The 576,716-nt window shown below is 42.2% G+C and overlaps 1 protein-coding gene across 4 annotated transcripts; it reads right to left on the bottom strand.

The window, feature by feature from the left end:
- Nucleotides 1-152,941: 152,941 nt before the first annotated feature.
- On the bottom strand, nucleotides 152,942-490,532 carry sntg1 (syntrophin, gamma 1). 4 transcript variants are annotated; one of them, XM_078398536.1, is made up of 19 exons: nucleotides 490,198-490,532; nucleotides 411,152-411,285; nucleotides 244,104-244,158; nucleotides 228,249-228,383; nucleotides 222,302-222,358; nucleotides 212,883-212,940; nucleotides 212,741-212,784; nucleotides 212,571-212,612; nucleotides 191,416-191,518; nucleotides 190,060-190,142; nucleotides 186,105-186,235; nucleotides 182,934-183,063; nucleotides 179,254-179,292; nucleotides 170,241-170,357; nucleotides 168,081-168,152; nucleotides 164,077-164,229; nucleotides 161,627-161,719; nucleotides 156,542-156,652; nucleotides 152,945-153,999 (listed from the first exon to the last, which is right to left on the bottom strand). In XM_078398536.1, exons 2-19 carry the CDS (start codon nucleotides 411,211-411,213, stop codon nucleotides 153,865-153,867), a joined length of 1,620 nt encoding a protein of 539 aa, XP_078254662.1. In that variant the 5' UTR covers nucleotides 411,214-411,285; nucleotides 490,198-490,532; the 3' UTR covers nucleotides 152,945-153,864. The 4 variants fall into 4 exon arrangements, with proteins under 4 accessions (XP_078254666.1, XP_078254662.1, XP_078254665.1 ...); XM_078398537.1 differs by having other exon boundaries at nucleotides 152,946-153,996; XM_078398540.1 differs by lacking the exon at nucleotides 411,152-411,285 and having other exon boundaries at nucleotides 152,942-153,999; nucleotides 490,198-490,365.
- Nucleotides 490,533-576,716: the final 86,184 nt, after the last annotated feature.

The following is a 576,716-nucleotide window of genomic DNA, read 5'->3' as shown; positions in this document are numbered from 1 at the left end:
GGAATTCAACCCTGCGAAAAAAGCCCTGTGGGAAAAAGGCTATCGATTTTACCTGCGATACCCTGCAACACTGAAAAAAAATTTAGAAAGAGAAGGAAACAATTTTTTTACTGATTACCAGGAAGCTGAGGAATTTGCTTTAAAACTTCCAAAGGCTCACCAGATACAAGATGAATGAGAATGAGACATGGATTGAAACGGATATGAACGGAGAGAAGATAAAGGATATGAAATGTAAAGATTTAATGAATAATGATTGGGAGAAAAAGTTATGTTAGTTCGGGGGGGGGGGGGCTGGAGAACCACCAATTGATGACTGCGGGATTCATGTGTGTATTCATGGCGTGTGCCATGACCCGTAAAATGGAGGGAGGTAATGCTGTTTTCTTTTTTATAAACAGCATTAGTAGGGGGTTATTTTGGGTTTCTTTAACTATTTATTTTTCTTTTTCTTTTTCTTCTTTTAGCCTGGATGTTGGGGGGGGGGGGGGTGTACAGCAACATGGTGAATTTTAAGGAAACTCCCCAAACCATGAGAAACGAGGTGTTAAGTAATGTTATAGATTGGAGTAATTTTGTTAAGAATAATGGTTAAATTACTGAACTTTTTGAGTTTTAATGTTAATGGGTTAAATGGGCTGGTAAAAAGAAAAAGAATTTTAACATATATTAAAAAAATGAAGATAGATATAGCTTTCTTGCAGGAAACACATTTAACAGAGATAGAACATCAGAAATTAAAAAGAGACTGGGTGGGAACGATTATTGCAGCTTCATTTAATTCAAAAGTGAGGGGAGTTGCAATTTTGATCAATAAAACATTACCAATCAAAATACAAAATACAATTATTGATCCTGCGGGAAGATATGTGATTATACATTGCCAACTCTTTTCGGAATTATGGACCTCGATGAATATTTATGCACCAAATGAAAATGATATAAAATTTATACAAGAAACTTTTTTGAATCTGGCCGATGCCCACGATAAAATACTAATAGGTGGAGACTTTAATTTTTGTTTAGACCCAGTTTTAGATAGATCAGTTAGGACAGTTACAAAAACGAAAATAGCAAAATTAACTTTGTCATTGATGAAAGATTTAAATCTAACCGATATATGGAGAAGACTTAACCCAAGAGAAAGAGATTATTCTTTTTATTCATATAGACATAAAACTTATTCGAGGATTGATCTCTTTTTATTATCAACAAACATACAGGACAGAGTGAAAAATGTTGAATATAAAGCAAGAATATTATCAGATCACTCCCCTTTAACAATGTCAATGGTAATGATGGATAAAGAGGAAATGACTTATAGATGGAGATTTAATTCAACATTATTAAATCGAGAAGATTTTTGTGAGTTTATGAGAAGAAATATTCAAATTTTTTTAGATACAAATTCCAACTCAGTTGATGATAAATTTGTTATATGGGATGCAATGAAAGCATATTTGAGAGAACAGATAATAAGTTATACTTCCAAAATTAAGAAAGAATATATGGCCGAAGTAGAGCAATTGGAGAAAGAAATTACAAAATAGAAAAAGAATCTCAAAGGTATGTAACGGAAGAGAAACGAAGACAACTTATCAATAAGAAGTTACAATATAATACATTACAGACATACCGAACAGAAAAAGCAATTATGAGAACTAGGCAGAGGTACTATGAGTTAGGAGAGAGATCACATAAGGTCCTTGCCTGGCAGTTGAAAGCCGAACAGTCTTCGAGAACGATTAACGCCATTAGAATAAATACAAATAAAATTACTTATAAACCTTTAGAAATTAATGAAACCTTAAAAAAATTATTCTGAACTATACCAGTCAGAATCACAAAAAGATACTAATGAGATAGAATTTTTTTTTAGCACAAATAAACCTTCCTAAATTAAATTTAGAAGAACAGATGGGATTAGATATACCTTTTTCATTAAAAGAGGTCAAAGAAGTTTTAATATCACTACAGAGTAATAAATCCCCAGGAGAAGATGGGTTCCCACCAGAATTTTATAAAAAATTTAAAGAATTATTAATTCCTCCTTTTATGGAGGTAATACAGCAGGCGGAAAGAACACATAACCTCCCAGAGTCTTTTACGACAGCGATTTTAACAGTAATACCCAAAAAAGATAGGGACCCTTTAAAACCAACATCATATAGACCTATATCTTTGCTGAATACAGATTATAAAATAGTAGCAAAAATTTTATCTAATAGATTGTCTAAGTATTTACCAAAATTAGTACATATGGATCAAACTGGATTTATTAAAAATAGACATTCTGCAGATAACGTAACTAGGTTACTTAGTATAATGCATTTGGCACAAAAGAGGAATGAAATAAGTGTAGCAGTAGCTCTGGATGCAGAAAAAGCATTTGATAGGTTAGAGTGGGATTTTTTATATAAAGTATTGGAAAAGTATGGGTTAGGAACAACTTTTATAAACTGGATTAAAACTCTAAATGTGAATCCCAAAGCTAAAGTAGTGACAAATGGCCAAATTTCAACACCGTTTCAATTAAAAAGGTCAACTAGACAAGGATGCCCATTATCACCTGCTTTATTTGTCCTGGCGATAGAACCGTTAGCTGAACTAATTAGAACTGACCCAGATATTAAGGTTTTAAAGTCAATCAGGAAAAATTTAAGATTAACTTATTTGCAGATGATGTTTTGATATACTTAACAAAACCATTAGATTCGTTGCGCAAACTATCTTTTAGATTAGAAGAATATGGAAAAATATCAGGTTATAAAATAAATTGGGATAAAAGTGAAATTCTACCCCTTACTAAAGGAGATTACACTCAATGTCGATTACTAACCCAATTTAGATGGCCATTAATTGGTATAAAGTATTTAGGTATAAGAATTGATAATGATATGAAGAACTTATATAAATTAAATTATTTATTATTACTAAGAAAAATAAAAGAAGACCTTGATAAATGGATGACATTACCAATAACATTAATAGGAAGAGTTAATGCCGTTAAAATGAATATATTTCCGAAGTTACAATATTTATTCCAAACATTACCAATACAAGTACCACAGAAGTTTTTTCAAGAGTTAAATAAATATGTGCAGAAATTTCTCTGGAAAGGTAAGATGTCAAGAATATCGTTGGAAAAATTGACATGGAAGTTTGATTCAGGAGAATTACAACTTCCGAACTTTAAGAATTATTATAAAGCAAACCAACTGAGATTTATTGCATCTCTTTTTGAAGAAAAAAAAACCCGGCATGGACAAGAATAGAACTAGACAAAATAGGAGAAAATATACCAGAAGACTTTATATATCAATGGGAACCTAAATTGATACGGGGACTGAAAGAATCTCCATTATTAAAATACCTGATCGGATTATGGAATAAGGTAAATTTTGAGGATGAAACAAAAAAATCTTTATTAGGAAAGACAACTTTGATTCAAAATAGATTGATACCTTTTACAATGGATAATCAGCTTCTATATAGGTGGCATCAAAAAGGGATTAGATATATAGGTGATTGCTTTGAAAAAGGTATATTGATGTCATTTGAACAATTGAAAAATAAATATCATATATCAAATAATTCTCTTTTCTGTTACTTTCAATTAAGAGCTTATTTAAAAGATAAATTGGGTCAAACAATGTTATTGCCGAAATCTAAGGAAATTGAAAACCTAATTCAAAAAGGACAAATTAAAAAAATTACTTCTATTATATATAATCTAATTCAAAAAAAGGCCCCTAAACAAGGAATTCATATATCAAGGCGAAAATGGGAAACGGATTTGAATATTAATATTGATGGAACAAATTGGTCAAAACTATGCCTTGACAGTATGAAAAATACAATAAATGTTCGGTTTAGACTAGTACAATATAACTTTCTGCATCAATTATATATCACACCACAAAAATTAAAGAGAATAAATTCAAGTTTATCTGACCAATGTTTTCGGTGCAATCAAGAAATTGGTACTTTTTTTCATTCTACTTGGTTCTGTTCAAAAATACAACCTTTTTGGACAAACTTAAGAAGTTTTCTAGAACAGATTATCGGAATACAACTTCCATACAACCCAAGATTTTTGTTATTGGGTGATGTTGAAGGAATAAGACCACAACTTAAAATGAATAAATATCAGAAAGAATTTATAAAAATTGCATTAGCAGTAGCCAAAAAAACTATCGCAGTTACTTGGAAATCAGATTCCTATTTAAGTGTGGACCTTTGGAATAATGAAATTTCTAACTGTATCCCACTTGAAAAAATTACTTATAACTTAAGGAACAAATATGATACTTTTTTAAATATCTGGCGTCCTTATCTACAAAAGAGGGGCCTATATATATAGAAGAATTGTTCATATTCTCAATGCTTCTTTTGGGAGAGATGTACATATATATACACTTTATTCTGTTTGGAATTCCATGGGGCGTGTGCAGGACCCCCAACACCCAGGCAATCTTTAATCTTTTTTTCTTTTCTTCTTTTTTCTTATTTGGGGTTACTATAAGGGGAGGTGGGGGGGAAGGGTGGGAGGGCTTGTTTTCTAAAAAGTTCTGTAAAAAAAAAAAAAAAAAGAATGGAATCAATCGGTCCGTGAATATTTGTAAAGCCCAATATCTTCTAATATATATCTGCCAGTTTAATCTAATTGCTTCATTTTCCTAAGTTTCTTTTCCTTAAGTCAGGATCTTTAGTGAATCATCTGATGGAGCAAAGAAAGCTGGAAAGAATGACACAGATCAGCTATTCCGCAAAGATCTAAAGTCTTGGCAATTCAGCATGATTGTGCCCTCTTACATCAGAGATGGACACAAAGTGCTGGACGGGCCAGGCAGCATCTCTGAAAAAGAGAGGGATAGGTGACCCTTCTTCAGTTTCAAGAAAGATCCCCACCCAAAATGTCACCTATCCATGTTCCCTAGAGATGCTGCATGACCCGCTGAATTATTGCAGCATTTTGTGTCCTTTTATGTAAAGCAGCATCAGCATCCTCCTTGTATTTACTCACAGGGATTGCTATCAATCTACTCGCAAAAGGTCACAGGTCTCTGTCCCCACCAACATAGAAAAAGTTAACTTTCAGATATATTTCTCAAAGTTCGAAGTAAGAGCAGAGCTGTCTCCATTTAAGGGAAGTTGAACACCCCTTTCCCATGTCCTTCATGTCTACACTGCTCCCAGTGCCTCTTCTGCAGATCCAGTTAGTCCAATGTATCTTACTATGTATGACAATGCCCTAGCTCAAAGTCTCGGACACATTTTGCAAGCATCTTCCTGTCCCAGGTAGCTTCCTAACTCCAGTGCAGCACACTGCAGAAATAAACGTAAAATGGATGTTGTCTTTAAAATAACACAGTTGTGAATAGTGTTCCTGTGAATGTCCATTATGTTTCCAATGTTGCGGAACATGTCCCAGTTTGATCTCCAAATAACCAAGCTAGGGTGAATGGCATTCTTTTGTGCATATCTTACACAGCTAATGTGTTGCATGCAGATCCTATAACACTTAAAGAAACTGTATTCTCTCTGATTAACACATAAAGACACTAACATTTATTTGCATTCAGCTCAAAAACGCAGCACTGTACACGTTAATTTTTAGTCCATCAGCGATACCAATAGATAAATGGTCCAATACACGTGCTGGAGTAACTCAGCGGCTCAGGCAGCATTCCCGGAGAAAAATGATGGGTGACACATCAGGTCGGGATCGGTGCTCCATCTAAAACGTCGCCCATCCTTTTTCTCCAGGGATGCTGCCGGACCCGCTGAGTTACTCCTGCACTTTGTGTCTGTCTTCGGTATGTGCCAGCATCTGCAGTTCCCTCCTACATAATAAATGGTCAGGTTTGGAAAGAGCCGATCTTTGATTTAACTGCGACTTTTATGTAGGTCAATCTCCATTTTCTGATCATACCTATGTGCTTGGTTACATTTTTGGTTTAAGTTCCAGTTCTTGCTCATTTTTAGCCAGTGCTCTAATGCCATTTGGCAGGGAAAACCTATTTATTATGTCCTTACATTAGGTTGCAGCTTTAATTTGATGCTCTTTGGCAAGAGGTTTAGACGTTTAAGCTAAATATTTAAAAGGTACTAGTTGCAGCTCTGCAATTTACATGAGGAAGGGGATTTAACTGGGTTTTAATATTTAAAAGCCTTCTTATTTGCAATGGACAATATTTATTATGATTGATTTGGTATTTAATATTTAACAAACTGACATGAAAGCTCAGCAAAATGTACTATCATCAAGATAAAATGGTAAAAAGATGCACATATTAAAATAAAGTAGATTCTGCCATTTATGCTCTGTCTCCCAGATAAATAATTTGTTGAAACAACAATAATAATAAAGGCATTTTCATTAAACTTCCTTATATTTATAACTAGGGCACTATCGTTGAAAGTTTAAGTAAGCCATAACCATTTTATGATGGTCACTAGATTTTATTTCTAGTCAGAAATGTATATTCTTTCTCCAGATTTTTAACATGTGGGAGAAATCTACTTGAATAATGTTAAAGATATTCTTATTGAAAAACATTACCATTTAACAGTGTTTCTCCTACACGATTAAAGGCAAGGCAAGGCAAGGCAAGTTTATTTATATAGCACACTTCATACAGCAATGGCAATTCAAAGTGCTTTACACAGAGCATAAAAAAATACAGAACAAGGAGAAAAGGTAGGAAAATACAAATAATGAGAGTAATAAGATAAATAATTAATAGTTATAAGTAAGATTAATAGAGTAATGGGGAAGTAATGAGTAAAGCACCCTCAGTAGATGTACTTTTAGTTTTGAGTTGTACTCTGTCCAAAGATGGATGGCATTTATTGGTTTCAAGTTAAAATATGCCAGTTAAGCACTTGAAAGTAGTTTGTGTTTAAATGTGTATGTTGATATTGATGAGAAGAAAAAAGACTTTTTTCGGTAGTCAAAAACATGAATAAACAAGGCAGTAGTTTCTGAAACCAAAATGTTTTGCATTTGTATTACTGATGGTAATTTTACATGCTGGACATGTCAATTTTGTGCAAGATTCCAAGGAAATAAATCTATTCTACACAATGCTCAGGAATAATTTAATTTATGATAAATAATGTCAACCTTGATTACTAATGCTGACCCTTGAAGATTGATTCTAAGCCCCACCGATCTCTGTAAGATGACTCTTGCCTTGCCTGCAGTGCACAAAGTCTTGTGCTGTTGAAGTTTGAAGTAGAAAAACAAAACGTTCATAGGTCAAACCTGAACCAATTGCTTAATACATCTTTACAAACACATCTGTCTTTCAGTATAAGAAAATAACTGCAGATGCTGGTACAAATCGATTTATTCACAAAATGCTGGAGTAACTCAGCAGGTCAGGCAGCATCTCGGGAGAGAAGGAATGGGTGACGTTTCGGGTCGAGACCCTTCTTCAGACTGATGTCAGGGGGGCGGGACAAAGGAAGGATATAGGTGGAGACAGGAAGACAGAGGGAGATCTGGGAAGGAGGAGGGGAAGGGAGGGACAGAGGAGCTATCTGAAGTTGGAGAAGTCGACGTTCATACCACCGGGCTGCAAACTGCCCAGGCGAAATATGAGGTGCTGCTCCTCCAATTTCCGGCGGGCCTCACTATGGCACTGGAGGAGGCCCATGACAGAGAGGTCAGACTGGGAATGGGAGGGGGAGTTAAAGTGCTGGGCCACCGGGAGATCAGTTTTGTTAATGCGGACCGAGCGCAGGTGTTCAGCGAAGCTTGGTTTCGCCGATATAAATAAGTTGACATCTAGAGCAGCGGATGCAATAGATGAGGTTGGAGGAGGTGCAGGTGAACCTCTGTCTCACCTGGAAAGACTGTTTGGGTCCTTTGATGGAGTTGAGGGGGGAGGTAAAGGGACAGGTGTTGCATCTCGTGCGGTTGCAGGGGAAAGTGCCCGGGGTTGGGATGGTTTGGGTAGGAAGGGACGAGTGGACCAGGGAGTTACGGAGGGAATGGTCTCTGCGGAACGCAGAGAGGGGAGGGGATGGGAAGATATGGCCAGTGGTGGGGTCCCGTTGTAGGTGACGGAAATGTTGGTGGATGATATGTTGGATCCGCTCTCAGGCTCTCTTTGTCTTAGTTTGTCGACCAATGTAAATATTTACTGATTAATTATGTTCTATCATTCTTTAATAGATGTGGTTCTCTGGATTACAGCAAAGAACAAATATCCCCTCATTCCAGTTAATTGTAAATGTAAAACCAATTGTAGTGATTGTACCGAATATCAGAACGTTGAGTGTTGGGATTGCTTTTTCTCTTTGCTGATATGCTGAAGCAATTCCTAGTTCATACTTTGAGAACAGAAGATAGACACAAAAAGCTGGAGTAACTCAGCGGGACCGGCAGCATCTCTGGGGAGAAGGAATGTGTGAAGTTCCGGGTCGAGACCCTTCCTCAGACTGACCCTTCTTGAGTCTGAAGAAGGGTCTCGACCTGAAATGTCACCCATTCCTTCTTTCCAGAGATGCGGCCTGTCCCGCTGAGTTACTCCAGCTTTTATTGTCTATCTTCGGTTTAAACCAGCATCTGCAGTTCCTTCTTACACACTATAGAATATGGGATAGATATTCAGAAATACCTGGAGTATGGGTCAGAAGGAAATTTGCACTGTAAATCTTTGTACCATTTGGTTTATCTAAATGAAATTGCACCTTGTGATTACTGATACGTTGGTTTACCTTAAATCGCCTTTCTTGATTATGTTTTGGTGAAGATTATCGTTTCACACATTGCCCTGTGTGATTCCCTGTGAAATGATGATCTTCACCAAAACATAAAATTCATCTAACCATGTCATAAAATCATATAATTGATCCATTGAGAGTTAAACCCAAAATACCACATGGGACATTAAATTTGCTTGTGGCCCACCAAAAAAGATGGAGCTTTTAGAAATAATTCAGTCATTTAGAAATGTTATTCAGTGATTTCCCAACTGATGAACATAAAGCAAAATGCTGGAGAACTCAGTAGGTCAAGTGGGTTTTCAAAATGGGCCCTTCTTCAGGCTGGAGTCTGAAGAAGAGTCCCGACCCAAAACATTGTCCATTCCCTTCATGGATGCTGCCTGTCCCATTGAATTTCTCATACACTTTGTATTTTGCTCACGATTCCAGCGTATACAGTTTCCTGTGACCTCCACTTTCCAGTTGTCAGTTGGCTTTGCAACAAACGGTGATCGGCATTGTAGGTGGTTACTGTGAAGGTCTGGCACAGAAAGGCACAAGGTGTTCTGTTTGGTGTCACCAGGAATTCCTGGGAGCCCTATCTTCTTCTGGTCATCTTGCACGATCACTTCCTACAAACTACACATTGATTGCACCAGCTCATTGGATTTCTGATTTGTGGTAAATAAATGACTTCTTGAACTCAATTACCTGTTCAGTAAGCTAATACACATCTATCTACACAGCACATAATCGATTCAAAGGCCTTACGACAAGTTATGATTCTTTAGGAATCAAACATTGCATCTCTGTATTTGCTAGGCTTAAATTTCTTGTCATAAATAACAAAGCTTATCACTGTGCTCAAATGCACTGTGTACCCTGCTTTAAAATGGTCTGATTTGTCTCCTAGGCAACAAGCCAGCTGTTTCCTTTGAACAACAGTTATTCCAAACAGCTTTGGATATTTTGACATATCAACTTTCGCCAAGATCAAGAGTAACTGGTGTTATTTTGGAGCAAGCATATCTGAACAGTGCGGCAGAGATTGTGAAACCATTGCGGATCTTAGCTACGTCATCTCCAGGCAAGTCAAGCAAGGTCCTCCATTGAGGAATGGAATGGAATACGTTATTGTCACATATGACAAGGCACAGTGAAATTCTTTGCTTGCACACTCAATGTATACAAATAGTGGCCACCTACGGCGCTGACTAAGTTACAAAGCGTGCCGGCTCCTCTTTTGTTCTCTGTATCATTGAGCATGTTGTTGGTGGTATATTTGATCAGAAAATTACTCTTATTATGATGATCTCAACCTTTAATATATTCCTTTATTTGTCCCACACTGGGGAAATTTGCAGTGTTACAGCAGCAAAGTGGATAGCAAGAGATCATTCGTTATAAATAAAAATAAAGACAAGGATAAATTGTCATCAATTTACTGTGTATTCCTTAACTGTTACTGTTGACTCGTCTGCTGGGAGCAGTGCTGGTTGTGCAGTCTCACAGCAGCGGGAAGGAAGGACCTCCGATATCTCTCCTTCACGCACTTGGAGTGAAGGAGTCTGTCACTGAAGGAGCTACTCAGTGCAGTGACAGTGTCCTGCATGGGGTGGGAGTCATTGTCCAGCAGCGATGTTAACTTTGCCATCCTCCTCCTCTCTCCCACCGCCTGTACTGAGTCGAGGGGGCAACCCAGGACAGAGCTGGCCTTCCTGACCAGCTTGTCGAGTCTCTTCCCCTCTGCTGCTGAGATGCTGCTGCTCCAGCAGACCACTCCATAGATAATGGCTGATGCAACCACAGTATTGTAGAAGGTCCTTAGGAGTGCCCCCTGTACTCCAAAGGACCTGAGTATCCTCAGCAGATAAAGTCTGCTCTGGCCCTGTTTGTACAGCGCTAGTAATAACAACATAGGCCAACACTTCTCAACAAGTGTGATGAGTGATGATGATTCTTCTGCATCCAAATCTTTTTCAATGTCTTCCACCATTTATTTAATATCACCCTCCCACCTCATTATTTTTCATTATCAAGCCTTGCACCTACTTGTGTTAAATAATATATTTTACTTTCCCCAGATGTAAATATCAAATGGTCGTGAAGTAGAATATTTTTATTAATGGAGAGATGAGTATGTTTGAATGGTTATCTAGGATTTCGGAGATTTATTTTAGAACTGCTTTGTGAAAATAAATGCGGCAGCCATTTCAGTAATGAGACAACTTTTTCCATGTACTGATGCCATTGAAAATGAGTGGGAAAGGAAGCTACCCAGTGTGATGGGCAGTGGAGCCCAATTCATTGGCTATTTTTAAAGCGGAGATTTTAGGTTCTTGATTAGTAAGGCTGTCAAAGGTTACGGAGAGAAGGCAGGAGAATGAGGTTGAAAGGGAAAGATAAATCAGCCATGATTGAATGGTGAAATAGACTCGATGGGCCAATGGTCTAATTCTGCTCCTATGACTTATGAAAAGCCTTCTTCACTACCCTATTTATTGCAACGCCGCTTTCAGGGAACAATGGCACATGTACTTGTATCCCTAGATCCTTTTGCTCTATAACCCTCCCCTGACCTTACCATTCACTGTGAAGATCCTGCCCTGGATGGACTTCCCCAAATACAACATCTCACACTTAACTGAATTAAACTCCATTAGCCATTCCTCAGTTCATTTGCCCAGCTACTAGCTGAATTGTTATATTTCCTTCTGATGTAACATTTCCCACTCACTCTAGTACTTTCTTACTAAACATATCTCGCAGTGGGGTAGAAGATGAAAATGACAGTGTTGAAGTCATGAAGACACAGATGATTTCACATTGAAGCCATCAGCTCAATGTTCGTGCTGAATCGATATGGGAAGTGAATGAGTCATTGGACACAAATGCAGCCAGGCCAAGAGTTAAAGATAATTAGAGTCATAGCACATGGAAACAGGCCCTTTGGACCAAATCGTTCACACTGACCAAAACGTCCATCTAAGCTATTTCCATTTGCCAGCATGTGGCCCATAACACTCTAAAGCTTTCCTATCCATAATTCTTGATCAATGCCATGGAGGAATATAAGGAGCTTTGCATGTCATTTGCAGCCAATCGTTTTCCGTGTGTACGGGTTAGAAAGCATCTTTCGCATACTTTCAGACCTACCTACGATGCAATGTCTGATGGCACATACTGAGTAGTGGTTGCAGTCATATCGCATATCAGGTCCGTTGTGCTTCCATGAATTATCAGCTTGTTCAAGTGGTATTTTTGATCGTAATATATTAGGAAGTTTGCAGAAGACTGCATCAGTCCAGCAATCTGTCCGCCAACAGATTACAATAGGTCTAAGATTCTGGGCTGGGAAATGGCCATGGGCCTTTGGAGCATTAATCTGCCAATATCTTCCAGCATTCATCCTCCTCCCCACAGCTGTCTCATTCTTTCTGTCCGCTCTCATTTGTACTCTTATTCCGCCAAACCATATTGTTGTACCCATGCAGAAACAATGTCAATTTGCTTATATGTAGACATAAGGGAATACAGATGCTAGTTTGCAAGATAAAACACAAAGTGTTGGAGTAACTGAACAGGTCAGACAACATCTCTGGAGTACATGAATAGGCTCCGACAATCTCGTTCCCCTTTCACCTCTACCCGCCCTTCCCTCCCCCCCCCCCCCACCCCCAACCCTCTATGTTACCTTCAACCTATATTCATATTCCTTCCTCTGGCTTTACAATTCATGCCACTTCTCTCCTTATGTCTCATGGCCTCGATTTGTCCAACCTTTGACAGTTAAAACCCCTCACCTGTATCCACCTATCACTGATAGATAGACTGATACAAAATGCTGAAGTAACTCAGCGGGTCAGGCAGCATCTCTGGAGAAAAGGAATAGGCGATGTTCCAAATGGAAACGTCATCTTTTCATTTCTCCAGAGTTGCTGCCTGACCTGCTGAGTTACTCCAGGTCTTTGTATCTATCTTTGGTATTAACAAGCATCTGCAGTTCCTTCCTCCATTTATCACATGTCTGGCTTTGTCCTGCTCCCACCTCTCTTCCAGCTTCCCCACCCCCCCTGGTACAATCAGTCCGAAGAAGGGTCCTGACCTGAAATGTTGCATAAGTATGTCCTGCAGAGATGCTGCTTGACCCATTGAGTTACTCAAGCACTTTGTCTTTTTTGTTCAAGTTGCTTAAACTTATTTTTCAAAAATCCCCAGAAGTCTCCTACACTGGTATTTATCTGATTTATAATCAATGTGGACAATTCAAAATTCACACAGCATATTTACTTGGTAACCATCTTCCAAAGGACTGATTTTTCCTGTAGAGCTCAACCCTGGAGGGTACAGTATAGATGAGGCAAGGGATTACTTTCAATGGAAGGAGCTTTAGTTAACCTGTATGAATATTATAACATGTTTAGAAGACTAAATGATCTATTTCTTTATTGTGGAAAAGCATCTGCTGCATTAACCTACATTCCACTGTTAGAAGAAATTATAGAATGGCAAAGTAGATTCATAAAATTACCACTGAGATATTAACTCGCTGCTGGTGGTAATTTAAGGTCTGTATTGTGTCAACTGGAATTATTTAAATTTATTCTATGCAAATTTGGAATCAAAACGTGGAGTTAACACAAACACTGAGCGACACCTGTAGTCCATGAGATAACAGAAACATTTCAAAATTACAGAGCTCTGCTGGGGTTTATGAAATTATAAATTGTGCCCTCGTGACTATTTGTACAACAGTGATATGGTGTCAATTAATTGCAAATGCCTTTTCTCACTCGGGGAATTGTATTCCTTTGAATACACCAGTTTAACAAGATCAATAATCCACTTAAAATGAATACCAGATTCCAACACCAATTTGTGGATTTGTAAGAACCTGCATATAAATTGGAGCTTATCTTATTTGTCCCTGGCTCAAAAACAGAGAATACGTTTTAAAGGGCTCCTATTTTAATTGGACGATGTATTAGATATAGTGTCTATCCTTTTCATTGTGATTATCATTCCTGGTCCCAGATCTACCAATTACACTGCCATCTTCTCAGATGGAATCTACTTTCTCTCCAGTTTCAAAACTGGATGAATAGATAAGGATCCGCATGGGAGTATACCAAGGCAAGGAAACATCTGTATGCAAGTAGCTCCACTACCAGTTACCACAAGAACCTAAAACACAGCCACAGGAAAAAAGGAGCAGGAGTCGGCCACTTGACACTTGAAACCATCATCCATTATAATCATGGCTGATCTGCCACGTCTATTCTCCTCTGTGCTAGATTCCTAACACTCAATCCCATCCCCCCCCCCCCCCACTCCCAACTTTCAAGAATGATTCTACTCCCACTTTCAATAGTTCTTCAGGGTTAGCCACCAAACGATCTGCGGCAGAGAATCCAAAGATTCACTGCCCTCTGTAAGAAGAAATTTCTACATACCCCATTTCAGATGACCAGCTCCTTGTCTTAATATTCTGGACCCTCAGTCAGGAGTCCACCACTGGATTCCACAGGCAAGGTGGGGGTTGGTGGAGGGTAGGGAGGCTGGTTAGTGTGATGGTTTGGGCAGTGTTCACAACTCTCTTCAATGTCTTAAGCAGAACAGTTTCCTTTGCATGTGGTTCCAATGGGATGCTTTCTGTGGTGCATCTGTGGAAACTGGTAAGAGTAATTGGAAGCCTGCAGAATTTCCTAAGCCTTCTGAGGCAGTGCTGGTGTGCTTTCTTGGCCATAGCAGCAACGTGGTGTGTGTCTCAGTTGTGTGTCCTGTTGATGCCACAGCTGTAGCACCAACAGGCCAGTACCACCCCTTCCTTCGGAATTGGGATGTCGGGGATGGTGGAGATCTCTCTACAAATGCACCCTCTGCTTACATTTCACCTTGCACTTCTCAAGAACGTCTCACCAGCTGTGCTCTAATGAAGGGTCTCGACCCGAAACGTCGTCCATTCCTTTTCTCCAGAGATGCTGCCTGATCCGCTGAGTTACTGCAGCATTTTGTGTCTATCTTCAGTGTAAACCAGCATCTGCAGTTTGTTCTTACACACTGGGATTAAAGTTCTTGCTTTGATTGATAAGCTGGCAGTATTTACCAGTCTTAAACTGGAGACTTGGCCTGAAGCAACGCCATGTCTCAGGGTACAGAGGTGAGTATGATTGGCGGGTACGAGTTCTAACTTTGGACAGTTCTTTGCAGTCAGTTGATGGAGATGGTGGTGAATTACCTCATGCCTGAGGCCACTGTTATGGTCAAGATTCACCGACAGATCTTGACTGACCAAATGAGTTCACTGAGATCTGGCACTAAATCGAGGTGTTCAGAGCTTGAATCTGGCATTGATTTCCAGGTGATCTGCTCCCACTACCTTCTAGATATTCAGCCAGAGGATATCTTTGTCGCATGCAGACTGAAGATATCTCTCGCATTTTATCTATCTGCTACCGAAGCCTTCAATACAGTGTAGAAACAACCTTGGAACCCACTCTCTCCGAAGTTGTATTGTTCTTCAATAGGTCTCAGGTCCACGTTACATCCCGCATAATTGTCTGCACGGTGGCGCAGTGGTAGAATTGCTGCCTCATAGCACCAGAGATCTGGGTTCGATCCTGACCACGTATGCTGTCTGTATGGAGATTTACGTTCTCCCCATGACCACATGGGTTTCTCCAGGAGTTCCGGTTCCCTTCCACATTCCAAAGGCGCACATGTTTGTAGGTTAATTGGCATCGGTAAAAATTGTAAACTGTCCCTCATGTTTAGGATTGTACGAGTGTGTGGGGTGATCATTGGTCGGCGTGGACTCAGTGGGTTGAAGGGCCTGTTTTCACGTGGTATCTCTAAACTAAACTCCAACTTCAAGATGCACCAACATTAATGGGCTCAAGCCAGCTTCATGCAAATCTAGCTAACTGTAGGTGGGACATACATGCAGCAATGGAGTTATTGATGGCTGAACTCTGATAATCTTTGAAATGGTTGACAACGTAAATTGTTTTGTGCTTGCTTTACGATCAGTGGGTATGGATTAATTTTGAATTGCATTTCCCATTCTCTTTTAGGGGGCAATTGAAGACAACCTCAGTAGTTTCCAGTTCTTGGCCTGAACAACTCCCATAAATGTATTTACAAATCCAGAATCAGGTCACAGAAACGTATTAATCATCTATTTTTATACTAAGAAGGTAGAGCTTTATCCTTGGTTTAGAACATAGAACAAAGAAAAGTACTACACAGGAACAAGGCCTACAGCCCACCACGTCTGTGCCAAACATGACGCCAACTTAAATTTGTTTCATCTGCCTGCATGTGATCTATATCATCCAGTCATACAGCATAGAAACAGGCTCTTCGGCACAACATGCCCATACCGACCAACATGTCCTATCGACACTAGTTTAACCCATATGCCTTTAAACCTATAAACGTATCCATGTACCTATCTCATTGGCAGCTCGCAGTCTTGAAGAACCATGCTTCTGCGCCACAATGAGGTCTCCAGGGTCTTTGCACGTGTTGGCACGTCTGCAGTGGGTGACCAGCCCAATTCTCCAGTGACAGTCTTTGCCGCAATGGGAACAGAAAAAAGGAGGCCTTTGGGGTTTTATAATCTTGTTTCTTGCTGTCGGCCGTCCTCTCTGCAGCACGCAAGTTCCTGCGCACATCCGCCCTCCTAGCGGCTTCCTGGACAATCTCTCGCCATGTGGAGCGATCCTCTGCAGCAACCTCCCTCGTTGTCAGTGTTGATGCCACAAGCCTTCATATTCCGCTTGCTGGCATCTATGAAGCGGAGAGCAGGCTATGCAATGCGCCGAGAGCCAGTTGCAAGCTGGCCGTACAAGATGTCCTCTGGCATCGAATGTGTCCAAGCCATCAGAGGCGTCGCTGGCTCAGCAGAGAGTGCATGCTGGGGATTCACTGCTGTAGGGGATGTGGTCCAGCCCGGAGATACTGAAAATCCGATGAAAGGCATGGCATTTGAAAGGTGTTTAGACGGCCCTCCTGGCCCATGTATGTAGTCCATGTCTCGCAGCCATACAGGAGGGTGCTGAGGACTCATGCCTGGTACGCACGTATTTTGGTGTTTTCAGTGACGATCTTGTTCTTCCTCACCCTCTCAGCCAGCCTGGCCATGGTGGCTGCCACTCTCCCTACTCGCCTGGTGATTTCAGTGTCCAGAGATAGATTGGTGGAGACTGTAGGTTAAATCCTCAACCACTTCCAGCGTGTGGTGACAGATTTTAATGCAAGGTACGTGGCCAGCTTTCTTCGCACTGATGTTGCTTTCTTTCAGGCTGATTGTGAGTCCAAACTCTCTGCAGGCGTTGGCAAAGTTGTCAATGAGCCTCTGCAGAGCCTCCTCTGTGTTGGATGCAAGTGCTGCATCACTGATGAGGACCTCCTTCACCTTTGTTTTAGCAGGCAAGCGAGCCCGGTTGACGAGCTTTCCCCCGAGTCTGGTGTATAGATCGACACCATCCAGGGTGAGTTATCCCTCAGATCCCTATTGAATATTTCCCCCCTCACCTTTAACCTACATTGTTCCTACGATGGTTTCATGGAGTAACTGCAGCTATATGCTGCATGATACATTGCCACCTTTGTTGACATTCTGGAACCATATTCTGGAAACTGAATACAATGTGCAACTCCTTAGCTGAAATGATCAAAACAAGTCTCTATCCCTCATTATTTAGTTGTGTCACTTCAATTGTGGACTATAATTATTGTGGGTTTACTTTCAGACATGTCGGACATTTAGATGGGTGCCTGGTTCATGATGTAATGACTGAATAACTCAGCAAATGTAATTGTTGCTTGGAACTCGACTTATAATTGAATTGCTGCACCAGTGTATCACTTATTGAATCCAGCTTTATGGCAAGGAGTAAAAGCAGAAAATGCTGAAATACTTAACGGGTCAGGTGCAGGTATGTTAAAGCTAACTCCAATCATTTCAAATAAAAACTGAAATGCTGGAAACACTCAACAGCTTCAGTGGAAAGAGAAACTGTTAATGTTTTGGGTCACAGAGTCTAAATCAGAACAGGGAGAGAGAGAAAACAAGTTAGCTTAGCGACAGGGACTGCAGGGAAGAGAGATGTATGGAACACAGAGAATACCTCTGATAGGATATATGGTCCTAGAGATGTATAGAAGTAGAGATGGTGGGAAAACTTCAGATTCCTAGGAGTCAATATCACCAACAACATCTCCTGGACCACCCATATTGAAGCAACGACCAAGAAGGCACGCCAACGCCTCTACTTCATTAGAAAGCTTAGGAAGTTTGGCATAGGTCACGTGTTGGCTGCGCCTAACGGCTGCGGCTCGCTGGCAGTCTGTTTGTCTTTTTTTTCTTTTTTGTTTGTGTGTTGGTGTTGGGATGGTTTTTGGTTTTGTTTTTGGCTGTGTATGTGTGGGGGGGTGCGGGGGGGTGGGGTGGGGTGGGGGGTGGTGGGGTGGGGTGGGGGAAACCTTACTTTTTCTAGGTCTCTCCCTCGGGGCGCGGCTCGGCCGCAGGGCCTTCCATCGGCCGCGGGGCCTTCCATCGCCCGGCACGGCTCGGCCGCTGGACTTAACATCGCCGGCGCGGCTCGGCCGCAAGACTTAGCAGTGCCCGGCGCGGCTCGGCCGCTGGACTTAACATCGCCGGCGCGGCTCGGCCGCGGGACTTAGCAGCGCCCGGTATGGCTCGGCCCCGGGGCCTTCCATCGCCCGGTGCGGCCTGGCCGCGGGACCTAACGTCGCCCGGCGCGGCTCGGCCGTGGGGCCTACCAAATTGTGGACGCAGGCCAGACCATCACACAAACCAATCTCCCTTCTATTGACTCTATTTATACCTTATGCTGCCTCGGCAAGGCCAACAGCATAATCAAGGACAAGTTGCGCCATGGCCGCTCCCTCTTCTCCCCTCTCCCATCAGGCAAAAGGTACAGAAGTGTGAAAAAGCACACCATCAGATTCAGTGACAGTTTCTTCCTGTGATTTTTCCTGAGGGCAGATTATGAAAAGGAAATATTAGTCTCTTGCCAAATATAGCTGGTAAGTATAACATAAATTTGCATATCTAAAGCCATTTTGAGTGACCATGTTCATGTACAGGTGTTCCTCAACCTATGATAGGGTTACGTTCCGAGAAACCCATCATATACCGAAAATATCGTACGGTGAAATGCATTTAATACACCTGATCACGTGGCCGGAAGCGAGCTGCGGCTCGCTATGGGTCGCTGCCGCTTACGCCATCGCAAAGTCGAAATATCGCAAGTCGGAGCATCGTTAATTGGGGAGCATCTGTAATATGTCTGAATTGGCATTTTATTCAACACTTTCAGTCTTTGATGAACTAAAAGTGAATCCGATTGCACCAAAGCAGGCACACATCTGTACCTGGGGGGGAATGGTAATGGGGAGGGGGGAGGATTGTTTATTTGTCAGTATTTGACCTCACTGTGATGAATGAAGCTGGCTTCAGTGGGAGTTTCTTGCACTTCCATCAGCTATGGCGAAGATCCAAGACTCACCTAATCTGTCAATAGCCCTTGTCTATATGAACAGACCACCTTTACCCACATTAGTGGCAGCTCATTGGAATGCACAAGGAAAAAATTCCTGTGCCCATTCCCACCAAGTTGTTGCTAGTGGCTGATGTCTTCTTGCAGGATAACGGTTGAATCCAGACCTCAGGAGGATGGACATCACAGAGCAACTGCAGATGAGTGCAGACATGGGAAGAGCGTGGTGTATAGGAGTGGGTAGTGGATCAAACTATGCTTAATCTGACCCATGCTGATATTCTTGGAAGTGGGACCCTCAGTATAGTTTACTTTAGAAATACAGCATGAAAACAGGCCCTTCGGCCCACCGAGTCCACGCTGACCAGCGATCCCTGTACACTAACAATATCCTGCACACATTAGGGACAATTTTACAATTTTACCAAGTAATTAACCTACGAACCTGTATGACTTTGGAGCATGGAAGGAAACTGGAGATCCCGTGGAAAACACAATCTCCGTACAGACACGCACCCGGAGTCAGGATCGAACACGGGACTCTGGCATTGAAAGGCAGCAACTCTACCACTGCGCCACCGTGCTGCCATAAGTGAGAGGGAAGGCAGGGTTCACTGTGGGGTGCTGATATCTTGGTTCCTGTCATGATGTCCTCCATGGTTATGTTTGTGCTAGACATTCGTGAGACTACACCTGGAATATAGTGTGCAATTCTGGTTGGTGACCTGGTAGGGGTTTATAAAATTATGAAGGGCATAGAAAAGATGGCTGGTAATATTCTATTTTAATTGGTAGTTTTCTGTTTTTCATCTTAAAGAAGGATAATTGGTGGTTGAAGTCCTTATACAAGTTTTGGGTCGGGCCCCTTCTCTGTCTGAAGAAGGGTTCTGACCCTGAACGTCACCTATCCATGTTCTCTGGAGATGCTTCCTCACCCGTTGAGTTACTCCAGCACTTTGTGGAAAATTTTGGACTGAGACGAGGAAAAACTTTTTCACCCAGAGAGTTGTGAATCTGTGGAATTCTCTGGCACAGTTGAGGCCAATTCACTGGATGCATTCAAGAGAGTGTTGGCTTTAGCTCTTAGGGCTAACAGAATCAAGGGATATGGGGAGAAAGCAGGAACGGGGTACTGATTCTGGATGATCAACCATGATCATTTTGAATGGCAGTGCTGGTTCAAAGGGACAAACAGGCTGTACCTATTTTCTATGTTTCTATGTGTCCTTTTGTGTAAACCAACACCTACAGTTCCTTGTTTCTATATTCTTCCTTATACAAGGTTAAGGTGGAATTATAAATTGGTGACTTAATTGGTGATACATTAATGACTTGGATGAAGGGATTAAAAGTACCATTAGCAAATTTGCAGATGATACAAAGCTGGGTGGTAGTGTGAACTGTGAGGAAGATGCTATGAGGTTGCAGGGTGACTTGGACAGGTTGGGTGAGTGGGCGGATGCATGGCAGATGCAGTTTAAAGTGGATAAGTGTGAGGTTATCCACTTTGGTGGTAAGAATAGGAAGGCAGAGTATTATCTGAATGGTGTCAAGTTAGGAACAGGGGACGTACAATGAGATCTGGGTGTCCTAGTGCATCAGTCACTGAAAGGAAGCATGCAGGTACAGCAGGCAGTGAAGAAAGCCAATGGAATGTTGGCCTTCATAACAAGAGGAGTTGAGTATAGGAGCAAAGAGGTCATTCTGCAGTTGTACAGGGCCCTAGAGAGACCGCACCTGGAGTACTGTGTGCAGTTTTGGTCTCCAAATTTGAGGAAGGATATTCTTGCTATTGAGGGCGTGCAGCGTAGGTTTACTTGGTTAATTCCCGGAATGGTGGGACTGTCATATGTTGAAAGACTGGAGCGTCTAGGCTTGTATATACTGGAATTTAGAAGGATGAGAGGAGATCTTATCGAAACATATAAGATTATTAAAGGGTTGGACACGTTCGAGGCAGGAAACATGTTCCCAATGTTGGGGTAGCCCAGAACAAGGGGCCACAGTTTAAGAATAAGGGGTAGAACTGAGATGAGGAAAAACTTTTTCAGTCAGAGAGTTGTGAATCTGTGGAATTCTCAGCCTCAGAAGGCAGGGAGGCCAATTCTCTGAATGCATTCAAGAGAGAGCTAGATAGAGCTCTTAAGGATAGCAGAGTCAGGGGGTATGGGGAGAAGGCATGAACGGGGTACTGATTGAGAATGATCAGCCATGATCACATTGAATGGCGGTGCTGGCTCAATGGGCCGAATGGCCTCCTCCTGCACCTATTGTCTATTGTCTATTGACTTGCATGCCCGTGTCTTTCTGGAGTAACTCTGTTGGTCATTTCTAGATCCAAACGTGCCTTTGGAAGACATTGGTGAGACTACACCTGGAATAATGTGTGCCATTCTTCCCTGTGACCTTCTAGGGGTTTATAAAATTATGAAGGGCATAGATAAGGTGGCTGGTAAATTTATTTTTCCCAGGATAAAGAAGAGAGCATAGGTTTAAATTGAGAGGTTGAAGATTTAAAGGGGACCTGAGAGGCAGGTTTTCGCACAGTGGGTAATGGGCATGTGTAAAAAGCTGCCTGAGGAAGTGGTAAAAGCAGATAGAATTCAACATTAAACATTAATGTTGGAATTCAATATTATTTGGATATGGGCCAAATGCAGACAAATGGGACATTTGCTCATGAAGGCACCTTGGTCAGCATGCATGAGTTGAGCCAAAGGACCAGTTTCCTAGCTGTATAGAGCTTGGGCCACACCTCCACTACCACATACTAGCCTTGGGCCCCTTAAATAGTGACCCCTGTGCTTTGTGAATATTAATTTTCATGGCATCATATCGTGCAGTCGTGCCTGTTCTAGATCCACCAGACTCTAGTCTACATTCTGATTGTACAATGTTGCACTGCACTCCAATCCAAACCTTTAGATTTTATTTTTTTTAGATTTAGAGATATAGCGCGGAAACAGGCCCTTCGGCCCACCGAGTCCGCGCCGCCCAGCGATTCCCGCACACTAACACAATCCCACACACACTAGGGACAATTTTTACATTTACCCAGTCAATTAACCTACAAACCTGTACGTCTTTGGAGTGTGGGAGGAAACCGAAGATCTCGGAGAAAACCCACGCAGGTCACGAGGAGAACGTACAAACTCCGTACAGATGGCGCCTGTAGTCAGGATCGAACCTGAGTCTCCGGCGCTGCATTCGCTGTAAGGCCGCAACTCTACCGCTGCGCCACCGTGCTGTTAGCTCATAATATTAGCTGTCTTGTGTCTTATTGAAAAAAATTGGCTTGATATTCATCACAAGTCCCAGCTTAGTTAATTTTGAGTCATGCATAGGGTAGTGTAACCCCTTTCAATACCTCTATGCTAGATGCTGACAATTTTTCAAAAGGAATGGGTTATGCTATTATTTGCTGATCCAGAGTGGTAGATACAGAGGCACGGCTGGTAGTGCTGGCACTTCACAATGCCAGGGACCTCAGTTCGGTCTTGACCGTGGGTGCTTCCTGTGCGGAGTTTGCACGTTTTCCATGTGACCACGTGGGTTTCCTCCAGGTGCTCCAGTTTCCTCCCACATCGCAAACACTTGTGGGTTTCTACGTTAATTGGCCTCTGTAAAGTACCCCCAATATGCTGGGAGTGGAGTCGATGAGAAAGTGGGACAACATTAAACTAGGGTGAATGAGTAATCGATGATTGGGTTAGATTTGGTGGGCCGAACAGTCTGTTTCCACTCTGTATCTATGAACTAAACATTTTTAAAAAGTTTTCCTATAGCTACTTTCTTTTCCTGTTATTTTTCATTAGAATAGAGGTCTCTCCCTCGGATCGACCTCTGCATGTTGGAATCTCACTCTACATGAAGGATTATTTTATATATTGAGCAAAAAAAACATGAATTTATGTATTACCTTAACATGAATTATATGCAGAGTATGGTAAAACAAAGTGGGTTCCAACCCTTGAAATATCATTGACATTTCTCAGGCGATTTCTTCTCAGATTTACTCAAAACTTTGAAACCAGCAAAATACTTTGGAAATCTCGTCTTTATTCCAATGCAGATTGTTCAAATAGTGAAAACTTCTTTGCTTCAAGTGTTCCGTCAAACAATGATCCCAGAGACAAATAATGCAGGATGAAAAAAAAAGTATCCTTGACAGAATTCAAGGATTGGACTCATTAGAAAAGGTGAAGATTACATTGACATTTGATGTCTGCTGAATAATTCATGTGTCAGCTCATTTATATTCTGCCATTAACATGAACTGCATGAAGGAATAGGCATGAAGGCATGCGTGAAGGAATAGGCAAGAGAAAATAAAGTGCATTTTAACCTTGGATTGAAATCATTCCGAATTCTCATGGATTTCTTCTCAGGTTTCCTCAAGCCCCCTTGGGAATTTTTGTGCGATTTCAACACTCCTTCCAATGATTCACTGTTACTTTGGCAGAGTAACTATGGTTACACAGGAGAAAAATTGATGTATCATTGCACCAAATATGCAGAGAGTGAATTGCTGGAAGTTATACTTAGTGCCCTCCAGCACTAATGCTATGAGATCATGCAGGATCAGGGGGAGATTATCAGCGTAATTTATATTCTCCATCTTCGTATGAAGGGGAAATCCTGCTTGACTAATCTTCTGGAATTTTTTGAGGATGTGACAAGTAAAATGGATGAAGGAGAGCCAGTGGATGTAGTGGATCTAGACTTTCAGAAAGCCTTTGATAAGGTCCTACACGGGAGATCGGTGAGCAAAATTAGAGCACATGGTATTGGGGGTAGGGTATTGTCATGGATAGAGAATTGGTTGGCAGACAGGAAGCAAAGAGTAGGAATAAATGGGTCCTTTTCAGAATTGTAGGCAGTGGCGAGTGGAGTGCCACAAGGCTCGGTGCTGGGGCCGCAACTATTTACAATATATTTTAATGACTTGGATGATGGAATTAGAAGTAACATTAGCAAGTTTGCAGATGACACAAAGCTGGGTGGCAGTGTGAACTGTGAAGAGGATGTTAGGAGGTTGCAGGGTGTCTTGGACAGTTTGAGTGGGTGGGCAGATGCATGGAAGATGCAGTATAATGTAGATAAATGTGAGATTATCCATTTTGGTGGCAAAAACAAGGAGGCAGATTATTATCTCAATGGTGTCAGATTAGGTAAAGGGGAGGTGCAACGAGTCCTTGGTGTCCTTATACACCAGTCACTGAAAGTAAGCGTGCAGGTACAGCAGGCAGTGACGAAAGCTAATGGCATGTTGGTCTTCATAACGAGAGGATTTGAGAATAGGATCAATGAGGTCCTTCTGCAGTTGTATAGGGCCCTGGTGAGACCACATCTGGAGTATTGTGTGCGTTTTTGGTCTCCTAATTTGAGGAAGGGCGTCCTTGCTATTGAGGCATGCAGCGTAGGTTCACGAGGTTAATCCCTGGGATGGCGGGACTGTCATATGAGGAAAAATTGGAAAGACTGGGCTTGTATTCACTGGAGTTTAGAAGGATGAGAGGGGATCTTATAGAGATGCATAAAATTATAATAGGACTGGACAAGTTCGTTGCAGGAAAAATGTTCCCAATGTTGGGGGAGTCCAGAACCAGGGGCCACAGTCTAAGAATAAAGGGGAGGCCATTTAATACTGAGGTGAGAAGAAACTTTTTCACCCATTGTTGTGAATTTGTGGAATTCTCTGCCACAGAAGGCAGTGGAGGCCAATTCACTGGATGAATTTAAAAGAGAGTTAGATAGAGCTCTAGGGGCTAGTGGAATCAAAGGATATCCGGTTACTGATTGTGGATGATCAGCCATGATCACAATGAATGGCGGTTCTGGCTCGAAGGGCCAAATGGCCTCTTCCTGCACTTATTTTCTATGTTTCTATGTTTTCTTAGGTACATTTGTCTCTTGTCCCCCATTGTATGGAAGCTGGACATCTGTGCCTGGTGGAAATGATGGTGGGGAGGGGGGAGGGTTGTTAATTTGTCAGTAGTTGACCCCACTGTGATCAAAGAAGTTGGTTTCAGTGGCGTCTTTAACCCTTTGCTGCCCTGCTCATTTGTATTGTGACCTCGATGGATCGACTGGGCTTATAAATGGATTGATTGGGCTCATAAATGGATTGACTGGGCTTTTATTAACTTGAATTTAGAAAGATGAGAGGGGGTCTTATAGAAACATATAAAATTCTTAAGGGATTGGACAGGCTAGATGCAGGAAAAATGTTCCCGATGTTGGGGGTCCAGAATGAGGGGGTCACAGTTTAAGAATAAGGGGTTAGCTATTTAGGACTGAGATGAGGAAAAACCTTTTCACCCAGACATTTGTGAATCTCTGGAATTCTCTGCCACAGAAGGCAGTGGAAGCTAATTCACTGGATGTATTCAAGAGAGAGTTAGATATAGCTCCGAGGGCTCAAGGAATCACGGGATATGGAAGTAAGCAGGAATGGGGTACTGATTTTGGATGATTAGCCATGATCATATTGAATGGCGGTGCTGGCTCGAAGGGCTGAATGGCCTACCCTGCACCTATTTTCTATGTTCTATGTTTCTGTGTAACCTGCCTCGCCTCCACAACCTCCCCAGTGGGGTCTTCATTACACATGGAGTGGTGTAGTTTCTTGCCAGCACACCAGAGGTGAGACCTTTACTTAGCTGTTAAAAGTCAATAGGCATGAAGGCATGCATGAAGGAATAGGCTCCCTCTTTGCTCTCTCTTTAAATGTTAGACATTACACATTTATAGATGGGGGTATTACACACAATGTGAAATACAATTATATTATTATTATATTAAGAAGTATTTTCTTCCAAAGACCTGAATTTAAATGGAAAGTCATCCAGGAGATAATAGAGTCCAAGATTCATAGAATTATATAGCATGGAAACAGGCCCTTCAGCCCATAATAGAATGATAACAGATTCAATTATCATTCTATTGTTAATAGAATGATAATGGAATGCTGTCCATTCTATCATTGGCTAGAATAATCCATTTATGATTGAATCAAAGCTGTTCAGTTCTCTAATTGATGTTGGCCTCTGCACAAGAACACAAGAAAATAGGAGTAGTAATAGACCATTTGGACCCTCAAGTCTGCTCCACGATTCAAAAAGATCATAGTTGATTGACCACTGGTCTGCCTCTGTGCCCAATCCTCACAGCCTTCAATCTCCCAATCTTTCAAAGAGATCAGTTACCCTAAATGAATAACTTTTAAAATTGATAAATCTGGAGCAGATTATACAATTTGTCACGGCACAAAATAAGCAAAACAAAGATTCGCATCTAGAGTTTATTGGAGGCTAAGGCAAGGATGGCACAGTGGCACGACGGTAAAATTGCTTCCTCACAGCACCAGAGATCCGGGTTTGATCCTGACCTCGTGGTCTTTCTTTACGGAGTTTAGACGTTCTACCTGTGACCACATATGTTTTCTCTGGTTGCTCCAGTTTCCTTCCACATCCCAAAGACGAACAGGTTTGTAGCTTAATTGGCTTCTGTAAATGGTGACAATCACTGACAATTGCTTTGCTTGCACTGGTTTGTTAACCATCTCTGCCTGCTGGTGTTGGTCATGTTTCAAGTTTGTAGGAAGGAACTGCTATGCCTCTTCAGACTCTGAAGTAGTTTCGACCCGAAACGACCCATTCCTTCTATCCAGAGATGCTGCCCTCCCCGTTGAGTTACTCCAGCATTTTGTGTCCATGTTTCAAGTTTGTTCTTTCATACTGCCCACCTTCTTCTTCATGGTGAAATCACCTGAACTCTATCCCTGACCTCCTGACCAAAAGTCACCAAACTAACACCAGAAATGTGACGGGCCTTCCTTCAATCTGTGTTAAACGAGATAAATTTATTTATTTGAAGGGTTGCTTGTTGCCCTTAAACAACAACAGGATGATTTCATTCTTTCTCCTTTTCCCCTTCAGAGAAACTTCAAATGAGCAGCCAGAGCAGTGCTGGTCGTTCGCCCAATTGAGTTAATTCCTCTCCTTCTCAATCACCACATGACCAAACCTGACATGCCTCTTAATCACATATTAACATTGGGAATCAAAAACTGCAGATGTCAGTTTACAACAAAAAAGACATGAAGTGCTGGAGTAACTCAGCGGGTCACCTAGCATCGCTAGAGAACATGAAAAAGTGATGCTTTTGGAGGGACTGTCATATGAGGAAAGATTGGAAAGACTAGGCTTGTATTCACTGGAGTTTAGAAGGATGAGAGGGGATCTTACAGAGATGTATAAAATCATAAAAGGACTAGACAAGCTAGATGCAGGATAAATGTTCCCAATGTTGGGGGAGCCCAGAACCAGGGGACACAGTCTAAAAATAAAGGTGAGGCCATTTAAAACTGAGGTGAGAAGAAACTTTTTCACCCAGAGAGTTGTGAATTTGTGGAATTCTCTGCCACAGAAGGCAGTGGAGGCAAATTCACTGGATGAATTTAAAAGAGAGTTAGATAGAGCTCTTGGGGCTTGTGGAATCAAGGGATATGGGGAGAAGGCAGGCACAAGTTACTGATTGTAGATGATCAGCCATGATCACAATGAATGGCGGTGTTGGCTCGAAGGGCCAAATGGCCTCCTCCTGCACCTATTTTCTACGTGTCTATGCTTTGAGTCGGGAAGCTTCTTCAGACACTAATATTTCCTGAATTCTTACCCTAAAGCTTTTCCTGATGAACCACAATATTTTATCTAATTTCCCACCCCTCTACTCCACCCCCCAACGCCCAACCACCATTAATTCAATCTTAAGAGTTGCTCAGACCTTTAAATGAGTTAACACCTTAGTTATGTTTCTTTGCTCATGAATGTGAGGATCACCAAAAAGAATAACATTCAGTACCTATCTCTAAATGCCTTAATCATGGTAAGCTGTCATTTAAACTGGTGCTGTGCAAGTAGTATTTATTGTTTGAAAGGAAAATGATGTAATTGACATTGCTGTCGGGTTGGAATCACATTTGGATCCGTCTAGATAAGAACAACAAATGACATTAGTAAGCGTTACAGGTCCTTACAACAAACCAACAAATTTCAAGGCTAGCACTATTGACGTGACCTATTTATTTCAGATTTACTTTATCTGAATGCTGGAAAAAGAATGAGGGCTGAGTGTTATTTCAAGAACACTTTTATAACAAAGATTTGGGAAAATTAATCATGCTGTTATAGCTCGAACAAGGCACAAAATGTGGCTACAGAGAGATAACGTTGCCTGCTGCAGAATGTAAATGTTCCTGGCGGGTACAGTTATTTTAGATTTTTAGGCCTGTTAAGGAATAGTTTATAACATTATAATTTCCACGAATGTGTCCATTTCATTACCATTCCATAGGGTTCTTTTCAAGGTTATCAAACTACAGATTCTTACCTACTTCATCTTTTCGGGAAATTGTATTCCCACAATGTCATATTTTAACATTTCAATGAATTCTGGATAAAAACATCAATGTTGCTGATTTGTAATGGGCAAATACCATGTTAGCATTCATTTCGAGATGACTAGTATATAAAGACAAGTATGAAATGCTGAGGCTTTATAAGGTGCTAGTCAGACCACATTTGGAATATTATGAGCAATTATGGGCCCCACATCTAAGGAAGGATGTGTCGGCAATGGAGAGGGGCCAGAGGAAGTTTATGAGAATGATCCAGGTGATGATTGGGGTAACGTATGTGGAGCGTTTGATGGCTCTGAGCCTGTACCCGCTGGAGTTTAGAAGGATGAGGGGGGGATCTCATTGAAACCTACCGAATAATGAAAGACCTAGATGGTGTGGATGTAGAGAGGATGTTTCCAGTAGTGGGTGAGTCTAGGAACAGAGGGCAAAGCCTCAGAATAAAAGGACATACCTTTACAATGGAGATGCGGTTGGATTTCTGTAGTTAGAATGTGGTGAATCTGTAGAATTCATTACCAAAGATGGCTGTAGTGGCCAAGTCATTGGGTTTCTATTTGTCATGCTGTTTTTCATTTGCTTTAGACTCTTAGCCCTCGATACCCTTCCATTTCAAGTACTTGTATAAAAGCTTTTAAACCTTGTAATCTCACCTGTAATATAGCACCTCATTCCCATTATTGGTGCTATATTTTCTGTTAGCAAGTACACAATACACTTAGTATAGTCTAATTAATATTTTGGAGAACTGCAACATGACGTTGTAACAGGGCCTCAGTCTATGAAAGCTAGTTTAGTTTAGTTTAGTTTAAAGATACAGCTCGGAAACAGTTCAATCGGCCCACTGAGTCCGCACCGACCAGCAATCCCCGTACACTAGCACTACCCTACACACTATGGACAATTTATAATATTTACTAATGTCAACTAACCTACACACCTGTACATCTTAGGGATGTGGGAGGAAACCAGATCACCTAGGGAAAACCCACACAGTACAAACATCGTACAAACAGCACCCATAGTCATGATCGAACCTGAGTCTCTGGCGCTATAAGGCAACGAGTCTACTGCTGTGCCACTGTGCCACCCCAATTCTTGCACTGATGCCTGGGACAGTGACACACAGCCCTGGGAGAGATGATGGAATAAGTGGTAAGAGTTTGAAGTAGGGTCTTGAATTAGTCACCTTGATCCTCTTGGTACTTAACTGGATGCAATTCTATATTAAGCCGCTTCTCAGTAACCCAAAGAGATCACACATTATTGTTTCTCCTGCTCAATTTTAACGTCTGTTCAATTTAACCATCCATATAGATTTGCCTCCAGTAATTTACAATAAAATTGTTCTCGTTAAGGTGTGTCATCAAGGGACACCATGAAGATGAAGAAGATGAGGACCCCAGGATTAATCTTTTTTTTAACTAAGTTCATTGGAACTCCTCTGCCTGGGAGCTAATTCCATAAATAATTATTTTGTCTTTTCTGGACTCTGCTTAATATCCATTGTGTTTAAACTAAATTTCCCCAGCCTTTGTAGCATAGGATCCAGAGATCATAAAGCAAAGGGTTTCTTAGAAAGTAAGAAACTGATGGTTGCAGAATATACTTGTGCCATAGCTGAACTATCAGAATACCTGCGTCTTCTCTAATTAACCCTTGCAGCCTTAGCAAAATGCAGTCAAGTATCGCGTTTAGGAGAATCTACAGCAAACCTCACATAAAAACCTCTCTGCATAATAATGCTATTGCCAAAGATTATAAATAAAAGTGTTGTGGTTATGTTTTTTTGTTCATGCTATGAGTCAAATCAAAGGAACCTATTCATATTTCTTTACAACATAGAACGGGACCATACGGCATATCAATCAATGCCAATTCACGCAGCAATCCCATTCCCAACTAATTTTCTCTGCAACCTACTCTCCCCACATTTCTATTAATTTATTTTCTCTTCCACTAGTTTCAAATTGCAATTTACAGTCACCTATTAATTTTCCAACTCAGGGACATGAACAGATACTGGTGAACTGGTGCAAAAAAATTGTGGTCACAGAGAGAACATGCAAAGTTCTCTCTGTGCCAAGAACCACCTCTCACACTAACATGGACTTCTTTTTCTAATTGTGTATCTTTGCACTAACATCTTGGCTTTTGTGCAGTCTTATTTTTACTTTCTTGTAGTACTTATGTGCAATTTTTCTATCATTTATGTATAATTTTTGCTTTTATGTGTTCTCTGAGTCTATGTGTTGACTGAGTCTAGGTACCTGTGAAGTGCCTGCTGCAAGCAACATTTTCATTGTACCTCTATTTCTAACTCTGAGGATGGGCTAAACTGGAATGGCAGTTGTGCATATGACAATAAACTCGACTTGAATTGACTTGAAGCCATCACAGTCAGCACCAGAGATCAAAGTTGAACCTGGGTAGCTGGAGCTGAGAGGCAGCAACTCTATGAGCTGCACCATTCTGCCCCACTTTGGGACTATGTGAAATACTACTTTTTTCCTGCATTCGGTGACTTTTGGCAAAATGCTAAAGTGTATCCTGCCTGGTGAAACATGATACATGTAATATCAAACACAACAGACATAATACTTGGAATATCTGCATGATAGGAAGCATCTGTGGAAAGAGGCATAATACAACTAAGTGAATGTAATGTGAGGGATTGGGGTCCCAATCAGTCTGAAGAAGGCTCGACCCGAAACGTCACCCATTCCTTCTCTCCCGAGATGCTGCCTGACCTGCTGAGTTACTCCAGCATTTTGTGAATAAATCGATTGGGGAACTCAGTGGGTTTAGTGTTTGTTAAAACCTTCAATGTAAAAACATCACTCATAATCTGGAGACCTGCAGGTCATGAAGACAATTGGAAAAACAGAATGATATAAATATTTATTTTCAAAGCAAAACTTTAACATTGAGGAGTAAAGGGATTTTTAAATGTTTATTACTTTGCTATCTTGAAATTGGTATTGGTATTGGTTGATTATCATTACATGTGAAGAACATTGATGAGCATCCCATCCGTCAAATCACTGTGCCTCTGCATGTAAGAATTTCATTGTTCCATTTCAAGAAATAAGACAATGAAACATTCTTGTCTTCACTCATGACATGATTATAAACAAACTGGGTAGTATTGCGGCAGAGCTGGTAGAGCTTTTTCTTCATAGCACCATAGTCCTGGGTATGATCCTGATCGCAGGTTCTTCTGCGTGGAATACTGTGACCAAGTTAATTTGCTTTGGAATCTTCAATTTCCTCCCACATCTCAAAGATGTGCAGGCTTGTTGGGTAATTGTGATTTGCCCCTGCTGCATAGGGAATGGATGCAAAAGTGGGATAATGGAACAAGTGTGAACAGGTGATCGATGGTCGGCGTGGACTCGGTAGGCCGAATGGTCTGTTTCCACGCTCTTTCAATCAGTCAAAACAATCAGTCAATTAATCATGATAATGGATTAAACTGGAAGTGTCTGTCCAGCCTTATCCCCATCAGATGCAACTGATTAAACCTTGTATTTCCAGCTTTTGAGTTCTAACTGGTCCTTGAGTTCTCTGAAGTGCTAGATTTCACTTTCAATGCTGAATAGTTTTCTTTAATTTTCTTTTCAATTTAATAAAAACCTAGCCAGGTGATTCTTAGTCTTTTTAGGTGTAAATCCCACCTTCTATATGATCATATTGGCTTTTCTACGTAAAGGATTAAGAAAACTTCCAATCATCCAGTCTATTGCATGTTATATGCTGTCTGTAATAAAGTAATTTCTTTCTGCCCACTGTGATTCCAAGAAAAAAACAGATTCCTATCACAGAAGTAAGTTTGGCAATTCTTACAAAGTGGGTGGGTTAATGAGAAACAGCCTTGAAAACAGAGTTTTCTGGAGAAGATTTTTTTTGCACTCATTATTTCTTCCAAGTCCATTGCCATTAAATCACTAATGGGCCTGTGCTATCCCTCCGTGCTTGTGCTGGGCCCAATAGAGGCCAGGTACACCTTTAGTTTAGTTTAGATTAGAGAATCATCGTGGAAACAGGACCTTCCTCCCACTGAGTGATCACCCGTTCACATTAGTTCTATCCAACACACGTTAGTTCGATGTTATCCCAGTTTTGCGTTCTACACACTAGGACCAATTTACCAAAGCCATTTAACTACAAACCCGCACGTCTTTGGAATGTGGGAGGAAACCGGAGTACCTGGAGAAAACCCATGTTGTCACAGGGAGAACATATAAACTCCATACAGACAGCACCCGTAGTCAGGATCGAACCTGGGTCTCTGGCGCTGTAAGGCAGTAACTCTACCGCTGCGCTGCTGTGCCTCCCACATGATAAGTGATGGCACCTCAGACATCAGTGTAGTAGTGGTGTGAAAACCCTTCCACAGACACAGGAGAGCAGCCCACACCCAATGAGAGACCCAACTCACCATTTTGATGGAGGGAACTAGGTAAGATAGTAACTTACGGAACCCCTTCTGTCTCTTGCTATCAACTCATTATGTGGAGTCCAATTCACCCTCCACCTTGACCCTGATTCAAGGCAGGGAGAGACAGAAAAATAGACCACTCGATATATTGCTTGACCAGGCTTTACAGTCACTCTTTGCAAGGAACATTAAAGGAAACTTAGAAACAAAGAACTTCAGATGATGGTTTATCCCAATGTTAGAAACAATGGAGTAACTCAGCGGGCCAGGCAGCATCTCTGGACAAAAAGCATGGGTCACGTTTCAGGTCTGGACTTGAAATGAAATAATATACAACACCTCAAATGATTTCTACTAAACATTCTCCTATGAAAAAATTCAGATTTTAATGTAAGACATGAGGCTCACGTTAATTCTTGCTATAGCCTTTTAAGGATTTTAAGTTCAGATAGTGAGGAGTTACCGTAAACTGTAAAAGCTCCCTTTTGATCCCATTTTATGACACCATTAACCTTTATTTAGAGATATTAATGTTTCATTAAATGATGCCCTTAGTTTCATTAATATAGCAATTTAACATGAATTTTATTCTTTAATGGAAATGGATGTATCGTTAACTTTTAGTCGTATTTTACTGGCATCAAGCTATTCTTCTTAAATTTAAATATTTTACCAGGAATTTTCAGTAAGGGAAGTTTTTAATTCCACTGCCCCATGAAGTGAACAGCAATGCTAAATATTTATTTTCCATTCCCATTCTGCGGTAGTTTTGAGGTTGAGGGTTAGAGGTTAGAGGTTAGAGGGTTGAAGTGTACAGCAGCGACAGCCATAATAATCAAAATCTGGGTCCTGTGAGTAGCCCCTCATGGCATTTTATTGCCTGTGTGAAATGAGGAGTATTCTTCTCCTCCAGGCTGCTCACTATTGCTCCATAATCAGTGCTCTTTGTTATTGTGAAAATTAAAATACTTTTGATGCTGGAAATCTGAAACAAAAGCAGAAAATGCAGTGTTAGTTGGACAGTATGTTGGTTGGACAGAGCAACACTTAATGTTTTCAGGTTCAGGATCCTTTCTCAAATCTCAGACCTGATGGAGGGACTCAGACATGAAACATTAACTCTGTTCCCATTGCTAGACAATCATGATGAAGTATGATAATCACAATGTAATTACACTATATAATAACATCACTTTGGAGGGTGCATGTTACATGCTGACTACTAAGTGGAAAGTCTGACAGAACATCTTCAATTAATTGACATGAAGGAGCATTGATGAAGGAAATCATGTGGAACACTCTTTGGATACCCCTTGACTCACAATGCCCTGTCCCATTTGTGCTTTGCATTTCTATTACTTAAGGCATTGATGATTCCACCAGGTGGCGCCATCATCAATGGCAGCGTCGCCAAGGTCTGTCTGTCTTTTTGTTAAAACAAAGCAGGGGGTGGGGGGGTCCGGGGAAACATTTTTTCAATCTCTTACCTTGCCGGAGATGCGATTGTTTTCCGGATCGTCTCTCTGGTCGCTCTGCAGCCTAACATCATGGAACTGGCGGTCTTGCTCGAGACTGACTTTGAGCCCCACCTTGGGGCCGTGGACTTACCATTGGGGCCTGCGATCCCTTGTCTAAGATCGACGCTCCAACTGCGCCCTGTGGACTTCAACATTGAGGAGCTCGCAATCTCGGGTGGAGACCGATGTTGGGAAGCTCCAAAAACACAGAAGGTTCGACTAGCCCCAACCCGGGGTCAGATCGCCCGGCGCGGGGGAGCTGAGATTTCCCCCCCCGATGCGGGAGCATTATCACCCCGACACGGAGGGCCCCACCACTGGCTAAACAGGAGCCAAGATTGTCCCATCAACGGAAGGCTCGAGACCCCCGACCGTGGGAGAACAAAGAAGGGAAGAAGATTAAACTTTTTTTCGCCTTCCATCACAGTGAGGAATGTGGAGGAGTCACTGTGGTGGATGTTCATGTTAAAATATATTTTGTGTGTTCTGTTGCTTTTTATTGGTATGACTGTATGGCAAAACAAATTCCTCTTATTTTGTAAAACATACTTGGCTAATCAAGAATGATTATGATTATGATTATAATTATGATTATTATTATGATTATTATGATTATGATTTATCTTTGGTTTGAAGACATTTCTGGTTTGGATAGGCAAATACAATGGGTCAATATTTAAATTTTCTTGTGTAATCTTTATAATATTTCAACATTTCAAATAGAATTAGCAACAAAATGCTACATTTCCGCAGTATAACTTTGATTAAAAGAGGGGGAGATGTCTCCTGGGGAGACGATTAAAAGAGGGACGACGACAATGTCTGAAGAAGGATCTTGACCCAAAACTTCACCTATCCATGGTCTCCAGAGATGCTGCCTGACCTGCTGAGTTAATCCAGCACTTTATGTCCTTTTCTGTTTTAACCAGCATCTGTAGTTCCTTTGTCGAAACAAAGAACTGCAGATGATTCCTGACCCTCTGAGTTACTCCAGCAAGATGTGTCTATCTATCTGCAGTTTCTAGTTTGTATGAAACAACAATATATTTGGCTCAGGAACGTTTTTGAGAACTACAGTGCATTCAGAAAGTATTCAGACCCCTTCACTTTTTCCACATTTTGCTACGTTACAGCCTTATTTTAAAATGGATTAAATTATTTTGTTTTTATCATCAATCTACACACAATACCCCATAATAAAAAAGTGAAAACCGGTGTTTAGAAATGTTTGCAAAAAATGTCTAAACACCTGTGCCTACCCATGCCTACATGGCTCACTTACACTATCCTACTCACACTTGAGATAATTTACAATTTTACTAAGCCAATCACCTGACTAACCTATACATCCTTGGAGTGTGGGAGAAAACCAGAGCTCCTGGCGAAAACCCACGCAGGTCGTGGGGAGAGCGTACAAACTCCATACAGATAGGATTGAAGCTGGGTCTCTGGCGCTATAAGGCAGTAATTTGACCGCTGTGCCACTGTGCTGCCCCAAATTTTATTCTTGATGTTATTCGAAAGATATTTCTTTCAAATATACTATAATAATCCTTTTTTGGGCTTGTTTTTTATTATTCACTTTGTCAAATTTTAAGAACCACACGTGGAAGACGTGGACAAAAATTTTGAGCTAAATCAATGAAAACCAAGTGTCACTAATATAACCTGGCAACTTATAAGTGATATGTATGAAAGGTGGAAAAATAGAATATTCATCTTGTATATTTTGTTCCAACTGGTGGGGAAAAACATTGATGCAGAAAAAATATCATGGACATTTTTGAGAAAAAGGTAGAAACCATTTCATAACGTCATAAGTGATAGGAACAGAATTATGCCTTTCGGCCCATCAGTCTAACCCGCCATTCAATCATTGTTGTTAGTTACATCCTCAAAAAATTCCAGAAGATTAGTCAAGCATGATTTCCCCTTCGTAAATCCACGATGACTCGGAACGATCCTGTTACTGCTATCCAAATGCTCTGCAATTTCATCTTTTATAATTGACTCCAGTATCTTCCCCACCTCTGATGTCAGACTAACTGGTCTATAATTTCCCGTTTTCTCTCTCCCTCCTTTCTTAAAAACTGGAATAACATTAGCTACCCTCCAATCCACAGGAACTGATCCTGAATCTATAGAACGTTGGAAAATGATCACCAATGCGTCCACAATTTCTAGAGCCACTTCCTTAAGTACCCTGGGATGCAGACCATCAGGCCCTGGGGATTTATCAGCCTTCAGTCCCATCAGTCTACCCAACACCATTTCCTGCCTAATGTGAATCTCCTTCAGTTCCTCCGTCACCATAGGATCTCTGGCCACTAGAATATCTGGGAGATTGTTTGTATTTTCCTTAGTGAAGACAGATCCAAAGTACCGGTTCAACTCATTTGCCATTTCCTTGTTCCCCATAATAAATTCCCCTGCTTCTGTCTTCAAAGGACCCACATTTGCCTTGACAATTTTTTTAATCTTCACATACCTAAAAAACCTTTTACTATCCTCCTTTATATTATTGGCTAGTTTACCCTCGTACCTCATCTTTTCTCCCCTTATTGCCTTTTTAGTTATCTTTTGTTGCTCTTTAAAAGAGTCCCAATCCTCTGGCTTCCCACTCTTCTTTGCTATGTTATACTTCTTCTCTTTTATTTTTATGCTGTCCTTGACTTCCCTTGTCAGCCACGGGTGCCTCTTACTCCCCTTAGAATCTTTCCTCCTCTTTGGGATAAATTGATCCTGCAACTTCTGCATTATTCCCAGGAATACCTGCCATTGCTGTTCTACCGTCTTCCCTGCTCGGGCCTCCTTCCAGTCAAAGCTGGCCAGCTCCTGCCTCATGCCTTTGTATTCCCCTTTGCTATACTGTAATACTGACACTTCCGATTTTCCCTTCTCCCTCTCAATTTGTAGAGTAAAACTTATCATATTATGATCACTGCCTCCTAATGGCTCTTTTACCTTGAGTCCCCTTATCAGATCAGGTTAATTACACAATACTAAATCCAGAATTGCCTTCTCCCTGGTAGGCTCCAGCACAAGCTGTTCTAAGAATCCATCTCGGAGGCACTCCACAAACTCTCTTTCCTGGGGTCCATTACTAACCTGATTTTCCCAGTCTACTTGCATGTTGACATTTCCCATAACCACCGTAGCATTACATTTGTGACATGCCAATTTTAGCTCTTGATTCAACTTGCACCTTATGTCGAGGCTACTGTTTGGGGGCCTGTAGATAACTCCCATTAGGGTCTTTTTACCCTTACAATTCCTCATTTCTATCCATACTGGAGGGGAATGGACAGATAATGTTTTGGGTCATTTGAAACGATATAAGAAATGATGGATCTGAAAGGTGCAATAATGTGACATCACTACAGTTAATGACTAATGTCATAATAATTTACGCAAATGCTCGAATACATTTTTGTAAAATAATATACATTTGGAGCATAACTTACAAACTCAAATGAAAAGTGAACATGTTTCTTTGTGTCGTAACATCCTAAAAGAGTATTAAAAAAAATAAAAAAATAAAGTTGTTTAAAATATAATAGAGACAATTAATTTGCTGTTTATAAGAAATGATAAAATACAGCACTGACATTTTAGCTTTTAATACCTGGTTGGTGGGAACAGATAGGTTTTTCATTGGACTTAATACACCGATCAATCATTGTTGTTTCGAACTTGGCCTCCATCGTTTGCAGAAGACCTTCATCAAATCAGCCTCAGTGCCAACAAAGTTAAACAGGATTCAATTATACAAAAACTATTTTCTTGGTGACATTACAATTATGAAGTACATATCAATAGATCTTGTACTGCATTCAATCCATCCATGTTTATATTCTGCTATGCAGAAATTTTTTAATGGGCCTCTTGAGACAATTTCCTGAACATGCCAAGAAACTTTCCATTGTACTTTCAATGGACAAGGAGGAGCAGAAATGGCCATGAGGCAGGAGTGACTATATCAAATTTGGATCTTACTGAACACCCCTTTCTCACTTTGGCCTCAGAAAAGATTTGTTAAGTGGGTGACATAGGAATCTGGGGTATATATATAATAATATATACAATAATAATATATATATATATATAAAAGCAATTTTTGTTTTTTTATTATAGTGTTTACAGAGTATTGTGTTTACATATCTGTTGTGCTGCTGCAAGTAAGGATTTCATATAAGGATTTCATTGTTCTGTTTTGGATCATATGACAATATAACACTCTTGAATCTCGACTCTAATCATCTGTGGTTCTTTGTACATCATTATGTCCTTTGCGTTCTTTTTATAATAATAATAATAATAATAATAACTTTATTTGTGTAGTACTTTTCATATAATTGAATGCAACCCAAAGTGCTTTCCACAAAAACACAGGTCTAAACAAAAATACAATTTAAAGCAATAAGGACATAGACAGTTAATAGCATAAAAAACACAGATTTATATAAAAATATAAAATAAAATTAAAAAAATTGAGAGTGTAAAAGGACAAAAAACAAAAACAATAAGGTCAAATACAGAGTCCCATCTACTATATGAGCACACAAGCTGCTGAAGGGTATGCTGAGATAAATACAAGAGAATAAAAGTGATTTTTACAATGTCATCAGAAGAAGTAAAGTCAGTTAAAAGCTTGATTGAAAAGATAAGTTTTTATCTGAACTATCTCTATTGCTGTAAAACACTAGTGCTGTAGCACTAGATTCTACACTGTGATCAATCTTCTCTTTACAATACCTGTTGTACTTTGTGTATGGCTTGTTTATAATCATGTCACGGGTCAAGACAAGAATGTCTTTACAGCGAATGCAGCGCCGGAGACTCAGGTTCGATCCTGACTACGGGTGCTGTACTGTAAGGAGTTTGTACGTTCTCCCCGTGACCTGCGTGGGTTTTCTCCGAGATCTTCGGTTTCCTCCCACACTCCAAAGGCGTACAGGTATGTAGGTTAATTGACTGGGTATATGTAAAAAATGTCCCTAGTGTGTGTAGGATAGTGTTAGTGTGCGGGGATCACTGGGCGGTGCGGACTTGGTGGGCCGAAAAGGCCTGTTTCCGCGCTGTATCTGAAATATGAAATAAAAAAATGTTTCATTGTCATATGTCTCGAAACGGAACAATTAAATCCTTACATGCAGCAGAACAATTATTTAATGGGTAGTATGATAGAGTCATAATCATATAACCCTTCAGCTCAACTTGCCCACACTGACCAACAGGTGCCATCTACACTATTCCCACCGACCTGTGTTTGGTCCATATCCCTCCAAATCTGTCCTATCCATGCTGATCAATATTTTTCACTGTATATTGGTACACATAATCATAATAAACCAATGCCAATACCAATACCAATATTAAGATAGCAAAGTAATAAACATTTAAAACTCCCTTTACCCCTCCCCCCCACCCCACCCCAGTGTTAAAGTTTTGCTTTGAAAATAAATGGCCACATCATCCTGTCCACATGACCTGTAGGTCTCGAGATTATTAGTGGTATATTTACATCACAAAACCCATTGAGTTCTCGAATAACTCACATGACATCATTCACTGAGTGCAGATGCACAAGTCGAAGGTATTTCTTTCACAAAATGCTGGAGTAACTCAGCAGGTCAGGCAGCATCTCAGGAGAGAAGGAATGGGTGACGTTTCGGGTCGAGACCCTTCTTCAGATTTGCATTCAGTTAAATATGGTTGGACAATCAAGAGTTCACTCCAGAAACTGGACATTCAGAAGTTAAATTTGTTTCTTTAAGAGAAACCAGTCGTGTGTGACAAAAAAGTGACCTCTTTGATGTATCGTTTGATTGATGCATTCTATGGGGCTGAAGGCACTCATAATTTAACACAATTACACTTTTTCACACCTAAAACCTTGGATCATCAATCACATAACCTTGTTGGCAGACCAGGACTGTAAGCGAGATTCTGTTTTGTATTTCACTTTTGAACTCAGTGAGTGAGTGGGGCAAATGTCCTTCTGGGAATGTGCTGTCTGTGAAGCCAATGCCAGAGCCTTGTCGATTCACTTTCCACTGCAGATCCAGCAACATTTCTACTGGAATATTAATGTCCTTAATACGCAGATGCTGGTTTAAACAGAAGATAGACACAAAAAGCAGGAGTAACTTAGCGTGGGAGGATTCATCTCTGGAGAGAAGAAATGGGTAACGTTTTGGGTTGAAGGGTCTCGACCTGAAACATCACGCATTCCTTCTCTCCAGAGATGCTGCCTGTCCCGTTGAGTTACTCCAGCTTTTTGTGTCTACCCACGAATTTTAATTGTTTTTTTGAACATATCATCTCATTAACCTTGACAAAATGACTTGATCCCGAAACATTTTTAAATAGTGTATTGCACTTATGATTATTTTATCAATAGCAGCACAATACCATGTTGACTGAGGGAAAAAATGAGAGCAGGAATTATATACTTACTAGACCAAGTGGACCCGTCTCCCCCTCTCCCCCGTCTCCCCCCCTCCCCCTCCCCCCTCCCCCCTCCCCCCTCCCCCTCCCCCTCCCCTCTCCCCTCTCCTCCCTCCCCACTCCATCCCCCTCAACCCCCCTTATCCTCCCTCCTCCCCCTCCCTCCCTCCCCCTCTCCCTCGCTCCCTCCCCCCTCCCTCCATAGGAGATAGATTTAAACTTTAAAATGGGAATAACTTTAAAAATATAACACCGATTTCAATGAAACTTCTTTCATTAGCACCAAAGGGTCGATGGTGAGTAAGGTGGGCCAAAATTGTTGCGCTATCGTGTACCATTTTGGCTGTAGTTCAGGAACAAACAAACAAACAAACAAACAAGAGTTTTAGTATATAGATAAATGGAGTTCATTTTGATCTATTCGCGGTATGCTAAATGCAGGCTACATTTGATACCTATCATCAGGGAGACCTGCGAAGAAACTCCACCAATGTGGTAAAAATGTGCTTGTGAAACAAAATCATTAGGGTGGTTTGAATCTTTATTCCTTCATTAACCTGCTGCCTGCACCTTTGCAGATGGTATCTTTCTGTGCAGCTTGCAACTGCTACATCACTCCATCTATGAATGTTCGGAAATAAGTCAGAGATTTAAAAGTATAAATCATAAGACCATAAGACACAGGAGAAGAATTAAGCCATTCAGCCCATTGAGATTGTTCCGCCATTCGATCATGGTTGATCTATTTTTCCCTCTCAACCCCATTCTCCTGCCTTCTTCCCGTAACTTTTGGCAGCATTGCTAATCAAGAACCTACTAATCTCAGCTTTAAAAATACCCAATATCTTGACCCCCACAGCCGACTGTGGCAATGAATTCCACAATTCACCACCCTCTGGCTAAAGAACCCTTTGGAAAAATTCTTGATTAGAATGGGTGTCAAGGTTTATGGAGCGAAGGCAGGAAAATGGGATTAGGAGGCCGAGATCAGCCAAGACTGAATAGTGGAGTAGACTTGATGGGCCAAACCTGCTAGAACCAACCTGAAGAGAGGCATCAAGGATGCCAAAGCATCCTACAAGAGGAAGATTGAGGACCACTTTACCAACAATGACCCACGGCGGGTATGGCAAGGCATCCAGCACATCACCAACTACAAGACCAGCAACCGCACGACTGCCGACGGCGACGCCTCGCTGGCAGAGGAACTTAACTGTTTTTTTGCTCGTTTCGAGGTGAAAGCTGCAGTGGCAGACATAACACCCTCTCCAGCACCTGACAGCAACACCTTCACTGTGCAGGAGTATGATGTTAAGCGCGTGCTCAGTGCAGTGAATCCCAGGAAAGCTGCAGGCCCCGATGGTGTGACGGGAAGAGTGCTGAGGGAATGTGCAGACCAATTATCTGAGGTCTTCACAAAAATCTTCAACCTGTCCCTTTTAAAATCCACCATCCCTCCCTGCCTGAAGTCCGCCACAATCATCCCACTGCCGAAAAAGTCTGTCATCAGCGGCCTTAACGACTACCGTCCGGTAGCACTCACACCGGTCATCACAAAGTGCTTCGAGAGGCTGGTCCTGCAGCACATCAAAGCCAGCCTCCCACCCACCTTCGACCCATACCAGTTTGCCTACAGAGCAAAGAGGTCTACAGGGGATGCCATCGCCACTGCTCTTCACACTGCACTGACCCACCTTGAACACCAGGGGAGCTATGGAAGGATGCTTTTCCTAGACTTCAGCTCTGCCTTTAACACAGTCATCGACAATAAATGAATATTATTATTATTATTATTATTATTATTATAATGGCCTAATTTTACTCCTATAACATGTGAACTTGTGAAATTCCTCCTCATCTCCATTCTAAAGGTACCTCTTTTTATTCTGCAATGGTGCTCTCTGGTCCCAGACTCTCCTACAACTGAAAATAACCTCTTCACATTCACTCTATCAAGGCATTTCACTATAATATAGCAGAATAATGGATGCCATAAAGATGAGGGGAAACTGGCAGGGGAAAGGGAATGGTGCTTTGTAATTGGATTAGAGTCCAGCAGCCTTCGTGCACCGATCATACCAGGCACAGTGTTCACAGCAATTTCAAATGAGGTGAGTAATACACGGATTGTAACTGGGAACTAAAGTGGTTCCCTGTTACCAAGAAGAAGAAGATGATGATGAATAAAACATGGAGTGGGATGCGACCTGACATTATATTTCAACAACATAAAGAGCGCAAGAGCAACATTAACTTGCAACCTCCCAAAATACAAGGCTTAGACTCAATACCACGAAGAAGCAAATGACATTTTGGAAAAAGTCTATTGATAAGATCAGAGATAGGAATATCAGGGGGATGGTCATGGTTCAATGGTGATTTATTTGTCACATATGCAACAGCAGGATTAAATTCTTTTTGCATGTATTACACATCCAGGCACTGCCATGTTTTGGCATCATTCCAAAGTCCGGTCAGCTTGCACGCTCGATGTACAGGAGCAGTTCTTGCGAACCAACATCCCTCTCCTCGTTCGGACATCTTTGTGTCGCTGGGGCACTTTCTGAAGCCGACCTTGAAGGCGCTGGAGGCATTAGTCTGGTTCACCCACCTATCGGCCCTTGCTTCTTGCATCTGACGTCTCCAGCTCATTCCCTGTCCTGCCGTCCGCCAAGCCTTCGGGTGGATTGCAGATCTGCCGGTCTGTTGGGTGGGCCCCGTGGTCCGATAAGCTTTTTGGCAGGTCCCGCGGTCCGACAAGCCTTCAGGTGTGTCCCGCCAACTGCCGAGACTAGATTATAGATTCTCTGGGTACACCCACAATGACCTCGGTCATTGAACCATTTTAAGCTCCACTCCTATTTTCCTTCTCAGGTATGCAAGAGCAGGATTATACAAGAGTACCAATACCAAGCTATGGTATTGCATGGTGTTCATCTTGGGGCAGGAGAGTGGCATATGATGGTGAAGGCAGGTTTGAGGGATTGTCTTCCAAGAATTACCAGCCTGTATGATTGTGAATGTACATTAAACTGTTTACTTTAGATTAGTTTGTTATTGTCACGTACAGTGAAAAGCTTTTTTGTTGCATGCTATCCAGTCAAAGGAAGGCTATACATGAATACAATCAAGCCGTCCATAGTGTACAGATAAAGGATAAAGGTTACAATTAGTGGAAGATAATGTCCGATAAAGTCCGATTAAAGATAATTCGAAGATCTCCAATGAAGTAGAAGGGAGGTCAGGACTGCACTCTGGCTGGTGAGAAGATGGTTCAGTTGCTTGATATTCACTGGGAAGAAACTGTGCCTGAACCTGGTTGTCTACATTTTCAAACTTCTGTACCTCTATGTTTGAATGTTCATCGTGTTATTAATGATTCCGTGACCTTTTCTCCGTGTAGCTTCAGTTTTTTGGCCTTTTGACAGTGATGAGGTGCATCCCAAAGTATTCATCAGCTACCAGTGGGATGTGCAGTCAAAGGTGAGTAATACACAATTACAGTATGTGTACATCGTCTCTTAGTTTTATTAAAATTTTACATATTCCACAAGGGATAGGATGAACAATATAAAGCAAGACCATGAATCTTACTCTGAAATCATATTATCTGTTAAATTAGCATTGAAAAATGATTGTTTTAAATGTCAGATAACAAATCTCTGAAATAGCCTAACTTTGAGCCATTTCATTATAAAATGATATAATCTAATGTAAAATCTGAAGTTATTATTAAAAATCTCTAGGTGGACTTGCTCTGATTAATTATCCTGCTGCATACTAACTCCACTGTAGCTAAATACTGCATTTTAAATCAAAACTGAGTCCTGTTGTAGGATTTTGACATAAGACATTGGCAATTCATTTCCCTCCACAGATGCTGCTTGACCTGCTGAGTTCTTCCAGCAGTTTGTTTGTTGCTTCAGATTCTAGCATCTGCAGTCATTTGTGTGTCCGAGAAACAGCATTCATTTAATTTTTTACATCCATTCACACCCCACTCCCTTCTCCATCCATGCTATCTGGGGTAGATCTTTCTTCAGCCAGCCATCCAGCGAAGAACAATGGTGAGTTGGAGAGTGACCCAGTACCACTAGCTCCTCACAAAATATTGGAGGATCATAACGTCATAAGTTCATAACTAATAGGAGCAGAATATGGCCTTTTGCCCATCAAGTCTACTCTGCCATTCGATCATGACTGATCCATCCCTCCGAGCCCCATTCTCCTGCCTTCTTCCCATAACACCTGACACCCGGACTAATCAAGAATCTATGTATCTCTGCCTTAAAAATATCCATTGACTTGACCCCCACAGCCTTCTGTGGCAAAGAATTCCACCGATTCATCACCCTCTGACTAAAGAAATTCCTCCTCATCTCCTTCCTAAAGGAACATCTTTTAATTCTGAGGCTATGACCTCTAGTCGTAGACTCTCCCACTAGTTGAAACATCCTCTCCACATCCATTCTATCCAAGCCTATAGTTGACACAGGTCATTAGAGGGGTGTGAAATGATCTTTCATGCACTCATCTCATGTAAGAACACGTTATCTGAACGGTATCAGTTGTGATCTTTGTTGCATTGGTGGATAATATCAGTGAGCAATTTTCTGAGTCCGGGATACCTGCTGAGAATATCCTGCATTAATAAACATCAGCCCAGAAATACAGTGCATATGAATAACACATTCATAGTCTATAATAACGCAGTCAGCTTTGCTCACTCCTCTGAAAATCGTTCCATTAAACTCAGATTGACGTCCCTCCATTGAAACTGGATGGTCATTAAAACTTAAATGGCTGACTAATGTTCTTCAAGGAAAGACATCTAATGCCTTCACATAGTCGGGCCATTGTGCAAACTCAGCCGCTGCAGAAAGCAATCTGCTCTTAACCTTCAACATATTCAGTTCCAAGGCCTTTAGGCATGCCAGCAAATGCCCCTGTTGACAGTGAGGTACACATTCTGTGACTGAGTGAACAGGAAGGGTTCCGTTTCCAAGTTGTTCCTGATCCTGGCAGATAGTTATCAATGCTTAGTAATACCAAATTAAATATTAGAAACGGGATTTCTTTCCCTCCCTGATGGGGAATCCACAAATGTCCAAACAATTAAAGTGAATCCAACCCTAGCAAGAATATCCATTTTCAACTGTAGCTACCTGCCACCAACAACTTGTGGACAAAATAGGGTCTCTTAGTATTACTGAGTAAGAATGGTATCGTAATGTTAATCAAGATACACAAAGTGATGGAGTAACTTAGCAGGGTCAGACAGCGTTTCTGGAAAACATAGATAGACAACATTTTGAGTTGGGACACTTTTTCAGACCCTTGGCATTCATAACAATAATGTTTAATCTTGTTGCTTCTTTCACCATCTGTCCTGGTGTGTCTCCTGACTCCCAGAGTATATCACTTCTTTGTTCACTATGGATTTGACTGATTCAGATTAGTTAGATGAGAGACACCTTCTCCTTCATTTTACCCAACTGATGCGTCTACTATATAGACTTTTCACTGGTTCACAAGACTCAGGAGCAGCTTCTTCCCCATCTGAATTCAGGCTTCTGAACAGTCCTTCCACAAGCTTGGTTACTGTTAGATTTACCTCTACCCTATTGTGGATATTAGACTTTGTCTAAGGAACTGATGCTCTACAATGCTGAGAACTACATTCTGCACTCAGTATCTTCCCCATTACTCTATCTATTGTAGTTGAGTTTGAATTGATTATATCTGTCGATGGTACATCTGATCTGTTTGGATAGCATGCAAAACAAAGCTTTTTACTGTCCCTTCGTACATGTAACAATAATAAACCTAACCTAAACCTAAAAGTAAGCAGGAGGACTTCAAGGATATGAGTGGGCCTATTTTGTGCGGCTTAGTGCGGTTCATGATGTGCTTGTGTGACCAAGAATAGTAGTGCTCAATGCCCTGTTCCTTTGTTTCTTAATTTATCTAAATACAAATCTCAGAATGCTATTGGAATTAGTTTGAATAATACCGAGAATTGTATTACACAATGACGATAACTTGTTTAGCAAGAAGATTGAGGTAGATCATCTGAAAGCCAATAAGGACTCCAATTTCAAGTGAAAGTTCTGGCCTCTTTAAAAATGTGCCTTTTCAAAATAATTGCATCTGGAGTAACATGAAACATTGCCAACCTGCTAGGTATATAATAGATAAGTATTCTAGTCCTACAACAGGTGAAGCATCAAAACTGTGTAGGAAGGATGCATCAAAGATAGACACAAAAAGCTGGAGTAACTCAGTGGGACAGGCAGCATCTCCGGAATAGGTGACGTTTCAGGTCTGAGAGTCAGCTGACTCTCAGGCTGAAGAAAGGTCTCGACTTAACACATTCCTTTTCTCCAGAAATGCTGCCTGACCCACTGAATTAACCATGCAATTGGGGCTATCTTCAAAACATCAAACTGTTGTGCATGGAAATGCAATGATCTTTCTTCAGACTGAGAGTCAGCTGACTCTCAGGCTGAAGAAAGGTCTCGACTTAACATTCCTTTTCTCCAGAGATGCTGCCTGACCCACTAAATTAACCATGCAATTGGGGCTATCTTCAAAACATCAAACTGTTGTGCATGGAAATGCAATGTCCCAGTTCAAATTAAAAGGAAAAACAATCTTTTCTTATTGGGTGACTGAAGGCTTGATCTATGTTTTTGATGCCAGGAGACCTAAGTGAACTGACCTTGATTTTACCGTGGGTATTTGTAAGCCATCTGGAAACAGAAAAATGATTGAGGAAAGTGTCCTGAGAATGAGTTAAGTACATTATTTAAGTGTCCCATGTAGAGTGTTAATTGTACGGATTCAGACCTCACTGTCATGCCACGTTAGTTTTTCAACTGATTATGAAGATTCAATTTTTAAATATGATCAATTAGTTTGGCTCTGATGTCAATGCGAACATACAAATATACTTCAGTTTCATTGACAGTTCCTGAGATGATTCCATCAATGACTATAGATATTCTTCAGAATGGTGATTGCAAAGGAGGTCAAAATAGGGGAAGTGCTTGTTTTCATGCTAATGAAAGATTGTTCTTACTCTATTTGTGTTATAGGTACATTTGTGGCCTGCTTTTGTTTTGTGCTTCAAAGGATGCTTTGAACTTAGACATTTTGAGGACTGATTTCTATTTTAAAAAGTAGATGTTGTCTCTCGGCCCCAATAAGATTTGCAAAGATCTGATTTGTTTAAAGCATTATGAACTGAAAGCCACACAGAATAAGTTTCTAATTAATCAGCACTTTTTATTATAGGAACGGCAATGGGCAAAAAGCTCACTTTAGCGGCTATAAGGTTTTGATCTAGTAAGGTATTTTTGTCCTGGAATAAGTACCTGTTTAATCATATCTTTTCTTGAATTAAGCAAATTATTATGTGGCTTTAAGCGCTTTAGGAATTAGGAGACATGCAAATAATAATTTCTCATGTTAAAAGGGGCCGAGTGGCCTACTCCTGCACCTATTGTATAAAATTGTATAAAAAAAATAAAAAAAGATCTACAACTTTCAAAGTTAAAAAAGTGATGCCAATGTCTAATCATGAAATGGTTGGGTACTGACCACACACTAATGACGGAGCTCAAGGCTGGGGGCTGGGTCAACACTACGGAGGCGTCAGGAAGGGGCCCCAACAGGGGAGAGGTTGGTGTGGCGGTCGATGAGGGTGCCAACCGACAGATGGGGACGGACCACGTGGGAGTGAAGATGCCACCTTCAGGGGGAGGAACAAAGGAGGACCCGGCATAGGGGAACAGCCGTGAGAGAGGGTGGGAGAATAACGGAGAACCTGGCACGCCGTGAGGGAGGGGGGAGAACAATGGAAAACCCGGAATGGGGTGACCACCGTGAGGGAGGGGGAAGAACAATCGAGAACCCGGCATGGGGGGACCGCCGTAAGGAGCGGGTGGGGAGGGGGGGGGGGGGGTGGAGACACAGGATACTTTGTAACTTTGTCCGCGCCCTTTATGGGGCAACTATTTGCATACCTTGGGTATGCAAGCGAAGAATTTCACTGTGACTTGTCACATGTGACAATAAAGTATTCATGCATTCATTCAATCAAATTCATGCATGCCTTAGGTCTTGGTCAATGTCATATGGTACTTTTTCGTGTTTTTATTTCTAGCACCTTTTACTTGCAATTGAATGCATGTACTGCAGCCTAATCCATATGAATTACACCCGTGAATTTCTAAAGCTTATATTCTGCTCGTGCTTTGATTTTATGCAGTCATAAATATTGAATAGCAATTAATCTTCTTGTGTAGTCAAACATGATGTGAGACGGTATTTGTGCCTGAGTTGGTGAAGTGCAGAACCAAAGGAAAAATATTTACTTGGTGCATCAGTATTTGTGACTGGGAGGAATAGGTAGGAAAATAAATGCAGATGCTGGTACAAATCGAAGGTATCATAAAATGAAAATAACTGCAGATGCTGGGAGGATTAGGTATATGGAGGAATTGTGATGCCTCGGTATGGCATTTAAAAAATAATATTTGGAACAGACCATTGATAAAGTGGCAGAATGAGTATTGATGCTGCTGCTGTTATGTTAGGTGTAAGAGTTTGATTGCATCCTTCAAAAAGAACTAGAAAAAAATCACTCCAGTAATTCAAACATGGGAAGATGACATTGTTTGCACTTTGATTAAAGGCACTTGAATTCCTCAGTGATTCAATACTGCTGTAAGAAGCTGGGCTTTGACATTGTGGTTGATGTGCGCCTGTAATGAATGTTGCTGCCACGAGCATCCTAACTCTAAGTCTACACTAGGGGTAACTGAAATTAGAAATATTGGCAGTCAGAAATTTCCTAAGAAGCTATAACAACCACATGGCCTTCGGCAATATTTGCAATCACACCAATAAGTAAGGCATACCACCGAGAACTACTTATGCCCTTTAATGAGGTAATACTTCACATGGGTGAATGAAAGATTAGAGGAGCTGAAGTTGGCTTCAGATGCACGATCCTGACGAGAAAAAAACTACAGTGCTTTTCAGCGTTGTCATGTGTCACCTTGACAGGTTATCATTAACGAAAATCTAAATAAAGAATTTATCTTCAAGAGTTGCAAATATAATTTGTGTAATCATCACCTCGCCTACTTAGCAGCAAAAGCAGGGATTTATCAATTCTTGTCATGAAATTATGGACAGCAAGTCAGAACTTTAGTGGCACTCTGAGCAACTCCTCTGTAAGTGTTGAGTCAATAATTGGCTTTTAATGGCTTCTTCTGTAGCTTCTTCCTTCACTATTGTTCGGTTCTTTTAAAAAATATATCAAACCTCCTCGATTTTAATAGCAACATCCATGAGGGACTGCCCAGGAGCCTTAGCAGCATCGCCCTTTATGGTAATAACACCAAGCTCCAGCTGCCCCTGAAGTCCCTGGAGGAGGGGTTTAAGGTGAGTCGGGCCAGAGAGGTGATGCTGTACAGGGACTCCAGTGACCCCAAGGTGGCTCAGGCAGGGGTGGAGGTGAAAACTGGGAGGAAGTGGAGAGCCGGTGAAGCTGTGCTGCAAGTGGAGTCTCGGAAACGCCACAGAGTCATGGTGGGAGCAGTGACTCGGGATAGAGCTGGTCTGGGAACCTTCCCAACTTCCCAGTTTGACAAGGCCAAGGGGAAGGAGAGGCACAGACTGGTCCAGGAGGAAGTGAGGGCAGCGGTGGAGGAGGAGAGGTCTAGCAGAGTGGTTGGCTTGAGGCAGCAGGGGGCCTGGACAAGGTGAGAGCAGGCCACAGACCGAAAGGTCACATGGACTCTGGCAGGCTGAACCACAGCATATCAAGTTCCTAGTCCAGGCAGTGTACGATGTACTATCCAGCCCATCGAACCTCTTCATCTGGGGCCAAGCGGAATTTCTGGATTGCACGCAATGCTCAGGCAATGGGACATTGGAACACATCCTGAGCTGCTGCCCAAAGGCTCTTGGGCAGGGCCGGTACACCTGGCATCACGACCAGGTTCTGAAACCCATTGCAGAAGCCATCAGCATGGGAATCAGCAGCTGCAGACGAGCACGCCTCACCACCCAGACGATCACCTCTGTGAAGGCTGGAGTGCAGCTGCCAAGAACCACAGCAGCCAAGAATCCGTCAGGAATCCTGGCGACTGCGCAGGACTGGCAGCTTCCTGTAGACCTGGTGAAACAGCTGAAGTTCCCACGGCACATCGCCATGACCACCCTGAGGTTAGACATCCTCCTGGTCTCAGAGGCGACCAAAAACATCGTCTTGTTGGAACTGATAGTGCCGTGGGAGGGTCGTCTGGAGGAGGCCCATGAGAGAAAGAAGACCAAGCACAAAGAGCTGGTCATAGACTGCCGTAAGCAGGGCTGGAAGGCAAGGTGTATGCCCATCGAGGTTGGTTGAGAGGTTTTGCAGGGCAATCGTTCTACAAAGCCTTGAGTGCACTGGGCATCACCGGGATCGAGAGAAGAAGAGCCATCAGGAACACCACAGAGGCAGCGGAAAAATCCTCGAGATGGCTCTGGATCAGGAGAGGAGGTCCATGGGGAGGAGCGTCTCAATCATTAATATATATTGTAAATAACTGCGGTCCCAGCACCGAGCCTTGCGACACCCCACTAATCACTGCCTGCCATTCTGAAAAGGACCCCTTAATTCCTACTCTTTGCTTCCTGTCTGTCAACCAGTTCTCTATCCATACCCTACCCCAATAACATGTGCTCTAATTTTGCACACTAATCTCTTGTGTGGGACCTTGTCAAAGGGTTTTTGAAAGTCCAGATACACCACATCCACTGGCTCTCCCTTATCCATTCTATTTGTTACACCCTCAAAAAGTTCCAGAAGATTAGTCAAGCATGTTTTCTCCTTCATAAATCCTTATTGACTTTGACCGATCCTGTCACTGCTTTCCAAATGCGCAGTTATAACATCTTTAATAATCGACTCAAGCATCTTCCTCACGACCGATGTAAGGCTAACTAGTCTATAATTCCCCGTTTTCTCTCTCCCTCCTTTCTTAAAAAGTGGGATTACATTGGTACCCTCCAGTCCACAGGAACTGATCCAGAGTCGAGAGAACATTGGAAAATAATCACCAACACATCCACGATTTCTAGGGCCACCTCCTCGAGTACTCTGGGATGCAGACCATCAGGCCCTGAAGATTTATCTGCCTTCAGTCCCAACAGTTTACCTAACACCATTTCCTGACTAATGTGGATTCCCTTCAGTTCCTCCCTCCCACTAGATCCTCGGTCCCCTGGTATTTCTGGGAGTTTGGTTCTGTCTTCACTAAGGAAGACAAAAACAAGGTATTTGTTTAACTTGCATTTCCTAGTTTCCCATTATAAATTCCCCTGTCTCTGTCTGTAAGGGAACTACATTTGTCTTCACTAATCTTTTCCTTTTAACATATCTAAAGAGGCTTTTACAGTCAGTTTTTATATTCCCCGCAAGCTTTCTTTCAAGCTCTTCCCCCCCCTTAATTAACCCCTTTATCCTCCTCTGTTGAGTTCTAAATTTCTCCCAGTCCTCCGGTTTGTTGCATCCTTTGACCAATTTATATGCTTCTCCATGGATTTAACATTATCTTTGATTTCCCTCATTAGCCAAGGTTGAGCCGCCTTCCCCGTTTTATTTTTTCGCCCGACAGGGATGAACTTGTTCACCTGTGAAGAACATTTCAAGTGTTTTAAATATTTCATTTCCAATATAGCATTTGTATATGACAGAGTGCATTATGTTGAGCGACCAGAAATGTTCAATTGCAGGTGTACCTTAATAAGATCCAAACCTTTGAATTCCAGCCATTCATTTTTTCACCCTCTCTACATAAAGCAGTAAATTGTCAAGAGTGAGGTCGAGACCGTTTAATTGTCATGGCCCAATGACATTCTTACCTGCTGCCACTTAACACTCCTGTAAATGCAATAAAAAAGAGATAATTTAATCATAAATACAATAAATTAATAACTATAATACTAGGTAACCATAATAGTGCAAAAAGCAAAGTCTGTAGTGCAAATAAAGAAACAGTCCATCGATCAGTTGCTGGTGTTAGTGCTGTCTAGTGTTCAGGAGTCTGATGTTGTTTGAGAAGAAGCTGTTCTTGAACCTGGTGGTCACCGATCAACCTTCTTGATCCAGAACCCATTGGATGGTATTTATTTCATTCAATTATCATAATTCCACCAAAATCTAATATCCTACAACATTGCCTGTGGCTGTGCTCAATTGAAACAAATGTTCATCTGCAGCAAAACCCCAGTAACCTGCCATGTTTGGGATGTGGCATTGCTCAACCAGTGGTTTTTATGGATTATTAAAAGTTATTCCGTGTAATATATATATTTTTTTTTAATCAAATATTACACAGTAGAGTAATATATTTTCCGGGAAACCTGGCAAGTTTAAACGGAGTATGTAAGAATAGACAATAGGCAATAGACAATAGACAATAGATGCAGGAGTAGGCCATTCGCCCCTTCGAGCCAGCACTGCCATTCAATGTGTTCATGGCTGATCATTCACAATCGGAACCCCGTTCCTGCCTTCTTCCCATACCCCCTGAAGAAGGACCTGCAGATGCTGATTTAAACCAAAAATAGACACAAAAAAAATGGAGTAACTCAGCGGGTCAGGCAGCATCTCTGGAGAGAAGGAATGGGTGATGTTTCGGGTCGAGACCCTTCTTCAGACTGAGTTACTCCATTTTTTGGTGTCTATCTTAAGTTTAAAGGGAGGATGGAAAAAAAGAACAAGATGATTTTCAGGGGAGCTAGTGAACAGAGACTAGCTGAGTTTAAAAGTTGTGTGGGAAGTGTGTTATTTTGTCCGAGGAAGTGGGGGCTTGTAGTGTTTCAGAGGGAGCATGGGAAGTGGGTTTTTCAGTGTGTGCCAGTGTGGGGAAGTGGAGCCCAAGTGCGTGTCAGTATGGGAAGTGGGGCCCCAGTGTGTCTCAGAGGGAGCATGGGAAGTGGGACCATGGCATGCGTTAGAATGATCATGGGAAGTGGGACCATAGCATGCGTTAGAATGATCATGGGAAGCAGGGCATCAGTGTACATTAAAAGGAGCATGGAAATTTAGGCCCCAGTGTGTTGGAATCAGAATATGGTGAGGCAGATGCCAAATATCAGGGTTATTAAATGGATAGGGGATTGCGGGCAATTTATTAAATATGCGCAATAGGGCCATACATTGAAATTCACTCTCGTTGCAATTTTGAATTAGCATTCCCCCTTTGATGATTTAAAAAAAAATGTGTAACTCAAATGTTAGCAGGGAATAGATCTTTGTTCATTATGGACACACAATTGTCTCAATGTTAATAGTTATTGCTATGCAATTTTGAGTCTGGATTTTAATAGATTTAATACTGCTGAAAATATATTTAAATCGATGTTTACTTTTTTATTTAATTTATGCACCAAGTAATGTTGAAACTTCTCTAGTACAATGAATCGCCTTAATGTAGCCTTTATTCTGCAGAGGTAGTTTTACAGTTCAGTCTTCAATACCTTAGTTCAATGGCAAACAATAGAATTATAAATGAAGCCACAAGAGACTGCAGATGATCAAATCTTGAGTAAGAAACAAACTTCTTGAGGAACTCAGTGGGTTAGGCAGCATCTTTGAAGGGAAATGAACAGAAGACATTGCAGGTCAGGAGTCTGACGAAGGATCCTGACCCAAAACATCGTCTGTCCATTTCCTTTCATGATTGCTGCCTGACCCACTGAGTTTCTCCAGCCATTGTTTTTTTTTAAACCATAGAATTATAGAACTCATAATAGTTATTCCACTTGCTGAATACACACAATAACCTAACTTCAAGGACAATTATATCATATAACAGCAACAGTATCAGATTATGTTTCAATTTGTGTAAATAAATTATAGTAAGCCATCCAGAGACATGTACATGAAAAAGGTCTTGCTAAAAATTTTAACAACAATCATTTTTTAAATTTTTACAAGACTGAATTGCTTTTGTAAATTTTAATGCTTTCTTGATGCTTATTTGTGCTCTGAGATTAGAAGTGAGAGTGCAAATTAATAACACTTAAATTGTGATTTTAACAGGTGAAGAAAATAAGGAACTATTTGGAGGCTAATGGTTTACCATGCTGGGCAGACCTGACTGTTCAAGGACAAAGATTCCCACGCACTCATTCATCGATTGTTTTCGATAGAGCTGCAGAAACATTGCAGAGCCAAATATGGAGAAATATGAAGGTAAGACAACGAAAGATTGTGCAGCAAATAGCAAATCACAACAATGTGTTTATTGGCATAATTTTCTTTGAAATCAAATACACCATATATATATATATATATATATATATATATGTTTGTATTTTCTACAGTTATTTTAACGGTTAGAATATTTATCAACGCAAAAATAAAAGAACAATGAGCGAAGAAGTAGACACAAAGTGCTGGAATATTTCAGCAGGTCAGGCCGCATCCCTGGAGAACATGGATAGGTGACGTTTCGTGTCGGTACTCTTCTTCAGATTGTGATGATGAGTGAGGGTAGGAATAGGAAAATAGAACAGATGAATGCATGGTTGAGGAATTGGCATGGGAGCAGCGATTAATATTTTTGGACCATTGGGATCTCCTCTAGGGCAGAGGTAACCTATATGTGACCTATACATGACCTATACGTCGTGGCTATCCCTCGAGGTCGAGGATGATGGTCTACGTTCCGATGTCAGAACGAAGATGCCTGTGCGTGTGTTTGTTTAACGTGTACTTGATGTTACACTCCAAGAAGCACACGGACCTTCACAAACCAATCATCTAATTCCAATGGCAAGGGAACAAAGACGATTTGACCTATACAAGACCTGTATAAACTGGAAGCAGACTAATATCCTGGCGTACAGGTTTGCAAGTGCTACTAAGAAGGGTTTAAGGTAGATTGGCAGGGGGATGTGATCTACAGCAACAGTTAGGCAGGTAGGAGGCTGGAAGTTGATACAGAAGTTTGTGATAGCAAGTTCAGGTGGCAAGATTGGCTGCAGTGTGGCAGGAAGTGAGGAAAGACTGTTGGATTAAACTACATTTATTTCACTGCAAGAAGCCTGACAGGTAAAACAGATTAACTCAGGGTGTGGATAGATACTTGGGACTGGAACATTATAACCATAACAACAATCGGGCTAAGCTTTATGTTCCAGCGTAGAGGTGCACCAGGCAAGATAGAGGTGGGGGTAAGAGAGGAGGGGATTGCTTTATTGATCACTCCCCTGATGAGTGATTAATAAAGCACAGCCATAGTCCAAGATGACCTTACTGAGGGATCATCCCGTAAGGCTCTATGGATGGAGCTGTGAAAGGAAAAAGGGGATGATCAACATGTCTAGGCCCCCAAAGAGTCAATGGGAATTATGGGGGACACATGTACCAAGGGTTTGTGGACCCCATTGCAAGGCTAATAGGGTTGTCATAGTAGGGGATTTTTAACGTTCCCAATGTAGGATGGGAATGGTTGGTACAAAGGGCTTATATGGAGTGCATTATCAGGTTTGTTCAGGAAAGTTTCCTCAGGTAATACATGGAGGGCCCAACAAGGGAGAGGGCAAAGCTTGGTCTCCTCATAGGAAATAGAGCAGGACAAATGACCAAGGTGTCAGTGGGCAAGCATTTTTGAGACCAGCAACCACAATTCTATTAATATAAAAGTATTATGGTATAGGACATGGTTAGTCTGTAAGTTAAAGTTTTAAGTTCAGTCAAGGCCATCCTTGATGGCAATAGGCAGGAACTTGCAAAAGCTAATTGGTGCAGTGTTTGCAGGTAAATGGACATCCAGAAAGTGGGATGCATTTAAAAGCATGGTTGTTCCTGTAAATTTAAGGGGTAAGGCAGGCAGGAGTGAAGAACGTGGATGATAAGAGTATTTGAGATTCTTGTGAGAGAAAAGGAGGCATGCGTCAGGTATAGGGAGCTGGCAGGACTCGAGGCCCTGTGATATAGGCAGAGTTTGGGGAGGTGAGGACTTTATTGCTTGGACTGCAGGAGGCTGAAGGGTGACCTTATGAATTGATTTATTCACAAAATGCTGGAGTAACTCAGCAGGTCAGGCAGCATCTCGGGAGAGAAGGAATGGGTGACGTTTCGGGTCGAGACCCTTCTTCAGACTGATGTCGGGGGTGGGACAAAGGAAGGATATTCCTTATAAAGATGTATAAAATCATAAGAGAATAGTTAGGGTAAATGCACAGAGCGTTTCAGGGTAGGGGAATCAAACTAGAGAGAATAGATTTAAGATGAGAGGGGAAAGATTTAATAGGAACCTGAGAGGCAACTTTTTAATAGAGTCGGTGGTGGGTACATGGAACGAGCTGCCAGAGGAAATCGTTGAGTAGCCACTAAAACAACATTTAGAAGTCATTTGGATAGGTATAGGTAAGGTTTAGGAGGATAGCTGAGATGTAGCATTTTGATTGTTGTGGACATGTTGGGCTGATGGGCCTGTTTCTATGCTGTAAGTTCTATGATATCAAGAATCTAAATCATACTACTTTTTTTAGTAAATTAATGTCAATGTTATTTAAAGAATACCACAAGTGCACAGAAAAAGGTCTTTCAATTAGAATATGGATCGAATTATCTTACGGCGTTAAATTAATTTTGCAAGGAAACAACGACTTATGGGATTTCATAGCAGCTTACATTAAAAGGTAATTTCTAATGTTGATTGTATCCCCAAAAGCTTTGTCAGAGTAAATCAGACAGGTGATTTATACTGACAAAGCACAGGTGACTACATTGTTGGGTCGATGGAGTATTTTTTGTAAGCAGGGTTAAATGTACAATATTTAAAAATAATGATTTTATTCACTTTGGTAGTAAAAGGTAAGTCGAGTTTCACTGTACCTCAATTGGTACACGTGACAATAAAATACCCTTTGAACCTTTGAAAGGTAGTTAAGAAATTGTTGAGGTGTCCTCAAGGACAAGCCCAGGATTACCAGATGTAGTTCAACAATGGTTTGGACATTGTGTACAATAGAATATAACCTTCTGATTAACGTGAACCAATGGCTTATCTTCAGTGTGCCACTTCTACCTGATTCCAACAGGTGAAGAATGATCAGTCTGTTAAGACTTTGTAGAGCTGAGCGTGCTTACTCTTCCCCTTCATAAAGTCAGAGAGTTGGGCAGCATAGAAACAGGTCCTTTGACCCATCATGTCCATACCATCCTTTTTCCTCGTAAATAAACCACATGAAAGGGGAACTGTGGGCACATGGGCTGTCCCAATACCAATTTAACAGAAAGAAAGAGTGATCAACATGCCACCAAATAGAAATAGAAAAAGAGCAAATCATCTTGAGGATATCTGTGCCTAGAAATGGAGTTCACCCTTATTTTGACCACTTGTTAGGCATAATACTGAGTGAAAGGAGCCCATGCCGAATAAGTCACAAAATTTGGGAAATTTACCCTTGGAAAATACTTAGGGTGATTTCCACCCTCAATGCTGCATTGAAACATGATCAGTGAAGTTCCCAATAATTTTAATCCCGAGGAATCATGGAACGCAAGTAACAGCCTTAAAGAACTCTTTCCATGATTGTCACGGTGCAGCAACATAAAAGATTAGCCTGAAAATGAGGAAATTTCACGCAAGGGGCTTGCCGTGTTATAGTTATGTGCGGCCACATCTCCCCTCGTACCAATCATCATCAGGCATCAAGTCCGTGCCATTAGTGGCCCCCAAGGTGAGATACGGGCTCATCACGCTGCAGAAATAACAGCGTGGAACCCCGGAGTGCACAGCTGCAATAAGTACAGAGAGGCCCAGCAACCATGTGTGAAATATGCAGAGCATTAAACCTCAAGCAGGCAGTTGCAGAGAACAACAAATTGATGTCCCCATGGGGGCTGTTTAATCCACATGTCCTATCTGACTTGCTGCAGAGTTTGCTTCATGTTTCATGTGGAATCAAAAATAAAAGTTGCAGGTTGCGCTTTATCGCTCCTGTTTCCAAGGGTGATGCACGTTGGTGATGCCACTACATGTCTGTGTAATGACAGTCAAATGTCAGCCATGTTTGGAAGTGCCGAGGCCAATTTCACAATCATAAGATCATAAGATCTTAAGTGATCAGAGCAGAATTAAGCCATTCGGCCCATCAAGTCTACTCCGCCATTCAATCATGGCTGATCTATCACTCCGTTCTAACCCCATTCTCCTGCCTTCTCCCCCATAACCTCTGACACACGTACTAATCAAGAATCTACGTATCTATCTCTGCCTTAAATATATCCGCAGATGTGGCCCCCACAGAAGGCTGTGGAGAAAGAATTCCACAGATTCACCACCCTCTGACTAAAGAAATTCCTCCTCATCTCCTTCCTAAAAGAACGTCCTTTAATTCTGAGGCTATGACCTCTAGTCCTAGACTCTCCCAATAGTGCAAACACCCTCTCCACATCGGTTCTATCCAAGCCTTTCACATTTCTGTATGTTTCTATGAGGTCCCAAATGAAGTACCCACAATGGGTACCAATTCAACAGAGAAATAATCAAAATCACTATAAAACACGAGTACAAATTCTTGCTTGACACACACACACAAAATCAGAAACAAACAGCTCCAATTTCAAGACCATGATTAAGATTTCCTCCAAAAGTTACAATAACTATTGGTTTAAGCAGTCATCCATTAACAGTACGCCTCAGGCTTGCTTTTCACGAGGAGAGCAAAGGAAGAAGCAGTATGAATCTTCCAACCCCATGATGTTTGAAAATCTTTACTATTATTAATAAATTAGTGGATTCCTTTAAAGTTTAATCAGAAAGATGCTTTTAGAGCAATTTACCATTGTCCTTCCAGAACATTGCAAGAAATACAAATCCTGAACGAGGCAAAATAGAGAGCTTGCAATTTATTTTAACAATGACAAGTTTTATTTGGGCCGATGCTTTCCTAGATTATGAGAAGATAATTTACATAGAGGTCTCAGAATATGTATTTATTGATGGTATCGGAAAAATCTCTCTTTCATCCCAATTCCTCATTGAGAGTCGTAGAGAATGTTGATGGATATCAAACAGAATCTTATCTCATAACCAACAAATCTCAATCTTGCAATATTGTTCTAGTGTAGGATTTGCTGGAGATCCTCTCTCTGTAAAGGAGCTATGGGATGATGAATATTGGCCTGACACCATGTTTTTGTATTATCTGATATAATGCCCTTGTTCTTTGTCAAATCACTAACAGTTTTTTTCAGTAAAGATACACACAATGTGCTGGAGTAACTCAGTGGGTCAGGCAGCATCTCTGGAGAAAATATATAGGTGACATTTCAGGTCTGGACCCATCTTCCATCCAGACCCAAAATGTCACCTATTCTTTTTCACCGGAGATGCTGCCTGACCACTGAGTTACTCCAGCACATTGTGTGTACCTTTGGTTTAAACCAGCATCTGCAGTTCTTTGTTTCAGAAGTTTTCCAGTGTCTGAGATAGAGATACTGAGACAGGAATCGTGTGAAATTGCTTATTCTGCATGGTGAAACTCCAATAATCCACTATCCAATTGTTGAGAAAGTCCACAAGTGAGTCAGACCTGGCAGAGCCGTTGTTCTGGCACCAGGGTCAGCTGGGCGTACGTTTGTGCAACCCTTTGAAACTCACTGACACCCCATTTTCATACTCCCTAGAATCTCACTGGGTTCTGTTTCTTGTGTTCCTTTTAAATTAATTGGGTTTACTGAAAAAACAACTGTGTAATATCTGAAACAAACCAGATTAAAAATACATTGATACATTGATCAAATGCTTACCTTTGCCTTAGCAATCTGATGTGGATCCACCCATCCAAATTTTTATCAACATTTACACAGTGTCAGAGAAGTCAATCTTTTACTTAATTTTACTTAAATTAAATTGGTGTCTATTCCTAAGTCCCCGTTTCCCTTACCCTTCCTCTCATGGGATATTTATCTTCCCGTCCCCTCTTATGCCTTCTGCCTCAGGTCTGGGTCACGACCTGGCACTTTCCCATCAAGCAGGGTTTTCCCCTGTCCGGATCCAGTTTGTTAGGGACCCTGCCGACTACGCCAGATTGTCAGATAAATCAATCAAGGACTCGGACTTACGGCGAGCGAGTCTTTATTATGTGATATCACGTTGGATCGGCCCCGGGACACAGTTCCCCCGTGATATCACATAGTAAAGTCTCGCTCTCCACAAGTCCGATTCCTCGATTGATTTCTCTGACACACTGCCTGCCCCATCAATACTTGCTTAAGCAACTCATGAAGTAAGGGTACCAAGGTTGTAACTTAACAATCCTTCATTAACTTCAGAGCCATATGATGTAAAGAATTAGATTTTTTTAAATTGCCAATGAGGTTAACGTATAAACGTATAAGATTATTAAGATCTTATCGAAACGTATAAGATTATTAAGGGGTTGGACACGTTAGAGGCAGGAAACATGTTCCCAATGTTGGGGGAGTCCAGAACAAGGGGCCACAGTTTAAGAATAAGGGGTAGGCCATTTAGAACTGAGATGAGGAAAAACTTTTTCATTCAGAGAGTTGTGAATCTGTGGAATTCTCTGCCTCAGAAGGCAGTGGAGGCCAATTCTCTGAATGCATTCACGAGAGAGCTGGATAGAGCTCTTAAGGATAGCGGAGTCAGGAGGTATGGGGGGAAGGCAGGAACGGGGTACTGATTGAGAATGATCAGCCATGATCACATAGAATGGTGGTGCTGGCTCGAAGGGCCGAATGGCCTCCTCCTGCACCTATTGTCTATTGTCTATTGTTAAGTGAAAAAAAAAGCACCAGGGTTTATCAGGTCTCATCTCTTCTCTTTAAGGATTTTACAGGGATAAGAACACAGAACAGTACAGAACAGCACAGAAATTAACCCTTTGGCCCACAATGTTTGTGCCGAAAATGATAAACCCGTCTCATTTGCCTGTACATAATCCATTGCTCTCTTTTCCCTGCACTTCTATGCACCTATCCAAAAGCCTCTTAAACACTGACTCCTGACTCCCACCACTCTGTGCAAAAAACTTGTCCTCCCACATCTCCATTAAACTTTCCCCCTCTCACCTTCTGGCTATGCCCTCTAATGCAGGACATTTCCCACCCTGGAATAAAGGTTCTGACTGTCTACCCTATCGATGCCTCTCCTAACTTTATATACTTCTATCAAGACTTCCCTCAACCTCTGACCTTTTAGAAAAAACAATCCTAGTCTATCCACCTCTCCCTGTATCTGAAACCCTTTAATCCAGGCAGCATTCTGGTAAACCTCCTCTGCACCCTCTCCAAAGCCTGCACATCTTTCCTGTAATGGGGTGACCAGAATTACATATAATATACAAAATGCAGCCTAACCAAAATCCTATAGAGCTGCATCATGATTTCCTGACTCTTATACTTAATGCCCTTAGCAATGAAGGCAAGCATACCATGCACCTTCCTTACCACCCTATCTACGTGCTGCCATCTTCAGTGAGCTTTGAACTTGGAATCCAAGATCCCTCTGCACATCAATACTGTAAAGGGTCTTGTCATTAACTGTATATGGATTGTTCCTTTGTGACTCCCAAACACCCAAAATATCACCTATCAAAATTTCTTTTAGTACTTTCCCTTGCAATTGTAGATGATGCCATACCTGACCTTTTACCTCCCATCCAGGGACCCAAACAATACTTCCAGCTGAAGCAGCGATTCACTTAAACTAGGATATTTAGGGTATTGCACTTGCAGTAAGGGTCTCGACCCGAAACGTCACCCATTCCTTCTCTCCTGAGATACTGCCTGACCCGTTGAGTTACTCCAGCATTTTGTGTCTACCTTCGATTTAAACCAGCATCAGCAGTTTATTTTCCTGCAGTATTTACAATGTACACTGCAGAAACTAAATGCAGATTGGTATTGCTTTTGCTTTAGTATTGTCACATGTACCAAGACAAAGTGAAGGACATTGTTTTGCATGCTATCTTTAGTCAGAGGATGGTGAATCTGTGGAATTCTTTGCCACAGAAGGCTGTGGAGGCCAAGTCAATGAATATTTTTAAGACAGAGATAGATTCTTGATTACTACAGGTGTCAGTGGTTATGGGGAGAAGGCAGCAGAATGGGGTTAGAAGGGAGAGATAGATCAGCCATGACTGAATGGCAAGGTAGACTTGATGGGCTGAATGGCCTAATTCTGCTCCTATCATTTATGATCTTATAAATCATACCATATACAAGTACATTCATACCATACATAGGTACAACAGGTAGTACAAAAAAAGAAAGAAAACAGTGCAATTGCATAGTGTAACAGCTATAGAGCACGTATAAATAAAATAGGTGCAAAAGCAGCAATGTGTTATATTGGAACATCAATAATACATTCATAGCCTGTGAGAATTCCATTCAAGGTTCTGATAAAAGGTAAAAAGCTGTCCTTGAATCTGGTCATACCTGCTTTGAAGCTTTTGTATCTTTTGCCCGACAGGAGAAGAGAGAATGACTGGGGTTTAAGTGGTCTTTGATAATATTGGCTGCTTTCCTGGGGCAGCATAAAGTATGGATGGAGACTGGGGACAGTGGTTCTGTGTGATGGTCTTGGCTGCATCCACAACTTTCTGCAATTTCTTATGCCTTGGGCAGAACAGTTGCCACACCAAGCTATGATGCATCCCAATAGGATGGTTTCTGTAGTGCATCTGTAGAAGTCGGTGGGATTCACTGGATACATGCCAAATTTCCTTAGTCTTCTGAGGAAGCAGAGTTGTTTTTTATGCTTTCTTGGTGGTAGCAACAATGTGATTGACCAGGTTCAAATTGTTCACAAAATGCTGGAGTAACTCAGCAGGTCAGGCAGCATCTCAGGAGAGAAGGAATGGGTGACGTTTCGGGTCGAGACCCTTCTTCAGTCTGAGTTACTCCAGCATTTTGTGAATAAATACCTTCGATTTGTACCAGCATCTGCAGTTATTTTCTTACAGGTTCAAATTGTTGGTGATATTCCGCTAACAGAACTGTCACTTTAATTCTCCATCCCATTCCCTACTCCGATCTGTCAATCTGTAGTCTCCTGCACTGTTGCAATGATGCCCAATGCAAGGTGGAAGAACAGCACCTCATCTCCCAGTTGACCATGGTGCAGCCTTCTGGACAATATTAAATTCTACAACTTCAGGCAATTTGATTTCTATGTCTATCAGTTATCCATTTGAGATATTGGTTCAGATTGTTTGTTTCCCTTCCCCCTTTTTTTAAAGCAAAGCTTGATAGTTTCTTGATTGGTGAGGACGTCAAAGGTTACGGGGAGAAGGCAGGAGAATGGGTTTGGGAGGGAAAAATAGATCAGCCATGATTGAATGGCAGAATAGACTCAATGGGCTGAATGGCCTAATTCTGTTCTGTCTTATGGTCTTATTTTATGAATAATAAAATATGTGCCTTTAATAATAATATTAAATTAATATTTAATTAATTAATAATAAATGATATGTGCCTTTGAATGGCCACATATCATTGACATTCAAAGATGTATCCTATCAGTTCCTGGGTGAATTCATCTTCACAAATTGCCTTTATCTAAATCTGCTGGCTCAAGTCAGATCTCCACTGATGGTGCATTTTACTGAGGTATGCACATTGCAAGTCTGAATACATTAGAAAGTCTGCATCATCTTATTGAGTTTAGTCATTGGAAGAGCCTCCAGATTAATTCTTTAATGTTCCATCTAGATATGAAATTAAAGATAATTGTGTGAATAGGTACAATGAGTAATTTTCTCAATATCAATTTGAAAGTGACGCATGAAGGATGACGATTCCAATTATGATATAATTAAGATAATATGCTGATTCAGCTGTCTAATTTCCTGAACACAAGAGGCAAGTTCAACCTTATGGAATTGAGGAAACATAAGAAAATCTTTGAATTGTACAACCCCCTTCACAACCTCAATGTCCATCAACGTTTTACTGCCAATGAAACAATTTTGATGAGCACTCACTGTGCCAATATTACACTCACCGTTTGCATTAATTCGGGAGCAAAACAGAAGAGCAAAGCCATAACAAGTGAACCAAAGGAATGTTATGAGGAAATTGACCCCTGGGCTTGTCAAGTACATGGTAGGTTTGAGAATTTTGCTGAGGTTTAATGATACCGTAATTCTCAGTATTCCTGGTGAGGTACAGTATAAAATGATCTGATCGCTTTCATCATCCCAGCTGCAATATACATGAGTCCAAGATCAAAGCTATTCAGTCAAGCGTGAATTTTAAGAACCTGTCCCACTTAGGCGATTTTTTAGGCGACTGCTGGCGACTGTCATAGTCGTAACAGGTCGCTGAAAAACTGGCGACTGAACCCCCCTAAGACAATGTCTACGACTAGCTACAACAACCTACCACCTAGTCGACGTCAAGCTACGGCAAGCTACTGACAATCGGTGACCCAATCGTTGCGATTAGGATGTCCACCTCCAATCGCACCTACGACAACCTACGACCACACAGGCGACAACCTATGACAAGTGAAGTCAACCTACGTCCACCCGCGACAAAGTACGACAACCTACGACCCTGTCGGCGACAACTGAAGACAATTCACATCATTTTGGCCTCCAAAACAATGGGATCACCCAGTTTCCCTATAAAAGGGGGTGTATGGTAGGGTTTCCAATCATTCTGCATCATGACTATTTGAAAGTGATGCCATGAGACACTACTCTGAAATACAATAACTTCATACATCAACTTGCCATCAAAATGGCAAGCATTTCCTTTATTGATATTGAAACAAAACAAAAGTTTTAAAAAGGTTGATAAGAACATACAACAGTGCATACAAAAATATTGTAATCACATAACATTTGTATATATGTATTATTTTTCAATTATTTATATACTCCCAAACCCCAAGGAGGGTCGTTGAGTTTCAATAAACTTCAAACTTTAAAATTCAAACTTCAAACATAATACAAGTGCAAAAACATACAAAACTTAACATCATTTATGGACACGTCACACTGATGGATGATCAGATAAACATCTCAAACTCAAGTCCCCACTTGCATCCTGGGTCTCTGTTGTGGGGGCACCCTCTGGTGTCACTGGTGCAGGTGTGGGTGTGTCAAGGCTGGGGTAGTCTGTGATTGCAGCTGAGCGTGCACAGAAGCTACTGGATCTTGCAGGCTGCAAGGCAGTGGATGCCTGCTGTGATGGTGTTAATGTAGCCTGCTGCTGCTGTATCTGTGAGTAATATGGCATCACTGGTGGTGGCATCAGTGGTGGTCTCATCACTGACTGCGACTGCAACACAGATACGTATCAATATTAAGTGAAAGGCAAATAAATCAAAACTTTTAACAAGCTGTGCGTGACAAAAAAAATTCAAGCCCAATTCACAAAAAGTATTATAAAATGAGATACCTGGTGAGCCTGCTGATGTGGTGGGCCCATCAGTGGCATCTGTTGTGGTGGTCCCATCAGTCCCATCTGTGGTTGTCCCATCTGTTGCTGTCCCATGTGGCCCATCTGCTGCCGAGTCTGCAACACACATGAATTCATTGCGAATATTTTATACAAAAATATACATTTTAAGGTCAATTATTAAAATTAAATGTCTCCAAAATTCCATAAAAATCACTTAAAATATTTACTGCCTGGGAGAAGTTCATGGCAGCGATGGTGTCATTGAACTACACGTTCTCTGGAATCTTGAGCAGCTCACTCTTTAAGAATCCCAGGAAGGAGTCAACAGCCCTCTCATGTGGTGTCTACATAAATGAGTATGATACAGGTAAGTAGATTTGGGAAAAAAAGGAAGGGAGGGAGGGAGGGAGGGAGGGAGGGAGGGACAAAAATTTCCCCAAAAGTACTTACTGCCCTGATCAGCTCCTGCTGACTTGCCTCTCTCCTCTACCTGATTTGGTCGTGGTGGAGCCTGAAGTGGAGCTGGCAGTGGTCCTGCTCCTCTTGCTGTGCTGCTGACTGGTGGTGGGGGTGGATCCAAAGGTTCCCTCAAGTGGATCAAACTCCTCTGCATTCGACATACTGGGGCAGTGGCTTCCTGTCAAACTGGAAGAAAATAAATGTGTTTTTACAAACTTTCAAGACCATCAGGACATGGCAAGCAAGATGACAATCAAATTATCAATTTCACAATAACTATTTTGTGATAATTACCTTCTTGGTGCTCCGTCTAGTGTCAACTCGTACTATATGTGAAGTGATAAAGCCCCATTTGTCGATGATCCACTGCTGCCTCTGGGCCAATGTTTTGCCACCAGACCCTGACTTGTTTACAATCTGACACAGCTTGCCATATCTTTTCCTCTGGCTTTTAAACCAGATACATAGTTGGTCATCTGTAAAAAAAAAAGATAAATACAGACCAGTGTGAATTGCCTGCCGGCAAGAGAATGGGGACAGCAGCTGCCACACAACATGAAGTTGGTACCTACAGGCGCAGTCATGGAACTCCTGGGCCTTGGTCTCAAGTAGTTTATTCTTCCCGGCCTTGTTCCTGATGGTGGTTCTTATCATACAACTGTGGATATGATTGATACTACTCAACCAGCTCACCTTCCTGCTCCCCGCTGAACTTGTAAGGAGCCACCTTGGGTCTCCTTACAATTGAGGCATCACCAGTGGGGACAAGGGCCACTCTGGTCTCCTCCTGGGCCTCCTCCTCCTGGGTCCCCTCAGTCTCCACCTGCCTGGTGGGTGGGCATGGGGGATGGCCCCTGCCCTTGGGCTGCACCTTCCTTCTCCGTGGAGCCATGTTGCACTATCCAGTCCACAAGAAAAAATGCCCAATGTCCACGCACAATAGTCGCATGACCATGGGCGTTCCCCACAGAGGCACTACTGACATAGCCTGGCGTAGCTAGTCGCATCAACTGTCGCCGATGGTAGCCAGCTGTCATGGGTTGTCGTAGGTTGTTGTAGGTTGTCGCCAGTATGGTCGTAGCTTGTCGCTGGTAGGGTCACAGCTCGTCGTCGGTATGGTCGTACATTGTCGTAGATTGTCGCCGATATTGCCGTACATGGACTTCATTCATCAGCGTCGCGACTGGCTGTTGTAGCATGAATTCTGTGGATTTCTGTGGACGGGTTTTTTCTAAAGCCTGTCTCAACTTGACTTCTCTTAATGCCGGTACCTGTTGCCGGTTGACGTAGGTTGACGTAGGTAGTCTCCAATGGAATTCACCAAAGTCAGCAACGGCGACAAACTATGTCACCTGGCGACAACCTATGACAGCTCGTACGTCTGGAGACATCAAGCTACGCTCATCGGCGTCAAACCCACTGTTGCCGAAAATGTTTCAACATTCTAGAAATCCAGTGGTGACCAGAAAGACGCTACAACTCTTTGGAGACTACTCACGACCATACAGGTGACACCCCGGCGACCGTGTGGCGACAGCCTAGTCACCTGTGCTCACCTAAAAAATCACCTGTGGGACAGCGATATAAATAAACTCATTCAAGCTGGCAGTTACGATTGTGGCTGTAGGAAATAGAAAATGTTTTGGGAAGGTAATGAAACTTGCAAAGCAGCCATGAATTTATGCTTCTTCATATGGTAATGAATTTTAAAAAAAAACCTGATGTTTACCATACCATCTGCATTTCAAGAATTAAAAATTATGGTGCAAAATTAATTTATGTCTAACAAGCTTATTGCATTATTAATGATTCTAAAAACTAAATCCATCACTGTTGCATTATTAGAGAAAAATAAATCGATACTGACCATCTTGTTGACACAAGAGACTGCAGATGCTGGAATCTTGAACAAAATACAAAGTTTTGGGTGAACTCAGTGGCTCTGGGCCTGATGTTTCAGAGCAGGACTTTCCTGCACACTGAAAAAGATTCCCGCTCCAAAACATAACATGTCCTTTGCCTCCCCAAATGCTGACTGGTCCATTGAGTCCCTTCAGCACTTTGTGTTTTGCTGGCATTCTTATTACCTGAGTTGACAACAATGGGTTGGCACATTCAGTTGCATATTGGTGCAGTTGACAGAGCTGCTGGCTCACTTCATGGATCTGAGTTCAGCCCAAGCATCTGGTGCTGTCTGTGTAGAATTTGCACGTGCAGGTTGTTGAGTTTATTGGCCACTGCAAATTGCCTTTAATGGTGGAATCTGGCATGGAAGATCGGAATGTGGTGGAGATAATATGGGATTGCTTAGAAACCGAGTTATATGGTTCTGACAGTTGACATGGTCTCTGTCAGAGTTGAGCTGAAGGTCCTGTTTCTGGGCTGTGGAGCCAATGGAAAATGGCGTCCATGTCCCTGCATACATTCAACTGGATGGTGTGCGAAGGGTTGATTGTGCTGCCCATCCACACCCTTGAGCTGGGCAGCAAAGAAATGGGTTACAGACAATTTGGTTTAGCGATGCCTCCTCCACTCCAAAGCACTACTGAGAGGATCTGATGGAAGTTAGCGGTGGAGCTTACATGGATTTTGAGTTTTTAAATCTCTTGCATTCATTGACAATTCAGCACCAAATTATTGAAACCTAAAGCCTTTGACAAGGTCCCACACATGAGATTGGTGTTTAATATTAGAAACATAGAAACATAGAAAATAGGTGCAGGAATAGGCCATTTGGCCCTTTGAGCCTGCACCGCCATTCAATATGATCATGGCTGATCATCCAACTCAGTATCCCGTACCTGCCTTCTCTCCATACCCCCAGATCCCTTTAGCCACAAGGGCCGCATCTTACTCCCTCTTAAATATAGCCAATGAACTGGCCTCAAATACCTTCTGTGGCAGAGAATTCCACAGATTCACCACTCTCTGTGTGAAGTGGTATTGGGGGTAGGTTTTTGACATGGATAGAGAACTGGTTGGCAGACAGGAAGCAAAGAGTAGATATTAACGGGTCCTTTTCAGAATGGCAGGCAGTGACTAGTGGGGTGCCGCAAGGCTCAGTGCTGGGACCTCAGTTATTTACAATATATTAACAATTTAGATGAGGGAAATAAATGTAATATCTCCAAGTTTGCGGATGACACAAAGCTGGGTGACAGTGTAAGCTGTGAGGAGGATGCTCTGAGGCTGTAGGGTGACTTGGATAGGTTGAGTGAGTGGGCAGACGCATGGCAGATGCAGTATATTGTGAATAAATGTGAGGTTATCCACTTTGGTTGCAAGAACAGGAAGGCAGATTATTAACTGAATGGTGTCTGATTAGGAAAAGGGGAGGTGCAATGAGACCTGGGCGTGCTTATACATCAGTCACTAGAAGTAAGCATGCAGGTACAGCAGGCAGTGAAGAAAGCTAATAGCATGTTGGCCATTGCGAGAGAATTTGACTTTAGGTGCAAGGAGGACCAACTGTAGTTGTACAGGGCCCTGGTGAGACCGCACCTGAAGTATTGTGTGCAATTTTGGTCTCCTAATTTGAGGAAGGACATTATTGCTATTGAGGGAGTGCAGCGTAGGTTCGCCAGATTAATTCCCAGGATGGCGGTACTGACATATGATGAAAGAATGGGTCGCCTATTCCAATTTATCACTGGAATTGTGAAAGATGAGAGGGAATCTTATAGAAACATATAAAATTCTTAAAGGATTGGACAGGCTAGATGCAGGAAAAATGTTCCTGATGTTGGTGGAATCAAGAACCAGGGTTCACAGTTTAAGAGAAAGGAGTAGGCCATTTAGGACTGAGATGATGAAAAACTTTTTCATCCAGAGAGTTCTGAATCTGTGGAATTTTCTGCCACAGAATGCAGTGGAGGCCAATTCATTGAATGTTTTCAAGGGAGAGTTAGATTTAGCTCTCCGGGCTAAAGGAATCAAGGGATATTGCGAAAAAGCTGGAACGGGGTACTGATTTTAGATGATCAGCCATGATCATATTGAAAGGCGGTGTTGGCTCGAAGGGCCGAATGGCCTAGTCCTGCACCTATTTTTCTGTTTTCTAAATAAATAATTAAAATTAAAAATGATAATTAAAACATATAAAAGCATTGAAGAATAATACATAAACTAAGAAAATAATGTAAGTTAAAAAAGATGGGTTCTTAGATGTTACCTAAAATTGGTTACCTCAATGTTCATACCATTGGGTTGCAAGCTACCCAAGCAGAAGATGAGGTGCTTGCTGTGCCTCCAGTTTACATGTGACCTTTCTCTGCTAATTGAAGATGACAGAAAATTCAATGGGAAGGGGAGTTAAAATGGTTAGCAATCGAGATATCCAGTAGACTTTAGTGGACTGATGCAATGGTTTGGCATAACGGTCATCAAGTGTACACTTTACAAGGTGTCCAGCATCAACGTGCAATATACATGTTTAATATCTCAGCAGTATGTAGCCCGTCCTGGACTCCAAGTGGCCTCTACAAGTCTATCAATGGAGTTTGGTGATAATTTCAATAAGCTTCTGCTTCTCATCTAATTGTCATAGAGTGGTACAGCAGAGGTCAGTGGTGGTGTAGTGGTAGAGCTACTGCCTTACCGTGCCAGAGACCCAGGTTCGATCCTGATTATGGGTGCTGCCTGTACGGAGTTTGTACGTTTTCCCCGTGACCTGCATGGGTTTTCCCTGAGATTTTCGGTATAGCAGAGGACAGCACAGCAGCAGAGCGGCACAGCGGTAGAGTTGCTGCCTTACAGCACCAGAGAGCCAGGTTCGATCCTGACGGGTCTCGACCCGAAACATCGCCCATTCCTTCTCTCCCGAGATGCTGCCTGACCTGCTGAGTTATTCCAGCATTTTTTGAATAAATACTGACTACAGGTGTTGTCTGTATGGAGTTGGTATGTTCTCCTTGTGACTACATGGGTTTTCTCCAGGTGTTCTGGTTTCCTCCCAAGGACATGCAGGTTTGTAGGTTAATTGGCTTTGGTAAATGGTCCCTAGTGTGTAGGATAGTAGTAGTGAGGGAGGGAGTGGGACAAAGATAGGATGTAGTCGGAGACAGGAAGACTAGTAGGAGAACTGGGAAGGGGGAGGGGATAGAGAGGGGAAGCAGGGACTACCTGAAGTGGGAGAAGTCAATGTTCAAACCGTTGGGATGTAAACTGCCCAAGCGAAATATGAGGTGCTGTTCCTCCAATTTGCGCTGCGCCTCACTCTGGCAATGGAGAAGGCCCAGGACAGAAAGTTTTTTCCAATTTGCGCTGGGCCTCACTCTGCTTTTTTCTAATTTGCCTCTGACCCCTCCCCTGACATCAGTCTGAAGAAGGGTCTCGACCCGAAACGTCACCCATTCCTTCTCTCCTGAGATGCTGCCTGACCCGCTGAGTTACTCCAGCATTTTGTGTCTATCTTCGATTTAAACCAGCATCTGCTGTTTTTATTCCTACTCATTGTTTTAGTCTGGGTTCAGTCAGCGATCAGATGCAAATAGGGTTCATTTTGCGATGTCATTGATTCTTTCTTTCAAGTTTCTTTTCCAATTAATTTTCCCATCGCCGATGTTCTCATATCTGCCACAAACCAAAATGTTGATACATCATCAAAAAAAACCTTTGATGTACTTTGAAAGAAGTAACCAAGTGGGGCAGCTGGATTAATAGAGCTGAAAGTGGTTATGACAAAGCAGCAAAAGCACTTTTCTTAAAATGGCTTTAACATGGAACTGGCACTGAAACAATGAACAAAAGGCCACCTACTGTGTCTACTGACTGTAGCAGCTGCACTTAGCTATAAGGAATTCAGTACAAGAGTTATGTAAAGAAGTGCCAGTTGTAGCCCCTATCATAATATTTATTCCATTATGGCGAGTCCGAAACTTGTTGGTTGTAGAAGAAGTTTATTGCAGCCGCAATATTCGAATACAGAGTTAAACAACAAGGTAAAGGACAACCATTACAAACTTACTGTCTTCCTTGAAGACTTCGCCGAACTGACTAAATCGGGCGCCAAACGCGCACATGACATCGCTGGCCAATCAGCGATGTCGCTCCCTGGACCAATCCCCATGGTCGCGTTCCCACGTGACCTCGCTGGCCAATCCGAGGGTTCGACGACTTGGACCATTCTCTATGGTCGCTACATGACCCCCCCCAGAACCCGAGGTGCGGAACCTAGCAGGGAGCCGGATTTCACGACCATAACGAGTACGGAGAGGGACAGCCTGAACCACAGGAGCCGGGGGTTCCGGACTACCTGTTTCCGTAGGCCATGCCAGACAAACCTCGCTGCTACCAAGGCAGAGGTGGAGCGGATGGACGGGTGCGCCAGCCCATGAATGGCATCGAAAACCCGGCGCTGAAGGGAGGGCGGTACTACCGGCCTGGGACGGGGAAGAGAAACATCGCACCAGACTTTTGTGCCCGCCGACCCACAAGCTACCTGGGCCAACTTCAATCCCGAAGTGGTGGACCGGTAAGCCGAAACGGTATCCGCCAGAAGCTGTGCCTCCGCAAGCTCCTGGGGATCCACTTCGCAGTCCACCGCCGAAATAGGGGGAAAAGCAGGTCTAGACAGGGCGTCAGCAACGGCATTAAGCTTACCCGCGACATGACGGACATCGGTGGTAAATTCGGAGATAGCAGTCAGGTGCCGCTGCTGGCGGGCCGACCATGGGTCAGACAATTTCAAAAAAGCAAATGTTAATGGTTTGTGGTCCGTAAAGGCCACAAATGGGCGGCCCTCGAGGAAGTACCTGAAATGACGAACAGCTAAATAGAGAGCCAGAAGCTCTCGGTCAAATGCGCTATACTTCAGCTCGGCCGAATTTAGTTGCCGGCTGAAAAACGCTAAAGGCTGCCAACGGCCACCGACCTGCTGCTCCAGAACCCCGCCCACCGCCACGTCAGAGGCGTCAACCGTCAGGGCCGTGGGTGCGGAGGGGCTCGGATGGACCAACATGGTGGCGTCTGCCAAGGCTGCCTTAGCTGCTGTAAAAGCCGACTCAGCGGTCGGGGACCACAACAACTCTACCGGATTCCCTGCAAGGCATTGGAAGAGTGGGCGCATGACTCGCGCAGCTGCCGGAACGAACCTATGGTAGAAATTAACCATGCCTACGAACTCCTGTAGCCCTTTTACTGTGGTGGACCTAGGAAAAGCCCGGATAGCCTCCACCTTTTCGGGCAAAGGGGAGGCGCCGGCAGGGGTAATTCTGTGCCCTAGAAAATCAAGAGCAGGAAGGCCGAATTGACATTTGGAGGGTTGGATTATGAGCCCGTGGTCTTGGCGCCGCTAGAACACGGTCCGCAAATGGGCCTGGTGTTCCTGCACGGAGGGGCTGGCTACCAGGATGTCGTCTAAATAAATAAACAAAAACGGTAAACCCCGTCCCACGCGGTCCATCAGTCGCTGGAAAGCCTGTGCCGCGTTCTTTAAACCGAAAGGCATACGCAACCATTCAAACAACCCGAACGGAGTAATTGTTGCAGTTTTCTGTATGTCCTCCGGTCGCACCGGAATCTGATGGTATCCTCGCACCAAATCGATTTTGGAAAACACCACCGCTCCTTCCAGCCCAGATGAAAAATCTTGTAGGTGCGGTATGGGATAGCGATCAGCCGTGGTGACAGCATTGAGACGCCGATAATCGCCACATGGTCTCCACCCCCCAGATGCTTTGGAGACCATGTGTAACGGCGAGGCCCACGGGCTGTCAGACTGACGGACAATTCCCATTTCCTCCATTTTCCTGAACTCCGCCCTTGCCACCACCAGTTTGTCTGGCGGTAGTCTCCTGGCCCGAGCGAAAACGGGAGGGCCTTCGGTGCGGATGTGATGGACCACACCGTGCTTAGCCGAAGGCGTGTCAAAACGTTGGACGAGCAGCTCCGGAAACTCTGCCAGAATCGCAGCATACGAGTCGGGGGCCGCGACGACGGCCTGGACAGTAGGGCTGGGCGAGGAGGCGATTGTCGGAGCGACGTGCTCATCTTCGGCGGAGGGTCGGAGGTCGTTACCGCGGACATCAGGAACCAGTGAAAAAGCCCAGAGAAAATCTGCGCCCAGGATCGCTTGTTTGACGTCGGCTATGATGAATGGCCATTCGTACGTGCGGAGGCCTAACAGAAGGGACATCTTCCGTGTACCGAAAGTGCGAATTGGGCTACCATTAACCGCGATGAGGGTGGGACCTGTCTTACCCGATCTGGTTTCGAGGTCGGTCGGCGGCACTATGCTGACGATGGCTCCCGTGTCTACCAAAAATTCTGTGTCCGTGAATCGATCATGGACATAGAGGCGCCGGTTCTGGCCAATCGTAACTGCCCCTATGTACGATCGGCCGAGGCATTTCCCTCGAAGGTACAAGGCAAACGGCAGTTGCGGGATTCGTTACCCCATCGTAGGTGATAATAGCACCAGCCGCGCTTGTGCGGATCTTTTTGGCGGGCTTTCGGAGAATTGGCGGGAGACGTGGCGCCATCTTGCCGTCGCTGTGGCGTGGTCACTGATGTCGAGACTTTGTTGATCGAACCACTTGCCTTGTTTTTTGCCGCTATGAGCGCGTCCGCTTTCGCTGCATATGCTTCGGGGTCCTTAAAAGAACAATCCGTGAGCAGCAGTCAGACATCCTCGGGAAGTTTCTCGCGGAATGCCTGTTCGAACATAGGGCAATCCGTATGCTCACCGGCTAGCATCATCATTTCGGCCATGAGGACGGAAGGCAGTTGGTCTCCAAGATCTGGTAGGTGCAGAAGTTTTGCCGCACCACCATGCTTATTAAACCCGAAGGTTCGCAGTAATACTTTCTTCATGGCCTCGTACTTGTTTTCCGCAGGTGGATCCACGATGAACCGCATCACGCGCTTGGTTGTGTCCGGCGATAGAGCGCTGACGAGGTGGTAGTACTTCGTGGATTCGTCCGACACCTTCTTTATATGAAATTGAGCCTCGGTGTGGATAAACCAAGCTTGCGGTGCGTGCGTCCAAAACAACGGAAGATGAACGCTTCCGGCGCTTGACTCCGGTGTGCCCGGCTCGGTCATCGTCAACGAGGCGTCGGGTTCCTGCTCAGTCGGTGATCGTCCAGATCACGTCGGGGTCACCAATATGGCGAGTCCGAAACTTGTTGGTTGTAGAAGAAGTTTATTGCAGCCGCAATATTCGAATACAGAGTTAAACAACAAGGTAAAGGACAACCATTACAAACTTACTGTCTTCCTTGAAGACTTCGCCGAACTGACTAAATCGGGCGCCAAACGCGCACATGACATCGCTGGCCAATCAGCGATGTCGCTCCCTGGACCAATCCCCATGGTCGCGTTCCCACGTGACCTCGCTGGCCAATCCGAGGGTTCGACGACTTGGACCATTCTCTATGGTCGCTACACCATCTTATTTTTTAGGCATCTTTTATTCTTTAGAATGAATTTTCCATATCCAATTTAAAAGCATGATAAAGAAAAATAAATCAAATCTGAATTGCTGGCATTGCAATTAAATAGAAATAATCTGTAAAATATTCTGTAAAATTTTGCCTCAGTTCATAAGGATCCATTCCATTTAGTTTTCAATAGTTCCATTATCTGTTAAGGTACAGCAGATCTTTCATTTAAAGGACATCAAGCTAATTAGATGTTGCAGCTTGTATTTAATGTGAAATTGAGCTTAAATTTTTCAATTACATGGTGGGTAAAGGCTTTTATTGCATTCTAACTAAGAGTGTCACCACAAAATATATTGTGGCATAATCATTTATTATACTCTTCTTCGTAAAATGGAAAGATTCCAATCAAATTGAAGTTATAACTTGCAAAGATTTAAAGGACTTTTTTGGATTTGTATCTTTCTATAGCAAGTTTCGATACTTATTAGAGCCCCCAATTATTTCCTCTTGGAACAAATCGCAATGGTGGTACAGAAATCATCATCCTCTTATTAAACATCCTTTGAAATAGCTTCCATTCTAGTTTTGTGAATTTGAGGTGACAATGACACCAATGCCTCGGGCTAGCTTTAATCAGACTTAACTGGATTTTATCTTGCACTAAACATTATTCCCTTTATCGTGTATCTGTACACTGTGGATGGCTCGAATGTAATCATGTATCGTCTTTTCGCTGACTGGTTAGCAAGCAACAAAAGCTTTTCACTGTATCTTGGTACATGTGACAATAAACTAAACTAAACTAAACTAAACTAAACATTGAAGACAGCAGTGACTTTCATTGTTGATGTCTTTGTACAAGGAGAGAAGATTCCTTATATAAACATCGGAGGTTGAGGGGATACGATAGAATTATATAAAATTATGAGAGTCATAAATAGAGAAGACAGTTAGAAACTTTTTCCAGGGTGAAAATGTCCTAGTGGGCATAGTTAGAAACTGAGAGGAGGGATGTTTAATGGAGGTGTATGAGCAAGTTTTTTTGTTTAAACCTACAGTGGTGGGGCCTGGAACGCATAGCCATAGGTGGAGGTGGAGGCAGATATGATAGTGGTGTTTAAGAGGCTTTTAGTTAGACACATGGCAGTGCAAAGAATAGAGGGATATGGATCATGTACAGGCCGATGAGGTGAGTTTAACGGCATCATGTTCGGCAAAAACATTGTGGGCCCATTCAATTGCTTTACTGTTCAATGTTCTATGTTCTAAAAGGAGTGTCCCCATGCTCTTCAGGGTTCACCATGAACATTTCATGCCGGTGAGCAGTGTTAAGCAGCTAAGTTGGCAGAGGAGTTTTGGCTTGCTGATTTTCAGTATAAGCCTTTTCTGAGCATCTGTAACTAATTCAGCATTGCCACCTGGAGCTTCTGATTGCCAGCCACTTCAATTCCCTTCCCCATTCTCACAGCGATCTATCTGTCCTCCACGTCCTCCACTGCCAGGGATACGAAAGGAACAATGCGTCATATTCCACCTTTGTATTTTACAACCTAATGGCATGAGCATTGAATTTCCTAATTTTAGGTAACATGCTCCCCCTCAGTCCTGTACCTCCTCCTTCAGATCTACCCAGATACTCCCCCACACATACTCATCTTTCCCACAAATATCCCACCCACTCTCACCCCCTCTTGCCTCCTCTGGAACATCAGGCTACTGGACTTCTTCACTGATGGATGTATTAAGAAGAGGGCATGGTGGGGATCCTTGAAGATGGATGCCATCTTCTTGAGGCAGTGCATCACAAAGATGCCTTTCCATGGTAGGGAGGGCTCTGCCCCTGATGGATCAGCCTGAGTCCACCATAAAAAAGAGCAAGGTGAGGTGGAAATTGGTAACACACTATTGGAACTTTCAAGGTCAGAGTAAGAATGGGAGATATTTAATCAGGGCTGAATTTGGTTTTAGAAGCAATTTTTGGTAGATATACGATACAATAGAACTTTATCCCAGAAGGGAAATTGTTCTGCCAACAGTCATAAAACACAAAGTACATCAAACATGTAATTAAAGTGACAAGTGGAAAGGATTGGGAATGTGCAAAGATTGGGGGGTGGGGGAGGGGAGACAGCCTACCCCACTACAGAAGGGGGGAAGAGTTGCACAGTTTGATTGCCACAGGGAAGAAGGGTCTCCTGTGGCGTTCTGTCCTGCATCTTGGTGGAACCAGTCTGTTGCTGAAGGTTCTCCTCAGGTTGACCGGTGTGACATGGAGGGATGAGCTGTATTGTCCAAGGTGCTCTGCTGTTTGAGGAGCATCCTCCCCTCCAAGACCACCTCCCATGAATCCAACTTCGCCCCCAGGATGGAGACCGCCTTCCTGATCTTCAACATCTTATCAAAAGATCCTGGACAGGTTGCCGTGTAAGTTTATTCGAAAACACCAGGATACTAAGGAATAAATTATAAGGAAAAATCACACAAAATATATTTTTATCCTTTGAAATTTAGTTAATAATGATTTGATTGAATCCTCCACAATAGGCTGAAGAACTGATGGCATTAATATTAGGAACTTAGTTCTGCTGATTGGTAGTCTAAGATGGAGGAGGCATTGACTAAGATTTATATTCCAAGCCTTTTGGAAATAAAGTGAAAGTGAAAGCCTTTTATATGAAGGAAGGAACTGCAGATGCTGGTTTACACTGAAGATAGACACAAAATGCTGGAGTAACTCAGTGGGACAGGCAACATCTCTGGATAGAAGGAATGAGTAGGTTCACTAGGTTAATGCGTAGGTTCACTAGGTTAATTCCCGGAATGGCGGGAATGTCGTATGTTGAAAGACTGGAGCGACTAGGCTTGTATACACTGGAATTTAGAAGGATGAGAGGGGATCTTATTGAAACATATAAGATTATTAAGGGATTGGACACATTAGAGGCAGGAAACATGTTCCCAATGTTGGGGGAGTCCAGAACCAGGGGCCACAGTTTAAGAATAAAGGGTAGGCCATTTAGAATGAAGATGAGAAAAAACTTTTTCAGTCAGAGATTTGTAAATCTGTGGAATTCTCTGCCTCAGAAGGCAGTGGAGGCCAATTCTCTGGATGATTTCAAGAGAGAGCTAGATAGAGCTCTTAAAGATAGCAGAGTCAGAGGGTATGGGGAGAAGGCAGGAATGGGGTACTGATTGTGAATGATCAGCCATGATCACATTGAATGGCGGTTCTGGCTCAAAGGGCCAAATGGCCTGCCCCTGCACCTACTGTCAATAGACAATAGACAATAGGTGCAGGAGTAGGCCATTCGGCCCTTCGAGCCAGCACCACCATTCAATGTGATCATGGCTGATCATTCTCAATCAGTACCCCGTTCCTGCCTTCTCCCCATACCCCCTGACTCCGCTATCCTTAAGAGCTCTATCTAGCTCTCTCTTGAATGCATTCAGAGAATTGATCTCCACTGCCTTCTATTGTCTATTGTCTATTGAATGGGCGACATTTCGGGTCGAGACCCTTCTTCAAACTGAGAATCAGGGGAAAGTGAGAACAAGAGATAAGGATGGGTAAAGTGTGTGAAAACAAGACATCACAAGAGATGTAGTTCAAGGAAAATGTAGAATAGATCATTGTTAGCTAGGAAAAGGTGACACCAAACCAAACAGATAAAATGTAACGGGAGCAGTCAAGTTTGGTAAAGCATTTGTTACTCCCTACTTGCACAGCAAATTGCTGCAGGGTTAATTGGTAATTTTAAATCTGAGATTGTTTGTCATTATCAAAGGGGAACTGGTTTGCATACATGCTATGATCTGGAAGAATGGCTGAATAGACATGAGAGGGAAGTGAACACCTCCTGGTTCTAACAATGAAGCGATAATTGGAACAAGGATTCTTTCATATAGGTGGCCTTTGATTTCACAACTGTGTTTTGAAGTAGCTTCAATTGTATTAAATATTTGAGATGTTAACCATAAAATATCGAAAGGAAAGTGACTTAACAAGTGAAACCTTCCTGAAAAATTGTGGGGGTTTCTAAAATAGGTCTGTGATCTTCCCTGCCAGCTTACTAATGTAGTTCAGAAATGTTTAACTTCAAAACGGAGTAGAGGAGGCACCTGTTACTATTGATTGCATTTAGTGCTGCCTACGCCATACAGTTCTACCTTCCTTCTCATCAACCTGACCCTGAAAACACAGTGGCAAACAAAACAAATCCACAGGAAAATCAATCAAGGATCTTTGTTGTCCTTCTCAGACACACCTAACAGACAACCTGATGACACCCAAATCAGCAGAGCTACATTGTCAAGACACACAGGGTGGTGGGTATATGGAACCACCTGGCAGAGAAGGTAGTTGAGCCAGGTACTGTACCATAAAAGAACTGGATCTCGCCTGTCCTTGGAACCTAAGCTGGTTCAGGACTGGTTAGTACTTTGATGAGAGACTGCCTAGGAATACCAGGAGCAGTAGACATAAAAGTGCGGCACAGTGGTGCAGCAGCAGAGTTGCTGCCTTACAGCGCCAGAGACCCAGGTTCGATCCTGACTAAGGGAGTTGCCTGTACAGAATTTGTATGTTCTCCTTGTGACTGCGTGGGTTTTTTCTGGGTGTTCCAGTTTCCTCCCACATTCCTTAGACGTACAGGCCTGTAGGTTAATTGGCTTCTATAAAATGTCCCTAGCATGTAGAACGTGAAACTGAAAAAACAACGGAACTAGGGTAGGGGTGATCGTTGGTCGGCGCAGACTTGGTGGGCTGAAGGGCCTGTTTCCACACTGTATCTCTAAAGAAAAACATTTCAAAGGTATTTAGACAGATACATGGACAGGGTAGGCTAAGAAGGATGTGGGCTAAACGTGAGGAGATGGGACTAGTGTAGACACTAGGTTGACATGGTTGAGTTGGGCGAGTTGGGCCGAAGGGCGTTTTCCAAGCTGTATGTCTCTATGACTCTTGGCTTCCCTGCCAGAAAAAAACTAACAGCATTACTTTGATCATAATGATCATGAGATCCAAGAGCTAATTAACTACAAACTCATTGGAAATCCATCATGCCTGAATGGAGGGAAAATAGGCTCTCTTCTATAAACAACCTTTCTCAATGATCTTTTCCAGTCTACACACTATTTTCATACAGAAATAGAATATACAATATAGCATAAATATTTAAAATGTAAAAAATATTATTTATTTATTTGAATTTTCTTGCAGGCAGCTCATGCGGTTGTTAGTTGTTTAACTCCAAGATATATCCAGTCTGACAATTACTGCAAAGACGTGCAACTTGCTATAACTCTGAAGAAACCTTTGGTTCCAGTGCTACTGCACTTCCTACGCTGGCCTCCTAACGGGATGCCAATTAACATCCGGAAGTTTCTATTTCATTTTCCTGTCTTAAATCTGAGCAATGATAAACTCTTCAATCGAAACCTTCACCTCATCCTGAAGAGGCTTGAGCAATATGTTGAACGTTAATGATCGCACTTGCCTCCCAATGCTCTTTATGATTTGTCTGTATCTACATCTCAGCGACTGTGAAATACTCCTGTGGGAGCTACATAAATATTTATGTTCACGCACTGCAGTAGGGTTATCAGTGAGCTATAACCCAAACAATCCAGTGGTCCTGGCATTATCTCTCGAGGTATTAATTTTTAAGGTGTGTGTATATATTGTGTGTACACACTTATAGTTGGTTCAATAAGTTGAAGTGTCTTGCACAGAGGTTGCTTAATATAGTCTTCAGGGACACTGTTTTATAGTTTTAAATGATGGCATCAAGATTTCTGATGATGAATATTCCCCACAATGCCCTGCTTTTGTTACAACTTTCTGACTACTAATGTGATCAATATGAAAAAATTGCCATTAAGCTGAAAAATCTCTTTCAGCTTAATGGCAATAAAGCTAATGCTCTCCTCTTCAGCTTCCTCCCCACTTCCAACTTCAATTCTGCACAGTTTTCCCGGTTGCTTGCTTAGCAGAAATCCAAATCTATGAGGCATTAAATTCCTGCTGATACTCCATCTGCATGTTTGATCTTTTGCTTGAAACATGTGTGTGAAACTGAGCTTCAACGAGGATAACCAAAATAAGCACTCAAAACTACATTAAAAAGACATGAGGAGAACAGAAAAGAAACAAAATCCAGCTGCAGGAATTCACACAAAAACTGCAAGTGATGTGGGAACTCAGCGGGGCAGGTGGCATCCATGGGGAGAATGGAGGAGCCAAACTTTCATGAGTAAAGCTGTGTCAAAATTGGAACATATTGTAGATAAGAGTGTTTCAAAAGGATCAGAGCAAGGGCAATGATCAAGAGTTAAGTATTTAAGTGAATGTCCGCAGATGAGAGATGACCTGATAATAACTCGGCCTCGCAGTGGCGCTGCGGTAGAGTTGCTGCCCTTTTTGCACCAGAGACCAGGTTTTGACCCTGACTGTGGGTGCTGTCTGTATGGAGTTTGTACGTTCTCCCTATGACCTGAGTGGGTTTTCTTCAGGCGCTCTGGTTTCCTCCCACACTCCAAAGACGTACAGGTTTGTGGGCTAATTGGCTTTGTAAAATTGTAAATTGCCCCTAGTGTGTGAAGGATAGTGTTAGTGTGTGGGTTGATTTCTGGTAGGCGCGGACTCATTGGGCCAAAGGGCCTGTTTCTGCACTATACTTATAAACAAAACTATACACAAGACTCAGCCCCATGCATCACCAGCACTGTCCTTTCCACCAGTGAAAGCATGAACATGAGGAGCTGCCTCAAGAAGGCGACATGTATCCAGGATTCCTCTTCTTGCTGCAGCCACGGGGCAGGAGGTGCAGCAAGCTAAGGTCCCACACCACCAGGTCCAGGAACAGCTACTTTCAATAGACAATAGACAATAGACAACAGGTGCAGGAGGAGGCCATTCAGCCCTTCGAGCCAGCACCGCCATTCAATGCGATCATGGCTGATCACTCTCAATCAATACCCCATTCCTGCCTTCTCCCCATACCCCCTCACTCCGCTATCCTTAAGAGCTCTATCCAGCTCTCTCTTGAAAGCATCCAACGAACTGGCCTCCACTGCCTTCTGAGGCAGAGAATTCCACACCTTCACCACTCTCTGACTGAAAAAGTTCTTCCTCATCTCCGTTCTAAATGGCCTACCCCTTATTCTTAAACTGTGGCCCCTTGTTCTGGACTCCCCCAACATTGGGAACATGTTTCCTGCCTCTAATGTGTCCAATCCCCTAATTATCTTATATGTTTCAATAAGATCCCCCCTCATCCTTCTAAATTCCAGTGTATACAAGCCTAATTGCTCCAGCCTTTCATACAACCATCAGGTTCTTGAACCAAACTGCACAATCCTAATACTGTACCGACAACAGAACATTACAGCCCACTTCCTGCACTACCATGGACATGCTTTGCTAATTGTGTTTTGTACTAATGTCATAGTTTTTTTTAATGGATTATAGCACAGAAACAGCACATTTGGCCTACGGAGTCCGCTCCGACCAGCGATCCCCTGACATTAGCACTATCCTAAACATTAGGGACAATTTCCAATTTTACCAAAGCCAATTAACCGACAAACCTGCACATCTTTGGAGTGTGAAAGTTTAGTTTATTGTCACGTGTACTGAGGTACAGTGAAAAGCTTTTGTTGCATGGTATCCAGTCAGCTGAAAGATAATATATTATTATAATTGAGCCATTTACAGTGTATAGAAACATGATAAGGGAATAGCTGAAAGATAATATATTATTATAATTGAGCCATTTACAGTGTATAGATACAAGATAAGGGAATAACGTTTGGTGAGACTGGGGCATCTGGAGAAAACCCACGCGAACACGGGGAGAATGTATAAACTCCATACAGACAGCACCCATAATCAGGATCAAACCTGGGTCTCTGGCGCTGTAAGGGGAGGGAGGGGCGGGAAGGCCTCAGGGGATGGGTAGGGTAGATGAGAGGGAAACTCCTCAGGTGAATCAGTGTCAAGCCAGAGCCTGCGGCCCACAGCGCCGTTGCCATGGCTACTGCTGCTGCCGCCGGGCTGCTGCCTCCCTTTCCCTCCCCTCCCTCCTTTAAAAACACGCGCATTATCTTTAATGGCTGATAAAGAAGGGGCGGTGTAATAAAAGAACGTGAGGGAGCGTGGAAGTATTATTCTGGGCATTGAATGACCGGTGCGGCTCCTCCCTCTTTGCACTCATCATGGGCGGTGGAGAGACGCCTACCTGCGGGCGAGATGCGCTGGCGGGCGGGCCGGCGCCCCGGACACGGCTTTTAATGCATAAAGGCAAAAACACCTGTCTGTCTCAATACGGAGCTAGGGCGGAAGTGGTCAGGAGCGTGAGGCCTCCCCGCCCCCTCGTTTTCAGGGAGGCCACGGACTGGGGAAGCAGCGGCAGCAGCGGCAGCAGTCTTTTATTGACTGTCTGTTATAGAGTGAGTGCACAATCAATTGCAAAACTCAAGAAACTGGTGTCAGTGATTCTCTGGGCTTTTCACTGATATAGGATATTGTGACTTTGAATGAGCCACCGGGAGACTAGAGCTGTAGATGCCTTCATTCAGCACAGGCAGATATTCAGGAGGAGACCTGGTGAAAGGATCTCCTGAGAGAATCTCTTGATAGAAACTCATTTAACTCAAAAGTATATCAAAGTTCTATACTCTCAGGGGGAAAGTAACAAGTTTCAATAAATACAGTTTCAATGTTTAGGGCGACACAGTGGCGCAGCGGCAGAGTTGCTGCCTTACAGCCCCAGAGTCCCAGGTTCGATACTGATTATGGGTGCTGTTTGTACGGAGTTTGTATGTTCTTCCCATGACCTACATGGGTTTTCCCCGAGAGCTCCGGTTTCCTCCTACATTCCAAAGACATACAGGTTTGTAGGTTACTTGGCTTTGTAAAATTGTAAATTGTCCCTGGTGTGTAGAATAGTGTTAATGTGCGGGGATCGCCGGTCGGCACGGACTCGGTGAACGAAACTAAACTAAATTGTTGCAAATGCATGGTTCATTTCAATATTTTTGGGTGTCGTAGGCAAATCATTCTTTAGAATTACATATTTACAAAAGGAGCACACTTTAACTGACGAGACTCCTCTGACATCTTCAAATATTTTTGTTGAGACAAATTCACTGGATGGTCCGAACGTTTAAAACTCCAGACAATCAAAATAAACTTATTTTATCACAGTATTGCTGGACAACTCTGGCTACACAAATAACCCAGTTTTTGGCTGACAGAACAAATATGCTGAAGACCATGTCTGATGTGCTGAATGGCAAAATAGCCAGGCTGAAACAATATTTGATCACTATCATAGTGGTGCAAAATAACTTTTGAAGACGTCTGATGCCTGGTTTGATGTGGGTTGATTAACACTGCACCATTGCCTTTTACATTTGGCCAATGCATGCAAGAATTTTTCATGGTCTGGTAAGTTTCCAAAGCATATCTGTTCAGTGGCCTCATGCTGTGAGCCAGTAGCCAGCTCGTTCCAGTCATTGGTGTTTATTCATGCAGCCCATCTTTTAATTTAAAAACTGATGACTGTGTGGTTACTTATGACAGGTTTTCATCTGTATTCATGACCACTGTATCTTGCACTTTATATTTTCTGATTACGGCTGCTTCTCCCTAATACAGAAGAACTGCAACTATTTCAGTTTTTTTGTTTTGGAGCAAGGAGTTCCTACTGCAGTTGTACAGGGCCCTGGTGAGACCGCACCTGGAGTATTGTGCGCAGTTTTGGTCTCCTAATTTGAGGAAGCACATTCTTGCTTTTGAGGGAGTAGCAGTGTAGGTTCACCAGATTAATTCCCGGGATGGCGGGACTGACATATGATGAAAGAATAGGTCAACTGGGCTTGTATTCACTAGGATTTAGAAGGATGAGAGGGGATCTTATAGAAACTTATAAAGTTCTTATGGGATTGGACAGGGTAGATGCAGGAAAAATGTTCCCCAAGTTAGGGGAGTCCAGAACCAGGGGTCACAGTTTAAGAATAAGTGGACTGGGATGAGGAAAACCTTTTCACCCAGAGAGTTGTGAATCTGTGGAATTCTCTGCCACAGAAATCAGTGGAGGCCAATTCACTGGATGTTTTCAAGAAAGAGTTAGATTTAGCTCTTAGGGCTAACGGAATCAAGGGATAGGGGGAAAAAGCAGGAACGGGGTACTGATTTTGGATGATCAGCCATGATCATATTGAATGGTGGTGCTGGCTCAAAGGGCCAAATGGCCTACTCTTGCACCTATTTTCTATGTTTCTATGTTTCAGCAGCAATTGAAACTATCAAGATTTGCAGGGGCTGGAAATCTGAAATATAAACAGAAACATTAACCCTGTTTCTCTTTCCACCGGTCTTGCCTGATTGCTAAGTGTTTCTAGCATCTTTTTTCCAAACTATTTCAGAACAAGGCCTGAGCAAAAGAATCTCTGAAAATGTCAGGTCCTGTGGACTGAGATAGAAAAGTATTTTACTGTACCTTGCTAAACATTGAACCATTGGACTTGGTTTTCAACTGCTTGAAAGGCCCTCAAACCCTTCAAACTATGTTTTATCTGCAGGCTGCAAGTTCCTCAGATACCTTTCAAAGTTTCATGGATTAAAAAAAAATCTCTAATTTGTATTTTAAAGTTTGGCAGTATGACATCTTGGTTTACCTTGATCTCATATGCATGTCCTAATCTTTATTTCATGCGTCGATAGATTTTTTAAAAATCACAGTAGTGCTTTTTATTTCCTAATTTGATCATCTTGCTCATTAATTTGTGTTATGCTCTTCTCAGTAGCTTTTTAAAAAATAAAATGCCATGTGTTCATGATGAGTCACATCATAAAATTATTTGTGAACTAAGCAAACGCCCTGCCTTCTCAAGGGACGGACAGGCAGTGAGAGATTAATGAACGTGGTGAAACCAATGGCCTGAAGTATGTAAACACTGCAATGCAGGGAGCACTGTCGGTAAAGTGGATGAACTCAGAGCCTGGATCAGTGTTTGGAACTATGATGTTGTGACCATTATGGAAACTTGATCGTAAGAGGAACACGACTGATAGTGTTTCAATATTTCAGAATTGATAAAGAGGGAGTTAAGAGGTAGTGGAATTACTTTATTAATCAGGGGGGAAGTCACAGCAGCACTCAGGAAGGATCATCTGCTGAAGCAGTATGATAGAGATCAAAAATAAGAAGGTCATAAGTCATAAGGAATAGTAACATTAGGCTGTTCGGCCCATCAAGTCTAGTCCGCCCTTCACTCATGGCTGATCCATCTCTCCCTCCTAGCCCCATTCTCCTCAGAACGTTCTGACACCTGTACTAATCAAGAATCTATCTATCTCTGCCTTCAAAATATCCACTGACTTGGCCTCCACAGCCTTCTGTGACAAATAATTCCACAGAATCACCACCCTCTGACTAAAGAAATTCATATTTATATTTCAGATACAGCGCGGAAACAGGCCTTTTCGGCCCACCAAGTCCGCACCGCCCAGTGATCCCCGCACACTAACACTATCCTACACACACTAGGGACAATTTTTACATATACCCAGTCAATTAACCTACATACCTGTACGTCTTTGGAGTGTGGGAGGAAACCGAAGATCTCGGAGAAAACCCACGCAGGTCACGGGGAGAACGTACAAACTCCTTACAGTACAGCACCCTTAGTCAGGATCGAACCTGAGTCTCCGGCGTTGCATTCGCTGTAAAGCAGCAACTCTACCGCTGCGCTACCGTTCCTCCTCATCTCCTTCCTAAAGGAACGTCCTTTAATTCTGAGGCTATGACCTCTAGTCCTAGACTCTCCCATTAGTGGAAACATCCTCTCCACATCCACTATCCAAGCCTTTCACTATTCTGTATGTTTCAATGAGGTCCCCCTCATTCTTCTAAACTCCAGCGAGTACAGGCCCACTGCCGACAAACCCTCATCATATGTTAACCTACTCATTCCTGGGATCATTCTTGTAAAATTCCTGTGATCATTCTTGTAAATTTAATGTAAAGAAAGATGCAATCACTCTAGTGCAATTAGACTATAGGCTTCCTGTAGCCAGCAGGAGATAGATCAGATATGTAGGCAAATTATGAGAAGGTGCAAAAGGAACAGGGTTTTCAAAATGGGTAACTTTAACTTGCCCAATATTGACTGGGACTTACTTAGTGCAAAAGGCTTGGATGGGGCAGAATGTTTTAGATGTATCCAAGAGTGTTTTCCAAAACAGTATGTGGATAGTCCAACTCGGGGAGGAGCCATACTGGATCTGGTACTGGGAAGTGAGTCTGGGCAAGTAACTGATGTTTCAGTGGAAGATCATTTTGGAGATATTAATAACAGCTCCATTAATCTTAAGCTTGCTTAGAAAAAGGATAACTCTGGACCTTGAGGGATAGTACTTAAATGGAGTAAGGCAGATCACAACACTATTCGGCAGGAGCTAGCAAGAATAAATTGGGACCAGTTGGTGTTAGGTAACCCATATCTGACATGTGCGAGTCATTTAAAGGCCAGTTGAATAAAGTTCAAGACTGGCATGTTCCGGTAAGGAGGAAGGATAAAGATGATAAAGCAAGGGTATCTTGGATGACCAAAGAGGTAAATTTGGTCAAAAATAAGAAGGAACCGTATGTAAGGTTTAAGAAGATGAAATCAGACAGGGATTTTGAGCAAGTAGGGTGATTAGATGGGCAAAAAGGGATCATGAAATGTCTTTGGCAAGTCAGATTAAATAAAATCAGAGCCTTTCTGTACATACATTAAAGCAAGAGGGTAACCTGGGAGAATATAGGTCCGCTATAGGATAATGAAGGAAATTTGTGCTTAAAGGATGTCATCGAGATACTAAATGAGTACTTTGCATCTGTATTCACAAAGGAGAAAGACATGGAGGCAGTGAAATAAGTGTGGAGAATACTACTATGCAAGGGCAGTTTGAGAAACCTTGATGACGAGAAAATTGAGGCTCTCGTCCAGAAAGAGGAGGCATGGGCTAGGCATAGGAAGCTGGGATCAAGTGTGTCCAAGGAGGAGTTTAGGGGACAGAGGAGCATCCTTAAGAAGGAAATCAGCCAAGCAAAAGGGGGGCAGGAGATATCCCTGCCAGATAATATCAGGGAGAATTTGAAGAGATTTTATAAATACATTAAGGGAATGAGTGTACCTAGAGAGAGAAACCAGAAACCAGAGCAGTTTTCCGTGAGTGGAGCTGCAGGAGATGGGTACAGACCTCAATGAGTGCTTTTCCTCTGTTTTTTAACATGGAGAAAAACATGAAGACTGGAAATTGGTACAGTTAATGGAGAATTCTTGAGAACAGCCTGTCTTACAGTCTAGGAGGTACTAGACATTCCAGGGCATATGTAAATAAATCTCAGAAGGTCTAATCAGAAATATCTGAGGACGCTGTGGGATACTAGAGAAGAAATTGCGAGCCCTGGCTAAGATATATGAATCATTGTTAGACATGGGTGAGGTGCTGGATGACTGGGGGGTGGTTAATACTGTGCCTATATTTAAGAAGGCAGCAAGGAAACGTCTCAGAACTATAGACTAGTAAGTCTAACATCTGTTGCAGGCAAGTTGCTGGAGATAATTCTGAAGGATAAGACATTTGGATAGAAAGGGGCTGATTAGAGATAGTTAGCGTAGTTTTGTATGTGGGTGATGGTGTCTTATAAATTTGATTGAGTTTTATGAGTAGGTCATCAAAAAGGTAGATGAGGGCAAGGTTATAGAGATTGTCTATAGGGATTTCAGCAAGGCCTTTGATAGGTTTCAACATGTTAGGCTGCTCTGGAAAGATAGATTGCATGGGATCCAGGGAGAGCTAGCAACCTAGATTCAGATTTATAGTCATAGAGACTTACAGCATGGAAATAGGCCCTTTGGTCCAACTTGCCCACACCGGCCAACATGTCCCATCTACACTAGTCCCACCTGCCTACATTTGGCCCATATCCCTCTAAACCTGTCCTATCCATGTACCTGTCTAAATGTTTCTTGAACATTATGATAGTCCCTGCCTCAACTACCTCCTCTGACAGCTTATTCATACAACCATTTGTCTTCATGGAAGGAAGCAGGGTGGTGGATTGTACATTCTCATCCAAATCATTGATATAAACCACAAACAACAATGGGTCCTGCACTGATCCCTGAGGCATACCACTAGTAACAGCCCTCCAGTCCGAGAAACACTGGTGGGTGGTTTTGTAGATAGTGAAGTTGATTATCAAAAATTACCATAGGCTCTTGATCAGTAGCCAAGTGGGCTGAGGAATGGCTAATGGTGCTTAATGCAGTTATGTATGAGGTATAAGAAAATAACTGCAGATGCTGGTACAAATCGAAGGTATTTATTCACAAAATGCTGGAGTAACTCAGCAGGTCAGGCAGCATCTCGGGAGAGAAGGAATGGGTGACGTTTCGGGTCGAGACCCTTCTTCAGACTGATGTCAGGGGGGCAGGACAAAGGAAGGATATAGGTGGAGACAGGAAGATAGTAGGAGGGCAGGAGAAATCACAGAGGGGGAGCAACGAGAGAGCATGTTGCTAAACTCTCGTCGAAGATGTATGAGGTGTTGCATTTTGGGAAGTCAAACCAGGCCAGGACTTTACTGTGAATGGAAGGCCCTTGGGAGTGTTGCAGAGTAGAAGGATCTAGGAGTACAGGTACATAGTTCCCTGAAAGTGGTGTCACAGGTATGGTGGTCAAAAAGGCCTTTTGTACATTGGCCTTCATCAGTCAGGATATTGAGTATAGAAATTTGGACATTATGTTACAATTGTACAAGAAGTTGGTCATGCCATATTTTGAGTACTGTGTTCAAAATATGTGTGCATAGTTATGGTAAGACAAAGTGAACCAATGGGATCTCTAAAATCAAAACAGATAAAAAACAAAACATCTAGGTAGGAAAATCGAGATAATGCTTTGGTTGTGTAATCATAGAGTCATAAAGGCATAGAGTGAAACAGCATTGAAACAGGCCCTTCGGGCCAACGTGCCCACACCGGCCAGCATGTACCTCTCTAACTGTTTCTTAAATATTGGGATAGTCCATGCCTCAACTACCTCCTCTGGCAGCTTGTTCCATACATTCGCCACCCTTTGTGTGAAAACGTTACCTCTTAGATTCCTATTAAATCTTTTCCCCTTCATCTTAAATCTATGTCCTCTGGTCCTCGATTTACTTACTCTGAGGAAGAGACTCCGTGCATCTACCCAATCAATTCCTCTCATAATGTTATACATCTCTAAAAGATCACCCCTCATCCTCCTGCATTCCAAGGAATAGAGTCCCAGCTTACTCAACCTCTCCCGAAAGTCCTGGCATCATCCTCGTAAATCATCTCTGCACCTTTCCAGCTTGACAACATCTTTCCTATTACATGATGCCCAGAACCGAACACAAAACTCTAAAAGCGGCCTCACCAACATCTTATACAACTTTTCTAAACAACTTTTCTTTCCTGAACGTGAAATTGGCAAGTCCAATTGTAAGACAGAAACTTTTGGTTAAAAGTCCCACATTTGAGAAAGAGAATGAGCAAATTGATTAATATTCCACTTGTCAAAGTACTTTGGTTGAATGATCAGCAAACAGCAATACAAGTGATGCAGTAGAGGGACATCAAAATAATAAATCTATACATAATGCCTAATGAGCCATCAACTGTGAAATCAAAGAAAGAAACATGTATTGAGTAGTTTTATCTTCATTCCTTGAGCAGTCAATTGATGGAGAGCATTCCAATGAAATAAAAAGCATATAGATTATCTTGCCAGTCCACTGCTCAAGTGGGAAGGTGAGCAATATCTCTCTGAGATTACAAACCCTTAAAAAAGGCTAAAAGTAATGACAGTGCAAAAATGATTGATGATATGTTGATGAACAGAAAATAAGACCTTTCCTACAAATCATCCTGATAAGCATGATGTTTTGAGCTTGAAAAGCTTCTGCACAGAAGATATTTTGTTCGATGTGTGTATAGGAAGGAACTGCAGATGCTGGTTTAAACCGAAGATAGACACAAAAAGCTGGAGTAACTCAGTGGGCCAGACAGCATCTCTGAAGAAAGGGAATAGATGATGGTTTGGGTCGACTCCCTTCTTCAGCCTGACACTATTCCTTTTTTCCAGAGATGCTGAGTTACTCCAGCTGTTTGTGTCTATATTTTGTTCGATATTCATTTAATAGTGATGTCATGGAGATCTGATGACAGTTCTATTCTGCAATCATAGAGTTGTGCAGCACAGAAACAGGCCCTTCTGCTCGACTTGTCCATGCCACCAATGTGCCTTCCTGAGCTAGTGCCATTTGCCTGGATTTGGCCCATAACCCTCTAAATCTTTTCTACCCATGTGCTTGTTCAAATGTCTTTTAAACATTGGAATTGTACCCGGCTCTACCACTTCCTCTTGCAGCTCGTTCCACTTAGACATCAACCTCCATCTGAAAGAGTTACCCCTCAGGTCCCCTTTTATATCACTATCATCCTAAACCTATCGCCCTCCAATTTCGGACTTCTTGATCAGGCAAAATGATGCTGACCATCCACGTTATTTATGCCTCTCATCATTTTATGAGCCTTTATATGATCACCCAGCTGAAGGGGCAGTCCCGTCTCCTTATAAATCAAGTCATTCAGTCCTGGCAACATCATCGTGAATCTGTCCTGTGCTCTCTGCAGCTTAATCACATCTTATCGTAAAGCAAGAAAAACTGTACATAATCTTCCAGATGAGGTTTCACTAATGTTTGGTTCAGCAGCAGCATGACGCCCCAACTCTTGTACTTAATGTCTTGTCCAAAGAAGACAAACATGTCACATGCCTCCTTCACCACCTTGTCTACTTGTTCTGCCACTTTTGGGAAACTACGTACTTGTACCCTCTGGGATTTTCTACTCTACAACACTCCCCATTGTGAAGGGGAGTTATAATCTGCACTATATTTATGAAGTGAAGCTATTTCTCATCTCTCTGCACATGTGCTCACCAACGGGAAGGCACAGATCATCACTCGGCAGCTTGAGCTGTCAAGTATTTTATCTCACATCTTCCTCTTCTGAAAACACCCTCTGCAGGGATACCTGGTGGCAAATTCTGTTCTGTCAGGAAAGAAGACTGAAATTTAAAAAACTTTGAAAAGTTCTGCAAAGATTTCAGAAAGATGCCAGTAATAAGAAAAAAAAAATCCAATCCACAGAGTACTGTGAAATTTCTGAAAAGAAACCACTTGCGACATTTTAAATGTCATCCGACCTGTGAAGTCCACACATCAGAACTGTTATACCACACTTCCTGGTGTCGCCTCTTAAGAACTCACTGCTCATTAACTTCATCCTTGGGAACACAAAGCAACAATATCTCTAGCGTTGATACTAGCCCGGCTTGTTCTGTATTTCCACATTCTGGGTTAGACTTATCTTGACATGTTTTAAATTATTTTTATCTCTATCAAAATGCTGAAAATTCAATAACATTGCTGCAGTGATGGAAACTTAGTGAACAGTGCTAATCAATGTGTGTGCCATTTTCAAACTGGTAACGTGCGTTTTGTTGACACAAATAGCTTCCTCTCATCTCTGTTAAAGAACGTGCTATCAATTCTTGGTGAGCCATGTTATAACGTATCGTTCAGCCACTTACAAGTATGCAGAGTGCTCACCCTCCATCTTATGGACATTTTAGAACCTAGAAATGCATGTTACACCACTGCATTATCCTGATACGGGATGAGATTGAGTTTAGTTTATTGTCACGAGTTACTGTGCAAAAATGTTGTTGTGTGCTAATGTGTCAGCAGAAAGACAGCACATGATTATAATTGAGCTATCCACAATGTACAGATACATGGTAAAGGAAATAACTGAATAAGGTTTAGTTCAATATAAAGTCCAGTAAAGTCTGATCAAAGATAGTCCGAGGGTCTCCAATGAGGTAGAAAGTAGCTGAGGACTGCTCTCTAGTAGTTGGTAGGATGGTTCAGCTCAGAGATGGAAATACACCTCTTACATGCATTCTTTTAGACTTATTTTCTGATTTTAACATCCAGTTCAGTGGAGAATCCATTCTCCTAATATTCACCTAAACCATAACAAAGTCATATGCGTTATTATCTTTGCGGTTTAAGCACTTTTTAAACAAATCTAATCAACACAATTTATCAGTCGGATGACAGATGTATAATTCTACCCTGTTACAAATGCTTGAGAAGTTTTGGTTAACAAAAGTTTCTCCTGGATTTGGTCATCGCTGTTTGCTGTCTATTTTGGGCTAGTTCAGCTGTGCTATTGTTGTTCTGAAGAAGGAATTATGGGGCACCTTCCGATAGCCCCCAGAACTATTTCCTCAGCCTTGCTCAACATGTTCCTGCAGAATGTAACGTCGTTACTTCATAGGATCTAGGTCATGACAATCGTCTCGTGTCTCCATATTTCTGACACATATCTTGCTGGTGTCATGGTCAGGTTCTAACCGTTTCACATCTCCTTAACTGCTCTATATGTCGAAAGTTGAAGGAAATTTAATTTCCCTTCTTGTTCTGTCTGTTTTTTTTGACATATGGAATGTTACCCGTCTATATCCTTGTAGCTGTTGGTTCTGCAGCCATTCATCATTTTCCGAGCTCAACTAGATTTCAATCCTCTTGGCGTATTTCAATGCACCAAGAGCCTGAAGTATGAACCTGTGTGTTCTTTTCTTGCCTTTCTCAGAAGTGCCTTGGCTGATTTTGGAACTGCAGTCAGCTTGTGCTCCTATACGAACAGCTTTCTCCCATTACTAGTTCTCTGCTGCTGGCTGTTATTCCTCCTCTGTCAAGAGTCAAGAGTGTTTTGTTGTGACGTGTCCCAAATGAAATTCTTACTTGCTGCAACACAACAGAATATGTAAACATAGTACACTGTAGACAATATGATAAACAAGATAGAAAAGAGAAGTTTGGTGTGTGTATATACACATGTCCACAAGTACACACACATATATATCCATATACATATATATATATATACATATATATATATATATATATACATATATATATATACATATACATATTTATATATATACACATACTCAAAAAACAAACAATAGTAGTGTAATAATAATAATAATAATAATAATAATAATAATAATAATAATAATAATAATAATAATAATAATCTATTGAAGTTCAGAGCTTATTTGAGGTTGTCGTGTTTAATAGCCTGATGGCTGTAGGGAAGAAGCTGTTCCTGAACCAGGACATTACAGTTTTCAGCCTCCTGTACCTTCTTTCCGATGGCAGGGGTGAAATGAGTGTGTGGCCAGGATGGTGTGGGTCTCCGATGATGCTGGCTGCCTTTTTGAGGCAGCAACTCCAATAAATCCCTTTGAAGGTGAGGGGGTCAGAGCTGATGATGGTCCGGGCAGTGTTCACAACTTTTTGCAGTCTTCTTCACTTCTGGGCACTCAAGTTGCCGAACCAGGCAATGATGCAACCAGTCAATATGCTCTCTACTGTACACCTGTAGAAGTTCAAGAGAATCCTCTCTGACAGACCAAATCTCTGTAATATTCTCAGGAAGTAGAGGCATGATGTGCTTTATTTATGATTGCATCAGTGTGCTGGGTCCAGGAAAGATCGTCGGAAATATGCACGCCCAGAAATTTGAAGATTTTGTCTCTCTCCACCATCATATAAACAGGATTGTGGGTCCTCATCTTTCCTCTTCCAAATATTTAGGGTATGGACCGAATGCAGGTCGGTGGGACTAGTGTAACTGGGACATGTTGGTCAGTGTGAGCAAGTTGGGCTGAAGGGCCTGTTTCCATGCTGTATGACTCTATGACTCTATATCCTGCAGATTTCTTCCTCTGCTATTCGTTCTCTTTACTACAATATCTGCTTTCCTTACTGGTTGCCGATCCTCTCATCTACGCTTCTGGTTGACCACTGTGCACCATCCAGCTAATCAGCTCTAGCTGCCAACAGCTCTGAAACCCTTTGACACTTTACCAGGTGTAAGTGTGCTTCTCTGAATAGAGGCACCATTAATCCAGCACCTTAATTTCTGCTTACAATTCTGCCATGGATCACCAAGTCCCTCCAACCTTCGCTTATAATCTGCAGCTATACATTTCTACAGGTAGAGGTATGTCTCTATTCTCAAGCCTCTCCATTAGCCAATAAGGTCAAGTCTACTCTGCCATTCAATCATGGCTGATCTAATTCTCCCTCCTAACCCCATTCTCCTGCCTTCTACCCGTAACCTCTGACACCTGTACTAATCAAGAATCTATCTATCTCTGCCTTAAAAAAATCCACTGACTTGACCTCCGCAGCCTTCTGTGGCAAAGAATTCCACAGATTCCCCACCCTCTGGCTGAAGACATTTCTCCTCATCTCCTTCCTAAAAGAGCAGCCTTTAGTTCTGAGGCTATGACCTCTTGTCCTACACTCTCCCACTAGTGGAAGCATCCTCTACATATCCACTCTATCCAAGCCTTTTACTATTCTGTATGTTTCAATGAGGTCCCTCCTCATTCTTCTTAACTCCAGAGAGTACAGGCCCAGTGCTGACAAACACTCATCAGAGGTTAACCTACTCATTCCTGGGATCATTCTTATAAACATATCACCTCCTAAAAGACTTAAATCTGCCCACCCTCTTATCATGTCACGAGCTCCGTGCCCAAGGTCTGCTCTCAGTAGGGTTAGATCCACTGTATCTAGTATCCCATCACACAACCTTACACACCCCTTTTTAGCAAGGCAATCCAAAGTAAGTCTCACTCAAGCCTCACCAGGCACCTTTTTATTATAACAGTCCATCAACAGCAAGTCAGTGCTCTCAGCTCAACCATGTTTCATGTGATTATAAAGTATCTCAAATAGCTTTTTGACAACATTTTATGTTATTCTTTGACAAGTAACTAATTCTCAGTTTTAATAATATAGTTCTTTGAACTGCTTACAGGTCCTTTAAGGGGTCTTCCTCTCCCTGGGTGACACATTCTGACATCTAACCTCAGAATGCTTGATGGTTTTAATATTGTGTTATCATGAGAAGGTGCTAAATCTCTTAAAGGGTCCGCAGATGTCAGTCAGTGCTGGAAACTTGGCCATTACAATCTACAGTAATGACTTTAATGAAGGGTCTGAGAGTATAATGATTTTGTTTGCTGGTGAAATTAAGATGGGAAACTAATTTAGAAGAATATATCAAAATGCTTGCAGGAGGTATAGACAGTCTAAATGAGTGCACAAAAGGATGACAGGTGGTGTACAATGAAAGAGAAAGAATTGCGTAAATATTGTGAGATTGGTAAATTTTGGAGCTCAGAAATTCCTGGCTGTACTTGACTGAGGATGAATAAGGATGAATTTATTTTCTTGGAGAGTTGTGAATTGTGAGTAATGGTTGCTAATTCATTAATTATACCTGAGGCTGAGATAGGTTTATGGACTGCAGGTCATGGTATTGTGCAAGAAATCAAGGTTAAGGTCACAATATTACCAAATGATGGAGGAGGATCATAAGGTCACAAGGTCATGTGATAGGAGCAGAGTTAGGCCATTCGACCCATCAAGTCTACTCCGCCATTCAATCATGGCTGATCTATCTCTCCCTCCTTACCCCACTCTCCTGCCTTCTCCCCATAACACCTGACACCCATACTAATCAAGAATCTATCTATTTCTGCCTTAAAAATATCCATTAACTTGGCCTCCACAACTTTCTGTGGCAAAGAATTCCACAGATTAAGGTGCTGTGTTGTGTATTCCTGCTGCTCTTCTTCATTCTCTTTTTTAAAAACATTCGTTAACCAATAACATTGAAAGATTTCAAAAATAAGTAGGAGGGAAATATTGAAAGCGAGTATAAATTAATATGGACGGATTCAACATAAAGTCAGAAATTGAGAAATACCGAAAGAAGAAGAAACTTGAAAAAAAGAATGAATGGAAATCAACCCCCCCAAAAAAATGCCAGTTTCAAAGTTATGACAGCAATTAGTACTTGAAAGAACGAGATATACACCTGATACAGCTACTTGCCAGAAGCAGATATGTTGTTTGCCAGTAGTGGTGGTTATTAGGTCTTTGAAAGTGTCTTTTCACTTGGAATAACAAGAACTAACCTTCTCTGGTATATTTTGTATTGACTGTATAAAGGTCGAAAACTATTGCTGTATAATTATTGCCGATTCTCTGTGAAATGCCAGGTAGTGAGAATCTGTGTCTCCAAAACTGAAAAGCAAGCGGTCTTTTCACAAGCGTCTGCATCTCAAGTCTAGCTGCTGTATCAGGTATGGGTAAGTAATGATGGATTGCATTAGTCTCCGCATTCCCTTGACATCAAAAACAAGATCTATTATTTTATAGCAGTTTCTTCTGACATTGTTAATGTACCCAAACAGCAGAAACATATCATTATGTATTGTACAAAACAGAACATAGATTCCCTATGCTTCACATTTCAATATTATAATGAAACTCTTGCCTGCTTCACCTTTCAATATCATAATGAAACTCTTCTTTCTATGAAAGACACCTCACCAAGTAACAAACGGCCTTTTTAGTGGCAATTCACCATGCAAGAAATTGCAAGAATGATGCTGCAACATTTCACTTCATAGAGATTAATTTCACCGCATCAGAACATCACACCAGATAAACCAACATTATGCAACTTCATCTATTTAACCCATGGGCATAAATGATCCTTCAAATATTTGCAGTCTCACAAGAGCTCTTTCTTTAGATAACTCTTTAAATGGCCTCGTGCCAGAGTCATCATCCATGTAGAACTGAATGAACAGAAATAAGGCTTATTTCCTGTAACTGATGTACTTAGCAAATTGAATGTGTTGATTGCATGCATTATTAAGACATATTTATTTACTTTCCATTCTGTAACACTACAGCATATTCAGTTCTGATGCTCAGATAACTTGATATATAGGAGTAAAGAGGTCCTTCCGCAGTTGTATAGGGCCTTGGTGAGATCACATCTGGAGTATTGTGTGCAGTTTTGGTCTCCTAATTTGAGGAAGGACATCCTTGCTATTGAAGCAGTGCAGCGTAGGTTCACAAGGTTAATCCCCGGGATGGCGGGACTGTCATGTGAGGAAAGATTGGAAAGACTGGGCTTGTATTCACTGGAATTTAGAAGGATGAGAGAGGATCTTATAGAAACGTAGAAAATTAGAAAAGGACTGGACAAGCGAGATGCAGGCAAAATGTTACCAATGTTGGAGGAGTCCAGAACCAGGGGCCACAGTCTAAGAATAAAGGGGAGGCCATTTAAAACTGAGGTGAGAAAAAAACTTTTTCACCCAGAGAGTTGCGAATTTGTGGAATCCTCTGCCACAGAAGGCAGTGGAGGCCAATTCACTGGATGAAAAGAGAGTTAGATAGAGCTCTAGGGGCTAGCAGAATCAAGGGATATGGGAAGAAGGCACAGGTTACTGATTGTGCATGATCAGCCATGATCACAATGAATGGCGATGCTGGCTCGAAGGGCCAAATGGCCTCCTACTGCACCTATTTTCTATGTTTCTATGTTTCTATAACCTTTAAACGTTCCAAATGATTTTGCCAGGGGTAAGAAACTCCGTTGATTGTTTTTAATAGGATAGACAATAGACAATAGACAATAAGTGCAGGAGGAGGCCATTCGGCTCTTGGAGGCAGCACCGCCATTCACCGTGATCATGGCCGATCATGCACAATCAGTACCCTGTTCCTGCCTTTTCCCCATATCCCCTGACTCTGCTATCATGGATAGCTGTAATATTAAATTAAGCATTGCATACATGTCTGCCCTGCCATAACTTTACACAATTGAATGCTCATCTTTAATTGCCCTTGAGAAAGTGACAATGTACCACAACAGTCCATGTGGTGAAGATACTCCTAACATCAACAGCAAGGGAACAGCATAATGTGAACTCAACAGCAATGTGAGTACAACAATATATTTCCAAGTCAGAATAGTGTGAGTCTTGTGGATGAACCTGCATATAATGATGGTTCAGTGCAGGAACCAATTGCAGATATTGGTTAAAACAGAAGATAGACACAAAGTGCTGGAGTAACTCTGCGGGGTCAGGCTACATCGTTGGAGCATCATTCGGTAATGATAGCTCAACTGTCCTTGTCCAGAGTGTTAGGGGCCTCGGGCTCTACACATACTGCCGAAGATGCGTGGATGAGTTATTACAATAATTTTGTCAATGGTATACACTGAGACTTTGGAGAGAGGGAATAAATATTTAGGGTGTTGGATAAATGCCATTCAAGCAAATAATTTTGACTTGGGTGGTGTAAAGTATCCTGAGAGTCTGAACTAGACTCATCAGCCAGATTTTCCATTAAGCCCTGGCGTGTGGCCAGTAATTGCCAGGACACATTTATGGGACAGTAATTCAGTAACTTACCAGACAGCGCTGAGCCTTTGCTCTAATCTTACAGTAACAATAATATGTTGCTAGCCCGGGTACACCAACCCATCTTTAAAATGTTAATCTTGAGAAATTCAGTGAATGTAATGACTTTACATGTCAGAAAGAGGTGATTAGACATTCTGTTGTTGGAGAAAGAAGTCTTCCGATAATTATAGGACGTGAATGTCACTTGCTTTTAATGAGCCAAAGTCTGGATCTCTTTGAAGTATAATTGCATATGCACACATACTAACAAACTTGTTTCCTCTCTTTCTCCTCCAGTTCTGCCACTTTCTGCACCCAAGTCACTGCATTGAATGAACCCTCGCTAGCTGAGCGAGTTGTATGAGGGGCGGCACGATGGCACAGCGGTAGAGTTGCTGCTTTACAGTGCCAGAGACCCGGTTTGGATCCTGACTACAGTTGCTATCTTTACAGTTTGTACGTTCTCACCGTGACTGTGTGGGTCTTCTCAAGGATCTCTGATTTCCTCCCACACTCCAAAGTCAGACAGGTTTGTAGGTTAATTAGCAGTGGTAAAAATTGTAAATTGTCCCTAGTGTGTAGGATAGTGTTAGTGTATGGGGATTGTGCCAGTGACTCAACAGTGCCAGTACTCAACAACCAAATTTTGCTCAACAGCTTGGGCTAATAGCTACCACACCAAACGAGTTGACACTGTCCTTAACTCTGCAATGCGGGTCATCACAAGGACGCTTCAGTCAACACTTTTGCAGTGGCTCCCTGTCCTCTCTCACATCGCCCCTCCCAGCATACGCAGAAGGGATAGGATGTTGAAAGATTGGTGCACCATCGAGGCTAACCCTGACCTTGCCATCCATGCTGACTTGAACAATCTGCCCAACATGCACCTGAAGTCCCGCAAACCCTTCTGGTCTTCAGCCAAATCCCTGGAAGACTTTGACCCCAAGACTGAGTGGCACATACCCTGGAAAGATGCCAACACCGACAACGGAGAGGTCATCACAGACCCCACAGTGAAACCACTGGGATTTGACGTCCATCGCAAGCAATGGCTAACCCTGAACAGGATCCGCACCCTCCATGCAAGAACAGCCCATCACCTGCACAAGTGGGGGATGACAGACAGCCCTGCTTGTGACTGTGGATATCCAGACCAGACCATCCCACACGTCGTGAATGACTGCTCACTGAGGCTTTTACCTGGTGGTATCAAGGCCATCCACCCAGCAACTGATGCTGCCCTGGCCTGGATGTCTACCCTTGACCTACAACTTTAGGCTGCGCACGCCATACGCAAGAAGAAGTGTATGGGGATCGCTGGTCGGGATGGACTCGGTGGGCCGAAGGACCTGTTGCTGTGCTGTACCTCTAAACTAAACTCACAGCTTGATAAAACTTAACAGCCAACAACGAATGATGACATCTTCTCTGCATTGGGCTACAAGCCACTATCAAGAATTTCCAGGTTGTGGAAGCAATACTAGATGATTCCAATGCTCTATAATATTTTTGGTGATGACGATGCCTGAGCATTGTCTTTTGCACGGGCTTCAACGTTGTATGGAGAGCTAATCATCAGATCTCCCCTGTCTTCTGGTAACCACATCATAAACAAGTCCTGGCGACACCCCACCTTTGGTGATTCACCATTGTTTTTTGTTGAGATCAGTGAAAACCAGTTGGGCAAGCAACCTGTGACCATGACTGGAGTTCCTGTATACTTCAGGTGTTTTGCTGTAACATCCTTGTGGGGATGTCATTGCACTTGATTGATCCTTTCTGAACTGGGAAGCTCACAATTTTAAAAATTGCACTGACACAGATTGTTTGCCACTGTCTCTCTCCAAGAAAAGGAGATTAGTTGACTCTCCTGAAGCTGATATCCCTTGTTATCTCCATAATGCAGCAGCGTGCTACATATTCGTGAGATGTTAAAAATGTCTCCAGCATCGACCTAAACTGAGGAACGAGAATAGAAATTCATAAACAATGATCTCCACTGCCACTAGGCAGCTAATTCCACCACAGCTTTGTGGCTGCAGCATGAAGCAGATCATATTGAGGACCTCCCCATGAAAGGGAAATGTGTCCGGAGATCCTCATCTGAAGTGCGTAGCATGTGCTGCACATAGTCAATGCCTAATCCGTTCTCCAGGAAAAAATGGTGGAATTGAAAAAAATACAGAGGAAACAACAAATCATGTGGTAAAAGAGGACCTGATTGATTCCGTCCGGAACTGCTGGAACAGTTTGAGCCGGTGCCATGCTGATCACTGGGAATATGATCAGTATCATCAAGGTATCCCCCCATGACAGGTACAGAATAGCTGCATAACAGTGTTGCGGTGATGGGGAGGAAGGTGGCAAGCTGGCGCTGGGAGTGGCAGGACATGGCAATGCCCAGTGTGTGCAGGCAGCCTCACGCGGGGGTCTGGCACCATCACGTCCTATGCCATGAGTGACCTCACACAGATGGGAAGATCCACGTGATGGAGGTCACAGCATGTAGCTCGGGTGCGAATTGTATTAAAAGACTCTAAACAATTAAAGGAGAAACAGTGGTGCATTATTCTCCTTCTCCCCCTCCGGCAGCATGGTGGCACAGCGGTAGAGTTGCTGCCTTACAGCGCCAGAGAACCAGGTTCGATTCTGACTACGGGTGTTGTCTGTACAGAGTTTGTACGTTCTCCCCGTGACCATGTGACCATGTGGGTTTTCTCCAGGTGCTCCGGTTTTCTCCCCACACTCCAAAGACGTACAGGTTTGCAGGGTAATTGGCTTTGGTAAAATTATAAATTTTCCTCAGTGTGTATGATTGTGCAAATTGCTGGTCAGCGCAGATTCGATGGGCCAAAGGGCCTGTTTCCCCTCTGTATCTCTAAAGTCTAAATTAAAATCTAACAGGATCACTTACATTTAGAACATAGAACATAGAACTGGATAGCACAGGAACAGGCCCTTCAACCCACAATGTTTGCGCCAGACATGATGCTTAGTTAATCTTAGTTAGGCTCATCTACCTGTACATGATCCATATCTCTCTCTTCCCTGCACTTCCATGTGCCTCTCTAAAAGCTATTTCAAGACCACTACCACTGTGGGAAAAAGGTTCTGACTGTCAACCCTATCCATACTTCTCATATCATCCCTTTCTCAATTTCCCTGAATGACCTTCAGAGAAGGACATCAGAGCATCTATATTCAGCTGCAACAGGCCCTTCGGTCCACCGTGTCCATGCCGACCATCGTCCACCTGTTCACACCAGTTCTATGTTATCCAATTTTCGCATTCACTCCTTACACACAAAATAAAATTTACAGATGCCATTTAACCTACAATCCTGCTCGTCTTTGGAATGTGGGAAGAAAGCTGGAACACCCATAGAAAATCCACGGGGGTCGCGGTACAGCTAACTACAGATGGACAGCACTTGAGGTCGGGATCGATTCCGGGTCTCGGATGTTGTGAGGCAGCAGCTCTACCAGCTACGCCATTGTATCTGGTCTTTTGATGTTGCTGAAGAGAGGATCTTACAGCATGTATGTATTGAATGAACATTAACTGGATCATTGCAATCAGCCTTTCATGCTCTTCCTATGTGGCACAGTTCTGAAGGCCACAAGTGGCGGCATGGTGGCGCAGCGGTAGAATTGCTGCCTTACAGCACTTGTAGGGCCAGAGATTCGGGATTGATCCCAACTATGGGTGCTGTCTGTACGGGGTTTGTACGCTCTCCCCGTGACCGCATGGTTTTTTCTCTGAGATCTTTGGTTTCCTCCCATACTCCAAAGACGTACAGGTTTGTAGGTTAATTGGCTTGGTATAGTGTAAATTGTCCCTAGTGTGTGTAGGATAGCGTTAATATGCGGGGATCGCTGGTCGGTGCAGACTCGGTGGGCTGAAGGGCCTATTTCCGTGCTGAATTTCAATAGACAATAGACAATAGGTGCAGGAGGAGGCCATTCGGCCCTTCGAGCCAGCACCGTCATTCAATGTGATCATGGCTGATCATTCTCAATCAGTACCCCGTTCCTGCCTTCTCCCCATACCCCATTTCTAAACTAAACTAACTGCTGCACACACTGAAACCCCCCTGAAAGCAGGCAGACTGATGATCTACAATCTAGTGCCAGGGTCTGCTCCTGTGTGGAGCCTTGTTGGTGACTGGTGAAGGTTGAGAAAAATGTAACTTAAGTGAAGTTGCTCAGCTCTGCTGTTTTATTTGGGTGGATCTGTGCAGGAAATTATCTTTTGGACAGCTGCATATACATATTTTTTATTAGATGAAAAGACCACGTAAAAGAATATTAGACTTCTAACATCTTAGAAATTGGATCCATTAGTGGTTGTTCCCATGTGCATGTCCCACATACAAGTGATTTAAACCAAGATACATTATGACAGCAAACATTTCTGTGTGAAATTGTGCCCATCAGAAATTCACCAAACCACCTCACCATGCAGTTTATCTCAGAATGTCTGCAGTAACATTAATGCAACTAATGACATAACAGACCAAGTTTCCTCTCAAAGCCGCTTAAATCAGAGCTCTTGGATACAACCTTTGACCTTTGTCAAGTTCTCAGTGAAACCAAGAGCTCATTGTATTTATGTTTATTTAAAGGAATATTCATGCTATGGAGCCAGAGGAAATGAGTGCGGTACCAACCGAGAACTTCACATTGGTATTCAACAAGGAAAAGGACTTGGGGGATAGTGGGGGATATGCTGATAATCCAGGGCAGGTTGATATCGAGAAAGAGGTGATGCCGTATCTTTTGAAGAACATTAAGGTGATGTGGCCCCAAGGCCTGATGGGATATATCCTGGGTTATTGAGAGCTGCGATTGCAGGGGCCTTGTCAGAAATCTTTGTATCCTCTCTAGTCACATGCAAGGTCTAAGGGGACTGAAGAACAGCCAATGTTGTTTCCTTATTTAAGAAGGGCAATAGGAATAGTCCAGATAAATATTGGCCTGTGAGCCTTAAATCCATGGCAGAGATATCATTGAAGGAGATTCTTAGGGATAAGTTCTACTCAATTCTAGAAAGACATGACTTGAGGATGGGCATGTTAGTGATCCTGCAGAATAAAGCCATACCTCAGTTCCTGTAGGAGAGTGATCAACAGGGCTGGCACCGTGGCACAACTGGTAGAGCCACTGCCTCACAGCTGTCTGTGTGGGTGCTGTCTGTGTGGAGTTTGCACGTTCTCCCTGTCACATGCGTGTTTCCTCCGGGCGCCCCGGTTTTCTTCCACATCCCAAAGATGTGCGGGTTGTAGGTTAATGGGCCTCTGTAAAGTTGCCCGTAATGCGCAGGGAGTGGATAAGAAAGTGAGATATCGTAGAACAATGTGAGCAGGCGAACGATGATCGATGTGGACTCAGTGAACCGAAGGGCCTGTTTCCATGCTTTATCTCTAAACTTATTTGTTGCATTTCTCTGCTCAGGCTGGAAAGCAATCTCTTGATGCACAGCACCTAGCTGTTCATGGAACATGCACTACTTCACTTTATCCCACTGGAGCAGTGAGCCCTTCTTAAATCTACATCCCTGTGTTCATTTGGAGCATCTAATTGCCCGCAAAACTCCCTGCTTGCATATTACTGCTCCTTCAAAGCATCAATTAGCTCCTTCATGGACCAAAGCTCCAGGTAGACCAGGGAGAGGCTGCATGGAAGTGCTATTGTTACAAAAGAGACAATATGAGAATTAATCCAAATATGTTGTTAATTGTAAGAAGCACAATTGACTACTCCATATAGGACTAAAGCTGTGATAAAGCAGGCAAAGTTTATTCTACATCCCTAAAAAAAATTGTTTGCGTAATGATTTTCAAAAAAAAATCTTTTATTCATGTAACAGTTCATCATATCTCATAGGGATTCATTTATAACTAACTAGTCTGTGGTTAACTTGACAGCCATTTTGCACACAGCAAATTTCTTTCAAACAATAAATGAGACGAACAATTAGTAAATCTGTTTCTTGGGTGATGAATGAACGAAGAATTTTAATCAGGCGACTGAGAAAGCTCACTGCTCTTGTAATGTTATTTTGGAATTTCACAATTCCCCAATTGTAGATATGGTTAGATAGCAGTTTAATCAAATATTTCATCTAAAATATTAAATATATATTTTTTAAAGATATAAAAGATAGGACTGTGGATCTCACCCTTTTGCTCAGAAGCAATTTTTTTAACTCATTTTCAAGCATGTAATCAACTGGATAGACATTGAAGCAATTCAAGGATGCTCTTGAAGCTTTCTTGAAAAGAGTACCACGTTCCCACTGACTCTGGAAATGACTGGCCCATGACCACCCAAAGTGAAGCAGGAGCATTTGGAGTGGCACTACCTCAATTCAAACTTCAATTTCATTGGCTTGGAGCACTCAGAAACCAAACACGGACAGTGGAAGGAGCACACCATCTCATTAACCACTCACTCACTCACTCACTCACTCACTCACTCACTCACTCACTCACTCACTCACTCACTCACTCACTCACTCACTCACTCACTCACTCACTCACTCACTCCTCTCATCGAGCATCTTCTACCCCACCTGTGGAGATTTCTGCGATTCATCACTGACCTCATCGGTCACTTCAAATCCCACCGAACCAAAGTAGTAACAGAGTATCCTCGATCACAAGACTTGAATTGAGCCAAACTGAAATAGAGTCGATTCTGTTTCCTCTCGGTGAGGGACATCAATGGGTGGAATATGTACACCCATTTAGCTTCAATTTTTCTTAGTCAATTGTGTAGGCTAGGTTTTCTCTACTCTGGTACAATAATATAAAGTCATAATATGGAATAGAAGTAGAATTAGGCCATTCGGCCCATCAAGTCTACTCCACCATTCAATCATAGCTGATGCATCTCTCTCTTCTAACCCCATTCTCCTGCCTTCTCCCCATAACCTCTGACACCTGTACTAATCAATGTAAACTAAGCCTTGGAAAAAACACCCATGACTGCATCACCTGTATCCTTTAGCTTGTAGAGTGAGTGCAGTTTACTGCCAATTAGGTTTTGCAACATATATTTGCATTCAAAACAACTGGCAAAGTCCTTTTAATTTAGAAATGTTTTACGGGATTTTATTGCATTGGGGTGACAGGTCAATTTTCCAGCCTATCCCTTCCCCTCCAGCAAAACAAATTGGTATCAGAATGACTTGATTTGCTTAAGTGCGAGAATGATTGAACATCAAGAAAAACTGCCCACTTTCTGCATGATTTGTTCATGCTTGAAAATACTGAAACATTCAGTGACAGCGTCTCCGCAAAAATCTAAGTACAAACACTTAGAACAAGACCGTAATGCAATGCTGAGGAAATATTGCAAGAATGAAGTTGCTCTCTTTGTTTAGAGATACAGCGTGGAAACAGGCCCTTTCGGTCCACCAGGTCCGCGCCGACCAGGGATCCCCGCACATTAACACTAGCCTATACCCAATAGGGACAATTTTTACATTTACCAATTAACCTACAAACCTGCACGTCTTTGGAGTGTGGGAGGAAACCAAAGATCTCAGAGAAAACCCACGCAGGTCACGGGGAGAGCGTATAAACTCCATACAGACAGCATCCGTGGTCAGGATCGAAGCCGGATCTCCGGCGCTGCATTCGCTGTAAGGCAGCAACTCTACCGCTGCGCCAAAGTGCCACTCTTGTGGCAGAGAAATTAATTTGAAACTCTCATGGGTGAATGCAAGAATTCTCATTGCATTATTTCAAAATCGTTAACTTTTGCATCCTGAATCAAACTGAATTTGGCTCAGAGCTCTGATAGCTGTCCATCCACACTCACCTGATCACTTGAATAAGGCTGAGTACGATGACCACCCATTTCCCAACTATTCCACTCTGTCTAGTTTGGTCTCAGCAACCTGTAAGTCTCACTCACAAAACCAGGAGGAGAAAATTGGGGTGGAATTTGACAAGGATTGGTGACGTATCGGGTTGGAACCCTTCTTCAGACGTTCTGACCCAAAATGTCACCCATCCTTTTTCTCCAGTGATGCTGCCTGACCCGCTGAGTTACACCAGCACTTTGTGTCTATTTTCAGTATAAACTAGCATCTGCAGTTCCTTCCTACACAAGAGTTTAAGAAACTCTTTACATATCTATGATACAATTACTAAGATTGCTAAAATAATTTTAAAAATAGAACAAAAATAAATAATTGAAATGACTAAAATAAAGCAAAATAAGTTGAAAATAACTAATTACGTTTGCCAAAGAGGGAGTGGGACAGAAGACTAAGAATAAAGGGGGGAGGTAGAAAGGAGAGAGCCGGAGGAGTAGGGAGAGAGAGAAGACTGCAGGCGTGAAGAAGGAGAGGAGGCCCTAGCAAGGAGAGGGAGGGGCAGAGGGGTAGGGAAAGAACATGTGGGAGGTATGTGGAAGAGTGAGCAGCGAAAGATTCAGGGGAGCAAGTGCCGAAGGAGTGGAAGAGATGTGGGGGAGGGGGGGGGGGGGTGATGAGGTGGTGAAAGTGGTTCTGGGACTTGAGGGAAAAGAGCCGATGAGCGAGGAGTGAGAGGGCCGGGATGTGTGGGGAGACAAGGCCAATATTCGAGCAGAGAGGTCCGGAGGAGTGAGGTGTGTGAGTGAGGCCAGAAATGTGTGGAGCAAAGATACTAGAGGAGCAAGATGAACCACTCCGTCAAAATCGCCTATACTGGTGTAGTATGCAAAGGAGCGTAACGTCCGCCATTTTAGTAAGCAAAACCCGCCGTTCGCTATGCCTCTCGCAGTGTAATCAGTGTTTTGGGGGAACAGTATGTGCGATGATATCATAAAAATGCAGAATATATCTCATCTATTAATTCACAGATTTTTGTTATTTTTCTTTTAAAATGTTTCTGCAAGTTTCTGCCTACTAAAATGGTGCCATGACATACTACGGTTTTTAGGGTCGAGTGGTCTATCTTGCTCTGCTCTATTATCTTTGGTGTGGAGTAAGAGGGACGGAGACTGGGCGGTTGGGCGGTGACGCGCCGGCTGCCCATTGGTCCGCACAGCTCCGCCGCCAATACATTCTGACCGTGACGTTGGCAACACATTCTAACCGCGGAGGTTGTGGAGCGGCATGCCCAATACAGCGTCCCTCAGTGGGATGCCGATTTCAAGCATTTAGCGCAGGGCCCTCGAAAGCGTGGGGCCCGTAGCAGAAGCTACCTTTGCTACTATGTTAATCCGGCCCTGGATATGGATCAGATGCAAAAAGATGTGACTAGTTTAACTTGGCATTGTGTTGGACATGGACATTGTAGGACTAAGGGCTGTTCCTGTGCTGTACTGTTCTATGTTCTGAAGTGACTCGTGTTTTTCTCTGCACAGATGCTGCTAAATATTTCCAACATAGTTTATTTCCAACAGAAGGCTGTGGAGGTCAAGTCAATGGATATTTTTAAGGCAGAGATAGATAGATTCTTGATTAGTATGGGTGCCAGGGGTTATGGGGAGAAGACAAGAGAATGGGGTTAGGAGGGAAAGATAGATCAACCATGATTGAATGCTGGAGTAGACTTGATTGGCCGAATGGTCTAATTCTGCTCCTATCACTTATGATTTCAGAGTTACTGCGTTCCAGCTATTGGTTTTTGCTTTTGGGCTACCAATTTATGTCCTGTTCAATTGGTTTGTTCATTTGCACAATTGAATATAATCAAAAATACCCATTCTGTGTTTAAATGATGGAATTTTTGCCTTCTACAAAAAGGAGACAAGATTAACAATGGAAAATAATTAATATAAATGTCTTGGTCTTATCAAGTTTGCCATTTAATTTTCGGAATAGCAATATGAAGTAATATGCATGCTTAAATCAATTCTAATAATTAGTCAGATAATAAACATACTTGCAACCTTGACCCAAAAAGATTATTGATGACTGGCATCTCATCTAAATACAACCTCACCTCACAAGGGGAACTGGTCATTATTATGAGCCTGGCTGGCTTGATCAATTTTCTCCCAGCATCCAAGCTCACCAGTGTTTCTAAGGTCGTAGGAAATATTTTAAAAAGGACAATATTGTTGCCATCCTCTACTGTGGCAGAGAAATGTGTCACTTGAAAAGGATTTATTAGTAAAGTGACTCTACATGTACTACAAAGAGAGCAGAATATGGTCCAACTGACAGGGGAGCAATGTGAACAGAAAGATAATTGTGCACTTCTCAGCATTATGTATTCCAATAACTGTATTTATTCCAGAGTGCTATCAATTATTTTTTCACTCTTGTTGGCAGCTCAAAAATTTGTATCCCAGAGATATATTGACAGGTTTATTATCTGTACTTTCTGGTAATGGCACCAAGGGGCAAGAAATTCTTCACTGTTGATTTAGAAACAGTAGGTGTTATTGAATAGCTCTGATTCGATTTTTGCACCTCCTGGCACTGAGTTACACAGCTGCAACCTTAAAGGCACTTATGCAGAACATGTCTGCACCATTTCTTCCAGAGAACAGACTGTGTGCTTCCAGAATTAATGAGGGATCTGGAAAGATATGTGGACTAACCTGCTCTAAGATTGTCCTATGTTCAAGGTGACACCAGCAGGAGCATCACTGGCAGCAGCATTGCCCACATTGGTGGCCAGTGTCAAAAATAATCGAAGATGCCATTGACGATGACTCTACCGCTGCACCAACGTACTCATTCATATGTGGCCTCAACAGTATACCTTGTCCCTCACCGCTTTAGTATGCTAACAGCTCACTGCTTAACTATTCCCTGCAATTATCCAAGAAGGTCACAATGTTACATTTGTTCATCCGTCTTAGTAACACTTGTTACCATTCGCAGGTGAACATCACAGTGAAAGGCAGGGCTCCAGGGAGTGTTGTAGAGCAGAGGGATTTAGGAGTGCAGCTACAGTTAATCACAAATGGAATCAAAGGTAGATAGATTAAGAAGGCCTTTGGCACATTGCCTTTCATCAGTCATGATATTGAGTATAGAAGTTGGAATGTTATATTACAGCTGTACAAGGCACTGGGTGAGGCCACATTTGGAGTAGTTCTGATCACCCTGCTATCGATGTTTTCAAGAGGGAGTTAGATAGGGCTCTTAGGGCCTCCAAACCTGTCCTATCTGTGTACCTGTCTATTTGTTTCTTAAATGTTGGGATAGTCCTTGCCTCAACTACCTCCTCTGGCAGCTTGTTCCATCGCCCACCACTCTTTGTGTGACAAAGTTACCCCTTTGTTTTTCTTTGCTATACATTGGCACTCCGCACACTCCATTGCCCCAAAGGATCTCCAGTCATCTGAAAAGAAGAGGAGATGGCTGCACCAGTTGTTACAAGGGAAGAGCACATATTGTTGAAGTATGCCTCTCCTTGGAGAACACCAGCTCAGATGGGGGCACTAAGAGGCAAGGGATCAGTTTAGAGAGTCATGTTTCACAATGGGCGGCACCTGCTATTGGCTCTCAGATGTTGTGCCCAACTGTGCCAATGACAAACAGAGTCACCCAGGTTATGTCTCAGAATCTGATTCAGAAAGCAATCAGTGCTGCTGGCACCATCTTACAATTATTGGGCTACCCTGACTTTAAAGTTAACAATCTCAGTGAATCCCTACAGATGGTTCAAAGGTTTAACATGTTAACTTACTGTAGAGGCAGTCTTTGCTCAGAAATCCAACACTGATGCACAGTGACACTACAAAGAGTCTATTACCTTCGGCAGAACCAGTAGTCAGTGAGTTGGAGGAAGGAACTGCAGATGCTGGTTTAAGCCGAAGATAGACACAAAATGCTGGAGTAACTCAGTGGGACAGGCAGCATCTCTGGATAGAAGGAAAGAAGGAATGGGTAACGTTTCGGGTCGAGACCCTTCTTCAGACAGAGATGCTGCCTGTCACGCTGATTTACTCCAGCATTTTGTGTCTATCTCCAGTAGTCAGTGAATGGTTTTGCAAATATAAGGAAGATCTCACATGAGCGAACATGACACTGTAAGATATGGAGTGGCAAATTTTCATGCCTTTATGTTTATGTTTAAGAGGTGTCTGAAAGCCACTGTTGAGAGAAAAAATCCGAGATGGGTATGTAAGTACTTGAAGTTTATTGTTGCACAACCCCAATATTGTGTTTCATTTGCAGAGACTTGGTAGGAGCAGTTTGGATATAAAGATAGCTGTCAAAGTGCACTTGTATTTGCATCTTTAATTGTGTAAATTCAAATGTCAGATAAGGTGTAGTGCTGGAGATGTGACTGAAATTTCTAAAGAGACCATTAGTATACAGAGTGTATTCTTTCATTGTGAAGCAAGGAGTGTTTCCCAGAATGATCATTCCCAAGAATGATCTCAGGAATGATTGGGTTAACATGTGATGAACATTTGATGGCACAGGGCCTGTACTCGTTGGAGTTTAGAAGGATGAGGGAGGACCTCATTGAAACTTACAGAATAGTGAAAGGCTTTGATAGAGTGGATGTGGATAGGATGTTTCCACTAGTGGCAGAGTCTAGGACCAGAGGTCATAGCCTCAGAATTAAAGAACGTTCCTTTAGGAAGGAGATGAAGAGGAATTTCTTTAATCAGAGGGTGGTGAATCTGTGGAATTATTTTCCACAAAAGGCTGGAGGCCATCAATGGATATTTTTAAGGCAGATATAGATAGATTCTTGATTAGTACGAGTGTCAGGGGTTATGGGGAGAAGGCAGGAGAATGGGGTTAGGAGGGAGAGATAGATCAGCCATGATTAAATGGCAGAGTAGACTTAATGGGCCGAATGGCCTAATTCTGCTCCTCTCACTGAAAACTACTGTCTCAAAATGCTCCATTGAATCGAGGAAATAGTTGAGCCCCCTTCTGATTTCATTGAGTAGTCCTGCTATTTATTATAGTTCTCATCTAAATATCAATTGTTGTCCTTGACTACTCATGATTTTGAATGGATCATTAAATGAACACTTGGAATGTTTGTGAATGGAAAGAGTTGCTTGTCATGAAGGTATATTCAGCCCCCAAGGTTAATTAAGATTGATAAATTAATTTGATGATTCACTCAGATGTTTATTGGAGAGAAAACCTGCGTCCATATAGGAGTACAAAACTTTCTGGTTACTAGTTGGAGGACCTCTACATTGCAAAGGTGGTGGTTCATTGATTATATCTTACTGATGTAGACAGTTCTTACATTTTATCCTGGCTTAAATGTTTCAGCAAGTGTGCGAGTGTTTTGGGATGTAGTTAGTAGTGAACGGTTGATGTTATGGGATTTGAGAATTGTTCAGGATCAAAACACCATCTCACAGCACCTGTAGAAACACATTGCCTTCAGGGAAGACATGAACACAAAAAATAAATACTCACATTTGCTCAGGGCTAATCTTTTACCACAGATCTTTCCCATATCTTCTGATTTTCACAATTAATGTGTTGATCTCTGTCTTCTATATATTCAACAGCTCATCCTTCACAACCCACTGGGATAGAGGTTGCCAAAGATTCATTACCATCTGAGTGAAGAACTTTCTTCTTACCTCAGGCCTCCAAAGGCCAACCACAGATTTTGAGACCGTGACCTCTGATTCTAAATACCACAACCAGAAAACATACCATTGCATTTACCCAGACAAGAAACAAAATATTTTTTTTTTCAGTGAGCTCACCCCCTGCATCAAGTGGTCCTTCATTGTACCCCATTTATCGTAAATATAACCTTCCTTAGATAGGGAGATTGGAACATGCTCACAATTTACGAGAGGCACTTTAAATGAAGTTTGACATAATTAGAGTGAGATGTCTTTAATCTTGCACTTAAATCATCTTGCACTTAAATCGTCTTGCCGTTAATTCACCTTTCTGGTTGCATGCTGCACTTGCATTTCTTCCCGATCTTCTTAAGTATGGGCGATCTATTTATCAACTTCCAATCTGTGGGAACCATTCCTGAATCTTGGAACATTGGAAAAGGGCAATCCATGCAGCTGGTATATTCAGAACCACCTCTCTCAAAAACCTTGTGATGTAGGCCATCAATTGTCTTCTTGATCATTGGGAATTAATTGTCTTCTTGCTCATTGATTGTGCATTTTTAATATAATTAATGCTAATTTCATTCAGTTCTTTATTCACATTTTTGCTCTCCATACTGCCTTGTGTTTTGGTCTCTAAGACGACTAAAATATTTGGTACTTTTCTCCGCTGTTTCCATATACTTGAATATAATTTCTCCTGTGTCAGTGGGGAGCCATTTTAACTTTTGCCAATATTTCTCCTATATCTATCAATAGTTTTTTTTTTACAGTCAGTATTCTCATAGATTGCACTCATAGTCCACTTTGCCTTGCCTTACTTATTTCTTTATCCTCATTTGCTGAAATCAGAATTTTTCCTAATCGTCAGGTCTATAGTTCCTTTTAATAGGTTTTTCTTTTGGACTAGTACTATCTTTAACTGGTCTTTTCAATCACATAATTTTTGTTGGGATTTTACGGTTTAAATGAATTATCAATTCATAAGTTCTATCTTAACTTTTAAAATGTTAGCTATTACTTGCATACTGCATATCTCTTTTGCAGTTTCCCAAAATATGGCATTATTTGCCTCTGCCAAAATAATGCCGTAATTTACTTTGTTTTGTTTAAGACTACTGGTTTTGGATTCAACTAAATCATTTTTAGTCTTAATGCGCTTCTCCTCTAAAGGCCCTTTACTAAATTTAAATTCATCTTGTTCCTCAATAATTGAGGAAACTTGTTTAAACTCCTTGATTTCATCATCAACTGAGAATTTGGTGTATTATATGTAAACTGATATCACTTTTAATTATTGTATAACTTTTATTATGTGTGCCTTTAACTTCTTAATTTATTCTACACCCATCATTAACATTGCAAATTAGAAGCCTATAAAAAGCATTCACTAATGTGGTTTGCTCCTTGTTGTTTCTTAGCTCCATAAGACTCTATTTCTGAAAAAACAATTTATTTCTTCTGAAATAAGATCCCTTTTTCCTGTACTGCCTTTATACCATTAAATTGTGAATAAAAATAACTGAAATTGATCAGATGAGACAAATAGCTTGATCAATAAAGTACAATTTTTAAACATCAGCATCACAACTTCAGATCAAAAAATATAATCTTCCAAGATTGTGGTTAGCTGCATAGAGAAAGCAGTGCGGAGTACTTACACTGCTTTCAAACAAGCATTGGTCATTTTTGAACCAGAAATGCTGGAGTTGTTTAAGTTAATTCTTACATAAAGTCAAGTGTTACTGATCTGAACGTGAATTAGAGGTACTTTTTCTTCTTATACATTCACTGTGGATTAAAGATTATTTGTTTCCACTCTAATTTAATCGATCCTGATGTGACTGATGAGGCCCATGTGGGAATCTCAAACTCTATCACTAAGGGCGTAGGAATGCCCATCATGTGTGGTGTTGTTCTATATTTATGAAAGGCTTCACATGGTTTCAATACCTGGACTCAAGATTCTCAAAAGCATTCAAGATACTTCATGTACTACTGCCCTCTTAAGTATTAACTCCACATAGAATGAGGGGGTATGGGGAGAAGGCAGGAACGGGGTACTGATTGAGAGTGATCAGCCATGATCGCATTGAATGGCGGTGCTGGCTCGAAGGGCTGAATGGCCTACTCCTGCACCTATTGTCTATTGTCTATTGTCTATTGACCAGGTAGATGTTTCTTTAATCTATCTTGTATATTAATAGCATAATTAGCCAGGCAATACTTTTATCTCCTGAAGTGGGAGCCAATCTCTTCAGCTTTGCAATCACTGACCTATTAGTGTCTTTATGGTATATGATCTTCAAATCATAATATTAAGGAACCTTTTTCCATTTTTGTTGCGGTTCTTATTTTTTATACTGAATTTAATTATACTGGGAAATTATTTTGATCATTTAGTGGCCTGATATAAAAATTGCAGGCACTATATCTGAGAATTTGGAGATCAAATATGGCATAAAATCAAGATACGAAATTAGAACATGGTGTGACAGCGCCCCCTACCTCGGAGGCCGCTCAGATCCCCATCACCAGCAGGCAGGGCAGGTGAGGCCAAACCTCAGCACCATTGAGCTAACGCCACAACCAAATAAGTAACAATTGGGTCCAATTAGCAGATATTGAATTGGGCTACATGAACCTCGTCAGCCTACTCCTTTTAAACCCAGGCATTCCAGCCAGAGGGGGAAGAAGGGAATATCTGTGTATTTTCTCAGCCAAATCTACAGCACTCTCTCCTGCATCCTGAAAATCATCCTGCATCCTGAAAATCATCCTGCCCGCATGTTTTCTTTCCCCTGCAAATCCCTCTTGCAATCCCTCCCCAAGACCCCAGCCTTCCACACCTATCACTTAACAATACCATTCCTCACTGCCAATATATTTTTGTAATCTCTGTTCACTTCACTGGTGGGTTTTATTGCTTTTTCTACCTCATTCGAAACCTTAAGCCACATGCTCCTTCAGCAACACTGTATTAAGACATTTTGTCTCCGCCTTCATGTCCCTAGCCAACATATCTCAAGCAGCAGGACCTGAAATAATGTCTTGAGAAAATAGCTTGTAATTGCTTACCTACATTTATCTGACAATACTTTCATTGCTAATTTAATGTTCAGTCATTTCTGCCAACGTAATGTGAAGTGGAAGTACAAACAAATTACTTGATAGGAAGGCTTGTATTTTAAAATTAAGCAACAAGCTGGGAATGTTTTCAAGTGGTTAGAGAGTGGGGATTGAAAATATTTGTTGTAAATAATACGTCTCAGAGCAAATTAAATAATGGAAAAACAGGTAATCTTACTCGATATGCTCTAAAACATTACTGAATTTTCCAAGGTGTAGGTGAAAACATTTATAAATTACATTAAGAAGTGATAGGCTCAGAGAAAGACACAGCATTGAAACAGGTCCTGCTGACCATCAACCAACCCTTTACCTTAATCCAGCATCTACACAGAAAGGTGGCTGGAACATGCTGCCGGGGGGGGGGGGGGGGGGGGAACAGATACAACAGTCGCATTTAAAAGGCTCTTGGATAGGCACATGGATATGCAAGGAGTGGTGGGATATAGGTTACATGCAGGCAGAGAATATTAGTTTAACCTGGCATCATGTTTGACACAGACATTGTGGGTCACAGGTCAATTGGTGTTCCAAAATAATAATATGCTGACTTTCCGCATACTTCTCAAACATGCTGAGGAATGGCACATGGAGTTTAATTCAGTAAGTCTGAGTCATTGTGGGTATGTCAGAGCATTGTAGAATAGAAAGGTTCAGGAGTGCAAATACATAGTTCCTTAAAAATGGTATTGCTGGTGTATGGGGTGATGAAGAAGGCATTTGGCATTTGGCATGTTGGCCTTCATCACAACAGGGAATTGAGTACATAAGGAATCTGAAGAAGGGTCTCGATCCGAAACTTCGCCCATTCCTTCTCTCCCGAGATGCTGCCTGACCCGCTGAGTTACTCCAGCATTTTGTGTCTACCTTCGATTTTAACCAGCATCTGCAGGTTTTTTTTCCTACAACTACTTTCGCTGAAAGTAGGGTCGCGGGTGGATAGGTTGTGAAGAAGGCTTTAGGCATGCTGGCCAAAAGGGAATTGAGTATAGAAGTTATGACGTTACATTGCTCAAAACATTGGTGAGGTTGCACTTGCATCATTGTGTTCAGTCTTAGTTAGCCTGCAGTAGGAAAGATGCAATTAAGCTGGACAGAATGCAGCAAACATTTACGAGGATGTTGCCAGGAGTCAAGTGCTTGAGCTATATGGAGAGGTTGGGCAGGCTAGGACTTTATTCCTTGGAGATTTTATCCCTTGGATCTTATAGAGGTGTAATAGCAACATGATGGGAATTGCAATTTTACAGTCTTTTTCCCAGGGTAGGGGAATCACGAACCAGAGGCCATAGGTTTAACGTGACGAGAGAAATTAGAGGGGAGGTGAGAGGAGGAAGGTCAGGAACCTGAGGTGCAACATTTTTACACAAAGGTTGGGGGGTATATTGAACGAGCTGCCAGATGAAGTAGTTGAGGCAGGTGTAATAGCAACATTTAAAAGGCATTTGGACAGATACATGGATAGGAAAGGTTTAGAGGGATACTAGACCAAGTGGACCCATTGGGCCCAAACCTCTCCTGCATTGGTGCAGCACCCTCTCCTACCCCCCCCCTCTCCCCTCCCCCACCCTCTCCCCATCCCCACTCCCTCCACCCTCCTCCCCTCCCTCCCTTCCCCTTCCCCCCACTCCATCTCCCTCAAATCCTCCCTCCCCCACCCTCCCTAGGAGATAGATTTAAACTTTAAAATGTGTATAACTTTAAAAATATAACACCGATTTCAATGAAACTTCTTCCATTAGCACCAAAGAGACGAAGGTGAGTAAGGTGGGCCTAAAATTATCGTGCTATTGTGTGCCGTTATGGCTGTAGTTCAGGAACAAACAAACAAACAAACAAACGAGAGTTTTCGTATATAGATGGATCAGATACAGGAAAACAGGACTAGCCTTCGATGGGGCATTGTAGTTGGTATGGATGAGCTGGACTGAAAGGTCTGTTTTCATGCTGTATGACTATTTGATTTCCTTTCTTTATCTTTCGAAGTTACAATTAGGGAATAAGACAAAGCCAGGCCTCAATGATTCCTCTTGTCCTGTTGATCCGAATTCCTCAGACCATTTGTACAGAGGGAATCTCACAAAAAGAGGTACCATCCAAAATTCCAGAATTAACAGTTCATTTAACAGTGAATAATGGAAGGAATAAATGGAAGAGTAATTCCACAAGGAATTATTGGGGCTTCAACGCACTGCCCATAATTAGAAGGAGAATACAGCATATTGAAACGGGGGAAGTTATATGGAGGCTGATGAGACAGGGGATAGTGAGGGATCTGATGATCTGGGGTAGTGTACCAGAAGTTGATTAGACTGGGCAATGTGTGAGAATCTGATTAAATTGGGTAATGGATGAGCAGCCTGAATAGACAGGGCGATCTGTGAGAGATGTGATGAGACAGTGCAAATGTGTGAGGGTCTGATGAGACAGGGCAATTTTTCATCGGTCTGATGAGACAGGGCAATGTGTGAGGAGATGTTGAAACAGGGCAATGCAAATGAAACAATAACTTAGCATTGGTTCAACAGCAACTCACTCATTTATGCTGAGACTCTGTTCAGCAAATTAGGAGCAGCAAAACATTGCTGGCCCATTACAGAGAAGGTGATTAAAGTGAACATGGAACTAGGGACTCCATTCAAGGCACTTCCAGCACATGAGCTATGCCTAACCTTATTCTCATACCTCAGCCAATAGCTAACATCATACCCCAAGAAGCAGTCTGCCTCTGCACAAGAAATAAGGCCCCTAAGGCCTCTGGTACAGCATCAAAGACCTTTCCCAGCCAATACCTTTGATCTGACCTTGCTGGGGCATCTCTCTTGCCTCTACCTCATCCTTAATTTTATAGATCGTCCACACCATTTTTTTCCAGTTTGCATCACTTCTATCAGGCCTCATCTATCACTTCTATCTTGACATAATATAAAGAGTATCTGCATCCTCTGCCTTGAGTGCCAATTGATTTTCTGACCCTTCTTACACAAGAACTCCTCCCCTAAGGCCTCTGGTACAGCATCAAAGACCTTTCCCAGCCAATACCTCTCTTGATTACATCCCAAGGCAGCATCCATTCCAAAATGCTCTCCAGCATTGTATATAGCTATAGGCACATAGATATGCAGGCAATGGAGGAATATGGAATATGTGCAGGCAGATTACAATTGGCCTCGGCATCATGTTCACAGAGATTGTGGGCCAACCCTTTTGGCCCACAATCTCTGTGAACATGATCAAGAGAGGTATTGTCTGGGAAGGGTCAGTTGATTAAATCTGTGGGTAAGATAAGCAACACAGTGTTGCCCACCTGCCTGTACTGCACTGAACGAACATGAGTTAATTAGAATTTATGATCCACTGTCTACATTTTAATGATTATCAAACTTGGCCCCAACCTGTGCCTTGTAAGGTTTTTCCCTTTTTTGTAAACTGTGCAAATCCAAAGTTGGCAATTGGACTGATGCCTAAGCACAAATTGAAAATTATTGACAAAGAATGCAACATTCAGGAATCCAATAAGGTATAATCAAGTTTAGTGTTTCTCTTTGATCTTCTGACATTACTAAAAGTTGAAATCATTACAATGCCATCATTGTAACCTTTTCAAATGATCATCTTGAAATTGTGGGGACAGAACATTGATAGTGGTGCTTTATGTCGACTATTGTCAGTGAATCAGGTGCAACCTCACTCACCAACCCACATTTATAAGTTAATCCTACAATAATTTTTAATTCACTTATGTTTTAATTAATAACAGTTTAATGGTTTTAGCTATATAATTTTTATTATAGTTTAATGTAATCTTGTTATTTCTTGGATGTATTTATTTATTTCTTAACAATTGGAGGCCAGATAGAGATCAAATGGTCAGATCAAATATAACCATAAGACTATCATAATCATGACATAGGAGAAGAATTAGACCATTTGGCTCATCGAGTCTGCACCGCCATTCGATTATGGCTGATCTATTTTCCTTCTTAACCCGTTCTCCCGCCTTCTCCCCTTAATATTTGACACTCTTCCTAATCAAGAATCTATCAATCTCCACTTTAAAGATACCCAATAACGACCTCCACAGCTGTCTGGGCAATGAATTCCACAGATTTACCACCCTCTGGCTAAAAAACATTCTTCTTCATCTTATCCTTTTATTCGGAGTCCAATACTCTCCCACTATTGGAATCATCCTCTCGATCGCCACTCTATCTAGACCCTACATTATTCAGTAGGTTTCAATGAGATTCCCCCCTCATCCTTCTAAACTCAAGTCAAGTCAAGTCAAGTCAAGTCAAATTTATTTGTCACATACACATACACGATGTGCAGTGAAATGAAAGTGGCAATGCCTGCGGGTTGTGCACAAAAAGAATTACAGTTACAGCATATAAATAAAGTTAATAAGTTACTATTATTGTCGACAAAAATTTAGTCTCTGGGGTTATAAAAGTTGACAGTCCTGATGGCCTGTGGGAAGAAGCTCCGTCTCATCCTCTCCGTTTTCACAGCGTGACAGCGGAGGCGTTTGCATCTGGAACAGTCCGTTACTGGGGTGGCAGGGGTCCCTCATGATCTTGCTTGCTCTGGATCTGCACCTCCTGATGTATAGGTCCTGCAGGGGGACGAGTGTAGTTCCCATGGTACGTTCTGCCGAACGCACTACTCTCTGCAGGGCTATCCTGTCCTGGGCAGAGCTGTTCCCAAACCAGACTGTAATGTTGCCGGACAGGATGCTCTCTACAGCCCCAGAGTAGAAGCAATGAAGGATCCTCTGAGACACTCTGAATTTCCTCAGTTGTCTAAGGTGGTAAAGGCGCTGCTTAGCCTTACCCACCAGTGCGGCAATGTGCGTTGCCCACGTCAGATTCTCTGCGATGCGGACTCCCAAGTATTTGAAACTGCTCACCCTATCCACAATAGACCCATTTATCTCCAGTGGCGTGTACGTCCTTGGATGTTTAGCCCTTCTGAAGTCCACAATCAGCTCCTTTGTTTTAGTGACATTCAAGAGGAGGCTATTGTCCTGACACCAGAGTGCCAGATCAGCCACCTCCTCCCGGTAGGCCTTCTCATCGTTGTTGGAGATCCGGCCCACCACCAAAGTGTCATCAGCAAACTTGATGATGGAGTTTGAGCTGAACCTGGCCCCACAGTCATGTGTGTACAGGGAGTACAGTAGGGGGCTAAGGACGCAGCCCTGGGGGGATCCTATGTTCAGGGTGAGGGAGCTAGATGTGTGTTCCCCCATCCTGACCACTTGGGGCCTGGCAGTGAGAAAGTCCAGGACCCAGGCACACAGAGGGGTGCTAAGCCCCAGTTCCAGCAGCTTCTCAACCAGTCTGCTGGGGACTATTGTGTTGAATGCTGAACTAAAGTCAATGAACAGCATCCTCACATAGCCCCCCTGGCTGTCCAGATGAGAGAGAGCGGTGTGTAGAACCTGGGAGACCGCATCATCCGTGGACCTGTTCGGACGGTATGCGAACTGTAGTGGGTCCATGTTGCGAGGAAGGAGGGCGCAGATGTGCTTCTTGACTAGCCTCTCAAAGCATTTCATGACAACCGAGGTGAGGGCCACCGGTCGGTAGTCATTTAAACACGCTGGAGAGGCATTCTTTGGCACCGGTACAATGATGGATCTTTTGAAGCATGCAGGGACCACGGACTTTGCCAAGGAGAGGTTGAATATTGTGGTGAGCACTGGAGCAAGCTGAGTAGCACAAGACTTTGGTACTCGCCCAGATATACCATCTGGGCCTCCAGCTTTCCTCGTGTTCACACGCATCAGAGCCCACCTCACCTCATGCTCGGACACCGAGAATGTGTGCACATCCCCGGCGGTGGATCCCCCTCCAGCCTCGCTAGCCAGCGCCCCTTCGTTGCTGTTTTTAGACGGCGAGCTGGTGGTGTTACCCGTCTCAAACCGTGCGTAAAAAGAGTTCAGGTCATCAGCTAAGGAGGAGGGGGTGCTGGACCTGTAGCTAGTTATAGTCCGTAGCCCCTGCCAAAGGCGCCTGGTGTCCTGCTGCTCCATCTGTGACTCCATCTTGTCCCGGTACCTCTTTTTGGCGTCCTTCACTGCCCTTCGCAGTCGGTATGACTCTCCCTTGTAGTCGTCCATGTTGCCGGATGCCAGGCCGGAGTTGTAAGCAGCGGTGCGAGCATTCAAGGCCACGCGAATAAACCTGTCCACCCAGGGTTTTTGGTTAGGGAAGATACTGACCCTTACCGTGGGGATGATGGTATCGGCTATTGTGGCAATGAAGTCCGTAACCGCTTCCGCAAACTCATTTACATCTCTGGAACTTTCTTGGAACATGTTCCAGTCGACTTCGCTCAGTGCATCCTGCAGCATGGCCTCTGAATGGTCAGCCCACCGCTTTACGTCCCTCGTCACTGTCGCTTCCCGTACTATCCGTTGTTTGTACTCCGGCAGCAGGAAAATGGCAGCGTGGTCAGATTTCCCAAAAGGAGGGAGAGAAACGGCCTTGTAGCCTTTCCTGAACGGCGTGTAGCAGTGGTCCAAAGTTATTTCCCCCCTGGTGACACACGTGATGTGTTGGTAGAAGTTGGGCATGACCTTTTTGAGATATCCCCTATTGAAGTCTCCAGCCACCAGCACAGCCGCATCAGGGTTCTTGTTTTGGTGTTGACACAACACATCGTGTAGGGTGGACAGTGCCACGTCGGTGTCCGCATGCGGTGGGATATAGACGGCTGTGATGATCACCGAGCTGAACTCCCGGGGTAGGTAGAATGGTCGGCATTGGATAGTTAGATGTTCCAGGTCCGGCGAGCAGGAACGAGAAAGCGTCTTAATATTTCCAGGATTACACCAGTTATTATTGGTCAAGAAGCAGACTCCTCCGCCCTTGGATTTCCCGGATTCTTCCGTTCTGTCCGCCCGGAAAACAGTGAAGGACTCGGATGGGCAGATCACCTGGTCAGGCACCAGCGGGGTCAGCCATGTTTCGGTCAGACAAAGGATGTTACAGTTCTTTATGTCCCTCTGGAATCTGATCCTTGCCCTCAGGTCATCCAGCTTGTTCTCCAGGGACTGGACGTTGGCCAGAAGGATGCTGGGCAGAGGTGGACGTAAGGCTTGGGTTCTCAGCCTGTTCCGAATCCCCCCTCGCTTCCCTCGGTGTTTTTTCCGACTTTCCCACTGACCTGCGCTCCCACTGCTGCTGCCGTGGTGCGCTCCTTTGATGATCTCTATCGGTATATCGGTGAGTAGTTTTCTGTTTAATAGTGCTCCAGTAGCGCTCGAGTTTATTTTTACGAGCGTTTCCGCAACTCCGGCAAGTACAGGCTCAGACCCATCAAACATTCCTCATATATTATCCCAACCTAACATAATCCAGCCTAATAAAACATTTTCATCAAATTTTTATTAGTAGTAAATCATTTTTTTTTCCTGCAGAATAACTCATGGTATATACTTCCAAGATAAATAGATTTATCTGAATAATATTCAGTGTGCATTTTCCCACGGGTTAGAAATTACTCCATGCCATTTAAAAACAAAATCAAAACATTGTTGTGTGAACAGCTTAATACATTTTGTAAAAGTTGCACGAAAAGCAAAAACTTCTATTGTGGTTCAGAGATCACCAACTGTGGTGATCACTAACTGTGTTGGTTTAAAACATTGTTCATGGAACAAAGTAATTGGGCTTCCATGTAAATCAGCACTGAGATGGATAGTAGACACAAAGAACTGCAGATAGACACAAAAAGCTGGAGTAACTCAGCAGGACAGGCAGCATCTCTGGATTGAAGGAATGAGTGCCTTTCTTAAGTTTCTGAAGAAGGGTCTTGACCCGAAACTTCACCCATTCCTTCTATCCAGAGATGCTGCCTGTCCTGCTGAGTTTCTCCAGCTTTTTGTGTCTATCTTTGGTGTAAACCAGCATTTGCAATTCTTTCTAACACAAAAACTGCAGATGCTGGTTTAAAAAAAAGACACAAAATGCTGGAGTAACTCAGCATCAGTCAGTAATATCAGTCAGTCATGGAGTAAGTCAGGCAGCCAAGCTGAAAAGGGTCCCAAACCAAAATGTCACCTATCCATGTCCTCCAGAGTTGCTGTCTGACCTGCTGAGTTAATCCATAACTTTGTGTCTTCTTTTAAGATAGATAGTGCTGATTTCAGCGTGCCATTTCCTATTGAAGTGCTGCACATTTTTGCAGTTCTCAGCTGCATCACAAGTGCAATCTTTGCAGCCAGATCTTAAACGGGCATATTGCAATGAGAACAACATTCTTGCACAACCAGATGCTGCAGTGATGAAAAGGGTGGGCGATTGCTTCCAAGGATTAAGTGGGATAGGCAAGTCCCTGCAGGAGACATTTTTTTCCCACAAATTTGCCACAAAGGTCCTCAGCCAGGCACCCCTGGCAGGAAATTCTCCAAGGTCATCTCCATTAGGACTAGTGTGATGTCTATGAATGTCAACACTGTTGGGAAACCCGGGGTGCAGACAAATCCCTGTGCCTGCTTTACATGCTCCCGAGCACAATAGAATGAGAGATGAATTTTCGCTCATTGGCTATAAAAACTTAGCATTCTACTGGTATAGATACAGTATGTGCGGCAAAGTGTGAATTGCCTGAGAAATCAGCAGCATGAGCAGTAACTAGGAAGCTGCATTAGGCTGAGGTTAAGTAGCTGACAATCACTGTCCCCGTAACTCCATGGACCAAGCACATACAGTAAGGCACACATGTGAAGCTGGATTTCAGGTCACATATATTAGTTAGGATAAATAATGCAATTTGATTGTTGGGCAATTGAAAGAGATGACATCTGAGGACTGGAAAATTGCTAAAATTGCACTTTTATTGCAGAGAGTGATGTGTAAACCCAGTTATCTCCGTGGTAGGAAAAGTTCTAGCAATAACAATCAGGGAGAAAATCAGGGCTTACACCCCAGCGGTATGCTGTCCAGGGCCTCCTCCACCGTCAGAATGAGGCCCAGCGCAAATTGGAGGAACAACGCCTCATATTTCGCTTGGGCAGCTTACACCCCAGCGGTACGAGTATTGACTTCTCTAACTTCAAGTAACCCTTGGTTTCCCTCTCTCTCCATTCGTCCCCCTTCCCAGTTCTCCGACCAGTGTGACTGTACCCGATTACATTTTATCTCTGTTTGCTTTGTTATCACCTTCTCCTAACAATGGTCTATCCTACATTTCCCTTGATCTCCATCTCTTTTGATCTCTTACACTTCCTTTTCTCTGTAAGTCACTCTCCCCTGATGCTCAGGCTGAAGAAGGATCTCGACCCATTCCTTCTATCCGGAGATGCTGCCTGTCCTGCTGATTTGCTATAGCATTTTGTGTCCATCTTTGGTGTAAAACCAGCATCTGCAATTCCATCCTAAATAATGGACCATTGTAGGGTCCACCTTTCCTGAGTCATCAATGCAGGCTCTGCTTTGTCCTGTATCTTTCCATACCTCTAATTTCTCCTTCCTCCATGACTTTCAGTCTGATGAAGGGTCTGACCCAAAACATCATCTTTTCCTTTTTCCAGAGATGCTGTCTGACCCGACCCGTTGGGTTACTCCATCATTTTGTGTCTATCTTTGATGTCAACCATCATCTGCAGTTCCTTCTTACACACTCAATGATCCCCTTCAATGGTAAAAAAAAATCTATGTACTTTAATTGTTTCCCATTGTGCCTGAATTTTTTTAATTTATATTCAGCATGAATAGAAACAACATTTTTAAACTTGCACTGGTTCAGATGCATTTGCTCACTGAAACACGGTGAATCATTCTGTCAGAAAAAACACTTGATGTATTGTCTGTGAGCACTTAAGGAGAACCATGGGTGGAATTATTTTATGATTTGTTAGAATTGCACATATTAACATTTTGTATTAACCATGCATTGATAATCAAAAAAATATCGAAATGCATTGAATTGATTGCACAGTAAAATCATAAGGGTGTTCATTCAATAAATTTCCTGCGATGCATTTGGCAATAAAACTCCATGGAGTAAACTGTCATTTTGTGGAAGGCTGTGGAAATTCAATAACGTTAATGTTTGAAATAAAATCAAAAATGTAATGCTACTGATGCTGATTCCAAAACCAAACAGCAAGTGTTGGAAATCGTCACAGGTCAGACAGCAACTGTGGAGAGAGAAACAGAACACACGTTTCAGGTCAATGGCCTTCCCACAGAACTGGATGAAGTTAATAATAAAGTTTGATCAAAAAAGCAGAGAATGGAAGAAACGGCAAAAAAATATATAAATGAAAGCGTGTGATTGGAGGAGATCAGAAAGAAAAATGACAAAAGGAAAGATAGGTTGATTAAAGAATTAATGATAAAAGAGTTGTAAGAATGATGAATTTGAGTGTAGTTTATTGTCACGTGTACCGAGGTATAGTAAAAAGCTCCTGTTGCGTGCTAACCAGTCAGAGGAAAGACAATACATGATTACTATGAAATGCAACAAATGGATTTTTTGATTAAATTATATTGTTGAAGGTATTATTGAATTTACTGAGTCCGGAAGTCTGTAATGTCATAAGGTCATGTGTGATGGGAACAGAATTAGGCCATTCAGCCCATCATCTATGCCATTCAATCATGGCTGATCTAACTCTCCCACCTAACCTCATTCCCCTGCCTTCTCCACATAACCCCTGACACCCGTATTAAAGTGCCACATCAGAAATAAAGTTGTTATTCTACAAGCTTAATATAAGTTTGAAGGGGCAGCACAGTGGCACAGCTGATAGAGCTGCTGCCTCACAGCACCAGAGACCCGGGTTTGATCCTGACCTCGAGTGCTGTCGGAGTGGAGTTCACACATTCTCCCTGTGACTGTGTGGCTTTTCTCTGGCTGCTCCTGTTACCACCGCGTGCTCAGGTTTTCTCCCACATGCCAAAAACACGCGGGTTAATTGATCTGTAAGTATTCCCTTGTGTGCATGGAGTAGATTGAAAGTGGCATAACATGAAACTAGTATGAGCAAGCGATCAGTGGTTGGCCTGGACTCGGTGGGCTGAAGAGCCTGTTTCCATGTTGTATAAACCAACCAGCACCAACAGCAACAGCTTCCTTTATTGTCAATGGTAGAGTCGGGTGTAGAATTAAGATGACAGGCAGCTGGAAGCTCATAGTTACATCTTGAGGTGATCAATGGTTCATCTAGGGAAAGAGACCATAACCAGAAGAATTGAGAGGGGATGGGTAGGTGTTTCATCTCTGCAATTGTGTGGGTGCATCAGGGATATTTATCGAGATGGAAGAGTGACTCAGAGTGCTTAGAAAGAGGGAGATATATCTACAGGTGACAACATTTGGGGTAGAATATTGAAAAACGGACAGAAGCAGACATTAGGAATAAATTGGTCTTCTTCTGGATGGCAGCTAGTGATTAGTGGGGTACTGATGTAGGAAATTCTGAAAAATGTAAGGACAATGAGTAGTTTGTAATATGATTAACCCAAGTGCTTACATACTGGGGAAGCATGATGGGAAAAGGGGCCAATATAATAAAGAGAACTTATGTTAGGAGAGGCAATAACGAGATTTATCATGGTATTTAGATTCCACAGCATTGCTAGCTAATAAACATTAGGGTTGTAAAATAAGCTGATGACAATAAAGCTCATTAAGGAGTAGTGCCCTTTATTGCACCCATTTGTTGCGAGAGTGTTTTTCTTAATTAACGGGAACGTCTTGGGGAAAGATGTAGATGAAATGTTACAGAGACATCGATCAATGATGAATTATTTTTAAAATGTAAAATCCACGTGTGACCATTGTGTCCTGATAATATAAAAATGCAGTGGGTGCTGTGAATCTTTGAAAAACTTTGGGTTCTCTCAGAGTGTTTCCCAGCGTGTACTGTTAAGGCCTTGGATAAACCGACTTGTTTGAGAACTCACCACTACTCTACGAGATATTCTTTGTGTCTGTTCCTATCTGGGCTGTAATTTAGAGGGCATGTACGCCAAATTCAGGGTACAGGTTAAACACAAAATTCCCTCCAATAGGTACCACAAGGCACAGTGCTTGAGCCTCACCTATTCACAATGTACCCCGATGAATTGGAGAAGGAGATCAACAGTAATATTTCTAACATTGCTGACAATAAAGAAATGGGTGAGATATAAACAAGTTGAGTGTGCAAACAGATAATGTGATACATGTTTCCAAATACACAGGACAAGATGTTAGAAATCCAAAGTTCCAAAGTCAACTTGCTCCCGGTGGTAATGGGAGGCTTATGCACTCACCTACGCTCCTCCGATGTTGAGAAAGGCTAGGCAGACACGTCATTGGGGTTATCAAGTGGGCACCTACTTTCATCGATGTTTCGCTGACTGGACCCACGACGTCTCCAGTAGGCTCAGCAGTGCATTCTGGCATCCCAGAACCACCCCCCTCTGCATCTGCCTAACCGGCTTATTTGGGAGACCAGATGGGGTCTTTCCTCTTCAGCCAGAGCCACTGGCTACTCCGCTCTGCCACCTGTGATGTTTCCTTGATAGCCTGGCGTAGGGCTTGTCCGCTGATCCCCAGGTCCTTCATCAGTCTTACGGTAGATGTTGCCACAAATCCTTGACATCCAACTTCTACCGGGCAGATCTTTGCTCTCCAGCCCCGCTGTTCTGCGTCCGCTGCAAGGTCTGTGTAGCGCAGTTTCTTTCTTTCAAAGGCTTCCTGCACAGCATCCTCCCAAGGGACTGTGAGCTCCACAAAATACACCATGCGCTGAGAGTTGGACCAGAGGACAAGATCAGGCCTCAAGTTGGTGATGGCTATCTCTGGTGGAACTGTAAGCCGTTGGTCCACATCTACCAACATCTGCCAGTCCCAGGCTGCCTCCAGCTGTCCAAATCTTGTCCTTGGTGGAATTTTCCGTTGCTTTTGTTCCCCCTCCCGAACAAAGGCAATTGGCATAACTGGGTTGGTTGTTCTGGGCGGCAGGGCATTGTTGGTTGTTCTCCTGCTTTCCAGAGTCGCTGCCAGGCATTTGAGCACTTGATTATGTCTCCAGGTGTACCGTCCTTGGGAGAGGCTTACTTTACACCCAGTGAGGATGTGCTTAAGCTTGGCTGGTGTTGAACACAGGGGGCATGATGGATCTTCGCCCAGCCATTGGTTGGACATCATAGGTTGCCCGAATGAGGAAGCTTATCCTGCTCGCCTCCATCTCCCACATGTCCTTCCAGCTGATCTTCCGCTTTTCCACACTCTCCCATCTCATCCACTGGCCCTGTTTAGCTTGCGACACAGCCTCGGCACACCTACTCGACTCCTCCTGTCGGCGGACTTCGGCCGTGACCAACTTCCGGCACTCCAGTGAGGATGCCTTGTTCCAGCAAGGTCGCTTTCCGCCAAGCCCCAAGCCCCATCATGTCGCCTTGGTGGAGAGCAGATTTTGCCAGCTGTGTCGCATTCTTAGCCGTCCACTTCCTTCCTGTTGCCAGGGTTGGGGCAGCAGCTCGGATGACAGTGTCCCTCGATTCTGCCAGGGTCATCTCTAGTCTGACTTTAGTGCACTTGAACTCCTCTGTGAGGCTAGAGAGAGGCAGCTGAAGTACCCCCTGACCGTACCTGAATAATATCATTTAATTTATGTTTTAATATTTACTAACTGTTGGATATTTCTTGTAATTATAAAATTAAATGTAAGCTGCTTCAGTTCTTCTGGCACATTTCATCGTATCCATATACATTTTGTGACATCTTATTATCATAGCTCTTATCTTTTCTCCATTGACGAACTGTACACTGCAAGGGCCAGGAAGCGAGCGGGCAAGATCATCTCTGACCCCTCTCACCCTGGCCGCAAACTCTTTGAAGCACTTCCCTCTGGAAGGCGACTCCGGACTGTCAAAGCAGCCACAGCCAGACATAAAAACAGCTTTTTTTCCACGAGTGATAGTTCTACTCAATAACCAAAGTTTATAGTCTCTTTTTTGCTTTTGGTTTATTTTCACCCACATGTTTAGACCATAATGGTGCGTCCTTATTATTTTGATGTGTTTATGCTTTATTCTTAATTGTTAACTGTATGTTTGTGTTGTCATTTGTGAGTGGAGCACCAAGGCACATTCCTTGTATATGCATACTTGGCCAATAAACATTCATTCATTCATTCATTCATTCATTCATTCATTCATTCATTCATTCATTATTCATTCATTTCTCTATGCTGTTTGTTCCATCAAATTCTTTATATTCAGGATCGCAGATCAGATCCCCCTATATTTTATTTTCGTTCAGTGTATTAACCTTTAGTGCTTTCCATTTGAAAAATGTAGTTAATGATCCCTCAGGACCATTTCCTGGCACCCCAGTCCTCACCTCAAGCTCCATTTTAGCTGCCCCTGCCTTTATGATCATGGGCCTCTTCTACACAGCATATGCTTTTCTTACTACGTGCATCAAATAAATCTACATCACCTTACAGCCTTATCAAGTATGGATTTCTCACCAGGCTGATTGGTTTATATCAAATTTATAGCTGGCATTTAAAACTATTCTCATGCAGTCCATGCTCTGATCTGTCATCATGTTGAATCTTCATGGGGAAGATTCCACTATTTTCACCAAACTTCCAAGAGCAGAAGAGTCACTCACTCACACTGTCTGTTCTCAGATCAAGCAAATTCATTTATATATGATTAATCTTTCACCTAAAGCAGAGATATAGAGGGCCCATGAGAGGCCCATATTCCAACTATATGGTCAATAGGATAACATATTCACGGTCATTTGCTTCTTATATCACCTTCTCCGCGTGATTATCATGTACTTTACAGATGCCTTTGGTCAGTAGGCCTCATAACTAACACATCCTTTGTTCAATTAAGGCTCTGGTTGCCATGGTGATGGTCTTAACTCAGCTGCTGATTACCATGGAGTGTTCCTTTGTGGTCTATTAAGGAGATACCTCCACCTTCACTGAAAATGTTGCTCGGATCTTGTGGTCCCCTGTGAAAATAGACTATTGCTAAGAGAATATTCCAGTGGGATGCTAGTTTTTAGCTTGTTAGTTCAGTTATGCAGACCAGTGCTGACTTGGTTCATAAGGGTAGGGATCACTTTGTCCTCTAACACGCTCTATAATACAGTGTAACAAAATGAGCAAATGACACAACTCTATTTACCTGCGTCCAAATTCATTAGCAGAACAAAGATTAACCCAGATAACCCTACAGGCAACATCTGAAAAAATGGTATTTGGCTTTATTTGGAGAAGGCAGTGAGGGAACAGCAGGAAGAAAGAGGTAAATAGAATGACCGAGAGAGAGACATTCAGGAGTGCATCCATTTTGGGAAGAAAGTCAAATGAGGTGCGAGTCAAATGTGAAATGAATGGATTCAACAATGATTGAGCACTGATCATTTGATAAATCTAAGACCAAGGGGCTCTTGGCTGGAAATCATATGGACTAAGGAAGCAAAAAATAATAATTTAGAAGTTGGACAAATGCTCCCACGTCTTTATGATCTCATTTAGTATAAACATTTGTTTAAATAATTGCAAGTTTGATTAAATCTCTTGAAGACAATTGATAGGTTGCTCTCCTATATGGATTTGGTCTATATTGGAATGTACAATGCTCTAACGAAAGGTTTTTCAGAATTAATGTAGCCATTGTGAGTTTTTCTGATTCAGAAGCAATGATTCCTGATTCCGGGAGCAAAACTAATTTTGAAGGAAGGAATCTGTCTTGATTCTTATTTGTCATTCATTGTTGCTTTAATCACCTTCCCCCAGAATGTCTGCTTTTACTGCGTATTCATTTGGTTATACAGTCCCCCAGAGCGTACTCTGATCATCTACTGCAAGAGGGAATGTCTTACCATAAAATTATCCCCAGCTGTGGTGTCATCATATTATACCTGCCTCTGAAATTCATCCCAGTCCCATGACTATATGTTGTTGTTCGTCCTTCGGGTTCGAAGATGACCATGACTTCACTTTCAGTTGGAGGATTGGTGACTGTGGGTCCGGAAGTGACTGGTGAGGCCAATCCGGGCCCGGAAGGCACGCCCACATGTAGGACACAAGTGGATGGGTGCTGCAGTGGAAGTGGAGGTAGCCCGGGCCTTGCGCACGGTGCGTTTCTTCTGGACCTCTGCAGTGCATCTGTTCTCTGCAGCACGGGCTCCTGTGGTGAGCTTGCTACGCCAGGTTGGACGGTCCAGAGCAAGAGAATCCCAAATGCTGAGGTTGATATCTAAGTCTTTGAGGGACACTTTGAGGCAGTCCTTAAACCGTTTCTTCTGTCCTCCTACTGAGCGCTTGCCCTGACATAGTTCTCCATACAGAAGCTGTTTTGGCAGTTACTCTCGGGCATTCTGACGACATGGCCTGCCCATCTGGCTTGGGCTTTCCGTAGGAGGGTGTGGACGCTGGGGATTCCGTTCCAAGACCTCTGTGTCGGGAATTTTGCCCTGCCACCTGATGTGAAGGAGTCTGTGTAGGCAGCTCAAGTGAAAGTGGTTGAGCTGTTTGGCATGTCTGCTGTAGACAGTCCAGGTCTCACTGATAGTGAAGAGTGATGAGTACCACTGCACGGTAGACCTTCAGCTTGGTGGTAAGGCTGAGTCCTCTCCACTCCCAAAAATTCTCACGGAGTTGCCCAAAGGCAGCGCTGGCCTTGGCAATCCTGTTGTTGACCTCAGCATCAATGTTCACCACTCGCGAGAGTGTACTGCCCAGATAGGTAAAGCTGTCGACTGCCTATAGATTCTGCCCCTTCACCATGATGTGTGGTTCCTGGTAGGGCTTTCCAGGCGCGGGCTGGTACATAACTTCAATCTTTTTGGTGCTAATGGAGAGACCAAAGTTGTCACAGGCCTGTGAGAAGCAGTCCATTTCATGCTGCATCTTCTGCTCTGTGCTGGCGTTGAGGGCGCAGTCATCAGCAAACAAGAAATCTCTGATGATGGTCTCCTTCACCTTTGTAAGAGCTTGCAGGCGCCTGAAGTTGAACAGCCTGCTGTCAGTCCTGTACCTGATGTGTATTCCATCCTGGCAGTCATGGAAGGCATTGGTCAGCATGGCAGAGAAGACCATGCTGAAGAGTGTAGGGGCAAGAACACAACCTTGCTTCACGCCGTTTGTCACTGGAAAGGCTTCCGACTCGTCTCCATCATCTAGCACTTTCACCATCATGCCGTCATGGAACTGCCGGACAATCGTGATGAACTTGCTGGGACAGCCAAACTTCTGCATTATCTTCCACAAGCCATCTCTGCTGACAGTGTCGAAGGCCTTTGTCAGATCGCCGAAGGTCACGAACAGGTCGCTGTGTTGCTCTTGGCATTTTTCCTGGAGTTGGCGTGCAGCAAATATCATGTCGACTGTTCCACGTCCAGCACGGAAACCGCACTGGCTTTCTGGAAGGAGACCCTGCTGAAGGTGTTGAGTGAGGCGGTTGAGCAGGATGCGAGCCAAGATTTTCCCAGCTATGGACAGGAGGGAGATGCCTCGATGATTGTCGCAAGACTGGCGGTTGCCTTTCCTCTTGTAGATGTGGACTATGCTGGCATCTTTCAGTTGTTGTGGGATCTTCCCTTCGTTCCACATGGACTGGAAGAGTTCAGTCAGCTTCTGCATCATGACAGGGCCTCCTGCTTTGTACACTTCAGCAGGAATTGCATCTGATCCTGGTGCTTTGCCACAGGAAAGTTGCTTGATGGCCTATGTGACTTCTTCTTCTGTCGGGAGGTTGTCAAGGTCCTGGTTGATTTCCATCTGAGGTAGGCGAGTGATGGCCTCGTCGTTGATATTAGCAGGGCGATTGAGGACCTGGTTGAAATGTTCAGCCCATCTCTGCAGAATCTGCTTCTTCTCTGTCAGCAACTGGGTCCCGTCTGCACTGAGGAGGGGAGAGGAGCCAGAGGAATGGGGTTCATACACAGCCTTCAATACGTCGTAGAAACGCTTGGTGTCGTGACTGTCTGCGTAGCCCTGGATTTCATCGGCCTTCTTGCTATACCATGCATCCTGCATCTCACGGCGTTTCTTCTGTACATTTTGTCTTGTGCAAAGGCATCTTTCTTCGCTTGTGATGTGGGGTCGTTCTGGTGTGCTCTGAACAGTTGGTGTTTCTCTGATAGCAGTGCCTGTATCTCTTCATCGTTCTCGTCGAACCAGTCCTGGTTTCTACGGGATGCTGGCCCGAGGTGTTCGAGGGCGATGGAGTAGACTGCATCTCTGAAGGCCACCCACTGTTCTTCAGTGCTGTCCTGGTCATCATGGGATGTGTCCGTCCACCAGCTTGCCATCAAGGTCTCTGGAGATTTCTTCTGCAACTTTGCTGCTCTTCAGCTTGGAGACGTTGAGCCTCTTTGCAGTCTTCTGACCTTGGGGTCTTCTCATGGGCAAGATGCGAAACTTGAGTTTGGACACGATGAGGCGATGATCAGTCCAGCAGTCGGCACCACACATGGCCTTTGTCACTCTCATGTCCTGGTGATGACATAATCAAACAGATGCCAATGCCTGGAGCGTGGGTGCATCCAAGATGTCTTTTTCCAGGTGGGGAGGCGGAAGAGTGTGTTGGTGATGACCAGGTCATGTGAGGCACACATCTTCAGGAGTACAACGCCGTTGCTGTTACACTTGCCGGTGCCGTGTCTTCCAATGATCCCTTCCCAAGTCTGGTGATCTGTCCCCACTCTGGCGTTGAAGTCCCCGAGGACAATAAGCTTCTCTGACTGTGGGACTGCTGCAACGAGGGAATCAAGTTATTTGCGTCCCGTGACTATATAGTGTGCTTAGCAATGCACACCAAGAATGGATTTTTAGGAAAGAACACAATACCATAGGAATGAGCACATCAACAAATATACCAACCTTAATTTATGTTGCATCATTAATACGAAGCATCAAGAGGGTAAGCCGGGGATATGAGTTGCCTATGCAGTCAGATCAGCCACAATCTTATTGAATGGCAGAGCTGACATGAGTGGTGAATGGGTGTAGGATAACCTTAAAGGAGAAAAGAGAGGTAGAGGCAGAGAGGTTTTGTGAGAGGTTTTATCAGTACAGAATGCCAAAGAAGAACCTTTTTCCTTGTGGCTATCAAACTGCACAACTCCTCCCCCTGCTGTCTTGGGGTAGACTTGCTCCCTTTCCGCCCCCCCCCCCCCCCTGCCCCCCCCCCCCCCCCCCCCCTCCCCATACATTGCATATTCCCAATCCTAGACTTTCCACTCATCACTTTAATTTCATGTTTCATGTATCTTGTTGTGTTTTTATGTCTGTTGGCAGACCAATTTCCCTCCTGGGATAAATAAAGTTCTATCGTATCGTACCGTATGTACAGCAGAAGATTCTGCTGCCAATACTGACTTTGAGGATGACCAAGAGGCTAACTTTGGAGGATCACAGATATCTCAGGCTTAAAATGCAGGAAAAGTGTTATGGAACAGAGAGGAATGAGATCTTGGAGGATTTGCAAATAAGAATGTGAATTTTGAAATTGAAACTTTGGGTAGCATGCATAGGTAAATAAGCTCTTGGAGGGTGACAAAACAGTATGTTGGATACAAACTGCAGAATTTTGGACAACCTTATGTTGAGGAAATTTGAGAAGCCAACAAAGAGGGTACTAGAACATAGTGAGAGGATCAGTTTGTGAATTGGAGTAGTCACATCAGCAGGTAGTAAAGGAATGGATAGGAATTTCTGTGTTAGACGAGCAAGACAGGTTTATTGTATGAAGATGAAGAGAGTTAGGCTTCACAATGAGACCAACATATTGCCTAAAGCTTATTTCAGAGCTAAGTTTGAGACTAATATAACAAATGACCAACTTTGGCCACTTATCATTGTCAGAGGAAGATGAATTCAAAGCTGGCATCAAGGAACAAAAATTATTAATCATGCTAAATATTAAGATAGATATATTTGGGGAACTCATCCATGTTCTCCAGAGATGCTGCCTGACCCTCTGAGTTAATCCAGCACTTTGTGGATTTTTTTTGTAAACCAGCAACTGCAATTCCTTGTTTCTTTAGATTTTTCTTGTTTTGTTTTAAAAATCTCTAGAGAATCTTCTTATAATTTAGCTAACCCTCTCTGGCTAGAGGAATTAGCACAGATTCTCTCTCTCGTATTGTTTGGCAATGTGTCTTCAACTATTGGAATGCCAGCTTTCTTTATAAGAAATTCAAATTTTGTCTGAAATGGTTTGAAGTATATTACATTTGGTAAATTTGTAAAGTCAATAGGGTATTTGAAGAGGTTACATCAACATTTCCGTTCCTCTTACAGTTATAAAATGTGACGTGCGTCACGTTGAGATTCACAGTGGGATATTTTTTATAATGTTTCCGTTTGAGTGATGTCACCTAAAGATCAGCAGTCTTGGTTCCTGCTGTTTCAATTTATTGTGGTCTTTGAAACATTGCATTTGCCATACATATTCAAAAAGATTTTTAACCTTATTTTTATGAAAAATCGGTATTGGCAACCGTGTATGCCCATTGAATAAAATGCCATGGCTCCACATTTAAGGGTTGCAAAGGTGTATCTGTACGGGGTAGTCAATCTTTATTATTCATATTTTCCTCGGTAAATCAATTTTCAAGATATACAGATGCATGTAAACAAAAAGACAAATCTCCTAAAATACAATCACTATAATTTTGCTATTTGTAAAACTACTCTGGCAAATAGTTCCATCCTAAAATAAATTTGTCAGAAAAAAATAAGAGATATATAAATAATAAATAATAATAAATACTCTTCTGCTTGTTAAATCCAACCAAGCCTACGGAATAGAAGTAAAAATGCAAATTGATTTTTGAGCTCCAAGTTAGGCATTGCATCAGTCAAATAGAGGGTTTATGTGCAGTTTGATGTGGCATGGTGCCCACAGAGCACCAATGGATGTTTTCTAAAAATCAGATATCTGGGGCACCATTTCTCACAAATCCTTCACACTGGGTCCCTGAATAGCACAACTAAGAGAGTGCAACAAGCCTACTCAAGAAGTGTGGCTGGGGAGGCAAGGCTTAAGGGATCAAAGGCCACGAGGAATAGCCTCAAGAGTGCCTGCTTTGCACAAAGTAAGCAGGAGCACCAAGGGTCAATCCAACATCTTACTTTAATCCCATAGTATCAGATTTTAAATGAAGATTTCCAATCCCTTAGTCCAGAACCAGAGACCAAAAGTTGCAAACAAGTGCTAAGCTGGAATTGTTTTAAATGAACGCTTATTGACTGTCTGGCTGTACTGCGAAAATTAGACCCGATTTGACAATTACTGTTTAAACTTGAATTGAGCTCCGAAGAAGTTGATTGTAACTCAGATGCACTGTTCTGATCAATTCCTATTGAGTGGTGTGTTTGGTCTCCCCGATTGTAACTCAAAGTAGCACCATGTTCCTCCCTTTTTTTTAATGGAATTTTGCACTTTACTAAAGCATTTGTTCAAGTCAATTTTGTAGGATTTATTTAGTTTCTTCATTGGCATATTCTTGTACAAAAGTGTGTTTTCCCTGAAGTTCATACTTGTCAAGATATAAACGCAAACACTCAACATATCTAATAAAACCTACTGGTAAAATGTAAAAACTTCAAATGAAGATTAATGTGACTAAGTTCAGCATAGTTGCACCAATTATTGAATAGCGTTATTGAGTTTCAACAAAGTTTATCATGCGAGACCAATAATAATTTATAGTAGGTTAATATACTGTTCTGCTGGACCATGATTAGCAAGGCAGTCACCAGGGGATTTGAGATGGAGTTTTTCTGAAGGAACAGATCCAATGCATTATAAATCACTTATGTAAAGAAGCCTTGTTTGACTTCAGGTTTAGCCATAGAGTTATGTTGCACAAAAATGGGCTATTTAGTCCACCATGTCCTTAGAGTGATGGTGATAGAGCTGTACAGCATGGAAATAGACCCTTCTGCCCACCTTATCTGCGCCAGCCAAATTGGCCTGGTGATAGACAATAGACAATAGACAATAGACAATAGACAATAGGTGCAGGAGTAGGCCATTCAGCCCTTCGAGCCAGCACCGCCATTCAATGCGATCATGGCTGATCACTCTCAATCAGTACCCCGTTCCTGCCTTCTCCCCATACCCCCTCACTCCGCTATCCTTAAGAGCTCTATCCAGCTCTCTCTTGAAAGCATCCAACGAACTGGCCTCCACTGCCTTCTGAGGCAGAGAATTCCACACCTTCACCACTCTCTGACTAAAAAAGTTCTTCCTCATCTCCGTTCTAAATAGCCTACCCCTTATTCTTAAACTGTGGCCCCTTGTTCTGGACTCCCCCAACATTGGGAACATGTTTCCTGCCTCTAATGTGTCCAATCCCCTAATTATCTTATATGTTTCAATAAGATCCCCCCTCATCCTTCTAAATTCCAGTGTATACAAGCCTAATTGCTCCAGCCTTTCAACATACGACAGTCCCGCCATTCCGGGAATTAACCTAGTGAACCTACGCTGCACGCCCTCAATAGCAAGAATATCCTTCCTCAAATTTGGAGACCAAAACTGCACACAGTACTCCAGGTGCGGTCTCACCAGGGCCCGGAACAACTGTAGAAGGACCTCTTTGCTCCTATACTCTAATCTTGTGTAGGAAGGAACTGAAGATGGACTGATCTTATTTGCCTGCATTTGTCCCAAAGCCCTCCAAACTCTTTCTAACCATATACTGATCAAATGGCTTTCAAACGTCATAATCTCATAATTATTTTTATGGTTTCAGCTGGCGGCTCATTCGAGTTACGGACTACCCTCTGAGCGTAAAGTTTGTCCCCGAGATCTTTCTTCAATCTCTCCCCTCTTAACTTAAGCCTATGCCTTCTAGTTTTAGAATCCTCTACCCAGGGTAAAAGACTGTGTATGTGGTCACTTTACCCATGCTCCTCCTGATCTTAGACACCTTAAAAAGGTCACCCCTCAGCCGCTGATATTCCAAAGACAAAAGTCTCAGCCTATTTAACCTGTCCCTATAACTCAAGCCATTTGGAGCCCATGTAACATCCTGGTGAATCTCTTCTGCACCCAACTTAATGACATCCTTCATATAGCTGGGTGGTTAGAACTGCACACAACTGGTGTGGTAGCACCATAAACTTATACAACTGCATCAGGATGTCCCTACTTTTGTACCCAATACTCTTCCTAAAGAAGGCAAGCATGCTAATCTTGACCACTCGTTCCACCTGACAGGCCACTTTTAGGGAACTTTGCACTTTTACTCCCATTTCTCTCTGTACGGCAACATTCTCCCCTCTTCCTTACTGCGTGTCCTTCCTGGTTTGACACACTAAAGTGCAACACCTCACCTTAGTCAGAATTCAACTTTATTTGGCATTCCTTTTCCCAGCTTCCCAACTGATCTGGATCGTGCTGTAAGCTTAGATATCCTTCCTCACTGTCCGCTATACCACCACTTTTGGTATCATGTGCAAACCTACCAACAATGTCAACTACATTGTCACTGGGGTTGTTTCATGTAGATAATAAACAGCAGGGGACCAAGCACCACTCCACTCGTCACAGGCCTCCAATCAGAAAAACATACCTCTACAACCTACCCTTTGACCTTTTCCTCCAAGCCTTTTTGAATCCAATTGGCTAGCTTCATGACCTTTTTGGCCATCTGCATCGATCCCGTTTACCTACATAATGAAAGGCATAGATAGAGTGGATGTGGAAAGGATGTTTCCACATCCTTTGGTGGGACAGTCTAGGACCAGATGTCATAGCCTCAGAATTAAAGGGTGCTCTTTCAGAACGGAGGTGAGGAGGAACATCTTTAGTCAGAGGGTAGTTAATCTGTGGAACTGATTGCCAGAGGGCTGTGGAGGCCAAGTCAGTAGATATTTTTAAGGCAGAAATAGATAAATTCTTGATTAGAATGGGTGTCAAGGGTTAAAAGGAGAAGGCAGGAAAATGTGATGAAGAGGCAGAGATCAGGCATGAATGAATGGTGTAGACCCGATGGGCCAAATGGCTTAATTCTACTCACATAACTCGTGAACTTGTGCTTCGTCTATAAAAGTGCCTGTCTAAATGTATCTCATAAATGTAGTGATTCAATTTGATTCCACTATTTCCCCTAGGAATAAGATACCAACCATGTTCAATGCAAATAAACCTTCCCCTCAAATCCCCTTTAAAACCCCTTCATCTGACTTTAAACCAATTGCCTCTTGTTTTTACCAGAGGGACTTTATCCCGCCATCAGTCAAACGCAGTCTAGAGAGTGTTGGTAGGTTCTCTTGGAAGACAAAGATTTAATTTTAGATTGATCAACTTTGATCGAAAATTGATGATTTTTTTTCTTACATGCTGAGAAATTACAGAACTTATTAATCAACTTGACAACGCAAGCTGTGATTTCAAGCTGTGAGTAAAAGTCCTATTATTTCACTACAATTTTAATCTAAGGTCACAACCAATATTGTTTCCATTCTCCACGGGAGTCTTGCAGTCTATCTACAGATGACTAGAAAGGAGGAGCAACTGGTCCAGGTGACAACAAACTGAGCTCGCAACTCCTCAATGAGAATTGATGACTCAGCATTACTTGGACTAGTCATAGAGTCATACAGTGCGGAAACAGGCCTGACTTGCCCACACCGACCAACATGTCCCTTCCACACTAGCCTCACTTGCCTACTTTTGGCCCATGCGCCTTTAAACCTGTCCTAGGTTTGTACTATTTCGTGCTATTAAAAGGCAGTTCATGATCATTTTAGGTAGTTTCTACTCTTGTGATTTTATTTTTGTACTTCAGTCCGAACATATTCGGGTGAGATGAACTAAATAAGGCTCACATAACAGCAGAACTCAGAACTCTTTTGAACAATTCATTAAAATTCAAACAAATCCCATCAATAAAATAATATTGAAAAGCAATAAAAATGATAACGTACAATATTACATGAAATTATTGAAGGTATGACATAAAATACTGCCGTCCATTGCACCCTTACAGGACTATTGTTGGTCTATCTAAGATGGTTTGACACATAATTGCAGCTACTAGCCTCTCACCCACTAATGATGGCAAATCCTGTTCACACTTACCTGAGAGAGTCATAAAGTCATACAGCGTGGAAACAGGCCCTTCGGCCCAACTTGTCTACACCGGCCAACATGTCTCCGCTATACTAGTCCCACACTTTGGTCAACGTGGGTTGTTTTTAAATGTCTATACAAATAAAATTGACTTGACTTGACTTGACCTGCCTACATTTGCCCCATATCTCTACAAACCTGTCCTATCCATTTACCTGTCTAACTGTTTCATAAACTTTGAGATAGTCCCTGCCTCAACTCCCTCCTCTGGAAGCTTACCACAAAACCATATCTTCTAACTCTAAACAGCCTTCATTATTTATAATCCAGAACTAGCACCAGTGACAACCCATATCCAGCTTGTCTGATATATGAATGTTTGATATCCAATCATTAGCACAATAATGATGCCTTGATGGAGGAAATTTGCAGTCTAAAATATGTTAACAAATGTTTCCAGTAATATTCACACCTGCAAATGCTCATTATGGAACAAAACGCACTGCAATCATGTTGCTATGTTCAATCAACCCAACAGTCATATCTCCCACTTCCCCCCTCTTACATAGATCCCCTTCCCTCCCCACCTGTCTCATCTTATGCTCCTCAAAGCATTTAAGATGTACAAGGTTAAAGTATGACATAGAGCCTCGGTAAGAGTCCTATCACTTACAGTTCATAAATTCTTGTCCATACGTGATAGGAGAATTAGGCCATTCAGCCCTTCAAGTCTAGACAATAGACAATAGACAGTAGGTGCAGGAGTAGGCTGTTCGGCCCTCTGAGCCAGATCCGCCATTCACTGTGATCATGGCTGATCATCCACAATCAGTACCCCGTTCCTGCCTTCTCCCCATATCCTTTAACTCCGCTATCTTTAAGAGCTCTATCTAGCTCTCTCTTGAGAGCGTCCAGACAATCGGCCTCCACTGCCTTCTGTGGCAGAGAATTCCACAGATTCACAACTCAGGGTGAAAAAGTTTTTCCTCATCTCCGTTCTAAATGGCCTACCCCTTATTCTTAAACTGTGGCCCCTGGCTCTGCACTCCCCCAACATCGGGAACATGGTTCCCGCCTCTAGCATGTCCAATCCCTTAATAATCTTATATGTCTACTCCACCATTCAATCATGGTTGATCTATCTCTCCCTCCTAACTCCATTCTCCTGCCATTTCCCCAAACCCCTTGACCCCCTGATAGGAATGAGAGTTTGAGGTCAAAGTCAGAGGTTACAGCCTTACTAAATGGCAAAGTCGGTTTGAGGGGCCGAGTGGTCTCCCACTGGGAGACCACTCCCAGTTAAGGGGTATGATCGTGAGGAATCTTCCAAGAATCGTAGTGGATCTCAGCGCGTCGCTGAGAAATCAACCAGAGTGAAATTTCTCGGCGACAGCTGGCTTGCCGCCAGGTATCGTTGCTTATTGTGGACGCTGTCGCATGCTGTCTCCAGGTTTGCTAGGTTCTCTTACATAATATTAAAATAAGTAAAGTCATTTGAAGATACCATAAAATACTTGTGTTTAACTAATTTATTTACCATCAGGACATTTGACAGGTAGATTGGAGGCGACAGTTTGACGGTCAGGTAAGCGTGGGAATTTTCGCGATGTTTATGGCCATCAGCCATTACATTTAAAGTAGGTTCCCAACCAAGATATGCAACCCAGAAACCAGATATGCATCTCCCACACATTTTCAAAGAATGCCCACACACTTTTCACAAAAAGTCCATTTAACCACTGTTAAAATTAAATTTCTTAATACTGCTATTAGTAAACTGGAAGTCAATCCAGTTTATGCCTTGTTACCGTGAAGCTTGGTTTTCAAGTAACCCGGGCAAGATGTTATATTTCAAAACTCTCAAGTGCTTACCGACTTGTCAGTGATTTCAGCGAAAATTAGGACGCCGGAGAAGCATTGATATGCATGGGAATTTCGTGATGTTTCCAAAGACGGTGTAATCTCGACCTGACTCGGCATTATCGTGGTCATTGTCGTCGGGTAAAAGAAAATGTCGGCGATCTGCTACGACTTTGCCAGTCGCCGGCAGTCGCCAAGAAAATCGCCTAAGTGGGACAAGCCCTTTAGAGAGGACTAGATACTGAGACATCCCAAATCTCTGGAAAACCCTATATTTGACTTGCTTAAGGCCAATCTCTGACTTTTTACTTTAAGTCCCCTTCAGATTTTCTGATCTCATGTGAACTCTAATCTTCAGCAACCAACTCCTGTAATATCAAATACATCCCATATCCTACAATTTCACAGTTCAACCTGCAACAAACAACTCAATAAATATCATGTTTAGGAAGGAACTGCAGATGCTTGTTTAAACCGAATACACAAAAAGCTGGAGTAACTCAATGGGTTAAGCAACATCTCCGGAGAAAAGGAATAGGTGACATTTCAGGTCAAGACCCATCTTCAGACTAAGAGCATATCTCTCGTTTCCCTTTTCCCTGACTCTCAGGCTGAAGAAGGGTCTTGCCCTGAAACGTCACCTCTTTCTTTTCTCCAGAGATGCTGCCTGACCCGCTTTTTGTCTATAAATATCCTTTTGCTCAACTGCCCCACCTCTAACTTCCCACTGTAATGCGCTTTTGACAACTATTTCATTTCAATCTCTCCCACTCCAGCAAAATCCAATCCCCTCTTCATTCCAAACCCTAACTTTACCTATCCTGCCATATTCATGCTTATTTGGCATCTATTTTTGACTTTTTTCTTGTCTGCTGAATATTCTGCCTGAAAATCTATTTGACTAATGTGTGTAAGTTCTCCTGAAATCGTTCTAAAAATATCCCGTGGTTAATTTCAACATCACAGTCCTCAGCCTTTGCTTGCTTCACAGCCTGTAGTAAATATCAGTCCCGTAAACCTTTAACTGCTAATTGATAATGCTATTAATCTGCTGACACATCTCTGCAGCAAAGGAGCAGTCCAGAAAGATTCAATATTCAGTATGAAGTGCTAGGTATTAAATAATCCTATGTAGAATTGGAACAGTTTAATAGGCTTCTCTGAATCATGACCCATAAACTGTAGATGCTAAAGTGCTACAAAAAGCTAAATCCTTCATTCACCGACTATTTGTCCATTAAGAGGTTATTCATAGAAACAGAAAATGCAGGAGCAGGCCATTCGGCCCTTCGAGCCAGCACCGCCATTCGATATGATCATGGCTGATCATCCAGAATCACTACCCCGTTTATGCTTTCTCCCCATATCTCTTGATTCTGTTAGCCATACTTACGTTATTCATTCTCCCTCTTTGTGCTACAAATGGAAGTTTGAGGCATCACGCAACCCTTCAATATCAATGATGTTTCTTCAATGATTGGAACTGTGAAACTGTGGTCAGTGCCTCAAAGAAAGGACCCAATACAATTATTAAAGGGGATGTTTTTTTTTTCTGTCATTTTCAATATGTTCATTCACTGTTTAATGTTGCCATTCCCATAAAGCACAAATTTTTTAGACATTCAGCAGGACAATCCCTTCAAGTAATATGAATATTTGACATAACATAAATTGCTCTATTAGCTTAAGATGAGCATTATCAACAATAACCTTGCTTTTTGTTACCAACCAGTATTATACATTATGCATAACGAATAATAATTTTAGAAAACTTCACAAATTCAAAGTAATGGCCTGGCAGGCATTCAAGGTGGAGGGAATTAAAATCACAGCATTTTGCAACTTACTGATATAATACTTACCCAATCTTTAGGTGGCATGGTTTTAGCCAATTAGCATAAGTATCAATCCAAACATATCTCGTCGAAAAACATGCTGGGAAAGCTTTAAAAACATGGTTGTTCAGGGAATGCCGAATAACAGGCAGTCTTCAGAATAATGCGACTCCTATACCGAGGTAACATAAGTTCATAAGTGATCGGAGCAGAATTAGGCCATTTAGGCCATCAAGTCTACTCCACCATTTAATCATGGCTGATCTATCTCTCCCTCCTAACCCCATTCTCCTGCCTTCTTCCCATAACCCCTGACACTCGTGCTAATTAAGAATCTATCTCTCTCTGCCTCAAAAATATCCATTGACTTGGCAACTTGGTAACATTCTCAATAGTGCTGCTCAGGGAACAATGGCATCCCATACATGATTGATGCAGTGATCCTTGGTACATGGCCAACTACAATTGCAAGTGGCCAGACGAGTTTCTGGTCTGGTGCAACCAAGAAATGGTTGCAATCACAATCCATTATAAATATATATTTTATTATACATAATGCAAAAATAGATAGCACTAAGTACAGATTTCTTGCATAATATTCTCCAATAAGCTTGACATCAAAGATCACTGTATTGTATACTCCCTTTTTTTTTTATTGGTACGGGATGTTGGTGTCAGTAGTAAGATCAATATTAATTTCCCATTGTTAATTAGACTTGAGAGGTCGGTAGGTGAAGCACGCTCTTTGCCTTCTGCTGTCTATGGGGATATAGCTTGCAAAGAGTGATGTAAGCTATCAAGAAATATCAAGGAAAGAGGAAAAGAGGCTTCCTTGGAAGTAGCAATGATGAGTGAGAATACTGTGCATGCAAATACAAGATGCAAATAAACTTGTTAATTATGACAGATGGTTGGTGTGAAATAGATGATAAAAATATTTTTCAAGTGCAGAAAATGATAATTGCATTCTCTGCATAAAGTAACCTACCTTTAATTGAGATTTTTATATTTATAGTTTACTGCAATCTCATAAAACATTATCAAGGTCGTCTCAATGTGGAATGGTAGTGGGCCGACCATGCTAAGGAAAGAGGTGAAACCCATTTGGATGATAAAAACTTACTTCTAAAGAGAAAGTGAAAAGAAAATTACCCAAAGTTTCTTTCCACCCAGAAGAAAGCATTCTGCCTTCCCTATCCACTGCTATCACTATTCCAACCTCACCACAGATAATGTGAAAATAAACGTCCAAAGTTCTTACTGGTAACTGTAGAGAAAATATTTTTCTTTATCAGACCTATTGCCTCTTCACCCTTCTTCTCTCAAGCCAATAATTTCCTCTCTGCCTCCATTCTATCCCATCTCACCTACTTCTTTGCTGTATTTTCCTTTTATTTCCCCTCACCATCTTCATTCCTTTCTCCATTTTCTATTTACCATGTGTTAAAGTCATTGTAGCAACTTACCAGATATTCTTCAGCAGCTCCTTTCAAACCACAGATCTCGTCGCCCAAAAAGAGAAGCAGTCTTATGGGAACATCACATGGTGTCCCTCCGAGTCACACTCCATATGGATTAGAGATTATATTGCTGTTTCTTCAGCAAGGCTAGACCTAAATCCTTGACCGTTATATACAACTACATTGTGGGAACAGTTTCATCAATAATATTGCAGCGAATCATGAAGACTGTTCACCTAACCTTTTCAATTCTGTACAAGTCCTCCAACCTTATCGTTTCCATGCCACTTTCTTGTCTTTTCCTGATCTCTCTCAGTCTTCATTTGTTCCCTCATCAATCATGCTCCTCAGCTATCCTTGCTACTATTATTACCTTTAAGCCCTCCTTGACTTAGGACATGCTTTTGGCTCCTTATGTGCAATATCACAAAAGATCATTTAACTTTCGATAGCTGTCAAAGTGTAGATGATTCAAACCCATTAACTTTAATTTTTATTAATTAAAATAAAAAACATTAAAACTTTGGATGAGCTAAATCAGTTTGATGTAAAGTTATTGTATCCTAGAAATACACAAATTTTCCTCCTCAACATACACCAATTTACAATTGTGCACAGCTCAATAGCTGGGCTTGGTTCAGATAATCTAAATCTAGCTGAATAGCTGGGCACATGACCATGCTGGAAAGTGCACTCATTTAAAAAGATCTAACAAGATATCACTTATTCCATATTATATGGATTTAGGTTCATTTTTCACAAGATTTCTTGAAAGGTTCTTTAGACTTCTAGCGTAAAACCAGTATATTACCAAAATACCTTTATGTTTTGAAAGTCAATATAAGTGAATGCATCACTAAGCTTATTGATTGATGAGTTCATGGATCCATTGAGTGCAATGAATGTACATTATATCATTTCATTAAGTTTGTTTAGTGCAATTTGTAATCCTCATGAAGTCAATAATGGAACAATAATAACTATTAACCAAAAAATGTTTTTTGGGGGGTAAACAAATAATAGAATGAGGGATATGGGAATGAAAGCTGTATAACATTTTTAGAAGAATAATGGACCATTTTAGCAAACATCCTTGTTAATCTATCAAAATGTTGGACTTCTGAAATAGCAGGTAAAATGTCAAGTGCAATGATCTTGTGGTTTGTTGGATTAGCTAAATGCCAATGTGTGCTCAACAGAACAATTAGATTTAGAATAGGCTGTCAGGAACGCTGTAATAATGTTGCTGAGTTTTCACAAAACTGCAGCTAGTGCTTTCAAAATAAGTGGATCCTATGATACCGTGATAATCAGCTGAACATGGGAAAGATATGGGGGAGGTTTGGTTTAAACATATAACATATAACATATAACAACTACAGCATGGAAACAGGCCTGTCCGGCCCTACCAGTCCACGCCGACCATTCTCCCTGACCTAGTCTCATCTACCTGCACTCAGACCATAACCCTCCAATCCCCTCCTATCCATATACCTATCCAATTTACTCTTAAATAATAAAATCGAGCCAGCCTCCACCACTTCCACCGGAAGTCCATTCCATACAGCCACAACCCTCTGAGTAAAGAAATTCCCCCTCATGTTACCCCTAAACCTTTGTCCCTCAATTCTGAAGCTATGTCCCCTTGTTGGAATCTTCCCCACTCTCAAAGGGAAAAGCCTACCCACGTCAACTCTGTCCGTCCCTCTCAAAATTTTAAAAACCTCTATCAAGTCCCCCCTCAACCTTCTACGCTCCAAAGAATAAAGACCCAACCTGTTCAACCTCTCTCTGTAGCCTAAGTGCTGAAACCCAGGCAACATTCTAGTAAATCTCCTCTGTACCCTCTCCATTTTGTCGACATCCTTCCTATAATTTGGCGACCAGAACTGCACACCATTCTCCAGATTCGGCCTCACCAATGCCCTGTACAATTTCAACATTACATCCCAACTTCTATACTCGATGCTCTGATTTATAAAGGCAAGCATACCAAACGCCTTCTTCACCACCCTATCCACATGAGATTCCACCTTCAGGGAACAATGCACAGTTATTCCCAGATCCCTCTGTTCCACTGCATTCCTCAATTCCCTACCATTTACCCTGTACGTCCTATTTTGATTTGTCCTACCAAAATGCAGCACCTCACACTTATCAGCATTAAACTCCATCTGCCATCTTTCAGCCCACCCTTCCAAAAGGCCCAAGTCTCTCTGTAGACTTTGAAAATCTACCTCACTATCAACTACTCCACCTATCTTAGTATCATCTGCATATTTACTAATCCAATTTGCCACACCATCATCCAGATCATTAATGTAAATGACAAACAACAGTGGACCCAACACAGATCCTTGGGGCACTCCACTAGACACTGGCCTCCAACCTGACATACCATTCTCATTTCGTAGAAACACTTGAGCTGCAGTGTGACACATAAACATTTAAAATGAAATGATGATAAATTGCATTTGTGATCCAAATGCACAGCTCATGGTGAAAAACTACTCAGATTTTGTTTCCTTGCATGCATGGAAGGGTGATCATTTTCCAATGTTCTCTTGATTCTGGATCAGTTCCTCTGGACTGGAGTGTAGCCAATGCAACTTCACTTTTTAAGAAAGGAGGGAGAGAGAAAACGGGGAATTATAGACCAGTTAGCCTTACATCGGTAGTGGGGAAGATGCTTGAGTCAATTATTAAACTCAAGCATTTGGAAAGCAGTGACAGGATCGGTCAAAGTCAGCATGGATTTATGAAGGGGAAATCATGCTTGGCTAATCTTCTGGAATTTTTTGAGGGTGTAACAAGTAGAATGGATAAGTTAGAGCCAGTGGATGTGGTGTATCTGGACTTTCAAAAAGCCTTTAACAAGGTCCCACATCAGAGATTAGTGTGCAAAATTAGAGCACATGGTATTGGGGGTAGGGTGTTGACATGGATAGAGAACTGGTTGGCAGTCAGGAAGCAAAGATTAGGAATTAACGGGTCCTTTTCAGAATGGCAGGCAGTGACTAGTGGGATGCCGCAAGGCTCGGTGTTGGGACCCCAGCAATTTACAATATATATTAACGATTTAAGCGAGGGAATTAGATGTGACATATCCAGGTTTGTGGATGACATAAAGCTGGGTGGCAGTATGTGCTGTGAGGAGGATGTTATGAGGCTGCAGGGTGACTTGGATAGGTTGGGTGAGTGGGCAGATGCATGGCAGATGTAGTATAATGTGGATAAATGTGAGGTTATCCACTTTGGTGGCAAGAACAGGAAGGCAGATTATTATCTGAATGGTGTCAGAATAGGAAAAGGGGAGGTGCAACGAATCCTGGATGTGCTTGTACATCAGTCAATGAAAGTAAGCATGCAGGTACAGCAGGCAGTGAAGAAGGCTAATGGCATGTTGGCCTTCATTGCGAGATGATTTGAATTTAGGAGCAAGGAGGTCCTACTGCAGTTGTACAGGGCACTGATGAGACCGCACCTGGAGTATTATGTGCAATTTTGGTCTCCTAATTTGAGGAAGGACATTATTGCTATTGCGGGAGTGCAGCGTAGGCTCACCAGATTAATTCCCGGGATGGCGGGACTGACATATGATGAAAGAATGGGTCAACTAGGCTTGTATTCACTGGAATTTAGAAGGATGAGAGGGGATCTTATAGAAACATACAAAATTCTTAAGGGATTGGACAGGCTAGATGCAGGAAAAATGTTCCTGTTGGTGGGGGAGTCCAGAACCAGGGGTCACTGTTTAAGAATAAGGGGTAGGCTATTTAGGACTGAGATGAGGAAAAACATTTTCACCCAGAGAGTTGTGAATCTGTGGAATTCTATGCCACAGAAGGCAGTGGAGGCAAATTCACTGGATGTTTTCAAGAGAGAGTTAGATTTAGCTCTTAGTGCTAAAGGAATCAAGGGATATGGGGGAGGACTGATTTTAGATGATCAGTCATGATCATATTGAATGGTGGTGCTGGCTCAAAGGGCTGAATGGTCTACTCCTGCACCTATTTTTCTATGTTTCTTTGAGATTAAAAGAACATCTACAAAAATAACCTCTAATATGTTCCTCTTACAGACTGCAAGATTGCAGTTGCTGGAATCTTGAGCAAAACACAAAGTGCTGTAGGAACTCAGTGGGTCAGGCAGCATCTGGGAGGGAATGGGCGGACAACGTTTCAGGTCTGAACAAGTGTTGAACAAGTCACCTGAGCTGTAAAATTCCTCCAGCACTTTATGTTTTGCTCATTGTCTTCTTCCAAATCCAAATCCAAAATAACTTTATTTGTCATTCGTTCTGAACGAGATTACTTAGCCAGCAGTACAAAAAACACAAGACACAACCCCAACACAAACATCCATCACAGTGACTCCAAACACCCCCTCACTGTGATGGAGGCCAAAAAGATCCTCTCTCTCTTCCCCCATGCCCCTCCCACGTACGGACAACTCGACCCCTAACCGAGGCAACCGACCCGCACAGCCCCCGCAAGGAGATGGAAAGTCCACGCGGCCGAGTCGCACTGGGCAATGGAAAGTCCCGCGGCCGCGCCGCGCTGGAAAGTCCCGCGGCCGAGCCGCGCCGGGCGCTGTTCAGTCCCGTGGCCGCGCCACACCGGGCAATGGAAGGCCCCACGGCCGCACCGGGCGCTGTTCAGTCCCGCAGCCGCGCCGCACCGGGCGATGGAAGGCCCCGCGGCCGAGCCACACCGGGCGATGGAAGGCCCCGCGGCCAAGCCGCACCGGGCACTGTTCAGTCCCGTGGCCGAGCCGCACCGGGCGATGGAAGGCCCCGCGGCCAAGCCTCCCCCCGAGGAAGAGACCTAAAAACAGAAAGATTCCCCCCCCACATACACCCCCCCCCACATTTACACCCCCCACACATACACCCCCCCCCCACACATACACAACCAAAAACAAAACACCCCAACACCAACACACAAACAAAAAAAGGACAAAGGACAAACAGACTGCCAGCGAGCCGCAGCCGTTAGGCGCCGCCACACGTGTGTATCCTGCAATCACGATATGTTGTGTTAATGCCCAACCCCACCACCACCACCATTCCATCAAGCAGAAAGACACACAAACAAACACACACATGCACACACACACACACACAAACACACCCATACAACCTGTGAAATTCTGCCTTCTAATTTTAGCAAAAAGTAATCAGCACATGCAACTTTTCCATCAAATCATTTCATTCCATTCATTTGCAAGCCTGTAGGGCCATTTTAGATCTTCAATTAATAAGATTATTACTATGAGTTTAAAAAAGAGCTCACATATTGTTAAAATTTCACTAGCTGTTTTTATCAGAATGGTCGTACTTCAAAATGTACAGTTAAATATGCAATTGAACAGGTATATTTCTTAATGAATTAAAATTAGTCTATAGTTTAGGTAATGCTGGTCATAATAAAGAAATGTTAGCTAAATCTTAGCAGCTTTTGACAATTGTTCACAGAAGATTAAATTATTATTTTTATCTACAACGTTGAATAACTTCTGATTATGTTGCTCACACGTTTAGATTTCAATATTTCAGAGACTTAACATTGAAACAGTAAACACTCAGGGCGTATTGTAAAAATAAGTGCATTTTCACTACAAAAATTATTTTACATAAAAATGATTCACATTTGTCCATTTGAATTCTTAATTTCCATTTATCATATTCCTATCATTATCATCTTGCATAAACTCATGTCTGTTACATTTAAACATCTTGCAAATTGTTAAAAACTTCCATCTTTGGAACTACAGATGTACAGTTGATTGCTGGGTTGCTTATGCAGAGATATGTCCTTTAAGAAACCTGTGAACATTAATTGCTCCAGTGACTCCTGTCGTTCAAGGTTTGCCGTGACAATCTTCAGGTTAGAATCCGTGAGGAAGTTTGAGCTCAGGAATAAAATGGGAAAAACAATCATGTCTGTGTTCCCTTGAGACTTCACTTCATTTCATACAGTGGCTGCAGCCAGTGCTATTTCAGTCCATCTCGTTCACTAATAGTTTACAACTTAGGAGAGCAATTGTAACTGACACATCTTCTCCTGAAATGGGAGCCTTGCATTGAAATCTCACATGGCTGAACTGTATTAAATATTTATCTTCGACAGTACCAACTCTTCCAAACTGGTTAGAAAGACAGGGGTTTGTCAGTTATTGTACTTGGTCTTCCCAGCGCCGGGCTGACTTCCAACGTAGAGAGGATCCAAGCAAGCTACTTTGGCAGCAAGGAAGGAGTGTATACAATGCAGTACAGCGAAAAGGTTGGAAAATTCCAGCTCCTGCTTCAAAACAAGGGGAAAAGAAGATATCATCATTATTAAAATGCAGCAATGGTGCCAAAAGAGTTGAAAGCAGAAACTTAAATGATTAATTTTAACTCTGATTCCAGTCAGACACTGGATGGGTAGGCAGTTGAAATCATATACGGAATTCAACCACTCGCATGCATGCTAGTTATGGCTAGAAAGGAGAGGAGGAGGAATTTCTTTAGTGAGAGGGTGGTGAATCTGTGGAAATCATTGCCACAGATGGCTGTGGAGGCCGTCATATTTATATGGTGGAGATTGACAAATTCTCGATTAGTAAAAGTGTCAGGGGTTATGGGGAGAAGGCAGGAGAATGGGGTTGTGAGGCAAAGATACATCAGCCATGATTGAATGGTGGAGTAAACTTGATGGGCCGAATGGCCTAATTCTTCTCCTCGAACGTATGAACTTATGATCCTACGGGCTCCAGGTTTCTGGACATTTTAAAAGGGTGACTAAAATCTGACAAGGAGTGGGCATTAAGGAGTTTTTTTTTTAAATGATGAGGAAATCAATGAGAGATTTGGAAAAAAGCAGAGAGGGAGAATAGTGAAGGTGTTGTTTTCTCAATTGAAGTGAGTAGATTTTGGCATAGATTTGGAAATGCAGGTGAAGAGCGTTGGGGAGGGTGAGTTCATTATAGGATTTACTCTGGCATTTAAATTCTCTAACAATATAGATGAAATACACTTCACCTTCCTAATTGCCTGCTGTCTTTGCACCACGTTTATGTGCATTATGGAATCCAATGTCTATGAAAAATAGATTATGATTGAAAATCAAGATCCAACAGCATAGCTTGTGAAGTCAGTGATTTTCTTTTTAAATTCTCCCATGCGTCCTTTGTGGAACATACACAGAACTGGACATGTGCCAGAGCATCCAACAGCATGTAACATCACTTCATTAGTGTTGGATTAGCAGGCTGTCTGCTCGGAATCTGACTTAGGCAAGTTCCCTTTGACCTCTGGCTCTCTAGCAATCAAAAATCCTAGGTAGATGTGGAGATGATGTTTCCAGTAGTGGGAGAGTCCAGGAACAGAGTGCACTTCCTTCAAAATAAAAGTATGTACCTTTAGAATGGAGATAATGAGAAATTTTGCCAGAGGGCAGTAAAACTGTGGAATTCATTGCCACAGATGGCACAGGGTATTTTTAGAATGAAGATTGATAGATATTTGATTAGGTTACAGGGAGAAGGCAGGAGAATGGGATTGAGAGGGAAAATTAGATTAGCCATGACCGAATGCCAGAGCAGACTCAATGGACTGAAATGCCTAATTTGCTCCCAAGTCTTATGGTCCATTGGGCTTTATGCCCCTCTCAAGCCCCAAGATTGCAAACTTTCTCACCAGACATTCATACGAGCCCCTCCGTTCATTGAAAATCAACACATCCCATCCACCCATTAAGATCCCAAACAGAAATCCAATCCACAAATCCCCATAAATGAAAAAAATATGCCAAAAATATTTTTAATATTAATGTTTAACTTTTTGTTGTTGTTTTGAAATGGTTTAACATTTTCTGTCTAACATCTATAATTTAGAATAACATGAATAAACTTTGGAGCTCAATCTGTCTTCTCCCTGCCCAAAAGATCCATTTTGTTCATTGTGTGGGTGGCACGGTGGCGCAGCGGTAGAGTTGCTGCCTTACAGGGCTTCCAGCACCAGAGACCCAGGTTCAATCCTGACTACAGGTGCTGTCAGTACGGAATTTGTACATTCTCCCCCTGACCTGCGTGGGTTTTCTCAGAGATCTTTGATTTCCTCCCACACTCCAAAGACGTACAGGTTTGTAGGTTAATTGACTTGGTATAAGTGTAAATTGTCTTTAGTGTGTGTAGGATAGAGTTAATGTTCGGGGATCGCTGGCTGGCACGGACTCGGTGGGCCGAAGGGCCTGTTTCCGCACTGTATCTCTAAGCTAAACTAAACTAAAAATATATCCCAGATGGGTATTTATCATAGACACATTTTAATATGTATATTAATGTATAGGTTCCACATCGAAAGCTATCTTCCATGTATGCATTGGTCAAAAGCCATATATTAAGTGGAATTGTTTCTTTTTCATTATATTGTCCATGTCAGCACTACACTTTTACTGTACCTGATTCCCTCAATTTGTACTGCAAGTCAATGGTCTGTTCTCTGGAAGTCAGTGTGAAGAGATTTTAGATTAACAGTACATGTGGAATCTGTGTTACATGACCTACGGGGACCTCAGTAGCCTATTCTCCAATTTAAAATGCAGGCACAGTAATCATTTCTCTACAAGATGACTATGTAACTAATTGAATAACAAGTGTGCTTTTCAGGTGAATACTCTCCAGGGAGAGTTTATTGACTCACCTATAATTTTAATCTGTTGAATGAAGAGGAGAATTATTCTCAATTTCAATTTCATGGAAATATTCCAGTCCCACAAAAAATGTATATGCACCACAATTATTTTTTTAAAATATTGCAAACGTGAATTTGTCTAATGCAACAACTGACTCGGACTACATTACCTTTGCTTCAATTTGTTTAGTATCATTGCTTTGGAATAAAAACTTAATCTTGCTTTTGCCATCATCTGAAGAACCTTTCAGCTGTGAAAATTTGTATCTCCAGATAACAGCCTGCAAAAGTACATGGTAAATGGTCAAAGAAATTCTTGTGAGACAGTGTGTCAGCATTCTCTTTCATAACACATCACAATTTTATTCCTCACAGAATAGCTGATCAACATGCGAAACATTACAATGAGTTTAGCTTAAAAGGTAGGACCGTCAAGTGAAATCACTGTTATTATCTTCCTCGCTCTCTTCACTTAATTATTTCCCAGATTTTGATTTGACAGGTTAAGTTACTGGCTTACTGATCTGTATTCAATAAGCGAGTTGGGTATTCCAACTGAGCATGCGCAGGTCATAGGTCGATGGGGCAAAAAATTGTCGCCAGCTCCTCTGCTCCATGTAAACAAATCTTCGTTTCATCCGTTTTTTTCCAGTTTTTCTCCGTATAGGTAAGAAAATAATGTTTTCAAAACTGTTCAATTGGTGTATATATGGTTAATTAGTAAAATCTACCATGATTTTGTAGGTTTTTTTGCTTTATGCGGCGAGTCCCCCTCAACTCTCCCTAACTATTTAACTTGTCCCGGACCCGTGGAACTGCGGCGGCGGCGGCGGTGGAGACTGGAGGCAGAAGCTGCCGTCGAAGGTTCACCAGAGAGCGGATCATCACTGACCCAGAGTCGGGACAAGGCCAGAGATCGCAGCGCCCTCTCGCAAACAACAAACTGAAGGAAACTTCCCTCCTCGCCGCCGCCGCCGCTCACCCCGGGGCTTCTGAACAACAACAACTACACTTGTGTTTGTTCTTATTTCGCTGCGTTAGAGGGAGACGGGGCCGGGGAAGAGTGTGGAGGAGTGACGCAGATCTTACACGCAGCAGAGGAGCTAGCCACAATGCTATGCCCCCGCGACCTATGACCTGCGCATGCTCAGTCGGAATACCGAACTCGCTTTTTGGTGGAAAAATGAATCTCCCATTAATTGAATTTTCTGTTTGTCACAACTCAGCAAAATGTGACTTTTTTTCCCGTCATGCTCACTGACAGGGATATTTGATAGTTCATGAATTGGTTCTGTCTCCTTTACACCAGGATGTGAGGGGGGAGCTATGTTCAACCTCAACAGTCACTTTTCAGAAAATGTCAGCAACTGAATTATAAACTAGTCCACTGATGGGAAATTAAAATTGAGTGTTAATTGCAGCTAATTCAGGACAGAATTAATTTGGTCATTCTAAGAAGTCACGTGGTAACATATCTGTGGCTTGAAGAAGCAATATGCAAATACATTTTCTGAAAGTACTGGAAATTTGCATATTTATACACTTCACTAAAAGCAATAAATGTATTTCATGACTCTGGAATGATCTGCCCAGTAATTAGCATGGATTTAGCCATTTGTTGTCCTGTCAGGTCAGGTTGAACTATCAGGTCAGGTAAGTCATTGTGGCTTATCAGTAAAATTCTTGACCCTGCCTCAAAGGATTCTGTGGTCAAACTGCACCTTATTATTTGATCACTTTGTCGTTAGTTTAGCTTACTTTAGTTTAGAGATACAGCGCGGAGACAGGCCCTTCGGCCCACCAAGTCCATACTGACCAGCGATCCTCACACATTAACACTATCCTAAACACACTAAGGGCAATTTACACTTATACCAAGCCAATTATCCTACAAACCTGTACGTCTTTGGAGTGCGGGAGGAAACCAAAGATCGCTGGGAGAACGTACAAACTCCGTACAAACAACACCTGTAGTCGGGATCGAACCTGGGTCTCTGGCTCTACAAGCGCTGTAAGGCAGCAAATCTACTGCTGTGCCACCATGCCATCCAAAACTGAAATATGGTGGTAGTAAGTGGGATGAGAGGAGCTGTCATTTACAGGGGGTAATCCATTGAGGATACACCTGACTGAATGGTGAATAGTTCAGTTGAATGACTCGAGGAACGACTGGAGGGATATGAGGTTCACAGAATGCCTTACCCTCGTTTGTACATCCTTCTTAAAAGAAAACAAATTGCTGAGTCTTTCACTATTTCTTTGTTGAATTTAGCTATTTGAAATTGGCTATGTTATTTGCCTAATCTGCAAGAATGATTATAGTTCCAAAATTAACTTGCAACTTAGAAGACTCTGAAGATGTCAAAAAGATAGTGCAATGTGACCTGGTGGCACAGCGGTAGAGTTGCTGCCTTACAGTGCCTGCAGCGCCAGAGACCAGGGTTAATTCCTGACCACGGGTGCTGTCTGTACAGAGTTTGCACGTTCTCCCCGTGACCACGTGGGTATTCTCCGAGATCTTCGGTTTCCTCCCACACTCCAAAGACGTACAGGTTTGTAGGATAATTGGCTTGGTATAAGTGTAAATTATCCCTAGTGTGTGTAGGATAGTCTTAGATTTCGGGGATCGTTGGTCGGTGCGGACTTGGTGTGCTGAAGGGCCTGTTTCCGCTCTGTATCTCTAAACTAAACTAAACTAAAATACAAGTTCTTTCTAATGATATATTGGATGTAAGAACAGAAATGACACAAAAAACAGAGTGAGAAGTGCCTGATGGGAATTCCAGCCACTTTGGCCATTCATTAAGATGGCTGAATGTGCCTCATCAATCTCACTGCCACATCCCCATAACCTCCCTTGTCACCCAATTATCCCAAAATGTATTGATGTTTGTCTGAGATATACTCAAGCAGAACTCCTACCATATGTTGAGATAGAGGAGGATTTCAAAGTTATGCAACCCTTTGAGAAGGAAAATGCTCCTTATCTCAGTCATAAATGGCTGACTCTTTATTGTGTGGCAAAGGCCTCCAATCCAACACTTCATTTTGAGGGAAAATGAAATCTGCATCAACCCTGTAGAAGTTTCTCAAATTCTGTCCCTGTGAGATCACCACGTATTCTCCTGAACTCCAGTGAGCGGAGGCCAACTTATTTCCATTTCTCCTCATCCCAGATTCAATCTGTATACTACTATAAATCCAAGGTAAATATATCCATCTTGAGATCTCACAAAACTCTGTACATCTCAAAAGGTCCTTTCACCTCTCCCCCCTCCCCCCTCCCCCCACCCCGGCAATAAATATCAAAACACTATTCCCTTTCCTAATTGCTTGCTGTATGTGTATGTTTAGTTTCTGCATTTCACAATTCTTTTTTGCACTGATATTTTCCAATTTCTCATTTGACGTTTCTTCCCCCATCAAAATACATAGCTTTGCATATACTTCACATCATGTTCCACCTTCCACTTCACCTTTAACTCATGGCATCCATCCCACAGATCACTTTTCTTCTTAGATTTGTATCAAATGCAAACTTGCATTTTTTAAAGTGTTTTCATTTGTCACTAACACGAATAGCAACGTCCTGATGGTTATCAGTCACCCCTGACATACCCTTGCAGCAACACTGAAAATAACTAACGTATTGCCCTTCTACGTTCTGTACTTTAACACGATCCAATATCCTTCTTTCATATAGTAACCTTTATCCGGCAGCTTATCAATAGATACATTGAATATTATTCTCACCAAATCCTTGAGACAGGTTTGTAAATTTGTTTCTATGCATTGGAGAGTGATGTCTAGAAACACCAAGGGAGGTACAACAATCAAGCATTTGCAATGACCAATATTTGCCAGGATAAAACTAAAGAGTGAAAGATTCTTTGTCACCGCGAAATGGAAGCTTCAGTAAAATGAGACTCAGGAACTTCAGAGAGAAATGAGTCAGGCAGTCAATACCACTGCACTCAGTCCTTGAACAGTTAGCGACTGCCATAATGACTTTGGAAACTGACCAATATGGCCAACATAACTGAAGGTGCATATACTCTACATATAATGGAAGAAGGCCACACCTACAGAGCATCCGTATCCACAGTGTAAAGTTGGAACAAATTAATAATCGAGTTCAGCTAAGGACGGCACATCGGTAGAGTTGCTGCCTTACAGTGTCAGAGACCTGAGTTCGATCCTGACAATGGGTGCTGTGTGTATGTAGTTTGTACATTCTTCCCATGACCTGTGTGAGTTTTCTCCAGGAGCTCCGGTTTCCTCCCACACTCCAAAGATGTTTAGATTTGTCGGCTAATTGGCTTCGGTAAAATTGTAAATTGTCCCCAGTGTGTATGATGGTGTTAATGTGCGGGGATCACTGGTCGGCGCGGACTTGGTGAGCCGAAGGCCCTATTTCCACGCTGTATCTCTAAACTAAACTAAACTGAACTAGTTGTTTATCTTTTTTAAAATATTTTACCTTGTATGTATCGTTAGCTTTTAGAAATGTTTGAATGGTGCACTGACTGGCTGACATTTTACAATTTCGTTGTACATGGCTCATGTTACAATGACAATAAAGGAACTATTCTACTATTCTATTCTAACTAAACTAAACTAAACTAAACTAAACTAATCAAAACCACAATCTTTAGGCCACACATTTCTTTAAAACACACATGTAACTCTTTGTACAGTGAGTTATTTGTATAAATTCATAAGCATTACAAGTACATTTACATTTTGTATGAATAGAAATTGATTGATGTACTAATTCAAATATGAAATGTTATAAACAAATGTTATAAATTTTATAAATAAATACATTTTATAAATACATTTTATAAATAAATGATCAATAATGAGACATTTCCATTTCCATTCATTCTTAATGTTGATTCTCTTACTGTATTAATTATCATGCAGTTAGCATTTCAACTAACTTCACAAAGTTTAGTTAAATACAAAGAATGTGAGTTTCTCTCGCAAAGACCCCAGTAAGAAATATATTTAAAAATACAAATATATTACAGTTTTTTACACCACGGAACATTGATTAAAAGTTAGTTTGCATACAGTAACCTCATTAAGGATTTTCTATAAAGAAAACTTTCTTTACAATGTTTTGAGAGTGTTATGATGTAGCATTGCAAATTCAATTAAACCTGCTGTTCTGAATATTGAGCAGAATAAACTTTGTGATAATTTTGAACAAAATTCACATGAATGGAAATGTAAACTTTGACTCATCTTACCTTTGATGCAGCATCAAAGCACACAAAACCCAAGTTGAAGTCTATTGTCAGTCCCATGAGGTGACTCTCAAGTACACAGGCATAGGTCTTACACTGAAAGAGTAGAAAACAAAATATTGCACACGCAATTCTCCACGTCCCCCCAAAAAACTGATGACAATTAACTCTTTTCAGAAAACAAAGTACATACCACACACTCTAACAAATAAATATTTCATAAGACATTTGGTCATTCTAAATTCACCTAAAATTTAGAGATAAAGCATGGAAACAGGCCCTTCAGCCCACCCCACACCGACCAACAATCACCCATACACTAGTTCTATCCTACACACTAGGGAAAATTTTCAGAGGCCAATTAACCTACAAACCTGCATATCTTTGGAATGCGGAAGGAAACTGGAGCACCTGGGGAAAACCCACACAGCCACAGGGAGAACGTACAAACTCCATACAGACAGCGCCGAAGGTCAGGATCGAACCCAGATCTTTAACGCTGTAAGGCAGCAACTCTACCGCTACACTACTGTGCTGCCCTAATATATCCATGTTACTCACTTCCACTGCTCCATTTGCCATTAAGCATTAGTTTAATCGTTAGTTTATTGTCGTATGTAGCAAGGTACAGTGAAAAGCTTTTGTTGCATGCTATCTAGTTAGCAGAAAGACAATACATTGTTATAATAGAGCCATCCACACTGTGAAGATCCATGAAGAAGGGAATATCATGAATAATATTTAGTGCAAGATAAAGCCAGTAAAGTCTGATCAAAGACAGTCCGAGGGTCTCCACTGAGGTAGATAGTAGTTCAGAACTGCTCTCTAGTTGTTGGTAGGATGGTTCAGTTGCCTGATAATCTATTCCAAGCATTTATCACTCTGCATGAATATCCTTTCAATGGTTTGAACCCTCTGATTCCTTCACCAATCTTCCAATTTCAAGGAATCAACTAGCTTTACCTGTTCCATTTTCTAACCTACCTTAATATCCCTTTCCATTGGCCCCTGATATAAAGGAAGTAAAATAATGGAATGGAGAAGGCAGACATGCCACAGAGGAAAACAAAAACACAAAATAAACCAGACATTATTTTAAAAAACGCTCTATATATTAATGAGATGTTTTTTTGTTTTACATTTTCTGCACTTTAGTTTGACATAGCTTTATTCATTAGAAAGAGACATCCAGAAGGGATAATTATTCATGAAAAATTATAGTAACTTATCGGCATGACAGTATGATTTGCTTGACTCATTTATTCTGAAAGTGATCACAGCTTTCAAATATGTTGAAGTACATCAAAGTCCTTAGAGACTAGTCCTTTGTGTCTAGATGAAAGGTTTGGCCTGAAATGTCGACAATCCCATTCCCTCTACAGATACAGTCTGGCCCTTTGAGTCACTCCGGCAGCTCTCCTATACTTTTGCTAGAAGTTGCCAACTTCTCTGCCATACATCAATAAAAGTAGTTTTACTTAGATGTTTAAACTCCTCTTTCATACAGTATTCATAGTATTTACGGACCAGAAACAGGTCATTCGATGGCCGAGCCAACTTTGAAGTGTTAGTTGGTTAATTCTGTTTTCCTGCTCTATCTCCATAGCGTTGTAAATATTTTCCCTCCAAACATTATCCAATCTATTTCTTAAAGCTACCAATGAGTTAATTCCAATTTGCTTATGCAGCCTGTATTCTAGAATAATTAAGCAGAGAAGACCATTAGATCATAAGTGATAGGAGTAGAATTAGGCCATTCGACCCATCAAGTCTACTCCGCTTTCAATCATGGCTGATCTATCTCTCTCTCCTAACCCCATTCTCCTGCCTTCTCGCCATAACCTCTGACACCCTAGTCAAGTATCTATCTATCTTTGCCTTAAATATATCAACTGACCTTGCCTCCACAGCCTTCTGTGGCAAAGAATTCCACAGATTCACCACCCTCTGACTAAACAAACTCCTCCTCATCTCCTTCCTAAAAGCGTCCTTTAATTCAATGACCTCTAGTCCTAGACTCTCCCACTAGTGGAAACATCCTGTCCACATCCACTCTATCCAAGCCTATAGCTGACACAGGTCATTACAGGGGTGGGAAATAATCTTTCATCCGTGCGAAAATGCTTCAAGCGTTTGGTAGTTCTGAAATGTGTTAGAGCCCAGGTAGGACCCAAGGGAAGGAAGGGGTGGGAGAAGGAGCTTCTCAGTTTATTTCAACCTTTTATTGGCATGATTAGTGTTTCATCAATGCATAAAGTCTTGCACATAGAACCATTTCCATTGTCTGAAGAACATCAGGCAAAGGCAGAGAGCCTGAACAGCTTGCCAGCTGGATGGGATTATTCTGCATCTCTAGCTGCTGCTGAATTTGTATGAAATCCTGGGATTGCATTATTTATTTAATATTTGCCAAACTGGACTTTCATTTATTTATAACTTGACATCCACTGTACCTGTATTCGTTCCACCTCCAAGAAAGTTGCTGTCTGAAAGGCCTTTTCCCAGAGAATGAGTTCATATTCTAATTCCACGCTGAAGACAAGGTCCTCTCCAGTTTCTGTCTGAACACTAAAACAGTGCTTTCGCCGATCCCACAGATCACTGTCCTGATGAAAACCTGAAGTTATGTAATCTGGCATACATCATTTAATATTTTCACCTAACACTCACATTAATGGTTTATATACTGTACATATATTGTAGGTACAACAAGTGGGGACTAAAAGATATTTTTATACAAATATTGCTGTGTTGGCAAATTAACAATCAAATGTTGATTAAGGTTGGAAAGAACCCTATCCATCCATTCTGAAAACATTGAACTTTGTGGGCACATGGTGGTGCAGAGATAGACCCAGGTTCAATCCCGACTACAGGTGCTGTCTGTATGGAGTTTGTACGTTCTCCCCGTGACCACGTGGGATTTCTCTGAGTTCTTTGGTTTCCTCCCACACTCCAAAGGCATACAAGATTGTAGGTTAATTGGCTTGGTATAAATGTAAAATTGTCCCGAGTGTGTGTAGGATAGTGTTAATGTGCGGGGATCGTGGTCAGTGCGGACCTGGTGGGCAGAAGGGCCTGTTTCCACATTGTATCTCTAAGCTAAAAACGAAACGAAACTATAAAATGAAACTGTTGTTTGCACATTGTATTATCATGATGAAAGATGGTCTGTATTATTCTCTTTTCTTTAAAGCAAAATATTTAAAGTTTTCATCGCTGAAAATTTTACTTTAACTTTGCACATTGGAAGATTAGCAAAAAATATCAGTACTTCAAAATTACCAATTGCATGGACATCTTTTAAATATATCATCTAATGATAAGGTGTTTGGATCCAAAAGTTGAGCTGTCATATTAAACTCCAATAAAATTATACCAAGGCCACAGTTAGGATTTCCCCATCATATGTATGGAGTATTTAGACAGAGATTCTAGAAATGGGGTTCTGGTACGGAGGGATTCCAAGCACATGTAGTGATCAGATTTACAAAATATGCAGGAAAAAATTGCACTATTTTGTGAGTGTCTTTGAGTCTTTTGTTAGCCTGGGACTGGATGTCAAGTGTCAAGTATAGGCTTTGGGAGAATGTTATTAGCTAGAGAAAGACAGAGCGAAAAGGAGCGCAGTGAAAATGGTCACGTCATTGATATCTGGTGGGAGCACAGCTGAAGGTAACTTCACAGCTAGGCAGTACGTCCTTGAGAAGATAAGGTGCCTGGAAAGGACATATTGCAAAATAACCCTATAATGAGAAAGAGATATGAACAGGCAATGCAATTAAGAATTCTAGCCTGATAAAGAATGAAGATGTGTTTTTGTTTATTCAGCCCTTGGAGGAGTGACAACTTGAAATGATTGACTTTAAGTCATGAGAGCCTTGGGTTAGAACATAGGCCTCCTTTCGAACATTGAAGGAAAATTAGTATAAAATAAGGGCTGTCCGAGACATCGGGGGCGACAACGAGAGAACAACCACGGCAAGAAGAAGGGACCTGAGTTTGAAGCTTAGAGAAGACTACCCCCTACCAACAGTCAATCTGGCCAATTCATTCATACGGGTAATATCTGACTCCAAGTCATGAGTTTTGTGATTTAGTTTCAGAAGTGATGTTGAAATAGTAAAATAAATGAGAAGTTATTAGAAGTCAATTGTTTGCATGCATGTTTAAGTTACTCGAGTGTTAATAAAGATTAAGTTGTACTAAACCTTGGTTTAGAGTCTTTTGTTCGACATGACAGTTGATACCCTATAGAGGTAATAGGGTCAACATATTCGATTGAACTTTTACGTCTGTGTTTTTTTTCTCAACAAAAAAGTATATCCCCAATATCTCTTATTTATTAATCTTATCCACTCCCAAAGCTGACAGTGAAGACAAAGATAGCAGTCGACAACGCCTGTGTCAACAGCACGCTGCTGTACGGCAGTGAGACATGGACTACATATGCCAGACTGGAGAGAAGATTCAACACCTTCCACCTTAGAAGCATCTGCCGTATCCTGGATATATCATGGCAAGACAGAGTGTCCAACGCCAAGATTCTGTCTCATGCTGGCCTTCCGAGTATGTACACTCTACTCCGGCAGTGCAGGCTGCGGTGGCGGGGCCATGTCCACGGCATGGAGGATGGCCGTATCCCAAAAGACATCCTCTATGGAGAGCTGACATCTGGGAGGGGAACCATCGGCCACCCCCAGTTACGTTATAAGGATGTCTGCAAGAGAGATTTGAAGGCACTAGACATCGATGTATAGTCCTGGGAGAGCCTTGCAGCTGACCGTACAAGGTGGAGAGGTACCCTGAACCAACATCTCAAAACGAGGGAAGAGAAACTGATGAACGCATTGGCAGACAAGCGGGCACGCAGAAAGGAGCGCAGCAACTTCAACAAACCAGAGACCACACACAAATGTGACCTTTGCGACAGAGACTGTCACTCCCGCATTGGTCTCTTCAGCTACAAGCGACGCTGCTCTAGCCGAGGTGTGGAGCAAGCAGCCAACTAGGATGCATCACCCATGGTCAGCCATGACCAGGGGGGGAGGGGGGGGGGTGGCTAAGAAGAATTATCCTCTCCCATTTGTAGTTGTTTAGTTTAGTTGAGGGATACAGCATAGAAACAGAGTACCACCAAGTCTGTGCTGACCAACGATCCCCGTACACTAGCACTATCCTACACACTAGGAACAATTTACAATCTTTACCAAAGCCAATTAACCTACAAGCCTTTAGGTCTTTTGTGATGTGGGAGGAGGCCAGAGCACCTGGGAAAAATACATGTGGTCACAGGGAGAATGTACAAACTCCATACAGGCAGCACCTATAGTCAGGATCGAACCCAGACACTATAAGGTAGCAACTCTACAACTTTGTCACTCAAAGGCACTCAGATCTATGAACAAGTTATTCCTAATACTTCATAATGTGATTAATCAGTTGCTGATAATTTAAAAAAATTAAATGAATATATAACAAAGCGACAAATAATTTAATCAACAGAAGACAATTAATTTCAGCCAGTCCAGCTGATGAAACTATGCTAACATTGAAGAGCAGCTTTAACACATTCCCTTCCTCCAGAGGGTATCAAAACAATCTAAAAACAAAATGTTTCAAACTCTGAATTCCTGCAGAAACTCCACATTTTACAAAATGCTCTGCGTTCAACAATCGATGAAAATCACTTTAGAAAAGTTTGATTCTGACGTGAGGTTTTTTCAAAAAATAATGTGAACATAACTTTGTCTTATGTCAATGATTTACTTTCATTTAGTCTTTTGACAAAATCATGAGAGATTTAAATTGAACACCAGGGAAAAAATTATAAAATTGCGTATTAGATGGGCTGACCATTGATACATTTTCTGCTGACCAGAGACCCCCGAAGCAAGGGTTTGCATTTTCCTTGTAAAAAATCACAGCAAATGTTAAATAGCTTTATTTTTTAGACACAAAAAGCTGGATTAACTCAGTGGGTCAGCCAGCATCTCTGGTGAAAAGGGATAGGTGATATTTCGGGTTATGACCCTTCTTTAGACAGTGTTGACCTGAAATGTCACCTATTCCTACTCCTATTCCTTTTCTCCAGAGATGCTGTCTGACCCACTGAAAAACTCCAGTTGTTTGTGTCTGTCTTCGGTTTCAACCAGCGTCTGCACTTCAAAGGTTTATTTTTTGCTTTACTTAATATTAGTAGTTACACCTTTGCCTTAATAGCCTCAAATAGTCAACCTCAACATACAATAGTGAAGAAAACTTTAAATCTTTTAACCTATTAGATAAAAAGCTTTGGAAAAACTTCAAAGAACCACTGACATACCTCAATGGCAATTCACTGAAATGTATCCCTTCCTTATCTGCAGGTTTCAAAATAATAGTTGTTGGTAGAGCATTAGAAAACGCTTTGGTCTAGTTCTGCAGATACTAATAGAATCTGCTTACTCATTCATACCTTAAGGATTTTGCACATTATTTCATAAACTGTGTAGCTTTTCACAGCTTTCGTCCAATCCCACGTCGTCACCTGAGGAAAGAAATTATTTACATGCTTAAGCATTTGGATAGCAGTATTTAACTTTAAGGCTGCATGTGAACAACATGGCTTAGAATGTCCCTTGCACGGCTGTGCCAATGAAAACAATCTCCAGCTACTGTACAACAAAATTGTACTCATTTCCAGGCCTCTGAGTGACTGTCAGACCATTTGATGCCCGCTTTTCCTCCAGAATTTTCTCAAAATGTCCATAAATGATGGCAACACTAATGCAATGCCCAGGATAACTCAACAGCATGATTTTAAATCTCATTATTTCGAAGAACAGCAGTTCTTATTTAACTTTACCTACGGTTTTACCCCAAACCATCCTATTTTGGAGGCCAATATGCAACCTGCATTCTTTGTACTCATTGAGGTCTGTACTTTATTACAACCTCAAATTCAGTCTTCATACTCAAGGTCAGGAGGCTTCACGTACTCAGGATTTAGCCACAAAAAAGGACATAGCAGTCAAGGGCATTATCTTCATTCTAACCTTCTCGAAGACTATTCTCCGAGCGTCCTTGACAAAATGCAAGATCTCCTTTGACAAGTGGGAATGTCTGGCCCAATGCAGCTCGGTGGAGAAGCAGTCTTTGGTCTGGCATTGAGAAACTGATGCCGATGGATCAGGAAAACATATTGAGCCAGACCGTATCACTTTTCACTTCTACAATGCCTGTATAGAAGTTTGAAAATACGTAGCTCCATATTCCAGGACCGTTTCTTCCCAGCTCAGGCGTAATTGTGAACAGTAACTTCAAAGGCCATATAGGTCTTTGTAGTCTGGTTAAAAAAATAGGTATGTGTTGGATCTTTAAGTGGCAAGGTTTCCGAGGAAACTGATTAAAAGCTGCTTGTTCTGGAATTTAATATGACAGCCCAACTTTTAGATCCACACTCCTTACCACTAAATGATATGTTTAAAAGATGTCCATACAATTGCTTATACGGTCATAAGGAACAGGGGTAGAATTAGGCCATTCAGCCCATCAAGTCTACTCCGCCATTCAATCATGGCTGATCTATCTCTCCCTACTAGCCCCATTCTCCTACCTTCACCCCATAACCTCTGACACCTGCACTAATCAAGAATCTATCTATCTCTGCCTTAAAAATATCCACTGACTTGGCCTCCACAGTCTTCTGTGGCAAAGAATTCCACAGATGCACCATCCTCTGTCTAAGGAAATTTCTCCTCGTCTCCTTCCTAAAAGAACGTCCTTTAATTCTGAGGCTATGACCTCTAGTTCTAGACTTTTCCACTAATGGAAACATCCTCCCCACATCCACTCTATCCAAACCTTTCACTATTCTGCATGTTTCAATGAGGTCCCCCCTCATTCTTCTAAACTCCAGCGAGAACAGGCTCAGTGCTGACCAACTCTCATCATTGGTTAGCCTACTCATTTCTGGGATAATTCTTGAAACCTCCTCTGGACCTGCTCCAGAGCCAGCACATCCTTCCTCAGATATGGCACCCAAAATTGCTCACAATATTCCAGATGTGGCCTGACCAGCTCCTTATAAAGCCCCAACATTACATCCCGGTTTTTGTATACAAGCCCTCTTCAAATAAAAGCTAGCATTGATTTAGCTTGAAGTACTGGTATTTTTACTGATATAAACAACATCTATCATTTTTCAGACAAACCATTTGTGTGAAAACCACAATGGTGCTGAATATTGAGTATCGCATTATAATGGGTGCCATTTCGGGAAAATTCAATTTTTAGCATTAACTAATATCAGATTGGAAAGTCGAGGGTGGAATTTTTTGCTGGGTGCCAGGAGGCCCAAAAAGAAATGTAATTTTACTTTGCCTCAGATTAATTCTATTTTCAACTGCAAATCTCAGAATTCTTTTGCTGTATTTTGCAAAACCATTATAATGGCTATATTATAGCACCGTTAGTGCAATAGAATATAAAAAATAGAAAAATGCCAGCTTTAATGTTCAGTTCACTGTAACCATTGGTGTAAAATCTTATCAAATTAATACACATATTTTCCTCACATTTTTAGTTATCTATTAAAATTTAAAATGCATGCTGATTAAGTTAAAACTGAACCTACTGGAGGTGTTGCAAATGTGTATAAGCAAGCGCCTCTCACGGCTAGATACTTTGGTGTATATAGCTTTTCCTGTAGCGAATCTGGGTCCCGGTCTTCAACCCAGCCCATGTAGACTATCTGACAAAAAAAGACAACATCATTGACCAGTGTTACATTAATAACTCGAGGGCACTCTTAAGATGATATATAGAGCAAAGTGGAGGGTTCACCTGAAAAACATTTCAAATCAACAACCATTCTTCTGCTTTATCATTTTATGTAAGGCCTTAGGGTGTTGATTATCCCCATTCATCATGATGAATAGTCTTTCTTTTTGCCTTAAGGTAGAGAAACGTTTTGTAAAGATGTGTTTCATTCATATTGTATGCTATTCATTTTTTGTCAAAAAAAATCCTTTAAACACATCTTAAGACCTAATTCACTCCGTTCCCCTCCAAGGCAGAGAAGGTACCAGATTTGTTCAGGAATAAGGGAAGGCCAAATTTGGAACCAGACCGAGCTGTGATGTGTGAGGTTCCCGTGTAGGCAGCTTGCCAACATCGTGCTTTCTCTTTGTTTGCCAGCATTAACTCCGCTGGACATTTTTCTGCAGACACCTAATATTGTGAATGGCTAGGACCATTTCAAGATAAATTGCAATGGTTACTCAGCCTGCATTACCTAATGGTAGGTGCAATGTAGATGCAGTAGGTGCTGGCAGCCATTCCACAGCAGAAGCTGGGAACCTGTGGACAATGGCATGAATGGTTCAACAATGCAAGCAGGCAGCAAACTCTTCTCACGTTGAACTAGGACCCTCATTGTATCTGATAAAAAGGAAGGCAAATTTGATTGTTCCCCAGGGGACTCGTGTGCCCTCGACACACTGCACTGGCAGTGGAATCAGATAGCTGATATCAGGCAACTGAATCATCCTACCACAATCAGGGTAGTGCTGAACTACTATATACCTCTTTGGTGACCCTCGGATTATTCTTGATTGGACTTTGGTGGCTTTACTTTGCACTAAATGTTGTTCCCTTATCATATATCTATACACTGTAAATGGCTTGATTGTAATCATGTATTGTCTTTCTGCAGACTGGTAGTAGGCAACAAACGCTTTTTACTGTACTCGGTACATGTGGCAATAAACTAAACTAGCTGAGTTGAGCCCAGCCAGAAATCATGCCCCTAAAGTCTTGGATGCAATGGTGCAATAAGTTATATAATGTGGTCAAAGTGAGTGATTACATCTCCCACCAACTACATCTCCAGCATCAGGCACCATTCACTTGATACATCCATCACAGATATCAACAAGACTATCTAATGGAACTCAGACCAAATAATCCCAGGTCTACTTTATCCTGGTGTAATTAGTTCCAGCTGGAAGACTTGCATTTCATCTTACATTTCTTGCCCACCATCACATCACCAACCATGAGTGCCACAATGTCCTGACACTGAGCCAGACCTATAGGTACATATCTCTTTCTCATGCATGACAAAGTGGCATATAATCTGCTACACTAGGTGAACCTGAATCAATTTACAACATAGTTGACCACTACTTAGTTCAAGACCTCATTATGTACAAAACATAGAAAAATAGGTGCATGAGAAGGCCATTCGGCCCTTTAAGCCAGCACTGCCATTCAATATGATCATGGCTGATCATCTAAAATCACTACCCCGTTCCTGCTTTTTCCCCATACCATTTGATTCCTTTAGCTCTAAGAGGTAAATCTAACTCTCTCTTGAAAACATCCAGTAAATTGGCCTCCACTGCCTTCTGTGGTAGAGAATTCCACAGATTCACAACTCTCTGGCGAATGCCATAGGAAAAATGTTGTGAAGTTGGAAAGAGTGCAGAGGAGTTTACAAGAATGTTGCCAGGATTCGAGGGCCTGAGCTACAGGGAGAGATTGGGAAGGCTTGGATTTTATCCCTTGGAGTGCAAGAGGTTGAGGGGTGATCTTATAGAGGTATACAAGAATATATGAGGAATGGACGGCACAATCAGATGAAGCAGTTGAGGCAGGTCCAATACCGCCACTTAAACTACTTTTGGACAAGTACATGGATAGGAAAAAAATCAGTGTGATATGGGTCAGGTGTGGGCAAATGGGACGAGTTCGGATGAGGCAAAGAAAGATAATGCTCCACATAAATGAGGCAGTACAGACAAGAACATCCAACTCTGGAATGCACTGTGTTTTCAAGCCAGCGTGGGTGGTGGGGCGAGCATGGAATGTTCAAGTTAATTCCTGATTTGAATTACCACTCGACGAGCCCTTTAAGTTCCAATTAGGATTAAGGTAAATTAATTAACCAGAGGTTTCGCCAAACATTAATCATTATTCACAGCAAGCATGAGCGATGCTTCTGGTTCACACTAATGCATGCAGATGAACTGCCAAGAAAATTGATATCACTTTATTAAGACAGTTGAGAATACAAAATGAGGGAATAAATAAATTATAAAGCTGTTTTTTAACATTTATTTTTGTGAGCACATTTCAGTAATTTAAAAACAAATTTCCTTGACAGAAAAATCAAATGTTATCAACCATGGATGACTCGATCAGAATAGAAGCAGAAACAGAAAATAGGTGCAGGAGTAGGCCATTCGGCCCTTCGAGCCAGCACTGCCATTCAATATGATCGTGGCTGATCATCCAGAATCAGTACCCTGTTCCTGCTTTCTCCCCATATCCCTTGATTCCGTTAACCCTAATACATCCAGTGAATTGGCCTCTAATGCCTTCTGTGGCAGAAAATACCACAGATTCACAACTCTGGCTGAAAAAGGTTTTCCTCATCTCAGTCCTAAATGGTCTACCCCTTATTCTTAAACTGTGACCCCTGGTCTGGACTCCCCCAACATGGGGAACAGTTTCCTGCATCTAGCCTAAATTCCTTAAGAATGTTATATGTTTCTATAAGATTCCCTCTCATCCTTCTAAATTCCAGTGAATATAAGCCCAGTCGATCCATTCTTTCATCATATGTCAGCCCCAGGAATTAACCTGGTGAACCTGGAATGTCTCAATTTGAGCAAAAACTCAACAAAATATGCGAGAGTTGTTCAATATCAGGCATGCATATTAAGCGGTGTTGTCTGATGGGTGCAATAATTTGCTCCACCAAACCTATTTCTTCCTACCTTGACTATCCTTGTTCTCCTGGTCCAGTCCTTTCTCATTTACATCTGCGTACTTTTGAAGCTCTCTGCTACTTTCACAGTTTTCAATTTTCTGATTCCAAATGGTTTATCCATAAGATAGACACAAAGTGTTGGAATGACTCGACGGGTCAGGCAGCATCTCTGGAGAAGTTCTCCAGCATCTCTGTTCTCCAGAGATGCTGCCCGACCCTCTGAGTTATTCCAGCACTTTGTGTCTATCTTCGGTATATACAAGCATCTGCAGTTCTTTTCTACACATGGTTCATCCATAACATTGATAAGTATTCACTCTCAAATTCTATCCCTCTTCAGAGAGACTAAAGACTCTCTGCTTCTTCTTTGACCAATTCCCCTTTACCAATCCTATCATTCACCCGGCTGAATTCATCCTCATGTTTAACAATGTAGAAACAAGGAACTGCAGATGCTGTTTTTTCTATTAAAAAAGACACAATATATTGCCTAGTAACTCAGAGCGTCAGGTGGCATCCCTGGAGAACGTGGATGGATGACGTTTCAGGTCGGGACCCTTCTTCAGACTGATTCATTCTGTTCTGCCCCGACCTTTCTTCCAATTTTTCCCCAATTCTGTAATCAGTCTGAACACGGGTCCTGACCCAAAATACACCATCTTCTTCAGAATTGCTGCCTAACTCACAGATTTACCCCAGCACTTTGTCTTTTTCTCATGTTGAACAACTTCCCCTTCAACATTCATTTCCTCCAGAATAAGGGTACCGTATGGGCCTAAACCACACCTGTCCTTTTGACCATCTTTTATTTCAGTCTTACGTAGACCAATTCCCACAAATTTTTAGACAGAAGGAACTGTAGATGCTGTTTTTCCAAAGAGGACACAAAGCGCTGGATTCACTCAATGGGTTGGACAGCATCTCTGGAGAACATGGATGGGTGACGTTTCAGGTTGGGACCCTTCTTCACAATGTACATAGCAGGGGGGGGGGATAGTGGAAGAGAGGCGGGGGTGCAACAAAGCTGGCAAGTGATAGGTGGATACAGGTGAGGGGAGGGTTTTGACTGGTAGATGGTTAGACAGAGGCCAGAGATGAAAAAACAAAATATGTGCAATGATAGAAGAGGCATAGAATGTGCACCCAGAGGTGGAAGGGGAGGGGGGAAGTTGAAAGGAAAAAATGGGTGTGCATGCAGGTGGGGCACAGGGAAGAGAGGGTGGGAGGGGGTATTTGTCGGTTAGTTAACTAAATTGGAGCATCCCTTTGGGTTGTCGGCTACCCAAACAAAATATGAGGTGCTGTTCCGCCAGTTTACATGTGGCCTCACTCTGGCAATGGAGGAGGCCCAGGACAGAAAGGTCAGAAGTGTAGGAATCCACAAAGATAACTAGAAGGTTGGATAAACTTGGATGTTTTTTCTCTGGAATGTCAGAGGTTGAGAGGAGACCTGATAGAAGAATATAAATTATAAGGGGCATAGATAGGGTAGAGAGTCAGAACCTTTTTCCCCAGAGTGGGAATGCCAAAGAATAGAGGGCATAGCTTTAAGGTCAGAGGAGCAACGTTTAAAGGAGATTTATGAGATAACTCTTTTTACACAGTGAGTGATGGGTGCCTGGAATGCACTTCCAGAAGTGGTGGAAGCAGATGTGATAGTGTTGTCTACGAGGGTTTTAGATAAGAACTTGAATATGCAGGGAATGGACCACATGTTGGCAGAGGAGATTTGGGCATCATATTTTGGCACAGACATCGTATTTCTGTGCTGTGATATTCTATGTTCTATGTTCACTCTAAGGACATCTTCCAGTGTGTGGCGTTGCACTTGAACTGTGCCAAATGCAAGAGATCTGGCAGCTGAGCACTGGGCAGCAGGGGGCACAATGGACTGTTTGCACCAGAAGTCTGCAAACTTATCGCCTGCAATATCTCTCCCTCTCGCAATACAATCAAGCCAGGAAATTAACCCTGGTTCAACGAGAAAGGCATGTTGGGAGCAGCACAAAACGTACCAAAAACCCCCCCAGCTAAACCTGGTGAAACTGCTACACAAACGTGCACATTTGCTGATCAGCAAGAACAGCAAACAACCGAGAGAGTATAGTTCATAAGTGATAGGAGCAGAATTAGGCCATTTGGCCCATCAAGTCTATTCTGCCATTCAATCATGGCTGATCTAACTCTCCCCCTCAACCCCAGTCACCTGTACCAACAAAGAATCCATCTATCGCTGCCTGAAAAATATCTACTGACTTGGCCTCCACAGACTTCTGTGGCAATTAATTCCTCAGATTCACCGCTCCCCCACCAAAGAAATTCCTTCACAGCTCGCTCCCAAAGGAATGTTCCTCTATTTGGAGGCTATGACCTCTGATCCCTAGACTCTCCCACTAGTGAAAACATCCTCTCCACATCCATTTTAACCAAGTCTTTCACCATTTGATGTTTCAATGTCCCACCTCATCCTTCTAAACTCCAGCGAGTAGAGGCCCAGAGCCTCTAGTGAAATGCTCATCATATGCTAACCTACTCATTCCTGGGATCATTCTGGTAAACCTCCTCTGGACGTGGAAGTGATCTTCCAGTTTGCAGATCAAATCAAAGCTCTGGAATCCTGCCACGTCTTGTCTTGAATGGTGGTGAACAATGAAACAGTAAACAGGAAGAGAGGCTCCAAGGACATCCCTGTTCCCAGCAGAGGCAGGGCTCGGGATGTAAATGCTAAAGGTGAAGCTGATACCTTTGCAACCATGTTCGGCCAGAATTACTAAGTAGATGATTGATCTTGTCCTTCGCTGAGATTCTCACCATCACACAAGTCACGCTTCAACCAATTTCTATGTGATGTCAAGAAATGGCTGAGAGCAATGCCTGCAGCAAAGATTGTGGGATCAAACAACATCTTGCTGTAATACTGAAAAGCGGCAACTCAGAGCAAACTGTATGTCTCATCAAGCTATTCTGTACAGCTCCAACACCAGCAACTCCCTGACAATGTAGATGATTGCCAAGCTCGGCTTTGTTCACACAAAGCAGGACAAATAAGCATAAGCACTTATTTACAAATGTAGATTAGTTTAGTTTAGAGAGATACAGCGGAGAAACAGGCACTTCGGTAACCAACAAACCGGTATGTCTTTGGAGTGTGGGAGGAAACCGGAGATCCCAGAGAAAACCCGTGCAGGTCACGGAGAGAACGTATAAACTCCGTACAATCAAGCATTCGTAGTCAGGATCGAACCCGGGTCTCTGGCGCTGTACAGTAGCAACTGCTGCACCACCGTGCAACCCAGGATTATATAAAGTAAGTACAGTATATTACCAACCAAACAATCTACTCATCACAATAAATTAAACTGAACTCCACTGAACTGAACATGATTGCAGGAGTCTCATCAGTAGAACAACAACAGTGTGTTTTATAAGGTGGCTCTCCTCGATCTTCTCTGGGGATATTAGAAATGGGCAAATCAATGAGCGTTATTTAAATTCTGAACAATGAATAAATAAAACAAAACAAGATAGGGGATCTGAGGTCGATGCCTGGGTCTTGAGAGGTTGGGTGCTATTAGGAGATGGGGGTTGTGAGATCTTGAGAATAGGGTCCAAATCCATTGCTCTGCTTTAAAACATGATTTTGCACAAGTGCCTGGTCGAAGAAGTCTGCTCTTTTGAAATTCCAAATGCAAAATGATAACTCATTCCAGGAAGTGGAGACACAAGAGACTGCAGATGCTGTAATCTTGAGCAAAACACAAAGTGCTGGAGGAACGCGGAGGGTCAGGCAGCAGCTGTGGACGAATTCTCTGGCTGCTTTGCTCATTCCAGAAAGTTTGCTCATTCAGATTTCCAGTGTGACATGAAAGATTGGGAAGTTCTTGTTGTTCCATTTCCCTCCGGATGAAATCAACTTTCACAATGAAAGATAGACACAAAATGCTGGGACATTTTGACTCAATGGGACAGAAGGTATCTCAGGAGAGAAAGAATAGGTGACGTTTTGGGTCGAGACCCTTCTTCAGACTGAGCGTCAGGGGAGAGGTAAATGAGATATAGAAGGGTACAAAGAATATGTAAGTACAGTTAAATATCTGCTTGCTATTGTTTAACCAGAGCCTCCACTAGCTATATAGTTCAAATAAACTTACCATATTCATTACGATATATTAATTAGAGGAGAGGTTTAACCAAAAATATCACTCATTTTATTAATAATTTTCTTTTTTATGTTTCAAGCTTGGACAATTAAGTGCTGAAAACTGTTTGCAGTGCAAAATCCTTGTTTAAAGACATACTTTGATTTAGAATTGTAATTGTTTTCTCCCTAGAATCGTATAAAGCACAGTAATAAACGTGTGCTGCTGTAAATTCACAGGCTGCTTACACCTGGAAAAATTATGGGCCTTGCAAAAATGCTGACAAAATATCAATATTATAATGCAATGAAAAGATGCTATAACATAACATAAAGATGCTATAACATAAAGAGATCAATGAGATCAATGATTTACATTTAGCAGTTGGCGGTCAAAGTACCTTGATGGATGAAAAAAAAATTACAAGAATGATGAGCTACACTTTCTCAATCTTATTATTTTCATCAGCCATGTACATTACAGTCTATTGTGAATGTCAACCAACTTGCAATATTACCTAAGGGAAAAGTTGACACAACGTTTCATTGATCCCCTCAGTGAATGAAGTCAAACTCTAACACACCAATCCATTATCTCCTTCATTCAACCCTGTAAAGTTGGCTTGGTTCCTTGGTCAGAGCAGCACATTGACAATTGTATACCACAATGCACTTGGCTATCTCTACCTAATGAGTTCTACAATTATCCCCATTACCTTTGATCACATTTTCAGTCAGATAATTATCCAGTTTCGGTGCATAAGACCATTAGCTTTACATTTACCAAGTTTCTCCTCAATGAGGTCACTATCCTGCAGAGAAAATAAGTCTAATCTTTTGTCTTGGTTGCACTTCTGGTTTTTTTTAAGCTTTCTTTCTTTCTTATCGGTATGTTCCAGCTGTCTTGTTTCATAAATAAGAGGCTCATGAGCCTTTTCTGTTTTCTGTTTGGAGCAAAGAGTAGTCAACTCTATCAGGATCTTTGTAATACCGAGCCTGTTCTGAAATGATCCTGGCTGTTCTTTAAACCTTTACCAATATATGTTCTTTTGAAGATAAGCTGCACAAATTGTCCTGATACTTTATTCTCAGTGATCTATGCAAGGTTAGAATGAACTAGTGTGAATTAAAGCAAACATCCTTAAGATGTATCCTTGTACTTGCCTTGCAGTTAACACTCTGTCAATAAAGTCATGATTGCCTTTCATTTTTTTGCCTTTGATAATGAAATTCTGTTAAAAGGTACATGTTTATATATGTCTGCCCAAAAATATGTTCAACTACATTTAATTGTCTTTTGGTTTTATCTGTCATTTCCTAATCATTTGACTGAACTGTGTCCATCTCTCCACCAATGTTTGATGATCTTAAATTCCATTCATTGAAATTGAATCTTTGACAGAAATGAGATTCACTGTCTGAATAAAAATAATTAACTTATCCCAGATCATTTTCCCACCAAATTTTAGATCATTGAAAGAATGTAAAAAACCTTAGTTTCGTAGCAAACGAGAAAAAAAATACAACAATCAAAGCTGCATTTCCAGGGTAATGAATTATCTTATTAATAATATCAATATTCATTTAACTAGCAAATCTTGTTCATGAGGATAATCATGGGCCATTAATCTTTATTTCAAGGTTATCCTACTCCGAAGGTAAATAAGACATTTAAAATAGTGTACTTGGATGATAAATTGTGACAATATAATATTATTGAATATTCCATCTTACCTGTTGGTTTACTGGAAAATTTCTATTTATCTTTTTAATCTGAGGGGGAAAAATATTGAATTAAATGTATTGCTTTTTGAACTAGGAGACTACATTTGCACAAAAACATATGTCAGACTATTAGAATAAAGATAAATATACAAGAGTGATAGTTAAACTATTGTTTTCTGGCTTGTAAAACTATAATAGCAGTTAATTAAATTGCTTATAACATGCATTTAAAGGCTACAATTTGTTGGCATATCTTTAAAATGAGTTATTGACAAAAACATTGCAACTTGACAAATTGCTATGACTCAAGGTAGCTATATTTGTTTAAAGCTGTCCACACCATTCAGTTAACAATGTCTCACATATCCACCTGGGAGCAACCCAAAATGGAGGGTTGTCCAGGAAGCCTTTGACCTTCTTGGGTAGTGGGTCCTAACAAGTCCAAGGTTGCCCCAGATCCAGGGTCAATAATATGCAGATCTCATAGTTTGTTTCCCCTCATATAAATAATTGAAAGTTACAACACAGAACAAGGCTAGTTGTCCCATTGTGTCTATGCAGGCCTAAATGGATTTTGGATTAATCCCAATTCCCATTCTTGATCTTTACAATGCAGGTAAATAGATCATCAAATACTTAATCAGGTTTTTAAAAAAAAATGTGGCCAGTGTTTCTACCACTATCATCCTTTCAAGTGATGAGTTCTAGAGTGGAATATGAGTGAAATATTTCTGTTGTTGCCACTCACCTCAAATTCTTCCACCCATTAATTACTGAAAGGACACAAAGTGCTGGAGTAACTCAATAGGTCAGGCAGCATTTCTGGAGAATATGGATAGGTGATGTTTCGGGTTGAGACCCTTCTTCAGAACATGTTATGTATGGTATGAGATCTGACAGGGGCACCATGAATGATGGCTAATAATTTAGCTTAGTTTAGTATAGAGATAAAGCGTGGAAACAGGCCCCATGGCCCACCGAGTCCACACTGACTAGTGACCACCCATACACTAGTTCTATCCTATGCATTAGGGAAAATTTACAGAAGCTAATTGACCTACAAACCTGTACATCTTTGGAATGTGGAAGGAAACCGGAGTACCTGGAGAAAACCCACGTGGTGACGGGGAGAACGTACAAATTCTGTACGGACCGCACCCGAAGTGAGGTTCACACCTGGGTCTCTGGCTCTGTAAAGCAGCAACTCCACTGTTGTGCCACTGTGCTGCCCTGATATTGATTTTTCAACTTTTAATTTAATATTAAAAGTTGGCAAGTAATCTTGCGGCTGCATAAAACGTTGGTTAGGTCACACTTGGAGAATTGTGTGCAGTTCTAGTGATCTCACTAGGAAAAATGCGGAGGCTACGAAGAGGGTATAAAAGGTGTTTACCAGGATGTTGCTTTATTAGAGAATATTATCTATAAGGAGAAGTTGTACAAATTTGGATTGAGGGTGACCCAATGCAAGTATGTACTGTACAATTATAAGAGTCAAAGATGCCGTCGCAGCTGCGGCTTGCCTGCAGTCCGTCTGTCTTTTGTGTTTTTTGTTGTTTTTGTATGAATTGTAGTTTTAATATGGTGTAGTGTTTGTATGTTATGTTTGGGGGTGGGGGGTGGGAGGGAACGGGAACTGTAAAATTCTCTCTCCCGAACGGAGACGCGACCTTTGTTTCTGTGTCGTGTCTCCGTTCCCGCTGCGGCCTACCATCAGCCATTCACCTGGGACCACCTGGGGCTCTGGTTCGCAGAGCCCGCGGCCCGGACTCACCACCTGCGGCGCTGGCTGCCTGCGGATGCTACGGGAGCGGCTGCGATTCGTCTCCGGAGGCTCCGGCGCGGGCCGCGTGGACGTCGGAAGCCCGCAGGCCCCTGGATGGGGGCCGACATCGGGAGCTCCGGCAGCGGCAGAGGCAGCGTGTTCGCCCGCCCCGAATCGCGGGGCTTGGGTCGGCCCGCCGCGGACCTTTCACCGTCTGGCGCGGCCTGAAATAGGCCGTTGACCTTTCACCGCCCAGCGGCGGCTTCAATATCGGGAGCCCCGACCGCCCCGACGTGGCAAATCCAACAGCCTGACCGCGGGAGAAGACGGCAGGGAAGAGAAAAAGACATTTTTGGCCTTCCATCACAGTGAGGAGGGACTGGAGGAGACTCACTGTGATGGATGTTTCTTTTTGTTTGGTGTTAGTTGTGATTGTATGTGTTATTGCATTTTTATTGATTATTCTTATTGGTCTTATTGTTTAACTGCGGGTAATGTTTCATTTCACTACACATTTATGTGTATGTGACAAATAAACGACTATTGACTATTGAGATAGCAAGTCAGCCATTCTCCCAGAGTGGGAATGTCTAATACCCGAGGCCAAAGTTTCAAAATGAAAGGGGAAGGTTTAAAGTAAAATTTTGCACAGAATGGTATTTTGAAGGATCTGCCAGGGGAGGTGATAGAAGCAGATATGATATCAACTTTAAGAGGCATTTATGAATAATTCAAGGATAAAGGAATATGGAACATGTGCAGGCAGATGGAATTAGTTGGACTGGCATTGTAGTCAGCACAGACATGGTGTGGTGAAGGGCCTGTTCCTGTTTGTACTGCTCTACGTCCTATGATGTGTGTCATTGTATTCAGGTAACTGCAGTTCCAATAAAAACTCTCTATTTTGTTGATTCTAATCCACAATGAACTGATGAAAAATATTCAGTAAAGCTGAAGCTGTAGGGAATATCTGACTGAAGAATTTGTATAATATCAATTTCATAATAAAATGTTCATTTGCAGATTCTGATGTCATAGTACGTTCACCCGGTGGAAACATTAATGATTCCCAAGCCACAGAACAGGTGTGTTGTGGAGGCATTACCAATGCAGCTACCAAATCTCCAGCCACAGAGAGCATTTACCATTGTGTTACAATGCAGAACATCAATTCCTGGTATATCCCTGTCCAATGTTACATCAAACAAAAGTTTAGCCTATTTAAGATAGTAGATCAAAGTTTGTCACTGTATCTTGGTATACATGGCAATAAGCCAATGCCAAAATCAATACCAAAACACAAGCTAGGCTGAGACTGTTCAACATGACATGACTGGAGAACTTTTAAGTGAAGTTGAATGGAGACCTTGCACATGCATGTGAATATGATCGGAAAATTATATTGCAGATGAATGTGTGGATGGAAACAGAGGAAAATTCTCTTGTAATATTATTGGATAACAGTTCATTTCATTGTAAGATACCTAAATAATCTCCTCATTCTAGGTTTGCAACTATTATTGGGAATAATTCAGAACCAGATCTGTACCCCATTCAAACATTAAAAATAAGGTGGTATTTTGTGGATATAATTACGTGTGCAATTATATTAATTGAATTGAATAATTTAAATGTTAAAAAACCATGTAAATGTTCCCAATTGCTGTATCGCCATCACTTATGGTAATTACAGCTAAAGCTTGTGTAAAACCTCATTGTTATGTTAAAATCATATACATATCAATGATTCTTTATTTATTCTTCTGCCAGTGACAAATGCGGAGCTTTTTTTTTTCCAGATGATTAAAAAATAACTCTCATGGCTAAATAGACAAACAATGTAAGGCACAGATATTAAGTCACTAGCCTGTTGAAGTGAAGAGCAAAACTTCATATTTTTCCTTGTGCAAACACGAATACATACATTGTGCTTGGTAAGGTTGGATATATTAATTGCAAGTGCTTGCAGCCAATCTACGCAGTCTTCAACAGTGAGGCACTGAATAACACCGCTGCATACTCCATCCACAGCAATGACTTGAAATGCATTCTGCCTAAAAATGTCACAAAACGCATGAACAGAAAGAGCATCCAACATTATACTGCAACCATGTGAGAGGTTTAGAGACGAGGGACATGTTTTGCTGAGTAGGACATATAATTCATGGTCTACAAAGACAAGAGCTTGCGAGGTCTGGTTCTTGCTAGCCAAGGAAGAGGCCCAGTATTACACACTGGTTCCAAATGAAGGGACTGGATGGACCTGTACAAGTCCCGTCCATGAAATTCCTTTGGAAACCTTTTACAGGTAGAAAGTCCCTACGCCCAGCCCTGTCAAAACCAGCAAGATTTCTTAATGGTCCTGAATGACGTTAATATTCAGGAATATTCAAAAAATAATCCCTTTGAAGTTACTGAAAACATATTAAAACAATAAGAAAGCACTTCTGAACAATTAAAAACTAAAGCAAAAACAATAATCAAATTATTAGCCTAGTTTATTCTTCTACTCAGATCTTGCGAAAAGATCATTTGCTGAGGCAATGCTTAAGTAACATTTAGACAGGTACATGGATTGGATAGCTTTAGAGGGATATGGACCAAACGCAGGCAGGTGGGACAAGGGTAGATAGGACATGTTGTTTGGTGTGGGCAAGGTGGCATGTTTCCACATTACGTGACTCTATGACACTATTTAAAATTCCCAATTATCTCAACGGATCCAAAGATATACAGTAACATGGTACAGGATCTAAAAATAATTTCCTCACTAGTAGGTTTGGGGAGACTCAGCAAGTACTTGTTCCAGAGGGGGATAGGAAATCGCTAGATGAATTTCCAGCAAAGTCCAGCAAAATTCAGAGCAATGTTCTCAGTTGGAGGATAGACATAAAAAGCTGGAGTAATTCAGCGGGACAGGCAGCATCTCTGGAGAGAAGGAACTGGGTGACGTTTTGGGTCGAGACCTTTCTTCAGACAGTTAGATCATGGCTTCTGCTGAGTGGGACATCTGCTGGGCACAAAAACATGGCGAAAGTCTAAATTGATTATTTTGCAGTATATCAAGAAAAACAACCTGTCGCTCTGAAGGAGACTTATAGTCAACGACTGGATAGAAATGTTATGGGAATTGTTGGACAAATTGCTGTTGTTACACAGCTTTCTGGCATAGCTAGAGTTATGTTTAGTTTAGTTTAGAGATACTGCATGGAACGAGGCCCTTCGGCCCATGGCGACCATTGATCACCCGATACAGGAGGGGCAATTTACAGAATAGAATTAGCCTACAAACCCCCTGCATCTTTGGAATGTTGGAGGAAACTGGAGCACCCGGAGAAAACCCACGTGGTCACAGGGAGGTCACACAAACACCACACAGACAGTGCCCCTAGTCAGGAATGAACCTGGGGCTCTGGCCCTGTGAGGCAGCAGCTCCATCGCTTTGCCACTGTGCTGCCATTTCCTTTGCAAGCCAGCCAAATCTGAACTGTTTCCGAAATGATTTGAGTATAGGAGCAAGGAGGTCCTATTGCAGTTGTATAGGGCCCTGGTGAGACCACACCTGGAGTATTGTGTGCAGTTTTGGTCTCCTAATTTGAGGAAGGACATTCTTGCTATTGAGGGAGTGCAGTGTAGGGTCATTAGGTTAATTCCCAGGATGGCGGGACTGACATATGATAAAATAATGGATCGACTGGAATTTAGAAGGATGAGAGGGGATCTTATAGAAACATATACAATTCTTAAGGGATTGGACAGGCTAGATGCAAGAAAAATGTTCCCGATGTTGGGGAGTCCAGAACCAGGGGTCACAGTTGAAGAATAAGGATTAGGCCATTTAGGACTGAGATGAGAAAAAACTTTTTCACCTAGAGAGTGGTGAATCTGTGCAATTCTCTGCCACAGAAGGCAGTGGAGGCCAATTCACTGGATGTATTTAAGAGAGAGTTAGATATAGCTAATGGAATCAAGCGATATGTGGAGAAAGCAGGAACAGGGTACAGATTTTGGATGATCAGGCATGATCGTGTTGAATGGCAGTGCTGGCTTGAAGGACTGAATGGCCTGCTCCTGCACCTATTTTCTATGTTTCTATGTTTCATTGGAGGACAAAGGGTATGCAGATGTGGATTTCCTTTCTCCACCAGGGCTGGACACAGCTTACTTTCCTCACATGGGGTTGCTCTTTCATTAACCCCCCCTGCTGCTGCTGTTCAAGACTGCCAGGGGAATGGTGGCAGTAGGGCTATAGAAATACTAGCTCTGAAACCACTGGATGGAGGGAGGGAGTGAGCCTGTTCGAGTTTCCCCGTACCTCCCTCCAGAGAAGGCCTATTCTGGTGCTGCAGAGGGATTGCTATACCTTGGTGTATCTACAATAAAGGGCTTCCTCTTAATGAAGGGCAAACCACAGTGGTGCCCAGGCCTACGAAAGTGGTTTGAGGTCAAATTTTATATTTGGAGAAAATATTTTCTTAAATATTTAAATATTAATCATTTTTGAGGTACTTTAATTCCACATGCAACATCTGCACATTAATTTGCTGCATGATTGTAATATTTTAGACTGAAGATAGACACAAAATGCTGGAATAACTCGGCTGGTCAGGCAGCATCTCTGGAGAAAAGGAATAGGTGACGTTTCAGTTCGAGACCCTTCATCAGAATGAGAGCCAGGGAGGGGGACAGGAGGTTTGGGAAGGTACAGAACAAAGCAAATTGATGACTCTGAACAGGTGGAGTCTACAATGGTCCATTGTTGACTTGGGACAAAATGAAGGAATACAAATGGTGAAATTACCAAGAGGACTAATGTGGGGGTGGGACGGAGAGAAAGGGAATGCAAGGATTACTTGAAGTTAGAGGAAAAAAAAAATTCATGCCCAAGCTAAATATGAGGTGCTGTTCCTGCAATTTGCGTATGGCCTCACTCTGACAGTGGAGGGGGCCCAGGATAGAAAGGTCAATATGGAAGTGGGAAGGGGAGTTAAAATGGTTGGCAACTGGGAGATCGGGTAGGCAAGGGTGGACTGAGCGTTCATTGAATCGGTCGCCCAGGACTTAGCATAGGTTTTCAGTTATTTTAGACTGTTACCTGGAAATATCAGTTCCTGGAATATGATGTGACAGACGAGAATGAAGGAGAGGAATTAACTGCAGATCACACCATCTCTTCTCCCACTTCTGACCTGAAGATGTTGGCCATGAAGAACATGACAATGAATCCTGAAAATTATTTGTCATATTAGACTTTCTAACTGAAAGACATTCTTAATAAGATTTGTACTTACATATTTCCGTGCTTTGCAAAAGATTGCTGTTGTAATCGCAACTCAACATTTCTTTAATTTGAATATATATTGAAGCAGTTTGTCGGAATGAATATTAAATCAAACACATCAAGGTTTCATATACGCAATGTTCTTAATACTTTGACATGCTCAGTTAATCCTTCAACAAATACTTTGACAAACTTTGACTTGGTTAGATTTAAATCATTTGTAACATTCTAAAATTCATGTCATCTTAGTCTCTGTAAAATCAACACAAATATCCCAGTGACAATTTGACGGCATGCAGCAGAAACCCTGCATGCCTATTTTGTAGCACTGACGTGAGACTCCTAGCAATTCGGGATCTCCCAATGCACAGACCAATGGATCAAATAAGAGTTATTTTATTTTCATTTCATTTCAGCCCATCACCGTAACTTATGAGAAACAAGTGGACTTGTATGACATCTGCTACCAAGCTATACAGACATTGAAATAGATTAAATAGCACCACGTTAGCTATTCTGTTCTGGGTGTGGACTCCTATATATCGGCGAGTCCAAGCACAATCTGGGCGATCGTTTCGCAGAACACCTTCACTCAGTCCACCTTGGCCCACACGATCTCCCAGTTGCCAAACACTTTAACTCCCCTTCCCATTCCAACACTGACCTGTCTGTCCAACGCCTCCTCCACCATCAGAGTGAGGCCAAATGCAAATCAGAGGACCAGCACTGTGCAGCTTGCAACCCAGCGGGTATGAATAATGATATCTCTATCTTCAAGTAACCCTTGCATTCCTTCTCTCTCTGTCCCTCCACCACCCTAGTTGCCCTACCAGTTTCACTGTCGTCCTGCTTGGTTTCACTGTTTCACTCGTTAGTTTCACCTTCTCCACAGCCAACAATGGGCCATTGTGGGCTCCACCTTTCCTTGATCATCGTTGCTGGGTTTGATTTGTCCTTTTGCATATCTTTTATTCATTTGTTCTTTGTACCTTTTCACATCTCTAGTTTCCCTCTCCCCTGACTTTCAATCTGAAGAAGGGTCTTGACCCGAAACGTTACCTATTCCTTTTCTCCAGAGATGCTGTCTTTTCTGCTGAGTTACTCCAGCAATTTGTGTCTATCTTCAGTGCAAACCAGCATCTGCAGTTCCTTCTGCATGTTCGCTAAAGCAACTGTGGCATGTATGAGTTCCAGGAAGCCGGGACCTCAGTCATCACCTCATGATTCTCAGTACCAGCCTGAAAACTTCTGCTCCACCCTGAGTGGTAATGGGCCAGGAGTTCTCTTGCATCTGCAGGGAAGTTGCATTTTTCCACAGAAGCCTCGTGTTAATCCTGTAATTTTTTTCCTCTGTTCACCTGGTAATCTCTTTCTCTGACTGAGAGTATAGTGTTTGTTTCATGGATGCAGATTTATGGCCTGCCCAACATTGTTAACTGAGTGTAAGTTAGGCCCCAGTATAGGGATGTCAGCCTGGGAAAGGTATTGTTAGTGGTGTTTTGCTCCTTACAGTGAACTAGGAGGATTTTGAAAAGGTGGTACATTTCCAAAATTTTGAGGTGCTTGCTGTAGTTAAGTCCAGGTCTCAGAGGTATCTAGGAGACCAGGGATCAATGCTGCTTGTTAACCATGAGTTTTGTGCCAAGTCTGAGGTCTTAAACATCAAGCACCATTTCCATTAATTGACCAAAGGCTGTGGTGGTGGTGCATTGAAGGAAACAATAAATTTGATCATCAATGTCTGTCCTTGCTGAGATGTGACTGCTGGGAAACAAGATGTGCTCCATGAACCTTTAATGTGTGCTGGCTGCATGATGCAGCAGGACCAGGCTGGTCAAGTACCTTTGTCTTGCAGATGTTAAGTGCAAGGCCTGTCCTCTTGTAAGCATTGTATCTTGTATTCTTGAAGAACCTGTCAATCTCTACTTTGAAAATATCCAATGACTTGGATAGACCTCCACAGCCGTCTATGGCAATGAATTCTCTGATTTACCACCTTCTGACTAAAGAAATTCCTCATCATCTCCCTTCTTTTATTCTGAGGCTGTGCCCTCTGATCCTAGATGCTCCCATATGTGGAAGCATCCTCTCCACATCCACTCTATCAAGGCCTTTCACTTTCTGCAACTTCTTCATAACTACAATTTGTATTATCAGGAAACTTTGAAAAATTACAGTATCTAAATTGTGGATATAAATTGTTAACAGCACTGATTCTTAGACCATCCCACTAGGACAACATCTCAACTCAAAAATAACCAAACCCATTTCTTCTCTCAGTTTCTATCTGTTAACCTACCCTTAAACCATCCCAGTATATCTTCTCTAATCTCAAGTGCTCTTTTGTTTTAGATAGCTCACTCATGGAAGAACCATTTTGGGTGTCAGGAAGTGAATTAACTACCAACATTCTCTTTGTCTGTGAACCTATGTACTATTACATTTCAGTAATACAGTTCAAAGCAATAAACGTATTAGGAGCAAAAAACAGACTGCTGATTCAGGCAGCATCAGCAGAGGGAAATAAACAGTAGAGGGGAGATAACTGGCGGAAAGAAGTAAAGGGAAGTGCTAGGGCAATGGATGGATCCAGGTGGATGGATTGTTTGGCAGGTGAACCAATAAATGTGGCTCCAATGAATGTGTTCCGCATTCATTGTGCTGTCTCTTCAACTTCTGATGTTGTATCCATTATAAATTGCAACTTCAATTAACACAATTACTGATTACTGCTGTAAAGGACTTAGAATAAATTATCCTTCAGAAATAAAGGATAAGTTACCTCATCCTCCAAAATATCTTGCTCTGCCCAATGTATCTGTGGAATTCTTTGATAGATGAATTCGTGATTAGCACGGGTGTCAGAGGTTGTGGGGAGAAGGCAGGAGAATGGGGTAAGGATAGATAAGCCATGATTGAATGGCGGAGTAGACTTGATGGGCCAAATGGCCTAATTCTACTCCTATCACTTACGATCTTATGATCTTATGATTTAAGGCAAGACAACGCAATGTACTGCTGTTTATTAACTGTGACATGTAGTAAGTTGGCTTTATGGAAACAACTTTTGAACATGTTAAAGGAAGTAAAGGGATGGGTATTCAAGGTCTTTTCCACCATAAATTATCTCAAACATCTCATTTATCTGGAATGCCAAAGCAAGTGGAATACTGATGAAGAAAGTGGTCAGGAATGAACTTGCAAAGTCTACAAAATATTTCGAACAAGCATGAGAAGATTCCAATTATATCTTCATTTTTGCAAGCATATTTAGCATCCTAGTTTTATTTTATTGCTATTGCTAACACCTTTTTTCTTACAATAATTTTTCACATACCTGAGTTCAAGTAATACTCCATTTTATGACACATTTAACCATATGCATCAATTTTTCCACAAATTCTACTTGTCTAACCCAACAAAAATAGCTTTAAGATCAGTATAATTTCAAAACGCAATAAGAATCATAAATTAAAATTTCAACACCTTTTCCCCATTCTCTCACCATTATTTTGCCAACATTTCAAATAAGCGGCTGGGAATTTTCATAATTTCTTCCGTATTTCCTCATTCCTCATTGAAACTCTGATATGCATCCAATGAGTGTTTCTAATTGCCAAATATTCTTGTGAGGATTGGGAGGAAAATTGTGTTTGAATTGGCATTCTCTATTTTCCTCTGCCACTATGTTCAGCTAAAAATAGTGAAGAGAGGAAAATGACCAGGTGGGAAGCTACAACATAAAGTTTAAAGTTGAACTGTGTCTTACTGTATTGTTAGGGTGATAGTTAAGATGTAATCCACTGTCGCAAAGTGGAGATGATGTGCCACTGCTCTGATCACTGGGGAGACCTGAAGGCAAATGGAAAATATATCAATACATGGGCAAAATCAGTGCATTATTACTTGTGGACAGTAATATGCTTAACAGTATTTCTAGAAGAACAAAACACTGAAACATTTCCCCAACTAATACAATTAAAGAGATGAGAGAAAGTAAAGAACTGTGTTCCCTTCCCGACCCAAAACGTCACCCATCCATGATTCTGCCTGACCTGCTGTGTTACTCCAGCAGTGTGTGTCTTTATTTAAAAGAACAGTGCATCCATCCAATTACTCCTAAAAGGCCAATTGAAATCAATTCCAACTCAAATTTCAAAATCAGCAATCAGATCATTTTTATTTACTAAGTTAAATAGAACACTGATATCATAATGATGATCATGAAAATCAATATTTGTCAATTATGAATCAAAAAGCGATTCATAAATGTATTTCAGGAAGGGAAAATATCCCATCATTACTATTGCATAGTCCATTGTAACTCAAGGCACTCAAAATTATGGTTGACTCTTCCTGTGAAATGGTCTAACAGACCATCCAATTTCCTCAGCATTGACCCAAGAACATGATTTATTTGTGCCAAAGGCAGAACCAGCCCTTTCAATCCAGCAAACTCTTCTCTCCTCCTCCGTACGTTGACTTGAACCAAAGTGGGAGATTTGTCACAGAGGCTATTCGGCATTATCTTGTCATATGAAATAGTGTCAGTAACACCTTTTTGGTAATTAATGGCATTGCGTTACTAGCTGACTTACTAGGAAGGCAATATTTGAAATAAAATTATGAAATTAAATAAAATTGCAAAAATATATTAAGTGACAATTCCAGCCATGGAAGCCTTGAGATCAATGATGAACTACCTTAAGCAACATCATTGATAGCAGAGTTCCATTAGGAAGGTGTTAAGATTGTTTTAATGATGGAAAATCAATGCAGTAGACCTTTTAATCAAAACTGATTTCTCATGGACCATGCGCGTATTTGCTCTGTAAGTCAGTTTCATTCAATTTTGGATTCATTCACCTCTCATCTGAGACATGCACCATTTCCTCAATAGGCCAGTAGTTATTAAATCAAACTAATCTTGGCCCATGTTCACGACTGGCACAGTCTTGTTTTTCTCACACACTGATTAACTCAAGCTGACCTGCTACACAAACTGAATATCCAAGCAGTTAGAAGATCTGTGCAGGGAAATGACAGAGAGACAAAATGGGAAATGAAAGAGTATTCAGCCAACGTCATTAATTTCCTCAAAAAAAAAAAGATTAGCTGTGCTTACATGTGCAGTCTTCATACAGTGGAAGCTTCAGGAAGGCTGGTGCTCTTTTTAGAAATGACACCGTAAGAGTTACCTCCTCTCCAGCATTGCGCAAAACTTGAACCTTATCAAAAATAAATATAAGCACAGTTAGATTAGTTTAACATGGAAACAGTACTAGAGTACTTCTACTCAGAGGCTTCAGTTTTATTGATATAAACATTCAGATTGTTCATATTTAAAAAATAAAACAGAGCATCGAAAGCTAAAATGTCAGGCTTTTTGCTCAGCAACCATGATATGCAAATATGCTAATCCGATGATTCTATTACTTCCAATGAAGAACTGCCGAGAGAATAGAAAGATTTGTGAAACGGTTATTAATGCAGAGAGCACAATACTTAGACCGGGATTGATACCATTGATCAACAAAACATGCTGATACACATTTATCCATAATTGTGCTCCTTCAGAAACGCAAGGCAAACTAAAACTGCTGCTGCATTCTGCTTTTGATGAGACTCATTTGCAGGTCTATGTGCTGCTCTGTTGAGTGGGAGACCACAGTTGGCATCAATGAGTAGATTGTATGTCTCAAAAGCACATGCTAATGAGGAATGGAGAAAGATCAAGTATCTATTTAAATACTGATTGAGGATTAAAGATAAGATTTAGCATCTGTCTTTGGATCAGGCTCTTTGCACCTTTCACATAATAGATCAGATGTGTGATTATCATTATCCATAGTCTGAATCGCAAAACAAAACACGAGAGATAATACGTTCATTTGGGGATTTAATGGGATTTTTTTTGCTGCTCTTGTTAAAAAAGTCAAAATGTGGGTTTTACATGCCCAATACTGATTATGTGCAAAAAGGGAAATTATCACTTCACAACTCAAAGAAACACTATTGGGTTTAAAAACTAACGTTAAACAGTAGTGTAAAATGAACACTAGTTCATTAAACTAGAAAGTGACCAGGTTGCCCCTTGCCCCATCCAGCATTTTATTCCACCACTAACTTTCATAGTGCGGTGCTTAATAATGGCTATTTCATCAAACTTATTCGGCATCGACACCTAACCTTAAACTAAACCCCATTGACTTCTCCTGACTATTTAAAAGCTTTTGACTGTTCTTCACACAAATATGTACCATGTGTGAATCCTATGTTAATTTCTTCATGTTATGTATTTAAAAGATTATTGAATTTACTACAATATTTAATGAAATTCAACAGAATAAAAATAAGCTTAACTTGCAAAATGAAAAACACTGGTCTAATACAAATTCAGCTCTCTGCCAAAGCACTCTCAATACCGATATTATTTGCTACAGTGGAATAATGAATAGAACAGTACAGAATGTTCAAAATGATTAGAGTTGTGACTATCAATCTATCTGGCACCAATAGTATCCCCTCCCTCCGACGGGCGGCACGGTAGCGCAGCGGTAGAGTTGCTGCTTTACAGCGAATGCAGCGCCGGAGACTCAGGTTCGATCCTGACTACGGGTACTGTACTGTAAGGAGTTTGTACGTTCTCCCCGTGACCTGCGTGGGTTTTCTCCGAGATCTTCGGTTTCCTCCCACACTCCAAAGACGTACAGGTTTGTAGGTTAATTGGCTGGGTAAATGTGAAAAATTGTCCCTAGTGGGTGTAGGATAGTGTTAATGTATGGGGATCGCTGGGCGGCACGGACTTGGAGGGCCGAAAAGGCCTGTTTCCGGCTGTATATATATGATGATATGATGATGAAGTCAATGGATATTGTTAAGGCAGAGATAGATAGATTCTTGATTAGTATGGGTGTCAAGGGTTGTGGGGAGAAGGCAGGAGAATGGGGTTAGGAGGGATGGATAGATCAGCCATGATGGAATGGCGGAGTAGACTTGATGGGCCGAATGGCCTAATTCTGCTCCTATTAATGAACTGATGACATTATAAGGGTTATTTATTAATTCACCATGATCCATGAATCATTAGGTAATTGTCCCAGTCTCTATATATTCAGACATGTGGCCTGATGTCTGCCTCTCACTTACATATAAGTTGCCACTGCATTACAACTTCATGATGTGCTTAGATGATCCTTTTTGGGCTAGGTGTCCCTGTGTGGCACTCCCTGACACTCACCATTCATCAGGTTATAGATGAGAATGTGTGACGGTTCTCATGCATCTTAATCACATCCATTTCACAGATAAATCATATATTAATCTTAGATGACATTCGTTGACCATATCCTTTTGAACAATAATCTTGCTATTAATGTTAGCAAGACCAAGGAGCTGATTGTTGACATCAGAAAGTGAAAGCAAAGGATCCAAGAACCTATCTTCATCGGTGGAATGACGGTGGAGTCAACAGCTTCAAGTTGATTGACAATATAGAGAGGGAGACAAATATAAGAATTTCTGACTGAAGAAGGGTCTCAACCAGAAAAGTCACCCATTTCTTCTCTCCAGAGATGCTGCCTGTCTCGCTGAGTTACTCCAGCGTTTTGTGTCTATCTTCTATAAGCATTTCTCTCATTTATGAGACTGCAACAGGACTTTTTCCACAAGCTAATGATTGTTACGTCTCACCGACATCTGATACTCTAGCATGAGGATATCCTCGCAACAATGGAAGGCACCAGAGAAATGTTAAATTGGATATATGATTTGTTTATTGGTTCTATAAGTTTGATAAGTGGAATGAATGTATTCTGGTTTGAAGAGTGTACTTGAGCACAGGAGCTAGCAACTGTTATGTTCCGTGTTGTTGAGTTATTATAATCAGTACTGTTAAGGTATGATTAATTTAGAGTGATGTGGAGAGGGATGGGATGTTGGGGAAGGATGGGTAGGTATAGCATGCCGAGTTGTACGATTGGTTGTGTTTGACTGCCGTGGATTGGCACAATGCTGGCTTATTAACAATTTGCTACTCCGATGATTCTATTACTTTCAATGAAGAACTGGCGAGAGAATAGAAAGATTTGTGAAACGGTTATTAATGCAGGGAGCACAATACTTAGACCGGGATTGATACCATTGATCATCAAAACATGCTGATACATATTTATTCATAATTGTGCTCTTTCAGAAACGCAAGGCAAACTAAAACTGCTGCTGACTTCTGCTTTTGATGAGATTCATTTGCAAGTCTATGTGCTGCTCTGTTGAGTGGGAGACCACAGTTGGCATCAATGAGTAGATTGTATATCTCAGAAGCACATGCTCGTGAGGAATGGAGAATGATTAAGTATCTGTTGAAATACTGATTGAGGATTAAAAGATAAGATTTAGTATCTGTCTTTGGATCAGGCTCTTTGCACCTTTCACATAATAGGTGGAATATGTGATTATTATTATCCACATTGTGAATCGCAAAAAAAGAATACTTTCATTTGGGGATTTAATGGGAATTCTTTTTTGCTCTTCTATTTATTTATTGTTTATTTACAGTAACCCTAATCCTGTTGCAAGTGGAAGAGATTAGTTTAATTTGGCATTATGCTCAGCAGAGACACTGTGGGCCAAAGAGCCGATTTCTGTGCAATACTGTTCTATGTTTCTGAAAACTACATTATACTTATGAATCATAAATGTTAATAACTGAGCTAAGCAGGAAAATAAATATATAATTACTTATGCGCGTGCATACCCACATATATACATACATACGTAAACATGCCCACACACAAGCATGTACACACACACGTACACACACACACACACATATATATACACACACACATGTGCATATATATGTGTGTGCTTGTGTATATGTGTGCGTGCGCGTGTGTGTATATATATATATATGTGTGCGCGCGTGTGTCTGGGTGTAGGTATGTGTATGTATACACACACACGTGTGTATGTATGTATATATGTGTGTGTGTGTGTGTGTGTGTGTGTGTGTGTGTGTGTGTGTGTGTGTGTGTGTGTGTGTGTACATAAGGCCATGTCATAAGTAATAGGTGCAGAATTAGGCCATTTGGCCCATCAAGTCTACTCCGCCATTCAATCATGGCTGATCTATCTCTCCCTCCTAACCCCATTCTCCTGCCTTCGCCCCATAACTGCTGGCACCCGTACTAATCACGAATCTATCTCTGCTTTACAGATATCTGTTGACTTGGCCTCCACAGCCTTCTGTGGCAAAGAATTTCACCACCCTCTGACTAAAGAAATTCCTTCTCATCTTTCTGAAGGAACATCCTTTAATTCTGAGGCTATAATCTCTAGTCCTAATCTCTCCCACAAGTGGAAACATCCTCTCCACATCCACTCTATCCAAGCCTTTCCCTCATTCTTCTAAATTTCAGCAAGTTCAGGCCCAGTGGCGTAAAACGCTCATCATAAGTTAACCCACTCATTCCTGGAATAATTCTTGTAAACCTCCTCTGGACCCTCTCCAGGGCCAGCACATCCTTCCTCAGATGATATGGTGCCCAAAATTGCTGACAATACTCCAAATGCAGCCTGACCAGCACCTTATAAAGCCTCAGCATTCTATCCCTGTTGTTGTAATTTAGCCCTCTTGAAATAAATGCATTGTGTTTGTCTTCTTGTATGTGTGTGTATATATATATAGACACACACACACACACACATATATATATACTGAAGGTTATTCATTACAAAAATATATATAAAAAATATGGATCACTATTTTTTAGCAAGGCATATGTTTAGTACCTTTAGGGAAATGTTGAATCTTTTGTTTTATCTTTATCGAAACTCTGGGGACTTTGCAGAAAACAAATCATGTCCAATGCGAAAACAATCTTTTTTTTTCTGGAACAATATCTGTCTCCGCCAGCGTTGATCAAAAACCAGACCTTAACAAGTAGAGAGTGTGCTGAAGGTCATTTGTCTGTTGGTGCGATGCTGAAAAATCTTATTCCAAAGGACTAAAAACAGCTTTGAACTATGAGTAGTTAGAGTCATGCTAACAACTCACAGCTGGACAGTCAAAGTGAGCATTTAATCCTTGCTCCGAATAAACTTCAAGAAAGAGAATGCTTTAAGAGTCATTGCACACCGGCATAAACTAACAGTGAAGTCAACTCAGCATCAAAAGATCATGATCTGACAACAGATTTCTCAAAAATGTGTTCATTACATATAATTAGATGAATAGATTTTGACACTCACACAGCTGTAATAGCACATTAGCTGTTTTAAGGGATTTAGATAACATTACTGAAAAATATCTTCAGACAGATTTCTACCATTAATGAAATCATTGGGAAGATTTTCAGTTCTTGTAGCCCTGGCAAATTGTGCACCCCTTTGCCCAGGTTTTACAATCTAAATAATGGGAAGGTGCATAATCACTCAATGGAAATAAACTATCACAAGTAGCATTAATACTGATGGATGCTCTTGTCACATCCATTCTCTTCTATTTTGTTTAGTTTAATTTAACATGGAAGCAGGCTCTGAGACCATGCCTACTATCAATCACCCATTCACACTATTTCTATATTATCCCACTTTCTCATCTACTCCCTAAACACTAGACATGATTTACAGTGGCCAATTAACCTAAAAACCCGCACGTCCTTGGGTTGTGGGAGGAAATTGGAGCACCTGGAGGAAACCACATGATCACAGATAGAACATGAAAACTCTGCACAGACAGAACCCAAGATCAGTATTGAACCTGGGTCTTTGGTACTGTGAGGCAATCTCTCTGAGACCTGTGCTATTGTGCTGTCTGTTCCTTAGGTTAGAGTTTCCCTAACAATGCATTTGGAAGATTTTGGTAATTTGTTGGTATTAATGTTGTAAAATAGGCATTTTTTTCTTGTTTCATGAAAACAACTTCAGCTTTTGGACTGAACAGTTAAATACAAAAAGGCCTCATAGACTTTATTGAAATTTAACTGGCCAAGTCACGTTAATTCTGTGGTTAAAAGAATGAGGATAGATAGCAAGCAAATCCATAATCAACAAGACACAAGTCAGGGGGATATTGGAATATTTTCCACTTGCCTATGTTAGTTCACCAGCTCAACTTTATCCATGTAGAAATAACTTATTTGACTGGCACCCTAACTATTCACCACCTGCACTATCAAACCACAATGGCAGTAATGTGCACTCTCTACAAAATGAATTGCTGTTACATCTTCTTCTTCTTGCGTATGGCGTGCACAGCCTAAAGTTGTAGGTCAAGGGTAGATATCCAGGCCTGGGCAGCATCAGTTGCTGGGTGGATGGCCTTGATACCACCAGGGAAAAGCCTCAGTGAGCAGTCATTCACGATGTGTGGGATGGTCTGGTCTGGATATCTGCAGTCGCAAGCAGGGCTGTCTGTCATCTTCCACTTGTGCAGGTGATGGGCTGTTCTTGCATGAAGGTTGTGGATTCTGTTCAGGGTTAGCCATTGCTTGCGATGGAGGTCAAATCCCGGCGGTTTCATTGTTGGGTCTGTGATGACCTCTCCGTTGTTGGTGTTGGCATCTTTCCAGGCTCTGCTCCACTCAGTCTTGCGGTCAAAGTCTTCCAGGGATTTGGCTGAAGACCAGAGGATTGCTGTTACACGCCTATATTACTTTGCCACAGAATATGGGAAAAATATATAATATTTCCAAGATACACACCGTTCTGATTTGAAAATAGCTCTGGTCCTTCATTGTCAATGGGTCTAAATCTTAGAGCATCCTACGCAACATCATTACAGAAGAACACAAAGTGCTGGAGTAACTCAATGGGTCAAGCAGCATCTCTGGAGGACATAGATAGTTGACGATTTGGGTTGAAACCTTTCTTTACTCTGAAGACGGGCCATGACCCAAAACATTAACCATCTCTGTCCTGACTCGAAACATTGCCTATCCATGTGCTCCACAAATGCTGCCTGACCCGTTGATTTACTCTAGCACTTTGATCTATACAAGACTACAACATCTGCAGTTTCTTCGGTCATCATTACAGGAGAACCTTCACCAAAGGGCCTGCAGTGGCCCATCAGCACTGGGTTGTAGTTTTGAAGTCAGGCAACTCCTTGCTTGCAGGTCGCAGAAAAGGATTTGGCAATTATTCATTATAATTGCTCCACTCTTTGAAATCTTTATTTCAGCAGCAGCGTTTCATACACTAACTATGCTCTTAGGTCATGAGGTCATAAGGAATAGGAGTAGAATTAGGCCATTCGGCCCATCAAGTCTACTACGCCATTCAATCATGGCTAATCTATCTCTCCCTCCTAATCCCATTCTCCTGCCTTCTCCCTATAACCTGTACTAATCAAGAATCTATCTTTCTCTGCACTAAATGTTATAGCCTTTATCATGTATCTGTACACTGTGAATGGTTTGATTGTAATCATGTATAGTTTTTTTTACTGGATAGCATGCAACAAAAAAGGTTTTCCCTGAACCGTGGTGCGCGTGACAATAACAAACTAAACTGAATAAGATGTCAAATAACCTTGATACATTCTCTTTCCTCAGATGCTGTTTTACTGTCCCTCAGCCTCAACGTTGCTTGTGACTTGCTCCTGTGTTAATCTTTTCTTTTATTCAAAGAAAAATTACAGCTATAGTGTCCCACCTAATCATGCCAAACATTTTGTCCATCCACACAAATCTCATTTGACCACACTAGGCCCACTTTATGCCTTGCCTAAGTAAAAGCCTTTCTAAATTCCTCCTAAATGTAATGATTGTATCTCACATCACCATGTCCACTCAAATCCCATGTAAAACTCCTTCCACTTATCTTATACCTGCAACCTTGTTCTTTTTTTAAATTAGAGCTCCTTTATCCCACATTCAATCAAATGATGCCTCGATGTTGTTGGCAGTCTCCATGCTGTACAACTCTATGACCCTTGCGAATAGTGCTTGACAACTGTCAGGGAGCTAAGGTTATTCCCACACCACATACATTGGCAATGCTAACGTATTGGTTATATGATCAGACCACTAAATCAAAGGCTTGGAATAATGATCCAAAGACCTGAGTTCAAATAACATCACAGTAAGCAGGGAATTCAAATTTAGTTAATTACATAATCTAGACAAAAATAGGCTAACATTATAGTGCCCTCTCCAATCTCTTCCAGGGCCAACATGCACACAGTCGTACCAGATGCAAAAACTTGGCTCAAAATCCAGAGATTAAACAACACTGCTCAAGATATCAAACTAAAATTTAAAAATAAAATAAAATACCTTTCCTCCTTTCTCGAGTTCACGATCCCCATTCAAATTAAAGGACTCTCTAATTCTAAGCCAGATCTGACTGGCATGGGATCAGAGAGGTAGGTTGCCCAGGGATTCCCAGCATGTCTGGGTTCTGCTCTAGGACCACAAGAGGTCCTACAATGAATGGAAGGAACAGATGGGGCTGGCATCTGCCATGCAGCTCACCTCAGAACCTACAGGAACTATGCACTTATTTACCAGGCCCCTGGGGAGTGTTGTAGAGCAGAGGGATCTAGGGGTGCAGGTGCATGGTTCCTCAAAGGTCGAGTCGCAGGTAGATAAGGTGATCAAAAAGGCTTTTGGCACGTTGGCCTTCATCAGTCGGAGTATTGAGTATAGAAGTTGTGGGGTCATGTTGCAGTTGTATGAGACCACAATTAGAATATTTTGTTCAGTTCTGGGCACCATGTTATGGGAAAGATATTGTCAAGTTTGAAAGGGTTCAGAGAAGATTTAAAAGAATGTTGTCAGGATTAGAGGGTGTGAGCTATCGGGAGAGGTTGAGTAGGCCGGGTCTCTGTTCCTTGGAGCGCAGGAGGATGAGGAGTGATCTTATGGAGGTGTATAAGATCATGAGAGGAATAGTTCGGGTAGATGCACAGAATCTCTTGCCCAGAGTATGGGGATCGAGGACCAGAGGACATAGGTTCAAGGTGAAGGGGAAAAGATTTAATAGGAATCTGAGGGGTAACTTTTTCACACAAAAGGTGGTGGGTGTATGGAACAAGTTGCCAGAGGAGGTAGTTTGAGGTTGGGACTAACTCAACATTTAAGAAACAGTTCGACGGGTACCTGGATAGGACAGGTTTGGAGGGATATGGACCAAGCGCAGGCAGGTGGGACTAGTGTATCTGTGACATGTTGGCCTGTGTGGTGCAAGTTGGGTCAAAGAGCCTGTTTCCACACTGTATGACTCTACGACCTGGGTATAGCTGAACACCACCAGTTCTACTTAGAAACATTTCCATTATTAACATGTATTAATCTGCAAAGAATCAAACCAAATAGACAATCCCACATTGACTTGTGCAACTGATTTGTCCCTGCAAACAGTATCTCAGTATCTGGACTAAAACTGAGAGATCAGACCCACAAATGTCATGTAGCATCTGCAGAGCCATGCTGACAATGGGCTGCATGCCGTGATCCATGACATTGCTCACACTTGACCCCACGCTCTTCCCACAGACACACTTAAAAGCTTGTGCATCCAATTGAACTTCAGGCTGCCCTGTCAAGGACATCCTGCAAAGTGAAGTAGCCTGTGAGCCGTGACCCACCCTCGGGTCTTTTAGCTACAAACCCAGACTGCCCTGAACGCTACTTGACAGGCCAACCTTGCCCAAGGCCTTCACATCAGTTTTAAGAATCTAATAATCTAATAATATTTAAAAGAAGTTGGAATTAAGGAAAAAAAACATTAATACATTAACCATGACTTTGATTTGAATTAAAATAGGAAAATCATCATGACATAGGAGCAGATTTATGCCATTCCGCCCTACTTCAGGTCTACTCCGCCATAGCTGACCTATTTTCCCTCTATTTTTCCCTATGCAATCCTATTTCCAGTCTCTAATGGTAGCCACATATACCATTCTGCACGATGTGCAGGACCCTGGATGAAGCCTACTACATGAAGGGGTACATGAGGGAGTTACCACCTGCAGATTCTCTGAGCCAACAAACACGCTGATCTAGAAATTTAGCACCTGTTCATCATTTACAGTTTATTTTGTCTCCATTTTACTGCCCTGCTGCAAAATCTCATCAAAGCATACCGACTTTGAAGAAGTTCTCATCTCCAACAAGAGCTCTGTGAGAGCCTTTCATTGCGCCCCTTCTATGATTCCTGCTTGTCCGGCTTTGTCCCACCCCCACCTCTCTTTCCAGCTTTCTCTTCTTTAATCAGTCTGAAGTAGAGTCCCGACCCATGATGGCTTCCGTCCATTCACTCCATAGGTGCTGCCTATTGACTTGTTGAGTTACTCCAGCACTTTGTTTTTTGCTCAAGATTCCAGTATCGCAGGTTCTTGTGTCACATGGAAACAGAAAATAGGTGCAGGAGGAGGCCATTCAGTCCTTCGAGCCAGCACCGCCATTCATTGTGATCATGGCTGATCGTCCCCCAATCAATAACCCGTGGCTGCCTTCTCCCCATATCCCTTGATTTCGCTAGCCCCAAAAGCTCTATCTAACTCTCTTTTAAATTTATCCAGTTAATTGGCCTCCACTGCCTTCTGTGGCAGAGAATTCCACGAATTCACAACTCTCTGGGTGAAAACGTTTTTTTTCTCATCTCAGTTTTAAATGGCCTCCCCTTTATTCTAAGACTGTGGCCCCTGGTTCTGGACTCCCCCAACATTGGGAACATGTTTCCTCCATCTAGCTTGTCCAGTCCTTTTATAATTTTATATGTTTCTTTAAGATCCCCTCTCATCCTTCTAAATTCCAGTGAATACAAGCCCAGTCTTTCCAATCTTTCCTCTTATGACAGTCCTGCCATCCTGGGGATTAACCTCGTGAACCTATGCTGCACTCCCTCAAAAGCAAGGATGACCTTCATCAAATTAGGAGACCAAAACTGCACACAATACTCTAGATATGGTCTCACCAGGGCTCTGCACAACTGCAGAAGGACCTCTTTCCTCCTACATTCAAATCCTCTCGTTATGAAGGCCATCAAGACATTACATTTCTTCACTGCCTGGTGTACCTGCATGTTCACTTTCAGTGACTGGTGTACAGGGACACCCAGGTCTCATTGCACTTCCCTTTTTCCTAATCTGACACCATTGAGGTAATAATATGCCTCCTTGTTCTTGCCGCCAAAGTGGATAACCTCACTTTAACCTCACATTTATGTTAAAATCCTGGAAATCCTGAATTATGTACAATTTTTTTGTTGTTGTACATATATGTTATTTCCTGAAAGTGAATGTACAGGTAGACAGGATGATGAAGAAGTCATGTTGCATGCTTGTTTTCATTACTCAAGGCACTGAGTACAAGAATTAAGATGTCAGCTGCACACAATAATGGTTAGGCTGCACTTGGAGAAATGTGCATACTTCTGATCACCACACTGCAGGAGAGATGTGATGTAGTATAGAACTTAAAAGAAGGTGCAGAAAAGATTCATAAGGATGTTGCCTGCATTGGAGGGCTTGAGTTATAAAGAGAGATGGAATAGACTGGGCCTGTCTTCCTTGGAGCGAAGGAGACTGAGAGGTGACATGATAAAGGTATATGGGGTTATGAGAGGAACAGATAGGTTAGTTAGCTAGAGTCTATTTCCCACAGTAGGTGTGTCCAAAGCTAGAGTGCATAAGATTAAGATGAATTTTAAAGAGAATCTGAGGGGATAATTTTTTCAGACACAGAGAATTTGGTATCTGAGCTGCCAGAGGAGGTGGTGGAGGCAGGAACATTTACAAGGCATCTGCACAGGTATTTGAATGAGCCAGGCATAGAAGGAAATGGAATTAATGCAGGCATAAGGATTAGTATAGATAGACATGATGGTCAGCTTAAACATGTTAAGCAGAAGGGTCTGCTTCTATGTTGTACAATTCTAGGACTCTATTTGAGTGCATTCACCAGAACACTCCTGAGATGCTACCTGACCTGCTGAGTTACTCCAGCATTTTGTGAAATAAATTCCTTCGATTTGTACCAGCATCTGCAGTTATTTTCTTACAGAACACGACACCAAATTCTCAAAGGCAAATAGGGACCATCAATCAATCCTGGATTTACAATAATATCCACACTCCCAAAACGGTTTTAAATAGTTAAAGGGGAGATGGTGTAATATTAAAGAGCCCTGCCAAAATTGAAATTGATGGAAATCTTGGACTAAAAGTGTCTGGTGAACCATAACCAGTAAGCTTAATGTTGAATTCTGGATAAATAATGGAATCTTTGCACAAAAAAAAGTAGGAGGAAATAATCGCGGTATTAAAAAGATTAAAAAGATTACTCATTCAAAGGAGAAGATCATGTTTTGTAAATCATTCTGAATTTTTTGAATAAGCAATTAAAACAGTGGACAAGAGTAGGGTAAAAAACATTATACATTTGGATGTTCTAATGCACCTCAATAGATTCTTGTGTCAGCTACTCATGACCAGGGACAAAGCCTGTGAGATCAGCAACAGATAGCAGAATGAATAGCAAGCTAGTCACAGAGCAAAACACATAATAGATGTTTGCAGCTTTTCTATTCGGAACAAGGTGAAAACTTTTATTCAGCAAAGATAAATGTTTTTAACGGAATTGTTTAAGACTTAAAGTGCTTTAGACTAGTGGATTGGAATCACAAATTCAAAATGTATTATTCTCAAAAATTGCATATGTTGAGAAAAAAATACAAGCCATAAATATACTTCCAGCATTGGCACATTGTTGGAAAATAAATTTCAATATCAATAATTGTCGTGTAATTTTAGTGGGAAGAAATGAAACTGAATGTGGTAGAGGAATAAAGGAACCAAGAGTAGGATTGCAATAGTCTTTGTTGCATAATAAACAGGTTAATAAAACAAACCGAGGTCTATTAAATATGTATCAAATCTTGGCTAGAAGGAAGGATAGCATGGATTTGTAATGATGTATGTAAAGTATTTAAATAGAAATAAAGTATTTGAGAAACACAAATGTGGCTGTAAAAACAGCAGAAATTAATTTCTATGCAGGCATCTTCCACAACAGTATTGGAAAAGTGACCAGATTATCTGTTTTAATATTTATGATATTTGGTTTAAAATTAATCCATTCAGTTTAACATTATATCCAAAGATGACATCTCTGACAGAGCACCACTCATTCAAAATGCCTGAGTAGGGACTTAATCCCACAATTTTGTGATCTGGCCAATTGAATTTCCGGAATGTACATAGACCGCTGGGCGAAATGTTGGATTTATTTTTATTGAAGGGATAAATAAACTTTGAAGATATAAAAGTGATTTACATAACTGAAGAACGTTGACGTCAGAAAATGCTGAAGCTCTTTCCTCTTCAATAGAGAAGGCTGAACAGTGACTTGATAAAGATCTTTAAAATCAGGATTTTTTATGGAGGAGATGTTTTCATGCTGTAAGTGTTCAACTGTGATCTAAGCATAAATAACAGAAAGTTCTAAATAACTATGCAAAAGGAGTTACGAGATCATCTTTAACGTTTTGGGATTATATGACATACGGTGGAATTCATGAAAATAGTACCACTGCATTTTGCAGGTAGCTAGAGAAACATGCAAGGGGAGAAAAAGTGTGGGAATGAAAACCGACTCAGAGATGCAAACATAAAGAAATTAGATCAAATAACCTGCACATGTGCTTCAGGCTGATGGCATTCCATTTATCCACTTTGGTGGCAAGAACAGGAAAGCAGACTATTACCTGAATGGTGGCCGATTAGGAGAAGGGGAGATGCAACGAGACCTGGGTGTCGTGGTGCACCAGTCATTGAAAGTAGGCATGCAGGTGCAGCAGGCAGTGAAGAAAGCGAATGGTATGTTGGCATTCATAGCGAGGGGATTTGAGTATAGGAGCAGGGAGGTTCTGCTGCAGTTGTACAGGGCATTGGTGAGACCGCACCTGGAGTATTGCATACAGTTTTGGTCTCCTAATCTGAGGAAAGACATTCTTGCCATAGAGGGAGTACAGAGAAGGTTCACCAGATTGATTCCTGGGATGGCGGGACTTTCATATGAAGAAAGACTGGATAGACTCGGCTTGTACTCGCTGGAATTTAGAAGATTGAGGGGGGATCTTATAGAAACTTACAAAATTCTTAAGGGGTTGGACAGGCTAGATCCAGGAAGATTGTTCCCGATGTTGGGGAAGTCCAGAACAAGGGGTCACAGTTTAAGGATAAGGGGGAAGTCTTTTAGGACCGAGATGAGAAAGTTTTTTTTCACACAGAGAGTGGTGAATCTGTGGAATTCTCTGTCACAGAAGGTAGTTGAGGCCAGTTCATTGGCTATATTTAAGAGGGAGTAAGATGTGGCCCTTGTGGCTAAAGGGATCAGGGGGTATGGAGAGAAGGCAGGTACGGGATACTGAGTTGGATGATCAGCCATGTTCATATTGAATGGCGGTGCAGGCTCGAAGGGTCGAATGGCCTACTCCTGCACCTATTTTCTATGTTTCTATGTTTCTAAATTGTCTCCACAAATTTCAGAGAATCTTATCAAACTGCTAGAGGAACTTAGTGGGATGCTGACAAAAGGAACCGCAGATGCTGGTTTACAAAAAAAGACAAAAGTGCTGGAGTAACTCAGCGGATCAAGCATCATCCCTGGAGAATATGGACAGGTGACGTTTTGGGTCGAGACCCCTCTTCAGGCTGCATAGGCAACATTTCGGAATGTGATCCTTCTTTAGTGGGATGCTGCCTGGCCCACTGACTGTCTCCAGCAGTTTGATTTTTGCTCAAGATTCCACCATCTGTTATCTTGTGTACGTCCACTTTAGGGACTTTTTAACTGAGAACGCTTCATAATCCTGTTAGAAATTAACATTTCCCAATGAATGGTATATGGTTTATGAGCAGGATCAGGAACTGTGATATGTAGCAATAAAAAGATCAAATTAGTTTTGCGGGGGGTTGCATTCATGTGATTTGTCTCTGATTTGGGTTTATTATTGAGGCTGAGGCACAATGGGAGCTCAATCACATTTCACTGAAAAAATTGTAATGGACAGAAAGATCATTAGAACGTTGGTTCTCCTCCTCCATGTAGTTCTTCTATCCATATATATTTTAAGTAAAATTAGTACGTTAGGAATATAAAAATCAATCTCCAGGGAACTGACCTCGAAATGACATTGGCTATTTATTGAGCAAGAAATTTAAAGCTCATAACTGATATTTTCAATGGAAACACTAAGAAACTAATGTCACACACAGGCGTGAAATAAATTACATTGAGCAAACTATTTGCTTTTGATGAATGTTGTTATTTTTAAACAGTATCAATTATTATTACAAGGCAATCCATGAAATACCTTTGGTTCTAATGACCTGCACCTCAAGCTCATCAATTATATCTTAAGATCGTATACATCCAGGTATAATATATAATGTGCATGGAACCTTCCTATGCTTAAAGCATATGACAAAATGATGTCCAGCTTGTTGGTAAATTTCATTATATTAAAACAAAGGGAGAATTAGTAGAGTACATCATTTTACAATAAATGTTTCTTTGTAACAAAACTATACTCAAAACCAATTGTTCTTAAGAGGTAGGCATTGAAGCAGACATTCATGGATATTTCTAGCTTGAATAATGAAGCTAGAAACACATGGATTCTCATGGAAAATATCCAGGTGATTATGTATAAGTAACAGAGATAGATAGATTTTTGATTAGTACGGGCATCAGGGGTTATGGGGAGAAGACAGGAGAATGGGTTTAGGAGGGAGAGATAGATCAGCTATGATTGAATGGCAGAGTAGACTTGATGGGCTGAATGGTCTAATTCTGCTACAGGTACTTATGACCTTGAGGTAAAGTCAGCATATTTGTATCCACATTTGAGATTCAAGGATATAGCAACATTCCTTCAGCAACAGACTGGTTCCATCAAGCTACAGTACAGAACGCCACAGGAGATCCTTCTTCCCTGCAGCTATCAAACTGGACAACTCCTCCCCCTCCTGTCGTGGGGTAGACTGACTCACCCCACCCCGAGTCTTTGCACATACCCAGTCCTGGACTTTCCTCTCGTCACTTTAAATTCATGTTTCATGTATCTTGTTGTGCTTTATGACTGTTGATAGACAAAGTTCCCTCCTGGGATGAATAAAGTTCTATCATATCATATTGTATTGTATTGTATAGCATTTTAGCATGCACACATAGCAAATTAATGACGGTACCATCAATTGGTTGAAATGTATAGTATCAAAATGGAAACTGATTCTAATAGAATGTATAGAATATTCTTGGAATAGGATTGGAAGCATAAATATTCATTACTGTATCATTGCACAGTGATCAATGTTTATTAATGTTAATACATCTCTTTGGAAGACTAATGGGTTGAAGTCATGCTGTGTAATATTACAAACAATTGTGATAATGTGTTCTGATATAATCCCATTTGAATACTATTTAATTGGTTTGTTATGAATTAGCTGACTATTTGAATAAAATCACAGACAGAAGAATGTCCAATGCACAATAAACATGTACATTCACAATATCTAATTTTTGACATTTGTTTACCCAGTGCCGCTTTAATGGAAGGACTTATATCTGCAGATAGGATTGTATTTGCTTCTCTGTGTAGGTACTGCTGCTGGAGATTGTGCTGAAATTGCCAATTTGCAGACCTGTTCGCAAACACTTTAAGTGGACTCCTTCATCAATACATAAATACAGTGAAGACACACTCAGGTTTAACTGCTAGAGCAAAAGGGAAGATACAGAGCCAGGAATTAGGTATAATGACTGTACATGTTCAGTGTACATTGGACATTCGTCTGTCTGTGATTTTGTTGAAACTGTTAACAGAGTGCAGAATATAATTTTACGCATTGTAGCACATTAGTTCCACAAAGTCCAATGTCCACAATAGGGTAGAGGTGAATTGGACAGTATCCTAGCTTATGAAAGGACTCCCCTTTGTGATTACCCTTCAGAAGATATTCAGGTCAAACTTATGAAACTTCTCTGTTCAATGTGAAAATATTTATAATGTCACAGTAACTATATCAATTAGCCAGTGCATTTTCTTTACATATTAAACAGTCAGCAGAGGCTAAACTATGCATACTTTCAATTTAGCTTCAAGGAAAGTTTCCACTAACATAATTTTCGTATGGAGCCTGTCGCACCAATAGGTCAGGCCACCGCAGATGGGAGTAAGATGAAAGTAAGCCTGGAGGATGATCCCGGCATTGTCTCAAGAGCTGTTGAATTTTAATGAAATCAGGTCAGACTTAGGTAAGAAATCTCCTCTTAATTACCAAGCGCAGTCCTCCTACAGTTGACAGATCAGTACAGGCCCATGCTGAATAACACTTGGAAGGGACAGTAATAGTAGCAATGACACAGAGCGAAGGACCATCATCAGGAATGGCTTGGAAGCATCACCACTGAGCGAACTATATGTTTTGAAGGATTTAGCTGCCAGGCTTGGAGCAGGTAGTGACTAAACTCTCCAAAAGGACTGCAAGGTTTAAAGAAGGCAGCTTGTCACCATCTTCCCGATGTCACTTAGTGATGGGCAATTAACGTTGGCCTAGCCAGTGACTCCCATGTTCCGAAAAGTGAAAAATGAGGAAACAAACTTTGCTGTCTCTTCTTTCCTTAGGTAATTGTGAGCTAATTTACATCCATACAAAGACTGTGAGGCAGAGCACTATCTGGCAAAGCCAGCGGTCTTGGATCTTGTCTTTCTGGAATGCCTTCACTCTAAGGAACCTCAGGGTTCTAGTTTGGCTTAAATTAGAAGTTTCACAATTTAATCAGTTCAGTTTAATTTATTGTCATGTGTATCGAGGTACAGCAAAAAGTTTTTTGTTGCATGCTAACCAGTCAGCAGAAAGACAATACATGTTTACATTCGATCCAGTTACAGTATTTAGATACATGATTAGGGAATGACGTTTAGTGCAAGATAAAGCCAGCAAAGTCCAGTCAAGGATAGTCAGAGGGACATCAAAGAGGTAGATAGAAGTTCAGCACTGCTCTCTGGTTGTGGTAGGATGATTCAGTTGCCTGATAACAGCTGGGAAGAAACTGTCCCTGAATCTGGTAGTTTGTGTTTTCACACTTCAGTGCACCCGAAGTCTCTGTGATCAACAGATTAATCCTCAAAGTTGTATCTTTCTTTATTGAAAATAATCAAAGCAGTTTCTGGGGTTTTGTACTGCTCTCTTCATTTAGGTGTTGCGATATTAGATTTTACTACCTTGTTCCCAGAGGCAGGCAGTAAAAGTTAACAGAGCCCGGGCAGTTCCCTTTGCATGGAAATGGAGCACAGTGTGGCACGGCGGCGCAGCAGTAGAGGTGCTGCCTTACAGCTCTTACATCGCTGGAGATCCGGGTTCGATCCCGCCTACGGGTGCAGTCTGTACGGAGTTGTACGTTCTCCGTGTGACCTGCGTGGGTTTTCTCCGAGACCTTCGGTTTCCTCCCAAACTCCAAAGACATACAGGTTTGTAGGTTAATTGGCTTTGTATAAATGTAAATTGTCCCTAGTGTGTGTAGGATATGTTAATGTGCGGGGATTGCTGGTCGGTGCGGACTCGGTGGGCCGAAGGGCCTGTTTCCGCGCTGTATCTCTGATCTACAGAAACCTTTGCTGGCCGACCTCAGAGAATGGAGATAGGGTCCTGGTCAGTTTCTGAAAACAGCTTAATCACTGAGGAAAAGATGAGCAAGGGTCAAGAGTGCTAATCATCACATACACAGGGAATGGGACCCTTACATTCCCTAGTCATTCTGTGGGTTTCACTGATGGCATCCCATCATTATCACCACTTCCACAGCCAACAATGGACCATTGAGGGCTCCACCTTGCCTGGGTTATTGGTGTCAGCTCTGACTTGTTGTGTACATTTTCAAACCTTCAGTCCCTCACTCCTGACTCTCAGTCTGAAGAAGGGCCTCAACCCGAAACGTCGCCTATTCCTTTTCTCCAGAGATGCTGCCTGACCCGTTGGGTTACTCCTCCAGCATTTTGTGTCTATCTTTGGTGTAAAGCAGCGTTAGCAGTTCCTTCCTACATATTGAAATTCTTACTTGCTGCAGCTTGACAGGCACACAATAACACAACAAATAAATAATCAATAATATAATAAAGTATTAGTAATACTGTGCAACCAGGCCATAAAAGAGCAACCTGAAGTACATAATGCATACAAGACAAAGTATATAGTAGATCGCTGAGGTTGTGGTTAGGGTTGAGCAGCATGAGTTCAAGGGCTTGAGATGGTCACTGCGAAGAAGCTGTTCCTGAACCTGGAGGTCACGGTTCTCAGGCTCCTGCACTTCTTCATGATGGTAGCAGTAACATGAGAGTGTGGCCAGGGTGGTGTTGGACATTGATGATATTAGTCGCCATTTTGAGGTGCTGCTTCCTAAAGATCCTTCTGATAGTGGGGAGGTCAATACCCCTGATGGACTGAGTAATGTCCATCACTTTCTGTAGCCTTCTTCGTTCGCGGGCATTCAAGTGACAGAACCAGGCCATGATGCAAGTACTGCAGTACTTTCAGCCAATATGTCCACTGAGGGCTCACCTTGCCACTCTCCTTCCCAACCAAAACACTGCTGGAGCTCTGCTCATCCCCAACCTCAAGCCTGTGGCTTCTGCTGGCAAAGCTCCTCTTGCATATTTCTCCAGAATGACAATTCTTTAAAATACGGTCCCTTTACATGCATAAATTTATTTGGATGAAGGCAATGCCAGCATGGGGTTAATGGCAGACGGACAATGATGCCTTCATCCTAAATAAATAATTTCCACATAAAATATTCCACCACATGTCCTATCCAGATGGGTTGGCTTGACATTAGGACTCAACCACCCATTTATAACTTGGCCTCCCTGCATACTCTCCTGACACTTTCTTCTCCATTGAGCTTCTCTCTTTCATTTGAAAAAAATAAAACATTTGGTCTTTTTTTTGTAAACCATGAATATCTGCCAAATAAGAAGGTCTCTTTGGCCTTTGTTTTCTTCAGGTATTACACTGAACAACTTCTCACCCAAAGTGACTTTAATCTCCCTCTCAATTCAACAGACTCCCTCTCCTCTGTCTTTTGCTCTTCTATCAAACATTCATCTTTTCATCAAGATAAACTTGCATATCCCTGTCACACCTACCCCTTTGAACTCATTACTCTCATCACCTCGACATATGGATAAGAAAAATTTAGAGGGATATGGGCCAAACCACAGGCAAATGGGACCAGCTTAGGCTGGGCATTTTGGACAGTGTGGACGAATTGAGCCTGTTTCTGAGCTGCATGATATATGCACTATGTCACTATCTTTGACCAAACCCTTGTAATGATTCTATCTTAGTTCCTATTTTATCGAAATCCGAATTCGCACACCACCAGTTCAGGAACAGCTACTTTCTTACGACCATCAGGTTCTTGAACCAACCTGTGAACCCCTAATCCTACCTCAGCAACAGAAACACCACAAATCTCTTCTTCCACTATCGTGGATTTGCTTTCTAATCATGTATTGCACTAATGTCTTGTACTTTACAGTCTTTTTCTTTTCACTGTATATTTTGTGTGTCGTCAGACTCCATGATCCCTGCAATGCTGCTGCACGCAAGATTTTCATTGTACATGTACTTCACCATACTTGTCATCCACCCTAATATGTGGCTATGGGTGTCAGGGGTTATGGGGAGAAGGCAGGAGAATGGGGTAAGGAGGGAGAGATAGATCAGCCATGATTGAAGGATAGAGTAGACGTGATGGGTCGAATGGCCTAATTCTGCTCCTATCACTTATGATCTTATATATTCATGTGAAGTTCCTTGGAATGTTTATTCAAGCTAAATATTTGATGTGGATACAAGTTACTGCTAGAGTTTATTTAGCGATTCACTAATATGATGTGAAATATTGGCACATATACTGAGGCAAATGCAACGGAAATGTTGAGACAAAATGAAGGGGCATTGTTCTACTTCCATGCACATTGAGAATTTAAGAAATTTGCTGTGAGTTTTCATTCATTAAAATGAAATATCATAAATCCTCATATTTTTTCACCTTTGCAAATTGATTTTGGCTGTACTTAGTGAAAATGCTAGCATTCTTTCCGACCAATATATAAACACCATTGCTGACATCTTGAATAGCCACTTGCTATAAACATAACTACTCAAGAAAGAGGTCAAAATCCAATTATATTGCCAGATGAGTTCTGTTTAATGAAAGAAAAGATGCAATTTTTAAAAAAAATGTTTGTACTCACCACTTCTTCATGTTTGCAATTTCTAACATTTATTCCATTTATCTATTGCCGCAGAAAAAGCAAGACAAAAAGACAAAAAATATATAATTATTGGGGAATTTGAATTCACTGGAATTCACTGTGGTTGTAAATAATTACTTAAATAACTACAAAAATGTCAGTAAACTCACCTGAAGGATAGCATCTCCGATGAACAGTAAACCGGATAGATCAGCTTCGTAAATAATACAGGAGAAAAAAAGATAAAATGTCAAGTGCCTCCTAGAAATGGTATTAAACCAATAGAAAATAAATAAGCTGAAAGTTTCTTACCTCTTTGTTCTTTTGAGAATTTCGAAACTATGACTGGAATATTGTGCTCTGCTCCACCCTAGAGATGTAGAATTGAAAAAGAATATGACATATTGGAAAAACTGTTTCTTTTCAATAACATGCGGAAATCCAGATATTTTTACATGAATAATTGATTAGAATCACTACCGTATATTCTAAATAAAAGCAGGGACATTTTATCGTAATAGGAAGTGAACGAAATGGGCCTTGTTCAGTGGCTCTTTTAATCGTGAGCTATGGGTGCAGCTAGGACTGCCCGTATTTATTACCCACCCCGAAATGCCTGAGAAGGCATTGGTGAGTTGCTCTCTTGAGCCACTACAGAGATTATGGTGTAGGTTAGATCACTGTGCTGTTAGGTTGGAAGTTACAGGGTTTGGATCCAAAATAATCTTCGAAGCATTCTTTTTGCATTCTTGTCTGTGTGCTGGTGAAGCACACATTCAACTGCAGTTAAATGCCAAGCTTTTTTTGGATCGCTGTCCAATTCTGCCGCTCCACTAGCTTGTGGTTGGATTCCAAGCAAGGAGTGCAGGTTAAAATTTATTTCAAATTGCCTCATAATTCATTGGTGCATCTCACTATACAAACAGCAGAGCTGAGAACATGTCCACCATCCATTAATATCACAGACGGTGATTTGTGTCTGTGATTGCCCCAGAGAGTGCAAGGAGTATCGCAGTGGGAGGTTTTGCCACAGATTTTCATGAGCTTTAGCACCTGCTTACTTTTGCTTGCCTAGATGTTTTCCCGACATGTACTGGACATCCTCCAGACTGAATCTTTCATAGGACAAACGGCAAAGTGAAACCAGGTTGATCTGACAACCCAGGAAAAGCTCTGTGTTCTGCCATCAGTAATAAATTCCCAAATCCACTATGACTGGTGGAATCACATCCAAAAAGATGAATCCACAGACTCCAAATATTTCACCAAGAACATACATGCCTGACTAACTGTAACATTGGATGGTATATTTGAGACATGCTGATTAAAGCTGGTTTTGTGGCACCACATGGAGAAAGCTATGCCAGGATAATCATGACCCGATTACAATTTCCATTAGCCTTGAGCCTGACCCTCTTACCATTGACAATCTCTTTCCTTGTCGAATTCAGGGATGCTTTGGCATCTATACTTATTCAGGCAGTGCATGTGGAGACAGATGGCTGTACTTTGGAATTTGTTTGATTATTCCTTCAAATATGTTAAAATAAAAGGGGATGGTGCAGATGCAATCTTTCTACCAGATACTGCACCATAGAAAACATAGAAAATAGGTGCAGGAGTAGGCCATTCAGCCCTTCGAGCCAGCACCGTCATTCAATATGATCATGGCTGATCATCCAAAATCAGTACCCTGTTCCTGCTTTCTCCCCATATCCCTCGATTCCGTTAGCCCTAAGAGCCTCAGTATATCTAACTCTCTCTTGAAAACATCCAGTGAATTGTCCTCGACTGCCTTCTGTGGCAGAGAATTCCACAGATTCACAACTCTCTGGGTGAAAATATTTTTCCTCATCTCAGTCCTAAATGGCTTACACCTGATTTGTAAACTGTAACCCCTGGTACTGGACTCCCCAACATCGGGAACATTCTTCCTGCATCTAGCCTGTCCAATCCTTTAAGAATGTTATATGTTTCTATAAGATCCCCTCACATCCTTCTAAATTCCAGTGAATACAAACCCAGTTGACCCATTCTTTCATTATATATCAGTCCCGCCATCCCGGGAATTAACCTGGTGAACCGATGCTGCAATATTGTCCTTCCTCAAATTAGGAGACAAAAACTGCACACAATACTCCAGGTGTGGTCTCACCAGGGCCCTGTACAACTTCAGTAAGACTTCCTTGCTCCAAAACTCAAATCCTCTTGCAATGAAGGCCAACAGGCCGTTAACTTTCTTTACTGCCTGCTGTACCTGCATGCTTACTTTCAGTAACTGATGTACAAGGACAGCCAGGTCTCGTTGCACTGCCCCTTTTCCTAATCTGACACCATTCAGATAATAATCTGCCTTCTTGTTCTTGCCACCAAAGTGGATAACTTCACATTTATCCACATTATTCTGCATCTGCCATGCATCTGCCCACTCACCCAACCTATTCAAGTCACCCTGCTGCCTCATAGCATGTTCCTCGCATCTCGCACTGCCACCCAGCTTTGTGTCATCCACAAACTTGGAGATGTTACATTTAATTCCCTTATCTAAATCGTTAACATATATTGTAAATAAATGAGGTCCCAGCACTGAGCCTTGCGGCACCCCACTTGTCACTGCCTGCCATTCTGAAAAGGACCCGTTAATTCCTACTCTTTGCTTCCTGTCTGCCAACCTGTTCTTATCCATGTTAATACCCTACCCCCAATACCATGTGCTCTGATTTTGCACACTTGCTCACACCATCTCCATTTCTCTGGCTATAACAAGCTGCATGCCTCCATAAGAATTCCTTTCACACTTCTGAAAAAGAAGATTCTGAAGAAGGGTTCTGACCCGAAATGTCGCCAATCTATGTCCTCCACATATGTTGCCTGACCTACTGAGTTACTCCAACACTTTGTGCCTTTTGCACGTTATTTTTTCTATATACGCTGCCTTTACAGCTTATATGAAATTACAAAAATGTTTTCAATGTTTTATTGTACTATTTTCCTTTAATTGTCCCTTTTCTCTTCTACCACCAGTTTATTCTAAAGTTGCGTCAGTGTTCCCTATGAATAATTCTTTAAATCACTGTAATCAGATACTGTGCACTATTTGCTTCCAATGTTTCCACTGATCAGCTTTAGCACTAACTCTGGAACACTTGGAACTGACATAGGCCTGTAGATATGAAATAATTTGACCCTTGTGTGGGAAAGAACAGATCGTACATTAGCATGATGGAAATTTCCCCAGCTAATGTTATGCAATGAGCATTAATCTTGGAAGCTATTCTGTAAAATCAGAATAAATGTGCATTTGCCCATGTAGGTCAATGCTCCAGAAGCCTTTCTAAATGGAAAGTCATTGTAGGAATAACTGTCAGAGCCCTTTATGGTTCATTGCCAGCTCTTATGGTATTATCAGTTAAAATTTGTGGGTAATTTGGTAGCTCGCCAGAATGAGCTGCACATTTTGCCTGCATCTAATTTAATTGTTGTTCAAAACAATTGTCGTGCTGTAAAGAAACAAAAAGTGGAACCGATACTCGAGAGCCTGAAACTTCTATACAACTACCATAGTAATTCAAGGTGACTAAAAAGATGAATATTAATGACAGTACAAACAACTGATGTGACTGAAAAATAAATAGGATAAACTGGGCATCATTGGATATAAGGGATGACATTATCATGTGTAATAAACAGGCAGCACTCAAAGCTAATGTCCTCTGCTAATTGACAGAATTGTACTGTTACATCAGTGTTAAAGATGCTGTTAAACTGATCAGCGTTTTTTTTCAATGTAGCATCATTTGGCTAAAACTAGTTCAAGCTAGCCTACACCTCGCAATAAGAAGGTATTTCTGGTTTAAGGAATTAGCAGGGGTGGGCACAGCAGCAAAGACCACTTATTTGAGCAAGAAAGGCACAGCATGGGAGCAGGGGTGCTCCACACCTTTTCGGTTGTTGCTTTGAACATGTTCAAGGAGGCAAAATGGAGAGATGTCCTCGATTAAATGGACTGTCCTCCACTACCAAGAGAGCAGGAGGGGATTAATGCACTTTCGAGCTGAATGGAATGTCACAGAAATACCAATGACTTTATTCAATTTGCAAATGCTATATAACACCTATTTTATTACTGGCGTCAAACAATACTCATTACTATTCATCTTCCAATAATCTCCATTCATAGGACATGCATCTCCAACATTAATACATTGTTCCAAACACTCACAGTATCTTAAGCTCCCATTTCAACTGTTGAACCATGCTTCATTCAAACACGCTGTGGAACACACATTAACACACTTCCCTCTCGTCTGCAGGGTAGGAGGTAGATAATTGTTGGCTGCATCAACACACCATCAGGGGACGGTTAAGTTTGGATGCATCACCTTAACCACCTGTGTAGATGCTGACCTCCCAGTATTTCAGAGCCGATAATGAGCTGCGGTGCATGCTGACATTAAGATCAGTGAATGGGATGATTTCTAATACCTCTAATTCTGCTTTGCAAATAAACTCGACATTGCTTTTCCTGATTAACAAGTTGAAGATGATGTAAACATGCAGCTCTTGCTTCCCACTCCTACCAAATTACCTTCACAATTTAAACATGTGGCCGTAGAGGCATGGAATCATATAACATGCAAACAGGCCCTTTGGCCCATCAAGTCCATGCCAACCTTCAAGCATCCATTTACTCTAATCTGCCTTCATCCTTTTTATTCTTCCCACATTACCATCAGCTCCTCCTGGATTCTAACATCAAGGCAATTTACTGTGGTCCATTAACCATCAACCCACACATTATGTGATGTTGGAGGAAACTGGAACACTTGGGGGTAAACCCATATGGTCATAGGGAAGACATGCAAACTTCACATAGACATCACTGGAGATTGGGATAGAATCTGGGTAACAGGAGGTATGAGACTGCTGTTCCTCCAGCTGTGCCACTCCTTTTATTTCAGAAAGGCAAGGACTACCAGCTGATGGGACAATGGAGGAAGACGTAAAAGGGAGCAATGACTATGACATGATTCCATCGACTAAGCCTCCACCGCAGCTATTTCATTAGTTGGAGTTTAGTTTAGAGATACAGCGCAGAAACAGGCCCCTTGGCCCATTGAGTCCACGCCAACCAGCGATCCCCGTACACTAGCCCTAACCTACAAACTAGCGACAATTTACAATTTTTACCAAAGCCAATGAACCTACAAAGCTAAACGTCATTGGAGTGTGAGAGGAAACCGGAGCACCAGGGGAAAATCCACGCGGTCGCGGGGAGAACATGCAAACTCCGTACAGACAGTACCCATAATCAGGATCAAACCCAGGTCTCTGGCACTGAAAGGCAGCAACTCTACCGCTGCACCACCGTGCCGCCCTAAATTTAGATATTGGTATGGAAGCAGAATATGTACGTGATGAGTTACTGGGTACAAGCAGTCTGCAGCCAGTTCAGGGCAAAGGGCAACCATGCCAATTTCTTGGAAAATTATGAAATGAATGAGTTCTTCTCCAGGGATGTTGAGAAGGACTTTAATGGGCCTGCCTAAAGAAGCAGATTAGAATCCACAATTAAATTCTCGGTGCTTTTAGACATCCACAATTAAATTCTGAGTGCTGGACAGTCTATGTGCATTGTCACGTAACATGGGGGAGATCAGAACTACTTACGCACAACAGTGTGCAGAGTTTGCAACCCATTCTTTAGTTGCAGTGCAGAAACTGTGGCAATTGACATTCTGAAAAAAGATCCAAATCTGAGATGGCATCTGTCCATTTCCCTTCACAGTTGCTGCCTGACCTACCGAGTTTGTTTTTGCTCAATGTTGCAGCATCTACAGTCTCTAGAGATTACAGATTCAGTTCTGGAATCTACAGGATAGTTTGTCTGTTGGATCATGTTTCAGATCGCATTACAGCACAGCAAAACCCACACAATCTCCGATATGGTCATGGATGCACTAAATGTAATCAAGGATCAGTGTTTAGAGAGACTGGCAGGTCTTCACAGGACTCCACCCATTAGTTCTCCAACAGAACATGAGAAATGTCCAGGTATTGCTGTCCAAGGGTGGGATGATCAGTTGTCATCTCTCTGGGGTTCCTTTCACAAAATTTGAGTATAGATCTTTCACTTTCAAGTTTCCATGTTAGCATTGTCTGGACCCTGAAAATCTATCAGGATTTTTACTAATACATAAGGATGCATCATTCCTCATTAATCAAATGGAAACAATTTTTAATTCCATCTTACCGCATATACTCAATACTGCTGTATCAGAAGTCTTACATCAATTAATAAGATGCAGAAAATATATTAGTGTTTACATTGACAACTGACGTTTGTACTTTTTCAGACCCAAAATTACCTGTCAATCTGTCAATATTGTCAGATTTTTGTATTTCCTCTAACATAAAATATTGCCCTGGAAGTTGTATTTAGTTGGTTGCACCGAATGCATGAAATGGCCACATATCATAGAAATATAGAAACATAGGTGCAGGAGGAGGCCATTTGGCCCTTCGAGCCAGCACCACCATTGATTGTGATCTTGGCTGATCATCCACAATCCTACTCTGCTTCTTGATATATTTAACACTAAGGTCCTTAGATGCCAACTAAGGCAGATGTTGAGCATGTGTTGTACCATCGATTCTGCCAACATCACCATTATCCTGTAATATCACTCAAGATTCCAACATCTGCAGTTCCCTGTGTCTCCATGCTACTGATACATACTGTTACAGTATAATGTTACATGTAGACTCAACAGAGAACCTCTTGTGCATTTTTGCCTCTCCCTGAATCAGGTCTTTGAAATAGAAACAAGATGCACCAGGCCAAATCAACACATTTGTAATCAAAAAAAGCGATTATCCCTTTCGTTTCCTCTCTTTTCAATTTTTTGTGTGGATTTCTTTTTTTTCATTTCTTCCAAAGGATCTATGATTTTTTTCTAGTTTATTCTCACATAAACGATTACTGACTGTTATTTGTTCATCTCTCTCACAACAGCACATTGCTCATTTCATATATGGTAAAACTGCCCTAAATTAAGAACAATAACAGTTTGCTAGGTTTAAGACTCAAATACAATATATTTGAGGAAAAAACTGCAGATGTAGGAAAAAACTGCAGATGCTGGTTAAAATCAAAGGTAGACACACAATGCTGGAGTAACTCAGCGGGTCATGTAGCATCCTTCTCTCCCGAGATGCTGCATGACCCATTGAGTTACTCCAGCATTGTGTGTTTACCATATTTTCAGATGTGTTGCAAAGTGTACAAGGTGAGAAAATTAGATCGTTTTTTTGTCTACTGGCATGTTGTTTTGCCTGCATTGGTAACTGGAAGTAACTATGTCCAGTCATCTTGCAATTGATGGAACTTGGGCAAGAAACCAAAACAGAAGATGTTTTTTTAGATTCTGTGCTTTTTTCACTTCCATTAAGTGAGTGGCATGGTAGCACAGTGGTAGAGTTACTGCCTTATGGCGCCAGAGACTCAGGTTCGATCCTGACTCTGGGTGCTACCTGTAAAGAGTTGTCTATTTTCCCCATGACCTGAATTGGTTTTCTCCAGGAGCTCCGGATTCCTCCCACACTCCAAAGAAGTACAATTTGTAGGCTAATAGGCTTGGTTAAATTGGAAATTGTCCCTAGTGTGTGTTGGATATTGTTGGTGAACTGGGATTGCTGGCCAGCGTGGACTTGGTGGCCGAAGGGCCTGTTTCCACGCTGTATCTCTAAACTAAACTAAACTAAGCTAAGTGTAAAAGTGGGCTGCTGCTTTACCTCTTGCCTGTATTGTGCCATTGACATGAAAATATTTTCTTCAACAGGAAATAATTTATTATACGTTTGCATTTCCTATAGAAAGATACTTTTACTGCCATTTGGTCAGTTATCATGGTTGCATCCGCCTCATCACTTTGTTTCTCCGAATCTTTTATTGAGATAAAACAAATTGTATAAGCAACTGACTCAAAGTGGGGACCAAGTTCCTTATTTTTAAAAACACATTTTTTCTGATCCAGAAATAGCCATCAGGCACACCGTATAAAGATTGTGAATGCCAGATGGTTATAACTGATCTTTACAGAAGATGAAGGCTAATTGAGTCATGTGCAAATTCTTACATCTGTTTCAAGCTGCATTAAACATCACAAGCAGTTACAACTCCCGAAGGTCTTAAAAATCTTCGAAATCCTGAACTTGTGCCAATCTACTCACTTTGCTGTGAATTACCAAAGATATCATTTGTATTCAAAGATTACATTTTTTAACATGCAATAATAAGTGCTAGCATTGTGCATTTGAAAACCTGCTCAGCAAGCTCAGTAGGAATCATTTTAGCTTGCAAAGAGCTGAATTGTAGATTTTTCTATCTGTTTTAGGATCCAAATTTCAAAGCTACTTTAAGATCTGATCCTCCCTGATGGGAAACCTATGATCAGATGGCAGAATGCATTGCCTATTTTAATCCTGAGAAATTTTGGCTCTCTCCAATGCTGACCAATATGGTAGAGTGTGGTGTAGTGATAGATAGGGTTGTGGTGCATAACTAGTTAAACTAACAATATTTCTGTAGAAAAAAACAAGGACACTGCGGCTTAAGAAAAAAGCAAATATCTTGAGGTGATTGACAAAAAAAAGCCATTTATTCACAAAATGCTGGAGTAACTCAGCAGGTCAGGCAGCATCTCGGGAGAGAAGGAATGGATGACGTTTCGGGTCGAGACCCTTGACCAGAAACATCATCCATTCTGAAGAAGGGTCTCGACCCAAAACGTCATCCATTCCTTCTCTCCCGAGATGCTGCCTGACCTGCTGAGTTACTCCAGCATTTTGTGAATAAATACCTTCGATTTGTACCAGCATCTGCAGTTATTTTCTTAGACAAAAAAAGCCAGGAGAGCCTTTAAGGGCAATTTCTTTGGTTTCTCAATGGCACCTTCAATTAGCCGAGCTAGTGGCTGTCCGTGCTATTAAAAAAAAAGCAATTTAGGTCCCAGGAAAAGGATTTAAAAACCTAGTTTCTATTATTAACAGAGTTAAGATCTTAAGCAAAGATGGGCTTCATGCAGTCATCCAAAGCTATCTTTGGAATTAGCTTCCTTTTTGGAAAGAAGCTTCCCTCCCCCCATTGTCCCTGCTTTTAGGGTTGAGCAAGCCATGGATCTGGGAGGTTCCATTTGTTAGTAAAACTCTACTAGTTTCTTTGAATAATGGCAATTAAGAGACTTTTGGATAGGTACATAGATATGCAGGGAATGGAGGGATACGGCTCAAATCCAAGCAGAGTTGAGTTTAAAGATAGACACAAAGTGCTGGAGTAACTCATCGGGTCAGGCAATATGTGTGGAGAAAAAGGATGGGTGATATTTTGGGTCGGGTCCCTTCTTCAGTCTGAACCAAACATCACCCATCATTTTTCTCCAGAGATGCTGCTTGACCTGCTGAATTACTCCAGCACTTTGTGCCTGTCTCTGGTATAAACCAGCATCTGCAGTTTTTTGTTCCTGGAGAGATTAATTTAACTTGGCATCATGTTCAGCAAGGACATTGTGGGCCAAAGGGCCTGTTCCTGTGCTGTACTGTTTTACGTTCTATGTTCTAAAAAACAGAGAGAAACTGAAACAGCTTTTTTTGCAAAGAAAATCAATATTGATTACATTAGATACCAATTACAATTGTTTCTGAAATATGTAATGATATTTTTTTTTAAGTACCTTTATGCTCAGTCCAAATCCACCAATTGCCTGTCTTCTAATTATAACAGTTCTTTCCTGTAGAAGGACAATAATAGTTAGGAACGATAATTACATAAATCAATGTAAATCCTAAACAATGCTCACATCGTATAAAACTTTTAAGGCAGACAATCTTTTGAGGTATTTTATGTCCATTGTGGCAGTAGGTCTTCTCATTGACTCATCTCAGTCACAGAGGAAGTACACGAACAGTACACACTTCCTTTTCAATAATAAGGCATTCACACAATGACAATTCAATGAAGAAGGGTCTCGACCCGAAACGTCACCCATTCCTTCTCTTCAGAGATGCTGCCTGTCCCGCTGAGTTACTCCAGCAATTTGTGTCTGCCTTATGAAAATAGGATACCTGCTCCTCAAAGGTCTAGTTCAGCTTTCAGACATTTGCTAGCACAGGGAGGTATATATGGTGGCCAGGGAACCTAGGAACAGTATCTATGATGGATATTTAGAACAATACATTTTTATTAGTCTTTAATATTTTTAACCAGAGGAGATTATTTTCTTAACCAGTACTCAATGTCAGTCAAGGCCAAACCAGTGAGGGTTGGTGGCAGGTTAGGTGGGATGAATGCTGATGAGAGAGAGCTGAGTGCCTTCAGCATACAATTGGAAACCAACGATATATGTTTCGGTGATATTTAATTCCTAGCACCCTTTTTACCAAATTGCATACTATTCATTTGGAAAATTGGCAATATTTTCTTTAAATGTATACCCTTCAGTGGTGGGTAAAGTAACAGGTGTTATGGACAGGCCTATTAGTAAAGCCTAATCTCAAAGGAGTCAAAGTGCCAGTCCTCTCACTGGAGCAGAGCAAATGGTCAAAAGAAACATTGGTCAAAAGGAACACTGTCAGGTGATCAGCTTGGTCTGAAAGTGAATCTTGGCTTCAAAAGGTAAACCTTCCATCTCAAGCATGGAGTGAGTTTGAAATTATTAGCTTAACCAGTTATAATGAGTTCATTAATATATTAGGGTTCTACATCTGTTGTAATGTGCCTTCTCCATGATTGTTCACCTCATTAAATTCAGGTGAGAATTGTTTGCACAGATTGTTCTGTATATTTACCTATCTGTAAATGAAGTAGCTGAATAAGTTATATCAAGCCTTATCTTACAGGGTTCAGCCAAGTTTTGGCAATATTGAATGAGTGTGCATGTCATCATCTGCAAAAGGGACAATTTCAAGTTCAGACTTGGTCATGCTGTCATTTAAAAAGGGCAGATTTGTGATATTCCTGAACATTATATTTAGAGCTTTGTTAGGATAGTCAGCACCAGTGTACCTGAAAGAATATCTCAAGTAGTGTGGGAACAAAACAATCAAGGACTGCAATTACAAGCGTGAAGGAACTGGGTGTTCTAAACAACAATTACCCTCGCATCTCAGAATAATTTGATCAAAAGGGGCAAAACATAAAAAGATCATAAACCTGATCCCAAAAGTATCTTCACCAAATGTAATGTAAAAACAAATTGGGGTAACTTCAAACGAATTCTCAACTAAGAGGAGAACAAATATGGAAACAAAGGCCAGAATAGAGAATGACACTCAGAATAGGAAAGTAGTCATGTTTTTTAGATGTGTGCATCGAAAAATATTATTTCTTGAAGTGTGACTGCTTTCTTGAGAAACAAAGTTTGACAAACATCGGCCCAGATTCTCCTGGGAAATTACAGCAACTGCACATGCTTTGACATGTAATCTATGGTGTGTTATTTCACTACTCTCATGGGGAAGAAGATATAGGAGTCTGAAAACTATGATCACCAAGTTCAAGAGCAGCATCTTTTCAACAACCATCAGGATCTTGAACAACACTGCACAATGACCTCAGCTATGAATTTCAATGGACTGTCTTTTGTTTCACGAAGGACTTTGGGTTCTTTTGCACTAGGATTGTGGTCATCGGGTTTTTGTTTATTATATATTATCGATGCACATTGTGTTTATAACTCTGTTCAGTTGCTGCAAATAAGACATTCATTGCTGGTACATATGGCAATTAAACATTATTGACTATCTTTTATAACTCTGTTCAGTTGCTGCAAGTAAGACATTCATTGCTGGTACATATGGCAATTAAACCTTATTGACTCTCTCTTGAGTCTTGAAATTTAGGTGCTAATGGTCAACATCCTAAGAACTTCTTTGGTCAAATCGAAAGTTGAAATGCCAGTTTCCTGCAATTTCCAACCAATAATCTATTTATTTGAACAGAAGGGAAAAGTTGCAAAGGAGAGGGATATGATTATGCAAATTTACACCTCTTTTAATCAACTGAGTTAAATTATATGTACTCAGTCTTTTACTTCGTTCTGCAACTTTGTATTTTCTTTAAGTTTTTAATATGATGTTGATTTTTTCAAAGAGCTTTGGAATGTTGGTGAATCTCAGAGGCATTCATAAACATTCAAGCTAGTTGGTTGGTTTGTTGGCCAGTATACTACACAAGGTCTCATTTATCAGGTCAGAATTGATATCAAGGACCAAGGTGTCGTTGAGAGTCGTGATTTTGTACAGTTTTCTGTTCCCACAAAATTCCAGGCCAGTATTTTGACCAGGAAAGAGAATTGTAAAACTAACCACGTGTGAGTTCAAAATGGAAATACTGCATCTAAAACCAATGAGGACATTGGCAAAAATGCGCCAAGGTAAATGAAGCTGGAATGATGAAGAGGGAAGTTCCAATCCAGTTCAAGAGGAATCAACTTGTTATGAAAAAACATCCACAGCTCCTCAAGATCCAGTGCTGAAAGTAAACCTCCAGGTGACATTCCTTTACAATAGAATTAGCCCAGTAAATGGAAAAGGACAGATTCCCCAACATTGGGGACTCGAAATATCACAGAACCACTTAGTCGTAAAATGGCTTTGTGTTACAAGGAGAATATTAGTTCCAGTTCAAAGCTCATTTGTATTTGCAATCTCATTTTGGCCACTGTGCCAGCTGTTGTAACATGTTTTATACCTGGTTGGCTGGACAGGACATCTATTATGTGTCAATTAGTGATGCATCTCCACTGACGCTTCCCCTTTATCTTGTGTGCTTTATCAGTGATTCTATTGATTTTACTAATAAGCTCACCTCTACCATAAGACAAGTGAACGAATTTCTGTTTGAGCTGACGATTGCCACATAGCTTTTTCAAAATGGGGACAGGAATAATATTGTTAAAGTGAACTTTTCATTATGCTCATTTGGTGAGTAAAAAATGGGGGTGACAATTATATATTTAGCAGAAGAGAGGCTTCAAGCCCAAATTGAATCTACCTCAGGCCATTCATCGACCTTTCATTTAGATTACCACACCGGGACTGCAGAAAGGAGATGAGGAGGAATTTCTTTAGTCAGAGGGTGGTGAATCTGTGGAATTCATTGCCACAGAGGGCGTGGAGGCAAAGTTAATGGTTACTTTTAAGATAGAGATTCTTCTTCTTCTTCTCGCGTTTGAGGCAGCAGAAATCATGTAACGCCCTCCAGGTGCTGTAGCCAGTGCAATGTGCTGTTGCCGAGGGCCGTGAGGTCTACCCTTCCACCAGGGGGATGGAGGACAATGCAGTTTCAGCAGAAGCAGAAAAGATGGAGATTGATAGGTTCTTTATTAATACAGGTGTCAGGAGTTATGGGGAGAAGGCAGGAGGGGGAGAGGGGTTGAGAGGGAAAGATAGATCAGCCATGATTGAATGGCAGAGTAGACTTGATGGGCCGAATGGCTTAATTCTGCTCCTATGACGTATGAACTTATGAAATGATAGCAGACCTTTTATCTACAGTGAAATGTACACCTTTTTCTATATCCAGTCCTACTCCTTGGAAATGGAGTTTGCATGTTCTCCCTGTGTGTACATGGGTTTCCTCTGGGTGCTCCGGTTTTCTCTCACATTCCAAATATGTGTGGGTTTGTTGTTTAATGGGCCTTTGTAAAGTTGCCCCTAATATGTATAGAGTGAATGAGAAAGTGGGATAACATAGAACTAGCGTGAACCAGCATTTGATGGCCAGCATGACTCCAAGGGCCTGTTTCCATGCTTTATCTCAAAACTAAACTAAAGGTTTAGATTTATTATTGTCATATGTGTTGAAGTACAGCTTTGTTTTGCATGCTCTGCAAACAGATCCGATATTCCATACATAAATACAATGAAGTCAAATTCAAGTACAATAGATAGAGTAAAGGGAAAGTTGCAGAGTGCTGAATATAGTTCTCAGTTTTGTAGTGTATTGAAGTGCATCTGTTCCATAGACAAAGTCCAATGTCCAAAATGGGGTAGAGGTGAATTGGATAGTCCTTAGCAACGGAAGGGTTGTTCAGAAGCTGGATAACAGAGGGGAAGAAGCTGTTCCTGAGTCTGGTGGTGGGCAGTTTTAGCTTCTGTACTTTGATAGGACTTTCAGAAAGCTCACACAGGAAGGCAAGCAAAATGGAAGACCAGTTCAATACCTACATATCCAACAAGAGGAGACAATCTTGCTGCTGAGTACTGAGTACAGTCAGCCTCAGTAGGAATCCTGATGCATCAATGCATTGCTGATAGCTAGACTTTTTCCAGTTATTCTTTGCAGCAGCCCGAAGGAGCCACTTGCACAACAGTTAATATGCATTTTCTGACTTTGAGGCTGTGATTATGGCTGCAACAATTGTTACTTTACTGTCATAACATCTTCACTGAAGCATCCTATGAACTGGGCTTCGCTTGTGGTAAGAGAACCAGTTCATAAAGACCTACAGTAGACATGGCCTCCTGATGAATGCACTTCTCCCTCGTGCATTTCCAGCTGTTTGTTCTACTCTTCAAGACCTCTCTTCATTCTCCTACGTTTAGCTCCGGGAGAAAGCCTTTCCAAATCACTCAGCTCTGGAAGCTACACGTTTTAGCATGGGCTTTTATGGGAACAAAACAAAAACTGCTTTGCCAGCCAAACCACTCCCTGTAGAATATGTGAACGTCACACAAGCATGAAGGTGGCTCTTGATCTATGGAGAATAATAAGGGAGTGGGGAGAATTCTTTATTTGATTTAGCTACATGTTCAGATGTACCAACCTAAGGCAAAGAGATGGAGTGTCCAGTTGGGAAATTCTAGCTTTGGCTTCAAATCGGCATTATATATAAGTTTCATTCATGACCTGCATCGTCTGCATGATGCTGCTGATCATTAAGTGCGCTTATACAAACATATTAATCAGGATGATGCCTGGCACACTTCTTGTTGCCAATATTTGTTTGTGTTCTGGACCCCATTATTCATGTGTGGAGTCTGCACATCGGTAAACAAAAATGCCAAATGTTGATCCTGCTTCTCTCAAAAATAATAATGACATGGGTTATTCGCCTGATTCCAGTCTTAGCAGGAATATACAGTCTCCCCTCTCTAAAGTTCTGTTCTGCCTCCACGTGCATTTCAATGGTAGCTTTAACAGGAAAATAAGATTGTGAATCCAGTATGGGGGAGGAATTTTATTGCACTGAAAACCAGGATCAGGCAGGAAAGAACATTATGCTGAATCTTCAATGAATCACCAGACTCTTTCAACAAATACATTTTTGAAATGTAAAACATATAGAAATTCATCAATGTCATATCAATAAGCTGTGTATGATTAGTAGTTCCCTTGTGGTAACACATGCTGTGTTTTATTCTGCAAGTTGCCATGGAGGCACAAGGACATTATCATCTGAATCCCTAAAATGCATCATGTATTTTATCATCTGTGCACTGACACCATTTTTTTAGTTATCCGCAAAATATTACGGACACTAATTCATAGAAAGTTGAAAAGAATTTTGCAATAAATCCAGTTAAATAAACAAACTGATACAATAAGTGGGCACCATTCATTCTAAACAGCAAGATTATTAATTATTGACATTTTTGAAAGGAAAGGTTATTACTTACACTGGAATAGAAGGCTTCACTTGACACACTGATAACGTCTTGCTCCTGAATTGTTAAAATGTCCTTTGCTAAGTGCAATCGCACTTCAAAGGGCTCTTGAGAACCATCTTGTAGCAAACAAATCCCTGTCTTTGTCTTGGAAAAAAAAAGGAAAGGTTTAGACTGATTTAAAGCAAATTTGAGATTCTGTTCATTAAAAGGAATACTAATATTCTGAGGAAGCTCAGATTTCAAAGTATAATGGACATGATTTTTCTCTCTAGCATTAGCACAAGCTACATACCACAGGATAGATTATAAAAAGATCAATCATTCAATGTCTTTGTACTTCGGATTAAAAATATGATGCCTTTCTTCACAAAATGTTAGGTATTATTTATAATATGTTCAAATGTAGTGACAGCCAGTCAAGGGTTTTCCACATAAGATATTTCAAGTAGAATTGTGACCCCTGATGTAATCTGATACAAGAGTTCAAATGCCCATCTTTTTACCAAGAGACCAGCTCATTGTCAACTATCCTGTGTTCACCTTCTATCACCCTGAAAAGAGATGGTCTTTATACTTCTGATTAGTAAAACCTTAACCCCAGACAATGGTTATGGGCAGTTATTGCCGGAGGATAGCTTTGAAAATGTGTTTATAGGTCCTGGGCTCAGTATCTTCTATAATTGGATTGAGGAAAACCACATAGCTATTACTGAGACTTGCACTGTGCACTATCCCATTTATGAGCAGCACCTTATGCCTGATGCCTGCCTAGGGAAAGCACTAATTATGATCTTATTGTCTACCAATAACCGCTATGCTGGTTTATGGAAATATGCAAGATTTTCTCAAAATCAATGTGATGACACAGCAGATAATGGAAGTTTGGATCTACATTAACTTGTGGGGGAAGAAATAGTAATGCAAAGTCATAGCTAAGCACCCAGAGCAGTAATAAAGGAAGAGAATTGTAGATCCATAAAATCATGCAGCATAGAAATAGTCCACACTGACCATCAAACATTCATTTGCGCTAATACCGCACTAATCCTATTTTATTCTTCCCACATTCACATCAATGCAGCCCCCAATCCTACCACTCTTTTCACTGGGAACAATCTACAGTGGCCAATTAATCTACCAACCTGCACGTTTTTGAGATGTGTGAGGAAACCAGAGCACCCTGAAGAAACATGGTCATAAGAGGAATGTATACACTCTATACACACAGCGCTGGAGATCAGTCTTAAAACTGGATCACTACAACTGTGAGACAACAGCTCTGTTACCTATATCACTGTGTCATCCCATAAGTATTTGAATACATATTTTCACAAAACTATAAAGGAAATTAAAATCTGAAAATGACAGAAAATTTTAAAAAAAGCCAAGGAAATTCTGAAGAATAAACAGAAAAAATATATAAAATGGAAAATGGCAAAATAATAGATGTTACTAAGATGAATTTTGAATTATTAAAGTAATAATAAGATGACATGGAATGAGTGAGCTTGAAAGCTGAAGATGAAGCAATCTCATTGTGAAGAATGAGCAAATATAAGTGATGTAACATAATTTCTATTTGCACATTCTTCACAATAAGATGTGATGTAACATAATTTCACAAGTTCACAAGTTATAGGGGTAGAATTAGGCCATTTGGCCCATCGAGTCCACTCTGCCATTCAATCATGGCTGATCTCTGCCTCCTAATCCCATTTTCCTGCCTTCTCCCCATAACCCCCTGACACCCAAGCAATTTATTTGCCTTAGCATCGACAAATGGCCTGGAATAATTATTGAGAATTTCAAGAGAAAGGGGAAAGTTTCCGATAAAGTTCTCAAAACCGAAGATAATGAAAACAAAATCACTGGATGTTTATACCTGAGGAATCTTGGCAAGAACCTCAAGGATATGGGCCAAACGTGAGCAAATGGAACTAGCTTAGTCTGTGCTTCTTGATCGGCATGGATCAGTTGGGCTGAAGGGCCTGTGTCCGTGTTGTCTGACTCTATGATTCTAAACTTTAGGGGGTTGGTCAATCATTTTAAAAGTTATCCCGTGCTGTTGAACAAAAAAAATATATAAGTGACGCCAGTGAGAAGAATTAGGCAAGATGGTTCAGGTAGAGAAAAATGAATGGAATTAGTTGGTATCATATTGAGTTGAAACTTGTTGGTTAATGCTCATATTTTTGAGAATGGCAACAGATTCTACAAACCACACAAGATTATGATTAAATGGTGTATGTAGCATCTCGTTCTAAAAACCCTTGCCTGAAAATGGAGTTGAGAGTCAAAGAGTTGTACATCACAGAAATGAACCCTTGATCAACTCATCCATGCTGTTCATGATGAAGTTGTATCGTAAAGGACTTATCAGCAGTACCCAGGTGTGAATCCTCCCCTATGTAAGCCCTCCAGGAAAGGTCCAGAAACATGTTACAAGAGGTCCATCTTCATCATTGGTCGCCAAGACTGCCGTGCACCTAAACCTGATCTGCCAGCCAGTACGTCCTAGAGTTGGATGATCTCCTGATCTCTCATGACATCTGTTCACACCGACAGCTCATTGACTGTGTTTTGATGAAGATGGTCTCAAAAATGATTTGGAGCACACAACACCTAATACAGCGTGTTTATTGGTGCATGTTGACATTTCACACCTACCACTGTGCCATGCTCTTTTATAAGAAGAGAGATGAGCTGTAGTCAGAGTCAGATTTTTGTGCAGAAGAGATAATAGTGCAATTGCTACCTTTTTGAATTATGTGTTTGGGGACTATTATCAGCATGGTCACACTAATCTCCCTACTGCTATATTTTATCTTGTTTCCAGTTCCAATTTGCTGATCAAAGTGGTTAAAATATACAATGATTGAATTCATTATTAATAAACTCAAGCCCAAAACAACAAAGTAGAAAGGAGTTACAAGGAAGGCACAACAATCTGCTCTGGAATGAGACTGAACCAAAGCATCACTGATCAACATTTCTGTGCCAAAACAATGCTGCAGAGAAAGAGATTTAATTGTTCTGCCTCAAAGATTTTTTTTATATTCCAGTCTTGTGTTAATAATTAGTAACTGTGTGAGTTATAGGGGGAGATTAATATTTTGCTTAACAAAGTTACTTGAACAGAAAATGTCCAAGACTTGCCAGTTTCATTCCTTATTTTGCATGAAAAAACAACTGCAGATGTTGGTTTAAATTGAAGGTAGACACAAAATGCTGGAGTAACTTAGCGGGTCAGACAGCATCTCGGGAGAGAAGGAATGGGTGACGTTTTGGGTCGAGAGCCTTCTTCAGACTGATTCTCACTCCTTATTTTGTTCTGTAAATGGACTGGAAATTCCAATCAATTTACACCAGTCAGAAGAATCACTATTGAGAGTTAATCTTGGAGGGACAAAGGAATGACAATAAAATATTGCTCCACAGTGCAATCTTGGGCAACATACCAACGTTTGCACTGAAGTTTAGTATGGCTATTGTTTACGCCTGACAGTAATTTTCACTAAATTGTATAAGAACAGATTAACTTGATGAATATTCGTGGAAAAAAAGCTCCATTTATATCAAAGTTAAAAAAGAAAGTGGTGGAAATAGCAGCTGTTGAAAAAAAATTAACCTTAAAGATTGACGATCTTTCATTAGAAACTGAAAAGTTAACCTGGTTTCTCTCTCTATGGGTGCTGGTTGATCTGCTGACCACTTTCAGCCATTTTTGTTTTTATTTCAGATTTCAGCATTCAGTATGTTGGTTTTGTAGCATTAATTAATTTGTTCGTATGAAATTAAAACCAACAGTATAACGTTGTACTGTGTTGTTTGGATTTCTAAAAAATACTTTTAATTGTACACGAATATATTTTGATATGCACTCTGTTCAAACATACAATAAATGTTTTAAAATGCATTTCTAAATATGACCACCACTAAATGTGCATTTAGTAGTACAATCCTGATCAGGGAACAGTGCATTAAATATTTTTTGTATAAACTTCAATACATTTTTTTAAATGGATATTTGTTTCTAACATCAAGGTTATGTAATGCCTTGGCAATGAACGATATAATGTTACACAGCATCAAACATATGTTTTGTAATACAGCCTTCTCTTCTAATCTATTGTTTATAAAAAGTCTACCGAAAATGGATTTAGAACAGAAATACGATATGAAACGAGTTGTCTTGCATTGCACTTTTGTGTCAATTGTGATATTATCTGTTGATCCTCCATTTATCTTTTTCTGGCTCAACAATCCACCTTTACAAAATAATCTATTCATTCGCAAGCGATTTGATGTTTGTTTGTAAGCAATTCAAAGTTTTTTCCCCAATCTAGAGCAAAATGTTCTAAATAATAATAACATTAGAAGGTCTGAAATAAAGACAGAATGTATGATTTAAAAATGAGGACTGAATTAATAACTGAATGGATCAGCCCTACTTTCTATCTTTTTACTATCAGTAAATCAACAAAGTTACACCCACTCCCTAGCTTGTGATGTTAGCTTTGAAAAAAAATCTTATTTTTAATACACAAAACACAGACTACTTTCCAATCAATGTAACCAAGATAACTTCTTGATGATAGGGATTATGTTACAACTACTTTTTTCTTAGAAGCTCAGACAAAAATAATCAAATTAACATTTAGCTGCCCAAAACAAATGTTCTGTCTATTAAGATCAAGATGCCTCGTCTAAGCTGGACTCATTTGGTCTTGCTTGCCCTATTTCCCACTAAACCTTTCCTATCCATGTACCTGTCCAAGTGTCTTTCAAATGTTGTAGTATCTGCCCTAATTACCTCCTCTGGCAACTTATACTATAATTTATAGATACAGCATGTAAACAGAGCCTTTGGCCCACTGAGTACATGCTGCCCACTGATCACCCGTTCACATTAGTCCTACATTGTCCCACTTTCTCATTCACTCCCTGCACACTGGGGACAAATTTACAAAGGCCAATTAACCTACAAACCCACATGTCTTTGGGATGTGGGAGAAATCCAGAGCACCCAGAGGAAACCCAAGTGGTCATAGGGAGAATGTACAAACTCCAAACAGACAGCAACCGATGTCATGATCAAACCCAAGTCTCTGGCGCTGTTCCATATACCCACGAATTTCTGAATGAAAAATGTAGCCTCGGGTTTGTATTAAATCTTTTCCCCCTCACCTTAAACAAATGTCCTCTGGTTCTTGATTGCTCTGGGTGAGACTCTGTGCATTCACCATATCTAGTTTCCTCATGATTTTATACACCTCTGTAAGATCAACCCTCAGCCTCCTATGCTCCATGGAATAAAGCCTTAGCCTGTCCAACCTCTCCCTATGGCTCAGGCCCTCAAGTCCTGGCAGCATCCTCATAAATCTTCTCTGCACTCTTTCCAGAGGAATGAAATCACATTATGGAATTCTTTGCCACAGAAGGCTGTGGAAGCCAAGTCAGTGGATATTTTAAGGCAGAGATAGATAGATTCTTCATTAGTACAGGTGTCAAAGGTTATGGGGAGAAGGCAGGAGAATGGGATGAGGAGGGAGAGATTGGTCAGCCATGATTGAATGGCGGAGTAGACTTGATGGGTTGAATGGCCTCATTCTACTCCTATCCTTATGACCTTATGATCATTGGCCACAGGCTAAATGTACACTAATTGATAACCATTCAATTTACCAAGTAGAAAGATCCCTTTGTCAGTAGGACACCCTGGAATGAAAGGAAAATGCCTTCCAAGACAGAATTTAGGGGGTCTTTAATTGGTACTTAACCGTGCTATATGGTATGAACAGTACTTGATGCTGACTCCCACTGGAGTTTGAACATGTTCTATTTCCGGCACTGGCATTTTGCAGGTGCCTATATCAAAAAACAATCTACTACCCTTAGCACAAAAACTTGATCAACTGGGACAATAAAACCCCTTTGGATCATTGAAGTGGTGCTTCAGTCACTTAAACAGGAGAGTGGCAATTAAAGTATTTATTCAGGTCTGGAAAGGAGGTAGCGGCAGCAAATTAAACAGAACAATGAACCTATATCACAGTGACAAAAACATTGCCCTATTTCAAAGCGTTATTTTTTCTTCCATGCTGTTGTATTGAAATATTATTTTAATTTGTATAATGGATCACTTAAATATTTAAACCAGAACTGAAGAGCAAAGTCTAATTAATCTGTCACATTTACATGTGGCATATATTTCAGTAAATTGTGCTTAATTTTAGTTTACATCCAGCAGATCCATCTAACATGACCTTAAACTAGGAGTCCAAACTTGCAAAATGTACCCTATAACTAAATTAACCACCTGATTGTTTCTGTCTTTCTACGTATTTCCAGTCATTCATTTCAATATCCAAACTGCGCATTGTAAAGGAGAATTAGATTTTTAGATAAGCACAATGCTTTTAAATAGATCTATTTAAAATCCCTTTTCATCAGTGCTACTCAGTTAATTGCTGATAAACATAGTGCAGTTGATTTCTTAAATTCAATTTATTTTTGGTGGGGGGGGGGGGGGGTTGAACACATAACAATTGGCAACACCTTACTGTTTAGTGCAACAATTGCATTAAAAATTCATTTATACGGAACTGATTCTTTGCAAAAAAAGTTCAATTTTTGAATTAGTGTAACTTCAATGAAAGAGAAGATTGCTTTCTGATCGTTAAAATTCACCCTGTCAAAAACTGCACACCTTTGCCACAAAAGCTTCCAAATAATTTATAAACAAGCAGCATACTGTTTTTAAAAAACAATTTCACTGGTTTCTTGGTGTTTTTAACCAGGGAAAAGCAGAGCAAAGAAAAAGAACCTAGTACATTTCCTGCTTTCCAGATCAGAATTGAAATTACTGCTATTAAAATATATTGGAATACATGTCAGATGCCTTCTCCTGGGCTGCAACCTTGACATGGTGGAGGGGCTTGCGTACTCCAGCGATCCTGTGAGCTATGCCGGATGGGGTTCAACCAAACCGGACAGGTCAAGGGTGAGGAGGCAGGCGAAGCAGTCCCTGGTCCTCCTGGTTGGGGGTTGGGCCAACTGGTTGGAGGTTGGGGGCTTTCCTCCTGGAAAAAAGTGTGAGTTACAGAAACTTTGACGAATGAAAACCAAATTACACACCTGGTTGAAGAAGGTGCCCCAGCGACGGGGAACATGACGCTTCCCAGCCAAACCCGCAAGGACGCTGGGAAGCCGACACACCTTCTGACGCCAAAGAAATCCACCCTTGTGGGGACATGGAACATCCGAACCATATTCCAGGCTGGCAAGGCTGCCACAATTCCCAACGAAATGGTGCGCTACAATCTCTCAGTCCTGTGCTTGGCAGAAACTAGATGGACACAGTCGGGGGAGATCAAATTGGCCAGCGGGCAGTCCATTATCTACTCCGGACATGAAGATGAGGGAGCGACCCATACAGAAGGAGTGGGCATCATGATGACAAAGGACACAAGAAAGGCTCTAATGGCATGGAAACCCATCAGCTCTCGCCTCATCTCCGCAAACTTCAAAACCAACAACAAGAGAGTGAAAGCCCACATAATCCAATGTCATGCACCCACCAACGATGCAGAGGATGAGGTCAAAGACAGGTTCTATGACAGCTTGAACCACCTACTTGGTAGTATTGGAGCCAGTGGCCTCATTATCCTGATGGGTGACTTCAACACCAAGATTGGAGACCAAAATGAGGGATATGAGGCAGCAATGGGAAAACATGGAGTGGGGAAAATGAATGAAAATGGCGAGATGTTTGCTGAGACCTGTGTTAACAATAACCTAGTGATTGGGGGAAGTGTATTACCCCATAAAACAATCTACAAAACAACTTGGGTGTCACCAGATCATGTCACAGAAAAACAAATTGACCACATTTGTATCTGTAAAAAGTTCAGAAGATCCATGGAAGATGTCAGAACAAGAAGAGGAGCAGAAGCAGCTTTAGACCACCATCTCCTGGTTGGGAAATTCAAGCTAAGGCTGAGGAGATACCACCGGGCCAAAAGCCAAAGAGCGAAATACACCACTGAATACCTCAGCAGTGTTCAAGTGGTGGAGAAGTTCAAGGATATCCTCGCAAGGGAAAATACAGAGCTACAGCTGAGGAGGAAGGAAGGATGGACAATAAATGAGGAGTGAGAACACCTAAAAGCTGCTTGGAGCTCAACCTGTGAGGAGGCTCCAGGGAGAAGGGCCCAAAAGCACAAGGAGTGGATAACACCAGAAACCCTCAACACAATCCAACAGAGGAGAAAGTTCAAAGAGAAAGTGAACAACTCAAGAACAAGAGCTGAAAAGGCTTTGGCCCAAAAGGAGTACAACAGATGCCACAAAGAAGTGCGAAAGAACATGCGAAGGGACAAGAGAACAGAGGTGGAGAGGCTAGCCAAGGAGGCAGAAATGGTGGCGACTCAAAGGAACGTGAGGAAGTTATATACCATCACAAGGAAATTGTCCGGGACATACCGGCACAGTAATAAACCAATTACAGACAAGAACGGCCAACTGCTTTCAACCCAGGAGGCGCAGTTCGACAGATGGGTAGAGCATTTCAAAGATGTCCTAAACAGGCCACCACTGGTAGTACAGCCACATATTCCCAAAACCAGGATACCACTACATATTAAATGTGAAAGACCAACAAAATCAGATATAAAGGCTGCAATCGAGCAACTGAATCTGGCATGGCCGCTGGCCCTGACAATATTCCACCTGAAGCCCTTAAAGTAGATGTAGATTCATCAACAGACATGCTCTATGGCTTCTTTGGGAGAATTTGGGAAGAGGAAAAGACACCCACAGAATGGGCAGAGGGATACATTGTGAAACTGCCAAAAAAAGGTGACCTAAGAAAATGTAACAACTACCGAGGGATCACCCTACTTTCTGTACCCAGTAAAATTCTCAACCGGTCATCCTCAAACGTCTTCAGGAAGTTGTAGACAAGAGGCTACGGTACCAGCAAGCAGGATTCTGGAAGGATCACTCATGCACAGACCACATTGCAACACTGCGCATCATCATTGAACAGTTTATTGAATGGACCACGTCCCTGTACATCAACTTCATCGATTTTGAGAAAGTGTTTGACAGCTTAGACAGGACAATACTATGGCACCTAATGGACTACTATGGAATTCCCACCAAGATCATAAACATAATCAAGAACTCGTACGATGGAACCTCATGCAAAGTTATGCATGCAGGCCAGCTCTCCCAGAGCTTTAGTGTCAAGACGGGCGTCAAGCAGGGATGTCTACTGTCACCATTCCTGTTCCTCCTGGCAATTGACTGGATCATGATGGAAACAACTGAAGGGAAAAGAAGTGGAATTCAGTGGACAATGTGGGAGCAGTTAGATGACCTTGACTTTGCAGACGACATAGCTGTCCTTTCACACACACAGATACAAATGCAGGAGAAGACGGACAGACTCTCACATGCTGCAGCAAAACTTGGTCTTACACCTAATGCAGCAAAGACACAGGTGATGAAGATCCACTCCAAAAACACCAACCCTATCCTCATGCACAGCACAGCCTTAGAGGAGGTAGAAACATTCACATACCCAGGCAGTATTGTGGACACCACCGGAGGGGCAGATGCAGACATAAAAAGCAGAATCAATAAGGCTAGGGTGGTGTTTAACATGCTCAGGAAGATCTGGAGCTCAAAACAAATCTCAATCAACACCAAAATACGCATCTTTAACTCAAATGTGAAGCAGGTGATGCTGTATGGATCAGAGACATGGAAAACAACAAACACACACCAGGCTGGAAACATTCATTAACACCTGCCTCAGGAGAATACTAAACATCTGGTGGAGAGACAAAGTAAGCAATGTGGACCTGTGGAAAAGAACAAGCCAGAATCCCATTGACTTACAAATTCAAAGTCATTTCAGAAAACCTGCCACAAACATCACTCAGCAAGCCCTGAAATGGAACCCCCAAGGAAAAAGGAAAAGTGGTCGGCCCAGGAACAGCTGGAGAAGAGGTGTCCAGGCAGAAATCTCTGGGAGTGGGCTCAACTGGGGAGATCTCGAAAGAACCGCCACCATCCGAGTGAGGTGGAGGACATTTTTCTCAATGGCCTATGCTCCCTAGAGGAGCAAAGGGCTTAAGAAGTAAGAAGACGACATGTCAGATGCATAAAATTGGATTTACTGCATAATACTGATGTATTTCTTTGAATAAAATTAGGAGACATAGGCAAAGACAATGTTCTTGACAGGGTGCATTAAAGAGCTTTGCCAAGGAAAATGGGACAAAAGGCAATTTTCCAGCCACAGTAACAACTGAGACAAACCGTAGGCAATTTATGTAACATAATCAATTCTGCAGTAAATATTTCTAATTTTCATGTTTCTTTTGTATAAATCTGATAACATTTTGTGCCATGGACATGTTAGATGTATTGTGTTGTAAGCTTTTTTATTTCAATTTGGCTTTCTGCCAGATTAAGATCAGGCTGGTGAGGAATTAATATTTTAAAGAACTTCAGCGGTTGTGATACATTCTGTCTGATCGGTTTCAAAGACTACAAAGGTCTGGTTGATGTGAGACTAATTATGAAAGATGTTTTGTTGTAAACTTAATCATTTTCTGCAGGGAAATGTCAGCAACACTGAAAATGTTACAATTTATAACCGTCTCTGATTTCAAGATTTAGTCTAGTTTAGTTTAGAGATACAGCAAGGAAACAGGCCCTTCGGCCCACCGAGACCACACCGACCATCGATTACCCATTCACACTAGCTCTATGATATCCCACTTTCTCATTCACTCGCTCTACACACTTTACAAATGAGCAATTTACAGTAGTTAATTAACCTATAACTTGCACGAATTTGGGATGTGGGAGGAAACCGGAGAACCTGGAGGAAAACCACGCTGCAACAGGGAGAATTTGTAAACTCCACGCAGACAGCGCCCGAGGTCAGGATCGAATCTAGGTCTCTGGCGCTGTGAGGCAGTGGCTCTACCAGCTGTGACACTGTGCCTCCCTTTCAATGGATACATGATTATGGAACACCCAAGGCACGGATAGTCCACAGCGCTCCACCAGTAGAGTCCTTAATAAGTTCAGCAAAGATGAGGCAATTGGAGCAATGTACCTTGCACTCACAGTCCAGACTCACCGGAGAATTATGTGCTAGTTACGAGAAGACACAACTGATCATAAGTGGACAAGAATGGCTGTGAGAGCCTAGTATGAGTGCTTTTCTTTTAAATGTAACAAAAATTCAAATATTTACAGATGATTAAAAGTGCTCAAAAATGTTTTAACTTTTGAGTTATTTAAGTGTTTTTTAACTTACTCAAGTACTTCATCTTTATTTGTTTAGAAGTTTAAAAAAATTGCTTTGAATGTTTCACAATGTCTCAGAAGCATTCATTCTCTGAAATATTCCTGACTTTGTTAAGATTAAGTCAAAATTAGTCATTCATTTTGCAAGCCACTCTTGTTTCCCACCACCAAAGTATGGTGTCACTTGGTGAAAGGGCAAACTTTAGACTTTGGATTGGGCCCACTGAGTCTGCAATCACCCGTACATTAGCACTATCCTACCCACTAGGGACAATTTATAATTTTTAGCGAAGGCAATTTAACCTACAAGCCTGTACGTCTTTGGAGTATTGAGGAAACCGGAGCCCCGGAGAAAACCCATGCAGTCACAGGGAGAACAAACAAACTCCGTACAGACATCACCCCAGGGCCGTTTTTACAGCATTATGGGCCCCCGGGCAAAGCAGTGTACTGGGGCCCCTACAGTTACTCTCCCCCACCCCCCTTTCCCTACCAGCCCCCCCCCCTCCATCGTGCCGGCGAAAAGCACTTACCGAAAAGCACTTAGCGATGGACTTAGGGTGCTACATTGTTGCGAAAAGCACTTACAGATCGCTGTGAGAAGCACTTAGGGATGGAAAAGCAAAGCACTTAGGGAGCTAATTGTTGCGAAACAGATCGCTGTGAGAAGCACTTAGGGATGGAAAATGTTGCGAAAAAAACACTTAGTGACCGAAAATGTTGCGAAAAAAGCACTTATTGAACTTACATTTTTAAAGTAGTATTTATTTATTGCAAGTCACTTAACATACACAGATCAGCATGGGGCCCCTATGCTCGTGGGGCCCCGGGCAAGTGCCCATCAGGCCCATGCGTTAAGACGGCCCTGCATCACCCGTAGTCAGGATTGAACCCAGGTCTCTGGCGCTATAAAGCAGCAACTCTACCGCAGTTTCCAGAAGATAGAACATAGCACAGGAGCAGGCCCCTCAGCCCATAAGGTCCATGCTAAACATGACACCAAGTTAGACTAATATCTTCTGCCTGCACGTGATCCACACCCCCCCATTCCCTGCATTGAGATAATCCTCTCGTTAAGAAGATAATTTCAGGTTATTTTTGGAATATGGGCACCTGCTATACTTTGGAAACTCAGATACTGTTTGCAAATTCAGGGTCAGTGGATTTCATAATCTGCATATCAATACAGATATATCTTATTTTTACCACAAATATGCATTGTTTGGTATGAAATATTAGTGGCAGATCCAAATAAGATGCTAAAAATGATCAAAGGATTTGATCACAAGGGTAAATGGAGAAAACATTCTGCAAAATGTCTAGAAGCATTTCTTTGCACAAAATATAATGGAAATCTGGAGAACAATATACTATTACACTTTTGTTTTATTTTACTTATCCCATATTCTTCTGAGTACATTGATATTCCTGGAAAAAAACTGTATCGGAGGAGTAAAATTTGCTCAATAAAACTATCTGATTAAAAGGCAATTTTTAAAAATTGTTAATAGAAATCTCATATTTTAAACCTCTTCAGCAGTCCACAGAATCGAGGGCAAGTCCAGTTTTGTGGGTGGTTGTGAGGTGGCTGGTGAGGTCAATGTGGGAACTGCAGATTCTTCCACAGAGGAGCAGGAGATAACAGATGGGGCTGGTGAATTGATAATTTTTGAGTTGGGAACTAAGGTCACTACCTTAAGAGACAGTCGTGCGGTAATTTTTATTAACTGAGATGCTTGCTCTTTAATTAAATTCATGCCACAAATACACATGTTTGCTTGGATTTCTGTCACTCGTTTATTCAAACACACGCACACACACACACACATGTGCCACACCCGCATGCACATACACGCACGTGCACACCCACACACACACAGAAACTCAGATACTGAGATCAGTTCAGAAGAAACTATAAACATAGGACATCCCAGACTGCAGAAAGCAAGGCTAAGTGTGAAATGTAGTAAAAGCATAGCAAAAATGGAATTTGGTGAGAATAGGTGATGGATAAATGAGGCACGGTGCAGGAAGAGGCATCATCTAGAGAGGTTAGAAAATAGTTGGAATATTAGGTTGAAATCAGCCATCCACAATGTCCCATTCAGGTCAAAAATTGAGTATAAACCTGATTAGTCCTGCTGCCAGCATCAAACATATACAAAAATATGCATTGGTCTCTCACCTTCTCTTCACATTGTCCCAACTCATTTCATAATTAATTATTTGGATGTATTCCATTATTCAAGGAATTCTAGGAAGGATAACCAAGGCAATCCCACATCTGCTGTCATTACCATCTACCACTTCAGCTCCATATTTCCTACCTCCATATAGGCAGTTCCATCTTTGCTGCTGTTCTGTTTCAAAGTCTCGCTTATTGGTTGTATTCTCACATGAGCTTTCACTCCAGAGCAATATTAAGGAATTGCTACACTATGAAAGGTGCAATTGATTATTTGTCATAAGGTTCTTCTAAGTAGTTTCATGGTTTAGTTTAGTTTATTGTCAAGTGTAACAAGGTACAGTGAAATGCATTTTGTTGCATGCTAACTGGTCAGTGGAAAGACTATACATGAGTGCAATCGAGCTGTCCACGGTGTACAGATACATGATAAAGGGAATAACATTTAGTGTAAGAAAAAAAACTGCAGATGCTGGTTTAAATCGAAGGTGGGCACAAAATGATGGAGTAACTCAGCGGGTCAGGCAGCATCTCGGGAGAGAAGGAATGGGTGACATTTCGGGTAGAGACCTTTCTTTAGAATGATCACCCATTCCTTCTCTCCTAAGATGCTGCGTGACCCGTTGAGTTACTCCAGCATTTTGTGTCCACCTAACATTTAGTGTAACATCATTTAAATCTACCACCAAGAGAGCAATAAAATATACCACCAACCTAAGAGAACATTTGAACACATCACTCCCAAAGCACTATGCCTAAAACACATTGCAAGTTTTTCATTGACTTCTGTGGTGCTTGGGAGTTGGACTTAAATAATGTCCTTGTTATTAGGGTGGCATTGTGGCACAGTTCATAGAGCTACTGCCTCAAAGTGCCAGAGACCCGGGTTTGATACTGACCCCAGATGCTTTCTGCATGGAATTTGCACATTGTCCCTGTGACCGCATGGGTTTCCTCAGGGTGCTCCAGTTTCCTCCCACATCCCAAAGACCTGTGGCTTTGTAAGTTAATTGGCCTCTGTAAAACTATCCTTCGTGTTTAGGGAGTGGATGAGAAAGTGAGATAACAGAACTAATATGAACTAATATGATCGGAGGTCGGCGTGGACTTGGTGGGCCAAAGTGCTTATTTCCATGCTGCACCTCTAAACTAAACTAAACCACCATCATAGTCTTTAACTTAGTGCACAGTTACGGACTTTAGGTTCACAAATAATTCTCAGTGAAAACAAACCCTTGAAATTGTTATTCACGGTTGCATTGTCTGAGTGGGATTTAATGCCCTCATAGACCAATTACTGCTTAGCAACTGTTCTGGTTGTGAAACTTTTTTTGACACTTACAGATTGTCATTCATTCAGATAATTATTTCAAACTTCTAAATTTTAAATAATTGTATAAAGCATGTATTTTATAAAAAGAAAAAAATTAGTTTATACTCATATACATGCTCCAATCTTTATTTTGCTGTTATAAGGCGTCAAGCTGGAAAGGATAGAGAGAAGATTTACAAGGATGTTGTCAGGACTAGAGGATCTGAGCTATAAGGAGAGGTTGAGTAGGCTGGGACTCTATACCTTGGAGCGCAGGAGGACGAGGGGTGATCTTACTGAGATGTATAAAATCGTGAGAGGAATAGATTTGGTATAGATTATGCACAGAGCCTCTTGCCTAGAGTAGATGAATTGAGGACCAGAGGACATAGGTTTAAGGTGGAGGGGAAAGATTTAAAATGAATCTGAGGGCTAACTTTTTCACACAAAGGATGGTGGGTGTATGGAACAAGCTGTCAGAGGAGGTAGTTGAGGCTGGGACTATCCCAACATTTAAGAAAGAGTTAGACAGGTGCATGGATAGGACAGGTTTGGAGAGATATGGACCAAATGTGGGCAGGTGAGACTAGTGAAGCTGGGACATATGGCCAGTGTGGGCAAGCTGGGCTGAAGGGCCTGTTTCCACACTGTATCATTCTATGACTCTATGACTCTAAGATGTTTAGAAAGATAGTTGTAAATTGTGCTTTTTATTTCCAAATTTGTTACCTGCGAGATTTTTCAAAGAATTTGGCCGTTCACCCCATTTGACCGTTTCACTTTTGGCTGAATACCAGAGGCCTCTTCAAACTGCAACTGCAATTGCCATCATTGTGAAGATGAAGTCATGGCACAGAGGTTGCATGCTGGGTCATTGTGGGTGGTTACCGCTTAAGTTCAGTGATGAGGGCTGTCACTTTACTTCAACTCCCAAGAAAAGAAGTCTGTGCTTAATCACTAGTAGCAGCATTCAGAATATATTGCAAAATGCATTACAATGATAAATTGCTCTGCAGAAAGCTGCAAGTGAACTCACCTCCTCAGCCGCAGTCCTGAAATCCATGTGCTGCAGCACAGAGAGCAATGCCGGCCTGCAAAATGGGAAAAACATCAGCCTCATCAGTGCACACTTAATTAAGCCATCACAAACAACAGGGCATGCATAATGAATAAATATTGCAGTTTATGTAAGATTGTTTGCATATTTTATCCCTCAATGCATAAGCATTCTGCTGTATAAAATAAAAATAAATATTAAAATTAATTTCCAGTTTAATAGAAGAAGAGCTGAATATAAATGAGAAGATACTTTGATATGATAGACCAATTGTCCAAATACAAGAATTCTTCTGGTGTAAGATAGCTGATCAGTCACAGTCAACATCTGCCATAAGAAACGTATAGATGATTCAACTCTTAATATATCACTAAAATAAATCACATTTTGCAGTATCGTGAGTGGCATAAGACAAATTCATTGACAGCAAACTATTTCTTCAACAGAGTCCATGGGCGTGGAACAATGTCCTAGTACACTAGACTATGTGGAAAACATAATACCTTATGCTGTTAAAGATAACCATGATGTATTTAAATCTGTGCATCCTTTAAGAAACCATGAATTGAATATGACTGTGTAGGAAGGAACTGCAGATGCTGGTTTCAACCGAAGATAGACACAAAAAGCTGGAGTAATTCAGCGAGGCAGGCAGCATCTCTGGAGAGAAGGAATGGGTGACATTTTGGGTCGAGACCCTTCTTCAGAATAGGGACTGAGGGTAGAGCAATGATAATGCACGTCTTATGAAAACAAGCAAATGTTTAGGGTAATATGTTATCTGTGTCTGAATATTTTTAAACCTAAAAAGAACGTACATCAGAAAGGCATTGTAAACCTACAGAATGCAACCACAAAAAATCTCTCATTCACATTCCTGTAACATGTCACGAAGTTCAATGAATTAATTTAGCATTCTGGGCAAAAGCACCTCCTAATCCATAAAACGTAATCAAACAAAATTCTAGATGATCTATCCGACCAACTTGACAACTCCAACCTGGTTTATTGCCTTCTACAGATGGCATTCCACTATTCCCTGTATTATTTTCCATGAATTATTTAATATTTGCTTTTGCTATTGCTATAACCTCCAGTTTGATTAGTGGAGATATTAATGTGTAGGAAGTGGAGGAAGTAGCTAATTGCCAAAGTGTGGATGGCCTTCGGTAATAATTGTTTGAGGACACGCAGAATATTTGATTGAAATGCTACCTCAGCTGACACCGTGGACCATAGAGACACATATTACAAAATCATTCTGGCAAGATAGTATAATTAGTCATTAATTATCTTTGCTATTAATTGTAATTCATGACAGCACTCTTCCATTCATTTGGCTCATTCTTCACTTTCAGCAGCCTAACCAAGAATGCCCTGAAACTGGGTTTGATGTGCACAGTCATAATTTGATCTGTGCATCCCCTCACTGTCGCTGCACAGAACCTGCTATGAGTCCAACATTGGAAGATGTTATCTTTTCTAAGACCTATGCTTTGCATAAAGTCGATTCATTGTAAACCCTTTGGTTTCAGTAATGAGATTCGATGCCGGTGGCAATACTGAGGATCAGTCGGCTGAAGTAAATAGATTTGTGCTGAACAAATGTTCTCAGTCCTGTCAGTGCCTAATTATTGCAGAGATTTTTATCTGGTCTGCAACTGCATCTCGCTAATGTTTAGCTTGTTAGGAAATGCCTTAGTTTGACTTTGAAGCATTCAGTGTTGTGAAACGCAGCAGCAACGTTGCCATTAATGTTTGGTTGCATCTGCTCCGAGGGAATATGTTTATAATCGGTTCTAATTGTCATAGCACATTCTTGTAAGCAAGCCTCTCATTCCGATTTTTGAAACAGATGGCAACATTAACCATTCAATGAAGCACAACAGTGACACACAATCAAGTCAATAGATTGGAATTTAGTTCAAGGTAAATTAACATCTAGCGGCATATGCTGGCTATCAATATTTACAATATCAACAAGTCACTGAAGCAGAAAAGACACAGTATAATATACCAATGATTTTATAAATGACTCTCTGTAATGTTTCCTAAGGCCTACCTTGGTTACTATTGGAGATATTGTGATTTCCACTTAAAGTCATTGCAAGAAACGATAGCTGCAAACAAGGGTATTTATTCTTACAGCAATAAACTGTTATACTGTTGAATTTAGTTTAGTTTTGAGATACAGCGTGGAACAGGCCCTTCGGCCCACCAAATCTGCTCCGACCAGCGATCACCCGTAAACTAGTTCTACCCTACACACTAGGGACAATTTACAGAAGCCAATCAAGCTGGAAACCTGTACGTCTTTGGAATGTGGGAGGAAAGTAGAGCATCCGGAGAAAACCCATGTGGTCACAGGGAGAACGTACAACTCTGTGCAGTCAGCACCCGTAGTCAGGATCGAACCTGGGTCTCTCCCGTTGTAAGGCAACAACTCTACCGCTGCGCCACTGTGCCACTAGTTTGCACAATGCACATTGAACATAATTGAGTTACTGCATAGCTGAACATATGAATTATTTAGACAAAATGCACAAGACCATCTTTGAGGAAACATATGTAAACACTTGTCATAGTTATACACGGTCTTACCAAGACAGTCTGTTGACTGGCTTTCCAAGTCAAATTGATCTCCTCATCTATGCATTTGTCCCTGACATTGTATTAAATTGCTTGAAGTGAACAATTTACAAGCCCCCAACTTGATTCATGATTACTCTGTCAGTCTTGTGTAATAGTTGACTCTGTATTCTTCACATCATGAATCGATTCATCAAATTAGGCTCATCATTTGTTGTGATAATTAAATCTAAATAAAGTACCTTCATACTTCGGCAGAACCATTAAGTTTGAGTATGTGTTATATCCCTCACTGCAAGCATTCAATACTTGCATGTATTCAACCTAGGCTATCATAGACCTCAACAAAAAATATTGGTCACAAGGAACATACAAATGGAATGTGGATAAACCACACATCTTGTTATGCACCTCCAGGCTGCCCATGAATCCTGCATGTGTGCAGCCATTTTCATTCATTATCTGATGAGATTACGTCACAATACCCAAGTTTCCAGCGCATTTGTATGGTTCCTCTCAATGTCTCCACTAAATGCAGACCACCGTATGGTTTCTTAGTGTGATTTGGTTTTCAGAAATCTGTTGGTACAGCTGTAAGAACATTTGCTGCCCCCTTACACTTACCACCCCCTGCCCCCTTATTGCCTTTATCAACATGATTGTGGTATTTACAGATATTTTCACCCAGAGAGTTGTGAATCTGTGGAATTTTCTGCCACAGAAGGCAGTGGAGGCCAATTCAGTGGATGTTTTCAAGAGAGAGTTAGATTTAGCTCTAAGGGCTAAAAGAATCAAGGGATATGGGGAAAAATGCAGGAACGAGGTACTGATTTTAGATGATCAGCCATGATCATAATGAATGGTGGTGCTGGCTCGAAGGGACGAATGGCCTACTCCTGCACCTATTTCTCTATGTTTCTATGTGTCTACGAGCAAAAAAGACAGTGCTTGGAATCCTCCCTTTGGTCTGAATTATGATCCCATACAAATATGCCGATACAAGCTTCAGGGTCTGTTTTCAGCCATTTACTTGCCAATTTTTCTACTGTCAGAGACTTCTCACAGATTCACAGAGTGATCCATCATTCATGAGTCATGTCATAAGGAATAGTAGAAGAATTGGACCATTCAGCCCATCAAGTCTACTCTGCCATTCAATCATGGCTGATCTATCTCTCTCTCCTAACCCCAATCTCCTGCCTTCTCCCCAGAGTCTGAATGATAGTGGTGAATCTTTGGAACAGTCCAATCCCTACTGTTGTGGAGTCGGCTATTGAGTTCATGTTGTGTAATAATATTATCAGGGGATGATTTCATATGGGTTTATGATTGGCACGTGTACGAGATACATAGAACATGGAACAGTACTGTGCAGGAACAGGCCCTTTCTCCCACAATGTCTGTATCAAACATGAAGCCTAGGCCAACCCTTATCGGCCCATACATAATCCATATCTTTCTATTCCCTTCATATCCACGTTCCTATCCAAAAGTATCTTAAATGCCGCTATCATATCTGCCTCCGCACCACCTGACAATGCATTCCAGGTACTCACCACCTTCTCTGTAAAAAACCTTACCCCGCACAACTACTTTAAACTTTGCCCCTCTCACCTTAAAGCTATGACCTCTAGTATTTTGGTAAATAGGTTCTGATTGTCTACCCAATCTACACCTCTCATAATTTTATGTACTTCTATCAGGTTTCTCTGCAACTTCTTGCACGGCAGAGAAAAATATCCGTCTGTTCAACCTCTCCCTCTAGCTAATACCCACTAATCCAGACATCACGCTGGTAAACCTCCTGTGCAACCTCTCCAAAGCTGCTGCATAGTTCCTATAATGGGGCGATTAGAACTGCACGCAATACTCCAAAGGCGGCTTAACCAAAGTCCGAAAACATTGCATCATCACACTAAAAAACGTTGTCTTGCACGCTATCCCGGTAAAGCATCCACACAGGATTACAATCAAAGCATGTTTAAGAATGTGGATAATGCAGGAATGTGGCATTGAGGTAGGTAAAAGATCATCTGTGATCCTGATGAGTGGTGGAAAAGACGCAAAGGGCCAAATGGTCTTCATTTGCTTCTTTGCTTCTATTTCTACTGTACTGATGGAGATGAAGTTACTGACCTTCAGATTTCATGTGGCAAGAATTCCTGAAATGTCAATGCTGGACATATTTTATATGCTTAAATCCCATGGATATGCACCATGATTGTTTTCAGTATATATTCATCAGCCTTCTTCTGTAAGATGCCCATTGATCTTCCCGTGTAAATCCTTTGCAGTATAATTCTTGCATGACCTCTATCTCTGGTGAGCTGGCACCCAAGCTACTCTTTCTTTCAGTCCTTCCGCAGGCCCCATGCCCAATGACTCATCGTATTATCAAATCTACCCTGAACAAAATGTCATTACCTCAGTAAACTCTCACAATTCTGTGAATCAATGGACTCTCGGGAATTAAATTACCATTCCCCAATTCCAAGTGTGATATTTAACGATTTTAAACAGGTTTCCCATGGATAAAGTCAGCAAAAAGGTGACGCAGACACCAGAATACCCCCTAAGCAAACACAGGGGTCATGTTTCAGTGATTTTACATGTGCAGTGACCACACTTTGCATCATCAGGATTGCCCTCCAGAAAACGTTATTCCCACTATTTTCAGAGATTCATCTGCGCTCTTGGGCAGGTTAGAATTCAAGTGGGTACAGAAAGCTGTATAAGCTTTTTATAACTGAAATGGCAGGGGAAATAAACAAAACACATCTAAGAAAATTACAGTTAAAGAAAATAAGGGAAACGTGGAGAAAAGTAATTCTCTGCACAAGATTGGAAATGACCTAAAACTCAATTTTTCATGATCAGTTCAGTTCAGTTTAGTTGATTGTCACGTGTACCGAGCTACAGTGAAAAGCTTCCGTTGTGTGCTAACCAATCAGCAGAATGACAATACATGATTACAATCGACCCATTTACAGTGTGTAGATACGGGAATAATGTTTAGTGCAATGTAAAGCCAGCAGGGTCCAATCAAGGATAGTCCGAAGATCTCCAAAGAGGTACAATACAATACAATACAATACAATATATCTTTATTGTCATTGTACCCAGGGGTACAACGAGATTGGGAATGCGCCTCCCATACGATGCACTAATTTAGGTAATTTAGACAGCAGCAACCCAACGAAACGAACAGTTGTAACAGTTTTGGACAGGGTAAAGTGCAAGTTGATCTATGCGTTGTGGCCATCCGGCTCAGCAGGACCGGTTCATAGCAGCTATGGCCCTGGGGATGAAGCTGTTCCTGAGTCTGGAGGTGCGGGCATAGAAGGCCTTGAATCGTCTGCCCGATGGAAGGAGTTCGAACAGACTGTTGCAGGGGTGTGAAGAGTCTTTGTGGATGCTGGTGGCTTTTCTGAGGCATCGTGTGTTGTAGATGCCCTCCAAGTCTGGTAGCTGTGTTCCGATGGCCCTCTGAGCTCTATGGACTACCCGCTGTAGAGCTTTCCTTTCTGCCTCCGTGCAGCTGAGGTACCACACAGGGATTCCATGCGTTAGGATGCTCTCTATGGTGCAGCGGTAGAAGGTCTTCAGCAGCTGTTGGGGTAGACCAGACTTTTTCAGTGTTCTTAAGTAGAACAGTCTTTGTTGTGCCTTCTTGACCAGCGCAGCAGTGTTATTGGACCATGTTAGGTCCTCCGAAATGTGAGTGCCCAGAAACTTGAAGCTGGACACTCTCTCCACACTGACCCCATTGATAGAGATCGGGGCATATTCCCCGTTATGTGACCTACGGAAGTTGATGATCAGCTCCTTGGTCTTGGTGGTATTTAGGGACAGGTTGTTATCCGAGCACCAGTCCGCCAGGTTCTGCACCTCCGCTCTATAGTTTGTTTCATCCCCGTTGGTGATCAGCCCGATCACCGTTGTGTCATCTGCAAACTTGACAATGGTGTTGGTGTCGAATGCAGGAACACAGTCGTGTGTGAAGAGGGAGTAGAGCATGGGGCTCAGAACACAGCCCTGTGGTGTGCCGGTACTCAGGGTGATAGTGGAGGACAGGTGCGGGCCCATTCTCACTGCCTGCGGTCGTTCCAGCAGGAAGTCCAGGATCCAGTCACATAATGACGAGCTAAGGCCTAGCTGGTGGAGTTTGGTGATGAGCTTGGTGGGGATGACCGTGTTGAAGGCGGAGCTATAGTCTATGAATAGCATCCTCACGTACGTGCCCTGTCTCTCTAGGTGAGTCAGGACAGTGTGAAGAGCCAGAGAGATGGCGTCCTCTGTAGATCTATTTGCCCTGTATGCAAATTGATGTGGGTCCAGTGAGTCAGGGATGCTGGATTTGATGTGTGAGAGGACTAGCCTCTCAAAGCACTTCATGACAATCGGCGTTAGGGCAACCGGGCGGTAGTCGTTCAGGTTGGAGATCTTTGCTTTTTTCGGCACCGGAACTATGATAGCCGACTTCAGGCACTTGGGGACCGTAGCCAGAGATAATGACAGGTTAAAGATCCTGGTGAATACCTCAGCCAGCTGTTCAGCACAGTCCTTCAGTACCCTTCCTTGAACACCATCCGGTCCTGCAGCCTTGCGTGGGTTGACCCTTTGCAGAGCGCGTTGTACCTCCTGTGTGCTCAGTTGCAAGACCTGTCCCACCGCCTCGGCTGGGGTTCTTTCACTCAAGGTGGTTTTGCCAGTTTCAAAGCGGGCAAAGAAGGTGTTAAGCTCGTTGGTCAATGCCAGGTAGATAGTAGTTCAGCACTACTCTCTGGATGTGGTAGGAGATTCTTATTGAAACATGAAAGATTATTAAGGGATTGGACGCTAGAGGCAGGAAACATGTTCCCAGTGTTGGGGGAGTCCAGAACCAGGGGCTACTGTTTAAGAATAAGGAGTAGGCTATTTAGAACGGAGGTGAGGAAAAACTTTTTCACTCAGTGAGTTGTAAATCTGTGGAATTCTCTGCCTCAGAAGGCAGCGGCGGCCAATTCTCTGGATGCTTTCAAGAGAGAGTTAGATAGAGCTCTTAATGATAGCAGAGTCAGGGGGTATGGGGAGAGGGTAGGAATGGGGTACTGACTGTGGATGATCAGCCATGATCACATTGAATGGCGGTGTTGGCACGAAGGGCCGAATGGCCTGCTCCTGCACCTATTGTCTATTGTCTATTCAGTTGCCTGATAACAGCTGGGAAGACACTGTCCCTGAATCTGGTTGTGTGCGTTTGCACACTCGGGCATTAGAAACATAAACCTGAGTCTTTTAGCACAGAATAATCAGTTCAAACGTCAATATGCCTTGAGAAAGAAAGCAAGGATAGAAAGCTTATCAAGAATAAAAGCAATAATCGCGTCAAAATGAATAGATGAAGTTCACAACAAACCTGAGGCCTCTCCCAAGGAAGTAATAAACACTTAATGGAAATTTGAAAAATGATAACTATTGTTCATGTTGTTCACCTCACAAAACATGAAGAATGTTCCATTACATAAAATAAGCTGCAAAAATGAGTTTGACACTAATATAAACCATTATTAAAATGCTGGAATATCAACTGCAGCATCAGGTGATCAAAAACGATTCTAATACAATACCAAAGATATTAAATCACAATTTAGTATAAAATCAGTTGGACCACATTATAGTCCGATATAATCTAATATTGTAAAATAGGTATTGCCACTAACTCAGACGGAAATAGATTTTCTAACCGTTACTGACAAGATTGAACAATATTGGCAATATTTCAAAAATAAGAACATAAAAGTTAAATATTGGCCTTCGACATGATTCTAAACTTCCAAAGTGAAGAGATTCAGGTTAAATAACCTCAGTATCACAAAGATCCAAGTTGATCCTAGCAACAGTTATCATGGAAATAGTCTGAAGAAGGGTCTCGACCTGAAACGTCACCCATTCCTTCTCTCCTGAGATGCTGCCTGACCTGCTGAGTTACTCCAGCATCTTGTGAATAAATACCATGGAAATACAACTTGTATTTATCGAGGATGTTCAATATGACAGAGTGTCCTAAGGTACATCAGAGTAATGTCATTAATGTCTGATGCTGGGCCAGATAAAACGACCCTTCTTCAACCTCAACACTCAAACCTGCCACTTACATACTTTAATTTCATATTATGTGCTGCCTAAAAAGACAAGGTGTGTCTTCTATGCAGAATGAAGCACTAGTGAGTGGTACAGCAATGTATTAACAACATAGATCACAATTCTCGCAACAATATTAAACCTCTGTTATTTTAAAAAAAGGCTGTTTCATAATAAAACTTATCACTTGGGTAGACACAAAATGCTGGAGTAACTCAACGGGTCAGCGAGCATCTCTGGAGAAAAACGATGGGTAGCGTTTCTGGTCGGGATCCTTCTTCAGAATCACAGAATTTAAAAAAATACAGTTTATTCCTCATTTGTCATTCTTCTTAAAGCATGATTCACCACTTCACTCGGGTGAGATGGTGTAATTTGTGTTGTTGAGTATTCTCTCCCTCTCATCTCTCCTGCAGTGTACTGTGGTGATACTGTGCTTGTTACAGTTGTCCCTTGTTGCAAATGTTACACTCAATAGTTTTGCTGCTGCTTCTGACATACTCTACCTCAACACTTCGAATGTAAGTTAGAGATGGAATTTGTTGTTTCATTCGCTGGCCTACCTTGACATTAGACATTAGTGATGTACAACTTTGGGATGTCAACTTTATGAATAACTTTAAGGTTTCAAGGTCAAGGTTTCAAGGTTTTATTGTCACATGTACCAATTAAGGTACAGTGAAATTTTAAATGGATTCCAGGTTTTCAATTTGTTTAGTTTAGTGATACAGCATGGAAACAGGCCCTTCGGCCCACCGGGTCCGCATCGACCAGTGATCCCCGCATGTTAACATTACCCTACACCCGCTAGACATAATTTAAACATTTACCAAGCCAATTAACCTACAAAATTGTACGTCCTTGGAGTGTGGGAGGAAACCGAAGATCTCGGAGAAAACCTACGCAGGTCACAGGGAGAACGTACAAACTACATACAGGCAGCACCCTTAGTTGGGATCGAACCCAGGTCTCCGGCACTGCATTCGCTATAAAGCAGCAACTCTACCGCTGCGCCACTGTGCGAAACTATACCTGAATTTAGATCCAATGATGATGTGGAACCGGCAATGACGAAGACCCTAGTTGAGGATACTGCAGATTGCAAGAAGCAGAAACAAATTATCAAATGCAACATAAAGAACTAGCATAACATTATATTGATCAATGTAGGAGGTAACATTTTAAGATAATCTCGATTTTTCGGCACATAGCACAGTGGTAGATTTGCTGCCTCACCGCGCCAGAGCCCCAGGTTTGATCCTGACTATGAGTGCTGTCTGTGTAGTCTTTTACGTTTTCCCTGTAACCGTGTTGGTTTTCTCCGGGTGCTCTGGTTTCCTCCCACATTCCAAAGATGTACAGGTTTGGAGATTAATTAGCTTCTGTAAAATTGCCCCATGAGTGCAGGATACGAATGTGAGAGAACATAGAACTAATGTTAATGAGTGATTTATGGTTGGCGTGGACTCCACACTGTATCTCTAAACTAAACTAAATGAGATTATTGTGGGAAAAAGTATGTGAATGTCCTCTATGTAATATTTGCATTATTGACAAATTCCAGAATCGACAAAGGGGTTGATTAACATATTCTAAATTTATAAACATTTAGAATGGGAATACACTGTGAATTCATCAGAAAAAAAGAAGAAATGGGAAAACTCTTAATAGTAGTATCCAAATAAATGTTGGTAAACTATGGAATTTTTGGATATGAAATTGAATGTAACTAAAGAGCTTTACCGATCAATTTAAAGAAAATTAACTGTTTATAAAATACATGGAAGTGTTTCAATCAATATTAACACTCAGCATTGTTTACGAGTCTTGTTCAGGGAATAAATTCCCTATTGTCCATTGACAACTATTTATCGACCTCAATTGGAAATAACAAAGGAATGATATGTAAAATGGTCATGGATTTGCTATCACTTGTTTTATACTCTCGCACAAGTCGCAATCAATCTTTTTGGTTCCCCATGGATTCTGCTCAGTGTTTCTGGGACAATAGTGAATAGTGACACACACAAGAGTACTTCTGAGTAAATGATGAAGTTTGCTGATTAAATAAAGTTATGCCACCAGAGCCTGATCATATTCATAAAGAAAGTGGAATAAACGAGTTAATAATATCAACAATTCCATTAATTGATAAAAGATAAAAAGAATAGAAAATGCAGGACATCTGAAAAGAAAAGGCAAAATGATTGTTCAACATAATAAGTGTTGTTTTTCCATTCAATGCCCCCAAAAAACGATATAATTTTGTTGTAATTCTTCTTCTTTTATATTCATGTATCATTTTCAATGTTTTAGTAGATAACTAGACCAAGTGGACCCGTTGGGCCCATTCCTCATAGAGGGGGAACAGGGAAGGGGAGAGGGTGTCACTGAGTGACCCCTGGACCCAAAGCCTCTCCTGTATTGGTATAGCACCCACAACCCCCCCACTCAATCCCCCTTATCCCCCCCTCCTCCCCCCCACTGACCCACTCCATCCCCCCAACCCCACCCCCACGTCCCTCCCCTGCCCCACCCCCACTCCCCCAGCCCTGCCTCCACCCCCATTCCCCACTTCCCACCCCTGTTCCCCCCTCCCCCTCCCCTGACCCCACCCCCACTCTCCCCTCCTCCCCACCCCCACTCTCCACCACCCCCCCTTCCCCACACCCCCTCCTCCCCCACCCCCACTCTCCCCTCCTCCCCACCCCCACTCTCTCCTGCCCCCCACTGTCCCCTTCCCCCCCCACCCCCACTCTTCCCCCCACCCCCACTGCCCCCCTTCCCCTTCCCCCCACCCCCTCCTCCCAGTGCTGGCAAACGCTCATCATAGGTTAACTTACTCATTCCTGGGATTATTCTTCTAAACCTCCTCTGGACCCTCTCCAGAGCCAGCACATCCTTCCTCTGATATGGTGCCCAAGATTGCTCACAATATTCCAAATGCAGCCTTACCAACATCTTATAGAGCCTCAACATTACATCCCTGTTTTTGTCTACAAGCCCTCTTGAAATAAATGCTAGTATTGTTTGCTTTCTTTACAACCATTCAGCAAAATGGAGACCAGGACTAAGGTTGCTTACAAGTTTCTTATTATTAAGAATAATATGCCTTATGGAAATGCTATTATACAAATAATATTTGACTGTACAATTGACTTTATTGTCATGACAAAAAGCGATGGCTGAGTTTACCCATATAATATAGACGATATCATGTCTGCACAAGAATGAACAATTTTCATTTGAAACTGGGTCAAAAATAGAAATGCTGCAAGAACTCAGCCAGTCATCTGTGGGAAGAAAAAACTGTAGATATTTCAGGTCAAATATCCTGCATCCGAACACAGACAAAAAGATAGCAAGTTAGCTTTAAGAGACATTTAGATAGGCGCATGAACATGCAGGGAATGGAGACAAGGCTTATGTGAAGGCATACAAGAGTAGGTCTTGGCATAATGTTTAGCACAGACAGTGTGTCCTGAAGGGCCTATTCCTGTGCTGTATTCTTCTCTGTTCTATATTCTACTTTCTAAACAACAGAGGTGGCGATAAAGTACAAAGTGTTGAACAAAGGTAATGTCTGTACTGCGTTGAAATGATGTATCATTGAAGTTGAGGGCAGTTGAACTAATTTGTCTATGTAATATGTTACTGATCTGAAGAAGTCTGAATGACGTTATATCGCAACGCCTACTGGGATGTGATCATCTCCCACAACACAGCAAATTATGCTCAGTTCTTAGTGCAGATAGAGTTTCAGAAAATATGTACACAAGGATTGAGCAAAACACTTATTCAATGTAACTAGATTAGAGAATGTTGTTATTAAAGACAATTCTAATTAAAAGATAGATATTTAAAATTTACTTATAATCTTCTAATTCAAATCAGGCAAAAGAAATCGAGTGATTAAGATGTCAACCAGTCCATCTGGCTCAGAAATGTTTCATGCTGATTTTCAATGTGAATTCTATCCATTAAATTAATTCTGTCCTAATCTGGTAATTTTGAGCCCTGGACAATTTTGGCATAATCAAGGGTCTTAATTATTGTAACAGCTCTGTCACCAAAATGCTTGAACCAAAGTAGTCTCAACATTTCTGGCACTACCTGGGCTGGGAAGGTAGCCCTTTAATTTGGATCATTTTGCTCATGTTTCGCACTGAAAAATAATCAGGATAAAGTCTCATCCCATCCTGTAAGTCTCATACCATCTCGAAATCCCACTTTGATAGCCATTACTTCTGGGGGATGAAATGTAGTTATAGCTTACGCACACGTCGCACCCTGATATGACTAAACGAATCTTCCAAACTCCTTTTCTTCATTAATTGGTTTTATTAAAGTAGCACAAATCATAGAGTAATAAATCAATTCCCGTACTTTATCAACTGTTTCTTCTTCAAACAATATCTAGAAATTCTTGCAGTTATTACCGTATGGTTCTTACAAATATAGCTGGTGCGAGCGCATGGTAAAGAACCATCCTCCGAGTCTAAACTGACCCACAACCTCTATCGCCACGCTAGCCACCTCCCAACTAGACACTCCCCATTACGCATTAAGTCACACCCACAAGCAGGCAAAAAAGACATAAACTAGAACTATTAAAACATAGCCATAACACAATGACAATAACTGAATTAAGCATAAATGGCTCCTACACCATCCTCAACGATCCTCCCAGACCAACTCCACCACTGTTTAGACCATAGATGGATAAGCGCTAGGTGGTGTAGCAGTAGAGTTGTTGCGTTACGGCACCAGAGACCTGGGCTTGATCCTGACTAAGGATGGTGTCTGTACATTCTCCCTGCGACCGCGTGGGCTTTCTTTGGATGCTCCAGGTTTCCTCCCACATTCCAAAGACGTACATGTTTGTACGTTAATTGGCTTCGGTAAGTTGGAAAATTCTCCCTAGTGTGTAGAATAGTGTTAGTGTACAGGGTGATCGCTGGTCGGTGCCTACTCAGTGGGCGGAAGGGTCTGTTTCCACGCCATATCTCTGAAGTCTAAATCTTATGCTGTTTGTACCAAGTAAATACTGACACTCTCACCTTATTGTCTCTTTCTTAAATAAAAATAAATGTGATTTTTAGCTTTAAAAAATTCAACAACCAAACTATCATCTTAATATAGGACACCTGGGATGTTATAAAATTCAGCACCGCATAATTGTCAGCCAATTTTAGCTGTTGTTCCAGCTGAAATACAAAGCAGATGTCACAACTTGCGCCAAGAAACCCAGGGGAGGAATGTGTTTTGTTCAGTGATGTGAATAACTGAGAATCACTTTTCACAGTTATATACAGTGTTGTGTATAACTGATAATTCTTTTGCAATTCTGCTAGCTCCAACATTATCCCATCACTATTCACACCTTCCCTTCTACTCTGCTTTCAGAATGTAACTTTGCACCTCACTGGCCCATTCTTCCATTCACACCCATCCCTCCCAACCCGTGTACCATCTGTATTTGCAGTGTGAGAGGTTGCAGCCCCTGTTCGAGTATCTGAAGGGGCTGCTCCACAAGTTTTGGCTCCATTTTAGTCCTACGCTCTTGATTTCTGGGCACCCGGTACAGAGGGGGGGAGGAACGGGAGGGAGGAAGGGGTCTTCCCTGTCGGTCTGCTCCTGGGCCTGGCTAAGATGGCCATTCGTGGGTCCAGGCAGCGGGTAGTTGACAGCCGTACAGAAGTCGGCTGCCTGCCCCTTTACTGGGCTTACGTCCGTGCTCGCGTGTCCCTGGAGAGGGAACACGCGGTGTCCACGGGGACTCTGGAGGCCTTCTGTGAACGCTGGTCGCCAAGGGAGGTCGAATGTATCATTGGCAAAGTTGGCGGAATTTTAATTTGATTACTGTTTTGTTTGTAAACTGCCAATATAGGCAGCTTTTGATTTGATCGCGTTACTACTTTGTATGTTTGTTTTTGATTTGGAATAATGTATTTGTGAAAAAAAACCATGCACCTTCCCATACAAACAAAGGAGATGCAACGCCTGTCCATTCACCTCTTCCCTTACCACCCTCCAGGGACACAAACAATCATGTGTAAGAAGGAACTGCAGATGCTGGTTTAAAGCAAAGATAGACACAAAAAGCTGGAGTAGCTCAGGGGGACAGGCAGCATCTCTGGAGAGAAGGAATGGGTGACGTTTCGGGGCGAGACCCTTCGCCAGACTGGTTAGGGAGAAGGGAAACGAGAGATATAGTTGGCGATGTGGAGAGATAAAGAACAATGAATGAAAGATATGCAAAAAAGTAAGGATGATAAAGCAAACAGGCCCAAGTCATACAAGCTTTCATTTTCACCCTACAAACAGCTTACAAGCTGTTTGTAGGGTGAAAATGAAAAGCTTGTACGACTTGGGTGGGGGAGGGATAGAGAGAGAAGGAATGCACTCTGACAATGGAGGAGACCGAGGACAGAGAGGTCTGTGTAGGAATGGGAAGGAGAATTAAAGTGTCCAGCAACCGGGAGATCAGGTTGGTTCACGCGGGCTGAGCGAAGGTGTTCCGCAAAACGATCGCACAGTCTGCGCGTTTGGTCTCGCCGATGTATAAGAGTCCACATCTTGAACAATGGATACAGTAGATGAGGTTGGAGGTGCAAGTGAACCTCTGCCTAACCTGAAAGGACTGTCAGGGTCTCGGGACAGAGTCGAGGGAGGAGATAGAGCGACAGGCATTACATCTTCTGCGGTTTCAGGGGAAGGTACCTGGGGAGGGGGTGGTTTGGGTGGGAAGGGATGAGTTAACCAGGGAGTTGCGGAGTGAACGGTCTCTGCGGAAGGCGGAAAGGAGTGGAGATGGGAAAATGTGGCTAGTGGTGGGATCTTGTTGGAGGTGGCGGAAATTTCGGCGGATTATGTGTTGTATGCGACGGCTGATTGGGTGGAAAGTAAGGACTAGGGGGACTCTGTCTCTGTTGCGAATAGGGGGAGGGGGAGCAAGGGCGGAGTTGTGAGGTACTGAGGAGACATGAGTGAGGGCCTCATCTATGATGGGAGAGGGGAACCCCGTTCCCTAAAGAATGAGGACATCTCAGATGTTCTAGAATGGATAATCTTGGGTGCAGATGCGATGTTTTCGGAGGAATTGGGATTAGGGGTGAGAGTCTTTGCAGGAAGCAGGGTGGGAAGAAGTGTAGTAAAGATAGTTGTGGGAGTCAGTGGGTTTGTAATAGACGTCAGTCAATAGTCTATTTCCTGTGATGGAGACTGTGAGATCAAGAAAGCGGAGGGAGGTGTTGGAGATGGTCCAAGTACATTTGAGTGCAGGATGAAAATTGGTGGTGAAGTTGAACCAAATCACCATCCATATCTCTCGTTTCCCTTATCCCTAACCAGTCTGAAGAAGGGTCTCAACCTGAAACGTCACCCATTCCTTCTCTCCAGAGATGCTGCCTGTCCCTCCAGGCAATTACTCCAGCTTTTTGTGTCTATCTTCACACAAACAATCATTCCAGGTTTAAGCAATGATTCACTTAGACTCATTCCAATCTTCTTTGTGAGATGCAAAGTTGAAATGGAGATGTGCGGGGCAAGTTTTTGTTTTGCACAGTTAGTGGTGGGAGCCTGGAAAGCACTTCTAAGGGTGGTGGTGGATGCCGAAATAATATTGGTGTTTGAGGGGCTTTTACATAAGTACATTAATGTGTAGGGAATTGAGGGGTATCGATCATGTACAGCCAGATGAGATTAATTTATCTTGGCATTGTGGGCCAAAGGGCCTGTTCATGTTCTGTACTGTACTGTGTTCTATGTATTCCACTGTTAGAAACAAAACATAGAAAATAAGTGCAGGAGGAGGCCATTCGGCCCTTCGAGCCAGCACCGCCATTCATTGTGATCATGGCTGATCGTCCACAATCAATAACCCGTGCCTGCCTTCTCCCCATATCCCTTGTTTTTGATGTTTACGCTGGTACTGGGTCTGGACTCGAATCATCGACTTTCCCTTTGCTTCTACAGATGCTGCTCGATCCGCTGAGTACCCCCAGCTTTTCTTTTTGAGTGATTGCTTTGCATATCATGAGCTTCCTGTTGCAGGCCACTTTAATTCTTGATCCTATTCCCTTTCAGACCTCTGTCTGCAACCTCCCCCACTGCCATGGTGAAGTCCCATGTGAACGAGAGAAGCAATGTCTTGTCTTCCTTTCCGTCACTTTTCAGCCTTCTGGAATTAAGAACGCGTCGCTCCCTGGGCACTCCCTCTTCCCTCTTCTCCCATCGGGCAAAAGGTAGAGAGAAGTGTGAAAACGCACACCTGCAGATTCAGGGACAGTTTCTTCCCAGCTGTTATCAGGCAACTGAATCATCCTACCAATAACTGGAGAACAGTCCTCAACTACTATATACCTCATTGGGGACCCTTGACTATCTTTAATCGGACTTGACTAGCTTTACCTTACACTAAACGTTACACCCTTACATCATCTATACACTGCTAATGGCTCAATTGTAATCATGTATTGTCTTTCCGCTGACTGGTAAGCATGCAACAAAAGCTTTTATAAGAAAATAACTGCAGATGCTGGTACAAATGGAGTAACTCAGCAGGTCAGGCAGCATCTCGGGAGAGAAGGAATGGGTGACGTTTCGGGTCGACCCGAAACGTCACCCATTCCTTCTCTCCCGAGATGCTGCCTGACCGGCTGAGTTACTCTAGCATTTTGTGAATAAATCAACAAAAGCTTTTCACTGAACCTCAGTACACATGACAATAAACTAAACTGAACTGAACTCAATAAGTTTTCAAATTTAAGACAAATTAACCCCTCATCATTTTTCATTGTGCTTATATCCCATTTTCACTCTTTAAAATGCCACTGTAACATTAGTACATGCCCCTCATTATCTGATCGGTCCTAATCAATGCACATATGGCTTTTTGCCTTTCCCTCACTCCTACACAAGCTCTGCTTAGAAAACTGACACCCTCCACTCTTCCTACAATACCGAGGAAGGATATTGAATTGGAAACATGAACTGGTTTCCTTTCCAGAGGCTGCTTGGCTGGATGAGGATTTTCTTGGATTTCTGTTTTTATTTCGGGTTCTAGAAAAGGGAATTATAATTTGTTTTCCAACCATTTTTCAGTTTAATTGAAGGCTATGTAAACCCAAGGAACCCTGAAAACTCAGTCAAGTTGGAAGCTTCCCACCAGTGAGTTTGTGTTGAATTTTCAATGAGGCAAATGCATGCATAGGGGGCTTGCTCAGGCAAGCCAGATTACTGAGAGTCAGAGTCATACAGCGTGGAAACAGACCCTTTGGTCCAACTTGCTCACACTGACCACCATGCCTCATATCACTCTAAACCTATCCTATCCATGTACCTGTCCAAATGTCTTTTTTTAAACCTTGTGATAGCACTACCTCAACTATCTCTGCCGGCATTTCGTTCCATATCCCTACCACTCTTTGTCACCTTAAACCAATGTTCTCTGGTTCTTGATTCCCCTACTGTGTGTAAAATGCTCTGTGCATTTACCCCATCAGCATGAACCAAGCTGCCCTATCTGAGTGAGTCCCATTTGCCTGTGTTTGGTCCATTAACTCTATGACTCAAATGGTGCATGGCATTTAGGCATAATGTTACAAGACATTTTTAAACCTGGTTTACACTATAACTGATATAAGTTGTAGCTTTATTTTACAGAGTCATATAATTTTTATAATCTACATGATTTTCTTTTCAGAAATTATGATTGTTCGGCCGTGTGCTAATGTCGTGTTGATTTCTCTGCTCATCACACCAGAGCATGTTGTATTAAAATATTTGCAACATTTTGACCATACTGGATAAGACAGAAAGGCCCTTCAGTAAAATGAATCAATAAAATGAAAAGGAAAATCAAGATAGATTCTTGATTAGTACGGGTGTCAGAGGTTATGGGGAGAAGGCAGGAGAATGGGGTTAGGAGGAAGAGATCGATCAGCCACGATTGAATGGCGGAGTGGACTTGATGGGCCGAATGGACTAATTCTACCCCTATCACTTGTGATCTTAGAACAGTAAAATGAATATTAGTCGCAATTCATAAACCGGGTTTATTGAGTCATGTACATCTAAGAATATTAACTTTTTTAAAATTCCATTGCTTCCAATGAAAAGAATAATTTTGCTCAGTACTTTTTTTTGGAACTGGAAGAGGCCAATGAACAGTTTGTCATATTTTGTCAGGATAATTATGCAGTTGAAAATAAACAATGTTTGCAGGACAACTTGCCAGAACGACTCGGAATTAAGCAAACACTTGGATGAGCCAATATTTCCACCAGAGTTTGCTCGGGGTGAAGATTCCAGCTGTCCCTTACAGGAACAGCACAGAAAGCAAGAAAGAGCTGGCACATGGACATCCAACATGTACTGTCGGCCATGGAGGCCTGCAGTACATTCCTAGAATCCAGCATACAGCGAATGAAGAATATGAAGTGAAATGAAAGCAGATGGATTATCGGTTTCACTTCATAATCATAAACATAATCATACTTTGTTAGCCAAGTATGTTTTGCAACATACGAGGGATTTCATTTGCCATACCGTCATACCAATAAAAAGCAACACAACACACAAAATACATTTTAACATGAACATCCACCACAGAGACTCCTCCGCATTCCTCACTGTGATGGAAGATGAAAAAAAGTTCAAACTTCTTCCTTTCTTTGTTCTCCCACGGTCGGAGGTCTCGAGCCTTCCACTGACGGGATGATCTTGACTCCCGTAGCCGGCGGTTGGGCCCTCGTGTCGGGGCGATCGAGCTCCTGCATCGGGGGGGCATCTCAGGTCCCCCGTGCCGGGCGACCTGACCCCGGGTCGAGGCTAGTCGAACCTTCTGCGGCTTGGAGCTTCCCGACATCAGTCTCTACCCGAGACTGCGAGCTCCTCGATGGTGAAATCCGCAGGCCGCAGTTGGACCGTCGATCCCAGGCAGCGGATCGCAGGCTCCGATGGTAAGTCCACATCCTCGCGGTGGGGCTCAAAGTCAGTCCCGAGCAAGGCCACCAGCTCCATGATGTTCGGCTGCAGAGCAACCGGAGATACGATCCGGAAAACAATCGCATCTTTGGTAAGGTAAAAGATTGAAGAAAGGTTTCCCCCGCCCCCCCCCCCCCCCCACCCACCCCCCACATAAAACAAAGCAGAGAACATTAACACAAACTTTTAAAACACACTAAAAATAACACAAAAAGACGAAAAGACAGACAGAACGTTGGCGAGGCTGCCATCGCTGACGGCGCCACCCGGCGGAATCGGGGGTCAAAAGTCTCTTAGGAAGCATCTGCCAGAAGTAAAAAGTATACTTTCTGTTCTAAATTGCCAAATGCAGTCCATGTATATTGGGGGCAGTTGTAGAATGTCCCAATGCCAACATCACTCCATGGCCTTACTTATTCCTGTTGTACTGGGTAGGGAGAGGTACGGATTCAAAGGAAAGCTGAGAGGAAGGTGGGACCAAAGCAAGGAATGTAAACCAACAGGAAAAAATAAATGAGAATGAAGTACAAATATCAAAGGATTCATCATAAGAAGGGCAGTCAATTAACTGAATATTCACTATTAATTTGCAAGGTATCGGTCCACTCATTGCCTCTGAGCTTCGGAAGGGTCAATTGGGCATTTGTGTTTGGCTAACTCTGAGAACCTTTAGGCTACAGGCATGAAGAATAGACATTAGATGGGCACTTGAACAACCTAAACATCAGATGTGAATGTGTGATGTCTAGGTTGTTCAAGTGCAATGGACCTATCCATTGTGTGGTAACCCGAAGGCCCTGTGATTACCGAAATTAAAGGAAACTCCATGAAATCCAAACAGTTGGCTTGTGTGGCTCTTGGGGAGATTATCTATGGTGAACATGGGCTCCCTAGATACTCACATGTCCTAATTCACACACTTATTTTCTGAAGCCGATAAGACTTACCAAGGGTACATGAAAATAAATAAATAACTGCAGATAGTGGAAATCTAAAAGAAAAACTGAAAATGCACCTCAAGCAGATGTGTCTGACAAAGGTTTTTCAACTTGAAACGTTAACTCTGCTTCTCTCACCACAGAAGTTGACTGACCTACTTAATGCTTCCAGCATTTTCTTTTTTTTTTGTTTCAAACTGAGCAAGGGAGTGCACCGACTGTCCAAGGCATTGGGAGTGATGTTTAATAAAACTGATAGGGTACAGTTCAATTGTATGATATATGATGCAGCGAGATCTGGGTGTCCTTGTACACCAGTCACTGAAAGTTGGCGTGCAGGTACGTCAGGCAGTGAAGAAAGTTAATGGAATGTTGGCCTTCATAACAAGAGGATTTCAGTATAGGAGTAAAGAGGTTCTTCTGCAGTTGTTTATGGTCCTGGTAAGACCACATCTGGAGTATTGTGTACAGTTTTGGTCTCCTAATTTGAGGAAGGACATCCTTGTTATTCAGGCAGTGCAGCGTAGGTTCATGAGATTGATCCCTGGGATGGTGGGACTGTCATATGAGGAAAGATTGAAAAGACTAGGCTTGTATTCACTGGAGTTTAGAAGGATGAGAGGGGATCTTATAGAAACATATAAAATTATAAAAGGACTGGACAAGCTAGATGCAGGAAAATTTTTCCCAATGTTGGGTGAGTCCAGAATCAGGGGACACAGTCTTAGGATAAAGGGGAGGCCATTTAAAATCGAGGTGAGAAAAAACTTTTTCACCCAAAGAGTTGTGAATTTGTGGAATTCTCTGCCACAGAGGGATGTCACTGTAATGGATGTTTCTTTTTGTTTGGTGTTGGTTTATGATTGTGTGTGTTATTGCTTGTTTTTATTACTCTTATTGTTGGACTGTGGGTAATCTTTCATTTCACTGCACATTTATGCGTATATGACAAATAAAATTGACTATTGACTATTGGAAGTCAAATCACTGGATGGATTTAAGAGAGTGTTAGATAGAGCTCTAGGGGCTAGTGGAATCGAGGGATATGGAGAGAAGGCAGGCACGGGTTACTGATTGTGGATGATCAGCAATGATCACAATGATTGGCGGTGCTGGCTCAAAGGGCCGAATGGCCTCCTCCTGCACCTATTTTCTATGTTCTATGTTCTAGTTGAATACTGATTTTTTTTAAACAGATTATGCTTGACAGATTACTGTAAGAGATGGGACTGCGGAAATGCATTTAAAAATATTGCTGTTAATTTTTAAACAGGACAAAAGTGCACTTTTTTACATTGACGACAAAGGATAGAATAGAAAGAAGTGGGGAAGTTATCCATCGTCTTTTGAAAATTGTTTGAAAATATCAGAATAGAAATAGGGTAACAGCTCTAGGACTGAAATAAACCTTCTCACAGAAGCACTGAGGGGGAGATTAGAGAAAGGGAGAACAGTCTCTTGAATTCAGTTACCATGCTTACTCCTTATTTATTCCCAAGGTGACACCATAGTCAAACATCTTTGTAGCCACATCAATGTATTAACGATGTGGGACGTGTGTAGGAAGGAATTGCTGATGCTGGTTTACACCAAAGATAGACAAAATGCTGGAGTAACTCAGCAGGACAAGCAGCATCCCTGTAGAGAAGGGATGGGTGACATTTTGGGATGAGACCCTTAATGAAGTGTGTCAGATACTATGCTGCCTTTATTTGTATTGCTACATAGATGGTCTCATGGTTTTATCCCCTCCCGACCTCTGGAATATTTTCCAGGCCAAAATTCGGCACTCTTCGTTTTCTACCAAAGCCGTACAGGTATGTAGGTTAATTGGCTTGGTGCATGTGTAAATTGTCCCTAGTAGTAAGATAGTGTTAATGTGCGGGGATCGCTGGTCTCGGACTGCGGACTCGGTGGGCCAAAGGGCCTGTTTCCATGCTGTATCTCTAAACTAAACTAAACTAAAAACTAAGTACAATGGGATCACAGTAATTTGTAATGCCCATCATTATAGGAATGTATGAGTAGTCATCTGCTAGCAAAGATAGTACACACACACACACGTCTTGTGAAATCAATCTTTTGATACTTTAAAGAACCAACCAGCCGGGAAGTTATTTGATGGAAAAATAGCAGATGCTTTGTTCCTTTTAATGCACACCTCAACTTTCCAATTGTAAACTATTTAATTGCCAAGCAATCATCCAGAAAACATCTTGGCAAACTGAATGTTACTATGCGCCAATTTACAGCAACTTCGTAACAGAATTTATTAAAGGAAACAATGAACTGATTATGATTGGAATCGTCCCAAATTAGTTCCTATCTGCAGGGAGATTCCAAAAAAATGAAAGTGTACTATGATGAATATTCAATCAATTAAAATATAAGAGTCATTTAAGATAACATCATTTGGGATAAGTAGAGTACTGATGCAAGTAATGTGAATTCTTTCTTTTTAGTCTATATAACTTGTATAACGTAGACGTTTGCCTGCAGCTATTTACTGTTGCAAGTTAATAACAAAATAGTCAAATTCATAGAATTCAAATAGATTCATCCAGCAGTAACAGTAGTTGGATAAATAAATCAACAAAGTTTCAGTTCAAACTTTCAGAATATAGTTCTCAGCATTGTAGTGCATTGTCGCATATCTTTTTCAGAGACAAGGTCTAGGTCCTCAATAGGGTAGAGATGATTCCCAACTTATGGAAGGACCATTCAGAAGGCTGATAACAGAGGGGAAGAAGCTGTTCCTGAGTCCGGTGGTGCACGCTTTCAATCCTCTGTGCCCAATACCTTCCGTAAACCTATTGCTACTTGTACCCATTATCTCTGCCCCAGTCAACATCTCTACGTAATCCATTTAGGGTAAAAGTATCAGAGCCACTTTGTGAGGAAAGAGGAAATTGAAAATAAAAGCAAACAAAATAGTTTACCGATTAACTCACACATTTCACAATCCCTGATCATTCAAAATCATTTTTACGCGCAATTAAATACTTTCAAAGACTATTCATAATTATTAAGTTTTAAAACACAACAGCAAATTTGTATTCCGAGCATCAAAGGTAGTATTTTTTGTTTTAACCTGGTCATCTCTTTCAGCAGCACATTGAATGAGGGATGAATATCTACTATATCTCACTTACTCTTATCCAAAATAGCATCATAGCATATTTTGTGTCGTACAATGAGAAACTATGGAGTCACACATAGCCACCTCAGCTGGAGCATGGCACTGCTGAATGCATCATTCCCTCAGCACTACCCTGAAGTCAGCTGAGATGTTACATGAAAGTGGCTCAAAATCACTGAGAGAAAGAAGAGATGGAAGAAAGAAAGGATGAACTTCTATTATTATATAGTCCATTAACGTCTAAGACTGGTCATTTAAAAGACTTTATAGAAAGTAGTGGTCACAGACTATTTATCTTTGAAAGCTTCACATCTGCAGACAGTTTAGTTTTTATCCAGAGTCACAACATTATCTTAAAATGGGAATGACTGGCTAAAGATTAGTACTGTTTTAGTACAGAACTTGTACAAGCGGGAACTTTGCCTAAGTTAACCACAGGAAACTCATAATATCTTTCAGGCATAATGATTTAACTCAACAGCTAATGAACATTTAATCTGGTTTCTTTTCTCACCATACCAGGATTTATAGATATGCTCCTGTCACATGATTACAACAGTGCACAAGCTTCAAAAACATGTTCCCTGTCAACACGGATCATTGCCGGAAATGTCTGATCATGGGATTAGAGCGTGTATATTTTTGGCCTTCGGAATAATTTCCAGCAACACCAAAAATTACGACTGTTCGGGTAAGGGAAATTAGTCCTTACGGAATTCACAAATCACCACAAAAATCTGGATACAGAATTAAAATTCACTCATGAAATTTATACAAAAAGAAACAAGCAGCATAATTCTTCCAATTCCCATTTCTTGACGTATGCTCAGATGACGAGACTGCACTTCACCGACCATTTCTGGAAACACAACCCACACCCACCTAATGCAGGAGTCAACTGTAATCACAACTGGTTCTAGGACATGTTTAATTATTTATATAATGAGTTATTTCCTAATGGAAGAAAGTGGAATTCAGCTGAGATCAGTTAACCCTATTTATGGTACTGAATGTTAAAGAATTAAATTAAAGTTGACATTTGAAGCAATAAGGCCTTCGCACTGAGATATTTCAGGCACTCTCTGGACTTTAAGTATGCTGCAATCAATCAAGTTAGTAATGCTGGACTGGTTTAAGAAATTGGGGATTTGTGGATGGGATGAGAATGAGCTGGGCCTTTGCTCTTTAGAGTTTGGAAAAATTGAGAGAAGATTTAATTGAAATTTACAAAACTCTCACAGGGCTTGATAGGGTGGATGTGGGGGGAATCCTCTGAAATGTTAACTGTCTAATTTTGATCAGTATATGGGGAGTATATATTTCATTTGCAGATGGTATTACAATTCTGTTGTAATTCTCAGTGACTACACACACTGGCACAGTGGCGTAGCTGATAGAACCACTCTCACACAGCACCAGAGACCCAGGTTTGATCATGACCTTGGGTGCTGTCTGTGTGGAGTTTGCCTGTGCTCCCTTTGACCATGCAGGTTCTCTCTGGGTGCTTTAGTTTCCTCCCACATCCTGAAGACGTGCAGATTTGTAGATTAATTGTCACTGAAATGACAGACGGGAGAAATTTAATTTAAAAAATATATATGCATATATATTCTCGACCCGAAACGTCACCCATTCTTTCTCTCCAGAGATGCTGCCTGTCCTGCTGAGTTACTCCAGCTTTTTGTGTCTATCTTAGAAACAGACAAACATAGAAAATAGGTGCAGGAGTAGGCCATTCGGCCTTTCGAGCCAGCATCGCCATTCAATATGATCATGGCTGATCATCCAGAATCAGTATCCCTATCTAGTGTCTATCTTCTATATATATTCATATATTCTTTCCATCTCTCTCCCTCTCTTTCCCTCTCATAACTTCTGCAACCGGTAGCGGTAGCGCAGCGGTAGAGTTGCTGCTTTACAGCGAATGCAGCGCTGGAGACTCAGGTTCGATCCTGACCACGGGTGCTGCACTGTAAGGAGTTTGTACGTTCTCCCCGTGACCTGCGTGGGTTTTCTCTGAGATCTTCGGTTTCCTCCCACACTCCAAAGACGTACAGGTATGTAGGTTAATTGGCTGGGTAAATGTAAAAATTGTCCCTAGTGGGTGTAGGATAGTGTTAATGTACGGGGATCGCTGGGCGGCACGGACTTGGTGGGCCGAAAAGGCCTGTTTCCGGCTGTATATATATGATATGATATGATAACCTATCCACTTAAAACTATATTCTTTTCCAGTTCTGACAAAGGGGTCTCTATTTCCTTTTCTACAGATGCTGCGCTAATTGGATGTTTCCAGCGTTTTCTTATTTCAGCCTCCTATTAGATGAGAAGATGAGATGTTTTCTTTTTTATCCACCCTTCAATACATGCTGTGATTTACCTTCCAACCCTATGTAGTTGCATTTTTTTTGAGAGGTTCAGCATTTTGATTATCATGGCATTTTGCTTCATTCTGGAAAATCAATTGGGCTCTTCCAAATATAAGCTACACATGTGTATGGTATAATTTCTGCATCGGATTCACATATCATTCCATGTGTCGCTGGGGAAAATAGACCATATTATTTGAGAGCAACTGTTGCTGGTCATTGAGCAAGACAAAAAGTGCTGAAGGAAATCAATGAGTCAGGCAGCATCTGTGGAGCGAATGGATAGAAGACATTTCAAATTGGGACCCTTCAGATTAATGGAGGATAGAAAAGGGGAAATAGGCAGAATCTCTGAATACTTTTAAAGCAGAGGTAGACAGTATTTGATAATTAAAAGGGTGAATGGTTATTGTAGATATTTGAAAATGGAAAGTTTTAGTTAAGATCAGATAAACCTTGATCTTATAAATAATGGGGTAGGCTTGAAAGGACGACTGCTCTTTACATGCCCCCAAGACATATATTTGTATGTCTTAGTTATGTATTGGCCACTAAATGGCATACATCAATAAGTTAGAGATGTAACACAAGTAGATAGAATGGTAAAGATGGCCTATGAATGCTTGCCTTCATTGGTCAGGGCATTGAGTAAAAGAGTCACAAAGTCATGATACAGCTGCATAGAGCTTTGATTAGTTTGCATTTGAACTGTTGCATGCAGTTCTCGTTGCCCCAATGCAGAAAGGATGTGGAGGCTTTGGAAAGGGTGCAGAGGAAGTTTAGTAGAATGGTGCCCGGATTTGGGGGTATTAGCTACAAGAAGAGATTGCACAGACTTGGAGTGTTTTCTCTGTAATGTCATAAATTGAGGGGAGACCTGATAGAAGTATGTAAAATTATGAAAGGCATAGATTGGGTAAACAGTCAGAACCTTTTTCTTACGATGGAAATATCAGATAACACAGGACATGTCTTTATGGTGAGATTGGCATAGTTTAAAGAAGTTGTGCGAGGCAAGTTTTATTTGAAAAGAGGGAGGCGAGTGTCTGAATGTGCTGCCAGTAGTAGTGGTGCAGGGTGATACGATTGTGTCATTTTAGAGACTGTTAGATAGGCATGGCGGGACTGTCGTATGTTGAAAGGCTGGAGCGATTGGGCTTGTATACACTGGAATTTAGAAGGATGAGGGGGGATCTTATTGAAACATATAAGATAATTAGGGGATTGGACACATTAGAGGCAGATAACATGTTCCCAATGTTGGGGGAGTCCAGAACAAGGGGCCACAGTTTAAGAATAAGGGGTAGGCCATTTAGAACGGAGATGAGGAAGAACTTTTTCAGTCAGAGGGTGGTGAAGGTGTGGAATTCTCTGCCTCAGAAGGCAGTGGAGGCCAGTTCGTTGGATGCTTTCAAGAGAGAGCTGGATAGAGCTCTTAAGGATAGCGGAGTGAGGGGGTATGGGGAGAAGGCAGGAATGGGGTACTGATTGAGAGTGATCAGCCATGATCGCATTGAATGGCGGTGCTGGCTCGAAGGGCTGAATGGCCTACTCCTGCACCTATTGTCTATTGTCTATTGTCACATGGATATGCAGGGAATGGAAGGATTATAGATTATGTGCAGGCAGAAAACAGTTTATCATTCATCATGTTCAGCACAGACATTATGGCCTAAACGGCCTGTCTCTGTGCTGAGCTTTTCTATTTAATGTGAAATTAAAGTCTTAAATCTAAGGAAAGGGTGTATTTAAATCATCAGAAGGCTTTCAATAATGTCCTGCACAGGATGGTTGGTCAGCAAGATTATCGCACACAAGTTAAAAATTGGTAATTGTGGAGAGTGGAAATAGATGGGTCTTTCCCAATCTGCCCAATTACCAATTTTTAACCCATGTGAAGGGAAGAAAATATAATACAAACTGCCAGAAATCTGAAATTAAATCTGAAAGTGCTCAGCAATAACGTTTCAGTTCAAAGGTCCTGCCTCATGACAAGTTTGTTTCCTCGTGTTTAGAATCAGATTTAGTCCCAGAATAAGGGTTAGGACATTTGGGATAAAATAAGAAGACAGTTTTGCACTCAGAGGGTGATGAATCTTTGGAATTCTCTATCCCCGAGGGCCTTGGAGGTTCTATAAATCAGCTCATTCAAAAGAGAGATTTGTGGTTTTCTACATGTTAGGGAAACCACAGGGTATGAGGTGGGAAAATTGAGTTGCTATAGTAAATCATCCATTATAGAGATGAATGGTGGAGGTGGCTTTAAAGGTCAGTTGGCTTATTCCTGCTTCTTTTCTTAAGTCATGATGAACCAATGCATATATATCAGAAATGATACACAAGGAGTCTGAAGTTCCCTACCTGAATCGTCGCCTGTCTATTCCTTCCACAGATGTTGCTGACCTGCTGAGTTGCCCCAGCAATTTGTGTTTTATATCACTTGTAATGAATATTTCAGACATAAACTACAGTCAGTAACTAGCTGAACTCTAGGCGGAATGATAGACAAGTTGATCCATATCATTGTAATAAGGTACTGTTACAGATTCTCAATTTCTACTGTTAATTCACTATTCACATTTTAAATAGCAACGTTAATTTTAGTTGAGATATACTAAAGTTGATAATCCCTGAAGATAGATGCAAGGATATGGGCGGCACGGTAGCGCAGCGGTAGAGTTGCTGCTTTACAGCGAATGCAGCGCCGGAGACTCAGGTTCGATCCTGACTACGGGTGCTGCACTGTAAGGAGTTTGTACGTTCTCCCCGTGACCTGCGTGGGTTTTCTCCGAGATCTTCGGTTTCCTCCCACACTCCAAAGACGTACAGGTATGTAGGTTAATTGGCTGGGTAAATGTAAAAAATTGTCCCTAGTGGGTGTAGGATAGTGTTAATGTGCGGGGATCACTGGGCGGCACGGACTTGGTGGGCCGAAAAGGCCTGTTTCCGGCTGTATATATATGATATGATATGATTATAATGCATAATTCAGCCACTGATTGCAACGCAGTTGGCCTGCTAATTTTAAATATTGCTCATTAAGCAGCAACCTGATAATAACTGAGGTATAGCATCACAATATTAGCTTTTGTTTGTGCATCCAGCAATGAATAATACAGTTGCCACTGAAACTACATAAGAACCATCAGAGGCATGACATTTGGAGTGCCAAGCATCACTCAGTTGTCAGACTGAACTGATTCATGTCGACTTCTTAAAGAGAAGATACTTTGTTGTTGGAGTAGATGTTCATGGATATGTTACGTGAAGCTGTTCTGGCGAACACAGAAAAATGGCACAATGAAGAAACACAGAAGTGAGCTCAAAGGTTTTCACACATCTAGATGATAGTGAAAGGATGATGAAATTCTCGTAGGGCAGGTTTAGAGGGATATGGGCCAATTGCAGGAAGATAGGGCCAAAGTAGATGGGACAGTGTGGGAACATTAGGCCGAAGGGCTTGTTTCCACGCTGTATGATTCTATCTGCAGGTGGCCAGGAGGTCCATGAGAAATTGCTCCAAAGGCAATGGGGGCAGGCAACCCCGGCTTCCCTTTGAGTTAAGTTGTGAGGAAGCAGTGACACAAGAGGTTCAATGAGCTCATGACTCTGGCGAGGTCGGTGAATGAATCTTCAAGAGCACATCTCAGTAACTGCACTGTACACTCAGATGTGGAGTGGGCCTCTCCACTGCCTCGACAGTGGAGCCCTGCAGCATCCTGGGGCTCGGCTGGACTGGTGGCTGCTCCACGAGGCTGAGCACATAGACCAGACATGGCCTGCAGCGGTGGAGGACACCAACAGCCACGCTTGGCCGGGCCGACCCTGCAATGCCACCAGGACAACAGGCCTTCTTGGTCAGGCCAAGGACCCTGCACGTACAACAACTGGGACTTGAAAATTGTGCCAAAAACTGGAAACTCTATACTGCGTCAGTCTATTACTGCTATATACTTGTACAGTATTCTCAAATGCTTATCTAAGAGGTATCTAAAGGGTTACGTATAGTGAAACTGTATAAAAAAAATGAATTTCACTATACCTCGGTACATGTGACTGTAAAGTACCATTGAACCAGCCAATTCATCGCATTCAGCTGTTGACGTTCATCAACAACTTTAACTCTCATCACCAACATTCATCAAGAACGTGTAGCTCATATTTATGCTACAGAGCATCCCCATAGAATTAGCTTCAAATCCACATTCCACAGCTTTCTCACGCTGCCGATTCCATTGCTGATATAAGCTGCATAAAGTTCACTGAAAAGCATCCCCCCTCTTTTGCAGGATAAAGTGGTATGCAGCCAAAAACTGCAAAAACTAACAGACTAAAGAAGGACTCATCTAAAAGTGTATAAAATCATGAGTCGAATTAATCGGGTGGGTGCACAGAATCTCTTGCCCAGAGTAGGGGATTTGAGGACCAGAGGACAGGTTCAAGGTGAGGGGGAAAAGATTTAATAGGAATCTGTATCTCTATCTTCCTGTCTCCACCTATATCCCTCCTTTGTCCCGCCCATCTGACATCAGTCTGAAGGTGTGGCTCGACCCGAAATGTCACCCATTCCTCCTCTCCTGAGATGCTGCCTGACCTGCTGAGTTACTCCAGCATTTTGTGAAATAAATACCTTCGATTTGTACCAGCATCTGCAGTTATTTTCTTACACATACTGCTCAATGTTCTGTGATAGCTTTGTCTTCACATTTAACTTAATGAAACAATATGTTAACATTTGCCAATTGTTAATATTTAATTCTGCGCTATATTTTAAACAGCTATTCCCTGGGCTTGTGAAAGGGTTAATGCTTTGCTGGTCAAGTGGGGGTAAAGTCCAGTATCACTGAGTTTACAGCAGGTGTTCAGGGAGTTTCAGCACTTGACTGTTAACACCAATTACAAGCATGCCTACTTCCTACTGCATCTTGCACATATACCTACTTGTTTCTTTAAGGCTAAAAATGATTAAGCTTCCCATGCTTCACTGAGATTGTGCCAGGAGCTTCTGAATCTAATTTACAATATGTACGCCAAGCCTTTCCAAGCACAGGCAAGGGGAAGGCAAACATGGACTGACGCGAAGAACCTCAACACCTAAAAGTATCGCAAAAAGCTCTAGAAATACCGAGACATAAAGACCACTGAACAAATACTACTCAATGAGATTGGTGTGGACAACTGCTTAATGGTCAGCATGGGCATGATGGGCTGAATACCCCATTTCTTTTTTTTTTACTGCCTAAAAAATATTTTTTTCTCTTTTGTTTTTATTTCAGACTTTCAATCATTTTATGCCAAAGCTACAAAACTAAGAGACCTTTACCAATCTTTGGCGCAGTGATTCTACATTTTTAGTTCAGGCTTCACTTCTCAGAGTTATACCACAGCTTATTATGGTTTCCCACATTGCGTTCAGTTGTTATTAATGGACTTCTAAACAAATGCATTAAAATAGCTTTGAACTCCTTTTTAACAAGGTTAGTAACTTTGATGGACACGAAAGAAGAAGTAACTTTAGCAATGAAGAGAAGCATATAACTGAACATATAAACCACCTGACTCCTGTATTATCCAAGGAATTAACATTCACAACAGCATTAAGATTCCTGATGACCTCAGGCGTTGAGATATATTCAAAATATTCTGCAAAATATTCAAAAATACATGTACAGGCCATATTGGGATATTCTTATTTGAAATTAACGTAATATTTTCAGAAATAAATAATGTGGGGCACTGAGATATTGGACTCTATTTTGTAAATTCATTCGGTAGGAGCCATTTAAGCTTAAATTTGTTACTGTTATTATATTATGGCCATTTTTAATATTTCTAGTTTCTATTTGTCTGTACTTTGGAAGGTGGGATTTGAGGGGCGTGTCTACATCTGAGGAGGCTAGCGTACTCACAGAGACCCCATTTCTGAGCTGCTTAAATCTTTGATTCTAAGAAACTGAGGTTTTCAAGGGTTTTTTAGTTATTGCTTAATTTCCTGTTAGCCTCGTGGAATAGAATAAATTATGCATACATTTTCTACTGCCACATTCAAATAATTCCATTACAATAGTTTATTTCCTTATAAGTGCATGCAGCAGCACAGTCGTTCATTAAAAAGGCGGCATTATCTGATCATTGGCTTAAATGATTGCTTTGTGTGCAATAATAAATCTCATGCTATGATAATGAAAGGCATACAGAGGGTGGATGTGGAAAGAATGTTTCCACTGGTGGGAGAGTCGAGGACAGGCCTCAGAATTAAAGGAAGGAGATGAGGAGGAACTTATTTAGAAAGGAGATGAGGAGGAACTTATTTAGTCAGAGGGTAGTTAATCTGTGGAACTCATTGCCACAGAGGGCTGTGGAGGCTGAGTCAGTGGATATTTTTAAGGCAGAGATAGACAAATTCTTGATTAGAACAGGTGTCAAGGATTACGGGGAGAAGGCAGGAAAATGGGATTAGGAGGCAGTGATCAGCCATGAATGAGTGGCGGAGTAGACTCAATGGGCCAAATGGCCTAATTCTACTCCTATAACTTGTGAACTTGTGATGAAGAGCTTTTTTCATGAAAGCAATACGTTCAATTTTTCTCAGCATATCTACATCTAACTTGGTGCAATATTTCTGGACACATTTGCCAAACAAATGGATCCATTAGCATGCATTTGTATGTTCAAATTCCACAGTAAAACTATAAATCCAGGTGAAATCACACCCATCAAAAAACTGGATATCATGTGTAGGAAGGAGCTGCAGATGCTGGTTCACACCGAAGAGATAGACACGATATGCTGGAGTAACTCAGTGGGTCAGGCAGCATCTCTGGAGAAAAGGAATAGGTGGCATTTCTGGTTGAGAGGATCTTGACCCGATACGTCACCTATTTCTTTTCTCCGGACATTCTGCCTGACCCGCTGAGTTATTCCAGCATTTTGTGCATATCTTCGGAAGAAACTGGACATCGCAGTTACATGTAAAAGGTTTTCAGGAGGTAGTCAAGGCAGGTGCTATAGCAACATTGAGTTATTCCAGCATTTCAGTCACTAAGATGGCGGCGCTGCCCTAGCAGCTGCGGCTTACCTGCAGTCCATTTGTCTTTGTGTTTTTGTTGTTTTTGTTGTCTTAATTGTAGTTGTGATGTGGTGTTTTTGTGTTTGTGTACTATGTATGTATGTGGGGGGGAGGGGGGGAACTGTAACATTGTAAATATGTGTCCCTTCCGAACGGAGACCCGACCTTTGTGTTCTGGGCCGGGTCTCCGTTCCTGCTGCGGCCTACCATCGGCCCAACTCCTGGAGCTGGCGGCCTCCAGGGCTCTGGTTCGCAGAGCCCGCGGACCAGACTCACCATCAGCGGAGCCGGCCGTTCTCGGAGGCTGCGGGAGCGGCTGCGACTCGCCTTAGGCTCGGGCCGCGTGGATGCCGACATCGGGAGCTCCGGCAGCGGCAGCGTGTTCGCCCGCCCCGGATCGCGGGGCTTGGGTCGGCCCGCCGCGGATATTTCACCGTCCGGCACGGCCTGAAATAGGCCACGGAATTTTCTCTGCTCGGCGGGGGCTTCAATGTCGGGAGCCCCGACCGCCCCGACTTGCAGCGGGGCTTGGGTCGGCCCGTTGCGGACATTTCACCGTCCGGCGCAGCCTGGAACATGGCAACGACAACAGCCTGACCGCAGGAGAAGACGGCAGGGGAAGAGAAAAGACATTCTGGCCTTCCATCACAGTGAGGAGGGGACTGGAGGAGACTCACTGTGATGGATGTTTCTTTTTGGGAGGTTTTGTGTTGGTTGGGGTTGTGTAATTTGCTTATTTTATTGCTCTTATTGTTGGACTGTGGGTGACGAAATTTCGTCCAAAAAACTTGTTTTTTGGATGACAAATAAAGATATCTTGAATCTTGAATCTTGAATCTTGAACATTTCAAAGATATTTGGATGCAGGAAATATTTCATGAAAAAGTTGATAACGTAATGTGAAAGACAGTTGGCTTTTTAATGATGTCTATATTGTACTCTTTTAACAATAGTGAAGAGATCCATTTTCCTGATTCAGTGAACTATTTTGTTTTTGGGTAGTGACAAATAACTGCAGATGCTGCTTTACAATAACAAGACAAAAAGTGCAGGAGTAGGTCAGGCAGTGTCCCCGGAAAACATGGATAGGTAATGTTGCAGGTAAGGCCCTTCTCTTTGTGTTAAGTTTAGTTTAGTTTAGAGATACGGTGTTGAAACAGGCTGATCAGCCCACTGAGTCCACGCTAACCAGCAATCTCCCATACACTTGTTCTATCCTACACACGAGCGACAATTTACAGAAGCCAATTAACCTACCAACCTACATGTCTTTGGAAAGTGGGACGAAAACGGAGCACCCGGAAAAAGATCGTGTGGTCACAGGGGGAACGTGCAAACTCAGTGCAGATAGGATTGAACCCGAGTCTCTGGCAATGTGAGGCTGCAACCCCACCACTGCGCCACTGTGCTTTGACTTTGTTATCTGGAATGGGCTGGAGAGAAATGAAGTCCAAAAGGCCCAACCTTTTTTAGGTTGTATGGTTTCTGAAGGTAGTTAGTTCTGCAGTAACCCAAATTTAGACTGACGGAAAATGTAACAAGATCTTTACAAGTGGAAACAGCCCCAAAAGCACAACAGCAGCTAATTGATACTGTTCCTAGTCTATCCTTTCAGATAAAATAGGATTTCCTGAAATGGTTGTCATTAGCAGTAGTTCAATAAACAGTGTTTGCCTAAGTGATAAAGACTTTACTAAGATCTAATGTTCATTCAAAGTGTTCTGGTGAGATAGTGTAATTAAATGTGATCTGTCTGATTGATCACTAAAATATCGCAGTCTCAGCTCTTCTCTCATTGCATTCACTGATTAAATTCGACTAACTTTTACATCTCGAGCACTTTCAAAGTGCTCTATGCTTTTCTCCATTGTACTGTCTTCCCTTCCACCACTTTTAATTTTGCAGCTGCCAAAAAGGAAAGAAGATCAAAGATACAAAGCGCAGCCAGGCAGAAACATATTCTGGGACTTCACAGTGCACGCAATGTTGCTGGTCTTGCATTTTTCAAGAGGCCTTATACTTTTCAACACAAAGAAAATTTTAACTTGGAAGATGAAATTAGAAACAGCAAAGATCTTAGAGATAGAACACAAAGTGCTGCAGTGACTCTGTGAGTCAGGCTGAATCTCTGAAGAACACGGATGAGCGATGTCTCAAGAGATGTCTCGGATAAGAGAAGGGTCCCGAAACGTATCCAAGCCACATATCCATGTTCTCCAGAGATGCTGCCTAACTCCAGCACTTTGTGTTCTACATAAGATTCCAGCATCTGTAGTTCCTTGTGTCTCCAAGTTCTTAGAGATATTGCAATATACCACCATATGCCCCTTAAGCCTAATGGATACATGAATTATGTTTTTGTGTGTGGCTCTGAGTCTGTGATGCCGCTGCAAACAAGATTCTCATGGTATTATACCTCACCAGTAAATTCAACTAGACTTGACATCTGTTCTCTTTGATACAGTTAATCCTTGCACTGAGTTTTTTCGCTTGGTGGTATGATGTGTACGACCAACTCAGGCTCTCTGGGTTTTCTGCATTATAGAGCTCAATAGTTGGCCCAACATTTTCTGCAGCACCTAAATTGAAAGGTATCATTTGATCTGTTTCGATGTAAAATGAAACTACATTACATCCTATGAAATAAAACATTCTATGATAAATAAAACATCCACATGTTTGTGAAACCTACCAATTCTTCCATCCCTGCAGCTCTTTTAATGATGTGCATTTGCTTGTATATTTAATAGTGATGAATCAAGATTAATCAATAATCAAAAATATTTCCATTTCCTTTAGTAATGTCGTTAAAAATAAGAATATCTCCAACTGGACGAGTCCAAATGCCATATTACATTCAGACAGCTTCTCTCCATCTTTTCAATGCTTTGAATTTAAAACTGAAAATAGAGGCAAGCAATGCACATCCTTATCCATTTATTCACAAAATGCTGGAGTAACTCAGCAGGTCAGGCAGCATCTCGGGAGAGAAGGAATGGGTGACGTTTCGGGTCGAGACCCTTCTTCAGACTGATGTCGGGGGTGGGACAAAGGAAGGATATAGGTGGAGACAGGAAGATAGAGGGAGATCTGGGAAGGAGGAGGGGAAGGGAGGGACAGAGGAGCTATCTGAAGTTGGAGAAGTTGACGTTCATACCACTGGGCCGCAAACTGCCCAGGCGAAATATGAGGTGCTGCTCCTCCAATTTCCGGCGGGCCTCACTATGGCACTGGAGGAGGCCCATGACAGAGAGGTCAGACTGGGAATGGGAGGGGGAGTTAAAGTGCTGGGCCACCGGGAGATCAGTTGCGTTAATGCGGACCGAGCGCAGGTGTTCAGCGAAGCGATCGCCGAGCCTGCGCTTGGTTTCGCCGATATAAATAAGTTGACATCTAGAGCAGCGGATGCAATAGATGAGGTTGGAGGAGGTGCAGGTGAACCTCTGTCTCACCTGGAAAGACTGTTTGGGTCCTTTGATGGAGTTGAGGGGGGAGGTAAAGGGACAGGTGTTGCATCTCGTGCGGTTGCAAGGGAAAGTGCCCAGGGTTAGGGTGGTTTGGGTAGGAAGGGACGAGTGGACCAGGGAGTTGCGGAGGGTACGGTCTCTGCGGAACGCAGAGAGGGGAGGGGATGGAAAGATATGGCCAGTGGTGGGGGTCCTGTTGTAGGTGACGGAAATGTTGGTGGATGATATGTTGGATCCGCTGGCTGGTGGGGTGGAAGGTGAGAACGAGGGGATCCTGTCCTTGTTGCGAGTGGGGGGAGGGGGAGCAAGAGTGGAGCTGCGGGATGTAGAAGAGACCCTAGTGAGAGCCTCATCTATAATGGAGGAGGGGAAGCCCCGTTTTCTGAAAAACGAGGACATCTCGGAAGCCCTAGTCTGAAACACCTCATCCCGGGCGCAGATGCGGCGTAGACGGAGGAATTGGGAGTAGGGGATAGACTTTTTGCAGAGGACCGGGTGGGAAGAAGTGTAGTCCAGATAGCTGTGCGAGTCGGTGGGCTTGTAGTAAATGTCCGTCACTAGTTTTTCTCCTGTGATGGAGATGGTGAGGTCCAGAAACGGGAGGGAGATGTCGGAGATAGTCCAGGTATATTTATACTTATCCACATGTGAACCCAATATTCGGAAATCAGCATCTTTAATGGTAATTAGTAATTTTAAGAAGATGATTCTCACCACCAGTCAAAAAACAAGAAAAATGGTTCAGAGATAAAACAATGGCCATTGTTAATAAGATAATCTACCAACCTCCCATTACTATTCAAATGAGTTAATTCATCATCAGCGTGCTTAACTAAACCAACCACAAGACGACAGTGGACAAAAGAACCGGTCAGAACTGTATTGAGTGATGCAACTCAGAACACTTCGAAGTCTTTCTGTCTTCTACTTTAAGAATATGAAGTAGCACACATAACTTGCCTGAGTGATTGCAACTATCATCCAAGAAACTTGATACAAAGAGCAGTTCACTTGATTGATACCTCATTCAGCACTGTCAGTCCATGAACACTGGTATGTCATGGCATCAGTGTGTCCCATCCACAGCATTGCAGCAACTTGACAATAACTTGTCGGCACCTCACACATCTATGACCTCTACTTACCCGAAAGATGAGGTCTGAAGAAGGGTCTCGACTTGAAACATCACCCTCCAGAGATGCTTCCTGTCCCGCTGGGTTACTCCATAAGGCCAGCAGAAACACTACTATTTCCATATACTCTAACAAATCACAAACATCAGTTCATAAGTTATAGGAGCAGAATTAGGCCATTCAGCCCATCAAGTCTAGTCCACCATTCAATCATGGCCGATCTATCTTTTCCCTCCCAATCCCATTCTCCTGCCTTCTCCCCATAATCCCTGACACCCTTACTAATTAAAAAACTGTCAACAGCATCTTAAAAATACCCAGTTTTAACAAACAACATTCGGTTTTGGACAATATTCCTTCCTTATTTTCAGCTAAAATCCAGGAACCCCAAACTAACTGAGGTTCTAAGTGCAATGGTTTTCTGCAACACCTGTTACGCATGAATGAATAAATTACATAATTCCATCGGAGACCATGCATAAATTACAATAAAATTAGTAACTGCATAAAAAAGGAAAAAAAGGGCCAACCAGTTTTCATGTATGGAGGTCTCGAATGCAAAATATACAAAGGCCCCATGAGAGCATATTTGGACAGCTGTGTGCATTTCTAAGTACCAAATTTAGTTTAGTTTAATTTAGAGATACAGCGCGCACATTAACACTATCCAGTAGGGACACATTTACATATATACAAAGCCAATTAACGTGCAAACCTATACGATTTTGGAGTGTGGGAGGAAACCAAAGATATCAGAGAAAACCCTCGCAGTCACGGGGAGAACGTACAGACTCCGTACAGACAGCACCCATTGTCGTGATCGAACCCGGGTCTCTGGCACGGTAAGCGCTGTAAGGTGCCAAACGTTGGAACAAATATATAATTCCCTGGGAATTTGTGCAAGGTAGATTGACCAGGGCATTTGATTAAGAATAAGAGATTAAGAGAAAAAGAGATTATATAAAGTCATCTTGTATCGTGAAAATAACTGCAGGTCCTGCGCCAATTGACAATTTAAAACCTGCGGTCAGTACATTTTTTTTGCCAGGCAACAGTAGTGAGGAGCCTGAAGCCATCATAGGTGGCTGGAGTTAACATACAGATCTGCTGTGATCTCATTAGCAATGGATGACTAGCAACCAACATGTGATCCGACCTGTTACGCGACAGATTTATTTGTGTGAGTAATGAAACCCTTGAGATTTAAAGCCACCACATTAGAGCCCAAAAATCAATCACTGGCCTCTCAGCGGCCAAATAAATCATGATGCTTTACTCAAGTGGATGAAAGAACTAGTTCTGGTTTTATCTTACAGTGAGAGTAATAATACTAAAATGGATTTTTGCTTTATTGCCAGCAGAGGGAAATTAGAATTAGAATTAGAATTTCCCTTTACATCTATTTGTACTAATATTTGTAGACAATCTAAAGAACACTCGATTTCCTGGATACAATATTCAGCTACTCTATCTACACTGTTACAAAATATATTTCTGATTGAAAGTCTTCTTCCTATCAAATAGTGCCCAATTCTCTTTCATTTAGTTGGCAATGTCATTAAATCCAGAGCAATCCTGATCAGGCTAAATTTAGAATTTAGAATTTAGTTTGAAACTAATAAGAAAGCGACTGTCACTGTTAGCTCAAGAATGAATGAACTTATTATCAACCAATCTGTTGATCATTGCAAGAGAATGACTGCACTGACTTATGATGCTGCCAACAGTAGATCCAGACATTAACACAAATATGTGTCGGCAGTTGTCATTTCTGAGTGGAATCTGTGCATTCAGCCCTGCGATGAAAGCTACTTTGAATGATAAATATAACATCACTTGATGTTTCTTTTTATATTGTCATAGCACATAATGTGTAGAATTATACCTTATGTGTGTGTGTTTTTAATGCGTATGTTACCTGTCATTTTGTTTAGTAGGAAAATAAAAAAGGCTTACATTTAATTTGCTTTTAGTTTAGTTTAGTTTAGCTGAGAGATACATTGTGGAAACAGGTCCTTCGGCACATCGAGTCCATGCTGACCAAAGATCACCCCATACACCAGTTCTACATTATCCCAGTTTCGTATTCTACACACTAGGGGCAAATTACAGAAGCCAATTAACCTACAAACTTGTAAGGCTTTGTGGTGTGGGAAGAAACCGGAGCACCTGGGGAAAATCCACATGGTGACAGGGAGAACGAACAAACTCTGTACAGACAGCACCCGAGGTCAGGATCGAACCTGAGTCTCTGGCGCTGCAAGGCAGCAACTGTCCTGCGCCATAGTTCCACAAAAGGAGGACCTGTAGTTCTCTTAAAGCATTGTGTAGCAGAGAAAATATGAAGCTTAATATTAAATAAGACATTGTCAGAACATAGAACTGTACTTGCTGTACATTTATCTTTTTTTCCCAGCATTCCCTTCAACTCATCGCAGATTCTATCATTCACACACACCAGAGGTAACTTACAGTGTTGATTACCTTGCTGACCCAACCATCCTTGGGATAAAGACAGAAACCGCAACACCCAGAGAAAACACACATAGCCAGAGGGAGAACGTGCAGATTCCACACGGACAGCACCTGATGTTTGAGAATGAACCTTTTTCTTGCACTGTGAAAAAGTGGCTCTACTACTTCATTTTACTGCAATGGCACAGCTGGAAAAGCTGCTGCCTCACAGCGCCAGAGACCGACATTCAATCCTGACTGTGGGTGCTATCTGAGAAGTGTGTTACGTTTTCCTTGTGTCTACATAGGTTTCATCCGGGTGCTTCGGTTTCCTCCCACTCTGTATTTTGTTATCAGACTGTATGGAGTGTATATGAAAATGGAATTACATTGAACTAGTGTTAATGGGTGATCGATGGTCAGCGTGGACCCGGTGGGCTGGAGGGCCTGTTTCCATGCTGTGTCTTTCAATTCATTTCAGGATAACCTTGTATTTGGATTAAAATGCGATAAGGTAACTGGATTGCTAAAACATTTCAAAACTATCATAGGATTGATTATAAGAAATAAAGCAGTACACATGCCTCCATAGAGCTCAGAGGACCATCGGAACACAGCTACCAGACTTGGAGGGCATCTACAACACACGATGCCTCAGAAAAGCCACCAGCATCCACAAAGACTCTTCACACCCCTGCAACAGTCTGTTCGAACTCCTTCCAACGGGCAGATGATACAAGGCCTTCTACGCCCGCACCTCCAGACTCAGGAACAGCTTCATCCCCAGGGCCATAGCTGCTATGAACCGGTCCTGCTGAGCCGGATGGTCACATCACACAGTGATCCGGCACAGATCTACTTGCACTTTATTCTGTCTTAAAACTGTTACAATTGGTTTCGTTGGGTTGCTGTTGTTTAAATTAACTAAATTATTGCATCGTATGGGAGGCGCATTCCCAATCTCGTTGTACCCCTGCACAATGACAATAAAGATATATTGTATTGTATTGTATTGTATTGTATTGTATTGTATTGTATTGTATTGTATTGTATTGTATTGTATTCACTAAGATCATGGCTGATCTTTTACCTCAGGCCATTTCTTAGAGTCTTTTTCCATTCTTATAAGTAGTATCACTTAGCCCAAAGCTAGTTGTAACATAAGTAAAAGTATTATGTAATGGCTGTAATATATGTAAAGTATTAAATATGTATCTTTCCTGAACTTGCAAGATCATCCGCAGGGAATTCATTTTAAGGCAGGTAAACTGAAAATGAAATTGCTCTTTTCATTGTGTCCTGAAACCCTATGTTACAGTTAATAGTCCAGAAAATGGATTACTTGACCTTTCTGACAATGGTGCGCTCAAGCTGGGAATTATTAATGTGGCCAAACCTTGAGAAGCAGGAAAGTAAACTGTTTGTTGTCTCATTAAATTCTAAATTTTAAATTACAAAAAGTTTATTAAAAAACATTTAAAGATAAGAGTATGCAAAACAGTGTACATAGGTATCTAGCAGAATCTTTTCACCATTTGGAGGTTTATTGGTGCATACTGAGCATTGGGGGGTCTCAAGATCAATTTTCAGGTTAGGTTGCAGGTCTCAGATTTTAGTTGCCAAATAGATTTAACGACAGAGCTCAGGAAACCGAAAAGAAATGAAAACAATAGTTTGGTACTTTACTAGTCAGGGAGAAACTCCTTCTCCACAGTTCTCTAAGCTCAGTTACAGCAAACTCATTGTGTAGGAAGGAACTGCGGATGCTGGTTTACACTGAAGATAAACACAAAGTGCTGGAGTAACTCACCAGGACAGCCAGCATCTCTGGAGAGAAGGGACGGGTGACAGGCAGCATCTCTGGAGAGAATTCCTTTCTCTCCAGAAATGCTGCCTGCCCCGCTGAGTTACTCCAGCATTTGTGTCCAATGACAATCTCATTGTTCAACTCCAATAATCTATCCTCCAGAACCCGTAAACTGCAGCTCAAAATCAATGAGACCAATTGGCTCTTATTCTGCATTGTTTCACTTTCTTCCAGAACAAGGGGCCACAGTTTAAGAATAAGGGGTAGGCCATTTAGAACGGAGATGAGGAAGAACTTTTTCAGTCAGAGAGTGGTGAAGGTGTGGAATTCTCTGCCTCAGAAGGCAGTGGAGGCCAGTTTGTTGGATGCTTTCAAGAGAGAGCTGGATAGAGCTCTTAAGGATAGCGGAGTGAGGGGGTATGGGGAGAAGGCAGGAACGGGGTACTGATGGAGAGTGATCAGCCATGATCGCATTGAATGGCGGTGCTGGCTCAAAGGGCTGAATGGCCTATTCCTGCACCTATTGTCTATTGTCTATTATCCTATTATATGGTAATTTCTAATCTTCCTCTCTGCAACAGTTATCAACATCCTTCATCTCCAAGATTTCTTATCGGCCCTCAATAAACTCAAAACATTTGTAAAACTGTTTTGAGACTTCATGCATTCAGTTATAGAGTCATAGAGTGATACAGTGTGGAAACAAGCACTACGTACAAGCAGACGTACTGTTTTGAGACAAAGCGTTCAGTCACAAAGTAAGATAGAAACAAGGAACAAAAGGATACAAAGTGCTGGAGTAACTCAGCATCTCCAGAAAACATGGAGAGGTGATGTTTCAGTTCGAGACCCTTCTTCAGACTGAACTGCAGAAACTAGAAACTGCAGATGTTGGCTTACAAAAAAAAAGAATCAAAGTACCGGAGTAACTCAGCTGGTCAGGCAGCATCGCGAGAGAACATGGATAGTTGACTTTTCGGGTAGGGATCAATCTTAAGTCAAAATAAGATATTCTATTTTTGCTTTCAGATTGACAATAATTGTACCCTCTCAATTCCCCACGATACCGCAGGTTAGCAACAACATCTTTGTCAAGCTACCTTGGATAGGTACATGGACAGGAAAGGTTTAGAGGGATAGGTGTGGACAAATGGGACAAGCTTGGACGGAGCATGTGTCGGAAGGAACCGCAGATGCTGGTTTACACTGAAGATAGACACAAAATGCTGGAGTAACTCAGCGGGACAAGCAGCATCTCTGGAGAGAAGGAATGGGTGACGTTTCAGGTCGAGACCCTTCTTCAGACCTTCTTCAGATGGATCATCTTGGCTGGCATGCATAAGTTGGGCCCAAGGGCCTGTTTCCGTGCTGTGAGACTATGACTCGATGACTACCTGTACAAGCACCCTTTATGATTAACGTGCCTGCATGTTAAGTTACTCATCTATTACATTTTTGAATTTTACCATTTCTCATACAATTCCCTCCCCATTTATCATTTCCATTTAGAATTCCATTCTGTATCCCAAGTCTTTCTGGCATGTTATCTCTGAGTGTCTTCGTGGTTTAAAGCTGGGTGTCTGTTTTAGTTTTTGTTGGTTATTACTGAGAGGATCATCACCAAAAGCTGGAAGCATTTCACTGTTCAGCACTTCCACTGAATTGAAAATATATTCAAAAACAAAAATAAAGGGCAATTTCTAATTTCATTAGAAATAGAAATGATATGCTGCCTCTGCAAGGCTGCCAGCATAATCAAGGACCAGTCTCACTCCCTCTTCTCCCCTCTCCCATTAGGTAAGAGATATTAACGTTTGAAAATGCATACTTCCAGATTCAAGGGCAATTTCTTCCCATCTGTGATCAGGCAATTGAACTGCCCTCTCACCAACTAGAGTGCAGTCCTAACCTCCCATCTACCTCAGGAGACCTTTGAATCATCTTTTATCGGACGATATCTTGCACTAAATGATGTACAGTACCTTTATCCTTTATCTGTACACTGCAGCCGGCTGGATTGTAATCATGTATAGTCTTTCCTTCGACTGGATAGCATGCTGCCAAATGTTTTTACTTTACTTTGGTACACGTGACAATAATAAATTAAACTTTAAAAAAACTTCACGTTTCCATAAGCTCTTGCTAAAAATAGCATTTAATTTCCACAGCTTGACATTTAGCGATGGATTTTTTTTGTGGCTTAATTAAGACAAAAAGTAACTGCTGGATTGCCAATTTGCTGCACTTAGACCAGGCTGCTCATCCCAGCACAGTCCAGGGCACACTTCAGTGGGAGGCCTCCACTCAGCAATCAAAGAGGTCCAACAAGCAGGGCTAATGTTTTAAACCGTGCAAGTGGCCAGCTGGGTGTGTAGAAGGACTCTGGCAGTCGATGATGCATCAACTGTTAAAGTCATCACCAAAATTGAATGCCACTCAAAGAGCCTTTGAGACTGTTAAAAAATGTATAATCTTTTCAAAAATGTTAACAAATAAAAAATAACCATGCATAGGCCATTAAACAATGTAATACATTTAACTGAATTAAATCGAATTAAAAAAACATGTATGGCATTCAATGGGTAGCTGTTTACTCCTCTTAATTTCAATGGAACTGCTTTACTTGTGCTAGATCTACGTGCAACAGTCTCAAAAGGTACCTGAGGGCTTGGAAATTTACAGAACAATGCACAGGCCGATTGGATTCCAATCAGAGTCCACCAGCACAGAGGAGATGTCTGGAAGATGGGAACCTAACTGTAGATCTAAGTAGGTAGATCTAAGCAGCTTTTAAGCAAAGATCTTCCCCAATGCTTTCCATCTAGTTCCAATACTCAATTCACCAAAGTCCAGTGTTACACCTGATCCATTTTCTAAATGACACAGCAGCACCACTAGTGGAAAAGCTGCCTCACTGATCCAGCAACTCAAGTCTGATCCTGATCTCCAGCGTTGTCGGTGTAGAATTTGCACATGCTCCCTGTGACCACATGGGATTTCTCCCATATGTCAAAGCAGCAGGTTGGTAGGTGAATTAGCCTTTGGTAAATAAGTGAGTGTCGAAATCTGGAGGGAACTAAGGGCAATATTGGAAGAATAAAATTAGCTTTAGCATCACCTGCACGCCAGGAATAATTTACAGAGTGTAAATTGATTTACAAATCTGCATGTCTTTGGCATGAGAGAGGAAGGTGGAGCACTGGAAAAAAAAACAAGCATTTACAGGGAAAATGTACCAACTCAAAAACAAATACCAGCAGAGGTCAGAATTGAACACATGATCATTGGGGCCGTGAGGCAGAAACACTACAAGGTCTACCACTCTGTGACCTATCTGTCCTAGGGTTGGGCCATTTAAATTATGCTGGAGCTTGCTTCATCTTATAGTAAAGGTCTGCTTCTACAGTCAAGGCCTGAACTCTCTTGAAGTGCATACTGTAGTAACGTTAGCCTTGCACATATCACCAATGGCATTAAAGCAATATGCCCAGTGTGTTAAATACACCAAGCAACTCATGGTTGAACCCGATGGACAAAATTGTCAAAAACTCCCTTTAGTTAAAATTAATCACCAAATAAAAATATGGTGCAATGCAACAGCACTTTTTGGTCCACAAATCATATTTCAGCTCATAGGTTCATAAACTACTAAATTCTAGGAGCAGAATTAAGCCATTCGGCCCATCAAGTCTATTCCACCGTTCAATCAAGAGTGATTTATCTTTCCCCTCAACCCCATTCTCCTGCCTTCTCCCCATAACCCCTAACACCCGTACTAATCAAGAATCTTTCAATCTCCGCCTTAAAAATATCCATCGACTTGGCCTCCACAGCTACCAATTCTGAAATGCTGAATGCCTTTTAAAGATTTCTTCAGAAAAATTCAGAGTTACTTGGTACCTCAGCTCTATTTTCAGCAAAGATGCGGATGCAGTGAAATAGTGATTCCTCACAGTCACAGTGCTGCTGCTGACTGCAGCTCTGACATCTGTAACAGTCCTGTGCTATAAATAAGGTGAAGCTTCCTCTGCCAACAGCAGCAGCAACACTTGAGGAACTTATATTTCTTCTTTCAGGTATTAAGTGTGTATTGGCAATGCCGCCAGAAAAGTCAGAGACTGCGGCGACCTTAAGAGGTTTCCCTTTGCTTCTATTGCAAATGTGCAGGAAAAATGGTCCCAATGTTGGGGGAGTCCAGAACCAGGGTCCACAGTTTAAGAATATGGGGTAGGCCATTTAGGACTGAGATGTGGAAGAATGTTTTCACCCAGAGTTGTGAATCTGTGGAATTCTCTGCCATAGAAGGCAGTGGAGGCCAATTCACTGGATGTTTTCAAGGGCTAACAGTATCAAGGGATATGGGGAGAAAGCAGGAACGGGGTACTGATTTTGGATGATCAGCCATGATCATACTGAATGGTGGTGCTGGCTCGAAGGGCCGAATGGCCTAGTTCTGCAGCTATTTTCTATGTTTCTATATGTGGCGATGTCTTGGTATTAATTACTGCTAACTCAACTGTGGAGTTATTTCCCTGAATATAGATCATTTTCCTGACTTTGAAAAAGTAGTCTTGCTCATTCCCTACAGTTCCATCAGATTCTTCTTCTTCCTGTTCTCTTCTTAAAATTGGTGCTAAGTTACCCTTTCCTCTCCTCTTCACATCTGTAACCTTTATTCCTTTAGTTTAAGGAAGCCGACATGCCAACCCACAATTTCATGCAAACTCCCTTCACTCCTTCTCACAGTTTACATCTTTAGCTTTAGTTTAGAGATACAGCGAGAAAACAAGCCCTTCGGCCAACCGAGTCCGCACTGATCTGCGATCCCCGAACACTAACACTATCCTGCATGCTAGGGACAATTCACAACTTTTACCAAAGACAATTAATCTACAAACCTATACGTCTTTGAAGAGTGGAGGGAAACCAGAGCACCTGGGGAAAACCCATGCAGTCACAGGGAGAACGTACAAGCTCCATACAGACAGCACCCATAGTCAGGATCGAACCCAAGTCTCTGGTGTTATAAGACAACAACTTTACCGCTGTGTTTGTACTGCATTTGTACCACTCCACTTCTCATGATATGTTTCATCAAAGGTGTATTTTCATTCATCACCCTTCATCACTGCTTCAGTCCAAATGATGGACCCACGCTCGATAGCGGACTGAAATATTACATCCTCAACAACTACTGCTCTGGCTTTCCTGCCTAATTCATGCAGCATTCTCCGATGCTTCTCAAAAGCATAGAAGAAAGGAGCTCAATTTTTGTAAATAAATGCAGTAAATGTTACTCAGCAAGTCGGGCAAAATTAGTGGAGATCCTGAGATACAGTGCCCTCCATAATGTTTGGGGCAGACCCATCTATTTAGTTGCCTCTGTACTCCACAATATGAGATTTGTGATAGAAAAAATCACATGTGGTTAAAATGCACATTGTCAGATTTTATTAAAGGCTATTTTTATACATTTTAGTTTCACCATGTAGAAATTACAGCTGTGTTTATACATAGTCCCCCTATTTCAGGGCACCATAATGTTTGGGACACATGGTTTCACAGGTGTTTGTAACTGCTCAGGTGTGTTTAAATGCCTCCTTAATGCAGGTAGAAGAGAGCTCTCAGCATCTAGTCTTTCCCCCAGTCTTTCCATCACCTTTGGAAACTTTTATTGCTGTTTATCAACATGAGGACCAAAGTTGTGCCAATGAAAGTCGAAGAGGCCATTATGAGACTGAGAAACAAGAATAAAACTGTTAGAGACATCAGCTAAATCTTAGGCTTACCAAAATCAACTGTTTGGAACATCATTAAGAAGAAAGAGAGCACTGGTGAGCTTACTAATCGCAAAGGGACTGGCAGGCCAAGGAAGACCTCCACAGCTGATGACAGAAGAATTCTCTCTTTCATAAAGAAAACCCACCAAACACCTGTCCGACAGATCAGAAACACTCTTCAGGAGTCAGGTGTGGATTTGTCAATGGCCACTGTCCGCATAAGACTTCATGAACAGAAATACAGAGGCTACACTGCAAGATGCAAACCACTGGTTAGCCGCAAAAATAGGATGGCCGGGTTACAGTTTGCCAAGTGCTTAAAAGAGCAACCACAGTTCTGGAAAAAGGTCTTGTGCACAGATGAGATGAAGATTAACTTATATCAGGGTGATGGCAAGAGTAAAGTATGAAGTAGAGAAGAAACTGCCTAAGATCCAAAGCATACCACCTCATCTGTGAAACACGGTGGTGAGGGTGTTATGGCCTGGGCATGTATGGTTGCTGACGGTACTGGCTCACTTACCTTCATTGATGATACAACTGCTGGTGGTAGTAGCAAAATGAATTCTGAAGTGTATAGACACATCCTATCTGCTCAAATTCTAACAAATACCTTAAAACTCATTGGCCGGCGGTTCATTCTACAGCAAGACAATGATCCCAAACATACTGCTAAAGCAACAAAGGAGTTTTTCAAAGCTAAAAAATGGTCAATTCTTGAGTGGCCAAGTCAATCATGCGATCTGAATCCAATTGAGCATGCCTTTTATATGCTGAAGGGAAAACTGAAGGGGACTAGCCCCCAAAGCAAGCATAAGCTAAAGATAGCTGCAATACAGGCCTGGCAGAGCATCACCAGAGAAGCCACCCAGCGACTGGTGATGTCCATGAATCACAGACTTCAAGCAGTCATTGCATGCAAAGGATATGCAACAAAACACTAAACATGACTACTTTCATTTACATGACATTGCTGTTACCCAAACATTATGGTGCTCTGAAATGGGGGGACTATGTATAAACACTGCTGTAATTTCTACATGGTGAAACCAAAATGTATAAAATTGTCCTTTATTAAAATCTGACAATGTGTACTTTAACCACATGTGATTTTTTTCTATTACGAATCGCAAATTGTGGAGTATAGAGGCAAATAAATAAATGATGGGTCTTTGACCCAAACATTATGGAGGGCACAGTCATTGTCCATGCATTTATTTCGAGGACATGGATAGGTGTCATTTCAGGTTGGGACCCTTCTTCAGACAGATTGTATTTCTGGGGAGGGGAGTTAAATAGAAAATAGGTGGTGTGGGACAAAACCTGGGAAGTGATAGATGGATACCTGCTGAATTACTCCAGCACTTTGTGCGTTACTCAATATTCCAGGATCTGCAATGCCTTGTATCTCTTTATCCAATTTGTATTCATGTTCAATGATCTCTCCATATTGTGGAAGAAATAATTTCATTTCTGCTTAATGGGCAGTAATACAGTTTACAAAGCACTTCGTGCCTTGACTAGGCATTCTAACATTTGAAATGGAACCCATATTTTATAATTGTCCTTGCGTCCAGGATTTCCACGTGCCACTGGTGACAAGGCATTAGTTTTGTGATGGACATGGAGTGTTCTCCATTGGATGATAAGGGGGGAATCAGAGCACCCAGAGGAGGCCACTGCAGTCAAAGGGAGGACTTGCAAATTCCACACGAACAATTGTGTTTAACTTTAGCATGCAAGTTCTTTCACACTGTTGGTCAGTGGAGAGCCATAACTGAAGGGCTTTGCAGCAGGAGTTGGAAAAATTGATTAATCTAAAGTGCACTTTCACCTAGTATAGACAGGATGGGCTGATTGGCTTCATCAGTGCTAAAAAGTCATAACACTTTTAATGATTTTAAGATAGGAGCGGCAGTGGAGTTGCTGCCTTACAGAAACCCAAGTTTGATCCTGACTACGGGTGCTGTCTGTACGGAGTTTGTACGTTCTCCCTGTGACCGTGTGGGTTTTGCACCGGTTTCCTCCCACACTCCAAAGACGTACGTGCAAGTTTGTAGGTTAATTGGCTTTGGTAAAATCAAAAATTGTTCTTAGTGCATTGGATAGTGCTAGTGTTTGGGAATCACTAGTTGGCGTGGTCTCCGTGAGTCAATGGGCCTGTTTCCATGCTGTATCTCGAAACTAAAGATTTTCTTTGTCTGTCAGCTTGTTTTTTCAAATAAAGCTCGAGGTTCTAAAGTCTAAAATCTAAAGATTCTGACAAGCTAGCATGTGAATGAAAACATATTTCTGCAGAAGTATCTGAGAACCTGGACCAAGTGTGTCCGAAAGCTTAAATAAAGTTGTATGGGTTTGCAATGAATAGACTGCATACATGTAAAGGTGGCATAAAGTGTGCCAGATTGTATTGCACTTGTATAAGTTTTTTTATTGTGCATTGAGGATGAAAGAGTTGTTTCATCAGACATGATTGAAAATTCCAGGTTCTTGAACACTTCAGCCGGTTTTCATGCTTGTACGACTCTATGACTGCTTATTCATCAACACACAGTCTGAATCCTGAATGTTATGAAGTAACAAATCAATCAGTTTGCATTCATTTCAAAAGGGAACAGAAAATGAATTGCCTGTAATGACAGTCAATTAATCATATTTTTCACAACAAAGTTAAAATATTCTTGCCAGCCATTATTTATAACAACGGTTCTCCATCTTAATGAATTTAATTATCCATTCTCCTATACTGGGATTGTCTTGTCAGTCATTGCTATTGCTTTACAAATTCCATTTGGACAGTTGAATGGCAGTTGTGCTGGGAATGCATCTGTCACTGAATTCCACATAAAGACCAGGATCAATATACTGTTACAGTACTCTACAGGTAAAGTCTTCCCCATTATGTCCAGGGTGGATCCAAGATCTTGCACATTTACTGAGAATGTTTCAACTGAAAAATATCTTTCTGAAGTGATTGCCTGATTAAAATGTAATCAATACTTCACAGTGAGAAGCTAATACCAAAATTGTTATAAGATGAGTTAATCACCAAAGCCTTTGTCATTTTAATCCACAGAAGCAACAGATTGGTGCAGCTAATATTTTTGTTCCCAATTGAGTCCAGTACTTGTCCACATTCAGTGCCAGGTGGTATCTGTTGCAGAAAGACTGGTGAAAATAATGTTAAAACAATGTACTGCTCACCCAAGATCAGGCCACATTTATATTCACACTTTTCATTTATGTGTCGCAAAATTGTAAATATGGTCCCTTGTGGGGACAAACATAGATTATATAGGCACTGAACATATAAGCAGGAATAGGCATACAGCCCATTTAGTATGATCATGGCTGATCATCTACTGCAGTAACCTGTACCCACTTTCACAACATGTCCCTTAATTTCTTTAGCATCAAGAAATAAGAGACGAGAGTGTTCAATTGGCATATATGCTGTCAACGGAATAATGAAATTCTTACTTTAGGTTAGTTTAGAGATACAACGCGGAAACAGACTCTTCGGACCAATAATTCCACACCAATCAGCGATCCCCGCACGCTAACACTATTCTACGCACACTAGGGACAATTCGCAATTTTTACGAAGCCAATAAGCCTACAAACCTGTACGTCTTTGAGGTCTGGGAGGAAACCGGAGCTCCCAGAAAAAAACCACGCAGGTCACAGAGAGAAAATACAAACTCCATACAGATAGCACCCACAGTCAGGATCGAACCCGGGTCTTTTGCACTGTAAGGCAGCAACTCCACTGCTGTGTCATTGCGTTGCTGTGAGGTGCAAGGATGAAACAATTAGTTAACAGTCAGAAATAACCAGGTATTGCCTCCTACCTAGTTTAGGAAATCCTGGATTAAAATTATCCATTACACGAGTTCAGAAAATAGAATACCAGCCCTTCAAAGGAATACAAGATACTGAGGGAATGCTGACTAGAAAGGAAATCGTATTATATTCCGACAGGTATCTCCCAGTAGTTGGGGCATCCAGTATCAGGGTTACAGCTTCAGGAGATGCAATTTAGAACTAAGATCAGGAAACATATATTCACTCAGAGGATGGTGAACCATGAAATTCTCTGTCACAGAAGGCAGTGGAGGCCAAATCATTAAACACAATCAAAAAGAGTTGGATTTAACTCAAATATGGATTTAACCTCAACTATGAACTCTAGATTGTTTTTGGTTGCCCTGGGAAATTATTTTTTTCTTCTTGCATGAGTATCTGAATGACTAATTTATTGAATTTTTGGTTGTTATGTATTATCTATGTGTATTGTGTTTATAGGCCTGTTATGCTGCTATTAGGGCAGCACAGTGCACAGTGGTAGAGTTGCTGCCTTACAGTGCCAGAGACCCAGGTTCAATCCTGACTACGCGTGCTGTCTTTACGGAGTTTGCACGTCCTTCCTGTGAATGCGTTGATTTTTTCTGGATGCTCCAGTTTCCTCCCACACTCCAAAGATGTACAGGTTTGGAAGTTAAGTTGGTTTGGTAAAAATTGTAAAATTGTCCCTAGTGTGCAGGATAGTGCTGGTATCGTTGGCTGGGGAAGACCAGTGAGCTGAAGGGCCTGTCGCTGCACTGTATCTCTATAGTCTAAAATTGGTAGCAAGGAAATTATCAATGAAATTACTGAAATTAATGAAATTACTGAAGTCAATGAAATTATCAAGGAAATTACTTGATGAAAATAGCCAACCATTTATTCTATTTCTTGCCCTTTACCTGTGAAGCCCCAGTTCAAATTCAGTTATAAAGAGTGAATGAAACCGATGTTCCCTGCTGGGCACATGCAAGTTCAGTTCAGTAAATGCTACATTGTTCTCCAGGCAATCGTGGTCTCAGTCCCAAACAAAAAGCACCCCTGAGGTTTATCACTTAAACTGTTGCATCCCCAAGGCAGCGAAGAGTGTAAACCCCATATTAACTGCCATAATGCGGATGGGAAGGGTTTTAATTTCCAAGTATTAAATCTTCATTGAAACATTAATGCTTTGTGCCTTCGTCGGCGTGATAGTTAAATTTAATAGGTGCCACAATGTAGCGGACTTATTAAAATTAAGAATACATTGAAAAACTTTCAAGAGTCGCTTAATAATGAAATAACTCATCTTGTCATGAGAATAAGGGATTATCTCATTGTGCAATGCTGAGGTGATATATGCTAACGTACCATGGACTGAAGGCAAATCTGTAATTACAACTCAAAGGTTGCTTGCTATTATTGCTGCTTCCACTTCTACACCAGTGGTATCAACAGACGTGTGGAAAAATAAGCACAAAGCATGCAGGTTTCCAAGCCTGCAGTCTCATGTGCATCCATTTTGCTGCTGGTTTCTATAATCTGCACACTCCACAGGACTAAATTAGACACCGTCAGATCTACACACAGCATCGACTGAATGCAATTTCCATGGACCAGATACTAAACATTTGTTAAGGTGGGTCCACCTTGCCCACCCACCTCTACTGACAGCAGCTGGTATTGCACTACCTGATCTCATGACCTAGAAATCATTAGACTTTGGGGATACACTGTGGAAACAGGCCCTTCGTCCCACCGAGTCCGTGCCGACCAGTGATCACCCCGTACACTAGCACCATCCAAAATGCTAGGGACAATTTACAGAAACCAATTAACCTACAAACCTGTAAGGAAGGAAACCGGAGCACTCGGAGAAAACCCACGCAGTCACACGGAGAATGTACAAACTCCGTACAGACAGCACCCGTGGTCAGGATCGAACCCGGGTCTCTGGTGCTGTAAGGCAGCAACTCTACCGCTGCGCCACTGTGCCGCCTCTCCTTGTGCAATCCGGAGGAACCCTGAGAAGGATGCTCAAAACCCAAGGAGTCCCTTTTCTTAGCGTTTCCTATAAAGGTGCCCGAAAAAGATAGAACAGTGTAACATTAACTTCTTTAGGTAAAGTCCTCCGACAATTTTCAAAGAGTGGTGTAGTTTTAGTCGGGTCTCCCATAAAATCTACTCATGCTTGTCAAAAAATACTCGGAATGTCAAGCAGCAAATAAGAGAACAGTCGAGAAATGCCTTCAAATAGAGTCATATCCTCAGCGGAGACATTTAACTCAAAAGGGCTGTTGGGAGAGCATGCTAAGTCAAGCATCAGGTAAGAAAAAGACATGCCACCTCACCAAATGGCTACTTCATGACAACATTTCTAGCAGCACTTCAATTCCTTCACCAGATGCTGGATTTTGCTGAATATGAGCTAGACCAGCATTTCAACCAAAGAACTTAAGAACTCCAGGGCGGCATGGTGGCGCACCAGTAGAGTTGCTGCCTTACAGCACCAGAGACAAAGGTTTAATAATAATAATAATAATGCATTACATTTATATAGCGCTTTTCATATACTCAAAGACGCTTTACAGGGATTTAAAGAACATAGGGAAGTGAATAAATAGATAAATAAGTAAACGAACAGAGAAAGGAGACAGAAGGTGAGGTGACCTTCAGTGGTTGAAGGCAGTACTGAACAGTTTAATCCTGGCTACAGGTGCTGTCTGTACGGAGTTTGTACATTCGCCCTGTGACCACGTGGGTTTTCTCTGTTTCCTCCCACACTCCAAAGACCTACAGGTTTGTAAGTTTATTGGCTTCAGTAAATTTATAAATTGTCCCTAGTGTGAAGGACATAGTGCTGGTTTAAGGCATGATCGCTGTTCAGCGGGCTGAAGAGCCTGTTTCCATGCTGTATCTCTAAAGTCTGAAGTCAAACTGTTTTCCCCATGAGCTTCACTTTCCTCCCACGCTCCAAAGAGCTACAGGTTTGTAGGTTAATGGGCTTGATAGATGTAAAAAATTATAACTCGTGTAGGATAGTTTTAATGTGCAGAGATCGCTTGGCGGTGCAGACTTGGTGGGCCGGAGGGCCCGTTTCCGCATTGTATCTCGAAACTAAAATGCATTTTTACCAAATAAAAGGATACTTAACCCCATCAAAAGTTAAATTAATTTTGCATTCCCTCTTGGTCTCATCCAATCACGGAGGTTGAACTTTCTCCCCATTCCTGATTATAAATTCTAAAATTCAAGGTACGACTGCTTATTTCAGTGAATAATCTAATTCATTGTGAAATCTAGGTCAACGAATTAAACACAAAAGGTTAAACATTCATGCACTAATCATCACGAACCATTGTCTCAAAATATGTGAGGAACTCAACAGGTCAGGCGACAACTGTGAAGGGAATGGACGGACAGTGTTTCAGGTCAGGACTCTTTTTCAAGACTTGTGAGTCAGTACCCTTTTTCAAGACTTCTTCAGTTTCATACCACAGATGCTGCCTGACCTGCTGTGTTGTTCCAGCAGTTTGATTCTTGCTGGAGTAACTCAGCAGGTCGGGCAGCATCTCGGGAGAGAAGGAATGGGTGACAGTGTCCAGTCCAGCCGAGCCCCAGGCTGTCGCAGGGTCTCCAGCGGCCCACTCCACCATTGAGTCTGAAGAAGGGTCTCGACCCGAAACGTCACCCATTCCTTCTCTCCCGAGATGCTGCCCGACCTGCTGAGTTACTCCAGCATTTTGTGAATAAATTGATTTGTACCAGCATCTGCAGTTATTTTCTTATACAGTTTGATTCTTGCTCCAGGTTTCAGCATCTGAAGTCTCGTGCCTCTGTATTTCACATTAGTTATTTGCATCGCATCATTTTATGCTACTCCAAAATTATCAAATCACGCTGCAGACGTTAACATTTACACTCCGTCTTTTTCTAATGCCTACACAAGAATTTGTGAAAATGAACAATTCCACAGCAAATGGCAAACTTCTTTCAGGGTTACAGATACATGACATGTCACAAATTGCCTTCTTTAAACCACAGTTACACTTCCACAAGTTTTCATTGAATCTTGCGCCCTGATTTATAGGTCACTGGTTTGTTGTCACCAGCAAAAATGGAAATCCTCTTATAGCAATATATGACTCAAGTCAGTCAGCAACATTTCTATTCAGACTTTATACAGGAGGCAAACTGGAGCTACATATGTTCACATAGAAACATGGAAAATAGGTGCAGGAGCAGGCCATTCGGCCCTTTGAGCCAGCACCGCCATTTAATATGATCATAGCTGATCATCAAATCAGTACCCTGTTCCTGCTTTCTCCCCATATCCCTTGATTCCGTTAGCCCTAAGAGCTAAATCTAACTTTCTCTTGAATACATCCAGTGAATTGGCCTCCACTGACTTCTGTGGCAGAGAATATGTGATGCACTGACAGATTTAACACTTGTGATGGCATGGTTTGAAACGTTGAAATCCAATCCACAAAACTACTTCTTTATGATTCTTGGGTCCTGAGTAACACAGATGTATTCTATATAGCCAATTCAAAGTTAATATTGATGGTAGATTTGCTCATTATATTATCTCAATTATACTTTATTTGTCATGTACCGCGGTACATAAATTATTTTTGTGCACAGGTATCACTATACAAAAGTAGCTAGATACATCTTAGATAAACATCTCAGAGAGGGTACAAGTGTATAGTAGTAGTACACTGAGACAGCATACAGGGTTGTCAAATTTGGCACCATTTTCAAGTCCTAGTTGCTATAGGTGCAGCTTTCTTAACCTGACCATGAAGGCCCGTTGTCCTGGCAGCATTGCAGGGTCGGCCTTGCCAAGCGTGGCCATTGGTGTCCTCCACTGCTGCTCCACGGCTCCGTACTGCTGCAGGCAGTGACCGGTCCACGTGCTTGGCCTCTTAGAACAGTGTCCAGTCCAGCCGAGCCCCAGGCTGTCGCAGGGTCTCCAGCGGCCCACTCCACCATGGAGGCACTGCAATACCTCCCACAGCCAGGCTGCTTACTTCGTCCAATGCCCTCCTCTCCAGTCCACGGGACGAGCAAGGGCCGAGCTCGCCCACTTCCCTTTCTGGGCGGGTTCTCAATTCACTGCATTCATCATGTTGATGGTCCTCCCAGTACCATGCTTGGAAGGTGATTCCCATATTTTGATTCTGCGGTGCTGCATATACATATCAGGTAGGTTGGTGAGTTGGCTGGAATCTAATTCCATTGCCGTGAAATTGCTGCGCTTGACACTCTCACGTGGCAGTTGCAGGCCAGGAGGACATGTATTGTGTTGCCTCTGCTCACCTAGTGCCAGCATCGGTTTATCATGTAGGAAGGAACTGCAGATGCTGGTTTACAAACTGAAGATAGACACAAAATGCTGGAGTAACTCAGTGGTACAGGCAGCATCTCTGGAGAGAAGGAATGGGTGACGTTTCGGGGGGGGGAGGAGGGGAAAGCTATTGGTAATTGAGCCGTTGTTGACATATGTTCAAATCGGACAAGCCACACACAAAGTCAAGATGAGGAAGTCCGCACCATATCCAAGACAGGCCTGGTTTTATTGTAGCTTGCTAGATCTTGGATTAGCAAAGGACAGGAGAATGCCTGAGTCAGTCAGGGAGAGGGGTAGATAAACTAACATTAAATAAAGCACCACATGACAATGGCGCAAGTTGGGTGTGGCACAGTAGCAGTGATGGAAATGGAGGGGTACGCAGGAGGATGGCGTTCCCCTAGTTTTCAATTTCCTGCTCGGGTTTAATGAGTACTGCAGAAAGATTCGAATCATTTATCACTTTATTCAACTCAGACGAAAACGATTTGTTAACTGCCACTGTTAGCACTTGTTAACAGCCAGTAGTTAACAGGTAGTAGTTATACAATGTGTTATCAATACATCGATCCACATTCCTCAGTAAATGTAATTGTGTTTTGACCATGTATTAATGACACCGCGTTCCTTTGAATATAATTCAAGGGAGAATTTTTTAAACTCACTGTCAGGGCTACCGGACCGCGAGCACGGGCTCAGGTAAAGTCACGTTATTTTATTATTCCGTTATTTTATTTGCCGCTGTGCCTCTTGTGCCTCTCTGCCGCTGTGCCTCAGTTGTTTCAGTTAAATTAGAATAGATGGGGAGAAAATTAAATAAGTAGCACCAATAGTCTTTTCCAGCCTAAATCGTGAGTGGTGAATATTTTATTGTGTGTGTTTTATTTAGCAAAACAATAGTGCAAACGGAAATATTTTATTACATATCACTATCAAATTTTATTATATATCACTATCAAATCACTATCAAATATCTATAAATTTCAGATTTGAGTACCCCTGTGAAAATGAGCATACTGAGATACTTTGAAAGACACTCAGCCAGAAAAGAAGGCAAAATTACTTGAAAATGGTAATGTAACTGATGCAGCTGTTTCGCCTAATGCTGCATGTGAAGACATTTCAAAAGATATTGAAAAATGTGATCTTCCAGACTATTGAACACAAGAAATGTACTTAAATAAAGAGAAAGAATATCACTGGCTAATTGTTAAAAACAGAAAATTAGGATGTAGTGTATGCAGCAAGTGTTATCTTGGACTTGAACGAACACAAGGAATTTATTTGTCTCGTGAATGGTGCAGTGTTAATGTAGTAGGAGTGAGTGATGACAAAGCAAAACAGTTAATGAGTTTAAGAAAAAAGATTTTTAAGCACAAAAATAGTGAAGCTCATATCAGATGCCAAAAAATCAATGAAACAGCTGGAAAAAAGCAGTCGAAAATGTTGTGTATATGTCACTGAAAAAGGACGAAGCAAAAACAGGTTGAGTTTTTAGAACTGTATATAATATTGTACACAAAGGTAGGCCCTACACAGATATGTCTTCTGATATTGAACTGCAAGAAAGAAACGGCATCGACTTAGGGTACGTTCTACACTCTCGTAAGTCATGTGCAGATGTTTCTCACCACGTAGGGACCCAGATGCGAAAGACAGTGGTGGAAAATATAATTTCAAAACAATCTAAAATATCTATTATGATTGATGAATCTACTACTATTAATGGGAAAACTTGGTGCAAATGCAAAATCTATATATGATGGGCTTCTAAGTTGCTTACAAAGAGGTGGTTTTTCAATACAGTACCTAAAAGAAAATGTGATATCACTTGTAACTGATGGTGCATCAGTAATGTTAGGACGAAATGCAGGGGTTGCAAAACTATTTCTTGATGATTTCCCTAATGCAACTGTTTGGCACTGTGCCAGTCACAGGCTTGAACTCAGTGTAGGTGATTCTATAAATGAAGTTGCAGGTTTGAATCATTTTCAGATATTTTGTGATAAATTGTATTCCTTATATCATAGGTCTCCTAAGAATCAGGATGAGTTAACTGCATGTGCTGAGTCTCTTCACTGGCAACTGTTGAAAATTGGTCGTGTTTTCAGTGTGAGATGGGTTGCTTTGTCTTACCGAACTGTAAAGGCAATGTGGCAGTCTTATAAAGCTATTTGGGAGCATTTTGGAAAAGCACGCTGTGATGCTTCAAGATCTAGTGCACAGAGAGCAAAGTACGAGGGGCTGAAAAAAGTATTAGAGTCATCAGCTTTCGTAAATAATTTGGGCTTGTTGATGGACAGTTTGCTAGAGTTGTCTGAACTGTCACTTGAACTGCAGAACCGAAATTGTACACTTAGTAAAGCACAGGAGGAAATTAAACAAACTATCACGGTTCTTGAATGTCAAATAGAGAAGCCAGGAAAATTGTATACTCAAGTGGAGAAAGCAGCAAGCCAGATGATATAAAATGGAATAAATTTGAGAGCTGGTAAAGTACCTACTATACATAGACAACAGTTTTTGAGGAGTTTGGTCAATAATATGAAATCCAGGCTGCTTGAATCGACAACAGCTTCCAATGATACATGTAAAAAGTTAATTGACAAGTCAAAATATTTAGATATTAACAATATTCCAGAATATTCACTTTTTACCTTTGGGGATAATGATGTAGAAATGGCAGAACAATTTGGTTTAAATGGTCAGCTTTGTGTCAGAGCCTTCAGAGAATTCAAGGAATCTAAAGGGAAGATAGTTTCTGCAGATTTTCAGCAGCTGGTAACAGCTGTAAATACAATTCCGGTATCAACAACAGAATGTGAAAGAAGCTTCAGTGGCATGAATTTCTGCATGTCACCACAACGTGCAAGACTTCAAACTGATCATCTCTCAACTCTTCTATTTATTAAGTTGGTGGGACCTCCTCTGTCAAAATTCAACCCCGAAGAATATGTGAAGACATGGTTTTTTAATGGCAGAAGGCGTGCTGAAGAAACGGCATGCAGAAAGAAAGAGGAGGTGACAGAAAAAAATGGAGATGATATACCATTATGGAACATTTTGTAATGTAAACAGAGAGAGAGAGAGATGCCAGAAAGCAGCTATGACATAATACACAATAAACTATGTTATAAATACACAATAAACAAGTTATGCATTCATGTACCCCCCCCCCCCCCCCCCCTTCCCAACCTCAGCCTCACGGACCTTAGAGTACCCCTAGTTCCTAAAACCCATTTCCTTCACTGCACAGTCGTGCAGTAGTACTGCTGCTGCCATATAGTTCCAACAACTACACTTCACCCAGACCCACCGTGCTAGCAAGCTGTTCATCACGAGGCGTGGGCTTTACATGTACCCCCCCACTCCCGCCCTGTGACGATGTGGTTTTCACAGAGTGCTGTTTTTTTTCCCCCTCCCCCATCCTAAAATCTCAGTTAAGTAGGTTAATTGGCCATTGCTAATTGTCCCTGGTGTGTAGATTAGTGATAGAAATTTGGGGCCAGTTGATGGGAATGTGGAGATACTAAAAGAGGTTTAATGTCCAACAATGGGTGTTTGGTGGTTGGCATGGACTCGGTGAGCCAAGATGCCCATTTCTCTGCTGCATCTCTCTCTGACTCTACAATGACAATAAGGCTGCAATGCGGCCAAGTCGGGATGGTATGTGGCTTGGAGGGGAAGATGCTAAAGGGATCAGGGGGTATGGAGAGAAGGCAGGTACAGGCTACTGAGCTGAATGATCAGCCATGATCATATTGAATGGCGATGCAGGCTCAAAGGGCCGAATGGCCTACTCCTGCACCTATTTTCTATGTTTCTATGTTTCTATGCAAGGGCTCCAAGGGGCAGTCTTTGCCTCTCTCGGTTTCCCTTGTCATTCCAGGAGACGGGTGGGTTGCCGCAGTACATTATGTTGGTCGTACACACTGAAATAACAGCCCATCAGTGGCGCAGGGGTGGGTTGTTTAGAGTAATACATAGGATACTAATCAAGTAGGATGCTTTGATAGACACAAAAAAGCTGGAGTAACTCAGCAGGACACGCAGCATTTCTGGAGAGAAGGAATGGGTGATGTTTCGGGTCGAGACCCTTCTTGCTTTGTTGTCAGAGCTGTTTTCATTCAGGAGATATGTACAGAGTAATCATCTGCAAGATTCTTATGGAATCCAAACAAAAGACAACTATTTCCTGTAAATGCACAGTTAACAGTTCTCCTGCCTCTCAGCGCAGCTTGTCAATTCTGTACCTTCAAAATAATGGATGATTTCTCTTCACAACATCAGCTACAAGTGGATGCTTTGCTTTCCATTCTGCACAAAGGGTTTTGTGTCAAAACATTTATAGCGAATGCACTGTCATTACAGGAGATGCAAAAGACCATTTAACATAAGAGCAAGTACAATGTCTACTGATAACAACCTGACATTTTCAGAACCACGGAAATTATCAGCGATTAATTATTTAAACTTGTCTTTTATTTTTAGATAATATTTGCAAGACAAAATTGGCAACATATCTGTTAATGTATCAGCTTCATTAAGCAATTTTTAATTGAAAATTTTGTTCTAATTATTTACCACCTAGACCTCCTGTCCATATGATTAATTTTCGCACTTAAATTATTCTGCTTCTTGTTCTGTGCCTGATACCTGTTGATGCTGCAGGATATTGCTTATCACCCTTTTTTTCATTAATCTCCCGGTCTCAGCTGCATTTATTTGTAGCACAGACAGATTCTTCCAGAGGAATAATATTCATTAACACATTCTGCACAACTGAGGGGATTTTAGATTTCTAGCTCACAAGTATAATGGTTTAGTTAGCAATGATTAATACCTCTTCATGAAGCTAAAGAATTGCTGCAAAACATGTGTATTCTGCAGATCTAACTTTAACAATTTTTCTCTCCCCCCCCCCCCCTGCAAGTTTCCATTCTCTGTGACAGGAGCAGAGGGGGGTGGAAGTAACCAGTTCAAAGAAGGACGGTGACATTGTCTTTCCATCTATCTTGTCCTGATGTTAAGCTGATCTTTTGAGCAAGCCAGCAGCAACTCATGCCAGGATAAGTACATGGTGATGAAACCACTGGATTAGCAATACAGAAGTCTGGCCAAATGAACCAGAGAAACATGTTGAAATCTTACAAGTATTGATGGGGAATTAAAGTTCAGTTAATTTAGTTGCAGCTCAGTTCGGTAAATTAAATTTGAGCGGCACGGTGGTGCAGAGGTAGAGTTGCTGCTTTACAGTGCCAGAGACCCGGATTTGATCTTGAGCACAGGGTTTTGCCTGTACAGAGTTTTACGTTCTCCCCGTGACCTGCGTGGGTTTTCTCCGGGATTTCCGGTTTCCTCCCACACTCCAAAGACGTCCAGGTTTGTAGGCTAATTGGCTTGGTATAATTGTAAATTATCCCTAGTGTGTGTAGAGTAGTGTTAGTGTGCAGGGATCGCTGGCCGGCATGGAATCAAAGGGACTGTTTCCACCCTGCACCTCGAGAAATTCTTTTTTTTTTAATCTGATCTAAAATGAAATCAGATCTCTGAAAATGAGCAACAGAATTCCTGGAAAGTCAGAAAAATATCCAAATGATTATACAATGCCCTTCAGGGAAGTAAATAAGGAATGTTTATCTCCTCTGGCCTAAATTTGACTCCAGAACCTTGGCAATGTGACTGGCTCTTAACTTCTCTTTGAAATGGACTGGCAAACTATACCGATCAAGGACAATAAGGGTTGAGGAATGATGAAGAAGGGTACCGACCCAAAATGTCACCCATTCCTTCTCTCCAGAGATGCTGCCTGTCTGGCTGAGTTACTCCAGGATTTTGGGTCGATCTTAGGAATAAAACACAGCCTGGTCAGCAAAGCACAACCAACGAACACATTCAATATTAGATCTCCGAATAAGGGACCAGGTGCTGATGACAACATAAGGGTCCCATCTGCTGTTTTGGCCTAAGGTTAGAATGGAAGAGAACCTTCCAGCAGGATGGATGTAGTGAGACACAGATCGTGTGCTAAAACGAGCCAGATGCACTAATTATTTTTATTTCCATTTTCCTTGTGGGGTAGAAATACGATTACGGCATTTTTAATTTTTTTTGCATCACATAATACTGAATGCAACAAACCTCAACTGATCTCCAGGTCAAAACTTTTGCAATCAATTACATAGCTTGCACGTAACTCGAGTTTTATCATGCTGCATTTCTGCTGGAATAATGGCTAGCAAGAAGATGAGGCTCATAGGCAACAACCTATGAAGAAGCTTCATGTCCATTAGTAAGGCAACTGTTACCGGAAGCAGGTGTTTTGAGAAAATTGGCACGAGGAGTCTCAATATCAACATTGCTGATATTATGAAATACAAGTTGCAAAAGAAGTGGAATTAATGTTTCAGTCTGAAGACCTTGCATCAGAACTGGAAAAGTGAGAAAACAGGTTAGTTTTGATTCATAGACTCATATATTTATTCAGCACAGAAATAGGGCCTTTGGTTCAACTAGTCTATGCCAACCAAGATGCCTCATCTAGGCAAATTTCATTTGCCAGCATTTGGTCCATATTCTTCTAAACCGTTTCTAGCCATGTAACTGTCCAAATGTCTTTTAAATGTTGTTATTCTACCTGCCTCAACTACCTCCTCTGGCAGCTCATTCCATATACGCTTAGTGTGAAACAGTTGCCCCTCAGATTCCTATTAAATCTTGCCCCTCTCACCTTAAGTCTATGCCCTCAATGTTCTTGATTCCCCTACCCTGGGGGGGAAAAAAGCTCTTTGCATTCAGCCTATCTATTCCCCTCATGATTTTGTACACCTCTATAAGATCACTCCGCAGTCTTCTGCACTTCAAGGAATAAAGTCCCAGCCTATAGTTCAGGCCCTTGAGTCACAGCAATATCCTCATGGATCTTCTCCACACCCTATTCATCCTAATGGCACCTCCCCTGTAGCAGAGTGACCAAAACTAAACACAATACTCCAAATACTGCCTCACCAACATCTTGTGCAACTATAACATAATATTCCAACGTCTGTACTCAGTTCCCTGGCTGATGAACACCAGCATGCCTAAAGCCTTCTTCATCACCCTGTCCACTTGTCAGGAAACTATGTACTTGTACTCCTATATCTCGCTGGTCTACAACACTTCCCAGGACCCTATTATTTACTGTGAAGTTCCTACCTTGGTTCAACTTCACAAATGCAATACTTCACACATCTGAATTAAACTCCATTAACGTTCCTTGACCTCCTTGCCCAGCTGATCAAAATCCCACTGTGCTTCTTGATAACCATCTTCACAGTCTATGATATCACCTATTTCAGTGTCATCTGCAAATTTACTAAACATTCTTATCCAAATCATTAATATTGATGACAAACTGCAATGGACCCAGCACTGACCCCCAAGGCACAACACTAGTCACAGTCTCCAGTCTGAAAAACAATATTCCACCATGGCCTTCTGCTTCCTACCATGAAGTCAATTCTGTATCTAGCTATAAGCTTGCAAAAAATAAACTGCTGTTGAAATCAGCAAGTCATAAGATCATGTGATAAAATTAGGCCATTCGGCCTATCGAGTCTACTCCACCATTTAATCATGGCTGATCTATCTCTCCCTCCTAACCCCATTCTCCTGCCTTCTCCCCATAACCTGACACCCATACTAATCAAAAATGTCAAGCAGCATCTGTGGATGTAAAGGGATGGTTGACATTTCATGTCAAAACCTTGCATCAGGATACAAGGCTATTTATCTGTAACTTTAACTCAGTTAATGGGCAATTCCTGTATGTTGCTCGCTGCTAATCTAACTGCCTCTATTTATTCATTCAGCCTCACTAATTCAGAGATATCCCTTCCATTTTAGTCATAGGGTCTTACAGCGTGGAAACAGGTCCTTCGGCCCAACTGGCCAACATGTCCCATCAACACCAGTCCTCCCTACCTGCAATTGGCCCATCTATATACTAAAACTCTTGTTTGTTTGTTTGTCTGTTTCTGAACTACAGCCAAAACGGTACATGATAGCTCGACAATTTTAGGCCCACCTTACTCACCGTCGACCCTTTGCTACTATTGGAAGGTTTAATTGAAATCAGTGTTATATTTTAAAAGTTATTCACATTTTAAAGTTTAAATTTATCTCCTAGGGAGGGAGGGGGGAGGGGAGGAGGGAGGATAAGGGGGATGGAGTGGGGGGAGGGGAATGGGGAGTGGGAGAGGGGAGGGGGAGGGGGAGGGGAGGGGGAGGAGAGGGGAGGAGGGATGGGGAGGAGGGAGGGAGGGGGCGAGGGGGAGGAGGGGGGTAAAAAGGGAGAGTGGGGAGGTTGGTTGCAAGGAGGCAAATTTCCAAAGAGGAAGATATTGGTTAAAAAAATACTACCATTGTCCAAATAATGTAATATCTGGGTGAGAGAAATTGCTGGAGTCTACGATGAAAGATCTAACAACAAAATATATTGACAAGATTATTAGGATTGAACAGTCAATCGGGATTTACTACAGGGAAATCACATTTGAATAATTAACTTGAGTTCTGTGAAAATATGCACCAGTAGAATAAATATGAATGAACAAGTACATGTGGAGTATTTGAATTTTATTTTGATTTACGTTAATCAATGGGAACAATTTGATTGAAGAGGCCAAAGTTACCACATTTGATGATGATACTAAACCAAATGGGTATGCATATGGAAGAGGATGCAAGGAAAAAAGCTTTTCACTGTGCCTTGGTACATGTGACAATAATAAAATAATAATAATAAAATAAACTAGAGGCTGAAAGAGGAGAAATACAAGCTGAGAAAATGGGGAAGTACATGCCCAATGGAAAAATAAATGTGAAGCAATCCATTTTGATGCAGAAGACAGGTAAACAGAGTATTTGTAAAATGATGAGAGATTGTTTAATGTTGATCTTATAGGGACCTAGGTACCCTTCTTCACAAGTCACAGAAAGCTAACAGGCATTTGAACCAGGCAATTAGGAAGGCAAATAATACAATGACCTTTATCATGAGGGGATTTGAGAGGAGTCAAGATATTTGGCAGTAATTATATTTGGTTTTAGGGGGAATATCCCTGGAATATTCTGTTCAATTTTGGGCTTCTCATTAAATAAAAGCATATGGATATGCCGGGATATGGATCATCTGTGGAAAGAGGAGATTCGTGTAACCTGCCAACATGTTGGGCTGAAGGGCCTGTTTCTAAATTGTATTGTTCTCTGTTCATGTTAAAGGATATACAGTACCTCCTACAGAAGGAGTGCAGTGAAAATTCACCAAGCTAATTTCAGGAAAGAGGTGGGATTGCAGTGGAATTAGGCATGTATTCATTAAAGCTCAGAAGAATGAGAGGTGATCTCACTAAAAGCTAGAAATGTTTTACAACACTCGTAAGGCTGGATACCACAAGAACGTTTGCCCTGGATGAGGCATCCAGAACCAAGTCACAGCCTCAGAAGAAGGAGTAGTCCGTTTAGCACTGATATTATTATGAGACAGTTTTTCATGTAGAGAATGATTTAATTCTTGGAATTCATTGCCCCAGGAGAGAATTCAAGATAGAGGTCAATAAATGTCAGGATTTTAAGAAAATCCAGAAATATGGGAATCGTGTAGGAAATAGTACTGAGAAAGATGGTCAGGCATGTTCTTGACGAATAACAAACTGGATTGAAAATCCTAAGTAGGATTGCCAAATTCACATGTTCAGAAGTTATTGGAGCAGAATTAGGCCATTTGGCCCGTCGAGTCCACTCCGCCATTCAATCATAGCTGATCTCTGCCTCCTAATCCCATTTTCCTGCCTTCTCCCCATAACACTTGACACCCATTCTAATCACAAATGTATCTATTTCTGCCTTAAAAATATCCACAGACTTGACCACCACAGCCCTCTGTGGCAATGAGTTCCACAGATTAACTACCCTCTGACTAAAGAAGTTCCTCCTCACCTCTTTTCTAAAAAAGCACCCTTTAATTCTGAGGCTATGACCTCTGGGTCGAGACTCTCCCACCAATGGAAAAATCCTTTTGACACCCACCCTATCCATGCTTTTCATTATTCTGTAAGTTTGAATGAGGCCCCCCTCAACCTTCTAAACTCCAGCGAGTAAATGGTCTACTCCTGCTGCTGAGAATCGGTATAGATTCATGGAAGTATCGAACATGGAACAAGGCTCATTGGTCCAACCCTTCCATGCCAACCAAAATATCCATCAAACATTAATTCCATTTCCTTCTAAATCTTTTCTATACCTATTTGCTTTAATCATTACAATTGTTTGTGGATCCAAAAATCTGTCTTTATTGATGGGTCGGTGGTGGAGAATCAGCAACCAAGTTGCTGCACATGCATATATTTGAAAATATGTCCTGCACCCAGCATATTGATCATAAAGAAAGCCCATCAATGCCTCTACTTCCTTAGAAGATTAAGGTTAGATATATTAGCGAATACTCTCTTGAACTTTTAAAGGTGTACAGCAGAGGGGATATTGACTTGTTGCATCATGGCCTGGTTCAGTAACTCGAATGTCCAGAATGAATGAATGAATGAATAAGTTTATTGACCAAGTATGCATATACAAGGAATGTGCCTTGGTGCTCCGCTCACAAATGACAACACAAACAAACGGTTAACAATTAAGAATGAAGCATAAACACATCAAAACAATAAGGATGCACCATTACGGTCTAAACATGTGGGTGAAAATAAACCAGGGCAAAAAAAGGACTACAGACTTTGGTTATTGAGTAGAACTATCACTCGTGGGAAAAAAAGCTGTTTTTATGTCTGGCTGTGGCTGCTTTGACAGTCCGGAGTCGCCTTCCAGAGGGAAGTGCTTCAAAGAGTTTGTGGCCAGGGTGAGAGGGGTCAGAGATGATCTTGCCCACTCGCTTCCTGGCCCTTGCAGTGTACAGTTCATCAATGGGGGGAAGGTTGCAGCCAACAGCCTTCTCAGCTGTGCGAATGATCTGTTGCAGCCTCCGGATGTCGTGCTTGGTGGCTGAGCCAAACCAGACCATGATGGAGAAGGTGAGGACGGACTCAATGATAGCAGTATAGAATTGGACCATCATTGCCTGTGGCAGATTGTGTTTCCTCAGCTGCCGCAGGAAGTACATCCTCTGTTGGGCTTTTTTGACTGTGGATTCTATGGTGGCCCCCCATTTAAGGTCCTTGGAGATGATGGTTCCAAGGAACCTAAATGACTCCACAGATGTGACTATGGTGTTGTTGACCCTGACCATTACTTTTATTTCTCATTGGGGGACAAAGGCATAGGTGTCTGAAAACAGTGATCTCCATGTTCAGGAACTGCTTCTTCCCAACAACTATCAGGCTATTGAACATTACAAACATCAATTAAATTTTGAACTACAAACTGTTTTGGTTGCACTAGAGATTTTGCAGTTTTCTTTTATTGTGCACTAATGTGGGTTTTAAAAAAATTTCTTGATTTTTTTTTGTTTGCTACTTTCAAGGAATATTTCTTGTACTCCTAGGTCTCTGTTTCACAAAACTCTCGAGGGGCCTGCTATTTACTGTGCACGTCCCGTCCTGGTTTAATTTACCGAAACACAAAACCCAATACTTGTCCAAGTTAAATTCCTTCTGCCATTCCCTAGGTCCTTTTCCCCGTTTTATCCAGGTCCTGTTGTAACCTATACAACCTTCTTCACTGTCCACTATGCCACCAATTTTGCTGTCATCTGCCAACCTGACATCCAATAGTCAATAGTCAATAGTCAATAGTCGTTTATTTGTTACATACACATAAATGTGTAGTAAAATGAAACATTACCCGCAGTTGAACAATAAGACCAATAAGATTAATCAATAAAAATGCAATAACACATACAATCACAACTAACACCAAACAAAAAGAAACATCCATCACAGTGAGTCTCCTCCAGTCCCTCCTCACTGTGATGGAAGGCCAAAATGTCTTTTTCTCTTCCCTGCCGTCTTGTCCCGCGGTCAGGCTGTTGGAGTTGCCACGTCGGGGCGGTCGAGGCTCCCGATATTGAAGCCGCCGCTGGCATCCAAGTCGGACGACTCTCTGCATGCTGTTGCCAGAAGTGGATCAGCAATCATTCATTCCAATCACTCCACTAAACTAACTTACTAATTATGCCACCTACATTCTCATCCAAATCATTAATATATGTGACAAACAATAGAGGACACAGAAGTCATGCCTGCAGCAAATCACTTGTCGCAGGCCACCCGTCTGGAAAACAACTCTTCACTACTCTCTCTGCTTCCTACCACCAAGCTAATTTTGTATCCAACTGGCTAGCTCGCCTGAAATCCCATGTGTTCATACCATCTGAACCAGTCAACCATGTGGGACCTTGTCAAAAACCTTGCTAAAGATCATCTACACCTCTTCCCTCTCGATCACCTCTTCAAAAAAACTCATCCAAATTCCAGAGACATGATTTCCCACAAAAAAAAGGCCATGCTGACTATGCCCTTAAAATACATTATAATAGAACAATAGAGGTTTATAACCAATATATTATGCTGGTAGCAGATAGAAATGGAGAAATATGAATAGGGCAAACAGCTCCTCAAGCCTGCTTCACTTTTTCAACATGATCATGGCTGATGTCAATAATAACTGGTTTAAATTGCATCTCTCTCCCTGCATTTTACTGCTATCAATGTTGACTCCCTCTGTCTATGTCCACTCGTAGTAATAGTCTTAGAACCCAATATAGTTTATAAATATTGTTGAATGGAGATACATTGGAAATATAAACCGTGCAAAAAAGCCTCCAATATTCTCTGACACAGAGTCATACAGCATTGAAACAGCTCAGCTCACCCATACTGAACAAGATGACCCATTTTAGCTAATCTAATTTGCCTGTAGGTGGCCCATATCCCTTTAAGCCTTTCCTATCCATGCACCTGTCCAACACTTTCCTATCCATGCACCTGTCCAACATCATTGCGATTAATATCTAAATGCTAATGGTAAAAAAGGAGTTTTAATATCACCATAATAAACTGTAGATGAAATTTAACCATGGAGCACGATTGTGGACCTAGAAACATAGAAAATAGGTGCAGGAGTAGGCCATTCAGCCCTTTGAGCCAGCACTGCCATTCAATATGATCATGGCTGATCATCCAAAATCAGTACCCTGTTCCTGCTTTCTCCCTACATCCCTTGATTCCATTAGCCCTAAGAGCTTTTTCTGACTCTCTCTTTAAAATATCCAGTGAATTAGCCTCCACTGCCTTCTGTGGCAGAGAATTCCACTGATTTACAACTCTCTGGGTAAAAATGCTTTTCCTCATCTCAGTCCTAAATGGCCAACCCCTTATTCTTAAACTGTGACCCCTGGTTCTGGACTCCCCTAACATCGGGAACATTTTTCCTGCATAGAGCATGTCTCCAGATACCCACTGCTATCTATTTTCTGAAGATATTCCAGTCTATGGCACCCATCTATCCAGTATGGAGATGAGTATGCAACAGTTCAGTGCTGAGAAAGTTTGGAAACGTAGGTCAACATAAAAATTGCAGATGCTAAAAATCTGAAATAAAAACAGAAAATGGTGGGAAAAACACAGTAGGCCAGACTGTTTCTCACTCTTGGGAAAATTCTCAGAGTCATTGCTTGCATCAATCATATAAAGGCTTATTACAATGGTAAGGCCTAAGGCCATAACAATAAAACTATCTTGTGATCCTAAAATAAATAAAAATTTCCTTTGTAACCTTTTTTTCCCCCAAATGTTTCTGTTGATGACTTCAGATTCGTAAAGCTTGCTCTGTGTTATCACATTTTTATTTTCCCGAATAAGGCAATCGTTTTGTCAGGTAGTATAACAAAATAACTGCAGATGCTGGTACAAATCGAAGGTATTTATTCACAAAATGCTGAAGTAACTCAGCAGGTCAGGCAGCATCTCAGGAGAGAAGGAATGGGTGACGTTTCGGGTCGAGACCCAAGGGACCCAAGGGTCTCGACCCAAAACATCACCCATTCCTTCTCTCCTGAGATGCTGCCTAACCTGCTGAGTTACTCCAGCATTTTGTAAATAAACACCTTCGTTTTGTCAGGTAAGTCAGTTCAGTTAAACAATACAGTGTCATCAAACTTGTTGAAGTTCTTGAAGTACTTTTGAGGAAGTTATACTCTCAATACATGTTCTGAGGGCTAAAGGAATCAAAGGATATGGGGGAAAAGCAGGAACGTGGTACTGACATTAGATGCTCAGCCATGATCATATTGAATGGCGGTGCTGGCTCGAAGGGCCGAATGTCCTACTATTTTTCTATGTTTCTATGTTTCTACATGGTGCCCAAGTATTAATTGAGCTAACGTGTGCCTCCCACCATTATACTCAGCTGCATTTACCTGGACCATGGGCAGTGCCAGTCTGAATGCCACAGAAGCATTATACTGAATGTTCCAACAATGTTTGAAAGAAGGAAGAATACGAGTAGAACTTTGACACCTGCCGTGGTCGGGTGGTTTCTTGATTCAATGTTATTTAAAACTATTTAAGTTGCTTTAGGTAATTAAATGGCAGCAATTATTTAAAAATGCATAATCATTGAATAATTGAGTATTAAACCATGAAGGAATAATAAAAAGATAAACGCAGTAAAAATAAATTAAAATACAATGGATAGGACAGCTCTAGAGCTATACAGGACAAATGCAGGCTGGTGGGACTAGTGTAGATGGAACATTTTGGTCAGTGTGGGCAAGGGCCTGTTTCCACATTTTAAGTGTTTCACACTTACAGCCCAGTGGTATGAATATTGATTTCTCTAACTTCAGGTAGCCCCGGCATTTCCTCTCTATCCCTCCCCCACTCAAGTCGCACTAGCTTCTCATTTTCACCCAACAAACTGCTAGCAATGGCTTGTTTCCTTTATCATCGTTACTTTTTGCATATCTTTCATTCGTTGTTCTTTATCTCACTACATCACCATCTATATCTCTCATTTCCCTTATCCCGACCCAGTCTGAAGAAGGGTTTCAACCCGAAACATCACCCATTCCATCTCTCCAGAGATGCTGCCTGTACCGCTGAGTTACTCCAGCTTTTTGTATCTATCCACACTGGAAGACTCTGATTCTATAAATAACTTGCTGGTTAACTCAGAATCTAGGAATTGTGAATCTTCTTTCAACTGTATGCAACTCCAATGCTAGACTGGATCAATAGACAATAGACAATAGGTGCAGGAGGAGGCCATTCGGCCCTTCGAGCCAGCACCGCCATTCGATGTGATCATGGCTGATCATTCTCAATCAGTACCCCGTTCCTGCCATCTCCCCATAATCCTACTGTCATTGGAAGGAAGTCTGCAAGATAATGCTGGTAAAACCCTGCAAGATGAGCTTCATGAATGGACTGTGTCATTCACCATATCCCAGTGTCACAGCAAATGCATGCAAATTCAGAGTGCACATTTCTCAAAGGCTGGATAAATGCCAGGAGCTCTCTGCAGCATTATCACCCTCGACCACAATATTCCTGGTGTTTCCTATTTGCTGTTTACCTTTTGCAAAGCTTTATGCTAAAGGCCAGCCATAATATCTGAATCTCTGTAAAAGAAGTCAGGAAGTTTCAAGCTATGTAAAATGGATGAGTGGCGTTTTGTGATTACATAGGCAAATTACTGGGTCATTTATTGGCAAGTCTTGTGATGGATATTTTTTGTAAATTATCCGTACATTTTTCTTATCTGTGTTCTGTTCTTTTTTTTTAATTTGAAAGGAAACTCTTTTTCAAATCTGTAATATAACATTGTTAAAGTGCTCATTACTGATATAATAGAATGAAATTTCAAACTATGCCAACACGTGTCAGACCATGCTGTCACGATTGCTGAAATAATAATGGAAAATGAATCAGTGAAACCATAATTCCCATGGCAGTGGTGTCAAATGGTTTTGACTAGTTGCTAAAATCTATTATTATCCGACTAACAGTGTGAGGACTACTGGTGAATGGTTAAGCTCCAGGAGATTATTGCTAGGTTTCTGGTTTCAGGTAGAATTGAAATGACTCACAACTCCAGATATCTTTTTGTTGAAAACATTATGATGCTACTTTTTCTTAGCTTTTTCTGATAATTTTTGAGTGTTTCCACTTCCCTTAAATGTTAACATTGATTGAAATATACAACATGGAAAGAGCCCCTCTGCCCACCGAGTCTACATTGTCCATCGCCCCCACATTAATTCAAGGTTATCCCATTTTCTCATCAACTCTATAAACACTCAATTTACAGAGGCCAATTAGCCTCCAAACTTGCAGGTCATTGGGATGTGGGAAGAAACCAGTGCACCTGGAGGAAATTCAAGCGGTCACAGGGAGAACTTGCAAACTCCACACAGAGAGCACCCGAGATCAGGAGCAAACCTGGATCTCAGGTGTTGTGAGACAGCAGCTCTCCCAATTGTGCCACTGTGCTGCCATTAGCAATACTTTCTCTTAAAGTCGATTATAGAACATGAGTGACTTTGTGAATTTTCTAATGATCGACATAATACTGGGTGCATACAGTGCTGCACAGTGGGGCAGTGGTAGAGTTGCTGCCTTACAGCACCAGAGACCCGGGATTGATCCTGATTATGGGAGCTGTCTGCATGAAGCTTGTACGTTGGCCCCGGAACCCCGTGAGTTTTCTCCGTGTGCTCCAGTTTCCTCTCACACTCCAAAGACGTACGGGTTTATAGGTTAATTGGCTTTGGTAAAATTGTAAATTGTCGTTAGTGCGTGTGTGAAGGATAGTGTTAGTGTATGGGGTGGTCGCTGGTTGGCATGGACTCGTTGGGCGGAAAGGCCTGTTACTGCGTTGTATATCTAAACTAAACTGGCCTGATTTTTGTGATGGTTACAGCCTGCAAAAACAGTTTTTGTTTCTTTTGAAATGATGGATACATGCAAAAAGGATAATTACATTACATTTCTTTTTTATTCATATATTTAATCTTTCTTTAATTGAAATTCTCCACAAGGTAGATGCCTAATTTTGGTTGGCATTTTAATGGCTTATTTTATGTATTAATATGTTCTTGACAAAGATGCATCAGTGCTAAGAAATTATGATCAGAAATTGAAAGACTTTACCCTGACAAAGTATTTCAGAGGACCAGTACTTGGGTATTGAGAATCTAACCTGGAGACCTGGATAGACAATAGACAATAGACAATAGAAAATAGGTGCAGGAAAAGGCCATTCGGCCCTTTGAGCCAGCACCGCCATTCAATGTGATCATGGCTGATCATTCTCAATCAGTACCCCGTTCCTGCCTTCTCCCCATACCCCCTGACTCCGCTATCCTTAAGAGCTCTATCTAGCTCTCTCTTGAATGTATTCAGAGAATTGGCCTCCATTGCCCTCTGAGGCAGAGAATTCCACAGATTCACAACTCTCTGACTAAAAAAGTTTTTCCTCATCTCTGTTCTAAATGGCCTACTCCTTATTCTTAAACTGTGGCCCCTGGTTCTGGACTCCCCCAACTTTGGGAACATGTTTCCTGCCTCTAACGTGTCCAACCCCTTAATAATTTAGGCAGGATTTTTAACTTGTGGAATGGTGGCAAAACCATGGTCATAGATTTGTATGAGGTGGAGCTTTTAAAGGGGGAGTGAGAGAATATTTTGTTTTAAACACAGAAAGTGGAATAGGAGATGGAGTGGAGTCAGATGCAATCACTATGTTTAAGAGACATTTAGACTCGTGCCAGAGAAGGATACATACATAATGCAGAAAAATGCCCCAAGGGCAGTGATGAGTGGTAGGGACTCGGGGAGGAGTTTATGGGAATCTGTGAAACATAAAATGAGTTAGAGTAGGAGTAGCGTAAATGGAATAGTATAGCTTGGTCAGTGCCAACTTGGCAGGCTGAAGGTGTACTAAATCTCTGATTATGAGAAACTAGAGTCTGGAGGCAAAATTAGATTAGTGCAGATAAGCAAAAAAGTTGGCAAAGTCTCTGATCAGAATTAATCAAGTACTGAAGCATGAATTAGTTGACTAAAATAAGAACGGTGGAAATATTGGTGGAGAAATAGAGTTTAATCTGGACAAGTATGAGGTATTGCACTTTGGGAAGTCAAATGTAAAAGGAGAGTATACAGTAAATGGAAGCACCCTTAAGAGCATAGAACATAGTGGGATCTTGGCTTTCAATAGCTCCCTGAAATTGGCAACACAAAGCAGGGGCGGCACAGTGGTAGAGTTGCTGCCATACAGCGCCAGAATCCCGGGTTCAATCCTGACTACCGGTGCTGTCTGGACGAAGTTTGTACATTCTCCCCATGATCTCGTGGGTTTTCCCCAAGTGCTCTGGTTTCCTCCCACACTCCAAAGACTGACAGGTTTGTAGGTTAATTTGGTTTCTGTAAATGGTAAATTGTCCCTAGTGTGTAGGTTAGTGTTAGAGTATGGGATGATTGGTGATCGGCAATAACTCGGTGGGCGAAGGGTCTGTTTCCACACTGTATCGCTAAACTAAACTAAAACTAAAGTGTTTAGGGTAGTTAAGAAGGTGAAAGGATTGATTGCCTTGATTGGACAGAGTGTTGAGTATAGAAATAAGGAAGTCAGGTTGCATCTGAATAAAACGTTGGTTACACCATATTTGGAATATTGTGTGCAGTTCTGGTTGTCCAATTACAGGAACAATGTGGAGGCTTTGGAGAGAGTGCTGCAGAGGTTCACCAGAATGTTTAGGAAATAAAAACTGCAGATGCTGGTTTAAATCGAAGGGAGGGGGGTGGTTTGGGTGGGAAGGGACGATTTGACCAGGGAGTTTCAGAGGGAACGGTCTCTGCGGAAAGCAGAAAGGGGTGGAGATGGGAAGATGTGGCCAGTAGTGGGATCCCGTTGGAGGTGGCGAAAATGTTGGAGGATTATATGTTGTATACGACGGCTGATGTATCAGCTGTCGCATACTTGCGATGTATCATCATGTATATGATGACATTAACCGTCGCATACAACATATAATCCTCCAACATTTCCGCCCCCTCCAACGGGATCCCAATACTGGCCACATCTTCCCATCTCCACCCCTTTCTGCTTTCCACAGAGACCAGTTCCCTCTGAAACTCCCTGGTCAACTTGTCCCTTCCCACCCAAATCACCCCCTCCCCAGGTACTTTCCCCTGCAATCACAGGAAATGCAACACCTGTCCCTTTACCTCCCCCCTCGACTCCATTCAAGGACCCAAACAGTCTTTCCAGGTGAGGCAGAGATTCACCTGCACCTCCTCCAACCTCATCTACTGTATCCGCTGTTTCAGATGACAACTTCTCTACATTGGCGAGACCAAGCGCAGACTTGCCGATCGTTTCGCTGAACACCTCCGCTCAGTCCGTCTTAATCTACCTGATCTCTCGGTGGCTCAGCACTTCAACTCCCCCTCCCATTCCCAATCTGACCTTTCTGTCCTGGGCCTCCTCCATTGTCAGAGTGAGACCCAGCACAAATTGGAGGAACAGCACAAATTGGAGGAACAGCACCTCATATTTCGCTTGGGTAGTTTACACTCCAGCAGTATGAACATTGACCTCTAACTTCAGATAGTCCCTGCTTTCCCTCTGTATCCCCTCCCCCTTCCCAGTTCTCCCACTAGTCTTCCTTCTCCAACTACATTCTATCTTTGTCCCGCCTCCTCCCCTGAAATCAGTCTGAAGAAGGGTCTCGACCCGAAACGTCACCCATTCCTTCTCTCCCGAAATGCTGCCTGATGCTCTGAATTACTCCAGCATTTGTGTCTACCTTCACCAGAATGTTGCCTGGATTAGAGAGTATTGCGATAAGGGGAGTTTGAACAAGCTTGAAATGTTTTCTCTGGAACGTCGGAGAGGCAACCTGATAGAACTAAATCAAATTATGAGAAGCATGCATAGGGTAGATAATCAGAGCCTTTTCCCCATGGTGGAAATATCAAATACCAGAAGTAGACCATTAAAGTGAAGGAGGAATGTTTAAAGGAGATTTATGAGGCACTTTTATTTTATATGGAGAGAGCGAGGTGCTTGGAATTGCCAAATGAGGTGTTAGAAGCAGATGCAATAGCAACATTTAAGAGGCATTTATATAGGCACATGAACAGGCAAGGATGGAAGGATATGAATAATGTGCAGGCAGATGGGTTTAGTTTAATTTGTCATTATGTTTCAGCCTGGACGGAGGTCCTCAAGGCATAAGTTCATAAGCGATAGAAGCAGAATTAGGCCATTCGGCTCATCGTCTACTCCACCATTCAATCAAGGCTGATTTATCTCTCCTTCCTAACCCCAATTCTCCTGCTCCCCATAAACCCCTGACACCCATACTAATCAAGTATCTATCTATCTCTGCCTTAAAAATATCCATTGACTTGACCACAGCCTTCTGTGGCACCACCGTTCTTGTGTTATGCTGTTCTATGATCTCTGATAAAAAAGAGGTTATCAGAGGACAAAGAAATGTATTATGCATTCATTACTGAGTGAGTTACATGAGAAATGCAGGTTTATTTAACAGAACCTCCAGGATGCATTATGTGAGTACTATAGAATATATTATTGAGTAATCAGACAGAATTACACAAGCATCACAGAAAGGATTACCTGAGCAATGAAGAATAAATTACTCAAGAACTGTAGATGAAGTTGCCTGAGCAATTGAATAATGAATTATACAAGCACCGAAGAAGGAATTATCCAGGCATTAAAGTATGTCACCAAGCTTAAAGCACAAATTACCTACGCATTACACAATGAAACATTGGAGTACTGCAGAAGGAATTGCATGTGCTCCAATTAGCGATATGCAAGTTGTACACGTCGTACAGATTTATCCAAACACCTCAGTATTGAGTATAGAAGTTGAGAAGTCATGCTGCAGTTGTACAAGACGTTTGTGAGACCGCTTTTAGAGTATTGCGTTCAGTTCTGGGTACCATATTATAGGAAATGTGTCATCAAGTTGTAAAGGGTGCAAAGAAAATTTACAAAGAAGTTGCCAGGATTCGAGGGTCTGAGCTATCAGTAAAGGTAGAGCAGGCTGGGACTATGTTCCCTGGAGCACAGGAGGATGAGGGGTGATCTTATAGAGGTGTATAAAATCATGAGAGGAATAGTTCGGGTAGACGCACAGTCTCTTGCCCAGAGTGGGGGAATCAAGAGCCAGAGGCCATAGGTTTAAGGTGAAGGGGGAAAGATTTTATAGGAATCTGAGGAGTAACTCTTTCACACAAAGGGTGGTGGGTGTATGGGATGAGCTGCTGGAGGAGGTAGTTGAGGCAGGGACAATCGCAACTTTTAAGAAGCAATTAGACAGGTACATGGATAGAACAGGTTTAAAGGGGTATGGGGCAAGCGCAGGCGAGTGGGACTAGTGTAGATGCGACATGTTGGTCGGCGTGGGCAGGTTGGGCTGAACGGCCTGTTTCCACACTGGATAGATAACTCTATGACTTCAGATGAAGTTATCCAATACTACTGAAGGAAATTTCTACATACATCTAAGTGAACCCTCTGAGTGCAACAGAACACAACACTACCCAAGCACCACATACTGACTTACCCGAGCACCACATACTGACTTACCCGAGCACCACATACTGACTTACCCGAGCACCACATACTGACTTACCCGAGCACCATATACTGACTTACCCGAGCACCACATACTGACTTACCCGAGCACCACATACTGACTTACCCGAGCACCGTATACTGACTTACCCGAGCACCACATACTGACTTACCCGAGCACCACATACTGGCTTACCCAAGCACTACTGGTTAAGTAATTTGAACTTTGGAGAATGAGTCACTCAAGATCTGCAGTTTGATTTGCCCATGAACTACAGATTGAGTTAATTAAGCACCACAGATGATCACTAAGGGTCTAACTGAGATCCAGTGAAGACACTCCAGTGAGATACCTAAACGTATAGAATGAAGTACCCAAGCTTTATAGAATGAATGACTTAAGAACCCCATAGATAATGTTTCTGAAACCATGAAAAATGAATAATGTAAGCACTATGAAAGGAAGGACATATCATCTGAGCACAACATAATAAGACACCAAGCACCATACAATGAGTTACTCGAGAAATACAAAATGAGTTACCAGAGTACAATGGAATAAGAGACCTGAAAATGACAGAATACAATGCTTGAGTGTTGCAGAATCACAAGAGAAATGCACGTTTCTACCCAAGCAATGCAGCATGATATATTAGAGCATTACAGTAGAGATTAGCCGAGCAGTGCAGATTGAATTACCCTAGCAGTACAATAGGAATTACCTGAGCAATATGGAATCTGTTAGCCAAGTGCTCCAGAAGGAATGATTTGAGCAGATGACATTAAGTTACCAAACTAATACAGAATGAAACTTCCAAGCAGTACAGTAGAAACTTCCCAAGTGCAACCACAATGTAATACTCAAACACCAGAGAATGAAAACAGAACACAAAAAGGTTTACTCGAGGATTACAGATTGAGTTACGTAAATCCTACAGATTAAATTACCCAAGCAATACAGAGTTAATTATCCAAGAACTGCACAAGGAATCACCAGAGTACAGCAGAATAAATTACCTGATGTCTACAGCCAGAATGATACGAGCACTGAAGCGTGTGTTATTTCGGCTCAGTTAGGTTTAGTATCACGTGATTTCAATCGAGCCATTTACAGTGTATAAATCCATAAGGGAATAACGTTTGGTGCAAGGTAAAGCCAGCAAAGTCCAATCAAGGATAGTCTGCGGGTCACCAAAGAGGTAGATAGTAGTTCAGCACTACTCTCTGGTTGTGATAGGATGATTCAGTTGTCTGACAACAGCTGGGAAGAAACGGTCCTGAATCTGAAGGTGTGCGTTTTCATACTTCTATATCTTTTGCCTGATGGGAGAGGGGAGAAGAGGGAGTGGCCGGGGTGCGACTTGTCCTTGATTATGCTGTTGGCCTTGTCGAGACAGCATGAGATATAAATTGAGTCAATAGAAGGGAGGTTGGTTTGTGTGATAGTCTGGGCTGCGTCCACAATTCGCTGCAATTTCTTGCGGTCTTAGATGGAGCTGGTCCCAAACCAGGTTGTGAACTAGAATCTAAACTAAGTAGTGCCAGCACTACAGAACAAAGTACTGCAGAATGAAACACTGTAGAAACAAGGAACTGCAGATGTTGGTTTGCACAAAAGGATACAATGTGCTGGACTAACTCAACTGGTCAGGCAACATCTCTGGAGAACATAGATAGGTTACGTTTCGTGTCGGATGTCTGAAGATGGATCCCAACCTCAAATACCATTAATCCATATTCTCCAGGGATGCTGTCTGATCTGCGGTTACTTCAGCACTTTGTATCCTTTGGAATTAAATGCTTGAAGTCTTGAGCTGTGCACAATTTGTTACTTGAGCTATTCAGAATTACCTGAGCAACACATATTATACCTATGAACTAGGGAATGAACTATCCCCGTCACCATAGCAGAATTTCCACAACACAGAATGAGTGACTCAAGCATACAAGCGCAAATCACTTTGAAATTAAAGTTTAAGTTGTCCAAGCAAAAAAAATTTATACAAGGACTGCAGTGCGAATTACCCAAAAATTAGAATGAAATACACAAATACAACAAATGAAATACCCAAATAAATATACAAAAAACACAATAAAACAGCTCAGAGGAAATGTAAAACTCGAGTACTGCAGAGTGAATTACTCGAGTACCGCAGAGTGAATTAGCCGAGTACTGCAGAGTGAATTAGCCGAGTACTGCAGAGTGAATTACTCGAGTACTGCAGAGTGAATTAGCCGAGTACTGCAGAGTGAATTAGCCGAGTACTGCAGAGTGAATTATTCGAGTACTGCAGAGTGAATTACCCGAGTACTGCAGAGTGAATTACTCGAGTACTGCAGAGTGAATTACTCAAGTACTGCAGAGTGAATTACTCGAGAACTGCAGAGTGAATTACTCGAGTACTGCAGAATGGAATATTTGTGTATTGCAGAGTGAATTACCAGAGTACTGCAGAGTGAATTACTCGAGTACTGCAGAGTGAATTACTCGAGTACTGCAGAGTGAATTACTCGAGTACTGCAGAGTGAATTACTCAAGTACTGCAGAGTGAATTACTCGAGTGCTGCAGAGTGAATTACCCGAGTACTGCAGAGTGAATTACTCGAGTACTGCAGAGTGAAATATTCGTGTATGGCAGAGAATTACTTGAGTACAGATGCTCCCCGACTAACGATGCTTCGACTTCCGATATTTCGACTTTACAATGATGCAAATGCTGGGCAACGGCAGCAACCCATAGCTCGCTTCCGGCCATGTGATCAGGTGTATTAAATGCACTTCGACGTATGATATTTTCGGTTTACGATGGGTTTATCGGAACGTAACTACATTATAAGTTGAGGAGCACCTGTACTGCAGAGTACTAATGAGCCGAGTACTGCAATGTTAATTGCTTGAGTACTGCAGGGTGAATTTGCTGCGTACTGTTGTGAATTACCGAGTACTGCAGAGTTAATTAGCCACTTACTTGAGAAAGGATTTGCCTCATGAATGTAGGGCCATAGTACTACAGGATGACTGACTTGAGCACATTGGAAGAACCCAAGCACAGTATTAGAAACTTGACTGTGTTTGAGAATGAATTAACAACTTACTACAAAACAAAGGCACCAAGCACCAGGGAATTACTTAATTGATTGGGGAAGAGTGAATTACTCCTGCTGTTTTGAATGCAATACTTAGTCTCCACAGATGAGTATCCCAATGGAATGCAATGGAAATGGGCTACCCAAGCACAACAGAACACGATGCCCAAACTCTGCAGCATTTCCAGAGGACCACAGGATGAATGATGCAAGTGCTGTAAAATGAATTACCAACCACAACAGAATGAATTAACCAACCACTTGAGAATTAATTACCTGGGTGCCAGAGAATACAAAAGTTGAACTCTACAGGGGGAATTAACTGAGCGTGATACAATTAATTTCCTGAATGCTACAGAATCTGATCCCCAAACCATACAAAATTAATTTCCAAAGCATCACAGAGTGATTTAATTGAGCACAAGAGAAGGAACAACCTAATTGTCATATGAAAGAACCTGAACCGAGTGCCAGAGAATCATTTCTCCTGGACCCACAGAATATATTACCTGAGCACAAGCAGTGAATTTCCCCAAGTGTGGTGTAATGAGGCATCACGTCCAGGGAATGGATTTCTTGACCACTACAGATTGAGATATCTGAACTTTGCAAAAAGCATTAATTAAACGCTGCAGAGTGAATTCACCAAGTCACAGGAAACAAATCATTTGCACAAGACAATTAATTTCCCAAGTGCTACAGAATCAACAGAATATTTTGCCCAGGGTAGGAGAATCACGAATCAGAGGACATAGATTTGTGAGATGGGGCAACATTTAATCGGAATCCAAGGGTGTTCTTTTTCACTCAAGGGTGTATGGAACAAGCTTACAGAGGAAATGGGTGTACTATAACAGTATTTAAAATACATTTTAGACAGATAGGAAAGATTTAGATGGATATGGACCAAACCATGGGCAAATGGGACCAGCTTGGATAGAACATCTTGTTCAGTATGGACAGGTTGGGCCGAAGGACCTGTTTCCGTGCTGTATGACTGACTCTATAAATCTAATACCACAACCACCTGCTAGAGAATGAATTACTCAAGTATTACCAATGTTTTTAAAAGTTTGGACAGATATATGGAGAGAGAGGGCTTAGAGGACTGTCAGCCAAATGCAGGCAAATGGGACTAGCCCAATAGGCAAACTTGGTCGACATGGACTAGGTGGGCCGAATGGCCTTTTTACACACAGTACAGATCTATGGCTGTGAAGCTATTATAGAATCAACTATCAAAGCGCAAGAGACTAAAAATACCTAACTACTACAAAATAAATTACCAAGTCCCACTGAATGAATTAACTGAGTGCCAGAAAGCCAATAGAATACCCAAACTTTAGAGTGAACATTCAAAGTGGGGTATTGGAATGAATTACCCAGGTACGGGGTACTGATTGAGAATGATCAGCCATGATCACATTGAATGGCGGTGCTGGCTCGAAGGGCCGAATGGCCTCCTCCTGCACCTATTGTCTATTGTCTATTGTCTATTGTCTATTGTCTACTATAGAATGGAATCATATATAATAATAATAATAATAATAAGCATTTATTTTATATAGCGCTTTACCAGGAGCTCAAAGCGCTTTACAAAAACAGTCATAACATAAAAACAAACAGACAAACTATCCTGACGGAGAAGCGGCGAACAAACAGCGCCAGCGTCCTCTCACGTCAGGGTCCGGCAGTAGACAACAAAAAGCACAGGACACACAGATACAATTTTTAACACAAACAGCCATCACAGTGATTGCTCCAGGTACACCCTCACTGTGATGGAAGGCAAAGAAAAGTCATAAGCCACAGAATGAATTCCCCACCCATTAAAATATATAGTACCCCAACTCTGTACAATGAATTAATCACATGCCATAGAATATGTTATCCAAGCACAACTGAACAGGATATCCAACCCAAGATAGACACAAATTGCTGGAGTAACTCTGTGGGACAGGCAGCGTCTCTGGAGGGAAGGAATGGGTGATGTTTCGGGTCACTCATTCCTTCTCTCCAGAGATGCTGCCTGCCCCGCTGAGTTACTGCAGCATTTTGTGTTTATCTTTGGTTTAAGCCAGCATCTGCAGTTCCTTCCAATGCAAGACATCCAACCCTACGGAATGAATTACCCAAGCACTATAGAATCAATTGCCCGTGCGCCACAGAGCATGATGGTCTGATTTAAAGATGAATTCCTTGAAAGCTAAAGAAGTAACCCAAGTATTAACAGCACAAATTACCTATACACTGCAGTATGAATTCACCGAGAATGTGGTATCCAAACATCTGAGTATTACAGAATATGATAGCTGACTGCCACAAAATAAATCAACAGGGCACTACAGAATGAATGACATGTACAGTATGAATTATGTGTAGGCTAAAGAATGACTTACGAAGTATCCAAGTACCACAGAACACAACTACCTAATATATACTGATTGCTACAGAATACAATGTCTGAACTCTACACAGTGTTTAGTTTAGTTTAGAGATACAGAGTGGAAACAGGCCCTTCGGCCCACTGAGTCCCTGCTGACCATTGATCCCCGCACACAAATACTATGCTACACACGCTAGGGACAGTTTTTAAAAACAATTTTTACCAAGCCAATAAGCCTACAAACCTGTATGTCTTTGGAGTGTGGGAGGAAACCGGAGCTCCCGGAGAAAATCCACGCAGGTCATGGGGAGAACGTACAAATTCCATGCAGACAGCAACCGTAGTCAGGATCGTACCCGGGTCTCTGGTGCTGTAAGGCAGCAACTCTACCGCTGTGCCACCCCAGTGCATTACCTGAGTGCTACTGAATGAACTAACTGAGCCACAGAGAATGAATTACTTATGAGCCAGTGTACAATATCCAAACTATCCAGCCGGAATTACCTGTACTTTACAGAATGTTTAGCAATAGGACTGCAAAGCACTATACTCTGTATTACACAGTGAAATCATCCGAGCATTACTGAAAGATTTGATAAAGAGCTGACTGAATTACTCAAATACTACAGAACCAATTATTCGAGTGACCAAATTACACAGTAAATGAATTACCCAAGTGCTACAGAATGAATTAACCAAGTGACAGAGAGTAAGTTAGTAATGTGCCAGAGAATAATATAAAACATAGTACATAGAAAGGTACAACACAGGAACAGGCCCTTCGACCCACAATGTCTATGCCAAACCTGATGCCAAGATAAACTAATCACATTTGCTTGCACGTGATCCACATGCTTCCATTTCCTGCATATCCATGTGCCTATCTAAAAGTCTTTTAAATGCTGCTATCATACCTTCCTTCACCACCATCCCCAGCAACCCATTCCAGGCACCCACCACCCTCTGTGTGAAAAACATGGCCTGTAAATCTCCTTTAAATTTTTCCCTTTCACCTTTTTGATGTGCTCTCTAGTCTTTGACATTTCTACCCAGAGACCGTCTACTCTATCTATGCCATTGCCTGCCCTATTTATAGCCTATGATGCCCAGATTTACAATATAAATTACCCACATCACTGCAGCTTGAATTTCCTAAGGATTACAGAATGATTGAACTGAATGCCTACCGAATGAGTGCAAGAGAATACGTTACCCAATGAATTACCTTACCTGAGCATTACAGCATGATCACCTGAGGCCTAGAGAATTAATTCAGTACCTGAACACGAGATTGCAACATCTGATGTCTAAAGGCCAACTTACCCGAAAGCTGGAGAATGAATGACCTAAATAATCCACAGTGAGTTTTGCACAGTCTACAGAATAACCAAATGCTACTGAATATATGAAACTCAACATTTGTAGGATGAGTTGCCCATACTCATGAGTTGTGGGCAGCACAGTGGTGCAGCGGTAGAGCTACTGCCCTACAGCGCCAGAGACCTGAGTTTGATCCTGACTACAGGTGCTGTCTGTCTCGAGTTTGTACATTCTCCCCGTGACCTACATGGGTTTTCTCCGAGATCTTCGGGTTTCCTGCCACGTTCCAAAACCATACAGGTTTGTAGCTTAATTGCCTTGGTATAAATGTAAAATTGCCCCTAAGCATGTGTTAATGTGCGGGGATCACTGGTGGGCGCAGACTCGGTGGGCCGAAGGGCCTGTTTCCGTGCTGTATCTCTAAAAACTAAAAAAAAACTAAAAACTTCTCTACAGAATAAATTATGAGTGTTATGGAATGAATTAACAATGCTGCAGATCATGATACCTAAATTGTGCAGGATGAATTACCCGAACAAAATAAATTAACCTACCTGAACTTAGCAGGATGAATTACCCAGCCACAACAGAATATCACACTTCTGCTCCACAGAATAAATCACGTATGTCATACAGGAATTACTTTAATGCCACCAAATATAGTAGCTAAACTCGACTGACTGAATCACCTGAGAGTTATCAAATATGACACCCGTACTCCACTGAATGAATTACCTCGGAGTTCCATGACTACGAAACCTGAAATCTATGGCATAAATTAGCCTAGTGCTGTAAAATACCATGACACAATTCAGCTGTATGTCTTTTGATTACTAGAATACGATACCCTAACTGTACAGAATAAATAGCTCAAATGCATCGGAATGCATGGCCTGAGCATTTCGGAATGAATTATCTATGCATTGCAGAATATGATATCCGACCTCAGCAGAATGAGCTATCCAAACCCCACTGAGGGTAAATCCTAGTGTTAAAGAATATGATACCAGAACTCTTCCAAGGAGAATTATCCAGGCATAACAGAATAGGATAGCCTAACGCTACAGAATAAATTACATGAGTGCCTTGGAATGAATAATTTGTATGCTGCAGATTATCATCCTGGGATTGTGCAGAATTAATTATCTGAGCAGAACACAATACGATAGTTTAAGTTTACAAAATAACATGCGCAAGTGCTACAACATGAAAAGTGCAGCAACTACCAAACACAGTACACAAACTCCACAGAATATCTTAAATATGTCCCGTTACTTTAATGCTACGGAATACTCAAACTCTACAGATTATTGTATTCAATGAAATTTAGAAGGATGAGAGGGGATCTTATAGAAACATATAAAATTCTTAAAGGATTGGACAGGCTAGATGCAGGAAAAATGTTCTTGATGTTGGGGGGAGTCCAGAACCAGGGGGGTCACAGTTTAAGAATAAGGGGTAGGCCATTTAGGACTGAGATGAGGAAAAACCTTCTTCACCCAGGGAGTTGTGAATCTGTGAAATTCTCTGCCACAGGAGGCAGTGGAGGCCAATTCACTGGATGTTTTCAAGAGAGAGTTAGATCTAGCTCTTAGGGCTAAAGGAATCAAGGGATATGGGGAGAAAGCAGGAACGGGGTACTGATTTTAGATGATCAGCCATGATCATATTGAATGGCGGTGCTGGCCTGAAGACCAAATGGTCTACTCCTGCACCTATTTTTCTATGTTTTCTATGTTCTATGTTTCTAATAAGAACAGAAGGATGGCACAATGGCATAGCTGGTAGAGCTGTTGTCTCCCAGTGCCAGAGACTTGGGTTCAAACCTAATTTTGGGTGCTATCTGTGTGGAATTTGCACTTTCTCCCTTTGACCATGTGAGTTTCCTCTCGGTGCTCAAGTTTCCTCCCATATTCCAAGGATTTGTAGGTTTGTAGGATAATTGGCCTCTGTAAATTGCCCCTAGTGTGGAGTGAGTGGATAAGAAAGTGGGATAACGTAGAACCAGTGTGAACGGGTGATCGATGGCTGGTGAGGACTCGGTGGGATGAAGGGGCCTGTTTCCATGCTGTATCTCTAAAACTATATTAAAAACTATTTGATAACCAATTCTAAAGAATACATTTCTCTATCTCTACAGAATGAGTCATAGAAGCATTCTGGAATGAATGGCCCAAGAGTTTCACAGTATGATAATCAAACATGACAGAAAAAAAATCATTGATAGGTATAGAATGTCTTGTGGCACAGAATGAATTACACGAGCTGTACAAAATCATTTACACGAGTGCTGCAGAAACCAAACTTTGCGCTTGTTAATAACCAAACTGTACAGGATGAGTGATATAAGTATTCAGGCAATATCCACAAAGTTACCTGAGAGGTAGACAATAAGTTACCAGACAAATGCTATGTAAGTTAGTTGAGCAATGCGGATTCAGTTGCCAGATAACTGCAGAGTTAGTTAACCAGGCACCACAGAATGAATTATGTGAGCAACAAGGAAGAATTATTTGAGTGCTGCAAAATGAATTATCCAAACATTGCAACAGGAAATTACCTGAGTTTTGTGAAAGAAATTACTCAAGCACAATAGAATAAAATACGCATACTCTACGTAATCAGATTCAGATTAGATTATTGCCATATAAATCAAGGTGCTACGAGGTTCCTAGTTTGCAGACGCTCATACAGTAAACCGTATACATGGTAATCATAGATGCAACAAATAGAATGATAATTACAAAACAACCAAATGGTGAAAAGATGCACAATCTTAAGGAGTGCAAAAGGTCTAAATTATAATAACAAAATCACTGAATGGGGTAAAGTTAATAGCACATGGCAGAATCTCCTGGAAGGGGGTTTATGAAAGAGGAGATTGGTTGGTTTTGGTATCGGTTTATTATTGTCACACAATGAACAATAATAACCAACATAGTTTAAAACTTGGACTTGTACATTGTACAAGCAGATCAGACCACCCCCGAGTACAACAGGCAGTGTCTAAAAAGAAAAGAAGCAGCTTTAGAGAAAGTGAAGCTAAAAAGTGCAAGGGCTGCAATGAGGTAGGGAGGAAGATTGGGAAGGCATATTTAGCATGTCAGCGGTTCATTCAAGACTGGCAACATCGTGGAAAGGAGATGTTCTAGAATCTGGTGCTAGGTTCTTTTCAAACCTTTAATATCTGCCTGACAAGAAATGGGAGAAGAAGAAATGACGGGGATGTGAGTGGTCCTTGATTATAACGGTTGTTTTCCTGAGGCAACATGAAGTCTTGGATGGAGTGAGGATGTGGGCAGAGACTGTTTTTCATAATTAGTAAGAGTCAGTGGAGGCACACCGCCTTCTGAGGAAGTAAGCCATTGCCAAGCTTTCTTGGCCATATCGTCAATACAGTTGGATCAGGTCAAATTGTTAGGCAAATTACACCTACAAACCTGAAGCTTTCGACCATCTCTGCCAAGCCCTTTCTCTTTTTGAAATATCTATAGAAACTCTTATGATTTGCTTTTAGGTTTCTGGTTAGGTTTATCTTATACTCTTAACTTTTGCTTCCTCACACAACTTTGTCATTTGTTGCTTATATAATCTTTGCTTAATTATATGCATTTTTTTTGAGATTTTATTTTTGTTGTTAACAACAGATGGCGGGTTCTATCCTTGGAATGTTTTCTTCTTAGAATGGAAATTTTAAAGAGTTCCTTACATGTCTGCCATAATATCTCAACTGACAGTTCCCATGAGCTAATTTGATAGTACACTAAAATTTCTCTGCATTTCTGCCCTCAAGGTTATTCTTATTTAAGTTTAAAATATTAGTTCTGGGCTCCTGTCCCTCCGGCCTAAAGAAAAATTCAATCATATTATGTTTGCCGTTACCCTGGGGTGCCTTCATTAAAAGATCATTAATTAATCCTATCATACACTCAAATTTTTCCAAGCTCTGCAGAATGAATTCGCCTTTTATTTAGAAGGAATTATCCAACTACAGGCTGAATCAGTTGGGCACCATAGAATGAGTTTTCAAGCACCAGATTGATTTATTCACACGTTACAGATTAAGTTTCTAGCAGTTTCTGGCAGCTTCGAGCCCAGTGGTATGAATATTGATTTCTCTAACTTCAAGTAACCCTGGCATTCCCTCTCTCTCCATCCCTCCCCCACCCAAGTCGCACCAGCTTCTCGTTATCACCCAACAAACAGCTAACAATGGCCTGTTTCCTTTATCAATGTTATTTTTTTGCATATCTTTCATTCATTGTTCTTTATTTCTCAGCATCATTGTCTATATCTCTTGTTTCCCTTTCCCCTGACTAGTCTGAAGAAGGGTCTCGACCCGAAATGTCACAATATGATACGATAGAACTTTATTTATCCCAAGAGGGAAAATGATCTGCCAACAGTCATAAAACACAAAATACATGAAACATGAAATTAAAGTGACGAGTGGAAAGGGATATGCAAAGATTGGGGGGGGGGGGGAAGGATCTCCTGCGGCGTTCTGTCCTGCATCTTGGTGGAACCAGTCTGTTGCTGAAGGTGGTCCTCAGGTTGACCAGTGTGTCATGGAGGGGGTGAGCTGTATTGTCCAGGATGCTCCGCAGTTTGAGGAGCATCCTCCCATCTAAGACCATCTCCCAAGAATCCAACTCCGCCCCCAGGAGGGAGCCAGCCTTTCTGATGAGTTTGTTGATCCTATTGTTGTCCGCAGCCTTCGCCCTGCTGCCCCAGCACACGGCAGTGAAGAAAATGGCACTGGCTACCGCCGATTGTTAGAACATCTGCAGTATCTAACTGCAGACATTGAAGGAGCAGAGCTTTCTCAAAATGTACAGTCAATTCTGTCCCTTCTTGTACAGGGCTTCAGCGTTCCTGGACCTCAGGACCTCAGCGTTCCAGGTATTTGTACTCGCTGGTAAACTGCACATCCACACCATTGGAGACAGGGGACAGGGGTGTTGCTCTCCTCCTAAAGTCCACCGCCAACTCCTGAGTCTTGTTGGTGTTGAGCTGCAGACGATTCAGCCCACACCACTCAACAAAATCGTTGACTACACCTCTGTATTCAGCTTCCCTCCCGTCACTGATACAGCCCACAATTGCAGAGTCATCTGGAAACTTCTGCAGGTGGCAGGAGACGAGTTATATCTGAAGTCTGAGGTGTCGATGGTGAACAGGAAGGGAGAGAGGACCTGTGGTGCTCACTACCATGTCCCAGACACAGCTCTGTAGCCTGATATATTGTGCTCAACCAGTCGGGTAGTTGGTGATCCAGGACACCAATGGAGTATCCGCCCGCATCTTCATCAGTTTGCTCTCTAGCAGTGCAGGTCGAATCGTGTTAAAAGAATTGGAGAAGTAAAAAAACATGACGCTCACAATGCTGCCCGGCTTATCCAATGCTTCCCGGCACACCCATTCATTCTCTCCAGAGATGCTGCCTGTCCTGTTGAGTTACTCTAGCTTTTTGTGTCTATCTTAAGTTTCTAGGATTGTGTGCATACTTATTCGGGCAGCACAGTTGCCCAGTTAATAGAGCAGTTGTCTCACAGCGCCACAGACCACGATTCAATCTTGACTTTGGGTGCTCTCTATGTGGAGTTTGCACATTCTCCTTGTGACTGCATTGGTTTCCTCCCACACCCCAAAGATGTATGGGTCTGCAGGCCAATTGGCTTTTGTAAAATTGTCCCTAAACATCTAGAGAGTTGAGGAGAAAATAGGATAACATAGAACTTGTGTGAATAAATGATTAATAGCCGATGTGGACTCGGTGGACCAAAGGTCAGTTTCCACGCTGTGTCTCTAAACTAAACTTTGCTCAACAAGTTACCAAATACTAAAGAATGAGTCACCAGAGTGTAACAGAATGAGATGCCAGAGTATTACAGAATGAGTTGTGTGAGGATAGTGATTTATTCAAACACCACAAACACAACATATTGAGTTACTGCATTACAACATATGTCACCCATATCCTGCAGAAGAGCCTGCCTGACTACTGTGGAATGGGTGACTTAAACACAGCAGACTGCGGAACAGTAGAAAAGGCATTGTCTTTGAATCTGGAACACCATCGGGTGGCGCAGTCAGCGATGGCAGACTCGCCAACAGTCTGTCCGGTTTTTTTGTTGTCTTTTTTGTTATGTTTTAAATTATTTTTGTTATGTTTTAAAAGTTTGTGTTAATGTTCTCTGGTTTGTTTTATGTGGGGGGTGGGGGAGGGAATCAATCGGGGAAACTGTTTCTCAAACTCTTACCTTGCCGGAGATGCGATTGTTTTTCGGATCGTATCTCCGGTCGCTCTGCGGCCTAACATTATGGAGCTGGCGGCCTTGCTCGGGACTGACTTTGAGCCCCAACGCGAGGTGTGGACTTATCATCGGAGCCTGCGATCCCTTGCCTGGGATCGACGCTCCAACTGCGGCCTGCGGACTTTAGCATCGAGGAACTCACAGTCTCGGGTAGAGACCGACATCGGGAGCTCCAAATCCCAGAAGGTTTTCGACCAGCTCTGACCCGGGTCAGATCGGCCAGTGCTGGAGAGCTGAGATGCCCCACCGATGCAGGAGCTTGATCGCCCCGATACGGAGGGCCTGACCGCCAGCTACGGGAGTCAAGATCGTCCCATCAACGGAAGGCTCAAGGCCCCCGACCGCGGGAGAACAAAGAAGGGAAGAGATTTAACTTTTTTTCACCTTCCATCACAGTGAGGAATGTGGAGGAGTCACTGTGGTGGATGTTCATGTTAAAATGTATTTTGTGTGTTCCGTTGCTTTTAATTGGTATAACTGTATGGCAAAACAAATTCCTCGTATGTTGCAAAATATACTTGGCTATTAAAGTATGATTATGATTGTCCAAAAAGTAAAGAATCAATTACATGATTAACATAGAATGTACACCCATATATCAGAGGTTGGGGTTGAAATAATGGGATGAAATATTAATTCTGCAGTGTGGTACGCTATATATTTTTCACCAAATAAAGTGCGACACAGAGCTTGCTGAGATTTGCTTCTCCAGCTCATACATTTTGTGAGGGTGTGAAAGTTTGCTTTGCATTCTTCCAGCTTTCCTTGGGTATACGTTTTGCTGCCTTCATTACACTCTTTCATAACATCTTGTTTTATTCCATATTCTGACTGAAATATTTCCCTGCAATCTTTTCACAGCTACGTTTTGAGGTTTTTTTTGTATGTTCCCTCCCTTTTTCAGTAAGCTCAGTAATTGACAATCATTTTTAGTTCTGAACAAGAGACTAACATGGAACCACTTCCCCTGTCAGTTCCCCACAGGGAACTTGACGGACAAGTTCCATGATTCCAGCGCTTTCTGATTTTTCAAGCGTTCAAACAACTGTGAAAAAGCAGAGATTTTCTGATTCATGGTCTGGAATATTTGCAATGTCCAATGCATCACCATAGATACGGACCCTCCTGAACACCCAGTAGATTTCCCCATGGTGGTGAAATGCAGATTTAAAACGTTGCAAACTATGAAGAATTGATTTTTATTGTTTGGCCAATTTTTCCTCAACTCCGACATTTGGGCAGGTACATGGATAGGAAAGGTTTGGAGGGAAATGGGCCAAACTCGAGCTGGTAGGACTAGTGCAGATTGGGGCATCTTTGTTGCCATGGGCAAGTTGGGCTGAAGAGCCTGTTTCCATGCTGTGTGACACAATGACTCCTTGACTGATTAGATTTGTGGAAATGTAATACATTTTATTTAAACTAAAAGATGTATTCATTTTAAAACCTGATTGTTACTCTGCTCCTGGCCATACAAAACCAACTTGAATGAGTGTTGATGAGGAGTACATCTTTCAAGGCAGTTCGTAACACAGGCAGGACTACAAAGACTCCCTCTGTTGGCAGTGAAAAGTATGACCATGGCTGCAAGAAAGGGGGCTGTTCAAAGTGCAACAGACCTTAATAATGCAGACAGTCACGAAGTGAATACCGACTTTACGTGCAAGGGAATGAAGTGAAATAATTTTATGTTTATAATATTCTATTTTTGACATTCTAACATTCGATTACAAATGAATAGTCTTACAGTATTTCTGCACATGGTTGACAGAAAGTATTCTTGTTATAGCTTTCTTAAAAAAAGACATTAAAATGAGGAGTAAGAAAAAAAACTGCAGAGGCTGGTTTAAATCGAAGGTAGACACAAAATGCTGGAGTAACTCAGAGGGTCAGGCAGCATCTCTGGAGAGAAGGAATGAATGACGTTTCGGGTCGAGACCCTTCTTATTTATTTCAGGCATCAAAAGATTGTACACAGAATAATACATGGTGAAATGCTCAATATGATGAACAGGAAAAAAATGACACTGCTGTATTTTGGATAAAACGGAGGATGTCCCAGAGTTAAAAGCAATTGTAGTTTCTGTTCTCCTGCAGCAATACTGCCCAGGAGCAAAAATACACTCTTCACACCGCACTCTCACAATAGGAGATTTTAATAAAAAAACAAACTGCTGGAGGAACTCAGCAGGTCCAGGCAGCATCTGTGAAGGGGAATTTACAGGCGGCATTTCGGGTCGGGACTTTTCTTCAGGCTGATGTCGTAGAGGGGAGGAAGCTGGAGGAGGATCCAGCTTTCTCCTATCAACTCCAATAGTCTGAAGAAGGGTCCCAACCCGAAACGTCACCTATGCATGTTCTCCAGACAAACTGACCAACTGACCAGTGAGTTACACCAGCACTTTGTGCCTTTTCCTGATTCGAAACTATTCATTTATGTTCATTTCCCTAAACAGATGCTCCCAGGCCTGCTGTGTTCCTCCAGAAGTTTGTCTTTTGGCTCACGTATCCAGCAACTGCATCCTCTTGTGTGCCTGGAATATTTCAGCAATTGAGTTTCAAATGTTATTTTGCAAACAATCTCTAGTATCTGGTACAAATTAGTTGGAGAGACTGTGTTCATGTGTCTGCAATGAAGACACACACACAATGACAGATTAGTACGTCTATTGGCAGATACCCACTGGTGCTGATGATCTGTTATGTCATCATTGATCTGACTACATCAGGTGAATAAGAAACAAAACTTACAAATAGTGCTTGGATTAGGGGTTTCAAATACTGGTGTCCAGAACAAATTAAGAAACATTTGTGTTTAAAAAATAAGCATTGGAGTAACTCAGTGGGTCAGGCAGCATCTCTGGAAAACATAGATAGGTGATGTTTCAGATTGGGGCTCTTCTTCAGACTGGTCTCAATCTGAAACGTCACCTATCCATGTTCTCCAGAGATGCTGCCTGACCTGTTGAGTTACTCCAGCACTTTGTGTCATTTTTTGTGAACCAGCATTTGCAGTTCCTTGTTTCGACATTTGTGCTTAGTTCACGAAAGAGAAAATTAAGTAAAAATGGTATAATATATTAATTCTTCCAATTATTTCCAACTCTTGAAGTTAAATCATGTCAATATTTAAAGAAAGAGTGTCCCCCAAAGTTCTAACCACAACCTCCAAAAGTGTACATCAGATAATGCATGTTTTGCTCATTGTAATGTTAGAAATGTATAAAAGTAATGTTATACATTCATTTTGTATGCAAAGGACCCATCGCAAACTTGTCCTCACCCTGTCACTATTATTTTCTTCGCCATCGTTTTCCTTCCTCTGCTCTCTCTGCAATTTAAACTAATTTGTTTTCTTTCTTTCCCCGGTTTCAGGAGTTGAAATGTTAACTGAGTTTCTCTTTCATGTCAGAGCTGCTGTCAGATTGGCGCAGTGTTTCCAGTGGTGTCCATTTTTAATTAAAATTTCCAGCATCTGCATTTTTTTGGTTTGTCAATGCTGTTTAGTTCATCTGGTTAAAATAGGGCATATTGTACTAACTGGACCTATGACCTGGGCATGGGCAGTCAAGGTACCAGACTCGCTTATTGTAATGGCTACGTACACAAAAAGCTGAAGGAGCTTTTGGTGCAGTCATAATTCCTCTGCTTCCTTGACACTCTGTAACAGTTGTGGCAGCATTTATATTACGTAAGGCACACAATTTGTATATGTAGTGATAAGATTCAAGTTGTTTTGAATTATTTTTTAAAAAATTGAAAAGTAACCATTGCTGTCAACTTATTATCACTATTCTCATCCCTTTGACTAGATTTTAATAATAATTCTAACTTTTTTTGTTCCACAAAACTTCCGTCAAGTTTTTGCATAATTATCTACCCTTCAAATTATGAAAAATATTCTAATATCTTCCAATGCCAACTATAATTGCTAACTATAGAAATTAAGGTTATGGTTTTAATTCTTAAATTGCTTATCATTCAATAATTGATGACTACTTCCTTCCATATAAGAATACAATCAATCATTTGATAATCATGGTAACACTATAGATCCATTTGGGGCTAAATCTGAGATGAGCTATAAATTTGTTAAGGGAGAAAATAATTCATTACATTTCACCAGATTTTGCAGTCGGACACGAGCCTGAATTGGAAGTCTGCAATCCTTGATTCACATTCATTCTGTATAAGTAATGAGATCTAAAAGACAAAGTGGAAGAAATTGGCCAAATCCCAAAAATAGATCTGGGAATTGCAGTATGTGATTAACTGGAGCCCGTTCATTGTATTGCAAGTAGCATATTAAATTGGAACTGCCTTCTCTTTCATGAGGGTTTTGTCAGTCGCCAGCATATCCCACATTATTCATTGGACACGTACATTCCCCACGCCGCCCAGAGTCCAGCGGCTCAGCAACAGTGAGAGAGCCGCTGGCGTCCACCACTGAACATCCCCGCACCGGGACAGGACAGGACTCTTCTTCCCCCCTCCCCCCACCCCCGCTTCACCAATGACGGCCGCTTGGTTCAGGCGGCGGGTTGCTATGGCAACCGCGGGTCCCAGGAGGGAGGCGGGGAGGGAGGAAGGGAGGGTGGGCGGGGAGGGGGGGAGGGAGGAGGGGAGGGTGGGTGGGGAGAGGGGGAGGGAGGGAGGATGGGCGGGGAGGGAGGGAGGGACGGGGGGGAGATGGGGAGGGGGGAGATGGAGAGGCAGGGCGAGGGGGGGAGGGAGGGCGAGGGGGCGAGGGGGGAGGGAGGGCGAGGGGAACGAGGGGGGGTGGGAGGGGGGAGTACGGGGGAAGAGGGAAGGGGGAGTGAGGGAGGAGATGGTCTGCACCAATGCAGGAGTGGTTTGGGCCCACTTGGTCTAGTTATTTCCTAGAAATGGTGTTTGGTCAGCTATATCATTGTATGAGTGGCACGTACAATGTTGCCATCAAGACCTCCAGGCAATGCTTTGAAGAGTTTGGTGGAAGTGGTGGAAAAGAGAGAAGTCCGGTATTCACAACCAGGTCATGAGCTTAAGGGGATCGCTCGCTATAGATTCAGGAAATAGTGTAAATAAGTATTACACCAAACGTGTTACACCAAAAATGCATACGAGTGCAGGAATGTGTAGGAAGGAACTGGAGATGCTGGTTTACATTGAAGATAGACACAAAATGCTGGAGTACCTCAGCAGGACAGGCAGCATCTCTGGATAGAAGATGGGTGACCTTTCGGGTCGAGACCCTTCTTCAGTTGGAGTGCAGGAAGACGTTTATTGAGCCAGCATGGGCCGTTATGAAGGTTCCTCTTTAAATGGCTGGTCCAACCAAATAGACCATAACCCTCATCCACAGTTCAATCTAGTCCATCCCTGGTATCCACCTCCATAATAATTCTTCAGTCCAAAGAAGGGTCCCGGCCCAAAACATCACCCTGTCTATGTTCTCCAGAGATGATGCCTGACCCACTGCGTTACTCCCAGCACTTTGTGTCATTTTTCACAACAGTGTCTAGTGATCATTGCTCAATCCTCAGAATTCATATCCTACCTCACAACCTCATACAAGTTCTTCCATTTTTAAACTTTCAACAACAACACGTAGCTCTCACAGACCCTCAATTATTCAGATGTCCTTACTACCGCACACCTGAGATGATAAAAACCCACACAGGCATAAGATCTCAGCTGGAGTTTTTCCCATCTATTTTGCTCTGAAATTGGTACCTGCTTTCATCCACGAATCCGCTGTACTATTTTATCAACTGTTTCAACAGCAAGCTCTCCCCATTTCAATATTGATGTTGATAACTGAAAATGTGAAATATATAAAAACTGAAAGTGGAAGATTTATTTCACTTTACGCATTTGTAATTATGGCTGTGAATTTAGAAGAAAGGTTTGTTTATCCAGTTACTGTAGGGTGTATGAAGCACACTGCAAGGAATGTGCAGAGATTTTCAGGCCAATTCTAATTCATCAGTGAAAAAGAACGAACAGATTGGACTTGCAAAAGACAGTCTGATGAATGGGATGATTTAATTTCCAGTGGGAGTTCCTTGTAAATAGGTTGCAACAATAGCATCTCAGTAATGTTCAGACTGTGCTACTATTTTTGAGCGCTAAACTGTCAATCAACATCCAATCAATATGCAGGGAATATATGAGAACAGTTCATACTTCACTGTGCCATCACCCCGTATTAATTTGGTACATACTGCCTCTGACAGTTTCTGTCAAAAAGCCAACAGCCCAAACCGATTAAAATATCACCATGCTCTTCAGAGTACATATTTCGAAACGGCTAGAAACAAAGAACTGCAGATGTTGGTTAATATACAGAAGGACACAAAGTGCTGGAGTGACTCAGCGGGTCAGACAGCATCCCGGGAGAACGTGGATAGGTGGCGTTTCGGGTCGAGATTGTTCTTCAGACTGATTGAAGGAGGAGGTGACAAAGAAAGCTGGAAAAGTGGAGAGGCAGGACAGAGCATGGCAGGTAATATGTCGACCAAAGCAAAGGACAGGGGAGGGGGGAGGGGGGTTAATAGACAGATAGTTGAAACAAAGGTCAGAGATTAGAAAGGAAGGAAGGTGTGAAGCAGGTTTGAAGAGTTGCAAAATGTAAAGCCAGAAGGAGGAAATTGGCAGGGAGGCTGGAGGGGAGAAATAGGTGGAAGTCCAGATGGGGCACAGGGGAGGGAAAGGGGGCAAATGAGGGGGAATGGTATTGTTCAAAACTACTCACTGGCACTATACCATCAGTGACTACAATTGTTTAGTTTCTATCATGGGTTCAATTCCCTCTTCAGCCCCCTCCCCACTAATGCTTTCAAGTTGACCATTAAAAAGCAAAAACCACTAATGCTGGAAAACTGAATAAAAAAACAGCAAATTATGCTTCTATGCAGTTGGAAGAGCAGAATCCATGCAAAGAGAAATAGAGCTTAAGTTTTTGGTTGTAAAGGAAGGAACTGCAGTTGCTGGTTTAAACCGAAGATAGACACAAAAAACTGGAGTAGCTCAGCGGGACAGGAGTAAAGACCTGAACGACTTTGACAAGGGCCAAATTGTTATGGCCAGACGACTGGGTCTGAAACGGCAAGGCTTGTGGGGTGTCCCGGTCAGCAGTGATGAGTACCTATTGACAATGGTCCAAGGAGGGACAAACCACAAACCGGCGACAGGGTGTTGGGTGCCCAAGGCTCATCGATGCGTGAGGGCAACGAAGGCTATCCCGTCCGGTCCGAACTGATAGAAGGTCTACTGTGGCACAAGTCACAGGAAATGTTAATGGTGGTCACGGGAGGAATGTGTCACAATACACAGTGCATCGCACCCTGCTGCGTATGGAGCTGCACATGGAGGACTAACAGCATATTAGGCAGGTGGTCATAATGTTTTGGCTCATCCGGTCATAATGTTTCGACTGATTGGTGTATATTATGTTCACTGTTCCTCACTTATTAACTTTGTTAGTCATATTCTCAAACCTAATTTTATCCTGGTAAACTGTTAATTTCAATTAATTATATCATCTCATGCTTAACACAACCCTGATTGGACTGATCCAGGATGGGGTGGAATCTGCCTACAGACAGGAAGTGACACAGCTGGCGTCCTGGTGTCATCACAACAACCTGGAGCTCAATGCTCTTAAGACAGTGCAATTGATAGTTGACTTTAGGAGAGCTCCCCTTCCCTTCCCCCCACTCACCATCAACAACACCACAGTCACATGTGTGGAGTCATTTAAGTTCCTTGGAATCATCATCTCCAAGGACGTTAAATGGGGGGCCCACAATCAAAAGGGCCCAACAGAGGATGTACTTCCTGCGGCAACTGAGGAAACACAATCTGCCACAGGAAATGATGGTCCAATTCTATACTGCCGTCGTAGAGTCTGTCTTCACCTTCTTCAACATGGTCTGGTTGGCTCAGCCACCAAGCATGACATCCGGAGGCTGCAACGAATCATTCGATCAGCTGAGAAGGTTGTTGGCTGCAACCTTCCCCCCATTGACGAACTGTACACTGCAAGGGCCAGGAAGTGAGCGGATAAGATCATCTCTGACCCCTCTCACCCTGGCCACAAACTCTTTGAAGCACTTGCCTCTAGTAGGTGACTCCGGACTGTCAAAGCAGCCACAGCCAGACATAAGAACAGTTTTTTTCCACGAGTAATAGCTCCACTCAAGAACCAGAAGTCTGTAGCCTCTTTTTGCTCTGGTTTATTTAATTCACATGTTTAAACTATAATGTTTTATTCTTAATGTTTTATGCTTTATTCTTAATTGTTTACTATATGTTCGTGTTGTTATTTGCGAGCGGAGCACCAAGACACATTGTTTGTATGTGTACATACTTGGCCAATAAACTTATTCAATTCAATTCACCGGATCACAGCATCCTGGAAACAACGGTGGTCAAGCTGAATGGTCTTTCATTGCGTCAAATGTGTCAAATGGTCATGGCTTTGGAAAAATACAGGAAAATGAAGCAGGAGTAAGCCATTCTGTCATTGTACCGGCAGTAAATAACATCTTGGATGATCTTTTAGCTCAGTGCCACTTCACTGCATTGATTCCAAATCCATTGATCCCTTATTATCACATAATCCATTAGCTTCTTCGGTCAACATATTCGGTACTGAACCTCCACAGTCCTCCTGGGTAAACAATTCCAAAGAATCGCTATCCACTGTTTGAAATGTCTTCTCATCTCAGTCTACCCGAAGGGCAACAGCCCTATGTTCAGACTATGATCCCTGGTTCCAGACATTCTAGCCAAAGAAAACATTCACCCGCATCTGCCCTGTTAAGCCTCTTAAAAACGTTTTATGTTTGAATGAGATTTGAATTAAATCACCTCTCATTTTTCTAACTCAAGAGGGTATATGGAGGCACAAAGAACTACAGAGTATATGACAGTCTGATTAAATTGTCCTTGTCTATCAACCTCCATCCGAGGAATCAATACGGTGGACCCTTTTGTTGCATTCTACCTTAAGCATAGTCTTCTATCGGTGGAATGGTTAGATCTGTAGACAATACTCCAGCTGCCATATTATCAAGGCCCTATGCAGTAAGACAGCAAGATAACTTTCCTCTTGTTTCAAAATCCCCTTGCAATGAAAACTAAAACTAACTATACTTCCCTTTCTAATTGCTTGCTGCACCTTCACATTCAGTGATCTGAGTACAGGCCACACAAAATTAGAGGAAAGATATGGTCAAGCTGGAAAAGGGACAGAGAAGATTTATGAAGATGTTGCCAGGACTAGAGGGTGTGAGCTATAGGGAATGGTTGAGTAGGCTGGGACTCTATTCCTTGGAAGGCAGGAAGATGAGAGGGTGACCTTACAGAGGTGTATAAAATCATGAGAGGAATAGAGCGGGAGGATGCACAGAGTCTCTTGCCCAGAGTAGTTGAATCGAGGACCAGAGGACCTCGGTTTAAGTTGAAAGGGAAAGGATTTAATAAGAATCTGAAAGGTAACCTTTTCACACAAGGGGTGGTGGGTGTATGGAACAAGCTGCAAGAGGAGACAGTTGAGGCAGGGACGAACCCAGCATTTAAGAAACAGTTAGACAGGTACATGGATAGGACAGTTTGGAAGGATATGGACCAAACATGGGCAGATGGGACTGGTGTAGCTGGGACATGTTGGCGGTTGTGGGCAAGTTGGGCCGAAGGGCCTGTTTCCACTCTGTATCACTCTATGACTCTGATTCTATGAACCTCTTTCAATTTCTCTCCATTTATACTATAGTCTCCCTATTCTTTTTCCTACCAAAAGGAATATTAGCCCTGCATCTATCTTGTCAAGCCTCTAAAAAAATGTTGTATATCTGAATGATCTCACTGCTCATTTTTCTCAATTCAAGAGTATATGTCAATCTGCTTTTGCAATCTTCCAAATTATATTCCATGACCCTTGTCTTTGCATTTTCACTTAGTCGGTCTCTATTCGTTTGAAATCTTTACGTCCTTTTGACAACCAATATTGCAAACCACCTTGGCATCATCTCCAAATTGAAAATATTATAATTGGCCCAATAAACCAAATCATTGACATAGCTGGGCCCAGCGATGATTCCTGTCAAAAATTATTCTGTCAAAAAGCCAGGAGCCCAAACTGATTAAAATATCACCATGCCCTTCGCATTACATATTTTAAAAAGGCGAGAACCAAAGAACTGCAGACTCTGGTTAATATACAAAAGGACACAAAGTAACTCAGTAACTCAGTGGGTCAGGCAGCATCCCTGGAGAACATGGATAGGTGATGTTTCAGGTCAAGACCCTACTTCAAACAGATTGAAGGGGGGAGATGAAGAAAATTAGAAAAGTCTAGATGGCAGGTAATAGGTTGACATAAGCGAGAGGGGTTTGATAGGCAAATGGTTGGAACAAAGGCCAGAGATAAGGAATGTGTGAGACAGGTTTGAAGAGTCGCGGGTTATAAAACCAGAAGGAAATTGCTGGGGGGGGGGGAGGTTGCCATGGAGGGGAGATGCATTATTCCTGCATCTACCTTATCAAGCCTCTTAAAAATGTTAGATCTTTTAATGAGATCAGCACTCATTTTTCTTAATTCAAGAGTATATGACAATTTGCCTTTTGGATTTTTCCAAGTTATATTGCATGACCCTTGTCTTCGCATATTCATTTAGTCAGTCTATATTCATTTGAAATCTCTGCATCTTTTCCACAACCAACATTGCAAACCACCTTGATATCATCAAAAAATGAGACATATTATAATTGGCCCAATAAACTAAATCATTGGCCTACCTGGGCCCTGCAATGATTCATGTGGCACCACTGATCACAACTTCCTAAGCCAACATTAACCTATTTATTTACAAAATGCTGGAGTAACTCAGCAGGTCGGGCAGCATCTCGGGAGAGAAGGAATGGGTGACGTTTCGGGTCGAGACCCTTCTTCAGACTGATGTCAGGGGGGCGGGACAAAGGAAGGATATAGGTGGAGACAGGAAGATAGAGGGAGATCTGGGAAGGAGGAGGGGAAGGGAGGGACAGAGGAGCTATCTAAAGTTGGAGAAGTCGACGTTCATACCACCGGGCTGCAAACTGCCCAGGCGAAATACGAGGTGCTGTTCCTCCAATTTCCGGTGGGCCTCACTATGGCACTGGAGGAGGCCCATGACAGAAAGGTCAGACTGGGAATGGGAGGGGGAGTTAAAGTGCTCGGCAACCGGGAGATTAGTTTTGTTAATGCGGACCGAGCGCAGGTGTTCAGCGAAGCGATCGCCGAGCATGCGCTTGGTTTCGCCGATGTAAATAAGTTGACATCTAGAGCAACGGATGCAATAGATGAGGTTGTGCTTTCTACCCATTAACCTAACCTTGGTAAACTCTGGTGTATTTCCCTCAAACACACATGCTCTGATTTGTATAATGATCTTCTGCGTGACACTTTATTGAATATACCACATCCCCAGCAACCTATTATAGTGGGCCACATCTTGAACAATGATCAGGCGGAGTGAAGGAATGTCACAGAGAGCTTAGCAACATGGTGTCAAGACATCACCCTCTTCCTCAACGTCAGCAAAATGAAAGTGCTAATAATTCAATATAGGAAGTGGGGTGTAGTACATGCTCCAGTCCACATCAACTATGCTGAAGTGGAGATGATCAAGAACTTCACGTTCCGAGGTGTAAATATCACCAACAATTCCTCCTGGTGCAACAACAATACGAAAGCACATCAATGTCTTTATTTCCTCGGGAAACTAGGGAAATTTAGCATGATTAAAACAACTTCTACCAATATCTACAGATGCACCATAGAAAACATCCTATCAAGAGATATCACTGCTTTGTTTGGCAGCTGCTTTGCCCAAGACCACAAGAAATTGCAGAGTTGTGAACGCAGCCAATACTTCATGTAAACATATTTCACTCCATATTGACTCCATCTGCGCTTCATGCTGCCTTAGGAAAGCAGCCGGCCTAATCAAAGACCACTTGCACCCTGGTCATTCCCTCTTCTCACCTCTCCTGTCAGGCAGAACCGACAAAAGATTGAAAGCATGTCCCACCAGATTTGAGGACAGCTTCTTCTCCGCTACCGTCAGACTCTTGAGTGGGTCTCACACAAGCTAAGGTTGTATCCGAGATTCTCCAATCTACCCTGTTGTCGCCCTTGCACTTTTTTTTTGATCTGCACTGCAGCTGTAACACTATTTACAGCATTCAGTTTCATTTTTCTTTGCACTACCTGTTGTACTCCTGTATGGGCTTAATTGGATTCTTGTACAGACGTCTTTACTTAGAGAGCACAGAAAACAAAGATTCTCACTGCATCTCAGTAAACATGACAATAATAAAACAATAGCTGTTATCCTGGATTTTCTTTTATCTTTTCTGCTGAGTCCAACCTCAAAAAACTAACAGGTTTGTCAAGCATGTGTCCCCTTTCTCAATTACATGTGGGCAGCCTAATCCTATGATTAATTTCTGTGTGTCCTGCTACCACTTCCTCAATAATATTCAAGCAAATTTCCCTATCACTAATGTCAGGATGACTGGTCTGAAATTCCTGTTTTTTCTCCCCTTCGTTCCTTCAATAATAAAGCTATAATTGTTGCCTTCAAATCCGTGGGAACTGTTCCAGATGCCAGAGAATTTAGAAAAATAAAAACAACGCATCCTTTGTATCCCTTGCCACCTTTTCCAAAATCCCAGGATGCCTTTTAGTTGTATTGATTTCTTCAGTACAAAATTTTCATTCATGCAAATTCCTTTCAGCTCCTCATTTACCTTGGATCTGTTTTTTTCTCCATAAATCCATTGCACAAGAAGCTGCCAAGAGCCCGGTCCATCATGGGCACAACCCTCCCCTCTATCAACAGCATCCTTATGAGGCGCTGCCTCGACGGCATTCATCATCAAGGATCCCCACCATCCTGGCCATGTCTTCCTCTCATTTCTACAATCGGGCAAGAGGTACAGAGGTCTGAAGTCCCACACCACCACATTCAGGAATAGTTACTTTCCTACGGCTATCAGATACTTGAACTGATCTGCACAACCTAATCCTATCTCATCAATGAAGCACTATGGTCCACCTCTTGTACTCCCACGGACTTTCTCAAACAATGGTTTACACTAATGTCTTGTTTTGTTGCCCAGCCTTCTTTCTTTAAAAACGTGTAATTTATGTATAATTTATGTATAAATTGGTGTTGTGTCTTTGTCTGAGTTTGCGATGCTGCCTCAAACAAGATTTTAAATTGTACCTCGAACTCACTGTACTTGTGCATATGACAATAAACTCAACTTGATTTATTTCTGAAAAGTTTCCTGTGTCTTTGTAAAGACAGATGAAAACGTGTTTAGTTTGTCTGCTGTTACCTTATTCTCCAATATTGTTTCTGTTCTCTTAGTCTTTTGCTAATATTTTCTTTAGTTTATTCATCTGGAGGTTTTACAGTTCTACTTTTGATTCTTATTGGATTTTACTTTATTTTATGACTATTTTTAAAAAAAATTGTTACTAAATTATTCTGCTTTCCCTTTCTTTTAAATGTCTTGGTCCTCCTTCGATCAAAACGCAAATTTCCCCAATGCTCACTTACTACATTTTGCTCTGTTTTCTCCTTTGATCTAAGGTTTTCTTTAATCCCTCTACCCCCACTCAAGATATTAAGGTGCCAATTATAGTAGGGATTGTAATATCAAGTCCTATAAGCTCAACTGTTAGTCAGAACTTGGCCACATTTTCTGTTTTTTTTGTGTGTTTTATGCTGTACATTGGGTGCTATACTTTGTTATCCATGGAGATTTAGCTCACAGCTTTTAATGTAGTTCCAGCTGTCTTATGGCAACTGAATCATCCTACCACAACCAGAGAGCAGTGCTGAGCTATTATATACCTCTTTGATATCCCTCAGACTATCCTTGACCAGACTTTACCTTGCACTAAATGTTATTCCCTTATCATGTATAAATATCATCAATAAACTAAACTGAGTTCTACCATAGCCAGCTCACAGTCGTACAACACCCCATCAAAGCTAGTTCCATTTGCTTGCATTTGGCCCACATCCCTCTACGTCTTTCCTATCAATGCACCTGTCCAAGACTTTATTAAATATTGTTAAATATTGCTCAACTACTTCTTCTGACTCATTTCATCTACCCACCACTCAAATTCATATTAAATCTTTTCCCCCTTACCTCAAACCTATGCCTTTTAGTTCTTGATTCCCCTACCCTGGGAAACAGAGTGTACATTCATCCTATCTATTTCCCTCGTGATTATATGCATTTCTAAAAGATTACCCCTCAGCCTCTTGCTTTCCAAGAAATAAAGCCTTAGGCTGCTGAACCTCTCCCTATAGCTCATGGCCTCAAGTCCAGGCAACGATCTTGTAAATCTCTACTGCACTCCAGCAAAATGTCATCTTCCCAAAAGCAAGGTGATCAAAAATGAACACAATACAAGTGTGGCCTCACCAACATCTTGTACAACTGTAACATAAGGTCCCAACCTCTATATTCAATTCCTTGACTGATGAAGGCCAACGTGCCAAAAGCCTTCTTCAATACCCTCATATCTTCCTGTATCATGTCTTATATCTTCATAGTTTGCTTTATTTATAATTATAACATTGGTTATTATTACATTGAACTAGCATCATTCTATCTTCAGCTAATATTATAATTATAAACATCTAAAGGCCTACCACAATATCCATTCTTAAGGGCATAAGTCATGTCATAAGTGATAGGAGTAGAATTAGGCCATTCAGCCCATCAAGTCTACTCCGCCATTCAATCGTGGCTGATCTATCTCTCCTAACCCATTCTGCTGTCTTATCCCCTAACCTCTGACACCTGAACTAATCAAAAATCGATCTATCCCTGCCTTAAAAATATTCACTGACTTGGGCTCTACGGTCTTCTGTGGAAAGAATTTCACAGATTCACCATCCTCTGACAAAATGACTTTCTCCTCATCTCCTTCCTAAAAGAACTTCCTTTAATTCTAAGGCAATGACCTCTACTCCTAGACTCTCCCACTCTATCCAAGCCTTTCACTATTTGGTATGTTTCAATGAGGTCACCCCGCATTCTTCTAAACTCCAGCGAGTACAGGCCCAGTGCCGACAAATGCTCATCATAGGTTACTCATTCCTGGGATCATTATTGTAAACCTCCTCTGGATCCTCTCCAGATCCAGCACATCCTTCCTCAGATATGGTGCTTAAATTTCTCACAGTGTTCCAAATGCAGCCTTACAGAGCCTTATAGAGCCTTGTGTGGTGTTAAGAAATAGCACAAGAAGGAAAAGGCAGCCTTGTAGAGGCTCAGCATTACATCCCTGCTTTTGTGTACAAGCACACTTGAAATAAATGCTAGCATCGAGTTCGTCCTTTCTCATTGCACAGCACGATGGCACAGCGGTCGAGTTACTGCCTTACACTGCTAATATGGGAGATAATACGATAGTATTTTATACATTAGGCATTGTTGTTTAAGGTTTGTAACTACTTAGGCATTAGGTGCCTCTCTGTGACTAATTAAGGCACTCTAGACATTCCGTGACACGTGTCTGTAACAAATATGGGAGATAATACGATATTATTTTATACATTAGACATTGTTGTTTAAGGTTTGTAACTACTTAGGCATTAGGTGCCTCTCTGTAACTAATTAAGGCACTCTAGACATTCCGTGACACGTGTCTGTAACTGCTGCTCAGGAGGAGGAGAAACATTGATGGATGAACCAGGATAGAAGATAAGGGTAGAAGGAAACATTTTAGGAAATACAGACATCCATCAATGAGTGGGGGATTACTTGAAAGTTTAATGGTGGCAGAGTGGAAGGAAACATTTTAAGAAATACAGACATTCATCAATGAGTGGGGTTTAATGGTGGTAGGGTAAACAGGATGACTACAAAGAGATGAATAACTGTAAAGAGGAGTGTGAGGGCGAGATAAGGAAAAGAAGATAAGGCTGAAAGAATCCTATAAAAATAGGCTGCCCGATGTACTAAGTGGGCAGTCAGATGGTTGACATCCTGATTGTTCCAGCCGTTGTTTGCAAATAAAGGCTTTTAACTTCTTGAAGAATTCTCCGTGTCATCTGCTTCATTTTGAACACCGGTAACCACGACACTTACAGCACCAGCGACCTGGGTTTGATTCTGGCTACAGGTGCTGTCTGTACAGAGTTTGTACTTTCTCCCAGTGACCTGTGTGGGTTTTCTCCGAGAACTTCGGTTTCCTCCCACTCTCCAAAGACATAAAGGTTTGTAGGTTAATTAGCTTGGTGTACATTGTCCCTAGTGTGTAGGACAGTGTTAATGTAGAAGGATCGTAGGTCAATGCGGACTCAGTGGGCCGAAGGGTCTGTTTCCGCGCTGTATCTCTAAACTTACCTAGAACCCAAATCCTTATGAATTTGTTCTCCACACTACTAATTTGATTTGCTGAGTCCATTTGTAGATTGGGATTCTCCATGATTATTGTTTCATCCTCACTAGTGATGACTCTACTTTCCTGATTTATACTACCCTTTACCACTACTGAGGATGATTCTATTGACGACTCCCACCAATATTTTCCCACGTGCTATTTCTTAACACCACACAAAGCGATTCTACTTCTTGATTTTGCATTTGTTCCTTTCCCCTTACTGCCTTTATCCTATATTACTCATCATCCTCTTTCCATTCTGCCAGCCCTCTTCTAAATATTAAGTATCCTGGCATATTTCATTTTCAACTTTCATTGATTTTAAACCACTTCTCCATTATAGTTATAGATCCTAATCATTTACTTCTAGCTCAGGCATTAATGCATGTTCCATTCTTGTGACTTGTAGATTAAAATCCAGCCTAACACAGTGATGCAGCGGTAAAGTAACTCTGTCCACCTTTAGATTAGATATTAAATCATAGTCCCTTCAAATGGATATGGAAGATTCTAGGCAATATAGTGGCCAAAACTGTTGGTCAGTCAACATTATAAATAGAGCAGAATATCTGGCTATTTGTGGGATATTGGCATGTGTAAAATGGTTGCTGTGGTTCCTTTAGTACAAGATTCACAAGATATGTCAAGAAGCCTTCCATTAGCTGTAAATGCTTCAGGAAAAATGCCATGTAATTCCATTTTGTGGACATTTTCAGCTTGTGTTCCAACAGCCTCACAGTATGGTGTCCACCGTGATCTGTGACAGAAGACTGCACGCCATAATCTTTCAAGTATTTTGCCCCTGAATAGTATCTTTCAAGCCCAAATAACAGTTTTTATAAATCCTTATTTCACATGCTGTGCGTTGACATGGAACATAGAATATAGAAGAGTACAGCACAGGGGTGGCACGATGGTGCAGAGGCGGCATGATGGCACAGGGGCTTTAAGCTACCACTTTTTTCATCATATTTGTCCAATTTATTGGAGTTATTTGAAGAACTAATGTGTTGTTCTGTATTTAGATTTCAAGAAGACTTTTGATTAGGCAGGAAAAGCTAATGTAGGTAATGCACTGAAATGGATGGAAGATTGGTTGGTAAATGGTAAAGAGGGGCTAAGCCCAGGAATGATGGAAATTGCAAAAAGTGGTAGACACCTTCTGGTCCATCAGGGTACTGACCTTCCCATGATTGAGGGATCTATGGGAGGCTCTGCCTTAAAAAGGCAGCCAATATAAATGACCCACACCACCCTGGCCATGCTCACATTCCATTCCTGTCATCGGGAAGAAAGTACAGGAGTCTGAAAACCTTGAACTCTCGGTTCAAGAACAGCTTCTTCTCAACAACCATCAGGGTCTTGAACACTACAAACACCAACAAACATTCATGGTCGCACTAAGGACTTAATATTGGAGTTTTTGAATTTATTGAACATTTTGTATTTGTTTATTGTGTTATCTATGTGTACTGTGTTTACAGACTTACGCTGCTGCAAATAAGAATTTCATTGTTCCATTTTCGGTACATTTGACAAATAAACACACTTAACTCTTGAAGCGAGAATGGGCCATTTCCTGGGTTGACAGGATGTAGTGCATGATGTATACAGGGATTAATGCTGGGGCCTCAATATCTTGCAATTTGTATAAATGATTTGGATGATGGCACTGAAGGTCTGGTTGCTAAACTTACTGGTGCCACAAAAACAAAGAGGAAAATATGTCATTAAGTGATCATAAGGGGACTCCATACCTGTTGACACAAGGTTGACAAAGGGATGTTGACTTGTTAAGTTAGCAGGCACAGATCTTGAGGGAAATTTGAAACTCTCCATTTTAGCAAGGATTTAAAAAAAATAAAAAAATATATTGAAATGTTGAGAAATAGCAAAGCTAAGGTACAGGGGGGTCTAGATATCCTTGTGTATGCTTCACAAAAGGGTTGCATTAAGGTACAACAAGTATTTATGAAAGTTAAAGGAATATATCATTTATTACTGGGGAATTAAAAACTTCAGTTATGTTAGGAACAGGCGAGACAATATCTGGAGTATTATGTACAATCATGGTCTCCAAATTTAGGGAAGGATGGAAGTGCATTGACAGGTGTCCAGAGAATATTGATTGGATAATGCCTGGAATGATTTACAAGGGAATGGTATTCAACCTAGGCATATATCTGTCTAGGATTAGAAGATTGAAAGGTAACTTGATCAAAACATGGAAGATTCTGGCAGATTTTGACATCATGTCGGACACGGACACTGTGGGCTGAAGGGCCTGTTCCTGTGTTGTACTGTTCTATGTTCTAATTTGACAGGATAGATGTGGTGAAGGTATTTCCTGTTGTGGAAAAATTTAGTTCTAAAGGATTTAAACATAAAGGATCATCCATTTAAGAGAATAAAGGGGATTTCTTTTTTTCTGAGAAGGTCATGAGTTTTTGGAACTCTCTTCCCCAAAATACAGTGGAAGCAGACAGAATGAATAAGGAAGAGATGGACAGACAATATATAAGGATGGAAGGTATCACAAAATGCTGGAGTAACTCAGCAGGTCAGGCAGCATCTCGGGAGAGAAGGAATGAGTGACGTTTCGGGTCGAAACCCTTCTTCAGACTGATCAGTCTGAAGAAGGGTCTCGACCCGAAACGTCACCCTTCCCTCTCTCCAAGATGCTGCCTGACCTGCTGAATTACTCCAGCATTTTGTGATACCTTCGATTTGTACCATCATCTACAGTTATTTTCCTACACATATATAAGGATGGAGGTTAGTGTAAGTGGATGGAAATGCAGAGAGGAGGTTACAATGAGGTGGCACAGCTGGTTGACTTGCTGCCTCACAGCACCAGAGACTGGATTCATCCCTGAACTCGGCTGCTGTAAGTGTGAAGTTTGCACACTCTCCTGCTACAGTGTGGGCTTCCTCCAAGTGCTCCGGCTTCTTCCCACATACCAAAGACGTGCTGGTTTGTAGGTTAATTGGCCTCTGTTAAAAAAAGGAAATCACTCCCTGTATGTGGGGAGTGGGTGAGATGGTGGCGTAGTATCGAGCTGGTGTGAACGGGTGATCAATTGTCGGGATGGACTTGGTGGGGTGATGGGCCTGGTTCCAAGGTGTATCATGAAACTAAACTAAATTAAATGATGGAACAGGCTTAAAAAGCACGTTGGCCTCCTCTTGCTTCTAATTGGTATGCTGTCTCTACTATTTGTAGACACTAACATGAGATTATAAGAAAGTGAACAGGAAGGCACACGTATCACTCAAAACTAAATAACTATATATTATGTCTAACTATATATGTTGTGAAGGAACGTGGTAGATATAGGGAAAATAAACAAAAAAGCCAGAATGTAACAAGAGATTGTGTAAGATGATAATAATGTTTTACAATTTTCAATATGCTTTTCACGATATGATTGAAAGGCTACAGAGTGAGATGACTACAGAATGAGATAGCTCACCAGCACTGCCTTTACCAGTGGTAGTGTTTTCAAATCTTACACATGATTGTCTCTTTCTCAAGACTGGAAGTGGTATTATTGTTTTGACTTGATTAAGCCTCATTTAATGACTTCAATACAGCCCTCAAAGAGAAAAGTCAGATCACTGTTTTAAACCACCACTTCTTTCATCATATTGAAGTAAGTTAAGAATCATAGGCCTTAAATGTGTTGTTATTCTGAATTTCCTACAAATAACGCAAGCACAAACAAGAGAATCCAATCCATGTCATATCCACATACACACACCCATACATATACATGCACACACTGGGCTCAGTATTGCAACATATCAATACAGTTTACATGGGGATGAAGACAGGTTAAAAAGATCTCAAAAACAATAAATCCAGAGAAACATTTTAAACCATGGGATATACATGTGATAGTAGTAAATCTTTAAAGAAGTAGATTATTACAAATTAGTTTTGTTTTTACAAAAACAGGCAACAAAAGCAACCTGGATGCTCAGACATTCCTTATTTCTTCTCTAGCAAAAATAATCAAAGCAAATTTAAAGATTGCCTTTTAATTTAAAACAGCATCTAATGTCATTTCAGAAGGAAGTTAATGAATTCATCAGCCTTGATGGGAAGGAAATGAGGGAAGTCACACAAAATATAATCAGACCACTTTATCCAGGTGTCACAAAATGCTGGAGTAACTCAGCGGGTCAGGCAGCAACTCAGGAGAGAAGGAATGGGTGACGTGAGTCTCGACCCGAAACTTCACCCATTCCTTCTCTCCTGAGATGCTGCCTGACCCGCTGAGTTACTCCAGCTTTTTGTGAATAAATACCTTCGATTTGTACCAGCATCTGCGGTTATTTTCCTACACACTTTATCCAGGTGACTCTGTTTGATGAAAAAAATGTCCTGGTTTTCTACATCTTATACAACCATAATGACAAAGAACAATACATAGGATGAAATGCATAGGTTTATCCTAAGCACTATTTTAAAATCAAATCAGACATGACAAGGGGATCTAAAGTTTAAGTTAATAGAAGGCATGTTTAGCGCAGCATGATTAGCTATCAATTAAGCATTTTAAAATTCACGCAATATCAATGGACTAAATGTGCTTCACGGTATAACCACATGCTGTACTCTGCAACTGAAACTAAAATCATTCAGTAGTGGATACAATTGCTTGCTGCTTCTACTTAAGTTTACAGTAATCCCAATAGGGGAAGAATTTCCTGGCATCTGCATTACAGTTTTGTGCGGTTTATGACTCATTACAACGCCCCATGATAACTTTGCTGTTATTTCTCTTATGCTATTCTTCTAAAATGCTATTCAACTATGATTCAACAAGTTCAATTTTAGAATATATGGGCCTTAAAATCAGTTTAGTATCTAACTTTATTACCATTTCATCATTATTTTTTAATAAGAGGTTAAGGAAAGTCAGGCAGAAGAATAGGCCATTTATCCATTGAAAAACATCCCTTCAGTACATTAAGTTTCTCAATTACAGTTTCCATTTAATTGACATTCAATTGATTAGATCGGGCTGGTCATGCTGCATGAAATTGCTGCAAAAGTGGTGCATAATTCATTTCAATTTATTATTTAACTATCGCCAGGATTTACTTTCCAATTGCACAATATTCCCACTGCCTTCATTGCACTTCCCAGTGATGAGGTGAATAATGATCTGAACTGGTGATATTTTTGCACATGGACTGGACTAGTCTTAATGGACTATTTTAAACTAATTTTCAATTTGTTCTTCAATATAGAAATGAAAAACATTTGACATTCAGTTACTCAAGCCTGTCATTCATAATCCGATTTATATCCTGTATGCATTTACCTGCCTTTGTTCTACATTCTTTTATGCCATTACCTGACCAAAAATACACTGCTGTGTCTTGATCATTCTTTTTGATCTAGTGTATTTTGGGGATGAGTGACTTTGACTAGTAGGTCAAATTTTGCTACTAACCTCCATTGTTCGAGATTCTTCCAACAAAGAAAGTCGTTTTTCTGCACCATCTTAAATACTGACCTTCCATCTACTTCATTGGAGACCTTTCAGCTATCTTTAATTAGACTTTATCTTGCATTCAATTTTAAGTACTATTTATCCTTTATCTGTGCACTGTGGACGGCTTGATTGTTGTCATGTATAGTCTTTTCTTTGATGGGATAGCATGCAAACCAAAGCACTTCACCGTACTTTGTGACAATAATAAACTAAACTAAAACATTAAATCACCCCTAATCTTCTAAATGCAAAGAAACACAAGTGGCAATGTAACTTTAATGAATGTGTTGTACCTCTTCCAAAGCCCTTAAATCTTTCCCAAACGACATGCTCTAAACTGTAGGTCATCCTTCCATTGAAGTGTATGCACACCCCTGTGCACGTGAAGCATCACTTCTTTGGTTTTTAATTCCAATCCGCTTGCGATAGAGGCTAATAAACATCTCACCCGTTACCCTCTCCACTGCATAAGGATTGATCTTGTAAGTAAAACATGCTGATGGAAAATGTATCACTCATTTCAGACCCATTACTGTTCAGATTCAGAACAGGTTTATCCATTGCATCCATATTTTTGGAATTAATTTCTAAACGTCAAAGAGTTTCCCTGTAGTCCTCCCACTCTATTAGTTAAAATGGGTCCGAGCAAGTGAAATGTGGAGACATCTTTCCTCCCACTGAGAATAAAAAGGTAACTGATGCTGAGAAAATTAATTCCATTAAAGGACTAATGAAAATAAATAACATGTTAGAAATGAGTATGGACATTGCGAGATTAAGTAGAGGATGAGTTAATTGCATGTTGTTATGACAAATGAGGCTTCTGCAATCCTATGGTGAGGAAAAAGGGAATGATACTTCTGTAGTGTACAGCGATTCCATAATTTACAAACATGATCTGTTCCTAGAAAATATTTCCTGAAGTGCAATTTCAAAATTCAAAAAGGTGAGCAAAATACGTTGTGTGTATTTCACTGTGGTATTTGCCAGAGAATGGAGAGTGGCAGACTAGTGATTAAAGTAAAAAAAAGTAGATTCACAAACAGAATACACAAATCCCTAAGTAACAATGGTATTATAATGAAAGTTTGTGAATTGAAGGTTTGTTAAGGTGAGAATATATGCATTAGCATGCACACATACTGTATATTGCATTGTAATTTATTAGTGTGGACATTCTGTGTTCCTGATGGGCAGGAGAAATACGTGCCTTACCTGCCTTGTAACAAAGGCACGGACTAGGACATGCAGTCTGTAGCAGGTGATTGAAAACTCAACATCCAGAGATGTATTCAGCTTTGCAAGTAAACCACTCCCTCTTTTAATATATGAATACTGTGCTTTAATGTATTTATGAAGACAATTTGAATTGGTGGTAAGGATAGAAACTCAGGTAGTTTTTCTTCAGGATTGTTGAAAGACATTGATGAATCTAGCACAAAACTGAGATTTTGCATGGGCATATGGCTAAGGTTTCTACATATACCAAAAAGACTGAGTGGAATACATTGGGTAAATGCAGAGTCTTTTGCTAGTCTTTTTATAGGGGAATCGAGAACCAGAGGACATAGGTTTAAGCTGAGGGGAGAAAGATTGAATAGAAACCTGAGGGGAAAGTTTTCCCACACGAAGGGTGGTGGGAGTATGAAAAGAGTTGCCAGAGGAGGTAGTTGAGGCAGTTACAGTAGCAACGTTTAAGAAACATTTAGACAGGTACACGGAGAGGATAGGTTTAGAGGAATATGGGCCAAACGCAGGCAGGTGAGACGAGTAGATGGGGCATGTTGGTCGGCATGGGCAAGTTCAGCCAAAGAGCCTGTTTCCAAGCTAATAGACTCTAAGACTGCAGCTACAGTAACAAGGGACCACTGGCTGGGTATCTCACATTCATCAGATGACCAAGTTTAGCTATGCCACTATTGAAGGGGAACGGGAAAAGATGGCTGCTCTGACTGGATCTATTGTTATCCTTAGGTGGTATGACAGAGCTCAAGAACCATTCAGCTTGGAGCAAACAGAGCAAATGGCGCATGTTCTTTAAAGAGAATAATATTGTGGAGGCTGAAGGAGGCGGCGATAATGTGAATGCCCAAAATGATGGGATATGAGAGTGTAAAATAAACAATCCTTCTGACAAAGATTGGGAGATTGGAACATATGGTAAATTTATATATCTTTTCACACTCAACAAGGTGAAAAATGTCATGCTCAAAAAACATTGTGCAGAAACCAGAAGATTACCTTTATCTCTTGCCATCAGAGATATTTGAAAGCTATATCTTTGGTACAGGGAGCTAGCAATAAGGCGAGACTATTTGTGGGTGCACCCTTTCATTAAATTGCATTGCAATTTTGATGCTTTTTATAGACACCTTATATGATAGTTGGATTGGTAGATGATGGAATTTGTCAAACTTGTGAGCATGCAAAACCGGACATTCACATCTGAATGCAATGTTGGAAAACTATGATGGTATTCAAGAATTTCACAATCAATTGGGATAGATGTAGCCTTCCATCGGGCTTCCATCGCCCGGCGCGGCTCGGCCGCGGGGCCTTCCATCGCCCGGTGCGGCTCGGCCGCTGGACTTAACAGTACCTGGTGCGGCTTGGCCGCGGGGCCTTCCATCGCCCGGTGCGGCTCGGCCGCGGGGCCTAACATCGCTGGTGCAGCTCAGCCGCGGGACTTAACAGTGTCCGGTGCGGCTCGGCCACGGGCCTAACATCGCTGGTGCGGCTCGGCCGCTGGACTTAACAGTGCCCGGGCCGCGGGGCCTAACATCGCTCGGCGCGGCTCGGCCGCGGGACTTTTCATCGCTGGTGCGGCTCGGCCGCTGGACTTAACATCGCCCGGTGCGGCTTGGCCGCGGGGCCTTCCATCACCCGGTGCTGCTCGGCCGCGGGACTTAGCTGTGCACGGCTCGGTCGCGGGGCCTTCCATCGCCCGGTTCGGCCGCGAGACGTCTCAGCGCCCGGTGCGACTCGGCCGCGGGACTTCCATCCCCTTGCAGGGACTGTGCGGGTCGGTCGGGGACGAGCTGTCTGTCCGTGGGCGTGGGGAAGAGAGTGGAAGTTTTGTTGCCTCCATCACAGTGAGGGGGAGTTTGGAGTCACTGTGATGGACGTTTGTGTTGGGGTCATGTGTCTTGTGTTCTTTTTTGTGTGTGACTGCTATGTAGTTTCGTTCGGTACCTTGGTACCGAATGACAAATAAAGCTCTGTTGAACTGTTGAACTGTTCACAGTCAATAGCTGAATGCCCAAGGCCAAGAAAACAAAACAAACTAAACACCAATTCATCAGCTGCTGTCATTGCAATGGCCATCACTTGCCATTTTGTTGGATTAGAACTGCAAAGTGTTTCAATTCCAATTTTTAAAAAAAAATTACATTTCAACAGCCTGCAGACCATAGGCAACAAAAGCAATTTCAGTGACAATTCAAATTGACAACATAAGGAGCACTTCACAGTTTGGAGATTCAGTCAGATAAAGATGAACTGAGATTGGGTGGTGTCCATTCCATAAGCAGTAAAGGCTACAACAGGCAATATTTGATTGAAGATGTTGATAACCAATAAACTCACTGACAAACTAAAAACCGCAAGAAGGTGCAGAGTTGTAGATGTAGCCCATTGCAACACAAAGACTGATTTCCCACCATTGGATTTATCTACACTTCACGCAGCTTCAGAAAAGCAACCAACATAATCAAAGCCTTGTCTCACTCCGGTCATTCCTTCTTCTCCCTGCTCCCATCTGGCAGAATGAAAGCACACGCTGCCAGACCCAGCAACAGTTTCTTTCCCTCCATTATCAGGATTCTGAATGGTTCTTCCATAAGCTAGGTCCGATACCCCTCTACCCCATTGAGGACATCACACTTTGTCTAAGGAACTGGTGCACTACTATGCTGGAAACTATATTCTGTACTCTGTATTTTCCCTTTTGCCCTATCTATTGTACTTGGGTTTGAACTGATTGCATCTGTGTATGGTATATCTGATCTGGTTGCATAGCATGCAAAACTATGTTTTTCACTGTATCTCAGTACATGTGACAATAATAAAGCCAAACTTGATACGCGAATTGATACTCTCATAGATTGATAAACAGTTAAGAAGCTTATTCCTGTAATTTCAGCCATATATCATAGACCCATCAAATTGAAAACATATCATAGAGGCTTAAATATTGGGGCAAATGAAGTAAACATTGTAGTGAAATTGACTTTTCTACACTTTTCAGTTTGGATAAAATGCCAAACTTTATCCTTAATGAAGTGATAAGAAAACACTTAGAAAATAATAATTGGATTTGGCAGAGTCAGCATGGAAACATAATAGAGAGATCATGTTGAAGAAATATATTAGAATTTTTGTGGGGTTGTAATTAGAAATAGTCATACAGCGTGGAAACAGGCCCATCGGCCCAACTTGCCCACACCGACTAACATGTCCCATCAACACTAGTCCCACCTGTCTGCGTTTGGTTGCCCATATCCCTCTAAACCTATCCTATCCATGTACCTGTCTAAATGTTTCTTAAATGTTGCGTCACAACAGAACAGCAAAGGAAGAACCGATGAGAGTCGTGTGTTTGGATTTCCAGCCCTTCGTTTAGATGTCATATGAATGATTATTAAATACAGTAAAAATAATGGGACTGCAGGTAATGTACTGGCATGGACTGTGAACTGATTAATGGACAGAAAACAGACAGTAGGAACAAATGGGACATTTTTGTGCTGGAAGGTTATGACCAGTGGGGTCTAGGAATGATCTGTGCTGTGGCCCCAGCTGGCGACAACTTGCATTAATGATTTAGATGAGGGGACCAAGTGTAATCTGCCCGAGTTTGCTGCTAACACTTAATTGGGTGACAATGAGAGTTTGTGGAGGACAAAGAGGATTCACGGAGATGAATGCAGGCTAAATTAATAAGCAAAGATATACAAGTGGAATATAATATGGAAAAGTGCGAGGTCATTGTCGTTCATTGTAAAAAATAGAAAGTTGGAGTCTTTTTTTAAATGATGAGAATTTGAAAGGTGTAGGCTTTCAGGGGTGTCCTTGGATCTCAGTGGGTTCATTTGCTGCAACACCAAGCACCAAGAAGAAAAATAAGTATTTTAGTCTCAACTGGATGTAAAAGTAATGACTTCTTACAGCAATTATAAAAGGACATTGAGACTTCACCTGAAAGGTTGTGTATAGGTCTGATCATTCCATGCAAAGCTGGTATAATACATGATCCAAGGGGAGTACAATGAAAGAATGACAGCTGATATACTTTTTTCTGGGACGTCAGAGATTGAGGGGACACCTGATAGAAATAGTCAGTCCTCTGATTTCTGTTTAGTTTATTGTCACGTGTACCGAGGTACAGTGAAAAGCTTTTTGTTGCGTGCTAACCAGTCAGCAGAAAGACATTACATGATTACAATCGATCCATTTACAGTGTATAGATAACAGATACACGATAAGGGAATCACGTTTAGTGCAAGGTAAAGCCAGCAAAGTCTGATCAAGGATAGTCTGAGGGGGGCATCAAAGAGGTGGATAGTAGTTCAGCACTGCTCTCTGGTAGAATGTGGTAGGATGATTCAGTTGCCTGATAACAGCTGGGAAGAAGAAACTGTCCCCAAATCTGGAGGTGTGCGTTTTCACACTTCTATACCTTTTGCCTGATGGGAGAGGGGAGAAGAGAGAGTGGCTAGGGTGCGACTCGTCCTTGATTATGCTGCTGTCCTTGCCGAGGTAGTGTGAGGTATAACTAGGGTATAAGTTAAAGGGGTGACTACTTATTGTGGTGCTACACAAGTTTCTCCTTGATGTGCAGCATCACAAGAAGAAGTCAGCCCTTTAAGACAAAGATGGGATGAAGCCACTTTGCTTAGAGCCTCATAAATGTTTGGAATTCTCTATCAAGGGGTATGCTGAGGCTCAGAGCATCGATAGGCTTTTGAGCTTCTTGTATATTGAGAGTCAAGTGGCAAATACTGAAAAGTGGCGCTGAGGTAAATTATAAACCATGACCTATTGAATTAAAAAGCATGTATGAGGGGCTGGTAGGTAACCACTATTTTAAATGATTGTGTTTTCGGATTATTTATTTTAACAGATGCAGCAGAGGGTGGCATAGTGGCGCAGCTAGTAGAGCCACTGCCTCAGCTCCAGAGAACCAAGTTTGGTCCTGTCCTAGGTTGCACTCATTATGGAGTTTGCTCGTTCTCCCTGTAACCACATGGATATCATTCAGGTGCTCTGGTTTCCTCCCATCCCACAACCCAGACTTGTGGGTTTGTGGGATAATTGGCCACTGTAAATTGCACCCAGTGTGTAGAGGGTGGATGATAAAGTGGGATTTAAGAATGAGTGTGAACAGGTTATTGGTGGCTGATGTGGACACTCGGTGGGCCGAAGAGCCTGTCTCCAGACTGCATCTCTAAACTAAACTAAATATGTTTTTGCAAGTTTGCACTTCAATTGGCAACCAAGGTCTTGTTGCTCCATGCCTCAATGAATGACTTAACAATAGTGTCACTCAGCTCCAGAAACTAGATGAGTTCAGATGGGTTCAGATATATTATAGACACCAATTAAAAATATAGTTTTTCATCAAAACAAATGCCTTAATATTCTCAGCCTCCTTAGTAAGTTAAGCCCACACAATTGGGGAACAGATGCCACGGCAGAGAGGTGAACCAGCAGGAGACATTTGGTAGAAATTAGTAATAATATCTGAGGTGTTTATGGAGACCAAGGGAACATTGAGGAACTGATGGAGCCCAGGGAGTATTGAGGGACAGAGGAACCTTGACGTACATGTCCAAAGATCCTTGAAAGTGGCAGCACAGGTAGTTTATGTGATCAATAAGGCAATGGGACATTGTCCTTCATTAGTCTAAGCATGGAGGTCAAAAGCATAGAGATTATACTCCAAATTTATAAAACATTAGTCAGACCTCAGCTGGAGTCATGTGCATTTCTGGTTACCACACAATAGGAAAGATGTAATAGTGCATAGAGGGTGCAGAATAGATTCACATGGATTTTGTCTGAAATAGAGGATTTCAGTTCTGACGAAAGACTAGAGAGGCTGTTTGTCGTGGTGCGGAGTAGATTACAAGGGGACATGTTTGTGACGTGATAGAGACAGGGTGGACTACAGGAAATATTTCCCAATAGCCAAAGTAGAGGACATTAAACTAGAGGACATTGATTTAGAGTCAGGGGTAAGAGATTTAAAGGGAATCTGATGGGAATTTTGTTCACCCAGAGAAGGTGAGCACCTGGAATTTACTTTCGCAGAGAGCAGCAGAAACAAACACACAAAGACCATTTAAGAATTGTCTAGACAAGTGTACCTCAAGGCTTTAAAGGCAATAAGCTAAGGGTCAGAAAATGGGATTAATATGGGTGGATGCAGTAGAGTGTTAGATATGGAGAGAGTTCGATATAGCTCTTTGGGCTAACGGAATCAAGGGATATGGGGAGAAAGCAGTAATGGGGTACTGATTTCGGATGATCAGCCATGATCATATTGAATGGCGGTGCTGGCTCGAATGGCCAAATGGCCTCCTCCTGCACCTATTTTAAATGTTTCTATGTGAACTGATCAGCAGAGATGTGGTGGATAAAATGAGCGTTTTCATGTTGTATGGCTCTATGATCTCTGGAAGATGACTCAAGTTTGTACCACCCGATTACAAAGTGGTTCAAGTTGAATCTGATACAAACCTCAGAACCATATAAATCCAGATCCAAATAGTCTAAAAATTGATTTAATACTAAAATCAGTAAAGTGATCTGGAAACCTACAAAAAACCTGCTGAACATATTTATACAAAGAACAAACTGCTGGAGGTATTCAGTGGGCCAGGCTGGGAAATCATCAGAAGATATTTAGGATTAGGACCTTTCTTCAGAGTGGAGATAGATGGTAAAAAGAGGTGAGAGGAAAGAGTGGGACAACAATTAACAAGTGATAGGTGGAAACACAAGAAACTGCATATGTTGGAATCTTGAGCAAAACGCAAAGTGCTGGAGGATCTGGTCAGGCAACATCTGCGTAGGAAATGGGCAGGTGATGTATCAGGTCGGGACTCTTCTTCAGACTGATAGCACAATAGGTAGATCCAGATGAGGGGTTAATTGGCAAATGTATAATTGTTTTTATTTATTTGGGCAGCATGGTGGCGTAGCAGTAGATTTGCTGTCTTACAGTGCCAGAGACCCGGGTTCAATCCTGACTACAGGTCCTGTCTGCACGGAGTTTGTTTGTTCTCCCTGAGACCTGCCTGGGTTTTCTCCGGGATCTTCGGTTTCCTCCCACACTCCAAAGACGTACAGGTTTGTAGGTTAATTGGCTCGGTACAAATGTAAATTGGCCCTAGTGTGTGGGATAGTGTTAATGTGCAGGGATCGCTGGTCGGTACCAACTTGGTGGGCCTAAACCAAAATAGAAAGCCTGTTTTAATTTTGTGAAATATACACATTACTGCTATTTGTACCTGTTGAGAGCATGGAAGCAGGATAAAGCCTTTTAAAAGGTAGTAGAACAGTGTGTCCACATGTTGGACTCTGTATGTCTATGTATGCACATACAATACTGAAATCGTGTTGGACAGAAAAGTCAAGCAATGTGTCTATTTTGCAACAATAACTTTAACTGGAACATGTAATGTGTAGAAACATAGAAAATAGGTGCAGGAGGAGGCCATTCGGCCCTTCGAGCCAGCACCGCCATTCATTCTGATCATGGCTGATCGTCCACAATCAACAACCCGTGCCTGCCTTCTCCCCATATCCCTTGATTCCACTAGCCCCTGGAGCTCTATCTAACTCTCTCTTAAATCCATCCAGTGATTTGGCCTCCACTGCCCTTTGTGGCAGAGAATTCCACAAATTCACAACTCTCTGGGTGAAAAAGTTCCTTCTCACCTCAGTTTTAAATGGCCTCCCCTTTATTTTAAGACTGTGGCCCCTGGTTCTGGACTCGCCCAACATTGGGAACATTTTTCCTTGTAGCTTGGAGCCCCAACTTTTACCTTAAAGATCGAATTGTTCTGACGTGCAAATAAACCACTATAGCTTTTGATGTACACATGCAGTACCTTAAAACATCAATGAAAATATTTCCATTGTCTTTGTCAAGAGATCCATTTTGAATATTGGATGGGGGCACATCTTAGAGGTTTAAGTCATTGAAAAATATCTATGCAGAATTCCCTCTCTGGAGATCAAAGGCCTATGGCACATTCAATGGAAGATAGGCTGGGCACCCTCTGTGGGAGGACTGGGCTTGAAAAGTGCGCTGACCCGTTCTATTCTAAATTACACAAGCCCCCCCCCCCAGCTGTTTGAACAGCATCATTAAAAACAACATTTTCTGATCCGATCCCTTTTAATAATACCTAAGATATGCTTCTTCCAGACTCTTAGCATTGACGCCTAATTGGAAACTTGGATGGCTGAAATTAAAGCTTTGAACCAGATTCCCAGGTACTTGTTCCCAATTACTTGTACAGCCACAAGTAATTACCAACCTCTTTTTTTCTGAAAAGAATGGCTTGATACATCTGTTATTTTCAAAGCAAATGAGGTGCGCCAATCTGCTTTGTAGACAAATGCACATCCAAAAATCTACTGTCAATGGCACAAAAGGCCCTCTGATCCAAAATTTCATCAGGGGTTTTTACATTCAAGGCTCTGGAGCGAACCTTTGAAATCAGGTGTCAGAGACATTCCAACTGAGTCCGAATGGAGTCGTGGGTTTCTTTCTCACCACTGTGCTGCCACAAGGTTAAGGAACCTAGTTTCCATATATGAAATATGTGAGCAGTGTTTCCAGTGCCTCAGAGGAGGTTTACGAGAATGAACCCAGGGATGAATGGGTTAACAATGAGTGTTTGACAGCAGCATTGGGCCTGCACTCACTGGAGTTTGGAAGGATGAGGGGGGACCACCATTGTTGGTCGAATTACAGATGGTGATGAGCAAGAATATAGAAGTGAGATTGACCGATTGACCAAATGGTGCCAGCACAACAACCTGGCTCTCAATATCAGTAAAACCAATGAACTGATTGTGGACTTTGGAAGAGGAAAGATGAGGACCCACAATCCTGTTTATATCAACAATGTCAATGAATGTCAAAAACTTCAAATTCCTGGGCGTGCATATTTCTGAAGATCTTTCCTGGACCCAGCACATTGATGCAATTATAAAGAAAGCACATCAACGCCTCTACTTCCTGAGAATATTACGGAGATTCAGTCTGTCGGAGAGGATTCTCTTGAACTTCTACAGGTGTACAGGAGGGGAGCACATTAACTTGTTGCATCATGGCCTGGTTTAGCAACGATCGCCCAGGAGCAGAAAAGACTGCAAAAAGTTGTGAACACTGCCCAGTCCATTATCGACTCTGATAAATCCCTTTGATGGTGGAGAGGTCAGAGTCCCTGCCTCAAAAAGGCAGCCAGCATGATCAGTGACCCACACCATCCTAGCCATACACTCATTTCACCCCTGCCATCAGGAGGAAGGTGCAGGAGCCTGAAAACTGAAACGTCCAGGTTCAGGGACAGCTTCTTCCCGACAGCCATCAGGCTATTAAACACTACAACCTCAAATAAGCTCTGAACTTCAATAGACTTATTACTATTGCACTACTATTGTTTGTTTTTTGAGTATGTGTACATACATATATATACCGATGAGCCAAAACATTATGACCACTTGCCTAATATGCTGTTGGTCCTCCGTGTGTCACCAAAACAGCGCTGATCCGCCGAAGCATGGACTACACTAGACAATAGGTGCTGGAATAGGCCATTCGGCCCTTCGAGCCAGCACCGCCATTCAATGTGATTATGGCTGATCATTCACAATCAGTACCCCGTTCCTGCCCTCTCTCCATACCCCCTGACCCTGCTATCATTAAGAGCTCTATCTAGCTCTCTCTTGAAAACATCCAGAGAATTGGCCTCCACTGACTTCCGAGGTAGAGAATTCCACAGATTTATAACTCTTTGCGTGAAAACATTTTTCCTCATCTCCGTTCTAAATGGCCTACCCCTTATTCTTAAACTGTGGCCCCTGGTTCTGGACTCCCCCAACATTGGGAACATGTTTCCTGCCTCTAGTGTGATGAATCCCTTAATAATCTTATATGTTTCAATAAGATCCTCTCTCATCCTTCTAAATTCCAGTGCATTCAAGCCCAGTCGCTCCAGTCTTTCAACATACGACAGTCCCGCCATTCTGGGAATTCACCTAGTGAACCTACGCTGCACGCCCTCAATAGCAAGAATGCCCTTCCCCTGAAGGTGTTCTGTGGTATCTGGCACCAAAACATTAGCAGCAGATCCTTCAAGTCCTGTAAGTTGCGAGGTGGAGCCGCCGTGGATCGGACTTGTCGATCCAGCACATCCCACAGATGCTCAATCAGATTGAGATCTGGGGAATTTGGAGGCCAGGACAACACCGTGAACACTTCATCATGTTCCTCAAACCATTCCCGAACAATGTGTGCAGTGTGGCAGGGCGCATTATCCTGCTGAAAGAGGCCATTGCCATCAGGGAATACCATTGCCATGAAGGGGTGTACCTGCTCTGCAACGATGTAACACATGTCAAATTGACGTCCACATGAATGGCCAGACCCAGGGTTTCTCAGCAGAACATTGCCCAGAGCATCACACTTCCTCCACTGGCTTGTCATCTTCCCACAGTGCACCCTGGTGCCATCACTGCCTTCGTGGCATCGATGAGCCTTGGGTGCCCAACACCCTGTCGCCGATCTGTGGTTTGTCCCTCCTCGGACCACTGTTGGTAGATACTCACCACTGCTGACCGGGAGCACCCCACAAGCCTTGCCGTTTCAGAGATGCTCTGACCCAGTCATCTGGCCATAAAAATTTGCCCCTTGTCAAAGTCGCTCAGGTCTTTACTCCTGCCCATTTCTCCTGCATCCAACACATCAACTTCAAGAACTGAAGTTCCTGAGATGCTGCCTGACCTGCTGAGTTACTCCAGCATTTTGTGAATAAATACCTTCATCAAGAACTGACTGTCCACTTGCTGCCTAATATATCCCACCCCTTGACAGGTGCCATTGTAACAAGATAATCAATGTTATTCACTTCACCTGTCAGTGGTCATAATGTTTTGGCTCATCGGTGTGTATATATATGTGTACTTGTGGGTATGTGTATATATACACACTGAACTTTTTTTCCCTCTCGTTTATCATATTGTCTACAGTGTAGTATGTCTACATATTCTGTTGTGCTGCAGCAAGTAAGAATTTCATTGTTCTATCTGAGACACATGACAATAAAACACTCATGACTCTTGCCTCATTGAAACTTACCAAATAGCGAAAGGCCTGAATAGAGTGGATGTAGAGAGGATGTTTCCACTAGTGGGAGAGACCAGGACCAGAGGGCACAGCCTCAGAATAGAAGGATGTATCTTTGGAAAGGAGGTGACGAGGAATTTCTTTAGTCAGAGGATGGTGATTCTGTAGAATTCATTGCCACTGATGGCTGTGGACGGTTGGGTATTTTTAAGGTGGAGATTGACAGATGCTTGATTTATAAGGGTGACAAAGGTTATGGGCAGAAGGCAGGAGAATGGGGCTGAGAGGGAAAGATAGGTCAGCCATCTTTCTTTGAGTGATACAACACTGACACAGATTCTTCGGCCCAAGTTGTAGATACCAATCACAATGCCCATCTGTGCCAATCCCATTTGTCTGTATTCAGCCTGTATCCCTTTCCTATCCATGTTGCTGATAGCCCATCCTCAAGGGAGACCTGATTATCTCTAGCTATATTATCATTCTACTTTCCTTCTTATCGGCAGAAATTCATTTTATCTGGTTTAAAAATACAAACACCAGATGGTGTGTGCACTCCGCAATATTTCTCCTGTTAGATTAATCAGATTTGACACATAATTAGCTCAATAACTAATATTTATGCTGATCTTAATTATGTTCTGCAATGTTTTATTTCCAATGAAATATGCTAAGGAACTTATCAGTACTCAGCACTTTGTCTTCCATGTTTTATAACTAGTATTAGGTGGGTTAAAGAGTTACTGGCGCTCAACATCTGCCCGTGTTTGAAGGCTAGCAAAACCATTAGTGCAGCAATCACTAATTTCTATCTATAAATGTGAAAAAATGTTTGACTGTCAAATAGAAGGTGAAGTCAAATGGTTTGTTTTAAGATGGCTTAGTCAGGTGAACTATCCCAAAATACTTCTAATTAAATTTGCATTATTGCAACAGTTTTATGGGAGGGAGAGAAATCTGAATTTTAATGCTATCTGAGACTCCAAAATGAGATTGGCATCACATTTATAAACAAGGTTGGTAATACGGGCTGATGGGCCCATAAGATCTGTAAGTGCCCAATAAAGTTGCATCTGTGTTTTTATGTTGTGGGAAAATGATTCCCAACACATAGTTTAACAATATAATCTGTTGCTTCAGTAGGTTATTGAAGAAGCAGTTATAGAAAAGCAGTTTATTGATGGAGCAGAAAGATCACTTGGGGCCTGAGAACCAAGCCGTATTATTTGCATATTATTTGTGGTTTAATATAACACCATTCAACAATTATGTAAACTGCAAATGTTATTATTAGTTGATAAGTCAGGCTTTCTATTCCAAGAACAAGACTCATGCATTAATTATAAGCACCAGCATTGCCACCAAATTAATAATTCTTTGTTGTGATGGTAACCATGAAGTAATTTGCTAACAATGTCTAATTTATAGCTTAAAAGCTCATAAGGGAATCTTAACTAACTTTTCCCATTGAAAACAACTATTAAAATAAAGTGACTTTGTGGAGATTTTGGAGCTTGCGGCAACATCCCGACAGACAGTTAAATCGTCACTGCATGCTAATCAAGGTGCAGGCACTGAGGGATTACTGAAGATGCACATCATCTACAAGCATCTGCAGTTCCTTCCTACACTTTCACCATTTATAAAGAGTGTAGGAAGGAACTGAGAATGCTGGTTCAAACCAAAGCTAGGCACAAAATGCTGGAGTAACTCAATGGGACAGGCAGACCGAAGAAGGGTCTCGACCCGAAACACCACCCATTCCTTCTCTCCAGAGATGCTGCCTGACATGCTGAATTGCCCCAGCTTTTTGATAAGCCTTATCGGTGGCGCAGCGGTAGAGTTGCTGCGCCGGAGACTCAGGTTCGATCCTGACTACGGGTGCTGCACTGTAAGGAGTTTGTACGTTCTCCCCGTGACCTGCGTGGGTTTTCTCCGAGATCTTCGGTTTCCTCCCACACTCCAAAGACGTACAGGTATGTAGGTTAATTGGCTGGGTAAATGTAAAAATTGTCCCTAGTGGGTGTAGGATAGTGTTAATGTGCGGGGATCGCTGGGCGGCACGGACTTGGAGGGCCGAAAAGGCCTGTTTCCGGCTGTATATATATGATATATTCTATTGTGCTGCAGTAAGAATTTCATTGTTCTATCTGAGACACATGATGTTGAGGGGGGGGGATGGAGTGGGTGAGTGGGGGGGGGGTAGGTGGGGAAGGGGAGGTGGGGTAGGGAAGGGAGTTGGGGGAAGGGGAGGGGGGTGTGATAGGGGGGTGGGGAGTGGCGGTGGGGGGAGGGGAGGGGGAGTGGGAGGGGGTGGGGGTGGGGGAGAGGAGGGGGGGAAGGGAGTGGAGTAGGAAATGGGTGAGGGGTGCTAAACCAATGCAGGAGAGGTTTGGGGGAGTTTTAAGGGGGGTTGAGGGAGAGATGCAGTGGGTGAGTGGGTGGGAGGAGAGGGGACGAGGGGGGGATAAGGGGCGTTGAGGGGGGATGAAGTGGGTGAGAGGGTGAGGAGGGGAGTTGGGGGGGAGTGGGGGAGGGGAGAGTGCTAGACCAATGCGGGAGAGGCTTTGGGTCCACCGCTCCTTCTGGCTGCAGAGCTGTTGACACGGGGCCGAGGTGAGTGGCTCCCTCTCCCCTTCCCTGTCCACCCTCACGCGCCCACGGCCCCGGGGGACACTCCGCACCCGGCAACAGGCTTCGTCAGTTGGAGAGGGTTGCCCGCACGTTCATCAGTTGGGGGAGGGTTGCCCCAAGAGGGAACAACATCACCCGTCCATTCCCGCCACAGGTGCTGCCTGACCTGTTGAGTTCCTCCAGATATGTGTTTTTCTGCCTGTTTTCCCATGTCAGGAGAGCAGAAGCTGTTTGCCCTGTTTCTGTTTGCCTCCCCGAACCACAAGGAGAGTCTGATGATCTGATACTCTCGACTTTCCATTGTCAAAGCCCCATTCCCCACTCCATACTTCACTCGTTGTCTACCTGTCCTCGCCAGCCAATCATTTTTTTAATGCATGTTTCAGCTATTCTGTATCTGGCTGGCAAAATATTAAAATTAGCACCCAAGATAGACACAAAATACTGGAGTAACTCAGTGGGACAGGCAGCATCTCTCTAGAGATGCTACCTGTCCCGCTGAGTTACTCCAACATTTTGTGTCTATCTTCGATTTATCTGCAGTTCTTTCCTACACAAAATAAACACCCATGCAGGTTTAGTAACAGGCTCTTCCCACTGCACCCTTCCCTTGCTCAAAACAGAGTATTTGCAGAGATTACGTCCATGTTCTGGTTAAAAGAAAGAAATAACTTTTATCCTGTTTGTCATCTCACCTCCCCGTGGAAATAAAACCAGCTGTACGCTACTTATTGTATCACCAGGTGCATACCTGTTTTATCGCCAACATTTCACAGTTGCTTAACCACTGATCTCCCCAGATTTCATCCTGTTTCTTTTTTAACCAGGATTCTCACAAAAAATGTATTTTACCACCTTCATATCGAATGAAATTGCTTCAAAAAATGGTTTGAAAAGCAGACTTAAATGCAGCATTTATCAGTTCCATTTTCTCTGGCAGCAGCCACTTCAATATAAAATTCTGGTACAATCATCGGAAAAAAATTCCTTTCCTTCTGCCCACATGGCAATAATGGGCCTAAAATTACCTGGGCCTTGATTCTTTCTCACCACAGTCCAACTTCCAAAATTGCTTTCAAACATTTTTGAAACTCCATTTGCTACAATCAGTTTACATCAGCCAGTGATTAAGATTGGGGTAGTTTAGAAACATTTATATTCACTCATTCTGAATCAGCTGTAACTAGAAACGATGGTTGGAGCCATCCGTTAACAAATAAGCCAGAGATTACTTTCTCCGGTTCATATCAACCTTCAAAGTTGAGATGATAGTTGAAGTTTTAAATCCACCTCTGGAGAGGTGCGAGAAATGGGACGAAATAATGACGCCAAACCGGTGACTCTGTATACTGTCTCAGCATACCACGACTACACGCTTGCACTGTACCTGAGATGCTTATCTAAGATGTATCTAAGTGCTTATGTATAGTGATACGTACTGAACTGTATACAAAAATGAATTTCACTGTACCTCGGGACATGTGACAAATAAAGTACCATAAGGTACTGTTAACACCGGGTGGCGCCAGCAATGGCAGCCTCGCCAACAGTCTGTCTGTCCCTTCTCTTTGTTGTTTTAATAGTATGTGTTAAAAGTACGTTTTAGAGTTCTTCAGCTTGTTTTATGTGGGGGGTATGGGAAGTGGGGTTGGGGGAAACTTTTTAAATCTCTTACCTCAGAGGTGCAATTTTTTTCCATATCGTATCTCCGTCCACACTGAGGCCTAACATTGAGGAGTTGGCGGCCCTTGTTGGAGATCGATTTGGGAGCTCCAATCACGGGAACCTGCGGGACTTACCATCGTGGAGCGGGCGATCCTTGTCTGGGATCGACCGCGGAGCTCCAACTGTGGGAGCCTGCAGATTAACATTGTGGAGCTCACAGTCCCTGGGTGGAGACCGACTTTGGCTGTTCCAGGCCACGGGAGCTTCGATCGCCCCGACACGGGAGCTTCGATTACCGGCTGCGGGAGCTTCGATCGCCCCGACTGCAGTTGGTTCGACTGCCCCGACCGCAGGAGAATAAAGAGGGAAGAAGATTGAACTTTACTGCCTTCCATCACAGTGAGGAATGTGTGGAATCCACTGCGGTGCATGTTTATATTAACATTTATGTAGTTATGTGTCTTGTTGCTTTTTTTAGTAAGGCTCTATGGTAATGTAGGTCTTTAGCCAGAGGGTGGTGAATCTGTGGGATTCTTTGCCACAGACGTCGGTGGAGGCCAAGTCAGTGGATATTTTTAAGGCAGAGATAGATAAACATAGCTCAAAAAGTAAGGAAATTTGTGTTTGGTAGATTATTTCTTTGTTGTAACAATGCTTCTTGGCAATAAATCTTATACCGTTGGAAAGCCTGTTTATTTCTCCTCTCAACTTAATCCTGTGTGCTCTATTCCCCTCATAATTTATGCACCTCTATAAGATCACTACTCACTTTGATCACTGACATACTACATCTTATGACACCATCATTATATTTTGTTACTCTTGTCACGTTGAATAATCTCAGACTATTTTAATTCACCATCCATGAAGCGGTTGATATTGCTTTGCGGGAACAATTATCATCAACTGTATTGCAACAACATTAAGGAAAGTACACATTACAAGAAATGTATTTCCTCAAACCGTAGCTATTTAACAATATCAAAAGAATGTGTAAATATATTAAACATATATTGGTGTGTTTTCATAAAGCTATTAACTTTAATCAAAGCTTATTCTGTTTAATTTATCTCAAAAGATTTCTGAGAATTTGATTATTCTCTTTAGTCATTTTGTTTGCCTCACGAGGTTTTTAAAATTCAGATCCCAGAAATCGCATTTGAAATCATTTTCTGACTTGAATGCCACAACACGACTGCAAAATCATTCCTATTATTGTGCTTTGCAATTTATGTCTCAGGCACATTTTCAGAGCCAAATGATTCTGGTGCCTTTTACTGAGTTCTCGAAGCATTTTACTGCACATAGTTTTGTGAGAAATAAGTGGGAGAATGATTCATTTAGGCAATTTTCCCTCAAGAGAATGAAAGCCAAGCAGAGGATTTAGCTTGCTTGTATCCAGGAGATTAGCCGACTGTGAGGTATATCAGTATCACGGTTTGCTTAGCTGTCAGGAGCAGGAGTTTTAATGCACTTCCCACATTATTATTTCACTTCGAGCATTCAGGAAGGACCCGCATAACATAATTGAAACTCCAGCAGTTCGGAAGAAGAGAAGAACAGGCCGAGAAATAGAACTACACTCCTTATAGTGTCATAGAGCCACACAGTAAGGAAACAGGCACTTCGGCCCAAATCATCCATGCCGACAAAGTTGCTTAACCAAGCTGCTCCCATCTGCCTGTGGCTGACCCATATTATCTCAAGTCGCATATATCCATGTTCCTATCTAAGCATCCTTTAAAAGTCATAATTGTACCCTTCTCTACCACTCCGCCCATTCCATGCATGTCCTACCCTGTGTGGGAAAAGTCGCCTCTCAGGTCCCTTAAATCTTTTCCCGACTTCCCAACCCTGGGAAAGATTGTGGCTGTTCACCTTTTCTCTGATTTTATCTACCTCTATAAAGTCACCCTCTCGGCCTGCTGCACTCCATGGAATAAAGACCCAGCCTGTCCTGCTGTACCTTATAGTTCAAACCCTCCAGAACCGGTAACATCCTTTTGCACCCTTTCAATTTTAATGACATCCTTCATCTTGCAGGGTGATTAGAATTAGCACAGTACTCCAAACGTGGGCTTACCAACATCTTTACAGCTCTAACATGACACCTCAATTCCTGTACTCAATATAATGACCGATGAAGGCAAGTGTGGTAACCTCCTTCACAATCCTATCCACCTGTGTCATCACCTTTAAAGAACTACATACATGCACCCCAAGGTCTCACTGTTCCACAATACTTTCCAGAGCCCGACCATTTACTGTATCCGTCCTACTCTGCTTTGTCCACATATAGAATGCAAAATACAACACCATGTTTATCGCAATTAAACTTAATCTGCCATCCCTTAGCCCAAGCCCAGTTGATCAAAATCCAATTTCAATCGTTGATAACCCTCTTCGATATCCACTTTACCACCAGTTTTAATATCATCTGCAAATTAGACTAATCAGACCACCTAAATTAATATACAAATTGTTAACATAAAGAATGAACAACAGTGGTATGAGCAACAATCCCTTATGACTTGCTGTTCCATTACGGATAAGCCTCCCGTCTGAAAAACAACTCTCTAGCTATTGCATTTGGTGCTCTCAATATGGCCTCCTTTACATTAGTGAGAACAAGGATAGACTAGGGAACCTTGTCGACAACACTTACCCTCTGTCCAGCAGGGCCAGCTGGAGCTCCCGGTCGCTAGCCATGTTAATTCTCATTCCCATGCTGACTTGCCTGTACTCAGTGTGGTCCACCTCCAGAAAGAGGCCACATGCAAACTGAAAGAACCTATTCCAATTGGGAAGTCAATGACTCAAAAGCATGAACATTGATTTCTCCAAATTCAGGTAAACACCTCCTCTCCTTCTCATCTACCCAGTCCCCATGCCCCTGCCCCTATGCCACAACCCCTGTACACCTTTATTTCCACTCCACCCATCCCCATAGCCCAGTTCCTTCCCCTCATCCACCTCCTCCATATGCTCATCACCCACCCCTGGCGCCTTTATCATCCACCTCGTGAGGAACCCCATCTTTTGGAATGTCTTATTTCAAAAGGCCAGGCAAAAGCAACATGAGATGTAATTATTTTTAATCTTCTAGTGCTATATTAAGAGACATTACTATTACAAAAACCCTTGACATTGTCCGTATGCATCTCTGCTTTTAGAGAAAATGGATGTTCATAATCTAGGGTGTTCGTGCGGTTTTCGTAAAACATTATGTGCAATCCTTTTAGATGACCAATAAAGGAAAAAAATCTTGGTTTGAATAGTCTCCCATAACTATAGACATTATATTTTGAGTCTGATTCACATTAATAGCCTTTGGAACAGCAGGTCATAAGGAATAGGAGTAGAATTAGGCCATTCGGCCCATCAAGTCAACTCCACCATTCAATCATGGCTGATCTATCTCTCCCTCCTAACCCCATTCTCCTGCCTTCTCCCCATGACCTCTGACACCTGTACTAATCCAGATGGTATGGAACATTGCCTACCCACTAAATGGTCTTGGAACCTTTAGTAATTAAAGACGTCTCCCATTTCTGTAAACAACCTGGCAAGTAAAGCAAAGTGATCCAATTTGGAGAGACAAGAGGAAGCAGATTGATAAATCAATTGTTAAAAAAAACCAAAGTGCTGGAAGAACAGCAGGTCAGACAGCATCTGTGAAGGGAATAGACAGAAAATAAAATTGGGCAGTGACTATCTTCACCCATCTGCCAATCACCCAACCAACCTTCATCCACCCAGCACTTTAGACTTTAGAGACGCAACACGGAAACAGGCCCTTCGGTCCACCAAGTCCACGCCAACCAGCGATCATCCCACTAGCACTAGCACTATCCAACACACTATGGACAATTTACAATTTTACCAATGCCAATTAACCTACAACCCTATGCGTCTTTGGAGTGTTGGGAGGAAACTCTGAGCACTCAGAAAAAAAACCCTGGTCACAGGGAGAATGTACAAAATCGATACAGACAGCACCCATAGTCAGGATCGAACCTGGGTCTCTGGCGCTGTAAGGCAGCACCTCTACTGTTGCACCAGCATGTCACCCCACTTGCCACGCTTTTCTCCATTCCCCCTTTCTTTTCCAGCTTTCCCCCCACTACTCCATCAGCCTGAAGAATGGCCCTGACTCAAAATGCCATCTGTACATTCCCTCGACAGATACTACCTGACCAGTTGAGTTCCTCTTGCACTTTATGTTTTGACCATTGGTTAATCAATGATAAATCTAAAGTCATCATTTTTGAGCAAGGAACAAAAATGATCCGGAGAGAGTCAAGTGTAAGTCATGTGATTTTTTAGTTTAGTTTAGTGATACAGCGCGGAAACAGGCCCTTCGGCCCACCGAGCCCGCACCGACCAGTGATCCCGGCACATTAACGCTATCCTACACACACCAGGGACAATTTACACATACACCGCCAATTAACCTACATACCTGTACGTCTTTGGACTGTGGGAGAAAGCTGAAGATCTCGGAGAAAACCCACGCAGGTCACGGGTAGAACGTACAAACCCCATATAGAAAGCACCCATAGTCGGGAACGAACCCAGGTCTCCGGCGCTGCAGGTGCTGTAAGGCAGCAACTCTATCGCTGCGCCACCGTGACCACCGATGAAACATAATGGTTTATGCCCAACCAGAGTTGGTGACCACAGGTTCTGATGACATGCATTCCTTGCTGTCAAAATTAATTTGGTCGGGTACTTAGGAAAACCACAACAGCTCACTGAATGTGACACAACATTTCACCAGCATTAAAAATTCATTCAACTAGAGAAACTGTGACAGAGATTAACTGCTATAGTCACCTTCTATACTGGAATCAAATGAGGATCCTCTAACTAGGAAATTCAGTGCATTGATCTCAAATAGATTTTCCATTTATGTGATAACTAATGATTTGTTCTTTATTACAATAGTGAAATGCTTAAGTACTTAATCTGGCATCACAATTGTGAAAAAACCTTAAATCCTCTTGTTGTTTCTTAGTGCCTTTTAATTTTTTTGTAAACTAAGTGGAAAGCTTCAGGGTCTGATGTAAATATCTATACCAGTCAAAGTTCGCCTGCTCCAAAAAAAATGATTATTTCCATTGTTTTCTGCAACAAAAATAACTGAAAAGTTATTTTCAGAGATGTTGAGAAATTTTATGTTAACATGTTATAGTCTGCACAACAAATTACTGCTCTGTGTCTGGGAAATTACAATTGCTGTTATATCACAATGTAGTTATTGCAAAGAATGAGTGGGTGTGGTCTTTCCTACACAGCACAGGCAGCATGGTGGCACAGCGGTAGAGTTGCTGCCTTACAGCGCTTGCAGCGCCAGAAACCCGGGTTCGAATCTGACTGTGGGTGCTGTCCGTATGGAGTTTATACGTTCTCCCCATGACCGCGGCGTGGGTTTTCTCTGAGATCTTTGATTTCCTCCAACACTCCAAAAGACGTACAGGTGTATAGGTTAATTGGCTTGGTGTATGTGTAAATTGGCTTTGTTTTTCCTTAAATTGGCTTGGTGTATGTGTAAACCGTCCTTAGTGTATGTATGATAGTGTTAATGTGTGGGGATCGCTGGTCGGTGCGGACTCGGTGGGCCGAAAGACCCGTTTCCGCTCTGTATCTCTAAACTCAACGAAACTAAGCAAAAGCTATGAGCTGCGGCAGTAATCAGCAGCAGTAGCCTGGAGTGATCCAGAGGCTAGTAAGTTAATAGTGACTGTGATCTGGACCTTCAGCTGCTGTATTTGAGGTCACAGAAGGTCAGAGATCTGCAGGATAAAGAATTCACTTTGAGTTATGGCTCTTTAATTCAGGGGAAACAGAATGAGTAAAACCAGGTCGTCTGTGAGCAAACAAGAATAATTGGGGGGTTTTCAGGCCAAAGGTTAAAAAATCTCATTGGAAATATGTTTCAGGCTCTGCACTATTTCTGACATAATTTGAGGAAGTTTTACCACAAGAAATAGTTGCATAAGACTTTAGAATTTCGAGATACAGCGCGGTAACAGGCCCTTCGGCCCACTGAATCCATGCTGACCACCCCATACATTAACACTATCCTACACACCTAGGACAATTTACAATTTTGGAGTGTGAGAGGAAACCGGAGCACCTGGACAAAACCCACGCGGTCAAAGAAACATAGAAAATAGGTGCAAGAGGAAGCCATTCGGCCCTTCGTCCCTTCGAGCCAGCACCGCCATTCATTGTGATCATGTCTGATCATCCACAATCAATAACCCATGCCTGCCTTCTCCCCATATCCCTAGTTTCCACTAGCCCCTAGAGCTCTATCTAACTTTCTCTTAAATCCATCCAGTGATTTGGCTTCCACTGCCCTCTGTGGCAGAGAATTCCCCAAATTCACAACTCCCTGGGTGAAAAAGTTCCTTCTCACCTCAGTTTTAAATGGCCTCCCTTTTATTCCAAGACTGTGGCCCCTGGTTCGGGACTCCCCCAACATTGGGAACATTTTTCCTGTATCTAGCTTGTCCAGTCATCATTTTATATGTTTCTATAAGACCCCCTCTCATCCTTCTAAACTCCAGTGAATACAAGCCTAGTCTTTTCAATCTTTCCTCATATGACAGTCCCGTCATTACAGGGATCAATCTCGTGAACCTACGCTGCACTGCCTCAATTACAAGGATGTCTTTCCTCAAATTAGGAGACAAAAACTGTACACAATATTCCAGATGTGGTCTTACCAGGGCCCTATACAACTGCAGAAGAACCTCTTTACTCCTATACTGAAATCCTCTCGTTATGAAGGCCAACATGCCGTTAGCTTTCTTCACTGCCTGTTGTACCTGCACGCCAACTTTCAGTGACTGGTGCACAAGGACACCCAGGTCTCGCTGCACCTCCCCCTTAAATAACCTAACTCCATTGAGATAATAATCTGCCTCCTTGTTTTTGCCGCCAAAGTGGATAACCTCACATTTATCTATATTATACTGCATCTGCCACGCATCTGCCCACTCACTCAACCTGTCCAGGTCACCCTGCAACTCTTAACATCCTCTTCACAGTTTACACTGCCACCCAGCTTTGTGTCATCCGCAAACTTGCTAGTGTTGCTTCTAATTCCCTCTTCCAAATCATTAATATATATTGCAAAACAGTTGAGGCCCCAACACCAAGCCTTGCGGCACTCCACTCGCCACTGCCTGCCATTCTGAAAAGGAACCCTTTACTCCTACTCTTTGCTTCCTGTCTGCCAACCAATTTTCTATCCATGTCAACACCCTACCCCCAATACCATATGCACCAATTTTACTCACCAATCTCCCGTGTGGGACCTTATCAAAGGCTTTCTGAAAGTCTAGATAAACTACATCCACTGGCTCCCCTTCATCCATTTTTCTTGTCACATCCTCAAAAAATTCCAGAAGATTAGTCAAGCATGATTTCCCTTTCATAAATCCATGCTGACTTGGACTTATCCTTTTACTGCTATCCAAATGTACTGTTATTACCTCTTTAATAATTGACTCCAACATCTTTCCCACCACCGAAGTCAGGCTAACTGGTCTGTAATTCCCCGTTTTCTCTCTCTCGCTCCTTTCTTGAAAAGTAGGACAACATTAGTTATCCTAAAATCCACAGGAACTGATCCTGGATCTATTGAACAATAGACAATAGACAATAGGTGCAGGAGTGGGTCATTCGGCCCTTCGAGCCAGCACCGCCATTCAATGTGATCATGGCTGATCATTCTCAATCAGTACCCCGTTCCTGCTTTCTCCCCATATCCCCTGACTCCGCTATCCTTAAGAGCTCTATCTAGCTCTCTCTTGAATGTATTCAGAGAATTGGCCTCCACTGCCCTCTGAGGCAGAGAATTCCACAGATTCACAACTCTCTGACTAAAAAAGTTTTTCCTCATCTCTGTTCTAAATGGCCTACCCCTTATTCTTAAACTGTGGCCCCTGGTTCTGGACTCCCCCAACATTGGGAACATGTTTCCTGCCTCTAACGTGTCCAACCCCTTAATAATCTTATACGTTTCGATAAGATCCCCTCTCATCCTTCTAAATTCCAGTGTATACAAGCCTAGTCGCTCCAGTCTTTCAACAATGCATCCACGATTTCTAAAGCCACCTCCTTGAGTACCCAGGGATGCAGACCATCAGGCCCAGGGGATTTATCATCCTTCAGTCCCATTAGTCTACCCAATACTATTTCTCGCCTTTTCCAAATTTCTTTCAGTTCCTCTACCCCCCTAGATCTTCTGTCCTCTAGGACATCTGGGAGATTGTTTGTGTCTTCCTTTGTGAAGACAGATCCGAAGTACCTGTTCAACTCTTCTGCCATTTCCTTGTTACCCACAATAATTTCACCCGTGTCTGCCTTCAAGGGACCCACATTTGACTTTGCTACTCTTTTTCTCTTAACATATCCTCAGGAAGAACAGGATTCTCTTAACAGGATCCTCAGGAAGAACAACCTGCAAGAGCAGCTGCTAGTGACTTTCTACCGTTGCACCATCGAGAGTGTGCTGACGTACTGTATTTCTATGTGGTACACCAGCAGCTCAGAGGCAGACAAGAAAGCCCTTCAGAGGGTCATCAACTCTGCAAAGAAAATCATTGGTTGCCCACTGCCCTCTCTAGAGGAACTTTACTCCCTCCGCTGCCTCAGCAGAGCAGCCAACATCCTGAGGGATCCTTCCCACCCTGGTCATCAGCTGCTCCAACTGCTGCCCTCTGGTAGACGGTTCAGGTCCATTACATCACGGACTAATAGACTCAAGAACAGCTTCTACCCCAGTGTCATACGTGAGCTGAACACTGCCAGACACTCACATAAAACTGAATGGAAGGAACGGAACTGATCGGAACACTGTCAGTTACTTGTCAGAAAACATAAGCCGCAATTTAATACAAGTTTACATTCTACTGCACTTATATTGCTTAACATTTGCTAAACTTATTACATGTTACAACCGGCCGCACCTTATATTTAATTACATTATTTCTTTTATTTAAAAAAAAAAAAACGGCACTTGCAATATGTTAGCTCTCATTGCTGTGCAATAACTTGCTGTCTTGATTGCACTGTACACTGCCTCGACCGTATTGTAATTGTTTTCTCTATATTGTATTAGAGGTCAGTTTGTTTAATTCAGTAGATTAGGTTTAGCTTGTTATGGATAAAGGTTCATCCTTTGTACTGTCTGCTGTGTGTGATTGCATCATCTGGACTGCTTTAATTTCGCTGTACTTTGTGTAGTGACAATAAAGGTTTTTACAATTACAATTACAATATCTAAAGAAGCTTTTACTGTCCTTCTTTACATTCCTGGCCAGCTTCCACTCATACCTCATCTTTTCAGCCTGTATTGCCCGTTTTGTTACCTTCTGTTGTCCTATGCAAGTTTCCCAATCCTTTGGCTTCCCAGTACTCTTTGCTGTGTTATACATTTTTTCTTTTAGTTTTATTCTATCCCTAACTTCCCTTGTCAGCCACGGTTGCCTCCTACTCCCCTTAGAATCTTTCTTCCTCTTTGGAATGAAATGATCCTGCGTCTTCCGGATTATGCCCAGAAATTCCTGCCATTGCTGTTCCACCGCCAATCCTGCTAGGATCCCTTTCCAGTCTACCTTGGCCAGCTCCTCTCTCATGCCTTCATAGCACCCTTTGTTCAACTGCAACACTGACACTTCCGATTTAACCTTCTCCTTCTCAAATTGCAGATTAAAACTAATCATATTATGATCACTACCTCCGGTTCCTTTACCTCGAGTTCTCTTATCAAATCTGGTTCATTGGATAACACTAAATCCAGAATTGCCTTTTTTCTGGTAGGCTCCATTACAAGCTGCTCTAAGAATCCATCTCGGAGGCACTCTACAAACTCTCTTTCTTGGGGTCCAGAACCAACCTGATTTTCCCAGTCTACCTGCATATTGAAATCCCCCATCACCACAGTGGCGTTACCTTTCTTACATGCCAGTTTTAACTCCTGCTGCATCTTACACTCTACATCCGGGCTACTCTTTGGGGGTCTGTAGATAACACCAATTAGTGTCTTCTTGCCTTTACAATTCCTCAACTCAATCCACAGTGACTCTACCTCGTCAGTCCCTATGTCGCCCCTCGCAAGGGACTGAATTTTGTCCCTCACCAGCAGCTACCCCACCACCTCTGCCCACCTGCCTGTCCTTTCTATAGGATGTATAACCCTGAATATTGTTCCCAGGCCCGATCCTCCTGCAGCCACGTCTTTGTAATCCCCACAATGTCATATCTACCAACCTCTAACTGAGCCTCAAGCTCATCTACTTCACTTCTTATACTTCGCGCTTTCATATACAATACTTTTAATTCCTTACTCATCTCACCCTTCACACTTGGCCATTCTCTCCTATCCCTTTGTGAGCTTTCTTTCCCGTTAATTCTGGGGTCATTAACTATCCCTTTACCCTCTTTCCTTTAACTCCATCCTTGACTATCCCATTTGACCCCCCCCCACCCCCCCCCATATTTAGTTTAAAACCACCCGTGTAGCAGTGGCAAACCTGCCTGCCAAAATGCTGGTTCCCCCACCTGTTAAGGTGCAATCCGTCCTTTTTGTACAATTCCCCCTTACACCAAAACAGATCCCAGTGATCTAAAAATCTAAATCCCTGCCCCCTGCACCAGTTCCTCAGCCACACATTCAGGTCCTGTATCTCCCTATTCCTGCTCTCGCCAGCACGAGGAACTGGAAGCAAACCGGAGGTCCTGCTTTTCAGCATTTTTCCGAGCTCTCTAAAGTCACGCTGCAGAATATTCATCCCCATCTTTCCGACATCGTTTGTGCCAACATGCACTACCACTTCCGGCTGTTCACCTTCACCCTTGAGGATTTTCTGCACTCTGTCCGTGACATCCTGGATCCTGGCACCAGCGAGGCAGCACATCATCCTCGAATCCCGTCTGTTGCCGCAGAAACCCCTGTCCGTACCTCTCACAATGGAGTCTCCTACTACCACGGCGTTGCCTGACATTGGCCTCTTTGGTTTTGGCACTTTTTGCTTCGCAGGCCAGTCTGCCGCTCAGTGTGGTAACGTCTTCTTCCCCGACAGCTTCCAAGTGGGTGAACCTATTCTCAAGAGGAACAACACCTGGGGACCTTTGCACTCCAAGTTTCCTTCCTTTTCTCACCGTTACCCACCTTCTCTCTTCCAGTACCTTTGGTGTAACAATCTCATTGTAGGACTTGTTGAGGAACGACTCAGTTTCTCAGGTCATAGGGAGAATGCACAAACTCCGTACAGACAGCATCCATAATCAGGATCGAACCTGGGTCTCTGGCGCTGTGAGGTGACGACTCTGGAACCAGATTGCTTGATGGTGATGCAATTTAGTATTTTGAATTTGATGCTCACAATATGGTCTCCTCTACAACAGAGAAGCCAGAGGCAGATTGTGAAGCACCTCTATTCCGTGTGTAAAAGCAACCCCGAGCTGTCACGTAATACTCCACCCACTTCACTCTGATCAACCTGTCTATGGCCCTCTGCTTGGCACCCAAAAATGTTTGCAAAACTGCTCCACTCTATATTGTACCTAATCTCCAATGCACAACAGAGTTGGGGTTCAAATGGAGAACCTTTCATTAGAACTGTGAAAGTTCTACCACTACCACTTCCAATGGATTCTACCACCACACCAACATTTCCCTCCCATTGCCTTTCAGTATTCTGCAATTCCTGGTCTTCTGTCTCCAACAATCACTCGTCTCCCATCGATACATTCTGGTGCAACAACAGAAAATGCATCATCTGCTCATTCATCCCACCATTTTGCCACTCCTTCCAGGCAATGCAACAATTCACTTACACTCCTTCCAATTCAGTATTTTGAATTTGATGCTCACAATATAGTCTCCTCTTCAACGGAGAAGCCAAATGCAGATTGCAAAGCACCTCTGTTCTGTTAGAAAAATCGACCCTGAGCCTGTCAGGCTAGCACAAATGAGAGAGTATAATATACAAGGAGAGGTTAGACATACTTGGATTGTTTTTTCTGGAGCATCAGAGGCTGAGCTGCCACCCTTATAGAAGTATATAAAATTATGAGAAGCATAGAGAGGGTAGATAGGCAGTCCATTGCCTAGGAAGGGAATGTCAAATACTAAAGGACATAGCTTTGAGATAAGAGGGAGAAACTTTAAAGGAGATGTGCAAGGTGATTTTTTATTTACACAGAGTACGGTAGGTGCATGGAAGATGCGGCCAGAGCTGGTGATGGAAGCAAACACGACAATAATGTTAAGAGGCATTTAGATGTGCACATGGATATGCTGGGAAATGGAGCGATATGAATCATGTGCAGGCAAAAGGGATTAGTTTAATTTGCATCATGGTCGTCACAGACATTGCGGGCAGAAGGGCCTAATCCTGTACTGAATTATTCTGTAATTAACATAGCTCAAGTGATAAAGCTGAACCACAGACTTAGCTTAGCTGCACCAGACCATCCCATCCCCTAAAGTGAGGTACAGGTGTTGGCTGAAGGCTCTAACTGGCGTGGACAGCCACCTTGATGATAAATTGTCAGCCATGGTGCCAGCAAGCAAATGGGTCAAAGATCTCCCCAGAGCAACACAGGAAATCCCATTTGAATTTATATTTACAGACGTTTGGGAAATTATTAAACCGAGTCATAAAATGTGTTCTGGCTGATATTACAGTAGAGATTACAATATGTAGATAAAAATGCTGTCTTAATTATTTATTTTCAAAAGAGTAAATGGGTGATAGGTTAATTTAAGCAGAAGCCGAGATATTAATAAAAATATTTATGGTATTAGAAGAAACGGTTGCTAAACTGCTGGGCTTTAATTAGTACAACTCAAGGGATTGCTACAATTCAAATGGGAATGAGAGAAACTAGTACAATTTGCAAAGCTGAATCAAAAACTAAGTTAGAGTCTGTGCTGTGAGTTTAATAAAGGGAAAATATTTAAAATCATACCATAAAGGGAAAGAATTTAACAGTGCTTATATCTTGCAGTAAGATTAGATGTAGGCATGGCACAGGTTACCTTGATAAATACAGTGCACACGAAAGGCAACTCCATTTGCTGTGGATGCTGATGATTTCAAAGTCAATCGCCTATGCCTGGTGGTGGAGGAGGAATGCAGGAGTAAACATTAATGAAGTTGTGACTAAGGTGGACACAAAATGCTGGAGTAACTCAGCGGGACAGGCAGCATCTCCGGAGACAAGGAAAGGGATGGTGTTTTGGGTCGAGACCCTACTTCAGACCCTCGATCCAAAATGTCACCAATTCCTTTTCTTCAGAGATGCTGCCTGTCCACCTGAGTCACTCCAGCATTTTGTGTCTATCTTGGATGTATAACCAGCACCTGCAGTTCCTTCCTACACATTGTGACTAAGGTGTGCTTACTTGACCAGGAACGCCTTCTGCACCATCAAGCATCTGTTGAAGCACCCATCCTCCATCCATGATATTTCAATTTGAGGAGCTTCATTTTCATGGATCACCCACAGATCATGCATCGGCTCAGCAATCTGACCCTGAAGGCACACATCTATCTACAGAATGTTTCCATGTCGGAGCGATGCCATCTAGCTAGGATTCCTCACCTCTTCACTTTTGGCGTACACGACCTTTTGGCAAAGCGTTTCTCTTCAAAGCTGCCCGATGAAGACTTTGTCACCATTGAGAACGGTTGTCTACTACACTGCTGCAGGACTCTGTTGCTGTCCCTGAGCAGGGAGATTATAAACTCTCACATAAACAGACTACAACCAGGGGGACCCACTTCCAATTGAGAGGAAAATCTGCATCAATTCAATTCAATCAGAGTGCATCACTCAACCCTTCAACCATCACCCCATACCTCAGCAGTGAGGGAATTCTGCCACCATACAACAGAAAGGAAGGCAAAACTCCCTTATTACTCCCTTATTATTAATCCTTAGGATTAGCTTAACGGGCACAACAATTGGGCAAATGCTCTGCCCAGATGCTTTGTATTTGGCTTCACCCATGCTCATCAACAAAAACCCCAATGTCCATTTGATATTACAGAAATCCACGCACCAGCATCTTAGAGTCGTGCGGTTTGTACACCACAGAAATGGGCTTTTCATTCCAACCTGCCTATGCTGACAGTGATGTCCTTCCATGCTAATCTCATTTGATTGCACTTGGCCCATATCCATCTCCCTTTCCCAGACAGGTACCTTCTAAATGCCTTTTAAACATTATAACTGCATCTGTTCTGCCACTGCTCTGGCCACTCAATCCACATAACCATCATCTTCTGTATGCAAAACATGTTCATCATGTCTCTTTAAATTTCTCCTCTCATCTTATTGCTTCGTGGAACTGATTTCAAAATTCGGGAGTTTATAGAGGCCAGACAGCATCTGTTGTGCTGTGTACAGTACTGGTCTCCTTATTTAAAGATAGAATTGCGTAGGAAGCAATTTGGACTGATGCCAGGAATGGGTGGGTTGTCAAGTGAGGATGTTGAACAGAATAGCTAGAAATTAGTCAAGTGAGAAGTGACCCGACTGAAAAATACAAGATCCTGATAGATATTGAGGAGGTGAAATATGGGGAAAACATCTTGTGGGAGAATTGGAAACAGGAATTCATTGTTTAAAAAACCCCGAATCACCCATTCAAGGGAGATAGGGGGTGGTTCCCAGTGGATCATGAATCTTTGGAGCTTTCCACCATAAGAAAATGATGGAACAAATTATTTGGTTTGTTTAAGAAAGTGATTGGTAGATTCTTGATAATTTATGCATTCATTCATGCCAAACAAAGAGAAAAACTCAATACCAGAAATTGCCTCAAAACAGCATGGAAATTCTCTGCCTCAGAAGGCAGTGGAGGCCAATTCTCTGAATGAATTCAAGAGAGAGCTAGATAGAGCTCTTAAGGATAGCGGAGTCATGGGGTATGGGGAGAAGGCAGGAACGGGGTACTGATTGAGAATGATCAGCCATGATCACATTGAATGGCGATGCTGGCTCGAAGGGCCGAATGGCCTACCCCTGCACCTATTGTCTATTGTCTATAAGAGAGTAAATTATTACCAGAAATCGGGAGGAATGTAAAGTTAAGGTTACAATCAGGTCAGCCATGATCTTATTGAATGGCAAAGCAGGTTTGAGGGATTAAGGGGCCAAAGAGATTTACTTCTGCTCCTAATGCATATATGTTAATATCTTTGCTTATGTTAGTCTTCATTGCAAGGACAAAAATCTGGAAGAGATGATGGCCCATCTGATTTGGAGCCAAACTTTTCTCAGGGCTACAATGAATTAGTAGCCAAGTGGAATTTATAGATGTTTGTCTGCAAAACTTCTTATCATGGGTCTGGAGGAGGTAGAGAACATCAATCAAAAGAAAACTGCTGGAGGAACTCAATGGGTCCGGCAGCCTCTGTGGAGGGAAATGGACATTTAACATGAAGACTGTCAAGGATTATTTTCCTCACTGTAAATTTTATATGGGATATCTTGCAGTCAGCATAAATGCACTGCCATGCCCAAAGTTACAAGTGAACAAGGGGACCATGTGAGGAATTGTAAGTTGGTATTTGTGGCTAAATTTGCAATTTTAAGTTATAACATCCTACTTCAAATTATCATTACAATGAGCAGCAAAACATTATTACCAGGTTTAGGTTTATTAATGTCACATGTATCAAAGTACAGTGAAAAGCTTTGTTTTGCAAGCTATCCAAACTGATTAGATGTACCATACATAGCTACAATTAATTCAAACTCAAGTACAATAGATAGAGCAAAGGGGAAGATACAGAGTACAGAATATACTTCTCAGCATTGTAGCACATTGCAGCACATCTGTTCCTTAGACAAAGACCAATGTCCTCATTAGGGTAGAGGTGAATTGGATAGTGCCCGAGCTTACGGAAGGACTGTTCAGAAGCCTGATGACAGAGGCAAAAACGCTGTTCCTGAGTCTGGCGGTGTGTGTTTTCAAACTTCTGTACCTTCTGCCGGACGGGAGAAGAAAGAATGACTGGGGTGGTGCTCCCACCATATCTTTCTTCACTGCCCTTTCTAAATTGAATCCCAAATTCTCACGACTTTATAAACTTCTGTGGTGTCAGTGACAAAGATGTGATTGGGCAAATGTTAGGTCACCCACCAAGGACTGCTTCTAACATCATTCCAATGTTGAAACTATTTTCAACAACCTCAATTTCTCCTTCTATGCAAAAGGTGACAAAAAGGTGGGAGTCAAGAAGAGCAGAGAAGTGAAATGTAGAGTGATAGGGAGGGATGTGTGCGAAAAAGGATAGGGGGCAGGAGAAGTAGGGGGGATAAAAGGGAAATAGGGGGACATGGAGATTGGGAGATGTGTGCACAAAGGAGGGGAAAGGAGCAGGGTGATTGTAGATGGGAATAAGATATGGTGGGAGAACTTGGAACGCATAGATGGCCCAGAAAGGAGGAGGCGATGGGGGTTATTACTTGTTGTTGTATAATGCAATATTCAGAAAGTACCCAAGCCCAATGCAGAGTATTCAGTTCATCTTAAACTAAATGTCACCAACTCTGCTGCTGTTTGTGGCTTTCATCCACATCCATATTACTCCCTCCCTCCTGCTCAATCCAGTGCAAGCCCCAGAGACCTATCTAAATATGAAGCATTCATTCTTCACTTTGATTTGAATTGTAAATCCCCTTATCTTGGACAAATTTTCTGCACTTCCTGATGTTGCTATGGCATTAAACGGATGGACACAGCCACATACGTGCTGCACGAGCAATGGGTGCTTTTAAGATTTGCTGGCAATTCAGCGTTAAGTGTGAACGCAATTAGACAATAGACAATAGGTGCAGGAGGAGGCCATTCGGCCCTTCGAGCCAGCACCGCCATTCAATGTGATCATGGCTGATCATTCTCAATCAGTACCCCGTTCCTGCCTTCTCCCCATACCCCCTGACTCCGCTATCCTTAAGAGCTCTATCTAGCTCTCTCTTGAATGCATTCAGAGAATTGGCCTCCACTGCCTTCTGAGGCAGAGAATTCCACAGATTCACAACTCTCTGACTGAAAAAGTTTTTCCTCATCTCAGTTCTAAATGGCCTACCCCTTATTCTTAAACTGTGGCCCCTTGTTCTGGGAATATAGGAAACAAATTCACTTAAGCCACCAGTTCACATCCAGCCTTTCGGAACTCAACAGCACGTTAAAATTGCCAACAAAAAGACAACAGAGTTGTAGAATTGAACCACAAATAAAATAAATTGGACAGCCTCTGCCTTCTAAAGCATCTCTCCATGGTCATTTTGACAAACAAAATTTTGATTTTACCATTTCAAAGTCCCTGTACACCTAGTTAATTTAGTCACTATCTCAACGTTTCTATTCCAACTGAGAATTTTCATTTTGTAAGTTCTCCCTGTAACTGCGTGGGCTTCCTCCGGGTGCTCTGGTTTTATCCCACATCGCAAAGACATACGAGGTTTAGCTTAATTGACCTCCATATATTTCTTCCAGTGGATATGGAAGTGGGATAACATAAAACAAGTGAGAACGGGTGATTGATGGTCAGCCTGGTCTTGGTGGGCCGAAGGGCCTATTTCCCTACTGTGTCTTTCATTAATTAATTAATCAATCCAATCAATCAAATGGATAGATTCTGGAATGAATTGACAGGATTGACAGTGGCGGCAGATTCCATTGTGGTGTTTAGTAGAGAACAGATTATCAGATTATGCAGCTGAATGGAAAGAATTTGTGGAACTACAGAGAGAGGGATGGTAGTGTGAGTCAGGAGGTTAAACTCATAGACGCAGAATGGGCAATATTGTGTGAATGACCTCTTTCCATGCTGTAACCATTCTGTGAATCCAGTGTCAGAAACATCCGGTTGCTCGGGCAACCCGTGTAGAAAGAGAAACAGATGAGGAAAAATCACAAGTGTGAATTTATTACATGTTTTGTTTCAACATTTGTCAATAGGCCTTCTGGTCGTTTCTAACAACTTTTTTTTGACTGGGAAAATTAAAAAAGTCATTCCTTGCACAAGCAAGTAACTGGAAATTACCCAAAATTCTATCTGGAGATAGATGTAAGCAGCTTAATGACTTTAAAATTTAAGAAAAAATATATATCCGGGCATTGCGGAACTTTAATTAGAAGAAAGGATTTTTTTTTTTTTTAATAAATATTTTTATTAAACATAAGTACATATTAATAAAATATACTTATCACATACATTCGTAATATTATTAATATTAACAATTATGTCTTACATATTTCTATACTTTTTTTTCCAGAGAGGGAAAGATAGAGAAAAATAAAATAAAAATAAGAAATCCAAATTGGAGAAATGAATGGAGTATTAAAAAAGTTATCTATCATTGGAGATATATCCATGATTTATTATACATAATTCTTCCTCCATTCCATTATTCAGGCCACGGTCAGGTCCTCGCACCAAGCCATTTTGACCCTTTAAATATGCAATAAATGGAGACCATATTCCTCTGAAAAGATTCAACCTGTCCATTAGTACAAGTCTCAATCTTTCCAGATGAAGTGTCTCCGACATTCTTGTAATCCACATTTTAATTGTGGGGGATGTAGGACCTTTCCAGAATTTCAATATTAATTTTTTCCCAATTATTAAACTATAATCAATAAAAATTCTTTGATTCATTGTTATTAATTGATCTGTTTCTAATATTCCCAGTATTATTAAGTTTGAGTCAGGGATCAGCTTCATATTAACAACATTCGAAATTATTTTAAATATTTCTGTCCAGAATTTAGTGATTTTTTCACAGTTTGTGAATATGTGCGTTAAGTTAGCTTCTGATTGCTGACATTTGTCACAAATGGCAGATATATTTGGAAAAATACTATGTAATTTAGCTTTTGAATAATGTAGTCTATGTAATATTTTAAATTGTATAAGAGAGTGTCTAGCATTTAGCGAACAGTGATGTATGTGTTGTAAACTTTCATCCCATATATCAGGTCTAATAATTTGACCTAATTCATTTTCCCATGATTGTCTATATATTTCTGTCCTTGGAGCGTCGTTTTCCAGTAAAATATTATAAATATATGATATCAATTTTTCTGTATTTGGGTGTTTATTTAGACATTCATCTAAAATCTCTGTCTTTCTATTTCTAATTTCATGTGTATTTGCTTTTACATAATCTCTAATTTGTAAATATCTAAAGTAGTCTTTTGAATGTAATCCATAAATTTGTTGTAATTCTTGAAATGAAAGGAAAATTTTTTCCCTATAGAGATCTCCCATCTTATTAATTCCACAGTTTTTCCATTGTAAAAAACCTTTATCTATCATTGAAGGTTTAAATGTGATGTTATTTACAATAGTAAGAGCTAGTGGTATACATTCCAATTTTAATGTTTTCTTTATTTGTTTCCAAATACGTATTCCACTATCTATTATAAGGTTTTCACTATAGGTTTTCTTACTTATTTTATTATTGGCGAATAAAATCGAACTAATTTCAAAGGGCGAACAATCTTCTTTTTCCATTTTTAACCAGGTTGGTTGTTTATCTGTCTCTACTAACCAAAAGTTAATATTTTTAATATTGACTGCCCAATAATAAAACGTAAAGTTTGGTAGAGCTAGACCTCCATTTATTTTTGGTTTACATAAGTGTTCTTTTTTTATTCTATGGCTCTTATAATCCCAGATAAAGTTAGTGACTATGGAATCAATCTTTTTTAAAAAAAATTTAGGAAGATATATCGGAATCATTTGGAAAAGATATAATAATTGTGGAAGAAAAATCATTTTTATTGCATTAATTCTACCTATCATTGAGATTGGTAATGTTTTCCAATATAAAATATTTTTATTTAATTTATTCAATAAGAGCGGAAAATTAGATTTAAATAAAGAATCAAATCTTTTTGTTACATAAATTCCAAGATATTTTATTTTTTCGTTTGCTATCTTAAAAGGAAATTGTTGTAATATATGTAGATTATTTACCCTTATCGGCATAAGTTCACTTTTATTCCAATTAATACTATATCCTGAATATGATCCAAATTCAGTTATTAATTTTAGTAAATTTGGAATACTAATTTCCGGGTTTGTGATATAAAGTAATACATCATCCGCATATAAAGAAATTTTATTTTCAGTATTTGTGGTGTCATATCCATATATTTCAGGATGTGTTCTCACCCGTTGAGCTAAAGGTTCTAATGCAAGTGCAAACAATAGTGGGGATAAAGGACAACCCTGTCTGCAGCCTCGAAATAGATTAAATTTATTTGATAGTATTTGATTTGTTATTATTCTAGCTGTTGGATTGGTATATAATAATTTAACCCAAGTGATAAACTTCTCTCCCAAATTAAAAAATTCCATAACCGAAAACAAATAAGACCATTCCACTTGGTCAAAGGCTTTCTCCGCATCTAACGAAATAATTACTAAGTCTTTATTAATACCTCTTTTCGAATATATAATATTATATAATCGTCTGAGGTTATATGAGGAATATCGTTTTGGTATAAATCCTGTTTGATCGGGGTGAATTAGTTTATTAATAACTGTGCTTAATCTTTGTGCTAATATTTTCGTTAGTATCTTTTGATCAGTATTTAAAAGAGCTATAGCTCTATATGATCCTGGGTCCTCCAGATCTTTGTCTATTTTAGGTATAAGTGTTATAATAGATTCATTTAACGTTTCTGGTAGTTTCTGATAAGTATAGATATTTTCATAAAGTATCTTCAGACGTGGTGTGATCAGATCATAAAATGTTTTATAAAATTCCGAACCGATACCATCTGGTCCCGGTGTTTTACCATTTTTTAATGATCTGATAGATTCTTCAACTTCTTTTACTGAAATTTCCGCATTTAGTGATTCTCTATTTTGTAAATCCAACCCCTTCAGATTACATTTTTTTAAAAATGCTTCTATTCCTATCCTATTTTCTGTCGTTTTAGCTGAATATAGATTTTTATAATATTGCAGAAATCTCTCATTAATATCTTTAGGTTGTACTAAAGGTTCGCCAGTATGTGATTTAATCCTATGGATTATTTTTTCTCCTTCCATCTTTCTAAGTTGACGAGCCAGTAATTTATGAGGTTTATCTCCAAATTCAAATTGTGATTGTTTGGTGTATTGGTAGTGTTTTACGACTTGATCTGAGTATATTTTATTTAATTTATATTTCAGTGCAGCGATTTTATTATGTATTATTATAGATGGATTAGCAGCGTTCTCTGTATCTAATTGTTTAATCTCCTTTTCTAATTCCTGTTGTTCCCTCCGATTCTTTTTATTATAGAATGCTTGAGAAGATATCATAATTCCACGGACATATGCTTTAAAAGTTTCCCATAGTAGGGCAGAAGATATTTCCGGTTTATCATTTATTTCGAAAAAAATCTTAATCTGTTCTATAATATATTCCTGAGTTGTTTTATTTTTTAATATTTGTGGGTTAAATCTCCATTGTCCCCGTTTTTCCATTTTACCATTTATTTTAATCATAAATGTTAAAGGTGCATGAAAGAAGAAAGGATTTATCAACTTAATTCCAACAACCATTGGTGGGATGGACAATATCAACTTCAGTTGAAGTAATTTGGATTGTAAAGTCAAGTCAACCAAAATTAATCAGTGGAGCCAACTGGTTAGTGCAGAAGATGCAAAATTCTAAACTATTTCTAAAATGTCACTAAAAGTGCTATTCATATCCATGTCAGGGCGGCACAGTTGTGTAGCAGTAGAGCTACTGCCTTACAGCGCCAGAGACTCGGGTTCAATCCTGACTATGGGTGCTTGTCTGTACATTCTGCCCGTGACCTGCGAGGGTTTTCTCTGAGATCAACGGTTTCCTCCCCCACTCCAAAGATATACAGGTTTGTAGGTTAATTGGTTCAGTGTAAATGTAAAATTGTCCCTAGTGTGTGTAGGGTAGTGTTAATGTGTAGTGATCGCTGGTTGGTGTGGACTCAGTGGGCCGAAGGACCCGTTTCCGCGCTGTATCTCTAAACTAAACTAAATTATTTCTTTACGAAATCACCAAATGAGAGTGATTACTGCACAAGGTGAAACTGCCGTTAAAACATAAAATACGATACAATCATCTGAATGAATCCCATGCTATTTTATGATTGTCTAAGCAGTTTAAAGAAAGACTTGCATTTATATAACATCTTTTATATCCCTTTTAGGGCTTCACAAAGCATCTTACAGCCAGTGCAATATTATTGAAGTATGGTCTTTATGAGAATAGAAAATAAAAATCATGATTTAAAAAAAAAAAAAATTCTAAATTAACTATACTCTTAACCAAGAATGTGACCCGTTTGTCATGACAATAATAATAATACATTTTCGTCAGGCATATTGTTATATTGAAAGGTTTAAATACTTCCAGCAAAAGTTTAAAAGGCAGTGAAGGCTTTTGCAAAGTAAACACAATTTGCATTATCTGCAGAAAAAATCCTTTGTTTTGCTTATTTCTAAAACTATTTCTATCAGTTTTCAGAAGTGCATTCAATCGTTCCTGTCATCTCAGCACATTTAGGTGAAAGTATGCTCGTGAGAGTTATATTTATTGAAAACAATAAAATATTCTTATACTTTTTGACAAAAATAAAGAAGTGCCACAGCAGAAGGCAGTGGAGGCCAATTCACTGGATGTTTTCAAGAGAGAGTTAGATTTAGCTCTTAGGGCTAACGGAATCAAGGGATATGGGGGGAAAAGCAGGAATGGGGTACTGATTTTAGATGATCAGCCATGATCATATTGAATGGTGGTGCTGGATCGAAGGGCTGAATGGCCGACTCCTGCACCTATTTGTCTAAATTTCTATGTTAATACTCCTGGTGTGGTCTCACCAGGGCCCTGTACAACTGCAGTAGGACCCTCCTTGCTCCTAAACTCAAATCCTCGTGCAATGAACGCCAACATGCCATTGGCTTTCTTCACTGCCTGCTTACTTTCAGTGACTGATGTACAAGCACACCCAGGCCTCGTTGCACCTCCCCTTTTCCTAATCTGACACCATTCAGATAATAATCTGCCTTCCTGCTCTTGCCACCAAAGTGGATAACCTCACATTTACCCACATTATACTGCATCTGCCATACATCTGCCCACTCACCCACTTCTGAAAGATTATCGATTCAGTATAATATAAACAATATAAAATTCTGTCCATCGATCAAAATTTGTGCTTGAAAGGTGATGGTGGAATTCATCATCAATGTGACCTTCTTTTTGCATGCGATCCTCACCTCAGAGATGCTGAAGGTTAATTTTATTCATCTAAGAAAGCAAAATTCAACATGACTTTAGGGATATTTAAATTGGATATGGTGTGTAGGAAAGAACTGCAGATGCTGGTTTAAATCGAAGATAGACACAAACTGCTGGAGTAACTCAATGGGACAGGCAACATCTCTGGAGAGAAAGAATGGGTGACATTTCGGGTCGAGACCCTTCATCGGACTGATGTCAGGACAGTGGGCGGTACAGAGATAGAATGTAATTGGAGACAGCAAGACTGGTCGGAGAACTGGGAAGAGGGTGGGGATGGAGACGGAGGGAAAGCAAGGGCTACTTGAAGTTAGCGAAGTCAATGTTCATATCGCTGGGGTGTAAGCTGCCCAAGCGAAATATGAGGTGCTTTTCCTTCAATTTGCGCTGGGCCTCACTCTGACAATGGAGGACTCCCAGGACAGAAAGGTCAGTGTGGGAATGGGAGGGGGAGTAAAAGTGCTGAGCAACTGGGAGATCAGATATGTTTAAGCAGACTAAGCGGAGGTGTTCAGCTAAATGATCACTGAGACTGTGCTTGGTCTCGCCAATATACAGGAGTCCACACCTTGAACAGCGGGTACAGTAGTTGAGGTCAAAGGAGGTGCAAGTGAACCTCTGCCTCACCTGAAAAGACTGACGGGTCCTTGGACGGAGTCGAGGGGGGAGATAAAGGGACAGGTGTTACATCTCCTAAGGTTGCGGGGGAAAGTACCTGGTGAGGGGGTGGTTTGGGTGGGAAGGGACGAGTTGACCAGGGAGTTGCGGAGGGAACGGTCTCTGCAGAAAGCAGAAAGGGCTGGAGATGGGAAGGTGTAGCAAATAGTGGCATCCCGCTGGGGGTATCAAAAATGTCAGAGGATTACTAGACCAGGTGGACCCGTTGGGCCCAAACCTCTCCTCCCCCTCTCCCCCCCCCTCCCCTTCCCCCTCCCTCTGTCTCCTCCCCTTTCCCCTCCCTCCTCCTCTTCCCCCCTCCCCATCCCCCCTCCCCTCCTCCCCTCCCCCATTAACCCCCCTCATCCTCCCTCCTCCCTCCCTCCCTTGGAGATAGATTTAAACTTTAAAATGTGAATAACCTTAAAAATATAACACCGATTTCAATGAACCTTCTTCCATTAGCATAAAAGGGACGACGGTGAGTAAGGTGGGCCTAAAATTGTCACGCTCTCATGTAACGTTTTGGCTGTAGTTCAGGAACAAACAAACAAACAAACAAACAAGAGTTTTGTCTATAGATGTCAGTTGATAGTCTGTCTCCTTTGATATTTTGTCCAAATACTGTTTTTCTCCCACATTTTGAAGAAGTGCAGGTTGATTATTGCACATTGTGTGATGGGTGTTAGAATCTAGGGGGAATTGAGAAGAATATGGAGAGTCTAAAATTGGAGCAGTGAAGGATTAATGTAAATGAATGCTTTATGGTCAGTGTGGACTCAATGGGCTGATGTGTGTGTTTCTGTGTTGTACAACTCATGCATTACAAAAAGCAAGATTACAAAAGGATAATCAGCGAATGGATAGCAGTCCTTAAAAACCTCCATTTATTTTCAAATCCTAATTTTTTTTCACATTTATTAAATGTTAACCTGTTCTCTCCCCAGTGCAATCTGACCAGTTCCTGGTGTTATCTGCTCTTTTTTACATTTTATGATTGCTTTTAATAACAGAGGGCACTCAGCTGACATAGTAGCAGTAAAGATGTCACATATCTTGGCCTTAATACTTTATATATTTTTTAAATCTTTCAGTTTGTTAGCATTTTAATTAAGATAATGCAAAAGAAAAACAAACTAGATAATATTTACAGTTAACACTGATTTGCAGGGCAGGAAGCAATTTAAATAATGTCAAATAGTTTCAGGTTCGATTCAAAATCAGGCTAGTTTAGTGAAAATAATTATGTCCAAAGCCTATTTAAAAGAATCCAATTTAAACAATAAATGCTTTGCTGACTAAGCAATGTTTTCCTACCTCTATCTTGATTCGTGCATTTGCAGTATCAACTGAACATTTACTACAATAAAGATGGTCTTTCTGCAAAAGACCCCCCCCCCCCCCCCCACCTCCCCCCCCCCCCCCCCCAAGAGTGCAGGAATAAGTTAAATAAGGCAGGATGGCACAGCAGTAGAGTTGTTGCCTAACAGCGCCAGAGATCCGGGTTCAATCCTGACGATGGCTGCTTGTCTGTACGGAGTTTGTACGTTCTCCCCATGACCCTGTGGGTTTTCTCAGAGATCTTCGGTTTTCTCCCACACTCCAAAGACACACAGGTTTATAGGTTAATTGGCTTGGTGTCATTGTAAAATGTCCTTAGTGCATGTAGGGTAGTGTAAGTGTGCAGAGATCGCTGGTCAGTGCAGACTCGGTTGGCCGAAAGGCTCGTTTCCGCACTGTATCTCTAAACTAAAATAAACTAAATATAAACACTTTCAGACTTTTGAAACATCTTTCAGCACTTTGTATGCAAAATATATTTTTTCATCTACAGGGATGTAGCAAACAAAATCAGGATTTTTATATTTAGATTTAGAGATACAGCGCAGAAACAGGCCCTTCGGCCCACCGGGTCCGCGCCGCCCAGCGATCCCCGCACAGTAACACTATCCTACACCCACTAGGGACAATTTTTATATTTGCCCAGCCAATTAACCTACATACCTGTGCGTCTTTGGAGTGTGGGAGGAAACCGAAGATCTCGGAGAAAACCCACGCAGGTCACGGGGAGAACGTACAAACTCCGTACAGATGGCGCCCGTAGTCAGGATTGAACCCGAGTCTCCGGCGCTGCATTCGCTGTAAGGCAGCAACTCTACCGCTGCACCACCGTGCCGCCCCGATGTGCGTGCATTGGGCATGAAATGGGCATTCTCCATATGATGATTAACAATCACTTGTGATGTTAGGGTTCTGAGATGCTGAGGGCAAGACATTCAACATCTAATGAATGCTAAAATCCATAAATGCATTTTAATCAGGCTTGCAATTGAAGAACATTGCTCTCTACATGAAAATTTTAAATTATATGTTTAATTTTAGTCATGACAATAATTAAGATGTGGAGACATTATACTGTATCAGTATATTGAAAATGAATGGAATATTTAACATTTTTGCTCTACAGGATGGAATCAAGAACAGCGTACCTATATTGAAACAATATTTTGTCTTCAGTTTACATTTTATCCCCTCCAACTGTGTGGAACAATTAGTGTGGAATGAATTTTAAAGCAGTTATTTGGACCATAAATTGTGAGAGGACATCATGTGAGATTTAATATAAGTGCGAGTTATACTACTCTACAGAAACTTAGCCACAAGAAAATCAACATTGAAGCTTTCAAGGAGCCAGCAAAGGTAGCTTTGCCCAGACAGTTCCCGACTCCTCGCCAATGGCAGATAACGTCCATGGTGGACAGGCGTGCCTTGCACTCCTTCATAATTGGTACCTGTGAAGAAGCCCTTGGGCTCTCTGCCAAAAAGAACCAAGAGTAGTTTGATGGGAATGACCAGGAGATCCAGGAGCTAATTAAGTGGTAAACTCAAGGTGGCCCAGGAAGTTGCAGCACATCTCAAGGTGTGTAGATGAACAGCTTTACAACCACCTGAAGGCCAACTCAGGTGGTTGTAAACTAATTAGCAGATGGTGGGCAAGAGCCCAAGCAACCTGCTGTCAGCCATGACATGCATGGGATCTTCAGCACTGCCAAGGCTTCACCCAAAGGAGAGCTAAGAAGGGAAGTGAATCCATCCATAACAGCAAGGCAGTCAATGCCTGCTGGAAGGCACACTTTGAAGACATCCTCAGGTGCAACACTGCCCTTGACATAAGCCCCTTTGACTTTAGACTGCAGAAGCCTCATTCAGTCAATAGACAATAGACAATAGACAATAGGTGCAGGAGGAGGTCATTCGGCCCTTCGAGCCAGCACCACCATTCAATGTGATCATGGCTGATCATTCTCAATCGGTACCCCGTTCCTGCCTTCTCCCCATACCCCCTGACTCCGCTATCCTTAAGAGCTCTATCTAGCTCTCTCTTGAATGCATTCAGAGAATTGGCCTCCACTGCCTTCTGAGGCAGAGAATTCCACAGATTCACAACTCTCTGACTGAAATTTGTTTTCCTCATCTCAGTTCTAAATGGCCTACCCCTTATTCTTAAACTGTGGCCCCTTGTTCCTGAACAGTCCTGAGCTGTTGCCACTTTTGATCAATAAAAAATATCAAAATTAATAATCCATGCACCAATTCACAACCAAGGCTTTGGGAGCACACAGTCATAAGTGATAGGAGTAGAATTAGGCCATTCGGCCTGTCATGTCTACTAAGCCATTTAATCATGACCGATCTATCTCTCCCTCTTAACCCCATTCTCCCGCCTTCTCCCCATAACCTCTGACACCTGTACTAATCAAAGCTCTGCCAAAACGAATCAGTATTTTTGCTAACGTTCTAATGCTGAGCAGAGAGGAGCTTCATTTACAAACCCATAACGTCATCCCCCACATCTGGGAAGAGGAGGATATGGCAGGGGAACTCATGGCAGGATATGGCAGGGGAACATGTCATAATTGTGACTATCCTCAAGAAAGGGCATAATTCTTCTGCTCTCTGCCACTGGGCAACGCATTGTCAGGGACCTCAACAACTGTCTTTTCCCAGTGGTCAAAGATGTATCGTGTAAATCTTCATATGGATTATGTCCATTTGGAGACACAGCTTATACAGCTACAATGATTTCAAGAGAAATGTTGGGATTACACAACAACTTCAAGGGAAAGGGGGGGTGGAATGAATCCAATCTAATGCACAATCTTTTATCCAGAGTAGGGAAAATTGAGAACCAGAGAACATAGGTTTAAGGTGAAGGGGGGGAAAGATTTAATAGGAACCCGAGGGGCATTTTTTTGTTTTACACAAAGGGTAGTGGGTGTATCTGCCAGAGGAGGTAGTTGAGGGAGGTACTATCACAACATTTAAGAAACATTTAGACAGGTACAAGAATAGGATAGGGATGTGGGCCAAATGCAGGCAAATGGGACTGGTGTAGATGGGGCATGTTGGTCAGCATGGGCAAGTTGGGCCGAAGGGCCTATTCCATGCTGTATGACTCTATAACCACTTTACTTGGTGTTTTTAAACCCAACTAAAAAACTTTAGCTCCATCTTCTGTGAGGGACTTTCTTCAAATTCAGCTCCATCATACATGTGTCTCATGATAGCGTGCATGCTGAGTTCCTGGACAATAAATTCAGTGTCAGTGAGGATAGGTCTTGTGCAAGACTGTGTCATTGCCCCAGAGCTTTTATCCAATCGTTCTCACTGCAATTCTGCATCTCAACTCGAACAGGTTTCCTACTGGAGTGGAACTAATCTACAGGATTAATGGGAAAATGTTCAAAATATATCTGCACTCCAGAATCAAGGACACCCCAACCTTGAGAGTCGAGCGGGAAGTGTACAGTCATCACCTGCATTTGTGCACACTTGAGGCAGAGGTGAAAGCCATCATTAACTGTTTCACTGAAACTTACAGAATAACAGGTCTCACACTCAATGTGTAGGAAGGAACTGCGGATGCTGCTTTAAACTGAAGATAGACGCAAAAAGCTGGAGTAACTCAGCGGGCCGGACAGCATTTCTGAAGATAAGGAATAGGTGATGTTTCGGGTCTCGACACGAAATGTCAACTATTCCTTTTCTCCAGAGATGCTGCCCAATCTGCTGTGTTACTGCAGATTTTTGTGTCTATTTTAGTTCTTACACTCAACATCTGCATGAAGCACAACTAACTTTCCGCTGTTTTATTGAACAGTCTTCCAACTATAAAGGTTTATGGTGAGAGCCAGGAACATAGTGATTACTTCCAAGAAATCAGGAGCCACAATTCATTGGAGGCAGAGATTGATAATAAAATTCACCACTACAAATGCCACCAACACTGCCTCTGCAACATCCTCCTGATTCATTGTAAGGATCAGCAAACCAATGTTAGCATTCTCTCCCTGACCATCATCCTCCAGACTCTGAAAGCCGACACATTATCCCGAGGCTCTGTCACAGGAGATTACCAAGTGGACAGAGGAAAAGATTCAAAGATGCTCTCAAATCCTCCTTTAAGAAATGGAACTGACCCACTGATGCCGAGGAATCCTTGTCCATGATTGCTCAAAGTAGAGGGTAAGCATTTGGGATGGTGTTCAGAAGTCCATGCATCAGGACAACACCCAGAACCCACTGTAAAAGGTAGTAAGGATGCGCCACGTCACAAACTGCTGACCCGGCCTTTGTAAATCATCTTGTCGTGGACGTCTCTGTTGGTCCCACCCTGGTCTCATTCACCTCAGAACCGACTGAACCCAAGCAAGTCATCCTGATGGACGGCTAAGCAGAAGAAACAATTGCAGACATGCAACTTGTTAGGTTTGAGATTGTTATCAGACTGAGTTGTACATTCAACTCCCTCTGTACAACCTTTTATTTGATGTACTAAGCAGAGAATATGTTTTCATACTTTTAATTTAGTTTAGAGATACAGCGCGGAAACAGGCCCTTCGGTCCACCGGGTCAGCGCCGACCAGCGATCCCTGCACATTAACACTATCCTACACCCACTAGGGACGATTTTTACATTTACCCAGCCAATTAACTTACATACCTGTACGTCTTTGGAGTGTGGGAGGAAACCGAAGATCTCGGAGAAAACCCACGCAGGTCACGGGGAGAACCTACAAACTCCGCACAGACGGCGCCCGTAGTCGGGATCGAGCCCGGTTCTCCGGTTCTGCAAGCGCTAAGGCAGCAACTCTACCGCTGCACTACCATGACCGCTCTTTGTTTTTATTATTTTCCAGGTATATCATAAGAATATCAGGTGGTGTAAAAGAGAAAATAAGCAGAGTGCAGAATATAGTGTTACAGCTACATAGAAAGCAGATTTAATAAAGAAATTATTGTTATGCTATCCTTGAAAGGATGACCATTAAAGACAGTACTATTCTTGAAATACTATGAAAACTGACTTCGAAACATAGGCGAAAAAATAACATTGAAACATAGAAAATAGGTGCAGGAGGAGGACATTCGGCCCTTCGAGCCAGCACCACCATTCATTACGATCATGGCTGATCATCCACAATCAATAACCTGTGCCCAACTTCTCCCCATATCCCTTGATTCCACTAGCCCCCAGAGCTCTATCTAACTCTCTCTTAAATTCATCCAATGATTTGGCCTCCACCGCCCTCTGTGGCAGAGAATTCCACAAATTCACAACTCTCTGGGTGAAAAAGTTCCTTCTCACCTCAGTTTTAAATACCCTCCCCTTTATTCTACGACTGTGGCCCCTGGTTCTGGACTCCCCCAACATTGGCAACATTTTTCCTGCATCTAGCTTGTCCAGTCCTTTTATAATTTTATACGTCTCTATAAGATCCCCTCTCCTCCTTCTAAACTCCAGTGAATACAAGCCTAGTCTTTTCAATCTTTCCTCATATGACAGTCCCGCCTAATATGTTCAAATGAAGAACTATTATTCTTTTCTTTATTTTAGGAGAGAAAAAAATATATATATATTTTTATAAAATGTCATTCAAATCAAAAGTCAAGTAATTAAAAAAAAAATTGCTTTGCATAATTTGTCTGAAAAAGATGTTGCAGAGACCTGTGTCCTTCTCAGCCCAGAAAGATTTATCATGCCATAATGTTCACAAATGACAGAGCGTATTCAGTTTGTATCATTAGGCACCATTTCAAGGACACATCATAGGATAGATTCTCCTCTAATTATGCAGATCAGTTCAAGCTAGAGGACACTGACTGAAGCAGCACAAAAACCTCTGGAGATTTGATGTTGATATTGGTATTGGTTTACTATTGTCACACAATCAAGATACAGTGGGAAATCTTTGTTTTGCATGTTATCCAGGCAAATCATGTCACACATGAATACATCAGGAAGTGTAATAGAGAAAAATATACAATAGCGTGCAGAATATAGTGTTACAGCCACAGAGAGAGAGCAGATTTTTATAAAAGTGCAATGGCCACAAGATAAATTGGGAGACGGGGAAAATCATCCAAAGCAAAGATCTGATAACAGTATTGAATTGAATTGAATAAGTTTTATTAACCAAAATGCATACATACAAGGAATTTTGCCTTGGTGCTTTGCTCGCAAGTAACAACACGAAAAACAGTAGACAATTAAAAATAAAACATTATAATTTAAACATGTGAAGAATGAAATGAAATACCAGAGCAAAAGAAGGCTACAGACTTTTGGCTGTTGAGTAGAGCTACTGCTCGTGGATTAAAAGCTATGTTTATGTCTGGCTGTGGTGGCTTTGACAGTCCGGAGTCACCTTCCAGAGGGAAGTGCTTCAAAGAGATCGAGGCCACGGTGAGAGGGCTCAGAGATGATCTTGCCCACTCGCTTCCTGGCCCTTGCAGTGTAAGGTTCATCGATGGGAGAAAGGTTGCAGCCAACAACAACCTGGACTTTCAGAAAGCCTTTGATAAGGTCCCACATCGGAGATTAGTGATAAAAATTAGAGCACATGGTATTGGGGGTAGGGTACTGACATGGATAGAAGAAGGGTCTCGACCCGAAACGTCACCCATTCCTTCTCTCCCGAGATGCTGCCTGACCTGATGAGTTACTCCAGCATTTTGTGAATAAATCAATTTGTACCAGCATCTGCAGTTATTTTCTTATACTACTGGATAGAAAATTGGTTGGCAGACAGGAAACAAAGAGTAGGAGTAATGGGTCCCTTTCAGAATGGTAGGCAGTGACTAGTGGGGTACCGCAAGGCTCGGTGCTGGGACCGCAGCTATTTACAATATACATTAATGACTTAGATGAAGGGATTAAAAGTAATATTAGCAAATTTGCAGATGACACAAAGCTGGGTGGCAGTGTGAACTGTGAGGAGGTTGCTATGAGGATGCAGGGTGACTTGGATAGATTGGGTGAGTGGGCAGATGCATGGCAGATGCAGTATAATGTGAATAAATGTGAGGTTATCCACTTTGGTGGCAAAACTGAAGGAAGTCTGTGGAGGTGTAGTCTTTGGTGTAGAGAGAGTAAAGGAGAGGGAAGAGTACGCAGCCTTGCGGTGCTCCTATGCTAAGGGTCTGCAGGTCCAAGATGTGCTTTCCCAGCCTCACATGCTGCTTCCTGTCTGTCAGGAAGTTGATGATCTACTGACAGAGGGGTTCATGCACAATCAACTGGGAGAGTTTGGTGTTGAATGCAGAGCTAAAGTCCACAAACAAAATCCTTGCATAGGTCTCCTGGCGGTCTAGGAGCTGGAGGATGAAGTGCAGGCCTAGGTTGACTGCGTCATCCACTGATCTATTTGCCCGGTCTGCAAACTGCAGGGGGTCCAGCAGGGGGCTTGTGATAATTTTCAGCTGGGCCAGCACAAGTCTTTCAAAGGTCTTCATGATTACAGAGGTCAGTGCGGCAGGCCTGTAGGATTACTAGGACCAGTAATCCTAGGCTTTTTGGGTACGGGAACAAATATTAGAGACTTTGAAACAGGCAGGGACAGTGCGGGTTTGCAGGGACCGATTGTAAATGTCTGTGTAGACTGGTGCCAGTTGTTTGGCACAGAGCTTGAGGGCAGAGGGGGAAACATTGTCCGGTCTTGGAGATTTACGGCTGTCCGGTAAAGATGCTGTCCATGAAACTTGTGGTGTGCACTTTTAAGCTTTTGTATTTCCCACACGGTGGGAGAGGGGAGAAGTGAGATGAATAGGACGGGCATGGTTCATGATTACGTTGGCTTTGCTGATTATGTTGGCTGCTTTGCTGAGGTATTGTGAACTATAGGTGGAGCCATTGGGGGAGGGAGCAGGCTGGCTTGTGTGATGGACTGGGCTCCATTCACAACAATCTGCATCAAAGATTTCATCCAAAACCACTCACAAATGTTTTCTGCATTTTGCTTTTATGCCTGCATTATGCAGCAAAATACAATCACAATCACTAAGCCCCATCCTTAAAATGGAGCTCATTCCCGGCATAAACCTCCAGAATTATCCTAGTTGGGGAAGACACTTCAAATCGCATTTGTATCCTTAGGTTTACATTTCATGATAGGAAAGTGGCTGAGAGGGTGAGAGTCAGGGCATGGGATGATGATGGGTAAAATAGGGCTAAGAGTTCTCAAGAGTGACGAGTCTCAACCCGAAACGTCACCTATCCAAGTTCTCCAGAGATGTTGCCTGACCTGTTGGAGTTACTCCAGCACTTTGTGTATTTTTGTGTATTAAGCAGCATCTGTTCTTTGTTTTGACGTGCTCCAAAACAAATACAGCAAATTAACTGAATTCCAAAAATGTTAATTACGTACAACTTTTTTTTCCCTTGCAAGCCTTCCTTCTCTCTACTGAAATAAACAGTTACTAAACAAGATGTAACTTGGCAGAAGTTTAGCATTCAGATTCAGTTCCCCAGAAGGTGGAGGTTTGCACTGTGCCACATTATTAATCCAGCACCAGAGTACAGCTTGGATACCAGAAACTGCCATCTGTGCAGAAGATCAAGAAGCCACTTGCCTGAGTGGTATGAACTCTTCCAACGAAATGCTGGTCTCTCAGCATTAATCTGGAGCTGGATCAAGACTCAAGTTTGTGGTGATGGGACAGAGGACGATGTGAAAATTGGGGCCTCCAATATGGGTCTCTGCCTGGGTGATACCCAGAAATGGTCGATTGGTAATGCACAGCAACTTGGAAATGGCGTTTTTTACTTTCTATTCTAGTTTTGCACAATTGACCATCTGGGTCAAAAAGTGTTGATATTTTCTATTATACTTTGTGACCAGACATAGAGGAATTAAGCGAGAAAATGAAAACCATATACTTAGCAATTATGCAAAATGATCTTTCAAATTCAATGTGCCCCTGCACAGCCGATACAATTTCTACATCAGTTGTAACGCCCAACATGACCAGCAATATTACTAGGCTTTCTTGGACATGTAGAGGATCAAAACTGTCTTGTGAAACCTATAAATCAAACACATCCTTAATCTTGCACATCATTCATGCCTCTTGCCTGTTACCAATCTGCTGACCAACCAATCTCTCTCCCAACCTCCATAAAGTCCATACTGGATCCTCCAAGACCAATCCACACAGAGGTCCTTGGTGGATGCCTCAATTTCCACACTTTCCTCTGCTCCTAGGCACTTATTCAGCACCAGGGTCATCCTGCAACATAGCCCTGACCTTGCTTGCAAAGCTCACTTCACACCCCAACCATCAACCCCCTCCCATCCCACCCTGGACCCCAACAATTTAGCTTACATGACTGAATCCAGCCCCCGATTGTTGATCAACAATCACTAACCCTCGAAGATAGGCCCACAATGTTGGAGTAACTCAGTAGGATAGGCAGCATCTGGAGAGAAGGAATGGGTGACTTTTTAGGTCGATCCTCTCTCCCACTCATAGATTCAGCATTGGTTCAGGCAGAAATTATCAGGTAAAATGTCAGAGTCAGACAATGTGGAAACAGGCCCTTCAGCCCAACTTGGCCACGCAGACCATCATGCCTCATCTACACTAGTCCAACCTGCCTGCATTTGGTCCATGGCCTTCTAAACCTCTCCTAACCAAAGTCAGCAGAAGTATGAGAAGCCATTTCAATTATGCCGGAGGTTGGCAGCTATGGAAATTAGCAACATTGAGGCTTGACCAAGCACCACCATGGCCATTCAGTGAACCTGTCTATCTGCACAAAATCTCAATAAATGATGTTGTAGCCCCAGTAATAATGACAAAGGTCTTCTTTTTATTATCAATGGTTTTGTGATGCCTGTTTTGACAGATGCTCTGATTGTTGTTGCTTCTGGCCATTTAGATCATCATTTATATTAATACAAAACTAAAATAAGACATATTTTGCGATAAATACTAAGGAGCTCAAGCAGCATATGTGGAAGGAGAAACAAATTAACATTTATCAACTTGGAATGTCAACTTCATTTTTCTCTTGCCACTAATGACAACTCAACGAACTTCCCATTTGTAGACCTGCCCGTTTCTATTCCTGATTATATTGTGCAATTACATAATCCCCAATTAACTCCAGATATGGTTACAAAATACTCAGAAGAATGAAGACACGTCAGATCTTTTATAAACCCATTGAACACTGCAGTGGAGGTGCATTCCCTGCTTTCAAATCTCAGCACAGAGTGGCCATCTCCTCCTGCGCGTTTAGTTTCTCCTTGGAATCAATGCTCTTTGATTTACGTTACATCTAAAGATAAAGCTGGCTTGCAGTGGTACTAAAAGGATACCTGTAAATCACCAGAAATTGCCATTCAGCAAGGTAGCAAAAGAGACACCAGATTCGATTTTGGATTTTTGAAACAATCTATTTCAATATCAAGGAAAAGCAACCATTAATCAAACAAATTAACATGTAATCTCACAAACCAAGTTCAAACAGCGACCATTTCTAAATATCCCAAAATAAACAGTGCCTGTAATCTTGCGTAAAACACAAAGTGCTGGAGTAATCAGCAAGTCAGGCAGCACCTGGGGAAGGAATGAGTAGAGGATGTTTTGGGTTGGGACGCTTCTGTGACCTGTGTATTTGTTCCCTCCACAGATGCTATCTGACCCATCAAATACTCCAGCACTTTGTGCTTTACTCAAGAATCCAGCATCTGCAGTTTGTTGAGTCTGCATCAAATCTTTGTTGATCTGCACAACTCTCCCTAGCTCAGAAATCTCTCTATGGCAACAAGCTTAGTGATGTAAAGAGGGAGAGTGGGCCTGTAGGAAGAGAGAGAGCGATAGCACCTTCCATCTCATTCAACAGAGGGTGATGAGAGTTCATCAGCAAATGGAGGAGGAGGTGCCAGTCCCAACACTTGTCATGTCAGCCATTGTGCGGCCCTCAGCCTCAGGATTCAGTGATGAGTGGCTGCACTTCTCATCACAACCTCTGCCCCACCCCACCCCTCCACCCCAAGACTAGCTGCCACAAGCTGACAGCCCCCCCTCTGAACATCAGAATGCAGATCCATGCTATCAGAATCAAGACTTCCAGTTAACCTCTGCTTGTAGTGAAGTGGAAATTGGTGCCTTAATTAAAAGCCATTATTCGCAATGCAAGCGTGAATGTGAAGAAGGCCCCCATTTCCACGTTTGAAAGCATTGGGATCCAGACTTCACATGGAACCATTTGCAAGTTCACTGCTAGATTTCCCCATTGACCCAATTATATTCATACCTGTGGCTCTGTGCTTTGCAAACACTCCCTTATCAGACTCACCAACTACAGAAATAGTGCCCAATCTTACCTGATGGAATGCTGGTACGAAGCCCATGCTTCTCCGAACTTCTTTGCCTGGCTCTGATCCATTTATAACTTGTGACTCATCATGTAAAAATCCCACTTCTAAACTTCCATCACATTTATTCCACCTCACCAAGGCTATTGAAGGGAAAGGAATAGAACCATATTGCAGTTAAAGCATAAGTATAGTCTCACCATAAACATATCCATGTTTCTTCTTCATGATCATTTCTTATACTGTTAAGTTCAATTATGATTTATGATTTATAAATCGAAAGTCTGAAATAAAGTAAGCTAGTAAGAAAAGACTTCTATGTGACAGGTTGCATCTGATTAAACTCAAGGCCACTTAAACTATAGTTTACATGCTGTGAACTGACATAACCATTGCATTAATGCAAAAGATCTGGAACGACAGATTCAGGTCTCAATCTGACACCAGGGCTTAAAGCTCCTTAAGGGAAACTGTCTATACTGTTTAGGTTTGACAGTGAGGAAAACAATTTCACTGTGGTGTCAGGTCAGCTTTAGAAATTGCTTACTTTATAATCCAAAGTAGAATTTTTAAACAAAATGCCTGAGTGCAGACATGACCAGCTGCACACTACAGTTATTCAGCAATTGCCAGTGAATAGGAGCTGTGGACACATTTGGAGCTAAATTGGAGACACAAACAATCAACCACAGCTAGGAGGCTAAGTCGAGCGAGTATAGCCCACATTACACAAAATAACAAGTGATATTAGACCAATAGTAGGCTATTAACAAAACATTAAATTATCATTAATTTCCCTTTGTTGCAAAATCTTTCCCATTATCAGCAGAACTGTGCTCAAATAGCCAGCCTGTTGAACTTCTGTTTTTACTTTAATTGCAGAGTGTAGGATCACAAGCATCACTGAATGCAAGTGTCAAGGGAAAAAATAGTAATATTAGGTGGGATGAAAGTTGATTTTCTGAATTTTGACAGAAATGATAAAAGATTCAATAATTTCAGAATCTTTTCTTTTAACCCTCAGGGTAAACAGAATGGAAAGTTGTGAATATATTACTATAATCAGACTATTGTTACCATTATGGTATTATATTTCAATATAACAATTATATATATTTATATCATTTTAATTGCATCAATGCCAAATTAAAATGCTATAGGATCAGTTGCTGCACACATTGTCCAAGTAATTTTGAAATTCTCTGCATAATTTCTTATGAGTCTTTTGAGATACACTATTTTATGCTTGTTTAACATTAGAATAGCTACAAAAGAAGTTTTTCATGGCGAGGAGTTAATTAACCTTAGCTACACGGGCAATCTTTGGTAACTGTCTACATTTGGTTACATGCAGAGTATGTCACAATGCTATCCCTGGGCAAATGAAGCTAATATCAGATCAAAATATGTAATACAATAGCTTGTTAGTGAAAGGATTTATTCTGAAAGCATTAGGATTACGAAGGTATGACAACAATATATCGATAGTGCACTAAAATGGTGCAGCTGTTACGATAAAAAGTTTAAAAGTATTAAGCGAAGGAAAAATGTTGAGAAAAAAACAGCATTTCAAAATTCAGCAAAGGGGGGCCAGAATGTTGATAAGGAAAGGGGTTAATAGAATTCGAAGCTCGTAAGAGCTTCTTAGATATGTAAAAAGGAAAAGATTAGCAAGTTAATGCAAGTTCCTGACAGAATGACACAGGAGCAATTATTTTAGAGAATAGTGAAGCTGGGCATGGGGGGGGGGGGGGGGGGGGAGGGGGAGGGGTTAAACAAATACTTTGTGCTATTTTAACAGAAGCTGCGGAAAAAAACTCCTGAAAATAATAAAAGTATTGTGCAAATGATGATCTCAGAGAAATGACAATGAATAAATAATTACTTTTAGAGAAAGGAATGGGACTGAAAGTTAATCACTCCCCAGAATCTTATGATTTGTATCGCAAAATTTTATAGGAGATGGCTGTGGAAGTAATGGATGCATTAGTTGTCACTTTCCAAAATTGCATATAGTCTAAAATGGTTCTCCACAAATTGGAAGGTAGCACGTGCAACTCTACCATTTGAAAGAGGGAAAGAGAAACAGGGAATTAATGAGCTGCTAGATTAAGATCAGAGAAAGAAAAATTATGAATTCCATTATTAAAGAACTAGTAACTGAGCTCTTGGAAAGCAATTGGTGCATTGGTACAGTATCAATGAAAATTCATTAAAAAAGAAATCATGTTTTGCAAAACTGTTAAAGTTTGCAACTAGCAGAATTGATGGGGGCAAATCGATGGATGTGGAATTTTCAGAAGGTCTTTGATAAAGTGTCACAACAGAGATTATAAAATAAAATTTAAAAAGAAACTATTGGAGATTGAGAAGATTGGTGATAGGAGTAATCAGATCATTTCCAGGTTGGAAGACTGTGACGAGTGAGTTGCTGTGCAATCACTGCTGGAGCCCCAACTATTCACAATCAATGATTTAGATGAATAGACCAAGCAAAACATACTCAAATTTGCTGATGATGCAAAACTAGGCATTAGTCTGGGCTGCAAGGAAAATGCAAAGAGACATCAAGGTATATTAACAGACTGTGTGAGTGAGTCAGAGCTTGGCAGATGGAAAACAATGTGGACATTTGAACAATTATCCACTTTAACTGAAAAAAGGCTAAGCCTATTAATAAATGGTGAGAGATTGACAAGATCAGCCAGATATTTATGGAATCAGGATGTCTTTGTGTTCAAATTACTAGTTAAAAGTCAACATGTAGGATGAGCAAGCAATTAGAAAGGCGAATGGCATGAGGATTTGAGTTTAAGAGTAAAGTCATCTTGCTTGATGGCATTGTGCCCAAGTTTGTGGATGATAAGAAGATAGGTGGAGGAGTGTTGAGGAAGCAAGGAGTCTGTAGGAGGACTTAGACAGGTTGGGAGAGTGGCCAAATAAATGGCAAATAGAATACCGTGCAGTAATGTGAACAGTCATGCACTTTGGTAGAAAGAATAAAAGGTGTAGACTATTTTCTAAATGAGGATTCAGAAATCAGAGGTGCAAAGGGACTTGGAAGGGTTGGTGCAGGATTCCCAAATTTGCACATCGAATTAGTAGTAAGGAAGACAAATGAAATGTTAATTTCAAGGGGTTCTGTGTGCATCTGAATTATTGTGCATGAGTCTAGTCTCTCTATTTCAGGAAGGATATATTTTAATAGTGGGAGGGCAGTGTTGGCTCATCAGATTAATTCCAGCATTGACAGTTTCCTATAAGAGGAGAGATTATGCTTATATTCTCTTGATTTGGAAAAATGGGGGATGATTTCATCTAAACATGGAACAGGGAAGATTCAGAATTGATGTTTCCCTAAGTGGTGTCTGGAATTGGGATCTATAAATATGTGGTTAGCCATTCAGGACATTCATCCAGTGCACAGTGAATCTTCTATACTTTCTGCCCAAGACAACAGACAATAGACACTAGGTGCAGGAGTAGGCCATTCGGCCCTTCGAATCAGCACCGCCATTCAATGTGATCATGGCTGATCATTCTCAATCAGTACCCTGTTCCTGCCTTCTCCTCATACCCCCTGACTCCGCTGTCCTTAAGAGCTCTATCTAGCTCTCTCTTGAATGCATTCAGAGGATTGGCCTCCACTGCCCCCTGAGGCAGAGAATTCCACAGATTCACAACTCACTGACTGAAAAAGTTTTTCCTCATCTCCGTTCTAAATGGCCTACCCCTTATTCTTAAACTGTGGCCCCTTGTTCTGGACTCCCCCAACATTGGGAACATGTTTCCTGCCTCTAATGTGTCCAACCCCTTAATAATCTTATACGTTTCGATAAGATCCCCTCTCATCCTTCTAAATTCCAGTGTATACAAGCCTAGTCGCTCCAGTCTTTCAACATATGACAGTCCCGCCATTCCGGGAACTAACCTGGTAAACCTACACTGCACATCCTCAATGGCAAGAATATCCTTCCTCCAATTTGGAGACCAAAACTGCACACAGTACTCCAGGTGCGGTCTCACTAGGGCCCTGTATACCTGCAGAAGGACCTCTTTGCTCCTCTTTACTCAACTCCTCTTGTTATGAAGGCCAACATTCCATTGGCTTTCTTCACTGCCTGCTGTACCTGCATGCTTCCTTTCAGTGACTGATGCACTAGGACACCCAGATCTCGTTGTACGTCCCCTTTTCCTAACTTGACACCATTCAGATAATACTCTCCCTTACTATTCTTACCACCAAAGTGGATAACCTCACACTTATCCACATAAAACTGCACCTGCCATGCATCCTGCAACCTCATAGCATCTTCCTCACAGTTCACACTGCCACCCAGCTTTGTATCATCTGCAAATTTGCTAATGGTACTTTTAATCCCTTCATCCAAGTCATTGATGCATATTGTAAATAGCTGCGGTCCCAGCACCGAGCCTTGCGGTACCCCACTAGTCACTGCCTGCCATTCTGAAAGGGACCCATTTATCCCCACTCTTTGCTTTCTGTCTGTCAACCAATTTTCTATCCATGTCAGTACCCTAACTCCAATACCATGTGCTCTAATTTTGCCCACCAATCTCCTATGTGGGACCTTGTTGAAGGCTTTCTGAAAGTCGAGGTACACCACATCCACCGGCTCTCCCCTGTCAATTTTCCGAGTTACATCCTCAAAAAATTCCAGTAGATTAGTCAAGCATGATTTCCCCATACTGACTCGGAACGATCCTGTTACCGCTATCCAAATGCTCCGCAATTTCGTCTTTTATAATTGACTCCAGCATCTTCCCCACCACTGATGTCAGACTAACTGGACTATAATTTCCCGTTTTCTCTCTCCCTCCTTTCTTAAAAAGTGGGATAACATTAGCTACCCTCCAATCCACACGAACTGACCCTGAATCTATAGAACATTGGAAAATGATCACCAACGCTGTGAAAACGGAGAGGATGAGACGGAGCTTCTTCCCACAGGCCATCAGGACTGTCAACTTTGATAACCCCAGAGACTAAATTTTTGTCGACACTTTTTGTGCTATGTTTAGTAACTTATTAACTTTATTTATATGCTGTAACTGTAATTATTTTTGTGCACAACCCGCAGGCATTGCCACTTTCATTTCACTGCACATCGAGTATGTGTATGTGACAAATAAATTTGACTTGACTTGACTTGACTTGACAATTTCTAGAGCCACCTCCTTAAGTACCCTGGGATGCAGACCATCAGGCCCTGGGGATTTATCAGCCTTCAGTCCCATCAGTCTACCCAAAACTTTTTCCTGCCTAATGTGGATTTCCTCCAGTTCCTCTGTCATCCTAGGATCTCTGGCCACTAGAACATCTGGGAGATTGTTTGTATCCTCCTTAATGAAGACAGATCCAAAGTACCGGTTCAACCCGTCTGCCATTTCCTTGTTCCCCATAATAAATTCCCCTGCTTCTGTCTTCAAGGGACCCACATTTGCCTTGACTATTTTTTTCCTCTTCACATACCTAAAAAAGCTTTTACTATCCTCCTTTATATTATTGGCTAGTTTACCCTCATACCTCATCTTTTCTCCCCATATTGCCTTTTTAGTTATCTTCTGTTGCTCTTTAAAAGAGTCCCAATCCTCTGGCTTCCCACTCTTCTTTACTAAGTTATACTTCTTCTCTTTTATTTTTATGCTGTCCTTGACTTCCCTTGTCAGCCACGGGTGCCTCTTACTCCCCTTAGAATCTTTCCTCCTCTTTGGGATAAATTGATCCTGCAACTTCTGCAACTTCCCAGGAATACCTGCCATTGCTGTTCCACCGTCTTCCCTGCTATGGCCTCCTTCCGGTCAATTTTGGCCAGCTCCTGCCTCATGCCTCTGTAATCCCCTTTGCTATACTGTAATACTGACACTTCCAATTTTCCCATCTCCCTCTCAATTTGTAGAGTAAAACGTATCATATTGTGGTCACTGCCTCCTAATGGCTCTTTTACCTCGAGTCCCCTTATCAGATCAGGTTCATTACACAACACTAAATCCAGAATTCCCTTCTCCCTGGTAGGCTCCTGTACAAGCTGTTCTAAGAATCCATCTCGGAGGCACTCCACAAACTCTCTTTCCTGGGGTCCATTACCAACCTGATTTTCCCAGTCTACCTGCATGTTGAAATCTCCCATAACCACCGTAGCATTACATTTGCGACATGCCAATTTTAGCTCCTGATTCAACATGCACCCTACATCCAGGCTACTATTTGGGGGCCTGTAGATGACTCCCATTAGGGTCTTTTTACCCTTACAATTCCTAATTTATATCCATACTGATTCTACATCTCCTGATTCTATGTCACCCCTTACAAGGGAGTGAATATCATTCCTTACCAACAGAGTGACCCCACCCCCTCTGCCCACCTGTCTGTCTTTTCTATACGTTGTGTACCCCCTGAATATTCAGTTCCCAGCCCTGGTTCTCTTGTAGCCATGTCTCAGTGATTCCCACAACATCATACTTGCCAATGTCTAACTAAGCTCATCCACTTTATTTTTTATACTTCGCGCATTTAACTACAACACTTTAACCGGTATTCACCTCCCCTCTCAGACCGGTCACAATTGGCCCTGACCTTACTCTCTTATCCCATCTAGAACTTTCCTTCCCATTCATTCGAGAGTCGTTTGCAATTTGTCCTGTATTCGCTTCCCCTTTAACTCCATCTTCATATTTCCAGTTTGTCAACCCCTCCCCCCCACTACTTAGTTTAAAGCCACACTTGTAGCACTAGCAAACCTGCCTGCCAGAATGTTGGTCCCCCTGCTGTTAAGGTGTAACCGGTCCCTTTTGTACAGGTCACCCCTACCCCAGAAGAGATCCCAGTGGTCTAGAAATCTAAATCCCTGCCCCCTGCACCAGCCCCTCAGCCATACATTCATATCCCCGATCTCTCTGTTCCTGCCCTCACCAGCACGAGGTACAGGCAGCAGTCCAGAGACAACCACCTTCGACGTCCTACTTCTCAGTCTTCTTCCTAACTCTCTAAACTCACATTGCAGTATCTCCTTCCTCTTCCTCCCGATGTCGTTCGTGCCCACGTGCACAACTACTTCCGGTTGATCACCTTCCCTCGCTAGGATGTTCTGAAGCCGCTCTGTGATGTCATGAACCATGGCACCAGGGAGGCAACAGACCATCCTCGAGTCCCGCCTGCCGCCACAGAATCTACTGTCCGTCCCTCGGACAATGGAGTCACCCACTACTATGTGTGGACATTCAATTATTAAGCATATTTTCAGACATAGATCAAGAAATATGGGAATAGAGCAGGAAAGTGGCGCTGAGTGAAAAGAATCACCCATACTTTATTAAGTGGTAGCATAGGCAGGATATATTAAATGGCTATCTCCCACTACTATTTATTTTCTTAAGGGTGAATTACTCTTCCCAAAAAGTTAAAGGACAATGTAAAAATATTTTTTATGAACAAGTTAATATCATTCAGAAAAGCTTTGTGTCGGACAAGCTGGTAGCTAAAGAATATTCCATATGAATATATTTTTCTACCGTAAATATAAAAGGGAGATTGATGCACTGTTTGGAATCATCAGATCTGCAGCTTGATCTTTAATAAATCCATTGCAAATCCAATCATTTGGATATCAGGAGTACTAAAATCAGACAAAGCATCAGCAATAAATAAATATTATGGTTACTTACAGCATAAATATACTGTAGCAAGATAAACAAAATAAATATAGAATATTGAGGGGGAGCTTCCAGTTTTCAAATATGTTAGAAAATAGAGGACTGAAAAAAGTAAATGTAATTACATTTTAAAGGTACGATAAAGGCTGTAGTTTTTAAATTTTGCAACAAATACTGGAGTTCATTTCAAAAGAGCAAATTAGTATTACAGAACCATTACAATTTTCATCGATCTTCATACTATTATGCTAGGCCTAGAAATCGAATGCAAATTGGAAGAATTGAGCTGAAATGTCATTCTACTGACCACATCGGTAGTGCGATGTACAATAAAGATAGTAAAACTGAGTAGTAGTCAGGAGAACATCCACAAAATGCAATAGAGAAAAGTAATTTGTGAAAAAAAGAGACATTTAAATGTTTCATTTCTGAAAGCAGTTACCAGTGAATGACCTCCAGATTGAACAAGCAGCTGCTGAACCCCCCCCCCCCCCCCCCCCAAATTCAGCAGGTCAGTTGTTCTGAGTTGCACTGCAGAGGAGGGACTTTTGCCCATGGCATTTCAATAATGATGCTGTTAGAATGAATAATAGCTGCTGCCATTCCATTATTTAAGAAAGTTTGGAGGGAGAAACCAATTAACTGCAAGCCTGTCACTTGTGGTGAAGCTATTCTGTTGACACGGAGGAGAGAGTGACAGTGCACTTGAGCAAATACCAGTCAATCAGAGGGAATCAAACTGGGTTTGTTGATGGTTAGTCAGAATGAAAATCACGTAACCTGGCTGAAATTTCTGCAGACGTCACCAAGGAATATCTATAAGTGTTACCCCTGGGGACTTCCTGAAGCCATCGTCTAAGCTTCTATTACTAAATTAAATGATAACTTATCAAAATTAGAAGCAATCATTTAACCCAAGTTAGAGCTCGATTGAGAGGAAAGAATCAGAGACATAGAAATTGTTCTGTGTCTAGTTTATTTGTGTGGTTCTTGTTCCCATTGCAGCAACATTCTGTTGTGCTCGAGCCCCAAGGCATTGTTTATTGAAAAGCTTTTGAATGTGGAAATGGAATCAAAGGTCGTGGATCATGGTGTGTCATGAGTTGCAGTTGAGAGGCAACAGGAGGGAGTTGTTAGGATCTCAAGTCAAACTGGTAAATCAGGTCTTCAAATGTCAAATTGGGACATTAGAGAAAGGCAGGATGCATGGAAGCCAGCTAAGGACTTTGAGGTCAGTAGAGTTAATGAGGATAAGTGGACAATTATCCAGGGTCCAAAAGGAACAGAATGTGAATTGAATGCTTGAACAATACCATGGCCAGGGAGATGAATGGGGAATTGGGGGTGGTGGCCAGTGAAAGCAACAATTGGTAAAAATATTAAAGCTAATCCATCTAATGGATGATTTACCAGTCAGATTAAAAAACTGTGTCTACACAAGGTTGATCCCTTCCAAGTGTACTGCGAGATGTCTGGTTAAGAAAAGTGTGGTACATTATGTTTGACGTCATTGAGCATATGTAATGGCCTCTATATTTAATTATGCGATATGTATAAGGGTTCTAAATGAACCTACACAAGATGGACCTGATTGAATTTCAATAATTAGATTATATGCCTTCATGCTGCACAGAATATTGTTATACAATGCAACAATATTCATACATGCCCGTTGTATTTGTGGATGGCTTTGTTGTTCTCGTGGATAGTTTGGAGGTTGTACTCATTGCATAGTATGATGATTTGATTTAATTGTACAGAAAGGGAACAGAAGTGTTTCATTGTATCTTGGTGCATGCACCAATAATAAACTAATATCAATACAAAAAATAATTTTAAAATATCCAAGCCAGAACATGTTAAGGAACAGATGCTCAGACTGGAGGACTGAGACATGTCAGATGTGGACCAGTTGATTGACAATAGAGACTCAAGCAGTTACATGACCTCTTCCTGGAACAAGAAAGAAGTTGCCAGCAGGCAAGACCTACCAGAAGGTTATATGACGAGGAAATTAGTCCTTTGTCATTGGTTCTGCATTAACTCTGGCCTAACTGCCTTAGAGGTTCTTGCCTTAGAGGGAGTACAGAGAAGGTTCACCAGATTGATCCCTGGGATGGCGGGACTTTCATATGAGGAAAGATTGGATAGACTGGGCTTGTACTCGCTGGAATTTAGAAGACTGAGGGGGGATCTTATAGAAACATATAAAATTCTTAAGGGGTTGGAGAGGCTAGATGCGTGAAGATTGTTCCCGATGTTGGGGGAGTCCAGAACCAGGGGTCACAGCTTAAGGTTAAGGGGGAAGTCTTTTAGGACCGAGATGAGAAAACATTTCTTCACACAGAGAGTGGTGAGTCTGTGGAATTCTCTGCCACAGAAGGTAGTTGAGGCCAGTTCATTGGCTATATTTAAGAGGGAGTTAGATGTGGCCCTTTTTGCTAAAGGGATCAGGGGGTATGGAGAGAAGGCAGGTACAGGCTACTGAGCTGGATGATCAGCCATGATCATATTGAATGGCGGTGCAGGCTCGAAGGGCCGAATGGCCTACTCCTGCACCTATTTTCTATGTTTCTATGTTTCTATGGAATATATATTGAACAGGTTCTACAAAAAGTCCTCATTTGACATTGTGTGTAGGAAGAAACCACTGATGCTGGGGTTTTTTTTGATGGATACTACCAATGCAGTCAAGCAAACGTTGACCCCATTTATATCTGGTATGAGCTATCAAGGGAGTTTCAGCCTTCGTATTTTTAGACATTGTACTGGAACAAAATTTGATGGTCAGCCAAATAAGAATTTTGCACTTAGAAAAAGTAATTTGCATGGACATTGATTGCTGTGCAATCAATGAGTTCTGGACGTCACATAATCCGAAATAATACTCAGGAAGAGTAGGAACATAAGAAATACGAACAAGCGTGAATTAGCTATCAGTTATATCAAAGATTTGGATGAAATGTACAGGGCATGGTTAGTAAATTTGAAGCTGACACTAAAGTGTGTGGTATTGTAGATTGCGAAGATGATTATCAAAAATTACAGCGGGATCTTGATCAGTTGGACATGCGGGCTGAAAAATGGCTAATAGTATTTAATGCAGATAAGTGCAAGGTGTTGGATTTTGGGAAGCCAAACCAGGGCAAGACCTTGACAGTGAATGGCAGGGTCCTGCGGAGTGTTATAGAGCAGAGGAGTGCAGGTTCATACTCCGCTGAAAGTGGCATCACAGGTGGATAAGGAGGTCATGAAGGCTTTCAGTACATTGGCCAGTATTGAGTATAGAAGTTTGTGTGTTACAGTAGTATAACAGTAGTTGCAGTAGTGGTAGTAGTGAGGTTGGTCACCCTGGCTAAAGGGAGGATGGCGTTAAGTGAGAAAAGTGCAGAGAAAATTATGAGAATTCTCCATTCAAAGAAACAGCTATCCAGAAATATGTCTCCAGCCATAATGAGATTACTGCATAAAGAGAGAAGGCCAGACAAAGCATGCTGAAAGCAGGCAAGGAGAAAATGTATGAGTGAAAAGTGGCCAACTGTGCACCAATGTTATTGAATGTGTGCTGTCAATGACGAACTGCTGGGTTATAGCTTGTGCACTTCTGAATTTCCCAAATGCCTTCTGTGCATTTACAACCACTGCCCAATCTCTTTTGATGGTGTTATAAATAGACACCCCAGCTCTGAAAACAAATACCAGCAAACATTCTTGACCATCACCTGAAGTGCAATGATCGACTGGTGACCCACCATCTTGCAGTGATTTCTTTTAGTATCCGTGAGTCAGTTTCATAAGGGTACTTCTAACTGGGCAACGCACAGATATTGAAGTCAATGTATGTTGACACTCATCAAGCACAGGAGTACTCTAACAGTAACTCAGCGGGACAGGCAGTATCCCTGGAGAGAAGGAATGGGTGGCGTTTCGGATCGAGACCCTTCTTCAGACCCGACCGAAAAGTCACCCATTCCTTCACTCCAGAGATGCTGCCTGTCCCACTGAGTTACTCCATTTTGTGTCTATTTTCAGTATAAATCAGCATCTGCAGTTCCTTCCTACACAGTACTCTAACAGTAATCATAACACGCATGATCTGTGCAATTCATTGGCGTGTGCAGATCCCGAATGATTTTGTGGAACTTAAAATATGTATCATGCTATGTAATTTAATAACCCATTTACTGTAAACTATAAATGTTCAGGACACACTAACTTATCATTACCATGTCACTGAAATGACAGTAAAATTTGCAAAGATTTGTTTACATGTATTTTTTAAATGGTCAGCTGCTCATTGTGTTATCTTATCAGCAACTAGAGTGGGCATGTGAAGAGTTACATAGCTGGCATTTCTCCATTAAATCGATTCAAAGATCCTTCAATGACATTCTTTCTATACCTTTCTATACCCTTCCTTTCACCAACAAATGCTATCACATTACAGGTTGTAGCCTCTTTCATATCATGTATAGCTAATGAGAACAAGTCAGCATGAAATGAATTATTGTTCCTACCACATAGGGGATGAAAATCCATTCCCAAAAGAAACATGCAGTCTCATAAGGGGAAGACATTTGCATTTTTTGATTAAAATATAGCAGAGTGTCTTTAAGCTATTGAAGTGACAGATAAAAGAATGGCAAATGTGCTTATAAAAAGATCATACACAATCTCACTAGGTGGAACATTCAATATAACCACTATGATAGTGATTTGTATTTTAAGTGATGAAAACAAATTAAGCTAAACAGTACATTTCAAAGAGGCTCCTTCTAGAAGCTAACAAGATACCATTTAACACATCAAATCTGCAGGATATTTATCAGCACAGCAAGCTCAAGAACATAATAGTTGGCTTGAAGTGGATTTGTAATAGTCTCACTTCACAATTCTGCTTAAAATAAAAATTACAGCAGATTAGAACTGATTATAATTGATTTGAACAATAAAATAAGCAATAAAATTACCACAATGGTCTTTGAGGAAACAGGATCCCATATAATATTATCTGGGGACAAATGAACATGATTGATTTCTGGTCAACAATGCTGCTCGATCGAGAGGATGATGTTTCTGCAACATTTTTAGTCCCAGATTTTACAAGGGGTTTTATGTGTAAACCCAAAATTGAAATCTCATTGTCCTCTCAATTGAGTTTAGAGATACAGTGTGGAAACAGGTACTTTGGCCATCGAGTCCACACCGACTATCAATCTCCCTCTCTAATTCCATGTTATCCCATTTTCGCAACCTACACATTAGGGGCAATTTATAGAAGCCAATTAAACTACAAATCTGCATGACTTGAGTGTGGGAGGAAACCGGAGCACTCAATGTCGAGGCTCTATAAGGCACTGGTAGGGCCGCATTTGGAATATTGTGAGCAGTTTAGGGCACCATATCTGAGGGAGAATGTGCTGGCTCTGGAGAGGGCCCAGAGGAGGTTTACAAGAATGATTCCAGGAATAACTAAGTTCACCGATGATGAGTGTTTGACGGCACTGGGCTTGTACTTGCTGGAGTTTAGAAGAATGAGGGAGGACCTCAATGAAACATACAGAATAGTGGAAAAACTTGGATGTTTCCATTAGTGGGAAAGTCTAGAACTAGAGGTCATAGCCTCAGAATTAAAGGACATTCTTTTAGGAAGAGATGAGGAGAAAATTCTTTAGTCAGACGGTGGTGAATCTGTGGAATTCTTTGCCACAGAGGATGTGGAGGCTGTCAGTGGATATTTTTAAGCAGAGGTAGATAGATTCTTGATTGGTACAGGTGTCAGAGGTTATGGGGAGAAGGCAGGAGAATGGGGTTAGGACGGAGAGATAAATCAGCCATGAATGAATGGCGGAGTAGAGTTGATGGGCCGAATAGCCTAATTCGACTATTCCTTTGAGAAAGCCCAAAGTGCTGGAGTAACTCAGCAGGTCAGGCAGCATTTCTGAAGAAAGTGGATAGGTCATGTTTTGGGTTGAGATCCTTCTTCAGACTTACCACATTATTTACATATGATGTACCACATCCTCCATGATAGGCTTAGTCAAGGAGGCAGCTACACACACACACCATGATATCAGTTTATGGCCCAACATGGCAGATGCAGTATAATGTAGATAAATGAGATTATCCACTTTGGCGGCAAAAACAAGGAGGCAGATTATTATCTCAATGGTCTCAGATTAGGTAAAGGGGAAGTGCAACGAGACCTGGGTGTCCTTGTACACCAGTCATTGAAAGTAAGCATGCAGGTACAGCAGGCAGTGAAGAGAGCTAATGGCATGTTGGCCTTCATAACGAGAGGAGTGGAGTATAGGAGCAAAGAGGTCCTTCTGCCGTTGTTTAGGGCCCTGGTGAGACCACATCCTGGAATATTGTGTGCAGTTTATAGAAACGTATAAAATTATAAAAGGACTGGACAAGGTAGATGCTTGGAAAAATGTTCCCAATGTTGGGGGAGTCCAGAACCAGGGGCGTCATTCTAAGAATAAAGGGGAAGCCATTTAAAACCGAGGTGAGAAGAAACATTTTCACTCAGAGAGTTGTGAATTTGTGGAATTCTCTGCCACAGAGGGCAGTGGAGACCAATTCACTGGAAGAATTTAAAAGAGAGTTAGATAGAGCTCTAGGGGCTAGTGGATCAAGGGATATTGGGAGAAGGCAGGCACAGGTTACTGATTGTGGATGATCAGCCATGATCATAATAAATGGCGGTGCTGGCTCGAAGGGCCAAATGGCCTCCTCCTGCACCTATTTTCTATGTTTCTATGTAACAGTAGTAGAGGTTTATGCTAAAGCAGGTCATTGTGAGTGACAGGTAATACATTTTAAAGAAAATTTGACTGACCAAGTGAAGGTTCAGGGATTTCAGTACATGGAGCAATCCATCAGTAGGTCATTATGGAGTTCATATTTACACCTTAATACAAACCATCTTGCTGCAAGTCCCCTTCAAAGCCCCCACAACTGGCCGTGCTCCTCTCCATCCACATCCTCCATCCATATCCACCCTTAATATCCTAATTCTCCCCACCGCTATCTACACCCCTGATCCCACACACACACATCTCTTTCAACTGCAACCAAGACAGAAGCGCGGGTGGGGGTGGGGGGATGGGGGAACACAGTGCTAGAATTCCTGCCTTACAGTTTGTACACTTTCTCTGTGATCGCATGAGTTTACTCTCACATCGCAAAGACGTACAGGTTTGTAGGTTAATTGGCTTTGGTAACATTTTAAACTGTCACTAGTGTGTGGCATAGTGCTAATCTATGGGGATCGCTGGTCTGCGCAGACTCGATGGGCCGAAGGGCCTGTTTCCGTATCTCTAAAGTCTTAAGTCTAACAGTTAGTAGAAAAGATTTTTGTGCTCAAAAATACACAAGGCTGATTCCAAAGTACATGGTGCATGACATCTTGAGCCTCATTTGCAACAGAGCATTGGAATGGATGAACTATGCATAAATATTACATTGAGCCTCCAATCCAACATCACTTATCTTTCCTGGCAAGGAATACGTTTTCAATTATTTTGTGAATAATTTGATCAGGGTATATCAATGAATCTAATGAAACAATGAAAAATGGAGTCTGATTTTTTCAGTCATTCTAAGGGAGTGCAAATTGTATTTTGCAACAAATGGAAGTCTAGACATGTTTTGTGGTGAACCACATTTTCAATGTTAATAACGTTGAATGGGTTGGTTATTAAAATAATTTACATTTTCAAGTGATTTTTAGAAAAAAGACACAAAGCTGGGATAACTCAATGGATCAGACAGCATGTCTGGAGGAAAAGAATAGTTCACTTTTAGGTTTGAGACCCTTCTTCCTTGTTGTATACCAGATTCTCAGCTAACATGCAGCATGCTTCAAGGAACTACTTTCAAGCCCTAGAAATGAAAATTGGTTAAATTTCCTGATCAAATTAGGATAAATACTTCATGGTCCTGAAAAGCCACATATTCTTTTTCTCCAGAGATGCCGCCTGACCGGCTGAGTTATTCCAGCTTTTTGTATCTATCTACGGTACCAGCATCTGCAGTTCCTTCCTAGACTTTTAGGAAAAACTAGACGGACATGGACCCATTGAGTCCAAATCTCTCCTGCGAGCACGGCAACCCTCCCACAACCGACGATCCTGCGGGCCCGGCAAGCCTCCCCCAACCGACGATCCGTGGACCCATTGCCGGATGGTGAGTATCCCCCGGGGCCGTGGGTGGGCGAGGGGGGACAGGGAAGGGGAGAAGGAGCCACTCACCTCGGCCCCGTGCGGCCAGCACTGTAGCCAGAGCGAGCCGTGGACCCGAAGCCTCTCCTGCAGCTCAGCGGCAACGGCCATCTTGTTGGACCCTCTGTCACCGCACAGCACCACAGGGGAAAGGTCAGGCGCGGGGCACGCCTCCCGGCGGGGGGGGCGTATTTATTAAAGTTAGTGACAGCTCGTCGGCGCAGCAGCCCCCCCCTCATTGGCCGCCACCTCCATCACTCGGGCGGGCCCCGCCCCCGGCGGCCATCGTGGCCCTCCCCTCCCCTCATTAGCCGTCACTCGGGCGGGTCCCATTGTGATGTTCAACGCGGTGGACGACCATGGGAAATGGAAAAGTTCATTTAAAAACTTTAAACTGTCAATAACTTAAAAAATATAAGACCAATTTGAATGAGACTTGGGTAATACAGACCCCAGGACAATGGTGAGAAAGGTGGGCCTAAAATTGTCGAACTATTCTGTACCGTTTTGGCTGTGGGATCAACGGGGAACAAACATGCAGTACAAATATATGGAGGAACAAACAAACAGAACAAAGATGAGAGTTTTAGTAATATATATATATATTATTGGTAGCACCAGCAATGGCTGCCTTGACAACAGTCTGTCTGTCCTTTCATTCTTTGTGTGTTAATAGTATGTGTTAAATGTATGTTTTTAGTCTTCTTTAGCTTGGTAACTCAAATCTCACTGTACCTTCATTGGAACATGTGACAATAAAAGACCTTTGAAACCTTTGAATGAATGTGGGAAACTAACAGGCAAATCTGCATTTGCTGCTTCCACACTTTGAGGGACTTATCCTGAGCTTAGAGAATTCATAATCGCCCCTTTGTGCCTTCATGGTGGCAATCAATTTGAGAAATGGAGCACTTGTTATTATGCCTGCCAACTGAGACACACTTCCAGGTGAGTTTGTTCAACAATAACAATGAAAAGCAGTACAAATAAAAGGAACATTTCCTAAAATACATCTTTTACAAACTTCTCCTTGATATGAATTCAAAAGGGACAATCTAGAACAGCACATTTAACTTTGTTGTTTCATCTCTTGCAATATAACTTCATGTACCGATGTTGATTTCCAGTACAGCATTATGGCATGCAAAGTCCAGAGTAAGGCCATCTACTGAATACATTGATCGAAGGTACACTCAAAACATAATCTGAAACTGTATGTTTAAAGAGACCACTTTTAGACTGCACTAAATAGAGGTGGATATCATTTAACAATGAATGGATTATGTCACCAAAGCTTGCTCTTGGTTTATTTCTTTTTGACATTGGAAGGTTAATACTGCGCTGTGCATAGATCTTCAGGACATGAGCTGTAAGAAAATAACACAAGGCTTGAAATGCATTTTTTTTCCTGTTGGCTCATGCTTCGCGTTCTGCATCTTGAATTGAGCATCATGTGGGATGATGCTCATGAGATACAAACTTGCAACATGCTTTTCACACCAGCTGCCATTCAAATGCCTGCTGCTGTCAAATCCAGGCAGATTAAGTCATCCTCTGTTCAACAGAATGCCAATGTTTGCATCCTTCATCTGTCTTCTCTTTACCCTTTCACACTTCTGAATTATTTTACCATCCAAAGGTTTAAAATGGCAGATACATACTTGAATGTCCAATTACAACTGTCAAACTCAACCTATTTATATGTTTTTATGGTTGATTTATATTTCTGTGCCTCAGTATGGTTGGTGGGATTAGACAACCATCTCTCCCAAATTAACCAGTTCTTGTTATCTCCACATTCCCCCATCTTGAACACTTCAGAAGAGAATCCACGATGTCAACGTTTCACCCAACATCCTTCATAAGTTAACCCCACTATATCAATGCTTCACGCAACTTGACATCTCTTTCCTGGCAGGGAATAGTTATTTTGTGACTAAATTGATTAGAATATATCAATGAATCTAAACAAACAATGAAAAGTTTGGGGAAATCATGCTCGACTAATCTTCTGGAATTTTTTGAGGATGTAACAAGTGGAATGGATAAGGGAGAGCCAGTGGACGTGGTGTACCTTCACTTTCAAAAACCTTTGACAAGGTCATACACAAGAGATTAGTGTGTAAAATTAGAGCACATGGTATTGGGGGTAGGGTATTGACATGGATAGAGAACTGGTTGGCAGACAGGAAGCAAAGAGTAGGAATTAACGGGTCCTTTTCAGAATGGCAGGCAGTGACCAGTGAGCTGCTGCAAGGCTGGGACCCCAGCTATTTACAATATATATTAATTGAATTGAATACATTTTATTAGCCAAGTATGTATACGTACCAGGAATTTACCTTGGTGCCTTGCTCGCAAGTAGCAACACGATATACAGTAAACAATTAAGAATAAAACACTATAATTTAAATATGTGAAAACTGAAATAAAATACCAGAGCAAAAGGAGGCTACAGACTTTTGGTTGTTAAGTAGAGCTAATGCTCGTGGGGAAAAAAAGCTGTTTTTATGTCTGGCTGTGGTGGCTTTCACAGTCCGGACTCGCCTTCCAGAGGGAAGTGCTTTGAAGAGTTTGTGGCCAGGGTGAGAGGGGTCAGAGATGATCTTTTCCGCTCACTTCCTGGCCCTTGCACAGTTCAGTTCGTCAATCGGGGGAAGGTTGCAGCCAACAACCTTCTCAGCTGATCGAACGATGCATTGCAGCCTCCGGATGTCATGCTTGGTGGCGGAGCCAAACTAGACCATGATGGAGAAGGTGAGGACAGGCTCTATGATGGCAGTATAAAACTGGACCATCATTGCCCGTGGTAGATTGTGTTTTCTCAGCTGCCACAGGAAGTACATCCTCTGTTGGGCCTATTTGACTGTTGAGTCGATGGTGGCCCCCCATTTAAGATCCCTGGAGATGATGGTTCCAAGGAACTTAAATAACTCCACAGATGTGACTGTGTTGTTGATACTGCAGATTGTTATAGCCTCACCAATATCCCACTTCTTTGTATTATACAGTATGTGCTCATCAGTCTCAGTACCCTCAAGAGTGGAGAGTGTTTTATTGTCATATGTCCCAAAACGGAACAATGAATTTCTTACTCGCAGCAACACAACATATATGGTGACTTGGACAGGTTGTGTGAGTGGGGGGATGCTTGGCAGATGCAGTTTAATGTGGATAAGTGTGAGATTATCCACTTTGGTGGTAAGAATAGGAAGACGGAGTATTATCTGAATAGTGTCAAGGTAGGAAAAGGGGACGTACAACGAGATCTGGGTGTCCTAGTGCATCAGTCACTGAAAGGAAGCATGCAGGTACAGCAGGCAGTGAAGAAAGCCAATGGAATGTTGGCCTTCATAACAAGAGGAGTTGAGTATAGGAGCAAAGAGGTCCTTCTGCAGTTGTACAGGGCCTTAGTGAGACCGCACTTGGAGTACTGTGTGCAGTTTTGGTCTCCAAATTTGAGGAAGGATATTCTTGCTATTGAGAGCGTGCAGCGTAGGTTTACTAGGTTAATCCCGGAATGGCGGGACTGTCATATGTTGAAAGACTGGAGCGACTAGGCTTGAATACACTGGAATTTAGAAGGATGAGAGGGGATCTTATCAAAACGTATAAGATTATTACGGGGTTGCACACGTTAGAGGCAGGAAACATGTTCCCAATGTTGGGGGAGTCCAGTACAAGGGGCCACAGTTTAAGAATAAGGGGTTGGCCATTTAGAACAGAGATGAGGAAAAACTTTTTCAGTCAGAGAGTTGTGAATCTGTGGAATTCTCTGCCTCAGAAGGCAGTGGAGGCCAATTCTCTGAATGCATTCAAGAGAGAGCTAGATAGAGCTCTTAAGGATAGCGGAGTCAGGGGGTATGGGGAGAAGGCAGGAACGGGGTACTGATTGAGAATGATCAGCCATGATCACATTGAATAGCGGTGCTGGCTCGAAGGGCCGAATGGCCTACTCCTGCACATATTGTCTATTGTAATCATATTACTCTGCAAGAAAGATCTTGACCTGAAACGTCACCCATTCCTTCTCTTCAGAGTTGCTGTCTGCCCTGCTGAGTTCTTCAACATTTTGTGTCTTACTCTGTAAACTCCCTAACAAAAAATAGTTCAGTAAATATAAAAAATAGACAAATACTCACTTTCTCATGTGAGAGTACTTTGACTGATGAACACTCACAAGAACACATTTCTCATGCTGCCTGAACTATTCAGTTTTGCAATTATTAAGATACAAACCATAATTTTGCTTTTTTTCACCTGCTGTCCTTTCACATTTTCTTTCTAGACTGTATAAACAGGCATGATACTGCAAATAATTTGAAAGTGAGCCTACCTAAATTGTGATTTATGATTAGACTTTATTAACCACAGAATACATGTCACTTTAAAGACTTCTTTAAGAACATATCAATTTTTTGCTACATTGTTGGAGCTGTATGAAACAAAAAATTAATGAAACTGCATGTCTTTGCTACTCAAGAATCACTCAAACGTGCTTAATATGAATTGAAGTCTATTACTTCTGCAGGTATACCGGGAGTTACAAAATTCAATCTCAGTTCCTCAGTTGGGTATTTTGCTTCTGTGCATGATCTTGCATGTCACAATGCAATGCATCAGAATGAGCATTGATATACATCAGTAAGTTTTAATTTCCTTTCTGACAAAAATCTACATTCTCTAATAATTGTGTTGGCCATTTCCATGATTTGTATAGGTATCATTGCTGGAGATTTTTTTTTGCAACCTTCATAGACTGCAAGGAACCTCTAAATCTTCTGTGTCCTCAAATTTGGCCATTGTACAAAGATCTTGGAAACGGCTATTAGATTTACAATGGCAGGTCATTTTGAACATAATTCATCTAAGATTCATCCTCTTGGGATGTTTGACTTTATTATTATTTGTGCACTCATCAGGCATTCACAAGATGTGGACCACTTGTGTTTTCCTTTGTAAAAAAGTTGTAAATCCACATTTGGACAATTTAAAATGGGACACTTTAAGACTTAGAAACTCTTTCGGAACCTTATCTTCCTGTGCTATCTCAGTAATTACTTTAGATGGGACTGGAAAACATCTCGTCACTGTTAAGGGAAAAATAACATTCTCACTATCAACGTCAATATCTTTGAATGGTGGTCTAGATAAAGGATGGGCAATTACATTTTGTTTGGAAGGCCAAGATAATTTTGGATCCAAGGTCTTCAGTTTATTTAGCTAATCCTTGCCTACTGATGAGTGCTCCGTGTAATTAGCTAAAGCTTTTGGCAATTCTAACCATTGACCATTATAATATGATGCATTGTATTTGATCTCTTACTTACAATAGACAATAGACAATAGGTGCAGGAGGAGGCCATTCGGCCCTTCGAGCCAGCACCGCCATTCAATGTGATCATGGCTGATCATTCTCAATCAATACCCCGTTCCTGCCTTCTCCCCATACCCCCTGACTCCGCTATCCTTAAGAGCTCAATCTAGCTCTCTTTTGATTGCATTCAGAGAATTGGCCTCCACTGCCTTCTGAGGCAGAGAATTCCACAGATTCACAACTCTCTGACTGAAAACGTTTTTCCTCATCTCAGTTCTAAATGGCCTACCCCTTATTCTTAAACTGTGGCCCCTTGTTCTGGACTCCCCCAACATTGGGAACATGTTTCCTGCCTCTAACGTGTGCAACGTCTTAATAATCTTATACGTTTCGATAAGATCTCCTCTCATCCTTCTAAATGACTACTTACGGTAGTTCATCTGAATAAAGTGTTCTTCTATCAAAAGCATTTTCACCCAGAATAAAACAATTCTCTGCTCTATCTATAATCATCACAACAGACGTCATTTATCTGTACTTATATCTTCAAATCTTGACGCTTCCGACTATTTACAGTGGAAGTATAAATGCTGCATGTTTAATTTTGCTCTGTGTGTTATACAAACCCATTCTCTGTATGTTCTTGTTAAACAAATGATCTCTGTAAAATGTGTACTCTGGTTGCAATGTTCTGATAATTCCTTTATCAAGTGAAATAAATGTTCAAACAGCATGGTTAAAAAAACCCACAGTAAATTAACGGGAAGCTTTTTTGTTTGGTGAATGTACAGAGCAAACGGCAGCAAATATATAAGGTATTAATGAATTATGAGGCCAAACAATTAAACAAAGTACAAACAGCATTGCAGAATAAATTAGTTGGTTTCAAGCAATTGGCCTATGAATGGAGAGAACTAAATAAAAGGGTAATAATTTACAACCTGGTGGATTAAAACAATTTCATCTAATTCATGTTGATATTGAGCTATGCTACACATTGCTAAAGATATATCAATGAGAAATTATTAAAACTGTATCTTGTAGGTTAAACAAAAGCCTGCAAGCATTTCCACCTGGCAAGCAAGAGCAACAGATTATATAAACAGCAATGCTGTGACAAATGTAAAGGACAAGGGATGGTCATTTGATTCTGAAACATTTGGAACGTTGACTAATTGGAAAAGGTAGAACAGGATGTTATGGGAATCCTTCGAATTTCAACTTAACTGTTATGCGGTACTTTCTCAAATGCCTCCCTCCTATCATGAAAACGTCCAAGAATTCAGTCAAATTATTCAAAGACAATCTGCATTCATCAAACCCAAAGCTATGCTTCCTTTCATTTGTTAATATTTTATCAGATTGCTGATTAATCTTGTCTTGAATTAATGTCCCAGTTACCACATTATCAATCTCAGGCCAGTTAGTTGGCACTTGGTAGATTAATCCTTTTATTTAATTAGAGGAATAACACATTTATTCCTCAAATCCACTGGCATCAGTCACGTATCTTTACATTTTCCATCTTTACAAGCCTTTCTTCATTGTATTGAGTATCAAGCAATTTTTTGCCTCCACTGTTTTACCTCTTCTAATTTCTCAACCACTGCCTCCCTTTTACTGTCAAGTCAAGACAAGTCAATTTATTTGTATAGCACATTTAAAAACAACCCACGTTGACCAAAGTGCTGCACATCTGACTAGGAAAAAAAGAAACATACAGTGGCAGGCAGCCAAACACAACGGCGCGGCAAACACAACGGATGCTGACAGTATCACAAATTCATAGTGTAGTACAGCAGGAATCCACCATTCAGTCCACCACACCTAGGCCAACTCCTTGAGGTGACAAAGGGTCTTCAACTTAAAAAACACTGACTCTACCAAGTATTTCCAGCGTTTCCTGCTTTCAGTTTAACAATGCTGACGGCAAGGGAGAGGGCCACATTTAGCAGACTCTTTATCCATCCTGCTTTTCCATAAATGCAGCTCGGCAATCCAGTGATACTTGATTGATTAATTGATTCTTTATCATCACACATGACATGTCACTGTGAAGTTCTTTGATTTGCATACCATACACAAAGTATGTAAAAAGTCGTCACGTAAAGGGTGCCGACAAAGTTATGAAGTGTTCACTGTAGTCCCCAACGAACCTTCTTTGTTCTTGGTGCCCCTCCCCTCCCCTATGCCGGGCCCCTCTTTGTTCTCAGCAGCCCCCACACACCGCGACCATCTTCATTCTCGGTGGCCCCTCCCCACGCCGGATCCCTCCTTGTTCTCGGTGGCGCGTCCTCGACTGACCTCGGGCACCCACCAAGGGCCTGTCCGGTCTCCAGCACCTGAAACACTGCACCTTAAGTTTGGCTTGGGTAGCTTACAACCCAGTGGTATGAACATTTAATGCTCTAATAACTATACGTAACTTCATCTCATACTCCCCTGCCTCCCCCTTCCCTAGTCGTTTTACCCGTTCTCCACGTTGTTTCTCTTGAGATCACACCTCCCCAGGCCAACAATGGACCTACCAGGTAACACCCTGCCCAAGGTCAATTTTGGATGGCCCCGATTGGTCCGGGTATTTTCTCGTCTCCAGCAGTACATCTTCTCTCCCCTCCACCCTCCCCACCCACCCTCTACTTTCAATCAGAAGAGTCACGACCCGAAATGTCATCCATAATGACGCCAATAGATTTGAGGAATGAAGATGTTATGTCTCCAATTAAATAGAAGGATTGTCCTTTTTCTTCAGAGATGTTGCCAGACCCACTGAGTTACCCCAGCACTTTGTGCCCATCTTTAATCCAATGACACTGCTGGTCATAAGCGAATGCTTCACGCCACCACTACATACCATCCCTGACTCTGTCCTTCTCTCCGACAGCTGGACAGTGGTGGGGCAAACATGGGCCCCTGACTGACCTACAGCCTACACACAACTCCCTGGGCTTTAGATGGACCATATTAAGACAACAGTTAAGACAGTTTTCAAAAGCTTGCGTGGGGATGATGAGTACATGGGCTTTTGTGTGATCCATAAAGTTATAAACATTTTTATATCTGTGTGTATGTTGAAGCTTCCTGTTGTAGCTGCGATCTGGCATTGTTAAGTGGCATGATATCTGTTTGCCTCCAGTTTTGAGATTATATTACGGAAACAGGCCCTTCAGTCTGTGTCCGCTATCACTCATACACTATCCGACCCACTAGAGACAATTAACAGAGGCTTATTAACCTACAAACCTGCATGCCTTTTGAATGTGGGAGGATACCAGAACACCCGGAGAAAACCCATACGGTCACAGGGAGAATGTATATAATCCACATAAACACTCGTGGTCACGATCAAACCCGGGTGTCTGGTGCTGTAAGGTAGCTACTCTACTGCTGTACTACTGTGCTGCCCGATATTTTTTTGTGTGAGGAGAGAGACCGGACATGTGTTAATGGTGGGCTGCAGAGATTGTTCAATGCTCTTCAATGAGCTATTGCCAAAGAAATCTGGCTGCAGCAAATTGACAAAATCATTACTATTAACCACATCACCTCCATGATTATGTTTGTTCAAAGTCTTCAACTCAGGGTGGGTTTCCAGCCCAAGCCCTTGGCCTGCTGTTTTCAAAAGCACATGGGAAATTATGACATTGTTTGTTGCAGTGAGCAGAGCATTTGCCATCTCCTAAAAGCAAGCATGGACAATAGACCAACTGATGTTATAGAATACCTCCTGTGGAAGCAGCTGATAGCAGTGGTTGAAAATTGTAGTGATGGTGTGCAGCAAATTGACAAAATCATTACTATTAACCACATCAGCAGAGTGACCTCCATCATTATGTTTGTTCAAAGACTTCAACTCAGGGTGGTTTCCCAGCCCAAGCCCTTGGCTTGCTGTTTTCAAAAGCACATGGGAAATTATGACATTGTTTGTTGCAGTGAGCAGAGCATTAGCCATCTCCTAAAAGCAAGCATTGACAATAGACCAAATGATATTATACAATACCTCCTGTGGAAGCAGCTGATAGCAGTGGTTGAAAATTGTAGTGATGATGTGAATTATCTAATTTTAGGTATAAGCAACATGCAAGAGAGACACCAAGCATGGATAACTGCAGAACAGTTGTGTTCTGCTTTCACAAGTGAATAGCAGGTGATCTTTAAAGTAAAGATAGTTTGGGTAATAAGTTAGGTACTGTGGGAAAGAGGGACCAACTAACCCAGAGCTTCTTGAGTATTGACGGAAATAGAAAGTAAAATGAAACAGTAAAACGATACGATAGGACTTTATCCCAGGAGGGAAATTAATTTGCCAAGTCATAAAAAAACTAAATACATGATACATTTTTTCATGTGGCTTTGTGACTAACATTAATTGTGAAGGAAAATAACTGCAGATGCTGGTACAAATCGAAGGTATTTATTCACAAAATGCTGGAGTAACTCAGCAGGTCAGGCAGCATCTCAGGAGAGAAGGAATGGGTCGTGAGGTAATAATAAAAATCGGGAGTGTTTCATTGTTTTTGTACTGACAATGCAACAGTAACATTCTTACTTGCAGCAATATAACAGCCTGGAAATGCAATACACATAGATAATATATATAATAAACAAATATTCAATAAATTAATAACCCTAATCCGTGCACAAAATCCCAGTCCGTGGTGCAACCAAGGACAGTCCATAGTTCACAGTTGAAGTTAGCGTTGTGTCGTGTTGAAGAATCAGTCTGAATGTTGAAGATTGAAGAATTGGAACTCTCATACCCATGGGTGCAAGGCCAAGTCCAAAAATGTAGGTTGTCAGATTAATCAAGGGTGGGATAGGATTTGGAAATAATAACCTCTGACCAAATTGGTTGCTGGCATGTTTGATTCTGGATCAATTAGTGGAACCCAGCCGAAAGTTGAAAGAGGCATTTTACATTTATTGAGATGAGGGTGATGGTGAAGGAGATCTACTTGATTTGGCACATGCAGATTTAAAAAAAGGCATTTGAGAAAGCGTTATATAATAGGCTTGTCGGCAAGAACAAAGCACTTTGAATAAAAGAGACAAAGACAGCAAGATAAGAAGTTAGTTTCGGAACGGAAAAGTAGAGTTGCTGTGACGGCTTATTTTTTAGACGAGAGGTTGTTCCCAAGGGAACTCAACCATGCGCATCAATGAAAATATTTAGGAAGGATAGTAAGAAGCCCACCTCAGTTTTGTCTTAAGCTTGATTAACCAGATCCTTCACTTTAAATCCAGGGGGAAAGTGGCTTTGTGTATGAACTGTAACATGTCAGATAAATTAATTTGAGGCAAATTACTCCTTGATGCGTTGAAAGCGATTTCAAATTAGATCATTAACATGTGTTCGGTGCAGCGAAAGAAAACTTTTTATAATCAAGTCATTTAGTTAAAACAATGCCTGAGGAATAATAAGTAGGAAGTTCACACTAATGTACCAATAGGCTGACACTCATTTATTGTTCAAAAAGCAATTATACCATTGTGAAAATTTATATTTTGTTTTACATTTAATATTTCTGGTTGAAAAGTGTTATTTTCAGGTCTGACAGCCTTCGTGGCAAGTAAAAGAGAGCCAGGCTCGTGCAGAGTGACCATTTTGAAGTGGCCTTTTAAGAGGGGCTGCTTGGAGGTCGAAGTACAGCTGGTAGGCCAAAGTACCGACTTTGTTGAATACCTTGACTTCGAGAAGAGGGGGAGCAGAAACAATGACAAGTTTAAGGAGCTGGTGTAGGAGGGAGGGCTTCAGATAGCCAAATCATTGAGCTCTCTTCCGGGGTATGTTGGACCTGTGCAAGAGGGACGGGTTGCCCCCGAGCTGGAGGAGAACCAATATCCTCACAGGGAGGTTTGTTAATGCTACCCCAGAAGGTTTAAATTGGATTGGAAGAGCGATAGGAACCCGAGCAGTAGGTCAGTGAGAGGAGGGAGTGATGAGAAGGTAGAGGTTATGACAATTAAGGAAGGGTGAGCAGGGACAAGTTAATGAAAGTTAATGAACACAGCGAGACCAATGGGCTGAAGTATATTTACCTCAAAGCAAGGAAGGAGTATTATGCGTAAAGCAGATGATCTTAGAGCCTGGATGAATGCATGGAACTCTGATATTGTGGCTAATGCAGAGAGTTAGTTGATAAGAGGGACAGGACTAGCATCTCACATTCCAAGGTTTCAATGTTTCAAACACATAAATGACAGAGAGGATGAATAAAGAGGTGGAGGAGTTACATTACTAATCAGGTACAATGTCACAGTTGCGTTCGATTGGGTAGGGAATGTTTTGGGTCAGGATCCTTCTTTCTGCTGAGTTCTTCCAGCACTTTGTGAGGAAGGCTGTCAAAGGATACAGCAGGCGATAGATCAGTTACAGAGATGGGGAGGAGAGGGGGAGGAGAGGGGGAGGAGAGGAGGAGGAGAGGGGGAGGAGAGGGGGAGGAGAGGGGGAGGAAAGGGTGCTGCACCAATGCAGGAGAGGTTTGGGCCCAACGGATCCACTTGGTCTAGTTTTCATTTATAATTAATCCCACTTGGCCTCAGGCGCTACGTGTTAATATAACTGGGCAGCGTTCCAGTCATCTTGAATTAAAAATCATATTTAGTTTTTGTCAGTTACTTCATTACGGAATAAATTTAACTTGCAAAATGTTAATCACACAATTTCATGTCTACAATCCAGCTAAATCAAATTACTATTTTTATAACAAATTTCAATCTTCAGAAAAATTGGAAGAATAGCAGTCCTTTTAAAGATGGAAACAAAACTTGAAAATGCCTGTAAAATGCAGTTGGTCAGTATATGTGGAGGAGATGAAATAGAGTGAACATTTCAGGGCACTGGCCCTTCATTATTAGTTTAGAAATATAGCACGGAAACAGGCCCTTTGGCTCCCCGAGTCAACGCCGACCAGCGGTCCCCACACACAAACACTATCCTACACACACTAGGGACAATTTACATTTACAACAAGCCAATCAACCGACAAACCTGAAAGTCTTTGGAGCGTGCGATAAAACTGGAGAACTGGAGAAACCCCACACAGGGCTTCTCTCCTCACATATGTTGCCTGGACGTTTGAGAGCCACAGATTCCAATTCGCAGGATCTGCAAGGTTTTGTTTATATTTCAATTTAGAAAACTGACACCATCATTCAGCATGAAAATTGGGCTGAAGATAGATACAAACTGCTGGAGTAACTTAACGGGTAAGGCAGCATCTCCGGTGAAAAGGAATAGGTGACAATTCCTTCTTCAGTCTGAAGTCGTCTTGTTGAGCCTTGTTGTCTGTGCTCATTCTCACCTAGGCCACAGCTAACAATGGCATGTTTCCTTTACCATCATTACTTTTTTGCTTACCTTTCATTCATTGGTTCTATATCTCTCTCCATCACCATCTATATCTCTCGTTTCCCTGTCCCCAGATTCTTGGCCTGAAGAAGGGTCACGACCCGAAACGTCACCTATTCCTTTACTCCATGGATGCTGCCTGACCCGTTGAGTTACTCCAGCATTTTGTGCCTATCTTTGGTGCAATCCAGCATCTGCAGTTCCTTCCTACAATTGGAAATAGGGCCTTTGATCCATCAAATCAACTTTTAGGTACCTATTTCACCATATCAAACACCAAATCAATTTTTCTTCTTCCCTCCTTCTCATCAACATCCCCAGATTCAACCACGCACAACCCAGATATCTTTGGGATGAGGGAGCACCCAGTGGGAACACACACACAGTCACAGGGAGAACATGCACACTTTACAGACAGAGCTAGGGGTCAGGATTGAATCTGGGTTGCTGGAACTGGAAAGCCAAAGGCTCTATTGGCTACACCACTGTGTCATCCCAATGCAATATGTGGTACTGATTAGATTTGTTCCCTAGTGGAATGCGAGATTCCAGTTACACTTGGTCAATATACTGCAATGGACTGGGCGGTGATTAGCACTTCCTTATATTATCACAATCACCTGAGATTGCTTTTACTTATGTCGACATCTTGAAAGTCTAAAAGCATTCATTCAAGTGAAAATATTTATATATCGTCAAATAATCTTATGGCAAAGGAGGTGGTCATAGCTGTCTCTTTAAAGCTACACAGTCCTGCCATTCCCACAGTTAGCCATGAAGTATTTATTTATTTATAAATGTAACTAACTATTGATCTACTTTCACATAATGTTTAGGCAGACCAGTAAAAAAAGTATAATAGACATTTTTTTAAATTCTGTCTTCATCTGATCTCTGGTTCTTTTTCCCCCTAATTACCTTAATCCTGAGGATTGTAAATATTTAACTCTACACTTGGCAGTAAAAGGGAGGATTTATTGTGTCCATTATGAATGGACAGATATTCTTTGGCTCTGCATTGTACAGATAAGCTTGCACTTGCCATCAAATGATAGCCATACCTGCAGACATTCCATAATAGCAATAATGGACCTGCCAATATTCATATCATGGAGCCCAATCAGCAAAACAGGAAGAATAATCACCCTGTGACCCCTTACATTTGGCATCAATCCAATTTAAAATTGCCCCACAAATCTAGCTACACACGAGCAATGCTTTGTTACGTTATCATCTCTTCTGGTTCCATAAAGGTTTGGCAAGCCTCAGAAGCAGTTAACATGAACACGAAGAGCTCAGTCATTATAGGCCCATACCTTGCTCACTCCATCTGCTTTCTCCACACACATTCCAAGACTAAAGTATTTTGACAAGGATATTCAGCATGGATTGCTCGATACAATAATAAGCGTGAGTGAGGTAGAGATTTGACAAAGCCTAAAACAAGAATAGGAAGCTTGTTGACTACAACACAACTCGCCGGAATGACTCTAACATTTCGGTGGAGTCATGGAGTCATAGAATAATGCAGCCTGGAAACAGGCCCTTCGGCCCAACTTGCCTGCACCGGCCAACATATCCCAGCTACACTGGTCACACCTGTCCGCATTTGGTCCATATCCCTCCAAACCTGTCCTATCCATGTACATGTCTAACAGTTTCTTAAACGTTGGAATCGTCCCTGCCTCAACTACCTCCTCCGGCAGCTTATTCCACACAGCCACCATCCTTAGTATGAAAACGTTTCTCCTCAGATTCCTATTAAATCTTTTCCCTTCACCAAGGGTTCCCCAAATCTAGCCTTCTGATTAACCCGAACTGCTACAAACAACCCAATGACATTTTCCAATATGATCCCGGCAAATTATCATGTATTTTATCTTAATATACTGCTGCTGTTGGCCACATTTCTGTAGCTGAGAATCATTTAATAAGTAATTGGACCATTACAATGGGAGAAGGATTAGGGTTTCTCCAGATAGATACATTATTTTTTTTATCACCTCATGCTATATTAAATGGCAGAACCACTGCACACACAAAATTGTGTTGCTGGTCAATACGTGGCCAGAAGAAATCAGAAAGAAAACAGGCATGAGTCTTGCTCCTCCAAATTCCCAACCCTCCTGCATTGCCTGATGATGCAGCCAGTATACAGATTGTGCCTTTACCCAAGTAAAATGCCCCCAGGTTACTGCACCAAAGGCAGTAAAAAAGACGGGGTGATATGAAGGGGGAAAAAAAGAAAATTATAGAAACAGCAAATCCAGCAGCATCTGCAGAGAGAGACAAACAATTATCATTTTGGTCCTTTGAAGCCTTTCTTCAGGTGCCACATGTTCCTCTCTGCACAGATGCTGCCTGATTTGCTGAATACTCCCACCATGTTATGTACCCATTCCATGTTTCCAATGTCCACTGCGTTTTGCATTTGTAGAATATTTTGGGTATTAGCTAATGGAAACAGTTTTTAATGTTTTTATCTGTAGATGAAAGATAGAGGGCTGGGCTGGAGTCCATCTGAGTCTTGATTATGGAGCTACGAACAGTATGAAATGTGGACTTCAGAAGTAGATAGTTGAGGCAGACTGTCAATGTTATAGCAGCAAGAGATAAGAAGTGGTAGTGGTAGAGAAAGAAGTGTTTTGACGGTAGTCCGGATATACTCAGAGGTTCATTGCCAGTTTAACTTTGTAACAAGGTTGTCATTTGTATCATTCAGCCTCAGACAGTGACTAGCATATAGGTTGTGGAGATAGTCAGTGGGGGATACCAAAGGTCATCGCATGGGTCTTCCAAATATTTAGGTGGAGGCCATTTCTTTTCATCTGATACAAGAAAACACTGCTGGAACAGCTCCTATTTCACCTCCAATGAAGTACCAACCTCCACTGAGTGGCCCTATTAGGAACTGCAAGACATTTTGTTGCTATAAGGTAATTGGGGAATCAAACTAGCAACCGCAGATGCTGGAAATCCACAAGAAAAACAGAAAATACTGACATAGAAACAGGAGTAGGGCATTCGGCCCTTTGAGCCAGCACCGCCATTCAATGTGATCATGGCTGATCATCCAGAATCAGTAGCCCATTCTTGCTTTCTACCCATATCCCTTGATTCCGTTAGCCCTACGAGCTATATCTAAATTTCTCTTGAATATATCTCTCTTGGATGACAATGCACAAAAGATCATTCAGCATCTGTGTCAAGAGGAACATAGTAAATGTTTCAGATTGAACACCCAGGATGGCACAGTGGAAGAGTTGCTGCCTTACAGCGTTAGAGACCCGGGTTTAATTCTGACTACGTGTGCTGTCTGTAGAGTTTGTTCATTCTCCCCGTGACCTGCATGGGTTTTCTCCAGGATCTCCAGTTTCCTCCCGCACTACAAAGATGTACAGATTTGTAGGCTAATTGGCTTGGTATAATTGTAAATTGTTCCTAGTGTGTGTGTGTGTGTTTGTGTGTGTGTGTTTGTGTAGGATAGTATTAGTGTGCGGGGATTGCTGGTCGGTGTGGGCCGAAGGGCCTGTTTCTGCACTGTATCTCTAAACTAAACCCTTCATTGGATTCTGCAATGATTCAGTGCAAGAGGAATGACTTATTTATAACTAGAAATAAGGCTTTAGGTAAAAAATGATTTTCCTGTGTGCAATTGTATTGGATGTGTTGCTGACAGGAACAATTGAAAATGAACTGGCTATAATACACATATAATGTTTCTCCCATTACAATGGAAAAGATGATAGAGCTGAGCAATCCAGTGGTGGAGGGTACTGGAAATGCACATAATGGCTCCATGAAAATAAAATACACCTATTTCTGTTATTGATTCCTTGAAAGTTAGCCATTCATATTTCCACTTTAATTATATAGCCGAAATAAACAAATACTCAGCAATTTTCAGAAAGCCAGTTCCCTCATTGCTGACCTGTCTCTCGCTGTATCACATCATCGGGAGTGAGGAATCTCACTGCTTTGTAAGTGCATGATCCCACGGTCCAAAGTTGTCCATCACATCTGGACCATAAAATGGGTGTTCTTCTGAACAGTCCTCAGGAACAGTCGCTGGCTCAATATGGAACAGGAGGTTAGGGTGGAGAATACAGGTGGGTTTAGAGACACAGCGTGGAAACGGGCCCCATCAGCTCACCGAGTCAATGCCAACCAATGATCACCCATTTACACTAGTTCTATCCTATGCACTAGGGACAATTTAGAGAAACCAATTAACCTACAAACATGCACGTCTTTGGAATGTGGGAGGAAACCGGAGCACCCGGAGGAAGAATGTGCAAACTCCGCATAGACAATACCCGTGGTCAGGATCGAACCTGGGTCTCAGGTGCTGCAAGGCAACAACTCTACAGCTGCACCACTGGTCTGGATGGGGATTTTGGAATGGTTGATGGGTAAATGGTGGAGGGTGCAGTTGAGTTTATATATTAATGCATGTCATAGGAGATCTAATGGTTAATGTTAGTCTTAAATTAATAACAGAAAAAGGAGAAAAAAAAATCACCAGCTGCTTTCTTCTGAATTTAGTAATCTAATCAGGACAACATTCATGCCAGTTCTAAACTGGTCAGTGCAATTCTCTAAATGAAAGCAATTAACCTCAAAAGGACCTCAGTTAATACAAACAGCATCTCTCGGAAGGTAAAAGATGGGCAGGTGGATTAGGGTTTTGGCTCAGGTCCACTGAATAGATTGGCTCAATCAAACACAGCACTGCTTCAGTAATATGCTTTCAATAGATGCAGCAAAAGAGGACGGGAGGGGGGAGGAATCTGACAAAGTTGATCCTTGGCCATTACAGTAATTTGCCAGTTTCTGTAAGTGGAAATAAAATTAGATGTGCTGACGGACTATATTCACTCAATAGATCCAAAATGACAAGCACAGGACGTGTGAAATCTGTTACATTTGTCTCCACGAGGGCCATACCTCACAAGGGGAGAAATGTTTTATCTATGATGGGGCAGAGAAAACGGGGTGATTGAAGATGCCGGGGGGGGGGAGGTTCAGAGATGAAGTCAGGAGAGTTGCTTGGGTAGGTGATCAGGGATGTGTGAGGGTTTGGGGATAATGCAGAGTCGGAGCTGGAAGGCTTCTGGCTAAGTGAGACTTAGTGGGTCTCCAATGAATGCTCCGACTTAGTCCAGGTCTTGAGTGTGGGGGATGGGGGAAGGAAGAGAGGCTACAGATTCCCATGCTTGTTAATTATATACAAAACAGTGATGGATGCTATCCCCAAGGTTGGGAGATGAAGAGCGAGAGGGCATAGGTTTAAGGTGAGAGGAGAAAAAATTATCGTAACCCAAGAGGCAGCATTTTCCACACAGAGGCTGGTATGTTTATGAGAGGAGCTGCTGGAGGAGGAGATACCATCACACCATTCATCATAATCATAATAATCATCATCATCATAAACATACTTTAATAGCCAAGTATGTTTTGCAACATACGAGGAATTTGTTTTGCTATACAGTTATACCAATTAAAAGCAACAGAACACACAAAATACATTTTAACATGAACATCCGCCACAGTGACTCCTCCACATTCCTCACTGTGATGGAAGGCGAAAAAAAGTTAAATCTCTTCCCATCTTTGTTCTCCCACGGTAGTGGGCCTCGAGCCTTCCGTTGACAGGACGATCTTGACTCCCATAGCCAGCGGTCAGGCCCTCCGTATCGGGGCGATCAAGCTCCTGCATCGGGGGAAAATCTCAGCTCCCCCGCGCCGGGCGATCTGACCCGGGTCGGGGCTGGTGAAAAAACTTCTGCGGCTTTGGAGCTTCCTGACATTGGTCTCTACCCGAGACTGCGAGCTCCTCAATGTTAAAGTCTGCAGGCCGCGGTTGGAGTTTTGATCCCAGGCAAGGGATCGCATGCTCTGATGGTAAGTCCATGCCCCGCAGTGGGGCTCAAAGTCAGTCCCAGGCAAGGCCTCCAGCTCCACGATGTTAGGCCGCAGAGCGACTGGAGATACGATCCGGAAAACAATCGCATCTCCGGCAAGGTAAGAGATTGAAAATCAGTTTCCCCTGATCCCCTCCCCCACCCCCCACATAAAACAAACCAGAGAACATTAACACAAACTTTTAAAGCATCCTAAAAATAACAAAAAAGACGAAAAAACAGACAGACTGTTGGCGAGGCTGCCATTGCAGAAGGCACCACCCGGTGACTTCGCAAGCCATTTTCACAGGTACATGGTTAAAGGGTTAAATGCAGGCAAATGGCAAGTGGGATTATTAGAAATGTCCTAAATTCCCCCAATGTTCAACTCAAGAGAAAACCTGGAGCAATAACATAAATGTAGACTGAAACCAATCTTTGAAAGTTATCGTGGCCTACAGACAACCCTTGCATTATGGTCATTTGAGTAATGGAAATCCACCCTTAAATAATTCACAAATTCTGCCAAAAATCTGAGATATGGCATGAATTTTGCGCTCAGAGTTTATGTTCAAAAAGATTAAAATTAACACACTTTTTTTACATCTCTCACTTCATGACGCGTTTTCATGCTACGGAAAATCACAATACAGATCATGTTCTCAAAACGGAATGGCCTCCTTCCCCCCATAACAATAACATGGTGGTCGCCTGAACTGGGAGTCGCTACACAAATTGTTTTCCTTTTGTCAAATCTGTCTAAATGTTTATTCCTTCATTGAAAATAGATCCAACTCCTGGAGATTGTAATGATAACCTAGATGCCTCAGTTTGGGAATCATTTTGGTTCTTCTTTGTGCCTTTCTCAGAGCTTTATTAAATTGTAAAGGTTGGATACAGTACCATTAGCATGATCATGTCCAAAAGACCTGTATTATCTTGTATTCCCTCAGCACTACATTGCAAACCCATATTTAATCCCACTCTATTGTAAATTTAGGTGTCATTATGGTTCTTTTGAACTATACTATTTAGTAGCTATAGAAAACACCACATAAACAGGTTTGAAATGTCAAAACTCAATTATTGCACTCATCTATATCGAGAGTCTTCAGCTACAAATGCATCCTTTTTTCCAACAGATTTATTAGCTTGTAATATAATGATTTAGCGCGTTTCAGTGTCCTTTTTTTGACAACTAGATGATTCTGTTAACCTCATTCACATCAATAATGCAGTAAATAAACTTTGTTGGCTGATTTTGGTTCACTTTATACTTTGTGCATAATTCCGCACAATCTTCTCCATTTTCACTTGTATTGATAAAGGACACTGACATTGATTTGCTTGTCCTTCCAGTGAATTTGGAAGATTTTGCAGGGGTAATGTTTGTGGCATTTTTCAGGTGCCATGAGCTACCTGCTGCAGGCAGTCCAGGTCTGAGAAACATACGATGTGGCAGGGATCACGGCCTCATGATAATATTAAATCCTGGATTTAATATTAAAACCAAATTCTTCAGCTGAATAGTGTGAATCAATTGGTATAAGATGTTAGCGCTATTGCAAAATATCAGTTCAAACCTAGGCTGCTTCTGCATGATTAGATTTGAATGAGACCCAAATATTGGGGATGACTGAATAGGATCAAGAAAAGACACCAACAGTGGAAGAGAAAAGAGAGATGATTTTAAGAGTGGGGAGGAAATGGGAAATGTTCATATAATATGAGAGCCAACTTATCCTCGAGTTGTTTAGTAACACTCTCATGCCCAAAAGGCAGGGTTAAACAGGGGATATTTTTACGGTGGAGATTGATAGATTTTAATTAGTGATGTTGTGAGGTGGTGAAAGGGTGAAGGCAGGAGAATGGGGTTGAGTGGGAAAGATAGAACAGCCATGATTGAATGGTGGAGTAGGCACGATGGGCCAACTGGCCTAATTCTGCTCCTAGATCTTATGAATGTCGCATTTAAGTATTTCTAGCTTGAGCCTGGATGGTTCATGCTCCCAGTTTTGGATCCAATGCTAACAATCTCCTCCAATAGAACGAACGCCTTCCATTGCCTGGTGCTAGGTAATGAAAAAACAGTGAATCCAGAGCAAGACCCCACACCGCCATCTCATCACTACCAACACTAGCCTGCCTTCAGTATAGCCATCTATCTCCATGGCAATTTACATTCATCTAACTCGAGATGTAGATAAATTAGCAGCACAGACTCAGTTCACATGAGCTGTGGCAATATTACAAAAAATTGCACAAGGTGAAAAATTGGTCAAATGCTTCATGAAAATGTGTGAAAATAAAAATGGGTCAATTACCATGTTAAATTTTGCTGTGACTTAATGAAAAAACGTTAAAGTGAACCATAACGAATCCTTGCAAAACTGCCTCCACTTCCTACATATGTTGGGAATCACATGTGCTTGAACTAAACTACACTAGCAGGCGTACAATTAAGCTCATGTCAAATGCTTTCATCTCAGCACTCACATCAGGCACTACTGTAACCATTACACAATGTACATTGCAGCCAAGGTTTCTTTCCTTCCAAGTGCCCTATACCGATCTTATGGATAATGGCTCCAATTCAACTTATGCCTTCTGCTTTGTGTGCTCGTCATTCAAATACTTGGAATGACCCCATTGCATTAACAGATCAAGCTTCATCTACAAAAATATTGGAATAATTATTGAACTACGGGTGCAGGGAAATTGAACACACAAAGTGCCTGGCATCGTTGAAGTGACAAATTTGTATGTGTAGCGCAATGTTAAGTTCTCAGTTCCATTATTAGGGGTTGGCATTATTGCTGTTGTCAGGCAACGGCAGTGACTAATAATAGTTGACATGTTCCTGATTATTTGCATTATATCAACTTCCCCACAAGGTTCAATGTAGTTCAGATTTACTGCCAATCATTTCTGCCAAATGGATGTTATTTTCAATTTTGTTCCAGTTGAAATGAGAGATTTTAAGTATGGGTGACAAATCTAAATGAATGACATTCAAAAAAATCAGTGCCATGGCCAACATTTTGGCCAAGCATCATCTCGTATTATAAAGAAAGTATTTTACCAATATGGTAAACCACTGATTTAAACATTAATGCACTTTGCTGCACATTCTGATGAACAGCCATTGCAAAGAGTACTGTAATATATGTGTAGGTTCTTATTCAATTGGCACACAATGCCAGGAATATAATGAGTCACCAAGAGGAGAACTGCTAAAATACATGTTTCTTGCTTATTCCACTCCTTACACAAATCACGTACTTACACATTGCTTTCTTCTTTATGAAACAAAAGAGTGATTCACATATTCATGGATTTAACCTCTTTAACTTTGATGTTCTCAAAAAGGAGCTTGTGTGGTTGTCATCGGATCCATTTCTTGGCTTTAGGTATTCCCACCTTGATTAACTTCTAAAGAATTGTGCATCATTTCTACTGCAATTTCCACTGTATCAGCTCACGATCACATACCGTTTTGACATTTGCCTGAATATTTCATGCAGCAATTAAGTAGTTTACTTTTAAGTAGTTTACATTCGATTGTATCTCTGGACTATCATGAAACATTTATTGTACAACATACACTTACTCCATCTCAGTTTCAAAGGTCATTTATTTGAGCTGATGATAAAGACTATCATGTTGTTCAATACTTTTTTTCCATGACTAGAATTCAGTTCAGTTTCAGTTCTGTTCAATTCAGTTCATTGTCACAGTGAAAAGCTTTTGTTGCATGCTAACCAGTCAATGTCAATACATGATCACAACAGGCAAAGACGACACATGATTACAATCGATTATAATTTATTTCCTGCCTCAACTGCTTCTATTCCATGAAGATTTACCTGAACTGATGTCAACACATACTAAATCACCTGCACATTAATAACTACCATATTTCCTGTTATATAATACACCATCATTCAGCTCAGCTATGAGTTTGTTAATAATGTCTCACTGTTAGGTTACAGCACACTTGTGCCAATTGTTCAATGCTGCTTTGACAATTTTCATTGATCTCGCTTCACCACCGGTGGAGACTGGATGATATGGTGAATTAAGTTTCTGGTCAATATCATCTTATTTCTCCAAGTGCTCAAACACAAATGAATAAACTTGAGGAGCATTGTCGGAAACTTACCTGGAAGCCATGTTGTGTCAATAATAGATCGCAGCTCTTGGATATCACATTCTGTTGCAGCACAGAATTCACCGTGTCTCATTGGAATCAATTTCAAATGACTGAGTATCAAGTTATCAGTGCCCTTCTCACAAAAATCAATATACACCCATTGCTCTTTTCATGTGTAAAGATATCTTCATTGATCTTATTGGATCTGCAACGTTGAATAGCTTCAGATTTACTTGCCTTCATTATACTTCCAATTTCCTTGACTAGCTACAATTCCATTAATGTCTATGATAAACTACTACATTCTGTGCAAATTCACACTTCTTTTTCTGAGCATTACTTCATTATCTGCCTGAACACCTCTAATATTTGAGGATTGTCATCTTCAAGATCATTGTCTAGTGGTACATAATCAATAGTAAAATGAAAGATTTTTCACACAATGGCATTAGGTTTATTATCATTGCATGTACCTAGGTACGGTGAAAAGCTTTGTTTTGTTGCTTATTCAAACAGATTAAATATGCCATGCATTGATACAATCAGTTCAAACTCAAGTAAAATAAATGGAGAACAGGGGAAGATACAGAGTGCAGAATATAGTTCTCAGCATTGTAGTGCGTCAGCTCCTTAGACAAAGTCTAATGACCTCAATGAGCTGAATCAAACCGTAGTCGAGCGAATGGAAGGACCTTGCAGCACCTGAATAATGGAGGGAAAGCAGCTGTTCCCGAGTCTGGTGGTGCAAGCTTTTAACCTTCTGCCGGATGGGAGCAGGGAGGAGGAATGACCAGCCTCGGAAAAGTCTTTAATTACATTGTCTGCTTTTCCAAGACAACGTGAAGTGTAGATGAAGTCTGACAGTATGTTTCCTATGGTGCATCTGTAGAAGTTTATAAGAGTCATTGGAGATGTGCCAAATAGCCACAGTCTCCTCAGAAATAGGAAGGCATCAATATGGCATATTGATGGTCACATCATTATGTGTAAGAAGGAACTGCAGATGCTGGTTAAAACCGAAGATAGACACAAAAACATGGGTGACGTTTCACGTTGCAACCCTTCAGACTTTATGATTGATCCATGCCAGATTGTTGGTAATATTATCACTAAGGAATTTGAAGCTCTCAATCATTTTGATATCCACACCATTGATGCACACCATCATGCTTCCCGGACTCAATAACGGGCTCCTTAATCTTTCTGACATTGAGGGAGAGGTTATTGTCCTGACACCATGTCACTAAATTCTCTATCTTCTTTCTAGATTCTATCTAGTCATGCTTCATGATTCGAACCATCACAGTGATGTTATCTGCAAACTTGTGGATGAAATTAGAGCTGAGTTTGGCCATACAGTCATGAGTTTAAAGAGAGTATAGTCGGAGACTGAGAACGCATCCTTGTGGGGCACCGATGTTAACAGTTATTATGAATGAGGTCTGAAGTCAGAAAATCCAGGATCCAGTGGCAGAGAGTAGAGCTCATTCCTAGGTCCCAGAGTTTAGACACGTTCATATAGGTTTATGTTGTTGAAGGTAGAGCAAGAGTCAATAAATAGGAGTCCTTGTTGTCTAGGTGTTCCAGAGACGGGCTTAAGGCCAGGGAGATGCTGTACACTGTGGACCTGCTGTGACGATAAGCAAACTGCAGAGGATCAAGGCTGAATGGGAGGCTGGACTAGTGTGCCATTACCAGTGTCTCGAAACTGCTTACGATCATGGATGTCAGAGCCAATAGTTATTAGTCATTGAGGCAAGCTAACTGACTCTTCAGTTCTGGTATGATGGTGGTCTTTTCAAAGCAAGTGGGGGCCTCAGAATGGTGTATATCTCAAAGATAGACACAAAAAGCTGGAGTAACCAAGCAGGACAGGCAGCATCTCTGGAGAGAAGGAATGGTTGACGTTTCAGGTCGAGACCCTTCTTCAGATGTCACCCATTCCTTCTCTCCAGAGATGCTGCCTGTCCCGCTGAGTTACTCCAGCTTTTTGTGTCTATGTTCGGTTTAAACCAGCATCTGCAGTTCCTTTTTACACGGGTGTATATCTCAGATCTATTTTGGTGATAATTTGGACTGCTGAATAGGTTTCAGCACATAAATCTAGCAAATAACAGTTTGCCATCAAATGCCTGATTCAATCTCACCTTAGATAGCATATGGTTGAAGAATCTTGTGTGCTCCTTGCTTTGCCTAACCATACTGTCTGTTCATCCTTCAGACTTCATTTGTTCTAATTTATCAGATTCTTCCTCCAGCTAGTTGTTTAATGTAGGGAACAGGTCAAAATGTACTGTACTTTGTTTTAACACAGAGCATGATTTGAGTATAGACATAATAACTTTCAATACACATGTAGGTATTTGAATATTTCTCTGTACTTTGCACTAACATGCCCAAGCATGATTTTGAAACATCATTACCGAACAACTGCTTCCTTTCTGGCTTCAGTGCATTAAACTAAGCTTTGGTCATCAATATCAATAGATTATTGTAGTCAGCTACAACAGTTCGATTTGCTGACTTCTGTGACTCACTAAAGAATTCACCTGGCCACAAAAGTCTTCAATACTTCGCCTGTAAATGTTTTTTTTAAATTTGCATACTCTATTTGCAAAATTGTGTAACTTAAGTTAGATAAGTGGATCATTACCAAAGATTGAGCAACCTTCTGCCATGTCAATGCTCATGATTGAAGTATATTTTTATCCTAAACTCACTGCACTCTCCAACATTGTTGCTGCTGACATAATTATTTGCACTAGTTTCAAAACGGTGGAAGCATACTTTGCATTCACTACGAAATCTTTCATGCTGTGAAGAAATCACATCAGTAGAGTTGCTTTGCCCAACTATCTTGGCTTTAGATTTGTAGTCGAAGAATAGATAACCCATTTTCTAACAATTCAAATGTGGTTCGGTTGAATTGACATTCTTTCAGTGGATAATATTCGTTATATCTTCAGCAATCATTCCTGCCAGTCTTAGGCAAATGCTTCAGAATCTGCCTTGAATCTCTCCATCATTACTGTGACTTTAAACTACTTGTAGATTTATACCCTGCATTGAATTAAATTCTTTAACATTTCATAATACCACTTCCATAGATGATGCAGCTTTGAAGATAAGAACAAATGCATGATTTTGTAAATTTAATAACTTTGATTAAATTCACCCATTAATTAAATGACAGATTGCATTGATACCCAGCATGTAAAATGAGGAGATGCCAACGTTTCAGAGGCAAGAGATGTCCTTCAATGAGACAATGTAGCCTTGCTTGACATTTGGTGACCATTTCCAAATTGATAGCTCTCCACACTTTGAAGATCTAGGATTGAAGTCATCTAGGATTGAAGTCATCATCAACCACTTCACTGAAAACATCTTATGCTTTCCATGGTTTAAAATATTTGTTAACATGCTCTACATTTAGTCCAGTTTAGAGATACAGCATGGAAACTGGCCCTTCAGACCACCGAGTCCACGCAGTCCAGCAATCACTCATACACTCTTTCTATCCTAAACACTAAGGACAAATTACAGAAGCCAATGAATGTACAGGTATGTAGGTTAATTGGCTGGGTGAAGGTAAAAATTGTCCCTAGTGGGTGTAGGATAGTGTTAATGTGCGGGGATCGCTGGGCGGCACGGACTTGGTGGGCCGAAAAGGCCTGTTTCCGGCTGTATATATATGATATGATAAACCTGCACATCTTTGGAATGTGGGAGGAAATCGGAGCGAACCCATGCAGTCAGTGGGAATGTGCAAATTCTGTGCAGTCAGAATCTAACATGGTCTCTGGCACTAAGGCAGCTCTACGACTTCTCCACTGTACTACCAAACTCAATTTCTGAACCCATTTCAGTTATCAGAATAACTGACATATGATCAGATATATCATTGGTTTATGCTGCCATATTCTCACCTTTAACATTAATTTTCATTCTATTATTTTCTGTAAAGCAATTTCTTGCCTTCTAATTTTGGGCTGAAAGGCCGAAACATCTGATCATGTCCTCCCCAAAGCTTCCATATAGCCAGCCTAATTCCAAATAACCAACTTGTTCTCTTTTGTAAATGCCATACTCATGCCATGATTGTGGATGCCACGATTGTGGATGATCAGCCATGATCACATTGAATGGCGGTGCTGGCTCAAAGGGCCGAATGGCCTACTCCTGTACCTATTGTCTATTGTCCAAGATTAATAATGTCACATCAGAATGCATGAAGTTCCTTGCTTTCCAGTGCCTGCTTAGTTTAGTGGGTGCACCCACTTGCAGTTTGAGCTCTCAGCAATACCTCCCTATCTTGATGTAACCATGAAACCCACTGAGCACACTGTATACATGCACGCAAAGTCATTCTAATGCCATACTGTATCTGTATAGGCCCCCTCAATTGACATGAACTACACTGGTCCTCACCCAGAGTACTCACCCAAGAATTTCTTAAGCCATGCTGCTCCAATGCTTGGGTAAAGTTTTGACCTCCTAACCTTTCCTCGAACCATATTTACTGGCACTTCAATGCTAGTGGCTACTAAGATCGACAATAGTACCGACATCTCAAGACCCACTGACTCGCACAGCTATCTGGAACTACTATAAACCCACTGACCCACAGCTATCTGGACGACACTTCTTCCCACCCTCTCTCCTCCCCCCCATTCGTAACAAGGACAGAATCCCCCTCGTTCTCACTTTCCACCCCATCAGCTAGCGTATCCAACAAATCATCCTCCAACATTTCCGTCACCTACAACGGGACCCCACTACTGGCCACAACTTCCCATCCCCTCCCCTTTCTGCGTTCCGCAGAGACCGTTCCCTCCGTAACTCCCTGGTCCACTCGTCCCTTCCTACCCAAACCACCCCTACCCCGGGCACTTTCCCCTGCAACCGCAGGAGATGCAACACCTTCCCTTTACCTCCCCCCTCAACTCCATCCAAGGACCCAAACAGTCTTTCCAGGTGAGACAGAGGTTCACCTGCACCTCCTCCAACCTCATCTATTGTATCCGCTGCTCTAGATGTCAACTTCTTTACATCGGTGAAACCAAACGCAGGCTCGGCGATCGTTTCGCTCAACACCTTCGCTCAGTCCCCCTTAACCAACATGATCTCCCAATGGCTGAGCACTTCAACTCCCCCTCCCACTCCCAGTCTGACCTTTCGGTCATGGGCCTCCTCCAGTGCCATAGTGAGGCCCACTGGAAATTGGAGGAACAGCACCTCATATTTCGCTTGGGCAACTTGCAGCCCAGCGGTATGAACATTGACCTCCAAGTTTAGATAGTTCCTCTGTCCCTCTCTTCCCCTCCCCCTTCCCAGTTCTCCCTCTATCTTCCTGTCTCCACCTATATACTTCCTTTGTCCCGCCCCCCTGACATCAGTCTGAAGAAGGGTCTGGATCCAAAACGTCACCCATTCCTTCTCTCCTGAGATGCTGCCTGACCTGCTGAGTTACTCCAGCATTTTGTGAAATAAATACTTTCGATTTGTACCAGCATCTGCAGTTATTTTCTTGCACTGACATCTCAAGCTGTCACTGTGGTTCTCAATGCAAGAGGCTTACAGGTTGGTCTCCTTGCTTGACCTGGCCATTCCGAGTTTCTATGGAGTGCCATTAACCTGAAATGCATAGATATGATGCCAATTGTGGAAACCATCCGTCAGAGACGCAGAATCATACAGCGTGGAAACAGGCTCTTCGGTTCAAGTGGCCCACATCGACAAACATGTCCCATCTAACTAACCCCACCTGCCTACTTTCGGCCCTTATCCCTCTATACCAATCCATGTTTCTTAAATGTTGTGATAGCACCTTCCTCAACTTGATCACTTTGCCAGAGGATCACCTGCAATGGTTACTTACAAGTCCCACGCCTATCACTGGAAGCCTCCAATCGTCTATCCTTTGCCCCCTTCTATCTCCTATCTATATCTTAGGAACATAACTTACAAAATTGTCAGGCACACACATGCCATCAGTGGCAAGTTCGACTTAATCTCCATTTCTCCTGAATGCTTTGTGGTATTAATTCTTTGGAGAGCCAACAGATTGTCAACGCTAGAATCTGCTCCATCAGTCTGACCCTTATCTCCCCCACCTGATCCGTCTGCCGATCAACTGCTCCTCACCTGGATCCACCCATCATCTTGCCTCACACTTACTTCTCACTTCTTTCCTCCAGCCATCTCATCTCTACTCCAGTCTTAACGGTTTCAACCCAACACATTGCCTATCCATTTGCCCCCACAGATTACACCAGATCTGCTGCGTTGCTCCAGTAGTTTGTTTTTGCTCATTAGTCCAAGCTACTCTCTCTCTTTTGCAGTTATCACTATTATCAGTCAAGATTCATAGAACGGTGCAGTACAGGAACATGACCTTGGGCCCATGATACCTCTATGGAACATGATGCCAAATTACACCACACTGCTGTCTGGATGTGAATACACTTAATAATTGCCTTGTGTTTTATTTAATCACAAGGATTAAAAGACCGTTTGAACACTATCCCTCTATTACTGGCCGATCCATGTACCCATCTAAAAGCTTCTTAGATGATACCAGCATATCTGTGTTGATTACCATCCCTGCAATGCATTTCAGGTACCTGCCATTCTATCTAAAAAAACTTGTCCACACCTTATTTAAACTTACCCCTTCTGACTTAAAGCTCTGCTTTCCAGTGTTTGTCATTTCAACCCTGGGAAAAGCATCTGTCTATCTACTTTATCCATATCTCACATCATTTTTAAAATCTCCTATCAGGTCTCCCCTCCTGATGCTCCAGGGAAAACAATCTAAGTTTGTCCAATTAGCCAGCATCTGCAGTTCTTAGTTTCTGATGCTCCAGGGAACACAATCTAAGTTTGTCCAACCTCTCCTTATAACTAATATCCTCTATTCCAGGCAGCAGTTCTTTGTTTCTACTTGAATGCAGCCTAGATTAGAGGGTATTAGCTATAAGGACAAACTTAGATTGTGTTCCCTGGAGCGTCAGAAACTAAGAACTGCAGATGCTGGCTAATACACAAAAGGAAAAAGTGCTGGAGTAACTCAGCCCATCAGGCGGCATCTCTGGAGATCATTGATAGGTGACCTTTGGGGTCGAGCCCTTCTTCAGACTGAAGAAGCATGTCAATAGACAATAGACAATAGACAATAGGTGCAGGAGTAGGCCATTCGGCCCTTCGAGCCAGCACCGCCATTCAATGTGATCATGGCTGATCATTCTCAATCAGTGCCCCGTTCCTGCTTTCTCCCCATACCCCCGGACTCCGCTATCCTTAAGAGCTCTATCTAGCTCTCTCTTGAATGAATTCAGAGAATTGGCCTCCACTGCCCTCTGAGGCAGAGAATTCCACAAATTCACAACTCTCTGACTAAAAAAGTTTTTCCTCATCTCTGTTCTAAATGGCCTACCCCTTATTCTTAAACTGTGGCCCCTGGTTCTGGACTCCCCCAACATTGGGAACATGTTTCCTGCCTCTAACATGTCCAACCCCTTAATAATCTTATACGTTTCGATAAGATCCCCTCTCATCCTTCTAAATTCCAGTGTATACAAATTATTGTATATCCAAAGTGTCTATTAGTGTCTATCCAAAGCATCACCTATTCATGTTCCTTGGAGATGCTGCCTGATCTGCTGAGTTACTCCAGCACTTTATGTCCTTTTGAGCATTCTGGTAGACCTTTTCTGCACCATCTTAAAAGCCTCCACATCTCAATTCTTATTCTTATCTCATATTCTATTGGACATTGCACACATCTGAACATCAGTAGACTGCAAAGCTCTTCGCGATTAGTTAATAACTATCATCCAACTCTGCATCTATGAGACAGGCATGTGTGAACATTTTACAAGTGCCACATCATTAGGATAATGTCTTAAAAGAGACAATTTGTTCAAAAGACCAGATAGAATTGAACAATTCTTTGTTAAAATATAAACACCAGACTACAAATCTTTTAACCTTTTCAGACTTATCTTCTTAAAGCCTTCATATTTTCATAACCATATCTAATGCAATTCATTGGCAATTCTGCATTTTTATGCTGAATATACAAAGATCTGAGAATTAATTCTAATATGAATGAAGAGAGTTCTTCGAAGTCAGTGAAAAAGTTAATTCCAGTGAGAGCATATCTGCTATAAAACTTTAATGTGTACTCAACTACTTCAATCCCAAACATAGCAAAACGTATTTAAATTCTACTACCAAACTTTATCTTAGGATGCAATTACTATAGTATTTAAATTATCACTGCATCCAAATATGAACTTATCCCTTTGAAACCTTAATTTAAGTAATTAACAAAGGAATTTGTGATATGATATTCCAACTAAATATAATGTTGCTACGTTTGCCTTGCGTTTTACTGTCCTCTTGCATTAAATTATCACTTCAATACAAAATTAGGTAAAATAATTGAGGAAAGTCAGTCAGGAGACAGGGCAGACAAACTGGTTACAGCATTCAATATAGCTTCAGCAAAGCATAAATGCTTGGAAACTGTATGAAGCTAAGTCTTTTATTTCAGTAAGGGACACCGTAATTTCAGGCACAGAGGTGTGGGGACAATATGCTCTTTTACAGTTTAGGAATGGTATGTTAACTGAATGAGATCGCATTAAATAGGGCAGCAGAGTGGCACAGCTAGTAGAGCAGACTCTTCATAGCACCAGAGATCTGGGTTCAATCCCGGCCTCGGGTACTGAATGCATGGAATCTGCACATTCTCCCTGTAATCACATGGGTTTTCTTTGGGTGCACCACCTGGAGGGTCTTGTTCAGAACACAGGGAGAATCTGGGATTAATGTAAATGGATGGTTGGTAACTAACCTGGACTCGATGGCCCTGTTTCCATGTTTTATCTGTCTCATAGCAGAGGTAGATAGAGCTGTTAACTCATAGCTCCAATGCCCTGGGTTCAATGCTGACCTGTGGTGTTCTCCGAGTGGAGTTTATACATTCTCCCTGTGATTACGTGGGTTTCCTTTGGGTGCTCTGGTTTCTTCTCGCATCCTAAAAGACGCATAGGTTATTAGATTAACTGGTCATTGTAAATTGCCCCCAATGTGTCGGTGAGTGACAGTTGAGAGTGTATGGACAATAACATTAGATTACTGTACATTGCGTGTAAACTGGTGTTTGATCATATCATATCATATCATATATATACAGCCGGAAACAGGCCTTTTCGGCCCTCCAAGTCCGTGCCGCCCAGTGATCCCCTTACATTAACACTATCCTACACCCACTAGGGACAATTTTAAAAAAAATTTTTTTTACATTTACCCAGCCAATTAACCTACATACCTGTACGTCTTTGGAGTGTGGGAGGAAACCGAAGATCTCGGAGAAAACCCACGCAGGTCACGGGGAGAATGTACAAACTCCTTACAGTGCAGCACCCGTAGTCAGGATCGAACCTGAGTCTCCGGCAGTCTTTACGAAACAGTGCAGCACAAGAAGCCATGAGCAGAAACTAATAAAACTTTACACTCAGCTGGATAGCAAGAAATGATCAAAGAATTAGGATTTAAGAAGCAGTTTAATGGCTATTATGAGGCCTACAATACAACTCCTTCATTGTGATTGCACCCTTCTCATTCCTGAGCACTGCCCACATTGCCGTCTGGATGTGTAGGAAGGAACTGCAGATGTTGCTTTAAACCGAAGATAGACAAATAAAACTGGAGTAACTCAGCGGGCCAGGCACCATTCCTGGAGAAAAGGAAAAGGTGAAGTTTCGGGTTGAGACCCTTCTTCATACCCTCCAGGATGTTCTCTCAAAGTGTAGTTGTGACAATCTGTCTGGAGCAGTGCACACCCCACCTCTTTTACATCCTTTTCTATCATGTCAGAAACATCCAAATTATGATGAACTGCTAATCTCAACCAAATCTCTTTAATGGTGTCACCATTACAGTTCAATGTATTAATCCAAACTCTAAATTCATTTGTCATAATAGTTCTTACTTTGGAGTACATTTCAGCCTATCAGTCCAACTTCTACGCCGAGATTAAAATGCTTTTTTTGAAAATAAATGTTGCAATAAGCCACCTTGTCTCTCGAAATTAGTTGCCACTTTAAAAGGGAAAAATATGACCTTCTCAACTTAAATAATTAAAGAAAATGGAGGCTGAAGCCAACAACATAATTAACACTAACACTATAAAGGGTGGCACAGCGGAAATAGTTGCTCCCTTACAACACGGAGGTTCGATCCTGTTTATGGGTGCTGTCTGTACAAAGTTTGTACGTTCCCACCCCGTGACCTGGGTGGGTTTTCTCCGGGTGCTCTGGTTTCCTCCTATTCTCCAAAGAAGTACAGGTTTGTAGGCTAATTGGCTTGGTATAATTGTAAATTGTCCCTAGTGCACAAGATAGTGCTGGTATGGGATGATCGCTGGTCAGCACAGACTCCGTGGGCCCAAGGGTCTGTTTCTGCGCTGCATCTCTAAACTAAACAATTGCAAACCCGATTCAAATGCAACTGCTGCTGGCTGAGCTGCTCAGAACTCAAGAAACCTGGCAGCAAAATGAAAGCTGAAGAGGATGTCAAGAAAGAAAATGGTTTCCACTTCACTCTTTATATCCAAAGAGGAGGTCCTTGAACCTCAAGCAATTCTTTGGCCTTCAGGCAATATTGCTCTCCTTGCTGTGATCAGGATCCTTTCTACTCCAGTCCTGATCTGACTTTGAACCTGCATTTGCCAAGAGCATTTTGCAACATAATTGCAATCACCATCTCAAAACTGTCTGGGTACAGCCTCCTACCACCGATCAACCCACCACCTGCCAGCTGACCAGCCACCTTGTCATGTTGTTGGCTGCCATTTAAGATATCAAAGGAAACCATTAAAATTCACCAGCACAAACTAAATTAGATTTCTCCTCTCCCCAGCTGGATTGCTCTCCTCTCTCCTCATCGTCTGGGACAAACATCACTCAGTAATTCTTTACAGGTCTGATGCTTTTACCATCTTACTATTTTCTTGGTTGTTAGCTTTGTTTTTGAACTTCTGTAATTAAGAAGCAGCAGGTACTTAGATGGCTCATTGTTAGTTTGTCACTCATGTGCAATTAAACAGGAATTTACCAACAGCATTCTCAAGGAATCTAAATTCAGGAAAAATTAACACCAACATCAACAACTGCTGTTAATCTGATGTGGTACTTGGACCAGTCCTTCAAAGCAAAAATCATTTTTCATCTTCAAAGGATAGATAATCATGCACAAGGCATACCTACATTTGTTGTAATAATCAATCCTGGCTCACAACATACTGCTTTGTGTAGATATTGTCTATATTTCATTAGTTTCTTGACTATTTCACTCCTTTAACCTCTTGCAAGTTATTTTTACTGCTTTAAAGGTTTGGCTATTCTCTCAGATGGTAACAGAACCTCAAATATTGTTTCAAAGCTCAAACAAACTTCCTTATTTTTCTGGTCACAAATATTTTCAACGTGAGATTTCATTTCCCCAAATACAGAAGGGACTATTGGTCATACTGTAAGATTTGAGAAGTTTTCCCTCATTCTGCAATCAACAAAACCAAAGAGCTGCAGTTTGGACATTTTATGCGGGACTGGGGCTGATAGCAGAGAAAGGCTGCGGTCAGTTTTTTTACAAGGGATGTCACAATCAGTGGGTCCCAAGATGGCCACGGGACCTCGTGACCAGCCACAAAAGCAAAAACTCCACAGCCCAGTCTCTAGGTTTTCTGCAAAGCCACGGCCAGAACAATAGATGGATATTGGCCATGCAGAAACCTGCGAAACAAGGTCAAAGTCCAGACACTGGGGCGCTGACATCAGCATGCTTCACAATGCCCCAAGCCGACCTACACAGTTAATCCCGTTAAGGGGGCACAATAGCCCATAGAAACCTACCTGGCAGGTGATGGGAAACCAGTTAAACCCATCACCTCTTAACGAAAAACAGATTAACAGACCGTCTAGCCATCACCGGTACCCCCGGACATAACGCAGAACAAAGAGAAAACTCGAAACCTATCTTTGAAACAACGAGGTCCCGAGATCTGGCGGGAGATAGGACGGGTCAGGATTAGTATAACTGGCCACGATTTTTGGGTTTTCAAGTCAGAGGAAAAACTCACGCAAGACACACACGGGAACCGAAGCACAGCACGGTAAAAGAAGGAAGAACGGAAGGAAGAAACTCACGGAGAAGCACAGGCACGCAAGAAATTGAAAACATCGGAGGAAGCAGCACGAACAGCCAGTAACCCCAGTAATAGCCCCATGGTGAGCATGTACCCCGATCCTGCACATCCTGGACATAGTTTAGTGTAGAGGGGAGGGTGGTTTCATTAACATGGGTGTAAGTGAATATGTGTTGGCCAATTTTACGATGGGTCGTACGTTCCCCATCTTACAGTCAAGTATATGTCTTATAGAACATTGCGTTTATGATTCAGAGACAAAGTATTCATGTAATTATGCATATGTCTAATAGAACTGTGTCAAAGTATTCATGTAATTATGCATATGTCTTATAGAACTGTGTCAAAGCATTCATGTACAATAGTCCCAAGCGCTCAATAAAAGCCTTTTTCCATTTAAACCCTGGTCTTCAAATCTGGTCTGGTTGAATTTTCTGCACTATCAATGCTCCTGCATCTAAGTCCAGTGTCTAGAACCGTAGGGGGTGAGTGGGTCGAACCACTCAGGGGGAACCAGTGTGCGTGGCCTGGTCGAGGGACCAGAGCAAGGCACAGGGACCTTAGGTCGGGCGAAAGCTCGGCGCAGAAACCCCTTACAATACAGAGTGATAGCCCAGAATCTTGGAACCATTTTTCTATTCTACAGTGTTAATAATTGCTATACGTTTTATTGAATCAAAAGGATAAGATATTTTTACGTGTAACTAGAACAGGGTGGACCCATTGGGCCCAAAGCTCTCCTGTATTGGTCTAGCACCCTCCCCTCCCCCACTCCCCCTCCCCATCAATGCCCCCTCACCCCCCCCCCTCAACCCGGGCATCAGTCAGCCCCCCCACTGCAAGAGACTAATATATATTAATAGATATTCAATATAACATTTTATATTCTTACATTATTATATTTTAAGTATTATTTGAACATCTGGAAACAATATACATGCTCATTGTGTTATAAACATAGAAACATAGAAAATAGGTGCAGGAGTAGGCCATTCGGCCCTTCGAGCCTGCACCGCCATTCAATATGATCATGGCTGATCATCCAGCTCAGTAGCCTGTACCTGCCTTCTCTCCAATACCCCCTGATCCCTTTAGCAAAAAGGGCCACATCTAACTCCCTCTTAAATATAGCCAATGAACTGGCCTCAACTACCTTCTGTGGCAGAGAATTCCACAGACTCACCACTCTCTGTGTGAAGAAATGTTTTCTCATCTCGGTCCTAAAAGACTTCCCCCTTATCCTTAAGCTGTACCCCTGGTTCTGGACTCCCCCAACATCGGGAACAATCTTCCCGCATCTATCCTCTCCAACCCCTTAAGAATTTTATATGTTTCTATAAGATCCCCCCTCAGTCTTCTAAATTCCAGCGAGTACAAGCCCAGTCTATCCAGTCTTTCCTCATATGTAAGTCCCGCCATCCCAGGGATCAATCTGGTGAACCTTCTCTGTACTCCCTCTAAGGCAAGAACGTCTTTCCTCAGGTTAGGAGACCAAAACTGCACACAATACTCCAGGTGCGGTCTCACCAAGGCCCTGTACAACTGCAGCAGAACCTCCCTGCTCCTAAACTCAAATCCTCTTGCTATGAATGCCAACATACCATTCGCTTTCTTCACTGCCTGCTGCACCTGCATGCTTGCTTTCAATGACTGGTGCACCATGACACCCAGGTCACGTTGCATCTCCCCTTCTCCCAATCGGTCACCATTCAGGTAATACTCTGCTTTCCTGTTCTTGCCGCCAAAGTGGATAACCTCACATTTATCCACATTATATTGCATCTGCCATGCATTTGCCCACTCGCCTAATCTATCCAAGTTACTCTGCAGCCTCCTAGCATCCTCCTCGCAGCTAACACTGCCACCCAGCTTTGTGTCATCCGCAAACTTAGAGATGTTGCATTCAATTCCCTCGTCCAAATCATTAATATACACTGTAAATAACTGGGGTCCCAGCACTGAGCCTTGCGGTACCCCACTAGTCACTGCCTGCCATTCCGAAAAGGACCCGTTTATTCCTACTCTTTGCTTCCTGTCCCCCAACCAATTTTCTATCCACCTCAACACTGAACCCTCAATACCGTTACTACCAAAATTCTAAAGAGCCTTCATTGGAATTTATAATTGCTAGAATTCAGTCAAAGTGGAAAAGTAAAGATGAGAAGAAAAGTAAGCTTCTCAAAAAGTACAGTATAAAACATCTCATGCTACATCATTTATAAGAATTTATAAGAATTCTGAAAGACATGACTATTAGAATGATCTGTCCCTCTGGATTGTTGAGTATCCGATGGCAAGAGGCCCAGCGAGCACATTCATGAAAACAGCTATAGTTCATTGTCACCAATTTAAGTACCAGTGTACATGTCAAAAAACTCTGCTGCATCAGCGCCATCCTGTCATCTTCAACAGCGCAGGGCATCAATTTCTCCAACTGTTTGACAAACCTCGCTTGCAATGGGTTTTGTTATTTTTAAGATGTGCATCAAGAAATCAATAACATGCAACTTTACAAGTTATGTTTAATAAATATACCTTGCGATATAGTCACTGAACAATTATGACATTCTACCTCTACCAGTGCCACTAATTGTTATGTATGCAAGATCTGGGTGTGCTTGTACATCAGTCACTGAAAGTAAGCATGCAGTACAGCAGGCAGTAAAGAAAGCTAATGGCATGTTGGCCTTCATTGCGAGAGGATTTGAGTTTAGAAGCAAGGAGATCCTACTGCAGTTGTACAGGGCCCTGGTGAGACCACTCCTGGAGTATTGTGTGCAGTTTTGGTCTCCTAATTTGAGGAAGGACATTCTTGCTGTTGAGGGAGTGCAGTGTAGGTTCACCAGGTTATTTCCCGGGATGGTGGGACTGACATTTGAGGAAAGAATGGGTTGCCTGGGCTTGTATTCACTGGAATTTAAAAGGATGAGAGGGGATCTTATAGAAACATATACATTTCTTAAGGGATTGGACAGGCTAGATGCAGGAAAATTGTTCCCCATGTTGGTGGAGTCCAGAACCAGGGGTTACAGTTTAAGAATAAGGGGTAGGCCATTTAGGACTGAGATGAGGAAAAGCTTTTTCACCCTGAGAGTTGTGAATCTGTGGAATTCTCTGCCACAGAAGGCAGTGGAGGCCAATTCACTGGATGTTTTCAAGAGAGAGTTAGATTTAGCTCTTTGGGCTAACGGAATCAAGGGATATGGGGAGAAAAATCAGGAAAGGGGGTACTTTTGGATGATCAGCCATGATCATCACTAGATTGATCCCTGGGATGGCGGGACTTTCATATGAAGAAAGACTGGATAGACTAGGCTTGTACTCGCTGGAATTTAGAAGACTGAGGGGGGATCTTATAGAAACATATAAAATTCTTAAGGGGTTGGAGAGGCTAGATGCGGGAAGATTGTTCCCGATGTTGGGGGAGTCCAGAACCAGGGGTCACAGCTTAAGGATAAGGGGGAAGTCTTTTAGGACCGAGATGAGAAAACATTTCTTCACACAGAGAGTGGTGAGTCTGGGAATTCTCTGCCACAGAAGGTAGTTGAGGCCAGTTCATTGGCTAAATTTAAGAGGGAGTTAGATTTGGCCCTTTTTACTAAAGGGATCAGGGGGTATGGAGAGAAGGCAGGTACAGGTTACTGAGCTGGATGATCAGCCATGATCATATTGAATGGCGGTGCAGGCTCGAAGGGCCGAATGGCCTACTCCTGCACCTATTTTCTATGTTTCTATGTTTCTATGTTTCTATGATCATATTGAATGGCGGTGCTGGCTCGAAGGGCCAAATGGCCTACTCCTGCACCTATTTTCTATGTTTCTATGTAAACTACATTTAGACTAGTTGAATTAAGCCTCCATTCTCCAATCTTAATTTGGCTAATTATGCAGGTTCTTAACTTTATTTGATAAACATGTTTCAATTTAGCAAATAATTCTTGTTAAAATAATACTGATGAAAGGTCATTTAATACAACAAAGGCGTGATTTTTTTGGTAAATACTGCTAAAATATTGTGTATTTACCTGTTACATAACAGTGCCCCATCCATGAAATTGATTATATATCAATTAGCAGCACTATTGGGTCCATTGTTTCCAGTACCTGCCATGGACTTGTTTGCAAACACAAAACTACTTGTTAGCTGAAACAATTTTTAATGACCCACCTTGAAAAATATGCTGATTAATTTTGACACCTACATTAGAGGATCCCAATCATTAATATAAATGGCAGCACTTTGTTTCAAACTATCGAGGTATATTTGACGTGAAAACCAATTGAGATTTTATTCGTTAATAAATGTCATCTCACCTCAACAAATGATAATCAGAGGGAATCCAAGATACGCATCCAAAACAAAAAGCTTACCCGAAATTGATTACCCACAGACATAGCTGAACCTTTTCCCCTCCGAGCCAGAAGATTTCCACTCAAAGGATTAAACACAAACACTTAGCCTGGGAATTCAGTGCGCCAAGCAAACTTCTGTTGCACATCATCTTTTGTGTAGTATTTAAAATTAAAATCCCCTTTACCATGTAACTGGGCATTGAAGATCCTGCAGCAAGTTCGAAAATGACCAGCGGATGTAACTCCAGTTTGTTATCCCTGTACGAATCAACAGCTAAATCAAGACTTTCTGGTTATCATCATACTGGGAATTGTGCGAGTTTCCTCGGCTTTCGTTTAGTTTTCAGTTTAGATATAGCATGGAAACAAACCCTTCGGCCCACTAAGTCCGTGCCAACCAGCGATCCCCGTACGCTATCACTATCCTACACACCAGGGACAATTTACAATCTTTACCGAGGCCAATTATCCTACAAACATCTACGTCTTTGGAGTGTGGGCGGAAACCGGAGCACCTGGAGAAAACGCAAATGGTCACAGAGAGAACGTGCAGCACCCACGATTCGGATCGACCCAGGTCTCTGGCGCAGCAAGGCAGCAACGCTACTGCTGAGCCGCCAGCTGCCCTTGGCCGGTTGTCATGTTCCCTGTATTTGGTAAAGGATGGGTTGAAAGGTGCATCTTTAGGAACTCAGAATCAGATCAGAATCAGAATGGCCTTTATTGTCATCCAAAAAAACAAGTCTTTTTGGATGAAATTCCGTTACCCACAGTCCAACAATAAGAGCAATAAAAATAAAGCAATAACACACACAATCACAAACCAACACAAAACAAAAACAAAAAAGAAACATCCATCACAGAAACCTCCAGTCACCTCCTCACTGTGATAGAAGGCCAGAATGGTTTTTTCTTCCCTGCCGTCTTCTCCCACGGTCAGTCTGTTGAAGTTGCCATGTCGGGGCGGTCGGGGCTCCTGACATTGAAGCCCCCGCCGGGCGGAGAAAATCCCGCGGCCTATTTCAGGCCTCACCGGACGGTGAAAGGTCCGCAGCGGGCCGACCCAAGCCCCGCGATTCGGGGCAGGCGAAGATGCTGCTGCTGCCGGAGCTCCCGATGTCGGCCCCCACCCAGGGGGCTGCGAGCTTCCGAAATCCACATGGCCCGCAGCCGAAGCCACCGGAGCCTCCGAAGGCGAGTTGCAACCGCATTTGCAGCGCCCCCACAGCCTCCGAAGGCAGCCAGCTCTGCAGATGGTAAGTCCGGTCCGCGGGCTCTACGAACCAGAGCCCCAGGTGGTCCCAGCTGGAGGCCGCCAACTCCAGGTGTTTGGCCGATGGTAGGCCGCAGCGTGAACGGAGACACGACCCAGAGAAAGGTCGCGTCTCCATTCGGAAGAGACAATTTTACAGTTCCCCCCTCCCCCTCCACACATAGTACACAACCACAAAAAACACCACATCGCATCCAACATTACAATTAAGACAAAAAACAACAAAAAACACAAAAGACAAACGGACTGCAGGTGAGTCGCAGCTGCTGCGCAGCGCCACCACTTCCTGGAACTGCAGAGATCCATGCATCAGCTTGGAACAGAAAACCAAAGAGATGTTAGTTTGTGAGACAACAAATTAGCATGAAAAGTTAAAGAGAAATGGAAACGGATGCTGATTGATCAGCTCTTCATCTATCCAGGCACCAAATTTAACTTGTCTTTTAATTTCACATTTTGTATGGCTTAGGATACAAATAAGCATCAATGCCAGAATATGAAAGAGAAATATTCTGGAATGAGGATATTTTGATCTTTTCTTCAACCAATTAATCATATGAATGTGGTGCGAAATTGCTAGATATTGACGGAACTGCAAACTTGACGTGTGCTGCTAATGTTTATTTACTTTATTTATACAGACGGATATTAAGCATGACTTTGAAATTAGTGACCCTTACTCAGTTGGACTACAACAAAAAAATTGACATTTTCATCTGAAAGATTATAATTTACATTTAATTCATCAGTCCCCCAATATTGTGTGGAAGCAAAAATAAATAAGTGCTGTAGAACTATAGGACATATCGCTAATCCAATTGCAATCAAACATATCTGCACTTGCGAAAGCAATTTATATTTGGTCACAAATGAGTGAGCATTGATGGATCTAATTGTGGCCAATTACAAACTAACTGAAAACTGCACAGTTCACAATCATGGCTAGCGAGCCACAAATCTCTCAGCTACCACCTGCACGCTTCAGAAATTGGATCCCTCATTGGAAGTAAATGAGATGAAATACAGCCTGAGGGAGGAAGGGTAGTGTGAATGTCCAAAGAAGCTGTTGGATAACATTACATTTTAAAAGTGAAGGGAATTCACTCAATACTGGTGTCGATTTACGGTGGTTTTCGGCTGTTGAGATATTTCAAGCCGTAGATGACTAAATGTCTGTGCAAGAATACAGAGAGGGAAATAAAACCCTCAAATCTATGTCATGAAACTGATAGCAGTCTAGAAAAATACTACACACAAAATTGCACCACCAAATTACAACCTGTTACTTTAAACTCCCTCACATTTTTGGTCCTATTTTGAAGTGCCCACTTGTTGGATGGAAATTGACTAGATCCCCTCATGCAGGATATTAACTTTGTGAACCTACGCACCAAGCAAACTTTCTGGGGAATGGGAAGCCAATCTGCTAGCATTTAGACCACTGCACTACCAGGTCCAGCCAGAGTGGAATCTGTTGATTGACTAGGAGTCAGAGGTGTCTGATCATATGCTCAGGGATACCCCTTATCCAAAGGAGAACAGATTTTGCATGCCTGTGGTGTCTTGTTGTGCAACGAAGACATCAAGCTGTTTAATGGTGGTGTACTGTTGCCCCTTTGGAACTTGGAGCTGTCGTTATGCCAGAGACAAGACCATTAGGTGAAGAGAAAAGACATTCTGGCCTTCCATCACAGTGAGGAGGTGACTGGAGGAGACTCACTGTGATGGATTTTCTCTTTTTTGCTTTGTTTTGGTTTGTGATTGTGTGCGTTATTGCGTATTTTTATTGCTCTTATTGTTGGACTGTGGGTAAGGGAATTTCGTCCAAAAGACTTGTTTTTTTGGATGACAGTAAAGGTTATTCTGATTCTGATTCTGATCATGTGGCACTCCAAAAAAATGTGTAGTAAAGAACTGCAAATGCTGATAGACTCCAAAGATAGACACAAAAGGCTGGAGTAACTCAGGTCAGACAGCATCTCTGCATAAAAGGAATAGGTTACCTCTTCTTCAGAAGAAGAGTCCCGACCCGAAACATCACCCATTCCTTTTCTCCAGAGATGCTGTCTGACCTGCCGAGTTACTCCAGCTTTTTGTGACTATCTTCAGCACTCCAAAGAAGCCGAGAAGGCATTGTATCACCTGATTCAATGTGTTTTATAAGATGGCTGCTTTTGCCCAGCAAAGCATGTATAACCTCTAGAGTGACACCCATGATCTACTGGTTTCATACAACCTCCTGTGAGAGAGCGCAGAGATTTCCTCCACATCCCATATCACCTGCAACCTTCATCCAGGTAGACCAGATTGCTCACTGCATCCACATCAGCATCTGAGACTGCAATTCATCCCCACAAAACCTGTGCATTGGTTGCAGAGCTTCTTTGCATCCCTCAGCACCCACGCCTGCAGCCTAGAATGCACCAGGGGCAGCATTCCCTTATGGACATGAAGTTGAAGACCAACAAGTTTTGAGCAAACCAAAGAGCACCTTTCAGTGAACTGATTATATCTTCCAGCAGCATTTTCTTGATTGATTCAGTGTACATCACTGTGGACAGATGACAGGTTAAGTCTAAAGATTAGAAAGTCCACCGTTATGTAGCTGCATGGAATGAATTGTGGCAAGGCCCCTTGCATCCTTATCTTTGGAAATGCACAGACCGCAGAGGTAGGCAGCTATCTCGTCCACATAGCAGCTGTCCATGCGACAGTGTGGGTTGGGAGAGAGATTTCGACTGGACAGGAAGGATCTGACAAGGAGGCCACTCTCATTCCCAGTCAACTGAGGTCTTAAGCAAAATACAAAGTGCTGGAGGAACTCAGTGGGTCAGACCGCATCTGTTAAGGACATGGGCAGCTAATGTTTCAGAGAGGGACAGAGGTGTTGGTGCTTGTTGGCGAGTTCCAGTGACGAGGCATTCTGCAGATGATTTAGACAGTCTGCTCAGGGAAGCCCACCAACAGTATCCATTGAGTCCTTTCCTACTGGTCAACTTCAGATAGTTCCCCTGTCTCTCCCTTTCCCCTCCCCAGTTCTCCCACTGTCGTCCTGTCTCCTACTACATCCTATCTTTGTCCCGCCCCCTCCCCTGACATCAGTCTGAAGAGGGGTCTCGACCCGAAACGTCACCCATTCCTTCTCTCCTGAGATGCTGCCTGACCCGCTGAGTTACTCCAGCATTTTGTGATGCCTTTGATTTGAACCGGCATCTGCAGTTATTTTCCTACACACCTATTTCCTGCTCAAAGAGAATTATCAGCTAAATATAGAGTCACAAGTAGCTGAATACTTGCCTGATTGAGGGCAGCAGGTTGTTAGACCAAAACAAACACCTTTGGGACCACTTGCTAAAGCTAGTGATACGACCTATCTAAATAACCTCTTCAAAGACAAAAGGCAAAGTCTCATGAGCAAATGGGTGTGCCGGGGCATGCTCGCATTACCCCCCCCCCTGATGGAAGCCAAAGTGATATGTATAACCTATTAAAGAGGCAAAATTATATCACTGTTCTTCTGGCTAAACAAAATCTTTCTTCCACCCTACCACCGAGACATTCCTGTTTACGACGGTGATCCTTTGCTGTATGAATTTTTTATCAGGGCATTTTAAAGAGGAGTGGAAAGAAAGACTGATGATAACAGTGACTGCTATCATTTTCTGAAACAATATACAAGGGGTCAAGCAAAAGACCGTCCGCAGCTGTCAACGCTTACCTTCGGACCAGGGCTATCTTGAGGCAAGGAAGCTGTTTGAAGAGCATTTTGGCAATGAGCAAAAGATTGCCACTGCTTATATAGCCAGGCCATTGGTCTGGCCGGCTTCAGATCAGAAGATGTGAAAGCATTGCAAGCGTTCTCACTATTCCTTAGAGCAATGTGCAATGAAACATCGCGCCCATATGAAGGAAATGAATGTCCCCTCCAATATGAAGACCATCCTTCTAAAACGGCCTTATAAGCTCAGAGACAAGTGGGGAGATAAGGCATATGAGATACAGGGAAAACAAGATATCCAGCTGGATTTCCTGACCTGGTAAACTTCATAGAGGAACAAGTGAAAATACCATCAGATCCACTTTTTGGGAATATCGAGGAAGCTAAGCCAATTGCAACTGTTTAAGGCAAGAGAAAAGTAAAAAATGACCAGAAGCAGTTTTGCTACGACTGCAGAACCTGTCGAAGCACAGGTGCAAGAAAATCTGACAAAGGGAATGAAAGCCGACGTACCTATCGCCAAACAGCCAAGTTCCTGTTTTTTTCATATTTTATTTTTTCATATTTCAGATACAGCGCAGAAACAGGCCTTTTCGGCCCACCAAGTCCGCACCGCCCAGTGATTCCCGCACACTAACACTATCCTATAGACACTAGGGACAATTTTTACATTTACCCAGTCAATTAACTGACATACCTGTTTGTTCTGTAACAAAAAATAGTCACACATTGGAGCAGTGTTGGCAGCTCAAGAACAAAGAGCATAAATAAAAGATGGATTTTTTAAAGAAGAGAATCTGTTTTGGATGTTTAAAAATAGGTCACATGAGCAAAGCCTGCAAGAGTCCTTTGGCTTGTGTTGTATGTAAAGGAAATCATCCTGAAATATTTCACATGGAACGAAAGGACAAAGAAAAGAAACCAGTACATATAGAACAGAAGTAAAAGCAGGAAAAGGCAAGTGACAGCCACATCCATCTCGAATATGTGGACATATTGGGGCCGGTGACGAAGCTTGCATTTCCTCCATCGTACCAGTACAAGTAAAGAGCCACAAGGAGAGTACAGTGTTACAATCATACGCATTTTTGGATCATGGAAGCTCATCTACCTTCTGCACGGACAGCTTGATGAGAAGGCTGAACATTTCAGGCGCAAGGACCAAAATTCTCCTGCATGCCATGAATCAAGTGAAGCCTGTGACCAGTTATCTTATCTCAGGTTTGGAAATATCTAGTCTGGATAAGGATGATTTTGTTCAATTATCTGATGTATTTACATAGAAGACCATGCCTGTTTCTCAGTTAAACAATCCCAGGCAAGAAGACCTGAAACAATGGCCTTACTTGAAGGATGTCAAGATTTCTGAAATAGACTCTGAAGCATTTGTCCCGATAAGTAGGCCAATGCCAAAGGTATTGGAACCTTGGGAGCTGGTCAACAGCCAAGGGGATGGACCATACGCTGTGAAAACCCTGCTAGGATGGGTTATTTATGGTCCCCTGAGAAAAGACAAACGACAGCAGGGATGGAAATGGCCACCCTGCTGCTGCTGTCAATTGAATATCCATTGCGAACCTAGAGGAGCTTTTTGTCAAACAATACAATCATGACTTTCCAGCAAGGAAACGGAAGAAATGTCCAGAGAAGAGGAAAAGTTCTTGAACATTATGAAGCGTTCCGTAAGGATGACAGATGGACACTGTTGTCTATACTTACCTTTCAAGCAAGAGAATACCAACATGCCGAACAACCGTTGCTGAGCAACGTATCCAGTGCTTAAAACACAAGTTTGGCAAGAACGAGAAGTTTTACAATGAATATACATCTTTCCTCACAGAAATGATTGATTATGGCTATGCTTCAGTAAGGATAAAGTGGTACTTTAACCCTCCAGCGGTATACCATCACAGTGGTGTTTAGGAACGATTGATCCACATGGTTCATAATGTGCTGCAGTCAGTTCTTAGCCAACCAGTTCTGGACAATGAAGGATTGCAGACTTTGATTTGTGAGGTTGAAGCAGTTTTAAATGATCGACCCATCACCATGTGTTCTGATGATCCAATGAACCTGGAAGCGCTTACACCAAACCATCTTCTTCAGTTGAAAGGCAACACTACACTATCAACTGGTCTATTTGTGAAGGAGGATTTATACATCAGACGCAGGTGGAGACAGGTACAATATATGGCAGATCTCTTTCGGAAACGGTGGATACGAGAATATTTGCTTCTGATCCAAGAACGACAACGGTGGTCAAAGGTGAAAAGAAGCTTTGCTACGGGTGGCATTGTTCTGGTTGCCGATTCCATTGTACCATGTAACCCTTGGCTAATGGGCAGAATATTAGAGACTATACCAGATGCACAAGGTTTTGTGCGTACTGTTCGACTTCAGACCAAGAGCAACATCTTGGCCAAACTGGCCATCCGTGACTCACAGTGCCAGGCGGAAGAGGGCTCTGCCCGAGCCAGCTGCCTACCCCTTTTCCGGGATTATATCCGCGCCCGGGTGGTGTTGGAGAGGGACTATGCGCTGTCCACGGGCACCCTGGAGGATTTCCGGGACCGCTGGGCACCGCGGGGGATTGGATGTATCCTGGATGGGGATTGTAATATAATTGTATAATAGTTTCACTTGGTATATTTGTTTGTATAGTATTCTGGTGGTGGGTTCTGTTTTGGTTTTATTGTATTGTATATATTATTTTAATATTTGAATAAATATTTTTGATTTTTTTAAAAAAGGAAAAAAAAGAGCAACATCTTGGAAAGACCAATTACGAAGATATGTCTGCTCCTGGAAGCTGATACCTGAGTACATCAAAGACTGATGGCCTTGAAGATTGAAGAATCACTATAGTAGATTAGATGCCAAAATATAGTGCATGCTTTTTTGATTATGTATGAGGTTTTTATGGCTCCTTTTAATGTTTATTAGTAACTGGACCCGTTGGGGCCAAACCTCTCCTGAATTGGTGCAGCATCCTCTCCTCCCCCCCCTTCCTCCTCCCCCCTCCTCCCCCCCTTCCCCCTCCTCCCCCCCCTTCCCCCTCCCCCCATCCCATCGCCATCAACCCCTCTTATCCTCCATCCATTCCCCTCCCTCCCTAGGAAATAGATTTAAAATGTGAATAACTTTAAAAATATAACACCAATTTCAATTAAACTTCTTCCATTAGCACCAAAGGGACGGCGGTGAGCAAGGTAGGACTAAAATTGTTACGCTATCATGTACCGTTTCGGCTATAGTTCAGGAACAAACGAGAATTTTAGTAAATAGATTGTTTCATTATATACAGAATAATTAGGGTCCGGTGTGTAGGAGCCATGTGTGTTATTAGCTATTTTAGCATATTATATTATTTTGTATCTTGTTGTATTATTTTTGGACACTTGGAGGTTGTCGTGAGATGAATACTAGGCTTACGTATATGGACGGAGGAGCCAGGGGAGGAGTCAGAATATGAGTATAATTAAGAATTCACTGATGTAATGTTTCCGACATGAAGGAGTGACGATAAGATACTAACTTCTTACCAAATTATACGTCGGGAGATATACTAATCTGTTTGTATTACTACTTCAATAAACGACTAACTAAACTGAAACGTCGTGAGAGTCCTCTGTTAGACAATAGACAATAGACAATAGGTGCAGGAGTAGGCCATTCAGCCCTTCGAGCCAGCACCGCCATTCAATGCGATCATGGCTGATCACTCTCAATCAGTACCCCGTTCCTGCCTTCTCCCCATACCCCCTCACTCCGCTATCCTTAAGAGCTCTATCCAGCTCTCTCTTGAAAGCATCCAACGAACTGGCCTCCACTGCCTTCTGAGGCAGAGAATTCCACACCTTCACCACTCTCTGACTGAAAAAAGTTCTTCCTCATCTCCGTTCTAAATAGCCTACCATTTATTCTTAAACGGTGGCCCCTTGTTCTGGACTCCCCCAACATTGGGAACATGTTTCCTGCCTCTAATGTGTCTAATCCCCTAATTATATTATATGTTTCAATAAGATCCCCCCTCATCCTTCTAAATTCCAGTGTATACAAGCCTAATTGCTCCAGCCTTTCAACATACGACAGTCCCGCCATTCCGGGAATTAACCTAGTGAACCTACGCTGCACGCCCTCAATAGCAAGAATATCCTTCCTCAAATTTGGAGACCAAAACTGCACACAGTACTCCAGGTGCGGTCTCACCAGGGCCCGGTACAACTGTAGAAGGACCTCTTTGCTCCTATACTCAACTCCTCTTGTTATGAAGGCCAACATTCCATTGGCTTTCTTCACTGCCTGCTGTACCTGCATGCTTCCTTTCAGTGACTGATGCACTAGGACACCCAGATCTCGTTGAACACCCCCTCTTCCTAACTTGACACCATTCAGATAATAATCTGCCTTTCTATTCTTACTTCCAAAGTGAATAACCTCACACTTATCTACATTAAACTGCATCTGCCATGTATTCGCCCACTCACACAACCTGTCCAAGTCACCCTGCAGCCTTATTGCATCTTCCTCACAATTCACACTACCCCCCAGCTTAGTATCATCTGCAAATTTGCTAATGGTACTTTTAATCCCTTCATCTAAGTCATTAATGTATATCGTAAATAGCTGGGGTCCCAGCACCGAACCTTGCGGTACCCCACTGGTCACTGCCTGCCATTCCGAAAGGGACCCATTTATCCCCACTCTTTGCTTTCTGTCTGTCAACCAATTTTCTATCCATGTCAGTACCCTACCCCCAATACCATGTGCTCTAATTTTGCCCACTAATCTCCTATGTGGGACCTTGTCGAAGGCTTTCTGAAAGTCGAGGTACACCACATCCACTGACTCTCCCCTGTCAATTTTCCTAGTTACAGCCTCAAAAAATTCCAGTAGATTTGTCAAGCATGATTTCCCCTTCGTAAATCCATGCTGACTCGGAATGATCCTGTTACTGCTATCCAAATGCTCAGCAATTTCGTTTTTTATAATTGACTCCAGCATCTTCCCCACCACTGATGTCCGACTAACTGGTCTATAATTACCCGTTTTCTCTCTCCCTCCTTTCTTAAAAAGTGGGATAACATTTGCTATCCTCCAATCCACAGGAACTGATCCTGAATCTATAGAACATTGAAAAATGATCTCCAATGCTTCCACTATTTCTAGAGCCACCTCCTTAAGTACCCTGGGATGCAGACCATCAGGCCCTGGGGATTTACCAGCCTTCAGTCCCATCAGTCTACCCAAAACCATTTCTTGCCTAATGTGGATTTCCTTCAGTTCCTCCATCACCCTAGGTTCTCCGGCCCCTAGAACATTTGGGAGATTGTGTGTATCTTCCTCAGTAAAGACAGATCCAAAGTAGCGGTTTAACTCATCTGCCATTTCTTTATTCCCCATAATAAATTCCCCTGCTTCTGTCTTCAAGGGACCCACATTTGCCTTGACTATTTTTTTCCTCTTCACGTACCTAAAAAAACTTTTGCTATCCTCCTTTATATTATTGGCTAGTTTACTCTCGTACCTCATCTTTTCTCCCCGTATTGCCTTTTTAGTTAACTTTTGTTGCTCTTTAAAAGAGTCCCAATCCTCTGTCTTCCCACTCTTCTTTGCTATGTTATACTTCCTCTCCTTAATTTTTATGCTCTCCTTGACTTCCCTTGTCAGCCACAGGTGTCTCTTACTCCCCTTAGAGTCTTTCTGCCTCTTTGGGATAAATTGATCCTGCAACCTCTGCATTATTCCCAGGAATACCTGCCATTGCTGGTCTACCGTCTTCCCTGCTAGGGCCTCCTTCCAGTCAATTTTGGCTAGCTCCTGCCTCATGCCTCTGTAATCCCCTTTGCTATACTGTAATACTGACACTTCCGATTTTCCCTTCTGCCTTTCCATTTGCAGAGTAAAACTTATCATGTTGTGATCACTGCCTCCTAATGGCTCTTTTACCTCTAGTCCCCTTATCAGATCAGGATCATTACACAACACTAAATCCAGAATTGCCTTCTCCCTGGTAGGCTCCAGTACAAGCTGTTCTAAGAATCCATCTCGAAGGCACTCTACAAACTCTCTTTCCTGGGGTCCATTTCCAACTTGATTTTCCCAGTCTACCTGCATGTTGAAATCTCCCATAACCACCGTAGCATTACATTTGTGACACGCCAATTTTATCTCCTGATTCAACTTGCACCCTATGTCGAGGCTACTGTTTGGGGGCCTATAGATAACTCCCATTAGGGTCTTTTTACCCTTACAATTCCTCATTTCTATCCATACTGATTCAACATCTCCTGATTCTATGTCACCCCTTGCAAGGGAATGAATATCATTCCTTACCAGCAGAGCAACCCCACCCCCTCTGCCCACCTGTCTGTCTTTTCTATACGTTGTGTACCCCTGAATATTCAGTTCCCAGCCCTGGTCCTCTTGTAGCCATGTCTCAGTGATCCCTACAACATCATACTTGCCCATGACTAACTGAGCCTCAAGCTCATCCACTTTATTTTTTATACTACGCGCATTTAAGTACAATACTTTAACTTCTGTATTTACCTCCCCTCTCACATCGGTCACAAATGGCTCTGCCCTTAATCTCTTTTCCCCTCTAGAACTTCTGTTCCCATTCTTCCGAGAGTCTTCTGCAATATCTCCTGTATTCCCTTTGACCTCATCTTCATATTCACAATTTGTTAACCCCTCCCCCCCACTACTTAGTTTAAAGCCACAGGTGTCGCACTAGCAAACCTGCCTGCCAGAATGTTTGTCCCCCTGCTGTTAAGATGTAACCCGTCCCTTTTGTACAAGTCACCCCTAGCCCAGAAGAGATCCCAGTGGTCCAGAAATCTAAATCCCTGCTCTCTGCACCAGCCCCTCAGCCATAAATTCATACCCTCTATCTCTCTGTTCCTGGCCTCACCAGCACGAGGTACCGGTAGCAGTCCAGAGATAACCACCTTCGACGTCCTACTTCTCAGTCTTTTTCCTAACTCTCTAAACTCCCGCTGTAGCACCTCCTTCCTCTTCCGCCCGACGTCATTCGTGCCCACGTGCACAACAACTTCAGGTTGATCGCCTTCCCTCACTAGGATTTTCTGAAGCCGGTCCGTGATGTGCTGAACCCTGGCACCAGGGAGGCAACAGACCATCCTCAAGTCCCTCCTGCTGCCACAGAATCTTCTGTCCGTCCCTCGGACGATGGAGTCACCCACCACTACGGCTCTTCCTGACTTCGGTCTCCCCTGTCGAATTCCACAGATTCACCACCTTCTGACTAAAGAAATTCCTCCTCAGCTTCCTAAAGGAACATCCTTTAATTCTGAGGCTATGACCTCCAGTCCTCGACTTTCCCAATAGTGGAAACATCCTCTCCGCATCCACTCTATCCAAGCCTTTCACTATTCAGTATGTTTCAATGAGGTCCCCCCTCATTCGTCTAAACTCCAGTAAGTACAGGCCCAGTGCCTGTTAACAAACGCTCATATGTTAACCCACTCATTCCTGGAATCATTCTTGTAAACCTCCTCTGGCCACTCTCCAGGGCCAGTACATCCTTCGACAGATATAGTGCCAAAAATGTCTCCCTGCACACCAAATGCGGCCTGACCAGCACCTTATTGTGCCTCAGCATTACATCCCTGTTTTTGTATTCTAACCCTCTTGAAATGAATGCTAGCGTTGAGGTTAATGTTTTGGTAACCCTGCACCTGCACTCCGAAGTCCTGTTGCATCTCCAATTTCTACAGAATTATAACAGAATGCACAACTGCATTGCTTCAGATCAATGATTTTTCATCTGCTTTATGGCAGAAATTAATAACATTTATAAATGATTCGGTACACTGCCAGATATTTTGTAGCAACTTTACTCAATAGGTGGTTCTGACATTATATCTATCACACATCCAAGAAAGAACACAAGAGTGCTTGTGTAGCCAGTGTTCAGATAAATGGCAGCCAAAGATGGATAGATTCTAATCTGTCCGTGTTTGGAATGAATACATAACATTGTATAGTAACAACTCAGTTGCTTCTGCCATGCCATAAAATATGCAGTATTAAGCATTTCAGCAGCATGCAGGCATGGTTTAAGTACATAATTTATTTGCTTGATATAAATCACAGACAAGGACTGAATCTCACACATGAGCTGGTGATTTTTTTTGAAAGAGTTTGGCACATATCAGAAAGAAAAATGGGCAATAAAAACAAGTATTACCTACAAATTTGAAACGATACAATAACATGTTACAGCCCTTTTGAGCAACAGAAATTCACCATTACAGATTTACAAATATCACTATCCAGAATTTTGAGATACGAATTAACATTTGCTCTAGTAGAATTTGTGAAGAAAAAGTAAATAAATATATTTTTTAACCTCATGATGCACGAACACAGGTGGCTTTACGTTACGGAAATTTACAAAACGCACCACATTCTAGCTGGGCCACCCCCATAACATGGGAATCACTAGTACATGCAACATTTCACCCTTGTCCATTTACATCCAAATTTCCTGTCAACTCCTTCACATAAGTTGAAATGGAAAACTGATGTACACTGCAAACAATCAGACCCTGATAAACAATGAGACTGCAACAATCAGACACCGATAAACATTGTCAAGACACACTGAATATTTCTTCAATAAATATGAAAATATTTCTGGCTGTCATGCAGGCAAATTAAACCCAACCATACACTAATCCATTGGGTCTGGAAAGCATGAACTGAGGTAATATCAACACATTCACAACTACAAGTGCTGGAGGAACTCAGCAGGTCAGGCAGCACCTGTGGAGGAAAAAGGACAGACGATTTTTCAGGTCAGGAAGTGTCCGAGACCCTTCTTCAGACTGATTGGAGTACAGGGGAAGAAAAGGACACGAAGAGAGAGGTCAGAGCAAGACAAAGCTTGTCAAGAGATTGGTGGATAAAGGCAAGGGATGTGCTGTGTGGAGATAGTGACAAAAACTAGAACTGATAAAGAGGTAACAAAAAAGTGTCAGATAAGCAAAGGAGTGTAAAGCTAAGGGAAGGGGGGAGTAAAGGGAAGTGGAAGACTCCAAGATGGGAGAGCTTATGAAGGTGGCTCAGGGATGTGAGAGAAATGTGTGCACATCTCAGTGGAGAGGTGGGGGGGGGGGGGGGGGGGGGGGGAGGGGAGGGGTGTATTAGTTCAAATTGGAAAATTCAAATTTTAAATTGTTAGGTTGTTGGCTACCAAGGCAGAATACTCCTGTATCAACATGTGCATTATCCCATGCTTTGCAACCCCAATCAAATAACAAACTTTATCTTTAAGAACTACTAACATTCATACACCCCATTGCATCCTGGCAACCACACACGCACGCACACGCACACACATACAATAATTTATTCAACTATGCAGGGAATCATGCAACTAATTTCTACGACAATTGCTAGCACACATAATTAGAGGAATTAGGCACAAAATGCTGGAGTAACTCAGCGGGACAGTCAGCATCTCTGGAGAGAAGGAATGGGTGACGTTTCGGGTCGAGTCTGAAGAAGGGTCTCGACCTGAAATGTCACCCATTCCTTTTCTCCAGAGATGCTACCTGTCCCACTGAGTTATTCCAGCTTGTTGTGTCCATCTTCAGTTTAAACCAGCATCTGCAGTTCCTTCCTACACTTTGTTAGAGGAATTGACCATTGTAAAAGGCGGAGGTGAATTCAGGACTAATGGACACCATTATAAAAAGTTTAAGCTTAATGTAATTATCTGTGTAACAATGTGATTATTCAGTACTTTGCGCCAGATTTCTGCTTCATCCCTCAATTACAAGCTACATGGGACTTGAACAAATTCAACTGTAAAAAGGATCATAATCAAATTCTGTTAATCTCAATCATACTAACACATTTAGGGTTGAACAAAATTACCCCAGCATGACAGTATATTAAGATTTTTTTTTAAAAACATTACATCCTTAGATATGAAACAACTAATGAAATGAATAGCGTACTATTTGAATAAATTACGTGTAAAACAAATGCCAAAGCTAGAAAATATTAAGCCTTATTAGCACTAAATAACCATTAAAATGGTAGAATGCTGTTACCCAGCATTCTGCACAGATTCCATTTTATTTGTGGCCTAATGGATCACGAGGTACGATTCTTGAGTAATTGGTGGTGTGCAGCTCACTTAGATTCATCTCTTCAGACAGAGTTGTAGTTAACCTAACATGTTTCGTGAGGAGCACGTTCTCCCTACAGTAAGTTATCTGTTACCCACACAGGTCAATTGCAGGTTAATTGTGGAATGAAGTCCCTGCAGTTCAAGGTTCTTTTAAATTCTTAACAGTTGACCTTGGGGAAACCATAAGATCACTGAACTTTTTTTTTTAAATGACTGACTTTCTTTTTTATTTTGTTTGACATGTTGAAATGTGGCATTGAGAAAGTGACAGCTGCAGTTTGGCATCTGAAGTATGACAGGCACATGCCCGATTCAAGGCTCCATATGCTAGCAGATGTCTCATGCCGCTGGAGACTGCAAGTTAAAGGTTACATGGCAACATGGCTAATATGCCAATAATGCACAATACATTAGCAGAGCCATTACTCCTATTCACTGAACAATTCATCCTGTTCTATTACATTGTATTCTGCGATTTTTATTGGTGTTATGAGGATCAAACTGTATCTTTGTCAATTATTTATTGAAAACGAATTGATCTTTATTACCACTTTTATTATATATCCTTTCATGTAAGTACTTAATGTCCGCCTGTCTTATTTTTAAAGCTGAGAATGCAGACTGGGGTGGTAGGGAGCATGTGAAAGCCTGAAGTTGTGGTGTTTAGCAGTGGAGAGGGGAGAGTGCAGAAGTTAGTAAAATGGTAACATTCTGAGGCATGGAGCTGGGGTTTGTGGAGAGGACGAGGAAAGAGAGCTGATGATCCAGGGAGTTTGTAGTGCGACTCTTGAAAGGATTCAGAGAGGACCTCAATGTCTGGTAGTATGAAGGAAGTCCAGAAGTGGGATGCTGGACTTGGAGCAAGGTAAGGAAGAGATCCTGGGATGGAGCAAGTGAAGGCAGAGGCTGGGAAAAGGGAAACCCAATATACAAAGAAAATACACTTGGCATAGTAGAGTTGCTGCCATACAGATACCCGGGTTCGATCCTGCCTAGGGGCGTTATCAGTATAGAGTTTGTACTTCTCCCTGTGACTGCATGGGTTTTTGCCAGGTGCCTCGGTTTCCTCCCACATTCCAAAAATGTGCGGGTTTGTAGGATAATTGGCTTCCGTAAATTGTCCCTAGAGTGTCAGCTAGTGTATGTATGGGTGATCATTGGTCAGCGCAGACTCAGTAAGCCAAATGTTCAATGAATGAAAAAAGGAAATCCAGAAAGGTTGATGCCCAGTGATTGACACCAGAGTGAACCATGAGAGGGGGAGACGTGTTGTGGTTGGCACAGGATTGGGAATGAGAGATGGACATATGGTAGTGTGCAGGGAATAGCTGTTCGGCACAGACTCTGTGGGCTGAAATGTTTGTTTCCGTGCTGTCTCCAAACTAAACCTAAATGAACAATTCATTTATCATGTCGTCTTAAAATATGGACCACAAGCTTGATCAATTTTCAGCCGTGGATGAAAACAGTTGAGGCCCTGGTCAAGAGTAATAAATAGGCCAGACCAAGTGAAGCTGGTAAATTTCCATCCATGTTGAGTTTTCAAAACATAGTAGCTTAATTGCTACTATTAACAAGACAACCAAGGTTTTTATTTAAAATCAAGGCTCGGTTTAATTGCATGAATTTACATGTCCCCACTTTCTCCAGTGTAGTTGAGGTACTCGTCTCTGGGTCAATGGTCTAGACGTTAGAGTGCTAGTGCTTAACTACACTACCATGCTCCTCATTGCTGCCGAGAGACGACAGCTCTATTACGTTTCAGAAGTGCATAACAGCAGATGCCCCCCGAGAATAATGTGACCCAATTTTCCACATAACCGTCTAAAAGTAGCATCTGCCAGGCCTTGCACAGCTGATGCAGAAATCGCAACGTTAGTGCAATGATGATTCGTGACTGGTCAAGTTTCTGGATTGCTGTGGCTCTAGCCAGAAATAACTGCATATCGCAATCCACTCGAAGATGAGAGAGCAGCTTTCCCCAAAGTTTTCAGCCGATTTCTGCACCTTTAGCCAAAAGTCAATTTCTGACAATTAAATTTCTATAAAAGTGCATGGGATATTTTTCCGATTATAGATGCTGTACAAAATTGGCTTATATATAAAATCTGCACACAATACATGTTGAAATACAATGATAGTACGGTGCTAATCTAATTAACCGTTAACCAATAAACAATGCAATGACTAAACTAAGAGAATTCTATTAAGGATTATTTGAACAACATTTTAAATATAGGACAGCCAAGATCAATTTCCTTTGGAAATGCCATTGCGTATTGTGTACATGAAACATTTTTTTTGTATTTAGACTTAAAAGGTGGATAGTTTCCAGTTCGATAAGTGCTGAGAAAACATTACATATTTGGTAGACTCATGGAACTGAAGATGTTGGTTAACCAACAAAGACAAAGCTGGAGTAATTCAGTGGGTCAAGCAGCATCTCTGGAGAACATGGATAGATGACTTTCAGTCTGACCCAAAACGTCACCCGTCCCTTTTCTCCAGAGACACTGCCTGACCTGCTGAGTAACCACAGCTTTTTGTATGTATCTCATTGGTTAACTGTTTTCATTAACAATTTTCATAAAAAGCACTAATACTCAACAACAATAGGAAGGACAATCATGCAAAGAGAGCTCCAAGGAATTCATTAACAAATTGTGCCTTGTTATTCACTTGTAGATAAACTAAAGTTACAGTATCAGATTCTTTTGCCAAATGAATTAATGCTCTAAATTATTTCTGCAGATAACAACAAATCAATCCATTTATTAAAACCTTACATAGTTGAACTTTCCAGATCTCCCTCTATCTTCCTGTCTCCACCTACATCCTTCCTTTGTTCTGCCCCCCCTGACATCAGTCTGAAGGGTCTCGACCCGAAACGTCACCCATTCCTTCTCTCCCGAGATGCTGCCCGACCTGCTGAGTTACTCCAGCACTTTGTGAATAAATACCTTTGATTTGTACCAGCAACTGCAGTTATTTTCTTATAGTTGAACTAAGATTCCTTAGCCCAGTAGGTAAAAAAAGAAAGCAGGTGACTTAGATCTGCATGTATACTAATGCTGAAGCAAATATTTTTATTAGCAGCATGAACAGGTTTCCTAATAAATAAATGTTAATGGGTACCAAATACATGCACTTCCCATGTTTCCCCTGCCCCACCCACCACACAGACACACAAATTACCATCTATAAACCCAAGACCGGCACTCGGAATCTGTTACTCTGATTGACGTGCACTTTAACTATTACCGTCAACCCAGATTTAAGGCACAAGTCAAACATCTAAAGTCATAATAGGAACTTCTTCAATGCCAAAGAAAAACTTCAGAGGGTCAAACATCACTAAGGGACATGATTAGATTAAATGAATGAGCAATTTATGCCAAATGGACTTTAACAAAGGAAAATAAGAGTCTTCAAGCTGGGTAACATTTTAAAAATCAGAATGTTTCCTTGTGTAGATCAGAATGTTTACTTGTTCAGAACGCAAAGTGCTGGAGTAACTCCACATGTCTCCAGCACTGTGCTCTCCATACCAGAGTCCAGCATCTGCAGTTCCAGAATGCTTCCTTAATATTTAAAGAGATTAAGGGAATATGGAGACACTGAGGAGAAATAGAAAGGAGATGAGGAGAAATGTCTTTAGTCAGAGGGTGGTGAATCTGTGGAATTCTTTGCCACGGAAGGCTGCAGGGGCCAAGTCAATGGATATTTTTGATTAGTACAAGTGTCAGGGGTTATGGGGAGAAGGCAGGAGAATGGGGTTAGGAGGGAGAGATAGGGCTGCCATGATTGAATGGCGGAAGACATGGGCCGAATGGCCTAATTCTACTCTTATCATTTATGACCAAAGATGTCCGAGTGCATAAATCACAATCATTTAAGGACAGCTACAACCAATAATAAAAATTGCAATAAAATGTAATAAAAATTAACTGCAGATGCTGGTTTATACCAAAGGTAGATACAAAATGCTGGAGTAACTTTGTGGGTCAAGCAACATCTCCGGAGAAAACGGATAGGTGACATTTCAAATCCGGACCCATCTTCGAACATGGAAATAGCAATGTAGATCTTTTGCATGGTTCGAAATCAGAGGAGAGGGTTCCTTAGTCGCATCGAACCTCCAAGAGTGTACTGCCTTCAATGTTGAGAACACACCTTGGGTAATTAAATTCAGATTCGCCCGAATCAAAGCCAGAGAGGATGACGAGTACTGACAGCAAGCTGTGATTAAATATGTGTTACGGATATGCATGTGTGTGGTTAACACGCCCCTTCAGAAGCTAGTGGCATGCTTCTGACAGAATGATTTTGCATCTTATAATTCAGAGGACATTGGGACGATATCAGTCTGAAGAACTGTGTCGACCCGAAACGTCACCCATCCTTTTTCTCCAGAGATGTTGCCTGACCCGCTGAGTTAATCCAGCACTTTGTGTCGATCACTCATAGCTCCTCGAGTTTCCAATGCTGACAGATGCAGTGCTTGGAAGAATAGATTCAGAAAGTCTGCACACATAAAAATCCTTTCCTCTGATAAGGAAACGCATTCTTCGAGTGCAATGGCAAAAGTAGGACATTTATCAAACGGAGCAGTAGAAACGTGCATCGTGTTTCCCCAAATAGTAGTGGATGCCAAGTAAATAGAGACTTAGGATCTCTTGCTGGGATGCCACACAACAAGAAATACTGTGGAAAAATCAAGTGAGCGCACGGATCAACTACCCTTCATCTGAATTATTCCTACCACTGTGCTATGCCACCACGTTCCTACCACCGCCCTACGAAAGGACAAACTGCATGTTATTTCCAGGTGACTCTGAGACCATAACATATTTACTTCGAGTTTGATCAGGAAATGTAACCAATTGTCATTTCTAGGGGGTGGAAGTAGTTCCTTGCAGTTTTTTGCGAGTTAGTTGAGAATCAAGTCAAGTTAAGTCTACTTTATTTGTCAAATACACATACAAGATGTGCAGTGAAATGAAAGTGGCAATGCCTGTGGATTGTGCTAAAACTACTAAACAGAATAGATTTTTTTTTATTTTTTAAACACAACACAAAAAATAAATTAATGCAGTGGACAATAGACAATAGGTGCAGGAGGAGGCCATTCGGCCCTTCGAGCCAGCACCACCATTCCATGTGATCACGGCTGATCGTTCCCAATCAGTACCCTGTTCCTGCCTTCTCCCCATACCCCCTGACTCCACTATCCTTAAGAGCTCTATCTAGTTCTCTCTTGAATGCATTCAGAGACTTGGCCTCCACTGCCTTCTGAGGCAGTGAATTCCACAGATTTACAACTCTCTGACTGAAAAAGTGTTTCCTCATCTCCTGGTGATTAGTCCCTGGTGATACGAGTTAACAGTCCTGATGGCCTGTGGGAAGAAACTCCTTCTCATCCTCTCTGTTTTCACAGTGTGACAGCGGAGGCGTTTGCCTGACCGTAGCCGCTGGAACAATCCATTGCTGGGGTGCCAGGGGTCCCCCATAATGTTGCTGGCTCTGGGTCTGCACCTCCTGATGTATAGGTCCTGCAGGGGGGGCGAGTGTAGTTCCCATAGTGTGTTCAGCCGAACGCACTACTCTCCGCAGAGCCTTCCTGTCCTGGGCAGAGCTGTTCCCAAACCAGATTGAGATGTTGCCGGACAGGATGCTCTCTGCAGCCCCAGAGTAGAAGCACTGAAGGATCCTCAGAGAGACTCTGAATTTCCTCAGCTGTCTGAGGTGGTAAAGGTGCTGCCTTGCCTTACTCACCAGTGTGGCAATTTGTGTTGTCCCATGTCAGATCCTCTGTGATGTGGACTCCCAGGTATTTAAAGCTGCTCACCCTATCCACAGTAATCCCATTTATCTCCAGAATCGGGTACAAAACAAGGAAATAAAACAACATTGAGAACGGTCGGTGTAAGAAGAGGCAGTTTCATTATGGAGAGATCTCTTGCAATCGTGAAATCTGTACACCAGCGACCCACTGGTCCCATCTCACCTTGAACATGTTTCGCGGGATTATTAACCCCGGAAAGATATTCTTGGCTAGCTGCAACTAGATTCTTCATTTGCAAAGTGTACTATAGAAAAACACAAACCCTTCACAACGACATGTGTTGTTCAGAGATACAGCACTTCGGCCCACCGAGTCCACGCCGACCACGGGTCACCCGTTCACACTAGTTCTGTGTGTCCCACTTTCTCATTCACTCCCCAAACTAAGGACATGTTTTACAGTGACATTGACCTACAAACCCGCCGGCTATGAGATGTGGGAGGAAACCCTCGCGGCCACAGAGAGAACATGTAAACTCCACACAGGTAGCACCCGAGGTCAGGATCTAACACACGAGGAGCTGCAGATGCTGGAATCTTGAGGAAAGCACAAAGTGCTGGATCATAAGTGAGATAATAAGTGATAGTAGAATTAGGCCATTCGGACCATCAAGTCTACTCCACCATTTAATCATGGCTGATCTATCTCTCCCTCCTAACCCCATTCTCCTGCCTTCCCCCCCATAACATCTGACACCCGTACTAATCAAGAATCTATCCACTGGTGTAAACCAACGGGTCAGGCAACATCCCCAGAGCCATAGCTGCTATGAACCAGTCCTGCTGAGCCGGATGATCCGGCACAGATCTATTTGCACTTTATTCTGTCTTAAAACTGTTACAATTTGTTTCGTTGGGTTGCTGTTGTTTAAATTAACTAAATTATTGCATCGTATGGGAGGCGCATTCCCAATCTCGTTGTACCCCTGTACAATGACAATAAAGATATATTGTATTGTATTGTATTGTATTGTATCTCTGGAGCACATGGATAGGCAACGTTTTGGGTTGGAACCTCCTTAGACTGATTGTAGTAGGGGAGAGAACTCGGTTCTCTGGCACTGAGGCAGCAGCCAAGAGGCTGATAAAGAAATGTCAGTGTTCCTACCTCCTTTATCTACAGCTGTGCGCGTTGGCCTTGGGTGCCAGGCGGAGTGGGGTAATGTCTTGTGATTCCACCATCCCCTTACTGAGAGACGGCAGAGGACCAGCAGTAAGTGGCGCATGTTAAACACTGAACCTGCAGTCTACTTCAATCAAAAGTAAAACTCTCCTCTGCGTTTTTACAATTCTTGACACCTTTTTGCTTATTCACGCCGAGCGTCTGCCTGAATTATTCAGCTTCCCTCGACAGGTCATTAACGTGCCTGCCACAAATCTATGCCCCAGTCTGTTTCTCCGATCAGTGGAAATTCTACCTCAAACCCCGCTCTGAGCGATATTTCTCACTGAAACTGACCATGGACAAAGTGGAAATCTAATATTATCATCGCCACGGGTGAAAGTTGTATTAACCTGCAGGTTGTGGATCCGACCACGCTCCAGATGAGCTGCCTCCGGGGATCGCAGACATAGAGTCATAGAGTGATACAGTGTGGAGGAGACAGGTCCTTCAGCCCAACTTGCCCACACCGGCCAACATGTCCCAGCTACACTAGCCCCACCTGCTTGCGCTTGGTCCATATCCCTCCAAACCTGTCCTATCCATGTACCTGTCTACACTGTCTCTTAAACGTTGGGATAGTCCCAGCCTCAACTACCTCCTCTGGCAGCTTGTTCCATCTATCCATCACCCTCCGTGTGAAAAAGTTACCCATCAGATTCCCATGAAATATTTCCCCTCCACCTTGAACCCATGCCCTCTGGTCCTCGATTTCCCTACTCTGGGTAAGAGATTGTGCATCTACCCGATCTATTCCTCTCTTGGCTCAGATATTTTTATAGGGTTTCTGCCTATGGGTCTCGGACGCCCCCCTCCCCCCACCCCAAAAAAAATGACTCGCGTTTTAAAAGAAGCGCACCCAGGATAAACATCTTTGAATAAATGTGTTCCCTCCCATGTTAGAGGGGCTTCTGCTGCCCAACGATACCAGCTACCAAGACAGATGTGTACAGCAACCCATTCTTCCCTCGCACAATTAAAGCATGGAATAGTCTGGTTACTCAACCAGATGCAACTACATTTAAGGTAGCTCTTCCTCTCCAAGAAGCCCTTCTTGCTTAAGTCCACACTCCCCCCACCTCCAGTTTAAATTCAATTTGTAATATTTTGGAGGACCAAGAAGCTCAAGAACTGAAGACGTTGTTGCCGTTGCCAGCCGCTATCTAATCTCCAACAACATCACAAATCGGGAAACTGTTTCATTGCACGGCCGACTGGCGTTTTACTTCGAGAGATTTGGATTTTCAGAGCGAGGTGTATTGTATTCAGAGTTTGCTCATCCTACTACATACACTTCGCTCTTGGGGGGAAAAAAGCGAAAAACTGGGGGGGAAAAAAGTTTGAAATTGACGCGTCGGGCATTGCCATCCACGGCTCTCTTTAAACGGGGACCGTGGGATTAATAAAACAAAGTATTTATTGACATGTTCGCTACCAGGCATCGCTCCAGTCGTAAATACGAGCGAGTTTGAACCCCAAGCATAACGTGGGCTGGTCCCAGTTTAACCCATCGCACTGAGTAACAGCACAAATATTACCATTCTACCCAGTAGGTCAATGATCCACAAACAACAAACATTACATTTTGGTGTCTAGATCAGAATTTAAACCCGGTTCCCGGATACAGGAATCCTAGCATTACACAGCTGCAAAGCGGCTCCAACCAGTGAAGTGCTGTCGGCACTAAAGCTCACCTGATGTGCGGGGTAACAAGTGTCTCTCCGATGTCAGTCAGTGTCTCCGGGTCCCGGTCAATCCTCCAACCCGTTCCTAGGTCGGACTGCGCTCTAGTGGGATGTACACCTGGCCCCACTTGCGTTCCCGAGGTCCATCCCCGTTCACCAGGCAGGCAGTCGGCGACAACTTACTGCATATTAACTGGGGCGGGCAGCCGTCTCCCCAGTGCCGCGGTTAAAGCATAGTAACACAAGGTCCTCTGTACGGCAGCGGGATCCCCACTGAAAGGCTCCCGCTCCCCTTACATTTCGTCAACGCGGTCCCAGATGCAAAGCAAGAGAGAAAGAGAGAGAGAGAAGAGAGAGAGAGAGAGAGAGAGAGAGAGAGAGAGAGAGAGAGAGAGAGAGAGAGAGAGAGAGATACACAGAGAGAGAGAGAAGAGAGAGAGAGAGAGAGAGAGAGAGAGAGAGAGAGAGAGAGAGAAGAGAAAGAGAGAGAAAGAGAGAGGGAGAGGGGGTGAGAGAGAGAGAGAGAGAGAGAGAGAGAGAGAGAGAGAGAGAGAGAGAGAGAGAGAGAGAAAGAGAGACAGAGACAGACAGAGACAGAGAGAGAGAGAGAGAGAGAGAGAGAGAGAGAGAGAGAGAGAGGAGGCGGATCTCGGATTAGTTTCACAGGCGAAGCTGCGGCAGCAAGCCAAGCCAAGGTAGGGTGCCCTACAACTTATCTTCCTCCATGGTCTAGTGCCCACCTGACAAGATCCAACTGGCGTTGCAATGTTTCCCCCGGCTAGTTCTTGTGTGTGTGTGTGTGTATGTATATGTGTGTGTGCCCCCCCCCCCCCCCCCCCCCACCTCTCCCCCTCCTGTATCTGCGCGAAGCAGTGAATCAGCAAGACTTCTGTGAATGAGATGGCCGAGGCTGCGGAGAGAAGAGTGTGAATGATGTGACACCGCCACTCAGCGCCGGCACTTTGTACATCATAGCAGCTCAGCGCTGAATCCAAACCACAGCAAGTCGTTGGCAACGCGCTCCAGCAGCCTAGCGCGACATTGTGCCACTGTAGTATAAGAAGATAACTGCAGATGCTGGTACAAATCGATTTATTCACAAAATGCTGGAGTAACTCAGCAGGGCAGGCAGCATCTCGGGAGAGAAGGAATGGGTGACGTTTCGGGTCGAGACCCTTCTTCAGACTGAATCCGTTTTCTGACCCGACCCACACATAACTCGACGAGGCCATTTATAAAAAATCAAATGAACAGTTTAAACGGTTAATCCAATTTACTTAAGCAGCACCCCCGAAAGCGCTAGCATTTCACGGTAAAAAAAAAAAGACAAGATAAGACAAGCAGATGCTGGTACAAATCGAAGGTATTTATTCACAAAATGCTGGAGTAACTCAGCAGGTCAGGCAGCATCAGACTGAAGAAGGGTCTCGACCCGAAACGTCGCCCATTCCTTCTCTCCTGAGATGCTGCCTGACCTGCTGAGTTACTCCAGCACTTTGTGAATAAATACCTTCGATTTGTACCAGCATCTGCAGTTATTTTCTTATACTTCTTAGACAAGACGGGAATGAATGCAAGACAATTGCTTGGAATTGCAACTTAACCGGCGTTGACTGTAAGTAAAGAATGAAACGCCCCGGGCTTTGCTAATGCCTGAAGGCTGATCAGCTATTACGAGAGGCAGTCCCACTAGGAGTCGCGTACATTAGCCTGGAAATTCTGCAACACATTAGTTCCACGCAGCGTAGACCGCCAGTGTGGTTAGTTCTGGCTTAATTCGCGAAATTGGACAGGGAGGGCATCCCGTGCGCTCTTCACCGCACCCCGCTTGGCTATTTGGGTTTTTCTTTCCGTGCAGAATTGGCACCTTTGCCCTTACCGGTATGAATTAGAGCTCAAAAAGGTACGATTTGTGAACGATTTGAAACAGTTGCAAATAAGCTGGAGTACATGGCGTGTAGTTTTTTTTTAAATTGTTTCTCCCCCAACATTTAGAAGGAGTCTGATGCAATTGAGACACCAGACTCTGCACCTTCAGACACGACTGCGAGTAATTCAAAATATATCCAGCGGTCACGGAGTGTGCTTCAACTGGCACTCTCTCCACCAAAATACGTCCAATGCTGCCTTAGTAGTCATTGGACATGTTTACAGCTGGCCGTGTAGTGTAGATAGGGGCATGCATGCTTGTGCAGGGACACGGTGCACTACCTGGACCTCTGAGCAACAGTGTTATGTGGAGGCTCGTTTTCCAATGCGGTCATCACTGAGATATGGGACATTCCGTGTAAAAAAAAAAAGTGACCCCATTCCCAATATAGATCTTGTATCTTGTGGTCATCACTTCCGAAGAGTCCGCCAGGGACAAAACTGGATACTATGATTCGTCCCTCGATCAAGGTTAGGGTCTGGGGCTGGGGCATCTTGACACAGACGGAAGAGGGGTCCAGATCCGAAAGATCGCCTGCTCATGTCTTCCAAATATGCTGCCTGGGCCGCCGTGTTTCTCCAGCACTTTGTAAACCAGCATCTGCAGTTCCTCGCGTTGTCTTGGTTCTCAACTGTCTCACCACAGGATACAAACTCACAAGGAGCCGACTTCAATTTTGCTGAGGGGCTGGAGATATATTGGGTACAGAAACTTGTCAGTCAGTATTAGTGGGTTCTCATGAGTGATACACAAAGTAATGGGGGAACCCAGAGGATCAGGTAGCATCTCGGGAGGGGAACAGATAGGTGATATTTTGGGTCTGGACATTTCTTTGAACGGAAAACGCCATCTGTCCACACTATCCCCAGATGCTGTCTGACAAGCCGAGTTCCTTCAGTCCGTTGCTCAAGATTCCAGCATCTGCAGTTTGCATCTCCAGCTGCACCTTTCAACATCTAGAGAGCGGTCCTGAGCTACTATCTACCTCATTGGAGGCCCGGGGACTATCTTTAAATCGACCGTGACCTTGCACTAAACATTATTCTCTTTATCATGTATCTGTACATGGATAGCTCAATTGTAATTATGTAATGTCTTTTGTACAGTTGCTAAAGTAGAACAGAATGGTCGACATTGGCTGGTTGGGCCAAATGGCCCATTTCCATCCCGTCTTTCAAATCATTCAACATCTTAGAAGATAAAATGCTGGCCAAAGGACAACAGGAACAGGATGAGCGGGAAAGTGAGGGAAACCACTGAGGGAGTCTCAACAGAACACCAGTCTCATAATCACAAGCAAAAAAAGAAGGGCGATACATAGACAATAGGTGCAGGAGTAGGCCATTTGGCCCTTCGAGCCAGCACCACCATTCAATGTGATCACGGCTGAAAATCCACAATCCTGCCTTCTTCCAATATCGATTCCGCTAGCCCTAAGAGCTCTATCTAATGCTCTTTTGAATGCATCCAGTGAATCGGCCTCCACTGCCTTCTGAGGCAGAGAATTGCACAAATTCACATCTCTCTGGGTCAAAACATTTTTCCTCATTTCAGTTCTACCCCTTGTTCTTAAACTGTGGCCGCTGGTTCTGCATTCCCTCAACATCAGGAACACGTTTCCTTTATCTAGCGTGTCCAATTCCTTAATAATTTCATATGTTTCTATAAGATCCCCTCTCATAATGACTGAATGGGCAACATAAACTCTCACAAAAATGTATCTTTCAAAAATAGGTGTGCTAAACCAGGGACCTCAATAGAAGTAAATCTTTACAGCATTCCTTTAAATCAGATGAGAATTCCCAAATGACACAAGATTCCCACATGTCACCTGTGAAATATTAATAAATAAATTCCTGATCTAGTTACTGAGGAAGCACACTACACTTTTTCCCCAGTAGACTCAAACTCACTGTCATATCTTGAGGGAGTCATGACATTTATTTTTGCATTCCTTGAATGTGTGATAATTGATGACATTTCTTTTTTTTTTTAAATGCATGATCCAGGTCTTCAGATGAAGAGTCAAGTTGAATATTCACCTTGCTGAAAACACTGAGGTGAAATAAGATAACACAAGACTAGGCACTGGGGTGCATGTAGCACATGCACAAGTAACCTGCAGTCATTTGAACCAGTGCAGGCCATATACATAATTCAAGCACTAAACTTACTTAACAATTTCAATGGGCAGGCTGCTATACCTGTGCTATTTAATGTCTTAACCAAATCTACAAATCTCAGCTATTCGAGTGGCAGCTGCAATTAGCCAGAATTGAGTAAAGGCAGTGAAGTAAAGCTTTGCAATTTCAATCTGCTATGTAATTTAGTCTGTGTGGATTGCTGGAAGGTAAACCAATAACTGGCAAGAACATCTCACCCATTTTCAAATGCATTTCAGGAAGCTTTGGTCCATGAGATGGAGCAAGAGGTTTTGTTGCATTGAGAGATACAGCATGGAAACAGGCCATTTGGTCCACCAAGTCAGCATGTTATCCCAGTTACCCATTTCCTCCAAGTGCTCCCATTAACCCCTCTGCAATCCCCCCTTTCCCCCCCATTAGCCATCGCATACAACACATAATCCTCTGACATTTTCGCCACCTCCAATGGGATCCCAACACTAGTCACATCTTCCCATCTCCACCCCTTCCCGCCTTCCGCTGAGACTGTTCCCTCTGCAACTCCCCGAATAACTCATCCCTTCCCACACAAACCACGCCCTCCTGAGGTGGCTTCCCCTGCAACCACAGGAGATGCAACACCAGCGACTATACCCCCTCGCTCAACTGTCCAGCGACCCCGACAGTACTATAAGAAAATAACTGCAGATGCTGGTACAAATCGATTTATTCACAAAATGCTGGAGTAACTCAGCAGGTCAGGCAGCATCTCGGGAGAGAAGGAATGGGTGACGTTTCGGGTCGAGACCCTTCTTCAGACCCCGACAGTACTTTCAGGTTAGGCAGAAGTTCACGTGCACCTCCTCCAACCTCATCTACCGTATCCGTTGTTTAAGATGCTTGCATCTTACTTGCACATCAGCAAGACCAAACGTAGACTAGGCGATCCTTTTGCTGAAGACCTTCTTTCAGTCTGCTTGAATCTACCCGATTTCCCACTTTAATTCTCCTTCCCATTCCCACACAGACCTTTCTGTCCTAGGTCTCCTCCATTGCCAGAGTAAGGCTAAATGCAAATGGAGAAACAACATCTCATATTTCGCTTGGGCAGCTTGCAGCCCAGTGGTATGAATATTGATTTCTTGAACTTCAAGTAACCCCAGCATTCCCTCTATCCCTCCCCCACCCAAGTCGCACTACCTTCTCGTTGTCACCCAACAAACAGCTAACAATGGTCAGTTTCCTTTATCATCGTTATTTTTTGCATATCATTCATTCATTGTTCTTTATCTCTCCACATCATCGTCTATATCTCGTTTCCCTTTTCCCAGACTAGTCTGAAGAAGGGTCGACCCGAAATGCCACCCACCCGAGATTGATCCCTGGGATGGCGGGACTGTCATATGAGGAAAGATTAAAAAGACTAGGGCTTGTATTCACTGGAGTTTAGAAGGATGAGAGGGGATCTTATAGAGATGTATAAAATTATAAAAGGACTGGACAAGCTAGATGCAGGAAAAATGTTCCCAATGTTGGGGGAATCCAGAACCAGGGGCCACAGTCTTAGAATAAAGGGGAGGCCATTTAAAACTGAGGTGAGAAGGAACTTTTTCACCCAGAGAGTTGTGAATTTGTGGAATTCTCGGCCACAGAGGGCAGTGGAAGCCAAATCACTGGATGAAGTTAAGAGAGAGTTAGATACTCTGGGGGCTAGTGGGACCAAGGGTTATGGGGAGAAGTTGGGCACAGGTTACTGATTGTGGATGATCAGTTATGATCACAATGAATGGCGGTGCTGGCTCAAAGGGCCAAATGGCCACCTCCTGCATCTATTTTCTATGTTTCTATGTTCTCCCTACAGAGATGCTGCCTGTCTCTATGAGTTATTGAAGCTTTGTGTCTATCTTAGGTTTAAACCCGCATCTGCAGTTCCTTCCAACAACATTGAAACAGACTCTTTTTGACCACCCTGTCCACGCTGACCATCAATCACCAGTTCACACTTAAATGTTATGCCACTTTCGCATGCACTCCCTATACACTCGGGCCAATTTACACCAACAAATTAACCTACAAACCCGCATGTGTTTGTGATGTGGGTGGAAACTGGAGCATCCAGTGGAAGCCCATGTGATCACAGGGGAAAAGGTGCAAATTCCACACAGACTGCTCCCATGGTCAGGATCAAACCCAGGTATCTGCAGGTGAGGCAGCAACTCTGCGAGCTGTGCTGCTGTTGTGACCTCTGCTCCAGAGACCCAGGTCCAATGATCTGTGTGGAGTTTGCATGTTCTCTGTGTGGCTGCGTGCATCCACCTCTCCATTTCACTGGTGTTCTGGTTTCCTCCAACCTTTCAAAGGCATGTTGGGTAGTTGGATGTTCAATTGGCTGCTGTGTGTGGCCTTGGGATATACAGTACAAGAATGGTAGCTGATGAACATGAGAGAGGGGATAGAATGTAGGGAATTAAGTAGGGGAATAGGATTGGTGGGAATGTTCCGATTGCTGGCTTCGACATATTCCTATATCATAAGAAAATATTGATGTTAAGTATGAAAGTAAAAAAATGTTCACAGTCATTGTTCTCACACTGATTGTTCTCAAAATGAATAACTGGAGACCTCTGACCACATGCAGCGAGTATTGATTTTTTAAAATAAATCCATTTGTGCTGCTATTTTAGTTGGAATGTAGGCTTGGGACTGTCATGCAGTCCATACTCCTGCTTAGTGGTATGGTGTACAGGGACTGGATGAATATAATTATGAGCCTCCTGGCTAAAGAAATCTGAGACAGATCAGTAGAGGGCCAGTTACATCACTTAATATGATATTTATTATGCGCTGATATTCATAGTGTATGCGAATACACAGGACAGCAGTCGAGCAAGGCAGCACAGTGGCACTGCAGGTGCCTCACAGCACCAAAGACCCAGGTTTCATACTGACCTCGGTTACTAACTGTGCGGGGTTTGCACCTTCTGATTGTATGGGCTTCCTCCAGATCCTCCCACATCCCAAAGACATGCAGATTTGTAGGTTAAATAATCTCTAAACTGCCGCTTGTGTGCAGGGAGTGGATGCGAAAATGGGATAATAGAACTAGGGTGAACGGATGATCTATGGTCCACCAAGGGCACATTTCCACATTGCATTTTTCAATCCATTTCTGCAACATTTTGCAGCAGACTCGTGTGAATGTGTGCTGTTCCTTTTGTAATGTTGCGCAGTGCTTTGCACACTCTATCAGTCACAACTTGTGGCATTTAGTCCTTTGCATTTTTCGTACTCAATTCGAATTTATGGAATCTTAAATAAAAGCAAAAGAAATCCCTCAAAAAAATCTCCCATCGTTCATTCCCCGCCAGAACACATTCCTGCCAGATTCCATATCCTTCCCGAATACAAAATGAATTCATCTCAGCCAGGAGTGTAATCCACAAGAAGTAACGACAGCAGAGGATGTTCATCACATCTTCGTCCTCTGACCCTGTGATTAAGCATCTTGGTATTAGATACCTCAGCTGCTAGAAACAACTTCTCAAAGCTACTTTCAATTCCCTTTGAACATTGATTTGTTTCAATAAGGTCATTCCTCAACTTGTCGAACTCCACAATAAAAAAAATAGACTACCATAGATGGGACATTTTGGTGGCAATGGGCAAGTTGGGCAGAGGAGCCCATTTCCATGCTGTTCGACTATGACTCCAACTGATCCCTTCGTCTCCTCAGTGGATGACACCCTCATCCCAGGAATCAAAAGCAAGTACAGCTTTGTGCTTGTTCAAATCTGCCATAGCAACACATTTTCAGCCTTAAGGTTTCAAGGTCAGTTTATTGTCACATGTACCAATTAAGGTACGGTGAAATTTGAGTTACCATACAGCCATACTTAGTGAAAAGCAACAAGACAACCACATAAAAGTTAAACATCCATCACTGTGGATTCCACATTCCTCACTGTGATGGAAGGCAATAAAGTTCAACCTTCTTCCTCTTTGTTCTCCCACGTTCGGGGCAGTCGAACCATCTGCAGTCGGGACGATCAAAGCCCCCGCAGCTGAAGATCGAAGCCCCCGTCGGGGGGATCAAAACCTCTGCGTCGGGGCGGTTGAAACTCTCTCCGTGGCATGGAACTCACAAATCGGCCTTTTCTTACCAGAGGCTTCACGACGTAAAAGTCCACAGGCCCCACGGTTGTAACTTCGATCCCCGGCAAAGGGATTGCAAGCTCTGCAATGTTAAAATCCCACAGACTCCCGCGGCTTGGAGCGCCGGGTCGGTCTCCAGGAAAAGCCGCCAACTTCATGATGTTAGGCCGCAGTGGGGACGGAGATACGATACGGAAAAAATTAAAAATCGCATCTCTGCCGAGGTAAGAGATTGAAAAAAAGTTTCCTCTAACCCCCCCCCATAAAACAAACCAAGGAACACCAAAACATACTTAACACATACTAAAAACAACAAAAAGAAGAAAGAACAGACAGGCAGACTGTTGGTGGGGCAGCCACTGCTGGTGGCGCCACCCGGTCAAAACATAGAATGAAATATTTTGTCACCTAAAATAAGGTCAAAGAGTTAGGGCAAAAGCAAACATGTTTTGGCAACAGGCGACATCATGCATCCATGCTTCAGCTGCTCCACTGTGAAATCTCCTCATGGTATGTCTACTTTGAAGAAGTTCTCCTCCTCTCTCCAACGAGAGTTCTGCAAAATTCTCTTTCGCTGTTCCCCCGTGGGTCCTCCTGCCCCGACTTTACGGCCACATTTATCAATATTGATTTCTTCAACTTTACGTAACCCCTGTATTCCCTCCCTCTCCATCCCTCCCCCACCCAAGTTGTACCAGTTTCTCGTTCTCACCTAGCAAACAGCCTTTATCCTTTATTATCATTATTTCTTCGCATATCTCTCATTCATTTGTCCTATATATCTCTGCATCACTGTCTATCTCTCGTTTCCCTTTCCCCCGACTTAGTCTGAAGGGTCTCGCCCCGATACGTTACCCATTCCTTCTTTCCAGAGATGCTGCCTGTCCTGCCGAGTTACTCCAGCATTTTCTGTCTCTTACATGGAGTCCAAAACCCCATGAGTTAATGTACAGTAGAGTCTCACAGTCCTGTGCGGAAAAAACACAATTTCCATATACTCTAACTATCTTGCATTCAAACCCAATATCCCATTTCCTATCGTAATTGCACACTATATTTTTTACTGTATTCTTGTACCAGCAATCCCAGATCCACCTGCACAGCTAATCTGCTGGTTTATTACAATTCACAATCGTACTTTATTAGCCAAGTATGTTTTGCAACATACAAGGAATTTCATTTGCCATACAATCATCATAACATTAAAAAGCAACAGGACATACAAAATACATTTTAACATGAACATCCACCATAGTGACTCCCCCGCATTCCTCACTGTGATGAAAGGCAAAAAAAAGTTCAATCCCTTCTTTGTCCTCCAACGGTCGGGGGCCTCTAAACTTCTGTTGAATCCCGTAGCCGGCGGCGGGCCTTCCTCATCGGGGCGATCAAGCTCCTGCATTGGGGGGGGGATCTCAGCTCCCCCACGCCAGGTGATCTACCCTGGGTTGGGGCTAGTCGAATCTCGTGCCGCTTGGAGCTCCCGACTTTGGTCTCAACCCGAGACTTCGAGCTGCTTGATGTTAAAGTCCGCAGGCTGCATTGGAGCGTCGATCCCAGGCTAGCAATCTCATGCTCTGATGGTAAGTCCACACCCCGCGGGGGGCTCAAAGTCACTCCCAGGCAAGGCCTCCAGCTCCACGATGTTAGGCCGCAGAGCGACCGGAGATACAATCCGGAAAACAATCGCATCTCCGGCAAGGTAAGAGATTAAAAAAGTTTCTCCCGAGCCCCTCCCCCACCTCCCACATAAAACAAAACCAGAGAACATTAACACAGACTTTTAAAACTTACCAAAAATAACCAAAAAAAGGACGCCATTGCGGCGCCACCCATCGGAATCTATTTTAAAGTAGTTAAAATGTGTTTCTCTTTCAAGGCAAAGTGGATAATTTCAGATTTTCCCACATTACCTACTAGTTTCCCGATACCCAACATATTCCTTCTATCCTTCTCACAGCTGATGGCCCTGCATACCTTTGTATCATCAGCCAACCTGGATATCTTACTTTGTTTCATCCAAGTCATTGACATGGATTGTAAACAGATAAATTCCCAGTGTTAATGCCCATGATATCCCACTAACAACAACCCACCCAACACACAACTCTTTATTGTGCATGAAGGACACTAGACTATTCCTGGGCTCCATTTTCAGAGTTTCATCCTGTCGCCAAAGCATATTTGCTTTTGCCCCAACGCTCGGACCTTATTTTAGGTGACAAACTCTTTAATTCTATGTTACGAAAGGCTGAAAGTGTGTTGCTTTGGCAGATTTGAACAATGTCTCTCTTCCGTGATGGGCAGCTATAAGGCTAGTTGAAATTCATTGGATTTGCAATATTGCCATGAGATTTTCATGCAAGCACCCATGTTAGTGACACATTATTAATATGACTGTACTAGTATTAAACAGTTGTTCACCTTCAGTGGAGGTCTCCCACTGTAAAATTTTGGAAAAACAACAGAAGTAAAAAAAGTGCTGATGTAAGGTCTTCAATTTGAATTAGTAACTCTTTTTCTGTCCACATAGAAAAAGCCTGACCTACTGAGCATTCTCAGCTCTCCTTTTCTATGTCAATGTGACAGCTGCTGCCTTATCCCATTACCAGCATAGTTTTATTTCCTCACAGGGCATGTGTCTGGTACAAACCAGTCATAAGTATCTTCATTTGCAGGGTGTTTGTGAAAGCTGGCGACACGCCAAATCCACAACAATCAGTCAAAACTCAACTCACACTCTCAACCAATTTATCTGAGCATATGCAAGTCTTACGGATAGACACGAAATCCTGGAGTAACTCAGCGGGCAGGACAGGCAGCATTGAGGAGAGAAGGAATGTGTGACGTTTCGGGTTGAGACTCTTCTTCACCTATACCTCTCCAGAGATGTTGCCTGGGCCGCTGAATTACTCCAGCATTTTGTATCTATCTTCGGTGTAAACTAGCATCTGCAGTTCCTTCCTACACAGGTCTTATAGATGCAGTGTACCAGGACAATTTAAAATCACAGCTTGTACACTGATTTAAGTACACTTAGAATGCAACACCTTATAGACGTTTTGTCAAACAATCTTAAAACTATTGCTTTTTAACCAATCAAAAATGAGACCCCTGCCCTTGACCAATACCCTGATCCTTTGACCCAATTAATAAGTTCAGGTCAAATTCTAGAAAGCATGCTCTCCAGATGCATCAAAGTCTGGTATAGCAAATGCACTGCCCAAGAAAAGAAATTGCCAAAATTGAATGAGTGACAGTACTGGGCCTGTACTCACTGGAGTTTAGAAGGATGAGGGGGGACCTCATTGAAACTTATCAGATACCAGGGGCTACAGTCTTAGAATAAAGGGGAGGCCATTTAAAATGGAGATGAGAAGGAACCTTTTCACCCAGAGAGTTGTGAATTTGTGGAATTCTCTGCCATAGAGGGCAGTGGAAGCCAAACCACTGGATGAATTTAAGAGAGAGTTAGATAGAGCTCTAGGGGCTAGTGGAATCAAGGGATATGGGGAGAAGGCAGGCACGGGTTATTGATTGTGGACAATCAGCCATGATCACAATGAATGGCGGTGCTGGCTCGAAGGGCCGAATAGCCTCCTCCTGCACCTATTATCTATGTTTCTGAGAGTCTAGGATCAGAGCCCATAGCCTCAGAATAAAAGGATGTATCTTTAGGCAGGAGATGAGAAGGAATTTCTTTATTCAGAGGGTGGTGAATTTGTGGAATTCATTGTCGCAGAGGCTGTGGAGGCCAAGTCAATGGATGTTTTTAAGGTGGAGATTGATAGATTCTCTATGAGTAAGGGTATCGGGTTATGGGAAGAAGGCAGGAGAACGGGGTTGAGGGAAAGTTGAGCCATGATTGAATGGTGGAGTCGACCTGATGGGCCAAATGGCCTAATTCTGCTCATATAACTTATGAACATTGCTCTGGTTGTGATGCTGGATTGGACTCCTCTCTTTTAATCTTCTATGTAGAGAAATATCTGGTAGGCATTTATTCCTGCTCTTGGTTCAATTTCCAGGGTTCCTCATTTTTGCCATTTAATCTTGCCACTGTTCTTGCCATCTCCCAAGAACCATGCACTCTGTATCTTCCTCTGTGCTCTATCCATTGTGATAGAGTGCAACTTTATTGTATTTATGTATAGTATTATCTGATCTGATTGGATAGTATGCAAAACAAGCTTTTCACTGTACCTCGGTAACCTGCCAATAATAAAACAAAAAAAATGATGACATTGGGCTTCAGTAACAGTATCAAAATCAAAATTATTTGTTTGTACCACCTGGCTCTAGGGTAAGGAGAGGCAAAATGATTATTGCAAATAAAGAAATACAAGGGAGAGGGACTTAAATGTGCATCCTGAAAGTGCTATTGATGAAGGTGGCAAAAACCTTTGATCAGTATGTGCAGTCAATGCAATTTTGAACCATGAGGAACTGGGTTCAGGTTACAACCTTCAGGGGATTTTAAATGTCAGTCTCATGCAGCATGCTTTTCCTCACCTTACAATGAAAGTGAATTGGAAGAAATTGGTTGCAAGGCAAACCCTGTCCTCCAAATTGTCTACTGTAAAATTTAGCAAAATCGTTTAGCACGAGAGGCAATTGTGTGGTGGCCAAAACTGGAGTATCATCAATTTGCAAGAAGACAATGAAAATGTTCACAACTTAATACAGATTTAATCAGCTCTTAATATGTTGTTCAGTAAAATTAAGAGATTGTAGTTGGCAGATTGCAGTATGAAGATTAGAATTCCAACGCCTCCTAAATTGTATTGATTATTAAAAAACACAGGCTTTCAATCTCATTAATCAGTTGATTTCATTTTTAATAGCTTCTTGTCAATTACTCTTGCTAGTTTTTTTTTACCTTGCAAACTGAAGGGTCTTGACCCAAATTGTTACCATTCCTTCTGTCCAGAGATGCTGCCTGTCCTACTGAGTTATTCCAGCATGGTGTCTATCTTCAGAATTTGGGTTTTATTATCCATAGTCAGAGTCATACAGCATGGAAACAGACCCTTCAGTCTAACTTGCCTATGCCATCCAAGATGCCCCATCCATATCCCTCTAAACCTTTCCTATCCATTTATCCATCCAAATGTCTTTTAAATGCTGTGAAAGTACATGCATCAACTACCTCCTCTGGCAGGTCATTCCAAATACCTTCTGTGAAACAGTTGCCTCTTGGGTACTTATAACATTTTATCCCTCTCACCTTAAACCTTGGGCCAATGGTACTCAAAGAAAAAAATGGTCAACTCTTCTTCACCACAGTCTCATGTTCTGAAGAACATGTGCACATTGAAACAGAACTGTGATGGGGCATCGGCAGTGCCGGAGTGTAAAAACCCATAAGCTGAGCTAACAGATTCCACTGAACGTCCACTCTGGCTGATCTCCAATCCATACCATTCACGGAGGCAAATATTTTCTCCAAACTCACTCAGCCCTCGTTCATAGAAACCCCTCACCCTCCCAACTGCTCCACTACCATGATACTTTATGTGTGTGAAAAGTAATTAGATGCTAGTCAGTTTGAATCTATTGTCATATACAAACGTACAGTGAGGTACAGGGTTAATGAAATTCCTGGGACCACAGGGAAGTAGACTCAAACACACCGAAGCATGTATCACACAAGACAGTGAAAACAAGGCTGCACAAAAAAAAAACAACATTTGTACAAAATACAATTGGGGTGAAAAATAACAAGTTCACATTGGTGTACCATTTTCATTAGTGCTAATGCTCTCCATTCACAAACGGGTAATAATTCTCCAGTGAGGTGAAGTTGAATAAAAGAAAATCAATCAATTTCTTAATCCAGGGCACTAAATCAGTCAGAACAGCACTAGATCAACTTCCCAGCCTCATCAGTTTTTGCCATCGTAAGTGCATCACCACAGTATCAATCATCCACAATATTTTTTTTCTGCTGGATAATCATAGAGTGCGAGCTGTACAGCACAGAAACAGGCCCTTCAACCTAACTCACCTATGCAGACCAAGTAGCTTAACCAAGTTAATCCCACTTACCTTTCCTGGCTCACATTCCTCCAAATCCTTCCTATACATGAATCTGGCCAAGTATCTTTTAAATGCCATAATCGCACCCATCTCTACCACTTCCTCTGGCAGCTTGCTCCATGTATGCATTAGGCTCTGAAAAAGTTGCCCCTCAGATCCTTTTTCAATCATTCCCTGCCCCCCTCACCTTAAACATATGGCCTCCAGTTTTAGATTCCATTCCTCTATGGAAAAGACTATTCATCTTAATTATGTAGGAACATAACTGCAGATGCTGGTTCAAATCGAAGGTAGACACAAAATGCTGGAGTAACTCAGCGGGTCAGGCAGCATCTCAGGAGAGAAGGAATGGGTGACGTTTCGGGTCGAGACCCTTCTTCAGACTGATCTTAGTTATGCCCCTCAGCTTCCTACACTCCAGAGAAAGACCCAGCCTATCCTTGTAATGCAAACACTCCAGGCCCAGTAACATAATTGAAAATTGTTTGCACTTTTCAGTTTATTGACATCCTTTCTACAGCAGGGCAACTAAAGCTGTACACAGTTCTTCAAACACAGCTTCAGCATCCTGTACAGCTGGAACATTACTTCTAACTCCTGTACTCAATACCCTGACCAATTAAGACAAGTGCCTAAACACCACCTTCATCACAAAATGAATGCAGCTAGTTTTGAGGCACAGTTTATTATTTTATTATTGAGAAAACAAATGCAGAAAATAAAGAGTCAGATAGGATGTGCATGTTGCTAATTATGCGGCAAAGAAGCACTGACTAGTAAAAGTAGAACTATTCAAAGTGATTAAACCTAATAGGAGGATCATTTTGTATAGTAATCAGTCATGCATTAGCTATAACATGGGTAGCATTGTATCTAATTGGTTTGAAATAGAGCCCGAGGAAAATTGGAAGTAGGACATTAAAGGCAAAGCAGGCCAGCAAATTCCTGTGTATGCCATTTAAAATCAGACCAGGGAGAACAATATACATATTTCTACATATTAGAAAAAGGAATATGTTTATTCTTTGCCAATCAGGTTATAGTGAAGAGGAAACAAGAGACCACAGGTGCTGGAATCTGGAGCAAGAAAAAATGCTGGAGGAATGCAATGGGTCAAACAGCATCTGTGGAGGCAAAGGGATTATCAACATTTTGGATCATGCTCCTGCACTGAGGGACTGGGTGTATAAAGGGAAGTTAGATAGTGTAAAGAGGTGTGATGGAGAGTGATGCAAGGGCTGGTAAGTGATAGGCCAAAGGAGGAAAAATGCAGATGGATGTAAAGCCTTAATATGAAGAGTGACGGCAGAGAGAACCAGACGGGAGGGGGTTGGAGGAGGGAATTGGCTTCAGTGGCAGATAGTGGTGTGAGATAGGTAGAAACTAATAAAGGGATAAAATAAGGGAAAGGAGGAATTTTATGGTGATGAAACCAGATGGAGGTTGTGGAAGGGCAAGGAAAGAAATGGAGGTTAGGAGGCGATTAGTGGAACTAGATAAGGGTGGAGGGGACATTTATCCATTTTTTCCAAGCAATGAAGCATAATTACTTTTGCACAACAACATAAATGCTTTATAATTAAACTATTTCTGCATTAATTCATGGGTAATTTCACGCAATACATTTCTCTTATTTCCTGTGTATATCAAGGTTTCACATGCAGTTAAATACTATTTAGAGCATGACTGACCTTTGCCAAAGTGTATGCCTCAGTTGAGCCTCTACCCATCTCTTTACAGCAAACCCCATCAACACATCCTTTTATTGCCTATGGAACGTTTTTAAAAAGATGGCTTATGAGCAGAAATTGTCATGGCATCCCCAGAACAAACATTGCATATTTCATCATGTTTATTTTAAGTCAAAATTGTGCAAAGGGTTAGCATCCGAGGTGTTGGCTACGTGTTCGATGAAATGTTGATATATCTTTAACTTCACTAGTTCTCTTTACCCTCGACCACCGACTAAAGGGAGAAAAGCTCAAGGTTAGAAATGTGACAGGAGGGAGGGATGTAAATAGGTGATACATGCTTAAACTATCTGTAGCCTGCAAAGCAGAGGAGATTGTGGGAGGAGAGGAATGTGGGATGCAAGAGGGAGGAATGGTTGCGCGAATGCTTTAATCTTCCATCATTTCAGCCCTAATGCTGACATGACCTCAATATTAACTGCACACAAGATGACAGGCACCATCTCCTCCATACAGCTTTAATCATGTGTCGCTAATGCAGAAAGAGTTTAATTATAAAGCATTTATGCTGTTGTACTGAAGTAATTATGCTGCTTCACACTTTTCATTGTGAGGAAAAACTGTACACGGGATAAATGTCTTTATGTGCTTTGAACTAATTAAACGGCACTCAACACAAACCAAGTGCACTGTTCTCGAGTGTCAGGCACCTGACCCATGTGGCTTGCTCCACAATGCCTGTTGCCATCTCCAAATACTCACCTTGTTGACCTAAAGTAAGGAAAGTGACAATTGTTTAATGTGATTGAGCGATTTTTACATTTGCCCTTTTTACCAGTGTGTGCAAACTGTGAGATGTAGGTGTGAGATTGACTTCAAGTATGCACGAACCGCCAAATGGTAGGTCTGATCAAAACGTTAATAGTTGAGCAGAGAGATTTTGCATTGAGCAGTGAGGAGGGCGGCGCTGCCCTAGCAGCTGCGGCTTACCTGCAGTCCATTTGTCTTTGTGTTTTTGTTGTTTTTGTTGTCTTAATTGTAGTTGTGATGTGGTGTTTTTGTGTTTGTGTACTATGTGTGTATGTGGGGGGGAGGGGGGGAACTGTAAAATTGTAATATGTGTCCCTTCCGAACGGAGACCCGACCTTTGTGTTCTGGGCCGTGTCTCCGTTCCTGTTGCGGCCTACCATCGGCCCAACTCCTGGAGCTGGCGGCCTCCAGGGCTCTGGTTCGCAGAGCCCGCGGACCAGACTCACCATCAGCGGAGCCGGCCGTTCTCGGAGGCTGCGGGAGCGGCTGCGACTCGCCTTAGGCTCGGGCCGCGTGGATGTCGACATCGGGAGCTCCGGCAGCGGCAGCGTGTTCGCCCGCCCCGGATCGCGGGGCTTGGGTCGGCCCACCGCGGACATTTCACCGTTCGGCGCGGCCTGAAATAGGCCACGGAATTTTCTCTGCTCGGCGGGGGCTTCAATGTCGGAAGCCACGACCGCCCCGACTTGCAGCGGGGCTTGGGTCGGCCCGTTGCGGACATTTCACCGTCCGGCGCAGCCTGGAACATGGCAACGACAACAGCCTGACCGCAGGAGAAGACGGCAGGGGAAGAGAAAAAAGACATTCTGGCCTTCCATCACAGTGAGGAGGGGACTGGAGGAGACTCACTGTGATGGATGTTTCTTTTTGGGGGGTTTTGTGTTGGTTGGGGTTGTGTAATTTGCTTATTTTATTGCTCTTATTGTTGGACTGTGGGTGACGAAATTTCGTCCAAAAAACTTGTTTTTTGGATGACAAATAAAGATATCTTGAATCTCTTGTGAAGCCGCAGGATATGGATTTGAAGGCTAATTCTGACTCGACTATCCATGCAATATCAAGTAAAATGAGGGGTTGGCTGCGCCTAACAGCTGCGGCTCTCTGGCAGTCTGTTGTCTTTTTTTGTTTTGTTTTTTGTTTGTGTCGGTGTTGGGATGGTTTTTGTTTCTGTTTTTGGCTGTGTATGTGTGGTGGGGGGGTGGGGTGTGGGGGGTGGAGTGGGGCGGGGGGAAACCTTTCTTTTATTAGGTCTCTTCCCCGGGGCGCAGCTCGCCTGCGGGGCCTTCCATCGCCCGGCGCGGCTCGGCTGCGGGACTTAACATCGCCGGCGCGGCTCGGCCGCGGGACGTTTCAGTGCCCGGTGCGGCTCGGCCGCTGGACTTAACATCGCCCGGTGCGGCCGCGGGACGTTTCAGTGCCCGGCGCGGCTTGGCCGCTGGACTTAACATCGCCAGCGCAGCTCGGCCGCGGGACGTTTCAGTGCCCGGTGCGGCTCGGCCGCGGGACGTTTCAGTGCCCGGCGCGGCTCGGCCGCGGGACGTTTCAGTGCCCGGTGCGGCTCGGCCGCGGGACGTTTCAGTGCCCAGCGCGGCTTGGCCACTGGACTTAACATCGTCAGCGCGGCTCAGCCGCGGGACGTTTCAGTGCCTGGTGCGGCTCGGCCGCTGGACTTAACATCACCCGGTGCGGCCGCGGGACGTTTCGGTGCCCGGGGCGGCTCGGCCGCGGGGCCTTCCATCCCCTTGCGGGGGCTGTGCATGTCGTTTGCCTCAGTAGGGGTCGAGCTGCCTGTCCGTGGGTGCGGGGGGAAGAGAGGGGAAGTTTTGTTGCCTCCATCACAGTGAGGGGGTGTTTGGAGTCACTGTGATGGATGTTTGTGTTGGGGTCGGGTGTCCTGTGTTCTTTTCTTTTTTGCTGTGTCTTGTGACTGCTGAAATTTCTTTCGGTGTTTGTGCCGAGTGACAATAAAGTGTTGTTATACTGTTATATAGTGCTCTAACAGCTAGCGGAATCATAGAAACATAGAAAATAGGTGCAGGAGTAGGCCATTCAGCCCTTTGAGCCTGCACCGCCATTCAATATGATCATGGCTGATCATCCAGCTCAGTAACCTGTACCTGCCTTCTCTCCATACCCCCTGATCCCATTAGCCACAAGGGCCACAACTAACTCCCTCTTAAATATAGCCAATGAACTGGCCTCAACTACCTTCTGTGGCAGAGAATTCCACAGACTCACCATTCTCTGTGTGAAGAAATGTTTTCTCATCTCAGTCCTAAAAGACTTCCCCCTTATCCTTAAGCTATGACCCCTGGTTCTGGACTTCCCCAACACCGGGAACAATCTTCCCGCATCTAGCCTCTCCAACCCCTTAAGAATTTTATATGTTTCAATAAGATCCCCCCTCAGTCTTCTAAATTCCAGCGAGTATAAGCCTAGTCTATCCAGTTTTTCTTCATATGAAAGTCCTGCCATCCCAGGGATCAATCTGGTGAACCTTCTCTGTACTCCCTCTAAGGCTAGAATGTCTTTCCTCAGATTAGGAGACCAAAACTGTACACAAGACTCCAGGTGCGGTCTCACCAAGGCCCTGTACAACTGCAGCAGAACCTCCCTGCTCCTATACTCAAATCCTCTTGCTATGAATGCTAACATACCATTCGTTTTCTTCAATGCCTGCTGCACCTGCACGCTTGCTTTCAATGACTGGTGCACCACGACACCCAGGTCACGTTGCATCTCCCCTTTTCCTAATTGGCCACCATTCAGATAATACTCTGCTTTCCTGTTCTTGCCACCAAAGTGGATAACCTCACATTTATCCACATTATATTGCATCTGCCATGCTTTTGCCCACTCTCCTAATCTATCCAAGTCACTCTGCAGCCTCCTAGCATCCTCCTCGCAGCTAACACTGCCACCCAGCTTGGTGTCATCCGCAAACTTAGAGATGTTGCATTCAATTCCGTCGTCAATGGATATGGGGAGAAGGCAGGCCCTGGTTACTGATTGTGGATGATCAGCCATGATCACAATGAATGGCAGTGCTGGCTGGAAGGGCCAAATGGCCTCCTCCTCCAAACTTTCCATGTTTCTGTTTCTATGAGTAGACTTGATGGGCTGAATGGCCTAATTCTGCTGCTACGACCTATGAACATTGAAAATATTTCCAGTAATACATTTCGTACTTTGCTCCTGACATTGACAAGCCCCTCTTGCTTCTCTGCAAATAGACCACAATTCTCCATTCCCCCATTTCGAGGTGCAGCATCCTCTCTTCCATTGCATTCTTCAATAACTTTTGGCTCAGGTGGTGCCCAGAGCACACATTAAATCCCACATTCACAATGCCCTCTCTTTTAATAATTTGCAGGTTACGGTTGATGTAATGCAGCCTAGCTTTGCGTGGTGCTTGCCACTCATGATCTTGGCCTATTGCAGGGGCATGCAGCCAAGGAACAGTGCCATTAACACAAGCTACAGGCAGCTATCATGTAAATGAGCAGGCAAATGAACTTTATATACTGCCTGCATTTAGAACCAACAGGAGGGGATGGGTAATTGCAAATTGCAATCTCCACGCTCATTTTACAGACTTTATATTTAGGCACCTTGTTGTCTTGACATAGAATAGGTTTGAGCCACAAATCCTCAGCACGTCTGATGATCGTTTGAAGGATTGACACTAAAATGGCAAAATCATTCAAGAGACATGATCAGAATGGAGATGAAAAATAGAAAAATAAAATCACAGCTGTACACTAAGAGTTTAAATTGTTTTGCATTGCCAAAATTTAGTCCAGAATGCACGAGTGCAAAGTGCTAAACATCATTGAACCTGCATCAGATGCAGAGGAATCAAAACCAGGTGGTCAGTATTCCTAGCAGTGTGTACTGAAGGCCTTTAAGTTCTAATATTAAAGAATAACTTTATAACAAGTGGAAAACATAAACAGTTTGGGTATTGAAATTGCCTAATACAAAAGCATTAGCAATGTGAATGTTCCATATGCTCGAGGGTAATTTCTACATTGAACAATAACAGATGTTGGCAAATTAACAGCAATCTTTTCAAGAAAATTGGGCGAGATGTACTATGGATACTAATTTGTTACTACCATTTTAACGATCAACTCAATCTCATCTGTTTCTTTCCTAGTAATAATCTTTCACTCGTCTCTACTTCACCCTGCATCTTGTCCTTTGCTCTACCTACAGTACGAATTTGAATTGATTGTATTTATGTATATTATGTATAGTATGACCCAATTCGATTGGATACCATGCAAAACAAAGCTTTTCACTGTACCTCAGTATACACAGTCATACAGCTTTGAAACAGGCCCTTCGATCCAACTTGCCCACTGACCAACCAACATGTCCCACCTGCCTGCGTTTGGCCCATATACCTCTAAACCTGTACTAATCCATGTACCCATCTAAATGTTTAAACATTGCAATAGCATGTAATCATAAAGGTAAACCAAATCAATTAAGTACAACAGTTTTTACACCATTTGCTGACTTTGCCCAACTTCATGCTTCATACCCTGCCCTACTCATGAGCCTACATTCAGCTATCTCCAGCGTGCTTTGGAAACAAACCCATGCCTCCAGAACACACATCGTACTGCAGTTATACAATTGCCACACCATGCAATTTCACATGTGAAAATAAGATCTGTTCCAGACCCCACCGCATACTGAATGACAGCCCTCTAACTAAATTATGTCAATGACAAGACTGTTAAAAAAAAAATCTTTTGAATTTCAGGGGGCGACACGGTGGCGCAACGGTAGAGTTGCTGCCCTACAGCGAATGCAGCGCCGGAGACTCAGGTTCGATCCTGACTACGGGTGCTGTACTGTAAGGAGTTTGTACGTTCTCCCCGTGAATTGCGTGGGTTTTCTCCGAGATCTTCGGTTTCCTCCCACACTCCAAAGACGTACAGGTATGTAGGTTAATTTGACTGGGTAAATGTAAAAATTGTCCCTAGTGTGTGTAGGATAGTGTTAATGTGCGGGGATCACTGGGCGGTGCGGACTTGGTGGGCCGAAAAGGCCTGTTTCCGCGCTGTATCTGAAATATGAAAAAAAAAAAAAATGAAATAGGATGGCAGTCTGCTTAATTAATCCATGAATATCGCCTCAGTGTCCATTCCTTCAAAAATATTTGAAACTTTTCCGCAAGCATTCTTTCCCTTTCGAGGCCCTGATCCACTTGGATTGACATGAGCATTGTTATGCATCCCACCAGAAAATTCAATGCAAACTACTCACGGCTATCCAACTATTCATGGATACATTAGCAACTCCTTCCCCTGACCTTGCAGTACATTTTCCAAACAAGCAAGGAAACCTACCAACAATTCTCTCAGCCACAATCTTCAACTTGCAAGTATACCCTGCAGGTTCCGAATCCTAGAGCAAAAACCATACGAGACCTGCGATCAGCAAATTGTTGGCGTTAAAACGTTTGCATGGTATGCACTTCACCCTTGTGGCATGCTTCTTCAAATTTTCTCTATTTTTCCATTGGCTACACTCTGGAGGTATGAATGAGGTAATGATAATTACACAAGCAAGTTTGTGTGTTTGCACCACCCCTGCATTAGTGTAAAAATACTGAAACTATAGCGCACAAACAATCTAAGGTCATAAGTGATAGAAGCAGAATTAGGCCATTTGGCCCATCAAGGACGGCACGGTGGCGCAGCGGTAGAGTTGCTGCCTTACAGCGCCGGAGACCCGGGTTTGATCCCGAACATGGGTGCTGTCCATATGGAGTTTGTACGCTCTCCCAGTGACCCCATGGGTTTTCTCTAAAATCTTCGGTTTCCTCCCACACTTCAAAGATGTACAGGTATGTAGGTTTATTGGCTTGGTGAAAGTGTAAATGGGATAGTGCTAGTGTTCAGGGATTGCTGATCGGTGCAGACTCAGTGGGCTGAACGGCCTGTGACTCTAAACTAAAAAAAACTAAATTAAACATTTACTCCGCCATTCAATCATGGCCGAGCTATCTCTCCCTCCGAACTCCATCCTCCTGCCTTCTCCAAATAACCCCTGATACCCGTACTAATCTAGAATTTATCTCTGCATTAAAAATATCTATTGACTTGGCTTCCACAGCCTTCTGTGACAAACTTCACAGATTCAACACCCTCTGATTAAAGAAATTCCTTCTCATCTCCTTCCTAAAGGAATGTCCTGGATCTCCAGGTCTCCTCCAACACCAATACGAAACATTGAGAAACATGATTGCATCATATCCATTTATTATATACATACTCTTGCACATTGTAAAGTATTGTGCTCTTTCAGAATATTGATATGTTTCGTGCTCTTTCAGAATATTGATAAGCCCACTTCAATGCATCCCAAGTCTTTCCATTGAAACAGAGCACTTGCCAAATTCAATTTTCCCCACGTCCCTATTAGACAAGGCTCTGCCAAAGTTTAACAGCTTCAGAGGAATACAATAGTAAATTAAAAGCAAAAACTGCAAACGCTGGAAATTTGAAAAGAAAAATGTGCTGGCAACACTCGACTGCAGAAAGAAAGAATTAACCTTTCAGTTTAGGAACCCTTCGAGGGTCTGAAATATTAACAGTTTTGTCTTTCCACAAGTTGCCTGCCCTGCTGGATATTTCCTGCAATTTTAGAATGTTTTTAAATGAATACCATTTTAAACAATGATGATTTCCTTCCATGACAGCTGGAAGGCAACAATTTGCAAACACACCTCAACTAATTTCAAGTTTGTTATAATTTGTCTTTAATACCTGCTGTCAGTTTTGTAGATCACAATGCACTGGCAATTGTCTAACACCCCATTACTAGGGGTTCTTTTACCTTTACCCAAAAAAAGAGTAGAAGTATCCTCCCTCTCTGTACCTCCCCTCATTCCAATCATCCATCAGTAAAACTGAACCTCCTTTTGTGAAAAATGTTCCAATCCTCAGAAATAACTCAGCTCCTTGTGTTTCCTGGTACTATTTCACCTACTTAAATGGCTCATTATTGCAGTTCATTGCTGACAATTGGTATTATTGATTCTGCCATTTCCATTGGACGAGCAGCTGTGTGCGTGTTAAAGAAGCATCTTAGTGCAGCTTCAGAAAACAGTAAAATGAAGAGTTCACCAGCTTGCTTAATACGTGTTTAAAACATTAAACAATGCTCAATCGACTACTTAATAATGTCGAAGCAGTAATTGCTCGGCTATACCAGTTAAAGTGTAATCTATTAAATGGTCAGTTTATAACTAACTGAAACCAACTGTATATTGCATGCAAAAGTATTCCTGGTCCCCTTATCATTTTGGTAATGGTCATCACTGAAGTTTACTGGGCACTTAAATGTTTCTGGTATTATGGACATGTAATTTAGGATATTAAAAATATGCATTGCAGGAGGTAAAACGAATAGAATTATTTCACAAGCAAAGAATATTCCAGTATAAATAAATTCAATTAACTTTGCACTCATTTTAGTTTAACCAGATTTGCCCAATATGCAAAATATGTTCTTGATTTAGGACAGTTAATGCAAGGTACAGCTGTGATTTTACTTATAATTGGTTATTAAATTGCATTCAAAATAGTGGCAAATAACAAAGACTACAATATAATGGCCCGGGGATGCTCCAGCTAACAGATAACCAACAACTCTCTGCTGTCCTGCCTATTGGCATCGGCTTATGATTGCTGGGATACAATGAAAATTTTGTTTAGCATGTTAGCAGGAAAATCGTGCCATACACAAATACACCAGATAGTGCAAAAAGAGAAAACTAAACCGTGCAGAATAACATTTTACAGCGACAGAGAAAGTGCAGATTTTTTTTTAAATGCAAGGGTACCAAAGAGTTAGACTAGAAGATCGGATAAGTCATTCCAAGCATACACGAGATCCATTGTCGAGTCATAGAGTCAGAGTGATACAGTGTGGAAACTTGCCGTTTGGTCCAACTTGCCCACACTGGCAAATATGTCTCAGCTACACTAGTCCCACCTGCCTTATCTCTCCAAACCTGTCCTATCCATGTACCCATCTAACTGTTTCTTAAATGGTGGGATAGTCCCTGCCTCTACTACCTCCTCTGGCAGCTTGTTCCATACACCCACTATCCTTTGTGACAAAGTTACTCCTCAGATTCCTATTAAATCTTTTCCCCTTCAATCTGTGCTCGATTCACCTACTCTGGGCAAGATACTGTGCATCTACCCAATCTATTCCTCTCATGATTTTATACGTCTCAATAATATCACCCCTCCTGCGCTCCAAGGAACAGGGTCCCAGCCTACTCAACCTCTCCCATAGCTCAGACCCTCTAGCCCTGGCAACATCCTTGTAAAATCTTCTCTGTACCCTTTCCAGCTTGACAACATCTTCCCTATAACATGGTCTGCTAGTTCATGTTCATCAGTCATAGGAGCAGAATTAAGCCATTCAGCCCATTGAGTCTACTCTGCCATTCAATCATAGCTGATCTCTTTCCCTCTGAACCCTGCTCTCCTGCCTTCTCCCTACAATCCATGACACCCTTACCAATTAAGTATTTGTCAATCTTCACCTTAAAAATACTCAGACGGCCTCCACAGCCATCTGTGGCAATGAAGTCCATAGATTCACCACCCTTTGGCTAAAGAAATTCCGCCTCATTTCCTTTCTACAGGCATGTCCTTTTATTTTGAGGCTCAGCCCTCTCACACTAGTGTAAATATCCTCTCCACATCCACTCCACCCAGGTAAGTTTCAATGAGACAGTCTGTCATCCTTCTAAACTCCAGTGAGTACAGGCCCAGAGCCACCAATGCTAAGTGGGGCAGAAATTGTCCTTGAATTTGGTGGTAGATATTTTCAAGAGGGGGGGGGGCGGGGGTAATGTGATGAATAATTAAAACATTCAGTTCAAAACAAGTTCATATTAGGATTTGAAAATCATGTTAGAGCAATTGAAACTTCACTTTTAATGTGGCCAGTATATTAAACTTCAAACGACACACCTGTCACCCAGTTCCATTCCCCTCCTCCATTTTCTCCTTCTGCTCATCATTGACCACTACCTCCTCCGTATCCTCAATGTCCCCATCCACCCACCATCCCTTTAGTTCTACATTTCAGTCCTCATCCTCTTTTAAAATCAGATTCCATTATCTCCTGCCCTTTGGTTTCTCCACTTATCACCTCCAGTGTTAGGAACACCTCCACCCTTTACTCCTCCAACTGTGGGCGGCACGGTGGCGCAGCGGTAGAGCCACTTCCTTACAACGAATGCAGTGCCGGAGACCCGGGTTCGATCCAGACTATGGGTGCTGTCTGTACGGAGTTTGTGCGTTCTCCACGTGGCCTGCATGGGTTTTCAGAGATCTTCCGTTTCCTCCCACACTCCAAAGACGTACAGGTATGTAGGTAAATTGGCTTGGTAAATGCAAAAATTGTCCCTGGTGTGTGTAGGATAGTGTTAATGTGCGAGGATCGCTGGTCGGCGCGGACCCAGTGGGCCGAAGGGCCTGTTTCTGTGCTGTATCTCTAAACTAAACTCACTTCACCCTCACTGCCCTCCTTATAGAGTCAGAGAGAGTCAGTGATAGTGTGGAAACGGGGCCTTCGGCCTAATTTGCCCACACCGGCAAACATGTCCCAGCTACACTAGTCCCACCTGCCAGCATTTGGTCCACATCCCTCCACCTGGATCAATCTATCACTTGCAAGCCTCTTTCTACACCTATCCCACCTTTGTGCCCAGGGGGGCACCTCTTGCAGCCAACCGAGGGAGCAGAAGGCAAGACCCCCGCATCACTCTACCCACCATTGCTCTCGTGTCTGCTCTCACCACCTCCCTCCATCCTCCTCTCCAGTCTCTGGCCCTGGAGGGAAAAGGCATGGAACAGCTCAGGCACATGGCCTTCCATTCCTGCCTCTGGCCACTGCCGATGTAGCCATAAGGGACTACAGAAGCTGGTTTACAAAGAAATATACAAAATACTGGAGTAACTCGGCACGTCAGGCAGCGTCTCTGGAGAACATGGATGTGCAACGTTTCAGGTAAGGACCTTTATTCAGACTTCAGAGTCAGTTTTTGATCAAGTTAAAGGCCAAATATTTAGTCACAAATAGTTTGAAGTGAAAATTGTGCCCCAAGAGATTCATTTTAAGTAACCGGCAAGCTCCGTTGCAGTGACAGCTTTCATTTGGGTAACGGGTCAGGCTATAATAAAACCAACCAATGTGCTCCAAAAATATGCTGCTGAGATAGTTGGACAGATGTTGGTACATTTTCTTTGAAGGATTACTTAGGAAAAGAGAAACATGGAGAAGCGGAGAGGTTTGATGGAGGGAACTTCAAAGTATAGGATCTAAGGTGATGAAGGCAGATCTACTCATGTTCAAGTGATGGATATTGGAAAGTGTGGGAACAGGGGAATGATCATTTGTAAAACCTTGCATCTGTAGCAAAAAAAAGAAACAAAGAAGTGATGAAGTGGTAATTAAAATTGATCTTGGATGACTCGCTGAATGCATTACCAAGTTGTCTGTTGATCTAAAACAGATTACCCTGCCATTTATCACTTTGCTGTTTATTGGGAACTGCTCTATTCAATTTGTCTGCAGCACTTGCCCAAATTATAAAAGTAACTGCACTTTGAAAGTATCCAAATTTGTAGAAAATTGAAAAAACAAAGGGTATTTGGATTTAAATCCAAAATGACGATAGAGAAGTCCATGGACGCCGTGGAGGCCAAGCAGCATCTGAAGAGGGAAAAAATAAATGGAATGTTTCACAAAAAGCTGGAGTAACTCAGCGGGTCAGGCAGCATCTTAGGAGAGAAGGAATGGGTGACGCTTCGGGTCGAGATCCTTCTTCAGACTGATGTCAGGGGAGGGGGTGGGACAAAGAAAGGATGTAGTTGGAGACAGGAAGACAGTGGGAGAACTGGGAAGGGGAGGTGAAAGAGAGGGACAGAGGAGCTATCTAAAGTTAGAAACGTCACCCATTCCTTCTCTCCAGAGATGCTGCCTGACCCGCTGAGTTACTCCAGCATTTTGTGATACCTTCGATTTGTACCAGCATCTGCAGTTATTTCCCTATCTAAAGTTAGAGATCCTCTGTCCCTCTTTCCCCTTCTCCTTCCCCATTCTCCCACTGTCTTCCTGTCTCCAACTACACCCTTTCTTTGTCCCACCCCCTCTCCTGACATCAGTCTGAAGAAGGGTCTCGACCCGAAACGTCACCCATTCCTTCTCTCCTGAGATTCTGCCTGACCCGCTGAGTTACTCCAGCTTTTTGTGATACCGTTGATTTGTACCAGCATCTGCAGTTATTTTCCTACATAATGGAATGTTTCAAGTCAATGAGACTTTCAACAAAAAAAAAATCTCAACGAATGATTGACCTGAAATAAAAACTGCACAGATTTTGCACGATCTGCTGACTAGCTGCAGCATTTTCCGTTTATATTTACTTTGTTCGAGGCCGCTTCCACAATTGAGGATGCAAACAGTTCATCAAACCACTGAGGATCATAATTATGAGAGCAGTGTACATTTTTTTGTCAGTTCCAATAATTTCCATACCCTGTTATTTATGTCCACTGAAAGTATTTATGGAAAAAATATAATATCTGAAGCAAGAATAGTATTTAATTATATGCATTGTGCACATGAATCTTTTGTGGATGGTGTCATTGGGTGTTGAAAAGTTAGCGAGCGACACTTGAGGAAAAAATTCATTTTGAAAAGGGAAAATTTATATGAAGAGTACATCTGATGACAGAAATATTGTCCAAATGTGTGCTCGGAAGATTGGAAGGCTTGGATAGAGTGGATGTGGAGAGGATGTTTCCACGAGTGGGAGAGTCTAGGACCAGCGGTCATAACCTCAGAATTCTTTTAGGAAGGAGATGTGGAGGAATTTCTTTTGTCAGAGGGTGGTAAATCTGTGGAATTCTTCGCCACAGAAGGCTATGGAGGCCAAGTCAGTGGATATATTCAAGGCAGAGCTAGATAGATTCTTGATTAGTTCAAGTGTCAGAGGTTATGGGGAGAAGGTAGGAGAATTGGGTTAGGAGGGAGAGATAGATAAGCCATGATTGAATGGCGGTGCAGACTTGATGGGCCGGATGGAGTAATTCTGCACCTATCACATATGATCTTATGAAACAAATGATAGGTGAAGAAATGTGGTCAATGCAAAAAAAGCATGGTCTTTTACTTGAGTTAAGAACAGTGGGAATTCTGCTGTCAGTTGAAGTATTAGGAAGCTACAAAATAAGTGAATAGAAGCCAACACTAACCATAAGTCATATGCCCATGAGAAACTGTTAGCCAAGCTGGTATACGAGATATGATAGAGACTAATGAGGGATGATGTATGACATGAAAAGCTCTGTTGCTTTAGGCAATTCTCTCTGTAACCCTTCATGGAAGAATTACACTGATTCCTTGAATGACCATCTTCCTTTGATAAATGAGGAGAGGTGGAGAGAAAGTCAGCTACTGAACAAAATCACATTTGAAAATAAAATCCATTCAGAAATAGTTTTATTCTGGAATTAATGCAACTTGGGCAGGATAGGAAATATTAAATTATTTGTGAGGGATAATGCACTTCAGGTGTTTGAGATTGCTCGTGTCGATTGCTTGAATTAAAGGGTGGAAGGAATGCAAATACTCTGAAATGCTCATTCTCAGATCCTAAAAATAATCTGCATTCAGCTCCCACCTTGGAAGGAAGCGTGCTTGCTGGATATTGCAGTCAGGCACCAATGGGCCTGAAGGGGAAACACAAATTGTTTTTTTGGATCAAAATATGGACAAAATAAAGCGAGTCAAGCAGCATTTGGGAGGAACCTCTTAATATGAAATAACGTTTAATATTTTCCATTATTTTTGCTTCATAAATCACAATGGAACACTTCAGTACCAATTTTATCATCAAATCTGATTATGCAATTGCATCCCCAAAGCAAAAATGCGCAACGACTTCCAGCATCTTATATAATCTTACAATATTTCTCACTGAAAGATGACACGATAGATTATTTCTATTCTTCCTTTAAAATAACTAATCATTTACAAGTCGGATACCAGCAATCTTCCCTTAATTGGAAGGAGTGAGGCTGCTCATTCATAATATTCAGCTCCAGTCACAACTTGCGTGAGAGGATTATATAGTTTTGCCTACTGGATGCATGCAGAGATTGTGTCATCAACCAACGTGCAACATGAATTGCACGGCAGCACTTCCACTGTGGAGGAAGGAACTGCTGCTGCTGGTTTATACCAAAGATAGGCACAAAAAGCAGGAGTAACTCAGCAGGTCAGGAGCATCTCTGTAGAAAAATCATAATTAATGTTTTGGGTCGGAATCCTTCTTCCGACTCTTCAACGTCCACTACAATTTATGGTTTCTCTTTCCTTCAAATGCATGAACCACATGATAGGCTGTGAAGTACCACATGATAGGCTGGTCTAGAAGTCTAGATTTAAAATTGAGCTTAGTTGATTGTGACATTTACAGAGTTAGAGGGAAAAGTTTTTTGATGCGTGCTATCCAGTCAGCAGAAAGACTATCCGTGATTACAATTGAGCCATCCCCAGTGTACAGATACAGGATAGAGGGAATAACATTTAGCGCAAAGTCCAGTAAAGTCTGATTAAAGTTAATTCAATGGTCTTTAATAAGGTAAGGGAAAGCTCAGGCCCCTCCAATTGTTGATAGGATGGTTCCGTTTCCTGAAGACAGCCAGGAAGAAACTGCTCCTGAATCTACAAATATGCATTTTCACACTTCTGCACTTCTTACCTGATGGAAGAGTGGAGAAAAGAGATGACTGGGTGAAACTCTTCCTCGATTATGCTGGTGGCCTTGCTGAGACAGCGTGACATGCTGGTGCGAGTCAATGGAAGGGAGGTTGGTTTGTGCGATGGTCTGGGCTATGGAAGGCAGGAAATAGAGGGTGGTAACAACGGTTGTACCAAAGGGCTTAGTATTAACAATTTGGATGCAAATCTAGATGGCACGTTAATAAGTTTGCTGATGAAGATGTGTGAATTGTGAAGCCAAAGCAAGGAATGTAGGGGGAAGAAAATGAGGGGGAGAAATGGGTGCCAGTCCAGGTGGAGCACAGGGAAGGGAGGGGGATGGGGTGGCAGTGTTGTTTGTTGGTTAGTTACCCAAAATTGGAGAATTCAATGTTTATACCATTAGGTTGTATGCTATCTAAGTGGAATAAGAGATGCTGTTCCTCCAGTTTGTGTGTCACCTCCACTTGGCAATAGAGGATGCCCAGGACAGAAAGGTCAGAATGGAAGTGGGAAGGAGAGTTAAAATGATGAGCAAGCATTGGTTTAAGGTGGGAGGGGAAGATTTAAAAGGGACCCGAGGGATCGGAAGATAGGTTTAGCATGATATGTGCCAAACACAGGTAGGTGGGACATGTTGGCCGGCATGGGCACATTGGGCCCAAAGGGCATGTTTCCATGCGGTATGACTATGAATGAGCTGCCGGGGGAAGTGTCCGAGTCAGGATACAAATATGACATTTAAGTGATTTGGACAGGTATATTGATAAGAAAAGTTGAGGGATATACAGGTGCAGGCATATTGGTTAAGGCAAGGCACAGGCAGGCTCTGTTCATCAACTTGGTTGGCATGGCCAAGTGGGGCTGAGAGTCCCATTTCATACTGCAGAGTATATTTCATACATACTTAATGTTCATTGATCAGCATGATATGAAACTTTGGGCTTCAAGTTTAGTATGTTGCAGGTTCTACTGCAAATGTATTTCTGTATATTGAAAGCAGTTATCTCACAGGTGAGGAAGCCCTCAGGAAAGTAATTGCAGATCGTGCAACAATGAAAATGTGCACATCTATTATTAGACACCAACCTTAGATCCATGATTTATGAGATCTTTGGATTTTCACACATTTATTATTATTTGGAACAATTGAGTTCTATAGTTTATTTTTCTCCAAAGCAAACATTGTTCATAAAAAACTACTTTTTGATCAAATATCAGTCGTTTTCTTGACTGTTTATTAATTGATAACATTTGTGCAATCCCTGAAGAGTTGCTCCCTGCTATTAAAGAAACTAAATAAACATATGGACTGTTATATTAGATGATTATATTAGCAATTACTTAATAGATAAATATGCAGATTATAGGTCCAATTACCTGATTAGGCGTTTCTGGCAGAACATGGCACGTCTTTAGGGAAACCATTGTTATTATCCACATTTGAAAATCTGGTGAATAACTAGGTGCTGTTTCTTGACGAGAGCACCATGTATAGATCTTTGCTCACTAAAGAACTGGTTAAGTGTTTTGTTTAATTTGGACATTTGCCCATTCCAGTTCTTGATATCTTCATGAAGAAGAAATGTTAAGGCAGTGGTTAAGTTAGTGCACTGGCAATTCAGATGCCTGAGCTATTAATGATCCAGCTGTCAAGAGTTCATATCCCACCATAATTTATGTTGAATTTAAATTAATAGCCAGGAAGTTAGAGGGGAGAAAAGAAAATCTAGCCATTCGTAATAACAGCAGTTGTGGTTTTTCAAGCCAATCTGGTTTATGATGTCCCTATGAAGTTAAAATTTGTCATTCTTACTGGCTCTGGCTGGTATGGCTCCATGTCAACCCATTGACTATTAAATGCACATTGAAATAGCCAACCAAGCCACTCTGTTCCAAGAGTGCTCGCAGCAAAAAAGATTGCAGCAGGTCCAGGTGGATCATACTGTCACCTTCCCAAATGCTTCGAGAAGGTCCTTAAATGTTAATCCTGACCGGGATACCCAGATCCTAAAAATATATATTTGTATTTGAATGTGGTTATTACCAGCTTGATTTTTAATCAGCATTGCATAATTTATTTATTTCTTGCAAGTCAGCACTTCAATACAACCCAAGACAAATTCTAAACTTGTTCTGCAATTGTTGGAAGCTTGATATTACTCCTGTACATGACCTGACAATAGGACAATCACATTATTCACCAACATAAAATACCAGCACACCAACTCCAATTTTACAGTTTTGAACATAGTTTTTTTAATGCATGTGCCTGATATGCAACATTGAGGAACAATCTATCTATTCCTATCTATATACTAAAACTCTCATTTGTTTGTTTGGTCCTGAACTATAGCCAAAATGGTACACGATAGCGTAACAATTTTAGGCCCACCTTACCATCGTCCCTTTGGTGCTAATGGAAGAAGTATCATTGAAATTGGTATTATATTTTTAAAGTTATTCACATTTTAAAGTTTAAATCTATCTCCGAGGGAGCGAGGGGGGAGGGAGGGAGGACTTGGGAGGATAAGGGCGGTTGAGGGGGAGGGGAGGGGGGGGGAACAAAGCAAACAGATAAAATGTAATCAGGGAGAGTCAGACTGGTCAAAAAACTGGGAAGGGGAGGGATGGAGAGAGAGGGAAAGCAAGGGTTATTTGAAGATAGAGAAGTCAATATACATACCACTGGGGTGTAAGCTGCCCAAACGAAATGAGGTGCTGTTCCTACAATTGCACAATCTGACAATGGAGGAGGCCCAGGACAGAAAAGTCAGTGTGGGATTGGGAGGGAGTTAAAGTGTTTAGCATCCAGGAGATTAGGTAGGTTTAGGCAGACTGAGCAGAGGTGTTCAGCAAAGCGGTCGCCGAGCCTGCGCTTGGACTCACCAATACATAGGAGTCCACACTTGGAACACTTGAACCTCTGCCTCACCTGAAAAGACTATTGGGCTCCTTGGATGGAGTCGAGGGAGGAGGTATAGGGACAGGTGTTGCATCTCCTGCGGTTGCAAGGGAAAGTACCTGGGGAGGGGTGATTTGGGTGGGAAGGAATGAGTTAATCAGAAAGTTACAGAGGGAATGGTCTCTGCAGAAAGGGGCAGAGATGGGAAGATGCAGCTAGTGAAGGGATTATTTTATATATATATATAAATAATTATTATTATATATTAATCTTGTATTAATATCGCAATGTTTATCAGAGACTGATCTTTCTGGCCAAGGGTTTCAAATTAATTATAATCAGAGTTTTGATACTTAGAGACAGAGTGGGAGTGCAGGGGAGCTGCAGAATTGTTGGGAAACTGATGTCCTGCCTAATTAAGTCTTATCACATTTCAACATAATATGACCATGACATGAGATGCAAGGTCTTCTCACCTTCCCAGGAATTAATTCAAGTTCAACGTAACAGATTATTATTACCATTAATCAGCAAATGCTCTATCAATTTATTTTAATGATACAGCGGTGGAAACAAACCCCACAGCCCAGAGTCCATCCATCACCAGTACACAAGTTCTGTGGAATTTTCTGCCACAGAAGGTAGTTGAGGCCAGTTCATTGGCTACATTTAAGAGGGAGTTAGATGTGGCCCTTGTGACTAAAGGGATCAGGGGGTATGGAGAGAAGGCAGGTACCGGATACTGAGTTGGATGATCAGCCATGATCATATTGAATGGCGGTGCAAGCTCGAAGGGCCAAATGGCCTCCTCCTGCACCTATTTTCTATGTTTCTATGTTAACAGTGTTCTGCATATTACACCCGAGGGGCAACCTTCAGAAGTCAATTAACTTACTTTGGGATGTGGGAGGAAAGTGGAGCATCCGGAGAAAGCCCACACAGTCACAGGGAGAATGTATAAACTTTGCATAGACAGAACTCAGTCAGGATCTAACCTGTGTCTCTGGCGCTGCAAGGCAGCAACTCTACCTCTGTGCCACCCTCATAGTTACATCCTAAACCTCGGTGGCAGAAATTGGGCACAACCTTGCTTTTTAAAAAGGAGAAATGCTATCTGTGCTACCCTTTCCTCCTGCCTGGCCACACATTCTCCATAACCCACAAGTAGGTTTCCCCTCTTATATGACACGAGATTATGGGAATGAGGGAGAGGACGTTTAGCATTATCTGAAGCTTGTGGTGCAATTGCTGTAAATGGCACTTGAAGACCTTGAATATAATTGCATGGTTATTGAATTTAAGGCACAAGAGATTCACTGAGCTCCACTTCTGCATTGACTGTTCCATGTCTCTCTTGCCACTGTCAATATCTCCTTGTGCCCTGGAATGAGATCATATCATTTCTTCCATCTACTGCTGTCAAGGTCTCCAGAGCAGGGACTGAAATTCATGAAGCACACTATTCTGCACAAGACCACTTTTTGGTTCCCCTGTGGTAGAATCCTTGCAAGAACAACGCATCCCCTGTTTATGAAATGCAGCTTTTAGAATTACAGGCCAATTTTAATTGGCTTCCTGCAAAGGTATGTAGCCAAACACCAGTGAAAACAACACAAGTCAAGCAAGAAGCAGGCAGTAGAAAATGTGCACTGCCTGGATCGAAAAGATCATGTACAAGTTAATCATATTCCTTGCTTTTTAAGGTCATAAGGAATAGGAGTAGAATTTGGCCATTCGGCCCATCAAGTGTACCCCACTATTCAATCATAGCTGATCTAACGCTCCCTCCTAACCCCATTCTCCTGCCTTCCCCATAACCTCCGACACCTGTACTAATCAAGACTAATTTTTGCAGGTTAACATCAAATTTAGCTTTGGCTATGTTCTTTCAATGTATGATGCTTACTGAACTATACTTCCAATTAGACTCACAGCAGGGAAAAGTGGTAAAGAGACAAAATTGAAAGTACACAGCAATCACAAACTAAATCAATGGCAGAAATAAAAGTAAATGGTTAGAATGCAAAAACCCTTAAGCAGACATGGTTGAAACGTGAACAAAATTGGGAATGAAATATTCAACAATATTTTAGTCTTCAAAGAGGGAGATAAAATGGGAAAACATGCTGCTAAAAGGATGTGATAGAATTAGTAGAGAAATGATCTTAGCTGAGAAAATCTATAATTAGATTAGGGCGGAAGGGTGGCACAGTGGTAGAGATAGTGCATTACAGCGCCAGAGACCTCGGTTCGATCCCAACTATGGATTCTTGTCTTTATGGTGTTTGTACGTTCTCCCCATGACCTGCGTGGGTTTTCTCTGAGATCTTCAGTTTCCTCCCACACTCCAAAGCTTGTAGATTAATTGTCTTGATACAAATGTAAATTGTCCCCCTTGTGTGTTGGATGGTGCTAGTCTGCGGGGGATCGCTGGTCAGTGCGGACTCGGTGGGCCGAAGGGCCCGTTTCCGCGCTGTACCACTAAATTAGATTCAATTTGGGTGAGGATAAAAAACACAGGGCAGAAAACAATGGGGAGTTTGAAGATATGCTAGCAAGCAGTGGTGGTATTGCAGGTCATAGTACAAATCAAGTTGAGAATAAATGCAACAAGGATAATATAAATAAATATGAAGGAGATATACAAACTGTGCAAATCAAGTTAGCAGTATGGAAGATGATTTCAGAGTACATGACAAATGTTCCTGGATTAATATATTACCAATGAGGAAAAAGAGGGCTGTTTTAGTATTATTCCATGAAAAACATTGATTTAAAAGAGCCTTTAGGGAACAATCATAATATGACATTTTCTTCAGAAATTGTTATTAACTTCAATCTGAAACAGCATCTTAAAACTGAAAATAAATTATAGAAATGAGTTGGCTGTGGTGGAAAGATAACAGCATTAAAAAAGGGGTGACAATAAACAAAGCAATGGTTTTCATTTATCGGAGAATACATTGTAAACAATTATAAACAGCTTTTTAAAGGCAAAACACAGGAAATGTCATCCCACCATGGTTAATTATGGAATGGAAAGGTTATTAAAAAAAAGCAGTAAATCTGAAGGTCAATAAAACTTCAAAGATTCAAGAGGAGCACCAAAAGTAGAATACTGAAGCAGTCCAGCAAGAAATAAAAGCAGACTGCAAACATGTAAATAGGTGTACAAAAAGAGGAAAGGATTAATGAAGGATAATCCTACAGACCGAAACAGGAATATTTGAATTGGTGAATAAGGAATAGCAGGCAAATTAAACAAATGATTTATTTTCCTTCTCAAGACATAAAAGTCCTTCTGGAAATAGTGGGCATTGTAAATCAGGAGAGAATGAGCAGCTTCAAGGAATTAGTGTTGGTTAAAAAAAAATGTTGGGAGAATTCATTGGACTGGAAGGCAATAATGGAGATAATAAATTCAGTAATAGATGCAAGGATGATGTTTCCCCTTGGCTTGGCTATTTAGAATTATGGATCATAATCTCAAAATAAAGGCTTGTTTACTTTAGCACCACTTTCCTATATTAACCCCATGAGTCACTCAATATCCAAAACTTGCAGTCTCTGACTCACCTCCCCAAGTATGTTTAGTGATGTGGGAGAGAAATACCAAAGTAAACAAGCGTTTATTTTGGCCATTAAAGATCTACGCACTGAGCTCTAGGAGATAGGCGACAGAGACCTAGGAGGCAGGAGACCGATATATTTTTAGAAATTAAGCAAATCAAGGGATATGTGCAGAAAGTGGTACAGAAGTAAACAAATCAGCCATGGTCTTATTGAATGGCATAATAGGAATGAGGGGCTAAAGAGCCTATTACTGCTTCTATGTCTTAAGTAATGTTGCACCGGAAATGTCCTCTGGGAAGATCATTAAGAACTTGATTGCCGCTTAAGATGCCTGCTGTTTGGCAATAAAGGTTATAAAGGTAATAAAGCATCTTGTTGGTTTGAGTTTGACTGAATACCCATTATTTGGAGAGAAACCCCAGCCATACTCAAAGATAAAATTACCTATAATTGTTTACTTTGTGCTAAAGATTTTAAGACCAATAGGAGTTTTCTTTCCCCCTGGGACACTTTCAACTCTTCAAAAGCCTTAAGAAAATCATTAGAGCTTTGCATATCAAGTGCAATAGTGCTTTAGCACAATTTACAGCAGCTACCAGGAGCAAGGAAGAGCTTGGTCAAGAGTTCTCCCATGTTCTACAAGAGTAAGGGGAGACAAGGTGCAGAACCATCAGCCGAACAAAAAGGAACAAAAGTGTCAAATTATATCACGTGCACTGGATTGGCTTCCTTCCCAGTAGAGTGCTGTGTTTGATAAATCACTGGATTCAGACAACAGAGTGTGAATAACAAGGTGTAGAGGTCCACGCATTGTGTAAACACTGTTTAATCATTAACTGATTAAACTGTTAAACCAATCATTAACTGTCGCTCACACGCGCGCATTCCCGAGTTCAAATTCTAACCGCCCACACACGACGGCCCGTCGCCCAGACCCCGTGATTGGTCGGGCCAGATCATGCCCAGTCCACGCGAGAGTTCGAGTCCGACAAACACAGGTTCACAACCAAAATGGCTCAGCCCGCCACATGACCCCCACCTCTCCCCACAACCGGAGTAATGGAGGCGGTTAGGCTGACGAGTGAGGCAGCCTGATTGAGTGTACGCGTCTCCTGCGTTCGGGGTCGCAGCTGGCAGAGTTGAGGGCGGGTGCAGTCGAGACGGTGGATGCCCTCTGTGGCGGGGTTCTGCCACCTGCACTGGTTGGTCAATGTCCAAGTGTGTAAAACGGTCCACGGAGACAGTCTTGTGCCTGCTGCTCATGTTGATGACAAAAGTCGCGGCGCCATGTTGCAGTACCTGGAAGGTTCCCTCATAAGGCCTTTGCAGTGGCCAACGGTGGGAATCGCGGCAAATGAAAACACACTGGCAGTCCTGGAGGGCAGGTGGGACGTACGTGGTGGTGAGTCCGTGGCAGGACGTTGGGACTGGAGAGAGCATGCCCACCTTCTCACAGAGGTGCATTAGCATGGTCGTGGGCGGATCCTGATGTCCACATGCCACTGGGATGAAGTCCCCCGGGACTGCAAGCGGGGCGTCGTACATCAGCTCGGCCAAGGAAGTTGCAAGGTCCTCCTTCAGGGCAGTGCGTATTCCCAGCAGGACCCACGGCAACTCGTCCATCCAGTCCGCACCCATGAACTGTGCCTTGAGGGATGCCTTCAGGTGCCAGTGAAAATTCTCCACGAACCCATTTGCTTGTGAGTGATGGGCCGTGGTATGGTTCAGCTTAGTGCTAAGCAGCCGGGCCATTGCTGACCACAACTCGGAGGTGAACTGCGCACCTCTGTCGGAGGAGAGTTCCACCGGCACAACAAAGCGGGCGATCCAGTGGGCAGTGAGGGCACGTGCACACGTCGCCGTGGAGGTGTCCGAGATTGGGGCGGCTTTCGGCCATCTTGTGAATCGGTCCATGATGGTGAAAAGGAGGGTGACACCTCTGGCTGGAGGCAGCGGTCCAATGATGTCGACGTAGATGTGGTTGAAACGCCAGTGTGGCAGGGCGAAATTCTGCAGTGGCTCCTTGATGTGTTGCTGAATCTTTGGGGTTTGACAGGGGGTGCACACCGTGGCCCAGTTGCCGACCTGTTTGCGCAAACCGTGCCACATGAACTTTGCTGCCATCAGTGCCGTTGTTGCCCGGATGGAAGGGTGAGCCAAACCATGAACCATGTCGAAAATCCAGCGGCGCCAGGCCACGGGCATGATACGTCTTGGCTGTCCAGTAGATACTTTGCAAAGGAGCATAGTGTCAATTGGCCCAAATCGCACATCCTCCAACAGGCCTGAGAAGGCGATGTGGTAGGCGAGCATTTCCTCATCCTCTCGCTGGGCAGCCGCCATGGCCGTGTAGTCGACACCCGGGGCCAAAGCGTGGATGGCATTGATGGCGGTGCGGGACAACGCATCTGTGACCCGGTTGCTCTTGCCCACGATGTGCTGGACGCAAGTTATGTACTCAGAGATGTAGCCCAGTGATGCTGCTGCCGGGATGATCAGACACTTTGACAAAGGTAAACGTGAGTGGTTTGTGGTGGGCGAAAGCTGTGAAATCCCTGCCCTTGAGGAAGTAGCGGAAATGCCGGATGGCCAGGTAGAGCTAGAGGAGCTCCCGGTCGAAAGTGCTGTATTTCAGTTCGGGGGGGGGTCTCATGTGACGACTGAAAGAAGCGAGGGGCTGCCAGCTTCCATTTATCAGTTGTTCCAACACTCTGCCCACGCCTGTGCCAGATGCGTCAACCATGATAGCTGTTGGTGCGTTGGCCCGCGGATGTACCAGCATCGTCGCCTTTGCCAGCGCCTCTTTGGCGTTGTTGAACGCGGACGTGGCTTCGTCACCCAAACGAGCTCTTTCAGCTTATTTGGCCAGGGCCTTGAACAGCGGTTGCATGATCCTGGCGACGCCTGGCACGAAACGGTGATGGAAGTTGACCATGCTGACAAACTCTTGGAGTCCCTTCACTGTAGAGGGTTTTGGAAACTTGCGAATGGCCTCAACCTTGGTCGGGAGCAGGACCGCACCATGCTGGTTGATGTGGTGGCCGAGGAAGCTGATGGAAGGTCGTCCAAACTGACACATGGCAATGTTGATGGCCAGGCCATGCTCATTGAGCCGCTGGCAGAACAGCCGGAGGTGTGCGCGGTATTCCTGGTGAGAGCGGCTGGCGACGAAGATATCTTCGAGGTAGATGAACACGAAGTCCAGTCCGCGGCCCACCATGACCATGAGCCATTGGAAAGCCTGGGCAGCGTTCTTGAGGTCGAAAGGCATCCGTGGAAACTGAGCCTGAACGGGGTGATGAGAGCCGTCTTGGGGATGTCGTCCAGGTGGACCGGAATCTGATGGTAGCAGGTCAATTTTGGAAAAAGACCTTGGTGCCGCCCAGATTGGCCGTGACGTCCTGGATGTGAGGGACAGGGTACTAGTCGGCCGTTGTGACGCCGTTGAGATGGCGGTAGTCCCACAGGGTCTCCAGCCCCCAGACGCTTTGGGGACCATGTGAAGCGGGGATGCCCATGGGCTGTCTGAGCGGCACACTATACCCATTTCCTCCATCTAGCGGAACTTGTCTTAGGCCAGTTGGAGCTTGTCGGGGGGGGCAGCCTGTGTGGCGATCCTGTGGTGGGGATATGGTGCTTCACCCCATGCTTGGGGCTGGCCGTTGTGAACTGGGGGGTTATGATGTTGAGGAAATCGGCCATGATCCTGGCGTACCCGTTGTCGGAGAAGGTCACCGAGCCGACTTGTGGCGCAATCAATTGACGAGACGTGGTCCCTTCACGTCGACCAGCAGGGAGTGCGCCCGGAGGAAATCGGCGCCCAGCAGCGGTTGGGAAACATTGGCGATAGCAAACAAATAGTAACTGGCCACTTGAAGTGACAGGAGTTGAAGTTGAGCGGGATCGTGCGGATCCCATACGTCTTGATGTTGCTGCCGCTGGCGGCGGCCAGAACAGGCCCTGCCCCCTCTTTCGGGAACATGTGTCGGCCCCCGATGGGGGCAAAACACTGACCTCTGCACCCCGAGTACACAGCAGAGTACGCTGCAGAATGTACCTGTTGTTGATCACCTGGCACCGTTTGCAACGCTCTCCAAGGCTGGGGCTCTCTCCACCTGGAAGGGGGCCGACACCATCCTTTATAGCATTTCTTAACTGAGCAGACAATGCCATACCCCTTCCTGGAGGCAATCATAAGCCCCTTTCTCTGCAGTGTTTCTGTACTACCAGCGGTAGGGGGGCACAGGTGGTCCGCCCAACGTGTTTTGCTCAGCAAACTCTGACGTTCCCAGGCATTGTGTGGGAACAAGTGCAAAAACATCTCCCACTTGTCTTGAGAACTTGATTTTGAAGGGGTTGGAATGTTGTGCTCCTAATTTAGCCGATAATTCAATTTTAGCTGAAATTGTCTGTTTAGCCCTGACAATACAAGTGTACAATAATTCATTTGTCCTCCCCTTCTGTCTGTAACCCATCACGAAACTCACTGCAGAATGCTCTCCTTCTTCAGCACAGACGACTACAAGAAATGGCAGGAGTAGCCTTTCTAGCCGTACCCACCATGCCTTAAGATGATGACAGAAATTCTATCTTTGTCACATTCTAGCACTATCCAAGCTTTTCACTGCACCTCAGTGCATGTGACAACAAACCGGAACTTTGATTTATTTAATGTGCAGCACCTATCAAAGTTTTGAATGAACTCAATGACTGAGCCTCCAGACACTTTAGTACAGAATGTCAAGGTTTCACCACCCTCAGGGCGATGAAATCTTTCTTCACCTCAGTCCCAAATACACTCTCAACCCAATGCCTTTTTTTCACTTAGTAAAATAAATTCACACTAACTCATGTAAAACGCATGATCATAGCATGGCAATCCCTGTGCTCACATTCATTTATATACAATATGTGCAAACATACACACTTTGTACACACATTGATATAGAAGACATTACTCAAGTGTAGATTAAATTACAGGTGGAGGTTAACAGAGTAGCATAGAAAATAGGTGCAGGAGGCCATTTGGCCCTTCGAGCCAGCACCGCAATTCATTGTGATCATGACTGATCACCCACAATCAGCAACCTGTGCCTGCCTTCTCCCCATATCTCTTGAATCTACTAGCCCCTAGAGCTCTATCTAACTCTCTTTTAAATTCATCCAGTGAATTGGCCTCCACTGCCTTCTGTGGCAGAGAACACAAATTCACAATTCCCTGGGTGAAAAGGTTTCTTCTCACCTCTGTTTTAAATGGCCTCCCCTTTATTCTCAGACTGTGGCCCCTGGTTCTGGACTCCCCCAACATTGGAAACATTTTTCCTGCATCTAGCTTGTCCAGTCCTTTTATCATTTTATATGTCTCTATAAGATCGCCTCTCATCCTTCTAAACTCCAGTGAATACAAGCCCAGTCTTTCCAATCTTTCCTTACATGACAGTCCCTCCATCCCAGGGATTAACCTCATTAATCTACGCTGCACTGCCTCAATAGCAAGGACGTCCTTCCTCAAATTAGGAGACCAAAACTGCACACAATACTCCAGGTGTGGTCTCACGTGGTTGTCGTCAGGGAGAAGAAATCCAACTCAAATTTGTAATTTTAATTTTCTTGCAAACATTGAGTATTCAGGTATTACCACCACAATCTGGTTAATCATGGTAAATCATGGTAAAAAAGAACTGTACACCAAAAATTGATCTCTATTTGAATTTTAAAGCATTAATTGAATTAGAAGTTGGCTCCACAAACAGCAAATGTTCAAGGCCTGGCTTTAAAGAAATTAGTTTTATATTATACAAGCTACAGTCAAATAAATAAAATCAATGGTTTTCATAATTATTACAGACACGTCGGAAGGAATTTTGCATGATCATGCAGATGCACAAAAACACTGGCTACACATAATTTCCATGGTAACAGGGAAATTGCAGCAAAATAATAAAATTGTGCAGCCGAAAAAAGTGTACCATACTTCATCAAGTAATGATTTGAAAAATATTATTTATCTATAGCTAGTAGTTCTGTAATTCAGCAAAATAGGAAGAACATTAATAACCAGAGAGAATAAGTTAAGAATGATTGATTGTAAACATTGGTTTTCAAACTGCAACAACAAAATGTGAAGTTTAATTCTCATCTTTCTGTTGTTGCAAGAGAATTGGTGACAACAAATGTAAAAGCTTCAGACATTTAGTCCACCAAAAGCAAGATCTCCAGCCATTACACACATGACAAAGCAATTTCCTGTTGCGACGTATTTCCTGTCACCAGATTATAACGATCCATTCTTGATACATTTATCATATCAGTACTTTTTTTAATCAATGTTAGCTGTACGTGTCACAACATTTGATAAGTAAGGTATGTAGGTTAATTGGCTGGGCAAATGTAAAAATTGTCCCTAGTGGGTGCAGGATAGTGTTAGTGTGCGGGGATCGCTGGGCGGCGCGGACCCAGTGGGCTAAAGGGCCTGTTTCTGCGCTGTATCTCTAAATCTAAAATCTAAAAAAATCTAAATCTAATCACTATTCTAAACCAATTGTAAAGTTCTTGCAGTTTGCCACACAAAAAAACTGTCAGAGGAACTTAGCTATGGATGCAATTATAAAATACCTGACATAATCTCAGGACTACAAAATGCAAATCATACCAAACAAAACCAAACCATCCAATGTTGCCTCAACAATGAAATCAGCTACTCTCGAGGACAACGATCCACGTGTCTGGTTGGAGTTCCTCAAATGTAACCAAAGCCATTAATAGCTAGGAAAGGGTCTCGCTATGGAATTCTTTAAAGCACGAGTCCTGGCTACCACTTTGTCTTTGGTAAATCAACCTCTATTCGTGACTCCCACCAAGTATCCTGGAGAACTATATATTTTTAGGCCAAAGTTGATCCATTTGAGTTTCTTATCTACTGTATGATGTACTCTGTCAGAGATCAAGAATCCACCAGATTAATGGCAGAAGATATGGCAAGTTCACAAGTTTTAAAAAAACCCCAGCATATTTGTTCACATAAGGGCTCATTAAAGAACCTGCCATATACAAAGAACAGTTATCTACATAAGAGTCCCTCGAACAGTTGTAGCCTTGGAGCATCTATTATTCACAATCAATATTGCATTTGCTGTAAACAATATAATTCATGTTGCAAAACACTGTTTGCTACAATATTGTTCTGATCCAATCAGTATGATCAAGAAAATTGATTTACCACACCACTGATAACAAAGTAACAATAATAGTTAAGTAACAGTTCACTCCATTATAGTAAATATTTCTTACCTCCTTTCTGTTGTGCCAGGTAACAGCAAATGCAAAATTCTTCAGTAACTTGAAACCACTAGATCACAACCACAGTTCGAAGACAAATTTTGTTCAATCAATCCACAGAAAAAAAAAAGTTTTAAGAGGATATAAAACTCTCTCATCTTTCAGCTGTTGCGATGAACTGGTGGCAGCAAATGTAATACATTTATTTTTTTTTTTTTTTTATGTAAGCATGTCACTTCTGTTTATAGCTTCTCCCCACTCACAGGTCCAGTCAAAACACATTCAGTCCACCACAGGTGGTCTTCTTTTATACAAATGATAGAACAAGTTCCTGTCACATGACAAGCATTTCCTGTCACATGAATGGTCATTATTACAATCACATTCTTGATATATTTACCATTGCTATAACAGTGGTTTCTTTAAACAATGTTAGCTGCACATGTCGCAAAATTTGATAAACAATGTAATCACTCTATACCAATTATAAAGTTTTTGCTGTTCTCCACACATAAAAACTGCTAAAAGAACTCAATGGGTCATGCAGCTATGGAGATAAAGGGATTGTCGATGTTTCAGGCTGAACCCTGACTCACTTGCTGTCTTCTGCATCCTACAAATGGCAAGGAACAAAACAATAATGACACCATTAAATTTCATCGGATGCTGATTGGACTTTTCCTCAGAGATCACTTCTTTAGAGTGTCTTAAATCTTGAGTCTTAACTTGAGCAGTTTTAAGACTGGAGAAATGAGGATCTTTGCAAAATCATTTGCAAATAGCCCAACTCCTGATCTTCAGATGCAGAAATCATTGATAAAGAACCAGAAGACTAACAGGTCAAAGAATTCACCTGAAAAATCCAGTATTAATAATCTGGGCTAGGTTTATAGCCTCTGGCAGATAGTACTTGTCATGCATCAGGAAGTTGTTTGATCAGAAAACACAAGATTTTGCCCTTAATAGAAAGAACTTTGGCCACTGGTTTTGACATTTGTTGTTACTTAAGAGTCAAGAGGGTTTTATTGTCACATGCACCGTTAAAGAACAATGAAATTCTTAATTACAGCAGCAGCACAACAGGCTTATAACAACAGGCACCAGGTTTGGTTGGCACAGTGGTGTTGTTGGTCGAGCTGCTGCCTCACAGAGCCACAGACCTGACCTCAGGTCTGTCTGTGCGGAGTTCGTACATTGTCCATGTTGGTGACCAATGTTGGTGTAGCCTCAGTGGCAGCCAGTTCATAGTTCGAGGCATTCAATACCATCATCCCCTCCAAGCTGGTGACCAAGCTCACGGAACTGCTCAGCCCTCTGCTCTACTCACTCTACACTCATGACTACATCGCTGGACACAGTGCAAACTTCATCTTCTGCTCTACTCATTCTACACTCATGACTGCATCGCTGGACACGGTGCGAACTTCATCTTCAAGTTTGCCGACGACACCATCATTGTTGGACGAAGAGTCATATAGAAGTGAGATCGACCGATTGACCAAATGGTGCCAGCACAACAACCTGGCTCTCAATATCAGTAAGACCAAGGAACTTATTGTGGACTTTGGAGGAGGAAGGATGAGGACCCACTATCCTGTTTATATCAGTGGGACGATGGTGGAGAGAGTCAAAAACTTCAAATTCCTGGGCGTGCATATTTCCGAAGATCTTTCCTGGACCCAGCACACTGATGCAATTTTAAAGAAAGCACATCAAAGCCTCTACTTCCTGAGAAGATTACGGAGATTCGGTCTGTCAGAGAGGATTCTCTTGAACTTCTACAGATGTACAGTAGAGAGCATATTGACTGGTTGCATCATGGCCCGGTTCGGCAACTTGAACGCCCAGAAGTGAAGAAGACTGCAAAAAGTTGTGTACACTGTCCAGCCCATCACCAGCTCTGACCTCCCCACCATCGAAGGGATTTATCGGAGTCATTGCTTCAAAAAGGCAGCCAGCATCATCAGAGACCCACACCGCCCTGGCCACACACTCATTTGATTCCTGCCATTGGAAATAAGGTACAGGAGCCTGAAAACTGTAACATCCAGGGTCAGGAACAGCTTCTTCCCTTCAGCCATTCGGCTATTAAACACGACAACCTCAAATAAGCTCTGAAGTACAGACTATTACTGCACTACTATTGTTTTGTTTTTTTGTGTGTACTTATGTGTGCTTGTGTGTGGTGCATATGTGTAATATATATGTGTATTTGTGAGTATGTGTATATATACACACACTGAACTTTTCTTTCTCTCACTTATTATATTGTTTACTGTGTACTATGTTTACATATTCTGTTGTGCTGCTGCAAGTAAGAATGTCATTGTTCTTTCCGGGGCAAAGGACAATAGAACACTCTTGACTCTCTCTCTCCCTTGGAGTTTGTAGTGTTCAATAGTCTGATGGTTGCTGGGAGGTAGCTGTTCCTAAACCTGGGGCGGCACGGCGGCGCAACAGTAGAGTTGCTGCCTTACAGCGCCAGAGACCTGGGTTCGATCCTGACCATTTATGCTGTCTGTATGGAGTTTATATGTTGTCCCCGTGACTTGTGTGGGTCCAATGACGTACAGGTTTGTAGTTTAATTGACCGGTAACATTGTAAATTATTCCTCGTGTGTGTAGGGGATCACTGGTCGGCGCGGACTAGGTGATCCAAAGGGCGTGCTTCCATGCTGTATCTCTAAACTAAACTAAACTAGGGCATTACAGTTTTCAGACTCCAATGGCAGGAGTGAATTGAGAATGTGGCCATGATGGTGTGGTCCTTGTGGTGCTGGTTGCCTTTTTGAGACAGCGCCTCTTATAGATTCCTTCGATGGTGGGAAAGTCAGTACCCTTGATGGACCAAGCAGTATTCACCACTTTTTGTAATCTCATTCATTGGTCAATGCAAGGCAGAAAGGATATAAGAGTTATATATATTTTCCTTGTGATAATTGAATGTTTTCTGGATTGATTGAGTAACATGTCTTCAAATTCTAGTTGTAGTGAAGTGATGACAAGGACTATCTCCCTGTGTTTGGAGACGTTTCTATTTAATTCTTACCGAATTAATCTAGGAGTGAAAAGGTATAGTACCTGGTACAATCTAAGGATTACCACAATCAGAAGCTTGCTATTGAAACTGGGCCATCCAATACTCCCCTCATAATGAGATAAGCTACTCTCAGTAGTAGCCAATGATCCATTTGGGTTCTTAACATGTAACCAAGGACCTTAATATCTAAGAAGGGGTCTCGTTATGGAATTCTTCAAAGTATTCCTCTCAATGAGTCCTGGCTACCATTTTATCTTTGAAGGACAGGTTTACATGGATTCGACAGGTTTAGAGGGATATGGGCCAAATGCGGGCATGTGGGACTAGTGTAGATGGGACATGTTGGTCGGTGTGGGCAAGTTGGGCCAAAGGGCCTGTTTTCACACTGTATGACTCTATGACTATAAATTAACTTCTATTCTTGACTCTCACCATCCTTATTCCTTAGATCCATGGGTTGTAGGTGGCCTTGAAAGCACTGAAAGTGTGTAAGTGTGTGTGTGTGTGTGTGTGTGTGTGTGTGTGTGTGTGTGTGTGTGTGTGTGTGTGTGTGTGTGTGTGTGTGTGTGTGTGTGTGTGTGTGTGTGTGTGTGTGTGTGTGTGTGTGTGTGTGTGTGTGTGTGTGCGCGCGCAATATTTAAGTAGTTAATAGTTTTGGCCCTAAGACTTTTCAATATCAATAATATATTCAGATGAGTTGGCAGTATCTGTGCTACTGTAGCGACCATAGGGATTGGTCCTGAGAGTCGAACCCTCGGATTGGCCAGCTAGGTCAGGTGGTGGTTTTGGTGCCCAAAACCAGTCAGTGGGAAGAGAACTTCGAAGCGAACAGTTTGATTTAACGGTTGTCTGTAATTCCGTTTGTTATACTTTGTAATCGAATATTGCTGCCGCAATAAACTTCTTTAACAAAGAACAAGCCTCCAGACTCGCCATATTGGTGACCCCGACGTGATCTAGCCGATCATCTACCATGGAGGGACAAGACGCCCCTTCTGCGGTTCCAACGCCCGGCGTACCGCAGCTAAACGCGGTCAGCGTTCATCTTCTTCCGTTTTGGGCGCATCAACCCCACCTTTGGTTTGCCCATGCGGAAGCTCAGTTCCACCTAAGAAACATCTCGGTGGACGAGACAAAGTATTATTACCTGGTCAGTGCCCTACCGCCCGAGACGTCTGCGCGGGTGATGCAGTTCATCACCTCCCCTCCTGCAGATGGCAAGTACGAGGCGCTGAAGGTACTCATGCTTCGAACCTTCGGATTCAGTAGGCATGATCGAGCTGAGAGGCTTATGCACCTACCGGATCTCGGAGATCGGCTGCCGTCCGCCCTCATGGCTGAAATGTTGGCGCTGGCAGGTGAGCACAAGGATTGCCCCATGTTCGAGCAGGCATTTCGAGAGCAACTTCCAGAAGATGTTAGGCTTATGCTCACGGATTGTTCTTTTAAGGACCCCATGGCATACGCGGAGAAAGCCGATGCGCTCATGGCGTCCAAATTGAAAAAACATAGTTCGATCAACAGGGTCTCGGCTCCATCGGGCAGCCCACAACGGCACCAAGATGGCGCCGCGACTCCCGCCATTTCTCCAAAACCCCGCCAAAAAGATCCGTACAAGCGCGGCTGGTGTTATTATCATCTGAGATGGGGTGGAGAAGCCCACAACTGCCGCTCGCCTTGCACCTTCTCGGGAAATGCCTCGGCCGATCGTACATAGAGGCGGTTGCGATTGGCCAGAACCGACGCCTCTACGTCCGAGATCGATTCACGGACACAGAATTCTTGGTCGACACGGGAGCCATAGTCAGCATCGTACCGCCGACCGACCTCGAAGCCCGATCGGGTAAGAAAGGGCCTACCCTCATCGCGGTTAACGGTAGCCCCATCCGCACGTATGGTATGCGGGCAATGTCTCTGTCTTTAGGCACCCGCACGTACAAATGGTCGTTTATTTCCTGGGCGCAGATTTCCTCTGGGCCTTTTCGCTAGTTCCCGATGTCCGAGGTAAAGGCCTTCGACCCTCCGCTAGCAGCGATGAGCCCGCTGCCCAGCCCGACTGTCCAGGCCGTCGTCGTGGCCTCCGACCCGTATGCTGCGGTCCTGGCTGAGTGTCCGGAGCTGCTCGTTCAGCGTTTCGACGCCCTTTCTGCAAAGAACGGCATTGTCCATCACATTCCCACCGAGTGGCCCCCCGCTTTCGCATGGGCCCGGAGGTTGCCACCGGACAACTCAAGGTAGCACGTGAAGAATTTCAGAAGATGGAACAAATGGGCATTGTCCGTCGGTCCGAAAGCCCGTGGGCCTCTCCGTTGCATATGGTCTCCAAAGCATCTGGGGGGGTGGAGGCCATGTGGAGATTACCGGCGCCTTAACGCCGTCACCACGGCGGACCGCTACCCCATACCGCACATCCAGGATTTCTCGTCCGGGCTGGAAGGTGCCGTAGTATTCTCCAAAATTGATTTGGTGCGGGGCTACCACCAGATTCCTGTGCATCCGGGAGACATACCAAAGACTGCCACGATCACTCCGTTCGGGTTGTTCGAATGGTTGCGTATGCCTTTCGGTTTGAAAAACGCGGCACAGGCTTTCCAGCGGCTTATGGACCATGTGGGTCGGGAATTGTCTTTTGTTTTCATTTATTTGGATGATATCCTGGTCGCCAGTCGCTCGGAGCAGGTACACCTGGTCCATTTGCGGTGGGAGGGGTTTTTGGAACAGCAGGTGGATGGCAGTTGGCAGCCCTTGCCGTTTTTCAGCCGACAGCTTAACACAGCTGAGCTGAAGTATAGCGCCTTTGACCGAGAGCTTCTGGCTCTCTATTTAGCTGTCCGCCACTTTAGGTATTTTTTAGAAGGCCGCCCATTTGTGGCCTTTACGGACCACAAACCGTTGACTTTTGCTTTTTCGAAAGTGTCCGACCCATGGTCGGCCCGCCAGCAGCGGCACCTGACTGCATCTCAGAGTTTACTACCGACGCGGGTAAGCTGAATGCTGTTGCTGATGCCCTGTCCCGGCCAGCCATTTCCCCAATTTCAGCGGTGGAATGCGAGGTAGATTTCCAGGAGCTTGCGGAGGCACAGCGCCTGGCAGACACTGCCTCAGCATACCAGTCCACCACTTCGGGTTTGCAGTTGGCCCAAGTGGCTTGCGGGCCTGCGGGTACAAAAGACTGGTGTGACGTTTCCCTTCCCCGCCCCAGGCCGGTGGTGCCGGCCGCCCTTCAGCGCCGGGTGTTTGATGCCATTCATGGGCTGGAGCACCCGTCCATTCGCTCCACCTCTGCCTTAGTGGCCGCTAGGTTTGTGTGGCATGGCCTGCGGAAGCAAGTAGCCGCTTGGGCCCGATCCTGTGTTCCCTGCCAGACCGCTAAAGTTCACCGGCATGTCCAACATCTGGTGCAGGAGTTTGCGGTCCCTGCGGTCCGTTTTTTCCATATTCACGTTGATTTAATTGGACCCTTGCCTTCCTCCAGGGGTTACACTCACCGACGCACAGTGGTTGACCGATTTACCCGTTGGCCGGAGGCTTTCCCGTTGTCCGACACCTCCGCCGCCTCTTGCGCCCGGGTCCTGGCCCTCCATTGGGTGGCCCGCTTCGGTGCTCCGTCCATTATTACCACCGACCGGGGGCCCCAGTTCACCTCTACCCTTTGGGCTACGCTAGCGGAGCTGTACGGTTCCCGGTTGCAGCAGACCACGGCGTACCACCCACAGGCTAATGGGCTCGTGGAGAGGTTTCACCGGCAACTTAAGGCGGCCCTCAGTGCGCGGCTGGACGGCCCTGACTGGGTAGACCAGCTTCCCTGGGTCCTTTTGGGCATCCGTACTGCTCCTAAGCAGGCCTCAGAACTTCATCCGCGGAACTGGTATATGGCTCGCCACTCACAGTGCCCGGGGACTTCCTTCCGGAGTCCTCTGGTCAGCAACCCTCGGTTCCGTCGGTTTTAGCATCACTCCGGGCGCGAGTGGGTTCCCTGGCTCCGGTTCCTACTTCACGTCACGGGTGTCCCATGGTGCATGAACCGCCTGCCTTGAAGGACAGTGAATTTGTGTTTCTGCGTAGGGATGCCCATCGTTCCCCGTTGCAGAGGGTCTATGAAGGACCGTTCCGAGTGTTGCGTAAAGGAACGGTCACCTTCACCTTAGATGTTGGGGGCAGGAGTGAGCTCGTCTCCGTGTCCAGCCTCAAACCTGCCCACTTGGATCAGGACCGCCCTGTCCTGGTCGGTCAGCCGCCTCGGCGGGGCCGCCCTCCTGCAATTCCACCTGACCCGGGACCCCCTGCTCCTGTGGTGCCTGCAGCCCCTCTCCTTACTCGTTCTGGTCGCAAAATCCAGCTCCCTGCTAGATTCCGTACCTCGGGTTCTGGGGCGGGTCATGTAGCGACCATAGGGATTGGTCCTGAGAGTCGAACCCTCGGATTGGCCAGCTAGGTCAGGTGGTGGTTTTGGCGCCCAAAACCAGTCAGTGGGAAGAGAACTTCGAAGCGAACAGTTTGATTTAATGGTTGTCTGTAATTCCGTTTGTTATACTTTGTAATCGAATATTGCTGCCGCAATAAACTTCTTTAACAAAGAACAAGCCTCCAGACTCGCCATACTACAATCCACCATTATGCTAGATATTATGTTGTCGGAAATCACACAAATCTTGTCTCCCAGCAAAACACAATATGTTAGATTTTCAGCTTAATTAATACATTTTCAAAAGCACAACCAGCGTCATGACTTATAGAAGTTTTATAGCAGCTCAGGCCAAAAAATATTTCCTAGCAGTATAATAAAAGGTAATATAGATTTTTACCGTCATGAGCAAGATAAATTTAAAATGTAACAATTTATCATTCTAAATATCAATTTAGTCTTTCAATCCTTCCCTGTAATTGTACTTCTATCCTGTAAATTATATTAGTTATTTATTGGGCATTTCTCTAAAACAGCATGGTAAAATTCCTAATCATCAAACTAATGATACCTTTCCAATTGTTCACTTGAAAGTAATGAATTCTTATGACAAGTGGAGGAGTGCATGCCAGTTAATTTAATAAATAGGAATGGGGATGAGACATACAATGAATTAAGCCTCTTCTGCCATTTTATATGATCATGAGTGAACTTCAAATGGGCTTCTCTCCTGTACAATGATATCCTCAATGGTCAAATATCTACCCATATCAGGCTTGAATAAATGCAACAATATCAAAAGATATTGAGGAGAGAAAAGTCCAAGGGTTTAAAATGTCCGTGATGCAATATTCATATTTTTTTTTCTTCATATTTCATATTTCAGCTACAGCGCGGAAACAGGCCTTTTCGGCCCACCAAGTCCGCACCGCCCAGCGATCCCTGCACACTAACCTACACACACTAGGGACAATTTTTACATTTACCCAGTCAATTAACCTACATACGGGGTACTGATTGATAGTGATCAGCCATGATCGCATTGAATGGCGGTGCTGGCTCGAAGGGCTGAATGGCCTACTCCTGCACCTATTGTCTATTGTCTATTGTCTATACCTGTACGTCTTTGGAGTGTGGGAGGAAACCGAAGATCTCGGGAAAAACCCACGCAGGTCACGGGGAGAACGTACAAACTCCTTATAGTACAGCACCCGTAGTCAGGATCGAACCTGAGTCTCCGGCGCTGCATTCGCTGTAAAGCAGCAACTCTACCGCTGCGCCACCGTGCCGCCCTCTATCTCCTCTCTCCTCTCTCCTCTCCTCTCTCCTCTCTCAAACCGTCATGGCCATCCTCTTACTCTAAGGTTCTTAATCTTGTCATCTCCCTTTCCCTCCAACAATAAACATTATGGGGTTTTTTTGATACCCCATTCAAAGTGTCCTTGTATTCCATCTATCACTATCCATTCACTTCAGCAGCCTTCATTCCTTTGCAGCCTTCTTGCAGATCCCTGCATCCTTCTCATGATGCACTGCTGACCTAACCTAAGTAAAAATGCCCTTTTATGGTTCACTGTCTTGACTGAAACAATGATGAACATTAACCCTTGAAGCACACCAGTTACCACTGTTGTTCTGAAAACATCCTTTTATTCCTTGTCTATCTTATGTCCATTAACTAAACCTTATGTCATGCTAACATATTTCACCCCTTCTGGTAAAATGGGACTGATGCATTAGAATCTCTTGTGTGCCATTTTAAAAATTCCTTCCAAAAATCCACATATACCACTAATACCTTATTCCTTCCACAGGAATTATATCTTCAAAAAGCTCCAATAAATTTGTTCAACTCAAGTTCTACTTCCACCAGACCATGCAGAATCTGTCCGATCATATCGTTACTGTGTGTACCCTATTATTATATCCTTTACAAGCAATAGTAATTAGATAGATAGCCACGGCTAGTCACATTCTTTTCCAGGTCAATGTGAAATATTTTGTGGAGATTTGTGAAATTAATTTGTCACATGATAAATTTCGTAAAGTTGAACTTTACGGTGTAAGCAAGGTGCAGAACCCCATCAGAGTTGGGAATGTGTTCAGATGAAAGAATGAAGTTAAGTGAAAATTACTGTGTGAAATTAACTTCTCCACAGGAGATGTCGCTATTCTAGATTGAGTTAAGATCAGTAAGTGGTTTCTCCTCTGAGATCAGCCTGAACCTGTGTGTGTGGGTAAAGCTGGTCAAAGCTCAAAGAGCAGTACAATCCAGAAAAAGGGAATTCAAAAGGGAGGCATGGTGGCGCAATGGCAGAGTTGCTGCCGGGTTCGATCCTGACTACGGGTGCTATATGCACAGAGTTTGTACGTTCTCCCTGTGACCTGCCTGGGCTTTCTCTGGATGCTCCGGTTTCCTCCCACACTCCCATGACATACAAGCTTATCCGTTAATTGGCTTCGGTAAAAATTGGTAAATATTGTCCTGAGTGTGTAAGATAGTGCTAGTGTATTCAGGAATCGCTGGTTGGCGCAGACTCGGTGGGCCAAAGAGCCTGTTTCTGCTTTGTATTTCTAAATTAAACTAAACCATGATAAGTTAAAAAAAAAATAATAATAATAATAATAATAATAATAATAATAATAATAATAATAATAATAATAATAATAATAATAATAATAATAATAATAATAATAAACATTTATTTTATATAGCGCTTTTCCAAGTGCTCAAAGACGCTTTACAAAACAGTCATGACATAAAAACAAACAGACGAACTGTCCTGACGGAGAAGCGGCGAACAAATGGCGCCAGCGTCCTCTCACGTCAGGGTCCGGCAGTAGACAATAAAGAACACAAGACACACAATTACAATTTTAACACAAACAGCCATCACAGTGATTGCTCCAAGCACACCCTTACTGCGATGGAAGGCAAAGAAAAGTCTTATCTCCTCCTCATTCTTCTCCCATGGTGCCACGAGGCGATCGAGGCTCCCGACTTTTGAAGCCCCCACCGGGCGATAGAAAGTCCCAGGGCCGAGCCGAGCAGGCCGATGAAGGTCCTGAGCCCCCACCGGGCGATGGAAAGTGCCGCGGCCAGGCCACGCAGGGCGATGAAGGGCCTGCGAGCGGGTCGATCAAACCTCGCGCTCCGGGGCGGTCCCGAAAGCCGGTCGCCAGCCAAGGACCTGCGAACTCCCGATGTTACAGTCGGCAGGGCCCACGGCCGAAGCCTCCGAGATGGTAAGTCCAGGCCCTGCGACCGGAGTCTTCAAGGTCGATCCCAGCTGGAGGCCGCCGACTCCACGGTGTTAGGCCGTAGCGCGAACGGAGATACGACACGATAAAGGTCGCATCTCCGTTGAGGAGGAGATTGGAAAAAAGGTTTCCCCCAACCCCCCCACCACCCCCCACATACACAGAGTTAAAAATAGATCAAAACGTACATTTAAACGATGACAATAGACAAAAACAAAAAAAAAGACAGAGACTGCCGGTGAGCCGCAGCTGCAGAACGCAGCCACGCCCCCTAATAAATACAAACACTACAAATTAAATTACCCAAGATTATACATGATATTACTGCAAGTAATACAAACTTATGTACTGTAATATCACTCTATATTCTGTACTTGACACAGCGTCATACCTTAGCTGTACACGAGGCATAGATATTCACATCCACCTCTCTCTGTGCAAAAAGGTGGTCGGGTTTTTTTGCAGTTCCTTTGCAATTTACAAAAATTCTTTCAGCATTACTTACTATTTAACTCCAGATGACCTTAGTAAGGATTCAAAAATCAAAAACTGCAGATGCTGATTAATACACAAAAAGGACACAAATTGCTGGAGTAACTCAGCAGGTCAGGCAGCATCTCTGGAGAACATGGATAGGTCATGTTTTGCATCAGGGCCCTTCATCAGGCTGATTGTGGAGAGAAGGGGAGAAGAAAGCTGACAAAGGGGAACCATCTTCATGTACCAGCTTCACTTCGTATGGGCGTCAGGGGTTATGGGAAGAGGCAGGAGAATGGGGTTAGGAGGGAAAGATAGATCAGCTATGATTGAACGGTGGAGTAGACTTGATGGGCCGAATGGCCTAATTCTGCTCCTATCACTTATGACCTTATGACCCTATTTGCCTGCTTCAAGACCAAACATTTTCTGAATTGTCTAATTTTGAAATATTTATGTCCAACCACTGGCACAATAAAGATGCTTTGATGGAGGAAAATGTTCAGCTGCATTCCAACAGTTATTAATGTGTACATTGTTAGCTGTGGGCTTGGTGACCACAAGTTATACAGACAGTGAAACTTGTACGAGGACTAGGGTGGGGGAGGGACAGAGAGAGAGGGGATGCAAGGATCACTAGAAGTTAGATAGCAATTCTTGCTATTGAGGGCGTGCAGCATAGGTTTACTAGGTTAATTCCAGGAATGGCGGGACTATCATATGTTGAAAGACTGGAGCAACTAGGTTTGTATACACTGGAATTTAGAAGGATGAGAGGGGATCTTATTGAAACGTATAAGATTATTAAAGGGGTTGGACATGTTAGAGGCAGGAAACATGTTCCCAATGTTGGGGGAGTCCAGAACCAGGGGCCACAGTTTAAGAATAAGGGGCAGGCCATTTAGAACAGAGATGAGGAAAAACTTTTTTAGTCAGAGAGTTGTGAATCTGTGGAATTCTCTGCCTCAGAGGGCAGTGGAGGCCAATTCTCTGAATGCATTCAAGAGAGAGCTAGATAGAGCTCTTAAGGATAGCGGAGTCAGGGGTATGGGGAGAAAGCAGGAACGGGGTACTGATTGAGAATGATCAGCCATGATCACATTGAATGGCGGTGCTGGCTCAAAGGGCCGAATGGCCTACTCCTGCACCTATTGTCTATTGTCTATTGTCTAGATAAATTAATATTCATACCACTGGGCTGTAAGCAGCCCAAGCGAAAGGACCACTGTGGGCTCCAGATTTCCTTGATCATTGTTGCTTTTTTGCATATCCTTCGTTCTTTTGTTCTATATCTCTCTATATCACCATCTATATCTCTTATCATATCATATCATATCATATATATACAGCCGGAAACAGGCCTTTTCGGCCCTCCAAGTCCGTGCCGCCCAGTGATCCCCGTACATTAACACTATCCTACACCCACTAGGGACAATTTTCACATTTACCCAGCCAATTAACCTACATACCTGTACGTCTTTGGAGTGTGGGAGGAAACCGAAGCTCTCGGAGAAAACTCACGCAGGTCACGGGGAGAACGTACAAACTCCTTACAGTGCAGCACCCGTAGTCAGGATCGAACCTGAGTCTCCGGCGCTGCATTCGCTGTAAAGCAGCAACTCTACCGCTGCGCTACCGTGCCGTACTCTTGGTTCCCTTTCCCCTGGCTCTCAGTCTGAAGAAAGGTTCTCGACCCGAAATGTCACCTATTCTTTTTCTCCAGAGATGCTGCCTGACCCGCTGAGTTAATCCAGCTTTTGGTGTCAAAAGAATATTTTATTTCCTTGTTTTGATGAAATACTACAATCTGAAATCTTCAGTGATACAGCCTGACCTGTTCAGTATTTCCAACATTTACAAATCTACATTTCTTTTTCTTTACAACTCAATGCATAATTTGGATCAATGAAGACAGAAGTATTTGGAGTTTCACATTTTGAGTATTTTAATGCCCTTGCAGAACAGACATGAGATATTTCACATCTAAAAACTTCTTTATCAAACTGTTTCACTAAAATAGCAACTGTGTGATCTCCCACTTCTAGTCATCTCAGCAGCAGCTTGTGTGCATATTTTCTTGCTTGTGTGCATATTTTCTTCTTTTACCACTAACAAGATCGGACTCATTATCCTGTAATAAACCATAATTTATTTGTGTGAAATGCTCTCTGGAAAAAGCTTAAAAGTGTAAATCCTGCATTAAAATACTATTTACATTTTAAATTTCCAATCTGTTCCTTTTGTTTTTGTGTCATTATGTTTGTGAAGCTAGAACATATGATTGCATGTTCTGAATCTAAAGGTCATTTCGAAGCTGGAATAGATATTCTAACTGCAATTATTACTGCAAAATCTAAATGGAAATTTTGAATATCTTTGTTTATCGCAAAAAATGAGTACTTTTTTTAGTCTTTCAATTGCTTTGCATTTGCTTACAAAATGAGAAGTGTGGGTGTTAGGTTATTGCAACCTTATCACCAATGTATTTTATATGTCACCTTTTTCTCTTTCTTCCTAACCTACTTATTCATCTACATTTCCTCCAAAGTCTCCAAGTCGGAATATTTTGACTGAATCAACATTCACTCTGAGTTTGTTTCATGAGCATCTCACCAAGTACAATTTGTTTACCGACACTTACTTATTTGTTGATCTGTTATACTTCATTTTATATTGGGAAGTAGAATGAGCATACTGTGGTGCCCAATCACCCATCATAAATGAGGTACAAAGGTATGTGAAAAGGGTACCATTGGGTCAGCACCTCTGGAGAACATGGATATGCAACATTTCGGGATGGAATTTTTCTTTGGACTATTGTGGTGGGAGGGTTGGGGGAGGGGGTGTTGGGGGAAGAAAGCTGAGGAGCGGCATAAAAACGCGTGGTAGGTAATCGGTCAACACAGGCAAGCGGGGGTTTTGATAAATAGATATAGGTGAGGCACAGGAGAGAGAAGGGAGGGGAAAGTGGTTGGAGTTGTGGGGCAGAAAGGAGAGGGTGGGGGGGGGAGGAGGGTGGGTGTTCTACAAGGTTACCTAAAATTGGAGAAATGGAGAGGTATGTGCACATACTTCTGAGCATAAACAATGAAGCAGTATCAGTCTTTCAGTAATATTTTTGTTTACCTGCAGAAGAGGGGAATTCTACTGTTGTAGAGCTGCAGATTAATTCTAGCTGTAATGTGTAATTCAATTTCCTCAGAATACATTTTGTCTAATTTTAGCACCATGCTCTTGTCAATCCGATGGATTATGACACCGGTTTAACGTGCTGGTGCGGTAGGTTTCTAGTTCAATAATAAATTACATGAATAAATGTATTTTCAGTTATTTCTTTCAATCCCAAGTGTGCAATAAATTCTATAAAGACCGACTTATAATTTGTATACTTGCTGGTAATTTGTTTGAAAGAGGATTGCAGCTGAAGAGATGGAATATTTCACTTAAACAGATGGCATGGGAATCAGTGGGTTTAAGTTTAATGGGAATGACCCAAGGAAAAAGGAAGTCGATTTTTGGGGTAAAATGAGCTCAAGGGGCTTGGAGTTTATTTCCAAACTATTTCAGTGATCTGTAATCATAACAGACTTTTTATAGATATTACTTTTTACACACTTGATATAATTGACCAAACAAAGAAATCACATATATAATTGACTGCAAGGGGAAAAAATGTAGTAAATAGGTTTTAATAAGTTAGATCTATTTATATTCTGAGCATGTCCAGTTTTAGTAGCTAGAAAATGTAACCCATAGATTTTAAATTAGAAAGGTTGATAGACTGTTCTATGTGAAGTCTCATCAGAAGTTCAACTTGCAAATCGAAGTGAATGGAACATGACATAATACCCTGCAAAATGTAAATTGGAAACTGGTTAGGAGCACAGGATCTTTGATGTATTGATGCCAGTAGCTTCATTTACCCTAAACACGATGCCATGAATGATTTTTGAGGTACTTAGGCCATTGACTGCAGAGATTCCCAATATTAGCTGCTATCATCTTTGTTTTTTCTAACAGTCAACATCTGATAATGTCTGTATTGGAATATTGGAAATAGTTGAAAAGAAGATAACCTTTAATGGAATAGAAGACAAATGACTTTTTGAGGCAATAATTGAATTACATGAACAATTTAAGTTTAGTTTAGATTAAGATACAGCGCAGAAACAGGCCCTTCGGCCCACCGAGTTCATGTCGACCAGCGATCACCCCATTACACTAACACTATTCTACACACTAGGGACAATTTACAATTCTTATCAAAGCCAATTAACCTACAAACCTGTACGTCTTTGGAGTGTGGGAGGAAACCGGAGCACCCAGAGAAAATCCACTTGGTTACAGGGGGAAAGTACAAACTTCGTACAGACAGCACCCATGGTCAGGATCAAACCCGGGTCTCTGGTGCTATAAGGCAGCAACTCTACCTCTGCGCCACCATGCCACTCCTGTTTCCAATTCCTAATATATCAATTTATCTTTAACAGAGATCAAGCCACATTAGTGGAAATAATTCTAAGGTATCTCTTTGCGAATTACATAATAATTGCTTGGTATATTTAAATCAGAGGCAGTGCTTACTAATGGAGAATGTTGGCTCCAAGCAAGCCTGGGCACAGATAGTACTCAACTTTAAAATATTCCTTCCAGTGATAACGAAGCATATAAAAATAATCTTTTTCATTTAACAGCAAAATGCTGTACCACAGGCCCATGTGTAGGCTAGGATCAGTTTAACATATTAATTTGAATTTGATCATTTATTTCAGATCCAGATACTGTTCAAAAAAGCAAGTATCGAGAAATAATTGAATCTCGGAAGAATTTATTTTTTTTAACGTTCTTTTGCATAATGTTATTCAGACTCTCTTCCACCTAGGTTTGGTTTCAATGATTTCTCATGTAAACCTATAATTGCAACACCAAATTCTATGGGAAGGGTTCAGTCCTTTCTGACCTTTGGTTTAACCAAAGTATTAATGCAGCAAATGCCCACGCCAATTTGTGCCCAAGCAAATTGATTATTCAATCCAATAATTATCATGTTACTGTGAGTCACAATAAAACTCACCTGCACGGCCTTGAAATCCTTGAGCTTTTGGGAAGAGGCCATCATCCCTAATGCATTGAGCATGATTCTAAATTACAATGAGAAAGCTCCTGAGACTGAGTTCCAATTTTTCTCCCTGAGTAGCTTCTAAGAATGTTCTGCCAAATCAGAGAAGCAGAAACATTTCATGACACAGAAGGCTATTCACCGATCGACATCAGGTGCTATCTTTGTGGATTTATTCACAAAATGCTGGAGTAACTCAGCAGGTCAGGCAGCATCTCGGGAGAGAAGGAATGTTTGACGTCTCTTCCTCTTCCTGAGGAAGGGTCTCGACCCGAAACGTCACCCATTCCTTCTCTCCCGAGATGCTGCCTGACCTGCTGAGTTACTCCAGCATTTTGTGAATAAATCGATTTGTACCAGCATCTGCAGTTATTTTCTTATGCTATCTTTGTGGAGTTTGCTCAATCTCCATGTAACCACTTGGGTTTCTTCTTGGTGTGCCGGTTTCCCCCCCACATTCCAAAGATGTGCGGGTTTGTAAGTTAATTTGTAAAATTGACCCCGGTGCCCAGGAATGGATTAGAAAGTAGAACAACATAGAACCAGTGTGAACGGGTGATCAATTGTTGGTGGGGACTTGGTGGGCCGAGGGGCCTGCTTCCATGCTGAATCTCTAAACTAAACTAAATTAAACTAAGCTAAACTAAATGAATTATGAGTAGTAATTATGAAACTAAATGAAAAATGGCAGCTCAGCTGGAAGAGTTGCAGCCTCAAAGTGCCAGAGACCCTAGTTCGATATGAAATTAGGTGCTATCTCTGTGGAGTTTGCACATTTTCCCTGTGACCACGTGCGTTTCCACTGAGTGCTCCGGGTTCCTCCCACATTCCAAAGACTTGCGGGTTTATAAGTTAATTGGCCTCTGTAAAATTGTCCACAATGTGTAGGAATGGATGAGAAAGTAAGACAACGTGGAACCAGTGTGAACGGGTGATCAATAGTCAGCGTGGACTCAGTGGGCCGAAGGGCCTGTTTCCATGCTGTATCTCTTAACTAAACTAAACAAAACAAATCTAAACATGAGCAGCAAATATGATGTGAGCACAGAGCTCGGATTTTAGGCCAATACAAAATACAGTGGTTATTTCTTACATGACAGCAAGCTGAAAAATGGATGGAGCTGTAAATTTATTGCCATCATCCTCCCACACTCCACCTTCCCCGATTCAAAATACCATGAATAACTAAGAATTTGAGTCTGATCGATTCAGTTATCATCAATCAATGGCCCAGCAGAGGGAAGGCTGACTCCCTTCAACTTGGGCTTTCTGCCGTCGAAGCTGTATGGGCAACTGGCAAAGGTTCTCTTTTTGTTGATACGAATTACGGAGCACTTCACGTGTGCACTTAGCTCCAGCATTGGCAGCCCTTCAATTGGGATGATGGACGGATTCCTCTTTAAAGAAAAGACCAAGATAAGTGACTTTGGATTCATGAAGATAAGAATTCTGCATTCTGTCATAATAATTCCAGAATCAATGTCTGCTGTCAGGCTATGACTGAAAGCCACATAAACAAATTTACATCCTTTTCACAGCATTGCTAAACTCTTGTAAAATGAATATAAATGAGAGTAATCTCCTGCTGTGCCACTCAGAAGACATGTTGTTATATAATAACAGGGCTGTGCTATTTAATGAGCACTGTATAATCAGAACTACAATTTAAGGTGATAAACAGTACCATGGTCTTAGTTTAATGCATGGTACAAAGCATTGTTTTGCAAAAGCAAGTTCAGGAAATGTAACCAATGTACCTATTTTTTCTATGAAAGGACACCATGGCCTGAACTACAGGTAGACATTGGGTGGGCTAGGACTTTATTCCTAGGAGCGCTGGAGGCTGAGGGGCGATCTTATGGAGGTGTCTAAAATCACGAGAGGGCGGATCTACCCTATCTTTTGCCCAGATTAGGTGAATTGAAAGTTAGAGAAAATGGGTCTAAGGTGAGGGAGGAAAGATTTAATAGAAACCTGAGGGGTATTTTTCTTTACACAAAGGGTGGTGGGTACATGGAGTGAGCTAACAGAGGAGATAGTTGTGGCAGGTACTATCATAACATTTGAGATATTTGGACAGGGGCATGCATATGAGAGCATAGGTTTAAGGTGTGAAGGAAAAAGTTTAATAGGAACCAGAGGAACTACTTTTTCACAGCGGGTTTGGTGGGTCCATGGAATGAGCAGCCAGAGGGACTAGTTGAGGCAGGTACAATAAAAAATATTTAAAAGCCCTGCGATCAGGTACATGGATAGGAATGGTTTAGAGGGGTATGGATCAAACACAGGCAAATGGAACTAGCTTAGATAGGATATCTTGATCGGCATGAATTAATTGGGCTGAAGAGCCTGTTTCCATACTGTGTGACTCTATGGCATCATTAGAAACACTACATATAGTATATGAATGTTCATGGTTAATAATGTATGACCCCTATCCTTGTTGAAGTCAAGCTGAATCATGTTCATGTGTCCACATCTCATTTGCAGCTAAAAACAGGCCAATAAAAGGACCAAGCAGTTAGATGGTCAAAAGCACAGGAGTTTCACTGGGTGCCTTCCCTTTCTAACAGACCTCCACCTAGACAACTGGAATTTCCAGCAAAATGGACATAAGCTTCCCGATGGGCCGCGGTTGTGGACTGGGAACATGGCCGGAGGCCTTTATCGAGGCGCCGCGGTCTCAATGCCTCCCGGATCACCGGGTAGAAACCTGGATCGGGGCCCGGCCGGGACCTTGCGGGTAGAAGTCTTGCAGTGGCAGCGATGCCTTGTGGGTTGACCTACAGTTGATGACAGCAGGGAGGACGATCGAGAGTGGGGAGGGGGGAGAACAATGGAGGACCTGGCGTGGGGGGGTGGGGACAAAAGAGGGAGCCAGTGTGCTTTGTAACTTTGTCAGTGTCGTAGGTAGCTGTTATTTGTATACATTGTGTTTGCAAGCAAAGAATCTAACTGTGCCTAGTCACATGTGACAATAAAGTATTCCTATTCCTAGCCTCTTTAATAGACACAAAATGCTGGAGTAACTCAGCGGGACAGGCAGCATTTTTGGAGAAAAAGAACAGATGGCGTTTTGGGTCAGAACCCTTCAGACTCTGGTGGATGATAGGTGGAATCCGATGGTGAGAGGATTCCATGTGTTCGGAATCCTCAATCGGAGGACGGTGAATGGGCGGATGGGATCCAGGTGGAGGAGGAGGGTGGGACAGAGTTTGGGAGGCGGTAGGTGGAACCAGATGGGGAGGGCATGATGGATAGACACAACCAGGAAAGGGGAGGGAATGGGAGGGATGTACAAAGGAAGAGGAAAGCAAGGTGGGCAAATGAGTGTGTGGGAGGAGAGCACCAGGGGCATGGGTTACTTGAAATTGGAAAACACAATATTCATACCACTGGGTGTTAATCTACTCAAGCAGAATATTGTTGTTCTTCAAATTTGTGATTGGTCTCTCCTGAATAATGGAGATGTCCAGGGAGAGATAGGTTGGTGTGGGAAGGAGAGCTAAAAGAACATATAACCAGAAGCTTGAGATGGCCACTGATGGTTTAGATGCCCCAAACTCTTGGAAGATTTCAACTCCTAACCTTCTAATGCATTGTTGAAGTGAACCATGATTGACACCCCAATAGGGTGTAACAGATAGTGGTAGGAGTTTGAGCAACTGTGATTTAGTTTAGTGTATTTACTTTAGAGATAGAACGCAGATACAGGCCCTTCGACCCACTGAGTCCATGCTGCCCAGAGATCCTTGCACACTAACACACTAGGGACAATTTACAATTTTAGCAAGCCAATTAGCTTACAAACCTGTAAGCCTTTAGAGTGTGGGTGGAAACCAGAGCTCCTGGAGAAAACCCACGCTGGTCAGGGGGAAAACATACAAACTCCACAAAGAAAGCACCTGTAGTCAAGATCGAACACGGGTTTCTGGCGCTGTAAGGCAGCAATTCTATCACTGCACCACCATGCCGCCCTTGAAAGTGGTAGAATTCTGTTGCGTTTATATATTCTAGTAGTGGATTCTATTGTATTTGAAAGGACTGAATTTCTGACATTGGATGTAACTAGGTTAGGCTGGAGATTATTGTAAATGTGAACAGTTCAGTGAGGTTTAGAATGGTCATTCAGCGCAGAACATAATAGGAGAGATGTTGAAGTCTTTGGTTGAAGTCTTCTACCAAAATCTTTAATAAACAGATTAAAAGGCACAAAATATAATGAATTCAATGTATTTAATAAAAATGACATTTTGTAATTTTAGTTTTTTAATTGTTTGAGCCCTTATTGTAGTCAACAGAAACTTTAGTTGACGAGTTAGAATAAAACCCAGCCGAAATAAAACAAGAAACAGCTTTTTGGGTTCCAATTATGTAGAATTAAGTAATCTCGGGGAAAAATGCTCTTGTTATAAAATACCAGCAAAAAGCGTGCTTATTTAATACTGAAAATGTATCATGCCATCTATAGAAATAACACGTTGCAGGGAAGAGTAAATGGGAATAGACTATATGTGCTTCATCTGTTTCCCATATCCATACCACACACCCATTTTTTAGATCATTATTTATTTTGACACAATCTACACTTAGTAACTAAAGGAAAGATGTCTGAAGCAGAAAGGAAAAAATCCATTAGTTCAGCAACTGCTTCATATTTTTCAGTATATCCCATAGCTTTTTATAGCCAAAACTGATAACCATCACCTTAAATATCAAATAAGACATTTGTTTCTATTTTTGTTTGAAAGATTGTAATTTCGAGGTGGCACAGCAGTAGTGTTGCTGCCTTACAGTGCTTACAGCGCCAGAGACCCGGGTTCGATCCCGCTACTGTCTGTACGTAGTTTGTACGTTCACCTCGTAACTGCATGTGTTTTCTCCGAGGTCTTCGGTTTCCTCCCACACTCCAAAAACATACAAGTTTGTAGGTTAATCGGCTTGGTATAAAAATGTAAAATGTCCCTAGTGTGTGTAGGATCATTGGCTGGGAGACCATCGACAACTTTCTTGGACTTTGAAATAGAGCCTTGGGATCATTCATTTCAACTGAGACAGTAATTTAATATCTCAGCTAAATGCAGTGGTACAGCGCTCTACTGGAGAATTGGTCAAAATCCACTGGAGTGAGACAGAAACTCAGTATTCTCACTCAGGTGAATCCCAGTCTCCAAATAGATATACAAATATGGATTGTAAGTGAGATATAGAAACGTGGAACTATCTGTAATTTAGTAGTACATTTGGCTGGGCTTTAATTCATGCAATTCATGGAATATTTTGAGATTCCATTGCATAGCACTCTGTTAAAATGAACTTCTTTGCAGTTCATTAATTTCCATGTTGAGCTGCTTTCAGAAATAAGGGTATGACAGGAATAGTGATCTTTGTACCGTTGTAATTTTGCAGGCGCTGGTAAGGTGAATAAAACAGATGACTTTTATAACCAGTTGCCACAATAAATGCAGTTACTGCACACATTTCAAAATAAAATAATTGGTAGTATTTTGCTAATTTCATTGATTGGCATTTTAAGATAAAAATTGAATTACTCTTCTAATTTCTGGCAGTGTAATAACATAACAGAAAATAATTAATTATTTTGTTCCACTTCTCTTTAGTATAAGTCAATGTACAATCACATTTTCTTGTGTAGCATTTTTGTTCTGAAAATATATGCACATATCATTATGAGACAAAATGCAGACTACTGTTTCGAAATGGAATACAACAGAAAGGGCTTGAAAACAAATTAAAATCTGGGCTGTCACTTTATGTAAATCCGGCTCAAGTTGTTTTGGATAGCAGATACATTATAGATTCAGTTCGCTATGTTCCTAGTGGGTTGCTGAAACTGCAAATAAACAGTCTAACAAAGCATTGTAAATTGGGGAAAATAAAGAGAGAAGGGAACCCAAAAACATCTACTTTTCTATCTCCAGATAAATGAAACAAATTTACTCCTGGACATAAGACATCAGAATATTTGTGAGTGGACAATAAACGAAACCAGTCCAAATGTCACTCAAAAAAGAAACATCATACTGTACATAAACGCAAAAAGCTGGAGTAACTCAGTGGGACAGGCAACATCTCTGGAGAGAAGGAATGGGTGACATTTCGGGTCAAGACCCTTCTTCAGACTTTCTTCACAAGACACCTTACCAGTACCTGCAAAATTACAACGGTACACCCACTCCTTCTCTCCAGAGATGCTGCCTGTTCCGCTGAGTTACTTCAGCTTTTTGTGTATATCTTCAGTTTAAACCAGTATCTGCAGTTCCTTCCTACACAATACTGTACATCTACTCTAGCATTTTAATGTCACACTGCAACAAAATGCAAACTCTAAAAAATATTGTTGTACCATTGAATACAGAACTCAGGAAAGCCTGTGTGGGCTCACATAAAACAACACTGTAAGTGGGCTGTGAGCATTTCTTCCTTGGTTGTAATAAAGAATATTCACCCTATTGGCTTCCTACACATCCACTCAACATCTAAGCTGTTGTGCCCCCTTAGGATCTTGTATGTTTCAGTCAGATCACCCCTTGTCCCTCCAAACTTCAAAGACAGCAGATTTAATTTTTTAGCTCTTCATGATAGGACAACCCACTCATCCTAGGAATTAGCCTGGTGAATCTCCTCTGCACTGCTTCCAATGCTGACGTATCCTGTATTAAATAAAGGGACCAAATGGTACGCAATATTCACATTTTCTTCCAAATGCAAGTAAAGACTATCCCAAAGAATTTGCTCCATTGGTTTTCCTTCCACTGACATGAGGCTCACCGGCCTATAATTCCCTGGATTCTCTCAACTTCCGTTCTTAAATAATGGTATTTCATTAGCTTCTCTCTAGTTCTCTTGGACCTGACCTGTGGCTAGAGAAGATGCAAAGGCCTTCATCAAGGCACCTGCAATCTCTTCTCTTGCCTCCCTCAATAACCTGGGATAGATCCCATCAGGTCCTTGGATTTATCCACTTTAATGCTCTGAAGAAGCTGCAGCAAAGCACGTCACTTGATACCATGCTACATGGATTGCAGGCAGTTGTAATGAGCGATCGTGGGAGAAGTAGTCAGAGCTCCCATATGGTTTTTCCAGGATGAACATATCTGGATGGCATGGTGGCGCAGCGATAGAGTTGCAGCCTTACAGCGCTTACAGCGCCAGAGATCCGGGTGCGATCCTGCCTACGGGTGCTGCCTGTACAGAGTTTTCCCCATGACCGTGTGGGTTTCCCCCAAGATATTCCATTTCCTCCCACACTCCAAAGACGTACAGGTTAATTGGCTTGGCATAAATGTAAATTGTCCCTAGTATGTGGGACAGTGTGAATGTGATCATTGGGCGGTACAGACTCGGTGGGCTGAAGGGTCTGATTCCACACTGTATCTCTAAACTAAACTAAAGAGAGGATTGACCTTCGGAGGGGAGAGAATGGTGGCACCAGAATCTACATGGGGAGAAATTGCTGGAGTACATACACTCATGATGTCTGGAAAGCATGCCTGTTGGAAGAGAACCTTTGAATAACTGCAGAAGAAGACAGAGTGCTGGAGTAGCTCAACGGGGTCAGGCAGCATCTTAGGAGAACATGAATAGTTGATGTTTCGCTTCCGGACTCTTTTCAAACTGATTGGGGCGGGGGTGGTGGGGGGCATCTGCAGTTATTTTCTTATAATAAACTTGACTTGACTTGTAAGGACTAGGACTGGGTCTTGGCGCTCTTTTTAAAGTGTCTTTCCCTGTGACTCGCCTTCTTTGTCACAGACTTTGTCACTTGAAGTTCAGAAAAATTAACGAATTATAGGAAAGCACGTAGTTTTTCATTATATGTAAAAAGAAAACTGCAGTTTCTGGAAATCTGAAATAATAATAAAAATTAAGGAAAGGTCTTGACACGAAATATTAACACTATTTCTATTTTCACTGATTCTGCATGACCTGTTGTTTTACCAGCATTTTCCACTTTTATTTTCCTGTATAATTTTCACATCATGAAAGATTTTATCATTGGCACGGTCTCATGGACGTTTACAGTTTTATTTGCACTTGTATGTCAAACAAAGTTACATTCCACTTGCAGTTAGTCACGTTGATATTGGTCATGTACTTTAGTTTAGTTTAGTTTTGACATATAGCCTGGAAACAGGCCCTTCAGCCCTTCGAGTCCACGCCGACCAGCGATCCCTGCACATGAACACCATCCTACACCCACCAGGGACAGTTTACATTAAGATCAAGCCAATTAACCCACAGATCTGTACATCTTTGGAGTGTGGGAGGAAACCGATCTCAGAGAAAACCCACGCAGGTTTCGGGGAGAACGTAAAACTCCGCACGGACAAGCACCCCTAGTCAGGATCGAACCCAGGTCTCTGGCGCTGTAAGGCAGCAACCCTACCACTACTTGGACAGCTTTTTCTCCTGCCTCATTTCACTTCAAGCAAGTCAAAAATGTACCAATGTGTTTTACCAGAGATGCTGTGTATCATCGAAATGACATCTGCTCCTGACGTCAATCCAGGCTCCTATTGAACCATTGAGAAATCCCAGCAGGAATCGTGTAAAATATATATCATATCAACGCAGAGATGCTGGACATAAATCAATAAAGAAATAGAATTTTCACTGAGCTGAAGGACAGGAGTGATAGGAGGTGGAAACAGAACAGACCAAATGCAAAATAACATAGTAAAAAGATTTATTTTGGTAACTAAGAGTAACAAAATGGGAATAGAAATTTGGAAATGTCGTTCCTCATCACATATAGATTCATAGTTTATCTGTGAACTTGGATGAAATTTTGGAAGTTTCCACTTATAGCACCAAATTTTCATTATCAGCATTTTATTAACATATTTTGAAGGCTGAAATATCTACATTTTTAAAAACTAGAACAGAGGTCAATGTGCTTCTAAGTAAGCCACTAAATTATAATATTCACAGGAATATAAAAGATCATTTATTTGTGTCACTTTTTGACTTTGCAAATGGACAATTATATTGAAAATTCAATGTCTGTAAATTAGAATTTTTCTTTCATTAAGTAATTTCTCGCATTTGGAAGGTAACTAAAACAACCATGCAATGATTTCACTAAAGCCATCCCACCATGAGGAGAATTTTCTACCATTCTACAGCTGGTGCAGAGAATACCATTAGGCTCATTACATTGAAAAACTTGAGCACTCATCCCTAGAACCGTTCAGAGCGACAAGATCTTAGTTGCAAAGGATTTGTTCAATATATCCCCAGGCATAAAAATCAAAGTAAAGATTTATTTTGGCTCTTTGGAATGTGGATTTATAAATGCTACTCTTTATTTTGCAACTTAAAACGATTTGCTATTTGCCTGGATATTATGGGCGGTCACGGTGGCGTAGCGGTGGAGTTGCTGCCTTACAGCGAATGCAGCGCCGGAGACCAGGGTTCGATCCTGACTACGGGTGCTGTCTGTACGGAGTTTGTACGTTCTCCCCGTGACCTCCGAGTTTTCTCCCGAGACCTTCAGTTTCGTGCCACACTCCAAAGACGTACGTAAATTAATTGGCTTGGTAAATGTAAAGATTGTCGCTAGTGTGTGTAGGATAGTGTTAATATGCGAGGGTCGGTGGGGACTTGGTGGGCCAAAGTGCCTGTTTCCGTGCTGTATCTCTAAACTAAACTAAACTAATGCCCGGGAGTGCAGAGTAAGCAAACTGCAGGTTCTAGTGTTGAGATATCACACTTCTAGCTAGTTTGTTACATGCTGCTTGAAATTAATGAACGTGCAATCCTTAAAAACCGAACAGCACAAGAGTTGCCTAAAATTATGCTTGGGCAATCCTTTTAATAGCTTTGCTCTGCACTAATTCCGCAAGAGAAATTATTTGCTGTTTTGTTTTGCCTGCTGTGATCACATCATGTTACTATTTACATTTTGTCATGAGAATCATTTTACTGTCAGCGTTACAGGTTTTAATAAATACTATCTAAAGTAAAGTAGAGGCAGCTTTCCAAGGCATTACAAACAAGTGTGATGAGCCATTTGCCAAAAAAGAAAATTTAAATTTCTTGCATGCTTGCATCAAACATAGCAACAAATGATCTAATGAAGAAATATCATCAAGAATGGATTTTGGCACAGAGAGCACAACAGTGGGAGCTTGTTTCTAGAGGGCAGGACCTTCACAGTGAATGGTCTGGTACTGGGAAGTATTGTAGAACAGAGGGATCTGTACAGATACTTGTACAGATACAAGTACATAGTTCCCTGAAAGTTATTAGTTTTAGTTTTAGAGATACAGCGCGGAAGCAGGCCCTTCGACCCACTGAATCCGCACTGACCAGCGATCCCCACACATGAACACTATCCTACATACCTGGGGACAATTTACATTTATACCAAGCCAATTTACCTACATACCTGTATGCGGTCACAGGGAAAACCCACGCGGTCACGGGGGAAAAAACTACGTACAGACAGCACCTGTAGTCGGGATTAAACCTGGGCCCCCGCCACTGCAAGTGCTGTAAGGCAACAATACCTCCTGTGCCACCATGCCTGCCATCAATGGAAAGGGTGGTGAAGAAGGCTCTTGGCATACTATCCTGCATACCTTCCTTGCTAAGTTAGGACCCCATCTGGAGTATTGAATTCTATTCCAGAGACTGCACCTTTCATGGCACCCCAATCACATTAGCTGCTTAAAGGGATCATGAACTAGAACCATGCTCTTGCATGTATTAACTTCTGTGGAGCAATAGACAATAGACAATAGACAATAGGTGCAGGAGTAGGCCATTCAGCCCTTCGAGCCAGCACCGCCATTCAATGCGATCATGGCTGATCACTATCAATCAGTACCCCGTTCCTGCCTTCTCCCCATACCCCCTCACTCCGCTATCCTTAAGAGCTCTATCCAGCTCTCTCTTGAAAGCATCCAACGAACTGGCCTCCACTGCCTTCTGAGGCAGAGAATTCCACACCTTCACCACCCTCTGACTGAAAAAGTTCTTCCTCATCTCCGTTCTAAATGGCCTACCCCTTATTCTCAAACTGTGGCCCCTTGTTCTGGACTCCCCCAACATTGGGAACATGTTATCTGCCTCTAATGTGTCCAATCCCCTAATTATCTTATATGTTTCAATAAGATCCCCCCTCATCCTTCTAAATTCCAGTGTATACAAGCCCAATCGCTCCAGCCTTTCAACATACGACAGTCCCGCCATTCCGGGAATTAATCTAGTGAACCTACGCTGCACGCCCTCCATAGCAAGAATATCCTTCCTCAAATTTGGAGACCAAAACTGCACACAGTACTCCAGGTGCGGTCTCACCAGGGCCCGGTACAACTGTAGAAGGACCTCTTTGCTCCTATACTCAACTCCTCTTGTTACGAAGAATATTTATAAGGAGCACTAGTGCTGAGGTCAGAAGAAGAATGAAATGAAAATAAATAGTAGTTCAATTTGACATTTATAGCCATTGGCTCAGTCTCAGATGCAGAGAGAGTACTTTAGATGTTATTTAGAAATGAGGTTTGAATGTGGCAAGGTGCCAACTAAGTTCAAACTGGAGCCCTAGGAGCTTGGTTGGCTTCTTCATGGTGCAGTTTGCAATGGGCGGCACAATGGTAGAGTTGCTGCTTTACATTGCCAGAGACCCGGGTTCAATCCTGACTAAGGCTGCTGTCTGTGCGGGGTCTGTACGTTCTCCCCGCCACCTGCGTGGGTTTTCTCCGGGAGCTCCGGTTTCTTCCCACACTCCAAAGGCATTCAGATTTGTAGATTAACTGGCTTGGTATAAATGTAAATTGTTCCAAGTGTGTATAGGATAGTATTGGTGTGCGAGGATTGCTGGTTGGCGTGGACTTGGTGGGCCAAAGGTCCTGTTTCCGTGCTATAAACAAAGGTTTGTATCGTGTCCAGCCTCTTGCCACCAAAACATTATTATGTTTGCTGAAGCACTAACATTGGAGAGTCCAATGGCACCTTCACCCCCATCGGAATGTCAATACACACCGTCCCATTGTTGAGCCTCTGCAGTTTGTTGCTCAGCCACTGTTTCATGCTTGGATGTTTGTTGATTGTCTTCTCCCATTCTTTTTCTAAACCCCCTTCCAGCTGTTCCTTCCTTTGCTCCTCATTTGCCTCCCACTTTGATGGAGCCTTGGCCCTCCTGTTGGCAGTTTGTAAAATGAGCAGCAGACCACCATAATCCGTAATGTTTATAAAGTTCAAATACTGAACAGGTGACAGAATTGCCGTTTCAGTGTACCAACCATCTGGCCTAACATATCGTGTATCATATCATATCATATCATATCATGATTCTTACTATGTGCACAGTGCTGGCTAATGCATCCATTGCAGGTCTGAACTATCAGTTCTATTGTCAGCTAATAGTCTTGTTGTTAAGAATGAAGGGATACTGTTAAGAATTAAGGGATTGTGACTGTTTAGAGGACAACAGAATCTCCCTCCCTGAGCCCAAATTCTCCCTTCACTTATCTCCCCCAGGTCCTTACTTCCCACCTTCCAGAGTCTGGATCTGACTGGCCCCAACCCCTGTCGGGTTTTCACGAACTCTCCCACCCCATCCTCCCCTTTTCCAATGCTGAACGGCCTGTTCTCAGCAGAGGCCTACGTACCCCTACGCCCACAATTCAACAAGTTCCAAGCTTGCCAAGATGTCAACCTCTTCTTCCATTCTACACAAAGACTGACCAGTGTGGTTCACTGTTTGCCATGGCATTCTAGTTGGAATAAGATGGAGATGACCAGCAAAATAATGTGCAAGCAGATATTGGGACCCAACACGATGGGCAACCTTCCAATGTTTGCAAGGCAGTGAGCAAACACTGCCTGTTGGACTCTGACATGAAGAAATGAAATGCAGATGAGCTCATAAAGACACAGAGCCACACAACATGGAACAGGCCCTTCAGCCCAACCTGCCCACACCCATCAACACGTCCCTTCTACACTAGTCCCACCTGCCTGCATTTGGCCCATATCCCTCTAAACCTATCCTATCCATGTACCTGTCTAATTGCTTCTTAAACGTTCCGATAGTCCCTGCCTCAACTACCTATTAATGTAGAAAATAGGTGCAGGAGGAGGCCATTTGGCCCTTCGAGCCAGCACAGCCATTCATTGTGATCATGGCTGATCATCCACAATTATTATTGTCCTTTGTGTCTGATGTGGAGGACAGTGTCGGGGCATATATGCTGACAATGGTGACCGGGCCTGCGGTGGTGTTGAGGCGGAGAGTCAGGAGTTGCTCTGAGCCATTTCTGCCTGGTTCCACCATGTTCAGCAGGCTGTTCCTTACTGCGAAGCCTACTCCGTGCTCTCTGGGCTCGTCAGAGTCCTTCCCTAGAATTCCATAGAAAGTGGCTGATGCAATCACCGTGTTGTAGAAGGTCCTTAGGAGTGCCCCCTGCACTCCAAAGAACCTGAGTATGCTTAGCAGATAAAGTCTGCTCTGGCTCTTTCTGTACAGTGCATTGGTGTTTTCGGTCCAGTCCAATTTATTATCGAGGTAGACACCCATGTACTTATAAGAATCCACCCTCTCGATGTCCATTCCCTGGATGTTCACCGGTGTCGGGGGGACCTGGCTGCGCCTGCGGAAATCTACCACCATCTCCCTGGTTTTCCCCGCGTTGATCTGGAGGCGGTTCCGCTGGCACCAGTCCACAAACTCAGGCAGCGCAGGCTGTGGTGCCTGGGCCATGTCCACCGCATGGAGGATGGCCGTATTCCAAAAGACATCCTCTGTGGAGAGCTAACATCTGGGAGGAGAACCATCGGCCGCCCCCAGCTACGTTACAAGGATGTCTGCAAGAGAGATTTGAAGGCGCTCAACATTGATGTGGAGTCCTGGGAGAGCTCTACCCAGAGTAGCTCCTTCAGTGACAGACTCCTTCACCCAAGTGCGCGAAGGAGAGATATAGGAGGTCCCTCCTTCCCGCTGCTGTGAGACTGCACAACCAGCACTGATCCCAGCAGACGAGTCAACAATAACAGCTAAGAACACACAGAAACCTGATGACAATTTATGTATCTTTTATTTATAATGAATGATCTCTTGCTCTCTTGCTATCCACCATATCCAGGTGCCTGTCCAAAAGCATCTTAAACCCTAGTATCATATCTGCCTCCATTACCAAACCTGACAGTGCGTTCCAGGCACCCATCACACTCTGTGTAATCACAAAGTGCCCTCTCACCTTTGACATTTTCCACACTGCTAAAATTATTCCTACTGTCTACCCCATCTATGCCTCTCAAAAAATGTATATATTCGGTGTTAGGGACAGACTGATGCCATGAGCAGTCTACTGTCTGCAGATGTTAATTGAACTATTCCTGGCCAACGTGCGGGCTTGCTTTGCACCCCAGACATCCGGCATCTGTGAGGAGAAAAAGGCAGACATGATCCAGGCCTAATCCCTTTAGCTAAGAAATGGATGGATTAAAATACTCATCAGCCAAACTGATTATTTCGATGCTCTCTGTGTGCTAGTGTGCATTTTATATTTATCACATTGTGACGAGAGATTAGAAAACTAATAAATAAGTCATTGTCTAACAGGAATTCTGAGGGAAGAAAACAATTGTTTGAATTGTTTGATCTAATGATCACCAGGATGTATGCCCTTGATATATATGAACAAATATTATATATTATTACGACGATGTGGCCAGGACCAGAGGATCTGAGCTATCTGCAGAGGTTGAGTAGGCTGGGACTCTGTTCCCTGGAGTGCAGGAGGATGAGGGGTGATCTTATGGAGGTGTATAAGATCATGAGAGGAATAGATCGGGTAGGTGCACAGAGCCTCTTGCCCAGAGTAGGTGAATCGAGAACCAGAGGACATAGGTTTAAGGTGAAGGAGAAAAGATTTAATAGGAATCTGAGGGGTAACCTTTTCACACGAAGGGTGGTGGATGTATGGAACAAGTTGCCAGGGGTGGTAGTTGAGGCAGGGACTGTCCCAACATTTAAGAAATAGTTAGACAGGTACATGGATAGGACAGGTTTGGAGGGATATGGACCAATTGCTGGCAGGTGGGACTAGTATAGCTGGGACATATTGGCCGGTGCGGGCAAGTTGGACTGAAGGGCCCGTTTCCACACTGTATCACTCTATGACTCTATAACATTGTATAGGAAGGAACTGCAGATGTTGGTTTGGACACAAAAAGCTGGAGTAACTCAGCAGGTCAGACAGCGTCGATGGAGAAAAGGAATAGATGACGTTTTGGTTTGGGACCCATCTTCAGACTAAGAGTCAGGGGAAAGGGAAACAAGAGATATAGACGGTAATGAAGAGAGATATAGAACAAATGAATGAAAGCTATGCAAAAAAGTAACGATGATAAAGGATGCAGGCTATTGTTAGCTGTTTGCTATGTGGGAACGAGGACAGACATTGAGACTCAACAAGACGACTGAAGCTGGTACGACTTGGGTGGGGGATGGATGGAGAGAGAGGGAATTGTATTTGAGCTTCATATTAAGATTAACTTGTTCTGATAGCAAATAAACATAATTGGATAATATTCATTCTGCAGGAGGAGCAGATGATAAAGATCAGAAAGAGGGTGAAGGATTAACACCAGAGTAATTATCATAATTGTGATGAAAAGTTGCAAATACAAGAGATTACAGACGCTGGAATTTTTAGCAATAAATAAAGTACTGGGGGAACTCAACGAGTCAAGCAGCATCTATGGAGTGAAATGTGTTTGTTGTTCGTCCTTCGGGTTCGAAGATAACCATGACTTCACTTTCAGTTGGAGGATTGGTGACTGTGGGTCCGGAAGTGACTGGTGAGGCCAATCCGGGCCCGGAAGGCACGCCCACACGTAGTACACAAGTGGATGGGTGCTGCAGTGGAAGTGGAGGTAGCCCGGGCCTTGCGCGCGATGCGTTTCCTCTGGGCCTCTGCAGTGCGTCTGTTCTCTGCTGTACGGGCTCCTGTGGTGAGCTTGCTATGCCAGGTTGGACGGTCCAGAGCAAGAGACTCCCAAGTGCTGAGGTTGATGTCCAAGTCTTTGAGGGACACTTTGAGGCAGTCCTTAAACCGTTTCTTCTGTCCTCCTACTGAGCGCTTGCTCTGACACAGTTCTCCATACAGAAGCTGTTTTGGCAGTTACTCTCGGGCATTCTGACGACATGGCCTGCCCATCTGGCTTGGGCTTTCCGTAGGAGGGTGTGGACGCTGGGGATTCCGGCCCATTCCAAGACCTCTGTGTCGGGAATTTTGTCCTGCCACCTGATGTGAAGGAGTCTGTGTAGGCAGCTCAAGTGAAAGTGGTTGAGCTGTTTGGCATGTCTGCTGTAGACAGTCCAAGTCCAAATAGACAGATGTTGTTTCAGGTCGGGACTCATCTCGGAAGAAGGGTCCCGATTCAAAATCCTACCTGTTCATTTCTCTCCACAGATGCAGCCTGAACAACTGAGTTATTCCAGCAATTTGTTTTTTTGTGCTCATTGATGAATGGTTGTAGGTCTGTTTTGGAGATTGTTGGGAATGTGAAGCTGATCAGACTGGGATACCACAATTATATGAATATAAAAAAATTATGGCTCTCTGAAGAATCTCCTTGAGAGATAAGATGAATCTTGTAATTGAGAGAATAAAGTGTTATACTCCTACAAGAATCACACTTTATAATAATGATACAAAGCAAAGGCTCTCAAGGCTGAATGTGTGTTTTATATCTTCTCATAAATGTAGGTTATGGAGCCATCAATCCCGGTAGTGAAACACAAATTACCAAAATACAGATGAGGAAATAAGCATAGAGAATCTGTAAATGTAATTGCAACATTTGGACACACAATAATATATATTTTTAGGCAATCCATATGCCTCCTCTGTATTTTAGCTTATTGTGTAACAGCTAAGACATCTGCCTCTTTCAGTAATCAATGTAGGCAGCACTGTGGCGCAGCGAGAAAGCTACTGCTATACAGCGCCAGAGACTCGGGTTTGATCCTGACTTGTCTCTACAGAGTTTGCACGTACTCCATTGTGACCTGTGTGGGTTTTCTCCGAGATCTTTGGTTTCCTCCCTCACTCCCAAGACATGCAGGTTTTTAGGTTAATTGGCTTGGTATAAATGTAAATTGTCCCTCGTGTGTGTAGGATGGTGTTAGTGTGTGGGATTCCTGTACGATACGGACTCAGTGGGCTGAAGAGACTGTCTCCACGTGGTATTTCTAAACTAAACTAAAAATAAAAATAAATGATGAGGCATGGTAGAGAAATGTATAGAAGTCAGAAGGACCTCCTGCAGTGAGAATGTTGGCTGGCTTAGGTTTAGGTTTACATTTAGGTTTATTATTGTTACATGAACCATGAAAGGTAGGTTCTGCTGGGCATTCTGCCAAATGACAGTCTGCTCAGGAAACCATCCCCAGGATCCTCCATCTCCTGCTGTGTTTTGGGGAACATCTGCAAAGACCTCTGCCTGATTAACTTATGTCAAAGGGGTTCTGCACAAGGGAACTGGTACAACAATGAGCATTTGAAGGGAGTTTTCTATAGCAAAGAGTCACTGAGGGCATGGTCTATTTTCAGTGGCCGGATGAAATGGAGGATGTCCAGGTTTTAGAGAGACAGCATGGAAACAGACCCCCAGCAAACCATGCCGACCATCGATCAGCTGGTAACACCAGTTCTACGTTACCCCACTTTCTCACCCACTCCCTACACATTGGGGCCAATTTTACAGAGGCCAGTTAAGCAATAAACCTGCACGTCTTTGGGATATGGGAGGAAACTGCAGCACCCTGAGGAAACCCTTGTGGTCACAGAGAGAACAAGTAAACTCCGCACAGACAGCATCCGAGGTCAGGATTGAACTGGGGTCTTTGGCGCTGCGAAGAAGCAGCACTACCATCTGTGCCACTGTGCCGCACTAAAATGGCCGATTGCTTGAATGCAGGATTGGGGTATGTGCTACAACTCCATCATATACAGCAACATAGCATGCACATCACAACTGAAGACCATATTCTGACTGACCATCAAGAGGAAGGATCCACAATCCCAGTTTCTGCCTTACCTTGTCTCCGTGCTCCACCCAGTTCTTCGGTACATGGCCCAACTTCTCCAAACCTGATTCCTAACACATGCTAGAAATTGGATCTATTTGTGATGGGATTTGTTCATTGATGAATGGTTGTAGGTCTGTTTTGGAGATTGTTGGGAATGTGAAGCTGATCATACTGGGATACCACAATTATATGAATATAAAAAAAATATGGCTCTCTGAAGAATCTCCTTGAGAGATAAGATGAATCTTGTAATTGAGAGAATAAAGTGTTGTTATACCCCTACAAGAATCACACTTTATAATAATGGAATAAAGCATAGGCTCTCAAGACTGAATGTGTGTTTTATATCTTCCCATTAACGTAGGTTATGGAGCCATCAATCCCGGTAGTGAAACACAAATTACCAAAATACAGATGAGGAAATAAGCATAGAGAATCTGTAAATGTCATTGCAACATTTGGACACCCAAGAATATATTTTCTAGGCAATCCATATGCCTCCTCTGTATTTTAGCTTATTGTGTAACAGCTAAGACATCTGCCTCTTTCAGTAATAAATGTGGGCAGCACGGTGGCATAGAAACGTTGAACCATAGAAAATAGGTGCAGGAGTAGGCCATTCGGCCCTTCAAGCCTGCACCGCCATTCAATATGATCATGGCTGATCATCCAACTCAGTATCCCGTACCTGCCTTCTCTCCATACCCCCTGATCCCTTTAGCCACAAGGGCCACATCTAACTCCCTCTTAAATATAGCCAATGAACTGGCCTCAACTACCTTCTGTGGCAGAGAATTCCACAGATTCACCACTCTGTGTGAAAAAAAAATTCTCATCTCAGTCCTAAAAGACTTCCCCCTTATCCTTAAACTGTGGCCCCTTGTTCTGGACTTCCCCAACATCGGGAACAATCTTCCTGCATCTAGCCTGTCGAACCCCTTAAGAATTTTGTAAGTTTCTATAAGATCCCCCCTCAATCTTCTAAATTCCAGCGAGTACAAGCCGAGTCTATCCAGTCTTTCTTCATATGAAAGTCCTGCCATCCCTGGAATCAATCTGGTGAACCTTCTCTGTACTCCCGTGGCGTAGCGAGAGAGCTACTGCCTTACAGCGCCAGCGCCAGAGACTCGGGTTCGATCCTTACTACAAGTGCTTGTCTATACGGAGTTTGTACCTTCTCCCCATGACCAGTGTGTTTTTTTTCTGAGATCTTTGGTATCCTCCCACACTCCAAAGATGTACATGTATGTAGGTTAATTGGCTTGGTATAAATGTAAATTGTCCCCAGTGTGTGTAGGATTGTGTTTGTGTGTGAGATCGCTGGTTGGTGTGGACTCGGTGGGCCGAAGGGCCTGTTTCTGCGCTGTACATCTAAACTAAACTAAACTAAACAAAAATGATGAGGATGAAAGAGAAATGTACAGTATATTATTTAAGTTCATTCATTTTGATAAAATGGGTAGAAGTCAGAAGGACCTCCTGCAGTGAGAATGTTGGCTGGCATGTTTAGGTTTAGGTTTATATTTAGGTTTATTATTGTTACATGAACCATGAAAAGTAGGTTCTGCTGGGCATTCTGCCAAATGACTTTGATAGTCTGCTCAGGAAACCATCACCAGCATCCTCCATCTCCTGCTGTACCTGCTGTGTTTTGGGGAACATCTGCAAAGACCTTTGTCTGGTTAACTTATGTCAAAGGGGTTCTGCACAAGGGAACTGGTACAACAATGAGCATTTGAAGGGAGTTTTCTATAGCAAAGAGTCACTGAGGGCATGGTCTATTTTCAGTGGCCGGATGAAATGGAGGATGTCCAGGTTTTAGAGAGACAGCATGGAAACAGACCCCCAGCAAACCATGCCGACCATCGATCAGCTGGTAACACCAGTTCTACGTTACCCCACTTCCTCACACACTCCCTACACATCGGGGGCAAATTTACAGAGGCCAGTTAACCTACAAACCCACACGTCTTTGGGATGTAGGAGGAAACTGCAGCACCTGGAGGAAACCCATGTGGTCAGAGAGATAACAAGCAAACTCCGCACAGACAGCATCCGAGGTCAGGATTGAACTGGGGTCTTTGGCGCTGCGAAGAAGCAGCACTACCAGCTGTGCCACTGTGCCGCACTAAAATGGCCGATTGCTTGAATGCAGGATTGGGGTATGTGCTACAACTCCATCATATACAGCAACATAGCATGCATATCACAGTTACAAAAGAACATGGCCTTTGCTTCACTGCGATTCACTCCAACACCTTTGTTCAGTTCAAACTGGTCACAGACGCTCATCAATCTGCAGATGAACAGGGAGATCCCAACAGAAGACAGTGGCACCATCTATCTGCAGGAGGCACTTACTTGAATGCCCAGTCATCCGTCTTGTGTCAGTCCATTGGTCGCACTGTAGGTCGTACAGTGTCTCACTGTTCCAGTGAACAAGGTTCAACTCAAGTACAGTTTGTATGTGGAGTTTGTATATACTCCCTGTGATCCGGATGGACTTGCCTGATGCTCCAGTTTCCACCTACATCCCAAAAGCAAATATGTTTTCAGATTAATTGGCGACGTCAAATTGTGCCTCTTGTAAATGTGAAGCCAGAATCTCAATGTTCTTGGAGCACCTGTGACAAGGGTAAACCAGGAGCTGTTGATGGGTATGTGAGAGAGAACAGGGAAATAAGTAAGGGAATAAAATTAATGAGATTGCTGTGAAAGCAGCATTGACTCAATGGGCTGAATAGCCTCCTTCCATATTGTGAGAGAAATGATCAATCTTTCCTGATGGATGTGGCAAAGGGGTCAATGGAAAACACCAACAAGACTGGAGAGAGAGCATAGACCAAACGCAGGCTCGCCGATCTTTTCGCTCAACACCTTCGCTCAGTCCACCTTAACCAACCTGATCTCCCGGTGGCTCAGCACTTCAACTACCCCTCCCACTCCCATTCTGACTTTTCTGTCATGGGCCTCCATTGTCATGGTGAGGCCCAGCGTAAATTGGAGGAACAGCATCTCATATTTCGCTTGGGCAGTTTACACCCCAGCGGTATGAACATTGACTTCTCTAACTTTAGATAGTTCCTCTGTCCCTCTCTTTCCCCTCCCCCTTCCCAGTTCTCCCACTGTCTTCCTGTTTCCTACTACATCCTATCTTTGCCCTGCCCACTCCCCTGACATCAGTCTGAAGAAGGGTCTCGACCCGAAATGTCACCCATTCCTTCTCTCCTGAGATGCTGCCTGACCCGCTGAGTTACTCCAGCATTTTGTGTCTACCTTAGATTGGAGAGAGAGGTCAGTCCAATCCACACTTGATGGTGAGGTTATCTGTTTCCCAGTCATTCATTTGGACTCTGATGCTGATGGCTGTGCAAAGAACATGAATCCAATTGTGATTACTGTCCCCATTTTGGTGAGTGTATCGGCTACTGTTTAGTATAGTTTAGTTTAGTTTAGAGATACAGCACGGAAAGAGGCCCTTCAGCCCACCAAGTCCGCACCTACCAGCGATCCTCGCACACTAACACTGTCCTGCACACAGGAGGGACAATTTACAATTTTTTACCATGCCAATTAACCGACAAACCTGTACATCTTTGGAGAGTTGGAGGAAACCGGAGCACCCGGAGAAAACCCATGCAGTTATGGGGAAAACGAGCAATCACTGTACAGACTGCACCCTTAGTCAGAATCGAACCTGGGTCTCTGGTGCTGTAAGCAACAACTCTACTGCTGCACCACTGAGCTGACCATGAATGAGAGATAGTGAAGTAAATTAGTATTAGAGGATGATTTGATATCAGTTTTGCCATATTTGAGCCGAATGGCCCAGCTCATACCCTGTTTTAACTTTACATTATACACACAAACATTGTGCTGTGTTGTGTCTAATTTTGACCCATTCTGTTTTACTATATATCCTTCCAAACTACCTCACATTTCCCGATATGATACTCTATCTGTCACTTCTTTCTCACTTCATTAACTAGCCCCTACTGTTTTTCAAATTCTACGTCTAACTTTGATAACGTGACAGTCACTTTGCCAATATGTCCTGACTTTATCTCAACTGAGAATTCATTTTGACCTTTGTGTATGATTACTTGCTCCACGATTTATCAACATCAATATGCATTAATTTGAGTTTCTGATCACAATAAAGAACAACATGACCACCTAGATGGAACAATCTTGATTATTATTTATGCCAATTTCAACAAACCATGACCCTAAAACTTTGTCAACTTTTCCCTTGTCAGTGGATCTTCCTGCACAAAAATGCAACCGTGAATCCTCTTGACGTCTAATTTATCAATATAATATTCCAATAATAATACCAATAATACTTCTCCGTGGATTGTCACCTTGTCGTGGTGGAGAAGCTTGTGTGGTCCTGAGATCCTGAGAGCGATGCCGTCTGGAACTATGCTCTTGGTAGGGTCACCCATGGCGGTAAGGTCGAGGGGGAGGTCCCTGACAAAGACCAATCCAAACAAGACCTCAACAGTGAAACTGGTGGACGATGATGGCTGACTTTAGTGGAGCGCCACAACGGCTGGGAAGGCGGATGAAGGCTGCAGTGGGCAGGTGCTATAGACGGGAAGGTAGACGCTCCCGCCCCCACGAGTCTCGGGCAGATGAGGCTCATCAGCCTGGGAAGGCAGTCCATCCAGGAGAGGGAAAACTCTGATCTAAAACCTCCACTGCCTTGTGGCCATATCCAGTCATGGAAAAGGCTCCAGTAGTAAACCTCAAGAAAATCCAGAGTCGGAGTCCCGAAGGCAGTCCATCGTTGTCTACAACCTTATTCTGGCAGCTCCTGCGATGGCGCTGGTGCCAAATTGTAACGGCTCTGCTGTTCCTTTGGATCGATCAGCGACGTAGAGAGGGGGGACGTGCTGCATGGGCAACAGCCTGTCCTTCATATGACATCACCCAGGCTTGCATCCGACCACATCCGAGGTTTGGAGCAAGCAGCCAACAACCAGGATGCATCACCAATGGTCAGCCATGACCGAGGGGGGCCTTAGATTACCAATAATATATAATCTGATTCACAATTTGAAATTCTACAAGTGTGCCGTTGAAACATTTGCATTTAAAAAGAGTCGGTGATCAAAGATTGTAAATATCAACCTGCTGTATGGATAATTATGCAAAGCATTTAAGAAATTTTCCTCAAATTTTTTCAGTGCGAATGTTATTTTCATTTACTCTCTTGTGAGTGCACAGATTATATGATTTACTATATCAATGCAAAATCCAATGATTTAATGTCAGGATTAAACATATGCATGAGAATAAACATGTTTTAAATTAGTAACTGACAAAGAATGACAGTGAGATGCAATGTTTATAACACCAATTTAAGATTTACTTTTTCAGCGCAATTAAAACTGTCATTTGAGGTGATATATATATAAAACCTGCAGATAAATATCTTTGCCAAAGGTCCAAACAAGTGGAAGACTAATTTTCTACCTTAAAAAGCACTAACAGCTTCTGGGCTTTTGTTCCCTTCAGACTCAATTATAGATTTCCATCTCAGCTGCATTCCTCAAAAAAGAAAATCACAGGAGATCAAATTGTTATCAGTGTTTCTTCTGAGGTGAAAAGGTTGTGCAATTTTTATACAGGATTCTCAGTTGCTCATGTTTCCCTTCAAGTTTAAGTCCTAAGTGATCATTAGCAGCAAATCATTAAAATGTTCAACAATGCAATATTTATGACCCCTTTTAACAATGTTTAAAATAATTGGTTTGCATAGCATATTAAATTAAGAATGTTCTCCCAATTTCTGAGTTGTCACATTAACCCTTCTCCATTTTCTTGACACCTGATCTCACATAAAAAATCGAAAACATTTGAAATTCTGCTCCATCCGTCTTAAGTAGAAAAGCCACATAAAAAATAACACTGCTTGAGAATCTGAATCAATCAGTGTTATTCCCACCCGAACATCATGTGTGTGTCTTGTACAGTTGGCACTTAGTTTTCCGCATTAGTACAAGACTAGAGTCCAGTTCTGAGTTCTGAGTACCATATCTTGTGTTTCTGGGGTGCTTCATAGACTCCCACTTTATCCCATGTGCAGAATTAGATGAGGCTACAGTCGACAATGGAATGGACAGCAAGTCAAGCACTTGGTCGACTTCGAGCACGAGAGCAGTCCACCACAACATCAAGCTGTCAACTGGGCTGAAAGTCTACAAAGTTGTAGAACTCCCCCAGCTTGCTGTATGGATGTGAAACATGGACCTTATACAGGAAACACATAAGGCAGCTTGCGAAATTCCACATGCGCTCCCGACAGCCCATCATGGGTATTCGCCGGCAGGACAGGGTGACCAACATGGAAGTGCTGGACCAGTCTGGCTTCACAAGCATCGAAGCAATGATCATAAAGGCCCAGCTTCGATGGACAAGCCGTGTGATCCAGATGTATGAATTCCACATGCCTCGTCAACTCCTGAACGGAGTTCCGTCACAGGGTCAAAGGAGCCCAGGGCGCCCAAATAAACGGTTCAGACTGCATCAAGGATAACCTCCAGCACCCAGGCCTAGCCTTGAAAGAACTGGAAACCCGTGCCAGTGACAGGACTGGTTGGCGTACAACCACTAGGAAGGCGGTCAGCAGTTTTGAGTACAATCGCCGAAGCCGGATCATTAGTGCCACCGACAGGAGGAAGGCCCTAGTCCTGAATCCTCCCACAGCTGTCTTCATGTGCCCCCACTGCTCCCACATGTGTGGCTCACGGATCCGTCTCGTGCCACACTCGATCCAACAAGACATGAGACCGCGCAACCATGCCATCTACGATGGGCCACAACCGCAGTCAACAATGGACGGGATTATCTGAGTTTTTTCTCTCAATTAGATGTAAGACTTAGGAACAAGTTCACCATCTTCCATTCTGCACAAGTCCTTTAGACATACTTTAGGTCAACCTTAAGTGGATATGGAAACCTTACCAGAGGGAGAATCTAGGTTAGTACAGGTGTCAGAGGTTATGGGGAGAAGTCAGGAGGATGGGGTTAGGAGGGAGAGATAGATCAGCCATGATTGGATGGTGGAGTAGACTTGATGGGCCGAATGGCCGGATTCTACTCCTATTCCTTATGACCTTATGAGAAACATGGGAACTCAGATCCATAATCTAATTTTTGCCTTGTGCAATGGTGAATCATTTGAAGGATTTTTTTTGTCAGTATTGCACGGTGTCAGAGAGTGATTGCACATCTCCCAAGCATTAAATGGTTCTAAATGGCACTGTAGAAGTCACACTCTGAATATGAAATTAGATCTGATGGATCCACTGAGCACTTTGCTTCAAAAATTCCTCAAGGGACATTCTCAGTGCCTACAAAGAGTGTTGAGGGTCATGTTTGCGCACATTAAGGAGCACTTACTGCTGCAGTGCCAAAACTAAAAATATACCCACCTCTCCAATATCAATCAAAGAGTTAGGGAACACACCAAATGACCTTGGTGCCATGGAAGTTTGTTACACTGAGGCACGGCAGGTAGAACTGCTGCCTCACAGCTCCAGCAGTCCAGTTCAATCCAAAACTCTAGTGCTGTCTGGATGGATTTTGACCATTCTTCCTGTAGCCACGTAGGTTTCCTCAGGGTGCACCCGTTTCCTCCCATGTCCCCAAAATGAACCAGTTGGTTGGTAATTGGACACTGTAAATGTCTCCACCGTGTGCAGGTGAGTGGTAAAATCAGATTGTTGGGAATATGGGGAGAATAGAATGAGATTAGTATTGGATGGTGTTGGTTGCTGGCATGGATTCAGGTACCCTTGAACCTTCAGAACATTTGTGATCTGTACTGACCCAT

The sequence above is a fragment of the Rhinoraja longicauda genome, chromosome 4 (genome assembly GCF_053455715.1).
Source record: "Rhinoraja longicauda isolate Sanriku21f chromosome 4, sRhiLon1.1, whole genome shotgun sequence".
In the NCBI taxonomy this organism is placed as follows: domain Eukaryota; kingdom Metazoa; phylum Chordata; class Chondrichthyes; order Rajiformes; family Arhynchobatidae; genus Rhinoraja; species Rhinoraja longicauda.
This window is presented reverse-complemented; position numbering and strand designations above follow the sequence as displayed.

What these genes read in the sequence shown, in the direction of transcription:
- sntg1 (XM_078398536.1), bottom strand. Translation starts at nt 411,213, where the DNA reads ATGGATCAGAGCCAGGCAAAGAAGTTCGGAGAAGCATGGGCTTCGTAC. An exon ending in TCGGAGATGCTATCCTTCAG is followed by an intron (nt 212,613 to 212,740) that starts GTGAGTTTACTG and finishes CTGCGGCAATAG; the next exon opens with ATAAATGGAATAAATGTTAG. An exon ending in ATTTTCCAGTAAACCAACAG is followed by an intron (nt 170,358 to 179,253) that starts GTAAGATGGAAT and finishes TTTTTTTGTCAG; the next exon opens with ATAGTCTACATGGGCTGGGT.